Source organism: Canis lupus, chromosome X (genome assembly GCF_048164855.1).
Source record: "Canis lupus baileyi chromosome X, mCanLup2.hap1, whole genome shotgun sequence".
In the NCBI taxonomy this organism is placed as follows: Eukaryota; Metazoa; Chordata; class Mammalia; order Carnivora; family Canidae; genus Canis; species Canis lupus.
The window spans coordinates 85102861-85679576 of record NC_132876.1 but is presented as its reverse complement, the minus strand read 5'-3'; the positions used below and the strand labels follow the sequence as shown (position 1 = coordinate 85679576).

General features: G+C 39.7%; 3 long non-coding RNA genes and 2 pseudogenes across 6 annotated transcripts; 3 read left to right on the top strand and 2 right to left on the bottom strand.

Annotated features, from left to right (window-relative positions):
- The first annotated feature begins 12212 nt into the window (after positions 1-12212).
- LOC140628532 (nucleoplasmin-3 pseudogene) lies at positions 12213-15270 on the top strand (annotated as a pseudogene).
- Positions 15271-122035: 106765 nt separating this feature from the next.
- On the bottom strand, positions 122036-234068 carry LOC140628789 (uncharacterized). 4 transcript variants are annotated; one of them, XR_012026751.1, is made up of 7 exons: positions 233878-234068; positions 233019-233117; positions 231710-231811; positions 207277-207357; positions 181110-181249; positions 146467-146633; positions 122036-122842 (listed from the first exon to the last, which is right to left on the bottom strand). It is a non-coding gene; the product is annotated as an uncharacterized lncRNA (long non-coding RNA). The 4 variants fall into 4 exon arrangements; XR_012026750.1 differs by having other exon boundaries at positions 146467-146595; XR_012026753.1 differs by lacking the exon at positions 146467-146633.
- On the top strand, positions 233894-537688 carry LOC140628790 (uncharacterized). The gene is made up of 3 exons (XR_012026754.1): positions 233894-234023; positions 396295-396387; positions 537479-537688. It is a non-coding gene; the product is annotated as an uncharacterized lncRNA (long non-coding RNA).
- Positions 363809-371353, top strand: LOC140627483 (uncharacterized). The gene is made up of 2 exons (XR_012026197.1): positions 363809-363874; positions 368970-371353. It is a non-coding gene; the product is annotated as an uncharacterized lncRNA (long non-coding RNA).
- Positions 510472-511334, bottom strand: LOC140627830 (dr1-associated corepressor-like; annotated as a pseudogene).
- Positions 537689-576716: the final 39028 nt, after the last annotated feature.

Here is a 576716-nt window from a genome sequence, read left to right as displayed (position 1 = left end):
TTATACCTAAATATTTCATTTTGAGGGGTGCTAATATATAAGTGCTATTGTGTTTTTAATTTCAAATTTCACTTGTTCATTGTTGGCCTACAAGAAAGTGACTAGCAGGGATCCCTGGGTGGTGCAGCGGTTTAATGCCTGCCTTTGGCCCAGGACGTGATCCTGGAGACCCAGGATCAAATCCCACGTCGGGCTCCCAGTGCATGGAGCCTGCTTCTCCCTCTGCCTATGTCTCTGCCTCTCTCTCTCTCTCTGTGTGACTATCATAAATAAATAAAAATGTAAAAAAAAGGAAAGTGACTAGCTTTTGTATATTAACTTTTTATCTTGCAACCTTGCTATTATCATTTATTAGTTCTAAGAGTTTTTTGTTGATTAAGATTTTCTACATAGTGAATGGGTGACGGGCACTGGGTGTTATTCTGTATGTTAGTAAATTGAACACCAATAAAAAATAAATTAAAAAAAAAAAGCTGAGACTGAAAAAGTAAAAAAAAAAAAAAAAAGATTTTCTACATAATTATGACATCTGTGAACAGATAGTTTTATTTCTCTTCCCAATCTGTATATCATTTATTTCCCTTTCGTCTTATTACATTAAGTGGAAATTCCAGTATAATATTGGAAAGGACTAGTAAGAGGGTACATCCTTGCTTTGTAATTGATCCTAGTGGGAATGCCACTAGTTTCTCACCATTAAGTATGATGCTAACTGTAGGCTTTTTGTAGATATTCTTTATCAAGTTGAGGAATTTACCCTCTAGTCATAGTTTACTATGAGTTTTTTTTTTTATCATGAATGGATGTTGAATTTTGTCAAATATTTTTCTGCAACAATTTATATGATCACTTAATTTTTCTTTTTTAGCCTATTCATGTGATGGATTATATTAATTAATTTAAAATTTTTTAACCAACTTTGCAAACCTGGCAAAAATCCCACTTGGTCTTGGTGTATAATTGTTTTTATACATTGTTGGATTTGATTGGCTAATATTTTATTGAGGATTTTTGCATCTATGTTCATGAGAGGTATTGGTCTGTAGTTTTCTTTTCTTGTAATATCTTTTTCTGGTTTTGGTATAGGACAATGTTGGCCTCATAGAATGAGTTAGGAAATATCCTTTTGCTTATATATTCTGAAAGAGATTATGGAGAATTGATATAATTTCTTCCTTAAATGTTTGGTAAAATTCACCAGTGAATCCATCTAAGCTTAGTGCTTTCTGATTTGGACGGTTATTAATTACTGATTCAATTTCTTTAATAGGCCTATTCAGACCATTTATTTCTTCTTGTCTGAGTTTTAGCAAATTGTATCTTTCAAAGAATTGGTCCATGTCTTCTAGGTTATCACATTTGAGGGCATAGAGTAGTTCTGACATTTCTTTATCATCTTTATTATGTCCATAGACTCTAGTGATGTCTGCATTTTAATTTCTGATGTTAGTAATTGTGTCCTTTTTTTTAGTTATCCTTGTTAGAGGCTTACTTTTTTTATTTACCTTTTCAAGAAGAAATTTTGGATTTCACTGATTTTTTTCTGTTGATTTCTTGTTTTCATTTTCATTAATTTCTGCTCTGATTTCTATTATTTCTTTTTTTTCTGCTTACTTTGGATTTAATTTGCTCTCCTTTTTTCTAGTTTCCTAAAGTGGAAAACATAGATTACTGATTGGGATTTTTTTTAATATATATGTATATATTAAAGGCATTTATTAAAAATAAGTACTGCTTTTGCCACACCCCATAAATTTTGATAAGTTGTGTTTTCATTTTTATTTAGTTCAAAATATTTAAAATTTCTCTTGAGATTTATTTGACCCATGTGTGATTTAGACATATGTTGTTTAATCTCAACATATTTGCAGATAATGCCTCTTTAAAAAGTAAGTGAAGGAAGACAGTTAAATGAAAACATTTTGTTGTAATCTGGTGTAGCCCAGTCCAGCACAATCAAGGCCCTCAAAATAAATGGAAATTTGAGAATATAATTTTTATATCAATGCTGGATTCTGTATTTAATAGCACACTTCTTTACATATCCAAGAGCAGTCATGAAATGCAGGGCAAGATCAACTAACTTGAGGGTGGAATTTTATTACTATAAATTTTTAAAGAACCACCACAGCTGCTGTGTGCAATGTGGAGGACTAGAATATGTGAAATCCAGTTTGGTCTCCATTATAATTAACACTATAGAAGGGATTACATTTCCTATTATTATTATTATTCAAATGCTAATACACAAATTCTTAAATCCACTCTAATCTGGTAACAGAGTTGATAATGGAAAGATGAATTACCTACTTTCTTGCTTTGCCTATTTACATTATGACTGAAAAATTATCTTATTTCATTTAATTAGGGATTAAAATAGGAATAAACTAGCATGAGTCAGTTATAAAAATAGAAGAGAAAAAGTAAAAAATAAATTTAGTATTCATTTAACTATTTTTTATCTCATTTTAATGGAGGAGAAAGTTAGCTTTTTTTCCTTCCCTCGTTGTGACTTCACTGTAGGTTGAAAACTAATAAATAAGCCATTTCTGGGCTTTCTTTTTTGATGAGAAAACATTTTTAAAAACTAGTGCTTAAGGCATCTTTCTCTTGTATGAGGAACAAATAAAACAGAATCCGGTGATTAGACTATGTTTGCAACAATTGTTTGTTAAGCCTGGGACTTTTTAGAAACAAGTATACAATTATTCATCTAATCTAAACTTTGCATTTTTCTGTTTTCAGGTCAAACTCTAAGAGTTTGAGGTCGAATTTTGATGGAGCACCCAGATGTCCTCAGCTGTCATGAGGAATACTTATCATATTTGCTTGCATATTTTCCTCGTTATATTAGATACTTAGTTATTGACATAGGGAAAAAAAGAGGTGGATTAAGGAGTTAACCTATCAATCACTCTAGCCAAGGGTCAATATTACCCTTGACATGCACGATCCAAGGCTTTCAGCTTTACTGCATCCTTTTAGAAAGAAGACATTGTTTCCATGTGACTAATAAAATAATAATAATGAAGATGTAGTAATAAGAAGAAAAAGAACAGATTCCTATTGAGTACCTACTATCCAAGTATACAAGCATGTACACACACACACACACACACACACACACACACTGCCTCTTCTTTCCAGCATGGTTATTATCACCTCCTTCCTCCCTATTGGTGAAATACTAGAAAAGAGGTTTATTGATGCTTACAGAGGCCTTTAAGATGCATTGGTTTGGTATGAAATATCCTCACAGGTACGGAAATGTGACATTAACCAAGGGTTTCTCAGCTTGGACCAATGTTTGCAGTATTATGTAAGGCATTGTTTGCACTTCAGAAAGAAGGATCAGCAAGGGAAGAAATGATGCAAAGGGTTTGCTTAGTTTGGGGGAAAATTTTTCTTTGTTAGAGACTTAACTTCTCTCCTAAATACCAAGAACAAAAAAAATAACAGCCCTATAAATAGAACGAATGTGGAAATACTGCCAGGACTGAAAATCCCAGCCCATAACAACTGCCATTCTTAGGGAACTTCCAGAGGGGAAGTTCCAGAAGGAACTACTCCTTTTGCTCCCAGCAAAAATAAGGGTTAAGAGGGGGAAGTTTCCCTTACCTGTTGTTAATTGCCTAAATGTGTATCAAACCTTCATTGATGCAAGAGCTTCTTGGGAAGTTTACACACATATATAGAGAAAAAGGAGGCAATGACAGGGTTTAGCTTTTCTATTACCTTTGTAATGTTCTCAAGTATAATAAATGCTGAACATCTCAGAGGAATATACTCTAAGGCTTGAAAAAGCTTGAAAGATGCAAGATGCATCTTTTTCATCTTTGTCAGGTTAAGATGACCCAAATAGCTCCTTCTGCTTCAAATGTCTATGGATGCCTCTGAATAGACAGATTCACTGGCAATGTGTAACTAGACCTGATTGTGTCACTGGGCTTGGGTAAAGCATTTGCGTTAAGCCCTGTGCTGTATTCCATGGCACTGTTGATGAACTGAGGTGGTATTCTGGTCAATTTAACGATCAATGAATTTAAACAATGTTTTTTTATTTTTTAGCTGAATTGGTTGGTTATTTTACTGAATTGATTAAATCAGAGGGAAGAGGTTGCATGCTCACCTGAAGAAAATGTGAGAAAAATTATCGTGTTCTAACAATTGATGACAATCATCACTTTTTTTGATATGCCAATTCTTTTTTTAAGATCTATTTATTTATTTGAGAGAGGGAGAAAGCTTGTATGCATTCAACTGGGGGAGAGGCATAGGCAGAGAATTCCAAGCAGACTCTCCACCGAGGGCAGAACTCATTAGATCATGACCTAAGCTGAAACCAAGAGTTGGTCACTTAACCAACTGAACCACTCAGACACTCCAAGATCATCACTTTTTTATGATAAATCCATACCATTTGGGTTTCTTTAAAATGATTATTGAACTTTTTTTTAACTACTCACTTCTATGCACAGTACCAGGCAAGGTATAGGTATGCAAAACTGAACAAACCATTGTGATTTTTGCCCTCATGGAATTTATAGCTTAGATGACAAGAGAGGGGCTTTGAATAAATAATTAGACAAATAAATAAATACATAAAAACAATGAGTGCAATTTACTTTATACTTCAAAAAATGAAGAAAAGGCATTTTTAAAAAAGGAAAGCAAGGCAGCCCAGGTGGCTCAGCAGTTTAGTAATCCTGGAGACCCAGGATTGAATCCCACGTTGGGTTCCCTGCATGGAGCCTGTTTCTCCCTCTGCCTGTGTCTCTGCCTCTCTCTCTCTCTCTGTGTGTGTGTCTCTCATGAATAAATAAAATCTTTTTTAAAAAAAGGAAAGCAAAGTGGTTTTAACCTTTTTCTTTTTTTCTTTCCTTCCTTCCTTCCTTCCTTTTTTCCTCCCTCCTCCTCCCCTTGTTGCTTTATTAGGGAATGTATAGATTGAAGGAGGTTGGAATATATAAACATGAGGTAAACCTAAGAGACAACATGAACAGTTTCCTCAAGTAGAAAACATGGGAAAAAGAATAACAGAGTGTAAAAAAGGAAGTGGAGTAGGGAAGAAAAAACACTCAAGACCCCATGCATTCCATTTAAAATATATGAGGATAGAAATTAATGGCACAGATTGGTAAGCCTAGAGAAATAAATCCAGAGGAAGGAAATCACTTAAAGAAGAATTTTCTTAATTTTTTTGTTAAGTTTGGTTTTGTTTTGTTTAAGTTTTGGTTTGGTTTGGTTTGGCTTTTGGGGTTTTTGTTCTAAGATTTATTTATTTATTTATTTATTTGAGAGAGAGTGTGTATGCAAGTTGGGAGGAGGGGCAGAGGGAGAGGAAGAGAGAGAACCTCACGCAGACTCCTTGCCCAGTGGGGAGCGGGAGGCAGGGCTCAATCGCAGGATCATGGCTTAAGCTGAAATTAAGAGTCAGACACTCAACTGACTGAGCCACCCAGGCAAACTTGCTTTATATTGTTTTTGAACTATTGTCACGAAGTAGATTTTATTGGCAGATTTTTGGTAGAATAATTAATTACTGGCTCAGAAGAATGAAATGTAATGCCCATGGTCACATAGGATAGCTGGGTTGAGCCACCAGGTCTCCTAATACCTAAGCCAAGGTTCTTTTCACTGTATTTCTTCAATTCTAAGTAAAGAAAGATTTCCAGGGGCACCTGGGTGGCTCAGTGGTTGAGCATCTGCTTTCAGCCCAGATCGTGATCCTGGGGTCCTGGGATAGAGTTCTGCATCAGGCTCCCCACAGGGAACCTGCTTCTCCCTCTGCCTATATCTCTGCTTATGTCTCTGCCTCTCTCTGCGTCTCATGAAAAAATAAATAAAATCTTTTCTTTTTTAAAGAAAGATTTCCAAATGCCATGCCTCACTCTTTTTAAAGGACATCTTAGTTTGCATAGGAACAAATTGTCTACAGTTTGGCCGATTGCAGGATATTTATTTCCCATCTCTCTTGATTGCCTGTGGTCACACTCCTAGCCTCTGTCTAGCTTATACTCGGATTTACCTGGTGGGTGAGATTGGGAGAAAAAATTGGAAAGATGCAACTCTGTTCCTTCCTTCCCCTAGTATCTACCTGCAGAGAGCTTTGAGTTTCCTTTTTTTTTTTTTTTAAGACTTCATTTATTTGACAGAGAGCGAGCGAGCAGCACAAGCAGGGGTAGCAGCAGGCAGAGGGAGAAGCAGCCTCCCCGCAAAGAAAGGAGCCCAATGCTGGGCTCTATACCAAGGTCGGGATCATGACCTGAGCTGAAGGCAAATGCTTAACCTACTGATCCAACCAGGTACTCCAAGAGAGCTTTGAGTTTCCATGAGAAAGGCCTGTGACAGGCCGATAACCCACCTAAGCTTCATTCTCTAAACAGCTTTAGCAATAACAAACCTGATATTTTTATCTCATCGTTTGAGTCCTGCAAGCTCAGATGGGAGAGAAGGAGGTAAATTATTGAGACTCCTCTAAGCCCAACATATTTTATCAAGAGACATATTTCGTAGTGCTTCAAATGGACACTGTTTATATTCCATCTCTGACACTAGCTGTGTGATCTTGGGCAAATTGCTTAACTCCCCTGGATCTCCACAAAATGGGACAATAACAGAATCTACCTCGAAGTGTTCATGTAAAATTTAAACAAATTTCCGGTGTCTGACACATAGCTCTATATTAATGTTAGCTTTGTTTTTCTTTAAGATAAAATTAACTAGTTTTTTAACAGTAGTTTATGAATGTACAAGGGACAATCTTTCAAGAAGTCTTTCAAGAAGACTGTGTCATATATGGGGATTTTTATATTATACAAATATTTCAAATATTTATTTTTATATGGATACAATGAAGTTTATGGTTAAAAGTATGGACTCTGAAGTTAGACACCTTGGTTCAAATTCTAGCCTCATGACTTACCAGTTGTGTGACTTTAGACAGGTTACTTAACCTTGAATCTCAATTTTCTCCTATGTGATATAAGGATAATGATAATATCCAACTTAAAAGATTGTTGTGGAAAATGGCAATATATATAAAGTACTTATTGATCTGATATTCATTATATATTTATTAAAGAAAGTAAATACATAAAAATGGAGTGGAATTGCCAGGGCCTGTGGTAACTCTATGTTTAACCTTTTGAGAAACTGAAAGACATTTTCCAAAGCCGTTGAAATATTTTACATTCCCACCAGCAGTGCAGGAGAGGTCCAATTTCTCCACATCTTCACCAACACTTCTTGTCCATCTGTTTAATTATAGCCAACCCGGTGGATGTGAATTGGTTTCTCATTATGCTTTTGACTGGCCCTGAAGTCAAATGATGGTAAGCATTTTTCATGTTGATTGGCCATTCTTGGAGAATTGTGTACTCAGATCCTTATGCATGAAATATCTTCCTGGAGAAATGTGTATCAGAAATATGTATGAGAAATGTGTATCAGAAATATCTTCTTGAAGAAATATGTACTCCAATCCTTGTGCACATTTTAAGTGGGTTGTCTTTTTATTATTGAATTGTAAGAGTTCTTTATATATTCTAGGTGCAAGTCCCTTATCAGATATATGATTTGCAAATATTTTCTCCAATTCACTGAGGTGTCTTTTCACTTCCTTGATCATGTCCTTTGAAGCACAAAAATGTTTACTTTTGAAGAAGTCTAATTAATCCATTTCTGTTGTTGCTCTCATGCTTTAGGTTTCATATCTAAGAAGTCTTTGCCTAACCCAAGGTCCTGATGACTTACTCCTGTATTCTCTTCTAAGTGTCTTATAATTTTAGTTCTTATATTTAAATTAATGATACATTTTAAATTAATTTTTGTGTCTGGTATTAGGTAGTAGTCTAATTCTTTTTTTTTATTTTTCAGGTGGATATCCAGTTGTTTCAGCACCATTTGCTGAAGACTATTCTTTCCTTATGGAATTAACTTGGCACCTTTCTTGAAAATCAATTAACTATAAATGGGAGGCTTTGCTTGTGGACTCCAATTCTATCCCATTGATCTATATGTCTATCTTCATGCCAGTATCACACTGGTTTGATTACTGTATCTTTGTGGTAACTTTTGAAATCAGAAAGAATGAGTCCTTCAACTTTGTTCTTTTTTAATATTGTTTCAACTATTATGAGAACCTTGAATTTCCATATGAACTTTAGGATTAGCTTATAAATTTCTGCAAAGAAGACAGCTAAGATTTTCATATGTTATATATGAAAATCTCCATATCTCATATCTCCATATAATAATATTAAGCCTTTTGATTCATGAGCAAAGGATGAGTTTCCATTTATTTACATTTTCTTTCCATTCTTTCAACATTGTTTTGCACCTTTCAGAGTATAAATTTTGCACGTTTTTAAAAATTTATTCCTAAGTATTTTACTCTTTTTGATATTATTTTTTAAAGATTTTATTTATTTATTTATTTGAGAGGGAGAGAGAGAGAGAGAGAGAGAGCACAAACGGGGAGGATGTCTTTTGCCCATTTCATGATTGGATTGTTTGTTTCTTTGGTGTTGAGTTTAATAAGTTCTTTATAGATCTTGGAAACTAGCCCTTTATCTGATATGTCATTTGCAAATATCTTCTCCCATTCTGTAGGTTGTCTTTGAGTTTTGTTGACTGTATCCTTTGCTGTGCAAAAGCTTCTTATCTTGATGAAGTCCCAATAGTTCATTTTTGCTTTTGTTTCTTTTGCCTTCGTGGATGTATCTTGCAAGAAGTTACTATGGCCGAGTTCAAAAAGGGTGTTGCCTGTGTTCTTCTCTAGGATTTTGATGGAATCTTGTCTCACATTTAGATCTTTCATCCATTTTGAGTTTATCTTTGTGTATGGTGAAAGAGAGTGGTCTAGTTTCATTCTTCTGCATGTGGATGTCCAATTTTCCCAGCACCATTTATTGAAGAGACTGTCTTTCTTCCAATGGATAGTCTTTCCTCCTTTATCGAATATTAGTTGCCCATAAAGTTCAGGGTCCACTTCTGGATTCTCTATTCTGTTCCACTGATCTATGTGTCTGTTTTTGTGCCAGTACCACACTGTCTTGATGACCACAGCTTTGTAGTACAACCTGAAATCTGGCATTGTGATGCCCCCAGATATGGTTTTCTTTTTTAAAATTCCCCTGGCTATTCGGGGTCTTTTCTGATTCCACACAAATCTTAAAATAATTTGTTCTAACTCTCTGAAGAAAGTCCATGGTATTTTGATAGGGATTGCAAACCCTGGGATCATGACCTGAGCCAAAGGCAGACACTTAACTGACTGAGCCACCCAGGCACCGTCTTTTTGATATTCTTTTGGTTCATTGTTAACATATAAAAATACAATTATTTTATGTATATTGATCTTGTACCTGGCAACCTTACTAAACTTCTTTAATAGTTTTTTGTGTATGTATTATATATATATAAGGTCAGTCATGTAAAAATGGAAATGGTTTTACTTCTTCCTTTCTAATCTAGATGCTTTTTATTTCTTTTTTTTTTTTCTTATCTAATTGCCATGACTAGATCCTCCAGGACAATGTTGAAAGGAAGTAAGTGGAGTAGATATTCTTATTTTGTTTCTGATCTTAGGGAGTATTAATTATGATGTTAGCTATGAATTTTTTGTGGATGCCCTTTATGAGAAAGAAGTTCCTTTCTACTTCTAGTTTGTTGAGACTTGTTATCACAAAGAGGTGTATTTTATCAAATGGTTTTTCTGCATTTATTGAAGTGATCATGTGGTTTTTGTTTATTATTCTATCAGTATATTACATTACATTGATGTTAAAGCAACCTTGTGTTCTTGGGATAAGTCCGGCTTGATCATGGTATCTAATCCTTTCTATATGTTGATAGGTCCAGTTTGCTGGTATTTTATTGAGGAACTTTGTGTCTATATTCATAAGAGATAGTGGCTTGTTAGTTTTATTGTCATATCTTTGGTTTTGGTGTTGGGTTAATATTGACCTAATAAAATAAGTTGGAAATTGCTCTCATCCTCTTCTACTTCTTGGGATAGTTTGTGAAGAAATAGGATTAACTCTTCTTTCAATGTTTGGTGAAATAAATGTTTGGTAAATTATCTGGGAATGGGCTTTTCTTTGTGTGAAATTTTAAAACTACTAATTCAACATCTTGTGACACTTCTATTCAGATTTTCAATTTCTTCTTGAATCAGAGTTGGTAGTTTGTGTCTTCCATTTCATCTATGCTATCTAATTTGTTGGCATATAGTTGTTCATAATATTTGTTCATAATCTTTTTTATTTATGGAAGGTTGGAAGTAGCATTCTCTCCTTCATACCTGGTTTAGTAATTTGAGTCTTCTCTCTTTTTCCCTTAGTCAGTCTGGTTAAAAGCTGTCCATTTTGTTGATCTTTTTTTAACAACCAACTTTGGGTCTGGTTGATTTCCTCTATTGGTTTTGCATTCTCTACTTCATTAATGTTGTCTCTAATCTTTATTATTTCATTCCTTCTGCTTTATTTGGGTTTAGTTTGCCTTTTTTTCTAGTTCCCTAAATAGGTTACTCATCTGAGATCTTTATATATATATATATATATGTGTGTGTGTGTGTGTGTGTGTGTGTTCAGAGCTATGCATTTCTTTTTAGTCAGTGCTTTCCCTACCTCCTGTAAGTTTTGGTATATTGTATCCTACTTCTATTCATCTCAAAGTATTTTCCAATTTCTGTTGTGATTTCTTCTTTGATCCATTTGTTATTTAGAAGTGTGTTACTTGATTTCCACATATTTTTGAGTTTCACAACTAATTTTTGTTATTGGTTTCTAATTTCATCCCTTTGTGGTCAGAGAACATATTTGCTATGACTTCAGTCCTTTTAAATTTACTGAGTCTTGTTAGATGGCTCTGCATATAGTCTATACCGGAGAGTGTTCTGTATGCACATCAAAAGAATGTGCATTCTATTGTTCTGTGGAGTGATCTAAAGAAGTCTTTTCTAGTTGGTTTATAGTGTTGTTCATATATTCTACTTCCTTGTTGATCTTCTAATTTTTCAAGCCATTATTAAACATGGGTTAGTGGAGTCTTTAACTATTATCATTCATGGTATACATATTTTTATTTTAATTCTATAGATATTTCCTGCTTAGCCCTCTACCCATTTGCTATACTTGAAAACCATAGTTAAACCTTAATACCCCACCAGAGTTCATCCATCTCTGCTCCTTTTGTCCACATATACACCAGAGAGAGACACAGAACTTTGGGAATGGAGAGGAGTAAATGTGGGGAAGTCCCAGAGCTTCGTGGTATAAAGGATCAGGACAGGACACTAGTGGCAGACTTAAAAGATCAAACCAGGTTAAATATGATGGAAGTCTGAATTCAAACTAGGAAATTTCAAAGTTCAGGGTTCTAAATTGTATTGTAGAAATCACAGATGGGTATGATTTTATGGTTAATTAATTTTGACAAGAGTGCCAAGATAATTCAATGAGAGACAGAATGGTGTCTCAAGAAATGGTGCTGAGACAACTAGGCATCCACATGCAAAAAAAAAAATCGCAGTCAGACCCCTATGTCACACCAAATACAAAAATTAATTCAAAAGGGATCATAGGCCTAAATGTAAGAGCAAAAACTGTAAAACTGTTGGAAGAAAACAAAGGAGTAAAACCTCATGACATTGAGTAAGGCAAAGTCTTCTTATATATCACACCAAAAGCATAAGCAATTAAAGAAAAAATAATTAGGGGATCCCTGGGTGGCTCAGCAGTTTAGCGCCTGCCTTTGGCCCAGGGCGCGATCCTGGAGTCCCGGGATCGAGTCCTGCTTCGGGCTCCCGGCATGGAGCCTGCTTCTCCCTCCTCCTGTGTCTCTGCCTCTCTCTCTCTCTCTGTCTATCATAAATAAATAAGTATAAATCTTTAAAATAACATAAAATAAAGAAAAAATAATTAGACTTCATCAAAATTTAAAACTCTGTGTTTCAACCGTTGTTATTAAGGAAATGAGAAGACAACTCACATAAGGGGAAAAATATTTGCAAATCATATATCTGATAGGGACTTGTGCCCAGAGTAAATAAAGAACACTTACAATTTAAAAATAAAAAAGACAATTAAATGAATTAAAACAGAGGCAAAGGATTGAATAGACATTTCTCTAAAGAAGATATACATACACATGCTTAATATCATTAGTCATCAGGGAAATATAAATTAAAACCACAGTGAGCTTGCAGCATGGCCACTGAAGCTGCTGCTGCCTTAGCATTCCTGAATCAGGAGAGCTGAGCTCATGCCTGGGGAGGGTGGGGGCTAGTCTGTGAGTCCTGGATGCGGTCACTATGGACAGTTTTTCCTTTGGCTGTTAGCTCTCTAGCCATACCCGCTCTTTCACCTTGAAGGTAGAGGAAGAGGATGAGGTGGAGCACTTGCTGGCTTTGGCCATGCTCTGCCTCACCAAGAGGGCTGAAGAGGAATGTAATGTGGTAGAAGTCATGGCCAGGAAGCATTACCACCAAGAGATTGCTGTCCCTGTGGCCAACCTCAAGTTGTCCTGCCAATTCATGTTTAGTTTGGATGACCTCCAGCTCCAACCACCTGTAACCTTCTGTCTGAAATCAGGTTCTGGCCCCATGTAAATTGCTGGGCAGCACCAGATTGTTTCTATAAGCAATGATGTTTCTGAGGAAGAAGAGAGTGAAGAGATACCTGGGTAGCTCAGTGGTTGAACGTCTGCCTTTGGCTCAGGTCATGATCCCAGGGTCCTGGGATTGAGTCCCGCGTCGGGCTCCCTGCATGGAGCCTGCTTCTCCCTCTGCCTGTGTCTCTGCCTCTCTCTGTGTCTCTCATGAATAAATAAATAAAATCTTTTAAAAAAAAGAAGAGAGTGAAGAAGGGAGGTGGAAGAAGCTGAGTTGTGCCCCATCCTGCCTGCCAAGAGGCAGGGGGGCAGGTTCTAATCTCCTTGGAATGGGAGGGATTCTGAATTTCTACCCTGACCCTCTTTCCCCCACTTGCCTATGAGATCGGAGGTCAACATCTGAAGCTCAGGACTACATAGTTTTAATACTTTTTACATTTTCGGATAAAAGTTGAAATAAAGTGATGTGAAAGTTTTTGGAAAAAAAAACACAGTGAAATACTACCTCACATTCACTAGGATTGCTATAATGAAAAAGATGGACAAGAATAAGTGTTGATGAGGATGTGAAGAAATTAGATTTTTATACACTAGTAAAAGGAATGTAAAATGATGCAAGCCCTTTGGGAAATAGTTCAGTTGTTCTTTAAATAATTAAATGTGCAGTTACCATATGACCCAGAAATTCTACTCTGAGGTATATCCTCAAGAGAAGAGAAAGCATATATCCTCACAAAAACTTGTATATGAATGTTCATAGCAGCATTATTCACAAAGTCCAAAATGGAAAAAACCTGAATATCCATAAACTGAAGAATGGATCAACAAAATGTGGCACAATCATACAATGTAATATTATTTAGCCATAGAAGGTAATAAAGTGCTGATACATGCTACAACATGAGTGAATCCTGAAAACGTTATGCTAGGTGAAAGAAGCCAGACTCAAAATGCCACACATTTTGTTTGATTCCATACAATCATAAAAAACACTGAATTTTATACTTTAAAATTTAAAATACTTTATACTTTATAATATTGAACTTTGTGGTTTATTAATTATATTTCAATAAAGCTATTTTTTTAAACATGAATAAGATCATTTCCCAACTCTTAGGAGAGTCACACTTCAGCATGAGTAAAATTATCATTGCCGGTTGTTTTGAGTTGAGCTTCTGTCTTGACTTCTCACCCGAGATGTCAGTGCCCTCGGGATAAACTCCTGTTACCTACCTGGAAGATGATTCTCCTGAACATCAGGGGAATGCCACACCCCATTGTGCCAACTGTCTGTCCAACTGTGGCATACATACAGTAGACATTCAGAAATTCTTGGTGAATTAAATTGGTTTCTACGAAATTCCCTCAGTTTGTGTGTGGGGAACTCAGTCTCATGTTGGATCACTCTGATTCTCGATACCATTCCTGTCTACCTGGATGCTTTACCACCTCAGAGATCTTTCTGTTTTCATCAACTGTCCTAGTGGATATGAGCCTTGCTTGTTCTACTTAAACCAAGGTCCATTTCTGCCTGTCAAGTGACCTCATATGGCTGGAGAGGCAATATGGTCTAACACAAAAATATAGCAGTTAAGAGTACAAGCCCACAGTCCCCAATTTAGATAAATAGCAAAGCTTGGTCTCTCCTCTTTCTCTCCCAGCCTCCTTTTTTTAGCTTCACACTGGTGGAAAGAATGATCTTTAAAAAATATGAATCGGATCGTGTCTCTTCCTTGCTCAACTTCTAACACAGATTGAATGCTTAATGTCAAGTACATTTCTAAGCCCTTTATGTCTATTGATGCATTTCAACTTCACAACAATAAGTATTATTATTATTTTCATTTTATAGATGAGCAAGATGAGGCACAGAAAGATTGAAGTGCTTATCCAAAAGAACACATTCACTAAGTGGTTGGGGTGAGAAATGAACCTAGACAACATGGCTCCAGAGGCCTTGATCTCAGCATTACACCATCCCCTTCTCAACAGTTGTTCCTCCCACTGAGAGTAAAATTCTTACCATGGTTTTCAAGGCCTACATGATCTGGTCCCTGCTCTCCTTATCCTCTACCACTGCCCAGTACCTGAGCTCACCATGCTCCAGTCACATGAGCCTGCTGTTAATTCCCAGTATGTATCAAGCTCTACCTCGGCCCCAGCACCTTTGCACTTTCAGTTGCCTCTGTGATGCATCTTCTCTCCTCCCCCTCCTTCATATGTCTGGCTGATTAAATGTTACCATGTCAAAGATCTTCCCTGACCTTCTTCTCTTAGCAAATACTTCCTCCCCAGCTCTCTATCCCCAGACCATTCTTGTATGACAGCAGCCTCCTCATTTTGTTCCCATCACTTTTCTCAATGTGCTTACCCTATTATGACTGCCTCCCCTCCTGGCCCACAGGCCGGTTGAGGTACGCCGACCAGTGCTTCACCCTGACCCTGCTCTACGCGCTGGTCATCCTGCCCATGTCGGCCCCGCAGGAGATCGGGTTCCAGAAATACACGAGCATCCTAGGCACCCTGGCCGCCTGCTGCCTGGCTCTGGTCATCGTGGTGCAGTACTACCTCGGGCCCCAGGGCCTCATTCATGAGACCCGGCCTGCACTGAGGGATACCAGTTGTTGGATTAGCACGCACCCCACTCCAGTGTGATCTCACCTTAACCAATTAAATCTACAAAGACTATTTCCAAAAAAAAAAAAATCTTGATCTTGAAGATAGAGCTATGTTGATTGGTTCACCTGGCACCCAGCTCTCTATCTGACATAATGTCAGCACTTAACCAAAATTAGCTTAATGAATAATGAAGAGGGCTTAACCTATACCTTTGTTATAGCACATATCAACTTGTACTGCTATTATTCTGAACTTCTTAAAGTAGAGCTCTATTTTGTTAATTTTTGTGTAGTATATTCACATTAGAATGCTTTAATATATATTGAATAAAGAGAATAAATAAAGGCGTGAGCCATTAAGGACAGGATTTGCCAAGAAAGGCTTTGTAGAAGAGGTATACTTAAATGACTTACTTCAGTTGCCAACAACATTTTTTTCAAACATAAAGATATGCATTTTTAAGGCTCCTTATGAAGCAAACAGTTCTTGCTAAATAACATATCAATCATTCAAATGTAACTGCGAAAATACCATATGGATACTTTTATTGCAAAAAAAAATCCATGGGTTTAAGTTGTATATGAACCTACAGAACAAAAGAATTTTGCCAAACATTTAAATAGTGACAAGGTGTTAATGTTGGTTTCCAAATCCCCAAAGTGGCAGACCATATCTAGGCATACCTTCTGAACTGGATCAAGGGCCAGCTGATTTAATTCTCAACAATGGTAGTCAGTGGGGATCAATTCTTTTTTAATTCAAATGAGACAGATATGGATTAAATCAGTTGTTGTATAGGCTGTTTGTTTTATTCATACTTAACCTATAATTCATCAGTCTTATAATACAGTGCTTCAGACAAGTTCATGCAGTCGGAGCCCAGGATCAGAAGCACAGCTCTATAATTTACCTGCTGTGTGACTTCAGGCAAATTATTCTCTAACCTTTGGTTTCCTGGATTATAAAATTGAGATAATGGTAGTACCTGCCTCAGTGAATATGAAATGCTTTCCATAATGCCTGTCATACAGAAATTCTTCACTAAATGTTAGATACTAATAGTAGCATTTTGGGTGATGTGGAGGAAAAAGCACTTGTTTGATTATCAAGAGATCCAATGAGTCCTAGTCCCCATTCTTTCACTAACTAGTTGTAAGACTTTGGGCAAATCCCTTGGCCATTTCCTGTCTCAGCTTCCTCTTTGATAAATGAGGGCATTTACATGCCTACTTGTTTCAGATATCTAGTGCTGCACAATAAACTACCAAAACTTAGAGTCCTAAAACAGCAATTCATTATTCTCATAGTTCTGTGGGTCGACTGGTAGCAACTGGAAGATTCTTTTGCTTTATGTAGCATAGCTGAGGTCAATCAAGGAGCTGCATTCTGCTGGGAGTTTGGCTGAGGTGGTAACATGTAAAGTGGCCTCCCACCATCTACAGTCTCTCTCTCCGTGTCCTCTGTTCATTCCATTGTATAGCCCAAGTATCTTTACAACAATGTTTCCAAGAAGGAGTATTCCAAACGGACAAGTTCCAATGTAAACAGTTTATCAAGCCTCTATGTCATCTTGCTTGCTGATATTCCATTGGTCAAAGCTGGACAGAGAGCCAAACTTGAGTCAGTTTGGAAGAAGACTACACAAGGGCATGAATTCTGTGAGGTGTGTTTCATTGGAAGCCATCAATGGAACAGTCTACCCCACCACAATTCCAGATTTTCTTCAGAATCATCATACCCCAGCTTGGTACCTAGATTTCTTTCCATGAACTTTTCCATTTTGTCATTTTGCTTCTTAACACACTACTGTTTCGTTCACATGGCATGCTTATGGAAGCCACTATAGATGGAACTCCTTTGTCTTTAAAAAAAAAGAAGCTGTAAACAAAATTTTCCACTTTTACTTTTGTTGTAGTTTTTCCTGTTGACTTGGCCCAATCTTCCTGGAGCCGATATACTTTAATATGCTAAATTTTCAATCACTTGAAATTTTAAGTACTATTCCCCACCCCACAAAAATTTCACTACCTTTCCTTAGGCTTCCCTTAGTCCACACTCTTACCTTACCTCTTTTCTCCTATTGTATATCCTGAGAAACATTTATATAAGGTTTTCTGCTCTAGCTGCTCAGTGTTTACACAGGTCTAATCTTGATCTTTTATGGCACTTTCCTTCTACATCCTACCAGGAACAAAACAAAGGCAGCTCTCTTCACATAATGTTCAAGTACTGTTCCTGTGTCACGCGTTCCAGCAATGCTGATCATCTGCCTCTTGATGCTGAAAAGAGAAGTTCTTAATTTTCTATCCATCTGGAGCCATCTAGAGGATGTGTAGGTTCAGGAAACCCCCATCTCCCTAGCCAACAGACCCATGTGCATTGGCGCAATTGCACCCACTTTGTCCCTTGTCATCTACATGCATTTTAAAAGGCAAAGCAACAAACCACTGCTCATTAGAACAAGCTATTTCACACTATCTTCAGGGACATACCCTGTTGCTGATATAAAAACTTGACATAAGGGTTGGGTTTTTCATTTCAAAATGCCCCATTCTGGTCTCTGGCTGAGTCATTTCAGGTTGAAGTGGAAACCTAGTATCTATCTGGTTAATGGGATTGATTTAGGCAGCAAGAGGTCTGGCTGAGGTAGAGTTTAGCATTTAGCAATGATAAAGAGCTTGGAGTCTAGGCTTTCCACAAAGTTCAAAAAAATCTTGTTAAAAGGCATTTCAGGAAGCTAAACAATTTCTTCCCTGGGATTCCTCTCTTTAGAAATCAACAAAACAAAAATCACACAGATCGTATGATAATTGCGATTAACTATACTGTAATGTTTTCCTAATGTTATCTAATATGTCATTCATAAGACATAGAATGGAGCTAGGGTGGTTCCTTCAAAAAAGCATCAGGCCAGGAAGTTACTAATATGTCAAATACTCACAATTTCAAGAAGGCACACCAAGCACACTGATAGAATTTTCGAAACTATATGTTTTATAAAGTCATAGGGATCCATTAATGAAACATCAGCACTGAATACAACTGATATGTGTGATCCTTTCTGAATTGAGAGTAAAAACACAAGCTTGTAATGAATTTGTTCACTTTTAATTTAGTGTAATATATCTCAGGTTAACGTGCGTCGTGAAAAGAACTCAAGTCCCAATAAAAAGCAAATGTTCCAAAAATTCTCCATTTTATGTAAATGATACAAGAGTATTGTGCTTCTTATATGTATGTGTATTTTAAGAAAATGAATTTTAACAGGAGAAACTGCGAAGACTAATAAATTAAATATACTAAAATATTAAATATATTGTTCTTTGTGGCTGTTTCTAGCAATACTGCAAAATGGAAAAATTCTTATCTTAAAAAGATTAAGATTCTGTGTAGGCATAAAAAATATCTGAGCAGATCTACAAGAGAATATTACTGATGTTTGACTCTGGGTAGAGAAACCAGGGTGGCAGGGAGATTCGGTTCACATTTTACATATTCATTATATAGTAGACTTTAAAACATTATCATATATTACTTCATCATAGATTAGTTGAAAAAGGACAAACCTAAGTTTTTTATTTTATTTTATTTTATTAATATTATCCCCAGGTCACAGGTAGAGGTTAATAGGGGTAGAAGTCACAGAATTCACAGCACTTTTGAGTTGGAGACTTTTGACGTCATCTGTCCCATTATATCAACTATTACTAAACTATTGCTAAGTTTACCCAGTTTGCCTAACACTAAACGCAACTAAATTCCAATAGAGCTAAAGAAGGTGGGTAGCCATTGGAATTCACCTTAATGGAATCTAACCTAGAGTTGAAGATGCATGGTGTAGGTTTCTGCTTCATACCATAGTGTCATGAAGCATCAGGATCATTCCTTCAAGAAGTGGGTAAGTTGGGCAGAAGTGCTTGCCTACTAGGGTGAGCCTTAAGATATCAGAGGGTTCCCTCCCAACTACCCCCGAATTTCCAAATACATTCCATTACAGATTTAGACTTTTTGTTGAGAGAGAGACAGAGGCAGAGACAGAGTCTGAGCAGGGGAGAGGGGCAGAGGGAGAAGGAGAGAGAGGAACTTAAGCAGGCTCCATGCCCAGCACAGAGCCCAACACAGGGCCCAATCTCACAACCCTGAGATCATGACCTGAGCTGAAATCAAGAGTCAGACGCTCAATGAACTGAGCCACCCAGGCGTCCCCAGATTTAGACTTTTGAATGAAGATACTGACATTTACTGAAATGCAGATGTCCCTGTGAGGGGTAAGCAATAAAACATAACACAAAGAAGAACTGAACCTACTGATTCTTTCCGGAACATTGGGAAGAAAGCAGATAAAGGAGAAGGAAAACTGAGGATACCATAGAGAGGAAAGGATATGCTAAGGGAAGCTTGGCCTGCTTCATTCTTCTGTCTATAGAATCCTATGGCTGTGTAATAAGCCTTAGAAAGAGGCTTTTGGTGATAACTTGAACCTTTATAAAACTAAGCAACACCAGCAATTCCTCAAGTTTGAAAATCCCAGTGACTCCTCTCCTTGCAATCTCACTGCTGTCTCATCACCCTTTTCTGGGGAGAGCGTGATTTATCAGTTTGCTCTACAGTTGTATGGAGACCCCTGAGCCCAAGACCTTGCTTGGAAATGATGTAGTCACTATTGTGTATCACAACACAGTGAGAAAGAGGAACATTGAACAACTGGAAGGAGAGCTCTAAAGAAGTTCAGGATGCTATAAGAAAAGTATACGGAGGTGCATGTGTGGGCATATGCACACACACATACCATCTCCTCACTACTAGTCATCATTAGGACTCCAGGAATTGGATCTCCAGCTCCTGGTAACCCTCCCTAGCTACTCACGGCGCACTGACTGAATATAGATCTCTCATAGTCTTTTCAGGACTATATTGTCATTATTGGGTTTCTTACTTACCTTCTTCAAGATGCCATAAAAATCTTTGTGTGCAGTGACTGTGTCTTCTATCACAAGTTTTCCCAACACAATGCTGATGTACAGTAGGCAGATGATACATTTTTGGTGAAGGAAGGAAATGAAGCCACTTAACTGCATTTTAACACTAAAACTAGTGATTTCTCTATATACAGAACACAAGTTTCAAAAGAATTTTGAATGCATCCCTTGCCCAGCAATGATTCTTAAGAGCTCTCCATGGCTGTAGCTTGGGTGGGAGTCTTACAAACAGCAGTTGGCAGTAGTCTCCTTTCTTGTCTTCCAGGAAGAGAGAATTCTAAATGATGCTTATTCAAGAATACTCAGGTTCTTGCATGGGTATTAAGATTTGGAGTTTGCAGGGAGGAACATTGGACAACGAGCTGAAAAGAAGAGAAAAATGAGAAGAAAAGGAAAGGACCAGCCATGCTGGGTGGGGAAAACCAAGGCAAGAGCTAAGAGAATTGGCAGTATCTCCGGGGCAAGCTTGTGTTAGGTTAGCTATTCCCATTTCAAGTTTGCACACGCCTCTGGAACTCCCTGAAGACTTTTGTGAGGGAAAACCCCACCTACAGGTTCTGGATGAAACGTTACTCCTGGCTTCTAGAAATGAGTCCCCTGGTCCTACTATTACTCATTTCCTGGAAAAGTCGTAACTGGTCCATCCTGACCTTCAGAGCCTGAAGGAGTGCAGATTCATCTTTCAAATTCAAGAAGTTAGAGAAATCATGCAGAAAAACCTCAAAGAGCAATCACTATGTCTTCTGCTTTATCAAAAACTTTATGAACATTTTTACTGGTACTTTCTTTGGCATGTTCTGGGTGAATCAGCAGGAAAACAAAGTGACTTCACTGCCGAGTTGAAATTTAATTCTGCAAAGGATGTTATTTCTAGTTTTGAAAAACTGTGCTCAGAACTTGAATCTAAAGTAATAATACACCCTTTCCGGCCTTATGTAAAGTCATGCCTATAACCTGAAGCTTGGCATGATCTCTAGTTTTAGTGGTGCTGTTATTACCTATATTTCTTTATTTGTCACAACAATCCCAGTCTTGTTTTCTATCTTGGCATTGGTAACTGTAGCTTACCTTTCAGGAAAAACATATTTATATTATCCTTACCTGTGTATGATTACCTGGCAAGCAGAAAAGCCAGTCTTGAGAATAAGCCATCCGTAATTCCTTCTTCTCTTATGCCAAGCTCTTGGGATTTTAACATTTTAATTAGGAGAGGTTCTTTTCTCCAATTCACTAATGTCTTTTCAGGTCGAGTTTGAATATGGCCCATGGATTCAAGCCCTAGACTATAGGTCCCTCCCTGAAATAACTGCCATCAATCAAAAGAAGCAGATAATCAATCCCCTTTCATGCACATGACAGTGTATTTTGTAGGGCCATGTTGTAGGAATACCTATGTAGGTTTGTGAGAAAATCTGGCCTAAGTACTTCAGCATCTATAGACAAACAAGCTTGCAGTTTACCCCAGTCTAGCCCTTCCATCACAGAATGACACATGCACCGTGACATTAATAAAGTCCAAGGGTCATAATGAGTCTCAATCATCAACTGTCCCCAGAAAGTTTTACTTCTTGAAACCACTACATTTTATCTTTCACACAATGTATTTGTACTATAGATACCCATATATATTAGATCTATCAATTGCTTCAAAAGAAAGAGAATGAAGGGGTATATAACAAAAAGATATAACTTCACTCGTACAATAGAAATATATTTAATTTGGAATTGTGCTTTAGGCACTACAGAAGCAGTGAACCAAGCAACTAATGTACCACCACATGTAGAATGATCCATAGATTATGAGAGGCTACATTGAGTGGACACTAAGACTTTCATTCCATTCAAACCTTGCCAAAATTCTTGGGATGGTTAAATTCTTGTTAACAGAATATTCTCATTAAGAAAGAAAAAGGGAGGGGCACCTGGGTGGCTCAGTTAATTGAGCATTGGACTCTTGCGTTTGGCTCAGGTCATGATCTCAGGGTTGTGAGATAGAGCCCTGAGCAAGCTCTGCACTGATCATGGAGCCTGCTTAAGATTCTTCCTCTCCCTCTGCCCCTCCCACCTGTGCGTTCTCTCTCTCTCTCTCTCTCTCTCTCTCTCTCTCTCTCTCTCTCTCTCTCCCTCTCTCTCTCTCTCTGTCAATAAATAAATAAATCTTAAAAAAAAACAGAAGGAAAAAGGGAGTGATGTTATCAGAGCAGCAAAATAGGTCGATCCCAACTTTCATCCCCCTCACAAGGCAACCAACAGGCAACTATCCATAGACAGGACACCTTTGTGAAAATCCCAGAACCTGGGGGGCGAGGCTGAGGCATCCCTTTGGACCACAGAAACTGAGAAGGATAGCATTAAAAGAGTAAGGGAAGCAACTACACTCTGACCACATTGCCTCTCCTCCAGACCAGCACAATGCCACACCAAGAGGGCCTCCTGGGCCTACAGTTTCTGTAGTGGGTAAAAGAGCCCAAAGCAGACATCCAACTCCCCCAGCTTTATGGAGTGCTTCCCAGGAGGCTCAGGTAGGGAAATCTGCAGGGCTTGGCCACTGAGGATCATTAGACAGAAATGGAGAAGGGGATCAGGGCTTACAGGAATCAGTACTCAGATCTTGGCAGACGATATTTCTCCTCCCAGTTGTGCTTGAGCAGGGATTCCAGCCAGCAACTCTGCCCACCTACAGAGCTGAGCTGGTGGCCCTGGATGACCAGGGAGCACAGTGGGCAGTTCTGCCTGGCTCAGACCCACACAGGCAGCCCAACTGCTGAGTGTAGCCTCACCTGACCAGAGAATCTGGGCGGCTATAGAGCCCATTCTATAGCCATGCCTGGGCAGGAAATTAAGCTCAGCAATCCTGTCCAACAATGAAGTATAACCTCTGGCTCTGCATGACCAGGAAGCCTTAATAGTGACTCTGGACAGCCTCAGAACCCAGCTGACAGTACAACCCAGCCTACAGTACCACCCAACCACAGCTTAGCCAGTGATGCAGTCCAATCGTGAACCACTCTCTGCGGCCCCTCCTGACACAAAAGCCTGGAAGTTGACCCCACCTAACCATGGAGTGAAGTCTCTAGCCCCCATCCAACTGCAAGATACAACCGGAGGCCCCTCCTGACCAAAAAATCCAGCCACTGAACTCGATCAGCAACAGAGCACAACGGGTGGCCTACATGATCACAAAGCCCAGCCTACAGCCCAGCCTGACTTCATGGCACAGCCCGCATCCCTGCCTAATCACAGAGCAAAATCTAAGTCCCTGCCTGACTACAAAGCCCTGCATGCGGCCCTGGGGAAAGAGTCCAGCCAGCAGCACCATATAGTTGGGGATTACAGCCTGAGACTCCACCCCAAAGGGAGTCATTGAGGAGTGAGGTCTGTAGCCACGGCCAATCAAGGAGTCCAACCAGGGGACCCACCCCGCCTGAAACACAGCAGGTGATCTCACCTGACAAGAGGTGACTGCAGGGTCCCCCTAGTGACATTTCCTAACCATGGAGCACAGCCAGCAGCCCTACCTGATCAGGAAGCCCAGTGATCCTGCTAAAATGTGGAGCCCATCTAACTGCAGAACCCACTCAGCAGCACTCCCCTGCCCTCAGAATACAGGCAGTGGCCTTGCCCAAATAGAGACCTCAAAAGCAAGCTCCACCTTCCCCAGAATGTTACTGGCTGATCCATCCAGAACTCCAAGCTGAGCTAACTGGTGAAGAACCGTCCCTGCCCAAGTGAATCTGTAATGTTTAGAGGAGGAGACCGCTTATTCAGATGCATAGATGCATAGATACCAATGCAAAGAATCAAGGATCTTGAAAAATGAGGTAAACGTGACATCATCAAAGACACGAACAAGCTCTCATAACTGACCCTAGAGAAATAGAGATCATAAACTGCCACGGTATTCAGAATAACCCTTTTAAAGAAGTTCAGGAAGCTACAAGAATACACAGACACGGGACGCCTGAGTGGCTCAGCGGTTTAGCGCCTGCCTTTGGCCCAGGGCGTGACCCCGGGTCCCGGGATCGAGTCCCACGTCAGGCTCCCTGCATGGAGACTGCTTCTCCCTCTGCCTGTGTCTCTGCCTCTCTTTCTGAGTCTCTCATGGATAAATAAATAAAATCTTTAAAAAAAAAAAAGAATACACAGACACCAAAATTAGGAGAACAATCCATGAACCAAATAAGAAGTTCAACAAAGAGATAGAAACCACAAAAAAATCAAACAGAAATTCAAGAGCTGAGGAATATAATGACTTAACTGAAAAAAGCAATAGAAACTGTCACAACCAAGAAGATATTCAAATGGGCAGCAAGTACATGAAAATGTGCTTAACATCACTAATCATTAAGGAAATACAAATCAAAACCACAAAGAGTTGTCACCTCACACCTATTAGAATGGCTAGTATCAAAAAGGCATAACAAGCACTTGTGAGGGTGTAGAGAAAAGGGAATCCTTGTGCAGTGTTGGTGGGAATGGGCATTGATACAATCACTATGGAAAACAGTATGGAAGATGCTCAAAAAATTAAAAATCGAACTATCATATGATCCACTTCTGGGTGTATATTCAAAGGAAATGAAATCACTATACCAAAAAGCTATCTGCAACCTCATGTTCATAGAAGCATCATTTACAGTAGCTAAGACATGAAAACAACCTAAGTGTCCACCAGTGGATGGATAAAGAATATATTTATATATTTATATTCAGTCATAAAAGATAATGAAATCTCGCCATTTGCAACAACATGGATGAAACTGGAAGGCATAATGCTAAGTGAAATATATCAGGCAGAAAAAGACAAAACCTGCATGATCTCACATATGTGAAACCTAAAAACAGTCCAGCTCATGGAACCAGAGAACAGATTGGTGGTTGCCAGATGCACGGAATGGGGTGTGGGGGAAATGGGTGAAGGGAGTCAAATGTTACAAACTTCTAGTTGTAGGGGTGATTAACCTCTGGGGATATAATGGAGCATGATAACTGTAGTTAACAACACTGTACTGTCTATCTGAAAATTGCTAATGAAGCAGAATTAAAAAGTTCTCACCACACGCGAAAAAATTGTAACTATGTGAGGTGATGGCTGTGTTAACTAACCTTATCGTGGCAATCATTTTGCAGTGTGTACATATATAAAATCACTACATTGTACACCTTAAAGTTACACAATGTTATATGTCAATTATGTCTCCATAAAGTTGGAAAAAATGCTGGAGGGAGACCCTAAATGATTAAAAGCTAACATCTATTCAAATCTAAGGAGTTAGCCCATTCTCCCATTTCTGGAGTAGATTGTTACAATTTATATTTTCCTGTTTGGGGCAGTTCAGCAACAGCCAAATGTGTAGTCATGACTTAGCAATGTGGCTCCTGTGACTCATCCAAATTGGGGCACAATTAGCAAAATGTGTTCCCATAAATGGCAGTTTCACTACTAAATTCTGGGGCGAAACCAGGAGCCATGTAAGACAGAATGGCATGGGGGAAATGGTAAGTCTTACTAAAGTAAAAAGATTGGTTCTGTCTTCGGGTAAAGAGGGTCAAAGTCAGAATGACTTGAGAGTTGTTAAGAGTTACTATTAGAATTCCCAAGCTGAATAGCAGTCATAGCCTGTAGCAATTCTTGAGTGGGAAAAAATATGTAGACTCTAAATATGAGACTCAGGAGAATAGTGTATTTGTCAGACTAAGCAAACACTCCAACTTTAACAATTCTAAATTTAGAACCAATCTTGAACTGTTGGAGGTCTGTGTCCACATGGGCTGAGAAAGGAAACTTCTTGGTTTCTCCTCCTTAGTGCCTATAAGAATAACAGATCCTTGACCTCAACATCAATGGGGACAAGGAAAGGATGGATTTTTTTTTGTCCTTTATATCTCAAAGTTGAGTCAGCAGTCAACCAGAATTTGGCCATGTAACAGAACCATAGACCTGTGTTTCCCAGGTATGCAGTTGTAACCTGTGGGGATATGGGGGGATACAGTGAGTTTTGGAAAATAGAGCTACCAAGTTGCCAATATATAAAACAGATGGAGGGAAGAATGAGAAAACAAGGCTCTGCAAATGCTTTCCTTTTCTGCCCTGGAGCCCTCCTTTGGCCTGTACTCTGATGTGGGTAGAAAGGCATTTCTACCTGGCTTCCCTCAGGAAATGAAGTTTGACCTGAGCTTTGAAGTATGCAGAAGAAGAAAACAATGTTTCAGACAGTTTCGGACTGGGCTGTGGGAAGGCCCTGTGTCAAAGATATTATGACACACTCAAGGCACAGAAATAGGGTTAGTGTGGCTAAACTACAAGGAGTGGGTAGGAGAGCGCTTGAGAACACAGCTAAAATCCCCCCTTGAAAGCCATGTCATTTTTATGTCTATATCTTTAGGCTCAGAACAATGAGTAGCCAAGGCAGGTTATTTAGAGAGGCACTATCTACCCAGATTCTCATTTTGTGATTACTTTGTAAGGATTGTGGTGAATGTATTGGAGGCAGATGGACTGGGTTCAAAGAGGCCTTTCAGGAGACTATTCCAGTCATCTAAGCTGGAAATGATTGTAACTTGGACCAGGTTGCTGCCAGAAGAGATGGATGGGATTGGTGGGTATAGGTGGGAAAATCAACAGAAACTTGCTTGATGGATTGGCTATAAAGAGTAAGAGAGATGGAGATGCCAAAGATGAGTCTTAGATTTCTCTCATGTCCAGTTTGGTGAAGCTACTGACTAAAGAAAGGAACACCAAAAGAGGACCAGATATTGGAGAGAAAGCATAAAGTCAGACTTGGACCTGTTAAACTAAGGTGTCTCTGAAACTTGAAAGGGAAGATGTTAAGTAGGACATTGTATGAGCCGGTCTGAATCTCAGAGGAGAGATTTGAAATGGGGTTATACCATTTTTAATAATCATCTGTGGATGTGGATGAGTTTGCCTCATAGGGTGAGTTATAGAGAGAGAAGGAAGAGGCTTCAAACAAACTGAGTCTTGAGAAAAATTTATCAATGGGCCTATAGAGGACAATGCACCTCCTACATAGAAGTAAGAGAAAAACCATGGGGACATGATGTCAAGAAGAAAGAGTGTCCAGAATTAGGTAAAATTTAATAGTGTCAGAATTAAAAGAAGTACCTAAATAAGGAAATCTACAAGGTAGAAACTTTAAGCAAGCTTGGCCTGCTGCTGGAGATAAAAGTAGTATTATTGATCAAGAGAGTGGCCAGTGGCAAGAATTCCAAGGTGTACAATTGCAGGTTCAACAGAATGGGTTGTCCTCAAATGGGATTTAGAGTTGTAGGTTTTGGTATAGATTCACCTAAGATTTGTTGACAAGACATGCAGGGATTAGGCCTAGGTTTGGGTAGCCATTTCTGGGAATGTCCTGGGGATATCCTAGGGGATTGATTAAGGAATGAGAAGATTCCTTTTCACAGGGAGGATTGTCCTTTTCTTGGTCCTCAGCCCATCTGGAGATCCCAACTCACTTGACAAGTGCTGACTTCTTGCTTCATTGCCTCTGCTCCATTTCAAAAATGATTCTTAATCTAATACCAATTTATAACAACCAATTAATGGCCTGGAGACACTTGATTTGGTTAATTACAAACACACACATGTATTTTAGTTGTAATGCTTCCTCTTTCATTTATGATTTTATATATTGGAGTCCTCTCCCTTTATTTCTTAGTCTAGCTCGGGGACAAGGACAGTGTCTTATCTTTCTGCACTGTCCCTCTCTCCCCGGCCACCACCCAAAGGCTTGGCCCTGGCTCCTTGGAGGCACTCACTGAATGTTTTCCCACCAAAGTGTTCTGTTACATTGAAAGTCCAACCACTGTTTATGGAAGTATTTTTCTTAACTGCTGTTGAGTCTGGTAGGAGTTCGGTGGTAGTAGCTCCTCACTCTATTTGTATACAGGTAGACACCATTATTGTATTTTGTGTGGCATGAGTAATAAAATATGCACACCTTCTTTATTTATGGAGTGGAACATCACTCAACTTTCGAGATGTGGGAAAGGTCATCCTAGTTATAAATAAAAACCAGTTAGCACAAAAAAAAAAAGGGAGAAACAGCACTTCATTTTGTTACTTTTATTTTCCTTCTGGCCTCTATTTCATTTATTTCTGCCTTGATTTTTCTTTGTAACTTCCTCCCTTCTGCTAACTGTGGGCTTAGTTTGTTCTTTTTCTAGTTTCTTGAGGTATAAAGTTAGGTTATTGATTTGAGATCTTCCTTTTTTTCTTAATGTAGGTGTTTATCACTGTCACCCTTCTTAGAATTGCTTTTGCTACATCCCATAAATTTTGGTATGTTCTGTTTCCATGTTCATTTCTTTCAAGATGATTTTTTTATTCCCCTTTTGATTTCTTCTCTGATCCATTGGTTGTTTAGAAGTGTGTTGTTTAATTTCCACATCTTTGTGAATTGTCTAGTTTTCCCTCTTGCTGTTTATTTCTAGTTTTATATTATTGTGGTCAGAAAAAAACACTTGGTATGATTGTAATCTTCTTAAATTTGTTAAAACTTGTTTTGTGGCATAACATGATCTAGTCTGGAGAATATTTCATGTGTGCTTGAGAAGAATGTGTATTTGATGCTTTTGGATGAAACATTCTGTATGTCTGCTAGGCCATTTTGGTTTAAAATATAGTTCAAGTCCTACATTTTTGTATTGCTTTTCTCTCTGGATGATCTAACCACTGTTGAAAACAGTATATTGAAGTCCTATACTATTATTGTATTACTGTCTGTTTCTCCTTTCAGATACATTAATAAATATGTCCTTAAAGCTGAAGCGAATCTCTGGCAGGCAGTATATAGTTGGGTTTTGTCTTTTGTTTGGAGAAGTTAATCCATTTACATTCATTTAAAGCAATCATTGATAGGTAAGGATTTATTAATACCATTTTACTAATTGTTCTCTGGCTGCTCTTTAGTTCCCTTTTTCTTTTCTTCCTCTCTTCGTGTCTTCTTTTGAGAATTGATTGTTTGTAGTGATATGCTTTAGTTCCCTTCTCTTTATCTTATATCTACTGTAGGCTTTTTTCTTTTTGGTTCCCTTGCAGCTTACATAACACATTTTATAGAGGTAACGGTTTATTTGAAACTGATAACAACTTAACTTGGATCACCCTGCTCTTTTACTCTCCCCCCTTTTATGTTTTTGATGTCACAATTCACATCTTTTTATATTGCTTATCCATTAACAAATTATTGTAGAGGCCAATTTGTTCTTGAATACTAATCTTTTTCTGGCATCTTGCTAAACTTTTTACAAATTCTAATAAATTTGGTTTTCTATAGAGACAAGAATCTCATTTTTGAAAAATAACAGTATACTATTTCTTGGTTTTGAGTCCTTATATCTTTAATTTCTTTCCTTACTGTGCTGGTTATAGTAAATCTAAATATAGAACTTCTGACAATGGAGTCCATTGTCTTGTTCCTGCTCTTTAAGGATATGCTTTTATCATTCTTACATTAAGTATGAATTTTGCTCTAAAACTTTTAGATGCCCTTTACTCGACTAACAGAGTTTCTTAATATTCCCTTTTTTTTTTTTAAAGCATGGAGCCTAATAGAGGGCTTGAACTCCTGACTCTGAGATGAAGACCTGAGCTGAGATCAAGGGTCAGATGCCCAGCCAACTGAGCCACCCAGGCATCTTGAGCTCTTTAATATTCTTAGTTTGATAATCTTTTAATCAGAATTTTTTGTTCCATTAAATAATCTTTGACTATATTCAGATGATTATAACATTTTTTAATTTAATCTGTTAATGTAAAAAATTTATTAGATTTCCTATTTAATCCAAATTTCCATTGCTGGGATAAACCCAATATTGTCATGATGTATTACCTGTATTATATACATCACAGTGTTCTATTTAATAATATTTTTTCAAAGATTTATTTATTCATTCATGAGAGACACATACTGTGAGAGAGAGGCAGAGACACAGGCAGAGGGAGAAGCAGGCTCCATGCGCGGAGCCTGATGCGGAACTCAATCCCGGATCCCAGGATCACGACCCAGGTGCCCAACCTCTGAGCCACCCAGGCGTCCAAATTTAATAGTATTTTAGTTAGGATTTTGCATCTACTTTAATCAATGAGATAGCTCTATAATTCTCCTTTCTCATGCTGTCAAAGTTGGGTTCTGATATCTAGCTTGTACTGGTCTCATGAAGAGTTGAAATATTTCCCTCTGGAATTGGTTATACAAACGCATTTGTTCTTTGTATGTTTATAGAAATAACCTGTAAAACTGTGTTGTACTTGTGTCCCTTTTGTGAAAAGAGTTTTTAAACTTCTATTTTAGGCATTTTACTTCCTCTTAAGGCAATTTTATATTTTCCTAGCAATTTGAATATTTATCTAAAATTTTTAATGTATGGACAAAGTTCTTAATATCTGTATCCTTTGTCATTCTTGGTATTTTTGCACTTTTGCTTTTTTTCTTGATCAATCTTGCCACAAGTTTGTATACCTATTCATCTTTTCAAAGAATTTACTATTGGTTTCGTGAACCCTCTATTACGTTGGATGCTTATCTTTTTAATTTTTTTCTTTTCTTCTTTTTTAGCTTAAGCATTTAAGGCTGTATATTTCTCTCCAAATGTCAAAATTTTAGTTCATAGTTTTTAAAATGTACTCTTCAAAATTAAAATCCAAAAGAATTCTTGGCTGAGAATTGTAAGAAATCAGTATATGAAAAGGAAAGAATATGAAGAGACATAAAGAGAAAGAGAGTGAGGGCCAGGGGTGTGAAAGAAGACATTTTTCTCTATGATTTAACAACCCTTCATGACCTTTAAGGTCTACAGCAAAGGGGCACCTGAGTGGCTCAGTGGTTGAGCATCTGCCTTCGGCTTAGGTCGTGATCCCAGGGTCCTGGGATTGAGTCCCACATCTGGCTTCCCTGCAGGGAACCTGTTTCTCCCTCTGCCTATGTCTCTGCCTCTCTCTCTCTGTGTCTCTCATGAATAAATAAATAAAATCTTTATAAAAAAAAAGATCTACAGCAAAGTTGCTGAACTCTTGGTAATCAGTTGTGAGATGATTTTCTGTGAAAACAGGTGAAGAACCAAACCAATCTTTTCACTTTCAATCATGTGGAAAGCAGAGAGAAACATTTGGAAGTAAAGCTCAGGAGCAATTAAAAATCCAAGCTTATAAAAGGCTGTGGACTTGGGGCTCATGCCAAATTAACCAAACAGTGATTAGTGTTATGGAGAAACTATGCAGTTTTCAATGTAATAGTATGAGAGGAGACCTATGTTAGATTAGCCCTTAAGTGCTTGTTCACCCTTCCTTGAAATTTCTTCCACTTTAAAATATTCATGTCTCACTAGCCATACAGAGTAGACTGATAATAGAAGGCACAGAGAACAGTAAAATTAGTACTTTTATTCATGTTCTCCTGAATTAGAATCAAGGAAAAGAAGTGTGAGTAGCACCATCTTTAATTTTTTTTCTTGTTTCCACAAACTCTGGATTCTGCTTGGCCAGAAGTCTTAATACCCAGGAAAAGATACACCCGCTAGAAGATGTAATGATGGTTGGAGTGTTTGAAAATTTAAAATGAAATTAGGCACTTTAACTTTTTATTTCATAGGTGAGAACTGTTTCTGCAATTTCAGTTAGCTTAACAAGTGGAGGCTTTTTGCTCATGAGTAAATGTATCATTTGCCCATAAATAGGTAATTGAATAGTTAAAAAAAAGTACCAAATTTAATAGAATCATATACACAAAAAAGAAAATGGGCACCACCTGGTGATCATAATTTATCTAACACTTCACTAATGTATTTGTGGGTTTTTTCACTAATGTATTTGAATGAATATAGTTTCAATTAGCTATTACCCCATATAACCAAAAAGTTAGTGGCTTAAAAAAACAATTGTTTTATTATTGCTTATGGTTCCTGCCTGCTGGGAATTTAGAGAAGGATTGGGGAAGAGCTAGCTTGAAAGTTTAGGTTTGGATTTCTTATGTGGTTGCAGTCAGACAATGATTGAATTTGGAAAAGCAAGGCATTAAAGCTAGTGACTGTTCAGGTATCTTTCATTCTTCATGGAATCTCTGGGCCTTTCCATGTAGTCTTTCTACATGGGCTAGTTCCATCTTCTTTGTAACTATCAGACTGCTGAATGGTTGCTGAAAGCTTTAAGGGCAAATATTCTAACTCACAAGGTAGAAGCTGAATCACATTTTATGACCTAGCCTTGAAAGTCACATAACATTAACTCTATCATACTCTTGGTCAACTCAGTCACAAAATCCCATCCCTTGAAAATGGGTGGGTATATAGATATAGATTCCACCTCTCAATGTGGTAAGAGTCAAAAAATTTGCAGACATACTTAAAAATACCAGAAAGTGAAGTATAATTTATAATCCTTATTTAGAAGGATTATAAGTGTTGGTCAATCTTAAAACAGACCTTCTTTCACCCAGTTATTCACCCCACAAATATACACATTTTCAGTGTTTTAGATATCTGGAATCTTGACTTTTTTCCTGTCATCACCTTTATTTCTTTTAACAATGGTATCTACATAAGAATAGAATCAATCATGGGCCTGTGTGCCACATGACAGAAGTTCTTGAGAGGAAAAAAGGAAAGAAACTAATGTTAATGAGTACCCATTTTATGTCAAATATCTAGCTAAACTTCATACTTTTATTTACCTCACCAAACCTACCTAATGATCTATTGCAGCATACCAAATTATCCTACACTTTCGTTCGTTCGTGTCACAAAACAGCAACTGTATTCATCTCACAAACTTTGGGGCCAGGAAATCAGACCGGGTACAGTGGGACTGTCTCATCTATGCTCCACAATGACTAAGGTCTTAGCTAGAGTAGATTGAATGGCTGGAGAAAGTTGTCATGGTTGAGTCCTTTGATTCTTTTCCACATGGCATTTGCTAAGAGCTAGAATGTCTAAGATGACTTCATTACTTACATATCTGGTGGCTGTTGGCACAGCTAGATTTGTCTAGGTTTATTTCCACATGCAGCTTCTCCCCATGGCTAGCTTACACTTCCTCGCAGCATAGTAATCTAGGCTTGTCAGACTCAGGCAAGTTTAAAACTCCTTCCACTTTATCTCATAGACTTTATGCAATCTATCAATTAGTGTTTCCCCATATTTGTTCCTCAAAAGCTCTGGTTCAACAAACCATGGTTTGAAGTATTTTGGGAAACATTGTGTAATATATTTCTTTTTGGAGACTCAAAATGCACATTAATATATAAAAGGCACTGAAGCATCTGTTTAACTTTCCCAAACTTGTTTGACTAAGGAACTTCTTTTTTTAATAGAAGACCCACTAACATCAGTCCATGGAATACACTTTCACAGATGTTGTATTAAATACTGCAAAGAAAATGTACTATTGTTGATGTTACAAAATGTAATATTATAGGCAGAATCTGATTTTAATGAGTACCACTGAACAGTCATGATTACATAACCAGGCTATTTTCACGATCTGATTAATCATCCAGGTTGAAATTGTTCTGCTGATGTATATACGGTAAATTTTCATGAAAGAGAAATCTTGGGGATCCCTGGGTGGCTCAGCGGTTTAGCACCTGCCTTCGGCCCAGGGCCTGATTTTGGAGTCCCGGGATCGAACCCCACATCGGGCTCTTTGCATGGGGCCTGCTTCTCCCTCTGCTTCTTGCTCTCCCTCTGCTTCTCTATCTTTCTGTGTGTCTCTCATGAATAAATAAAATAAAATAAAATAAAATAAAATAACGAAAGAGAAATCTTGTGTGATCAGAAGTCCCTAAGTCCTTACCAATCAACAGTGAAAAAAATGTCAAATATAAATTCTGCCTATTTAAAGAATTGGGGTATTTGTATTTTTAATGCCCACAGAATAATCAATTTTTGGTGAAATATTACACATCAAGTTTATTGTTATTATGTTGAAGAGAATATTTGTTATATTGAAGAGAATATTCTCAGCTGTATATATTTATATATATGTTAAATAAATCTTGTCTACATTCAGATAATCTCAGTCAACTTTTTTGGTACTTTCTATATGCCAAGCCTTGTTGAGATACAAAAAACATATATATATATATATATATATATATATATATATATATATATATATATATAACAACACACCACTAGTCTTCATTCTTTGGAAGGATTATTTGGGAGAGCTGGACCTTGTATATCTCGAACAATAATACTGCCAAACAAGGCTATATAATAAAATGAAAAACAAAATAAAATCCCGAGTCAAATGCCTCCAACAGCCAAAAGATGCTGTGGAGAGGCAGGAAATAGAAGAGCTAAGGAACCAAAGCAATTTTCATAGAGAGCAGAGTGGAATATGACTCATCTTGGTGGATGGATGTCACAGAATTTGAACTGTCAGAGAGAAGAAGCAACTACCCGGTAGGCAAAGTATGATCAAAGGCAAGTGAAAAAAAAAAAAAAGGCAAGTGAATCTCACTTCCCTCTGGAATTGGCAGTCCTTGCATACATTGCTTCTGTTCTTTGTCCTTTTTTTCTCTCAACCTGCCCCTGCTTGTTTGTCCCTTCATGGCTAAACAAAGCTCTGTCTGGCAGCTGTGCTCTTCCACCACCCAGTTCCAGTCATCCAGAGCCAGCTCAAGTACCTGACCCTCTATTAAACAAAGCTTCCCAACAATTGTGATCCTTTTTTAGAACTAGCTAGTAGTTTGGCACTACCAAATCAAAACAATGCCTGAGTGTACAACAGGGCAGCTAAATCTGATGGATCCATTATTGAGACTGATGAATGAGTCCATTGAAGTAGTAAAAATTGATGTAAATGCTTTCTCTGGGCACAGTCGAACGTGAAAGAATAAAATTTAGAGCTAAGGAAAAGTATGACTGACTATGGTTGATTGATTAGACCATTGAAGACCATTGGAGGTGCTCTAAAAGGGAAGTTGCTGGGCAAAAGTAGGGATTTGTGAGGATTATTCTCACAGTAGAAAGGTATAGAATTAACTGCAGGAAGGGGAGACTGTAGACAGAGAAATTCAGTGAGGAAGTAATTGAAACTCACAAGTGAAGCGATGAAAGCTGGTCTGATATGTTAGGAGTAGACATAAAAAAGAGAAGATAAATCTGCTGTACTTCAAGAAAGATTTGCAGAATTTGGTAACTGAGTAACTGTAGGGAACAAATTTGGTTTTCTCATTTCTAAAGTGAGGGAATTAAAATAGATTCTCAATAAGTTTACTTCAAACTATATAATATCTATGAGTCTAGGATGCTCAAGGGGAAGGAAAAAAATTGAAAACGAATATGCTTTTGTCTTAAAACTCAAGTTGCCATCCCTGACCACAGAATGGGTGGCTTAAATAACAGAGCTGCCTGGGTGACTCAGTTGGTTGAGCATCTGACTCTTGATTTTGGATCACATCATGATCTCAGGGTGTGAGATTGAGGGCCTTCCCACACACAACCAGTCCTTGGTCGCTGGGCTCCACACTCAGCAGGGAGTCTGCTTCATTCCCTCTCCCTTTCCCTCTGCCACTCCTCCCTACTCATGTGCTCTCTATCTCTCTCTTCTCTAAAATAAAATAAATAAATCTAAAAACAAAAACAAAAAAACACCAAAAAAAAACCCAGACATTTATTTTCTCACAATTCTGGAGGATGGAAAGTCCAAGACCAAGGTGCTGGCAGATTGATTCCTATGAAAGCCCTTCCCTGGCTTGCTGTTAGCTCTTTGTTGCTGTGTCCTTCCTTGGGGGAGATAGAAAGAATTAGCTCTCTGGTCTCTTCTTATAAAGGCATGAATCCCATTATGAGGGCCCCACCCTCACTCAGGACCTCAATTAAACCTAATTACTTCCCAAAGTCCTCACCTAACCATCACATTGGGGATTAGGGCTTCAATATATGAATTTGGAGAGGACACAAACATTCAGTCCATAACAGTTTCCCTTTCTGAATATTCTGCTGTTGAATTATACCATAATACCAAATACTGATGTTATGAAACTTGATTATGTTTATGGATATATTTGTGCATATCCTACTTATTTTTACTACAGAACTATTCTTGCATTGTGCAAGCATACACATCACTGATATTAGTTAACCATCTTCCCTCTTGATAATTTTAAGCAAGACTCTCAACTGTTGTCTTCTGATTTTATGTTGGTTTATGTATCAGTTAGGATCAAGTTTGGTTGAATGCATCATAGAAGCCAAATAATGATGTCTTAAACACAATAAAAATTTCTTTACTATGTAAAAAAGTGTGATGATAAGCTCTTTAGTACTGATATAATAGGTCTACAAATGTCAGAGACTGAAGTCCCCTTACTCTCTCTGCTCCTCCATCCTAACACATGGCTCCTCTTTTTAAGATTCTCTCACCATCTAAGATGGTTCTAGAGTTCCAACAATCTAAGCATTAGAAAGTTAGGAAAGGGGATGCCTGGGTGGCTCAATCGGTTAAGTGTCTGCCTTCAGCTCAGGTCATGATCCCGGGGTCCTGGGATCGAGCCCCTCCCTGCACTGGGCTTCCTGCTCCGTGAGGAGTCTGCTTCTTCCTCTCCCTCTTCCTGCTGCTCCCCCTGCTTGTGCGCTCGCGCGCTCTCTCTCTCTCTCTCTCTGTCAAATCAATAAATAAAATATCTTTTTAAAAGTTAGGAAAGAAGAAGAGGGTAAAAAAGACACACTTCCCAATTAAATCAGCACCCTTTATGGGGCTTTCCATAGAATACCACACAACAGTTCTATTTACATCTTATTGGCTGCACCTATCTGGAAGAGATGGTAGATTTTAGCCTGAGCAATTGTGTTTCCATTAATACAGCGTTCTGATAGGTAAGAAGAAGGCAAGGATGGATATTATCTCTGCCATAATATGCTTAGTAATCAATAATACAGTCTTCTGAGTATTGAATTATAAATCTCACTAGACTATTTTATAAAAGCAAAGAAATATGAACATGTTGTCTAAATTTCATTATTAGCACCAAAATAAGATATTCTGTATGTATGCAAAATAGCATTCCCTTCACACAAATTTTGTTCAATTTTCCCTCAACAACAGAAAGCTGCCTGTTCACAAAAACAGACACATAGATCAATGGAACAGAATAGAGAATCCAGAAGTGGACCCTCAACTTTATGGTCAACTAATATTCGACAAAGGAGGAAAGACTATCCATTGGAAGAAAGACGGTCTCTTCAATAAATGGTGCTGGGAAAATTGGACAGCCACATGCAGAAGAATGAAACTAGACCACTCTCTTGCACCATACACAAAGATAAACTCAAAATGGATGAAAGATCTAAATGTGAGACAAGAGTCCATCAAAGTCCTAGAGGAGAACACAGGCAACACCCTTTTTGAACTTGGCCACAGCAACCTCTTGCAAGATACATCCACGAAGGCAAAAGAAACAAAAGCAAAAATGAACTATTGGGACTTCATCAAGATAAGAAGCTTCTGCACAGCAAAGGATACAGTCAACAAAACTAAAAGACAACCTACAGAATGGGAGAAGATATTTGCAAATGACGTATCAGATAAAGGGCTAGTTTCCAAGATCTATAAAGAACTTATTAAACTCAACAGCAAAGAAACAAACAATCCAATCATGAAATGGGCAAAAGACATGAAGAGAAATCTCACAGAGGAAGACATAGACATGGCCAACAAGCACATGAGAAAATGCTTCGCATCACTTGCCATCAGGGAAATACAAATCAAAACCACAACGAGATACCACCTCACACCAGTGAGAATGGGGAAAATTAACAAGGCAGGAAACCACAAATGTTGGAGAGGATGCGGAGAAAGGGGGACCCTCTTGTACTGTTGGTGGGAATGTGAACTGGTGCAGCCACTCTGGAAAACTGTGTGGAGGTTCCTCAAAGAGTTAAAAATAGACCTGCCGGGATCCCTGGGTGGCGCAGCGGTTTGGCGCCTGCCTTTGGCCCAGGGCGCGATCCTGGAGTCCCGGGATCGAGTCCTGCGTCGGGCTCCCGGTGCATGGAGCCTGCTTCTCTCTCTGCCTGTGTCTCTGCCTCTCTCTCTCTCTGTGTGTGTGACTATCATAAGTAAATAAAAATTTAAAAAAAATAGACCTGCCCTATGACCCAGCAATTGCATTGCTGGGGATTTACCCCAAAGATACAGATGCAGTGAAACGCCGGGACACCTGCACCCCGATGTTTCTAGCAGCAATGTCCACAATAGCCAAACTGTGGAAGGAGCCTCGGTGTCCATCGACAGATGAATGGATAAAGAAGCTGTGGTCTATGTATACAATGGAATATTCCTCAGCCATTAGACACAACGAATACCCACCATTTGCTTCAACGTGGATGGAACTGGAGGGTATTATGCTGAGTGAAGTAAGTCAATCGGAGAAGGACAAACATTATATGTTCTCATTCATTTGGGGAATATAAATAATAGTGAAAGGAAATAAAGAGGAAAGGAGGAAAAATAAGCGGGAAATATCAGAAAGGGAGACAGAACATGGAAGACTCCTAACTCTGGGAAACGAACTAGGGGTGGGGGAAGGGGAGGTGGGTGGGGGTGGGGGTGACTGGGTGGTGGGCACTGAGGTGGGCAGTCGACGGGATCAGCACTCGGTATTATTCTGTATGTTGGCAAATTGAACACCAATAAAAAATAAATTTATTACTTAAAAAAAGAAAGAAAGCTGCCTGTTTATAAAGTTTACTTTTAGGGGTAAAGAAATGATGCCATTGAGCTACTCTCTACTAAACTTGTATTTTGACTTTTTTTTTCTTTTAGAGGAAGGAATGGGCTTTCTTTAATCCACCCCACACTCTACCTTGGCCTCTCTAGTTGTCAGTGGCCTTCTATAGTACGGGCAATGGCTAGGGTTAGAGGTACAGGAGACTGATGCTGAAATTCCCTGTGAAATAAGAACAATGAAGTTGGCAAAATTCCTGAAACCCATCCTGCCTTGAAATCTGTTAGTCATGGGGATCCCTGGGTAGCTCAGTGGTTTAGCACCTGCCTTCAGTCCTGGGATCGAGTCCTGCATCAGGCTCCATTTCTCTCTCTCTCTCTCTCTCTCTCTCTCTCTCTCATAAATAAATAAAATCTTAAAAAAAAAAGAAATCTGGTAGTCATGCTGATTCTGAATGCGTTTCCTCTGTTTCTACTTAACACCACCTCCCATCAACTTAGGTGACACAAGTGGGTTTGATCCTGTCTTACTTGGGGCTTCTCCAGCCACAGGCTGTGAAACAAGGATTTGGGTGTAGGTGGTTAATTTGGGAGAGGATCCCAGAAGCACACATGAGATAGGAAGAGAGGAAAGTCAGTAAAGGGTATGCTTAATGGGCACTTTACTCAATCCCACTGTGACTTTGGAGGCATGATGTCAAACATGCCTCACAGTTGTTCCAAGAAGGGTGAGGGAAGCCGAAGTATTTATCTGTTGATTTCCCTCCATCACCAGTTGGAGATCACCCCAGGTGGTATGACATATCTAGCATTTCTAGTTTGCCCTACTGGAGGGCTCAACAAGCCCTCAGGCCAACAAGCAGAGAGGCTTAGGAATTTGAGGTTGAAAAACAGCATGCTGGAAGTTCTTCTGCAGCTACCAGTGAACTAGAGGTGAGATGAGGGAAAAGGCATTAACAGGGTCTGCTACTTGCCCCCTGAGACTCCATGTCCAGGGTAGTTACATGATACAGGCCGGATCGATCAGAGTGTCACCTTCTGTGGACACAGTGATTGGATCGGGTATGGCCACCCATCCCCCAGAAGTGACTTCTTTTTTCTCACAGGTAGTAGGGGCTTCCCCTTACCATACATTCCCTTCTGTATTATTCAGTGATTGCTGAGTAACAAATTGCCACAAATTTAGCAGCTTAAAGTAACACAGTTTATGTAGGTCAGTCAAGAGTCTGAGCATGACTTAGCTGAGTCCTCTGTCAAGTTGGGATCGGGGTAGTGGTCAGGGCTCAGTTATTATCCAGGGGCTCAACTGCGAGTTGATCCGCTTTCAAGCTCACTCAAGTTGTCAGAATTCATTCCCTTTTGGCTGTAGAACTGAAGGCCTCGGTTCTTGCTGGCTGTCAGATGAAGGCTACCCTTGGCACCCACAGTTTCTGGCCACGTGGCTTCCTCCCTAGGCATACTAACACCATGGTAACTTGCTTCTCCAAAGTCAGAAATGGAGTAAGAGAGTGAGTCCACTAGCAAGATGGAATTTTACATAATCAAATATAATCACGGAAATTGCATTCCATCAGCTTGTCATGTTCTATTAGTTAGAGGCAAGCCATGGGTCCTGTCTACATTCAAGGAGAGGGGGTTATAGAAACATTTGAATTCTGAAAGGTCGGGATCATAGGGACCCCCTTAAAGTCTGACACCCCTTCTAAGGTATTCAGTTCTACCATGATAAGAAAGTTCACTCAGAGATTCCAAGGCCACCACTTCCGAGGCAGGTTTCTTGCCTCTGCCTACACTGTGATGATCTTATAAGTTCTCTCTCTAAAGATGAGAAAAACCTCACGTTTAATTTCTCATAGAGCACTCTCTCTAATAAAACTTCTGATAAATTGGGATTTATTTCAATTGTTTTGGACACAATATTTCTCTTGGTGAATCCCAATACTGAATTAGCCTTCTTGGCAATCATGTCACACTGCTGATTTAAATTATATTAAAGCAAACTAATCCATCTACATCATCTTTTGTTACGAACTACTGTTAAGTCAAATCTGTTGCTTCATGTGCTTTTGTATCTCAGTGAGTTACTTTACATTTTTTCTTACTAAATTTCATTGTGTTGATTTTTTGGACAGGGTTTAAAAAACATTTTATATGTTTTCTAGATTTGGCTATCCTCCAAACTCCAGGTCATCTGCAAATTTGATAAATGTGTCTTATATGTATTCAGCCAGATATTTGACTTAAAATGTTAAAAATGGCAAAGTGGAGTCTGGAGGGCTATCATCATGATGGACACTAATAAATTCATGTAACACAGTTCCCAATGATCCCACTAGGTCTGGTAGTCACCACTTCCTTTTCTAAAGGCTCTAAAACCATCTAATTGATAAGCATGCTAAAATTTGGTTGCGGTGCAGTGTCAAGGTTACTGGTATGTAGTTTCTGGAATCTAAATTTCTCTTCCTTTTGTTAATTACAATACTATGATAGTTCACAATTGGAACTATGAGACCCTTTAAGTCTTATAAGTCTATAAGTTCCCTTTAAGACCAAGGAACTCATTTCTCCAACTGCTGGAAGTTAGGCTATTGACACCTTATAGCTAAGTCCTTCTCTGGGAATTATCCTCTGCTAAAGACAGTCACCTCTCCTAAGGAAACCTCCCACTCCTGGGGGTTGAGGGGGATAAGCTCACATTCTTCAACTGGTGGAAGTGGATTCATAAAAACCATGTTCTCTTCCCTCAAGGTAAGACAAGTCTGCAAGTCCCTCCCAACATCAGAGCCTACCATGGGATCAACCCAGATCTTTGTTGTAACTGAATTTCTATTTAATTTCTCCCTCTGTCCTGTTCTGATACCCTTATTCCTTCATCAGCGTTGGTCCTGAAGGCATATCCTAATGTAAGGCTTTGTCTCAGAGTCTGTTTCCCAGGAAACTGGACTTGCTGTACCATTATTCTTCATGAGCCTCTCACCCCCTTCAAAAGTCCTCTTTCAGTGTCCAGGGTAGAATTTAAATTCATTTTATTGGGTAAGTGCTCTTAATATCTCTCTAATTCTCTTGAGCTTTTGTCTCTCCATATATTGTGGGCTATATATTTGGGAGGTTGAAGATCCCTCTTGTCAATTGTGAAGGCAAAAAAAGTTGAGGCATTTTGCTTTTATCCTGTAACCTGCCCACATTTCGTGAGCAGCCCCCTTCCTTGCACTTCTTTTGTGTATGACTAAATGAGTCCTTTTTGTGTTCTTTGTGCTTTCCGCATGCCTTAACTCACTCTGGGACTTGGCCCTTCTGGCACTGTTCATACTCCCCTCATGCCTTGCAGATCTCAATAGAGAATGGTAGTGGATGTACAGGCCACCTGCTCAGGGCACCTGCTTGATAATTCAGAGGTAAAGTCTGTGCTTTGATACAGAAAAGTACTGTCTTGGTTTTATCACTATCTCCCTTTTAACTTCTGGCCCATATACAAAAATGTTCTTTTTCCTCCATCCCCCAAACTCACCCTGCCCAAGCCCTGCTTTGGGCAGCAATTTTCCTACAACCAATGCCTTTGAATACACTTTTTGTGCCACATTGTTCCAGGCTATACGAAGCCAGCCTAAGCAGTGTTAATCTATTTTGATGTTTTCCAGCCAAAGATCTAATTGAGTTGATTTCTATGACATTTTAGAGCTACCCACTCAACTTCAAAATTTTAAAAACTTTCATTTGCATCTTTGTTTTTTGCTACCACCTAAACAAAACTCAGCACACATCATATTTTTCTTTTGGGAAAAAAACAACCTTCTGAGAACAAGGGAATGGAGGTGCTCCCTTCCATGAAGTCCCAAATAAAGCAGATGAATGATAGCTGTTAGAATAATAACCATATTTATGTCTCTGTAAGACATAAAATTATCCAGGCACATGCAAGAACCATATTCCATGGATATAAACTTTAAGTCATTTGCAATTAAAGGGGGAAATCATTGGTACTGTCTGAACTTCAGGAGATCTGCTCAAGTTTTCCCACTCACTACTAAATTCTCAGCACATATCAAACTCTGATTGAAAAGGCTTCCTAATGTGGTGCATACAAAACAAAATGTACTTGCAGTGGGTTGAGGTCTTTGATCACTGAGATCGAGCACTGAGACAAATTGAGCACAAGTGGTAATAAGCAAAAGAATGGGAACAGCATTTGAGATCTTCAGTCAAAAAGTACTCAAAGAAATTTCAAGATATGATTAGGACTCTAGTGGCTCTATTACTGACCATGCGCAAAGGAAAATAGGGGAGAAGCATCGTGCACTGGCTGTCAAAAGGAAACAGACAAAATTAGCCTGATTTCATGTCTTATGTAGTTACTGTGGATTTTTAATTAAGATTTTCAAAATTAATAGAGTGTAGATAGAGGGTTTCTTTGCCTATGGGTTTAATTTTTTAAGATTTTATTTATTTTTTTTTTTCATGAGAGACACAGAGAAAGGCAGAGACCTAGGCAGAGGGAGAAGCAGGCTCCCTGCGGGGAGCCTGATGTGGGACTCGATCCAAGGACCCCTGGGATCAGACCCTGAGCCAAAGGCAGAGGCTCAACCACTGAGACACCCAGATGCCCCTGCCCATGGGAAGGGTACCCATCCCTGATATCTGGTCCTGAATTCTGACTCCAAGACTTTTGAGCTGTGTGACCTTTGGCAAAGTACTTAAACTCTTTGGTCTCAGTCTGTTCATCTGTAGAAAGGGAATGAGAATGATAACTAATTCCAGATTGTTGTAAGGATTAAATGGGATAGGTATTAGAAGTGCTTAGCACAATGCCTGGTTATAAAGTTTCAATGAGTATTAGCTATGACTGCAGTTATTATTATTACAATGTAACATTAATTTTGGTGATTTTTCATATGTCGCCCCCCAATTGGAAATTCATTATGATTCATTAAGGATCAGCAGAGGGAGTCAGTTTCCTTACGAGTGGATACTGAGAGGACCAAGCTAGAGGAGGGGTAATGCCTATAAAAGTGGGTAAGGTCCTGTGAGTTTTATGAGCCTGTTGCCATTTTTTGTGGGCCTGGATACTTTTCAACCCTTTCGGCTAAATTGTAGCAGTGAATGTAGTTGGCTGCCAGCTCTCCTTGGCCTCAGCACCTTAATTATGATTGAGACAAAGGTCTGACTCTTAATGAGAACACAGCCTCATCAGACTGCAGAGCCCTGCCCACAAGTCTGGGGCACTTTTTATTTCATGGGGAACTTATTTTTGTCGGAAGTTTCCCAGACGTGGACTATGAGGGCTGATGGCCTTATTGTTCTCCTTTCTTGAAGGAAAATGGAAGAAAAAAGAAACAGAACTTCAGCCTTCAGGTCTCTTTATAGCCTCGACCTTCAGGGATGGTGCCTCTCTTGTGGGCAGAAAAGACCTTCACGTACTTCAGAGGCCTCGGACTCAGATGCCTACAACAGGCCAGAAATAAGTGAAATAGGCCAGAAGCCCTGCAGGGCTTGGGAGGAAGAGAAGAGCTTGGGTCTTTCCAGACAGTAGCTCCAGGAGATTGTTCTCACCTAAGAAATGGGTGCAGTGATGGTAGATCCTCCAATCTTTCAAAAGAAACTACAGATCTAGCTTTCAAAAAAAAGATTTTATTTATTTATTCATGAGACACAGAGGCAGCGACACAGGCAGAGGGAGACGCAGGCTCCCTGCAGGGAGCCGGATGTGGGACTCGATCCCAGGACCTCAGGATCACAGCCTGAGACGAAGGCAGATGCTTAACCACAGAGCCACCAAGGTGCCCTACAAATCTAGCTTTTTTTGTTGAATCTCCTACTTTTTAAAAACACCATGTGGGTTAAACAAAATATTTGCCAGCCATGGCTCAAGTATTACCAGACCAGGATTCTCATCTATATGGTGCAATTTCAGGTTCCTGGAGAGGTTCCTTCTGACCTAAACATGTCCCTTACCTTATGTCGCTCCACTGGAAGTCCAGCAGAGGCTTTCCGAGTTCTAAAACCTCCCTTCAAGATGCAAAGTCACCCTTGTGGGGAGCACACGGAGAACTCATCAGTCACTAGCTCACTCACTAGATGATGCCAGTTCACTGTCCATTTAGGGCACAAGGAAAGGGGAAGCTGTACAGGCAGGTAGGGATAGGGCAGTCCAGTGGAACGAACACCCGGAATTCTTTGCTTTGGTACTCACTAGTTGTCATAACCTCACTTTTACTTGTTTGTGAAAGGGGGCTAATAAATGCTACTTCATGGGACTGTGGTGAGAATGAAGTAGAGTAAGACATACAAAATGTCTGGCCGAGAGCAGACTGTCCTTAAATAAAAATTTAATCTGGAGGGAAGAAGGAAAGATGTTCTGGAGCTCAGGAGCAGTTCTGAAGTAGGGAGGTAGCCACACAGGACCTCTCAGAAGAGGGGTAAAAGGGTGGGAAGGCAGGAGGGAGCCATAAGCAATCAGAGCATATCATTTTCTGGCCAGCAATCCCACTAGTATAAGGGGATAATCTATTAAGGGAGAAACAGGCACTATGATAATAACCCACAACTGCAGCCTGTTATACTGACTTGTATTCTAAGCTTACACAAGTCTAATTCATCTTTCCAATATCTTTGGCCACTATGGACTTAGTTGTCTGGATACTGTTTCTTTGACTTCTTTGCTCAAATCAATGTTCCATGCCTGCATTTCTTACTTCTATAACACATAAGTGCATTGTCAGCCAATTTTTTTTTACTTGGTGGAAAAAATAAAAACAACAAAACCTCTTGTGTTTTATGCTCTGCAGAACTCAGAAGAAATTTTAGAGAAGAAATTTTAACTAGAACGAAACCAGCTTTAAATGTGTACGGTAGAGACAGGAGTGTAGGGTTGAGGAAGGAATGGGAGATAAACATAAACCTCCATCAATATGACAAAGGAAAATGACAAGTGAATGAGTGTTACAGAATCACATATCAGCGGCTTGGCTTTGTAAAAACTGTCCCAGTGTAATAACACAAATATCATTTAAAAAAAAGAAAGAAATCCTGTACCATGTACGAAAAACAGACTTTCAGACCCTCGTTCCTAGCCCATGCCATTGCTTAGTATTCCAACTACAAAGGCCTGCAGAGTTGCCTGTTTTGAGAGATCATAAAGGAAGAGATTGGGTTTTATCCAGAAAGATCACAGGAAGACACGTTTCCCAGTTGAATATTGAAATTTCCAACACCTCTATACACACCAATGTGAGTGCACATGCACACACTTATTCATGCACATGGCCAAAGTGCTTTGGATTCATGTTACTATAGTTAACAAATCAAAGAAGTGGACAAATCTCCATACTCTCTGTGTGTTTTTTGTGGTTGGCCTCTTGTCTGAGGCCAAAGATTAGTCAGGATGTTACCAGGGGTCCAGATGTGGCTTTTCAGAAAAACACATTCCTTAGCTTGGCTTCTGTATGTCTTGGTTGCCAAGATCCACTCTTCTGTGCTCAACTCAGCCCTCATCACACACCCCCACCCCTCCCCTGCCTAATCTCAAATGGCCACCACAGTGGTTGGCTTTAATATTGGAACAGAAAGAAGGAAAAGCCTTGAGACTACATATTCCGCTCCACAACAATCTGGAGAAAATGTGTCAAATGCATTCACTGCCATATGTCAACTCCCTTCCATATTGAAGTTATTTCTGCAGAAAATATTGTCTAAAGAATTATCATCACTGCATTTGCACAAGGGTGGCCATAATTCCTGAGGTTTGGATCTCTAGTAGAACAGGTATTGTGTTCAGTTTGATTGTCTAGGATCTTGGAAAAACTGGCCACACCAGTGAGGGACTACCTTAACCTATAACCTTATTACAAAACTCAAGTTTTGTTTTGTGTGAAAATGTCAATATATGAAAACAAATACAGGTGGCCCTTTAAAAAAAACAATTAAGTGTGGGACAAGCCCTAGGAATCTGCATTTTATTACAAGCTACCCAGATGGTTCTGATACAAAGAGTTCCCTGACCCTACTTTGAGAACAATTGCTCTGTGTCACCTCTGCTAACAGGTGACATTACATTTTTGGAGCCCAGAAACCCTTTACATTGTCAAAAAATATTGAGGACCCCAATGAGCTTTGGCTTATGTGAGTTAAATCTATTGACTCATACCATGTTAAAAATTAGATGGTTTTAAATATTTATTTATAAATCACTTTTGAAATAACAACAATAAACTTATTACAATCTAACATAAGTAAAATATTTTCATGAAAAATAACTTTTTTCCCCAAACCAAGAAAATTAATGAGAAGAGCGACATTATTTTGCATTTTCAAATCTCTTTTATTATCTGGCTTAATAGAAGACAGATGGCTCCTCATATTTGCTTCTGCATTCTAGCTATTGCAATATGTTGTTTTGATAGAAGTATATATATATATGAACATATATATATATGAACAAAATCCACCTTACACAGACATGTAGTTGGAAAAGGCTGTTTTAGATCATTATGGATATTCTTTGATACTACACCAAAATTCAAGAAATTGTAGTTCCTTAAAGGTTAGTTGCACCACAGACTCTGAGACCATCCAGTGAGCCTTTCATTCTCTATTACATTAAAATTCGTTGTTATGTCTTGCACTTAGAATACATTTTTTACTCATGCATAATTTTATAAAACTATGAATTGGTCATTTAGAAAATATTGGTTCACCAAGTTTTGCAAATATTCCAAATGTTGACATACTTCATTACACAAAATTTTAAAAATCATATTTGTTAATATCAACACTAATCTCCCAGAAAACGTCTGTAAGTATTGGGAAGCTGGCAAGTACATGGTGATGGATATACGCTTTCCAAAATTTTAATTTTCTCTTGAAAGTTGGAATTTTATCTTTGGCAACAAATACTGTCAGTTGTTTTCCTTGAAATAACAGACTCACTTTGTTCATTGTCAAAAAAATATCTGCCAAATAACCAAGTCCAAATAACCATGATTGGTCTGTCAGTTATTTGTTCAAATAAAAATGGTCTTCCATGAAAAAAGCTGCTAGTTCAGCTCACAACTCAACTGTACAAATACTTTTTCTGGAGACAACTATCACACGTTAGTGTGCAGCAGAAGTGTTTTATGCATATGTCTCACTTTGTCACACAGAATAGTAAAATAAAATTTTAAAAAGAAGGCACCGGCTTAGAGTTTTCCAATAAATATATTAATACAAGCTCATGTTTGAGAATCCTGAGCATTGGGCACTCCTGATGGCTCTGATTAGATGAAAGCCAGATGTCCACACCACACACAATAAAGGACATTTTGCCACAACAATGGTCAAATCTGGCAGAAACACAATTCAAATTTGGTGGGCCCAGTTTTGACCCATTATTTTCTACAAAATCTGTGCTAATGAATTGATGCAGGCCCTAAAAGATGTAGTAGATGTATAGAGTTTTTATGCATATTACAGTAGATGTTAAAATCTTCTTTTTCTCTCTAGAAAGGCAGTAACTTGCTCTAGAAAAACCCTGTAGTTGGGGATATAATGGGATACGACAAAGGAATGATATTATGATGGTGTTGGGCTAGAGATTCAAGAATATTGTCTCAACTCACCTGTCTGTCATCCTTTTAGGGACCTCAAAAGATAGAAACAAAATGTTTGCAAAGTGAGATGAAGTAAAAACTTGATTACTAACTAGGATTTTTTCTCCAAACTCAAATGTGAAGGAAGCTCTGAAAACAGGCTGGATTCCACAGATGGCTCATTTACCCAAGTGAAATAGGTTTCAATGTTCTAGAACCAAAGCTTCCTAAAAGCCCACTTTGCATAACTTTCCTAAGTTTAAAAGTTATCACTTCACTAGAACAAAAAGCCATCTTGTATTCCAATGTTCATAGCAGCATTACTGACAATACCAAAGAGTGGAAACAACTCGAATGTACATGAACGGATGAATAGATAAACAAAATGTGGTATATACATACAAAGAAATATCACACAGCCTTAGAAAAGAATAAAATTGTGATACATATTAAAATATGGATGAACCTTAACAATATCATCCTAAATGAATAAATTAAACACAAAAAATACAAATACTATATGATTCCACCTATAGGAAGTATCTAGAGTAGCCAAATCCAGAGACATGGAAATATGGATCTTTTCATTCGAAAGGAAATATTTTGGGACAATGCAAGCACATTATCTAATGAAGTCAAGATAGTGAATAAGTTGACAGTTACATTTGGGCAACACAGCTATAAGTAAAACCACAGTTGATTCTAAATGTTGTTGTTGTTGCCTGTTGGTTTACTTTTGGGCATCTCATTTAGTTTCCAAATCACTTTATCTCTTATCCACCTCTTCTATTTCCATTTTTTTCCATCTTTAATCCTTCTCTTTCTTTTAGTTCCCTTCTTCAATCATTTTTTACACCCTTTGCTGCTATTTTTTGGCCTTCTCACCTGCACTTTTTCCTGTCTACCTCTATTTCCCCTTCCCCTTTTCCTCCTGGACTTGGAGCTCCTATCCTAGGTGGATATTGTGGAAAGATGAAAGCCTCTACCTGGTCTCTTGTTTGCTTCCAGCCATATATACCCCTCAGTAATAACAATGATGCAGAGAGACTCAAGATAGATCTAAGCATCTCAAACCTGTTAGTAGAGAGGGTCTCCAAAGAGGAAAAACTGGCACAGCCTATTTTCGGAGACTGACAAGTTGTTAACAGCGGCAGTAAGACAGGTTGAATCAGATGAAGTTTTTTTCACGCCAGAAATTAGAATTACAATTCAGCATGAGACTCTACAAGCACATATAAGTATAGTATCTTTGAAGGCAGAGACATTTCACCCATCTTGTGCATAGTTTGCAACTAAATGAAAGTCAAGTTTAACTGGATATAGCTTATAATTGGCATGATTGCTTTTAATTTGCTCAACTAATTTAATCATCTGCAATCAAAATAAGATATTTTCTATATAGTCATTAAGCTTTCACTGTATAGCACGAGGTAGAGTTTCAGAGTTCTGGCTCAGGAGCCCCATTCCCTGGATTTGGATCCTAGAATTATTCTCCCTAGCTGTATGGACAATGGGTGAGTTGTTTGAGTTCTAAAATATTTCCATTTTTAAAATATCAGGGCCTTTGTAAATATTAGGATTTACTTCCAACCACCAACTCAATAAAATATGTTGAAGGTTTATTTGACATTGAACTGCTGTGGGGTCATAGCATTTGGGCAGTCTCAGAAGTAAAATGGGGTCTGTTTGCAAGTCCTTGGACTATAACGAAGGACAAGGTAAGACTTTCATAGCTGTGCAGTGTATGGACAACACATCTTAGGAGTTCAGAGAGTATAGGTTTACCTCCACACTGAGGGATCAGAGACAATCTTCATGTGACATTCCAAGGGCCTCTTGTAGAATCCAGGGTCCAGATATGTGATGCTGGGGGGAAAAAAAACATTCCATTTTGAGTGAAAGCATCAAAGTAAGGAAGTGGGTATCAGAGACAAAGAACAGGGCATGCATGAAGACAAGCCCTGGAGAACAATGTAGGAAAAGTAGATGGGTGCCAGATTAAAGACAGCTTGAATGACAGGCGACAGAACCATTCCTCTGTCTAATGCTGTCCTGGGCACCATTAGATCTGACGGTGACTCCTTTCTTCTATTTTCCCTGAAGTGCAAGAGTAATGTCTGCAGTCCTCACCTGTCCCAGAAAACCACATCCCTTCTGTTTCCCACCCTAGTAGGCATCCCTCCATCCATCTACCCACATCCTTCCAGGTTTGGGCAGTGAAGACTTGCCTTCCAGTCCATGAGCCATTGAGAAACAAGCCTGCCATTAGTAGCTGGAATCTGTTATTGCTACCAGTAAACTCCCCAGCAGGACCAGGGAGAGCCTATGGATGTCCATGTCACCCCCAACTCCATCCTCCACCTCCATTCCCAAAGTCAGCAGACTTCCCCCCGACTCCACAATGTAGTTGCTTGGCCTATGTGGTCTGGCTTCTGCTGGTGTGCTTTCTGAGTCTCTGCTAGTACTGAAACCAACTGCAAACCCCACCCACTTGCTCACAAGGCAAGGATCCTTTGCTCAAAAAACAACATCCAGACCGTCTATCTCTACCTTCACATCCATTGACTATCTCCAGTTCTGAGATCCAGGTATCTACTGCAACTTAAAAAACTACCTCAGACTAAGTGGCTTTAAACAACCATTTAGAGTAAGCATCGTTAAAGTCTCCCCTGCCACCGCTGTCATGTCTAAGTCAGAGTCTCCCGAAGAGCCCGAGCAGCTGCGGAAGCTCTTCATCAGAGGTTTGAGCTTCGAAACAACCAATGAGAGTCTGAGGAGCCATTTTGAGCAATGGGGGACGCTTCCGGACTGTGTGGTAATGAGAGACCCCAACACCAAGCGCTCCAGAGGCTTTGGGTTCGTCAGGTGCCACCGTGGAGGAGGTGGACGCAGCCATGAACGCTCGGCGGCACAAGGTGGACGGAGGAGTCATGGAACCAAAGAAGCTGTCTGCTGAGAAGATTCTCAAAGACCTGGTGCCACTTAACTGTAAAAAAGATTTTTGTTGGTGGCATTAAAGACTACACTGAAGAACATCATCTAAGAGATTATTTTTGAACACTATGGGATAATTGAAGTGATTGAGATCATGACTGACCAAGGCAGTGGCAAAAAGAGAGGTTTTGCTTTTGTCACCTTTGATGACCACGACTCTGTAGACAAGATTGTCATTCAAAAATACCATCCTGTGAATGGCCACAACTGTGAAGTAAGGAAAGCCCTATCGAAGCAAGAGATGGCTAGTGTTTCGTCCAGCCAGAGGCCGAAGTGGTTCTGGAAACTTTGGCGGTGGTCGTGGAGGTGGTTTTGGTGGGAATGACAACTTTGGTCGTGGAGGGAACTTCAGTGGTCGAGGTGGCTTCGGTGGCAGTCCAGGTGGTGGTGGATACGGTGGCAGTGGGGATGGCTCTAACGGATTTGGTAATGACAGAAGCAACTTTGGAGGTGGCGGACGCTATAACGATTTTGGCAATTACAACAATCAATCCTCAAATTTTGGATCCATGAAAGGAGGAAATTTTGGAGGCAGAAGCTCTGGCCCCTATGGTGGTGGAGGCCAATACTTTGCCAAACCACGAAACCAAGGTGGCTATGGCGGTTCCAGCAGCAGCAGCTATGGCAGTGGCAGAAGGTTTTAATTACTGCCAGGAAACAAAGCTTAGCAGGAGAGGAGAGCAGAGAAGTGACAGGGAAGCTACAGGTTACAACAGATTTGTGAACTCAGCCAAGCACAGTTGTGGCAGGGCCTAGCTGCTACAAAGGAGACATGTTTGAGACAATACTCATGTGTATGGGCAAAAAACTCAAGGACTGTATTTGTGACAATTGTATAACACGTTATTTTAGTTTCTGTTCTGTGGAAAGTGTAAATAAAGCATTCCAAGAAAGGGTTTTAATGTAGTTTTTTTTTGCACCCATGCTGTTGATTGCTAAATGTAATAGTCTGATCATGACGCTGAATAAATGTGTCTTTTTAAAAAAAATAAAATAAAATAAACAACTATTTATTATGATATCTTATACTGGGTCAAGTATCCAGACAGGGCACAGAGGGGAAGCTCATTATTGCTCTACAAAGTCTGGACCCTCAATTTGGATAAATTATACATCTGGTGGACAAAATGGCCAGAGACTATCTGGGTCTCTCTCTCTCTCTCTCTCTCTCTCTCTCTCTCCTTCTCTATCCCTCTCTCCCTCTCTCTCTCCTCCCTGTCTCTGTCTCCCTCTCACATGGAGTCTCCATGGGGCTAGCTTGGGCTTCCTCACAGCATGGCACCCTTGAAGGAATAAAAAAAATGCCTCTTAAAGACTAGATCTGGAAGTGACAGAGAATCACTTCTGCCATATTCTGTTAGTCGAAGCCATCACAATTCAGCCACGATTCAGCAGAGGGACCATAGACCTCACCTTTCTTTATTTTAATTTTATTTATTTATTCATGAGAGACACACACAGAGAGAGAGAGAGGCAGAGACACAGGCAGAGGGAGAAACAGGCTCCATGCAGGGAGCCTGACATGGGACTCGATCCCAGGTCTCCAGGACCACACCCTGGGCTGAAGATGGTGCTAAACCACTGAGCCACCTGGACTGCCCAACCCTCACCTTTCAATGAAAAAAACTGTCAACGAATTTGTGGCCATTTTTAATCCAGCACACTTGACTGACAGCAGGAATCATCTCGGTAGAAAGCTTCCAATTGCTGTGTGTGCCTCCTTTCATTCACCCTTTGTCTTATGTAGAACAGACCTCCAAATGTCTGCCGATATCCAGCCACCTAGATCAGATCTGACTTCACCATTTCCACTCTGTTATGGGTTGAATTGTGTCCTCCAATAAAGCTATGTTGAAGTTCTAGCCCCTTGTACCTTATTTGAAGATTGGGTCTTTGCAGATGTTAAGTCAAGGGTGGATCCTAATCCAATATGACTAGTTTCCTTATAAACAGGACAAACATGCACAGAAGAAAGACAATGTGAAGAGACAAAGGGATCAGATAGCCATTCTACAAGCCAAGGAATGCCTGAGATGACCAAAAGCTAGGAGAAAAACTTAGAACAGATCCTTCTCTAGAGCATTTAGAGGGATCATCGCCCTGCCAATAACTTGATTTTGGACTTCTGGATTCCAAAACTGTGAGACAATAAATTTGTTTTATTCTGAGCAACCTAGTTGGTGGTACTTTATAATGGCAGCACTAGAAAACTCATGCCCTCTTAACATGAAAAATGCAGACTACAACATTTTTAGGGACATCTATATAGTCAGGAAAGTTTCCTTTGCAATGGCCAAATCCATCCTAAGAATCTATCCCCTACCTTTTTCTTCTGTAGCCTTCAGCATCCTTTCCAACTGAACCTGGGAGACTTAAAAGAGACATGCAGTACCTTCAGCACATATTAGCCCATTTAATTTCCATAACTATTCTATTATTCAGTGACTATAATCTGCCAAGTTGCTATGACAAAACAGTACTGACTGAGTAGCTTATAAACAATGAATATTGAGGATTCCTGGGTGGCTCAGCGGTTTAGTGCCTTCAGCCCAGGGCATGATCCTGGAGTCCCGGGACTGAGTCCCACATCAGGATCCCTGCATGGAGCCTGCTTCTCCCTCTGCCCGTGTCTCTGCCTCTCTCTCTCTCTCTCTCTCTCTCTCTCTCTCTCTCTGTGTGTGTGTGTATCTCTCAGGAATAAATAAATAAAATCTTTTTAAAAAATAAACAATAGAGATTTATTCCTCACAGTTCTAGAGACTGGGAAGTCCAAATTCAAGCCTCTAGCACAGTCACATTCTGATGAGATCTTTCTTCCTATTTCATAGCAAACTCCTTTTTGCTGTGTCTTTACATGGAAGGGGCTAGGGATCTCTTTGGAGTCTCTTCCATAAGGCACTACTCTCAGGGCACCTGGCTGGCTCAATCAGTAGAGCATGTGACTGTTGATCTCAGGGTTTGTAAGTTTGAGCCCCATTTGAGTGTAGAGATTACTTAAAAATAAAATCTTTACAAGGCACTAGTCTCATTCATGAGAGCCCCACCTTCATGGCCTATACATCTTCCAAAGATCCCACCTCCTATACCATCAATTAGGGCATTAGGATCTTAGTATATGAGTTTTAGGGAGACCACATTCAGGCTATAGTAGTCAGATATTATTACTCCCATTTTACAAAAAAGGAAAATGAGTTACAGAGGTTGCGGAATCTATTTAAGATCATGCAGTTATGAGCTACTGGGCAGAGGACACCAGCTTTCACTGTGCAGCTGTCACTATCATAGCATGGCAGCTTCCCTCTGCAGCTGGACTATTTGTAAGTGGGAAGGTGTTTTGAGCATAGAACTTAATATTTATCTCACTCAGTGCATTTCTTTTTCCAAAGGCAGCTCATTTGTCTAAGATGTGATAAACAATCATTCTTTTTGCTAAATATATTGTCATTAACCAAACTAAAGCTTTATAATAAAATTAAATTACAATTATTGCCTCAAGAGTGACGAATGCCAGTTAAGGACATTTTAAACATTCCAAAAAATCAAAGAAAGAAACCTCTAGCAGACATTTCTTGAACAGTTATAAGGTAATAAGTGCTGTAGTGGCACAGGGTTGAGTAAGACATGGCTTGTCCTCAGATAGTCAAAGTAACTAATAATAAACACATACTAAGATATGTGATTTCACATCTCATGAGATATGTGATCTCACTTGTACAGAGTGACGCTGGATGGATCATTCACCTGAAATAACAGGTGGCTTCCAAAACACATGAGCAGTTTTGCTCTACTATAGGTACAGCCTTATTTCTAAAACATTCCCATGCTGTATCTCCCCATTTTCTTTGTCTTATGAGATCATATTTCTAACTTTAGACTTTGTGAGTTTTACAGGCTCCCAACCTTCTCTTCTTTCTACTTCCCAAGAGAAACTTCATTTTTCAGGCTCACCTACAACTTGTTCCCAGGTGAAAAGACCTATCCTGCTTCATGGTTAATTAACTCCTCTCTCTTTCAAAGCTTCTGACCACCCTCTCTCCTTTGGCAGAGTGTTTTGATGATTGAGTATAAGAGAGTAGGAACATAGAAAGGCAATAGATTTCTGTACATTTATTTTATAACCTGTGACTTTGCTGAATTCATGTATCAGGTCTAGTAAATTTTTTTTGTGAAGTCTTTCAGGTTTTCTACATAGAGTATCATGTCATCTGCAAACTGGTGCAGCCACTCTGGAAAACAGTATGGAGGTTCCTCAAAAAGTTAAAAACAGTAGAACCTACAACTCAACAATTGCACTACTAGGTATTTACCCAAAAGATACAAACATAGTGATCTGAAGGAGCACATGCACCCCAATGTTTATAGCAGCAATGTCCACAATAGCCAAACTATGGGAAGAGCCCAAATGTCCATCGCCTGATGAATGGATAAAGAAGATATGGGGTGTGCGTGTGTGTGCATACACGCACACAGGTGCGTGCACACATATGCACAATGGAATATTATTCAGCCCTCAAAAAGAATGAAATCTTGTCATTGGCAACAACGTAGATGGAGCTAGAGTGTATTATTCTAAATGAAATGAGTCAGTCATTGATCTATGCGTCTGTTTTTGTGCCAGTACCACGCTGTCTTGATGACCACAGCTTTGTAGTACAACCTGAAATCTGGCATTGTGATGCCCCCAGATATGGTTTTCTTTTTTAAAATTCCCCTGGCTATTCGGGGTCTTTTCTGATTCCACACAAATCTTAAAATAATTTGTTCTAACTCTCTGAAGAAAGTCCATGGTATTTTGATAGGGATTGCATTAAACGTGTATATTGCCCTGGGTAACATTGACATTTTCACAATATTAATTCTGCCAATCCATGAGCATGGAATATTTTTCCATCTCTTTGTGTCTTCCTCAATTTCTTTCAAAAGTGTTCTATAGTTTTTAGGGTATAGATCCTTTACCTCTTAGGTTAGGTTTATTCCTAGGTATCTTATGCTTTTGGGTGCAATTGTAAATGGGATTGACTCCTTAATTTCTCTTTCTTCAGTCTCATTTTTAGTGTATAGAAATGCCACTGATTTCTGGGTGCTGATTTTGTATCCTGCCACGCTACCAAATTGCTGTATGAGTTCTAGCAATCTTGGGGTGGAGGCTTTTGGGTTTTCTATGTAGAGTATCATGTCATCGGCAAAGAGGGAGAGTTTGACTTCTTCTTTGCCAATTTGAATGCCTTTAATGTCTTTTTGTTGTCTGATTGCTGAGGCTAGGGCTTCCAGTACTATGTTGAATAGCAGTGGTGAGAGTGGACATCCCTATCTTGTTCCTGATCTTAGGGGAAGGCTCCCAGTGCTTCCCCATTGAGAATGATATTTGCTGTGGGCTTTTTGTAGATGGCTTTTAAGATGTTGAGGAATGTTCCCTCTATCCCTACACTCTGAAGAGTTTTGATCAGGAATGGATGCTGTATTTTGTCAAATGCTTTCTCTGCATCTAATGAGAGGATCATATGGTTCTTGGTTTTTCTCTTGCTGATATGATGAATCACATTGATTGTTTTACGAGTGTTGAACCAGCCTTGTGTCCCGGGGATAAATCCTACTTGGTCATGGTGAATAGTTTTCTTAACGTACTGTTGGATCCTATTGGCTAGTATCTTGTTGAGAATTTTTGCATCCATGTTCATCAGGGATATCGGTCTGTAATTCTCCTTTTTGGTGGAGTCTTTGTCTGGTTTTGGAATTAAGGTGATGCTGACCTCATAGAACGAATTTGGAAATACTCCATTTCTTTTTATCTTTCCAAATAGCTTTAATAGAATAGGTACTTTATGGTCAACTAATATTCGATAAAGGAGGAAAGACTATCCATTGGAAGAAAGACAGTCTCTTCAATAAATGGTGCTGGGAAAATTGGACATCCACATGCAGAAGAATGAAACTAGACCACTCTCTTGCAGCATACACAAAGATAAACTCAAAATGGATGAAAGATCTAAATGTGAGACAAGATTCCATCAAAATCCTAGAGAAGAACACAAGCAACACCCTTTTTGAACTCAGCCACAGTAACTTCTTGCAAGATACATCCATGAAGGCAAAAGAAACAAAAGCAAAAATGAACTATTGGGACTTCATCAAGATAAGAGGCTTCTGCAGAGCAAAGGATACAGTCAACAAAACTAAAAGACAACCTACAGAATGGGAGAAGATATTTGCAAATGACGTATCAGATAAAGGGCTAGTTTCCAAGATCTATAAAGAACTTCTTAAACTCAACACCAAAGAAACAAACAATCCAATCATGAAACGGGCAAAAGACATGAAGAGAAATCTCACAGAGGAAGACATAGACATGGCCAACATGCACATGAGAAAATGCTCTGCATCACTTGCCATCAGGGAAATACAAATCAAAACCACAATGAGATATCACCTCACACCAGTGAGAATGGGGAAAATTAACAAGGCAGAAAACAACAAATGTTGGAGAGGATGCGGAGAAAAGGGAACCCTCTTACACTGTTGGTGGGAATGTGAACTGGTGCAGCCACTCTGGAAAACTGTGTGGAGGTTCCTCAAAGGGTTAAAAATAGACCTGCCCTACGACCCAGCAATTGCACTCTTGGGGATTTACCCCAAAGATACAGATGCAATGAAACGCCAGGACACTTGCACCCCGATGTTTATAGCAGCAATGTCCACAATAGCCAAACTGTGGAAGGAGCCTCGGTGTCCAACGAAAGATGAATGGATAAAGAAGATGTGGTTTATGTATACAATGGAATATTACTCAGCCATTAGAAACGACAAATACCCACCATTCGCTTCAACGTGGATGGAACTGGAGGGTATTATGCTGAGTGAAGTAAGTCAGTCGGAGAAGGACAAACATTATATGTTCTCATTCATTTGGGGAATATAAATAATAGTGAAAGGCAATATAAGGGAAGGGAGAAGAAATGTGTGGGAAATATCAGAAAGGGAGACAGAACATAAAGACTCCTAACTCTGGGAAACGAACTAAGGGTGGTGGAAGGGGAGGAGGGCGGGGGGTGGGGGTGAATGGGTGACGGGCACTGAGGGGGGCATCCTTGACGGGATGAGCACTGGGTGTCATTCTGTATGTTGGCAAATTGAACACCAATAAAAAATACATTTATTATAAAAAAATGAAATGAGTCAGTCAGAAAAAAACAAATACCATGTAATTTCACTCATATGTGGAATTTAAGAAACAAAACAGATGAACATAGGGGTGGGGGGGAAAGAGAGAAAAGGAAGCAAACCATAAGAGACTCTTAATTATAGAGAACAAACTTAATTATAAAAAACAAACCTCCCTCCTAATGGAGGGAGGTGGGCAGGAGATGAACTAAATGGGTTATGGGTACCAAAGAAGGCATTTGTTGTAATGAGCACTGGGTATTGTATGTAAGTGATGAGTCACTAAATTCTACTCCTGAAATCAATTTTTTAAAGATTTCATTGATTTTATTTATTTTTGAGAGAGAGAGAGAGAGAGAGAGAGAGAGCAGGGGAAGAAGTGCGGGAAGAAGCAGAGGGAGAAGGACAGGAAGACTCCACACTGAGCATAGAGCCCGATGCGGGTAGGGCTCGATCCCATGACCCTGAGATCATGACCTCAGTCAAAATCAAGAGTGGGACACTCAACTGACTGGAGCCATCTAGGCGACACCACCTGAAATCAATTTTACCAATAATGTTAACTAACTAGAATTTAAATAAAAACTAGGAATAAAAACAAAGAAACCACATGAACAACAAGAACAACAACAAAAACAAGTGACTGGGAACAAAGCTTTAAAGTTCACTCCCAGGTCAATTCACAGGCATAGAACTTCATCACCATAGTGAGATTGCAGAGTCACCAAGAGACATATATCTTGCTCTTTAAAATGCCATCTTCCATTCACTTTGTTAGAGAACAAAATTTGAGTTAATGCTTAATTCTTTTGGCTTAAGCTAAAAATGCAACCTTTTATGTACATGTATATATGTGTACATATGTGCCTCTCAATGTGTGTGTCCACGTACATGCTTATATTTCCTAGCTCTAATCCCTGAGAGTACCTAGAAACACTGACACATAAGTAACAATGAATATGTCTAGTGCCATATCTTATTTCCTTTTTTTAAAGATTTTATTTATTTATTCTTGAGAGACACAGAGAGGGAGGCAGAGACACAGGCCGAGGGAGAAGCAGGCTCCCCACAAGGATCCTGATGTGGGACTCGATCCCAGATCCCGGGATCACACCCTGGGCCAAACGCAAATACTCAACCCCTGAGCCATCCAGTTGTCCCACATATCTTGGTTTTTTTTTAATATTTATTTATTTACTTATGATAGACATAGAGAGAGAGAGGCAGAGACACAGGAGGAGGGAGAAGCAGGCTCCATGCATGGGAGCCCGACGTGGTACTTGATCCCGGAACTCCAGGATCGCGCCCTGGGCCAAAGGCAGGCGCCAAACCGCTGAGCCACCCAGGGATCCCCCATATCTTGTTTTCTAAACACTATTCTCCATTAAAATAAACCAGAGTTCCTTTGGGAAATGTGTGATTCCAGGGCTGGGGCATAGAAAGTATATGATTCCGAAACATCTTGTGCCAAAAAATAAGGAAGTGCTCAAAGAATTTAGGGACCTATCAAAAGAACACAGAACCTAGCATGGAGGCACTTCCACTGGTGAAATCTTGGATAATTTGAGATTTGGAATAAGTAATTACAATAATAGATTATACCCCAATGAGTATAATAAAAATCTATTAGTCTATACTGATATGAATAAATGAGAGAAAGGGGAAAGCTTTCCTTAGAGTAGAATGTCAACTAATAAATGTAGAAGAAAAAATAGAGTTAGAAAATCATCAACAGATGCTAAATCTCATGAGTAGAAGTTGGATGAAGAACATATTTACATAGTTTCAAAGAGTCTCTCCACATCACTTATTAATTATCATGGGAAAATAATAATTGTACAATGGAGAAACCCAGCAGACACCCTTTTAAACAAAGGGATCAAATTTAACAGCACCAATATTGTGACAAACTGATGTTACGTGCCTTCTGATATGATGCACTGGGAAAGCACAACCGCACTTCTGTGGTGGTCCTATCAGGGGATCTGATCATGTGGAAACATCAGACAGATCCAAATTGAAGGACATTCTACAAAATAACTAGTCTGTACTTTGCAAAAATATTAAAGCCAAAAAAGACAAGGAAATGCTGACAGACTGTTCCAGTTTAAGAGAGATTAAGGTTACATGCAACCAAATGCAATACATGATCCTGAATCAAATTCTGGATTAGGAAAAACAAAATAGCTATAAAGCACATTGGGACAATTTTGAGAGTTGAATGTGGAGTGTGGATTAGATAATAGCATGGTATCAGTGTGAAATTCCCTGATTCTGATTGCTATGTTGTAGATATGTGAGAAAATGTCTGTGTTCTTAGGAAATGCACACTCAAGTATTTGGAAAAGGAGCTTAATGTCACCAACTTACGTTCAAATGGGGGCGGGGAAAAGAAGAAGAAGACGACGATGACGACGACGAAGACGGCAAAATGTAAACAACTGGTGAATCCAAGTAAAGGATATATTGTTGCAACTTTTCTGTAAATTTGAAATTATCAAAATACAAAAACAAATTATTACTTTTTTAAAGACAAGCTTTTTGGCAAAGCTGCCATGGTAGGCTTATTAGCTATATATTCTTTAATGTGGATGCGGTTTTAAGTTCCACCACTGAGAAAGAGTTCTGGTAAACTGAGCAGGGGAGAGAAGGCTTGAGGACACTGATTGTCCAGGAGGAAAAAGAAAGGCCACTGAGGGAAAAAAATGGATAGAACACAAATAAGATGCTGGGGTGGCCAGGCTTCCTGTTGCCATCACTTAGTTATTCCAGTCTTACTCACCTCCTCCATCCTTGACACTCAAAGCAGATGGCATTATTCAGAGAAAGAACATAGATCAATTCTACACATGTTGTTTTGAGCTAGATGACTCCTATTTCTGCCCGGTGGTTATATGTCTTTCCTCGCCCCCATCTTTCTTGACTCCAATAATTATGCTTATGTGTAGATGTCCTCCTATTTTACCTTGTTAATTCCAAAAAGGCAAGGGCCTGACTGTTTAAAAGTATTTATCCTAACAGCTAATAATACTATATAGATGGGGCCACTATGAACTTTTCAGCAATCTAGCCATCTTCCTATTTTCATTAATGCCATTTTAATTTTGTTAATGTACAGAAGTATTTCCTGAGCAAGCAACAGGTTCATATTTAATTATCTTGTCTTATCTGACATGAGGACTACAGTGAGACAGTTCCAAAAGGCTTAGAAATAAAATTGCCTTCTCAGAACCAAATTCTCTCAATGGGAGAGGAAACCAAATTCACAGCCCCAGGACTCTGGAAGGAAGTCCTAGAATTGGTATGCTACAAACAAGAAATTTCTTGAAAGTTTTGTGTTTTATGGTAAACATTTATGCAAAATTTGCATTTCACTCCATATGCAATATATATTTCTATTAATATCAAAGTGTTTATTTTTGCCTTAAATCTTTAAGTGAAATTATCCTCTGGGACAGTTGGGTGATAACTGTTCTTTGCTTGCTGTGAGCCTTGGTTTTGTATATCTTGGGCTGAGAAAACTTCATGAGTAACACAGATATTCATAGTCATATACCATATACCTTAAAGAATGGCTCTGGGAATTACAGAAGATGTTATTAATTGGACTGTCTTTCTGCTGACTGAGCAATACAGATATCTTACACTATTGAACACTTCCTGTGTGCCAGACACTCTTTTAAGGGTTTTATTTTCAGTAACTTATTTAACCCCATGACAATCCTATGTAGTAGGTTCTGTCATTATCCCTATTTTATGGATGAGAAAACTGAGACATGGGGAAGTTACTACCATAATGGTGGAGCTGGGCTACTAGCCCTAGGGTTAGCATTCTTAGCCACGACACGAGTCCAAGGTTGCATGGTATTGGGCTAAGGTTGTCTGAAGTTCATGCATCCCTCAGACTAAAGAAATCTGCTCCACCAAAGCGATTGCTCAAGTGCCTTTAATCAGGTTGTCTCTCTTATGGTGATGGACACTAGAAATGCTGATACAAGCTTTTTCCTGGTGAAATCAGGACTGTTTTTTGAGAACACCAGAATCCACTTGATACAGGTCATCTAGAGTTGGCATCTACAAATACATCTCCACATTAATCCACACTTCATCTGCATCTTTGATCATTGTCTTGTGCTGAGATGCTAAGTAAATTGTTCATCCCTGAACAAGCCTTAATTTATGCTATTCCTTCTTTCAGATTGCTATTTCCACCATCTTCTTATCAAAATCTTCCCCATTCTTTTGTGCTCAGTTTTTTTAAGATTTTATTTATTTATTCATGAGAGACACAGAGAGAGAGAGAGAGAGAGAAAGGTAGAGACATAGGCAGAGGGAGAAGCAGGCTCCATGCGGGAAGCCCGATGCGGGACTCAATCTCAGGACTCCAGGATCACACCCTGGGCCAAAGGCAGGCGCCAAACCGCTGAGCCACCCAGGGATCCCCTTGTGCTCAGTTTTTATATCACTATTTTACAAACAATTATAAAAGAATATTATGAAAAACTATATGACAACAAATTGGACAATTTAGAAGAAATGCATAAATTCCTAGAAACGTAAACTACCAAAACTGAAACAGGAAGAAATAGAAAACTTGAATATACTGATAACCAACAAAGAAATTGAATTAGTTTTTATGTCAATCTTCTGATGTACATGATTTCCCACTCCCTCCATACACACACAGAAGAAAATTATAGTGATTATTTTATTCTGTCTTATGCTGTATTTTCTTATTTATAACCCTACCGTAGCTCTTACCACCACTTTCCACGATTCCCAAGCTGGTCTATCCTGACCTTAAATGTAGAATCTGGACAGAAACAAATATGCAGTGTATGTTTGACATTAAACTCGTGTTAATAGGGTCGTGTTACAAACTTAACATTTCTGGCCTAGGTCTCAAAAACCCATTGATAACAATAAGAAGAATCCAACAGATATTTGTTAAGTGCCTGCTTCTTACCAGAACATGGGGGTCTTTATTGGAGGGGCAGCAATAAATAAGTTAATCCAGATCCCTGACCTCACAGAATTTACAATCTAGCAGGAAACACACATAAAGAACCAAGAAAGCCACACAAACTGAAAGCCATCGTATATGTAAGGGGAGTTCACACTACAGGGTCCTAACCTACTTTGTATTTGCAGTGAGGCAGTGAAAATATCCACAAAAAGTAGGTATTAGATAGGTGAAGAAATGGAGAAAAAGGATTTCAGGGAAAGGGATCAGCAAGTGAGAAAACATGGAGGTGCAGGAGGGATTGACACATTGAAGGAAGTGAATGAAGTTGCTCAAGGAAAGAGTGATGAGGCAGGGATGGCTGAAAAATGCAGCTGAGAGATAGGCAGAAGTCTACCTTCAGTGATATGTTTGCAGCTATTTTATGGCTTTGGTTTAGACTTTGCCCTTAAAATTAATGGGAAGAAACAAATGTCGGTGAGGATGCAGAGAAAGGGGAACCCTCTTACACTGTGGTGGGAATACAAGCTCGTGTAGCCACTCTGGAAAACAGTACGGAAGTTCCAAGAAGTTAAAAATAGAGCTACCCTACGACCCAGCAATTGCACTACTAGGTATTTACCTAAAGGATGCAAATGTAGTGATCCAAAGGGGCACCTGCACCCCAATGTTTATAGCAGCAATGTCCACAATAGCCAAACTATGGAAAGAGCCCAGATGTTGATCAACAGATGAATGGATAAAGAAGATGCAGTATATACACACACACATACACACACACAATGGAATATTACTCAGCCATCAAAAAAGGATGAAATATTGTCATTCACATCAACATGGATAGAACTAGAAGGTATTATGCTGAGCAAAATAAGTCAATCAGAGAAAGACAATTATAGGGTTTCACTCATATGTGAAATTTAAGAAACAAAACAGAGGATCATAGGGGAAGAGAGGGGAAAAATAAAACAAAATGAAATCGGAGAGGGAGACACCATAAAAGACTTAACTGTAAGAAACAAACTGAGGGTTACTGGATGGGAGGTGGTGGGGGGATGGAGTAAATGGGTGATGGGCATTAAGGAGGGCACGTGATGCAACGAGCACTGGATGTTATATGCAAGTGAATTACTGACCTCTACATCTGAAACTAATGATACGCTATATGTTAACTAATTGAATTTAAATAAAATGAGTTAATAAAAAAAGTAGTGGGAAGGCATCAATAATCTGTGTTCTATTTTTAGAAAAATCACTCTGGCTGCCAAAGGGTAAAGAGCCTGAAGAGGCCAAGGGAGTATGTGTGATGTCGGACAGCTTAGGCATCCTCTCTGTGTCTGTGTCTTCACCTACAAAATGTGATAATTAATAGTCCCTTCCTCATAGGGTTGTGATGAGGGTTAAATGGGTTAATATACGTAAAATATCCTAGGAATTACCTGGCCACATATTGGCCCTCTAATAAGTATTAGCTATAATTATTAGGGCATTTATGCTTACACTTTCAGAAAAGAAGACTTAGGAGTGTGCATGATATTTTATGTTGGGGATTTAAGTTTTTCTTTAATTTATACTGTTAAATACTGAGTTTTTACCCTTTTGCTATAAACCAAGATGATTTTAGGACATGAATTATGCAGTATAATTCTGTAATCTTAGTTTTGATGATATTTCCAAAAAAGTCAACTTCTATGAAAAGTAGAAACGAGGCCAGTGTGAAGCACAATTATTTCTGACAGACTCTTAGCTTCTGTGATGTATCTGGACTGTACTAAGCACTGTGGGTATAGCAAGGTAGAAGGGTCTCTCCCTTTCCTTGAAAATCACAAATTTACCATCAGACCAAGTGACTGATCCCTTTGTCTTGAACTTGCTGGGCAGCACAAAAAGTCAGATAAACTTCCAGAACTTCAATGCCATGGAGGCAAATCAGTGGTCCCAAAGCAGGTGTTGAGTGGGGCTTAATAAAGACTATATATCCCTAGCTAACAATATGGCAAGTAGAACCAATATTCAACATCATCCTTCTCAAATTGGGAAAACAAGCCTGAGAGTTTGTTTTGCCTTTATAATTCTGTATATTGGGTCCTCTGAAGTCTTATTTATTTCTTATTTTCTTACAAGTATAAAAGACTAAGTTTGGATATTTCACTGTAATGTTGTCAGTAGATTCCACAGTCTACTAAACTGAAGGAAAGCCTCTGCTTGGCCTGATGGTTACGATTTACCCTCTCCACCACTTGCAAGGTTATTTTCTCCCACCTACCTCATAGGACAAGGCAGATCTAGGCCTGCAAAAATATATACTTAGGTATCTTCATCTCTATAAAGGAAGCATTTTCACATGAACATGTGAATAGTTCACTCTTATTTTGTCTACAATAATGGGTGATTGACTTTAAAAAAAAAAACCTTTTATTGTAAAATAAAACAGGGATACAAAAAAAAAATCCCACCACACAATGGAGTTAGACCTTTGTAATCATCACTCAGGTCAAGAAAGAAAACTTTGCCAGCCATCCTAGAAGCTTCTCAATTCCCTACCCTCAATCCCAACCCCTTCCTCCCCAAAAAACAATCACTATTTTGATTTGTCTTTCTTTAGAGTTTTGTCACCCAAGGGTACATTTATACTTACTTTAGTTTAATATTGCCCATTAAAAAAATTGAAGTATGAATTAACAATTTCCTTCTCCATCTTTTTCTTTTTCTTATTTACCTATTAAGGAACTGGGAGCACTTGACCTATAGCATTTCCCACAGTTTGGATTTTGTTGGCTGCATGTGCAGTTGTAGTATATCAGCATATTCCTCTGTCCTCAGGACTTCCTGCAAATTGGCATTTGAATCCAGAGGCTTAATCAGAATCATATTTAATCTCTTTGGCAAGATAATATATACAGGTGGTGTGCTGCTCTTTCCCTGGTAAGATTACATAACATCTGATGGTCTCTCTTATTATGATATTAGCATTTGTCAACGTTCAATGCCTGAATCCACTAATGCACTGGAGGCTGTAAAATGGTGATTTTCTAATTCCATTATTTCTTACTTTTGTTACTTTTACATAATAGTTTATAAGGAGACATTACCTGTCATTTATAATTGTTACTCTGTGAGAAGAGTCCATGTAGGAAAAGCAGGGTAAGTGATTGCTTATTTTCTCTTTATTATCCCCTGGTGGTGACCAATTAACTTTTTTAAATATTAAGAACAAATAGATTTAAATGTATTTAATCGATTGCGATTGCAATTATTATCCCTCTTTTTTTTTAAAGATTTTATTTATTTATTCATGAGAGACACACAGAGAGAGAGAGGCAGAGACACAGACAGAGGCAGAAGCAGGCTCCACGCAGGGAGCCTAATGTGGGACTCAATACTGGGACTCCAGGATTAGGCCCTGGGCCGAAGGCAGGCGCTAAACCACTGAGCCACCCAGGCGTCCCCAATTATTATCCCTCTTGAAGCTCAAATTGTCCAGTCTTTTGCCAGTGGGAGCCTCTTTAAAGTTGGCTCCTGAGCCTTGTTTAAGTCTCATATTTGTTCAACCTAGATTCTCTTTCACTTTCATGATCCTGGTTTGGGTCATCTATCGAACTGTTCTATAGCTCACATTGGTTTTTGTTAAGGTCTTTTTTTTTTTTTTTTTTGGATTTTTTTTTTAATTTATTTTTTATTGGTGTTCAATTTACTAACATACAGAATAACCCCCAGTGCCTGTCACCCATTCACTCCCACCCCCCGCCCTCCTCCCCTTCCACCACCCCTAGTTCGTTTCCCAGAGTTAGCAGTCTTTACGTTCTGTCTCCCTTTCTGATATTTCCCACACATTTCTTCCCCCTTCCCTTATATTCCCTTTCACTATTATTTATATTCCCCAAATGAATGAGAACATATAATGTTTGTCCTTCTCCGACTGGCTTACTTCACTCAGCATAATACCCTCCAGTTCCATCCACGTTGAAGCAAATGGTGGGTTAAGGTCTTTAAAGCAATGGTTCCCGAAGTGTGATGTCCAAATCAGCACCATCAGCATCACCTGGGAACTTGTTAGAAATGTAAATTTTCAGATCCCACACTAGGGTACCAAATTAGATACTTTAGGAGAGAGGTCCAGGAATATACATTTTTAAAAAGCCCTCCAGGTTATTCTGATGAGCCCTAAAATTTGAGAACCATGGCTTAATGAACAAACTTTGTAGAGTCTTCCTGAAATGTATTGTTGTAGTTTTAGCCATCACAAAAATCTGGTAATGTTGGACTAAATACTGATTTTTCCCTCGCTATAGTCTGTCAAATTCCTCTTGTGTTTGACAATTGCTCTAGGAATGACATCTCTGGTTCTTTTAATGGGGCCACAGCTTCTGTTTTATTTTACTGAAGAGCTGGGAAGCTTGCTCTTTTCTGCTAAGGTGAGCATGATAATGTCCTACTTAGTAGTCTCTAGGCAGAGTCAGTAGGGTTCAATGAGCATTTATTGTGTATTTACTGAGAGCCAGACCTGATGCTAAAGGATAGGGATCCTTCAGGATAATTTGAAGGTTTTCTAGGTAATTTGGTGGAGACAGGTGATTTGGAGACCCTACTCTTCCGCCATCTTGTGAGAATGGGGCAAATTAACAAGGCAGGAAACAACAAATGTTGGAGAGGATGCGGAGAAAAGGGAACCCTCTTACACTGTTGGTGGGAATGTGAACTGGTGCAGCCACTCTGGAAAACTATGTGGAGGTTCCTCAAACAGTTAAAAATAGATCTGCCCTACGACCCAGCAATTGCACTGTTGGGGATTTACCCCAAAGATACAAATGCAATGAAACGCCGGGACACCTGCACCCCGATGTTTATAGCAGCAATGGCCACAATAGCCAAACTGTGGAAGGAGCCTCGGTGTCCAATGAAAGATGAATGGATAAAGAAGATGTGGTTTATGTATACAATGGAATATTACTCAGCTATTAGAAATGACAAATACCCACCATTTGCTTCAACGTGGATGGAACTGGAGGGTATTATGCTGAGTGAAGTAAGTCAGTCGGAGAAGGACAAACATTATATGGTCCCATTCATTTGGGGAATATAAATAATAGTGAAAGGGAATATAAGGGAAGGAAGAAGAAATGTGTGGGAAATATCAGAAAGGGAGACAGAACGTAAAGACTGCGAACTCTGGGAAACGAACTAGGGGTGGTAGAAGGGGAGAAGGGCGGGGGGTGGGAGTTAATGGGTGACGGGCACTGGGGGTTATTCTGTATGTTAGTAAATTGAACACCAATAAAAAATAAATAAAAAAATAAATAAAATAAAGGATAGGGATCCCATATAGACTAAGACACGGCCTTTGCCCTTGAGAACTTAGAAGAAAGGTGTTTGGGAGCATCCTTATGCTCACAAAAGCAATTTCCACCAAGGTGGCTTGGCTATGGCTTACTTCAGTCAGTGTAGCTCAAAATTGCATTTGGCCTTCCTGAGATCTCTTGATAGGGCCATATCCCTCTTGGTCAAGAGCTCATGCACCCTTCATACTATCTTGACCCAGCCATGGACAGTGAACAACGCTATGACTTCACCTGTTGATTTATGATCAGAAAGAAGCAAAACCAGAGATTTAGATCAGATTATTATGAATGAACTGAAATTCCAATGAACCCAACTTTTAGCTTTAGATGGAAAAAAGTAGATCCATCTCTAACTTTTGTGGAATTGGGGACAAAAGGACCAGTGAGGTATTAGGCCTGGGGCCAGTCCCTCTCTTCTCATCTCTAAGGCAACCATACACTGTGAGGGACCATGCACACACCTATGTAGGCAGAAGACATCCCAAATTTCATGTCCTATCTTCATCCGTAGCACTACTGTCAGGAGAATCACTCTTGTCCTTGGGAAGAAAGACCAAGGGAAGAGGACTATAGTTCTAGAAGCCAGCTTGGGGGTCATCTGAGCAGGGAATCTCAGGGTCCCAGCTACCCAGAGCATTGTCTAAAAGAAGGATCTCAGCCTCAGGATGGGCACATCTCCTTGGATTCATGGAATCATCATCACATAGGGAGAGGCTGGGCTAGAGAAAGGCCAAAGCAAGTCTTTCTATGAAACAGGGTACAAGTTATCTATGCCTAAGAGTGCTACAAGAGGAAGGTAGTGAAGGCAAAGCATGCTTATAAGTCCTTAGCTCACTGAAGGAGCACACACTCTCAGAATCTTTAGGGTCAGCTGCTGGTCCTGATTCTGGCCATTTTGCCTGGTAAAGATTGTCATGGAAGATATCAGCAAAGTTACTAGCTCTGGTTCACAGACTTAAAAAAAAAGAAGATTCAAACACATAAAATCAGAAATGAAAAAGGTGGGGCATCTGGGTGGCTCAGTCAGCTAAGCATTTGACTCTTGGTATGAGCTCAGATCATGATCTCAGGATCATGAGATCAAGCCCCACATTGGGCTCCACATTCATCATGGAGTCTGCTTGAGATTCTTTCCCTCTCCTTCTCCCTCAGCTCTTCCACCCTCTCCTCATGAGCTCTCTCTCTCTCTCTCTCTCTCTTTCAAACAAACAAACTCTTTAGAAAAAAATGAAAATGGTGACATTTAACTGATACCACATAAATAAACAAAGGATCATGAAAGACTACGTCATGCTATGTATGTCAGCTAATTGGATAATCTAGAAGAAATAGATAAATTCCTAGAAACATACAATTTATTAAGACTGAATTATGAAAAACAGAACAATAATGAGTAAGGAGATTAAGTCAGGAATCAAAACCTCCTAACAAAGTAAAGCCCACACTAGGTAGCTTTACTGGTAAATTTTACCAAACATTTAAGGAAGAATTAATATGAATTCTTCTCAAAGTCTTCCCCCCAAAAATTGAAAAGTAAGGAGCATTCCCAAAGTCATTTTTTTAGGCCAGCATTACCCTGATAGGCAAACCAGAAAAGGACACTACAAGAAAAGAAAGCTACAGGCCAATATCCTTAATGAGTATAGGTGCAAAACTCCTCAGCAAAAATATTAGCAAAGTGAATTCAATCGCACATTAAAAGGATCATACAAAAAAATAAAAAAATAAAAGGATCATACACTATAATCAAGTGAAATTTATCCCTGGGATGCAAAAAAGTTTTAACATTTCAACATATGTAAATCATTCAATGTGATATGCCACATTAATAGAATGAAGGATAAAAATCATATGATTATCTCAATAGATGCAGAAAAAACATTTGACCAAATTCAACATCCTTCCATAATAAAGCTCTTGACAAATTAGTTATAGAAGGAATGATGTACCTCAATATAATAAAAGCCATATATGACAAGACTGTGCACAGTTAACATCATACTCAATAATGAAAAGCTTAAAGCTTTTCCTCTAAGATTGGGAACAAGACAAGGATGTCCACTCTCACCATTGCTATTCAACATGGTACTGGATATCCTAGCCAGAGCAAATAGGCAAGAAAAAGAAATAAATGGCATCCAAATCAAAAAGGGAAAAGTCAAATTGTATCCATTGGTGGATGAATGGATAAAGAACACACACACACACACACACACACACACAGGAATATTATTCAGTCATGATGAGAAAAAAGGAAATCCTGCCATTTGTGACAATATGGATGGACTTAGAGGATATTATGTTAAGTGAAATAAGCCAGACAGAGATAGACAAATACTGTGTGGTATCATTTATATGTGGGGAGAAAAACAGCAAACTCATAGAAACAGAAAGGAGAATTGTGGCTACTAGGGACCAGAATGTGGAGGAAATCAGGAGATGCTAGCCAAAATGTACTTGGGGGAGCAGCAAGCCATGTGGGTATCTGGGAGAAGAGTATGCCAAGAAATGGAAACAGCAAGAGCAAAGGATCGAGGTGGGAGTTGTCAAGGAGAAGCCTCCTGAAAATAGTTCAGGTGCAAAGGGAAAAAATTTCTGAACCATGGCAGTAGTGGGAGGGTGGGAGGGTAGGGGACAGACTTGAGAAATATTTATTTTATGGACCAGGAAGAAGAAAAGAAGAATGGTCTAGAAGGAGAAGGGTTCCCTCACTGTGCACAGCTACCACACCAATATGTGGCAATGCTCAAGGTCTATGGCTTTACCACTGCTCAGGACTTATCGGGTCCTTATTGCAACCCTGGTGTCCAGATCCTCACTTCTAGGAATCGGGACCTTGAAGCCCACACTTAGAGGTTCCCAGCTTGCAAGGACAAACTAGCAAGTTGAAACTAGGCCTTCTGACCATATATCCTGTGATTTTCGATTGTGCCCCTATCCCACCATTCTTTCTGTGACAGTACCAAATTATCCTGAAAGAGGCAAAAATCAGATGACCTGCTGAATTCTAGGAAGTTGATGGAGCAAAAGACCATCCCCCAAACTCTGAGGGCAGGTCCTCTAACCCAGTTTAAGCCTGACTCAGAGGGAAACTTTTATAAAGGTCTTTTAAGTCCTGATGTTAATAATATCTCTTTATAACCTACATATAGAATATAAAGAGGATGGGGTTTCTTTTACTATCAAGTTGAGTTCTTGCCATCCTTTGATATCCCAAATGGATCTCAGGGCCTCGTGCTTTATGTTGTGTATGTATGAGTGTGTGTGTGTTGTGTGTGTGTGTGTATCTTCTAAATTACTAGATTGTGCAACATATGTTCCTCTTTCTTCTTTTCCTATCTATACACATGTTCCTAGGGTTGCTAAAAGCCATAACTGCCCCCAAGCAAATTTTCCCAGGCCTAACAGCAGCTGGCTCCCCCTAAGTGGTTAGCTGAGAGTGAAACCAACCACAGGAAATGATCATACTAAAGTTACACCCTTCTCAGCTCTCAGGCCTCAAGGAGATAATGGTGGAGATTGGGAGCAGGGCACAACCCAAAATTATCTATCTGAATTCATTCCAAATCTATGTTGATTATCAAAGCATGTTATAGTTAATATTATTGGGCCTCTGAATCATCAGGACTCTGAAACCATAACATAACAATATTTCTCTGTGCTCTCACCTCTAATTTAAAACATTTCTGTTTATCTTACCCCCAAACCTCTTAGTAATGGCTCCAAATCAATCTTGGAGAGGCATCCCATTTTTCTTTCCCTGCATTTCTCCCCCTGCTTGCTCCCACCTTAACACAGGACCATTCTTCTCCCAGCCCCAAAGAGCAGCATCTCTTCTCATCCTAAACCCAACTCATGATCATCTTCTAAATGGTTATATAGGGTGTTCCTCAGCATTCTGGAACCTTTCTGAGTATTAAGCCTTTGTGAAATAGGTCAGAATCTTATAGCATGTGAAATTTGAATATGTGGAACGATTTTTTTTTCTCGAGTACATTTTGGCCTCAAAGAGGAAAAGGATGTTTGTTAAAATGCTTAGTTACTCATAATAATTTTTTCCAACAATATCATTTAAACTTGACCATTCTTCATTTAGTAATAGCTGTTAGAGCAGTGTCCTCTCTCCCTCTCTTACCTACTCTCTTTTCTCCTTTCTAAAAAGTATATATTTATTATAATTTTCAGACCTTGTTGCCACAGAAGTAGATTAGTGTTATTCTTCAGCTGTTAAATTACGTTTCTGAAGAGAAATAATCAGAACATCTATGTCTACAGCCATCTTGGAGAAAGACAAGATATTGAAGATGTTATATTAAATTACATTGTGGTTCCAAGTTAAACTGAGAACTGACTTCCTCGACAGCTCTGATTCAGGCCTCCCCAAATGTCGTACACTATGACTCATGCTTCCTTCTGGAAATGACAAAACTTCCTCACCACCCTGATCTAAGCTGCCTGCTTTTGGTTGTCTGTACTCTCAGGAAGGGATTTAGTTGTATGTTACATTTTTTCCATGATGGGCAAGGAAACCCATCTTTTGTTTTTCCAATGGGAGAAACACACATACACACACACACACACACACACACACACACACACAGAATGACACACTGAAAATTCTGAAAATTAATACCAGCCAGAGAATCCATACCATCCCACCCCCACCCTCCACACCCCTGGAAAATAAAGATATGATTTAAGAAGAAGGGACTGACTTTTTAAACATTTTTGTCCCAAAGCTTTTTTTAAATGTTCGGTTTTCTAAGGAAAGAAACATATTTCAACATTGCAAATCTAATGTTCTATTACTCAAGGGGGTCTTAAAGAGCTTAGATTTTGTAGTAGGTAGCTAAAAATTAGTGCTGAGCAGCATTGATATATTGCCCAGGGAGACTGCATTCCCTGTGTCTCTAGAGTGATGCTTGTAGCAAGAGAAAATTGGGGGCAGAAAAGAAGAGAGGAGAGGGAAGGAGGAAGAGGAAGAAAGGATATAATTGCCAATAATATTTGTCTTTCTGAAAGGTGCTCTAGGCTGTCCCATAGCAGCCCCAAGTATGAATTGTACCAATTTGCATACTACAATGTATAACCCAGCACTCATTAAAGAATATTGTTTACTAAAATGAAAAGGCACCCAGAATATTAACTTGGTATAAACTGAATGGTAAGTCATCGAAGAGGGAGACAAACCTTGAGAGACTCTTTTTTTTTTTAAAGATGTATTTTTATTTATTTATGATAGAGAGAGAGAGAGAGGCAGAGGGAGAACAGGCTCCATGCCAGAGCCCGACGCAGGACTCGATGCCGGGACTCCAGGACCGCGCCCTGGGCCAAAGGCAGGCGCTAAACCGCCGAGCCACCCAGGGATCCCCCGAGAGACTCTTAAAAATAGGAAACAAACTCAGGGTTGCTGGAGAGGAGGTCGGTGGGGGAATGGTATAACTGAGTGATGGGCATTCAGGAGGGCACATGATGTGATGAGCACTGGGTGTCATACACAACTGAATTATTGAACTCTACATCTGAAACTAGTGATGTACTATATGTTGGCTAATTGAATTTAAACTTTAAAAAACAACATTTACCATATGGTCAATAAGGATTTATTTTGAGGGTAAGAATTTTGAGATCTGAAATGTAAACATATTTTTCTATTTTCTAGCTGTGTTAAGCTGAAATTTTTATGAATGCTTTAGAGGTATATATATATGCATATATATAGTGTATGAAATAAAGAATGTATATATAATATATGAAATAAAGACATATATAGTGTATGAAATAAAGAATCGCATGTAGATCTATTTACACAGCCTTATATTAGTTATCTGAGGTTTTTCATGCATGATGGAGAAAGAGAAAATTGCCCTACACACTCCACCTCTTTTTTCATTCCTCACAATAAGACAATGGGTGTCAGTCCTGAGTTATATTCCTAGCTCCACTACTGGGTTTTTGTAAGCTAGGACTTTAATTGAAAACGGGAGAATGGATTAGATGACTTCTGAAGACCCTTCCAATTTTGAAATTTTATGGTCCCAAGTTTTTTTTACTCCAGCCATGGGATTTCTCTTCATCTTTTCAGAGGAGACACCAAGATGTACTGCCTGTCCTTACTGACAGTTCTTCACTGTGACCCAGAGACCCCAATAGCTCTGCCAAGCCCCAAAGCCTAGGAGATAGAGCTTAAGAATAGGGCACTCACCCACCCCACCCATTCTGGACCCCCTCTCCACTTGCAGATCAGCTGGTCGCTGGCCAGATTCTGAGAGGGATGAAGAGGTCTGCCAGGACCTAAGACAAGATTCTTTTTTTAAATTTTTTTTTATTGGAGTTCAATTTGCCAACATATAGCATAACACCCAGTGCTCATCCTGCCAAGTGCCCCCCTCAATGCCCGTCACCCCCACCCACCTCCCCTTCCACTACCCCTTGTTCATTTCCCAGAGTTAGGTGTCTCTCATGTTTCTAAGACAATATTATTATATTCTTTCCTGATCATTATTGATTTGCATTTCTTTCAAATGATTTTATGAATAGGGATAGGAGAAAATCTCATTCATGTCACACATACATTAGTGAGTGCTTTTTGTATGCTTAAATCACTGTGCCAAACACTGGGAATAAGAGAGACTTGGGCAAGCCCCTGACCTACATGAGCCTATGAGCAACTGTGCAATTGTGCTTTCATTCAAAAATAGTTCCTTATCAAACACCAATGGCCTCTGAAGTTTCACTTGTAATGTTTCAGTTTTTGTTTTACAAGTTTCTTGGACTTTGAGAGTGGTCTATTATAATTTTTTAAAGTACTTGGAAGAAGGGAGAAGCTTACTTTATGGCCCTGAAGGAATGAGATAAAGAAGCGGAAGAGCTGAGAAGGGACAAAGAAACATCAGAGAAAGACAGGTGTAATTAACAAGGGGCAGGGGCATGGATCCTAAGAGATCAATGCTTATGGAAAACAAAAATTTCAAATTAATTCATTAAACTAAGATCTGTATTCTGATTGTAGTCTGTTCTCAGTTGGTAGGCTAGCTGACTAACACTGAATCCCTGTCATGTCCCAAGCACTATTCTAGGTGCTGGAGATATATCAATGAACATGATTACACTGCAGAATGAAAGGAGCTTAAAATCTCTGGAGAAGGAAAAAGGTGGGAATGGAAAAGGAAGGTAATTTCAGAGCTTAATGATGACCAAGAAGGAAGGGAATAAAAGAAAATGGTAGTACAGGGTGTGACGGTGGGGGGGGAGGGCGGGTGGAAGTGGCTACTGTCATTGGGGTTGTCAGAGAAGAATTTTCTAGGATGCAGTATTTGAGCTAAGTTCTGAATGATGAGATACATGTAGCTTTGTAATTATTTAGGGAAAGAGTTCCAAGTTAAAAGAACAACAAATGCAAAGACTCTCATAGTCAGCTAAAAGGTCAGAAGAAAAGCTGGTGTGATCAGAACACAGTGGACAAGGGGAGACAATGGTAGATGAGGCTGGGGAGGTGGCAGGGGCCAGCTCATGTAGGACCAACTGCCATCCTAAAATAATAACAGTTATTATAAATAGTTATAACTATATATATTAACTATAATAATGGCTAGTATATAGTTAATATAGATAGTTATAACTAGATACAACTATTATATAATAATAATATATTATTATTATTATTCAGTAAGTATTTATTGCACCCTTGCACCATACTAACCATTTTCTGTGGATTAGCTTCTTATCACGTCTAGTTCATGAGGTTGGTGCTATTTCCAGTGGTCACATAGCCAATGCTTTGTGCTAGAGCTGGGCCATGAGCTTCCCAGAGTCTGACCTCCCAAACTGGTTCCAGTTTTCAAATGTTTTAGTCTATTTCTATACCAAGGAAATAGGTGGCCTCCAATACTTTGTTATACACAGATAAAGTGAAGCAGCCAAGTATCACCATCCAACTTAAAGTCGAGAAGGCACTATGAAAGGGACACTCTTTAAAAGTCTAAGTAAGAGGGGTTCCTGGGTGGCTTTTGGTCAAGGGGCTGCTTTCAGCTCAGTTCACGATCTCAGGGTCCAGGGTTCGAGCCCCATGTCGAGCCCCGAGGTGGGCTCCCTGCTTAGCAGGGAGTCTGCTTCTCCCTCTCCCTCTGCCCCTCACCCACTGCTTATGCTCTCTCTCTCTCTCTTTCTCTCTAATAAATAAATTAAATATTTTTAAAATAAATAAATAATAACTGTCTAAGTAAGAGTGGAGAACAGAGTCTGGGAATACAGTTGCTGTGTGGCTGCTTTGTCCACTTCCTATGGAAAAGAATGTCATTTCCCTTCCTTTATATACCCTCAACTCCCACCCTGCCCAATGCCACACAGTATGGTGCCGAACTCACTCCAACATCTTTTTTAGGACATATTTCCTGAGAGAGGCACTGGAGAAAGGTGAGAAATATGCTAGCAGAGCATCAAGAGCCCATGTTTCAAACTTATCCCTGCCTTGCTCACACCGGAGGGTTGTTGGAAATAATCATTTCACTCTTTGGGCTTCTGTTTCCTTGTATGTAAAACAAGATTGGCCCTACATGGGGAAACATAAGAGTAGGCAGAGATAACTCAGGAGTCCTCAGAAGGTGCCATAAACTTAATACTTTATTTTTTTAAGATTTTATTTTTTAAGCAACCTCTATACCCAATGTGGGGCTCGAACTCACAACCCAGAGATCAAGAGTTGCATGCTCCACCAACTGAGCCAGGCAGGCACCCCTAAACTTGATACCTTAAAAGAAATCATATTTACTTGCTAAACTGTCATCCCCTAGAGCCCATTGAAATTTGTAGTGTGGCTGGTTTGGTAGGCAGTGTAATGGCCCCCAAGATGTCCATATCCTGATCCTGGGAACCCATGAGTATGGTATCTTACATGGCAAAAGAGGCTCTGCAGATGCTATTAAATTAAATATCTTGATATGGGGAGATTATTTTGGATTTTCCAGGTGGGTCCAATGTAGTCACAAGCATCCTTATAAGACAGAGGCAGGAGTGTTAGTGCCCAAGTGATTTGATATCAATAGGACTCAACCCACCATTGCTGGCTCTGAAGATGGAGGAAGGGGCCATGAGCCTAGGAATTCAGGCACCCTCTAGAATCACCAGAAATGGCAAGGGAATGAATTTTGCCTTCAGAGTCTCCAAAAAGAACCATCCCTACTGACACCTCCACTTTAGTCCACTTAGACTGATTTTGGACTTTTGACTTCCAGAACTGTAAGATAATAAATTAGTATTTTTTAAAGAGTTATTTATTTATTTATTTATTTATTTATTTATTTATTTATTTATTTATTTATTTCACTTGAAAGAGAGAGACAGAGAGAGCACAGCAAGGAGGGGGCAGAGAGAATCTTAAGCAGACTCCACACTGAGCACGGAGCCCTAGGGGGGCTTGATCTCAAACCCCGAGATCATGAACTGAGCTGAAACCAAGAGTAGGTCACTCAACAGACTGCACCACCCAGATGCCCCAATAAATTAGTATTGTTTGGGGCCACTAAGTTTGTGGTAATTTGTGGCAATAGGAAATTCATATAGTTTGCTTGACCTTTGACAACACATCCTAGTGCTAACTCTTCATCATTAGGTCTCATAACAAAAATTCTAAGGAGAATTTCCAGTTTGTGCCTCATGACCTGGTTCCTTAAATTTGTGAGCAGTGTTCTGCATCAATTCATTCAGACATTGTAAGAGAATCTTTTTCTCCTACTCACTCCTCTTATTTTGATTTCTTCTACAATATCAGGTTGGTATTTGTCCCTTATTTCATAGGACACTGTTCTGCAAAGGAAAAAACATAACAAAATCGGGACACCTGGGTGGCTCAGCCGTTGAGTTTCTGCCTTCGGCTCAGGGCATGATCCTGGGGTTCTGGGATCAAGTCCCGCATCAGGCTCCCCGAAGGGAGCCTGCTTCTCCATCTGCCTATGTCTCTGCCTCTCTCTCTCTGTGGTCTCTCATGAACAAATAAATAAAATCTTTTTAAAAAAATAACAAAATCAAAAACCAAAGCCAACTGTATGCAAAGGTATTTGAGTTTTCTTTTAAAGAAATTGTACTGGCACCATATCTCTTTTGGGAGGGGTGTGGCACAAGATGGCCACTTTTTTCTTTACCCGATGAATGGAATTCTGTGAAAGCACAAAATATTATTTGGATTCCCGAGCTATGTGCCATGTGTACTGACAGATCGCACAGCACTCTTTCATTGACTAAATACCATGAGAGCTGTGAGAGCTCCAAAGATAACGTAGCCTCTGAGCCTTGAAAGCGATCTTAAAGATCACTTCATTCCACCAGTCATTAGAGCAGACATCTCAGAAATGGGCTATGGTGGGGATCATCCCTTGGCTAAATTAAATTGGATCCTGTCTGAGTCCCTGTAAATCTCACATGTCCCTAAAATAAACATAGGAAGGTCTTTTCTTGGTACTACTCCGAAGAAGTGAGCAATAGGCCTCTTGGTCTATTTCTGTAAGAGAGGCTGGGTTGCCCAACTTCTGAAGCTGGGCATGTGTTCCATTTCCCATTAGCTTGAGCTATGCCAACATTTATTGAAGCTCCGAAGCTACTGTTACCACAGAAGCCAACCAAGTAGATGAGATGTTCATATTCTTAGAAGAGATAATTAAATAATTTGAGAGTTATTATCTGTATCAAATGAAGATTCTGGGAGAAATACACGTGGCAGATTTCCTTCTAACCAAACACTGTGTAACAGACACTGTGGTTTAAGATTTTGTAAGTGCTTCTTCAGGTTTTTTTGAGTTCAGTAGAGCAACAAACATGGGGAATTTTTAAGATAGGAAACTTTGTTTTCAAGTAAGATAATGGACTAAATTGCCTTCCTAAGTTAAAAAAAAACAAAATCCTTTAAAAGGACGACCCTGGAAGATTGACATAATTTTCCCTTCTCTCATAACATAACCTCAAATTACAAAATCCCATTGAAACTTCTCTTTTCTTTGAAACAAATGAGAAGCAGGAAAGTGAAACTAAAACACTACTATAAATATGGAGCTTTTCTAGGAGTGCAAGAAAGCCTGTCTGTGTACAATTTCTAAGTATTACAAGTATTTCAGTAGATCTGGAAAGTTTGACCCTAAGAAAATCTACATTGACCCTTAATCAAAGTGCTCTCTGTATTTGCTTTGCTCTTCTGGGTTCTCTACAATCAGAATGCAGCAAACATGAGTTTTTTTTAAGGAATTCCTGCCTTGTAAACCAATGACAATAATGATATTTCAAAGTAATACTTTTTGTATCAAGTTGCTTAATAAAGCTACTCTATCTTTTCAAATTTTTATGTATTTTTTGAGATACCCTAATTTCAAGAGTTTGTGGTGTATTGAGAAAACAATGGATACCCACGTGCTAAATAACAACGTCTGCCCAATCCAGAGTATCCTGTGAGATCCAGGAAACTTTTTTTTTAAGTTTTTTTTTTAATTGGTCAAGATAGATTAAACGTGAAATTGAAAGGTCACTAAAAGTTTCCAAGACACTGAGATTTTTGTGTAAGTGTAATTCCCTTCTGGAAGACATGTGGGTGGGAGAAAGAGAAGAGTTTGATTCTTTGCATGAATATTCTTAGGGAATGGTGGAAGGTAAATGACAAGGCCCTTCAAGATCTGAAATAACAGCATAAGGGCCAGAGGCATGCTTATATATAGCCTACATGGTGTGTTATGCGTTTAAAATTACTTGCCACTACTCATAAAACAGTTATAATCTGGATTATAACTCCTCTTGTACTCCTCTACAAGCTCCTCTTGTAGATCTGGTCCCGAAGGACCACATTTCCTCATGGTAGTTAGTGGGAACTGCTTCTGGCTTCCCACTTCGGGTGGCCTCAAGCAGGGCATGCGCTCACCATCTTACCAGTCTCCCTGGGCTAGCTTCACTGATTTGTACTACCTGCCTGACCCATGGGCTTGTGGGGTTGTGAAACCAGCTTGGTGTGTGGAGAAGTCTGACTACTGCTTCTCTGGAAATTGGAGAACACTCATGTCCACTGATGGTTCTGCTTACTAGGATCCCTCTGCCTTCCACGTCCTGGGTGAGATGTGTCTTGTCCTGAAAACCTCTTAGGAAAATTGAAGGAGGCTCTTAGTGAGACTGGAGGAGTTGAGAGACCTCCTCAGTACATAGGGGATGCTCAATAAAACTATGAGTAGATCCTAGTCTCCAGAAGTCTTTTATTGCTCCTCATTTTCAAGCCAAGACTGGCCATTAGACAAATTATGAAGCAGGTGAAGTAAATCTCTAATATCCTCAATCTCTTTTTCTCCCCTGAGAGGAACTCAGCCCTAACCAATCAGATGCCCTGTGCACTAACATGACCTGTGCTCAGCCCCTCCCATGGCTTCTCAGGTCTTTAGAGTAAAACCCAAAGTCCATAGCATGACCAGCAAGGCCCTACATGATCTGGCCCCTGTCTACCTTTTTATCTGTATCTGCTACCACTCTCCCTCTCCATCACTGTGCTCTAGCCACACTGACACTATTTCTCAATCAGTCCAAACAGGCTCCCGTCTGAGGGCCTTCAGCCCTGTCATTCCCCAAGCCTGGAAAGCTCCTCACATAGGCAGGGGATATGGTGGGTTTCCTCCCTCTATTTAGGCCTCTACTCATATTTCACTTTCCCAGAGTGGTATTTCCTGATGACCAGCATAAACAGCTCACTCTCCCATCACAGTGCATCTCTCTCTAGCCCCTCATCCTGCTTCATTTTCATATTTCTTATCACTAATTTAACACTCTAAAGGAAATCCTCACTTTGCATAATAGTGGGGGACCACAAAAGTAGCTGCATAAGCTGAAACCATGCAAAGCATTCTTGGTAATAAATGGTGAAAATTATGATTGCTCCGTAAGTGACCATTAAAATTTTTTTGTCCGAACATGGAAAACTTGAGACACCTGGGTAGCTCAGTGATTGAGCGTCTGCCTTCGGCTCAGGGCATGATCCTGGCATCCCGGGATCAAGTCCCATGTTGGGCTCCCTGCAGGGAGCCTGCTTCTCTCTCTGCCTGTGTCTCTGCCTCACTCTGTGTGTCTCTCAGGAATAAATAAATAAAATATTTTTTTAAAAAAGAACATTGAAAACTCTCCTATTGTTGGTTATAAACATACAGGAACTTTTTTTAAAAAAACTTGTAAGATAAACATTTATTCATTACACTGTAATTTAAGACATTAAGAATATTGAGAATTAAAATGTTTTATTCTTGGAGTGCCTGGCTAGCTCAGTCAGTTGAGCATCTGACTCTTGGTTTCAACTCAGGCTGTGATCTCCGGGTTGTGATATCAAGCCCCACATTGGGCTCTGCGTTCAGTGCAGAGTCTGCTTGAGATTCTCTCCCTCTACCTCTACCCCTCCCCCTGATCTCACTCTCTGTGACTCTTTTAAAATACATTTTAAAAATGATATATGGTTGGGACACCTGGGTAGCTCAAGCTATTGAGCGTCTGCCTTTGGCTCAGGTCGTGATCCTGGAGTTCCAGGATAGAGTCCGGCATCAGGCTCCTGCATGGAGCCTGCTTCTCCTCCCTCTGCCTATGTCTCTGCTTCTCTCTGTGTCTCTCATGAATAAATAAATAATATCTGTTTTTAAAATGATATATTGCTTTGTAGAAAACCTATCAGTCGAATGGATATTTCTCATAAGAAGATATACAGATTGTCAAAAGTCACGTGAAAAGATGCCTAACATCACTAACTATTGTGGAAATACAAATCAAACTATAATGAGATACCACCTCAATCCATTGGGATGGCTGTTGTCAAAGGAAAAAAAAGAAAACAAATAGAAAATAACAAGTGTTGGAGAGGATGTGGAGAAATTGGAACTTTCATGCATTGCCGGTGAGATGTAAAATGGTACAGTCTCTGTGGAGGACAGTATAGTAGTTCCTCCAAAAATTAAACATAGAATTATCCTATAATCCAACAATTCCACCTCCACTTCTATGCATATACCAAAGAGAATTAAAAGCAGAGACTTGAACAGGTATTTGCATACCAATATTCATAACACCATTATTCCTACTAGCCAAAAGGCGGAAACAACCCAAATGGGATAAACAAAATGCAGTGTATACACACAATGGAATATTATTCAGCCTTAAAACAGAAGTTCTGATGCATACTTACCACACATGAATCTTAAAGACATTATGCTATGTGAAATAAGTCAGATGCAAGAGGACAAATACTGTATAATCCCATTTACATGAATTACCTAGAATAGTCAAATTCATAGAGAGAAAAGGAAGAATAGAGGCTACCAGGGGCAGGATGGGGAGGAAGAAATGGGGAGTTAGTGTTTAATGGGTACATAGTTTCAGTTTGGGATGATGAAAAAGTTCCTGTGATAGAGAGTGGTGATGGTACACAACAATGTGAATATACTTAATGCCATGTAACTGTACACTTAAAATGATTAAAATGATAAACCTCATGGTATTTAGGTTTTACCACAATTTAAAAACTTATAAAAAGTAGTTTGAGCTGTGCTTGCCTTCTTCCCATGGTAAAACTTAGGACATAGAGGCAACCTTATTAATATTCCTTGGTGAACAGTCATACTCCTTTCTAAGTTTGGACCAGCTTCTGACATTTTACCCTTTGCATTTTCAATATCATGAAAAAATCACTAAAAGTTCCTTTAATGTGAACTTTTTTGCTGGTGTGCCTTCCTCTGGCTCTGAGCCGGGCATGGAGCCTGCTTGAGATTCACTCTCTCTCCCTCTCCCCTCTGCTCCTCCCTGTCCCCTACTCTCTGTCTCTCTCTGTCTCTCTGTCTCTCTCTGTCTCTCTCTCTCAAATAAATAAATAAATAAATAAATAAATAAATATTTTTTTAAAAAGAAGAAGAAGAAAAGAGAGAATGGAAGAAAGGGAGATGGGTAGGGCAGAGGGAGGTAAAATCATTGAGCTGGATCAACTGCCAGGTGCATATATTTGGTGCTTGGTGAAGCAAAACAACTTTCCCAAAGACACCCAGCCCTCCAAGATTTTGCTTCAGGATCTTCCACATATCCACTAACCCACACTGGTCTCCTGTTTTTCATCACAAGTTACAATCACTTGATTCATTTATGCTCATAAATTGGCCTTTGCAAATGGCTATCTGGCTCTCTCCCCCCAGCTGTAGCATCAATAACCTGTCTAAAAGACCATCTAATATGGTTTAAAAGTTGAAATAACTCCACAATCCACTGAATGGATTAATGAAGTTTTGTTTGGTGATAAAAAGCAAATTCTGGGCAGCCCGGGTGGCTCGGTGGTTCAGCCTTTGGCCCAGGGCCTGATCCTGGAGACCCGGGATTGAGTTCTACATCAGGCTTCCTGCTGGAGCCTGCTTCTCCCTCTGCCTGTGTCTCTGCCTCTCTCTCTCTCTCTCTCTCTCTCTCTGTCTCTCATGAATAAATAATAATAAATAAAATATTTTTTTAAACAAAAGCAAATTCTCACATTTTCATTCAAGAGAATCAGGGTGACCTAGAGCATTATCCAACTGTATTAGTGCTTTAAAAAATCTTTTATTTGTTTTAGAGTGAGTGAGAGTGAGCAGGGGGAGGGGCAGAGAGTGAAAGAATCTTCAAGCAGACTCCCTACTGAGCATAGAGCCTATCATGGGGCTCACTCCCAGGACTTCCAGATCATGACCTCAGCCAAAATCCAAAGTCGAATGCTTAACTGACTGAGCCACCCAGGGACCTCAGCAGTAGTGCTTTAAAAGTTAAATTTAAAAAAAGTTAAATTACTTTGCCTGTAGTATCTTTCTACCACTGTTAAATAAGAAGCCAGCACAACTACTTGTTTTACTGTCCTTGTGGGACCTGAACAACAGTCACCTTTGACTCTGAAAACAAAAGATGTGATTGGTCACTGACCATAACATGCACTTGTCATTTGTGGATCATACCAATTGGTGGATGAGAGAGCTAGAGTGAAATTTTTACTTTATGAAATTACTCATAATTAATATATGGTGGTGACTGAAATCTGAACTGTGTTGTTGGGGGACTGTTGTTAACCAAACGGTGGTGACTAAAATTCATGTATCTTAGAACAATGCAAAGTCAGGACTGTCTGTATATGTATGCATTTATTTACTTGCTAGGTTTCCCCCACTAGAATGTAACTTACACAGAATGGAGACTTCGCCTATTTTGTTCACGGTTATAGTCCCAATGCCTAGAACAAAGCCATAGTAGGGGCTCAACAAATGCTTGCAGAAAAGAAGGAAAGGAGGGGTGCCTGGGTGGCTCAGTCAGTTAAGCATTTGACTCTTGATTTTGGCTCAGGTCAGGATCTCAGGGTCATGAGACAAAACCCCATGTCAGCTCTGAGCCAGGCATGGAGCCTGCTTGGGATTCTCTCTCTCCTCCCTCTGCTCCTCCCTGTCCCCTACTCTCTGTCTCTCTATCTCTCCATCTCTCTCTCTCTCTCTCCCTCTCTCTCTCAAATAAATAAATAGATCTTTTTTTTATAAATATTTTTTTAATTTTTTTATTTATTTATGATAGTTACAGAGAGAGAGAGAGGGAGGCAGAGACACAGGCAGAGGGAGAGGGAGAAGCAGGCTCCATGCACCGGAAGCCCGATGTGGGATTCGATCCCGGGTCTCCGGGATCACGCCCTGGGCCAAAGGCAGGCGCCAAACCGCTGCGCCACCCAGGGATCCCAAATAAATAGATCTTTTTAAAAAAGAAGAAGAAGAAAAGAGAATGGAAGAAAGGGAGATGGGAAGGGCAGAGGGAGGTAAAATCACTGAGTAGGATCAACAGCCACGTGCATATATTTGGTGCTTGGAGAATCAAAACAACTTTCCCAAAGGCACCCAGCTCTCCAAGATTCTGCTTTAGGATCTTCCATGTATCCACTGGTCTTCCTGTTCTCGCCCTCCCTGTCTCTCCAAGCCTTCTTTTAGGCCATACATTCACACGAAGATGTGACTAACAACATCATAGGGGCCTTAATCACTTGACCTTTGAGGAAGGATTAGAGCCTTACCTCAGAAGGCCACAGCCCTGTGGGAGAAGGTGACATTAGGGTCTTCCCAGACTCCCTCATATCAGACCACAGAGGCTACTAGTTCTTAGTTTATGTCAAACTATTTGCATTTTCTTTCTTAAATGTCCTGGTGTGATGCTACATTCAGAGTGTACAGGATGCTGGGGTTTTTCTCTGAGTATCCCACTCCCCTGAAGTTAGGTTTCTAATTTACTCATGGGGTTCCAGTGTCACAGAGCAGATGGGGCAGCCTGGCCGACTCAGAGAGTGAGAGGCCGACTTCAGATGAAAAACTTCTGTTTCTGTGACTAAGGACTTAGTCAGCTACCTGGTTTAGGATGTACTATTTGTCAGAAAGTAGATCTGGAGGAAATATCACTCATTCTGGCCAGGGCAATGGTTTTTGGTGCATTTTTTACTCATGAAATGAAAAAAGAGCAGGGTGCCAGTTTAACCTTGTGGTTGAGGTTATGAATGGGAAAGGAAGTTTAAATTACCCAGGGAGGCCAGCCCCTTAGTCAGAGTTTCAGAGCATTCCAGACTCTTCTGTCAATTAAAGCATATTGTACTTCAATAAAATACCAGAAGGCAAACAGTGCTCTGTTTGGAGATTCTTCCTTTCTCCTTACTGCTTCGTGCTCTCTCCCGCTCTCTCACTCTTGCTCTCCCTCTTCTCTCTCTCTCTCTCTCTCTCTCTCTCTCTCCCCTTCTCCTTCTCCTTTCCTTCCCCCTCTCTCCCTTCCTTTCTTCTGTTGATAAAGCAGCTGTTCTTTAAAAGAATCAAATTAATCAATTGGAAATAAACTTAGCTGATCTTATATAAATTTCCAAATCCAAACTCTACATCAACAATTAAGTATGCTTTCTTTAATTTTCAGATCCTTTGTTTTTTTTTTCCTTTCCATCTCCTGTACCTTGGGTCACCATACCTTGGACCTCCCACTAATTGTCTGAACCTGAGAAAAACCAAGCTTGACTCCTCAAGGGAGAATTGCAAGGAGTCAGTGGTACCTGAGCCTCTTCTGGTTAGATGTTCTTGCAGAAAGTTTGGTGAAAAGAATTAGTTGGCTAGAATTAGTCTTGGGTTTGGTATGTTTCCAAAATCTGTGCTTTTCCTGGTTGTCATTAGCATAAATATTTGAGAGTCAACAACTGAAAGAATTTGAAAAACGTATTGACTGAAGATTTTTGTCACAGACACTTCATTTCAGCTGGCATCTTTCACTCTTTAAAAGGTCTCTCATTTTAAATAGCACTTTCTTCTTTTCTCCTATTGAATTTCAATTATGTGCAAGTCCTGTAGGGAGACACAAAGATGGATATGACACATTTCCTACCCTTACAGCTGAAAAACAAGCAAAGAGATAAGATGCAGGCTCGCCAAAAGCTAAATAAGAACACAGGGCTAAAATAATAGTATAAGAAAATATTGAACGAGAAAGGGACCAGGGAGGTCCTCTTTAATTTTCAGGTTCCACTGCCGAAAGAATATGCAAAGGAGGCCCAAGGACTGAGGAACGCCTTGGGGGTTGCGCCTTGGGGGTTGTGGTCAAGAGAGGATGTAAGGATGGAGAGAATTCAGATCAGAGCTGCATCTGGAAGGAGTTGGAAGGCAAAGTTGCAAGGTATTTTAGATGAAGAATATGTGGGCAAACAGGGCTGCCACGTGAGATTGTGCAATACACAACTCGGGGAGCTGCCATTCACATCATATTCTCTGTGCAGAACACAATCTGTATGGCCAGGGTGGCAACCCTAGGGCAAAAATCTAAGACATATCCAGTACAAAACCTCTCGTGGAGATAAGGAGTAGACTTGCTATCACGATGCAAGTCTTCAGAGGGCAGGGACTGGGTCTTATTTTTTTGGATCCTCAGAGCTTTGTACAATGTCTGGCGCATATTAGGTATTTGATACATGTTTCCCAAATGAATGAACTATACTTCAACCTTGTCCAAATCCCACCAGCTGGATGGTACAAATCAGGTTGAGATCACAGAATGGTGATCACCTATATTTTTTTTATAACTCTGAAAAATGTTAGGCCTCAGCCCCAGAACTGTCTCCCTTCCAAGTCATTGTAGCCACTTCTAGGACCTTATGGGATGTTTTACATGTGCTACTGTACTGTCCTCTCTTCTTCCATTCTGTTCTTTATCTAGTGTTTTGAAAGAGAAAGCACCCCAGGCATTCTCACTCTGCAGAGCCACTACCCCCTCTGTGAGTATGGTGTATCTGCTCAGGTTTTCATTTCCAGCGCACCCAAAGCCACTATGGTGGAGACTATGATGATGCCATCATGGCCCTTCTGACTCCTGGGATTGAAGATTTATTAATTCTATGGAGAAATGGGGAGAATGGCCTTTGCCCTCCAGGGTCATACATAGACATGAAGTTATATCACATGCCTCATGTTTGACACAGCATCCTTAAAACAACGCCTTCAGCTTCTATGTGTCCTAACACTGGGCAGAAGATGGACACCATGCAGCTCTTTCTACCCACCATCCCCATCTTTCCACTCTTAGGAAAGAATGCACACTGGAACGTGGAGGGGCAGTATGTGAGAACATGAAATATTATAGTTTGGCTGGAGCAAAAGGCATGTCCAGGTGAACAAGGGCAAAAGTTGGCCCCAACAGAAACTGACTTCAACAGTGATAATGAATGAGTGTGAATCCCTAAACACTAGTGGAAAACCACTTAAAAGTTATTTGAGGAGGAGTCATAGTTTTATCCTTAAGTATGGAGAAAAACATTATTATGACTAAAGATACAATGAAGTGTAGGCAGAAGAGGACAGTGGAGTTACACAGACCTAGGTTTGAGTGTCAGTGACCTTGGTTAAGTTCCTTAACCTCAGGGACTCTTAGTTTCTTTATCTGTTAAGTAGGCACAACCACTTCTTAGGATGATTAAATGCTTAGCACAAAACCTGGCACATAGTAAATACCTAAGAAAATGGCCACAAAAGGTAGTGTATTAAAAGGTATTCTCAGGGCACCTGGGTGGCTCAGTGGTTGAGCCTTTGGCTCAGGTCCTGAGATCGAGGTCCCAGGGTCCTGGGATTGAGTCCCAGGGACCTGGGATTGATTCTGCAGGGAGCCTGATTCTCTCTCTGCCTGTGTCTCTCCCTCTGTGTCTCTCATGAATAAATAAAATCTTTAAAAAATAAAAATAATTCTCACTTCTAGGGCAATCACTCCTCAGGGATCCCCAAAATAACAAAATAATAAGTAAGCCAAACCATAGAGGAGACCAGTGGCCCTGATACTAAGTAGGAAACAAGTTTAGTTAATTAATTCACATCCTGGTGGTAGCACCTGTTTTTCCTCCATAAACCCCAACAGAAGGGGAGACGAGAAGTAACTGGTGGTAGAAGATTCAGGATCAGTAGCAGTTTGGGACAAGGGTGATGATCTCTTGGGTCTAAACTCCTTGTCCCTAACCTTTCGCATCATATCCTTAAGGTGACTTGTTATTACCCAGAGTTTATTTTGGGTAAAGGATTTTTTATTCTTCAGATAAATGACTCAGGGCTTTTACTCCATTGGACATTTTGCGCATTTCAACCAAAGAGTTCACTGTGGAAGGTGTGCACTGGACATCTATAGGTGTAGCTTACAGCTGCCCATCCATCATGTTTTTAAGCACTCTTTTCCCTGAATCCAGAAAGCCATGGATTCCAGAACAAGTTTCACTTACCAAAGATTTTTAAGCTCTTTGAAGATCAACTTCTACTGTATCAAATCTCTTCCAATTATTCTGGAATGGGTGACAACACTATCTCTTTTCAGGATTGTGTTTGCAAGCCTAGAGTTTCCTGAAGGGACTTTACTATTGCATATTTTATATCTGCTGACATTACTTCCAGTAATATAAAGAAGAAAACTCATTTTACAATGTGTTTTTGCAAATCTTGACCATTTTGTAATTCATGGTGTATTTAAGAATCTGCCTACCAGGTAGCACTAGAACAAGAAGTTTCTTGATGTTGTCTACTTCCCTGAAAGACACAAAAACCACCAAATCTTGTCTCAGCTTGAAAACTGAGTGATCATGCTATGGGATATCTGCCTCTGGAATAGAGTAATAAGACCACACCACGTCTAGGGGACTGGATTGAAATTTAGGAATTCTGGTTCCTAAGAACTGGAGAACCTGAATGAGAATGAAGAATGTGGTTCTTCATTCCCTCCACCTATATCTTGTAGCTTTGGAGAAGGGAGTTTCCAGAAGCCTTCTCACAATACATGACACTGACTGCTCATCTTGGACCATGGGAGCTAAGGAAACAAAGAATCGGTAAAAGCTTCAGACTAACTGGCACTAACAAAGTTGCCCACCAATAATGCTCAAACATGTAGTCCTCATGAATACATATACTAGAGCCAATATTTCTGACATTTCAGGAGCCTGGGAAATGCCAGTGGCTTTCGACTGTCTGAGGCAGAGCTTCCTCTGAGGAAGTGCTCCTGAAGCGACAAGTGTTTTCTTTTCCACTGCTTGAAGGTCAAACCAAATCACTTCTTCCTCAAATAGATCTCACTTTCACAGCCTCATAAAATGGCCGAGTTAGAATGTGTCTTGGTTGATGAAGTCAGTTGAGGGTGTGAAGCTGACTCAGGCTTACCCAAGTTCCCCTGTTTATTCAGTACCAGAAATATTTAAATCAGAGCTGACCTTAAAATAGCAACTCTTTGAAAAAGAGTTCAGTACTGACTCCTGAGAACCTCCTGTAGCCTCCCTTCTTACTTTTCTATTCCAGTGATCACTACTTAGAAAGCCTATGATGATAAGTCCCTTGTGTCTGATATTTTCATTTTCACTGATGAGCCTCATTATGCCACATAAAATTCTAAAATTCAAGAGGGCTAATGAGAATACTTTAAGTCCTTTTGCTCACTGAGACAATATTATGGCAGACTTTTTAGCTCAGTTGGAAGATTTTATTTTTTAAAAATTATTTTATTGAGGCTCACCTGGTTGGCTCAGTCAATAGAGCATGGGACTCTTTTTTTCATTTGTTTTTATTGAAGTTTGATTTGCCAACATATAACACCCAGTGCTCATCCCATCAAGTGCCCTCCTCGTTGCCCATCACCCAGTTACCCCAACCCCCCACCCACCTCCTCTTCTGCAACCCTTTATTCCTTTCCCAGAGTTAGGAGTCTCTCATGGTTTGTCTCCCTCTCTCATAAATTTTTCCCACTCAGTTCCCCTCCTTTCCTTTATAATCCCTTTTACTATTTCTTATGTTCCCCATATGAGTGAAACCATATGATGATTGTCCTTCTCCGATTGACTTACTTCACTCAGCATGATACCCTCCAGTTCCATCCACGTCGAAGCAAATGGTGAGATTTCGTCCTTTCTGATGGCTAATATTCCATTATATATAGAGATCACATCTTTTTTATCCATTCATCAGTCGAAGGACATCATGGCTCCTTCTTCAGTTTGGCTATTGTGGACATTGCTGCTATGAACATTGGGGTGCAAGTGTCCCAGAGTTTTCCTACATCTGTATCTTTGGGGTAAATACCCAGTAGTTAAATTGCTGGGTCATAGGGTAGCTCTATTTTTAACTTTTTGAGGAATCTCCACACTGTTTTCCAGAGTGGCTGCACCAGTTTGCATTCCCACCAACAGTGCAAGAGGGTTCCCCTTTCTCCACATCTTCTCCAACATTTGTTGTTTCCTGTCTTGTTAATTTTCGCCACTCTCACTGGTGTGTCATGGTATCTCATTGTGGTTTTTATTTGTATTTCAGAGCATGGGACTCTTGATCTCACCATCATGAGTTCAAGCCCCATGTTGGGTGTAGAGCTTACTTTAAAAAAAGGAAAGAAAAAATATTTTCTTGAGGTATAATTGATATACAATGTCCTATTAGTTCTAGCTATACATCATGGTGATTTCATATTTTTATGCATTACAAAATTTCTTCCATGATAAGTCTAGTTACCATCTGTCATCATACAAAGTTATTACAATATTGTTGATATATTCCTTATGCTGTGTATCCCCATGTCTTATTTACTTTGTAAGTGGAAGTTTGTACCTCAATGCCTTTTACCTATTTTGCCCATCCCCTAACCCCTTCCTCCTCTGGTAACTAACAGTTTATTTCCTGTATCTATGAGTCTGTTTCTGTTTTGTTTGTTCATTGGTTGTATTTTTTAGATTCCACATGTAAGTTAAATCATATGGTGTTTGTCTCTCTCTGATTTATTCCACTTAGCATAATATTCTCTAGGTCCATCCATGTTGTAGCAAATAGCAAGATTTCATTATATATATACACACATATATATCACATTTTCTTTATCCATTCATCTATTGATGGACACTTAGGTTGTTTCCATGTCTTGGCTATTGTAAATAATGATGCAATGAACATAGTGGGGAATATATCTCTTTGAATTGGCGTTTTTATTTTCTTGAGTTAAATACCCAGAGGTGGAACTGCTAGATCATATGGTAGTTCTACTTTTAATTTTTTGAGGAACCTGTATGCTGTTTTCCATTGTGGTTGCACAAATTTATATTCTTACCATCAGCGTACAAGGATTCCCTTTCCTCCACACCCTCACCAACACCTGGGGTGAGGGGTTTGTGGGGGCTTTTTTGTCTTTTTTTATATTAGCCAATCTGACAGATTTTTAAGTGGTATTTGACTGCGGTTTGATTTGCATTTCCCCGATGATTAGTGATGTTGAGCATCTTTTCATGTACCTGTTGGCCATCTGTGTCTTCTTTGGAAAAATGTATATTCAAGTCCTCTGCCCATTTTTTAATCAGATTGTTTATTTTTTTATATTAAGTTTGTGTAAGCCCTTTATAAATTTTGGATATTAACCCCTTATCAGATGTGTGATTTACAAGTATCTTCTCCCATTCAGTAGGTTGCCTTTTTGTTTTGTTGATGGTTTCCTTCACTGTGCAAAAGATTTTGAGCTTGGCGTTAATCCCATTTATTTATTTATTTTAGCTTCTGTTGTCCTTGCCTGAGGAGACTGGACCAAAAAAACATTGCTTATATCAAAGGGCTTATTGCCCATGTTTTTTTTTCTAGGAGTATTATGGTTTCATGTCTTAGATTCAAGTCTTTAGCCCATTTTGAATTAAGTGTTGTATATGGTTTAAGATAGAGGTCCAGTTTCATTCTTTTGCATGTAGCTTTCCAGTTTTCTTGACCATTCGTTGAAGAGGTTCTTTTCCCCATTGCCTTCTTTTAGGTTAATTGGCCATAAATATGTAGGTTTATTTCTAGGCTCTCTATTCTATTCCATTGATCTGTGCATCTGTTTTTATGCCAGTTCCATACTGCTTTGATTACTATGACTTTGTAGTACAGTTTTAAGCCAGCTCTGTTCTTCTTTCTCAGGATTGGTTTGGCTATTTAGGGTCTTTGTGGATCCACACAGATTTTAGATGCTTTGTTCGAGTTCTGTGAAGAATTCTGTTGGTATTTTGATGGGGATTGCAATGAATCTGTAGATTGTTTTAGTATGAACATTTTAACAATATTAATTCTTCCAACCCATTATTTGCACAGTATATGTTTTCATTTATTTGTGTTGTCTTCAATTTCTTTCATCAATGTCTTACCATTTTCAGAGTACAAATCTTTCATCCATTTGATTAAATTTATTCCTAGGTATTTTATTTTTTTCAATGTAATTGTAAATGGGATTGTTTTCTTAATTTCTCTTTCTGATAGCTTGTTTTTAGTGTATAGGAATGCAATTGTTTTCTGTATGTTGACTTTGTATCATGTGACTATACTGAATACTCCTGCACTGAAATACTTAGAAATTGGCCTGCATGAATATTTTTGATTGATAGATATTTGAAGTACAAAACTCTTCATTAAAGTTTTTCAGACAACAATAATGTCATATTATTTTCTTGTCACTTTATGTACTATGAGCAAACCAATTTTGATCATTCTAGCTATAACATTATGCCATTGAGTCTTGAGCCTCTCTTAAGGTCCAAAATTGGCTGCTATAATTTTCTACTTGAATGATTCATAGAAACCCCACACTCAATGAGACTAAAAGATAATTCAAACCTATTCTGCCTTCTGTCTCCATCTTAGTTAATGACACAATAACTGTCAATTCTCTTAAATTGGAAAGGCATTTGTCCTCACGTCTCCCTCTTATTCATGCTTAGTGTGCAATTGGTCACTGTACACTGCAGATTCTCTTACAGGAATGTCTCTCAGATTAGTCTACATCCTCCCTGTCTGTGTTCAGAGACTCATATCCTTTCTTGGACAGCTTCCTGCAGAGCCCTTTTGCTACCTTACTCTCCTAGAGTCCAGGACCCACATCTCATTGTGTCACTTCCTTGCTCTGAAACTTCAGGCTGTTGGAAGATTAAAATTCAGGCTCTTTGGCTTAGTACTCACAGTTCTTCTTAGCCTGGCCCCAACCACTGCAGCATAATTTCCTGCCAAGTCACACACACACCCCGCCATCCCCTAGACTTTAGCCACGATCAGCTTTTTACCACCCTAAAAATAGGACTAACCCATTTTCCACCCTTACCTTGGCTTGGCTGCTGATTCCCTCTCTCTCAAATGCTACCTCCCTCCCATCTTGGCCTAGCCAAATGCTACTCATTCTTCAGTACCCATTTCAAATGTATCCTCCCAGGAGAGGCCTTCCTTGATCTGTTCCCCAGCCCCACCCAAAGTTAATGACCCCACTCTCCACATTGCCCCAGCATTTTATTCACTTAACAATAATTGAACTCTCACCCACTATATGTGAGTGCCTTTCAAGAGGTTCCCTGTCTTGTAATCCATTTTATCCTTGGTACTCAGTAGCATCTGATAAATGGATTAGTGGATATATGGATGAGTTGACTTAAGAAAGTTTGAATGTCGGCGTGTGGGCAGACATTGGAGAGAAGGTACAGTAAGAAAATGGAGAAAAGGGAAAGGAAATTAAAAATCATGCCTCCTCATTCATACACTTCTAATCTTTTATTCAACTCATCCTTTTTCCTCCAAACACAGTTATAAGGAATATCAATCTTCTTAATAGTCCCATGTCCTCAAATATAATTTAAGAAGTTGGGAGATTAAATTTACTTTCCAACCCTGCTTACTAAATCCATGAAAAACATTTTTCTACAGTTTATTAGTAGAAATTTTATTGACCTGGAAAAATTTTGCAGCAAACAAAGGTACTATGAGCAACTTCTTCTTCTAGTCAAGATGGAATAACAGGTAGAAGATTTATCCTCCTATCTTAAACAACTAAGGAATTGGACACAATTTTTAAAACAATGGCTATAGAGGCATTGGATAGCAGACAAATAAAGATAATAATCCCTAAAGGACAAGAAACAAGAAGGTGAGTCCTATGACTGCCCCTGCTTACCGCCTGGAGAAGGTGTCCAGGTCACAGTGCAAGAAGGAGGAGTTCAGGGAGGGGGAAAGAAGACTCTTTGCATTGAAGTAAAGGAGTTGAGAATCTGGGGACATCAAGGCAACTGGAGTTTACAATGTATAGAAAAGAAAGCTGTATAGAGAAAAAATTCATCAGGGCTCCAGAGTGTCCCCTATGAGTATTCAGCACATGCATTTGAGGAAACTACATGAAACTCAGCTGAGGAAAAAATTGCCCAAAAGAGTTAGAAAAAAAAACAGTGTCCAGTGGTCACACAGAGCCAGGAATAGTGAATAGTGCCTGTTCCTAACAGTCTGGAAATGGATGTGGGGAGGCAGGGCTCTAAGAAATGGAAGGGACAGATTATAAAAGGTCATGAGGAAACTTTTGGAGGTGATGGATATGTGCGTTATCTTGATTGTGAAGATGGTTTCACATGTATATACACTGGGGAAACATATCAGATTGTATACTTTAAATATGTGCAGCATATTTAATGTGAATTATACCTCAATAAAGATATTAAAAATATAGCAATTATATGATAGATGTATGGAGTTTCTAAAGATAATTCTTTTCTGTTCTTCTTTGAATCAATGATATATGATAAAAAGTTCACATAAATGGCCATGCAGTCCTTGATTTTAAAGGTTTTTAACTTAATTAAATCACTACATTAAAAAAAAAAAACCTAAACAACCAACTGCTAAAAAAAAAGAAAAAAGAAAACTACATGCAAGGTAGAACATAAGCAGTGAGACAAAAATAAGCTGGGAGGAGGATAGAAAGTGAGCTGCTTCTGTTCCAGAGGGAACCTTGGGATAGAGGGAGTGACCCCTCCATGAGTATCTCTCAGCTCACAGGAGTGGGCAAGGCCCCAAATCTGACTCAAGCTGGGTAATCTCTGAATGGATTAGCCCATTTCATAGGGGCTTCATATAAATGGATAGCCCCACTTTATTGACAAGCAGATTGAGAAGCCTAATTCCCCAACTCACAAGTAGGGTTGAAAAAAAGGAGAATTTCAAACCAAATGAATATTCATTTTTTTCTTACTTTTTTATTTAAATTCAAATTAGTTAACATACAATTTAATATTAGTTTCAGGTATAAAATTTAGTAATTTATCACTTACATATGGCACCCAGGGGTCATCACTACAAGTGCCCTCCTTAACTCATCACCTTTTTTTTTATAAATTTATTTTTTATTGGTGTTCAATTTGCCAACATATAGAATAACACCCAGTGCTCATCCCATCAAGTGCCTCCCTCAGTGCCCATCACCCAGTCACCCCCACCCCCTGCCTACCTCCCCTTCCACCACCCCTATTTCCCAGAGTTAGTAGTCTCTCATGTTCTGTCTCCCTTTCTGAATATTCATTTTTTAAGAAAGATTTTATGTATTTATTCATGAGAGACACAGACACATAGGCAGAGGGAGAAGTAGGCTCCCCGTGGGGAGCCCCATGTGGGACTCGATCCCAGGACTCCGGGATCATGACCTGAGCCAAAGGCAAATGCTCAACCACTGAGCACCAAGGCATCCATGAATATTCAACTTAATTTGCTAGGTGAAGTACTTTAACCCATTTGAAACCGCTGTGTCTTGGAATAGCAGGTGCTTGCCAGAGTGGAGAGAGTATTTACGAACACATTGAAAGGACAAGACCGCAGCAGAATTAGCAGTGAGTATATTCACACACATCTTTAGGCTGACAGTGTCATGAAGCAGCCCTGGAATCAAGAAGGGCATAATAGGAATTATACCATTTTCCTAATGGCTTCACCATAATCTACAGTCACTTCAGGCTGGGTAGGGGGACAGGGGTATGTGTGTAGTTAGGCAATGCTATGCAAGTTATTTTTTCTTTCATTGTTTTTGTATGTTTTCCCACACAGGGCTCATAGCCTTTATGATATTGAGGTTCCATTCCTTTGTGTTCTTTGAGAAACCAGTTGTGGAACATTTGGATTCTCTTTTTTCCTGTTGTACCATCCAATATCCACTAAGTATTTAGCTTTCCTTGGGATGCTCCTGGAAGGCTGCTCACAGGCATAAATACCAGATGAAGTATTTCTCCCAAGTATTTGCTTGGGAGAAACAGTGTGGCTAGAAACAACATTTTTTTAGAAATTCTCTAGGAGACCTCAGTATTGTTTAACTTGCTTTCTTTGCTTGAAAGCTGATTAGAATGATAATCAGAAATAATTCCCTATCAAGGCAAATCATTCAAAAAAGGTTGATCAAAATTGGGATGGTCACTTTGAATCAACACTTATTGAAGCCTGGTATGTGCAAAGTTGTGTTTGGCACTGTTGGAGATAGACAGAAGGGGAAGTCCTAGATCTTGCTTTCAAGAAGTCAGTAGCCTACTGAAGATGAAATGACCGGTAGACAAATGGCTGGAACACAAAACAAAGTTTAAGCAGAGACCTAGACTGGGGTGGCAGATATAAGCTGGAGAAGAATTTTGGGTTCTCCCCATGTCTTGCAGGCACCAGGCAAATTTATTAAAGTGCACCCTAGGGCTGCCAGCCAGAGAGCCAGAGTCACAAAACAGCTTCCAGAACAGAGAGTGGGCTGAGTTGCTAGGATCCTGCTGGTAGGGTGTTATTAAAAAATCATGCCTACCTGTGACCATCCTCTTTACATTGAGACTTTGCCATTTTTCCCTTCAAGAGATGATATTTCTTTCCCTTCCTCTTGAATATGGACTGATCTTGGACTTGTTTTGATTACTAGAATGGGTAAAACTCAACATCACATGAACAAAGCTTATTCAACATAATCCAGTTAAACAAGCAAAGCTTGTCTGGCTAAATCCAGGTCTTCCTGCACCCCCTTCCCCCAAATTTGCTCAGCCTTCAATTGTCTTAAGGTGTCACTTCCTTTGCTACCCTCCACTGCCAAGTATTTGCTATCTCGAATATTAGTTGACCATAGAGTTGAGGGCCCATTTCTGGGTTCTCTATTCTGTTCCATGGATCTATGTGTCTGTTTTTGTGCCAGTACCACACTGTCTTGATGATCACAGCTTTGTAGTACAACTTGAAATCCGGCATTATGATGCCCCCGGCTCTGGTTTTCTTTTTCAATATTCCCCTGGCTATTTGGGGTCTTTTCTGATTCCACACAAATCTTAAGATTATTTGTTCCCACTGTCTGAAAAAAAGTCCATGGTATTTTGATAGGGATTGCATTGAATGTGTAAATTGCCCTGGGTAACGTTGACATTTTCGCAATATTCATTCTTCCAATCCAGAAGCATGGAATATTTTTCCATCTCTTTGTGTCTTCCTCAATTTCTTTCAGAAGTGTTCTGTAGTTTTTCGGGTATAGATCCTTTACCTCTTTGGTTAGGTTTATTCTTAGTTATCTGATGCTTCGTGGTGCAATTGTAAATGGGATTAACTCCTTAATTTCTCTTTCTTCAGTTTCATTGTTAGTGTATAGAAATGCCACTGATGTCTGGGCATTGATTTTGTATCCTGCCACGCTGCCAAATTGCTGTATGAGTTCTAGCAATCCTGGGATGGAGTCTTTTGGGTTTTCTATGTACAGTATCATGTCATCGGCGAAGAGGGAGAGTTTGACTTCTTCTTTGCCATTTGAATGCCTTTTATTTCTTTTTTGTTGTCTGATTGCTGAGGCTAGGACTTCTAGTACTATGTTGAATAGCAGTCATGAGAGTGGACATCCCTGTCATGTTCCTGATCTTAGGGGAAAGGCTCCCAGTGTTTCCTCATTGAGAATGATATTTGCTGTGGGGTTTTCATAGATGGCTTTTAAGATGCTGAGGAATATTTCCTCTATCCCTACACTCTGAAGAGTTTTGATCAGGAATGGATGCTGTATTTTGTCAAATGCTTTCTCTGCATCTATTGAGAGGATCATATAGTTCTTGTTTTTTCTCTTGTTGATGTGATCTATCACATTGGTTGTTTTACACGTGTTGAACCAACCTTGCATCCTGGGGATAAATACCACTTGGTCACGGTGAATAATCTTCTTAATGTACTGTTGGATCCTATTAGCTAGGATCTTGTTGAGAATTTTTGATTCTGTGTTCATCAGGGATATTGGTCTACTGTGACAAAAACATACACATAGATCAGTGGAACAGAATAGAGAACCTAGAAATGGCCCCTCAACTCTATGGTCAACTAATATTCAACAAAGCAGGAAAGACTATCCACTGGAAAAAGGACAAATCTCTTCAATAAATAGTGCTGGGAAAATTGGACAGCCACGTGCAAAAGAATGAAACTAGACCATTCTCTTACACCATACACAAAGACAAACTCAAAATGATGAAAGATCTAAATGTGAGACAAGAATCCATCAAAATCCTAAAGGAGAACACAGCAACACCTTTTTTGAACTTGGCCACAGCAACTTCTTACAAGATACATCTATGAAGGCAAGGGAAACAAAAGCAAAAATGAACTATTGGGGCTTAATCAAGATAAAAAGCTTCTACACACACACACACACACACACACACACACAAAGCTTCTACACAGCAAAAGAAACAGTCAACAAAACTAAGAGACAACCTACAGAATGGGAGAAGATATTTGCAAATAACATATCAGATAAAGGGCCAGTATCCAAGATCTGTAAAGAACTTATTAAACTCAACACCCAAGAAACAAACAATCCAATCATGAAATGGGCAAAAGACATGAACAGAAATCTCACAGACAAAGACATAGACATGGCCAACAAGCACATGAGAAAATCCTCCGCATCACTCGCCATCAGGGAAATACAAATCAAAACCACAATGAGATACCACCTCACACCAGTGAGAATGGTGAACATTAACAAGACAGGAAACAACAAATGTTGGAGAGGATGTGGAGAAAGGGGAACCCTCTTGCACTGTTGGTGGGAATGTGAACTGGTGCAGCCACTCTGGAAAACTGTGTGGAGGTTCCTCAAAGAGTTAAAGCTACTCGGGATCCCTGGGTGGCGCAGCAGTTTAGCGCCTGCCTTTGGCTCAGGGCGCGATCCTGGAGACCCGGGATCGAATCCCATGTCGGGCTCCCGTTGCATGGAGCCTGCTTCTCCCTCTGCCTGTGTCTCTGCCTCTCTCTCTCTCTCTCTCTCTCTGTGTGTGTGTGTGTGACAATCGTAAATAAATAAAAAAAAATTTTTTTAATAAAATAAAATAAAATAAAATAAAATAAAAATAGAGCTACCCTATGACCCAGCAATTGCACTGCTGGGGACTTACCCCAAAGATATGGATGCAGTGAAAAACCAAGACACCTGCACCCCAATGTTTCTAGCAGCAATGTCCACAATAGCCAAACTGTGGAAGGAGCCTCGGTGTCCATCAAAAGATGAATGGATAAAGGAGCTGTGGTCTATGTATACAATGGAATATTACTCAGCCATTAGAAACGACGAATACCCACCATTTGCTTCGACGTGGATGGAACTGGAGGGTATTATGCTGAGTGAAGTAAGTCGATCAGAGGAGGACAAACGTTATATGGTCTCACTTATATGGGGAATATAAAAAATAGTGAAAGGGGTTAAAGGGAAAAGGAGAGAAAATGAGTGGGAAATATCAGTGAGGGTGACAAAACATGAGAGACTCCTAACTCTGGGAAACGAACAAGGGGTAGAGGAAGGGGAGGTGGGTGGGGGGGTGGGGGGATGGGGTGACTGGGTGACGGGCACTGAGGGGGGCACTTGATGGGATGAGCACTGGGTGTTATACTATATGGTGGCAAATCGAACTCCAATAAAAAATATACAAAAAAAAGAAAGTAGCCCAAAGACTTTAAACATATCTTAAACATACACAATGCAAAACAGAGGGCAAGCTGATAGTCAAATTTCTGTAGAGGGAATTTTTTTAATCTTCCAGCAAATGGCATCAGGATTTGGATTTAAAAATACTCCATATTTGCCCTTTCATTCAAATGTTTTCCTTAATGTGATGTACAACTTTGGAAATGCATACCATCAACTGAGATATATATATATTACAGGTTAAAAATTTTCTTCAATTCTATGTTTAGTCTTGGAACTCATTAAAATGTGAATACTGATGAACCATGGGCTGTGTGTAGATCCAGTCCCTGAAAAGGGAGAGAAGGACAGTTCTACAAAAGAGATCAAATGTAAACCGGAATGGTAACTTTACCAGAGTCCATTTAAGCCACAAAACAGACATAAGAAGTTGCCCCTAAAAGTCCTCTTACACTGCAAAGTAGCAGAAAATGTAGTTTGTGCAGTTTTTTTCAAAAATGTCAAATCTTGCAATTTGAGTCTGTGTTCTCTTTAAAAAACCTGAAAACTGTGGACTTAAGGGTATTTTCTTACATTTCTGATTCAGAGTTCTAAAACATATAATACTAGTTGCTAGCGAATTGTATTAACTTAAAAACAGCCATCCTGTAGGAAAGGACAAAATGGGAATAAACTTTGCTTATTCCTCAGTATGAAAGCTCGGTCTTAGACAGAACACTGCTTGCATCTGAGCTGAATTCAAATGAGAAAAACCCAATTTGCCAGAAGGATTAAATACCTCAAGAACTCATTACACTGCTGATTATTAACTTTGACTAAACCACCAGACACGCAGGACACTTAAACTTGCTAAAGGAAATATCAGGGCAAGGAACAAAATTTGGGGCATGTGAGCTCAGCCTTCCTTGGCCTATGGGTGAAATCCTCCTCAGTGGCTGCTTTCACAATGGCTACACCTCACCAAGTTCTGCTGGGGTTAAAGTTTCTAGTCTTATCATCTCTGTACCAAAAAGAAGTCTTTGTTTAAACAACAATTCGAGTGGCAATTTTTTCAAAATGGAGAATATTCAACTTACTCCTTTTGGTCACATATTATGTTCTTTTCTTTTATGAATGACAGTGAATTATTTAGCTATTTATACCTTGGTGACACACTCTCACTCTGTTTCCAATTATTGGTCTTTTTGAACTCACTTATGTTTGCTATTATCTAGAGAAGTACTCTCTGTGAATAGACTTGCACCACCAAACACTATATTCCTTGTAGCACCCACCATAAGGCCATATGAAGGTCTTGAGCACCTTATACCACTCTTTGAAGCTTCTATAACTAAACCAATCCATACTAAACAGAGTCCTACTGTGCTCCATTACAAAAAAAAAAAAACAAAAACAAAAAGTATTACTGGGTGAGAGACCACATGCAAAGTGAGATGAAATAAAAATTTATTTTTAAATTTGCAAGCCTTCTGTATCACTTGCATATGTCAGTAATTACTTAGAACTAAAAAAGTATGATGTCAAAAATAATATTAGTGGTTGCAAGAGTAATAAGTGGCTTCTATCATAAGACTTTGGACATCGGGCAGCCCAGGGTGTGATCCTGGAGACCCGGGATCGAGTCCCGCATCAGGCTCCCTGCATGGAGCCTGCTTCTCCCTCTGCCTGTGTCTCTGCTTCTCTCTCTCATCTCTGTGTATTCTCATGAATAAATAAATAAAATCTTAAAAAAAAAACTTTAAAGACTGGACATCAACATTGCCATATTCCATCAACACTAAAGTCAAACATTTGGGAGACTGTTTTAGAATTTAACACCATATGATCTTTTGACCAAACATAGGATCAGAACCATTCCAGCAAAAGGGATATTCTATTGAAGACTATGGACAGACCACAGGGAAACTGGCTTTCCAGGGCACTGAGAAGATGGATGCCGAGAATGTCCAGGGATCTGTGCACACTTACTCTATGTTTTCCTTAAATGAGCATGGAGTCTTACTGATGCTAAGTTTAGCCAAGAATCACTTGCCTGTCTATTCTCCAGCTTGCCTCTAATGTTCTAGGCTATCTCCAAATATTTCTCTCTGAGGACATACATTATTTGTGTAAATTCTTCTTCAGTGATACTGTGGTGTAGTTAAAAAATATTTCCCAGATCAAAAAAGAGAACAAACAAAACACCCCAACTTTGCATGTTCAGTATCACTTGCAGCTTCCAAGGGATGCTGGGCTGGAGGCTGGAAAGATAACTTCACAAGATTTGCTGAACCTGCCCTTGCTCTGTTTGGCCACCTTGCTTCCAAGATGATTCTGTATTCTTCCCTAAATAAACTAGGCATTTAATCTAATCATAGTGTGTTTAGTGTGTGTCTGTACACATTCATGCACACTCACACCATATGGTTTCTTACAACAGTTGCACTCAAATCTGCAACTGTCATTCAGATCCTTATGTGTGTATCATAAATGAGATTTAACATTTGAACATATGGCTAAATTGAAGGAAGAGAGGGATGGTGGGAGCAATTGGTAGAAATGAATGTATGAGAAAAGCACAAGAATATTATCATGAATTCAAGTTAAAAGGAGGGCACTACTCTGGATAATAATGATCAATGGAACACACACATTACATCTGCCATAGAGCCACAAGAACAAAGACAAGAGAGAGAAGACAACAGCAGTAAAATTTTGGAAGCTGGAAAACAGATGGTTAAGTGGTAACTGAGTTAAGAGGCTCGAGTCAGCTGAATTCTAAGCCAGCAGTGGAAAAGCCAAGAAACAACCCATTTTGCACCTCAGAATCTGCTAAGAGCTCAGGGACTGGTGGCAGCAGCTGTAGAAATGGCAGTTAAGGTAAGGCTAAAAACAGGAGGTTTCATTGAAAATATGTATAAGAAGTTAGGTCCTAAAGTGTCTCCTTTATTCCAGACAGCCAAGAGACAGACTCTACCTCATTTTAGCAGAAGACTGAAGTTTTATTCATTGTAGTGAATAAGAAGGACAGCAAGTCTCCTGACTAGGAGACACTAGGTACAGCAGATGGTAGAAATACTAAAATAAACTTAAGGAGGGAGTCCTGGGTGGCTCAGTTGGTTCAGCATCTGTCTTCAGTTCAAGTCATGATCCCGGGGTCCTGGGATCAAGCCCCACACCGGGGTCCCTACTCTGTAGGGAATCTGCTTCTCCCTCCCCCTCTGCTGCTCCTCCTGCTTGTACTCTCTCTCTCTCTCTCTGTGTCAAAAAAATAAAATAAAAAAATAAAATCTTTTTTTAAAAAAATAAAATAAACTTAAGGAGAATAAGGGAAGTTTTATGTACTAAATGTTGACTCGGCCAGCTTTCTTTTCCCAGTCAGCTTTTCCAATGCTGACCAAAGACAGTAAGGGTCCTCTCTTGGGAATCTGACTGGTTCAGAGGAAAAACATATTAACACTGGGCATTTCCTAATGAAATAGGTGAGGCGGACCACCTTATAGTGCTTCCCACAATTGAAAAATCTACTCATGTGTCCAAAGCTTTATAATCACTCAGATGTTCAAGGGTCACCAGATATTAGAAAAAAAATGAAACAAACTGAAAAAACCCAACCAAACAGAAAATAGGAAGAAACAAACTTTTCAGAGAGAAAAAAAACTGTTTTTAAAATTATTTATATCCTCAGAGAGACAGAACATTACATCCACGAAACAAGAACAAGTTGATATGAAAAAAGAACATTCAGGATACACAAAGAGTAGAAGAACTATTGGAAATAAAATAAAAATTCAATAAAAGATTAGGAAGATAAAGTTGAGAAAAACTCTCAAAAAACAGAGTAAAAGTATACAATTAAAAATAGAATAAAAAGGATAAGTAAAGGAACAGTTCAGAAGATCCAGATTTGAATAAGTGAGTTCATTTTATAGAAGGGAATTGGAAATACTTTAAATCATTTGCTGAGATAATCTTATGAATTCTTAAGTTTTATAAATTGTTTACTTTTTTCTTCCATTATCTTAATTTAAATTCAATTTCTTATTAGGTTTTAGCTATTTTTCTTATTTATAGCTTATTTATAGTTTTCTAAAAGTAGCGGGGGAATGTGTACAGTTTAAGAGGCAAATAGGTATGTAAGACTTACGAAGAAGAGTAATACTTGTCCCTTTCTCCCATTCCTGTGTTCCACAGCACAAGGCAGGGGAAAACAGAAGGGAAGACATCACCAGTAAAATAATTCCAGAACACTTCCCAAAATTGAAAGATTTGAATTTCCAGTTTGAAAGAGCTCATCATAATGGAGAAAAATAGATCCACATTAAGGCATGGTTTTAAATCACTTGGGACAAGGAAAAAAAGTCTTTCCAGAGAGAGAGAGGGATGAAAAAAACCCCAGCTTTTATATAAAGGATCATGAATCATTATGGCATTTTATTTTTCCACAGCAATGCTGGAAGCTAGAAAACAATGGAAAAATGCCATCAAAACTTGAAGGAAAAAATCATTTCCAACCTAGAATTCTACATTCAGTGAAACTATGAATTAAGTATGAGAGCAAAATAAAACACCTATATTCTCAAAAATTTCACCTCCTATGCCCTCTATCCTGGGAAAACTACTGGGGGAGGTGCTCACTAAAAAAGACAGTAAACCACAAAAAAAGGAAAATAGAAGAAAAGGCAAGAGGAGAACCAAGTGAAGAAGAAGGCACAAAAGAGTACCTAATATGGTAGTGAAGGCAGTCTAGGATGACTGTTCAGCAGGCCTAGGGAGCAAGATGTCCATATTTAAGCAGATCAGAAGTCTTGGAAGAGACTTCTCTGAAAAAAGAAGAAACTGATAGAGTACCTAATGTATTCAAGCTTACCAAGAGGAAAAATAAAGAGTATGGGGATGAAGTATTTTCAGGTACATAGAAAACTAAACAAAAAGGAAAAAAAATATTTATTCCAGGGAAAACAAAAAGTTATGCAGTAAAAAAAAAAAGCAGTCATAGTATATACTTCATGACTTAGCTGTGACTAGCATTCATTACACAGTCATAATAATTAAACACAGAATATTGTTTCAGTTGTTCTATACAGCCACACTAGAAGAATAGGGGATGGAAAGTGTACTTGTATGAGATGGTAGAGGGACAACTTTTAGCACTGAAAAATCAGGAGTAGTAGTGTAAGGATTTTATTTAGGAAAAGGGAGACAAGGGTGCTTGGATGGTTCAGTGGTTGAGCAACCGCTTTTGGCTCAGGTCATGATCCTGGAGTCCTGGGATGGAGTCTTGCATCAGGCTCCCTGTTCATCAGGGAGCCTGCTTCTCCCTCTGCCTCTATCTCTGCTCCTCCCTTTGTGTCTCTTATGAATAAATAAATGAATAACCTTTAAAAAAGAAAGAGAGGGATCCCTGGGTGGCGCAGCGGTTTGGCGCCTGCCTTTGGCCCAGGGCCGGATCCTGGAGACCCGGGATCGAATCCCACATCGGGCTCCCGGTGCATGGAGCCTGCTTCTCCCTCTGCCTGTGTCTCTGCCTCTCTCTCTCTCTCTCTCTCTCTCTCTGTGACTATCATGAATAAATAAATAAAATCTTAAAAAATAAATAAATAAATAAATAAATAAATAAATAAATAAATAAATAAAATAAAAAAGAAAGAGAGAAAAAGGGAGACAAAATGGCTGGCTCAGTTGGTGTAGCATGAGACTCTTGATCTTGGGGTTGTGAGTTTGAGCCCCATGTTGGGCATAGCATTTACTTTTTAAAAGAGAAAAATCAAAGGGGGAAATATATAACAAAAGAAAGAAGGAAAGAAGTTGAAGGGGGCTGTCTCTGAGGACTGGGAAATGCTGGAGGAGGAACAAGTAGAAGGGAAGAGGCCAGGGACAGCTGTCCTCCACAAATCTTATAGACTTATTTGTCTCTTAAATTATGTATATTACCACACAACTTTTAGAAAATTAAACCATAAATAAGAAAAAAGAAACAACTAAAACTTCTTTTTAAGAAATCACTTGTAAAGCTTAAGAATACACAAGAATGGGATGCCTGGGTGGCTCAGTGGTTGAGCATCTGCCTTCACGTCACGTCAGGGCATGATCCTGGGGTCCTGGGATAGAGTCCTGCATCAGACTCCCTGTTTAGCAGGGAGCCTGCTTCTCCCTCTGCTTGTGTCTCTGCCTCTCCCTCTGTGTGTGTCATGAATAAATTTTAAAAAATAAAATATTTTAAAAATTTAGTAAAAACAACTTATTCTTAATTTCAAAATTTGTGTAATGTTAACAAAAATGATATATAGTAAACTGGCTTTCTAGAATATAAACTATGAAAAAATAACTATGAAAATATCTTTGTCTCTCTCTCAACAAATGACAACAAGCTGATTTCAAGGACAAAAGAGCATTACTAAAACATTGAATCTGGGATCCCTGGGTGGCGCAGCGGTTTGGCACCTGCCTTTGGCCCAGGGCGCGATCCTGCAGACCCGGGATCAAATCCCACGTCGGGCTCCCGGTGCATGGAGCCTGCTTCTCACTCTGCCTGTGTCTCTGCCTCTCTCTCTGCGTGTGACTATCATAAATAAATTAAAAATTAAAAAAAAAACATTGAATCTAATCCTCCTAGAACACTCTACAATTAAGGTTAATGATCATATACATTACCAAGGAACTTCATAATCCTGATGTCTTCTAAATAAAAATGAAAATAATTTAAATTTAGTGATAAGCACGATTTGCTGAATTTTAAAACTTTGAAAATTCATGCTACTATGGGGGTGAATATACTATTCAATTAACCAAATTAATTACTTCCTAACCATCATTAATTAATTACAATCTACAGTCTCTATTAACAGATGATGGTGATTAGTTAATCTCTTTTTAACAGCACAAGTCTGGTAATTTGGCAATAACTAGTCACAAACTCAAGGAATTATTTTGAGAATCAAGCATATTTTATGTGGGACCTCTAATTTCAATTATATATATGTTCTGGGAAAACTATGTTCATCTGTGTTAAAGTCTGAAATTAATTGTATGTAAACTATTATTTACCAGATTTGTTTGTGGAAGTCAGTAAAGTAAAACGGATGATTCCCAGGAGACAAAAATACAATGCATCTGCCAAAAAAAATCTTGTGTCCTTGATAGCTAATTCAATCTCAATTTCTACAAATTGTGTATAACAAAGAGGTTACACTGTTAAAATGTGTGCCCTTGGGAATGTTCTGGAAGATAGAATCAAGTAAACTTGTATTACCATTGTCATTATCACATGTGAAGCTTTTATAAAACTGTGTACATGGCCTTTAAAACTCTTACTAAAAGAGCTGAGGTTTTCAATTCTCTAGAGTTCTGAGATAGGAAAATTTACAGCAACAGCATACATTTTAAATCTAGAGGTCCAAAAAAAAATTTTTAAGGAAATTTCAATAGTACAGTCAGTTCATCAACAAGCAATTTTGAGTTATCCAGAGGGACTCTATCATATTACCACGTGCTTAGGAATACAACCAAAGACAAGGTCATAGCTCATGTCCATCAGAATAACTGCAAGTACATTCAGCCTCAATAGTAATCAAACAAATCCAAATTAGATTCAAATACAATTTCTACCATCCAAATTAATAAAAGATATAAAAGGGCAGCCCTGGTGGCTCAGTGGTTTAGCGCCGCCTTGAGCCCAGGGCGTGATCCTGGAGACCTGGAATCAAGTCGCACGTCGGGTTCCCTGTATGGAGCCTGCTTCTCTCTCTGCCTGTGTCTCTTCCTTTCTCTCTCTCTCTCTCTCTCTCTCTCTCTCTCTCCCTGTGTCTGTCATGAATAAATAAATAAAATCTTTAAAAATAAATAAATAAATAAATAAATAAATAAATTATATAAAAAATATGTTACAGTGACAATGTGGCAAGGAAATTGGAACTTATAAGACTGTTAATTGGTACAAAATTCCCAGAAAAAAAATTTATTAAAAGATTAGAAATATTTATATCCTTTGAACTCAATTATACTTCTAAGAATCCTTAAAAAAAGATAAATCTTTGGTATGTATAAGTCCATTTGTATAGAGTAATTCATAGTACTAAAAATTTTTATTATATAATGTCTAATAATAGGAGATTGGTTAAATAAACTATAGGTTAATCATATTAAATAGCTGAAAATCATGTTTTAGAAAAATATTGAATGTTATGGGTTTTTAAAATTTTTTTTATTGGAGTTCAATTTGCCAACATATAGCATAACACCCAGTGCTCATCCCGTCAAGTTTTTTTTAATAATAAATTTCTTTTTTATTGGTGTTCAATTTGCCAACATACAGAATAACACCCAGTGCTCATCCCGTCAAGTGCCCCCCTCAGTGCCCGTCACCCATTCACCCCCACCCCCCACCCTCCTCCCCTTCCACCACCCCTAGTTCGTTTCCCAGAGTTAGGAGTCTTTATGTTCTGTCTCCCTTTCTGATATTTCCTACCCATTTCTTCTCCCTTCCCTTCTATTCCCTTTCACTATTATTTATATTCCCCAAATAAATGAGAACATATAATGTTTGTCCTTCTCCGATTGACTTATTTCACTCAGCATAATACCCTCCAGTTCCATCCATGTTGAAGCAAATGGTGGGTATTTGTCATTTCTAATGGCTGAGTGATATTCCATTGTATACATAAACCACATTTTCTTTATCCATTCATCTTTCGATGGACACCGAGGCTCCTTCCACAGTTTGCCGTCAAGTTTTTACATATGATAAATTGTAGGCAAATCTGGACAAAAATCAATATGTAAAAAAATGAAAATATATACTCACAGCTAAAGAAAACTAAAGAGAGGGGGGAAATACATATCAGGTTGTACTTATGTGGTAAACAAAGGCAGAAGAGAAATTATTAAATTTCCTTACTCTCTACAACCCACTGACAAGTCCTCAAAACAAGCAGAGTGACCTTTTCCTAGGGACTCAACTGCCTCAACATTAATACTTTGTTGAGGGCAAAAGTCAATCTTAGCCCAACCCCCAGAATCTGGTAAGTGTACTTTAACATATAAAAACTCCTTTGGATGGGGTACCTGGTGGCTCAGTGGTTGAGCGCCTGTCTTTGGCTCAGGGCTTGATACTGGAGTCCCAGGATCGAGTCCTGTATTGGGCTCCTTGCATGGAATCTGTTTCTTCTGTCTCTGCCTCTCTCTGTGTCTCTCATGAATAAATAAATAAGATCTTAAAAAAATCCTTTGGAAACTTCCTTTACCTCTACCCTCCCCCAAGATACAAGTTGGCAATCATCCCCCAAGCATATGACCCATTGATAGACATCTGAATGGTCTCACGACTCAGGTTTTATTAGACGGTAATAATGATCTTTTCCCAACAATAGCTAGCCTCCTCAAGGTCCTGGAACCTTGCTTCCAAAATTCCTTAGGGACTTATGCTCTCCCTAACCCCCTCTCAACTTGAAAATATATAATGGGCCACTCCTTAGGGCTCTGGTGCAGCTCTTTCTGCCCAGGGGTCCTGTCCCTGTCCTTTATTAAAACCACCTTTTTTGCACCAAAGATATCTCAAGAGTTCTTTCTTGGCCATTGGCTTCAAACCCTAAGATATTTTCTACATCACTTAGTGGTTGGATTTTTATTTTCTTCTTTTGTGCTTTTCCTATGTTGAATGTAGGAAAAAGGTTTACTGCGGATTACAATCTGCTAAATTTTTTACATTACTTCAATGAAACCAAATTCAAACTAAATGAAAGTAGCATAACAAAATAAATGCCAAGCAAAGGGGTAATGAAGTATTTGTATATGCTGTCTTCTTTATGTAAATTTGATAAGTAATCCAGCATCATTCAGGCACTTTCAAATCAGAATTTCTTTATAGGGGCAATGGGTCTGAACAAAGCAGCCCAGCTACTGCTGACCACCCACATCACCACGGAGAGGGTGCTCAGTGTTAAAGCTGCAACTTGCAACCCTAGGATAGATATTGTCACTGTGGGATTCTGACTGATTTTCAGTGCTTCTTGACATTATCGTAGATTTCACTCATGTAAATCTGCCCTAATGAATGCAGCACTCAACTCTAGATACTTCTCTAATGCAGCATCATTCCTCTCTTTCCTATCATACAAAAACCTCTCAAATATTAAGAGAGAGATCAGTTGGGATATCTGACCTATACATGTGGATGGAATTTGTAAATTTTATCTGGGGAGTTTATTTTTCATTTGATGTATATAAATGTAATATAACCACAGGATTAAAAAAATCAAACATGACAGGAGAGTATAATATGAAAAGCAAGTCATCCTCCCTCCTCAGCCCACTTCCTAGAGATAACCACTTTAACATTTTGCAGCTAGTTTTCATGCATTATATACAAATAGTGAATGAGATCATATTACATACATCATCTTACACCATGTCCCTCTCACTTAGTAATAGCTCTTGGGTGCTCTGTCTTATTAGTGCATTTAGATCTACATTTATTCCTTTGAACAGCTACATGGATCTATTATTATTATTCACTCATAGAATTCCCCTGAGTAACTTTAAATAAGCACATTGAAACAGTAGTAGTTCAACACTGGACCCTTAAACTGAAACCTGGTTAAGGAAGTCAAATGAATAAGAAATGAGCTGGGCTATGAGGTTGCCTCACTAGAAGGTCATCTGTTTCCAGGGTTGGTGAGAAATCATATATTTTGTGGAATCTCAAAGAGTTAAGAGGTCACTTTCTCCTGTTTTCTTCACTCAGTTCCCTGGATTTTTAAAAAATTATGTAAGCTTCATATTGAAGAATAATATATAAACAAGAAAAATTTAGCTCCCTCCCAGTTTTGAATATACATGCAAAATTCCAAAAGGAAATCTTATCCAAATTAATATAAAAATAGAACAACACAACAAAAATAGATCATGTTTACACTAGGAATTAAAGGATGGCTTACAACAGACTAGAGGAGAGAAGTCATACTATCTTGATTTATGTAGAGAAATAATTTGATATAGTTCAATATTTGTGATAAAAAAAACTCAGCAACCCAGAAGTGATTTTTCTTACTTTTAAAACTTACCACCAACATTATATTTATTATAGAAAATTTAAAAGCATTTCTCTTATGATCTGAAATAAGATAAAGATGACCACTGAAATTGCCATTAATTAATATGGTACTGGAAGTGTTAGCCAGAGGCATAAGAAAAGAAAAAGAGATGACAGGGAAAAAAAAAAGAGATGAGAGGTTAAGTATTAGAAGGAAATATATGAGATTGTCATTATTTTCAGATAAGTTCATCTCCCTAGAAAGGCCAATAGAATACAAGCTATTACATTTAATAAAGAAGTTGAGCAAACTTGCCAGATACAAAAAAAAGCTTACAAAATACAATGTATTCCTCTACATCAGAAGTAAATAATAACATTGATAAAATAAAAAAGAATTTATTTAGGAATCATTTAATCCAAGAATATATATGACTTGTTTGGCAAAAATCTAAAAATTTTACTAATGACTGTAAAAGATGGTCTGTGTAAAAGGGGAGAAATTCCATTTTCTTTGATAGTAAGACATTACTCTGAAGATCTCAGTTCAATCTAAATTAATTAATAAATTCAACACAATTCCAATCAAAATCCAAGGTGGATTTTTTTTAAAGAAACACAACATATTTACTCTAACATTTACATAGAAAATAAAAATCATAAGGAACTAAGCCAGCCTCAAAAAAGAGAAGTTTAGGGATACATCCTACTCAAAGGTAAGATCTTAATATCTATAGGATCTACAGTACTTTCCTCTTATATTTCTCATATAATTTGTGGCCTCTCTTTTTTGCTTGATCAACCTAGCTAGAGGTTTTTCAATTTTGCTGGTCTTTTCAAAAACCAGGTAATTGGGGGTTAATTTTTTCTATTGTTTGTACATCCTCAATTGCATTGATTTCTATTCTTTTTTTATTCCTTTCCTTCTACTTACTATGGGTTTATTATGCTCATTTTCTAGCTTCTTAGGCAGAATTTTCAATAATTAACTTTGGATTATTCATCTTATCTAATATAAATATAAATATTTAAAGCTATTCCACAAATTTTGATATGCTATATTTTCACTTTCACTCAGCTAAAGATTTCCTAATTTCTTTTTTCACCTCTAGATTACTTAGGTGGGTGTCAGTTTAAAGTATATAGAAACATGTTTTATAGCCCAGAATATGATCTATCTTGGTGAATGTTCCATATGACCTTGGAAAGAATGTGTATTACATTGTTGAGTGGAACGTTCTATAAATGTCAATTAGATTAAGCTGCTTGATTGTGTTATTCAGGTTTTCTATATCCTCATTGATTTTCTGTATTCTTATTCAACTGATACTGAAAAAAGTGTTGAAATCATGGATCAAGAAAAAAAGGGAAAACACAAATTCCATTAAAGAAATTGAATTCCTAATTAAAAATCTTCCACCAAAAAAAAAAGAAAAAATAAATAAATAAAAATAAAAATCTTCCAGCAGTGCCTGGCTGGCTCAGTCGGTTAAGTGACTTTCAGTTCGGGTCATGATCCTGGGGGTCCTGGGATCCAGTCCCACATCAGGCTCCCTACTCAGTGGGGAGTCTGCTTCTCCCTCTCCCTCTGCCCCTACCCCTGCTCATGTGCATGCCATCTCTCTCTCAAATAAATAAAAAAAAATCTTACCAAAAAAAAAAAAAAACCTCCCCATAAGGAAAACTCCAGACTCAGAGTACACTTCACTAGTGAATTGTATCAAACACTTAAAAGAAGAAATACTACCAATCTGAAACAAAAACTCTTTCAGAATAATGGAGGAAGGAATACTTCCCAATTCATTTTGTGTGGCCAGCAGAACCCTGATGCCAAATCAGAAAAAAAAAAATTACAAGAAAAGAAAACCAGTTTTCCTTCATGAACATAGCTATCTACATATGTTGTCAACAAAATATTAGCAGATCAGGGGTGCCTGGGTGACTCAGTTAGTTAAGCATCTGACTGGGTTTTGGTTCAGGTCCTGATCTGAAGGTCCTTGGATCCAGCCCCGCATTAAGCCCCTGTTGGGCTCTGCACTCAGTGGGAAGTCAGCTTCTTCTTTCTCCCTCACTCTCTGCCCCTCCCCTACCACATGTGCTCTCTCTCTCAAATAATTAAATCTTTTAAAAAGAACAAAGTAATTTGTCTTACTGACTAAAAAACCCAAGCCATATGAACATCTTATTACATGAAGAAAAAAGAAAAAGTAGTTCTGTTCTCACAAGTTCTATTCAACATTATATTTGAAGTCTTATTCAGGGTAATAAGCAAGAAATTATATATAGATATATAGATATATATACATAAAATATAATAGAGACTAAAATAATACAAATAAATAAAACTGTGTGTTGATGACATGACATTTATTCATAATAATTGAAAACTGATAAGAACTCGGGACGCCTGGGTGGCTCAGCAGTTGAGTGTCTGCCTTTGGCTCAGGGCGTGATCCTGGTCTAGGATCAAGTCCCGCATCAGGCTCCCTGTGAGGGGCCTGCTTCTCCCTGTCTGTGTCTCTGCCTCTCTGTGTGTGTGTCTCTCATGAATAAATAAATAAAATCTTAAAAAAAAAAGAAAACTGATAAGAACTCAATTATCCATCCACAAGTAAACAGATAAGCAAATTGTATTATATCCATATACTCAGCAGTCAGTAGGAAAAAATTACTGGTACATGCAACATGGATGAATTTCAAAAACATTATGCAACGTGAACGAAGCTTATGAACTCACAAGGCTACATATCACATAATTTCATTTACATGAAACTTCAAGAAAGGAAACTCAATCTCCAGTGATAGAAAGCAAATGTGTGCCTTGTGTGTGTGGCAAGGGTGAGGACTGATTTAAAAGGGAGGTTTGAGGAGTAATAGAATGCTTTATATCTAGACTGTAATGTTTGTTGATGGGTATATACATTTATCAAAACTCTTCAAACTATATACTTAAAGTGGTTTCATTTTAATATATGTAAATTACACCTCATTAATGGTGTTTTTTAAAACATCATTGTAATTCACATTAAACAAAGGAGAAAAAAATCAGATGATCATCTCAATAGATGTAGAAAAATCACTTGATAAAAATTCACTACCTACTCATGATAAAAACTCAATAACCCTGAATGAGAGGTAAACTGCCTTAAAAGGTATCCACTCGGGACACCTGGGTGGCTCAGTGATTCAGCATCAGCCTTCAGCTCAGGGCACAATCCCTGGGTCCCAGGATCGAGTGCCACATCAGGTTCCCCTTGAAGAGCCTGCTTCTCCCTCTGCCTATGTCTCTGCCTCTCTGTGTCTCTCATGAATAAGTAAATAAAGTCTTTTTAAAAAAGGTATCCACTCTACAGGGAAACTAGAGTAAACATTATACTTATTGGTGAAATGTTAAAAGATTTCTCTTTGAGAATGAGAGTAAGACAAGGATCCCCTTCTAACTATTCTTCTATTCAACACCATACTGCATGACCTAGCCCATACAATTAGTTAAATATAGATAGATGATAGATAAGATAGATTAGAAATAAAATTTATTCACAAATATATAATATATACACAAATACATAGAAAAGTCCAAAGAATCAAGCTAATCTTAGAATTAACAAGTAAGTTTAGCAAAGTTCCTGCATACAAAGAAAAAAAGTCACTGATTTTTGTATACCAGCAACAATCCATTACAAAGTGAAATTTTAAAAGATATCATTTATAATAGCATCACAAAAGATCAGATACCTAGGAATGAATCTGATGTATGGTATATTCAGAGTTCTACACAGACAACTATGAAACTATAATAAGGAAGACCTAAACCAATGGAGAGATACCAATCTTCACATACCAGAAGACCCAATAAAGTATAAATGTCAATTCTCTCCAAACCGATTAACTACGATTCTAATTAAAATCCTAAGTTTTTGGTCAAAACTGACAGTGGGTTCTGAAAATTTATAATACAAATGCAAAGTGCCTAAAATACCCCAAGCAATATCAAAGAACAATAACTCCAGTGGATACGAAAACTTATATAGCTATAGTAATAAAGATAATGTGGCATTGGCACAGAAATACTCAAATAGACCAATAAAATGGAATAGGTATCTAGATACATACATATAAGTATTTGATTCACAACAAAAGTGGTGCTGCAGAGCAGTGGGGAAAATCTCTTCAACAATGTCGGGTAAATTGTATAGCTCTATATTAAAAACTGAAATGTGATACCTAATGCACGCAATTTACAAAATTCAATTCCAGTAGAATTGGAGATTTAAACGTGAAGGGCAAAACAATAAAACTTTTGGATTAGGGAAAGATTTTAACAGGATACACAAAAAAATAGCACCGTTTTACAAGAATAGACTGGTAGATTGGATTAACTATTTCTGACCATTGAAACCACTGAGAAAACAAAAGGGACATTAGAGTAAATGATATCTGTAGTAAAATAACAAAAGGCTTACATCCAGGATATATAAAGAATTTCTGGGACGCCTGGGTGGCTCAGTGGTTGAGTGTCTACCTTTTGCTCAGGGCGTGATCCTGGAGTTCTGGGATTGAGTCCTATATTGGGCTCCCTGTAGGGAGCCTGTTTCTCCCTCTGCCTGTGTCTCTGCCTCTCTCTCTCTGTGTGTGTCTCTTATGAATAAACAAACAAACAAACAAACAAACAAATTAGTCTTTAAAAAAAGAATTCCTTGCAAGTCAACAAGTAACTCAACCCAATATAAAAATGAGCAAGAGATTTGAACAGGTACATCACCAAAGTGGATATCTAAGCGGCCAGTAAACATATAAAAAGGTGCTGAACTTCATTAGTCATCAAATTAAATACACCTTAAGATACCATTACATACCTAGCAGAGTGGTTACAATTAAGAATACCTTATGATACTGTGTTGGTGAGGATGTAGAGTAACAGGAATTCATCCCCATTCATGGTTGATGGAAGTACAAAGTCTAAGAATCACCAGGTAACACTGGCATTACCCACTATAGCTGACTTACCCATACCATATGATCTAACATTTCTACTCCTAGGTGTACTCCAACAGAATGAGTTTGTCTGCGCCATCAGGCTGTAAATGAAAGAACATTCATAGCAGGAATATTTGCAAAAAGAACACAACTGGATACACCCAATTGTTTACAAATGTGGACTAAGATGCAGCAATGAAAACAAACCACCTCTACATACAACATGCTCAAGTTTTTGAACCAAGTAAGTAAAAAAACGAAAGATTATGTGCTCTATAGCTCCATTTATAAAAACTTCATAAACAAGCAAGGCTAAGCTAAAATTTTAGAACTCAGAAAAAAAAATTTTAGAACTCAGGAGAGGAGTTAACCTTTGGGAGGAGGAGAGATAGTGACTGGGACAGACACATAGGATAGGGTTTCTGAAGTCCCAGCAATATTCCATTTCTTGGCCTGACTGATGATTACATAAATCTATTCAGTGAGTTGTTTTTTTGTTTTGTGTTTTTTTCCCATGTGCATGCTGTATTTCAGAATTTTAAGTTAAAAAAAATAGAAAAAGAGAGGTGCTTGGGTGGCTCACTCGGTTAATCATCTGCCATTGATTCAGGTCATGGTCCCAGGGTCCTGGGATTGAGCTCCACATCAGACTCCATGCTCAGAGAGAAGTCTGCTTCTCCCTCTTCAGCTGCCTCTCCCCGCTACTCGTGCTCTCTCTCTCTCAAATAAATTTAAAAAGTAGAAAAAGATATGAATCTTACAGAAAACTCCTAAAGCTCAAATGCATATGAAAAAATGTTCATAACCATTAGAAACCAGAGAAATAAGTTAAAAACAGTATCACTTTACATCTTTTAGACTGGCAAAACCAAATTCATTATATTAATTATTGGAAAGAATGTGCATACGAAGTCCCATTCAGAGGCGCCTGGATGGCTCAGTGGTTGAGCATCCACCGTTGGGCTCAGGGGCAATCCTGGGGTCCTGGGATCAAGTTCTGCATCAGGCTCCCCACAGGGAGCCGGCTTCTCCCTCTGCCTGTGTCTCTGCCTCTCTCTGTGTGTGTCTCTCCTAAATGAATAAATAAAATCTAAAAAAAAGAGAAGTCCCATTCAATGATGTTGGAAGCCTAGACTTATCAGGTCATTTTGAGGGGTATGGTGTGTGTGTGAGCGTGCGCTCATGTGTTTACCTCCTATGACCCAACAACTCCACCCTACACTATATATTCCACGGAATGTCCTACACAAATCCAGGAGACAGGTTGTTGAATGTTTACTACAATATTATTTGTGGTGGCAAGGTACTGATTCCCACTTGGGGTCCATCTTTGAAAATGGCAGAGCTGAAATGTGGCCATTGCACTCCATAGAGTACTATGCAGAATTAGAAGCAACAAATTAGGGGCGCCTGTGTGACTCAGTCAGTTAAGCTTGGGACTCTTGATTCCGACTCAGGTCATGATCTCAGGTCGTGAGATCCAGCCAATGGCTCTGTGCTCAGCAGGGAATCTGCTTCTCTCCCTCTGCTCCTCCCCCTGCTCATGCACTTGCTCTCGCTCTCTCTTAAAATAATAAAATCTTAAAAATATCTCTATATATGCATATATATATGTAAAATAAAATAAGTAGCCAGGATCAGACACCAAATTAACTAAATGGTCAAAGTTAACAACGCTGGTAGCGGGACTAATCAACATATTGTGTCTCCTAATGATCACTAGGAAAAGCAAATTGTAACTTGTGTGGTAGGTAATCTTGCCAAATATGTACCCCGAGTTTAAGCATAGTGAACCATCAGTGAAGTATAAATGGAAGGGAATTCGGTGTGCCTGGGTGGTTCAGTCAGTTAAGTGTCATACTCTTGATTTCAGCTCAGGTCATGATCTCAGGGTCCTGGGATCAAAACCCACATCAGGCTCTCAGGGCAGAGTCAGCTTGTCCCTCTCAGGGCAGAGTCAGCTTGTCCCTCTCTTTCTGCTTTCCCCTACCCCCATGCTTGCTCTCTCAAATAGATAGATAGATAGATAGATAGATAGATAGATAGATAGATAGATAGATAGATAGATAAAAACTTGGGGACCCTGAGTGGCTCAGATGGCTAAATGTCTGCCTTCAGCTGAGATTATGATCTCTAGGTCCTGGGATGGAGCCCCATGTTGGGCTCCCAGTTCAGTTAGGAGTCTGCTTCTCTTTCTGCCTCTCCTGCTTGTACTCTCTCTTTCTCTCTCAAATGAATAAAAAATCTTAGTAAAATAAAAAATCTTTTTAAAAAAGAAAATTTTTAAAATTGAAGGGCATTCCACAAAATAGCTGGCGTGTACTGGTCGTGTGTCAAAGTCATGAAAGACAGAGGCAGGCTGAGAACTCTTCCATGGTAAAGGAAACTAGAAACATGGCAACTAAAATGGGATCTTAAATCGATATTGGACCTGAAATAGGGCAATAGTGAGAAGAGTGGTTAAGTGTGTATCAGGTGTCTAGACTATAGTATCATATTGATGTTAATTTACTGATTTTTGTAACTGTAGGTACATAAGGTATTAATACTTGGGGAAACAATAGATTATGTGAGGGGTGCCTGAGTGGCTCAGGGTTAAGTGTCTGACTTTGGCTCAGGTCATGATCTCAGGATCCTCAAATAGAGCACTGTGATGGGCTCCACACTCAGCAGGGAGTCTGCTTGTCCCTCTCCCTCTGTCCCTCCCCCGGCTCATACTCTCTTTCTCTCAAATAAAATCTAAAGAAACAGAGTATGTGAGACTTTTATAGTTTTAGGATACAACCCACACACCATAAAATTCACCCTAGGTGTACAATTCAGTGGTCTTTACTATATTCACAAAGTTGTGCAACCATCACTAGACCACTATTTCTATAACATTTATACCACCCCAAAGAAAAACCCTATACCCATTAGTAATGGTTCCCCACTCCCTCTTTTTTTTTTAAGATTTATTTATTCATGAGAGAGAGAGAGAGGAAGAGAGGCAGAGACACAGGCAGAGGGAGAAGCAGGGTCCATGCAGGGAGCCTGATGTGGGATTCGATCCGATCCCGGGACTCCAGGATCACGCCCCAGACTGAAGGCAGGCGCTAAACTGCTGGGCCACCCAGGGATCCTTCCCCACTCCCTCCGCAAGCCTGGCCGGGCAACCATTCATCTGCCAGTCTCTCTAGATTTGCCTATTCTGGACATTTTCAACAACTGGAATCCTACAGCATTGGCCTGTTGTGTCTGGCTTCTTGAACTTCATATAATGTTTTCAAGGTTTATCCAGTGTTAGAGCCTATGGATATTTATTCCTTTTTAGGGCTAATATTCCATTGTATGGATCTTCCCCCCCTTTTAACCCATTCATCATTTGATGGACACTTGGGTTCCACCTTTTGGCTATTTTTAAAAAGTTTATTTAAATTCAATTTGCCAACATATACCAACCACCCAGTGCTCATCCCATCAAGTGCCATCCTCAGTGCCTGTCACCCAGTCACCCCATTTCCCCACCCACCTCCCCTTCCACAACCCTTTCTTCATTTCCCAGAGTAAGGAGTCTTCTCACCCTAATTTTTCCCACTCATTTTCCCTTACAAGCCCTTTCACGATTTCTTATATTCCCCATAGGAGTGAAACCATAGAATTGTCTTTCTTTGACTGACTTCTCCCACTCAGCATATCCCCCAGTTCTAACCATGTTGAAGCAAATAGTAGGTATTCATCCTTTCTGATGGCTGGGTAATATTCCATTGTATATATACACTACATTTCTTTATCCATTTATCTGTCAGAAGACATTGTGGCTCTTTCCACAGTTTGGCTATTGTGAACATTGCTGCTAAACAATGGGGTGCAGGTGTCCCATCATTTCACTACATCTGTATCTTTGGGGTAAATACCCAGTAGTGCAATTGCTGGCTCATAGGGTAGCTTCTTGAGGAACCTCAGCTTTTGGCTATTATAAATATGAACAGTAGGGGTGCCTGGGTGGCCCAGTTGGTTAAGCAACGACTCCTGGGTTTCTGCTCAGGTCCTGATCCCACAGGTTCTGACATGGGAGTGTGGTGTAGGGCTCCACACCCAACAGGGAGTCTGCTTGAAAGATTCCCTCCCTCTACCCCTCCCCTCACGTGCGCATGCTCTCTCTCTCTCTCTCTCTCTCAAACCTTTAAAAAAATAGGAATAGTGCCACTATGAACATGTATTTCCTTCAATATGTTTTCAATTCTTCAGGATGTATACATAGGAGCAGAACCACCAACATGTGGCAACTCTATTTCACTTTTTGAGGCACTGCCAAACCTTTTCAAAAGGGCTGCACCATCTTCAACTGCATGTAAAGAACTGTCTTTGTGTCATTTTTTGTAACCTTTTTAAAGTCTGAAATTGTTTCAAAATGGAAAGTTTAAAAAAGACTATGGCCAGTTTGCTGTGATTTTTAGGAAGAGCCAACACAGCAATGTCCATCCCTTTTTTGGGGTCAAGAAGGTGGAGAAAAAGTAAGAAAACAAGCCCCCCCGCCAGTCATTTGTACCCTTAATCTTGCTTTGGGGAGCAATTCAATACTGGCCCATTGGTCTGTGAGAGGGAAATGAAAACCTGACCATGTAAGGAGTTCTTTACAACAGGGCCCATTGTTGATGCTCTTATTTAATGACAAAGAGACCCAAAGAGCATCACAACTATGGGAGTGGAATTGGGAGAAAGAAAACTGTCATTTTGATTATCATGATGTATTAAATATAACAATGCTACCCAGAGACCTTTATCACTCTTCTAAGATGTCAAATACCTCAAGTACAAAGGATTTTCTCTCCCAGCACACAGGGGCCAGTGGTTTTGGTGCAGAATAGATGGTGGATAAAAAGCCAAAGAAACACGCGCACACAAAAAAGACACAGTCTTTTCAAAGCTCCAAGTCGTTAGCTTTATTTATACTGAATTCAGAATGGGGTGACAAAAATGCATTATTATCACTATAATCAACTATCACATACAGGCCTTGCCCCATAATTCACTTTCTACTTTAAGTATGTTAATTCATATTAATTAAAACTACATGATCTCTTGCTAAAAATCCTCAATTCATATAAGCAAGGGTTTATAACTTCTCCTTAAAAAGTTATATTCCTTTCTTATCAAAAATTTAGTCATTTAAATTGTTAGGTCTTTTTTGTTGTTGTTGTTGTTGTTTAGAGGATTATATTTATTTACCAGGAGCAGACAAACAAAACATACTGTAAAAATAGTTTTCCAGAAACTGGTTCTTTCTATTCTTTTTTCTCTCTCTCTCTCTCCCTTTCTTTCTTCTTTCTTTCTTTCTTTCTTTTCTTTCTTTCTCTTTTTCTTTCTCTCTTTCTTTTCTTTCTCTCTCTTTCTTTCTTTCTTTCTTTCTTTCTTTCTTTCTTTCTTTCTTTCTTTCTTTCTTTCTTTCTTTCTTTCAGAAGCTGTTTCCATTCGATTCTCCTTCTCTTGCAAACTGGTGACTTATCTTTTTACAACTTCTGTGTCATTCCATAAGAAAGCTGCTCTGCTGGGGCGCCTGGGTGGCTCAGTCAGTTGAGCATTCGGACTCTTGGATTTCAGCTCAGGTCATGATCTCACTTCATGACATCGAGCCCCAGCATGGGCTCCACATTCTGTGGGGAGTCTGCTTGAGATTCACTCTCTTCCTCTCCCTCCCCTCCTTCTCTGGGATGAATAAATTAATCTTTGAGGAAAAAAAAAAGAAAGCTTCTTTTTTCTGGTTTCATAAGAGATGCTGAGCAGTGGTTTAAAAAAAAAATCAAGTTTACTTAAATTCCAGAGTTCAGTTCAAGGAGCAAACGATGGAGTGCAATGTTGGGGCAGAGTGAGAAACATTCTAGGGAGACAGAGTCACTCACAGAAGGTACGGGGCTATGGTAGAGGGAGAGTTAACCTAAACCGGGTTCCTGCCTGTGGTGAGAAGCCAAAATGAGGGATGGTGAGGTAGCAGGGCACTGTGATGGGGTCCATCCAGGTACTCTGCCTTGTGACAGTAATTACAATAAAAACCAAATACTAATCAATAACATGTCAAGTGATTCATCTTTGAGAGTTGAGACAGAGAGCAGGCAGGAAGGGTGGCATTATACCTTTTCTCTGGTTAATTCAGTTTCCTAGGGCTGGTATGTGAGAGCATCCTGGGTGAAATCATAACAAAATCATTCTTTGCTAAGGTGAGCAACTGTTGGGAAGTCCTTTCTCTGCCCTCTATCCAATGTTAAAGCCCACTGGTTTATGCCTCCTGAAAAAGTTATTCTAAACCCATACAGGTAGAAGCCCTGAGGACACGACCATGAAGAATGTGTTTCCAGGTAGCCTGAAACCCAGCAGACAATGTAGCTGTTGCCCAACAAACACAGAAATCTACATTGTATGCCAGGTTCATGCCCCAGACCTGGATGTTAGGCTTGCATGTCCTCCACACACAGGACTTCAACACAACTGCCTGCTGCATTCAAAGTTTCTGGTCCTTATCGTTATCTAGTGCATTGGAAAGACAAGTCAGAGTATATTTCTGGGACTGGCCCACTACGAATCTACAAGTGAAAGTTCCTTAAATTGTCATACCATCAAATGGTCATTATTTAAGCACATTATTTTGAGAATGCCATTTAAAAGTCCAGAGATAAAGATGGATAGATGGAGATATATAGGTAGGTAAGTAGGTACATAGATAGATGGTTCTGTGACTAGATGATACCTTCCATACAGGGAAAAGTGGGGGGAAAAAGAAAGAAAAACAATCTATGATTCCTCCTTCCTGTGGTCTATGGATTCTTTCTTCTTGTGATGCCAAATCCTCCCTCTTATGGTGCTGAAACATACCTCATCATTCATAAGCCTTGATGGTTCTCACACTCGAACTATGTGTGTATGTGTATGTAAATCAAGGTAAAGCTTTAATTATTAAGGACGTCCCAGTAACCTCGCTCAGGAAACTGTAACAGAAGCTAGAAGATGCCATCAGAGACCCAGTAGCCAGATGTAGCTACTGATTACAAAAGACAGGATCTACACTGGCTACTGAGCCATTGAGGGTACCTATACACATTCCAGCAGCTAGATGATCCGCAGCCTTCTGGGGAAGGGCTCTATGGAAGGAAAGAGGAAAAACATCAATCCTGGAGACGTACATGGAAATGCCATCAATAGATTTCAATGTTTTTAATTGACAATAGAATATTTTTAAATTGACTTTCTGACCATAACCCCACATACAAAGTTTTAAACAACCTCTAGATTTATTTTCTCAGTGTATATTGATTGAGCGATATGGAGTAAATTGTCAGATACTCTCTCAGGTGCTAGAGATCCAGCACCAAACAAAAAGATGAAAATCTCTGCCTTCCTGGAATGTAAATAATTGTGAGAAAATCCACAACTGATTATTTGGCTTTTTTTTTGCAGTAAAATATTACATATGAAAAACAAATTGAGCAAACAAACGAGAAGAACACCTAACCCACCATGCTATCATGGCCTTGAACCATTTTTTGGTTTGTTTTCTGCCACTTTAACTTGCCAATCTAGCAATGATGCATGTATGTAAAACAAATTGCAGTAAAAAAAACTTATTTCCCTGCTATAAATCGAAGACGATACAGTTATTTCTACGAAATGCCTGAAACACCAAAGGAAACTGCAAAAAAGATATTTTTTCAAAAATTCATAGCATTCAAGTACAAATACTCCGAATATAAAATATAAAATACTCTTTGTTCAAAGTATTCAAAGCAGCAGCTCACCAGTAGATCAGTTCCCAGCCTTCCTCCCATCATCCAGTGAAGGCATTTTAAAAAGTTAGAGGATAGGTATCCTCTTAATTGATTGATTGATTGACTAATTCCTTCCTTCCTTCATTCACCCCCAAAATGCTTACTGAGTGCCTTTTCCATACTTTATGCCAGGCACTGGGGATGTGACTTTGAGTGAGGCCCTGAGTGAGTCCCTGCACTCATGGAACAGAGAGTCTGAGATTGAAGGTGTGTGTAGGCAAAGGCAAAAAAAGAAACTCAGTTGATATATATGATCATCTCAACGAATAAAGCCACAGTGAAGAGGAATGCTATTTTCATAGGTAGTCAGGGAACGCCTCGCTGTGGGTGTGACATTTGAGCAGATCCCTGAAGGAGGAGGAGAGAGAACTTGTCACATACCTGGGGTAAGGAAGAACACCACATAGAAAGCAAGAGTCAGAACACAAAGGCCCCGAAACAGGGGAAAAAAAAAAAAAAGCCTGGTGTCTTCGAGAAAGCATTCTTATATTAGCACATGGCCACGGTCACCAATTATTACTTCTGACTTTTAAGATTATTCTAGGATGTAAATGACCATGCAGCTTTGCTCTGAGTGAACATTCTAGAACCCTAACTTCTTAGGAGTTTAAAATGCTTTGGGTATCACTTCAAGAAGATTTAGAAAAGTTATCATAAATTGGGAAAAGGCTACAATTAGAACTTTAAGTCAGGACAACTTGACTGGGCATATATCTGGTCGAATATCTGTTGCCAAGAAAAGTGCCTTTAAAAAAAAAAAAAAAGGTGTTAGCTGTAAGAAAAGATGACCAGTTTTAGGGAGCTCTGAATATATAAATTTCAAGGGAATGATTTAACTATTTAATCACAGATGTCTAATTTTAAGAGAGAACCTACTTGCCAAGTTATAATAATAGTATTTCACCAGGTGGTTAGATCTTAGGGGAAGAGGGTGAAATTTACAAGGCGAAGTTGGTTTTTGTTTGATTGCTTGGGGTTTTTTCTCTTTTTAAATAAATTGAAACCAATTCGGTCATTAAGTACATTTTGGCATTGCCTGAAAGCATGGGCATACATACCAAAGGGGAAAAAAAAAAGACTGCTTGTGCACGTTTGGCTGAATCTTACCCTCAGTGTAAAATAAAGCATTTATGGAACATGTCAATTTACATTTCATAAACCACTAAAACTAAATGTTCATAACTCTACTTTTATGAATAAGACTGGCAATTACAGTGAAACAAGGGTTTAGTTTGGTTAGTTTTAATGCCAAAATCCAAAAGGATTATCTTTAATAAGTTTTGGTCTATATTTAAATTAGAAGAATGACACTTTCAATTGCTAAAGCTTGCCCTACCTATCCTCCAAATGTCCTTAAAGAACCATAAAGTTAAAATGGTCTTTTCTCCCTGCTTTTAAACTTACCTAGGTAATCCAAAAAGGGAAAACTGTAAAGAAGATTTTATTAAAGGTTACACTCTAGATTAGTGTCAACCACACCCAATAAATACATTTTTAAAGTTTATTAAAATATACAATAGAGTATCTAAGGAATATACTATAGCATAGACTATTAATCAATAACACATTTTCAAAGTTAGTAAGTTGAAGTCAGAGAAAAGGAATCGGGTCCAACTAAATATGTCACATTACATACTTCCATTATCTAATAATTAAGAAGTTAGCTAAGCCCCGGGGCTAGGTGACGAAACTGTAACCGAAGTACCTGCTGCTCAAGTCTCATTCACAGTGCAAACCAACAAAACAAAGATAATTTTTCAAAATTCTGTCCATTCTGACTAAAGACCATTTATTAGAGGTACAGAAAATGGGGAAGAGAGTTTTAAGGGGAGAAGACTGATTAATAGTGAAGCCTGCCACCTGCTGTTGAGAAGCCTGCTTGGAACTGGGTTAAAAGACCATTTCTTGAAATGTTATCCTAGAATTTGAAGAGCTTACCCTCCAGAAATTAGAACAGGGGTGACCTATAAACCAAATTAAGAAGTAAAGAAACCTGCTGATGTTTAAAGCTGACAGATATAAAATGGCATTCTCAAAGTTCTACCAGAAATGAAAGAAATGCCGTTTCGTGGGTCATTCAACTCTAGAAGCGTGGATTTTACGCTGTCTTTCTAAGGGATTATTGGGACGATTCTATTTGGTCCCCCCAAAAGTATCGCTGACTTTAGAAATTGTAGTTGAGGGGGAAGAAATTATGACCCCAAGTACCGTATGTAGAAGTCAATGAAGAAGGATGAACAATCTCATAGCACTTCCAGAATGTTAACTTTCCCAAGTCCCAAGTCCCAACTGTCAAGTTGGGCTCTAGATGTCCCCTACACCCCCATCCATGAGATCCCATATATTTTAGAGCATGTACCAGCAGCTTTCTGTTACTAAATAGGAGTACAGTCAACTTCTAAAATATATTTATGGATTTTACAGAACACACCCCAGAATGCTATTATAACAGAGTTTACTGTCTCCTATGGGGCAGATCTCATGTTAAGTGTTCTGACCACACACACACACACACACACACACACACACACAGGGACACAAGGAAACTTTAGGCGGTGTTGGATGTGTCTGTTACACCTTGATTGTGGTGAGAGTATCATGGGTGTTTGCATTATGTCCAAATTCCTCAAACCGTACATATTAAATATGTACAGTCCTTTGTATACCAATTATACCTCAATAAAGTTGTTTACCCCCAAAAAACCAAGACAACAAACTGCCTCCAGCATGGTTAAGAACAAAAAGTCTCATTAACTCAACTACAGTCCAGGAAAGAAATGCACATATATACACACAGTGTGCCACGGGGTGAAATTATGTCAGAGGAAAAACCAACCTTTTAAATACAGGTGACTCATTCAAGTGTGTTCTTGTGAACCTAGGATTCCTTTTGTGTTATGTTAAGAGCATCTGAGCCAGGGTCTCACCACAACCAACACGTGATGATGACCCATCCAACTCTTGCATACCTGAGATCCCGTGACCAGGCTGACCAAAAACATTTACACCAGCTGGTGGTCACTTGATTCTCACATCACTCTATTTAGTAAATTGCTCTGCAAGCCAACCTGAAGAATGAGGTGAACCTTTTCTGAGACGCTCCTGCTCAAAACATAAAAAGACCTGCCCTGCCAGATAATTCTAGTCTGAACAGGCCTGGGAAGGGATGGGGTTGGCACAAGATCCTAAAACAAGCTTCTAAAGGCGAAACCACTTAGAACCCATAAAGACAGACTCAGACTAGTTTCTTAAGAATAATATTTAGCAATTAGACACATGCCTTTAATCCTTCTCAACGAAAACCGAAGTTTTTTTACACAATCGCTGGATGAAAACATGAATCACTCTACTCATTAATAACCCTCAGAGCAAAAGGATAATTTTCACCTAAGTAATAGCCTTCTTTCTTATAGACCAGTTCCAGAAATTAATTGAGCTCAAATCCAAGTGCAAATACATCTCGTTGTCATTCTGCCCCTACCTCTGAAAGAAACCCTTCGATTTGCTTCATACAAGGTCAGCAGTGCAACTTAGTGAGGAACCCTAATCACTGGAGAAAAAAAAAGTAATTTGCATCCTATCGATGATTAAGTAAAAAATAAATAAGAATATCAAAGCAAAGGGATTGCTTTCTGAACCCAGAAATAACCAAGCAGGCATTTCTCCCAAGATTCCTTGATTCAGACTTTTATTTAATCACAGTTAATCCATTACTACTGGGCTCTTTCTAAAGTTGGTCATGTTTCTAAGCTTTGGGCTACTTTCTAAAGGCACCAGTATCCCACACACCTAATATTGCAGGCTTCATTTATAAGCAAATTTCCACCACTCCTCTGCTTTCAGTGTTCAAAACTCCTTTTGCCACTGAATATCATGATGCAACATTCTTCAACTGATCTCTCTTCACTCTTCCCATCAAGTTTCCCTCACCCCAGATGGATTGAAGAGGACCGAATACTTGGCCTCTGCACACTGCTTGGCCTGCTGCTCTTCTTCCCTCTTCTGGGCCCAGCACAAAAAGACTCTTCTAGGATTCTAAAGGGCCTTCTCAGAGTCTTCTGGAAAGTTAGCTACATGCTACCCAGGGCCAGCTTCCAGATCCCTCAGTCTGTGTCTCAGCCAGAAACACAAGCCAAATTGCTTTTCAATTATCTGTGTAGAAATGGGTCTCCCTCTGAGAATGTGAGCTCTTTGAGGGTAAGAATGGAGAGTCCTATTCTTTAGAGATTTCCCAGGTACTAGGAGAGCACACTGCATCATAGTGATCTTTTAGTAAACATTTGTCAAGGAAATCTGAGTGAAGTGCCTGGCACCTGTACTAACACACTTCAAAAAATAAACCAAGGGGTGTCTAGCTGGCTCAGTCAGCAGAGTATGAGACTCTTGATCTGGGGGTTGTAGGTTCGAGCCCCACATTGGGTGTAGAGATTACTTAATAATAAAATCTTTTAAAAATAAAATAAAATAAGCCAAAAAAATAGTGAGAGAGTATCTCCATTTCAGGAAATTTCTTAATATTTCTTTATGCTTTAAACAATACTTGCGTCCCATCTTAATCTTATGGTACCTTTCTATAAGATTTGTGAGTGCTTATAGGATCAAGCTATTTTCTTAACAGAAAGTATAGGCTAGTGATAGCACCAGCTCAGAGTGCATGTTCCTATATAATCCCTTGCAGTACAGAAGAGTCCTGGGAGATCAGGAAGGCTCTCCTAAATGCCCTGATTCCATATGGTGGTAAGCAACATCTACTCTGGTGAAATGAAAAAAAAATTTGAGACCACTTGAGCAGATGATGGTGGGGGAGGGAAGAGAACACAAGAAAAGAACAAAAGAAACATCCATATGTTACAATTTCTTTTGCTTGTGAAGGTTACAAAATGAACTCTATTGTGATCCAATGAAGCCTCTTCCAAAAATCATTAGGTGTCTACCAGGAGTCGGTTTGGGCTTCAGTTATTGTGAGGTCTATGGTAATACATTGATTTTTTAAACTATTGGTTTGGGTAAAGAGCTCATACCACAAAGGAAAAAGGAAGACAGCTAACGGATACATGTGAAGATTTGGAGGGGCTAAAGAAACAGTGGTTTGAAATGATGGAGGGCTACATGTATATATCATGCCTGGTGATACTACCTGATGACCTAGTGGCTACAATACCCACAAGACCATCAGCAAGAGGACCTGGATAAAAACCTGGATTCCACTGAGAAAGCAGGAAAATTAACTGACATTTATAAAGACTGTTCTGGTATGTGTTAAATAAAGAGAAAGGGCAGAATTGGATTCTTTTGTTAACTTCTAGAGAACGGAAGAAAGACAGCAGTATCAAGTGTTTGCCCCCAGAGTGATCGCCACCCAGGGGACATGTGACCAGTTCAACTGGTCATATAGAAAACAAAAGTGTTTCTTTCAGTGGTACTAACTCAGGACTGACGAAGAGCCATGAAAAGTCATGACGACAGCATTTCCCTCCCCTTCTTCTCTCATTAGCTGATGCTGGACTAGGTCTACGATCACAGTGCTAAGTTTTTGCCAGTGTGTGTGTGTGTGTGTATGGTTCTGTAGAGCACAGGTCAGTGTTTAGAGAAATACTAGCAATCTAATTAAAATGAGCAAAATTCAAAGCATAATGAAGACAAAATATCATAAGATCAAGCTCTCCAACTGGAGATGGATTTTTGAGATCATCACAAAAGTGGTCTAGACCGTAAAAAGGAAAATGGATACTGAAGAGATAAGATGACTGAAAATGACAACGAGGAGGAGAGATGTAGGTAGGTCAATAAAGCCAAGGAGAAAAGGGTTGTGTAACGGAAGCCCGACACCCAGCCACAACACCAAGGTACTCCTCAACGAAGGAATTGCTTCATGGGTGGGCCCATTAACCATGCAGAAGCGGAAGGCTTCAGCTGGAGAAAACCAGAAGTAGGGAGGGGAAGGATATAGAAGGAATAACTCTTGGGAGTTAAAAAAAAAAAAAGTTACAAAAGATGAGCATCCGGAGTCCAAGAGAAAGGGAAGATTATTCACAGGCCTGAGCAAAGGCAAGAGATGAAGGAAGGAAGTCTTTCTTCCTGTGCAATTGGGGGGGGGGGGCGGAGAGATATAGTGGCCAGCTTTCTCGCTAAGTTGAAAGAATATAACATAACAGAACATACATAACAGAAACACAACTGCTGTTTATACTCCTCATAAGTAACACAGGAGAAATCTGGTTCCTCTTTCTAGGAGTAGAGAAAGGGGTCATGAGAGATACTTGGCACTAAAGAATAATATAACCTTGAAAGGGCTGGCTAAAGAGGGTTACAGAAATGGGGGGGGGGTGCTGGCCATTGGTGGGTGGGGGTGCAGTAATCTGAGGACCAGGAATGGCAATGGACTGTAGTGGTGATTTTCAGTCAAAAAGGAAGAGCAAGGAATAGCATTTGGAGAAAATGGCGGGGCACATAAGCAGCTCAAAAATGCAGGGGAACCCTCAACTTCTAATGAGAACACACTAGATGGAAGCGGGCAATGTTAGAAGACCAGTGAATCTCAGAGCCTGACGAGCAATCCAAACCACAAGACTGAGCTTTACTGGCATAGCCAGCCTGCAGGTTGCTCACACACCCTATGGAGAGGTGACAAGCCAGGAATGATCCCAACTCACCTAAGTCCTGAATCACCTGGTCCACACTGCAACTCAGTGTCCCTAATCCCACATTCCTTCCTTCTCCTGCTTCCTATTCCCAGCTGGCAGGCAGCAGCATTGAAACTGTTCAAATTTCTTGCTGACAATTACTATTCATTCTGACATTATCTCTTTTAAGTCCTATGCTGATTATTCGACTTTCTGTGCTCTGGGGAAGAAATTGTTAAAAAAAAATTCCATTCAATAATTCTTTTCATGCTGAGAAGTCAAACTCATCCTGCTGTTGTCATCACTCGCAGTTAACACAAGCCCCATGCCCACCGGAGCTGGTGTGTACATCATTCTTCTTTCTTATCTGCCCCTACAGAAGCCAGGATAAACCATGGATTGAGGGATGGAATAAATGGAGGTATTCCAAAGGGCAGGATCTATAAAGTTTGGTGAAAAACAAAACAAGAGAAATTCCTTCCATTGACTTTCATCCTTAGGCAAAACCTTACAATCTCTGTGCCCTCATATGATTACATCTCCTGATCGTCTAAGGTTAAAATAAACCTGAATGAGCTTTAAAACCATGAATAAAAAGTTAAAAAATTCGAACTCTTGAAACCCAGTCAAGAAAACAAATCATGTTTTGTATTCGATGTGCCAGGAGGGACAGACAGAAAACTCGTCGGAAAGTTGTCATTTTACCAACATATCAAATAACAAGTTACAAAACAGCATTTTCCAAAGTGTATTCAACTTTAGAGTATTAAACCAAGAGATGTTCACACTCACTCACACACACACACACACACACCAATTTTTTGAATCTATTAAATTTGGGAAATGCTGTACATGTACCATATGCTCCTCTTGATGTTTCAATACAAACATAAAAATTTCTGAGAAGCCCTGCAGGAAAGAAACCTATTTAATGTTGTTTAACCCAGCTTCTCCTGGAGCTAGCCAACCACAGAAGTTTTTCCCGGTCTCCTGAATACATTCATGTTTTGTGAAATGCCATCCTAGAGAGGACAAAAGGCTATACTGGCCCCCACATCGTTTATCATATAAGCGGGGGAGAAGTTTGGTTGGCAACAGACCCATCAAAAAAGAAGAGGGAGACTGAAGAGTGAGGACCGCTGAATGTGGCAAAGAGCAAAAAGGAATAAATGTTAGTCAACATAGTCAAGGACCAAAAGGGTGCCAAGCACGGATGGGCCAGTCTTGGCTAAGTAAACCCTGATGGCACCTGCTCTCAGCTGATTTGTGTCCTTTCAAAGCCACCAATTTCAGTCACTGGGACCCATCTAAGGACTGTTCAGTATCTTTTAAGTAAGAGTTTAAAATAATTTCATTTATTATGAACTTGGCAATCTTGATGGAAGCCATGATGCAGTGCATGGAAATTAAGCTTGCTCATCTACCTGTTGGTGTTACAAAGCTGCACATTCAGTGTTGTGCCATGAACAGCTCATATACAAACAGAGGGGACTCTTGTGACCACCTGTCTAGTTGATGAGTAAAGAATCCTGGCCAAATATTCAATGACAAGAATTTGGGGAAGCAGCAAGGTGCAGTAGGAGGAATGGTGATGTTTACCCAAAAAGCTGGGGGCTCTGTGATCCAGCAAACAAATAGCTTGGCTTCTCTGGGTCTCTGTGTGTTCCCCAAGCAAATGAGGATAATACTGATCCTACCTATAATGGGATTATTGAGATGCAACAAAAAACGAGGTTTATAAAAGTACTTGATCTATTTCCATGTGCTCTGCAAATAGATTTCTTTCTCTAACAATGGTTGAATCTGAAGGTGGTGTTTTCATGTCTTATCTCTGCAATCTAACCCTGCTTCAGAGGCCTTAGCCCTCCCTCATCATCTGGTGAGTGCTACAGTAACTGTGTCTGAGGGCAAATGCTTATAAACAGGGGAGGCAGTGGGCCCCACAGTGCTGGATAAAATACATCTTGAACCACTTGTTTCAATTCCTCAGAAATAGGAGAAACTAAAGTTATCACATTTATTATATGTTCAGTTTAACTTCAGTCTCCTCATCTGTACTAGAAAGTTGTATTTCTATCCCCAAACCATTAAAATTTCAGCATGTTTTTCCCCCCAGAAGAGATGCTAAGTCTTCATCTTTTCAAAATAAGGGCATTAATAATGTTCCACTTACCATAATAGTGATTGCTCTTTTATTCCCCCAGTTTTTCTTACAAGGAATAACACACAATAACTGCACGTTTAAAGTGCACAACTTGACTGTTTTGACACATGAGTACACCTGTGAAACCATCCCCACAACCAAGATAGTGAGGATTATCCACCAGCCCTAAAGGTACACTGTGCCCATTTGTAATCCCTCCCACTTGCCTTTCTAGGTCTCCCACCCCAAGCAACCAGGGATCAGCTTTCTATCATTATAAATTTCTTTGCATGTCCTAGAATTTTCTATAAATTGAATCATGCAGTATGTACTTCTTTTCTGCCTGGCTTCTTTCTCTTCAAGGGGGGGGGGGGGTCCTCCATGTCACTGACTCTATTAATAGCTCACTTCTTTTCGTCCTTAAGTAATATCCATTAGACAGATACATTACAATCTGTTGATCTAATCACCTGTAGATGACCATTAGGGCTGCTTCCAGTTTTTAACTATTACTTATAAAATGGCTGTAAACACAGCATGTAGACATCAGCTTTCTTTTCCCTAGGAGTGGAATACCTGGATTATATGGTCAGTGTATGTTTAAAGTTCTAAGACATGGCCAGGCATCTTCCAAAATGTCCATGCCATTTTACATTTCTACCTAAATGGCTTAAGAGAGGTCTAGATCATCCACAAACTCACCAACACTTGGTATGATCATCAGCCTTTTTCATTGTAGCCATTTAAACCAGTATGTAGTGGAGTATTACTGGTGTCTCCATTTGCATTTGCTTAATGACTACTGATGGTGAATATCATTTCATGTGCTTATCTGTCATTTGTCTTCTTTGGTGAACTGTCTGTTCAAACCGTTTGCCCATTTTTTCTGGATTATTTCCTCATTATTGAAAAATCCAAAAGTTTACATGGATGATGCAAGACAGGTAATGAAGAATTCAATCAAAATTTTACATAATTCACGGTACCCACAAGGATAACAGAATCCACCAGTGCTGAACTAAAATATTCTCCAAATGTTATGACCAACTTGAAACTCTTTTTGAAGCCTGAAAAGGACTGAATTCTATTGGTCTTGCTAACTCTAAATAGGTTCAGAACTCAAATTAGTAAACTAAATAATTGTATTTTCACTTATTCTAATGGTACCTAAACCATCCTAGTTCTTCTTCAGCACGTGATTTGAGTGATAGCTCAAATCACCAACATTTCTGTCCCAAAGTCACATTTCACACTCTGTGCTAATTGTATTCAAATCCCTCAAGATTCCATTTTACAAAAATTATCTCTTATGTCAAACTCATGCCCACGTTCAAAAAGTGACAATGGCCAAATCTCTAGCTCACTGTGCCATCAGGAACAGCTAAAATATGATTTTTAAGCATGAAGATCGAAGTCTTCTTTAAGATCTACAGGATAGGGTAGATTGAGGGCAAGCTATAGGCTTTCCTTTGAGGAAAAAAGCAGGCCCGGTTGTGCTGTGCAGGGCCATGGGTTCTCAGCTCAATTGTTACAGTTGATGTGGGTTTCCTTTTAGATGCCTGGAAAATGACTATGCTGACCACATCCACATTCTGAAATACTTTTTGAGAACTTGTAACCAAACTGCAGGAACTGACTCATTTTGCAGTGCCCAGCCACCACACAATCGTTCCAGAATAGACTCCAGTCAGAGGCAGAAATATCAAAGTCTTAGAACACAAGGCAACAAATTGTCTATTTATATGGGGGAAGCAGAGGGGGAAATCCCAGGGTACAAGGGGCAAAATGGCTCAAGCCCCAGGAGATCATTAGACGTGACCAGCCAAAGAGAAGAAAAAGGACCAAAGAGAAGGCACCACTTCATGGGTGATATATGCATTTCCCTCAAAGCTAGAAGTCAGGGACTGGTGGCAAAGGGACCTTAATTTAATACAGAGCTCTCTTTCCCCTAGAAAGCAGATTCGCTTGAGAGATGTACATAGGAGAAATTTGGGGGAGATGGGGTCTTGGACTCCCATTCCTGAATTCCTTGCTGTATCACGAACACACCCCTCATTTATCAAGAGCTAAGCAGGAATGGATCCCAGGTCAAGGGATGCCAGAAATAAGTCAAGGGCCCAAGGCCATCTGGCTTAGGACCAGAAATCTACAGGTCTCCTAGGGCTCTCCTATATCCTTCCTTATCCACATCTATACCTTTCTCCCTCAGCTCCCAATCCACCTCATCCGAGGGGGCCTGGCTTCCATATGAAATGCCAACTCTTCACTCCCTTCTTCCAATACAGAGTGCCTACTTTAGGGGAGGGTAGAAAGGAGCACAATAGGCCCTCCTCCACCAAAAACTCTATGTTCCCCCAATTACTAATTTCTCCAACCCACAAGTGAAACTCTCATTCTCTCAGTCAGTTTCAGCCAGAGGCAGTGAGGAAATCCGGTCCAGTTGAACTAAACTATAAATGACAAAACCAATTAACTCTTTTCTGCAGGTGGGTCCCCGGCTCAAAGGATACGGGTGCTAACCCAAATGCAAAACTAACTAGCGGAAAGTCGGGCAAGGTGCTAAGGGTCAGATATAAAGTCTCGGGTGGTGTGAAGGAAGATAAACCTGGACAATCCCTAAAAATAGCCATCAAGCACCTGCTAACCACTGTAGGTTGTCAGACCTGGTTGCGTGGTCCAATGTCAATGCTGTGACGTGTACATACATTTTGTGTGTGTTCTCAATGATGCCATGTCAGTTAACATGAAAAGCCCCAGATGACAGAAACTGTACAGACCTTACAGAGAAGGGAGGACTTTTACTATCAGGTGACGTTGGATCAGATGATGACAAGGGGCTGCAATCCACTTACAGCAATCAACTGTATCTTTGAGAGATTGTGAAAACGCCTTTAACTTTATTATTTAAAAGAAAAAACGTAGATCCAAGTCCACACATCCTGACTGGGCAACTGCTTTGACATTCCCACGCTCCCTTTCTGCCTCCAACTGTAACACGAGTGCTGTGTAACACAGCTTTTGAACTTGTATCGAACAAGTTTTCATACAGAATTATGAGGAAATCTATCCTTTAACTGAACATAAACCTAAGGACTACGAGAAAAAGAAAACATGGAATTTTTAACACTGAAATTACTTGGAAACCATGGCAGTTCCCAATTCTGAACTCTTTCACTGAGTGTAAAATCAGCAAAGACCACTCCCCATGGGGGCGTGAATTTTTGGCAAGCATAAATGGAATAGAAACATCCCACTGCCTCACTGCTAGTCACTTGAGGACCCTACACCTCCCCGAAGAATAAATGTGACAGGAAGAATTATCCACTTTGGGCTCCTTAACCGATAAGGCGTGGACAGCTCAATTTTCTCTTGCTCTACACCAAGGTTTTCATATAGTAACTATTTTACCAAAAGAGAGCCCTAGGTAACTTGTACACACTCCAGTTATGAGGCACCATGGGCTGGGCTCTCCAGGATCTCTATATAAATCACCCGTACTCTTGGAACATCATTTTCCTTCTAATTTCTCATCTCCTACCCTCTAGCAGCTTCTGTGGCCAACAGGACCCCCCCTAGGAGATCTGACATTCACTACCTCCCAGACCTCATCTGCTAACCTTCAGCCTTTCTTGCTGTTCCATGCCGGCCTCTTCTCTAACCTTGGGACATACAAAGCTTGTTCCCATCTCTAGTGCAGTGGTTTTGTTTTCTTTGCGTAGAACCCTCTTCCTCCACACACCGTCCACATGCCCACAGGTAAGTGTCTGAGCAAGTATCACAGCATCAGAGAGGCCTTTTTCCCAAAATCCCTGTATAAAGCTGTTCTTCCCTAGACTCCTGGATACTCATTCTGTCTGGCCTGGTTTCATTTTCCTTCATAAGTACTTCCTGACACCTGGCATATACTTACTGGCTCTATCACTGTCAAGTCTCCCCCTGCCACACGGGCAAGGGCGTTGCTCAGTGTTCTATTCCCATACCAAAAACAACATCTGGCATGGGGTAGGTGTACACCGCATTTTTGTAAAATGAACTTTCCCACATGACGCCATTTTGCCAATTGTTCTGCTACAAGCTTATGAAGTCTAGTTGGCACCTGGGCCTATTTTTGTTGACATTTAACCAAATACCCCAGACTTCAAGAGCCAGGTGGACAGGAGTTGTAGGAAAGTGATCATTTCCCCGGGACATTAGGAAAAGTCATGCAGGGCTAGGGGGTGGGGAGAGAAAGAATAGTTCTATTCTCTTCCTGCTATCGATGGGAGGAAGATAAGGGAAGGGTTTTCAAAGAAGGGGTTTATAGAGTATGGATATCAAACAGGACGGATAAAATGATAGAATTTACTGTGTTACCAACCAAACTTGTCCCAAACAGTCCTTATTTGATCTTGCTTAGAGAGAAGAGCCCTGAAATAATGAGCCATCGATATTTCCCTTCACTGCACCGTATAGATCTCCTGTTGATGCAAACTTCACAGTTCATGTGGAAAGACAGAAAGTGCTTTCATTGCCTTTGCTGCTGTGGTCAACCCTGTACCAGAAAACATACAAAGCCTGTGCCATCATAAAGAATGTAGATGGTTAGGTGTTTTCTGAAACCTATGGCAAAGGACTCCCCCACGTTAAAAATCAGCGGTAGTAGTATAAATCCCCCTTTCCTATGTATCCTCATCTTCCCTCTACAAACACAAAAAAGAGAAGGTCTCCCTCATTTTTCACATCTCTACTTAAAGATATTCTCAGAAACTCACAATAAATTTAACTGAGCGCAGAGCAGGATTTATTTTTTGCTCCAAATTAGCTTAAATTCTACTTAAAAATTCATTTCCAAGACATTGTTGTGGATGCCTTTGCCATCTCTAATGTTCTCCAAACAGGGAAAGGAGTTGAAAGTTCAGGAGTTCTTAGAATGTATTTCCTGCCACATTCCCTACTAGGCACCCTTCTTCTACCACCATCAAGAAAGAAAAGAAAAAAAAAAGAAAAGAGAAAAAAGAAAGAAAAGAAAAGAAAGAAAAGAAAAGAAAAAGAGAAGAGAAGGAAGAAAAAGAAAGAAAAAGAAAAAGGAAAAAGGAAAAAGAAAAAGAAAAAAAAGAAAGAGAAAAGAAGCCATTTATCTGCATTATTTTCCTGTCACAAGCCTTTTCTTTCCCTGCCTTGAAAAAAGAAGTCCAGCTGCCAGAGGAAGATGCTTAAAGACTTCTATGAATGTCAGCCTGTTTGCCTTGTCGCAAAAAATGGCAAAGGATCAAATAAAAGACGAAGTCACTGAGGGGAAAGGAACAAAGAGTGGTAGCCTTCCCCTTAAAAGACCCTCACTCTGTACTTTCTTTCATCTGTCTGCAGGTAGGCGATGAATGAGTTATGTGACAATATGGAAAAAGGAAGCAAGGATGGAGGGAGGAAGGGAGGGAAGGAAGGAAAGAAAGAAGGAAGGAAGGAAGGAAGGAAGGAAGGAAGGAAGGAAGGAAGGCAGGCAGGCTCGATTAGTATGTCCTCCTAAGGACAGGCTCAGTCCAAGGCCAGGAGAGGTTTTAAAGAGATGTATAAGCACCCTGAATCCCTGGGCTAGGGTAGCCCGCTCTCACCTTCCAAGTCAAATTCTCAGCCCACATTTGAAAGAGGAGGAAATTCTCAAGGTGAAACCCCTTTCCCATTCCCCAAAAATCAACTCCTTATCTAAATATATAGGCTTTTATGTGCATAAATGGCTTCCTGTAATTCTTTACCTTGCAGTTTTGCCCTTCTAAATAGGGCCCAGAACTAGATGGAGATAGTGGAGCAAAAGCATTAGTCATTATAGATGCTTACTCATTTTACTTTTCTATGGATTAGTTCTATGCCAGACAAGGAATTGCCAAAAAGGTTAATGAAAGTGCATCCTTGGGACCCAAATGCTCACATACTTCTCTCTTCCACCCCCACTTTCAAGTGAAAATATTTGAGAAAAAAATAGGGGAAGTTATATGAGTAAATTTGTTAGTGCATGAGATCAAATGAAAACAAGGAATTCCCCTCCTGGATTTGAGTGGCCTAATTTAAACTCATAAAAACACAAATGACTAAAATTGCTCCTGTTGATTCGTGAAATAAGAAGCAGAAAAAGTCAACTGTGTATTTCAATATTGAGAGGGCCAGGCCTGGAAGACATGACACTTTGCAGAAGAGAAATGAGAAGACCATTTCTGAGACTTTCAGGATTAGTCAACTTCTATTCTGCTTTTCTGCCAGAAGTACTTACCAACTATACTGGTGAGAGCCTATGTGGATTTAGATTCCGGTTCCACAGCTTATGGGGTGAATGTCCCTCAACATGGTCCCCTAGTCCCATGCCTTAGTGTCCTAATCTATGAAATAGGCATAATTATTGCACTACTGGGTTGCCCAGAGGATTGAACGGTGTGTGGGCAGAGCACTTGCAACAGTGCCTACCTAGCACATGGGTGTAAAAAAGTGGGCAGTAAATGGCAGCCACCACCGTCAATGGCTGTTTTCCTTAATCCAATATGAAACAGAAAGACCTAGACCTTAGAATGGATCTACAGGCTTTGAGACTAAAACTGAAGTTTGTTCCCAAAAGGATAAGGGAAGGGAACTCAAGTGTGTTAAGCACCACTATTCCAGCAACCACAGCATGCTCTTTACACATGTTCTCTCATTTCACAAAACAGCCCCATGAGCCAGTTAATACTGACACTTCACTCTCTAGGGCTTAGGGAAATAAATGGAGTAGCTTACCCAACTAGCAAGGGGCAGAATGAGCTGGAAGCACAGGTCTACTTGTTTCCAAAGCCTGGGCCTCTCGGGGAGAGCAAAACACTTCAATGGGTGCTGTGAACAGGGACCTTCTTGAGGTCATGGTAACCATGGTCACATACTTGATACTCACTGGAGTAAATGCCTGGAAATTAGAAGATTTTCCCCCCCAGGTAATCAGAACTTTGAAAGCAACCCAGGAAGTTTCACTGGGTGCCTACAAACTCAACTGAGTTTCTCTCATTTTAAAGAACCTTAGTCTCACTTTCCATAGATGTCACACAAATCCTGGGAGAAACTGATGGGCTTTCATTAAGTAAGAAGTCTTCATCCACCTGCCTTTAGGAGAGGTGGGAAAACTAAAAGCATTCCTCCAGTGCCACCACCAGCAATAGGCTTTTAGTAGAACAGATGCTTAAGGAGAATTAAAATCTTACAAAGCAGGATCCCTGGGTGGCTCAGCGGTTGGGCATCTGCCTTCAGCCCAGGGTGTGATCCTGGAGACCCAGGATCAAGTCCCATGTCAGGCTCCCTGCATGGAGCCTGCTTCTCCCTCTGCCTCTTTCTTTCTCTGTGTCTCTCATGAATAAATAAATAAATAAAATCTTTTAAAAAATCTTAACAAGGCAGGAAAGGAAGATCCTTTAAAATAAAACCTTACCTTGCTTTTCATAATCATTGAGTCCACCCTCTACCTTCAAGTAAGCAGTTATGCTTCTTTCAGCAAGATATTACATTAGGCTGACCATATAAACGAAAGCAACAAGAAACCATTTTGCTATTAAAATAGAACTAAGAACAAAATGTCCCAAATATTACATTGGCTTACAAAACCATATTGTACTCAATTTTATATGCATCTAATCCTTTAAGAATTAAAGAAAAGAACTCTAATGATCTATTTGCATAACTGTATTATTTACAGTTAATAAGATACATGTATTTTTCATTTAATGTTTTAGATTATCCCAAATACTTTGGAATGTATAAACCAGAATCGGTATAGGATTGAAAGGCAATAGGTGACAGTTGAGAACTTAGGAACTCCAGCCAGGAAACGTCCAAGATTAGATCACTTACATTCTTTAATGTAATATTATAGAATGGTTTTATCTATTTTTTTCCTTAATCCCCCCCCCCGAAGGAAAAAAAAAAAAAACAGTAGCAGGTAGGTGGTTTCATGTTAACCCATGGAAACATGGGTTTCCATGTTTTCACTGGAATAAATATTTGGTATAGTTCCCCAGCACCCTATCTAAGGAAATATATGGAAGTATTTTACTTTGTAAAGCCTCCTTAGTAATTTAAAATATCCTCGATATTTAAGTAATTGACTGAAATAAGTAATACATCAGGCGGAGATAAGTGCTAAGAAGAAAAACTAAGTGGAGCAGAGAGATAGAGGGATAGTGAATTTGGGAAGTAGAATGGGGACGCTGCTATTAGCTTGGAAGGAATGAATATTTTTAGCCCTAGAAATATATAGGTATTAAGAGAGATGCCTTATATACTTTTTTGAAAAGTACTGTTAAGAGTATCCTTTTGTGCATTCAGAGTCATGGAGGTCAAGTTCCACAGGCTATCTGAATTCCCCCAAGGGGCCCCTGCTTTGTCCCAGTGTGGCTCCCGGGCCAGGGAATTCAGAGCCAGTGAACTCCCTCCCTCCGAGGTGATCTATGCCCTCAGCAGAGCCCAGACCTCCTGCTGGGTTAGGGGCCCAGAAAATGTCTTAAGAAAAGACTTTCTCTCCCCATCCCCCACTCAAGATCCTTTCCTTGGGGCTAAGGAAAGAGTTGTTTAGTGTGTCTTGATTTTTCAAGATAAAGAAGTCAGGCTGGCTGCTGATGGAGATCAATGCTGGGAAGGCTGAAAAGAGATTAATAGCCTCTCAGACCCCTGGAACTCCCGCACTCCCACCCAGGACACCTTGGTATAAGCATTCCCCAGCAGGCCCCTGACCAGGACCATGGTGGTGAGGTCATCAGCTTCTGATGACAGGGACACAGGGGGACAAGGAAATCAGGTACGTAGCTGACATGTCCCTCTGACTCAGTCAAGAGTCCCAGAGCCACATCTCCAGGCCTCTCTCATACGTGAAGTGGACTCATTAGGAGCACACTGCAGTGAGATTGCTTGTTTTCAAGCCTTGGCTCTACTACACTTCCTAGCTGTGTCACTTTAGGCAAGTTGCTTCACCATTCTGCGCATCACTTTCCCCATGGAAAACGGGGATAACTATCACATTGTTGATACTCAGTTTTTGAGAGGATTAAAGAAGTGAATATATGTGAAGCATTTTATACCTCTATGTGCCAGGCGCTGCTCTAGATGTCAGGGATTCATGTATAGTGGGGCCTGGCACAGAATATGAACTCAATGTATATCAGTCACTAGGGGTCCCACAAACCCTTATCGGACACTTTGATGATTATATGATGATTTGATAAAGATGAAAGGGTGACTATTCTACCTACAAAAAACTCTGGCGAGGGGAGGAGGGGCTGGTACAGCCCTCTGGTGATCAAACACATTACTATTTCTATAGTAAAATATACAAATGTTTGTACTAAGTGGAATAAATAGACTATAAATAGCCTGCCATCAGTTCAGGTCAGGATTTACCACCAAGCCTATTACAAAACAATACTTTGGTTTTCAGAGCTTTCTGGGTTTCAGAAGAGATGGTGGACAGACACGGACATGGACACGGACACACACACACACACACACACACACATATATATTAAGCAAGGGGTAAAACCCATTGAAGTCTTCTCTTCCTTTCTGACTTCCGGCGTGGTTAATGACCAAATAAATAGTCAAAACCACTTAGAAGTGGAAAATAGGAAGCCCTTTGGGCATGGAAAATCCATGACTGCATAATTAATCTATGCCAAATATAATCTAAAGAAACCCTTCCCCCAAAATCCAGTGCATCATAAACTACTCAGCCAACCAGTTCATTCCTACACCAGGTCTCAAGTGATCTTGAAGGGTTTCTTAAAGTAATTTTTGAATCGAGGAGAACAGACTTAAGTTTCACCACTACTTTCCCTGTACAACCTTCTCTTTCCCACAGGAAACCAACAAGCTACGAAATAACAAATTAAGTTAAAAACGGGTACCTGAAAGGCAAACGTATTCTCTGCAGTCCGCCTGGAGATGTGCCCACATTATGCCAAAGTGGTAAAGTATCCTGCTGCCAAAGGAATGTTCTTTCCCGTTGCATTTTACGGAAAGATCTGTAGCTCTTGAAGAGCTGCACAGTAACTGGTTCAAGATGTTCTCACTGCTGGTCAGCACTGGCTAAAGGATTTGCACAAACCCATGGAAGCCGATTTCTCCCGCCTCTTTATTACCCCCATATGTTGTTATTTTATCTTCTCCAACTTCTCTGACCCCTTTCCATTTATTGCATACTGCAGGATTGCTTTGTTCAAAACCTGTGTTTACCACTCCCATGGTGATCCGGACACAAAGGCAAGTCAGGAAGACACGAAATCAACGGAGATACTTATGTTGCTTCATGGTTTTTTTTCCCCTTCTCATTATCCTCCTACTCAATGAGACTGTAGTGGGAGGTCTGAATGACATTTCTAAACCCGAGAAGTTAAAGCTACATTTCAACACCCCACCCCTCAGTTGTCATAGGAACAACACTAGGAGGCTTATCTCGGTTCTAACAAACAGCCACTTGTTTGGCTAGCAATTAAAGCTCCCCTCTTCCAGTCAAACACATATACACACAGCCACATACCTACCTCCAGAAAATGTAACTGGACAGAACTCTATATCACACCAAACACTCAATTAAGAAACAAGCCCAAAGGCAATGGGTTTATATCCCTGAATATGCAAATATCAAATACAATTTATGAGATGTGCTTCTGAGGTTTGTCACTTGACCTGGATCCCCTCACAGGTTTTAGTTCTATATGACCACAAAGACATGTGCACACCATTAATATTTTTTCAGAGTATACAAAAAATGTTAATACTCTCAGCAACCCCAGTGGGTAATTTCAGGGCAACGTTATGGTGTTTATTTTACACGTATTTCTAAAAAATTAAGAAACTGCTAATAAAAGAGCAAACAATTAAAAACATGAAGATCTAAAGGAATTCTTCCAGGATATACTTTCTGGCATTTATTGTTTCAACCTGCTCCTGTTATATTTTTGTCTTTAAAAACAATGGTTTCTAAATAGATGAATAAAGCCTAAAAATTACAGAGGCTGTTTTTCCATTAAGCATGGCAGTATTTAGCCAAATTATTAAAATCATGTTTTGCCCAAGTATTTACAGGAAATACAGAATTAAAAGTTATCGTGAACCACTCAACACAAGTTAGCAGTCAGAGAGGTTACCTGTAAATGTTTTAAAGCTTTGACACCATTTCTGTCTTCAAGATCCTAAACCCCATAAATTCAGGGGCCTCAGGGAAACAAGTAGCATTTTTCCCATACTCGGCCACACCTTAATTAACTCAAATAACTTGTAATATTCACACATATGGCTCACCGATCTGATTTATTGGAGATCTGCCTGTTTTCAACGGCCACGTTCACCTTGATTTTTATTTATTTCCTTGAAAATAAATCCTTATGCAAAAGTCTTGAGAACTACTGGTCTGAGAAAAACTGATCAAGAGTTTTCCAAGTGTTTAAGAAAAAAAAAAAATAGATCCTACTAGATTCATCTCCCTCCCCGCCAACCTCATCCCACCCCAGTGCCAACAGAAAGAAACTGCAGCACTGCTACCCTGTTTTTCACTATACATTTCTCCCCTTTAAGTTAAAGAGTTTAAGATTTTGAAAGTTAACAGAATGGGGAAGCAAAAATCAAACACAGATCAACTTTCAACTCAGCTTAAGGTAGTTAAAAAATAGATAACCTTGTGTCCTATAGAACCCCAAACTTACCACTGTCAATAACCATTCCAATTCTATAGAGTCCCATTCATTAAAGGAATGTCATCAAAACTACCTATATAATCGCTAGCAGTTAAGTAACATTTTTTCCCCCATAGGATTCTATAAGTACCCATCACATGATTGCTTCTATTGACCAATAAGAAAACCGGTAAGATCAGATAACAACCCACCCTTCTAATTCTATTTTTTTTTATGCTATTCCACTTTCCCGGCATGATCATTTCCTAAAAACCAAATCTAGAAATCAAGATAATATAAAATGCCTAAAACAAAGCTGTGGTTTTCTACAGTTTACAAGTAAGAAGCTATTGTACATAATACAGGTATTCAAAGATTTATTGTATTTTTTTGGCAATTTGAAACATTAGGGCAGCCCAGAATCAAGATTACAAAACTGAATTTGTTTCAGAGAAGAGACAGACAAACACATGTACACCAGTAAGAACTGATCATCACAGTCTCTTGGAACATGACGGTCTATTTAGAAATATCCACCCTTTTGCTGTACCAATTGTAACCAAATAGAACAATCTTAAAATTCATGACACAAATGTAAAAAAGTCTATTACCAGCTTAATCTGCCCTTCATGATCGGTAGGAAATGTTTCCAATGCATTACTTAAACTTTCATTTTGTAGAGTTCTAACTAAATGCTGGACATCTTGGGGTAGAGGGAGAGATAGTGTGAGCTGAGTAATTCTGAAAGCATCCCTTCAAGTATTACACATCCTATTCAGACTAAATGGAAATCCATACCCATGGAATGTCAATGCCCCAGGTCTACCAAACAACCCATTTTATTTGTCCCTCCCCACTAAAAAGAAAAAGGAGGGGGAAAGTCAACACGTTCTATTACATGTATTAGTCTAAACTGGTAGAGCCCAACTCATCTTTGTTAATAACCAGGCTTCTTCTCAGACTTTATGCTATATTCTTGGGCTACTTTTTTCTAGAATTCCTCACTCTGTTTATATGTTCTCTGGTTCAACACAGTTGTTAGGGGTCTGTGAACAATTTCACAATTCCCACAGACACCATATGATATCTATTAGGGAACGATGCCACTTTTCACTTACCAATTCTGGATAAAGCAGTACTTCCTGGTGACAGAATGCTGCTGCTTCCGTTCGCTAAAACTCCCTCTTCACAGCTTGATAAATCTGATTATAAAATGTCTTTGTTCCAGATCACACGAGGCGCTTTTCCTGCGAAAGTTTTCTAAAGAGTTAACTGCATTTCATTCCTGTTACAAAATGAATAAGAACAAGGAGGGGAGGGTGCGGGGTGGGGGGACACAGGGAGTAAAGTCCACACAAGTTCCTGGCAAAAATATTTTAGCTGCATTTTTCTGAGTTTAATCAGTAAGCTATATTAAAGTGACAGTTACCAGTTCAGGGAGCCAGAGTTTGATCAAGTCAGCCACAGCCACTGTGGGTGTCTTCCACTGATGTGCGGACCCCAAGGAAGCAGTCACTTGGTCATCTATCACATGTGGCTGAATCACTGGACACCCGCCACCACCACCCCCACCTCTGTCCCTGCTGAGCAGCATGCCAGGAAGGAGAGTGGCTGGACACTCGAAGCAGGACCTCTTATAGGGACCCGCCAATTAGCTGCTGACCAATCACAGGCAGCACCTAGTACCTAAGTCACATGACAGGGCAGTCCCTATGACTGCAGGATTTCTGAATTACTGGGGTTACACAAAGGACACTCATTCAGGAAAAGAGAAAAAAAAAAAAAAAAGCCATAAGCCGAAACAGAAAACGCCCAGGCTGTGACAACTCCAGCTTTAAAACAGAGAACACCCGAGCTTCACACAAGACAGAGAAAGAGCGACAACCAAGCCAGGATGGAAATCAGAGGAGTGCCTGGCACATATTAAAAATTAAGCCCAAAGCAGAGGCTGAGTTTACAAACCCACTTCAGCTATAAATATACTCCTCCTTCCTCTACAGTCTCCCTGACAATTTTTGCATTTGAAACGTCTTTATTTTAAAAGGCTCCAGTGAACTTCTGCAGAACTCCTTTAGGAAAATGTTTAAGAGACAGAAGTCCCCTCTCTTCCCATCCCCTCGAAATACTCCTGAAGGAGATTCCAAGTTCACCATGAAAAAGTTTCTTAACCAAAATGCACTTCTTTCAAAATGGTCAGATAACTCAGACAAAATCAAACACTGTTTTGACAAATTTGTATGGGAACTACCAAATCATATATAGATGTCCCCTCTCCCAACACCCCTAACCTTCTCTCATGGAATCATTTTAGACTGCTTACAACAAGAACATTCTTACTAAGTAAATGAGCCCCCCCACACACACCAATGAACTAGCTACCTATCAATTTTTGCTTTAACCCCTCCAATTTAATTCTTACATATTGATGTCCTAGAAAAAATTCAACTGTAAAAACCCCCTACCATTTCTTTGACCCCCCCCCAAATGGTACTTACAAATGTCCTTTGTTTCCATCTGTTGGTTTCTCCCCCTCCCCGTCATCTAAAGCCAAAACATGGACTTAACCTCATCCTTCAAACCTAAAAGGCCCTATTTTGATCATGCAAGGCTGTTAGCTCTTTCCCCGACAAGTCCAGAACACTCTGCTGCTTGCCATTCCCAATTTATGGAAGGAAGCGTATGTCAAACAAACCAGGTGATGACTCACACTGCCTCCCCCAGCCATATTTTCCCTAGAATGGGAGGGTAGCGTAAGTGCAGCCCATTTTGGATGTGACTCAGTTTTATTAGACTGGTGATTGTAGTTAATCTGACAAGCTCACATTTTTCCTTTATAACTTGTACATTACAGGATCAGAACGCACGTTCTAAACAGTCTCAAAGAACGAGATCACAGAGATGAGAAAGTTGCAAGATGATTTTTAAGGTATGGCAAAGCTCTGGCTCTCTTCCCAAATACTTAAAACTTCATAATAATCTGTCGAAAATGTTTATGACTGACACAACCCAACCTCTGAGTTCACATGATAGCAGTAAACAGGTTTTATATGTTTAGGGCTACTAGAGGCTTTTACCATGGGGGCCTCAGACTCTTTTCTGTCCTGAGGACCCAAGTTCAAGTCCAAGTCTGGGGCCCACGTGGCAGGTTCTTCAGGAAGTGGTTGGGAGAATAAGAGCCACGTTGAGGCTTTCACTTTTGCATTTATTCTGAGTTACATTCTAACCTGAACTATTCACGAACACGCGTGAGTATAATATAACCACATTACCACACACTCACACAAAATCTGTACAGTCCTGTAATCCCGACCTGCTAAAAGCTGCACCATAAAGCCCTGAAAATCATCAACTACTGTTATCTGTAAAAATTCCAATGAAACAAATGGGCATGCCTAAAAATCTTCCCCTTCAGGAAAAACTTTACTACCAAGATGGGAGTGGCATTACAAGGAATAAAGTGTTCCCAGGTATTACGCAGACAGGAAGAACACAGTAATAAGAAGTGCAATGCCTCACACAAAAAATCTGGAAGGCTCGGTCTGAGCAGTTTCACTATAGTTATCTCTTTTCAGCATACTTCCTTTAACCTTGAGCAAAGTCAGCAACTGCTCAGGCTAAGGCTTGGCATTTATTGTTGATTATGCCTTGATGGGAACTAATTTTGTTACGATAGAGAAAATACACTCTACTTCTGGAATGTATTCCAGAACTGTTCAAATATCTAATTTTCAAATTGGTAGATGGGGCCAGATAAAGAGAAAAAGAGTTAAATCAGGAGTTGTCTATTCACTTTACAAAAGGATTCCCTGTAGGGTTTTACTGGAATGAAAACCCTACATTAAATTTACATACAGAATCAACTTTCAGAAATTAAACTCACACAATACAATTAAGAAGTGCATAGCCCAATGACACTTTTGAAGCCTTGGTATTTTAACCGTGTGTACATAGTTCTCATTGACTTATTAAAATGTATTCATACTTCAAAAGGGAGGTATTAATCTAGCCCATTGACTTTTTTGAGTAAAATTTTATTGGCTGATAGAAAGTTACCTTCATAAGATACACAGAACATAAAATCTGTAATTACATGGCTTTCGATGGAAATAAAAACAGACTATGAACGCAGAACATTAATAAAACCAAATACCTAAAATTCTGGCATTTAAAAGAATCTATAACATTTTATTTTTCTTTTTTTTTTAATTTTTATTTATTTATGATAGTCACAGAGAGAGAGAGAGAGAGGCAGAGACACAGGCAGAGGGAGAAGCAGGCTCCATGCACCAGGAGCCTGACGTGGGATTCGATCCCGGGTCTCCAGGATCGCGCCCTGGGCCAAAGGCAGGCGCTAAACCACTGCGCCACCCAGGGATCCCAGAATCTATAACATTTTAAAAGCTTGGAGCCAGACCTGCTGGGATTCCAATCCTGGCTCTGCCATTCCTAGGTGTGGCACCTGGGTTAAAAATATAATATATGTAAGTGCTCAGGACAGGGTCTGCCCGACAGATAGTTAACACTATATAAAAGTTGGCTTTTCTTATTTTCTTCTTCTTCTTTTTTTCTGAGGGCATGGAGCCCAACACAAGGCCCAGACTCATTATCCTGAGAAGAGATCAAAAGTTGGGACACCTAACCAACTGAGCAACTCAGGTGCACCTAAAGGTTGGCTTTGCTGTTATCACTATCATGTAACCTCCACCCTTAGGCTGTTCTTTGTGCCATCATTAGAGTCCTACATAACCTTAGTCACTCCCCAAACAACATTTCTGCATGAGAAAAATACAGTTTCTGTAACTATTTTAAAGAAGAATCCCTTGGAACTATTTTACCAATGATGGCAAACACCTAGCCAAGCCATATTTTGCTCCCAAAGTCTCAATGATTTAAAATACTCCTCTGAATCTACATTTGACACCTGTTTGGGTCTTTCTATCCAAATTTCTCAGAATTTCCAAAATCCAGTACTATAGGATCGGGTCAGGGCCAGCCAGGGAAAGCATTCAAAAAGAACTTCCATTCTAGCCAGCCCAGATGGGCCAAGACGTGGAAATTCATCAGCGAGAAAAGAAGGTGAATGAGTCAAAGACATGGGGTATCGGGGGCAGGGGCCCACAAACAGAGGTGCCAGGAAGTGGCTCTAGGCTCAGAAAAAAGTACCTCAGATTTACTGTTTATGGTCTCTCCAGGGTCGAGACTTAAAACCTTACAATAGCTATCCTAAGGGAGAACCATGGAATGGAGGGCGTGAAGGGGGTGCCGAAAGAAACCTTAGCATGCATTCTTTCCTATGTGGTCTTTCATTAATCAATTTCATTTCTGGGATCCCTGGGTGGCGCAGCCGTTTGGCGCCTGTCTTTGGCTCAGGGCGCGATCCTGGAGACCCGGGATCGAATCCCACATCGGGCTCCGGGTGCATGGAGCCTGCTTCTCCCTCTGCCTGTGTCTCTGCCTGCCTCTCTCTCTCTCTCTCTCTCTCTCTCTCTGACTATCATTTAAAAAAAAAAGAAATTTCATTTCTTGGGACTCCTGGGTGGCTCAGTGGTTGAGCATTTGCCTTCAGCTCAGGGCATGATCCCGGAGTTCCCGGGATCAATTCGATCAATTCCCACATCAGGCTCCCTACATGGCGCCTGCTTCTCCTCCCTCTGCCTATGTTTCCTGCCTCTCTCTCTCTCTCTTTCTCGTGAATAAATAAATAAAATCTTTTAAAAAAAAAAAGAAATTTCATTTCTTAAAGGAGAAAACTACATGGGTTTCCATATGAAAACTATACGAAGAAATTCAAGCATCCCACAAACCCTTCAGTAACGAAAGCTAATCGTTTCCAGCCAGCATCTAGCATACTTGAAGAATGATAAAAGGGACAGCAAACAGGACATTTCTGAGGCTCAGGCAAACTTTATAAATATGGAACTCCACAAATATGGTGTTTGACATGGCTCTGGGGGATACAAGAAGTGATTCTCTATTTTGTTCGAGGACAAGCAACTGCTCTGACTTGTCTTTATCCAGGCAATGCTTTGTGAGACAGATGGTAACATAATGGGGGGGGGGGGGGGGGGCAGCAAAATGAAGAGAAGGTGGTTAGGATTACAAATGAGTGTTTGGAGGGAAGGTTTGATCCCCCCCTTGCTGTCAGTTCCAAGATGCACAGAGACCCGATTCAACACAGTTCAGCTAAAGACAGGTTTGGAGCTCCAGCATAGAACTTCCTCTCAGCTACCACTCCTGTCCCCAGGCAATCGCTGAAATACCAAATGATCCAACTGTGTCGGGTTCCCACAAACCAGAACTACAGGTCAGGATGCCAACAGCCTGGGTTCCAGGGCTGGCTCTGGGACTCTCACCTGTGGGGATGTGGGAAAGTCACCTCATTTCACTCTGAGGCTTTTGTTTCATCTGGAGAATGGGACTATTTGAGAAAACACCAGGAGTGAACAGAAATGACTGCCTCAATGATGTTTGCCACCACTAAGGATGTGCTGCCATCCCCGGTTACCAATCTTACAATTCTGGGGTGGCGGGGCAGCAGGGTGGGGGAGACCCAACAATCCTAGGCTCCCAAATCATGCCGCTTTTGGAGGGAGAGGTTGCAAAGCAACTTTATCACCTATGTTTGAATGATCAAAAATCTTTAGACAGCTGCTAGATTCACTTGGTGATTGTAAACAAAGTCAGTGTACCTGTGTACACAGTATGTGTGAGAGTCCCAGGATTACAGAATTTTCAAAAAAAAAAAAAAAACCCTACCTACGTAGCTATGTATGTGTACACCTCTCCAGGCATGCACACAAACTGTATCTAGACTTATATAAGACAATCTGAACATTTCTTGATGAGAGCTTGCCTCTGTTCCACGCTTTTCATGTTATGTAAGCAGCCACTTTGCCTGTCTTCCTGCAGTGATTTCAGATCTAAGCAGTGTATACTTTGCTCAGAAAAGTTTTTTATTAGTTGTCTTCTTTCCCCACCCATTTTTAAAGAACGAACTGACTCAGTTTTTTGATGGCAACGCCACTGGGTGGGAGTGAGTATGGGGGTGGCAGGGTGGGAGAAAGGGAGGATGAGGAGGAGGAGGAGGTGGCAGGAGCCAAGAGCTGAATCACAGCCATGTGAGTAATCTTAGGCTTTTTTTTTCTTCCTAAGGGTATGAATCAAATTAAGCTTGTTTTGCTGTGGATGAAGGAAGAGGAATATAATAGCGTGAATCAGAGCAATTATCAAATATGTGGTGCTCACTAAAAATTAATTACAACCACTGCCTTCTCTCACACGTCTGCCAGAAGATGCCGGAGAGCTTTTGTTAATCAATATAATGCTTTACAAAAATTCTTAAGAGTTTGAACTTGATTCTCACCCTCTTCCTTTAAAAATTTCCTTTTACACATGAATTTCAGAAACAGGAATTATTTCGGAGCTTCTGTGAGATAATCTTTGGCCCTTGGAGAGAAGTGTGAAAACAACGCGGCTAATACTGGGTAGAGACCAGGTTACACACTATCTAGCCTTGAGTGCTAGAAGCAAAATAATGAGTTTATGAAAACAATTGCTCAGAAATGAGTTTAACCTCTCAGGAGCTTACTGAGGGGAATGCTGCATGCAACAACAAACCCAAGGGGAAAAGTGGACATTCTTTTATAATAGTTTTCGGTGAGAATAAAGTTGCTTACAGACTGCTTGAACTTCCTTATGCTGAGTTAAGTGGATCCTCATCATTTTAAGAATTTACTAGGAGTCATAATGAGAAAACGATGGATCGAACATATAAAATCAATTTTCTGGAATGTAGAGAGAGTGTAAGAACACAGCTCAATTATTTGTAGTCAGGGTACAGCTCTACAGATTTCTATAGAAAGGCACTTCCTTTTTTGCCATATTTGAAAATCCAATCTATTTAGTAATTCATGGAATCTAAGTATTACCATGGGGGGAGGGGGGGGAGATTGGCTATCTGAAGAGAAAAGCACAATATATCTATTTATCTATAGATAGGCAAGTGTACCCTATGGTTTTAGTACCCTTACAGAATATTCCACACACAGGAGCTCGAGGAGAATAGTGTCTTTATCACACTGTCACATTTTTCAAAGTTCATTTCTATTTATGGGACAGTGTATTCTGTGCCAGCACAACCTTGGGGATGGGGGGTTGTCTCCAAATAAAATATTTCAAGAGCACTCTGAATAAGCGAAGTCTTTTAACTTTTCTATGCCTCTATGTTCCTCAATTTGGAAACTAATCTGTAATGACAGCTCTTTAGGGATGACAATTTGTATGCCCAGGTTTATACATTTATAAATCTGCCACCTAACATGAACATTTTGGAGATATTAGCCAAGATTTATTTACATAATCTAGAAATATATATCAATAGTAGGTTCACATAAAATGAGCCAGATGTTGAGAAGCACCTGGGTGGCTCAGTGAGTTAAGCATCTGCCTTCAGCTTAGGTCATGATCTCAGGGTCCTGGGACTGAGCTCCAGAGCTCCAGGTCAGGCTCCCTGCTCAAAGGAGAGTCTGCTTCTCCCCCTTTCTCGGCCACTTCCCCCTGCTCCTGCATGTGCTCTCTAATAAATAAATAAAAATCTAAAAAAAAAAAAAAAAAAGAAGAGAGAGAGAGAGAGAGAGAGCGCCAGATGTATTTTCAGACGAAGTAACTTGGATATCTCAACCCCCAGCCCTCTAGTTCCCTGCCGCCCAAACACAGCAAACTTAATGATATGGCTATATTTGACTTTCTACATTTCAAGCTAGTAACTTTCCTTACTTTGACTAAGTTTCTCATGCAGTAGAAATAATATTCCGAAACCTGATTTTGTCCCATCTTGACTTATCTTTATGCCCTTGCGATAAAGACATGACCAGAAATTTTCTATTTGTATTTTAGTTTTCTTTTTTTTAAGTGTTCTAAACAGTATTTGCAGAGGAAGACACTAAAAAATTGTTCTAATTAAATTCTCAGCATCTGAGTCCCCTGAAGAGAGTTCTTGGGAGTACTCCAAGTGGGTTTCTGCTGCCCTCCAACATCGCAAATGTTCAGAGGTGGTGGTAGGGAGTGGAGTGGTAACCATTCTGATGTTTTTACAAATGGGAAGACCCAGAATATTTTCTTTTTTTTAAGGTTTTATTTATTTATTCATGAGAGACACACAGAGAGGCAGAGACACAGGCAGAGGGAAAAGCAGGCTCCCTGCAGGGAGCCTGATGTGGGACTCGATCCCAGGACCCCAGGATCACGACCTGAGCCAAAGGCAAATGCTCAACTACTGAGCCACCAAGGCATACCAGAACCAGAATTTTCAAAGGCATAACTGATGCTTACTGCAGATGCACTGAATACCTAAGAATCAGTCCCTAACTACACTGAGGTGATGAGATTTACAGCTAGTGATAGGGTAGAGGAATCACAAATAGTAACAAAGACCATTTGGAGGCCAGGCATCCAGGCCAGGCCAGTAGTGGAGGAAGATATGGTGGTGTTGGGGTAGGGGTATGGAAGAGGTACTGGGGAGAGGACTTGGTTGGGAGACAAGAATGACGGGGCTATCAAATATGGACCATGCCACGGAAGGCTGGCTTATCAAAGGGAATAAATAATAGAAGTGAGAAAGAGAAACAAGAAAAAGAGGGCATGAATTCATTTTAAAAAATACAATTTTAGGGGTGCCTGTGGTGGCTCAGTCAGTTAAGCATGTGCCTTCATCTCACCTCCTAATCTTGGTGTCCTGGGATTGAGCCCTGCATTGGGCTCCCTGCTCAGCAGGGAGCATACTTATCCCTCTCCTCATCACATGTGCTCTCTCTTGCTATCTCTCTCTCTCTCTCAAATAAATAAAATCTTAAAAAAAAAGATTATTGTAAAGGTTGAGCTTTTTATTTCCAAATTTGCACTCAGCCCTCTTTAGGGTATTGGTTATTTTTCCTATACCCTATCTCTCTAGTTAATATACCTAGATCCATCATTATCATCACTCCAGCATATGTCCAAGCTATTAAAAAACTCAGACTGTGGAGAAGCAGCCAGCAGGGTAGTGAGGGGGGGCTAAAAAGCACCCCAGGATTAAAGGACCTAGATTTACTGAAGCAGAGGGAAGGCTGGAAAGCAAAGAGATACCTGCCTGTTGTCGGACGTGTGGCTAAGAAAAGTCCTATCACACAGAGATGGGACTGGCATCCTAAGCAAAGGAGGGTCTTAAGAGTGGGAATAGGAACCCAGCAGGGATGTTAAAGGGGCGGGGTCATCCTGCCCATTGGGTGGCTGGCTTTCAGCCCCTTCTGACTCTGCAATTCTAGAATTCCAAGGTGCTCTATTTCAACACTTTTGTAGAGCATTTTCCATCACTCTAAAACAATTGCATTGAAAGAAAGCCTGTGCCAAAGCAAAAACAGATCGATGCAGAGCTCCTCTGCTGGAGGAATAAGTCGCAAATTAATTTAATCTGATTATTTCCTCTGTGGCGTGACAATCCACGTATGAATCCCCCTGGGACGTGTCTGCCTCTGATCTCACCTCCTGTGACCAGGAACCATGTACAGTGAACTGGCTGGTTGTACAGTAGGACAGAACAACTTTTCCTCTCAATTCCCACCCCAATGGATCACACTGGAAGAAAACAAGATGACCCATTAAAAACTGCAGCTGTGCTATCGTTATGTAAGATGTCACCATGGGAGGAAGTCGGGTGATGGCTCCGTGAGCCCTCTCCATACTATTTGTGTGAATTCTGAGGAGCCTGTAATTATTTTCAAAGAAAGAGTTCAAAAACAAAACCTGCAGCTGTCTGAAAAACTTATCTTCAACTAATTGTAGCAAACCAAAGTCCAAACTCATTTTTGGATAATTACTCCCAATGGTGCTAGTAGCAGCTTGATGCCAGAGAAACATTCTGTAAGAAACCCAACAAACTCTAACTCAAATACCCGACCAAGCCTCCCCTTTTTGTGAATGCATATGGTAGAGTATGCATTAAGTACACCCTGACTGAAGATACACTGGGATCTTAGAAATAGTTGAAAATAAAAACTAACTAACTGAAAGGGACAAAATTCAGATCTACAAATTTAGTTTTAGAATTCTAAGATGCAGAAAAGAGACCCACTCTACCTCACCCAATCTGAAATGTCATAGATTATAAGACACTCCCTTCTTTTATGTACCATTAGGAAAGAAACAAACTTTGCCAATTAACTGTTACATGGTGCCTCAAAGGCAGTCCTCATTGATGGTCAAGCTAGCCTCTCATTTGCAGTGTCGGAGATGGGCGATTTCTCCTGCCTTCAGTTGTGTTGCTTGGCATGTGGCTGGCAGCCCTTTAGCATGTATCTCAGCAGCAAACAAAACAGTTTCAAATACTTGAATTTTCCTAGTTGTTGCTTTAAAAGAAAACGTGGGGGAATCCCTGGGTAGCTCAGCGGTTTAGCGCCTGCCTTTGGCCCAGGAGTCCCGGGATCGAGTCCCACATCAGGCTCCTGGCATGGAGCCTGCTTCTCTCTCTGCCTCTCTCTCTAGATTTCTCTGTGTCTATCACGAATAAATAAATAAAATCTTTTAAAAAAGAAAAGAAAAGAAAACGTGGGATTTCAGTCATTTCTCCAACCATGAACATTTATTTGCCTCACTAATATCAAATTTACTCCCTACTGTGCTAATGCCTTCCTTTGTGTACACAATAGGATTTTGTTTCGACCCTAATAAAATTTTATTTTGGTAAGTGTAATCTTACTGAGAGTATATCAAATGGCAGATACCCTCGGCCATATATAGGACCAACAATACAGATCAACTGAACTGCTGCCCGTGTAAACAGCTACAGCCAGCTTTGTGTGTGCATAGGCAACAGCAACAGCATGACCACTGCCCAGCAGATGGCTACTGAGAGAGGCCATCCATTCTAATATGCATCCAGATTTTAAAAATAGTCAAATATGGGGAGTAGGTAGAGGGAGGGGTCTTAGAATATATTATATGCCATAGATACTATAGATCCTCTTCCAGCCTGGGCAAATACTCATTGCCCATACCCTATTTCTGACTACCTACTACAGGTAATTCCTCATTCCTTCAAATATTTTTCATGGAGTACTTCTAACTTCCAGGTACCAGGCTAAGTTTAGGGAATACAGCAATTAACAAGAGACAAAGCACCTGACACCTCAGGGAGTTTCCAGTCCAGAGGGGAAAGACACACAATCAAATAAATGCAAAATAAGCTAGGCAATGATGATGAGGTCTTTGGCAAAATACAGAGCAAGCAAACAATCCTGGAGTGCAGGTAGGAGTAGGGGAGCGATCAGTGAAGGAAGGCCCCTCTGATCAAGTAGGCATTTAAACAAAGTTCTGAAGGAAGGCAGCAAGGTTCCATAGAGATCTGGGCAACAAATGAGGGAGTAAGGCAGAGGAAAAACTTGCCCAGGGGTGCTGAGGTAGGGGTATATCTGGTCAGTTACAGGGACAGTAAAGAGGCCAGTGTCACTATAACAGAATGGGCAAAGGGGAAAAAAAGACCTAACAGTGATTAGATTGAGCAGGGATGGAGGGAGCAGATCACACACGGCTCTCTAGGCCATTATCTTTCAAGGATTATGGTATGCACTCTGAGAGAAATAACAAACTGTGAGAGGCTCCTGATCAGAAGCATAGAACCATCTAAAAGTTTAACTCCTGAGGCAAAGGAAGGAAAAGCACCTGCTGATGAATCCAAATGAGGGGACAGCGATCTAGCCCAGGTGGTATCAGTAGAGGTAAGGGTGACTGGCCAGATTTGGGATATCTTGTAAAGGCAGAGAAGATAGGATTTGCTGATGTTGGGTAAGCTAAAGAGAAGACTCGTGGGGGACTCCAGAGTTTGTGGCCTGGGTAACCGGAAGAATGGAGCCTCTATTTCCCCAAGTTTGGGACAGGCTGAGCATGGCAGGGGTGGGGAGGTATGAAGAACTGGGTTTTAGACATGCTAGGTTGGAGATGCTGGTGAGATATCCAAGAAGAGATGAAGATGAAATTGAGCAGAGCACTGCAAGATGAAATCATCAGCATTTAGGTGGCATTTAAAGCCGCAGGATCAGGCAGCCCGGGTGGCTCAGTGGTTTAGCGCCACCTTCGGCCCAGGGTGTGATCCTGGAGACCAGGGAACCTGCTTCTCCCTCTGCCTATGTCTCTGCCTCTCTCTCTCTCTGTGTGTGTGTGTGTGTGTGTGTGTGTGTGTGTGTGTGTGTCTCTCATGAATAAATAAATAAAATAGTTTTTAAAAAGTACATAAAGCTGCAGGATTAATTTGCCTTTGGGCGCAAGGATAGATAGAGAAGTGGTAGGAGGACTGAGGCACTCAAATATGAAGAGGTTGGGGCAATCAATACCAGGAGGAATCAGGAAAGGGGACTGGCAAGGAACCCTTGCATCAGCAGAGCACCAAGTGTGACATCAAGGAAGCCAAGTAGAAAAAAAATGATTTCAAGGAAAGGGGTACGAGTAGCTGGGTCAAATCCCACCTGCAGGCTGAGAAAGGTTAAGGACTGAGAAGTCAGCATTGGATTTGGAACGTGGAGTTCCTGGGTGCTCTTGACCGGAGTCATTTTGGAGGTGGAGGGAGGTAAGGGACCAGACATAAAACCTAACTGGAGTGCTAGCAATGGCACATGGGGGGAAATGCATTTAAGGCAATACATAAAGATAACACTTATGAAATCACATAGGAGCTGGAAGAGAATGTGGGTGGGAGAAATGGATGATGCTGAGGAATACATGGATAACTATAAGAGCTTCAATTAGGAACCTGGTGACAGAACCCAGCTTGCCATGGAGAGGCTGGCCTTTGTTGAGGCCACATGGGAAAACGACCCCATGAGCACCCAAGGAGTCATGCCCGTAGGTTCAGGGGTAGGAATGCGTGGAAGGACTAATTTCTATGTTATACGCCTCATTAAGACTTTCTTTTAAGAGATGGTTTCATTTGTTCTCTCACTTTTTGTTGTTGCTGTTGCCATATCAGATGCAATAAGCCTACAGTCTGAATCCAGAAATTTTGTTAAGTAGCTAAAGACACATGGGGCGCCTACAGCTGGCTCAGTCAGTGGAGTGCGCAACTCTTGCTCTTGGAGTTGTGGGCTTGAGTTCCATGTTGGGTACAGAGATTACTTTAAAAAAAATGTCGGGGCGGGGGGTACCTGGGGGGCTCAGTTGGTTGAGCATCAGTTGAGCCTCCGACTCCTGATTTCAGCTCGGGTCATGAGATTGAGCCCCACGTGGGGCTCTGTACTCAGCAAGGAGTCTGCTAGGTATTTTCACTTTCCCTCTCCCTCTGTCCCTTCCCCCTACTCCCTGCTCACTCCTGCACTCTCTCTCTCTCTCAAAATAAATATATCTTTAAAAAAATTTTTAACCGGGGGATCCCTGGGTGGCTCAGTGGTTTGGCGCCGGCCTTTGGCCCAAGGCGCGATCCTGGAGTCCTGGGATCGAGTCCCGCGTCGGGCTCCCGGCATGGAGCCTGCTTCTTCCTCCTCCTGTGTCTCTGCCTCTCTCTCATAAATAAATAAATAAATAAATAAATAAATAAATAAATAAATCTTTAAAAAAACTTTTAATCAGAAGTAACTAAAAATTTTAAAAAATAAAATAAAAGTAACTAGGGGCACCTGGGTGGCTAAGCGGTTGAGCATCTGCCTTTGGCTCAGGTCGAGATCCTGGGATCAAGTCCCACAACAGGCTCCCTGCAGGGAGCCTGTTTCTCCCTCTGCCTATGTCTGCCCCTCTCTCTGGGTCTCTCATGAATAAATAAATAAAATATTTAATAAATAAATAGATAGATAGATAAATAAATAAATAAATAAATGTAACTAAAGAAACATTTTTAAAGAGAAAGAAAGAAACATTAAGATTGTTGTTGTTGTCACCCAGAGTGATGCATGGCTATATACTTAAGTATCTGGCAAACATTAAACCACAAATATTAAACAGAGCTGTGGGTAAGGAATGGCACTGGCTTTTTGTTTACAGACCTAAGAAACACAATGAATGAAAAGTAAAGAGCATCAGTACCAAGTAATACTGCAAAGCCACTACAACAACTTCAGCATCACTAGCTTTTGTATCTTAGTCACATTGTTTGAAAACACCCCAACTACATAGTTTATGGAGATCCATCACCTGGAATGATGATACAAAAGCTTCAGACTGAATATCTCTCTAGTCTGACACTGGTCACTCCTTGTGTGGCCATCACGTGGAGTCTATCTGTGGCCACAGAACTAAGGCTGACCAAGTTCTTGCTAACTGAAGACAAAAAGCCCAATTACTGAGCTTCATGAGTTCTAGATAAATAACCTGGAGATGACATCAAAATTTATCACAAAAACGCTGTGTGTAGGGTACCTGGGTGGCTCAGTCAGTTAGGCAACTGCCTTCGGCTCGGATCATAATCACAGGGTCCTGGGATCCAGTCCCACCTTGGAGTCCCCAGAGGGAGCCTGCTTCTCCCTCTACCTATGTCTCTACCTCGCTCTCATGAATAAATAAATAAATACAATCTTTAAAAAAAAAAAAAAAAAAGCACAGGTTTACAAGCCAGACCACCAGGGTCAAATGCCAACCTCACCATTTACAAACCATGTAACTTTGAGCAACTTCCTGAACAACTCTGTTTTCTCATCGTTAAAATGGAGGTAACCAATAGTACCTATTTCATAGGATTATCAGGAGTATAAATAGAATTGGTATCTGTAGTAATTATTGTAAAGTCACATTCACCATCTTGGAAATTAAAACTGATCATGAAAAGAAAGAAAAGAAAGAAAAAAAGAAAAAGAGAAAAAAAGAAAAGAAAAGACAAGACAAGACAAGACAAGACAAGAAAAGAACAGAACAAAGACACACAAGTAGCAGTGGGACCCTCTCAGGAATTCGTAAAACCAGGGACTCAGCAAGTCACATATCCTTGCAACAATCAATTGTACTCCAAAATTTGAGGACAATAAATAATGGGCTTTTCAAAAAGCATTTTAAATGGTCTTAACACAAAACATATAGGTGTCTAGTGCAAATTACAATACAAAATTCACATTTTAGGGCAAGGTGGAGACTTGAGATCAATTGTAGGTATGCTTGCTTTACGGCCTTTTATCCTCACAACCTCCTCTGAAATTTTAGGGGCAGCACTGGCATAAAGCACTGTCTGCTGAGTCAGAGAGGAGATCTATAACCTACGGGGAAATCGTGCGGGGAGGACACTCCCATATTTAATCCCTGAAACCAGAAACAGCCCTAAAAAAAAGGTCAGTGACTGCTGATGGTTAAGCAAATAGGATGTGGTAGGGTTAGCAAGTAAACCAGAGCTCCCTATTGTCCATTCAAGTCATCCCCTCCACCTTGCCCTGGGATGTGGGGGGTCTCCCCAGATGGTCCTCAATTGCACAGTTCAAGAGACCATGTTTTAAGTAGAGGGATTCTCCATGGGAGAGTCCGGGAATCCCCAGGGTATTTCTGAGAGGGCTGTGGTCTCCATCCTGAATGCTGTCGAAGTGCCTAGCCCTCCCTGCTTCCCTCACATCAGGTGGCTTGAGGCTCCCAGGGTTGTTCCAACCAGTCCTGTCACCACTTGTCCCTTCCTTTTAGGCCCAGACTTAAGGAGACTGAATCTATCAGAGAAGGGAAATATGAAAAGACGATGGTGTGGATGGCTTCCGTATTTAAAACCACACAGATTTTAAGAGGAGCATGGAATGCATGTGCCCTCAGAAGAGGGTCTCGGGGTATTAAAATTTAAATTTGTGGGCAGCCCCGGTGGTGCAGCGCTTTAGCACCGCTTGCAGCTTTAGCACCGCTTGCAGCCCGGGGTGTGATCCTGGAGATCCTGGAGTCCCACATCGGGCTTGTTGCATGGAGCCTGCTTCTCCCTCTGCCTGTGTCTCTGCCCCCTCCCCCCCCCCTCTCTCTCTGTGTCTCTATAAATAAATAAAATCTTTAAAAAAAATTTTAAATTTGTATCAACAATGCCCTCTGTGCTCTAACAATCAGCAAATGAGATATTGATTTGATTGTGCAACAAGTATTTATTCTTTTACCCTTCTTTGCACAGTCCCAGGGTGAGCTCTGGGCGGGTAGAAACCCACAGGACAGAGACCACGCACTCCAGATTCAAGATGCAAGTAACAGAGACCAGAGAACGACAATCAGGAAAGACCATGATGAATCTAAGGCCATCTGTGGGCTCTCAAGTGATGAAACTGGCAATACCTTAAGCTTTGGAGTGCTTTCTCCAAAGGAAATTGCCCAGAAAGCCCAATACATAAAAGAGATCCACGCAAGTGATGTGGGAGAAGCTGGAGGAGCCCCTGTAGGCAGCTCTGCTCTCTGCTGCCTGCCCCCAGCCTGGAAGCCCGGCAGTGCCCAGCCTTCAGAACCCTCAAGGAGAGGCGGGGTGTGCTTTTGAACGTGAGCAGCACCAGTAGACAGGTAAAAAGGGGGCCTCTAGGCAGGAAGAGCCAAAAAGACAGGTGTGGAGGACTAGAAAAGGCTTGTACCACAATTTCTCCTTTCTGACGTAAATTCTAATCTTGAACAGCCTGCAGCAGCTGTGCAGCTACTGAGAGTGGTGCAGCAGTGGCCCGGGAAGGGCTGCATGAAGGGCAGAGCTCAAGAGCACTGCCCACGAGCAGAGAGAACAGCTGGGAGCCACACTTCCTGACCCAACCTGCCTTCTTGGCCCAGCTCTCAGCCGAGGCTCCCAGTGTCACGTGGGGATCACTGTGAAGGGAGGCACAGAAAGATGGGGATCCCAACCCAAGATGTCCCCCGAGACTTAACGTATCAAATACAGTGAGGAGGGAGGCCAGGGTAGGCTGTAGAACGTGTGCCTATGCTCACCAGGGTGGGTATTTCTCAACACCACCCCCTCATTTTCCCAACTTTTACGACACATGCTAATATATAGTTCCAGGAGGTCAAATCTCCCCATGTTTCAAGAGGGAAAAACACCGCAGCACTTATAGCACTGTGTGGGCCAAAGAGAACATAGCAATGGGTCAGTGGACACTTCTATATTAGAAAAGGGGTCTGGGCAGCCCTGGTGGCTCAGCGGTTTAGCGCCGCCTTCAGCCCAGGGTGTGATACTGGAGTCCCGGGATCGAGTCCAACGTCGGGCTCCCGGCAATGGAGCCTGCTTCTCCCTCTGCCTGTGTCTCTGCTGCTGTCTCTGTCTCTCTGTGTCTCTCATGAATAAATAAAATCTAAAAAAAAAAAAAAAAAAAAGAGGGTAGCTCCGGTGGCTCAGCAGTTTAGCACCACCTTCAGTCCAGGGCGTGATCCTGGAGACCAGGGATCGAGTCCCACATCAGGCTCCCTGCACGGAGCCTGCTTCTCCCTCTGCCTATGTCTGCCTCTCTCTCTCTCTCCCATGAATAAATAAATTAAATCTTTAAAAAAAAAAAAAAAAAAGAAAAGGGGCCTCCATCTGTCTTGCCTACTACACAGGCCCCAGTATCTTGCCCAGGGTCTTATGTACACAATGTGTCCAATATACATCTGTTAAGTGATGTCTGTGAGAACCAAGTATCTGAATTGGCAGCAGATTGTAAGCCAACTTCTTTGTCTCCCCTCCTTTAGAGAAACACTGCAGTTTGGGGGAAGTGGATGGGGTAGCAGGTTCTAAGTAAAGGGAAATCTATGTAGAAGTTACTCACAAAGTCACTATTAACAGTGCCAAGGTTACTGTATTTGCTCTCCACATCTCAATTCTTCAAATTCATTTACTAGGCAGTTATGCATAATCTCAATCTAATCCTTTCCTTCTTCTTTTTCCTTCTCACCCTCTCCAAAAGATTTGGAATTTTACTAAGAAAAACAAATTATCACTAAGTAAATGGGGAATGCATTGCAATTCCATATCAGGGTGGCAGGTGGCGCTACCTCTATCTCCAGCCTCAAAAGGTAGCCAAGGACCTGGGCTCAGAGTTTCTAACTACTGGAGACCTAGTCTTTGGTAGAGGGAGAGGGAGTACTAGGGGGGAAATGTGCATACTCATGGGGTTGCTAGGAACATCTCCAGAGCTCTTACATCAAAATGTATTTTTTGGGATTTTTAAGATGGATCCCAAGTCTCTGTTCTCCGTAGCTCTGGATAGACTTTACAGAAAGTCAAGTGTGAGGTTTGAGGAAGCAGGGAGTTCCAAGATGCACAGGGGAAAAGTTCTACCTAAGGTGTATCCTGAACATCAGAATGAAACAACTCTTACAAAATAATGGGGAGATGGTTCCAGAAATTTAACCACTCAAGTGAGATAGATGCTGAATCAGAGCTTCAGGGAAAAGACCGAACATCCCAGAAATGAGCAGATCCTATAATTGCCAAGAGTAAATAAATTCCTGGTCATCTTGCTGAGAGCATGTGAGACTTGGGTAATGGTACCCTACCCACCATAGGAACATATACCACTGCTCAGAGCAACAGAAAGTTTGGGCCAATTTTCAAGGAAAAGGGAAAAAAAAAAAACGGGCTGAAGAGGATGAGAAGAGGATAGGCTTCATTGGAAAAGTGCCTATACTGGTGGGATTATGAAAGCCAGTTCTACTGATGGGAATGCAAACTGGTGCAGCCACTGTGGAAAACAGTATGGAGGTTCCTCAAAAAGTTAAAAATAAAACTACCAGGGACACCTGGGTGGCTGAGCGGTTAAGCATCTGCCTTTGGCTCAGGGCGTAATCCTGGAGTCACTGGATCGAGTCCCACATTGGGCTCCCTACATGAAACCTGTTTCTCCCTCTGCCTGTGTTGTGTCTCTGCCTTTCTCTCTGTGTCTCTCTTATGAATAAATAAAATCTTTTTTATAAATCAATCAAACTACCCTACAACCCAGTAATTGCACTACTAGGTATTTACCCATAGAATACAAAAACACTAGTTCAAAGGAATACACACACCCTGATGTTTATAGCAGCATTATTTACAGTAGTCAAATTGTGGAAGCGACCCAAGTATCCACCAATAGATAGATGAACGGATAAAGATGATGTGTGGTATGTATGCACACACACACACACACACACACACTGGAATGTTACTCAGCCATTTAAAAAAATGAAATCTTGCCGGGGTGCCTGGGTGGCTTGGTGGTTGAGCATCTGCCTTCGGCTCAGGTCATGATCCCAGAATCCTGGGATCGAGTCCTGCATCGGGCTTCCCACAAGGAGCCTGATTCTCCCTCTGCCTATGTCTCTGATCTCTCTGTGTGTGGCTCTCATGAAAAAAAAAAAAGAATGAAATCTTGCCATTTGCAACAACATGCATGGGGCTAATGAGTATTATGTTAAGCAAAATAACAGCAAAAGACAAATACTATATGATTTCACTCATATGTGGAATTTAAGAAAGAAAAAAGAATGAGCAAAGAAAAAAAAGACAAACCAAGAAACAGACTCTTAACTACAGAGAACACACTGATGGTTATCAGAGGGGAGGCTGGGGGCGGGGGTGGGGGGGGCGGGGGAAATGGGTGAAATAGGGATGATTAAGCAGTGCATTTGTTGTGATGAGCACCAGGTGATGTGAAGAATTCTTGAAGCACTATATTGTATACCTGAAACTAATATAACAGTGTATATTAACTAGAATGGAATTTAAAATAAAATTAAAATATTTTTGAAAAAGTCTGTTTCAGTTAGGGGCACCTGATTGGCTCAGCTGATAGAGCACGTGACTCTTGATCTCGGGGCTGGGAGTTCAAGTTCGGTGTTGGGGGTAGAGATTAACTAAATAAATGAACTTTTTTAAAAAGGTCACTTTTGAAAATATCTCCCCCTCTTCAGTGAAAGAAAGCAAGCCAGGTCTAGGTGAGTCAGGACTTACTAGTCACAACTAAAGAACTTCTATGTGTGCACCCTCCTCAAACACACCTACTCCCTTCATCTTCCACTCACCAAAGACAGGTCCTGAACTAATGCCATACCACGCCTGCCTTTGCACTAGGCCTCAAGGTATATTCAGATCTTCCCCCTGACCTTTTAACAACACCAAAGGTAGTCCTGGAACAAGAAACACTTTTATCTATTTCTGCTGCCCTTTTGAAAAATAGTTTTTTATGGAAATTTTTAAAGGCACGTACAAAAGTTGAGAGAACGGTATAATAAACTTTACCTACCTTACCGGCTTCAAGGATTATCTTTGCCAATCTTATTTTCCACCATTAACTTCCTGTCCTCATTCTAATAGTTAACAAAACTGGAATTAGAAGGGAAGGGCCTCACTCAGAGAGCCACCCTGTTAGAAGCAGATATAAGGTTTTAACTAAGGCCAAGTCTCTAAAAAACTGAAAAAGGTTCTTTGAGAGATTAAAACTGAGGAGAAACAAAATGAAAAGAATAGATCCTGAGTAAAAATCACTTACCATCCTTTTAAGTAGATTCCATCTCCCTCAGAAGTTAAAAAAAAAAAATCAGCAGGAAAACAGATAAAAGCAATATAATATATGTCTTTTCAGGCCAAGGGGTGTATTTCTTAAACATTGTGGGGTTTTTCTAGATTCATTATTTGACAGAAAGAAAGAATCTCAGACTCCCTGCTGAGCGAGGAACCGGAACCAGGGCTTAACATGGGGGCTCAATCCCAGGATCCAGAGATCACGACCTGAGCAGAAATCAAGAGTCAGATGCTCAACCAACTGAGCCACCCAGGTGCTCCTCAATGTTGTTTTAAATGATGAGATGGGGGGATCCTTGGGTGGCTCAGCGGTTTAGCGCCTGCCTTCGGCCCAGGGTGCAATCCTGGAGTCCCGGGATCGAGTCTCACATCGGGCTCCCTGCATGGAGCCTGCTTCTCTCTCTGCCTGTGTCTCTGCCTCTGCCTCTGCCTGCCTCTCTCTCTCTCTCTCTCATGAATAAATAAAATCTTTAAAAATAAATAAATAAAAATAAAAATAATTAAAAAATAAAAAATAAATGGTGAGATGGTTATGTATTTTTCTTGCAATTTACATTATTAGCAGGCATAAGGTTAATATTCACCAAGCCACAACAAAAGCCGTAGGTCCGTGTTCGGTGACTTTGTAAAAAGGTTATAGATAAAAATCTCTATTTTTTAAAATGGACAGTAAATGTCTATAATTGAGAAGACTGTTATATTCGTGTGTTATTTTATACCCATATACACCTCTATGTTTTGGTGGAGAGTGGTGGAAATCTTTTTTACAATATAATTTTAAGAGGATAGAGATCCTTTCTTTTTCAGGTAATGAAGCATGCTTCCTAAATAAAACTAAGGAGTAGACATTTGCTCTTCTCCTAGGACTATGATAAAAGGTTTTATTTTATAAAAGCAGCAGACTAGATTGTTCTCTTTCCTGCTCCCTCCATCTGCTCTTTTAGTTCCAGCTAAGTTCTATCCCTTCTCTCCCTCAACTGCAACTTGCTAGGTGGTCAAAAATATTTCCGATGTGCAGAATGCACCACTGGGAGGTTTATGTGACACCTCCCATCCTTCACAAACCTTCCCTTCTTAGCCTTCCAGCTTTCTTCTCCTACCTCAGTTCCATTCCGTCTAGTCATTGATTTCAGTGTTCTGACATTTAAACCAGCGGTGAGTGTTCCAAAATGTTGAAGAATGGTGGATTGCACCAGATATGATGAGTACAATACCTTTTACAGATCTCTGACCACTTGGAATGCTGAAGAAGGGAACCTGTTTGGATGGCAGATGGCAGCACGGGACCTCTAAACTGCTGAGGTCATGCAACTCAATCCCTGAGTCTCCAAGCACATGCTATATATAACATTTAAAAATAGAACTTTGGGGCACCTGGCTGGCTCAGTCAGAAGAGCACCCGACTCTTGATCTCTTGATCGGGAGAGTTTGAGCCCCAAATCAGGTATATAGAGAGAATGGAAAATAAGTAAATAAACTTTAAAAAAAAATTAATGGAACTTAAGTGTCTTCTTAACAAGAACCACATCTTAATGTCACTTGACGCTAACAAAACCAGATTCTTACAGTGCATTATATTCTGACTTTGGAGCCTACTACTTCTTTTTTTTAATAAATTAATTTTTTATTGGTGTTCAATTTACCAACATACAGAATAACACCCAGTGCTCATCCCATCAAGTGCCCCCCTCAGTGCCCGTCACCCACTCACCCCCACCCCCTGCCCACCTCCCCTTCCACCACCCCTAGTTCGTTTCCCAGACTTAGGAGTCTTTATGTTCTGTCACCCTTTCTGATATTTCCCACACATTTCTTCTCCCTTCCCTTCTATTCCCTTTCACTATTATTTATATTCCCCAAATGAATGAGAACATACACTGTTTGTCCTTCTCCGATTGACTTACTTCACTCAGCATAATATTTCTTATGCGGAGTCCTGATCTAATAAGCAATGCTAACACCCTCTAGCACTCATGACTGGTTTATGGTATGGAAGTCTCAGGGGGATATAATAGCAGCCTCTAAATACCCAGGACAAAAGAATATTTCACACTGAATGGCCACCCGCTAATTACTACCTGTATGCTGGAGAGATCAAGTGGAAGTAGAAGCCATAATTATACTATGAGAAATTTGGCCTTGAGAAAATTAAGTGTATCCTGAAAAGTAATGGACCCCAGAAATCACAAGTAAATCCTTTTGTTAGTATAGTTTCTATTCCTTGAGATGTCTAGAAATCATCTTTACATATAGCTATTTGCTAAGATGGACGAATCCAGCTAAAATGTGTTCTATACCTCGCCATGAGGAAGGGAGGACATTGGTTTTCATCTCTATTCTCTCTGTTAATTTTAAGTCATGGTTATTCAACATCAGAACTGTTGACATTTGGGGCCAGATCATTTGTTGTTTGGGGGAGGAGAAGAGGGAGGCGCGTCCTGTACATAGTAGGATGTTTAGCAGCATTCCTGGCCTCCACCACCCATTAGATTCCAATACCTTTAGATGCCAATAGCATCTCTACTCCCCCAATCACAGCTCCAAATACTACCAAATGTCTGCTGGGGGCAAAGTCATCCTCAGTTGAGAATCATGGCTTTAAGTCCCCAAACACACCCATCTGTGCAGCCTCTTCTTATCATTCCCCCACCCAAAAAAAAAGCCTAACTGGTCAACCTGTGCACAAATTTCCTTTCAAATCTATACATTTACTTCAAATACTATAAGCAGAATTGGTGACTTGCTTCCGGGAGGGTAGAGAACATGCACTCAAAAAATGTGGGTGGGTTCCCACTTTTCCTTTCTGTTAAAGAATTCATAGCTTCTCAAGCAGATACCGGTCTCTTTCAGCAATCTTATTTTGAAGGTAAATGCACACATTTTGAATATGGCAATTACATTCAAAATAATTTAACTATAAAGACTGTGATTTCTTCTATCTTTTCTCTCTGTAGGAGGAGTGCAAGTCTTTAATTTTTAGGAAGAACACCGGAACTAAATAAATATTTAGCATTTTAAAGGAAATGCTTTTTACACTTCAATGAGTTCTTGCCAGGAGGCATGGTCTTAAAAACACAGCACTTTCAACAGAGATGTCTAGTCTAACAATAACAGCCTACAGTACTTACAGCCTCCCACCCATGTTTCTATGGTAATACTTGAACTCAAATGGTTTGAATTCAAACTACCTAGTAATCTGAAGAAAAGCCCTTTCCCATTCCATAAAGCATATTTTATCATTTTGGGGGGGGAAGATTAAGAATTCATACTTTTTAGTAATACATTTTTTGTTCTGAATTAAGAAATTAAAAATGTGCATGTGAGACCTTCTCAAATCTTCACCAATGGAGGATAAAAATTCGAAACGATTTTCTGAGACTTGTTCACCATTCTTAAAATCAAGAAATGCTGGGCATTGTTCAAGTAGAGGCAGAGTGTAAGCATGCTACAGAGTTGAAAACTCATCAGCAAAATATTAATCACGGCTGAAACCTAACATACACTCTCCTGTGTTCCTTGGGTACAATACATCCCAGTGATTAAAAATACATTCCATTTCCTCTAAGTGCACATTCAATCTGTCAAACTGGATGACAACAGCATAAAGCTGCTGAAATTCTGAAACCCAACCTGCTAAACATCCTGTACAGCCTTCTCCCAAGAAAAGTTACAAGAAAAGTATGTAGACTTTTCAGATATGGAAGCATTTTAAAATTCCCTCAGAAGGACGTCAAAATAACCCCCTCATAAATTGCTTAATAGGAAGAGCATTTTGAACTCTCAATCCAATTTGAAATTCCCCTACTTGCTGCAAATGGTACTCAAATGAAAATTTTCCTTATGCTCCTTGAGGATCCTCCGGGGTTTAAGATCCCTCTGGCAGATACAGGCATAAACCCTTGGAAACCGTGGGTTGGATCTTTAAAAGGTGTCAAAGGAAAAGCAGATGAAATGCTGTAATCTCCACCCACTGTCACTTAAGACATAACAGCCCACGCACTCCACACGCCCAGCCAGCATCCTGCATCCACCCTTTCTTTCAAGCCCACTGCATTAGACCATGGAAACTCAGGATGTGTGGCCACAGAGGCCCCTGCTCTGGCTCCAGCTGGCCCACCACGTGGCGTGGCCGTGACCTTAGTCACACTTCCCCCTGACATCCTGTGAGTGGGCTCAAGCTGGAGCCAGACCTTCCCACCGTGCTGTCCGCCCTGCTCCTGGAAATGACCAACCCCGGCTCCCTAAAACATTCCATTCTCCTCTCACACCAGCAGAGCTTCCTGCTCCCCACCCCTCCCAAACAACAGGTCTTTGAATATCATTCACCACCCTGGTGACACCTTTAACCATTTAGCTAAAAGGGAGGTTATTTGGATTTCTTGTGGAAGCTTTGCTCTCTCCTTCTCACTAAACTCCCTTCACTATTATCACAACAATCACTTCTCTAGGAATTAGAAGCACATGCAACCTTGGGAATCTAACACGGGACCCTGGTACAACAAAGCTGTCTCCATCTTCACTTAGTAGAGGAGGTGCCTGTTGGGACTCAGATTTATGAAAGACTTATCTTCATGGTCCTTTTCTAGTGGGACCCCAAGGATTTCAGAAACCTTTTCAGTTGGATGTATTAACCCATGCCTTTGAAAAAGAGCTTCCAGGCAAACCATGAGAGACTCCTAACTCTGGGAAACAAAATGTTGCAGAAGGGGAGGGGGGTTGGAGGGAGGGAAACTGGGTGACAGGCATTGGGGAGGACACATGATGAAATGAGCACTGGGTGTGATACTATATGTTGGCAAGGAGAATTTAAATAAAATTACAAACGGAATGAAAGGAAGGGAAGGGAAGGGAAGGGAAGGGAAGGGAAGGGAAGGGAAGGGAAGGGAAGGGAAGGGAAGGGAAGGGAAGGGAAGGGAAGGGAAGGGAAGGGAAGGGAAGGGAAGGGAAGGGAAGGGAAGGGAAGGGAAGGGAAGGGAAGGGAAGGGAAGGGAAGGGAAGGGAAGGGAAGGGAAGGGAAGGGAAGGGAAGGGAAGGGAAGGGAAGGGAAGGGAAGGGAAGGGAAGGGAAGGGAAGGGAAGGGAAGGGAAGGGAAGGGAAGGGAAGGGAAGGGAAGGGAAGGGAAGGGAAGGGAAGGGAAGGGAAGGGAAGGGAAGGGAAGGGAAGGGAAGGGAAGGGAAGGGAAGGGAAGGGAAGGGAAGGGAAGGGAAGGGAAGGGAAGGGAAGGGAAGGGAAGGGAAGGGAAGGGAAGGGAAGGGAAGGGAAGGGAAGGGAAGGGAAGGGAAGGGAAGGGAAGGGAAGGGAAGGGAAGGGAAGGGAAGGGAAGGGAAGGGAAGGGAAGGGAAGGGAAGGGAAGGGAAGGGAAGGGAAGGGAAGGGAAGGGAAGGGAAGGGAAGGGAAGGGAAGGGAAGGGAAGGGAAGGACCTCCAGGGGCATCTGGGTGGCTCAGTCAGTTAGGTGTCTGACTTAGGCGTGTCTGACTTAGGCTCAGGTCGTGATCCTGGGGTCCTGGGATTGAGCTCCAACTCAGGTTCCCTGCTGAGCAGGGTGTTTGCCTCTCCCTCTCCCTCTCTCTCTGCCTGCCACTCCCCTGCTTGTGCTCTCTCTCTGTCAAATAAATAAATCTTGAAAAAAAAAAAGAAAAAAGAAAAAGACCTTCCACTTAAATAAATAGGTTAAGGAGAAAAACACTACCCATTTACTTTCAGTTGCAGAGTCCAGAAAGAAGCACTTTTTTGATTGTCCAGATGACCAGCAGTAGTAATCCCACCTTCCTCCTAAAAGACTCATGTGGGGTCCTAAGGATGGTTTTTCAAGCAAAGATGCAGAGCTGGGTAGATAGAGTGGAGGGACACTAAGCAGGCAGGCAATACATCTACTGCTCAGACTCCTACTATCCCTACACCTACAAAAATGGACAGAGGTTCCAGGCATACATAAAAACTGAGGGAGCACACTCCACCCTTTTTCGCTCAGCAATACAGACTGTAAAACCTGGAGAGCCTGTACAGAGCAGCTATTGGAGGATCCTCAAAAGTAAACAGCAACAGGCAGTTGAGGAAAGATGAGAATTCAAACTACCCCTGAAGTGCCAGTAAGTTTGCCCTGACTTTCTCCTTCAACGTGCCCCAAGCCTGAACCCCACACACTGTCAGCGGGCATGGACTGCTGATGGAGAACAAGCCTGGAGATGCCCTGGAGCTCTGGCTCAGGTAGCAGGAAAGCAGCCCCGATGCTCAGAGAGTGGGGGGAAGCCCCCATGGTTTTTCTTCTTCTCTGCTCTGCTCTCTCGGGCCACAATCCCCAAGTGGCAATGGCAGCCCTGCAGCAACAGAAACCTGGGAGATCAAACTCTGACGGACCAGGACCTTCCTCTGGGTTCAGCAGAGCCAGGGTTCCAAGAAGATGGGCGAAAACCATGCCATTTTTATTCTCAACCTTCCTGTCACTTGGTGCCAGGGACACGGGCCCCATTGTGCCACATGTGGCAGAGCAGAGCAATGAAATCCAAAGCTTTCCAGCTAAATGACCCAAACAGGGAAGCCCCATGGAATTGGAAAGTGCTGAAGAAATTATGGAGAGGGAGAAGCTTGGGAGAGGCATTGCATAAGTTGTTTATCAATTCACGGGCTCGGCCACAAGTGTGTGATGCGTGGATCACATCTTAAATGGCCTACCTGAGACCAAGAGAACTAGGATGGCCTATGTCCCTGATGGGTCACTGCGGGGCATGCACACCTGACACTTCCAAAGAGCACTGCCGAGGCCAGGCAAACTGAACAGACACTGGGACTGCAGCTCACAGAAGACTGGGTTAGAACTTGCTCTCTGAACATAACCAAGTCGACTGCCTGCTAAAACAAAAATATCAACATTCTCCATGGGATTTAAACAAGATCCAGAGCCGCATAACATAACATTCAAAATGTCCTGGATAATATCCAAAATTACTCAGCATGGGAAAAGACAATCAGCAGAGGCCAAGGCTGAGATGACACAGATGTTTGAACTATCTGACAAAGACTTTAAAGCAGCTATTATAGAACTGCTCCAGCAACCAATCATAGTGATCTTGAAACCGACAGAAGAGTAGAAGTCTAAGCAGAGATATAGAAGCTATAAAGAACTGCTGGAAAAGTCTAGAACTGAAAAATAACATCACTGTGGGGCGCCTGGGTGGCTCAGTTGGTGAAGCGGTTACCTTCAGCTCAAGTCATGATCTCGGGGTCCTGGGATCAAGCCCCACATCGCGCTCCCTGCTGAGAGGGGAGTCTGCTTCTCCCTCTCCCTCTTCCTTGGCTTATGTGCTCACTCACACACGCTCTCTCTCAAATAAATAAATAAATAAAATATTTTTAAAATAAAATAAAATAACTGAAACAAAAACTTCCTGTATGGATTCAACACAGCATGGAGATAAGAGTCCAAGAACTTGAAGAGAGAGCCATAGAAATTAGCCAATCCGAACAACAAAGAGAAAAAAAGATTTAAAACAAAACAACAGAGCCTCAGGGGTTCACAGGACAGTTACAGAAGGTCTGCCATTTGTATCACAGAAGTCCCAAAAACAGAGGAGAAAGTGCATTGCAGAAATAAAATTTAACAAACTAGTGGCTGGAGACTTGCTAAAATATCCCAAGGGACATAAATCTACAAATTCAAAAAGCAGAACGAACCTCACCTAGGATAAACCCAAAGAAAAATGTGCTGAAAACCAGACACAAAACTATCTTGAAAGGAGTGAGAGAAAACATATTACCTCTAAGCACAAAAACTCAAATGGCTATGGATTCCTTACTGGAAACCATGGAAGAGAGAAAGATGTGGCCCAATATATCTTATGCACTTCAGCGAAGAACTGCCAACATAGAATTCTATATCCAGCAAATAGATCTTTCAGGAATGAGGGCAAAAGACAGATATTCTCCGATGAAGGAAAACTAAGATCACTTACATGCAACTGACTTCCTCTAAGATAAAAGCTAAAGAAAGCTCTTTAGACAAAAGGGAAATGATACCACAAGGAAACACGGAACATCAGGAATTAAGAAAGAGCAGCAGAAATGGTAAACATCTGGGTTTAAAAAAAAAAAACCACTCTACTTCTCCTCTTGAGCTCTTTGTTGTAAGCATAAATTGTAACATTGTCTATGGGGTTTTCAGTGCATGCCATTGTAACCATAAGATAAATTTAACAAGAGAAGAGTGGTAAGGTCTCCACAGTCCCCTTAAACCAGTAAAGTAGGTATACATTGTAATCCTCAGAGCAGGCACACATACACAAAAAAAGATATAAGGAGACATACAAGAGATGAATTAAAATAAAACACTAGGAAATATTCAAATAACTCAAAAGGCAGAACACATAAAACAGGAATGAAAATCAATAGTCAAATGGCAGGATGAATCCAAGCGTGTCAACAATTACAGTCAATTAAAATGGTCTAAACAGTAAATTAAAGGACATGGAAAAAAAAAGGACATGGGTTGTGAAAATGAATTTAAAAAATCAGAACCAACTACATTTTATGAAAAACTCACTTGAAATATATTATTAGTATTAAGTTAAAAGTAAAAGGAGGGGAAAGGTATAACAAGCAAACAACCTTTCAAAAGAATACTGGAGTTGTGGGGTACCTGGCTGGTTCAGTGGGTGGGACAAGCAACTCTTGATCTTGGGGTTATGGGTTTGAGCCTCAGGCTGGGTGTAGAGATTACATAAAAAAATAAAAATTATAAACAAAGACAACTGCATTACCAGGGACAAAGAAAGATGTTACAGAATGACAAAAGGGTCAGTTTGACAAGACAGGACAATCCTAAGTACATTTGTACCCACATACAAACCCTCAAAATAAAGGAAGCAAAAACTGACGGAATTCAAAGGAGAAATAAATCTGATGTCACAGTTGAAAGCTTTGGCATTCCACTCTCAATAATATATAGAAATAATAAACAGAAAATACCACCAACCAATTGAAGGGAGTATTTACAAAACAGTAACATAAACAGAATACGTATTCTTTCAAAGTACTTGTAAAACACTCATCAAGACTGACTGTACCCTGAAGTATAAAACTTAAATTCAAAAGAACTGGAAGACATACAAAGTATGTCTTCTGATCATAATGAAGTTAAACTAGAAATCAAAACAAAAGAGAATGAAGACCGAAACAAAACACAGAGAAAAGGGAAATTTCTAAATACAATATACTTCTAAACAGCATATGGCTAAAAAAACCAGTCTCAAGTGAAAAAAATTTTTTTGTATTGAACAAGATAAAAATACAACATCAAATGTGTGGGATGCAGTTAAAATGGTGCTTCTAGGGAAATTTATATTCAATATTTATACCAGAAAAAAAAAGAAGTGTCTCTAATCGATAATCTAAGTTTCCATCTGTACAAACTAGAAAATAAGGAGTAAAATACATCCAAAGCAAAGAGGTAGGGGAATATTAAGGATAAGGGCAGAAATAAATGAAATTGAAAGCTAAAAAACAATAGAAAAAAAATTAACAAAAACCAAAGCCGGTTCTCTGACACTATCAAAATTGTTAAGCATATAGCAAGACTGACAAAGGAAAACCTTATTTCTTACCCAATTAAAGAGGGGGTTTCACTACAGATGCCACCGATATTTAAAAGAATAAGGGAATATAACAAACAACTCTACACGCATAAATTTGACAATTAATACTGCTTATATCCTTTGAAGAATTTGTTTATGTTTATGAGGATATTGGTCTGTGGGTTTCTCACTGCTGTTTTGCTTTTTACCATCCTTAGTATCAGTGATTTTGACCTTGTGAAATAAACTGGCAAGTTTACCCTCTTTTGTAAAATAGATGGTCTAAAACTGGTGTTACTTTCTTCCTTAAATGCTTGTTAGAATTTATTTTCAAAACCATCTGGGACTGCAAATTTCTTCTTCAGAGGGTTTTTAACCATGAATTCAGTTTTATTAATGATTATAAGACTACCAAGGTTATAGATATCAACTCAGGTGAGTTTGGATAGGTTGTAATTTTTTCAGGATTGGTCTAAGAAGTTCTTGTTGGATTCCTATCTGACTTCTCCTAGATTAGAAAAGAGACAATTTGATCCAAGATCTTTTGGACTGTCACAGAGAGTTTTCCAATCTTGTTAGTAATTGGATAGTGGTGGGGGAGAGGGGGAAGGTGGAAGTTACAGGGAGGCTCAGGGGGTAAAGTGCAGATTCCTTGTTTCTGAGACTGGCCTGGCCAGTATAGTTAATGCAGCCACCCAAATGTCTGTTACCTGGTCAGACCAGAATGTTTTTCTATGACGTGAGCTGGGAACCACGGGGGTGGAGGTGGCACTGGGGCTTGCAGGTTGGTATGGGGGGTAGGGTCAGGTCTAAGTGTAAAGCTGGCCAAGGAAGGCCAGAGTCTCCACACCCTCACCATCAGAGCCAACTACCCTCCAAACCACCTTCTGAGATACTTCTATCTTACACACAGCATGTACCCAAGGCACAGGTCAAGTGCCAACATGGCTTCTACCCCACCTATAATGAACAGCCTTTTTAATTCTTTTATTATCGGGAAGAGAATTCAACTGCTACAGAAAAAGTCTGGAAAACACACTGCCCTCAGATGTCCCAAAGGAGGTGACTCGGGTTCTGGCACAGGCTTCTCAAGAAGGCAGTGGGCCAGCCATTCCCAGCCCAAGGCAGAGCACTTCAATAGAATCAGCCAGGGTATGGAAATAAAGTCGTGGCATTCAAAAGACTGGCTGTAATTCTTCCTCCATTTAGTCAGACACAAACTGAAACTCGTAAAGCTGAACGCCACCTCATGAATCTCCCTGCCCATGGCCTGCCTTCTTTCACAAGATGAGGAGACTGTTCTAGACACGGGAAGTGACTGGCTCAAGGTCATATACTTGCAGAGGTCAGAATGGGACTGCAGCCCAAGTGGCGGGGTCCCAGGTCAGTGCTATTTACACCTATATGTAAAAATAAGTGTTGACTGGACAGCTACTATGTATGTGAGGCAACATGATGAAAGTTCCTGTCATCATAGAACATCACCTTCAGTAGGGAATACAGACATTAAATGATTACACAGATGAATAGAAACGAGTGTGAAGGTTGAGAGAAATGTAGGCAGAGGAAGTACATTGCCTTCAAAAGGCTTAAGACACAACCCACCACCACCAGCACTAGAATTAGTCACATGGTCCCAGAGGAAAAATTTCACCTTGGTAAACTGAGGAATGATTCCATGTGATTGTTTGGTGATTAAATAAAACTTCCTGTTGGCAAAGTCTACAACCTAAAAGTGCTTTAGTCCTGTATCTAAAGCACAATCTCAGATGGATACATGGAGGAGAGCTCCAAGTTAGTAGTTGAACAAGGAGCTAAGACAAAAAGATGGACAATGAAAGAAGTAATGATTCTAGCTCTGGGCAATTTTGTAGGACCAAGACAAAGGAGCCACTTTGTGGTGACTCAAGCCAAGCATTAGCCAGATACCTGCAGGGGAAATAGCCCTGTGGCCACAAAGGCCCTGAAACTGGCTCCAGCAACCAGCATGACATACTCCAGGGAGCAAGAGCTCCTTGCTGGGTAAACCAGGTAGTTCCTCAGAGCAGGGAATGAATCTAGGATTCTGTGTTTCCACACCTTGACAGTGAAGAAAGGACATACAAAAATATACACAGAGCTTCTAGCTTATCTCAGAACTTGATAAATATTAACAAATTTAATGGGAAAGTTCTATAAATATTCGATCTAGTTATTCTTTTGGGAGAGATTTCCCCTACAATGGGCACTCTCATAATGGAAGCACTTAAAAGTTTTCTAATTTCCTCCCTATACTTTAAAGGCATAAATACAATCATAGAACCAGAGACCTGTAGCTTTACAGTAAGATGGTAAAACCCCATTTGGGAGAGCTTGATGAAACAGATTCAAGTCTATACCCCATGATCTGGTAATTCTATCATAATAGGAGGTCAGGCTCTTTTCACCACAGCAATCAATTAAGAACAAAAAAAAAATAGGCATGTATTTCTATAGGAAGCATAGAGTGTTCTGGAATAAAAAAACCAAGTCAAGTCCCCTATGAGGCACCTGTGATAATTACGAGAAGAGATGTTCCTAGAAGTTTCTAAACCACGTTGCAACATAGGGCAAACTGACCAAAACAGTTTGGAACAGAAAAATAGGAGTAATGTCAGAGACTGTCACCACAGTGGGTAGGGTTCCAACCACACCAGTACTAAACAGGAGTCTGAGCACCTGCCTGGGCTCTCTGCTTGTCAATTCCAAACCTCTGAGGGTGGTTATTTTGGTCAAAGGTATAGAATGGAAGGTTTTAAAATGTATTTGGTTTAAAATGCACATATATACCAGCCAACTGTGAAGGTGCAGAAAAAATTTATCATCATCACACCAGGCTAGACCAGTCTCAAGCAGTAGCTATCTTAAAGGCTTAATGGAATCTCCCTCCTTAAAAATTATTAGTCACAGAATGATTTAGTTTGCATTTACCCCAGACCTTCAGGAGCTAGCTAAGTAACCTCAAGAAATACCCAATTGGCTCAGCAATTCTGTGAGTCGCACAGATAAAGTTTCTAGTTTTTTCTCAGGACTAGGTAAGAATAATACTTTTTTAAAAAAGATTTTATTTATTTATTCATGAGAGACACACACACACACACAGAGAGAGAGAGAGAGAGAGAGAAGCAGAGCCACAGGCAGAAGGAGAAACAGGCTCCATGCAAGGAGCCCAACGTGGGACTCGATCCCGGGTCTCCAGGATCAGGCCCTGGGCTGAAGGCAGCACTAAACCGCTGAGCCACCCGGGCTGCCCAATAATACTTACTTTTATATACATTCCCTGTGGTATCCGGAGCACCTAGTATAGAGTCTGACATATAGTGCAACTTCAAAAAAACTGCTTTTTTGAACAAATACACAATTTAATTATCAGACAAAAATTCTGCAAAACCAAAAGTATATACCTTGAAAGATCATGATCTTGTTATTCATACTGATATCCAAGTAAGAAAGGGAGTATCAGGGCAGCCCCGGTGGCCCAGTGGTTTACCACTGCCTTCAGCCCGGGATGTGATCCTGGGGACCCAGGATCGAGTCCCACGTCAGGCTCCCTGCATGGAGCCTGCTTCTCCCTCTGCCTGTCTCTCTCTCTCTCTCTCTCTCTCTCTCTCTATCTATCTCTCATGAATAAATAAATAAAAATCTTAAAAAAAAAGATATAAAAAAACTTCTTAAAAAAAAAAAAGAAAGAAAGGGAGTAACAAACCAAACATCTATTTTGTATTTTTGTCATAGGATGGTTCGGTAAAAACAGACAAGCAAAACTAACCAATCCCCTCTATGGTTTACTAACTCTGATCATATGACTTGAATGCCTCTCTTAAATATCTATGACCTCATATCTAACATACGGCCAATAATCTCTTCCTTACACTGTTGCAGTAAGGATGTAAGTGTGGCCATACTGTTTTTAGAGCCTGGCACACTTAGGTGTTCAACAAACGAAGACCCATGAGAAAATAGGAGAAAAAAGCTCTCCTTTGACCTCAAACAAGGATTCCAACCAGAAATTTTTATTATTCATGTCACTTTCTGAGCTTCATTCCATAGAAAGGGGTCCTTCACTCATTACAGCAAGTATTTCTCCCCCCTGGTGGTAGATCAGAACCCCAGGGGAGCTTTCCAGGCAGGTGACAACTCACTGTGACTCTCCAGTGGTGGATGGGAAAGGGGGATTGAGCTGCCTGGTGAGGTCCTCTACCTGGACCTGAGCCCCTGGGCCCTCCGGGAGCCAAAGTACATGGGGACAGAGGGACACCAAAAAGGAAGCAGTCAGGACACAGGAACATGATGCTTCAAAGGCAGATGGAAGGGAGGTATAGCACAGCAAACACCAAGGAAGGATGGCCGGCCTCGATTCGGAGCACACGATCTTTTCCTCAGAAGCATCTTTTTTAAGTAATCTCTACACCCAGCGTGAGGCTTGAACTCACAACCCTGAGATCAAGAGTCACATGCTCCTCTCACTGAGCCAGCCAGGCACCCCAAGAAGTATCCTTAATTTAACCAGTAAATGAAAGGCCGTTTGGAAATAGCTTCTACAAGCTGTGATTTAACAGAGACTTCGAATGAATATACATCTAAGCTTTCCCAAAAAAACCGATCTGAAACTGGCTGGTTAATCTGGCCTAAACCATAACATATGGATAGATCTAAATATTACCCAAAAGTCTCCATTTCAAAAGCAACATATGTATTTCTTCAATGTAAGTTTAACCTATCTTTAAAAAAATCGTAAGTGATGTAATCAGAATGGCAATACTCACCAAGCTGAGCAAAAGTATTTCTCTTGAAGAGGGTGCCAATCAACTAGAGGCTGCTCTCATATTACTTCAAGATGAGCTGTATGCTACTTCTTTGTATAACTTCAAGAATGTCACAACCTTTCAGGACTCAGTTTCTCCCTCTGTTAAAAAAAAAAAAAAGAAGGGAGGAATGGATCTAGAACACTATGCTTCCCTTCTGAAAACAGCAATCTTTGTTACTTCTCCCTATGCCAGGTATTTAATTACCAAATATGCCTATCTTTTACTATGTGGTTCCTGAGAAGGGGAAGATGGACCAGGATTTAAAAAATTGACACCAATGAGTAAATGCAGGCTTCAAAGAAAACTTCCTAGACACCTTGCTCAACTCAAAACAGGACAGACCACATCCCTCGCTCCCTTTCCTTATAATCAAATTTCTAGAACTCCATTCCCCAGATGCTACAAACCTCTCTCACATTAACCAAGACTGATCTTAAAGTACAACATCCTCTTACAGGCTGGGAACTCTTTTACAAAGGATGGAGTTGTTATAAATGTGTAAGATGAGCACAGTATCAAGTCAATAAATAGCTCACCCAAAACCCAGGGCCCCATGCTAATCTCAACACCCTTGTTTAGCCCACAGCTAAGAGTGCAAGGAGTGGACAAAAGAAAATCCAAGGTTTAAAAGAGTACTCTGATTTAGTATTGATGATGAAAGAACAAGCGTGTACTTTTGTGACACATACAAATTACAATCAAGTTAACCTACCAGCAAAGGCCTCATTCTCTAAGACTGTCAATAATAATGAAGGGAAGGTCATGAAAACAGCAGAGCCAAACCCAGCCTATTTTAAAAGCATGCAGGATTTAAAGTACATAAAGAAAAATGTATTTTTTTCATAATTCCAATAGAGGAAAACCTTAGCACTCATTAAACACTGTACAAGACTCTTCCATAGGCCTTCAATTTAAGAATATTACATGCTCTGGGAACCCAATATAGCTATAGAATACCCAAAATTTATGAAGTACTAAGAACTGTACAAAGTACGAAACAGAAACTACTCACTCACAGAACATAAGGACTCAAACACATAACATTGAACAACCCAGGGGACAATTTAACATCCTGGTCATTCATTTTAAACAGCCTTGTTCTTATACCCACTTGAAGTGTTCTCAATTTGCAGTGATAAAAGTCCGTTTTTAAAAATCGAGTAACTGGGGCACCTGGGTGGCTCAGTGGTTGAGTGTCTGCCTTTGGCTAAGGCCTTGGTCCCGGAGTCCTAGGATCAAGTCTCGCATCAGGCTCCCCATAGGGAGCCTGCTTCTCCCTCTCTCTATGTCTCTGCCTCTGTGTCTCTCATAAATAAATAAATGAATAAATGAATGAATGAATGAATGAATGAATAATAAATAAATCTTAAAAAGCAGTAACTACTACTGTAGTCAAAAGTTAACATAAAGGAACCTACGTTGAGAGTCAGTAGAAGAAAATTCATTCAGAATAAGTGGGTTTACACTAACTACTGTACAAAGGGACACTCGATCTCTCGATATTTCTAAGGGGAGCATGAACTCCTCTTTTGTCACTCCAACTACCTTCCTTGGACCTTCACGCTATGCATATAATGTCTGACTTCCACCATTTTAAAGAAGTTCTCGGGATCCCTGGGTGGCGCAGCGGTTTAGCGCCTGCCTTTGGCCCAGGGCGCGATCCTGGAGACCCGGGATCGAATCCCACGTCAGGCTCCCGGTGCATGGAGCCTGCTTCTCCCTCTGCCTGTGTCTTTGCCTCTCTCTCTCTCTCTATCATAAATAAATGAAAAAAATTAAAAAAATAAAAAAATAAAGAAGTTCTCCTTAAAAAGCACAAAGAGGGGCACCTGGGTGGCTCAGTTGGTTAAGTGTCTGACTCTTGATTTCACCCCAGACGCTGATCTCAGGGTCATGAGTTCAAGCCCCATATTGGACTCCACACTGGGTGTGGAGCATACTTTAAAAAAAAAAAAAAAGAACAAAGAAATGTTTGCTTATTAACAACTGCAAGAAGAAGCAATATAATTTTTCCCACTTACTGTGAGATAAAATACAGAAATGGAACAAAAATGTTATTTAAGAATGTCTTATGACAGAGTGCCTGGTTGGCTCAGTTGGTAGTACATGTGACCCTTGATCTTGGGATCATTAGTTCAAGCCCCACATTGGGCATAGAGCTTACTTAAAATAATAAAAAATGTGTCCGTATTAAGAAAAATACTTAATGGTTAATTGTCAAAATAAAACATGGAGGCACATGAAAAATAATCACTACCTTGCTAAACATTAGCACAGAATTTTTTTTTAAAGATTTGTTTACTCATGAAACACAGAGAAAGAAACAGGCTACCTGCGGGGAACCTGATGCAGGACTCCATCCCAGGCCTCTGAGATCACGCCCTGAGCCAAAGTACGATGCTCAACCACTGAGCCACCCAGGTGCCCCCCAAATTATTTGAATGTAAAAATTATTTAAGGTTCCACCTAGAATAAACATATAGACATACAAATTTCTAGAATCATACAGCCAAATAGGGAAGTTCTTGATCTCTCCCACATCCTTCGGAATGTGTATATGCAGCTCTCAAGTTCAGTTCACAAGACATATACAATCTATTTAGTACATGGGTGTAAACGGCTTCATTTGGAAAAGCCTCCTTTCATTCCCAGGCCTCACAAATGCTTGCTTCCTGTGTTCCAGAGGAAATCATATTTATAATTAGCAGTTTTTATAAAATTCACTTTGCGTGTTTCTTATGTGATTAGAAACTGGCAGGGCTGGCCCCAGTGTGAGTAGCAAGTGAGTGGCAGCAAAATTCTCACTTTGCTCAAATGTTCACAAACCTAAAATGGTTAAGTCCTTGGCCTTCAGTTATTAATTCCTTGAGGCTCTGGTTAAGTTTCAACTACTTTACCCAAACCGGAGTAATAGCTAACAGCTACACATATGAATAAATACTATATACTAATTTATTTCTGTCAGACAGGAGAGCACCAGGTGAGAAGTGCCCCCACCTCCATCCCCGTTGTGTTGCCTGGGGTCAAAGGAAATGAGAGAAAGGTTCCTAATAGTAGGGTTAAGAAATCTGAATCACTGATTTCTCTACTTCTCTAGGTTGCCTTAACAGCAGGCAATTCCTTTCTGTGTTTAAGTCTCAAATAACTTGACGTATGCACATACAAAAAGACAGGAATTAAAATGTACTGAGCAAAAAATATGGTTTTTATACAATTAATAGAAAAGCAACACCTTTGTATTTCCCAGTCAAGTGAAGCATTCTGGGAAAGCAGACACTCTGGCTTTCCAAAGTCCCACAGCCTCTGCAAGCTTGGCTACTTTAAGGGCAGACCACAGCTCAAAAAACTGTTGGTATCTTGGAAACATAGCACATCCATCCTTCCCTCATGCCAACATCAACCTGATGATGAGTTTTCTGAATAAGCCAGTCTTCTGTTGGCCAAGGAGGCCTTCCTGAGTCATTCCTCTTGGTTTAGAAGGAAGTTTCATTTCATATGGTATCACCATACTGGAGTTGATCTGAGAAAGGTGGGTAAGGGGCAACACTAAAGGATAATGTTATATCCTGTGTGGAAATTCCAGGCCTTCCCACTACTTTCAGGTACCCCAGAATTCACTGAAGTCAACAGATTCAGGGGATACTCATGCAGTGCAAAAGGCAATAGTCTGAGTAATGAAGCCATAAACCAAATAAAGTAAGCTTCACATTGCACCCCCAACTTGTCATTTCTTCTTTCCTACACAGCATCTTCCAACTTAATCATGATTCCTCAAACCATTATGTTAATTTGAGAGCGAAATAACTGATGTTTAAGGACCAAAAAACAAAAAAACAAAACAAAACAAAAGCAAAATCACTTGTATTTTTGAAGTAACTTGTAATACAAATCTTTATTTCTACATACAAAGCAGCAAAAAGTTACTTTAAAAGTCTTGAAATTGATAATTCCAATAATTGGTTTAAAAAAACTAGATAGGGATCCCTGGGTGGCGCAGCGGTTTGGCGCCTGCCTTTGGCCCAGGGCACGATCCTGGAGACCCAGGATCGAATCCCATGTCGGGCTCCCGGTGCATGGAGCCTGCTTCTCCCTCTGCCTGTGTCTCTGCCTCTTTCTCTCTGTGTGACTATCATAAATAAATAAAAATTTAAAAAAAAAAAATAAATAAAAAAAAAAATAAAAAAACTAGATAAAACTCGATAAGCATATATGTGTTGAGAGCATTTCAAAGCATTAAAGATACCAACTTTTGAGGAATAATACATTTGATTTATTCGACAGTATAAAATTTGAGAAGTCTCGTCTTTCATTTTAAATCTCAGTTACTGTCATAATAAAAAATGTCAGTGAAATGAGGTTTACTTTTCAATTGCTGTGTAATTTGTCGTCCTTTTTTCTACCTGCCGGTGTGCATGAAACTGCTGTTCAAGTGAAGGAAAATATAAAACTCCCCTATGGCTCAATTTTCTTTCAAGTAAAATGAGAAAACTGTCAAAGATTCATTCCTGCCTCTCACTACTTTTCAGTAGCTTTTTTTGTAAAACTTTCTACAGCACTCTCCGAATATAAAAAGTGATTTTAAAAGACTTGAGGGAGGGATCCTTGGGTGGCTCAGCGGTTTGGCACCTGCCTTTGGCCCAGGGCATGATCCTGGAGTCCCAGGATCAAGTCCCTCGAGTCCCACCATCAAGCTCCCTGTGTGGAGCCTGCTTCTCCCTCTGCCTGTGTCTCTGCCTCTCTCTGTGTCTCTCATGAGTAAATAAATAAAATCTTAAAAAAAAAAAAAAAAGACTTGAGGTGGTCTTTAAAGGAGGGGCACCTGGCTGGCTCAGTTGATAGAGCATGTGACTGACTCTTTGATCTCAGGGTCGTGAGTTCAAGCCCCACATTAGGTGTAGAGATTCCTTAAAAATAAAATCTTAAAAAAAAAAAGATTGGGTGAAATGAAATGTATAAACAGGATAAATATTGCTAGATCAAATATTTTAATTTAAGTATAGCTGACACACAATGTTACACTAGTTTCCGGTGTACAACATAGTGATTTGACAACTCTACAATGCTCACCACGAGAATCCAGATCAAAATTCTTATTTTATGACTACCTTTTATATTCTAAATCCTCTTTATTATCAAAAACTCCTAAGAGATTATTTATAATAGACACTCTTTGAACTGAGGGCCTGTCTCAGATTGGAGATGAGGGATCTCTCATCTCTTTTAGATGACTAAAAACACTGTAGGGGGGCAGCCCGGGTGGCTAGTGGTTTAGTGTCGCCTTCAGGCCAGGGCCTGATCCTGGAGACATGGGATTGAGTCCCAAGTCAGGCTTCCTGCATGGAGCCTGCTTCTCCCTCTGCCTGTGTCTCTGCCTCTCTCTCTTCTCTCTCCCTCTCTGTGTATCTCTCATAAATAAATAAATAAAATCTTTATTAAAAAAAAAACACTGTAGGTCCTAGATGAGATCCTGGAACAGAAAAGTACATCAGTGGGAAAATAGCGAGATCCAAACAAAATCTGGAATTGGGTCGGTAGTTTCGCATCAACGTTCATTTCCATGTCTTGATAAGTGTATCATTGTTAATGTAAGATTGAGGAAGCTGGGTGAGGATTATATAGGAACTGTATTATTTTTACAACTCTTCAGCAAATACAAAATTAACTCAAAGAAAAAAGTTTTAAAAAAGCACTCTTTGAGAAAGAAAATCAATCGCTACAGGTTTTACGAAGAACCTAAATTTTCAAAGTGTTTAATGCAAAATACGCCATTAGTGAAATGGTTCCACTAGGTGGCACCCTATTTTCTAGAGTTACCAGAGACACCTCTTACCCTCCCCATCAATCATCACCTTACACCAATTTTTCTTGAGCTTATTTTATAGCGTCAATAGGCACCATCTCTTTGTACAATGGATTCTATGACTTGACTAACGCTACATAAAACAATGTTCGCTTTATTTTCTTAAGTTGTCAGATTCAAGCTTCATTAGCATTCCAGAATTTTAAGATAAGGTTTAATGAATTCGGTCATTCATCACATTTATTGAGCCCTTACTTTGTGCCACATCCTCTACAGTCTGAATCAACCCATGCACTTTAGTGGTGACCAACATTAGAAACTTCCCATCCTTGGGGTGCCTAGGTGGCTTAGCCAGTTAAGGGTCCATCCAACTCTTGATTTTGGCTCAAGTCATGATCTCAGGGTTGTGAGATCAAGCCCTGCATAGGGCTCATACACTGGGTGTGGACCTGCTTGGGATTTGCTCTCTCCCTCTGCACTTTTGCCCCTTTTTCTCTTAAAACACACACACACACACACACACTTCTCATCTTCCTGCAAATAGCTAAGAGTCTACCAGTTCCCATATGGTTTGGCTTCTGCACTTCAATATAATGTATCCTATAGCATTTCCTGGTCTATTCAATATCTTCCTTGTAAAACATTTCTATCATCCGTGTTCCTTGCCACTGCTCTCTGCTGAGAGGCTCTAATAAACCCAGGATGTTAAATTCCATTCCATTCTGAAGTTTGATTTTAGGAAATAGATATCAAACATTGCTAATGTGAAAAAAAAATTTAAAGGATTAAATCCCTTTGGGGGTGCTTAGATGTCAAAATGAAAATAGAGTCATGCCATTTACTAACCTATTTGCAAAGTCCTGAACTCAGATAAGATGGGAAAGCATTCGATCTCTGAATGTTACAGGATAAACATTTATAGTAACTTCAGAACCAACTGGAAATAGTGATCCTACATAAGAGAGACAATACTTTTAACACCTGGCCCCAGCCCAAGCCAGAAGACATAAAAACGGAGATGCTCTCAACTTAAGAGCATTAAGGTGGCATGCAAAAGCCTGAGGCAACTCTTCCATCAAATGTCCATAAAAATCCCTCTCTGTATTCGCTTCTCATTTTCATATAACCAACAAAACTTATAAATGATAGAATGCGATAACCAAACTGGATCTTACAAACTATTTCCTTTTAAAAACAATTTGTTCTAATTGTGAAAGCAAAAATTTTACATGAAATTTTCCTTTAATACAACACCAAGCTGTATAAAATGTTTTTGCTGGTACTCTAAAACTTCATCTAAATTAACCATCAGTTTGGAGGGAACGGTATTTCGTGAGTCTGCATCTCAGCACCCCTAGCTCTGAAAAATAAGCCTGCTAAATTTAAGACAAAATCACTTAAACTATGTATAGCTTTACATGCAAGGGTATGCTTTTTCATGTTGAAGAAATTAAACGGAGAGAATCTCATATGCTTTAATAAGAATTTCAATTCAAAAAAAAAGAATTTCAATTCATTATTTCTAAACCATTAAAATTGTTCATGAACTTGCCTATAGACCTGAATTTAAATATTTCGTTCAATAAATTCTTCAAAGACCTTCAGATAATATCTTCACCAAGAAAACCTGAGGTTTTGTCTTCCCTATTCATGCTCTTCGAATTCACACATTGAGGTAATTTTCTTATATATTTATCATACTAAAAAAGAAATACTTATTCAGTAGAATTTATAATATATTTAAATATGTTTGTTATATATTATAAATTAAAATATATTATAAATTACATATTATCTATATATACATCTAAAATTTAAGAGTGACCCAAGTGCCTGGAAATCCCAAATACTGAGAGAAAATAAAATGCAACAGGAAAAACAATGGGAGGGGCACCTGGCTGGCTCAGTCAGTAGAGTATGTGACTCTTGATCTCTGGATCATGAGTTGGAGCCCCACATTGAGTATAGAGATTACTAAAGATAAATAAACCTTTTTTTGGGGATCCCTGGGTGGCGCAGCGGTTTGGCGCCTGCCTTTGGCCCAGGGCGCGATCCTGGAGACCCGGGATCGAATCCCACATCGGGCTCCCGGTGCATGGAGCCTGCTTCTCCCTCTGCCTGTGTCTCAGGCTCTCTCTCTCTCTCTCTCTCTCTCTCTCTCTCTGTGACTATCATAATTAAATAAAAAATTTTTAAAAAAATAAAAAAACCTTTTTTTTAAAAAAAGAAAAAAACGGGCAGCCCAGGTGGCTCAGTGGTTTAGTGCCACCTTCAGCCCAGGCCCTGATCCTGGAGACCGAGGATCAAGTCCCACGTCGGGCTCCCTGCATGGAACCTGCTTCTCCCTCTGCCTGTGTCTCTGCCTCTCTATCTCTCCGGGTCTCTCATGAATAAATAAAATCTTTAAAAAAAATTAAAAATAAAGATTTTAACTAAAAATTGAATATGTAATTATGTTCTAGGTTTAGTGAGTTTGAGATCTTTTTCAAGAAAAAAAATCTGATACAGGGGATCCCTGGGTGGCTCAGTGGTTTAGCACCTGCCTTCCACCCAGGACATGATCCTGGAGCCCGGGGATTGAGTCCCACGTCAGGCTCCCTGCATGGAGCCTGTTTCTCCCTCTGCCTGTGTCTCTACCTCTCTCTCTGTGCCTCTCATGAATAAATAAAGTCTTTAAAAGAAAAAAAAAAGAAAAAAAAATCCGATACAGCATCATAATCCCCAAGACACTACCTAGATAAATCCATTTTTAATGTATGATTTATGGTATTAGTTCTTTGATCAACTAATTAAGTACCTAGGACTTGCTAGACACTGGGTTCCATGGGTGCTGGTATTGTAATAATAACCCACATGGTGGCCTTGGCCTCAGTCTAATGAGGATGACAAGAGACCAGTCAATAATCAGTATCAATAAAAATAAGACAGGGGTGCCTGGGGGCTCACTCAATCAGCTCAGGTACTGACCCTAGGGTCCTGGAATGGAGCCCTGCATAAGGCTCCATACTCAGCAGGGAGTCTGCTTTTCCCTCTCCCTCTGTCTCTTGGCTCATGCTCCCTCTCTCAAATAAATAACATCTTTTCAAACACTTAAAAAATAAAAAATAATAAAAATAGGACCTATCACATACCTACATGACAAGAAATAACAGCGAATCCCCTTATCTGTGTCGGGGTTGAGTGGAGTTAGGAAAAAGAAGTTTCAAGGGAAATGAACATTTAAAAATATTTTCAGGGCACCAAGGTGGCTCAGTGGTTAAGCATCCGCCTTCAGCTCAGGTTGTGATCCCGGGGTCCTGGGATCACGTCCTGCATCAGGCTCCCCTCAGGGAGCCTGTTTCTCCCTCTGCCTATGTCTCTGCCTCTCTCTGTCTCATGAATAAATAAAATCTTTTAAAAATATATTTTCAACAAGGATGGGGAAAAAAACATTTTCTGGTTAACACTCAGATAACTGGAAATTCTACCATGGACTTTCCCATCTTTGCACTTTTTTGGTCAGCTGTACAGTTGCTCTATTTAAATGCTGTAATTCTCAATTTTAAAACTTTCTGCTTAAAAAAATTGAATGAAATGTTTACAAAAAGGACGGTTGATCTATTCTTTTATTTGTACACCATGATTAGAAACAAAAACTGAGGGAGGCCTGGGTGGCTCAGTGGTTGAGCGTCTGCCTTCAGCTTGTGTTGTGATCCTGGAGTCCTGGATCCTGAAGTCCCACATGGGGCTTCCTGCATGGAGCCTGTTTCTCCCTCTGCCTGTGTCTCTGCCTCTCTCTTTCTTTCTCTCTCTCTCTCTCTCTCTCTCTCTCTCTCTCTCTGTGTGTGTGTGTTTCTCATGAATAAATAAATAAAATCTTTAAAAAAGAAAAAGAAACAAAAACTGAGAATAAATTCCAGCAAACCTCTCGTGTCTAGTTCACAGGCACCATCACCAACCTTTTTTTTTTTTAAATCAATTGCTTGTTCTTGCTTCTCAGTGGACACCCAGTGTTTCTTCAATGCAAAACCACAAGCACACTCATTAGCCAAGAAATCTCCCCAAGAAGCAAGTGGGAAAGGAGCCATACTTGCAAGAACTGGTCTCTAACTTCGTCAAGATGACTCCTTGAGATAAAGGAGAGACAGACTTCTGTAGGGGTGAAAGAAATGAACTACTTCCAAGTTTCCCAAAGGGATTCCTGATTCATGTGACCAATTCCACGGTCTTTTGTATTAAAGTGATCTTTAAATAGCTCTCCTGCTACTTATATCCCTTCTAAATTCACTACTGTTAAATCATTATGAGTCCACTGGTATTAGTCACCACAATGAGTTACTCATTGTATTTTTTAAATCACCAGCTTCCCCCCTCACTTTTCTGGTTTTCCTATCCCTTCGGTTTTTTTTTTTTTTGGGGGGGGGGGGGCAACATTTAAGGAGATGAGTAACTATACATAAGAAATGCTACTGGGCCTTTTTTGTTGGTTTGTGGTTGAAACAGTGACCACGTCCCCATTAATAAAAGGAGCACAACTCTTCAGTCGTTTTTTTTTTTTTTAACTCTTCAGTCTTCTCATGAAGACGGAGGGACACTTGCCTTTACACCTTCAGATTAAAAATGTATGCCACACAGGTTGTTTGAGCATCATTTCTCTCTCATAAGCTTATTTAGAAACCACTCACACAAATTCTTTATTTAAATAATAAATCAGGAAATGGATACCATTCTTTCTCTTGACCAAAAAAACAAAACAAAACAAAAAAAAAGCAAAGCTCTAGTGTAGTATGATTTCTATTAACCACAGGTGAAAAATGGAAACTAATCCCAGAAACTATAGAATGTAATGGCCTTTTTAAATGATCTGCCAATTAAGGCCCGACATAATCTTGACAATTTGCCTTTTCGACAATATCTATCAAGACCTCCTCAAATCTGCTGGATTGAAGGAAAAAAGCATCTCTGCTGTGAGCAATCTACAGGGACCCAGCAAGCCCTCTGCCTTTCTCTCTGTCCACAGAGAACCACCACCTCAAACCACCTCCTCCAGAAACCTTCCTCACCACCAGCTGCCAGCCACTGCTTGTTCTCTGAACTCCTGACTGCACAGATTATCCGGATCCTTCATGACCTATCACATACCTACATCTTCTCTCCATCCCAAGTAAACAGTACACTCCTTCTAGACTGTGTATCTTTAAGTTTCTTGGTTTCACCCTCAGCACCTGGCATTTGGATGCACACACTGAATATTTGTAGAACCAAACCTTTTCCAATCGCCTCCCCACCATTTTAAGACAGGACATCACAAAGACCCAGAGCAAATTCTTGTCCTACCCAGGTTTGGGGTTTTTCTTCCATCATTCAAGCTGCGTGGCAGAGCAGTGGTGTAGAGACAATTAAATAATGCCAAGTAAGGATTCCCCCAGTGAACCAAGAATAAATAAAAATCAACATCTGCATTCCCCATTTTCCTAATGAGCATGACAAATGGGCCCTCATAATACTGAAGTAATCTGCCATTTCCTAGGGACCCTTAATTCTACATGGACACAAACCATCACAAATTGCCATGGAGTATTCTATTGGGACTTTCATAGAACAGCTACAAAGAATCAAGGGAGAGTTTTGGGTTGTTATGAACTGGGAGGACTAAACAGTTTCTCCTTGAATTTAAGAAAAGGAAAGGTGGGGGCACCTGGGTGGCTCAGTGGTTGAGTCTGCCTTTAGCTCAGGGCGTGATCCCAGGGTCCCCGATTCCTGCAGGGAGCCTGCTTCTCCCTCTGCCTAGGTCTCTGCTCCCCACCACCACCACCCCCCCGTCTCTCATGAATAAATAAAATCTTTTTTAAAAAAGGAAAGGAAAAGTGGAAGAAAGTGGTTGCCAACAGGCAAATGGCAAAAGTCAGAAGTCCCTTTGTAGCTAGCCCTTCACCTTAGGATCCTTAAAAAAAAAATCTTCACCAATCAACTACTTAACTTTCTACTCTGTCCAATGGTGGGGGTGGGGGTGGGGGGAGAATTAAGGTAAGGGTCAGGGGTGGTAAAGGAATAAACTTCATGTTACACTGAATATAATCTTTACAATATGCTCCTCATATGCTCTCGTTCTCAACTACTTTCAAAACTGTACTTCTTGGGGTACCTGGGGAGCACATTAGCGACCGACTCTTGGTTTCGGTTCAGGTCGTGATCTCAGGGTTGTGGGATCAAGTCCTGTGTCGGGCGCCAGGCTCAGTGCAGGTTCAGTGCAGAGTCTGCTTGAGATTCTCCCTCTCTCTCCCTCCCACTCGTGTTTCTATGTGTGGGTATGTTTGTGTGTGTGTGTGTGTGTATGCACATGTGCTGTCTCTAGAATGAATAAATCTTTTTAAAAAACTGCACTTCTTAAATATGTAGAAATTCTGTGACTAGAACCAGAAGCTTAGTTTTGTGAAATATGACAAAAGGATAGAAAATATTGTATTCTACACTAAAAATTTGTGCATTTCACTGTATGCAAATTTTAACTGAAAAACAGTTTAAAAAATACACTGGGCACCTCGGTGGCTCAGTTGGTTAAGCAGCTGCCTTCAGCTCAGGTCATTATCCCAGGGTCCTGGGATCGAGTGCCACAGAGGGCTCCTTGCTCAGTGGAGGAGCATGCTTCGCCCTGCTTATGTGCTCTCTCACTCTCAAATAATAAATAAGTAAGTAAGTAAGTAAGTAAGTAAGTAAAATCTTTTTAAAAAATAAATACTGAACCTATAATGCAGAAGCATTCAGGGGCAAATATTTTTCTTAACACACCAGAAAATAAGATGGGCTAATGGATGGTTAGATGAACAACTAGATGATTAGATTATCTGATAAAACAAGTATCTTAAAATGCTACTAATCTGGAAGGTAGGCGTATGTGTGTTCATTATAAAATTCTTCCAACTTTGTGGTAAACTTGGGAGATTTTCCTAGAAAAACGTTAGGAGACTAGGGGTGCCTGGGTGGCATGGTCGGTTAAGCATCTGCCTTCTGCTGCGGTCTTGATCCCGGGGTCCTGGGATGGAACCCTGCATCCTGCTCCCTGTTCAGTGGGGAGTCTGCTTCTCCCTCTCCCTTTGCTCTTCCCTCTGCTCTCTCTCAAATGAGAAAATAAAATCTTCTTTAAAAAATGTCAAGAGACTCCAAAAAAAGAAAAAAATGTCAGGAGACGAAATCAATGGTGCAGACATCTTTTTACAAGCCATACACACGCACTTGCTAACAATCTCTTAAAATTTTTCACATCTCCAAATTGTCATCCACAACACAAAGTGTCAGCAACCCCCCCCCCCCCACTCATGCCTGAAAAGTCAGTCAGCTTACTGCCCTGCCACTTGGCAGTTCCTGAGTGTATACCTTGTCCCCAGCATTTGGTCTCAGAAGGCAGGCCAGAGCCAGCTGCCATTGCTGCAGAGCCCTGCACCTGGCCCATAGTCCTCTCCATATGCCCCACACCTCCCCCTCCCCTGCACCTGGCCTCCATTGCTGAAGTGCCCTTGGGGTGGGGGTCTCCAGGGAGGCACGCTGCAAGCACAGAAGCATTTTCCCCCAGGCACCTAAGGTCTCTCTCTCAAAGCTGTCAGGCACTTATGAAAGCTTTTCTCCTGTCCTCATCCACCCAACAGCACCCTGCTGGGCTTTCCTTGGAGGAAAGCAAAGAATTCGCAGCAGAGACAGGCAAGGTACTCCCACAGTCCCCTGAGGGTGGGCGAAGGGGGTGCATTTTCAGTGACAGAATGGAGAGTGCTTGCTCTTTGTGTGGGTCTGGCAACCTGCAGGGAAAAGGAAAAGAGGTGCTCCCACCCTCCATTGTTCCTCACCCTTATCCAAGAATAATAAAGGGACAGGGAGTGGGCGGGAAAGGCTCCTCCTCACAGGTTGTACCTGCTGAAGACAGGAAATTGCTGCCACTAGGGCATCTGTGAGGACAGGGAGCCCAGCCACTACCCCAATCAGGCCTCCCCATCTGCCTCCTCCTTTTGCTCTGAGGAAGAACCAAAGTCAAGAAAAAGTGAAAGTAACACTACAGTCTCACAAACCATGTGTTCTTTCAAGTCAAACCTTTTGTCTTCTGGGGCTCTGGCAACATTTAGACTAAACTCAGACCACAGAGCAGATTGCTGGTGCGGTTTTGCTTTAGTCAGAGCTGCTTTAGCTCTGAGTCGGGGCTGGAATCCACAGAGAAGCTCATGTGTGAGAAAGATCCAGAGTCCAGTGAGAGAACCCATTACTAACCCTAATGAGCTCATAGGTCATCCATCCTTTCACTGCTATAACAGCTGCCTTCCCACCCCGCCCCTCTCCCCTTCTCTCTTCCCTCTAGAGGGTCAGAGAAGCAGAAATTGAGGACTAAATGCCATCGATTATCACCGGGTCCTTGGGCCAGCACTTGAGCGCATGTCAGTCTGTATAGGCACATGTCAGTCTGTATAGGCGGGACTCTGGCTCTAGTGCTGCCTCCTAGACATATCATGCCCTAAGGCCCCTCTGACAGACTTTCATTCTAAGAGGGGTGTGTGGGGTGACAGGAGGGAGGAGTGTTGGGGGGGGAGGAGTATGAACCTAAACCATGTATACTAGAATTTCTGTTTATGAAATTCTAAGTTTTGCCAGTATCAATGTCTAATGTTAGGTATCACAAAAGTTCTATGGCTTAGCATGACTGACTCACATTGGATTTTTCTATGTTCTCTGTGGTTCAGTTGCTTTAACTCCCAAGGAAAGCTTTCCTGAGAACACCATACAAAAGGGTGCTCTACCTTCGCAGATGAACTAACGGATAAATCAAATGCGGTTATGCGCAGGCAATGGAATATTATTCAGTCTTTAAAATAAAGGAAATCCTGGGGTATCTGGGTGGCTCAGTGGTTGAGCATCTGCCTTTGGCTCAGGGTGTGGGGTGTGATTCCGGGATCGAGTCTGGCATCAGGCTCCCTGTGAGACAGCCTGCTTCTCCCTCTGCCTGTGTCTCTCTGCCTCTCTCTCCGTCTCTCATGGATAAATTTTTAAAATTTTTTAGAATATAAATTAAAAGGAGAAAAAATCCTGTCATATGCTACAAAATGGGTGAATCATGGAGGGCATCATGCTAAATGAAATAAGCCAGTCACAAAAAGGCAAATACTGCAGGACTCCAGTTATACAAGGTATCCAAAGCAATTGAACTCCTAGAAACAGAAAGGAGAATGGTGGTGGCCAGGGGCTGGGGGTGGGAAGTGTGAAGGGGAGATGTTACTTAACGAATACAGTTTTACAAGATGAAAGTTTTATAAGATTAAAGAGTTCTATAGATCTGTGGCACAACCATATGAATATAGTTCACACTACTGTACCAGAGACCTTTAAAAATGGCTGAAATGGTAAATTTTGTGTTATGTGGGTTTTATTTTATTTTATCATAGTTTAAGAAACACACTCACTCCCTTCCCTCTATGTTTTGGATATTCTGCATTTCCAATTCAATAATTTTGACATTAAAAAGCAAAACAAATAATTCAGTGTTTTCTTATCGAAAATGAAAACCCTTCCAATTAACTGCTTTGAAGATCCAAGAAGAATTACAAAGTACTTGAAACCATTGCTTGTGACAAACTTTGTCACTTTAAGCATGCATGACATTTCCATAGCAGGAAGGATCCCCACATTCTTCTCGAATGGTATGTGTGGTATGCTGGATTGCCTTTTAAATCAAATGAGGCTGCTGAAATGTAGCCCTTTAGCAAAAGAAGAATATATCACAAGACAGTCTTAGAGACTGAACACTGTGGCTATTATCACAAAGGCAGCGAAATGAATAATTCATGCAGAGAGGGAGTGTACAAGTGTTTCGAACAACTGTGACTTCATGAATGGCTCCTGAACTGGCTCCCTCTCTACCAAAATTCTCTTTACTTTCTCATGACTCCAAACACCGATCCAGCATGCATTCCTCCAAAATGTAAAAGTTACTCTAAGGAAACAACACTTGAGAGAAGGACAGAAATAACTCTTAAATTAACAGAGCAAAAAAGGCAGGGTTAACTTTCACTGGTCCAGCCTTCCTTTCAGAAGGGGCTAACCTCAAAGAAAACTAGGCATCTTTGAAAGCTCATGATTTCACCTTTCTACTGTTAAGAATGATGACTTGAGGGACGGTCTCAAACTTCCAAGGCTATTCTTCTGTAAAGAAATGTAATGAGGGGAAGCTGGTTGGCCCAGCAGTTGAGGGTCTGCTGACTCCTGGGTCTCATGACTCAGGTCATGATCCCAGTCAGGGAATCAAGTCCCGCATCGGGCTCCCTGTGCCTGTGAGGAGCCTGTTTCTCCCTCAGTCTAGGTCTCTGCCTCTCTCCTGTCTCTCGTGAATAAATAAATAAAATCTTTTAAAAAAAATGTAATGAACATTTCCGTCTCTTGGGCCTTTGACATTAAGAAACAGGTACTTGGGCAGCCCAGGTGGCTCAGCGGTTTAGCGCCGCCTTCAGCCCAGGGTGTGATCCTGGACACCTGGGATCGAGTCCCTTGTCAGGCTCCCTGCATGGAGCCTGCTTCTCCCTCTCCCTGTGTCTCTGCTACACCCCCCCCCCCCCCCGCCATGTGTCTCTCATGAATGAATAAAAAAATCGTAAAGAAAAAAAAAAAAGAAACACTATATAACCACATTTCCCAGTAACTCAAGACTCCTTGGCTTTTGGGATCTAGGATTTTGAAGGACAGTTTCCTTTGAATTTCACCGCAGGTATTATTCAGGCACATGAAATTGCAAATGAGATAAATATATTTGCATAGTTTCCAGGTGATTTGCAGGCTCTTCCACAAAACTGCAGTGGATTTTTTTTTTAAAAAGGGAAAGCTCGGGATCCCTGGGTGGCGCAGTGGTTTGGCGCCTGCCTTTGGCCCAGGGCGCGATCCTGGAGACCCAGGATCGAATCCCACGTCGGGCTCCCGGTGCATGGAGCCTGCTTCTCCCTCTGCCTGTGTCTCTGCCTCTCTCTCTCTCTCACTGTGTGCCTATCATAATTAAAAATTAAAAAAAAAAAAAAGGGAAAGCTCGTTTCAGAAACCCATTTGGGCATGCCAGTTTTTCTTACTTCAGCCCCATCTGAATGAACTCACATATGGTGTCACTGCTACCAACCCAGAGCACTGGCCTGGAGGTACAGATCAAAAAGCAGAGAGAATCAATCTGTGAGACTTTATCCTGGGAAAAGCTCTCCATGAACATACCAGCCTAGGAGAGGCCAAAGTAGGCATGTACATGCTGGTGATGGTCTGAGTAATGAATAAAGCAAAGATGCCAGTGCAAAGAGTCATCAGTTTAAGCAATAATCTGTGGCCCCAAGCTGAAATTGGCAAACCCTATAAATTCCTCAAATTCACATGCTGTTGAGCAGACAGGTGCTTAAACTATGATGTTGGCAAGGCCTGATTCTGCCCTTTCCATCCCTCATTGTCCATCATTCCCAAATCTAGCCACAGGAAATGCTAATAAATGCTTTATTTTTTTTTAAATAAATGCTTTATATTAGCTTTATATTAGCTACATGGTATTCGTTCAAGGGAGTTTTTAAGATCTTAAAACTGTCCATGTTTTAATAGAAAGCACTAAAGATCTCTGAGACACCAAAAAGAAAGCCTTAACTAGAGCACTGGAGGTTCCTAGAAGCCAGAGATGACTTCTCCCAATGGCTAAAGCCTGCCCCTTCCTTCCTTGTGGACAGCACCAGGCTCAACATCAACCCTGATGCACCATGTATGAACTACTTCTCTCTGATATAGCACAAAGGCCCCACGTGAGCATCATCCCCCTCTCAAATTGGGCAGGGTGGGCTGCACGCATGGCCATGAGAATGGGCATTTGGAATCCTCAGCCCAGGGTTCAAACTTAGCACAAAAAAGCAGACAGCAGGACCTCCTCAAACCAGTCCTGTCTTCTTTAGATAAGGATCTAAAGAAAGAAACACAAGAGACTCATTTAACAACTGTTAGAACTAGCTGGCCCCTCTGGCTTTCTAGTGACCCAATACCAACACAGGGCATCCCTCTAAACAGTTCCAGAATTAGAACCAGCATCTCTACCTAGAAGCTGCAAAGAGAGAACAGAGCTTTGATTGAGTATCCTTTGGGATATTATTTAGATCTACGTGGTCTGAAAGAGGCACACTGTGTACATTAAAACCAAATGGTAGAATTAGGGACAATTCCTGCCATTAACAGCCAACATTCCCTATGTGTGTAGGGGGGAGGTGGGGGGAGTCATGAGTCAAAAGGGGTATGTGTGTAAAGGTAGTAACAGTTGTCCCTTATTGCATAAATAATACAAGTAACCCCAGGCTTTAGTATTCTCACATATAATTTGGAGAATTCACAGGTTCTCTAGAGGGATGACTTGGGGCTTATAGATCAAACCCCTAAGCCTAATTCTGAATTGTGGTAACCCACCATGCCTAATCTCTTCCCTCCCCACCTGCCTAGCAGAAAGCCAAATCCCACAATGAAACAAAGGGAAAAGCAGCAAATACAAAAGGAGGACAAGGAGTATCATGGTCAGTCTTAAACCACGCAGGGGAAGTACAGACATTTCAAAAATAAATACATAGAGGAAAAGAGAAAGGAGAGGATAACAGAACAGGAAGAGGGCACACTATGGCAGAGACTTCATACAGCACAGAGGATATGCACATGGGGATCCAAGGGACCTTCTCAACCCAACAGAAGCCAAGAGTTACGCAGTTTTATGGTCAATCCAATGGTACCATCTACCCTTTCTCATATGCTGCCATGTGCGAAAGTGCTTTGTAAATTGTAAACCAAGGTCAGCATGAGAGGAGTTTGACTTTTAGGATTTCTCTCTGTCCTCAGTGCCAACTCCCCTAAGAATAGGTCTGAGGCTGATTAAAAGTCCTGAAAGAATATGCTACATAATCACTCTCTTGTATCTATCTCCCAACCCCCTTTCCACTCTGTCACATTTGCCTGGCAAAATCCAATTCCTCCTTAAATCCAGTTATTTGCCTACACCCTGCCTGTGCCCACTCAGTCAACAGCAATGAAAGAAAAATACACCCACACCAACTATTCATTTTAATAATGGCCACCAACCTCAAGTGGGCCCTGAGTGCTGCCTGATTGATAATCATGATACATTTTGCTGGTCCAATTACTCTAATATTCTCCCTAATGACTATTTCATCCCCTTTGCTCTCTCCTCAAATCTCCAACGCCTCTCATCCTCACTCTCAGCTTGACGGCTCACTAGCCTACTTCCCTGCAACACCACAGACTGTCATAACCAACTTTCCACAAGCCCCCACCATTACCTAAGTCCTCTTTATCTACATCTACTTAGCCTATCTACTCAGGATAGGCTAAGCTCATGCTCTAAGAACAACAACTTAAAGCAACAGGATGCTAGATGTCCATAATGGTCAGCTAGGGGCTCCACTCTTTGTTGTCCCTTCTCAGGGATGTAGGCTGATGAGCAACCAGCCTTTGGAACAGTGCTGGGGGCCATGCACTGGGGAAAATAACTTTTCAGGATGTTCACACTGACAATTAAATGCCTACGCACAGAAATGACGTGTGTCGCTTAAAACAACTCACCAGTCATAAGCAGTTACATGACCCCACCATGACTTACACAGCCAGCAAACAAAATCCTGCCATGTGTCAGTCAAGAAGGTAGAGAGTGAAACACATTTGACATGTAGAGAGTGAAACACATTTGACATTGGTGCTAATGACCTCCTATGAATTTGCTAAACTCCTAAGTAAGATCAGCCCCCTTGGGTATTAGATCCTTCTTGCCTCATCAAAGACAACAGTTCTGTAACTGTCCCCAGTTTCTCATTTCATAAATGTTTCTCCCTCTACTGGATCATTCTTACCAGTATATGAAACATTACAATTACTTGGTTTCTCCTATCTCAAAAACAAAAATGAAAACCTTGACCTCATACCTGCCCCCTTCCAGTGACAGCACCACTTCTGTTCCCATACTCGCTAATTCCCCTCCCCCCACCACTCTATTAAAAAATGTCCCCTCTGTGCTATCCCTTCACCAAAAGGGTGCTCGCATATCAAGATCTACCATGACCTCACATCGCTACAGCCAACGGTAAATTTTCCATCCTTATCTTACCTAAACTAGCAGCTGCATTGAACACAACACTCCTCTTGGGATACTTTTCATATTTGACTCCCAGGACACTCAGTTTTCTTGGTTCTTCTACTTTCCTGGCCACAGCTATTCAGTCTTTCTTGGTTCCTTCTGTGTGCCTTTAACCATCAACAATAGGGTGTCCCAGGGCTCAGTGTTCAGCTGGCTCCTATTCTCTTCTACAGCTCCCTCCCTTGGTGGTCTCATGTGAGCTCACAATTCTGTATGCCATCTATACACTGATGGCTCCCAACTGTCTAGCTTCTGCCTAGATGCTTTTAAACTAAGAGATCCTCAGCTATCCAAGTGAGTATGCAATAATGCCACATGGATACTGTCTAAGTCCGTTCAGGCTGCTGTAACACAAACACCATAAACTGGATGGCTTATAAACACAAACATTTATTTCTCACAGATCTGGAAGCTAAGAAGTCCAAGATCGTGGTGCTGGCAGATTCAGTGTCTGGTGCAGGCCCACTTCCTGACAGCCATCTTTTTGCTGTAGCCTCATAGGGCAGAACACAGGCAAGGGATCTCTCTGCAGTCTCTCTTTTTTTTTTTTAACTTTTTTTTTAAATTTTTTTATTTATTTATGATAGTCACAGAGAGAGAGAGAGAGAGAGAGAGAGAGAGAGAGAGAGGCAGAGACACAGGCAGAGGGAGAAGCAGGCTCCATGCACCGGGAGCCTGATGTGGGATTCGATCCCGGGTCTCCAGGATCGCGCCCTGGGCCAAAGACAGGCACTAAACCGCTGCGCCACCCAGGGATCCCTCTGCAGTCTCTTTTATAAGAGCACTGATCCCATTCATGAGGGCAAAGCCTTCATAACCTGAACACCTCCCAAAGGTTCTACCTCCTAATAGCATCATCACTTTGGGGTTAGGATTTTGACACATGGGGGCACCTGGCTAGCTCGGTCAGTAGAGCATGCCACTCTTGATCTCAAGGTTGTTGAGTCTAAGCCCAAAACTGGGTATGGAGATTACTCAAATTTTTTTTAAAAAAGGACTTTAACATGAATGGGGGTGTGTGTGTGACACAAGCAGTCTATAGCAGATGTCTAATTTTAAGAATTTTGTTAAGAAATGGATAGCTAGAGGGGCACCTGGGTGGCTCAGTTTGTTAAGCATCTGCCTTCGGCTCAGGTCATGATCCCAGGGTCCTGGAATAGAGCCCCATATAGGGCTCCCTGCCTAGCAGGGGGGGTCTGCTTCTACCTCTCCTTCAGCCTGCCCCTCCTGCTGTTTGTGCTCTCTCTCTCAAATAAATAAATAAAATCTTTAAAAAAAGAAACGGATAGCTTGAATATGAGTATCATCTAATCTGTCTTTTGGATGTGAAGACTGCCAGGCTCCCAGAAATAAACTAAGTCCCCAATGGTCAGAAAGAGGAAGAATTCTGGTCACCTGATGCTCTTTTTTTTTTAAGATTTTATTTATTTACTCATGAGAGAGACAGGGGGTGGGGGGGGGGTGGGCAGAGACACAGGCAGAGGGAGAAGCAGGCTCCATGCAGGGAGCCCGATGTGGGACTCAATCCCGGGTCCCCAGGATCACACCCTGGGCTGAAGGCAGACACTTTAACTGCTAAGCCACCCAGGGATCCCACCTGACGTTCTTCTAGCCACCTCTCCACCTCCACTAAAAGAATACTTCTGCCTGGGCATCATAATGGTAAAGATAAAGAGGAGGGACAGATAACAAACAGTAAATCAAAACAGCAACCAAAAAATAAAACAGTAACAAGCTTAAGGATGTTTCTAGTAAAAAATGGAAAACACCTAGAGTAACAAAGGAGCAATCCATAAAACCTTAACAGACTCTTAAACTTGACCCACCGACTTTGTGGAGATCTCAGGTAACTCTAATATGGAGTCAACTTCATTCTCAAAGACATTCCATCCACAGACTGCATACCAGAAAGGGATTTTAACTGAACAGGTACTTTGGTCTCTGGAGCTGGTCAATTGGTGAGAAGGCTTGAGAGAGAACATTTGCAGCATTGCTAGGAGTAAGGCTTGCCAAATGATCACCTCCCTCCTGACATGTACAATTTCACTTTGGCTTCACCTTTTTTACTTCCCAGCAACATGACAAGGTTAGTTTCACAAGAAGCCCATTTCTTTCAAATCCAAATGGACAACTTATTAAGGATTTGAAAGGCACTAGCGACAAAAAGTAAAAGCTTGGTTACCATGCCTGAGCAAAGGTCACCTGGAGTGCTATCACATAACCCAGATCATTTTCTTAAGGTGCCAAGTCCTCATGTCCATACAAGTTACAATGCTGTAGCACAGACACCTACATAGGCATTTTATCGTGCCAAATGTAACTCTATCTGAAAAAATTAAGTCACAACGTTAAACTCAATGTACTTAACTGTTCTTATTGTGTTTCCCTGTATGAAAGATACAATAGGGACGCCTGGGTGGCTCAGCAGCTGAGCATCTGCCTTCGGCTCAGGACGTGATCCCAGAGTCCCGGGATCGAGTCCCGCATCAGGCTCTCTGCATGGAGCCTGCTTCTGCCTCTGCCTGTGTCTGTGCCTCTCTCTGTGTGTCTCTCATGAATAAATAAATAAAATCTTAAAGAAAAAGAAAAGAAAGGGATCCCTGGGTGGCGCAGCGGTTTGGCGCCTGCCTTTGGCCCAGGGCGCGATCCTGGAGACCCGGGATCGAATCCCACATCGGGCTCCCGGTGCATGGAGCCTGCTTCTCCCTCTGCCTGTGTCTCTGCCGCGCTCTCTCTCTCTCTGTGACTATCATAAATAAATAAAAAATTTAAAAAAAAAAAAAAAGAAAAGAAAGATGCAATAATTGGACTAGATCACTTTTAATAATGCCCCCCTCAGATAATTCTTACGCAGGAGGAGCACAAGCCACACATACGGAAAAACAATGGCTAAGACAGTGCCTTGGATGTTCTTCTAATGGTCTGGGACTGTAAAGCAGTTTAAAAAGGAGGCAAAACACAGGAAGCCAACTCTGACCATAACGAGTATTAAACTAGGGGTATGACAAGTTATTAATACCATTAATGTGTATTACCTCTATGTATAAAGAATGCACATAAAACCTACAGAATGAAGACTAAAAAGCAAATGAATACTAAAAATTATTAGCAACATTTACTTTCAGTAACAATGGACCAGGTAGTTGGGGCCAATACACCCACTGAAAACAGCTGAGCAAAGGGGAAGAAAATATCTTAAAAAGGTACAAAAGAGCTATTCAAATTGTGGGTAACCACTGAGTACCAAGTCTAAAGGTGGGTGGGAGGACATACATGGGGCTGTTTTGCTCATTGCTCAGATACAATTGCATTTGGCATGATGAAATGTATAAACCCCTAAGTAGAAGTCTGTCTTTGCTACGGGATTGTAACTTGCGTGGAAATACGGACTTGGCACCTTATGAAAATGATACGGGTTATGTGTGCTAGCACTCCAGGTGATCTTTGCTTAGGCATGGTAACCAACCTTTTACTTTTTTGTCACCATCGCCTTTCAAATTCTTAATAAGTTGTCCATTTGGATATGAAAGAAATGGGCTTCTTGCCGTGAAACTAACCTTGTCATGTTGCTGGGAAGTAAAAGATGAAACAAAAGTGAAAACACGACTGTATTTGCTGATACTCTTGGAAAATGAGAGGATGAAGGTTATTTCTGATGGCCTCTCGAGGAGAAAAAACAGAAGTCAGGGCCCAATAAGAATAGACTATCTCATCTGGGGATTAAAAAAAAAGCAGACTGAACAGAAAGTAACTAGCCCTCATAGGGACTTACAGCCAGGCTTTAAGTCATCTGGGTGGCTCAGATGACTTAGATTAATAAGAGGATTCCAGAAAGCTAGTACCTTCAGGCATCTGACAGCAGAAAACAAAAACATTCTCTAGGGGCATAAGGTATCTTAGATTTTCAAACACAATATCCAGATATAATCAAATGTAACCGTTCATGCAAGAAGAAAAGAAATCACAAGCAAGAAAAAACAGAAACAAGACACAACAGAAAAAAAGACTCCAAATATTAGAACTGTCAGAATTGGACTGTAAAATAACTACTCCTGACATATTCAAGGGGCTAAGAGCCAAACTTAAAAATTTCATTAGGGTTGGGACGCCTAGCTGACTCAGACCAAAGAGCATGCAACTCTTGTTCAGAGTTTTGAGTTCAAGCCCCATGTTGGGTATAGAGATATATATAAAATTTTTATAAAAAATAAAATATTGAAAAACAATATATCAGTAGGGAACTAGAAATTATTCTTTTTAATGACATAGGTGTGAGAAAAAGAAGAAAATATCAGTTCTACATGTGAAAATCAATCTTTAAATTAGGAGCTCAACGGATTAAGAAAGACTTAGTGAGCTCTGAAAGGTAAGTTGGGTGGATAAAAGCATTCAAAACAAATTACAGAGAGGCATAACGATGGACTAAAGTGCCAGAGTAAAGGGTATGGTAGTTTCTAAAGATAGGACACAACAAGCCATGCTTCCCGGTATTCATGAATTTGTGCTGTCCCCTCCCAAATTAAAGCTTAGTCAATTTTCAAGTTCTGGTTAACTTTAACTAAAGGAACGGAGTCAAAGCGATACCAGAGTCAAAGTGATACCGTACCAGTTCTGGGCTTATTTCTCAAGAAAGCCTGACCACTTCGATTTTTCCAGAAGCTCCAGAAGCTCTTTTAGGAGCCTAGAGTCACCATGTAAGAAGCCTAACTGTCTTGCTGGAGAGACTGCCTGGAGAGGCCATGACTAGAGGCCTAGTCCTAAGATTTCCTGTCACCTCTATCGAGATCGACCTTCCAGTTGTCCCTATCCAAGGCACCAGATATGTCAGTGAGGGCATTTTCAATGTTTGAGCTGCATATGCCTTCTGTCTGCAGTCTCATGACAGATCCCAAGCAAAAGCAGAATTATCCAACTGAGCCCTAATCTACCAACAGAATTTTGAATAGTGAAATGGTTGCTGTTCCAAGCCACTAATTATTAGGGACTTGTGTGCAAGAACAGGTAACTGAAACAAATATTTTACTGGAGATAGAAGAATGAGAAAATGGACTAGGAACAATCTAGAAAGAGAACAGTCGAGAACTTTCCAAAATTCACTCAAGATTCCACTCTCAGATTCCAGAAGCTCTAATAAACCCAAAAAGGGTAAATGAAAAGCTTTGACACAACATAGTAAAAACGCAGAAAATTAAAGATGCAGATAAAATTTTAAAAGTAACCAACTAGAAAAAAATAAAAATAAAAAATAAAAGTAACCAGAGGAAAAAGACAAATTATATCCAAAGCAACAATAATAAGGGGTGCCTGGCTGGCTCAGTCAACGGAGCCTGCAACCTTTGATCTTGGGATTGTGAGTTCATACCCCACATTTGGTGTAGAACTTATTTATAAGTAAAATCCTTAGGGATGCCTGAGGGATGCCTGGGTGACTTCAGTTCAGGTCATGACCTCAGGGCTTCCTGCTGGGGTAGAGGGGGTCTACTTGTCCTCCCCTTCTCTGTCCCTCACCCCTGCTCATGAGCGTACTCTCTCTCTCTCAAATAAATAAAATATTTTTTAAAAAACTAAAATCTTTAAAAAGGAGGGGACAATAATTAGACTGATGACTGTCCACAAAAAAATTTACTGGGGGCACCTGGGTAGCTCAGTGGTTGAGCCTTTGGCTCAGGTCATGATCCTGGGGTCCTGGGATCAAGTCCCACTCAGGGCTCCCTGCAGGGAGACTGCTTCTCCCTCTGCCTGTATCTCTGCCTCAATCTCTGTTTCACATGAATAAATAAATAAAATCTTTTTAAAAAATTACTGAAGTTGGAAGGCAATAGAATGATATCTTCAAAGAGCTAAAAGGAACTATTTGCCAACTGGGAATCCTATAAGCAATGAACACACCGCTCAAGAATGAAGGGGAGAAAAATACTTTCAGAATAACAAAAACTGAAAAAAAAATCATCACTAGCAGAACTACATTAAAGGAAATAGAAATGATGTTTTGTCAAGCAGAACAATTAAAACAACTCCAATTTATTTGAAAATTAAATAATATCGAAGTAACTCAAAGGTCAAAGAAAAAAAGTAAAAATTCAACAATATTTCAAACTGTATAACAAATTTACATTTTCAAATTTATAGATTAAAGCCTAAACTACTTAAAATAAGAAATATGTATTTTAGAGGGGTACCTGGATGGCTTAGTCGGTAGAGCATGTAACACTCTTGATCTCGAGGTCATGAGTTCAAGCCCATCCTGGGTGTAAAGCTTACTTAAGAAAAGGAAAGAAAGGGAATAAATATAATATATATGTTATTTTCTAAGAACAGCGAAAAGTTACAAAGCTAAGTATGCATCTCAAAGCATTAAGACCTAACTAGGGAAGCCCGGGTGGCTCAGCGGTTTGGCGATGCCTGCAGCCCAGGGTGTGATCCTGGAGACCTGGGATCGAGTACCATGTCGGGCTCCCTGCATGGAGCCTGCTTCTCCCCTCTGCCTGTGTCTGTGCCTCTGTCTCTGTGTCTCTCATGAATAAATAAATAAAATCTTAAAAAAAAAAAGACCAAAACTAAACCAAAGAAAGCACAAAGAAGGAAATCCTAATGAGAGCAGAAATTCAATGGAAAACCAAGCATAAAATAGTGACAATAGGCAAAAGTGTGAATTGGCCCTTTGAGAATATTAATAAACATGCTAAACCTCTGAATGAAAACCGATGATTAAAACAGAGAAAAAAGACGTAACTGCAGATAGTGAAGATGATTAGATAGCATATTTCAATCAACTTTATCCCAAAAAGTTTAAAATTTTGGACAACTTGGGAAAAATTCTCAAAAAATACAACTTACTGAAAGAATCACAAGAAATGTAAAACCTAAACAGTCCTTTAAGAAGCCGAATCAGTAATTAAAAACTTTCCTACAGTAAAAAAAATAATAATAGGGGATCCCTGGGTGGCGCAGCGGTTTGGCGCCTGCCTTTGGCCCAGGGCGTGATCCTGGAGACCCGGGATCGAGTCCCACGTCGGGCTCCCGGTGCATGGAGCCTGCTTCTTCCTCTCCCTCTGCCTGTGTCTCTGCCTCTCTCTCTATATGTGACTTTCATAAATAAATAAATAAATAAAATTAAAAATAATAATAATAATAAACTGCATATCTAGATGGCTTCACCATCAAGTTCTACCAAAAATTTAAGAAAGCACTAACACTTAACACAAGATTTAAGGCTAAATTATACAAACCTTTCCAGAGAACAGCAGCAAAGGGCACGTTCCACAGCTTGGAGTTTAGATTGAGCCAAGTACAAAAACACAACTAGAGCTATGCAAGAGCTGAAAATTATAGGCCAGTCTCATTCCTGATCACAGATTTAAAAATCTTAAAGAAAATATCAGGCACATCAAATCCACAGTATTTCAAAAGGACCATATACCTATTCAAATTGAATTTAAATCTGGACTCCACCCTTCATTTCTCTTCAAAGTCAGTCAATATAATTGGCCATATTAACAGAGTAAAAGAAAAAAAATCAGATTCTCATCTTGATACAGAAAAAGTGACATCTATTGATTAAAAAAGTAACTTGAGCAACAGAAGGAAAATTCATCCTCTAAAAGAAGATACATGCCAAAACCTATAAGAAACATAGTACTTACAGGTAAAATCTCAAAAGCATTCCCTTTTAAAAAGGGGAATGAGAGAAGACATCTACCATCATTTCTTCTACTCAACAGTGTGCTAGAAGTCTTGGCCATGACAGTAAAGCAATAAAAAGATATAAGGGTTAAAAAGGAAGAAAAACGTAGTAGTATTATTGACAGATGAGAAGACTATGTTCATAGGAAAAAAAAAAAATCAAAGGCCTCACTATATTACTACACTTTTAAAGGGCTTTTGTTAGCAAGATTATGGACTATAACATCAAAGCTCAAAAAAATTTTGTTTCGTTTTTTATATACTAGCAATTGTTAGAAATAAAGTTCTGATAAATATGCCATTTTCATCACATAAAAATCTATTAAGTACATGGAAATAAATCTAACAAATTATGTACACGATCACTATGCAGAAAATGGTATCACTAAATCTGTTGAGCAAATAAAGGCAGATGCAACATACATGCTATATTAATCTATTCACATAAAGCTTAGAAATCAGCAAAACTACATAATTTAGAGATAAATATTTAGATAGTAAAATTAAAAAGCAAAACAAGGGGGGGATTTTCATAAAATTAGGATATCTCTGGGAGAAAGGGCAAACGACTAGAGGGAAAAGAAGGCTTCCAGGTTCCATTTCTTGGCCTCAGTGGTGGTTTAGATGGGTGCTTGTTTATAGTATCTCTTTCAGCTGCACAGTTTCTACCACATATCTGCAAGTATACTGTATTTCATACACAGGCCTATATACATTAAAGGTTTTAAAAAAAATCCCCAAAGAACCAACTACCAAACAGAGGGGAAGTGGAGATCCATATGGTAAATGGCTCTTTGAGACATAAGGATAAACTAATTTGGAACAATTCACTTTGAAGAAACACAATGAAACGTCTTTATTAAAAAAAACAAAAACAAAAAACAGAGGACTAACAGGAAGGAAGCCAGTCTCCCTACCAGGGCAGCCAAAAGCACGGTTTTAGAGTCAGAAAAGTTAAGTCTCAATCTTAGTTCTACCACACTCTAGCACTGCAGTCTTGGGAAGGTTTGGTGTTTTTTTTTGTTTTTTGTTTAGCAAAGTCTAGTTTTCTGTACTGCAAAATAAGGATTCCACTTAACTCAGAAGGATTAGAGAGAATATATCTGCAGTGTCTTGTCACGTAACAGATCAGTAATGAAAACCGCTTTAACTAGAAGATGAGTGCCTCCCCATTACTAGTTAAGTTTACAGTCTTGAACTGACCCGTAAAGTTCTGACCAAAGGCATTATCAGTCATTCGGTTAATAAAAATCGATCATCAGGAACTACCTCACTTGAAATCATTACTAGATGACAAGTTTTACAGAATTCTCAATAAATTACATTTAATACATTCAATAAATATAGTTTTAGTAGGCTGCTCCAACAGTTCCTTTCTGAAAAGAATTATAAGAACCCTTTTTACATGTGTTTGTTATATGACCACAGTATAACCTGTACATAAAAAAAAGAAGAGTCTTCACAGTATGAAAGCTTTAAGGACATAGATGTCACACAGCACTAATGAGTATTTATCCACATTAGTCCAAAAGTATTCAGATCCACAGGTATTCACCATAGCAGCGCGAGCTGATCATAAGCGCTCAGCCCATCTCATTCGTATGCACGCCATAGCACAAAGAACCAAGGCCATGGAAGATCCATTCAACCAGTGAGAAACAAAGTAGTAACAGGAAAAAAGAATGCATCTAAGAGACAAACAGATCTGCTCACAAATCCAGGCTCTGCCACTTCCTAATTAAATTCTCTTTAAGCCTCGGTGTCCAGAGTTGTCCCAATGAAATAAAACCAATCTCAAAGGACTGTTGAACAGAAATTCCTCACTGCAGAACTGGGGGGGGGGGGGGCATCATTCTGCGGAGTAAAGCTACCTCTTAACTCAGATATTCCACCCCATCAGATTGTGCCTGCTTTTTCACACAGGTGTTTCTTTGTTAAGTATCTCAAAGAAGTGGACTAATACAGCCATTAATTAGACATCAGTACAAAATTAAAATCCCAGCACAAGGAATTAAAATCCCAGAAATTCAGAGCTGCAGAGAGCGAGCCCGGAGACCACGGGATGCTCTAGACATAAGCTGGTGCCATCTACCTGGGCTTACGTTTTTTACATAGAGGATCAGTACAATGTGGTTAATTGTTAAGGATTTGTTAAAGGTCTAGAAGAGTAATTCTCAACCTCGGCTAAACATTACAGCCACGTGAGTAGTTTAAACACACATGCACACGTTCCACCTTCAATCAGAAATGAACCAGAAATTTGAGGTATAACATGGGTGTTAATCATTTTGTAAACCTTCTCCTGGCGATTCTAATGAACAGCAAGGGTTGAGACCACCAAAGCAGAAGAAAAGACAGCAAAGAAACCTGTCAGTACTTCACAGTCAAAAAAATTGCCTTAATAATTATATGGCCCTTTTTCTATCCCACTAAAAATGAGTCAGATAAAGAGCAACCCAAGAGATCCAGGCTGTATTTAAACAATTACACAATCAGGGGACCTGGGTGGTACAGCCAGTTAAGCATCTGACTCTTGGTTTTGGCTCAAGTTGTGATGGAGCCCTGCATTAGGCTCCACACTCAGCATTGAGTCAGCTTGGGATTCTCTCTCCCTCTGCCCCTCCTATTTGTGTTCTTTCTCTCAAATCAATCATTTTCACACTCAAGAGTCCTTTGATATAATGTAATTAAAGGAGACATACAATGAGCTTCTCTGGAACACTACTCATACAAAGAGCACATTTTGGTATTGTCATGTTAAGAAAAAATGGAACGCTACTGCTTTTGCCCAGGGCTTTGCACTTTCTCTTGTGATTTTATCCATGCTAAACAGTGCATTAGAAAGTCACTCCAAGCATAACATTTTTAGTTATCCCATATCAAAATGAAAAGTGTTAACAGTGGCTATCAGAAACATGACTTTTGTTTTTCTGTACTGTCCACTCTGTACAACGTGTATTTCTACCCATGTTCCAGAGATTCTTGGTTTATTTTCTAAATTTCTCCTATAGAAATAAGTCGTTACTATAGTAATATTTACCCACCCTGATATCCTTTCCCATTTGCTTATTCTAGGGCTTTTGCACATAGCAACCACACAAATCTCTGCTGCAAGCTGCTCATAGCACTCAGATCCCTGGCAACATTCAGAAATGAATATATCTTTAAACTATGGGAACACTTAGCTGAATACCATAGTTTCAAATGTCTCTAAAGTGCTTTTTGTGCAGAACCCATCCCAGATTTGTCAATTCTTACTATAAGTAACACATTTCTCTTTATCTTCATGCAGGTGGATGAGTCAAAAACTATAGCAGAATAAGCTGGCACAGGAGTCTGCTCGTTATTAATGTATTTTGGAGTTGAAGACATTTACTCCTGGCATGTACAGCTAACGAGTGATTATTTAGTATACATGTATTTTTCTCCCCTGACAAAAGTTGCAAATAAACGGTATCTTTATGCTGATTGAGAATGGTCCTACTCTTTAGATAAGAACTTAGCAGTTACTATGGTAGCTGTTTGAATCGACAGAATATTAGTGGACTGCTACCTACGCTTTGTCAACATATTTTCCCTAGAAATAACTTATGTGGAAAGACAGTGGATGTGATTCTTTCCATAAAAGTTCCCATTCATGAACTCATAAAGGAGTAATAGATTAACACCTACCTGAGTAAAATTATCACAGGAGGGAGTTCAGTTACAGAAAGGGCCATGAAGAGCACAATCACAGCCTCTTAACTTTCGGTAACAAGGCTTTGCAGAAAGAATAATTAGTTATAGACGTATGTGTGCACACACTCAAAATACGTGGAGATATAAGTAGATATAAATGTGTGTATTTGTATACATAGAACTTTAAAATACATAGAATTGGGATCCCTGGGTGGCGCAGCGGCTTAGCGCCTGCCTTTGGCCTGGGGCACGATCCTGGAGACCCGGGATCGAATCCCACGTCGGGCTCCCTGTGCATGGAGCCTGCTTCTCCCTCTGCCTGTGTCTCTGCCTCTCTCTCTCTCTCTGTGTGACTATCATAAATAAAAATTTTAAAAATAAATAAATAAATAAAAATAAAATACATAAAATTTTACAATACATACAACCATACGGAACAAAGTAAAGTGTGGATAATACTGAATTAGCTAAAATCAAGATGGAGGACAGCCCTGGTGGCTTAGCGCTTTAGCGCCGCCTGCAGCCCAGGGCATGATCCTGGAGACCCAGGATCGAATCCCACCGTCAGGCTCCCTGCATGGAGCCTGCCTCTCCTTCTGCCTGTGTCTCTGCCTCTCTCTCTCTCTCTCTCTCTCTCTCTCTCTGTGTGTCTCTATGAATAAATAAATAAAATCTTAAAAAAAAAATAAAATCAAGATCGAAGCCACCAAAGACCCTAAGGAGTAACGTCTTCATTCTTTTTTGAATTTTATTAAAATTAATTAATAAAAAAATTAATTAATAATTAATGCGGAAGAGAGGCAGAGGGAAAAGCAGGCTCCATGCAGGGAGCCCGACGTGGGACTGGATCCCGGGTCTCCAGGGTCACGCTCTGGGCTGTAGGCAGCGCTAAACCGCTGAGCCACCAGGGCTGCCCTTCATTCTCTTCTTAATGTTTACTCTAAGCCCATTTATAGTAGGAGGGAAAAGGGTTGAAAAAAAATCACAATAGGGGAGTTTTTCCAAATAGTATCCACCAGCAGGTTGTCTCAGCCTAATGATTCGTGGTCTCTTGGGTGTATGATGGGGGCCTATTACTCTGAGCTGGGTTTGCGATGAGTCACACAATGGCTGACTCACTTTCCTCCATGACTAACCAGTGCAGGCGTTTGTCGGTGAAGGACCCACAGCCCACCACAAGGCGGCACCCCAGGGAAGGAAGAGCCTAAAGTTAGTGGGTTCCAAGAGAAAAAGATTCTTTGGGCTGCAGGAAGGAAATAGCATATAGCCACAAAATATAGCATCAAAATGTCAGCATCTGATGACAAAATTATCTTCAGTATGTTGCAAAGGACTGGTTGAAAGACTTAAAAAAAAAAAAAAAAAGAGGTCCAAAAAGTTACAAAGTGAATTTAACCTGTGGTCAGGCCCCTAATACTAACATACAATTTGGAAGAAGAAAAAGAAAAATATATTAAATGTTAGACTGATTTCCCATTTTCTATTTAAAGGGGGGGGGAATCAAGATTCTTCAGACAAGAATTTCACACTTGGACAAAAAGCTATCCTAGAATACCTGGGTGACTCGGTGGTTGAGTGACTGCCTTGGGCTCAGGTCATGATCCCAGGGTCCAGGGATGGAGCCCCACATTGGGCTCCCTTCTCAGTAGGGAGCCTGCTTCACTCTTTCTTGCTCCCTCTACTTGTGCTTTGTTCTCTCTCTCAAATAAGTAAAATCATTTTTAAAAAGAGAACATTTTTCTTTTAAAACAGCATTTCTAGGGCATGAAACTTACTTAAGATTCTCCCTCTCCCTCTGCCCCTACCATCTTCCCTCTCTAAAAAGAAATAAATATAAATAACACAGCATTTCTTTTTTTTTTTTAAGATTTTATTTATTTATTCATGAGAGACACAGAGAGAGGCAGAGACATAGGGAGAGGGAGAAGCAGGCTCCTCGCTGGGAGCCTGATGTGGGACACGATCCCGGAACTCCAGGATCACGCCAAGTCGAAGGCAGATACTCAACCGCTGAGCCACCCAGGCGTCCCTAAAACAGCTTTTCTAAGGATGATCTAGATCAGTCCTGTTCAGAGTTTAATGTATATACCAATCCCTTAGGGATTGTGTTGAACTACAGAATCCAATTCAATAGGCCAGAGGTAGGGCCCAAGATGCCCCAATTCTAACAAGCTCTCACCTTGGAAATGTCAATTTCAATTGGCTTAGGAAATAGGGTCAGTAATTTTACATTAGCTCCTCAGTGACTGTGCACTTTTTAAAGGGACCTGGGGAGATATAATCCAAAAACTAGGCCCATTTTTCCCTGTATGACTAGAAAATCCACAGCATTTTGTGTACCTGAGTTAAAACCCAAGAACGTCAAGTTACAAACAGACACGAAAATAGCACATCCAGTACCACGGCAAAATTGTACCATCAAAGGGAGCTAATATTTGCTGGCGGCCTTTTACATGTCAAGCAAGCACAATGTGCTTTGGAGACATTTCTTTTCATTCTTCCATGTCAGAGGAGGCACCTGAGACAGAGCCTCTGCTCCAGGTCAGAATCTGAATTCACATTCCACCCCCATCTGTCTCTATGTGCTACTTTTATTTATTTCTATTTTTATGTTCCAGCTCTATGCATCCTATTCCCCACCAGGTGGTAGATGGGATCATTATTCCCAACTATTTCTCCCTCTGCATAATAGGGTTACACTCATCCTATTGACTGTCATGGGAGAGAAGTACATGTCCCCACTTCCTTGACTTTGGGTTTGGCCCCTATGACACACATTGACTAATGGAAATGTGAGCAGATATGGATGGCACTAACCACCTCCAAACCGAGGTTTTAACTGTGTTGCGTGGTTTGGATTGTGCTCCTGCTCTTCACCAAGAGAACAGCATGTCCCAGATAGAAACTGTTCTTTCAGCATCACTTGTAATAAGAAAATTGGAAACCACCTATTGTCTATTAAAGATGGTAATTACAAAGACACAGGCTATGGAAGAATACATAATGTCAAATAAGAAACCCCAAACTAGGACTGCAGCTGTGGAGAGCTGCAACATACACATGAACAGGGACAAAAGGACAAAAAGGAAATCTACCAAAATATAATCAAGATTTTGTTGGACTCCTGGATAACTTTTGTCCTCTTCTCTATTTACTACATGTCTGTTACCGTGGCACGCTGCTTCAATAAAATGCAAATTCATCTTCAACTTTCAAATTTCAAGGCAAGACTTTATAAGACATACCATCAGACAATACATGCCTTGCCAAACTGAGAATGTCACAACTCAGAATTTTCTCTTTTTTATGTGCAATAAAAACTCGCAGTTGCAAGTTACTAGCAGTGTGACCTTGTATAAATTAACCACTCTGCCTGTTTCCTCATCCATAAGTGGTTTTAATAATGACTTCTTTGGTTATTTAGCACATTAAATATGGTAATATATAAGGCACCTGACTTATACAAGCATTCAATGAAAGCACCTTTCTTTCACTACAGCTAATAACACAGAAAACATATGCAATTATATCTGTTGTAGAAAGGGATTTATCAACGAAGCATTACCGAAGATAATATTCAAGGCAATTTAAAATCCTCAGCAGTCCATGAACCCAGCTATAAGCAGATTCTACAGCACACACCACTTTTAGGGACCCTTGATTACCCTGAGCCTACCCAGGTAATCTAGTACCATCTTTTTTTTTTTTTTTTTTAAAGTAGGCTCCACACCCAATGTGGAGCTCCAACTCATGGCCCTGAGATCACAAGTCACATGCTCTATACCTACTGAGCCAGCTAGGAACCCCCAGGATAATCTATTTTAAAGACACCTGAGTAGCAACCTAATTCCATGTGCAACTTTAACTCCTCTTTCCTATTTAACATGTTCCACAGGATCCAGGAATTAGGACACAGAATTCATCTGCGGGCCATTATTCTACCTAGCACACGGTGATACCACATGCATAACAACTCAGTATTTCAGAAGCTGGCTGAAATCAGATTCCCACAACAAAGCACCAAGGTGAATTGCTCTTTTCTGTTTGTGTACTCTGATGTTCCCAGTGGTTGATCAACATTCAGTCTCTTATATCAGAAAAGCACATTTGCTTTTTTTTTCAAGATTTTTAAAATTGATTTATTCATGAGAGACAGAGAGTGAGGCAGAGACATAGGCAGAAGGACAAGTAGGCTCCTCACAGGGAGCCCGATGCAGGACTCGATCCCAGGACCCGGGGATCATGACCTGAGCCAAAGGCTTAAACACTGAGCCACCCAGGTGCCCCAGAAAAGCACATTTCTGTAAGAACCATACTTAAATGAATGAATGCTCTCCATCTATTCAGCCCTGCTTCAGGGCCAAGTGCCAGGGCCACATCTAATAGAGAAGACTTAAGGGCAGTCTCAGCTCATGAAGCCCTCACCAACCCAGGGGAAGGGGATGACCAAGTGAAACCCCAGTAACACTGAAATCAGAACTTCCAAAGTTCTGTGGAGCTGCAACAGGTTGTCAGTGAAGGCTTTCCTGAAAAAGGCATTTGGGTGAAATGTGTAGGGAGGAAATAGAAGCAAGGGGCTGAAGGCACTGAGGCTCAGGCACATTCTGTCAAGGGTATAAGGAAACAGCCCCCTGGGGAGCTGGGCTGGGGAGCACGGAGAGCAGCGGAGTGGGCCCATGTCCTTGGGCTGCTGAATGGGAAGGCAGGAGAGCGCCATTTATGAACTCGATCCTAAGGATCACAGGGGCCAAAAGGCCAAAGAAGGAAGAAAAAAGGCCTCAAAACTGGGCAGCAAATTGTTCCCCAGAGAAGCCAGAAAACTGCAACAAATGAGGGAAGAGGCGGAGCAGAGGAAGACAGAGGCAGGGGAAGGAGGGAGAGGACTTTTCTGGGCGGCCACCAAGCGCCAGCCACTGCATTTGTGCAGGACTATATAAGGAATGTGTGGAAAAATCATAAAGACAAAGAATTACGGAGGTTGCCAGAGGTTGGGAGGAGGGAGGGACCTATGAGAAGTTAGTATTTAATGGGGACAGAGTTTCAGGGCTTTTTTTAAGATTTTATTTATTTATTTGACAGAGAATGAGAGAGCGAGCACAAGCAGGCAGAGTCAGGCCGAGGGAGAAGCAGGCTCTGCGCTGAGCAGGGAGCCCAACGCAGGGAGCCCAACGCGAGGCTGGATCCCAGGACTCGGAGTTCATGACCTGAGTGAAGGCAGATACTTAACCATCTCAGCCACCCAGGCACCCCAGAGTTTCAGTTTTGCAAGACAAAGAAATGGGTTCTGGGGTAGACAGTGATGATGGGTACTGAACACTACTGAGTGATATACATAAAAATGGTTAAGATGGTTAATCTTACATTATGTGTATTTGGCCATGATTTTTTAAAATTGAAGGAAAAAGGAAAAGAATGAATGGAACTTGACAAAGGAGGGATTTCTCTGCTTATCCATTTCTCTTTCTAGCAGCCAAATATTGAAAAGAAGTACTATGTGAGATTAAGTAAAAAAAAAAAAATCCTACAATAAGCTTGGATACCTTCATGGGCTAAGGAGAAGCAACAGTAAGGGAAAGAAAGATAATATGGGATGACAGTATAAGATCTGGAATAAATCCCAGAGAGGCAAACAGACTCAGAATCCAGAGAACATGTGGGGAGGGCAGTGGGGGGCGTAGGGGGAAGGAGGAGCTTTGGTGAGAGGTGGAGGACTCTCTTCCACCAGAAAGGAGAAAGAGAGGGCTGGCTATGAGGCAGGAGAGAAGTAAAGGATGTCAGAAGTTAGGGAGAAGAGAAACGGAGAACTGCAGTGTCCAAAAGAAAAGGGAATTGCTTCATCTGGATCACTGACCAAAATTCTAGAAGTCAGTTGCGTATGTCAAGGTTTCAATGGAGAACAGTTAAGTCTCAGTTGTGGTTTTATCTCGAAGCAGCTCTGTTACTTTTGCTAAGTCCGCTAAACTTCTTAAACCACATCTCTCAAAGAGGGGGATTTGCTAAAATAATCCAACTGTCCCTTCCAGCTCTACATTTCAATGGTTTTAAAAGCAGAGAGCTTATCCTTTGCACCGTGTCAGTTTACCTACCTACTCACCCACACCACCAACCCCCACCCCCGCCCCCCCCCAAAAAAAAAAGACTGAAATGAGAACAAAAGTCAAGGTGAAAAAAAAAAAGTCAAGGTGATATAAAATAAATACCCTTGGGCTGATTTCACATTTCACTTTAAATAGTGAGAGCCACAACAAACAGATGGTTACCGCTGACAAGAGATGTGTCATTACAGTCCTAATGATAACTGATGTTTTTACAGCTCTTTATAAAGTGCCTTCACAGACCAATCATTTGTGATCTTCCTCACAACAGCTATGTGAGACCGGTATGGTCCTAGTATTCTTCTATCCATTTTGCAGTAGAGGCAAGTGAGCCTGACAAGTTGGTGAAGTGCCCAGGCTCCCAGAGCACGTTAAGTGACAAACCTAGGACTGACATGGGGGCTCAGGACTCAAAACACAGGATTTTTTTTAAAAAAACTTGTGGGGTACCTGGGTGGCTCAGTTGGTGAAGCAGCTGCCTTTGGCTCTCAGATCATGATCCCAGGGTCCTGGGATTGAGCCCCCGATTTCACTGATCCCTGCTCAGGGCATGCTGATCCCTGCTCAGGGCATGCTGATCCCTGCTCAGGGCATGCTGATCCCTGCTCAGCGGGGAGCCTACTTCTACTCCCTCTGCCCCTCAGCCCTCCAGTCATGCTCTCTCTCCCTCTCAAATAAAAAAATCCTTTTAAAAAAAAAAGAAAAATTGTTTCTTAGACACTGACACACAGTATCTAAGATTTCCCACTTGGTGTCACAAACATAGAAAACATAGGGGTCAAAAGAAATTTGCAGAAGTTTGTGCTTTCACTTGATCCTGGCAAATAGTTTACTGAAATTCAAGTACAAACTTAATTTCCATGTGATAAATGATTGGAATATGAAGGGCAGAGATGGTAAAGGATTAGAACCCAACAGTTCCAATGTCCTAACAGTCTCAGGATGAGAAAAATGGAGGTCTCCTCTGGGAGGAACAGCCTGTGGGAGGCCAAAGCAACACTAGAACTCAGAGCTCCCACCAAGCCTAGAGCTCTTGGCCCTGGCCAGGTCTTACATAGCCTCTAAGAAAAGTTAACGACAAAACTGCTCCTTCACACTGAAATGGTTCCAATTTAAATAATGTGAGGGGCTCATTCTCTCCTTTTTACATGTGCAAACCATATGGATGCTGCCTAGAAACGGGCCTAGGATTCTCTGGAGCAAATTCTCCTCACAAATGAGAGGGTTTGTAATGAGTCATGCCTCATTTTAGTACAAAAGTTAAGTAAATGTGTCCAATAAGGAACCCATCTGAGAGAACCTGAAGTGAAGTGAGAGTGCCTCCATTACCTTCGTCTACCTAAAAAGTGCTTTTTAGACAATTTAAAATTGAAAAACTAAAAAAATGAAAATATTTTGAAGAGGACCATATTGTCCAAGTAGTCCTATTTTCCTCCTCTGGCAGTAATATTGTAATGAGTCAGCAGGTGCTTCACTGCCAAAATTACTTTTATCACAAAGCTAGGAAATGTGGAATGCTTCAACTGAAGACTTCACAAGGAGAATAGATGAGGACATGAAAATGATGTATATTACGAAATTGCAGATTCCATCCTATATGCACATAGAGAAAAAAACAGTATGAGGCTTTCTTGAGACTAGAAAGGATTCAAGGACAAGAATGTCAAAGAGGAGCCCTTCTGAGGTGAGCAGAAATCTGACTTTCTTCCCTCAGGGCACTTGGGAGCTGCCAAGAGAAAAGATTTCTACCAAGGAAAAGTGATCAAAACTTCTTGGTGAACATGCTAATATAGGCTAATGTGACAAATGCAAAATACCACATTTGTTCAGTTCTGGAGCTGTTAAGAGGAAGACTGAGATATTAGGCCAAAAGCTATTCAAAGGCAGAGTAAAGTCTCTAGTTTCACAGTGTTTTGAGGACATTTGTACCAAAGGAGGAGTGCTCCCTCAAATACATAACCAGGTTTCTCTTCAAAACAGTTGCAAGAACTTAAAATCAAGGGGACAAGACGCTAAGCTCAAGACCCCCAAAGGGAAAAATTTAATCTCCCACAGTTTTCCAAGGCCAAGGAGACAAAAAAAGTCTTTTACAATTTCAATGAAAAGCCTGGAAGAACCACACCTGAGGAGCACAGCAACCACAACTGGACTGAGTCTTCCTAAAACTGCAACCTGGCCTTGACTTAGCTCAACTCCCAATGGTGCGACTCCTCACTATATTTACCTAACCGAGGAAAAGGAGGAAATTCTCTCTGGAGGAAGATGTGCTGCAGAACTAGTAAGATTCTTTCACACAAAACTGCTTGTTATAGGATTAAAACATTATAAGCTATTATGAGGTGAGAAAAAAAATTGTAAGAAAATGTAACCGGGATCCCTGGGTGGCGCAGCGGTTTGGCGCCTGCCTTTGGCCCAGGGTGCGATCCTGGAGACCCGGGATCGAATCCCACATCGGGCTCCTGGTGCGTGGAGCCTGCTTCTCTCTCTGCCTGTGTCTCTGTCTCTCTCTCTGTGTGACTATCATAAATAAATAAAAAAATAAAAAATAAAAAAAAGAAAATGTAACCAAGGGGACCTGGTGGCTCAGTGGTTGAACATCTGCCTTTGGCTCAGGTCATGATCCTGGGGTCCTGGGACTGAGTTCCACATCAGGCTCCCCGCAGGGAGCCTGCATCTCCCTCTGCCTATCTCTGTGTCTCTCATGAATAAATAAATAAAATCTTTAAAAAAAAAGAAAATGTAACCAATATTCAAGAGAGAACAAAGAGATGCAGACTCATAGATGCTCCAGATAACAGGATTCAGCAGACAAAACCTTTGAAATAATTGATTAGTCAAAGAAATTAGTCAAAGAAAATGAGACCAAAAAAAGGGAATTGGATGGAAAGATGGAGAATTTCCAAAAGGAACTAGAATCTAGGTCTATGGCCCTACCACCTTGAACACACTCAATCTCGTCTATAAAAATAATCAAATGGAAGTCATAGAAAAATAAAATACTCTAAGAAAAATATAATGTCTGAAATAACTCAGACGAGTCAATTAGCAGGGTTGGGTTTAATAGCAGACTGGATGTAATAAACTTGGAATATAAAAGTTAATGGAAAACATCCCTATTAAAGCCCAAATAGAAGAGGGGAGGGGCACCTGGTTGGCTCAGTCCAGAGCTTGTAACTCTTGACCTTGGGGTTGTGAGTTCAAGTGCCATGTTGGGTGTAGAGATTACTTAAAAATAAATAAAAATTAGGGCAGCCCTGGTGGCGCAGCTGTTTGCTGCCACCTGCAGCCTGGGGTGTGATCCTGGAGACCAGGGATTGAGTCCCACATCGGGCTCCCTGCATGGAGCCTGCTTCTCCCTGTCTGTGTCTCTGCCCCTCTCTCTCTGTGTCTATGAATAAATAAATAAAATCTTATAAATAAATAAATAAATAAATAAATAAATAAATAAATAAATAAATAAATAAATAAATAAATAAAATTAAAAAATAGATCATAAAGAACATGGAAAAGGTCTGACCATGTAAGTGGTAGAGTCAGAAGAAAGTAACAGAACAGGGCAGTTCTGCAATATTTGAAGAGACAATGGCTGGGAATTTTAAGATTTCTTTCTTTTTAGAGAGAGAGAGAGAGAGAGAGAGCAAGCATGCAAGTGGAGGAAGAGGCAGAAGGAAAGGGAGATTCTCAGCAGACTGCCCACTGAGCTCGGAGCCTGACTTGGGGCTCAATCTTATGACCCTGAGATCATGACCTGACTGAATCAAGAGTCCAACACTTAACTGAGGCACATAGGTGCCCTGAGAATTTTCCAATACTGAGGAAAGACATCAACCTTTAAATTCCAGAAGGTCAACAGACCAAAGCAAGATGAACGTAAGGAAAACCACACCTGGACTTGTGAATGTCAAATGTTTAGTACAAAAACATGGCAAGCACTAAGGAAATCATGTAGCAACCCCCAAACAGTCTGATACAACTTGGTCTTCCTATTATTGGAGAGGTAATGATAAAAAGGATACTGGGAGGGGCACCAGAACTCAACAGTAAAGTTTAAATTCTTTAGTAGGGTTATAGTCACTCTGCTCTTGACCAAGTACAGGAAAACTCTACAATAACATAAATGTGAATATACTATGATGGATGGTTGCCTCTTGGTTTCTACCTGGCCACAGATTGCATATCATGAACCTTATAATGTGACTTCATTTTACGCAATCAAAAATTTTTAATCCCAGGGGTGCCTGGGTGGCTCAGTTGGGTAAGCATCTGACTTCAGCTCAGGTCATGATCTCAGTCCCCAGGGATACAGCCCCACCTGGGCTCCCTCCTCTGCGGGGAGTCTGCTTGAAGATTCTCTCTCCCTCTGCCCCTCCCCCACTGCTAGTGTTCTCTGAAATAAATAAAACCTGTAGAAAAAAATTTTAATCCTAGTAATAGTTTTATGGTAGAGTTTACTAAAATCAGGGGGAAAAAACACTGATGGAGTAGCAGAATAAGATGGGACTCTAGAGGTAAACAGTCCAACCCCTATGTTAGGTGATAACAAAACTGAAGCCTGGAGCAATAAGAATGATGTGCACAGCACCTACAGCTATTTAGAAGCTGACTGGAAATCTGAACAGCATCCTTCTAACTTCTAATCCAGCCTTGTGATTCTGGCACCAGGCCGATCCAAGGTCAAATCCAATCCAAAGTGAAAATTCTTGGTGTAAATGCTTTTATTTAATGAATATATATATATATATTTGGACCAATAGTGATGGAAAAATCACTGCTACTGATGCAAAATACAACACACTAGGTGCTCATTTACTGAGCATGTAGACGTGGAGACCCGACATCATCACTGGGCAGAGCTCCTACACACACACACACACACAAGGACTTTGGTCATTCTGTGAAGCCAATGTTCACAGGCAGAGCAGAAGAACAGGTCAGAGAGGTAGAGAAGGGTGTGGCCAAAGACTATCACTTAAACCCCAGCAGTCAGGGACGCCTGGGTAGCTCAGCGGTTTGGCGCCTGCCTTTGGCCCAGAGAGTAATCCTGAAGTCCCAGGATCGAGTCTCACGTCAGGCTCCCTGCATGGAGCCTGCTTCTCCCTCTGCCTGTGTCTCTGCCTCTGTGTGTGTGTCTCTCATGAATAAATAAATAAAATCTTGAAAAAAAAAAAAAACAGCAGGTTATTTCTGTGAGTCTCCACAACGCGATTAAGAACATGCACAATATCACCACACATGGTGGTGAATAACAGAAAATATCCCACGTCGCCATACATAGGGGTGAGAGAAAACGAGAAGACAAGAGCTGACCCTCCGTACAGATTCTTTATTACCAGAGCACAAGGTGTACCCTCAGCGCCCGTAGCCTTTTACTTCACACAGTTCACATATTTTCTTAAGTGGGGATTAGTGAGCCTTCAAAGGAGAAGAGGATGACTGATGAACCATCTAGCCCCTCTTAAATGTCTATGCTTTATGGGTTTTATTTTCTTTAATGATTTTATTTAATTATTTGAGAGAGAATGAGGGGGAGGGGTCCACGGAGAGGGAGAAGCAGACTCCCCACCCAGCAGGAAGCCCGACATGGGGCTCAATTCCAGGACCCTAAGATCATGACCCGAGCCAAAGGCAGATGCTCAACCAACTGAGCCACCCAGGCATCCCAAATGTATGTTTTTAAATTCTCACTTAAAAGCCAAGTTGTGCCCAAAACACATTCAGTGTGGCATCTGAGGTTCCTTCTGAAGTTATCACCTTGAATGTTAGTCATTTCCCTATCATAACCTTCTTCAATATAAATACTTAACTAATAATCCCTGATAAAACTCAAGTCACTGTTCTGTATAGCTGTTTCAGTAAATCAGCTCTATGCTTACTCATGATTTTTGTACAGCTTTTGCTAGTATTTTAACCTTATACAGGAGGATGTGTATTCTCTCCCTGTCTCTCTCCCTCTCCCTCACTCTCCCCACCATATAGTACATATAGACTATGTATTTATATAATATACATCAATAGATATAACTTAGGAAGGAGCATTCACATTATGCAACATGTCAGGAATATAGTACATAAAATATTTTACACTATTGTCTATTTCAAACTAGCTCTTAGGAAAACAAAAAACATGAATCCCTGCACATGCTATCTCAATTAATATCCTACTTCAATCTGTTAAAATACCTTGATTTGCTCAATTGTTAATAGTTAAAAATACTGATTTTTCTAACTCAAAGTAGGCATGGTCTTCTAAAATTATAGAACTACAGTCACTTGATTTTATGTCATTTTACCTAAACAGCGAGGACAATACAAAGATTTGGTAAGAAACGGATTTTTTTAAGAAACTGATTTATAAAGAGTACAGTGAGATATGAACTACGTCTTTTGTTCTCTACAAAATAAAAGGAAAACATGCCATGAAAAAATTTTAAGAAGATATCTTTTAACATAAGTGAAAGTTCTATTTTCACCCATAAATAGTAACACATCTGTTATTTTGACAGAGGATTACTCGGGTTGTGGATGTTTCATGCCTTTAACTGTGTCAGCGGCCAATCTAGGAATGGCACGTGGCAGGAGAAAAACATGTGAAAGGTCGTTAAGAGGTCATAAGGGGTCTTACAGCCCTTCAAGTGCCTCCTGTTTTACACTTTCTGGCCACTTCACAGTTCACCTGTATCTCTAGATCAGTAGAAATGGGCTTGAAGGAGGAAAAATCTAGATCTGTGTTCTTTACTTCTAACAGCTCTACTAAAACATACCAATATGTACTATGACAAAGTTCTGGAAAAACTCAAACTGATCCAAGATTATTCTACTACCTCTGAAGTTGAGGTTATTTCATGTATAGTTTTCTAAGAATATTTATCAATATACATTTCATGTATATTTCAATTAAGCTCCTGCACCTGTATTGTAACCATACTTCCTCTTAATGTACACTAGTCCTTAAAAAGAATCCTTTAATTGGTAGTAAATCAGAAACACTGAACTTCATGTTTCATGTTCAGCAGTTGAGCATCTGCCTTCGGCTCAGGGCTTGATCCTGGGGTCCCAGGATGGAGTCCCACATTGGCCGCCCTGCAGAGAGCCCGCTTCTCCCTCTGCCTGGGTCTCTGCCTCACTCTCTGTGTCTCTCATGAATAAATAAATAAAATCTTTAAAACAAAACAAAACAAACAAAAAGCAAAAGGTGGAGAGGAGCTGAGCCCTTGCTAGAAGAGCCAGCCCCCAACCCACCTCTTGGAAAACCTGCCCAGATCCAAAGAGCTGCCCAGCTGAGTCCTATCCAAATTGTCAACTCACAGAATCAAGAGCTAAGCTAAATGCTGGTTCTTTTAAAGCACTGATCAGGGGCACTTGGGTGGGGTCTGCCTTTGGCTCAGGTCATTATCCCAGAGTCCTGGGATCTAGCCCAGCAACAGGCTCCCTGCTCAGCAAGGAGTCTGCTTCTCCCTCTCTCTCTCTCCCCCTGCTCATGCTCACTCATGCACATCCTCTCTCAAATAAATAAATAAATAAATAAATAAATAAATAAATAAATAAAAATTTTAAAACCACTGACTAAAACAATATTGTGTTTGTTAAGCAGCAAAAGCTAACTGCTACAGTAAGGAATGGAGTCATTCAGTGAACATGTAGCAAATGTCTTCGTATGTGAACGAGTGCTCTCAGTAATTACTGGGGGCACAAAGATTAATATGCAATAGTGCTTACATTTAGGCATCCCCTCCAAGGACACTAATAAAGTGTGAATTACAAAATCTATTTAGAGGATAGGAAGGCTCACTCAAGGAAGAGGTCACATTGGAGCTGGTTTGTAGGGGAAAAAATAGGAAGTCATTGGTAGATAGGAATGGACGTCAGAAGCAGACAAGAAACAGCATGTGCAATAGCACAGATGCAGGAAAGAACTCAAGGAATGTTCTAGGAATGGCAAATAGTTTAGGACAGATGGAGTGTGGGGAGGAAACGGCAGATGATGGAACAGGAAAAGCAGGTCGAAGGCAAATAATTAAGGGTATCCTACTGTAAATCATGCTAAGGAATGTGAATGCCTCTTGTAGGGTGTAGAGAGCTACAAATCACTTTTTAAGTAGGAAATGACAGGAGTAAGTCTGTGTTTTAGGCAAAAGCAAGCTGATGACAAGTGGGGGATTAGAGGCAAGAAGAATCAGGGAGATCGGTTGGGAGGCTATTACTACAATCCCAAAGGCGACCTGAACCAAAGTAAATACAGCCTCTAAGAGGGATAGGGACTGTGTGGGAGGAGGGAGACAGTGCCAAGATGTCTACTTTGGGATCCTGGATTCATGGTAAATATATCAATTAAGGCAGGAAAGCAGAAGAGCAGACTGAAGAGGAACAACGCATGTCTTTTATTAAGACACATGTCATCAGAGATCCAGTGGGAGACGTCCAGGAGGCAGGTAAAGATATAGAGCTAGACCTTCTGCTGAAGGGCAGGTGGTGAGAACAGATAGACCAGGGGAGTCTTTTGAACACAGGGCAGGGGGAGAGGGACAATTGAAGACCTAAGAATGGACATGAACACAGAGCACTGAGAGGAAAAAAATACAGGTGAAGAGAAAAAGCATTGAGGGGCATTGATAATTTGAGAGGCAAAGAAAAGAAGGAGCATCCACCACTGGCAACTCTCCCTGGGAAGGGAAAAAGGGAAGGGTCATTCAGCAAGTCTGGATTATGAATTAAGGAAAAGTGGATACTCATCCATTATGCCACATTCTTTCCTCCAGCCAAGTCATCACCAGGTTCTTCCCTAGGGTTCTTCCCACTCTGGAGGGGCTCTGAGGACATAATCAGTGTTAGGGGGAGACCACAACAGGGGCCACTTGAGTAATAGTGTCCATGAATCTTCTTGAAAAACCCCCTTTTTCAAACCCCTTCTCTGGCACCTGCTACAACAAAGAACATTTCCAACTTTCATTCTTGGGGTACTTATTTTAAATATGCTTATAATTAATATACTGCACTTTCCAAACGTATTGCCTTTATCTATTTCTAATAACTAAAAGAGAGGTTTTAAAAAATAACCCCAAGATAGGCAAAAGTTTTATAAATAGAACCCAAAAAGCAATAGCCATAAAAGAAAAAAAAGTCCATCATTGGACTTCATTAAAAATCATCAAAGACTGCATGAAGATAGTGAAAAGGCAAGCCACACACTGGGAGAAAATACTTGTAATACATATTATCTGACAAAGGACTCCTATACAGAATACAAAAGAACTCAAAGATAAAGATCCACTTCAAAACCTGGCCAAGATTTTAACAAAAATTTCACAAAATGATATCAAAATGCCAGTAAGTTCATGAAATGGTATTTAACACTAGTCACTAGGAAATAGAAATTAAAGCCGTAAGGACCACCTCACACCCGTTAGGATGGCTATTATCTAAAGAAAAAGGAGAAAGGAAAAGAGGGAAAAAAGAAAAAACGGAATAGGGGCGCCTGGGTGGTTCAGTCCTTTGAGCATCCGACTCGATTTCAGCTCAGGTCTTTCTTTTAAAGATTTTATTTATTTATTCAATACAGACACAGAGAGGCAGAGACACAGGCAGAGGGAGAAGCAGGCTCCCCTCAAGGAGCCTCATGTGGGTCTCCATCCCAGGATCCCAGGATCATGACCTGAGCCAAAGGCAGACGCTCAACCACTGAGCCACCCAGGAGCCCTCAGCTCAGGCCTTCATCTCTGGGTCATGGGATAGAGCCTGGATTTGGGGTTCCATGCTGGGTATGGAGCCTACTTGGGGTTCTCTCCTCCTCTCCCTTTACCCCCTCCCTCCCCCACTCACTAGCATGCTCTCTCATTCTCTCTTCCTCTCACTAAAAATATAAAATAAAGGAAAAAACAGAATTGGGATCCCTGGGTGGCGCAGCGGTTTAGCGCCTGCCTTTGGCCCAGGGCGCGATCCTGGAGACCCGGGATAGAATCCCACGTCGGGCTCCTGGTGCATGGAGCCTGCTTCTCCCTCTGCCTGTGTCTCTGCCTCTCTCTCTCTCTCTCTCTGTGCGACTATCATAAAAATAAAAAAAATAAAAAAATAAAAAAAAAAACAGAATTAAGTGTTGGCATGGATGCGGAGAGACTGCGGCCCCCTTCCACTCTTCTGAGAATGTCACACGGTGCAGTAGCTATAAAAAACAGGATGGTGGGTTTCTCAAAAAATGTAAATAGAATTACCATAGCAGATCCAGCAGTTCCACTTCTGGGTACGTGCCCCCAGGAAACTGAAAGCAGGGTTGTGAAATACTTGTACACCCATGTTCTGAGCAGCACTATTCACAACAGGCAAAAGGTGGCAGCAATTTCAGTGTCCACCCGACAGATATATAAGTGGATAAACAAAATGTGGTAGATGCTGACAGTGTGATAGCACTCAGCCTTAAAAAAAAAAAATCCTGACACGTAATACAACATGAATGAAACTTCAGGACATTTGGCTCAGTAAGATAAGCCGGTTACAAAAGAGCAAATATTCTGTGATTCTACCCCTGAGATACTTGAATTAGTCAAATTCATTGAGACACAAAATACAATGGTGCTTGCCAGGGGCCATGGAGAAGGGAAACCAGGGATTTACTGTTTGATGGGCACAGTTTCAGGTCTACAAGATGAGAACAGTTCTGCAGACACATGGTAGTGATGGTTGTTACCCAACAATGTGAATGTGCTTACGGCCACTAACTGTATACGCATCAAGGGTTACGGTGGTGTATTTTATGTTACCTGTGATTTGCCACCACTGAATTTGTTTCAATTTTAAAACCCCCAGGGAGATAACAGTATGCCCTCCCACCAAGAACAGCTGAACTTAAAAGACTGCCCCTGCCCCCAACCAAGTGTTAGCGAAAATACAGAACAACTGGGACTGGAACTCCTTACACCACTGGTAGAGCCTACATTGGTACAATCACTTTGGAAGACTATTTGGCAATTATTTACTAAAGATAAATATAAGCGTCCTCTATGACCATGCAACTCCATTCCTAGGTGTGTGCTCATGAGAAATGAGTGGGCATGTGCACCAAAAAAACGTTAAGGAAGACTGTTCATAGCAAGAATGTTCAGGGTCACCTGGGTGGCTCAGTCCAATAAGTCCCGGACTCTTGGTTTCGGCTCAGGCTCTGATCTCAGGGTCATGAGATGGAGCCCTGTGCAGCTTCTTCGGCCTCCGAGCTCAGCCTCTGAGTCTGCTTGCAATTCCTTCCTCCTCCCTCTCCCCCGCCTCCTACCCCTCTCCCCCCTGGCTCCCCCCAACACTCCGTGCTCTCTCTAAATAAAATTTTTAAAAATAAAAATGAATGTTCGTAGTTGCTTTATTCATATTAACCACATACTAAAAACAACCCTAAAATCCAACAGAATGGATAAACAAATGTAGTATGTCCATCCAATTCAACTATAAATCAACAATGAACTAGAATGAATTACTACTACACACAGTAACATGGATCAGTCTCCCATACATTATTATGTTAATGTGAAAGACATACACAAGAATCCCTTAACTGCATGAAGACTGCCTGAAGACATACACAAGAATCCCAAAACTAGTAGCTGGAGTTTTTAAAAACCATAATGTGAAAAAAGAAATCTGAATATGGTGACCTTCAGGTTTGTAGTGAGTGAGATAAAAAATGACCAGAAGGGGAAAGAGGAGAAAATCGGGGGTTGCGGAAGAGATCCATATCTTGACCTGGGCGGTGTTCACACACGTCAAAATTCACTGAGCAGGACACTTTGGAATAATGTGTTTTACACTTTATTGTATGTATGTCATACCTCATAAAATAAAATATCTCTAAAGCACCTAATGTCTCTACAATGAGGGTAGTAGGATTCAAAAAGGGAATAAAAATCTCAACTTGTTGGGCTATTCCTTTCAGACCTAGAAAATGAGACCCTATTCCTATTAGAAGCATAGAGGGTTGATTAATTGCCGGAGTCAGATAATGAATCTAGTAAGTCCCACACACTGCAAACTTACCTGTTCCTAAATGTCGACGAGCTTTCCTGAAGCCACTCCATATCCGTGGGGTCTTTACATTAAGAACCCCCTCAGTCCTCAGTCTAGCCTATACTTTCTGAGTCAGAGGTCCCAATTTGCTTTCTACTGGTACGTCCAATTTGGCCTTTTAAAGCTTTGAGAACAGCATCTGACTTTGTTTTACACCCTCATCGGCAGGGGCTAATTAAATCCCTCTTCAGCTATAAAGGCAGAATGTCAAAATTCACAAGATATCACCACATTCCCGAATTGTGATGAATGCGTACACCCCGAGGAAAGAGAAAGCTTCATTCTCGTTAACAGCCATTTTGATGCCTGCCCCTTACACAGCCAAGGTAGCAAGAACTTTAACTTCCCTGGGAGAGCACCATGAGCCACGGCCCACCATTCTAAGAGAAAAATCCACAAAGCTAAACCCCTCCCTTCTTCCACCATTCATAATACTGTGCTACCCAGTCGTTGAAAAGGCCCTTAATATGCAAATCTTTATGTTTTAATGACCCTCGAAGGCAAATTCTTTTCAATTGCATCACAATGAAAAACCCTTAATTTGATAGTCTTTGATCCCCCTTTGAAAACCTGCCGTTAATTTAGTGAAATGGGTGAATTATGAAGGTACCTCGTCTGTGTTCAGCTTGGGGAAAGAAAAAGGACGAGATGGTTAAAAAAAAAAAAAAAAAAAAAGCCTGGTTTCAAAGAAGCAGCTTGATGCTTTGGTGTTCTGGTAAGCGGTATGCCCAGTCAACAGCAAGATGTAGTTTTTGTGAAAAGCAGATACTATTGTGTAGGCTCAACAGGGTGACTGGTTAAGTGTCCCAAATGAAATCATTCAAAAAAAATTAGCAGTTTTACACAGTCTAGGCAAGTGTTTTTAAAAGCAACAACTTGTTAAATGCAAAGCCACATAGTCACAACGGAAAACAAAGCTTCTTTGGGGGTGGGGAGGTAAAAAGTAACAACTACATGCAGGATTTTATTTAAATACACTGTAATAGGATAAGCTGGTTTTCTCCTCTGGAAATGCCTCAAAATAGGTTTCACTTCATAAAAGTCTATATAAATGTCAAGATATTGGAATGCGAGAATTATAAAACCGGCTAGGTGTATTAATTTTTCTACATACCTGTGGTTTTTTTGATTCCAGTACTAGCTTACTCGCGTATATTCACTCCTATTTTTCAGCAATCACTTCTGGAAGCCCCCGTTTTGGCTTCCACACTGCCACCTGTAGACATAAAAGAGAAATAAACCTTATGCATTATTCATCAACCACGCATCTTTTCTAAGCAACTAACAGGGACAATTGGGGCAAAAGTAGCAAAGTCTTTGCTCCAAGAGATTTTTTTAAAAAGTGTTCTTTCTCCTCTGTGTGGAAATTCTTAAGGAGTCCCTCCCGGGAAGGTTTGATAAATTACTTAGAAATCGAAACAGATTAAATCTCACATCAACACCACTCTGATCAGTCCATTAAGAGATGGAGTCACAGAACCCATCCACATGCCAACCCACAACCATTCCGAGATCTGCCACCTCAAATCAGAAGACACTTTAACCACTTTGTTAACTAGGGAATTGAGAATTCTGTAAATTACCACAAAGAAGAAAAAAACATGAGGGAGCGATCCAGGCAAAGCGCACTTGCTCACATGGCTGTAAAAGATCTATTAAAAACAGTAATATCAATTCTCAAATGAACCAGTGCCTTCTCCATCCTAAACAGCAGTTAGGTGGGGTTTTCCTCAGAATGCCATGTTCCCGTCGTGAGTGTGAATGTAGAGCGCTGAAAGAAAGGGCTTTCCCAAAACCCCACAGATTTTAACACAGGTAGGTCTTTTTTACTTTAAAAGGAAAAAAAAGTCACATGTATCCAAATCTAAGAGTAGAAGAAGCAGACCAAGCAATAAATGAAAATCCACGAACTCTCAAGTCAAAGCAGCCATGAGGTGAGGGACGTGTGTGCGCGCGCGCGTGCGAGAAGAGTCAGAGATAGAGACACACACACATTTTAGAGTTATTGCGGGTAACAGAGCAAAGCAGGGTGTGTTTTGTGTATGTAAGGGAGAGCGAGGGAACAGAGACAAAGATTCTAGAGTGAATTGAGAAAAACAGACGGAACCATGGGGTGCTGCGTGTGTGCCCGCGCGTGAGACAGACAGAGACAGACACAGATTTTAGAGTGAACAGAGTAACCCCGCGCCGCGCAGCTCTTTACCTCCCGGGTCCCACCGTCCACAGAGAGCAAGTGCCCCAGCTCCAGCACCTTAAGCCAAAGACACAAGCCCCACCCCCACCCCAGCCCCACCCCCACCCCACCCCCACCCCACCCGCTAGGCGAGAGAGCGCCGGGAGCCACCCAGCCGGCAAGGCCCGCCGAACCCGCAAAGCCCGCGGGCTTTTCTCTGGCCCCACCGGAGGGACCCATCCCCACTTACCCGCGATTCACTTTAACGCCCGGGAAGCCTGCTCGGGTTTTCAGAGTTGCCGCAAATCCAAGAAAATCCAGTCTCCTCGAGCCACTGTCCTCCTTCCCCCTAGGGCGGACATTCGCACACGCTCACACTCCCTCCCTTCCCAACCCCGAACACGCGCTGGGCCATCCCGAGAGGCTCTTTGGGGGCCGGCCAGCGACCCGTCCTGCTCCCACGTGCCTCCATTAACCCTTCGTCCAAACGTGCACAAGGCGCCAAGTGCATGTGCACCGTCTGCCTTCAGAGAGAAGTTCGGCAAACCCCACCCCGCCCCACCCCCCGCACACAATCACACACCCCACTCCGGCCCTGAAAGCGCCAGCGAGCGCGCGGGCTCGGGCACCCGGCGGGCAGACAATACTCCAGCAACTCCTGCCTTCCCCGCACGCGCCCCGGCGGGTCCCCCGCCACGCCACTCTCGCGTCTCCCCGGCTTCCTGCAGTCCCGAGGGCCCAGAGCGGCGGCCTCCGGATGGTTGCTAGGTGTAGACGGCGAAGAAGAGAGACCCGCACGCACCACCGAGATGGGGGGCGGGGGGCGGTCGCCGTCCTTCAAAGCCGCCCCGGGGCTCCGCTCCCGAGAAAGCGGCGGGGGTGGGGGCTGAGACCCGAGGGGGAGAATCCCCAGGGAGGCAGCTTCTCCGCACCTCTTCCCCACCTCGCACAGCGCGCGCGCACCAGCGTGCACACCGAGGGGCCGCGCACCTTCCCGCTGCCCCCGGACCCACCCGGCCCTCGCCCCCGAGCTCGGTGGCCTGGACGCCAGGGCATCCGACCCGCGGCGGCTCCGGAGGGGGCAGAGCGCCGCGCTCGGGGGTGCCCACCTGCGCGCAGGGTAGCCGACGCGGCCGGTGCGCCGCCCGCCGCGCCGCGTCCGCCGCAGGAGGAGGTGGAGGCGGCCCGAGCCCCGGACTCCACACGTCTCCTCGCTCCCCAGCCGTGCGGTCCTCGCTTCCTCTCCTCCGCGAGGGTGAGCCTCCCACCTAGCCCGCAGGTTCTGCCACCGGCCCGCGGCCCGCCCGAGCCAGAGCTGTCCTCCCCGCCCCTTTCCCGCCGCCCCGCGCAGCGCGCGCTCCGCCCCCCGCCCGCCCACCCCCCACCCCCGCCCGGGCGCAGCCGGGGGCTGCGGGCCCCGGGCCTCGAGTCGCCGCTCCCCGGATCCGGGCGGGGGGGGGCGGGGTTCCGCCCAGACCCCGCGCCCCTAACCCGCTCCCCTCTCCCGCGCCGGCCGCGGCCGCCCGCACTCACCCCGCGGTCAAGGGTGTGGGCACCGCACGCTCTGCCCTCGGTCTTCCGGCGTCGCCGCTCCCCGCCAGGCACCTTCCACGGCCCAGAGGGTGCCTCGTTTCTTGGGGGAAACGGGGGTTGGTGAAGCGGGGTGGAGTGAGCCAGAGAGAGAGAGAAGGCAAAGAAATTAGCATGTCAACTGCCAGGGGATACAAGTTGCTGCCTGTGCCTTGTTTCTGTTACATTAAATACCTGGATGTGCTGCTTTCCTCGTTAAAACCGCAGCAATATTCAGAGGCATGAATGTAAGATTTCCAAGCTCATTGGTTGTAGGGGCTTTTAAAAAACCTAATGATGCAGTAGACAACAGATTCACTCTCTTTAAAAAGTTACTTAATATATGTGGCCACATTTCTTATTTTAAATAATAGCAAAATATAAATAACAGAACAGCTGTGTTTTACAGAAACACATCCAGTTTGTGTTATTTAAGCCCTCTGTAATTATATTAATTGGATTTGTTTTAAAGCGTATTTTAGGTATTTCTTAAGAAAATGGGCTCAGAATTTAGGGATTAGAAATACATAATTTTTAATTTGGCTTTTTGCCATTATTCTAAAATATCAATTTCATGGAAATTATTAAATGTGGTTGTGTAGAAAAATGGATCTTTATTCTCCCGAGCTGGCAACATTCTTAGATTTGGCAAAGGGCAGACTTTTTTTTAACGAAGAAATAATAAAATTCTCATTCATTTTCTAGGGATGGAATATCTATCTGGTTTAGCAGCTTTTTCTTTAGTGTTTTTCTCTTTGAGGCAAACTTCCTGTTTCCTCTTAAATTTGTTTTCTTCAAAATTTCCCCCTAAATATAAATAAAGCTATGGATGCCAGGATTTTTGAGCCTTTGTTTTCCTGAAGGGATAGGAAAATGAATTATGATCGATTATCAAAATCAACTCCAGGCTCATGATACTAAATTTCACACTGATTAACTCTGTTTTTCAACTCGGCTTTTAGTAATTTAACCTGCCACTTGAGAACCAAGAGTTTTTTTAAGTTTTGTCCCTATAAGAATGAAATGTACACTTTTTAATTAACATTTTGAACCAAAATTAAATTGACTAATGAAAAGCATATTCGTAGTGCATTTGTTGCTGGGTAAATGAGGACAACGTGGATGATAAACAGCATTCTGAAGAAGAGGCTCTGAAGCAAAGAAAACAGTCTTTAGAAAAACTGATGATCCCCTTTTCAAGGCAAGGATAACAAATACCAGTAATTATGCAAAGAATGACTGCTGCCTCTCTTCTCTCTGCTTTGGTTTTGTGGCTGGGCCTGCATTTATCTCTTTTGATCATCATAATAAAAGTAAAGTAATTCAGCATTCCGGTGACATTGCTTAGTAAATTAGCAATTTGAAAATGCTTTTATTACCTAATTAATCCAAGTAAATGCCTCCGATAAATCCGATTTTACTCTTACTTTTTTTTTTTTTTTTGGTGCTTCCAGAGAAACACTTTGTGTGAAATAAAAACAGCTAAGGCTAGCTCAAGAACAATTACCATCTAGACTCTTTTGGTGCATCTGTGTCACAATAGGGTTGATATTATGTGACCTTTGGGTCTTAAATTATATATAAGATATTGGTTATGAATTGCTCATCGGCTACTTCTTTAATGAGTTCCAGCTTGTTTGCTCTGCCCAGAAGCGTATTTTATTTCTTTATGTCTGCCTTACAGAGCTTACCTTTGCCTAAACTGTTTTCATGGATCTTCCACCAAAGACTCAGATCCTAATCCATAGCTCACTTGACAACCATCTTTGTCCTTCAAGTTGTCTCCCTTGAGGTCTTTGGTAAAAATCCAGCATGATTAACCATCCAGAATTGGACAGAGTACTCTGTCAAGCACGATTCTAAGAGATAACAATCAGATTTCTCAAAACCAAGAGGGTGTGTCTCATTTGAATAAAAAGAAGAAACAAAACTGGCAAATCCGTTTTGTTCAGGTCAAAACCAAGCCAACAAAATCACAATCGAGATCCTTTCTAAGCCTGAATTATGCTAAGAGATATATAAAAAGCACAATCCAAATAACTTCATCTGTATTTTCTTTCACCACTACAAATCCCTTGCCTCACTGACCAAATACCATTAGATTTCACGTTTCCCTTTTAAGGTCCCGTGCTATCGAGAATTTTTCACTGATCTTTCAATAAGAAAGTGCAACCAGACACTCCTCTGTCTCCAAGGGAATCTGTGTCCCTCTCCATTTGTCTTTTAAAGTTGTTTTTTGAAATGTCTATCTATGACATTGATAAGGATAGATTTGAACATCCCATGTAGACCCATGGAGGGGGAGTTCCGTTGACCAGTCCAAATTCGGAACAGTGAGGTTGAAACAAAACACGAGTTTGTTGTAAGAGCTTAATCCTATCGCATGTCCCATTCTGATCCTCACCCCAGCACAGAGTTCAGTGACACACCAGCTTTCCCCCCTTGAGCAATTTTCTCCTGATAATTATTTTCAACAGTATTTTGTTCATTTGCTCTTTGGGCTGTGTTATAACTCACAGAGAGCCCGAACCTAAGCATAGTCCTCTCTCCTTTCTTTTCTGTGATAATTGAGGATGGGAGATCCTTTATGGGGGAAGAGGAGATGATAGGGACAGCTCTTTTGCCAGAGTTTCCGCTTCTGACTCTAAGAAAAGCATGATCTGAGTTTCTTCACTTTGGTTGATTGGGATTAGTGAGCAACATCATTGATTCAAATTTGAAGAATGCCAGACTTTAATTGGTCTCCTGGTGCTAGGGAACTCTGTCACCAGGTTATCACACAAGACAATGATAGAGACAATAGTACCCATGTAATGCTCAGATTGAAATGTTGATGCTCTAAGCTAAGTTACTTAAAATGTGTGTGTGTGGGGGGGGTGTAAATGTATAATTCAAAGCTAAATATACACCTGAATACTTAAAATAGATCCTTCAGTTATGAAACTCTTTGTAAGCTCTCTTATGGTTTTTGGGTATGTGATAAAATAAAGAGTACTTCAATATTTACCTTACAGGAGAGTACCTTTTTAAAAAAATTTTATTGATTTATTTTATGTAATCTCTATGCCCAACATGGAGCTTGAACGCATGACCCCGAGATCAAGAGTCCCATGTTCTTCTGACTGAGCCAGCCAGGTGCCCCCAAAAGTACCTTTTTCTTTCTTTCTGTTTTAAAGATTTTATTTATTTCCTCATGAGAGAGGCAGAGACACAGGCTGAGGGAGAAGCAGGCTCCATGCAAGGAGCCTGATGTGGGACTTGATCCTGAGACTCCAGGATCAGGCCCTGGGCGGAAGGCAGGCATTAAACCGCGGAGCCACCCAGGGATCCCAAGAGTACCTTTTCCTGATCCAGATTTTCCCATAAATTTCCCAAAACCAAATATTTAACCATATCATTTCATGATAAAAGGAAGGAAGGAAGGAAGGAAGGAAGGAAGGAAGGAAGGAAGGAAGGAAGGAAGGAAGGAAGGAAGGAAGGGAGGAAGATAGGGAAGAAGAAAGGAAGGGAGGGTTAAGCCAGTGTGATAGATGGGGTGAGTACATGTATGACTCATCAGCACAACTGTTGAGTACATCAGGTTAGTCAGATCATGGTTTCCTCCCACATGGACCATTTTGTTTTGATCTGCTTCATGGCTGCCAATCAAAACCTTATTCCACAGCGCAAACATTGTTGGTCACTAGATGTTGTGGTCACTAGATGTTGTCACTAGATGTTGTGTTGGTCACTAGATATTCACCTGTGAATATGACCTTATTTGAAAATAGGGTCTTTGCAGATGTATTTAAGATTTAAGATGTATGTTGAGATGAATTCATACGGAAGTAGAGTGAGCCCTTCATCCAATACGACCCGTGTGTTTGCTGGAAGAAAAGAGACAGACACAGAGGAAGTCGGTCCCCTGAGGATGAAGGCAGAGATCAGACCCAGTTAGGCTGTCGCAAGCCAAGGAACACCTGGGATTACCTAAAATGGGAAGAGATGAGAAAGGATCCTTCCTTAGGGGCCCTGCCAGTGCTTTGATTTTGCACTTCTAGCCCCCAGGACCCTGAAACAATAAATTTTTGTTGTTTCAGCCAACCCACTGTGTGGTACTTTGTTACCGCAGCCGGAGGAAACCAATATACCAGGGAATCATCAACTCTTGGTAATGCCAGCCCATAATCTTCCATATCCGGCACAGAGAAAATGCTTAATTGTAGAATGTTTAGGATCAATAGGCTGTCAGAGTCAGCTCTGCACTTGAAGCACAGCAGCAGGGGAAAAATCATCCAGGAATTGGAAGGAATCTTGAGAATTTACCTAATCTCATGGTTCCTACAAGATGGGAGTTGGCTACAACAGAGATTCATAGAGTCACAGAATCTTAACGTGTTCAAAGGATGTTGGATATTTTTCTCTTTTTTTGAGATTATGCGATACCTCGGTGGCGTGGCTTTAAACTGTGCAGGATGGGGTCCTCAGCACACATTGCACCCCCAACGCCCAACATGCCCCACTGATTCAATCCTACCTCCAGTTGTTGGGTTATAATAGCTTCCTCCCTTTGTGTTAAAGCATTTGGTCTTCAGTAATCCCAAATTAAAATGTAAATGAGTCTGGAAGACTTCCCAGCCTGAACTCATGTCAGTTCCCAACTTGTATGTTTATCAGTTCATCATTATATCCCCCCATTGCCTAGTAGAATGCTGAGCTCATTAGGAGCTCATAGAGTATCCTCCATAAATATTTGCTCATAGAGTATCCTCCATAAATATTTGCCAAGCTGAAGTGAGAAGCCGAGATTACTAGAAGCTCAGTGAAGGTTGAATCGGAGAAGAGGAAGCAAAGGAGAGCCCAAAACATACTTAATCTCAAAGTTTGATATAGAAGCCCTAGGCTTGGGGCGCCTGGGTGGCTCAGTTGGTTAAGTGTCTGCCTTCAGCTCAGGTCATGATCCTGGGGTCCTGGGATCAAGCCCCATGTCAGGCTCCCTGCTCAGAGGGAAGCCTGCTTCTCCCTCTGTCTTTCTCTCAAATAAATAAACAATCTTAGAAAGAAAGAAAGAAAGAAAGAAAGAAAGAAAGAAAGAAAGAAAGAAAGAAAGAAAGAAAGAAAGAAAGAAAAGAAGAAGAAGAAGTCGTCCTAGACTTGACTCCGATTGTGACATGGGACTGGAACAGAGGAATGACAGGTCAGCTAGGAGCTTTATTCTCTTTACTTCTCCCAGTCTGGGAAGCATTTGTGGCCCTAAAGGGTAGTGTGGAGGCAGGGCGGCAGGGAGGCTTTCAGCCTAACGACTTCCACCAGCTCTCACCCCCTCTCCAGCCATTTCCCCTAAAATATCTAAACTGAAGAAAAATAATGTATTTGCAATGCAAATGCAGCCTCCAGCAAGCCCCAGCAGGACCCCCTATGCCTACCTCCAGCTCCAAATTCCAATTAGATGCAGCCCCTGTGTCCTTCCTTAATGGAAATACTGGAGCTGCCACTGCCAGTGAGGAACTCATTTTGAAATGTGTGCTGACTGTTGGGGATTTACCCCAAAGATACAAATGCAATGAAACGCCGGGACACCTGCACCCCGATGTTTCTAGCAGCAATGGCCACGATAGCCAAACTGTGGAAGGAGCCTCGGTGTCCAACGAAAGATGAATGGATAAAGAAGATGTGGTTTATGTATACAATGGAATATTACTCAGCTATTAGAAATGACAAATACCCACCATTTGCTTCAACGTGGATGGAACTGGAGGGTATTATGCTGAGTGAAGTAAGTCAGTCAGAGAAGGACAAACATTATATGTTCTCATTCATTTGGGGAATATAAATAATAGTGAAAGGGAAAATAAGGGAAGGGAGAAGAAATGTGTGGGAAATATCAGAAAGGGAGACAGAACATAAAGACTGCTAACTCTGGGAAACGAACTAGGGGTGGTAGAAGGGGAGGAGGGCGGGGGGTGGGAGTGAATGGGTGACGGGCACTGGGGGTTATTCTGTATGTTAGTAAATTGAACACCAATAAAAAAATAAATTAAAAAAAAAAAAAAGAAATGTGTGCTGAGGACAGACCTCAATATAAACCCACAGTCAATATCAGAAATCCTCCCACTTCATATACGATCGGTAAAAGAACCACATACTTTTGAGACAAGTCTGCACCACTTGAACATGAATAGAGTGGTTCTTTGGTCAGAAGTGCCAGGAGAAATAAAAAGGGAAGTGTCGATTCTTTGAAGAAAGGAAGACTGGGATAATTCTGTGTGTCTGTTGTTGGACCTCGATACCTAGACTCTAAAAACTTCTGAAAATGTATGAGGCAGTTCAGGAGCTGCTTGAGATCTCACTGGATTTATTCCCTTACAAAAATGTGCGGGAGCAGCTCAACTGTAGCTCACAAATTGAATCAAAGCATTACAGTAGAAGGCAAACAGATTTTATATTAGATTTTTTTTTATTTTAAATTGGGCCCCTGAAGAAAAGTTGGCAATCCAAAATGTTAGTGGTGATAGTATTTTTGTTACGATATTCGCAGTAAAGGGTCACTCTTTACAGGGTGCGTGAACTCCATCAACCACTAAACCTACTTGATGGTATAATTAGGGTGGCTGATTCCATGTCTGGAGATGCCACCCAGCAGGTGGGGCCCAGGGCACTAAACCTTGAGGTGTGTGTCTGGGAGGGGAGCAGGGTAAGGGTAGCCAATCCCAGCCAGAAATGAGGACAGAACTGCCCAAGGCCCAAGGGATCATTTAAATATTCCCTGAGTCCCCAACCCCAGGGACCTGCAACCTCCAGCGGCTCCATTTCCTGCCTTATATTTCTCTGTAACATCTGTTCCCATCAGCATCCTTTATAGTTTACTCATTTATTTTTACTGTCCACTTCTCCCCACTAGAATTATACATTCCCTGAGGGCGGGGTTTTTTGTCTATTGTGTTTACTGCTGTGGCCCAGGCACCTGCAACAGTGTCCGTTGCATTGTAGGGGCTTGATGAATATGTACTACAATGTCATATATTTCTGGAATAGAACCAAAGAATGGGGCAGCCCGGGTGGCTCAGCGGTTTAGTGCAGCCTTCAGCCCAGGGTATGATCCTGGAGACCTGGGATCAAGTCCCACGTCGGGCTCCCTGCATGGAGCCTGCTCCTCCCTCTGCCAGTGTCTCTGCCTCTCTCTCTCTCTCTCTCTCTCTCTCTCTCTCTTTCTCTCTGTCTTTCATGAATAAATAAATAAAATCTTAAGAAAAAGAACCAAAGAATGCCCAACGTGCCCGCCTAGTCAATAGGATAAGCCAGTTCATTTTTTTGTCTGATATTATTTTGCTGTAGCAAAGATCTGATAATAATGAGATAGTGTACAAAGTCAACAAGAACATTCATGACGAGCACTTTGGTTTCTTCCTCTTCAGCAGTTCAATTTTTATTTCTGAACGTATTTACATAGATCTCCCTGACAATCTTTGAATCATAGGACTTGTCTGTTTGAGACTGTTCTTTGGCACAATTTGGTCTTTCCTTGCTTTCTGTGTAGAAGTCCAAGTGTTCCAACCGCAGAGGTGAGGAAGGGAGTCTCTGACTCAAAGAACACAAGATTCAGGTGAGGCCCCCCCTCCGGACAGCAAGGACAATAAGGCAAGGCACTTAGGACTTAGGGCTTTCTACCATCTTTTCTCTCTAGTCTCTATTCGGCTAAGGGGTCAGGTCCCTCCTTCTGGTGCCGAGGGTCAGAGATCCCCAGCCCTGGAAGACTCACAAAGCCTCCCGCACGGTTTCAAGACCTCTCCTGGTCCCTGGCTCAAAGGAAAACCTACGGGTTGGGATCCCTGGGTGGCGCAGCGGTTTGGCGCCTGCCTTTGGCCCAGGGCGCGATCCTGGAGACCCGGGATCGAATCCCACGTCGGGCTCCCTGCATGGAGCCTGCTTCTCCCTCTGCCTGTGTCTCTGCCTCTCTCTCTCTGTGTGACTATCATAAATAAATAAAAATTAAAAAAAAAAAAACCTACGGGTTGCTCTCCGCACCTCAGCTTTGCAGAGGGCACAAAGGAAACCAGCCCTCTCAGCCTGTTTATTTAAAAAGCAGTAGACCAGGAAAGAAAAAAAAAGCAGCGCCCATCCTTGTTTGTCCAACTCTGGGTTCTAGGGCTGGACGCAGGTGATGTGGTGGCCGCTTCCCACGAGGCTTGGCCCCTTGCAAGTCTGCATCGAGACGGGGCAGGTGGGCGGGGCCAGGAGCCTCGGGAAAGGCCCCGCACAGAAGCCCGGGGGCGGGGCAACCGCCAGTCTCTTTGAGAGGCTTTGGCTCCGGGTTCTTTCATCAGCAGAGTCCAGTGTTTACTGGCAAGCTGATCCAAGGCTTCTTTATTAGTGCACTTTATTCAGTGCTTCCTACACTGAAACCGCCTGGGAAGCTTTTAAAAAGATGCTAATGCCCGGACCCAGAGCCTGCTACATAATTTGCAGGGCCCCTCGTTCAAAAATTACTTAGAATTTCAAGACGGCAGAGCATTAAACCCAAGGCAGGGCCCTTGTAAGCGCAGGGCCCCGTGGAAGTGCCACACGTCGTGGTATCCTTGAATAGGGTATAGGCACTGGGGCATTTTAAAGCTCCCTAAAATATTTTTTCAGATGCAGCCTCATTCTAGCTCCAGGAACCATTAAATCCAAAAGCTTCTTACAATTACAATTGACACCTGCATACAAACGTACCTCTAATTCAATAACCCAAAACCCTCACTCAAACATTTTCAGCTTATCCAGGATGAAATCATCATGACAACATTCTTTAGAAAATTTTTCAACTCATGCATAAGTTAAAAGCTGTAGTCGTGAATCACCTTTTGATTCCCTGTTTTAAAAAACAAAAATGGCATGAAAATGGCATATTTTCTCATATAGAAAATTGATATAATTTAGAGTGTTATTACACATCATCATTCACATCAGATTTGAAACGAAGCTAAACAAGAATATTGCTAAATGGAAATTTGTTATCACATCGGTAGAACTCAGTGAACAAAAAATTCAAATGCGAGTCAAACACCTCCCCTCCCCACCCCTCCCTGGAGAATAGGGAGCATGAAAGCACTACTGTGGGAATTTTATCTGGGAGAAACCTCCTAGGAAAGGTCCATGGAGAGTTTCCTTTTTTTTTCTTAAAGATTTTATTTATTTATTTATTTATTTATTTATTTATTTATTTGAGACACAGAGAGAGCGGCAGAGACATTAGGCAGAGGGAGAAGCAGGCTCCCCATGCGGGGAGCCCGATGTGGGACTCAATCCCAGGACCTGAGCCGAAGGCAGACGCTAAACCACTGAGCCACCCAGGTGTCCCCATGGAGAGTTTCTGATCCTGAGCTAGCCCCACGACTGTGATCCTCTCCAGAGAATTGAACCCTCTTCTCCCCTTTAGGAACTAGGATGTTCCTCAGACATGCTTCTTGAGAAGGGACTCCCCACTGCCATTGCTGTACCCGAAAGTCCAGAGCTGAAGCCCTCCCCCTTTGTCTACTGCTGTCCCCAGACCCCTTATTGAGACTCAATTTCTTTCCAAATTTCCAGACTCCTATTCTAAATGCAGCTCTGGAAACCACCCAGTGCTACATCAGGGGAGGTTTGCAAAACTTCCTACACTCGCAACAGGCTCTTCTTGGGTGAGATCTTCCAGTAACACTACCGGAGAGTTCTTCACTGAGTGGCATTTCAGATACAGGTAGGGTGGCCAACCATCCTAGGTTACATTGGACCATCTGGGTTGTAGCACTGAAAATCCAGCATCCTGTGACTGCTGTTCACCTTAAGTACAAGATGTCACTCATTCTCTCTCCCAAAGTCTCCAGAACCTAAACATGCACATATGAGGAAAGTTGAGTTTGTTTGTGTTGAGTTTGTTTGTTTCTGCTTAACTGTGTGTTGATCACTTGCAGATATGCCTCTGGAAAGGCTGTGTAACAGATAATACTGGTACTCTGGTCAGATCCCTCAGACCCTCCTTTATGGGTTCCACGTATCCATCCTCTGGCTTTTGTGCTGTGCTTTGCTCCAAAGCTCACACCTGCAGCTGTCTTCAGCGACCTACTCTTGGGCTACTGGATCCACTTTGCTGGACCCTCTGGGACCCTGGCAGCTTAATGACCCTCCCACCTCATCCTCCTACCCTGGACAGCTCAGACTGCAACTAATTGGTGCAGAAGTATGAAAGATCCCCCTTCTTCCTTCACAAGGGGACCAAACTCTGAGGTGTACTTTACATTTCTGAGTTCCCTGGGGGACATCACCTGAACTCACACTCTTGGTTTTTCCTCCCCCTCTCACCTTCCCCTGTCTTGCTTGCTGCACTCCCTTACTGGTTTCTCCTGGGAGCACTTCCTTCATTTATTTTAAAGATTTTATTTATCTGAGAAAGAGAGAGCACGGGGGTGGGGTGGGCAGGAAGGCAGAGGCAGAGGGAGAAGCAGGCTCTCTGCTGAGCAGGGAGCTGGATGCATGCCTTGATCCCTGGACCCTAGGATCATGACTTGAGCCCAAGGCAGACACTTCACCAATTGAGCAACCCAGGCGCCCTGACTGCTTCCTTCGTAAGTAGCTTCTACCAGAATCTTCCTCTTGGTCTCTGCTGTGGGGAGCCAGATCCAAGATACTTGATTCAAGAGATCTTTTTTTTTTTTTAAGAAAAAATATTTATTCATTCATGAGAGACACACACACACACAGAGAGAGAGAGAGAGAGAGAGAGAGGCAGAGACACAGGCAAAGGGAGAAGCAGGCTCCATGCAGGGAGCCCCATGTGGGACTCCATCAGGGAACTCCAGGGTCACGCCCTGGGCCAAGGGAAGGTGCTCAACTGCTGAGCCACCCTGGTGTCCCGATTCAAGAGGTCTTATATGAAAAAGATATAACAAACACCAATAAGCAAGGTGAGTATTTGCTTAGATATCTGCCAAGGAGAAAAGAAGGTTTCTGTCTTTACAAAGTCAAGAGAAGATTATAAATCATCAAACCAGCAGTGATCCCTTCTTCGTGTTGCTCACAGAGAATTTTACTGAAAAGGCCAAGTGAATGTGGGTAAATCTTCCATTTGCCCACTATATGTAGCAGCACTATAGCAATTCCTTCATGGTATTATAATATTGTGTGTTAGGCTTGTCATCTTGGTAGACCAGAAGCCACTGAAAGGCAGGATCGAAGCATTTTCTCCTGGAATCACGAGTTACACAGAAAGGTGAATTGTAGGGGTACCTGGGTGGCTAATTTTTGGTTCAGCATCTGCCTTCTGCTCAGGTTATGATCCCAGGGTCCTGGAATCAAGCCCTGCATCGAGCTCCCTGCTCAGCAGGAGAGTCTGCTTCTCCCTCTCCCTCTGCCACTTCCCCCTTTCTTGCTCACTTGCTCATTCTCTCTTGCTCATTCTCTCTCTCTCAAATAAATAAAATCTTTTTAAAAAAAAAGGTGAGTTGTAGCACAGAAAACATGCCTACATGGCAGATAGCAACACCATCCAGAAATGTTTAGAATTTTTGCAAACCATAGTAAATAGCCTTTTCACTGACTCTTACTTCAATACCCTTGAAGCTGGTAAGGGTGAGAAGGTATTATTAGCCTTAGTAGCTCCCATTCTAAGTCTTTGCTCCAGAATATTCTCCATTTACTATTTTCCACCCATTTCTCTCTTTTTAAAATTTTTTAAAGATGTATTTATTTATCTGAGAGAGAGAGAGAGAGAGAGAGAGAGTATGAGCAGGAAGAAGGGCTGAGGTAGAGGGAGAGGGAGAGAGAATCTCAAGCAGACTCCCTCCTGAGGGGGGAGCATGATGAAGGGCTGGATCCCACAACCCTGAGATCAAGACCTGAGCCAAAATCAAGAGCCAGCCACTCGACCAAATGAGCCACCAAGGCCCCACTTTCCCAACCATTTCTATTTCTTTCTATCTCTCTGTTTCTTAGGTTCTTAGGTTCTGTACTTAGACCTGCTTCTAGCTCTGACATCCAGAACACCTTTTGGATTTTTTTCTAGTTTCTTAGACATTAGCTTTCTCACAGTTTCTTGGCTCTCTGTTAAAGGCTCCCTTTTTTGCATCTCCTGACGTTTCCAATGAGTAACATCAGCCCAGTGGAACCCCACTGGGCATAGCCATTGCCTGACTCGTTGAAAATTTGGTGTTCAAGGAAAAGTAGCTTTTATAGCCACTCATAGACCGACATAAGATGATGACTTTGATATGGGGTGTGTGCACATGTTATAAGGATTTCTAGGGATGCCTGGGTAGCTCAGTCGGTTGAGCATCTGCCTTCAGCCCAAGTCATGATGTCAGGGTCCTGGGTTCGAGCCCCGCATCAGACTCCCTACTCAGTGAGGAGTCTGCTTCTCCCTCTGCCTCTCCCCCCACTTGTGCTCTCTCTCTCTCTCTCTCTTTCTCTCTCTCTTGCTCTATCTCTCAAATAATTAATAAAATCTTTAAAAAACAAGGACTTCTAGCTTTGAGAGGATCAATTACCAAAAATAACTCAGCCTGAAAATTGTTTCTGCTAAACATGAGGCTGATGTGTGAAACCCTCTGTGCAGGCAGGGAATGGGTGCACCTTTTCCAAGAGGAAAAGTAATGGGAGCCATTCTCCCTTTTTTATCCCCATTTTTGCCTGTATCTCTCCATTAGCAAGCGGAAATAGTTAATAGAATCATTGGTGACGTACTCATTGTGACATCAATTCTTAACTCTGAGTGCTGGCAGATAGAAAACAAAACCAAGAAACAGACTCTTAACTATAGAGAACAAAATGATGGCTACCAGAGGGGAGAGGGATGGGGGAGGTGGGTGAAGTAGCTGATGGGGATTCAGGAGTAGACCTGTCGTGATGAGCACTGAGTAATGTATAGAATAGTTGAATTGCTTTATTGTACACCTGAAACTAGTAAAATATCGTATGTTAACTATACTGGAATTAGAATGAAAAACTTCAGGGGCACCTGGGTGACTCAGTCGGTTGATCATCTGCCTTTGGCTCGGACAGTCCTGGGATCTGGGATCCAGCCCTGCAGAGAGCTCCTTGCTCAGCAGGGAGCCTGCTTCTCCCTCTCCCTCTGCCTGCTGCTCCACCTTCATGTGTTCTCTCTTTCTCTTTGTCAAATAAGTAAAATCTAAAAAGAAATAAAGAAGTAGAATAAATAAAAAAACTTTATTAAAAAATTAAAGTTACAAAAAGATTCCCTGCAATCCAAGAACCAATCCTAATATAAAACAGTGAGTACTGCAACGTGGGTCAGTAGGGGTTGAGACAGCAGTTGGCCACCCTGGCCAATTAGTGGAAAGAAGATGAAGGTACAGACAAAATCAAAATAGGGGCATTTAATCTAGCAAGACCTGGAAAGTAAACATGAGAACTCTGCTGTAACCAATTAGCTGAGATATTTACATCTCTTTTCCTTGAATAAACACGTTATTGGGGAAAAGTCCCTTTGTATGTGCTGAATTATATCATTTCTGATACAGAAGCATAGAACGTCTTACTTCAAAAGGTCAACGTCAGCTTGCTCCAGTTGTCTAGAAATCTCTTTTATTTTAACACTTGCCAGCATAACAAACATCATCAACAACTTCACTAAGTAAATGATTGTGCTCAGAAAGAAAACCCTCTCTCAGGAAAACATTCTGTGGGTTATTACTTACAATTTGAAGGCACTACCTGATAAAGAGAGAATTCATAACCCATGTGTTTTTTCATCAGCCATGCAGAGATTCAATTAATTTGGCACGAAGTATTTGAAAATTTACTCGGTGACTGGCAGTGGGCTAAAGTCTGAAAAGAATTGTCATAGAATGTGGCAGTGAAGAATTAGAAAATCAGAGAGGGACTCTTTCACAGAAGCCTGAAAATCTGAAGTTGTACCAAGCTTCTGTAAAGGCAAATTAATCTGATAGTCATGGGATGGATAAGAACATCCAACTTTTAATAACAATTTCAGAAATTAAAAGAAACAGATACGGCATCTGGTTTCTTTAAGAGTTTAACTTTTCACCCCCACTCCCCAAAAAGAGTTTTACTTAGGCCAACAAATTATAAAATCCACCTTTTACAAAGCAGTACTTAGTAACCACCGGTTCTAAAGGCAAGCCTCCACCCCTTGCTTCCTGCAACCTGGCTATGGCTGGCAAAATAATGACCCCCTAAAGGTGTCCATATTCTAATCCCCAGACCCTTTGAATGTAGTACTTTACAAGGCAAAAGGTACTTTGTAGATGCAAATACATTAAGGATCCTGAGGTGGGGAGATTATCCCGGATTATGCAGGTGGGCTCACTAATCACAAAGTTTCTTATAGGAAAGAGGGAGGAGGGTCCTGAGTTAGGAGCAGTGTGGACAGTAGGACAGAAGCCAAGGTCAGAGGGGGGTGGGGTGGGGTGAGAGGTTTGAAGAGGAAACGCTGTTGATTTTGAAGATGGAGAAAGGGGATCACGAATAGAGGAATACAGGCGACCACTAGAAACTAGAAAACACAAGGAAATATAGTCTTCCCTGGAAGACTCCAGAAGGAAAGCAGCTCTGGCAATGGATGCCTCAAGTTTAGCTCTGTAACACCCATTTTGCACTTCTGACCCCCAGAATTGTAAAAGAAGAAGTCTGTATAGTTTTAAGCCTCTACAGCAGACTCGAATACTGTGGCTGATCGGAGGAACGTCCCTGGGAAATGACAGTGAGCTTGCCTTTATAGAAATCTGAATGGGCTAGAAGGAAGCACTAAGGCACAAGCGTCAGGCAGGCAGTGGGGCAATTGTAAAAAATGGTCACTAATTCTTCCACAGACCTCCCTCCGAGAGGTTGAGTCCCCTACCCTTGAATCTGGGTTCCCTTTGGGACTGCTTTGACCACTACAAGGGTAGTGACCACTACAATTTAGAAATGCTGTCGTAGGACATTTGAGGCCAGGTCACAGAAAGCCATGCAGTTCCCAGTGAGAAACATGACTATTCTTAGGTTCTTTTTCACTCTGTGAAACTATAATCCGATAAATGATCACATCTCTCAAAGAAAAAAACAGATAGAATAAACACTTTTCATTAAAGAAAAAAATTAAGCCACGCTATGTAAGATTCCAATTCAAACAAATTATGGGCAATTTTCCTCTGCGTTTTTTTTTTTTTCTTTAAAATACATTGTACCAGTCTTCGGGCTCCTTTTCTCACCAGGTTTGGGACATATTCCCTTTTTCACCCAGTGTTTTAACATTTTTCTGTAACAAGAATTATTCTGAATGCCACTTCCTTTATTTGCTGTACCAAAGGGAGAAAAACAGTTTCTCCTCTCAGGTCTGGAACTCGGGGCTGGCACCAGCAATGACGATTTTCCTAATTACGACTATTTCCCTATTTCCCCCCCTTCCAGTCTTTTTTAAATTTTTTATTTATTCATTCATGAGACAGAGAGAGAGAGAGAGAGAGAGAGAGGCAGAGACACAGGCAGAGGGAGAAGCAGGCTCCCCACGGGGAGCCTGATGTGGGACTCAATCCCGGGACTCTGGGATCAGGCCCTGAGCTGAAGGCAGACCCTCAACCGCTTGAGCCACCCAGGCACCCCATCTCCCCTTTAAGTCTTTACCATGACCCCCTCTTAGACCTCCCTCTTCTGCTTTATCACCTTTTAAGTATTTATCAGATTAACTCTTCATCCTCTAACAGCAATTATTTAAACAAGAATGCTCTTCTCCATCCACTCTTCCAATTCCTTTCTAGCTCAGGGAAGCAATCATCTTTCCTGGGGACCACATCAACAGGCAACTTCAGAATTATTTCTTTTTTTTTTAAGATTTATTTATTTATTTATTCATGATAGACAGAGAGAGAGAGGCAGAGACACAGGCAGAGGGAGAAGCAGGCTCCATGCACCGGGAGCCCGACGTGGGATTCGATCCTGGGTCTCCAGGATCGCGCCCTGGGCCAAAGGCAGGCGCTAAACCGCTGCACCACCCAGGGATCCCCCTTCAGAATTATTTCTGATAAAATGTTCTTTTGACTTTGCTTCGTTAAAGAGATGCACTTTGCTGGGAGGTTCAGTGAGTGTTAATGGGTTCTTTGTGAAGACATGATAGATGGTGGCTCTATATTCGGAAAACCACTCGAAACTCACTCTCTCGAGTTCCACTTCACGTTGGGCACCACTAAAATGTGATTTTTACAGGTAGCTTACATCAGTGACTATGAGAGGTATACGACTTATTTTTTGGAATTTTTTTTTTATTTCGATCTAGTTTCAAACTTGAGAATGTCTCACATGCCTTTCACTCAGATTCATGAATGTGCCATTTGCTTTATTGTCATTGTGCATGTCTGTGTGTGTATTTTTTTCTGAGCCATTTTAGAACAAGTTGATATCATGTCCCTGCGCTCCTAAAATTTTCAGAGCATATTTCCAAAAAGAAGGACGTTCTCTTACATAACCACAACACCACTGTCAATGATTTAGACAGATTTTTAATATTTCCATTTCCACTGAAAATTCAGAATGTCTTTCAAAGGACACCTCAGGGGCAGCCTGGGTGGCTTAGCAGTTTAGCACCGCCTTCGGCCCAGGGCATGATCCTAGAGTTCAGGGATTGAGTCCCACATCGGGCTCCCTGCATGGAGCCTGCTTCTGCCTCTGCCTCTGTCTCTGCCTCTTTCTCTCTCTCTCTCTCTCTCTGTCTCTCTGTCTCTCTGTGCCTCTCGTGAATAAATAAATAAAATCTTAAAAAAAAATCAAAGGACATCTCAGTAGAAGACTTCTTTTTTTAAATTTTATTTTTAAGTAATCTCTACACCCAACATGGGGCTTGAACTCACAACCTGGAGATCAAGAGTCCCATGATCTAGCAACTGAGCCAGCCAGGTGCCCCAGAATACATTTCTATAATCAGGTCAAACCTACAGGTGTTGTGTGCTTTTTATACTGGTAGCTTCTGAGAGTAAAAAAGTCCTCCCTTTACTATTTCACATATATATATTTCATCCTAAATTCCTTTTGTTCCTGTAAATCCTGGGTCAGGGAGAGGAGAAGACTTCTGAATTCAAGACTTAAAAGGAAAGTCTGATTAAGTCTTTCTAGATTTTTCTGAAAGTATGATCCCAAATGGTCCTAAACTGGACTTAGCTCTTTGTTCTATCTACACAAAATTCAGGAGACTGTCACTTTTATTTAGTGATGTAATTTTCTTTTTTTTTTTAATGTAATTTTCACTTTAGGCAGATCTTTATAAATTTATTTTTTCTGGACTTTGGAAAAATACACTTCATGGAGCAGATCTTACTATCACCTTCCAGGAAAACGTGTCTCACTTCTAATTTACTATAGCATCCCTACTTCCTTTTTAAAAGGATTTTATTTTTAAGAATTTCTATGCCCAATGTGGGGCTTAAACTTGCAATTCCAAGATTATGAGTTGCACATTCTACCGCCTGAGCCAGCCAGATACCCTAGCATCCCTACTTTCAGCTCAAACCCTTAATATATTGTCTCCCTTATTCCATACTTATCTGGACATATAAAATTCATTTTAATACCATTTTTCTATTCTTTAGCTTTACTTGAGTAACTTAGCCATCAAAATGAGTAGAAGCCATGAAAATTCAACAGTGCCCATGTTTTGGCTGTGTGAGAATTCGATACATTCTATTTCCCCAGTGGCCACAATTTAAAAATTATTATTTTAACAGACAATATGTAGTTTTAAGATTTCAACAAAATAAAATGTTATTACTGAATAAATTTCATTCCACTATGCACAAAAAGATGCAAATTTTGGAGTTAACTGAAGGCATTCAGTAGATAGCACAGTGCAACTGGATGCACGGAGTAGATGGGAAATCGTTGGGTTGGAGCAGCTATTCTATTAGTGAAATTGTCGAAATTCATAGCACAGTAAATTGGGAGGTACTATAGGCATCCATAGACTTAGATTTATTCCTACACATATAATGGTACCCAAGACTATTGTAGTAATATTGTTTTCAATTTTTATTTTCTGTCTACTGTAAATATAGAGAGGTGTGATTTTTTATTGTATACTGACCTTGTACCATACAATCTTACTATGCTTATTCTACTAGATTTGTTTTATGGATACCTTATTGTTTCCTATGTCAATAATCATGTCATCTGTAAATAATGGGTCTTATTTTTCCTTTCCAATTTTTATGCCTTTTATTTCTTTTTCTTGCCTTATTTCACTGGCCAGGAATCTTTAAACAGTGTTGAATCAAACTGATGAGAACATATATCTTTCCCTTCTTGATGATGTTAGAGGAATCATTAAGCATGATCTTAGCTGTAGATATTTCACAGGTTTTCCTTTAAAAAAAAAAAGATTTTTATTTATTTATTCATGAGAAACACACAGAGAGAAAGAGGCACAGACAGAGGCAGAGGGAGAAGCAGGCTCCATGTAGGGAGCCTGACGTGGGACTCGATCCCGGGTCCCCAGGATCACTCCCTGGGCCGAAGGCGGTGCTAAACCGCTGAGCCACCCGGGCTGCCCCTTTCACAGGTTTTCTTTTCTTCTTGGTTTTTTTTTTAGATTTTATTTTTAGGTGATTTCTACACCCAACATGGGGCTCAAACTCACAACCCCAAGAGTTGCATACTCTACCAACTGAGCCAGCCAGGTGCCCCTAGATTTTCTTAATCACATTAAAAAAGATTTTTTTTCTATTCTTAGCTTGCTTAGAAAACCCTCCATCTAATACATGGCTAAACAATTAGCCAAAAATAAAAATCAAGACTGCCTTGGAAAAGTTTGGAGTATGTGAAGTTGCTGTATCTCTACCTTTTACCTTTGTGTCTCATGTAAATGCTTCCTATTCTCTGAACCTTGTCCTGGTACCCTCAGTCCTTTATTTTTTTAATTTTTTTTAAGATTTTATGTATTTATTCATGAGAGAGAGGCAGAGACACAGGCAGAGGGAAAAGCAGGCTCCATGCAGGAAGCCCGACGTGGGACTCGATCCCAGGACTCCAGGATCACGCCCTGGGCTAAAGGCAGGTGCTAAACCACTGAGCCACCTAGGGATCCCTCCCTCAGTCCTTTAGGACTAAAGACATCTCCCAAGCAGAAGGAAATCTCCAGTCCTAAATGTGCCTCTGTGCAAAAAGTTCCCATATGCTCTGTTACAACCCCGGAAAAATAGTACCCAAGACCAAAAGCCCTTCCAGTTCTTATAATCCATTTAATCTTCCTACCAAACTTCTACCCTCAGTCTAGTGAAGGAAATGAGAATGGGAAAAGCAAAAAGAGGTCTCTTGGCTCCTCTGCTCCCAGGAGCCTCTGTGGGTAGAGTTCTTTTAAGGAAGTCTAAAGAGCACTGCATGGGTCTAAGCATGGGTAGTGAGGATGCAGGTGGAAAAAGTCTGGACTGGCAGTAAGAAGACCTGGGTTGTGGTTCATACGCCATTCCTTTCTAGCCATTTGACCTTGGAGAAGGCTCCCTGGCAACTTCCCTGGCTTCAGTGTCCTCATCTATAAGATGCATGCATTGAACCAACATATGAACTCCAAGTGCCCTCTGATATTCTGGACCACTTGATTCTAGATTAGAACAACTGAACATACAGGAAGATTGATGGTTACAAAATGACGAATCTGCTAGATAACAAACGCAAATACTCCGTGCAACTGTTTACTAGATAACTGGAGCCACATTCACCGCAAGGTTATCAACCTAGGTTGTGACCTTAGATATCGATTATTCTGCTCCACAGTTATCTCCTTAGCTGGATCCCAGCTTCCTAAGCCAGCAAGAATTTTATAAGATAGGGCTTACTAATTTCTCACACAGGAAACAGGAAATGTTCCCCTTCAGCTTTGACAGGAAAGTAGGAAGAAAACCTCAAGTTATAGCACTGCCTAGGAAGGGGTGAGGAAACAGGATAGGCGAATCTGTCAGCTGAAAGTTCCCCTCACTCTAATGGTGGAAAAAAGTAAAGGCAGTTCACCTCCATTAATGGGAGTGCTTAATTTAAAGAATTTCCTGGAGACTCAAGATGTCCCATGAGTACAAAATAACGTTAGGTGGGTGCTAGAGTATTACAGTTCATAGTTCCAGCTCAATAGTTTCAGGTTCTATCATTTTTCTATTGAAGGAAACATAGTCTGGGCTTCCTTGAGACAGTGAAGATTTTATGCAATTCAATAAAAAGTCATTAGTGCATGCATAACTGTGGTGATATTGAAACGTAGCTGAAAATTCTTTGATACTTCCATGGACAAGTGGGGATCTATGTCCCCTATCTCCCTCTTTGAATCTTGCCAACCAAGCTTGTGACTTTATTTTTTTTTTAAGATTTTATTTATTAATTCATGAGAGACACAGAAAGAGAGGCAGAGACACAGGCAGAGGGAGAAGCAGGCTCCATTCAGGGAGCCCGATGTGGGACTCAATCCTGGGTCTCCAGGATCATGCCCTGGGCTGAAGGTGGCACGAAACCTCTGAGCCACCGGGGCTGCCCTACTTTGTGACTTCTGAGGCTAGATCAAAAAAGGTGATGCAAGCTCCTACCTCTTTTGCTAGAACATTCCTTCTTGGTGCTCTGAGCCACCATGTGAGATGTCAGACTATTTTGAGGTGCCTGGCTGTGAGGAAACCCAAGCCGTATGGAGGGACCATGTATGGATGCTCCAGTTATCAGTTTCAGCCTTCAAGTCATTCCAGAACAAATGCCAAACATAGGAGTAAATAAGCCTCTATCTGATTCCAGTCCTTGGCCATTCAAGCCACTCACAGACATCTGAATCTTCACAGCTGAGGCCTCAGATATTGTGGAAGAGAAATAAGCCACACTTGCTGTCCTTTGCCTGAACTCTTTTTTTAAAGATTTGATTTATTTATTTGAGAGAGAGAGAGTGAGCATGAGCAAAGGGAGGGACAGAGGGAGAGGGAGAAGCAGACTCCCTGCTGAGCAGGGAGCCTGATGTGGGGCTTGACCCAGGATGCTGGGATCATGACCTGAACCAAAGACAGACGTTTAGCCAACGTTGAGCCACCCAGGCACCCCCCTCACTTAAATTCTTGACCTGCAGAATTTGAGAGCATAATAGAATAGTTGTTACTTTCTGCTACTAAGTTTGGGTGATTTGTTATACAGCAATAGATAACCGGAATAGTGAACACATGTAATTTAATCGTTATACCATATACTTTTTATATTCAAAAATTTAAAAACCAGATCTTTGCTCAGATAATATCTCCTAATTTTTCAGTAGGGAAGTGGGATCACTGTTATCGAGTATCCATCATGTACTCCACACCCCCAGTGAAAACCTACTGAGGGATTCAATAAATATATTATAGCTGATAATTACTCAGCTCGCTCTAAACACAGAATTCAAAGTAAATTTTAAAATGATAATATGGGATGGGGCACCTGGGTGACTCAGTAAGTTAAGCACCTGGCTCTTGATTTTGGCTCAGGTCACGATCTCAGGATCATGAGATTGAGCCCTGTGCTGGGCTCAACACTGGGCATGGAGTCTGCTTAAGATTCTCTGTTTCAGGGGATCCCTGGGTGGCGCAGCGGTTTGGCACCTGCCTTTGGCCCGGGGCGCGATCCTGGAGACCCGGGATCGAGTCCCACGTCGGGCTCCCTGCATGGAGCCTGCTTCTCCCTCTGCCTGTGTCTCTGCCTCTCTCTCTCTCTGTGTGACTATCATAAATAAATAAATAAAATCTTTAAAAAAAAAGAAAGATTGTCTGTTTCAAAAAAAAAAAAAATTTTCTGTTTCCCTCTCCTTCTGCCCCTCCCCGTCCCTCTCTAAAATAATAACAATATGAAAGATAAGACACATTCTGTCCTTTAGAAATTTGTATGTGAATTAGATTGTTGGGTCAAAATACAGGGCAAGACCAAATTTGCTTATAGAAGGACATACTAGCCTAGCTCTAGGCAGCATGGCATAGTATTTACAAGAACAGATCATGAATCCCAACCACCTAGGATTTGAATCCCAGATTCAAATCAGATTCAAATCCCTCCCTTCCAGCTGTGTGACTCCAAGCAAGCTACTTGATCCCTTTGTGCTTCAGTTTCCTCATCTGTAAAATGAGGGTATCAATACTAACTCCTCATAGGGTGTTTATGAGGATTAAATAAGATAATAGGGATCCCTGGGTGGCGCAGCGGTTTGGCGCCTGCCTTTGGCCCAGGGCGCGATCCTGGAGACCCGGGATCGAATCCCACGTCGGGCTCCCGGTGCATGGAGCCTGCTTCTCCCTCTGCCTGTGTCTCTGCCTCTCTCTCTCTCTCTCTCTCTCTCTCACTGTGACTATCATAAATAAATAAATAAATAAATAAATACATAAATAAATACATAAATAAATAAATAAATAAAAGAAAATACACTTTCCTACATTCAAACAGTAAAAAAAAAAAAAAAAAGGGATCCCTGGGTGGCGCAGCGGTTTGGCGCCTGCCTTTGGCCCGGGGCGTGATCCTGGAGACCCGGGATGGAATCCCACGTCGGGCTCCCGGTGCATGGAGCCTGCTTCTCCCTCTGCCTGTGTCTCTGCCTCTCTCTCTCTCTCTGTGTGACTATCATAAATAAATAAAAAAAATAAAAAAAATAAAGATTAAAAAATAAATGAGATAATACATATAAAGCATTAGAATGGTGCCTGGCGCATAGTTGGTTCTCAATAAAGATTAGGTGTCAACACTGCAAGAATATTGAGAGGATGCTTAAGACACCCCACACAGATGAATGCAGACTAAAGACAAATTCGCTAAAAAGTCACTTAAATAATCCAGGGGTTAATGGCTCAGGTGTGCTCCACGAACATAGGGCTTTATGCTTGAGTCAGAGCACAAATCCTGCTCGTTTCCTTGCCCCAGTCACTGACTTCCTCTGGTCTACCCTCCTCACTGGGCTGTGGGTATGATGGACGACAGGGCTTGAGTTTCCAAGTCAGCCAGATGATGAGACCTAACCCTACCACTTACTATTATAACCTTGGGCAAATCAGCCAGCATTCCTCAGTTTCCCCATCTGTAAACTGAAGAAGATAATACTTATATTCAAAGACTGTTGTGAGGCCAAAAAATGATAAAGCACCCAGCACATAGTAGGAGCTTAATAATAATTCATTACATAATGGGGCAGAGGGAGAAGGTAAATCCTTACCAGAGGGAGGATTTCTTTTCTTTTTTTGATTTTACTTATTTAAAGAAATAAAGAAAGAGAGAATGAGCAGTGAGGAGGGGCAGAGGGAGAGAAAGAGAAAAGCAGACTCCCTCCTAAGCAGGAAGCGTGATATGGGGCTCAATCCCAGGACCCTGAGATCAAGACCTGAACCAAAGGCAGATGCTTAACTGACTGGGCCACCCAGGTGCCCCCACAGGTACGATTTCTTATGTCTTAAACACACAGTGCTGCCAGCCTTCAGTGTGCTAGGACCCATAAATATGTGTTACCTGCTCAAGGCAAACAATCTAGATATTCAAGCTTTGAGGCATAACACCTTCTTACAGATCAGAAAAAGTCAAAAGTTTTATGGTTTTGTTTTCATAAAACTTGAGGGCATTTAAAAGGTACTGTTGGAGGGGTGCCTGGATGGCTTGGTCAGTTAAGCATCCAGCTCTTGATTTCAGCTCAGGTCATGATCTCAGGGTCATGAGATGAAGCCCCACTTTGTGCTCCTTTCTCAGCGGGGAGTCTGCTTGAGATTTTCTCTGCCTCTGCCCCCTCCCCCTCTCATGCTCCCCCTTTCTTAAAGAAATAAACAAATCTTTTTTTTAAAGATTTTATTTATTTATTCATGAGAGACACACAGAGAGAGAAAGGCACAGACACAGGCAGAGGGAAAAGCAGGCTGCATTCCATGCAGCGAGCCTGACGTGGGACTCGATCCCGGGTCTCCAGGACCACGCCTGGGCTGAAGGCAGCGCCAAACTGCTGAGCCACCCGGGCTGCCCGAAATAAATAAATCTTAAAAAAGAAAGTTATGCTGGAGGAGCAGTGAAAAAGAATGACACATGACTACCTGTGTGAATTCACAGACATAGTGTTGAGTGAGGGGGAAAAAAAAGACACAAAGATACACACACTGTATGATTCCATTTATATGACATTTAAGAAAAGGCACGATGACTCTATGAGACTGAGGGCAGAATTGGGATTACCTTTGTTGGGGTGCTGTCTGGGTGAAAGAATGGGAAGGCATTAGGGGTTCTGGAAATATTCTACACGTTGATCTGGGTCATAATGCGAGTGAGTACATATTTAAAAATTATATCAAGCTGTACGCTTAAGATTCATGCACTTTACTGCTTGTATGTGAGACCTCATTAAAAAATGTCCCGGGAGGGTGCTGGCATTACTACTTCCCTTGAATTTACCAGTGGTGGGGACAAGGAAGAGGAGGGTAGTGTGGGGGCTCTTACACATGTCTTTGGCTAGAGACCAAAGCCTTCATTTTGATAATTACTTTTAATTTAGCAGGAAAGTCCTGATGCCGCAGCAACAGTGTGATTCAGCTCCCTGCTTTCCCACAGCACTCTTGGAAATGAAGGCACAGCAGGGGGGATATATGTATTTCTTTTCTTCATATATAAAGGGCTTATAAATAGTAATACCAACTTCAGTGCCAGGCATTTCCTGGGGAATTAATAGCCAGCTGGGGTTAACGGTCCTTGGTTTGACTTTGGGCCATCAACCCTTCTTGCTTCTCATTAATTCCCAGAATGTACCGTGTGCCTTGATGGTTATTGCTTAAATACATTAAAATCAAGTTAAGGGTCTGACTTAATGTTGAGCTGTGATAATGTAAAACACAAGGAAGTACTCCCAGCAGACACATTCACTGTTGTGTGTTTTTATTTAACTCATTTTCTTTTATATTTTTGAGTAGCACAATGGAATGATGCACATGGCCATTTTTGCAGATGTTGTTGCTGGTGTGTGCGCGTGTGTGTATGTGTATGGTGTGCCTTTGTGTGCATGTGTATGTGTGTGTGTGTTTAATGTTCATAAGTCATCAAACAAGACCTGCATGAAAACCTCACTAAAAAGCTTTATAAAGGGTTCAACATTTCAGTGACATTTTTCTATTTGGATCCAAATGTTATATGAGAAATTACTTTAGAAAAACCTGGGTAAGTAAATTATCTGTTCTATATGAGTTTGTGGTTGGGGTGGGCCCAAAGGAGGCCTGAAACATGGGGAACAACCTTTTATTTTTTAATGATTTTATTTATTAATTTGACAGAGAGAGAGAGGGAGAACAAGCATGGGGAGCAGCAGGCAGAGGGAGAGGGAGAAGCAGGTTCCCCGTAGAGCAGAGATCCCAATGTGGGCTCGATCCCAGGACCCCGGGATCATGACCTGAGCCAAAGGCAGATGCTTTACCTACTGAGCCACCCAGGCACCCTGGGAAACAGCCCTTTAAATGAATATTTTCCATGTGCCTCTTTAGAGGGTGGAAAGAACCCTTTCTAGGGCTTTCTGCTTACTGCTACCCGGGAGGGGAGAATTATCTTAAGGCAATTCTGAGCAAGTCTTGGAATAGGAAAGCATACACATTTCTAATTTTTAAAATCCTGTCCATTTAACTTAATCAAATGAACATTTGTTGCAAACCTCTTATGTGCAAGGCAGGGCAGGGAAAAGACTGTTAAGAGTGAAGCTCACTCTCAAGTGGGAGAAATGGACAGATCCACACCAGAACACACAGTACAATATGTTCATCTCTGTAATCAAGGTGCTTCAAGAAAACAGAATGTTCATTGTAAACAGAGAGTGAATCACAAAGATCATCCATCTTATGAGAATTCTAAGCATTTGGACTAGCTCTCAATTTGTTCTATGAATCAGCTTCCAAAGAAAGGGTACACCTAGATGTGCAATATGTACTTTGTTGGAAGACATTTTGAGGGCTATTTGAGTCTCTCGATCTCATATATTTGAATTCTTGGGGTTGAGGGGGTTGTCAAAAATTCAAATTCACTGGCCCAACTTGAGAAATTAAATTGGAAAATCTGGGTGTGGGACCCAGGTATCTCATTTTAAAAAAAAAAGATTTTATGTTTAAGTAATCTCTCTACACCCAACGTGGGGCTCAAACCCACAACCCTGAGATCAAGAATCGAGTGTTCCACAGACAGAGCCAGCCAGGCATCCCCACCAGGCCTCTCACTTTAAACAAGTTCCCTTGGTGAATTATTAGTGTATTGAGGTTCGAAATGACACTTAGGGTCTTTCAATACTATAAAAATTGTTTTGCCCTATACCAGTTGAGAAGGATTGAAAATCCCTAACAAACCACCACCAACAACAAAACACCTTATAACCGGGAGAGCTAACTTCTCAGCATGCACACTTACTCTGAGTGCTTTCCAATTGATTTAAGGGTTTGAGATCCATGTTTAGCTTCTTACAGGTCAGGACCACTTCTAAGTCACTCCTAATGTCTATGATCCAGGTAGTTCCTGGCACACCAGCGATCAGCTCAATAATGTTCAAGTGGAGAAATAGATGAATTGGAACAGATAAACAGATAAATTTGTATTTGAATGGCTAGCAACCAAAGTGTCCCCATGATCAAAACACTCATCCAGAACAGATATTAAACTGGAAATGGTCTGAATTCTGTAAGATTGGCAGTTACTGGGAGATGTGTGCATGTACAAAGTTCCTGGTTTAAATGCCACACCTGGCAGAGGTAAAGCCTGGAAGCTTCATACACAGGATGCGAGAGAATCAAGTGTGACACTGATATCAGCAAAATTAAGAGAATTTGTCTGTGGCAGTTAAGAAGGATACAACTGGGGTTTATGTTAAACTAAAATTTAAGTCTACATGGTCAACTAAGAAAATAAAATCCTGTTATTGATTCATTCTCTCCCCTCTTTCTCTCTCTGTCTCCGACCATCCATCCATCCATCCATCCATCCATCTGAAAGCAAGGGGTAATAATTATGTATGATTTCCCTCCCTCCCAAAGTTGGGAAACATACGTGCAAAATTCATAAATTGTATAGTGTTATATAAATACCAATTAATTATTATCACTTCTGCTGTCTCTGGGTAAATATTTCTGTGGTAAATATTTCATTTGGTATGGGTCTTCCCCATCACAGAACACTTGAAGGAGCCTGTGCCCCTTGTCACCAGACTGAGATGTGCCCCTTGGGCAACATAAAATGATTATAATAATTGTTTAAGAAGAACACAGCAGGAAGATTACATGTGAAGTGAAACAGAAGTCTTAAAATGTTATCCTCTTTTGGATCATTTATGCATCTCATTTTCTTAAATAATCAAGAATTAACCGCCAATACACACCGTGTTCAATTAATCATGATAATTTGGAGAGATCTTTACCAGAAAACAAAGTGCCATTTAACTGGTACAATTGACTCTTCCCCATTGCCCAAGTGGGTTTTTTTTTTCCAGCTAGCCAAGTTATTTTCATCATATTCCTTTTTATCTTAAGTTCACATAACCCCTAGAACCTGAATCTAGGGCAAAAGAAAAAAGCAGACCTAACACTATCGATTCATTGATGTGGCACCGTTGGTTTTGATTTTAGAAGGTCAGTGCCCTATGGGCCAAATTTGTTCAAAGGACAAACACACGATAATGATATAGTGCTTCCTCTCTTTAAAAATCCAACCACTGCTGTTTAAAACACAGCTAAGTATCAGTGGGAAAATGTAATGTATACTTTTAAAAGTTAGTCTCCGTGTGGTTTAGAGTCATTCTATAATTATGTTTCAAATAAATGATGACCTTTTAAAATATATAATAATAATATTGTTGATATTTCAGATAAATGGTTCCTATTTCATTTTTAATATGTCATTAACTTACCATTACTAAAAATTTAACCACGCTTTAAAGAATTCCCAGATGGAAATGAGATTATATTGGTAATTTACAATAGAGCGATACATTTCTATTATGCTTATTTAAAAGTGCATTTGTATCATGCAAATTCCTTTGAATATAAAATTGTCATTTGGTTCTCCTGGGCAGTAGGTAGAAAATGAGAAAGAAGATCCAAATAGGAGATTTGGGGAAAGATAAGATATATGCAGAGCAGGTTTTTTTTTTTCTTCCCATAGACAGGATAGTACCTTGAGGAAGAAATTTTAAAAGTATATTTTGGAAAGAATGGGGACTAAATGAAGTGTGTATGTGTGTGTGTTTAAAATAAAAATAACTCCCCATAGGCTAAAATTATGCTTCAATGTTCAGCATACTCATTTATAAAAAGAATTGCTCGAGGCTATTACATTACTGACCAGTTAAATTCACTTTAGTGCCATTCCTTACAAGTATACATTGCCAGAGGGTTTTATACTGTAGGGAAGATACCATCTACAACTACCACCAAACAATGCGGCAAGCAGATGAGATCAAGTAGATGATGCTGAGTCCTTATTTTCAGCATCGGCTGACAACCAACCGTATGAGTGTGTGGACATCTGAAATTGTTCTGGGTCTCGTGTGCCCTCCAAAGCTCTCTGCCTGCCACATGATGTCATGTAATCTTTTGACATCCATGCTGATTACCTACTTGCCAACTTACTTTATTGAAGTTGTTTCCGTCTCCTTACGGTGATTCCTTAAAAGCGTTTTATCACTTGAGTTATGACCAGAAGTGGACCATGAGTGCACTTATTCCAGAAGCTCTTAACCTGGAAGGCTTCAGGCGTCATCAACTCCGGGAAGTTGTGTGCTCAATTTGCACATCTGCTCTCTCCCAGAGAGAGGATTCCTAGCTTTTGTCAGAGTCTAAGAGATTAGAAAAATGAGAGGTTTGCAGCTCCATCGCAAGCCAGATCCAATGACAGGGCCAATGACAGAGCCAATGACAGAGGGAGGAAAGAGGACAAAGTGTGACAAGCAAAAAAGTCAGAGGAACAACAGAAGAGAAAGGAACCATAGAAGGAAGGAGAAGCAAGGGAAAAAGAAAAGAGGACAAGAGGTTGGGAGCAGAAGAAAATAAATTCAAGTCAGATAAGGAGAAGGGGAGAGGGAAAGAAAGAAAAGACGGACGAGAAGGTTCATCCCACAACCCTCCCTGAGAGTCAGGGCACCAGGAAGTTTCCCCCTTCTGTCAGCCGGGTGCCCCCAGCAGGTCCAGCTTCTGTCCAACTGTGGCACAACCCTTATTCTTTCCTATTTCACTCCATGACCGTTGACTCAAGCACAGGTTTATACTCAGGCAAAGGTGCCATAACAATGAACTGAACGATGATTCCAGAAGTGCATCAGGAGGGCGAGGATTGTGCTGCCTCATGTTTGGGTACAGTCAAATAGGTTAAGCTACATCAACAGTCTTGAGTAGCAACTTGGGCTCTAAAAGACACTGGACAAGCCTACTGACACAGACCTACTAAGGAAAGAAACCAGCTGTCAAGAGTGAAAAACATGTAGGTAAATGCAAGTTCTCCGTAGGGATCAAAGCCTTCATGGATCCCTCTGTAGGGATTCAAAGCCGTATGTAAAATAAAGCATATGGCATCTGGGTACTTTCTTGGCAATCTCAATTTTCAGATTTTCAAGGAAATATAAATTTTTGTTTTCAAAATGAAGCTTGTTTATTTTAAAAATTAAGTTTGGAGGCACCCTGGTGGTTCAGTCTGTTAAGCATCTGCCTTCGGCTCAGGTCATGATCCCAGGGTCCTGGGATCAAGTCCCACATCCAGGTTCCCTGTTCTGCGGGGAGTCTGCTTCTCCTTCTCCCTCTGTCTGCCACTCACCCTTGTGCTTGTGCTTGTGCTTGTGCTCACTCTCACTCTCTCTCCCCCTAAAATAAATAAATAAAATCTTAAAAAAAATAAAAAATAAAAATAAAATAAAAAATAAAAAAAAATAAAAAATAAAAATAAAATCTTTAAAAAAATTAAGTTTGAAGGATAGATGTTTTCAGTTTATATTAAAACAATGTTTAAAAACTTTGGGTTCCAGGAATAGACCTTTGGAGCAGAATTTGAAAGTCCATGAGATTGAAATATTTAAGTTCAAATATATAGAAATTTCCAGTAGTCCTTGAAGTGGCATGGTGGAGACTACTCCAAAAAGGACCTCCTTTTCATTTTTTAAAAAGATTTATTTATTTATTCAGAGAGAGAGAGAGAGAGAGAGAGAGAGGAGAGGCAGAGACACAGGCAGAGGGAGAAGCAGGCTCCATACAGGAAGCCTGACATGGGACTCGATCCCAGGTCTCCAGGATCACACCCCGGACCACAGGCGGCACTAAACCACTGCACCACCGGGGATGCCCAGGACCTCCTTTTCAGATGTTTACCTTGGCACTCAGAAACATCTATGCTGGAGAGTTCGAATCTGGTCTTAGGAAAGCACAGAGGAACATGGTGGAAGCATTCACCATCTACCCATGAGACTAAATTAACATTAATCTGTTCCATATGGCCCCTATTTATAGGGTGAACCCATGATTTATCTTCTATACTGGGATGCTTTTGAGAATGAAAAAAAGGGGCCATTAACAAATTAAGTCAAGGCAATCATCATAAACTGAGACTGTCCCAGGCAAACTGGAACATATGAACACCCTATCTCTACAGAACTTCTCATGGCTTGGCTATGAGATAAAACAAAACAGACCAACAAGCAAATGAAACCAAAGTGACAACCAAGAATGATTATTAAAGCTGTAATGAAATCTGTTTCCAAATGGAACCCAAAGGAATTCAGGAATTTTAATGACCAAACTCATCATGCTTGTGGCTATCAATTAGTCCTGTGTTTGTGTAAAAGAGGTGTAAAATAAAGCATACAGCATCTGGGTACTGTCTTGGCATAAATGGAAGATTCCAACCAACATGTCATTTATGCATTGACAGGAAGGTACTTCCTGGTGAATGACGGTGGTCACTTTCCAGCAACAGCGGGGGGTTGAAGGAGGACAGGTAGACACTAGGGGGAAAGAGGGCCAACTGGAGGTATATCAGGAAATCGGTCTCAATTTGGCAGAAATATTTTAATAAAAACTTGTAATATTTCATACACAAGAGTTAGCTGTACTGTATTGGATGACTCTCATCTTTTTCTAAGTCTGATCTTTTTTTGCTCCTCTGAGGAGTCTAAAAAGTCGTGGGTTCTGTCCTAAATTCACAAGGCTTTCCAGGGATCAGAAGACAAAGTGCAGGGGCAGCCCGGGTGGCTCAGCTGTTTAGCACCACCTTCAGCCCAGGGCATGATCCTGGAGTCCCGGGATCGAGTCCCACATCGGGCTCCCTGTGGGGAGCCTGCTTCTCTCTCTGTCTATCTCTCTGCCTCTCTCTCTGTGTGTGTCTCATGAATAAATAAATAAAATCTTAAAAAAAAAGACAAGTTGCAGAAATAAAGGTTGTTCATTAGTCTTTTCAAGCATTGCAACATTACTGTTAATGCATACAGACATACATACGTACATGCGTACATACATACATACAAAATAATATCTCATTATTCTCATTTATTCCTGAACTGCAGAAGGGTGGGATCGACATTTTGGTTGGTGGGTGGGGATGGAGAGCCCTCCCAGAAAGAATATCTCCTAGAAAGTGGGTACCACTCACTCTAGGGATAATCTTATTGATAATGATTAACTTAATGGCAACTTGACTGGGCCGTGAAGTGCCCAGACATTGGATCAAATATTATCCTTGGTGTGTCTCTGGATGAAGTTAATATTTGAATCTGTAGACTGAGTACAGCAGATTGCCCTCCTTAATGTAAGTAGACCATATCAAATCAGTTGAAGACCTGAATAAAACAAAAATGCCAAGTGAGAGGAAATTCTCCCTGCCTGACCCCTGACCTGGGACCTCAGTCTTCTCCTGCTTTCAGAGTGGAACTTACACCATTAGCTCTCCTGGTTTGCAGGCTTTCGGACTTGTTATCAGAACTATACCACCAGCTTTCCTGGGTCTCTAGCTTACCAACTGCAGATCTTAGGACTTCTCAGTTTTTGTAATCATGTGAGCCAATTCCTTATGAGAAATCTATCTCAAGATATTTGTATATTTCTATCATTATCGGGGAGGAGGGCGGGAGGTGGGGGTGAATGGATGACGGGCACTGGGGGGGGCACTTGACGGGATGAGCACTGGGTGTTATTCTGTATGTTGGTAAATTGAACACCAATAAAATAAATTTATTATAAAAAAATAAAAAATAAAAATAAATAAAATAAAAAATTCTATCATTATCTATAGAAAGATATATATCAGGTATAGATATACAGAGATATATAGCTTTCTATAGATATAGAGATATAGATATCTATATAGAAAGATATAGATCTATAGGTATATATAGAAATAGAAACATACAGCATATAGACATAGATACAGATCTACTGATTCTGTTTCTCTGGAGAACCCTGACTAGTAACACTTACTTTAGAGTGATCTGGGTTCAACAGCACCTTAAGACACAGCAAAGAATAGGCATGTACCCCACTGGAAGTTAGGAAAATGTCTCACAGTGCACATCCCATAAAGGATAGTCCTAAGAGACTTTGACCTGGTCTGGCACCACTCACAGCCGTAACCACAAAGCAGGCCAGGCCCAAACCAATGTCTACCATGACTTTCAAGTCACTGCTCTGCCTTGGAAGTCAAAAGGCCCTTGATCCCCATGTACCCCCCAAAATCCTGTTGGCTATTTGGTACTTTATATGTTTGGAGTCCATCCCTCAGGAACTAATTCAGAATTGAGGATGTATTCTTTTTTTTTTTTTTTTGAGGATGGATTCTAAACTCTGAGGCTCTCTGCTTGGTAGAAGCCACAGAAATGATCAAGGGGCCAAGTGGAAAAGCTCACCAGATACGCAGTCTAGGGATCCCTGGGTGGCTCAATGGTTTGGCTCCTGCCTTCGACCCAGGACCTGATCCTGGAGTCCTGGGATCAAGTCCCACGTCAGGCTCCCTGCATGGAGCCTGCTCCTCCCTCTACCTGTGGCTCTGTCTCTCTCTCTCTCTCTGTGTCTCTCATGAATAAATAAATAAAATCTTAAAAAAATACACAGTCTAACTAAGCACTTCAGAGAAAAAGCCACAAGCCATGAAACACAGAAGGAATGTATGTGGTTGGGAGTTGACCTAGTCAATAGATCAGAGGCTCAACTGGAAAGCAAGAGATGGAGGGAAGACAAAATCCTCCAATATTGCTACTCCTGCCCATATGATCCTTGGGCACAGTTATTTTTGCTTCTGTTGTGACCGGGCAGGTGGGTCCTCAAAGTGCCAAGCCTTGCTGGATACCTCAGAGGCAGGGGGGTCCATTAGACTCACAATTGTACTTCATAGAAATTCTATGATTTCAGCTCGTTTTCGCCTTTAGATGCATTGATGAGATTTTATATCAGTTGGACAAATCTTCTGTGTTTCCAATCAAGGCCTGTAATTCTTAGCCACTTATTTTTAAGGATGAAAGCCTCTTTCCCCATCTACATCTTCGTTCATTTCTGAGGTTAAAAAGGCATCTGTAAATTTTGTCTGATAAATTTTCCATTCATTCTCCTCCTCTCCTTCAATATGCCAATCAAGCTGTCAGCTTGCTTTCTCTGCAGATTCATAACACTTCACCTCAGCCTCATTAACTGATTTGCCTTTTGTTGCGCATGAAGAAAACTCATCTCAACACTTAAAACCCTGGGAGTAAAAATTCAGAACTTTTTCAGCTGTCTTTTGGATTTTTAGCTCCCACGGCTTGTTCTTTATTTTCTGCCTTTCAGAGAGAAAAATTTCCTCTTTCTTGCCACTACCTTTCGTTGACCTCATCTTTAAATATGGAAGAAGATTTACGCTTGTATTTTAAGCTTTTGTATGTGTCAACTTTGATAAATTTCCAAATGCAGTCAAACGACTCATTTGGGCTCCATTTGGATTTCTATGAAGATTAGGATGAAACCTAGCCCTTCCCCATCAAGGTAATAAATATCCCCTAATAATGTTCTCTACACAAGCAATTGACGATGTCATCCGTATCTTGGAGTTCTGCCTGGGTCCAGATTGCCCTAAAGTAGGACCAGCCTTACAGGTAAGCAGAATGGGTGCAAATCATTCTGAGAGCATTCATGCACGCATATGACCTTCACTGGTGGTACTTGGGGAGCTTAGTTGATGGACACCCCCAATGGCTGTTTCTAAAATGTGAACTTTAGTTTTAGTCTATTTTGAAATCCTGGCTTCACCATGAGCTTGCTCTAGGATCTAAGCCCAATTGCTTACTTCTCAGGTCCTCAATTTCTTATTTCTAAGACATGGAAAAATACAATAAACATCTCTTTTTTTAAGATTTTATTTATTTATTCATGAGAGATATATAGAGAGAGGCAGGGACATAGGCAGAGGGAGAAGCAGGCTCCCTGTGGGGAGCCTGATGCAGGACTTGATCCCAGGACCCCAGGATAACACCCTGAGCTGAAGGCAGACGCAATAAGCACCTCTTAGAGTTGGCTAAAGATTAAGTGAGATATGACATGTCAAAGATTGCATGTTGCCAGGAAGGTTGCGTTCTCTTATAGGCAGCTGACTGAATTTGTGTTCTCCTTGAAGTAGATCCTGGGACAAGGATTTGAGTGCTAGTAGTTTATCTGGGAGATGATCCCAGGAGACACTGGCAGAAGAGTGTTGGAAGTGAGACCAGGAAGGGAAGGTAGCCAATAAAGAGTGTAGTATCAAGGAGGTTATCACTGTGGGCAGCGGGAGCTCAGCCCCCCTGGAGAACTCTGAAAGACGGTTGTCTTTGTCCATAGCCCCTGTCAAGGGGGTAGGGAGCTGGGGTCTTTCTAGATGAATTACTGATGACTGTGCTGGGAATACTGCTTTGCTCAAGGGAAACATTGGCTCTACCTTTGTAGACCTAACATTTTTAGTGGGACTAGGGTAATGTATCTTGGAGTTCTTACTGTATGCATTTAGCAAAATTGTCTGGGTCTTGTGAGTGAGGCTGTGGTCAATCAAGAGGCAGCCATGCCAGGGGATGCAAGGTCAGGGTGGGAGGGCTGGACACTTGCATAGAGAATAAGAGCTGCTCAGAACAGCCCAGTTTGTTGCCAGATTGTCAACAGTGTATGTCGAATCTATGGGGCAGGGCTAGGTCAGAATTGGGAAAATGGGGAGGACAGGTGGTGCATCAGAGAGTGGGTGGATCAGGGCAGGTCTTTGCACAGAATGAAGGCCTGGGTGACACCCTAAATGAAGTCCAGAGCGGAGCAAGGCGGCTTAAAAACTTGTGCTTTGTAAAAATAATAAAAATCCATATAATTTAGAGATATTTTCTCTTAGACTGGAAAAGGAAGAGGGGAAATAATCATTTTCTATGTAAATGTCATAAATCTTCCAGATATGGGGGCCATGCAAGGGCTTTGGGCAACCCAACTGGCATTTCATTCAAAGTTCAGCTCAGGGGGGTGGGGAAAAAAAAAAAAAAGTTCAGCTCAAATGTCACTCCCTCAAGATAGCCTTTTCCAAATACCCCTTCCCCTTTACACATTGTCGTGCCACTATTGTGGCACTTGTTTCAATATCTTGATTATAACTAAATGATTAGCTGCATTATTTGCCAGAGGTGACACTCAGTAATTATTCATTGAATGAAAGTAAGTTTTTGTGTGTGACGTTTGTAAGATACAGAAGTTTGCAAATAGCCAGAGAAACCCAAAACAGGCTGTCCTGTATGATTTTTCCACCCTTTCTCTCAGCAGCATCTCTTTGCAGCTCTGTACTTGGAATAGTTCCAGATCCTTCTGTTGCCGGGCAGTGCATAGTTCCTTTCTCAGCAACATCCTTACTGGGCAGCTGCTCAGGAAGCCCCTTTGGCTGGTGAATGTAATGATCTGAGGCACTTTCAAGAAAATATGTAAATATTTTTAAAAGATTCTGTTTACTTATTTGAGAGAGAGTGTGAGTGAGCAGGAATGGAGGGGAGGGGCAGGAGAGGGAGAGCCTGGAGCTGGATGTGGGGCTCTATTCCAGGAGCCTCGGATCATGACCTGAGCCATCCAGGTGCTCCAAAAAAAGATGTAAATTTGAGACTGTGGCTGAGCCCCACTTGTCTTCTCATGTGTCGGCAGGTCACAGGTGCCACCAGATTCTTACCTAATGTGAGCCCTCAGACTTCCACTGCCATCTTTCCCAGAGCAGGCTTTGAGCCTGGCATTTTCCTCATCCTTACAAGCATTCAGTCCCAGGTATCTAAGAGCCTTGGTCATAACCCCAAGCCATCTTCCCTCCTCCAAGGGGTAGAGGGTCACTTGTGTAAGAGTTCTAGGGACTTCTTGGGTCATCCCATAATTGCCAAGTTGTGTGTGCCAATTAAACTCTGATACTAACCCTGGGGAAACACTCATTTATTCAAAGTTATGAGAGAGAGGCTACAGGATCCCAGGGTTTTGTTATATAGGCAGTCCTTGCTTTACATGGTTTTGATATGCAAATATTTCAGATATCACAGTTTAGTTAATAACACCAGTCCCTCAACAATGTGATTGCATAAAGTACAAATTTGGCTGCTAGGTCTTTTACCCACAAATCCCTGTATAACTAACAGGTGCCTAGCTCAATCAGTGGCCAATCACATCACGTCTTTTAAAGCCTGTCTCTGATTGGTCACTGCCAATCTGTTACTTGGTTCCAACAAGGACAATAGAGTGTGTGTTTTTGTTGCCTACTTGGTCTCCAGTGATGAATCCATATGACATTTTACGAAAATGAGTAATCAAAAGAGAAAGTTGGGCAAGGAAGATGAAAATGCCACAAAGAAATGAAAAAGGAGTAATACTGGAAGTTAAAATTGAATCAAACGTAAATGGAGTTGTGGAAAGAAATATGAGAATGTTGACCATGCCTCTGTCCTCAAGAGACTCTAGATAACGCAGTCAGAAGAACTGTGTGAAGGAGAACCAATCAAATTTATAAATGAGGACAGTGGTTGTGATGAAAAGCATGATGTACCAGAGGAAGTGACACTGGCAGAAATTTCACAGTAAAGGAACTCTGAGAAATGTTTTACATTAAAAGTATAAACACTTGGGTGGTTCAGCTTGATTTTGGTTCAGATCATGATCTTAGGGTGGTGAGATTGAGCCCCACATTGGGCTCCACACTCAACATGGAGCCTGATAGCACTGCTCAAACAATTCTTTTTTTTTTTTTTTTTTTAGTATTTTTTTAAGATTATTTATTTATTTATTCATAGAGACACACACAGAGAGACAGAAGCAGGCTCCATGCAGAGAGCCCAACACGGGACTTGATTCAGGGTCTCCAGGATCAGGCCCTGGGCTGCAGGCAGCACTAAACTGCTGAGCTACCGGGGCTGCCCTGCTCAAACAATTCTTGATAATGGTTTTGTTTGTTTAGTTGGCTGTTTTTTTTTTTTTTTTACACGGAAAAACACTTTAGGGGCACCTGGCTGGCTCAGTTGGCAGAGCATGCAACTCTTGATCTTGGGGTTGTGAATTTGAGTCCTGCCTTGGGTGTAGAGATTACTCAAAAATAAAATCTTTAAAAAAAGAAAAGAAAAAAAAGACACTTTAAGTCTCAATGTGTCTAATGTTTTCAATTGCAGTGTACTAATTTTACTATTTTTAATTTTCTTATACATTTAGAGCCAACGGTAAGAGAAATTTTAATGTTTTTGACAATTTTTAAAGGTCACAGAACACTTGTATTTTTTCCCATTGGTGAAGATTGCTTTGCCTAGTTTGCACAACAAGGACTACCTATAATCTGTTGCAGTGGAATGCGTCCAGCTGTTTTGACAAGCCCATCAGTATTATGACAGTATATTGGCCAACTAAAAATTATGTGAAGGCAAGTACTCATATTCTGATAGTAAGACAGAATATTAAGATTTGAGGCTCTTTTGGAAAAATAAAATTGTTGTAAAATGATAGAATACCAGGTATCTGGAGCAAGGGATTATAGTACTGCTACATTATCTCAATTCTTAATGCCACCAAATCCAACTACCCCCTGAGCCCCTATTCTTCTATTTGGTGCATTCTAAATGTTAGTAAAGAAGCTTAAATTCCATCCCTTGACCTACTATTGAATAAAAGGGAAACTTGAACACATTTCCTTATCTTCAAATACTTCAAACTCTCCAACTGTGTGATTGAACATACTTAGATATGTTGTAAGGATTCACATTACAATATTTTTATTTGTTTATGTTTTAAAAGTTGTTTTTTAAAATATTTATTTATTCGTGAGAAACACAGAGAGAGAGAGAGAGAGACAGAGAGAGACAGAGAGAGAGAGAGAGACAGGCAGAGGGAGAGGCAGGCTCCATGCAGGGAGCCTGATGTGGGACTTGGTCCCGGGTCTCCAGGATCAGGCCCTGGGCTGAAGGCAGCGCTAAACCGCTGAGCCACCCGGGCTGCCCTAAAAGTTGTTTTTAAGTAATTTCTACACCCAATGTGGTGCTCAAACTCATACCCCAAGATCAAGAGTTGCATGCTCTTCTGACTGAGCCAGCCAGGCACCCCAACAATAAAATATTTTTAAATAGCTCTACATGGCATGTGATACTAATAAACTGGATATTAAACTATATTTTATGAGAGACACTTGCAGATCTTATGGTCAGGAGGATTCTTCCCATTGGAATAGTTTCCTCCACCTTGCAACAATCCTCTTTAATAAAGTCTCTTTTTACCAAGTGTGAACAAAATATGTATTTTATGTACTCTTATTACATAACAATCCTTATGTGTGCATGCACATTGGAAGCTGAAATCCCTAGCTCTAACTTGAATTGTCCAAGGCTTGCCAAACAAAGGAAATTTTGGCCAATGTGAGCCAAATCTGGTCTACAAAGTTACTGGAATTTCTTTTTCTCTCCAATCCAACATTTCTAATGTAGCCCACAGGGCAATCTGTGATCTCACAGCCACGGCTTGGACTCTTCCCCCTTGGCTTGATTGGGAACCCAAGGAAGCAGGGATAACACCCCCACAAAAGATGTGAGCCTGCCTAAGGAAACACACTAGTTTTCTGTTTTGAGTGTAGTCATTGCTTAGTAAATATTTGTGAATTAACAAGAATGTGATTTGATCCCTTGCGGGGGCAGAGTTGTAGGACTCTGGAAAGAAGGGACAGAGAAGCCCAAACAGTGGGCCTTAGCTCCTGGCCATGATGAAACTACAGAAGGTGGGCTGTTAATTGGGTTTATATATTGCTTGAAATAATCATAACGTGGGGCACCTGGGTGGCTCAGTGGTTGGGCGTCTGCCTTTGGCTCAGGACATGATCCCGTGGTCCCAAGATCGAGTCCCACATCGGGCTCCTTGTGGGAAGCCTGCTTCTCCCTCTGCCTCTGTCTCTGCCTCTCTCTCTCTGTATGTCTCTCATGAAAAAATAAATAAAATCTTTTAAAAAGAAGAAATAATCATAACATTATTTCTTCTGGGATATTGTAGTCTAGTGGTTATTAAGAAGCCAGTGAACCCATCCAGGTGGCTGGTTGTGAACAGAGTGGTATGGAGGGCACAGCAGAAGCTGGAGAACAGGAAAGATGGTTCCAGAGATGGATACATTAGTGTGCCCTTTCATATGGCTATTTCATATGGCATTCATCTTTTAATCCCACTCAACTATTTTTTTCTGTTGATTGTTGGAAGTTTGTAGATAGAGAAAAATGCACTCTAAAATATAACCACTGTTCTAATGGTACTCCTCAAGCATAACCACTGCTTCTACTTTGATTTGCCTTCTTCCAGTCTTCTTTATTTTTCATATTTATTTGTTTGTTTAAAAATTGTGCTGAAAGACATAGAACATAAAATGTACCTTCTTATCAATTTTTAAGTGTATGGTTCAGTAGTGCTAAGTACATTCACATTGTTGTGCAGCCAATCTCCAGAACTCTTTTCTTCTTTCAAAAATGAAAGTCTCTATTACACAGCTCCCCAGTCTCTCCTCCTCCCACCCCTGGCAACCATCCTCCCAACTATTTTTTTTCCTCCACTGTGAAATAGGGACAATACTCTGAAAGATTATGAGAATTAAATGAGATAATGTATGCAAATTGCTTGCTATTGAGTTAAGTGCTCAACAAATGTTAGATATTATTATCATTTATGATTCTGTCTTATGATTTTTTTTTTAAAACGCCATGAATTGACTTGGGTGAAATTGGGTTTACATAAACACAAATGCAGCCTGTAATTAGAGAAAGATGAGCAAAAAGGATGTAGGCAACAAGAGGACATATGTGGAAGATGAAAGAAGAGGGTAGATACCCTGATCCTGAAGATAGGGATCGGGGATGGGGGTCTTGATCCACCTTGATTTAATTGGCAGCTGTATGCGAGTCCCAGTTTCCTTTTGGCATTTGTGGGCAAGAAGGAAGCTCACAAGAATTTGGCTATTTTCCATTTGTTCCCTTTTTTAAAGAATTTTTAGGGATCCCTGGGTGGCACAGCAGTTTAGCGCCTGCCTTTGGCCCAGGGCATGATCCTGGAGACCCGGGATCAAATCCCACGTCGGGCTCCTGGTGCATGGAGCCTGCGTCTCCCTCTGCCTATGTCTCTGCCTCTCTCTCTCTCTCTGTGTGACTATCATAAATAAATAAAAAATTTTTTTAAAAAAGATTTTTTTAAAAGTAATTTTTATACCCAACGTGGGGCTCAAACTTATAACCCTGAGATCAAGAGTCACATGCTCTACTGAGTCAGCCAGGTGCCCCTCCATTTGTTTTAATGCAGAGGTGGCACATACCAGTAGGCTTTTGTTTAGCTTAATGTAAAACATGTTATTAAAAAAGTAAATTGGGGGCACCTGAGTGGCTCAGTTGGTTCAGTGTTTGCCTTCGGCTTGGGTCGTGGTCTCAGGGTCATGGGATTGAGCCCTGCATGAGGTTCCCTGCTCAGCAGGGAGCCTGCTTCTCCTTCTCTCGCTGCCACTCCCCCTATTCATGCTCTAAATCGATAAAACCTTTAAAATTTTTTTAAAAAGATAAATTGGTTCTTAACATTTATTAATGAGAGTATTTCTGATAAAAATCCCCATCTGAGGCTTCATTCACTTGGTGGCAGTGAACACTAAAAAGTGATCCTCCTGTTGGGGCAACCGTTGGCAGGAGCTGTGTAGATAGATGGCTTCAATTCAGCCCACATCACTCAATTATGTTACCTGCTTAGCCTCTGAGGAAGGTGGTCTGTGAAGTTAATTGAGCAACAAGTTTTTCTCATATCATCAGACAAAAGCATACCCCTAGTAGAAGAGCACCACCACTCCCATGATACAGAATGTTGATCTTACCTTTGCTGGGAAATGTGATATCCCTGCCCATAAAATGTCTGCCGATTGTGTTCTCCCAAGTTAGCACTAGGAGCTGGGAGAAGTTTGAGATTTTCCTCTGCTTGTAAGGTAATAAGTTAGCTTAGCAGAGTTTCATGGATGCTGATCAAGGACATAAGATTCCCAGGTCAGAGACAAAAGACAGTTCCTTCCTCATAGCAACAGTTGTACCAGAATACACCAGCAGTTGCACTGGTTTCCTAAGTCTCGGTTCTCACAGGGAAGCATCAAGAGGACCAAGGGACACTACACATGTGTGGGTTACATTATAGCAAAGGGACCCTGAGCTTAGGGAACTCGAATCTTTTATAATGGCCAGTAAGCACGATTGACCTTTGCTCTAGAGGGAGACTCTCTTGATGTTATTACTGGACAGTAAACAAACCTGCCCTTTGCTCTGCACTATCTCTATCTAACTCTAAGGCTGTTTGCTATACAAACATTTGAAAACAATTAGTCTGGAACAAAGGCAGTCAGGTCTTGGCTTATATGATGTGCAGAAACCCAAAGGCTTGTGGAGAATGGTCTTCCGACACTCACCCAGCATCATTTACCCTATTAACCTTGCCTTCACTTTCGAGCAAGTTCTTACTCACCCAAATGGGGAGAATTACAGATGAGGGGTACTGGATTTCATTCATTCATTAGGCAAATATTTATTGCACACTTAAAATGAAAAGAGGTATTTGACCCTGGAAATACAAACTTGAAAAAGACCCATTCTTTCCCCTTAAGGCACTGAGTCAGGTGAGTCAGGTGAGTAAATCACCAATTATAGTACAGTGTAATAAGTGCCATCTGTGGACAAAGGGGGCTAGCCAGCCAATGGTGTCGGGGGAGAAAGAGGTGGCTTCCAGGAGAGCTTACTTCAGCAGGACCTGGAAAGAGGAATTTGGGGCAAAGGGGAATAAGAAGTGGGGAGGACCAGCCCAGGATGTCAGACAGAGAGACAGGAAGGGAGAAAAATGATTGAAGATGAGACGGGGATGAGATCGTGAATTAGTGGACCATGATGAGACATTGAGACGTACTCAAGGGCCATGTGGGAACAGTCTCAGAGGCACAGAGGCCAGTTAAGAAAGAGGCTTTTGCAAGAGTCTAGGCATGAGATGGTGCTGGCTTGAAATGAGAAAGTGGTAGTGAACGTGGATGAAAGAGGAGACAGCTGAGTGATGTTAAGGAGGTAGACTTGGTCAGCCTTGGTGATGAATGGATGAAGCAATGAAGGAACAGAAAAGAATCTAAGCTTGTGCCCAGTTTTTGGCTTAGGCAACTGAGTGATGGGCAGTGGCATTAACTGAAATAAAGAACAGAGGAGAAACAAGTTCTGGGTGAATATAAAGAGTTCAGGGAGCACCTGGGTGGCTCAGTCATCAGCTGAGTGTCCAATTCTTGGTTTCAGCTTAGGTCATGATCTCAGGGTTTTGAGATCAAGCCCCCAGTCAGCCTCCACACTCAGTGAGGAGTCTTCTTGAGAACCTCTCCCTCTCCCTTTGTCCCTCCCTCTACCCCACCTCCCAAAATTAGAAAAAAAATTGCTAAAAAAGCAAAGAGTTCAGATTTAGACACTCTGAGTTCAAGGTCCTATAATCCAAGTGGAGATATCCCCTAGGCAAATAGATATACATGCCATATGAATCTAAAACATTGGGTTTTAATTTGCTGGTATTACATTAGTGCTCTTTATAATTTATTTATTATTTTTTTTAATATTTTATTTATTTATTCATGAGAGACACACACACACAGGGAGAGAGAGAGAGAGAGAGAGGCAGAGACACAGGCAGAGGGAGAAGCAGGCTCCATGCAGGGAGCCCGATGTGGGACTCGATCCTGGGTCTCCAGGATCATGCCCTGGACTGAAGGTGGCACTTAAACCGCTGAGCCACCAGGGCTGCCCAGTGCTCTTTATAATTTAAAAATGAATGATTTCAAGGGTGCCTGGGTGGCTCAGTCAGTTAAGCGTCTGTCTTCGGCTCAAGTCATGATCCCAGGGTCCTGAGATTGGGACCTGCATTGGGCTCCTTGCTTCTTCCTCTCCTCCCCGTTCATGCTATCTCTCGCTATCTCTGTCTCGCTCTCTCAAATAAATAATAAAATCTTTTAAAAAATTAAAATGAATGATTTCATGGGATCAAATTATTTGCAGATCAATAATTATCAAATATTATAATGATTCATAAGTAATGGAGAAAAGCACAGCAAAAAATATTGTGTAGGCATACATTAAGTAGGCAACTCGTAGGCCTGAATAGAAATCCAGGGTAGGTAACAGTTTGTTCTTTTCATACTCAAATAAATCTCTGAAGGAAAGGAAATAGCACTTCACTTTAAGTCAAGGTGTCTTTTTCAGTATAATTGCAATTGATGTATTGCTAATGCACTATTTGACAATCTGCAATAAAAAAAAAAACAGCCACCCAGTATTTCACTAAATCACAGTTCATGATTACTAGAGCTTTCTTTGTGTGCTTAGTATACTTTCTAAAAGCTTGCATTCATCGTCCAAAGGGAATGATGAAATAGCTGATTTTTCCTGTGATGTTGTCGTTAGATTGCCAAAACAAAATAAAATTCCAAATTGTTAATGAACTGAGTGAATTTTAATTTCTATGGGGACCTTATAAAAATAAAACATTCCCCACTAAATATTGAATATTTAATAATCTAAACAAATGAAGCACTCTCTACCAAATCCTGCCGTATATATTTGTCACTATCACTGAAAACAGAAATGAATAGGACCAGGCATAATGGGGTACCAGTTGTCCCTTCATCCATCACTAATGCTTCCAATCTGTTAAAGTCATATTTGCCTTTTTCTGGGCCCTGCTATGGTTAATATTTTCCATAGACTCATCCTGGAAGCATCAGCCAATAGTGAGCTACTCACTAATCTTCTGTCCTACCTTAGTGACAGCACCTCAGTAACGGCAGGGGGCGGGGGGGGGGCGGGGAGACCCACTGTATTATCTTGCTGAAATAGCAAGACAAATAATTCAAATTTGTCAAATGCAAGTTGTAATTCAATCAACCACTGCTCAGATTTTTGCTTTTTATTTATACGGCTTTTCTGTCTTCTAAATTTCAGCTGCAGTAGGACATCTCTGTCTGCATTATTTCCACTAAAAGCTCTTTTAAAGCCACCACTATAGGAATATTTTGGAATGCTAAACATTTGTTTCCAGGCTGACATTAGATTTGGCAGATTTTCTCTTCCTGACAGTTGTTTACCTGTCAGCTATATTTCTTTAAATTCTTTCCTGTCCATTTTCCCTGGAAACATAAAAAAAGGTTGAACATCTCCTAGTAAATCTGCCTGGTCCTTTGAATGCAGCATGATTGACAATAAAGGGAAGGAAATGGTCAATTTTCTCATGCGCTTTGCTGAATAATCAAGGATCATTGGTTGAAACTTCTTTTCATTTCAGAACCAAGGGACCATTGCGTTCTTTGGCTTTTCTACATCTCAGTGAGGTTGAACGATTCCATGAAGATGAGCATTGGGCTACCTGCTCTGTTGTTTCCATCGAAGCTGGCAATAATCCTGGGGATCATTCCATATAGAACCTGTTAGGGTTAGGGGAAAGCTTCTGCAACAAAACCACTGTTGTCCCTTTGATGCCTGGAGAAATTGGCTCCTGACAGGCCCCCAGATTCCAGAGGCTTAACTGTGATTATTGTTCTGGTTTCATTTGAGAGCAGCCTAAGTCTGGGGTGACCCAGGATCTTCATGGCTTGAGTTTAATAGGTATAGGTTATTGGAACAGATTCCAAGAACACAGTGTAAAACAGAAAAGAAATGGGGACTAGCAGAGTAGAATTTGAAGGAAACCTCATCCTGTGGTCTTGAGATTCAGTGCAGAATGCTAAAGTGTACTTCCAAGAGAGAATAAGTCAGGTATATTTTAAGGTATTTTCTCCTTTCTGGCAGGATGATATAGGACTGCATGGATGGGGAAAGGGGTCATCCATTGCTGAGGATTCTGTGGTACCTTTATCTCCCTGAGAGTGCTGCTTGCTCCCTCACCTGGTTTCTGTCTCCAGGCACCAATCGGGTATAGTAGAGAGTCTGTTCCCTGCTGGGTGACCTGTACAGAACGTAAGTGCTGTAGGAGTTCGAGAGTGATGATTTTTTTAAGTACTCTCTCTACTCCCAACATGGGGCCTGAACTCACAACCCTGAGACCAAGAGTAGCACACTCCACCGACTGAGACTGCCCAGCTCCCCGAGAGGGTGATGACTTTTTTTTTTTTTAGTTTTTATTTATTTATTCATGAGAAACAGAGAGAGAGAGAGAGAGAGAGAGAGGCAGAGACACAGGCAGAGGGAGAAGCAGGCTCCATGTAGGGAGCCCGATGTGGGACTCGATCCCGGGTCTCCAGGATCATGCCCTGGGCTGAAGGCTGCACCCCTAGGAATGGAGGTGTTATTGATGGGCCAAGGAGAAAGTCATTTGAAGCTTGTGAGTACAAGTGTAACACTGCCTCTGAGGCTTCTGGAGGCTTCAGGGAAATAGGACAGCAGGAAGTGGGAGGAAGAAGACAAGAGGAAAAGGAAAGTGTTGTGTATCAAATATGTTGTTTGCCCACTTGGCAATTTTTCTGTGCTTCAGTTCATAGCTGCTGGAATATTTGGTGGTGTGTCATGGTTTTAAATATTGAGTGACCAGTGCTATCGGTTGTGAGCAGAGCTTTACCAGCCAATGGGGCTTGTTTATCTTTCTCTCATGCTGTCCGTCCTACATCTCTCCACACTTCTTTTGTTCTAGTTACTCAGGCCTCTGGGCCTGAGCTTTCTGCCACTTAAGAGACAACCTGACCCAGCCACACAGTTATGTATTACTCAGAAGTGGACTGAGTTCTCAGACACGCACACATAGATGCGAAGTACTCAGATGGGCCCAAGTGAAATTATCAGGCATGTTCTCTGCAATTTCCTCAGACATTACCAGATCCACTCTAGTCTAGAACCTGAAGCAATCCATTTCAGCTGTGCATTCCTCCCAAGACAAAGCATGTGTCTATAAAAGACCTATGCTGCTGAATGAGGGGAGGGCAAGCTCATCGTGTGCAGGAACCAGTAAAGCCCTCTGAACATGGCAAAACCCTACCCATCATGGTTCCACAGATGTTAGTTTTAGTAAAAACAGATTACGATGCATTTTCCTAGGGAACAGCAATGGAGGGTCACAGTTGTCTGTGTTTATTTGTAGGTATGTTAGTTGCTGAGCCCTCATGTCTCTCCAGCCAGTCCTTCCCTGAGCTATGCCCCCCTCTATTCCTGTGTGTTCAACCTCTGCCTGTGCCTCCCTGCCAGCCAGACTCCGTTCATCGTCCTACCCCTCCATTGTCCTCTTTTTGCTTTTTTCTATTTGAAGGGCCATTAGTCTAATAAAAGCTTTCAGAGAAGAAGGCAGTGAATATTGCTTTTGCAGAGACAAAAACCAATCTTCCCTGTGAGCAGCACAGCCGTATTGGAGGGGACACAGGAGACCCAGCTCTGTCCCTTAACTGGCAGAGAGACTGGGGGTGAGCTGCTTCCCTTAGGGGCTCAGGGCAAAACAAGGAAGTTTTCTATTTGTATCAACTCTGGAATACTATTAATAATGGAGAAATGAGGCTGGGGGTTGGAGGTATAGTTGCCCTGAAAATCATCTTTTAGAAAGCCTGAAAATAGGATAGCACAATTTCTTTATTTTTTTTAAGATTTTATTTATTAATTCATGAGAGACACAGAGAGAGAGAGAGAGAGAGGCAGAGACACAGGCAGAGGGAGAAGCAGGCTCCATGCAGGGAGCCTGACGAGGAACTCGATCCCAGGACTCCAGGATCATGCCCTGGGCTGAAGGCAGGCGCTAAACTGCTGAGCCACCCAGGGATCCCCCGTTAGCTAAATTTCTTAAATTATAAAACTATGTGCTCATTGAAAGACAATGAAAGCAACATACACACATCCCAAAATGAGAAAAGTCAGAATTGCCTAAAATCTCCTCGATTGGAATGAGATTATTCTCAGGAGATCTTTCGGATAAATATTCTTTCTGAAGGCACCATGCCCAGAGAGGGTTTTAGCATCCCAAAGTCACAGGTAAAAGCTGGAATTACCTCAATATCAAACACCTTCTAGGCAATAAAAATAGAAACAAAGGTAAGATTTCTATGTCATATTTGTCTCGGGTCTAATCAACCCTAGAAAAAACTCGGGAGCTGACATTAGAAAATCAGTGTGCTAGTCCTGACTCAACATTTTACTGGCTATATTGCTCAGAGTCCAACTCATTGCTCCCCATTTGCTTCCTCTTTTCCCAACATGCATGCGCACACGCTCACGCACGTGCACACATGCACACTCGCATCCACAACCTTCCCTCTCAACCTTGCCCTGGCAGTGACCCTGGGAACTGACCTCTATGGATCTCATCCCCCTTGCTCCCTGGCTTCTTGTCGGGTTTGGTTAGTGGGAGACACCGGCAGGGGACAGGAGGGTGGGACGAGAGAAAGGTGTATTTATTTCCCTCCCTCCCTCCTGCCAGGACGTGATCTGGGCAGCTACCGTGTTCCTAACCGACAGCCACAGCTCACGTCAGGAGGCCCGTCTTCCAAGGCTGCAGCTCTTCCCTGGTTCGGGTAAAGCACCCTCCTCCCCTTGCCCTTGCGAGCCCAGAGAAGGTGAGTCCCTAGCAGCCCCCCGCCCCCCACTGCCCTGTCAGCTCCCTCTCTCCTGCCCACATCGGTGTAAACAGCCTCTTCGCTCGACTCTTCTCGCTTCCCCTGTTGAGTGCACCATCTGTTTCCTGCCAGGACCTGCCTGATACAGAGTCTAGCCGGTAAACAGAACCCTCTGGAGTGTTCGACACGGAGCACTCTAATGCAGGGAGCTGGTTACTCAGGTAAAGGAATTGCTGAGGGGCCAAACAAGCCACTTGGCAACTCAGAGATCAGCAACAGCAGGGACGCACAAAACAGAGGGGGAAAGGGAACGGGGTGGGGTGGGCGTGACGCCAGCACCGAGGAACCCAAGTCAACCAGCCAACACTGGCACCAGAAGGGGTCTGTCAGCGTGAGGAGGGACGCAGCCCTCCCCTTCGCCCCCCAGGAGAAGCCACCCGAGGCAGGCCTGGCTTCTGCCCTCCACCCAGTTCCCCACCCATTCCTCCTCTTCCACTGGCTGCCCCCAGCTGCCGGGAGAGCCTCCTCAGAGGTTTGGCCTGCTGGGGTTCCCCCGCACTCCCCTCCCTGCACCATACAAAGCAGAACAGAGGACAGACAAAGAGAATAAACCAAGAACAAATAGGACCAGAACCAGCGCGAGGCTGGGACGCCTTGGACCGACTGCCAAGCCACTCCGAGCTTTGTGTGCTTCGGTGCGGAGGGAGATGATGAATGCCTTCCCTGCGTCACGGGGATGCTCTGAACCAAACCTCAAGGATAGACGTTCCCTCTCGGAGTGTTTGGTAAACTCTCAGGTGCTTTATAAAATAAGGTATCCATCCGAATGCCCTGCCGTTTAGGGGCCTGCCAGCTTCTAATATTATCACTTTTGTTCTCAGGCGACTTTTTTTAGTGTAATACCTCAACCAAAGAAATGCCTTCACCGGATCGATCCTCTTAAACTGCCTGGGAGCCTGTTTGCAAGGAAAGGCAATTAAAGCACAGGCTGGGAAACACAATCATTTGTTTGTGATGCCCGGTCTACTGGCTACCGAATCAGGGGGGTTGCAGGGGTGTGGGGGGGCTGGCTCCTGTCTTCAGCAGCTGGGCTGCATCCTTGCGCACATGTGCCAAGCTCAGTGTGGCACACGGAAAAAAAGTGTGCCCCCTTAGCAGTCCCCACACCAGGCAGTGTTTAGGGAGGGAGAGCAGAGAGCCAGATGGAAAACAGACACATCTCTGCACAGGATTAGCTTTCATGTCCCCTGGGCTCTGGCGAAGCCAGAAGCCAAGCTGGGGAGTCAGCTGCCTGCACAGAATCGTTGCCCCCCTAGCAGGACGTGTTTGTTCGGCACCTGCTTTATGAGGACAGTGGAGATTGCCCTCAGTACCTGCCTAATCCTTCCTCCTTCAGCCATTCGCTTCCCCTTTGGTCTTCTCCCCAGGCGATTTCTTTCTTCCTCTCTCCTTTGTTTTAATATCCATCTTGGGGAGGAATCTGAGGCCAGCCTTTTGAATCACTGCAGCCACATCCCCTCAGCACTGGTTCTGGAATCTGGCTGCATTTGGATCCAGCTGGGGGGCTTTTGAAAACCCCAATGCCCTGGCCATACCCTAGACCACTATCAGAATCCCTGGGGGCTGGGACCTAGATATTGTGATGCAAACGTGAAGCAAAGGTCGAGAGCCACTATTTTAAGAGAATTTAAATTCATCACATTGTGAAATTAAAGCCTCGCTCTTCCCGCAGAAGGAAAGTCAGCAGGAAAGCCTGTTGCAGGGCCAAGAATCTTCCTGAATCACAAGTGGGTTGCCGGAGAAGGAGCTTGTAAGGTGGTGAATGGTCAGATCCTTCCCGGGCAGGAGGCAACCCCGGACCGCTATGCTTCTGGAACAGTTGCTCACCTCCAGTAATACCACTCTTTCCAGTGCCAAAACTGTGTTCTCACAGCTGACCAAGTCTTGTAATGGGACAAGGAGAAGGGATCCAACTCTTTCTAGACCATAGAAGCGTTGAGACACAGGGGTTCATTGGCCAGTTGACATTATCTAAAACAAACAAACAAATGAGAAGAGGGCAGGGCACCTGGCTGGCTCCATTGGAGGAGTTTGTGACTCTTGATCTCCAGTTTGTAAGTTCGAGCCCCACTTTGGGTTTAGAGATTGCTTAAAAATAAAATCTTTAAAAAAATAAAATAAAATGAGAAGAGGGCGAACAAGAGCCTGAGAGGTTAAGTGACTTTTACGAGGTGCTACAGTGGACTTCTGGCAGAGCCGGATGAATGCCAGGTCTCCTTTCTTGCAATCCTACCATACATAGTTCCATTCCCCTCTCCCAGCCCCCCATGCTCACACTTCTGCTGAAATCTGAGCCCCTTTCGAGAAATTTCTGAAGGCTTTTAAAATGATGGGATTTGTACTAGGAGCCACATAAATAACGCGAGACAGTGATAATGATTAGGAAATATTTATGTCTTTTGTGCATGAGGCCTTCACATGCCAATTTGTTTACTTGGCAAATAAAGCGGAGCTTGTGATGTCACTACATACAGATGAAAAGTTTAAACATTCATCTATGCAAACAAGGGAAAGAAAACATCTCTATTTGTGAGAAACAAGTAGGATTACATTAATTTGAATAAGGCTCCCTATTAAATGGCAGCGCGCTGCACTGGATCATTTTTCAGCACTTGGGGAAGAAAGAGAACTTTCACTAGGTTGAAAATGATTATGGAAATGTTCTCACCAAAATTACATTCAAATATATACACACACATATATATTTTTTACTTTTTAAATTTTTTTTACAAGTAATATGATAGACCATGAAGATGTCTTACAGCTTCCAAGCTAGAGGGAGGCTCCAGTGTGAGAAAAAGGCTAATTACTTTTCTTTGTGAGATCAGAAATGAGCAGATAAAGGCATAAAGGTCTTGGAAATTTAGGGGCTGTCCCTGAGTTTTGAAACTTGGCTTCTCCTCTGCACTGCACCCCTTTGCCCCGACAAGCCCCGTGGTTCCCATGGGCCGTGGGGCGGGGGACTTGGGCTCAGCAAGGGAGGGCCTAGGACACAAAGTGTAAGGACGTGATCTCAGGGCCAAGCCTGCACATGGGCAATTCTGAGCAGGGTGGTGGGGGGGGGGGGAATGACGAATTTTGCTTTCAGAGAGTGAAACTGGTAGCTGAGGAGGGTAGCTTTAAAGGCCAGGAAATGACGCCTGTGGTACACAGACAGTTTCACGAAGGAAGCCGTTGGCTCCCCAGAAAGGTGCAGAAATAAAATAATAACCAAGAGTGCATAGAAGGTTGCCATGGCCGGCTAGAGGGTGGGGTTTCTCAAACTGGAGCAGGTGTCTGAGTCCCCTGGAGGGCTTATTGCTGGGCCCCGCTTCCCGCTTCCTGGGGTTCTGATGCATCAAGTCTGGATGGAATCCAAGAATTTGCATTGCTAACAAGCTGTCAGGTGATACTGCTGGTCCACAGAGCACACTTTGAAACGGCTGTTCTAGAGCAATGTCTCTTGAACTAGGGTTCCTGTCTGAGAATCTAAGAGTGTCTTGAAATGTACCTAGGATTTGTTTTAATTGACTGTGGTAAGGTGACAGGCACGAAAGTAACTGTCTTTAAAAGAAGGATTGACATGAGGGGACATGTGACACCATGCAGAGCCACACAGGAAGTGCCGGAGTTAATCAGGAGGCAGAAGGGTGTAGGGGAGACGGTGGGTGAAAGCCTTTATTGTGATTTTCATGGGAAGGAATGGACAAGGCAAGGTTAACATTAGGATTGGCTAGTTTGAATCATTTTAGCGGGCTCTGGGCTATGGGGCGGTCCCCAATAGTATGGTATGTAGCTCTGGGGTGATTTAGGGCAGGGAAGGGACATTGGTTTGCTGTGTACGTTTGATAACGGAGGTGTTTGGTGGTAGGGCCAAGGGATTGGTTGATTTGCACATGAAAGGTGTGCTTGCAGGCAAGTTGTTTACTATCTCCAGGAATTAGTCCTGGGAGTGACTGTCTTTCCAGGGTTAACAAAACCTCAAGATGTCAAAACACGATAAAATGCTGAAAAATTAAAAAAAAAAAACCCACGATTACTACAAAGAAGACTTTTCTGTTCTGTCTTTATTGTAATAGTAACCTTCATTTTGTTGATATTGGTTGTAAAAGCAAATCCTTCCCTGGTGATAATCCCCAATTTAAGGATAGTTTCCTAAAACCAGAGTTTAGTTTATAAAGTCATTGGACAACTAAGGACAAAGGACACATGAAAATCCAAAACATTTTCTTCTGAGTCCAAGAGAACTTTCTCTGTAACCATTAGAAGAGCTCCGAACTTAATTCAACTTTGAGAGACACACTGTATTGGTGCTCACATTAATCTGCCCCAACACCCTTCTTCAGTTGATGATCCTTTTCACGGTAATAAGCATTGCCAAAAAATAGCATTGCCTTTTTTTCCTGTTGCTTTTAAAAAGTTAACCTCTCACAAACAATATATACTTGACTCGTGAACAATGTTGTTCATATGAGGGTTAGGGGTGCCAACCCCCCTGTGCAGTCAAGTATCCATGTTAAGTTTTTTAGTAACTAGATGGAAATGAGACCGCCAAGGCAAGCGAGGGTCCAAGAACAGATTTTATTGCAGGCACCCTCGGGCGAGGTTCCACGACTCACGGGGGAAAGAGAATGAGTCGAGGAAGTCGCCCCAAGACAAGGTGGTAGGGGGTTTACATAACGTTGTAAGGCAGAACGGTTTCCTATTGGTTGGCTCATATGCAAAGGAAGGATTGCAATCCAACCAGTCAGAGTGACCCTCACTATGCAAAGGAAGGATTGCAATTCGACCAGTCAAAGGTGACTTCCTCCTCTGGGGTTTGAAGGGCATTGGGTTCGGTTGGGGAAGTCCAAAGGAGAGGTGTAAGGGTCTGCTCAAGCTGTCGTTCCAAGTGGAGGTGGTGACAGGAACCTCAGCCATTTTGGCGTATCCGCCATCTTGAGGAGTTTCCCTTCCCGCCTGGCCCCAACAATCCATGCATAACTTTTGACTCCCCCGAACCTTAACTACTAAGAGCCTACTGTTGACAGGAAGCCTTGCCAGTAACAAAAACAGTCGCTTAACACGTATTTTGTATGTTATACGTATCGTATACTGTATTCGCACAATAAATTAAGATAGAGTAAGGAAACTTATTCAGAAAATCATAAGGGGGGCATCTGGCTGGCTCAGTTGGTAGAGCCTGTGATTCTTGATCTTGGGGTTGAGTTCAAGCCCCAAGATGAGGGTAGAGATTACTTAAAAAATAAAATCCTAAAAAGAAAGAAAATCATAAAGAAAATACATTTACAGTATTGTACTGTATATATATACATATATGTAAAAACCCATACATCAGTGAACCCACATAGTTCAAACCCCTTTGGCTCAAACTCCTTTTGCTCAACTCTATATGGAATCGGCAATATAAAAAAAATCATTCTTTTCCCTTTTTATCCACTCACAAAACTTTCTATAAACCCATAAGACTCTGTGTGAGTGCACGTGCATGCTTACACATAGGGTTTCACTAAAATACTTTGAAATATTATTTTCAGGAATGCTTATGTAGGTCGCTCAACTGATTCAAGACTTAAGTAATTTTATCTGTGGAGGGGGGCAGTGGGGTTGTCTTCCGCTGTGTCTCTATAGCAAGACACATAGCGGGAGAAAAGTCTACTTTTCTCAGAGGAGTATCCCGTCCAGTCCGAGGTTAAAAGCAGCACCATTTTCATCAGTCTGATGCACATTGTCACTGTTCAATGAGCAGGTGGCTATTTATAAAGTGGCATCTGCAACAGCTGCTCAGCATTTGAAGAGTTTTCTGAAAAATCACAATTCCTTCCAAACTTTATTGGGGTCAGAGCCGAAGTTTCAGTGATACTTGAAATCTTTTCTGGGGTGAAAAGTATATAGAATTCCCCAACAGAACATAATAAAGTGTGGAAATTACTTCTGGCTGGCGTAGAGTTTCCATGAGGGGCTGAAAAAGCCATAAGTGTGTGTTTAGCTGCCTATAAGGGAAGCCATGCGCACCCCAGCAAAATAGAGCGGCACCCAATGAGACATTTCATGGCCCACAAACCGTCCATTACTAATTTGGATAACTGGGGCACAGAGTTTATTTTTCCTTCTTTTATTTATTTTTGTTTTGCCGAGAGTCTATGGCCTACTGAGGTACATCCACCAGTCTCCCTTGCCCCGAGCAGTTTTTTTTCCAGATTTTCGCATGTTTCTGCCCTCCTGACCCTTTATTTCCCTCACCCCTTGCCCATGTTTCTGGCATTTCTCTGTTCTCCTATTATCAATCAGTAAATAGATAAATATTGGATTATCTTGGCTACATATTTACTCATAGTAATAACTTACACAAATAGGAAAAGAAGAAACAGGACATCCAGTCTCTGACCTAAAGGAATATGTCAATTATTCTATTACTAGGTATAGACTCACTTTTTAAAATACTCATGAAGTATGCCTTTCAGAAGATTGGGAGTACTGGTAAAAGCATCACCCCGCGGCTTGCCTGGGGCAATCCTGCAAGGTAGAAAAGCTGCAAGGGTTGCCTCTGGTGACAGAAAGTGAAGGATTTGGTGGTGGGGGGGCGGTCACAGGAGCCATAGCGTTGCATTTCCAGAAGGAGGTTCCGGGGTTGTGAGCAGAAGAAGTACTTAAGTTATTCAGAAATGAAGGAAATATTTTCCTTTGCTCACAGCTGAAAGTGGAATAGAAAACCAGAAAGAATTTGCAGAGATGGAATCAGATAATCTATTAGTCGTACAAGGGGTAAAAAAGAGAAGAAAGGAGCAAGTATATTGCAACAATACTAGGTATTTACTAGGTGCTTTACACGCATACCTCATTTAATCCTTTTAACAATCCTCTGGACTCACTATTGCTATTGCCATTTCCTATTTGAAGAAATAGTCCAAGGTCAGATAGTCAGAAAATGAGGGTGGTCAGGATTTGCATCAAGGTATTTCTGAGTGTGGAGACTGTGCACTTTCCATCACGTCTTCCCGATGACCCAGTTTGAGATTGATGGGAATGTGCTGTAGGTATTTCTGTCTGCCTTTCCAGCCCCAGACTGTGCATTTACATCAACTTGAATATGATCTTTCAGAAAAGTTTTGCGTGCACATGAATGTTTTATTGTCATTATTATTATTATGCTTCTGAAGGAAAATATCTATCGAATTTCAAATCACGCATGACTCTTCTTGACATACATTGTCACCATGATTTCTTTTATGAAAATATTGAATGCGAGCTCTGGAAATAAGATTTTTCTACACATGCACTGTAGAATAATGCCTATGCCAAAAAAAGAAAAATGGTGACCTTATTAATCCAGTTTCTTCCACATGAAATTCCCACAAACTGTCAGCATTCCACAGGATTCCACCCACACAGCGAATCCTAGGGTGATACTTTGAACAAAGACATTTGTCTCATCGCATGTGGCTGTTGAAACCACCTTCAGGATAGAGAGCTTTCTTTTCCAGCTCTGTAATTAGATGTAAAGCTATAGGTCTTCTAGTGCATATGAGGAGAAACTGAAATTTAGGGTGGCAGGCCACACACCTGTAATGTATGCGTTTCACTTAATGGCAAAGCCATCTTTGTAAATCTGATATCATAATTTACCAAAAATGGCACACCTGCTGCCACCTACCTAAGCTATACCTCTGGCAGATACCTTAGAAGGATATCAACACTTTTCTCCCAGCCCAGAAGCAATCTTAGCCCTTCCTGCTGGACACCTATCCATTGGAGTGGTCCCTTAAGATGAAATCTATTTGCCATCCCTGATCTAAGAAATTCTTTCTGGAAGAGAAAAAAAATCCACAGACACACATGAATCTGATTCAAATGTATGCTGCTACTGTCTTTTAGAACCGTGCCAAGTCCCATCTCATTAATGAAACTTTCCTTTAGGACCTCAACCACTCCTAACCTCCTGTGGTGTATATATACTGCTTGAAACTTCGATTGGCACTTACCATAGACTACTTGGGTTTTTGTTTCTTAGATCTATTGGCTTAATTTGTAAAACCTTCACCAGTGGGGACCACATCTCATCATACCTCTCTGTTACACTGTCACAAAATGTTGTACTTCGCTTCTGGAAAGTGCTCAGAGGTGTGAGCAATGATGTGAGGATAACACATAGTGGTGAGCATTTGGAAGTAGGATGAATGGAAAGGCTAAAATGGTACCAATGGCCCAGCATTGACCCAATCCGCCATTACCGGAGAGCAGCTCAGCATCTGCTCCTACTGCTCATGGGCCAGCAGCATTGCTTTGCACAGGAAAGGAAAGATATTTTTATAGTTGTGCAGTTTAAAGATTTTTTAAATTATTTATTTATTCATCAGAGAGAGAGAGAGAGGCAGAGACACAGGCAGAGGGAGAAGCAGGCTCCATGCAGGGAGCCTGACGTGGGACTCCATCCCAGGTTTCCAGGATCATGCCTTGGGCTGAAGGCAGCGCTAAACCGCTGAGCCACCGGGGCTGCCCAGGTGTGCAGTTTTAATTCTCAGCAAACCACAGTCTTATCTAGAGGAAGAGAGAGGGAGACAAGGCCCAGGACCTCTCTGCTGGTTGCTTTGGGTTCGAGACTACGGAATTCACCCATGCATGACAACACCTCTCCAAGATAGCCAGGCTTATTGGGGATCCTTCCCGGAGCTCTGAGGTGGAAAGAGATTTGTGAGGCTGCTCCTTTTCAGTGACTTGCTCCAAGTTTGCCTCTGCTCTATCAGGTGCAGCCAGAAACTTGAATTAAAGACACTCTGGCCAGGGTGAGGTAGCCTATCCTCTCCATCTCTCCATGAAGCCTCCTAATGATCCTCTACCATCTTGGCTCTCTGCCCTGACATAGGCACCTCTCACAGTAATACAGAAAGTTTTCCTTTGGGTACTTCCTCAGGTCTTAGCCTGTGCTAAACAGTTTTAGGTAAGGGCTCGTTCTGCTAGGATCTTGGGCAATAAAAAGAGGCATATTTATCATATATACACCATATATATATCACATATTATATAAATGTATCTGTGCACATCTATTCACATAACATTTTTGTCGCATAATATTTACACATAGCAATCCTTACTCATCCTCACAGCAGATATAGGGTCATTTCAAAGTTCTGTGAGGGAGGGACACCTGGGTGGCTCAGCAGTTAGGCATCTGCCTTAGGCTCAGGGCATGACCCTGGGATCGGGGATCGAGTCCCACATCCAACTCCTTGCGGGAAGCCTGCTTCTCCCTCTGTCTGTGTCTCTGCCTCTCTCTCTTTCTCTCTCTCTCTCTCTGTGTCTCTTATGAATAAATAAATAAAATATTTTTTTAAAAAATTTCTGTGAGGGAGAAAAAGGAACTCCGATGAGTAAGTACCAACAAGTGGTTCTAGAAATCCTTGTCCACCTTATGTAGCATGTTTATTTTTTATTGGAACAAAATTTTATTTTATTTTATTTTATTTTTTAAAAATTTTATTTATTTATTCATGAGAGACACACACACACACAGAGGCAGAAACACAGGCAAAGGGAGAAGCAGGCTCCATGCAGGGAGCCCGACATGGGACTCAATCCCGGGACTCCAGGATCACACCCTGGGCCGAATGCAGGCACCAAACCCCTGAGCCACTCAGGGGTCCCCCGAACAAAATTTTAAGGATGGGCAAAGCACAGAGAATAATATAACAAGTAATCAAGTACACAGAACACATAATTTCATTCTTGTCATTTGCTTCAGATTTTTGTAAATATAAGAACAAAATTACAGAGAGAGCTGAAGATTTGTGTTGTTTTTCCAGTATCATTTACCTTTCTCCTTTCCCTATTCTGACTTTTGTATCTTAGTATCTTTCTAGGCGGTGTTCTTATACCTTCAACACATATGTATATATATTCATTATATGTTTCATGCATATTCGTACCTGTGTTTACATCATGGGATCATACCATTCATGTAACTGTATAATATGCTCCTTTATTTCAACATATCTCAGTATATTTTGGGAATAGAGTTTGTTCCTTTATAACAATCACATACTTCATCATATGAATATATTCCACTTTGATAAACATTAAATTGTCACTAGTTTTTGCCATTATAGTAATCCTATAAAACACAGCACATGTCTCCTTAAACACAAGTGGAGGTTTCTCTGAGATACATGACCTTAAAGTGAAATTGCCAGATATATATTTTTTCAGCTTCACTAGTAGTGCCAAATTGCACTTACTCCAATCTATACTTTCATTAGCAGTGTTTGAGTGTTCCTGGTTTGCCAGAGATCCATCAAAACTTGATATTTACTGACTTTATTTTCATTCATCTGATGGTGTGAAATAGAATCTAATTTTTGTTTTTATTTGCATTTTCCTGATTACTTGAGAGGTTGAACCTTTGGCCAAATGTGTGTCCTCTTCTATGAACTGCCTGTTTGTATCATTTACCCACTTTTTTCTGATTTTTTCTGTTTATAATTGACGTATTGACAATCTTTATGTATTCTGGATACCGATCATTTGATAGTTACACATATTGCAAATATGTTCTCCAAAGAAGTTTTTCAACTTTTAATGGTATTTGTGATGTGATTTTATACAGAAGTTTTCAAATGTAGTGTGATTTATCAATATTTCCCTTTGTGATTTTTTTTATAACCTATACTGAGGGCATGAAGATATTCTCCTATGTTTTTTCCTAGTAGTTTTAAAGTTTTGATCTCCATATTTGGGTACATTCATTTGAAATTTACTTTTTGCCAATGGTATGAGTAAAAAATCTATTTTCCACATATCAAATCTTTTGATACTACCCATGGAATAGTTTAAGAATTCCCCAAAGATTTGTAAGACAATACTAATTCTCATATATCTGGTCTGTTTGAGGGCTCTCTAGTCTATTCCAATGATCTATTTATTCTCACACTAACACTGTTTTGTTTTAATCACCATAGCTCTAGAAGATTCATTATATCTGCCATAACACATGTCCTCTCCTTGTATTTTTTTCAGAAATGTCTTGAATTTTCATTTGAGCTTTACTGTTTTTTAAAAGATTTTATTTGTTTATTTATTTTAGAGATAGAGAAAGAGAGGGAGCATGCATGGGGTGCATGAATGAGGATGTGGGGCAGAGGGTGAGAGAGAGGGACAAGCAGACTCTGCACTGAGCACAGAGCCCAACCTGAGGCTTAATCCCAGGACCCCAACTGAACCACCCAGGCACTTCATAGAGCTTTACTCTTTTATATGAAATTTAGAATCTGCTTGTTAAGTTACATAAAGTCCAAAGTTTAGCCATGAAGTATAATGGTTGGTATAAATTTTTGATAGATTTCCATATCCCTTTGTCAGATTAAGGCTGTTTCCTTCTTTATCTAGTTGTCTTGGAGATTACCTTCTTAAAATTAAGGCATAAGTTTTAAACTTAATTGAATCATCTGCACCTATCTTGTTGATTATATATTTTATTGCTCTGTACTGCATTCTGGAAGATGTATCTTTCTATTTACTATGATTTCTTCTCCTAAATTTGGTTTCCTATTAGCCCACTACTTGAGGATTTTATTTTAATTGCTATATGTCTAATTTCTATCATTTCTTTTTGGTTTCTGTTTTTCATAATGTCTTTTATTAATTCTATTATTACCTCCATTCTTTAAGTTTATTTATTTACTTAAGTGATCTCTACACCCAACATGAGACTCAAACTCATGACCCAGAGATCAAGAATCACATGCTTTTCTGACTGAGCCAGCCAGGCACTCCATACCTCCAGTGTTTAAACTATTTTAAGTGTACATACATTTTTTCTTTCAGATACTTGATTGTATCTAGTTCCTTAGAGATGAACTCTTTATTTCCTATATTTACTGATTATTTCAGAGTAATGAGTTTCCAGATCTGCTTTGTTTTAAAAAAGATTTTATTTATTAATTTATTTGAGAGACAGAGAGAGAGCACAGGAGCAGGAGGGAGGGGCAGAGGGAGAGGGAGAAGCAGACTCTCCACTGAGCACGGAGCATGATGCAGGGCTCAATCTCAGGACCCTGGGTTCATGACCTGAGCCAAAGGCAGGTGCTTAATCATATGAGCTACCCAGGCACCCCTCCAGATCTGCTTTGTAATTTTTTTTGAAAATGAGATAATCTTCAATGAGACTTCTACAGGAACCCTATGTATTTCACTACTTCCATGTCAGTTCTTACAATAATTCTTCATTTGGACTGTCTACAGGTTACGATTAGAACCAATTGGAGCTCTACATTTTTGCAAGGTGACAGTTCATGATTTCAATTCTTCATGGGAGACTGTTACAGTTTTAAGTTCTCTTTTTTGTTTCTGACACCTTGAGTTATCCTTTTCTTATTTCTGAGTTTGACTACATATTTATATATATACATATATATTTTTTTAATTTATGATAGTCACAGAGAGAGAGAGAGAGAGAGAGGCAGAGACACAGGCAGAGGGAGAAGCAGGCTCCATGCACTGGAAGCCAGATGTGGGACTCGATCCCGGGTCTCCAGGATCGCGCCCTAGGCCAAAGGCAGGCGCCAAACCGCTGCGCCACCCAGGGATCCCCCTATTTATATATTTTTTGATATTTTATCCGGTGTTTCTATGGGTTCATTGTGGCTAAAAATATGCTTCCCATACCTTTTTGGTCCATCTCCTTAACTGGAAGTCTTTTCCTTTCCTCATAACTCTGTGACTTTAGATATGCTTCTTATGGTCCCTAAAAATCCACATTAATAATGAAGGAAAGAAATAACAACACCTAAAAGAGATGGAGTCATTCCAAGTAAGAAGCTGGAGGTTTTCAGCTCTGAGTATATACTGTGTTGTATATGATAGAGTGTCTTGGCCCATTCTTCTCAATTAAGGACTAATTCCTTGCCCATTTCACACTGTCCTCAAGCCATACTTTTGGTTTCCCCTATTCCATACTCTTTTTGTTGTGCAGATTTGACATAGATTGTTGTTTTACTGTTTTCCATGTTGTTCTGAAATTTCTTTAACAGCTTTATTGAGGTATAATCTCCATACATACAATCCACCTAACATGTTTTACACTAAATTTATTCAGTGGCGCAAACATCATTATATTCCAATCTTAGAACAATTCCATCATCCCCAAAAGTTCTCTAGTGCACATTTTCAGTCCATCATCACATAGGAAACACTCCTCTGCCTTCTGTTGCTCTAGTTGTAACTCTTCCAGAAATTGCATATCAATACAATCATAATATATGTACTCTTTTGTGTCTGGCTTCTATTATTTAGCAAATGTTTTTGAGGTTCATCCACATCCTTGCATTGATCAATAGTTCTTTTTTTTAAAAGATTTTATTTATTTATTCATGAAAGACACAGAGGGAGAGGCAGAGACAGAGGCAGAGGGAGAAGCAGGCTCCCTGCAAGAAGCCCAATGTGGGACTCAATCCTGGATCCTGGGATCACACCCTGAGCCAAAGGCAGATGCTCAACCGCTAAACCACCAAAGTGTCCCAACAGTTCTTTTGGTTTATTCCCTTTTATTGCTGAGTACCACTGTGTGGATAGACCACATTTTGTTTATCCATTCACCAGTTGATGGATATTTGAGTTGCTTCCAGTTTTGAGCTATTGTGAATAATGCACTATGAACATTCACACATACATGTCTTCATGTGGACATGCATTTTCATTTCTCGTGAGTAGATATCTGGTAATGGAATTACAGAGTTGTATGTAAATTGTATGTATAACTTTTTAAGAAGGTGTCAAACTGTTTTTCCAAAGTGGTTGTATCATTTTGTTCTCATCAATAATGTATGAGGGTATGAGTTTCTCCACACCCTCTCAATACTTTGTGTTGTCAATCTTTTTAAAAAAGATTTATTTATTTTAGTGGGAGAGGAACAGAGGGAGAGAGAGTTTTAAGCTGACTGCGCTGAGTGTGGAGCCCAACGCAGGGCTCAGTCTCACAACCTTGAGATCAGGACCTGAGCCAAAACCAAGAGTTAGATACTTAACCAACTGCATTATCCATGCACCCCTTAGTCTTTTTTATCCTAGCCATTCTAATGGGTATGAAGTGATATCTTACTGTGATTTTAATTTACTGTGTGTGTATTGCCCAAATGACTAATAATGTTGACCAAGTTTTCATGTGCTTATTAGATATCTGTATATAATCTTTAGTGAAGTGTCTTTTCAAATCTTTCCCCAATTTTTACTGGGTTGTTTGTCTCTTATTATTGAAATTTAAAATTTCTCAATCTCAAAATTGATTAAAGACCAAAGTGTGAGACTTGAAACAATAAAACTTCTAAAAGAAAACATAGGCAGTAATCTTTGGCAATCACCCCTGGTAACATATTTATGGGTATGTCTCCTCAGGCAAGGAAGACAAAAGCAAAAATAAATAATTGGGACTGAATCAACAAAACAAAACAAAACAAAAAATAACTTTGCACCGCAAAAGGAACTAGCAACAAAACAAAAAGTCAACCCACTGAATGGGAGAAGATACTTGCAAATGATATATCCAAAAAAGGGGCTAATATCTAAAATACAAAAAGAACTTCTACAACTCAGCACCAAACAATCTGATTGAAAAGTGGGCAGAGGACCCGAACAGACATTTTTTTCCAAAGAAAACATACAAATGGCCAACAGACACATGAAAAGATGCTCAACATCACTAATCATCAGGATAGTGCATTTTGCATTATGAGAGCCATTATGAGGTATCACCTCAAACCAGTCAGAAAGGCTAGTATCAAAAAGACAAGACATAACAAGTGTTGGTGAGAATGTGGAGGAAAAAAGAACGCTGTGTGCTGTTGGTAGAAATGTAAATTGGCTCAACCACTGTGGAAAACAGTATAGAGATTCCTTTATTTTTTTAAAAAAATATTTTTTAAAATTTATTCATGAGAGACACAGAGAGAGAAAGAGGCAGAGGCAGGTATAGGGAGAAGCAGGCTCCATGCAGGGAGCCCGATGTGGGACTGGATCCCCAATTCCAGGATCAGGCCCTGAGCCAAATGCAGACGCTCAACTGCTGAGCCACCCAGGCATCCCTAGAGACTCCTTTAAAAATTAAAAATAGAAGTACATGTGACCCAGTAATTCCACTACTGGGTGATTACATAAAGAAAATGAAAACACTAATTTGGAAAGATGTATGTAATCCTATGTTTATTGTAGCATTATTTATAATAGTCAAAATATGGAAGCAACCCAGTGTCCACTGACTGATGGATAATGAAGGTGTGATATGTGTATATACATATATATATATAATGAAATATTACTCAGCCATTAGAAAACAATGAAATCTTGCCATTTATTTTTTTTTAATTTTTGTGATTTTTTTGTGTACTTTTTTTATTGGAGTTCGATTTGCCAACATATAGCATAATCCTGTCAATTGCCCTCCTCAGTGCTTGTCACCCAGTCACACTATCAAATCTTGCCATTTGTAACAACATGAATGCTAAGGGTATTATGCTAAGTGAAATGTCAGACAGGAAAAGACAAATACCATATAATTTCACTAATATGTGAAATCTAAAAACAAAAAAAAAAAAACAGATTTTTTAAAAGATTTTATTCATTTATTTATGAAAGACACAGAGAGAGAGAGGCAGAGACACAGGCAGAGGGAGAAGCCGGCTCCCGACGGGGAGCCTGATGAAGGACTCGATCCCAGGACCCTGGGATCACGCCCTGAGCTGAAGGCAGACGCTGAACCACTGAGCCACCCAGGCATCCCAACAAACAGACTTTTTTTTCTTTTGCAGACTTTTAGACATAGGGAACTAACTGGTGATTGCCAGAAGGGAGATGAGTGGAGGATGCACAAAATAGGTGAAGAAGATTAAGAAGTACAAACTTATAGTTATGAAATAAATGTCACAGAGATGAAAAGTATAGCATAGGGAATGTAGTCAATAATGTAATAATGTATAGTGACAGATGGTAACTACGTTTATCTTTTTTTTTTTTTTTTTTTTTTTTTTTTTTGTAACTACGTTTATCTTAGTGAGCATGGAGTAATAATGTATGAACTGTCAAATCACTGTTGTAGACCTGAAACTAATATAACATTGTATATCAACCATACTTCAGTAAAAAAAGAATTATTAATATATTCTAGATACAAGTTATTTGTTGGACATATGATCTAACAATTTTCTCTTCAAATTTGTGGCTTTATTTTGATTTGAAGAGAAAAATTTCTTAATTTTGATGACATCCATTTTTATTTTATTTTATTTTTTTTAAATTTATTTTTTATTGGTGTTCAATTTACTAACATACAGAATAACCCTCAGTGCCCGTCACCCATTCACCCCCACCCCCCACCCTCCTCCCCTTCCACCACCCCTAGTTCGTTTCCCAGAGTTAGGAGTCTTTATGTTCTGTCTCCCTTTCTGATATTTCCCACACATTTCTTCTCCCTTCCCTTATATTCCCTTTCACTATTATTTATATTCCCCAAATGAATGAGAACATATAATGTTTGTCCTTCTCCGACTGACTTACTTCACTCAGCATAATACCCTCCAGAAATTTATCATTTTTAAACATTTCATGGAGCATGATTTTGATGTCATAGGTAAGAAATCTTTGCCTGAGTCAGGGTCACTAAGATTTTCTCCTAGAACTTTTATAGTTTTAGCTTTGACATTTAAATCTATGATCTATTTTGTGTTAATTCTTGTATATTGTGTTAGACAAGGGATTACTTTTTTTTTTATTGGCATACGGATTTCCAATTGCTCTAGTAATATCTGTTGAAAGGCTATTTTTCCCCATTGTTTTACTTTGGTATCTTAGTTGAAAATCAATTGATTATAGATGTTTGAGTCTATTTTTGAACTTTCTATTCTTTTTTATTCATTTATATGTCTATCCTTATGCTAATACTATATAGTAAGTTTTGAAAGTAGATGGTTAAAGTCTTTTATTTTTAAAAAAGATTCTATTTATTTATTCATGAGAGACACAAAGAAAGACAGCCAGAGACACAGGCAGAGGGAGAAGTAGGCTCCCTGCAGGGAGCCCTATGTGAGACTAGATCCCAGGTCCCCAGCATCACGCCCCAGGCCAAAGGCAGACGCTCAACTGCTGAGCCACTCAGGTGTCCCAGATGGTTAAAATCCTTTAACTTGATTCTTCCATTTCAAAATTGTTTTGGCTATTCTAGATCATTTGCATCTCCAAATACATTTCATGATGAGTTTGTCAGTTTTTACCAAAATAAAAAACCTGCTGGAATTTTGATATTAATTTTATTGAATCAGTAGATCAATTTGTTGACACTTGTTGTCTTAACAACACTGAGTTTTGGGGTGCCTGGCTGGCTCAATCAGTTAAGCATTTGCCTTCGCCCAGGTCATGATCCCAGGGTCTTGAGATTGAGTCCCAGGTTGGGCTCCTTGCTCAGTGGGGAATCTGCTTCTCCCTCTCCTCCCTGCTCCTGCTCTCTCTTGCTATCCCTGTCCTCGTGCTATCTCTGTCTCTCTCTTTCTCAAATAAATAAATAAAATCTTTTAAAAAAACATAGTCTTCCAGTCAATACAGATGATACATCTTTCCATTTATTTAGGCCTTTAATTTTTTTCCTTTATTAAGACAGTATTGATATATGAGTTATTTACATTTATGGTATACATACAATGTGAGAATATGATACATGTATATACTGCAATATGATACCACAATAAGGTTAGTTAATTTGTCCATCTGTTCACATCATTACTTTTTTGGTAATATGTGTCTGGTGATAACAAGATCTACTCTTTTAACAACCTTCAAGTATATAATACAGTATTGTTAATTATAGTCATTATAAGTTCATAGAATTTATTTATCTTATAGCCTAGAGTTTGGATCCTTTGACCTACTTTCTCCCTAGCCCCTAGCAAACACCTTTCTACTCTCTATTTCTATGAGTTCAGCTTTTTTAGATTCTCCATATTAGTGAAAACATACAGTATTTGTCTTTCTCCATTTCATTTTATTTAGCTTAATGCCCTCAAAGTCCTTCCATATTGTTGCAAAAGGCAAGTTTCCTTCTTTTTATAGCTGAATAATATTCCATTGTGTATATGTTACATCTTCTGTATCTATTCGTTCATCAGTGGATGCCTAGGTTGTTTCCATGTCTTGGCTATTATTAGTAATGCTGCAATGAACGTGGAAGTTTAGACATCTCTTTGAAATAGTGACTTCATTTTCTTCAGATCTATACCCAGAGGTAGAATTGCTGGATCTATGGTACTTCTATTTTTAAATTTTTGAGAAATCTCCATACTGATTTTTATAATGGCTGTAAAATTTTACATTCTCACCAATACACAAGGGTTCCCTTTTCGCTGCAGTCTCACCGACACTTGTCTCTTGTCTTTTTGATAATGTCCATTCTGGCAGGTTTGAAGTGACATCGAATTGTGGTTTTGATTTACATTTCCTTGATGATTAGTGATGTCAAGCACCTTTTCATGTACCTGTTTAGGGCTTTTTAAATTAATATCAGCAATGTTGTATAGTTTTCAGCATATGCGTTTTGTACTTTGCTCTAGATTAAATGTTTGTGTCTGCCTCAAGATTCATATGTTGAAGTCATAACCCCAAGGTGCCTTTGGGTGTTAATTAGGTCTTGAGAGTGGAGCCCTGGTGAATGGGATTAGTGCTCTTATAAAAGAGGCAGAGAGATCTCTTGCCACTTCTGCCATGTGGGGACACAGCCAAAATATGGCTAACTATAAACCAGGAAGTAGGCTCTGTCCAGACACCAAATCTGCCAGTGTCTTTCTTTTTTTTAAGATTTTATTTATTCATGAGAGGCACACAAACACACAGAGAGAGAGAGAGAGAAAGAGAGAGAGGTAGAGGCACAGGCAGAGGGAGAAACAGGCTCCATGCAGGGAGCCCGATGTGGGGACTCGATTCCGGGACTTGATCGCCGGACTCCAGGATCACGCCCTGGGCTGAAGGCAGATGCTAAACCACTGAGTCACCCAGGGATCCCCATCTGCCAGTGTCTTGATCTTGAACTTCCCAGCCTCCAGAACTATGAAAAATTAATTTCTGTTGTTTATAAGACACCCACTCTCTGGTAATTTGTTACATCAGCCCAAATGATCTAAGACATATTTCTTCTGTTAAAATTATTCCTAAATATTTATTTTAATGTTATTGTGAATGAAACTCTCTTTTTAATTTTATTTTTAAATTGTCCTTGGATAGAATATGGAAATGCAATTGATTTCATGCTGTATCCTATGACCTTTAGAATGTTGTATATTAATTCTAGTTATTTTATGTAGATTCATTGGGATTTTCTACATACATGATTATTTCATCTGTGAATAAAATTAGTTTTCCTTCCTCTTTTCTTATCTACATGCTTTTAATATCTTTTCCTCATGCATTGGTTAGAACCTCCCGTATTATTTAGAATAGAAGTAGGGACATATTCATAGTTGACTTTTCTCTAATCCTTATGAGAAAGCATTAAATCTTTCACCATTTGGTAGGATCTTAGTGGTAGGTTTCACATAGGTGCCTTTTATGAAAATGAGGACATTTCCTTTTATTCTTTGTTTATTGAGCAATTTTATCATGAGCATTAGATTCTGTCAAATATTTTTTCTACATTTATTGAGATGATCTTTTTTTGTTCCTTTATTCTATTAAGATGGTATTTTAAACAGCAACATACAAAAGAAAGAAACTGGACCTCTTTTTACATCATACTTAAAAATAAATTCAAAATGGATTAAAGACCTAAATGTGAGACCTGAAACCATAAAAATCCTAGAAGAGAACACAGGCAGTAACTTCTCTGACATCAGCCATAGCAACTTCTTTCTGGATGTGTCTCCTGAGGCAAGGGAAACAAAAGCAAAAATGAAGTATTGGGACTTTGTCAAAATAATCTTCTTCACAGTGAAAGAAACAATCAACAAAACTAAAAGGGAACCTACAGAATGGGAGAAGATATTTGCAAATGACACATCTGATAAAGGGTCAGTATTCAAAATCTATAAAGAACTTATCAAACTCAACACCCAAAAACAAATACTTCAGTAAAGAAATGGGAAGAAGACATGAATAGAAAACTCCAAAGAAGACACAGATAGCCAATAGACACATGAAAAGATGCTCAATATCACTGATCATCAGGGGAATGCAAATCAAAACTGCAGTGAAATCACCTCATACCTGTCATAATTGCTAAAATCAACAACACAAGAAACAGTAAGTGTTGGCAAGGATATGGAGAAAGGGGAACACTCTTGCATTGTTAGTGGAAATGCAAACTGGTGTAACCACCCTGGAAAACAATGTGGAAGTTTCTCAAAAAATTCAAAATAAAACTACCCTATGATCCAGCAATGGCAATACTATGTATTTACCCAAAGAATACAAAAATACTAATTCAAAGGGACACATGCCAATATCACGGATGAACAAGAATGCCAAAATTCTCACCAAAATACTAGCCAATAGGATCCACAGGACATTAAAAGGATTATTCACCACCACCAATTGGGATTTATTCCTGGGCTGCAAGGGTGGTTTAACATTTGCAAATCAGAGTGATACATCACATTAATAAAAGAAAGTACAAGAACCATATCTTCTCAATTGATGCAGAGAAAGCATTTCACAAAATACAGCATCCTTTCTTGATTAAAACTCTACAGTGGGGGTGCCTGGGTGGCTCAGTGGTTGAGCATCTGTCTTTGGCTCAGAGCATAATCCTGGGGTCCTGGGATTGAGTCCCACATCAGGCTCCCCGCAGGGAGCCTGCTTCCTTCTCTGCCTGTGTCTCTGCTCTCTCTCTGTGTCTCTCATGAATAAATAAAATCTTTAAAAAAAAAAACTCTCTACAGTGTAAGGATAGAGGGAATATACCTCAATATCATAAAAGCCATTTATGAAAAGCCCACAGTGAATATCATTCTCATTGGGGAAAAACTGAGAATTTTTCCCCTAAGGTCAGGAACATGACAGGGATGCCCACTCTCACTACTGTTGTTCAACATAATATTAGAAATCCTAGCCTCAGCAATCAGACAAAAATAGAAGGCATTCAAATTGGCAAAGAACTCAAACTCTCACTCTTAGCAGATGACATGATACTTTATGTGGAGAACCCTAAAGACTCCACCTCAAAATTGCTAGATATCATACAGTAATTCAATAACATGGAAGGATATAAAATCAATGCAAAGAAATCATTTGCATTTCTATTCACTAACAATGAGATGGAAGAAAGGGAAATTACATATTATATATAATAGAATATTACTCAGCCATCTGAAAGGACAAATACCATTTACATCGACGTGGATGGAACTGGAGAGTATTATGCTGAGTGAAATAAGTCAATCAGAGAAAGACAATTATCATATGGTTTCACTCATATATGGAATACAAAAAACAGTGCAGAGGATCTTAGAATAAGGGAAGGAAAACTGAATGGGAAGTCATCAGAGAGGGAGAAAACCAAGAGAGACTCTTAACTGTAGGAAACAAACTGAGAGTTGCTGGAGGGGAAGTGGGTGATGGGATGGGGTAATTTGGTGATAGGCATTAAGGAAGGTATGTGATGTGATGAGCACTGGGTGTCATATGCAACTGATAAATTATTGAACACCACATCTGAAACTAAGTGTGTATTATATATTGGCTAATTGAGTTTAAATTTTAAAAACACCAAAGGGATACATGTACCCTATGTTTATAGCAACGTTATCTACAATAGCCAAATTATGGAAGAAGCCCAAGTGTCCATCAACTAATGGATGGATAAAGAAGTGGTACATATATACAATGGAATATTACTCACCCATTAAAAAGAATGAAACCTTGGCATTTGCAAAGACATGGATAGAGCTAGAGAATATTATGCTGAGTGAAATAAGTCAGAGGAAGACAAATACCATATGATTTCACTCATATGTGGAATTTAAGAAACAAAACAAATGAGCAAAGGGAAAAAAAGAGAGGGAGAAGCAAAACACAAAACAGACTCAACTATAAAGAACAAACTGATGGTTACTAGAATGGAGGTGGATCAGGGAATGGGTTACATAGGTGATGGGTATTGAAAGTGTACACTTGTGATGAGCACCAGTTGTATGGAAGTGTTGAATCTTTATGTTGTACACCTGAAACTAATATTACACTGTATGTTAACTAACTGGAATTTAAATAAAAACTTTTTTTAAAAGATGGCATTTGGGATCCCTGGGTGGCGCAGCGGTTTAGCGCCTGCCTTTGGCCCAGGGCGCGATCCTGGAGACCCGGGATCGAATCCCACATCGGGCTCCTGGTGCATGGAGCCTGCTTCTCCCTCTGCCTATGTCTCTGCCTCTCTCTCTCTCTCTGTGTGACTATCATAAATAAATTTAAAAAAAAATTAAAAAAAATAAATAAAAGATGGCATTTTACATTAATTGATTTTCAGATGTTGTATCAAACTTGCATTCCATAAATGCCACTTAGTCATGGTATATAATGCTTTTAATATATTGCTGGATTCAGTTTCCTAACATTTTGTTAAGGATATTTGTATCCATATTTATGAGGGATATTGGCCTATAGTTTTGTTTTTTGTTGTTGTATGTTACTGAACTCATAAAATGAGCTGAAAAGTATTTCCCCTTCCGCATTTCCTAAAAGAGTTTGTGTAAGGCTGGTATTATTTTTTTCATTAAATATCTGATAAAATTGACCAGTGAAGCCCTCTGTTTCTGGGATTTTGTTTGTGGGGAAATTTTAAATTATTATCTCAATATATTCATTTTTCTTTCTAGAAATTTGCCCGTTCTAAAAAGTTGTCTAATTTGTTGGCATAAAGTTGGTCATATTATTACCTTTTAATCCTTTTAATTTTTGTAAGTGTAGTGAATTCTCTTTCAATTCTGATTTTGATATAATTTTTGTCTTTTCTGTTGTTTTTATTTTTTGCTTGTATAGCTAAAGGTTTATCTTTTTTTTCTTTTGTCTTTCAGAGAAGGAGTTTTTTTTTTAAGATTTTATTTATTTATTCATGAGAGATACAGAGAGAGAGAGACAGAGACAGAGACACAGGCAGAGGGAGAAGCAGGCTCCATGGAGGAAGCCCAATGTGGGACTCGATCCCGAGACTCCAGGGTCACACCCTGAGCCAAAAGGCAGATGCTCAACTGCTGAGCCACCCAGGGGTCCCCTTATTAGTACTTTCTATCTATTTACTTTGGGTTTGACTATCTGTTCTGTTTCTAAAATCTTGAGATTAAATCTTAGATTTAAATTTTTTTCTTCTTTTCTGATATAAGGTTTAAAAATCTATAAATTTCCTGCTAAGAATTGCCTTAGCTGCATCCCATATATTTTGCTATGCTGTGTTTTAATTTTTATTCAGTTCAATATATTTTCTAATTTTCCTTGTGATTATTTCTTTGATACATGGGTCACTTAGAAATGTGTTGTTTAATTTCAAGTATTTGGTATCTTCTAGGTTTGTTTTCTGTGGTTGATTTAGAATTTAATTCTGTTGTGATCATAAAATATACAGAGTATGTTTTAAATTTATTGAGATTTGTGTTTTGGCATAGCACATGGTTTATGGAGAATTTTCAATGTGTGCTTAAAAAGAATGTGCATTCTGCTAATTTTAGATGACATGTTCTATATACATTGTGGTTAAATTGGTTAATATATAAGTTAAATTGGTTGATAATGTTGAAATCTATTTCCTTATTGATTTTCTGTCCAGTTATTTTGAGGAAGAAGCATTGAGACTTCCACCAATAACTGTTGAATTTTCTATTTCTCCTTTCAGTTTTGTCAGTTTTGTTTTGTGTACTTTGGGGTTCTTTTTAAAGCTGAATTCACATATTTCTTTGTTATATCTTCCTAATGTGTTGACCCTTTTATCATTATGAAATATCTGTCTTTACTTTGAGTAATAATTCTCTTCTTAAAATATATCTTCTCTGATACCAATTTAGCCACTCCAGCTCTTTTGTTGTTACTATTTGCATGGTATATATTTTTCTATTCTTTTACTTTCAATCTTTCTGTGTCTTTAAACCCACAGTGGTCTCTTACAAACAGCATATAGATAGAGCTTGCTTTTTTAATCTAATCTGACAATCTCTGTCTTTTGATCAAAGTGTCTATTCCATTCATATTTAATGGAATTGTTGATATGATCGATGTCTTCCATTTTGCTTTTTTGTTTGTGTCTCATGTCTCTTTTATTCCTTTGTTCTTCTTTTGCTATTTTTGTGTAAAAATATTTTTTAATATACATGTTAACATCTCTGTTAATTTTTAGCTTATTTTTTTTTAGTTATTTTCTTAGTGGTTACTCTAGGGATTAAAGTATGCATCCTTAGCTGAACAATCTAGTTCAGGCTAATACCAACTTTTTTTTTTTTTTTAAATTTTTATTTATTTATGATAGTCACACACACAGAGAGAGAGAGAGAGAGAGGCAGAGACATAGGCAGAGGGAGAAGCAGGCTCCATGCACCGGGAGCGCGACGTGGGATTCGATCCCGGGTCTCCAGGATCGCGCCCTGGGCCAAAGGCAGGCGCCAAACCGCGGCGCCACCCAGGGATCCTACCAACTTATATCTAGTAAAATAGAGCAACTTTTCTCTAGTGTATCTCCCTTCTCCCACTTTTGTTCTATTATCATCATATATATGTTTTTTATCATTAAACATATTATATATAATATGTATATGCTATATGCCAAATAATACAAATCATAATTATTTCTGTAAATAATCATGTTTTTAAATAATAAAGAAAAGAGAAATATGTAAGATACACACAAATACAGTCTTTCATATGTACTCATATTTATTTCCAGTGTTCTTCATTCTTTTTTGTGAATTTGAGTTACCATCTTATGTCATTTCCTCTTGGCACGAACAACAACTTCATTTAATATTTCTGAAGCTTTGTTGATTTGTCTAAAGCATTTTTCTCTCTGTTTTCTGCTTTGGATAATTTTTTTTAAATTAGGCTCCATGCCTAGTGTGGAGCCCCAATGTAGGGCTTGAACTCACGACCTGAGATCAAGAGTCAGACACTTAACAGACTGAGCTACTCAGGTGCGCCTTCTTTGGGTAATTTCTTTAATGTATTTTCAAGTTTGCTGGTTCTTTTGATAGCTCAATCCCTATATTATTAAGCCCATTAAATACATTTTTCATGTTGGTTATCATACTTTTCAACTCTAGATTTGCCAGTCAGTTAATTTTTATGGTTTCTATTTATTTTGAGATCCTCTATTTGTTGTGTCAATGCCATCATATATTCCTTTAATTCTTCGATATTTGAATACTTTGAACACATTTATAACATATTATAATAGCTATTATATCTTTGTCTGCTAGATCCAACACCTGAGTTCACACAGAGTCAGTTTCTTTGACTGCTTTTTTATTTACTGAAGTGTGGATCACATTTTACTTTTTCTATGTAGGTCTCATAATTTTTAGTTGAAAATTGAACATTGTAGATAATAGATTGTAGTGACTCTGGATTCTGTTTTGTTTTCCTGAGAGTAGTTGTTGGGTTTTTTAGTAACTTGCTTGAACTTAAACTGGCCATATATGTCTCTTCTCAGATTTTTATTCTTGTTTTTATTTTTTAACCTAATTCTCTAGAGGTCATGCCTGTTTCTACATAACTTAGAGACAAATATTATGCTGAAACATCTCAAGCCTGTAAAATTTCTGCATTCTGTTCATTTGTGTGTCAGTTGGGGGATACATTCAATTTTTCAGCTAATTATCAATTCTCCCTTAGCTTTTACCATTTGCCAGACTCCTGGGTTTCTTCCATTCATGTGTGTAGTTTCTTAAATTTCTAGATATGTAGCGATCTTATCTCAGCCTTTTTTGTGGCTCTGTCATTTCTGAAATCTCCCTGTTAAAATTTTAGTTTGTTTTTTATTCAGCCCAGTGAGGTCTGCAACCTCAGGCTAAGAATGCTGTGAATTTTCATCTGTTTCCTTTTAAATTCATTAGTTGTAGCTGATTGAGCCATAATTAAGCCACACTTACCCCAAATTGAATCTTCACCCTCTAGTAGCGGAGCTATTCATTTTCATGGCCAGTCCATGCTGATAAAATAAGGTTTTTTTAAAAAGATTTATTTATTTATTTTTGATAGACATAGAGAGAGAGAGGCAGAGACACAGGAGGAGGGAGAAGCAGGCTCCATGCCGGGAGCCTGACGTGGGACTCGATCCCGGGACTCTAGGATCGCACCCTGGACCAAAGGCAGGTGCTAAACCGCTGAGCCACCCAGGGATCCCCATAAAATAAGTTTTTACCAATAAAACTGGAAGCAGAGTATGTGAGTAGACCCAGGAACAAAAGCCACAGATTCCTGCTGTTCTTACCTGAAGCTCAAGCAATTTCCCAAGAATAAATTCTTCTCAAATTGTTTTTTATCTTTGGCCAATCTGAAGCTCTAAAATGATTGTTTAGGGCACTTCAGTTTTATGCATGTTCTTTGCTGAAAGCACTCATCAATGTCTTTATGCCTTCACACCATAACCTGAAATGTTTCCCTGTTTTCTTTTTTTTATTTATTTTTAAAGATTTTATTTATTTATTCATGAGACACACACACACACACACACACACACACACACACACAGAGGCAGAGACACAGGCAGAGGAAGAAGCAGGCTCCACGCAGGGAGCCTGACATGGGCCTAGATCCTGGGTCTCCAGGATCAGGCCTTGGGCTGAAGGCAGAGCTAAACCTCTGAGCCACTGGGGCTGCCCTTATTTATTTAAAAATTTTTTTTAATTTAAATTCAATTTGCCAACATATAGTATAACACCTACTGCTCATCCTATCAAGTGCCCTCCTTAGTGCCCATCACCCAGTCACGCCATCCCCCCACCCTCCTCCTCTTCTGCAACCGTGTTTGTTTCCCAGTTAGGAGTCTCTCATGGTTTGGCATCTTCTCTAATTTTTCCCCACTCAGTTTCCCTCCTTTCCTTTATAATCCCTTTCAACCCTGTTTTCTTTTTAGTAACATTCTTAAGTTTTCTCATAGTCTTTCTTTTGCCTTCTGTTACCAAACATCAGAAAGCTCTGAATTTCGTCTCTTCCTGGACTGGACTCCAGGACGCTCTTAGGCAGGCGATTCATTCCTATGAGTAGAGCTTCCATCTGACTCTCCTCATCCTCATGAAGCCCAGAAGCTAACTCACAGTGGAGTTAAATTTTCCCTACATAGAGTTTTTCACATGCCAAATCTTCTGCAAAATAATGAGATTATTTATATATCCAATTAGTAGAAAAATTTTTGTTTTACTGGAAGCAATCTAAAGTTTGAAACAATTGCATCCACAACTGGAAATCTGGCAAACCTAGGTATGAATAAGAGACAGTTTACTTGGATTACATGAAGGACATAAAATTTGAGGTTGAGTAATTCACAAGGACCTTTAAATAATGAGTGCTAATTAATGTAGAGCTGCAAATCCCATAATTACAAACCTCAATTCACAAGGCAAGAAGGTGTCCACAGTGCCTCGCAAGGGTATGGCATTCGTCCCAAGCAGTCCAAGAAATACTATTTACTGTTGCCCTTAAGCAAATTAGAAAAGAACTGTGATCAAAAAGTTATCCCAAAGGTAGTTGCTGTAGAATATGAGGAGGCTTTGAAATCAATTGTATATTGTTGTGTTATGGTGAGTTTTATCAGAAAATGATTCTCCTAATTTTATTTTTTTAAAGATTTTATTTATTTATTTGACAGAGAGAGATAGAGTGAGAGAGGGAGAGATAGACAGAGAGCACAAGCAGGGGAGGGGCAGAGGGAGAGGGAGAAGTAGACTCCCTGCTGAGGGAGCCCCACATTGTGGGGGGGGGATGTGGGATCATGACCTGAGCTGAAGGCAGATGCTTGACTGAGCCACCCCGGTGCCCCAATTCTCCTAATTTTAGAGAGACAAAATTGTATGATACTTTACAGTATATTCCTTGGCATCCAATGCATTTAAATACGGTAGAGAATCACAAAGATTCCGTGCCTAACTTTCCTGCTCGCACCATTCTTAGAGACCCAATATTTTTGTGGAAGGCATCTGGTAACCCCATTCACAGAGATCTATTTTTACCTTCAATTCACAGCTGAGAGGAACTTTAGGAGTGCCAAATTAAAAAATTTCCGAGGACCACCAAAAGACAAGGATTTCCCTTTTTTGAGGGAGTGGAGATAGTTTCCTGAAAGTAAAAACCAGAATGTGGGGAATCCCTACTCAATTCCCACAGTCTTGGGATCCCATTGGACTCTGTACTGAAGTAAAAAACAGGGTTCATCTGGGCTAGCTATGGGTTTTAGGCCAGGGCAGAGGTAATTAGGGTCCATCATAGGCTGAATGATAAGGGAGTGGAGAGGATGGGAAAGCTTCTAAGACTGAGGAGAAGAGCTATTTTTAAAATGTTTCTGGAAGGCATGCTTCAAAAATAAAACCCCTCTATGTTGGAACTATAACACCTCATTAAAAATCATCTTGACAAATTTGCAGATCAGTATGAACCCTTTGAGGTAGGTTATGTGGCTGGTGCTACTTATTCGCAAGAGCACAGGAAGTCTATAATTCAAAAGAGTATGCACTGATTAATACTACATTAATACTACACTATAGAAGTTCTCTTTGTGTTTTTTGACATCAACGTTCAAAGGAAACTCTAAAACATATTGCAAATATAATGTACCTCATTTTCTTGCTTCTTAAGACACCTATTCTCCCATTCTGAAATTGAGATACATTTTTCACTCAACCTATTCATTTACCGTGGTAGTATTCCCTATTTATTTGAAAAACTTTTATTAAATCAAGGATGTATCTTATAATCTATGGGGTCTTAGAGGAGAAGAGACAGTGATAGAGTTTAGAGTATGAACTCTGGCTTAGACATAACGTTTAAATTCTTGCTTCATCAAGTATTGGCTCTGTAACTTTGGGCTAGATACTTAGTTTTTCTAAGCTTGAGCTTTCTTAATTTGCAAAATGGGGATAATAATACCTACTTTGTAGGGTTTTGAGAATTAAATGTGATAATATATACCAAATAGGACTGAATGGTCAATTTAATATAAGCTATGATATACTCATGATATACTCATGATATACTCATTTTTCTTTCCTATTTCACCCATGGATAACAAGTATTATCCAGCTCATACTCTTGAGGGCTGAGGGAAAATCAATCAAACCACTAGTGTACATGCAGGATCTTTTATGTATTCAGCACCATAGCAGGCACTTTGAGGAAAGTTACCAATCATCCCTGCCCTTTGGGAGCTTATAACCTAGTTGAGGACAAAAGTTAAACTCATAAATGACCAGAGAATATATTCTTTTACAATTGATATTATATAATTTAGCATCTAATTATGTAAATCAGAATAAAAGTGACTCAGCACTCTTGAGAAAAAAGGACTTTGGTTCACGGGACTGACATGGATTCTAGAGTCAGATTAGGATTGAAATCCTGATTCTATCACTTATTAGCTATGTGTCCTTGGAAAAGTTAACTTCCCTGTGCCTTCATTGTCTTACTGATAAAGTAGGGGCAGTAATAGCTATGTTACAGGGTTGCTATAGGAAGTAAATAAAAAGTCCATGGCCTCTACCTGGTACTTAATAGGTAGTAGTGATTATTTGATACATCTTTATTTCCTCCATAGCGTAGCACCTAACCCAGTGATTTCTACTGAAATATGTAATCAGCAAATGTTTATTGAACTGAAAAATTAGCATTTGTTCTATGTTTTCTTCTTCAGGCTGTTTTATTCACTGCTGTAATATGTAGCCTCATGGTGATCACCCAGGTGAAGTAAATCAGTGGACAATTTGTGGGCTGTTATAGTTTCAGAACCCATCTATGATCTGAAAAAGATTCATGAATTCAAATTAACTGAAAGGTCATTGTCTTCACCATCTCACTGATGAATATTGTAACAGTCAATACCAGCAGGAAATGGTGTAAATTTCTTCCTTGATCTTTGCTGTACTGTATATGTGTTATCTTATGGCAAATACTCTATACAGGCAAGGGTATTGCTTTTCATATTAGATGTTCTTGAGAAAAACAGCAAATTACAAAGTTAATCAGTGAGCTCTACCATTAAGGAGATCACTTTCTGGTTATTTTGTTAGGAGAATATTTGATCTAAAAAAAGTCTTTCTGTCAACTAAAAAATATCCTAGGCTTAATCTTGTACTAATTAGAGCTGGGCTTTCTTAATTCATTTCATAAACATGTGTAAGCTCCCACACTGTACAAGGAATTGTGCTAGGGGCTATGGGATAAAAAAAGATATATAAGACGTATTCTCTATTTTCAAAGGGTTTTGTGCCAGAGAGAGGTACAAAAATAACTATAACATAAGGAAGAATATTATTAAGTGGCTTAAGAGAAGCACAACGTGCTTTAGGACCATGAAAGATGAAGAGATTGATTTGTGTTGGGGAAACTGAAAATTCTGGAAGGCAATGGGACCTAACTTCAATTTCTTTTTTTTTTTTTAAAGATTTTATTGATTTATTTGACAGGGAGAGAGAGCACAAGCAGGGGAGCAACAGGCAGGGGGAGAGGGAGCCAACTCCCTACTGAGCAAGGAGCCCAACATGGGGCTCAATCCCAGGACTCTGGGATCATGACCAGAGCTGAAGGCAGACACTCAACCAGTTGAGCCACCCAGGCACCCCTAACTTCAAGTTTTGATATAAACTGAGATCTCTATCAACTCTGCAGTCTACTGAAAGTGTTAAGTTTTATCTAAATCTTATGTCTACCTTTGGTGGAATTATCCCCACTTTTGTGACTTCGCAAACTAGGCTGATCCCCAGCTTTGACATAACTTCAACAAACACGTTCTTTCTTAAGCTTCCCAATCACCTCCCTTCCACAAGCTGGCACTATTCAGGAGACCAACCCAAAATGTACCAGCTTTCTTGGATCCTGATTGAAATGAAATCTATTAATGCTTGTATTTTCTAAGGGTAAAAGTTGTGGACTGGCTCTTGCTTTCTTTCCTTCTTTTTAAGATTTTATGTACTTATTTATTTGAGAGAGAGAAAGAGCACAAGCAGGGAAAGAGCCATAGAGAGAGGGACAAACAGACTCCCCATTGAGCAGGGAGCCAGATGTGAGGCTCCACCCCAGGACCCTGGGATCATGACCTAAGCTGAAGGCAGATACTTAACAGACTGAGCCACCCAGGTGCCTCTGGCTATTTCTGACAACCTATTTTGTCTAATAAAATTATCAAATTTATCAATAAGACAAGTTTCAAAAAACAAAACAAAAATATGTTACTTTAAAATATAAATATTTATGAAGTATGTAAAACCAAGCACTTATGAAAGTTATATTTTAAACGCTCCTTTACAGGATTTTTCTAGGAGATAGGTAAGTTAAATCTTCTCAAAAATAAATGTTTAATGAAGTTTAGATTAAAGACCCCTTCTTTTTTATTTCTTGGTAAATCTTCTAGTAAGGATAGGCATTCATAATTAAGATCATCTGGGGATCCCTGGGTGGCACAGCGGTTTAGCGCCTGCCTTTGGCCCAGGGCGCGATCCTGGAGACCTGGGATCGAATCCCACGTCGGGCTCCCGGTGCATGGAGCCTGCTTCTCCCTCTGCCTGTGTCTCTGCCTCTCTCTCTCTCTCTCTCTCTCTCTGACTATCATAAATAAATAAAAATTAAAAAAAATTAGGATCATCTGTCTCAAATTTTTTTCTCTGTTGATTTGTTGTGGATAAATGCTTTTAAAAATCTCTGAAAGGCAAATGCTAGTGGGAGGCAGTTTCCATGGTGACTTCAGAGTTTGTATTGTTGTTTTTAGACATCATAAATATGAGGGCTGCTTTTGCTTGTTACTGTGCAGATCTTACTCATGGTATGAAAGGTCTTAGGGTAGAAGGTAAGGAGGGTATGGCCAGCCCAATGGTTTCAGCCTCCTGTGGTATACATTTAGAATCTTTGTGTCTTTCATGTCTATGTGTCTAACTGTATCATTTGATGCTGAATCTGATCTGAGGTGGACACATAACTCAGATACCAAATGAGCACACCAGAGAAATGTGTAGGCAGGATACACAATGGAATTGGGGGAAGGGTTTCCATACAAGTGAATGAAAGTTGATGAATGTATCTTAATAAAGTAGAAATACGCTATTTGTTTTCCTGAAAACTCATTCCCCAAGCAAAGCTCATTTAATGTTTAGTGTAAGAAGAGGAAGAGGAAGCCATTGCTTCTTTAAAAGTTAAATTCAAATTAATTTCCCTTTTTCATCATAATGGACATATTTATAAGACATTAATTAATATTAAGAGAATGGGAGCCTGCACACTATACAATATCAGTAATAACTTCTTTTACATTAGGACAGGTATTTCCAGGTATATTTCTATCAATAATATCTGTCTATCTATCTGTCCTTATGGAATTTAAAGCTCTATTTCCCCCTTATATGTTGCCTTACAACTTGTATAGAAAAGAATTTAACCCTTCCCAGAAAGCCTGGCCTTTGTCCTGTGCTCCTGGGAAGTAATCTCTAAGCCCCTGGAATGTCTTGCCCTATATAAGTGTCTTTGTTTATCTGGGGGCTTTGGGGTCACACAGATAGTCTAACAATGTGAATTAGGGTGGGGGCTTTGGGTCAAGCAGTGTTAGTTGACCTATACAGGAGCTGGAGACTGAAGTCAGCTACAGGGGTGGAAAACCAGATCTATATGACTGAGCTCCAATAACAACTCTGAACACAAAGCCTCAGGTAGACTTCCCTGGTTGGCAATATTCTGTGCATATTGCCACACATTGTTATCAGGAAAGTGAGCATTGTCTACAACTCCACTGGGAGAGGACAGCCAGAAGCTCCACATGTAGAACTTTCCTGGACTCTGCTCCTTGTGTCTCTCCTTTTTTTTTTTAAATTTATTTTTTATTGGTGTTCAATTTGCCAACATATAGAATAACACCCAGTGCTCATGCCATCAAGTGCCCCCCTCAGTGCCCGTCACCCAGTCACCCCCACCCCCTGCCCACCTCCCTTTCTACCACCCCTTGTTCGTTTCCCAGAGTTAGGAGTCTCTCATGTTCTGTCTCCCTTTCTGATATTTCCCACTCATTTTTGCCCCTTTCCCCTTTAACCCCTTTCACTATTTTTTATATTCCCCAAATGAATGAGACCATATAATGTTTGTCCTTCTCTGATTGACTTATTTCACTCAGCATAATACCCTCCAGTTCCATTCACGTCGAAGCAAATGGTGGGTATTTGTCATTTCTAATAGCTGAGGAATATTCCATTGTATACATAGACCACATCTTCTTTATCCATTCATCTTTCGTTGGACACCGAGGCTCCTTCCACAGTTTGGCTATTGTGGCCATTGCTGCTATAAACATCGGGGTGCAGGTGTCCCAGCGTTTCACTGCATCTGTATCTTTGGGGTAAATCCCCAACAGTGCAATTGCTGGGTCATAGGGCAGGTCTATTTTTAACTCTTTGAGGAACCTCCACACAGTTTTCCAGAGTGGCTGCACCAGTTCACATTCCCACTAACAGTGCAAGAGTGTTCCCCTTTCTCCACATCCTCTCCAACATTTGTTGTTTCCTGCCCTGTTAATTTTCCCCATTCTCACTGGTGTGAGGTGGTATCTCATTGTGGTTTTGATTTGTATTTCCCTGATGGCCAGTGATGCGGAGCATTTTCTCATGTGCTTGTTGGCCATGTCTTCCTCTTCCTAGTGTCTCTTCTTTGGCTTATTTTCATCTTTAACTTTCCACTGTAATTAACTGTAAATATAACAGCTTTCAGTGAGTTCTAAGTCCTATTATCTAATTATGAAAACTGAGGGTGGTCTTGGAGACCCTTGAACTTGTAGTTGGTGTCAGAAGTGAGGATGGTCTTAGGGATTGTTCACTAACTTTGTACAACTTTTGTTAAATTAGCACACTGAAGCATGGAGGAGTTGGTGAAGTCCCCTCCTGTCACAGATTGGGTTCCTGCGGAAACATCTTGAGACTCAGATATGTGTGCAGTAGGTTTATTGGGGGAATGCTCTAGAAACAAACCCTGTGAGGGAGCAAGGGCAGCAGGATTAGACAGATAGAGACATTGAACAGCAATGTAGACACCACAGCAGTTCTCAGTTGATCCCATGAGAAGCTCTGGAGCTAAGATAGCCTTTCTGAGTTGTCATGAATGAAGGCCTTTATAAGAACCCTCTTCACCCCCTCCACTCCTGACCAATCTTTACATGTAGGTTACCCCTAGGGAGAGTGTGAATCTTTGGGGAGGCAGCAACCATCCACTGAGGGAAGTGCCTAGGGAGAGACTCAGCTGTGAGTCATCAGCAGCCAACACTCCTAACAGCTGGGGAATTTAGTGCCTCAGGCATAAAGAGAAGGTCTGGATGTTGCACCAGATTACCCACTACACCTCCCTTTTTAATTTTCTCTGGGTTCTACTGAGTGGTTATCCGAGCCAGAGACAACTTAATTGGCTCTCACTTTGTGAGATGAAGATCACAAAACATGGTATATGTGTTTTATTTGGAAAACCTTGTGTAAAAATTACATATCTCTACGAAATAAGATACTTGGGGAGAGACTTTCAATTTACCTCTCTACCTTTGCCAAGTAGAGAGGAGATAATGGAATTCCATGGGAACAAGGACAGAGAAACAAAGTGTTAAACAAGAATTCCAAATGTATATAAGACAGCACTGAAATTTTCATGTGTCTTTTTAGAGAAAGATTGTTTGGAATTTTAGAAAAGTTCAAGTGCAGCAGGTGCTATTGGTTCCCTAATCATATCCCCTATGCCTATCCAGGAGGTTACTTAATCCCCAGAGAGTTCCCTAACATACAGTTTCCGATATCTTTTCCTGAGGGCATTCTCTGACTATTTTGCCCAGCACTTGAGGCAATCTCGAAGTACCACAGTGCTAATGCTTCAGAGTAGTGGTGCCCGGCTGGCTCAGTAGAGCATGCAAATAACTCTTGATCTTGGGGTTGTGTGTTTGAGCCCCATGTTGGGTGTAGAGATCACTTAAAAATAAAATATATATTAAAAAATAAGAAACAAAACAAATAAAGGAAAAAAGAGAGAGAAAAAACAAGAAACAGACCCTTGATTATAGAGAACAAACTAATGGTTACCAGAGGGGAGTGGGGGGCGGATGGGTGACATAGATGATGGGGATTAAGGAGGGCACTTGTGATGGGCACTGGGTATTGTATGGGAGTGTTGAATCATTATTGTACACCCAAAACTACTATCACTATATGTTAACTAGACTAAATTAAAATAAGAAAATGGTAGATATATGAAGCAAAAACCAAATAATAAAAAAAATTAAATCCTCTTTATATTACAAAAAAAGATACCAAAGACTTCATATGATAAAAGAATGCAAAATACATCATTGATATTTTTATGTTGATTACATGTTGAAATGGTAATATTTTGGATATAGTGTGATAAAGAAATTATATTTTTTTAAATATTATTTATTTATTTATTCATGAGAGACAGAGAGAGGGCGGGGGCAGAGGCATAGGCAGGGGGAGAAGGAGGCTCCATACAGGGAGCCTGATGTGGGACTCCATCTCAGGACTCCAAGATCATGCCCTGAGCTGAAGGCAGGTGCTTAACCACTGAGCCATCCAGGCATACCAAGAAATTATATTATTTTATTTTTTTTAAAGATTTTATTTATTTATTAGACATAGAGAGGGGCAGAGACCCAGACAGAGGGAGAAGCAGACTCCATGCAGGGAGCCCGACACGGGACTCGATCCTGGGTCTCCAGGATCAGGCCCTGGGCTGAAGGCGGCGCCAAACCACTGAGCCACCCGGGCTGCCCAAGAAATTATATTATTATCATTAATTTTACTTGTTCCTTTTTAGTTTTTTTAAGTGTGGTTCTTAGAAAATTTTAAAATACATATATGACTTGCATTTTATTTCTATTGGACAGCACTTTCTTTTTGTAAGTAAACTCTACCCCCAACCTGGGGCTTGAACTCCCGACCCCAAGATCAAGAGTCACATGCTGTATAGACTAGGTCAGCCAGGTGCCCTATTGGACTGTACTTTTCTGAACAGTCTCTCAGAAAAATCCCTGGATTGAAACCCAGTTGCCCATTGGTATAACCAGCTTGTTAGCAAATCCTTTATTGGTTTCTCCCTTCTCTAACTTCCTTATTCTCTCCTCTTGATTCCTGGGATCAACTACCTGTTCCCATACTCTTGTTTCAGGGTCTGCTTTGGGTGGGACGTGGGTAGGGGGTGAATGTGAGGGTCAAACTAAATACATTAAGTGAGCTACTGTTTTACCACCTCAACCAAGAAGACTCTGCCACAGATAAGATCTCTTCCCTTCTCCCATCAAAAATTTCTGTCGACTCCCTAATGAACATAGGATAAAGCCCATACAATTTAGCATAGGATCCCTCACCATCTGCCCTGAGATATCCTTCACCTTGAAACCCACAAACTCCTACATGCTGATATCCCGCATTTCCTTGCTGTTATGTATCTCTTCCTCCAAGCCTGAAATTTATTCTCCCTTTCTTTTCTCTCTCTCTGGCAAACCCTTACCCATATGTCAAACCCCAACTCAAATGTAAATTACTATGTTAGATATTCCTTAGAGTATCTGATCTCTTAAAAGAAATATTTTACTTCTTGGTAATCCCATTCCTTATCCAGTATTAAAACATATCAAGCCATAATTACCAGTTTTTGTCTATCTCCTGTATTCTACTTATCACACACTCTTAAGAGCAGTCTGTTTCTCCTGTTTCTCTAGTAGCAAGCAGGATCTTTGACACATAAAAGCTGCTTAATGAAATGTGAACTGAAGAGTCTGTAGGGTCTTAGAACAGGATTTCTTTTCTTTTTTTTTAAGATCTTATTATTTATTTATTTATTTATTTTTTATTTATGCGAGAGAGAGAGAGAGAGAGAGAGAGAGAGAGACATAGGGAGAGGGAGAAGCAAGCTCCCCGCAGGGAGCCCAATACAGGACTTGATCCCAGAACCCTGGGACCACACCCTGAGCTGAAGGCAGATGCTCCACCACTAGCCACCCACGCGGCCCTAGAACAGGATTTCTCAAAGGTTTCCAATTAAGAAGCCCCATGTAGAAGGGATAATGGTTTGTGGGAGAAGGAGTGAATAACAGGAGATTATTCACTACAAGATAAATTTATGGCAGTAAATAAGATTTCATAGCTAATCTAAAAAATCTAAAAGGATTTTGTATTTTACTCTATATAATCTGTCTCTGTATTTTAATATTTTAAAGTGACACCAGGGAAACAAAACACACAAACTCTTTTCTTGTCTCATTACCTAATGGCAAGATGCTTTGAGTTGAGTTTATTGATTCAAAAAGTACTGCACTGAACTGAAACAAGCAGAAATTATCTGGAAGATCCAGTATTAGGTGAACCCCTGCAGTATTTAGAAAGCCACAGTATATTGAAAGCCCAAATATACATAAATACATGGATATATATGGCATTAGCTTTTTAACAGCTTTTTTCTTTTCTTTTTTTCTTTTCTCTTCATGGCTTTCCACATTATGTGTTCTTGGTGTATTTGTCAAAAGTTAGTTCATCATATATGCATGGGCTTATTTTGAGACCCTCGATTCTGTTCTATTGGTCTATGTGTCCATCTCAATGCCAGCAACATACTGTTTTGTTTTGTTTTTAGAGAGGGAGGGTGGGGAAGGGCAGACAGAGAGGGAGAGAGAATCTTAAGCAGGCTCCTTGCCCAGCGTGGGGCCTGATGCAGTGCTCCATATCACAACCCTGAGATCCTGACCTAAGCCGAAATCAAGAGTTGGATGTGTAATCGACTGAGCTGCCCAGGTGCCCTGACACCATACTGTTTTGATTACCATCACTTTGAAATATAATTTGAAATCAGGACCTGCTATGCCTCCAAATTTGCTATTTCTTAAGATTGCTTTGACTATTGGGAGTCCTTTGCAGATCCCTACAAATATTTGGATGGTGGCATGCAGTTGCACAGATACAGGGGCTAGCTGCAGGCACACACAGGTCTAACTCACTGACAATTGTCAGGGCTGGATCCAAGCCCACAAACAGCCATGAAGATCTTGGCTGTCAGTGTGCACTCGTGTGGCTGCAAAGGTTCACCATGGGTATGTGCATGGTGGCTGGGGCTGGTGACAGGAGTTGGGGATGGTGGCACACAGGTGAGCAACTGCAGCGTCTAAGCTGTATGCACACAGTGATGCAAGCCAGTGGCAGGAGTCAGGGCCAGATCCGGGCTCATGAGCATCTGTGGGGGCCTTGGCCGTCAGTGAGCACACACAGCTGCAGAGACCAGGGCTAGCTGCCAGTATAGATTTCGGGCGTTAGTGGCCAGGCAGGCAGAAGGACTCAGGCAGCTGGCGTCTGCAATCTGGAAAACCCGTGGGGTGAAAACCTCAGCAGTGAGATCCACAAAGGGTCTGGGATGGTTTTACTTTGTTTTTCATCTCTGCCTTAATTCTCAGCACTCTCCACTCTCATCTTATATCACTGCTTTTTACACTGTGTTGGCCAGTGCCTTTCACACAGTGTGAACACTACAAACGTTTGCTGAATATGGATTGCTCTGTGAGAGGGTCCCTTTTAAGATTAGTATGTTGATCTGATAATGAAGAGACGCGTTTGTTACTTTATTACAACAGAGTTATAGTATTATTTTTTAAAATTTATTTGAGAGGGAGAGAGAGAGTGCATGAACAGGGGGTGGGAGGAGAAAGGAGAAACAGACCCTGCGCTGAGCAGGAAGCCCAAGGAGGGGCTCCATCCAACGGTCCTGGGATCATGACCTGAGCTGAGGGCAGACGCTTAACCGACCAAGCCACCCAGGCACCCTTCTAGTGTCATTTTATATATGGAAAATAAAAGATGCAAAATGTCAAGACCCTTTTATAGAGTGGGGGGCTGGCTTTCCTTCCATCTTTTTTTCTCTACAGCTGCCCAACAAAATTTGCTTCCAGATTAAGCCAGCAATAAATTCTTCAACATTATCAACTAGTGGTGATTTTCTGAGATTTTGGTTTTCCAAAATCAAGCTACAAATCATGTTATAAATCGTATGTTTCTGTTGAATCCAAGATACCATTTACTTTGGTAGCCTTGAAAGGCATCACAGCAGTTGCTCCTCACTTAGTTCAGTACATTTAAGTGTGTAACATCACAAGGAAGAAATAATCTCTTATGCCTGATACTCCGGGCAAATCTGAAAATGTTTTTGGGGAAATGGATGAACATAGCATAGGCACTAAGGAAGGAGTCTTCTTTTTTCAATTTTTATTCAAATTCTAGTTAATAAAGAGTGCAATTTGGGTTTCAGGAGCAGAATTCAATGATTCATCACTTCTGTACAATACCCAGTGCTCATCATAACAAGTGCCTTCTTTAACACCCATCACCCCTTTAGCCGATCTTCCACCCACCAGGAAGGAGTCTTCTTAATTTTATTTTCTTAAAACTGGTTTACCCAGGACACCTGGGTGGCTCAGTGGTTGAGCATCTGCCTTCGGCCTAGGGTGTGATCCCAGGGTCCTGGATAAATTCCACGTCGGGCTCCCTGCATGGAGCCTGCTTCTCCCTCTGCCTGTCTCTGCCTCTCTCTGTGTGTGTGTCTCTCTCATGAACAAATAAAACCTTTTAAAAAACTGGTTTACTCTAATATTCAATACAGGTAAATCCTTAGCTCCTTCACCACTACCCAGATCTGAGCTATAATCATCTCTCACTTGAATTCCTGCTGATTCCACCCAACCTGCCCTACAGTTGATTCTCCTTGCAGAAACCAGATGACTTGATAATGTCATTCTGCTCAAAACCCTCCAATAGTTTCCCATCTTACTCAGAGTAAAAATCCAAGTTTTCATTACGGTCCTTCAGGCCCTACATAATTTAATCCCCTGATAACTCTTTGACCTTATCTCCTACTACTGAATCTTCATTCCAGATTCACTGGCATTTGTTTTTTTTTTTTTTTTATTTCTTGAACTCATACACACTCTGAGGGACTTTACATTTATGGTTCCCTCTGCCAGGAAAACTCTTCCCTCAAATACTCACTTGTTTCATTCTTCATTGTGTTTTGATGTCTGCTCAAAGGTTACTTTCTCAAAGAGGTCCCTCCTTTTTGACAACAAAAGAATATTCTCTATATCCTTACCAATTTTACTCAATTTTACAATTGTAGTACCACTTGGTACAATTGTAGTACCACTTGGTACAATTGTAGTCACCACTTGGCTATATACTTAATCCTTTTTATTTGCATATTGTCTTTCTCCCCTGACTAGAGTGTCAGTTCTATGAAGGCAAGGACTTTGTCTGATTTGTTCTCTGCTGTTTCATTTAGGACCATACCTGGTGCATAGTAAGGCCTTGGCAAACATTTATTTGTTCAATGATTTACTCCAGATGTAACTACTCCTACCTAACAGAATTCACCTCAGGCTCACATAAGCATATTCTGGGCTCTATTTTCTTTGTATTAATACCTAGCAATGTCTACCATGATCCTTCCATTCCTTTCCAGGAGTTTGTAAGCTTTCCAAGAGCAGGAACTAGGTCCTGAGTCACTGGGTGATGTGTGAAGGGCTACGACCAGAAGGGAAGAAGATATTCTTTTTTTTTTTTAAAGATTTTATTTATTTATTCATGATAGACACACAGAGAGAGGCAGAGACATAGGCAGAGGGAGAAGCAGACTCTCCATGGGACACCCGAAGTGGGACTCGATCCCAGGACCTCAGGATCACAACCTGAACTAAAGGCAGACACTCAACCACTGAGCCACCCAGGTGCCCGGGAAGATGATATTATATATGTTACTGATTGATGAAAAAAAAATAGAGTAGGTCTTTGCAATCCTTTTCCATGTTCCATAATCCAGGCTTCTGCCCAACATGATGGCAACTAAGAGGAATGTCAGTAATGTGTCTTGTTAAAAAACACTGCTTAGGAGCTCCTGAGTGGCTCAGTCGGTTAAGTGCTCAACTCTTATTTTCAGCTCTGGTCATGATCTCATGGGTTGAGAAATCGAGCCTGGCTTAACACTTGGGAGTGTGCTTGAAGATTCTCTCCCTCTGCCCCTCCCCACACTTACACATGTGCATATTGTCTCTCTAAAATAAATAAATCTTAAAAAGAAAAACCACTGCTGGATTCCTAAGGCCAGAAATTTCCAATGGCAAATTCTTGGTCATATACTGTATTGCTTATTGTATGGTTTACTAGCAAGTCAATTTTGACAGCTATTTTTCCACAAAGAAGAGTAGGTAAAGGAGAGTGGGAAAAAATTCAGGTACATTCTTTTTTTGAAGTCTTGGTCAGAACACTTGGAGGAATTTGAAAGGTAGCCACACATTCTTTAATCTGTTGGCAAGAGTCAGGATCTTTGGGATTTTAAGGCCGATCTGACCAAATCTTCAGGAGAGCTGGTACTAAGGGGAGTATCACACCGAGGAAACTTGAGAAGATTTTTAAAAATCATATGTTGCTTCCCCAAGATGTTTTAGGGGCTGTAGATCTATATATCAGCATACATGATATGCATAAATGCATAAGAATGCATACATTCTTCCATTTCTTACCAGACTAGGTCAATGGCAAGAATGACACAAAGGTGTGGATATCCAGGAGGCTCATCCAGTTTAAGGTTTTACTTATCATTATTGACTGACACAGTTGTAATGCTAAAAGAGCAATCAATAAGTGTAGCATTTCAATGTTTCTATTTAAAGAAAACACTGAAAAAAAAAGAAAACACTGAAAACCACAGTGACATGTACAATAAAAAATAACTTTGTGAGCTTACTCCCAGAATGCCCTGTTTGTACCAACATTGTTAATGGGAACAGAGAAGCGTTAAATAAGGACTGCAGGTGTTATCTCATAGGGTTGGTAATTAGCTCATGCAATAAAGTACTAACTTACCTTCTCATGGGTAATTACAGTACTGAATCACCAATGAAGGCTAGTAATATTTTAAATCTTCTAAGTTACTACCAGATGTACAAGCTTTGGAATAATTCTTCTCAGTTTCTTACCAATAAATACATGCTTTGCATTTTCTTCATTTCAGTTGAATATTTTTTAGTTTAAAATGAAAAGAAATTGGCTGGCAAATAAAATGGCATCCATAAAGTAAAATCACTGATCATTTCACATTTCACATTTCTAGGGTTTGGTCATCATAAAGCCCGAATTACCAGCTTCTCAAACTTACAACTTCTCTATTACACTGAACATCTCAAATTTAGCACTGAAAAGATCTTAGGAAGCACATAGAGAGTTTTCCCTTGGGAAAATTGCCAAATAGAAAAAAATGGCTTCTTAGTGTATTTCCCTGCATTGATTTCCCTTTGAGTTAAAGGATCCATATTCCTAAGTCTGACCTCTCTTTCAATGAACATTTATGTAGCCCTTGGCCACCCAGGAAAGATCACTAGCATCTCTCCTTCTCCCATTCCTTGAATTTTATTGGTCTCAAGCCTGTTAGGATAAGATCATTTGACATCACGGAGATAGACTTGAATATTTTGGATAAATCTTGTACAGTTGTTTCTAAAGTATTCACTTTATTTATTGCATCACAAAACCAACATTAGTCATTAAATCATCAATTAAAAAGTGAAATAGGGAACTTCTGGATTCTAGTTAGGAGTCATAAGGAGGTTGGAAGTTATTACTCTCTCCTAACAATACATAAAAGGGTGAACAGACTGAAAAAATGAACAGTTCTTCTTGGATACTAAGAGAGGAAAGTGTATAAGTTGAACTGATGCCCTCAAGATTGGAGAGACAAAGAAGTGAATGAAGGGAGTCACAGCTTACCCAAGCAGAGACTCACAAGTAGAAACTGCCACAGGCACTAGTGCCAGGGTAGAAAAATCTGAATTGTAATTGACAAATTGCTGTAGGCTCAGTCCAGACAACTCTGAAATTTATAACTACAGGAGGACTCAATTATGGGAGTGGGAGCATAATACTGTGAGATTTACCTCCAGAATCTCTACCAGATTCCCACAGCAAATATTGAAGAAAAATCACCTTGGCCTTCTTCCAAGGAGAGGGGAAATTTCGGGAACCATTCTGAAACAGTCGAGAGCATTCTCTTCTTAACAAGGTCTGCCCTGAGGAGAAATTAGTTAACCAGGGCCTAACCTGCTGGGGCATCATCAGAACCTAACTAACCTGGGAAAAGGAAATGTCAAGCTCCAGTCCATTCTCACCATCCTGTCCCACATCAGGGGAGAGAAAAAACTGAAAAACATCTGTGAAGTTTAGATTCCAAAGGTACACGTTCACTAAAAGACTGAAACCTAAGCATAGGACTATAGGATGCTTCCCCTTCATTCACACCTCACCACCACATTACTAAGAGCCTATTTATACCAGTTCCTTTTACCTAGTATATCATGTCTAGCTTTCAAGAAAGAGCATACCAAAAGGCTGAAAGTGTATTTTGAAGAGACAGAGCAAGAATCTGAACCAGACTCAGCTATGGCTGGGATGTTAGAATTATCACATCGGGGATGCCTGGGTGGCTCGGCGGTTGGGCACCTGCCTTTGGCTCAGGGTGTGATCTCACCATCCCAGGATCGAGTCCCACGTCTGGCTCCCTGCATGGAGCCTGCTTCTCCCTCTGCCTACGTCTGCGCCTCTCTCTCTGTGACCCTCATAAATAAATAAACAAAATCTTAAAAAAAAAGAATTATCACATCAATAATTTAAAACAACTATGATTAATATGTTAAGGGTTCTTTTTTTAAAAGATTTTATTTATTTATTTATTTATTTATTTATTTATTTATTTATTCATTCATGAGAGACACAGAGAGAGAAAGAGAGGTAGAGACACAGGCAGAGGGAGAAGCAGGCTCCATGCAGGGAGCCCAACATGGGACTCGATCATGGGTCTCCAGGATTACACCCTGGGCTGCAGGCGGCGCCAAACCGCTGCACCACCAGGGCTGCCCTATGTTAAGGGTTCTAATGGATAAAGTAGACAACATAAAGAACAGATAAACAATGTAAGCAGAGAGATGGAAATCCTGAGATAGAGCCAAAAAAAATGCAAAAGATAAAAAAACACTGTAATAGAAATGAAGAATGCCTTTAAAGGACTTACTAAGGGGCTGGACATGGCCAAGGAAAGAATCTCTGAGCTAGCAGAGATATCAATAGAAAACCCAAAAGCTGAAAACCAAAGAAAACAAAGACTGAAAAAAAAGGGAAAAAAAGTCCAAAGACTGTGGGATAACCACAAAAGTGCAACACACATGTAATGGGAATACCAAAAGAAGAAAAGGAGAAAAGAATAGAGGAAATATTTAAAACAATAATGACTGAGAATTTCCCCCAAATTAATGTCAGACATCAAACTACAAATCCAAGAAGCTCAGGGAAAACCAAGCAGAATAAATGCAAAAAAAAAAAAAAAAAAAAAAAAAAAAAAAACCAAACCAAACCAAACCAAACTGAAACAAAACACCTAGGCATATTATCTTTAAACTACAGAAAATCAAAGATAAAGAAAAAAGTGTGATGAAAAACAGGAAAAAAAATCTTACCTATAGCGCAAGAAAGATTAAAAATTATATCTGAAATCTTCTCATGACCAATACTAGCAAGATGAGAATAGAGTGAAATATTTGAAATGTTGAGAGAGAAAAAAATCACCGACTTAGAATTCTGTACCCTTCAAAATTTTGCTTCAAAAGTGAAGGAGAAATGAAGACTTTCTCAGGCAAACAAAAATTGAGGAGAAAGAAAAATATTGTATATCACTTACATTTGGGATCTAGAAAAGCCAAACTCATAGAAACATAGTAGAACAGTGGGGTGGTTACCAGAGGTCAGGGTGTGGTGTAATTGGAGAGATCTTGTTTGAGGGTGAAAATTGCAACTAGAAGATGAATAAGTTCTGGGGATCTAATGCACACCGTAGTGATTATAGTCAATAATACTATATTATAAACTTCAAAGTTTCTGTGAGAATAGATCTTAATTGTTCTCACCACAAAAATGAGATGCTAATAATATGATGTAATAGGGGTGTTAGCTAACATCATGGTGAAAATCATATTACAATATATAAATGCATCAAATTCACCTTAAATTTACACAATATCATATATCAATTATATATTAATTTTTAAAAATTAAGAGAATTTTTCCAGCAGATCTGCCTTGTGAAACATGTTAAAAGAAATACTTTAGAGAGAGAAAACATTATAAGTATGAAACTCAGATCTCTATAAAGAAAGGAAGAGATTCAAAGAAGGAATACATGAAGCTAAAATAAGAATTATTCTTACTTTTTAAAAAAGATTTTGTTTATTTATTCATGAGAAACACAGAGAGAGGCAGAGACATAGGCAGAAGGAGAAGCAGGCTCCCTGTGGGGAACCCAATGCGGGACTTGATCCCAAGACCCCAGGATCACAATCTGAACTAAAGGCAGATGCTCAACCACTGAGCCACCCAGGTGCCCCAAATTTTTTTTATTCTTAACTGATTCAACAGGTAATAGTTTGTTCACAAACATAATAGCAACAATGTATTCAATTACGTATGCTTAGGTATTATTATATATAAGTGAAATGAATAACAACAATTGTATAAACAATGAGAGGAAGGAATTAAGATAATTTTGTTATTATAAAGTACTGACACTAACTGTGAAGCGTATAGTGTTGTTTGAAAGTGGATTTGGGTTACTTGTAAATGCATATTGCAAATTCTAGGGTGACAACTAGAAAGGGTAAAAAAAAAAAGTATAACCAGTATGCTAAGAAATAGGAGAAAATGAAATCATATAAAGTGCTCAATTAAAACAAAAAATGCAGAAAAAGAGTGGAAGACAAAAACAGGAACAGAAATCAAGGGCAACAAATAGAAAACAGTACTAAATATGGTAGCTATAATCCAACTATATCAGTAATCACTTTGAAGGTCAGTAGTCTAAATGTACCAGTTAAACACAGAGACTGTCAGAATGGATCAAAAAGCATGACCCAACTATATGCAGTCTACGAGAAACCTATCTTAAATCTAAAGACACAGATAAATTAAAAGTAAATGGTGGAGAAAAATATGCCATGCTAACACTATTCAAAAGAAAGTAGAAGTAGCTATGTTAGTGTCAGACAGAGTATACTTCAAAGTAAGAAGTGTTATCAGGGATAAAGAGGGGCATTATTACACAATGGTAAGGAGTCAATTCTCCAATATGACATAACAGTTCTTAATGTTTAAGTGCCTAACAACAGAGCATCAAACTACATGAGGCAAAAACTGATAGAACTGCAAAGAGAAATAGTTAAATCCATTCTGATGATTAAAGCAACATTCTTCTATTGGAAATGGACAGATCTGGCAAGCAGAAAATCAGTAAGGATGTAGGTGAATTCAACAACACCATTAATCAACTGGGTATAGCTGATATCTATAGACTCTTTCATCCAGTAATGGTGGAATACACAATTTTTTTCAAGCTTACATGGAACACCTACCAAAGGAGACCAAATGCTTAGCCATAAAATCACCCTAAAAAAATTTAAAGGATAGAAATTGTATGATGTCTCTATTCAGACCACAGGGGAATTAAACTAGAAATCAATAACAGAAAGATCAATGGAAAAATCCCAAAATATGTAGGGATTAAATAACATACCTATAAAAAGCACATGGGTCAAAGAAGAAATCTTAAGAAAAATTAAAAGTATTTTGAGGGGCACCTGGCTGGCTTAGTCAGCAGAGCATGCAGCTCTTGATGTTGGGGTTGTAGGTTTGAGCCCCACATTGACTGTAGCGATTACTTAAAAAATAAAATCTTGGGCAGCCAGGGTGGCTCAGCGGTTTAGCGCTGCCTTCAGCCCAGGGCGTGATCCTGGAGACCTGGGATCGAGGCCCACATCAGGCTCCCTGTATGGAGCCTGCTTCTCCCTCTGCCTGTGTCTCTGCCTCTCTCTCTCTCTCTGTGTGTCTCTCATGAATAAATAAATGAAAATCTTTAAAAAAATAATAAATAAATAAATAAATAAATAAATAAATTTAAAAAATTAAAAATTTTTAAAAAAGTATTTTGAAATACATGAAATTGAAAATACAACTTATCAAATTTTTGGGATGCAGTAAAAGCAATGCTTAAAGGGAAATTTGTAGCATTGAATGTATATATTAGAAAGGAAGAAAGATTTGGGGTGTCTGGGTGGCTCAGTCAATGAAGCATCTTAGTCTTGATTTAAGCTTAGGTCATGATCTCAGGATGGTGAGATCAAGCCCCTCATTGGGCTCTATGCTGGGCCTGGACCCTGTTTGTGATTCTCTCTCTCTCTCTCTGCCCCTCCCCCTGCTCACGCTCTCTCTCTCTAAATATAAATTTTAAAAAAGAAAGATCTAAAATCAATAAGGTAAACTTTCACCTTAGGAAACTAGAAAAAGAAGAGTAAATTAAATCCAAAGTAAGCAGATTAAAGGAAATTATAAGAATTAGAACTAAGTCAATAATATCAAACATAGGATATCAGTAGAGAAAATTAACAAAACCAAAAGTAGGGTTTTTTTTTAAAGATCAATAAAACTGATAAGCCTCTGTTTGGGCTAAGAAAAAAAAAGACAGAGAACACAAACTACTAATATCAGAAGTGAAAGAGGAAAGATCACTACAAATGTGATGGAAATTTAAGGGATAATAAAACAATACTATGAAAAACTATGCCCCAAAATTTGGTAACCTGGATGAAATGGATTCTTTGAAAGACACAGTCTTTTTTTTTAAGATTTTATTTATTTATTTGAGAGAGAGAGAGAAATAAAGAGAACACAAGCAGGGAGAGGGGCAGAGGGAGAAGCAGGCTCCCCACTGAGCAGGGACCCTGATGTGGGGCTTGATCCCAGGACCCTGAGATCATGACCTAAGCTGAAGGCAGCTGCTTAACCGACTGAGCCACCCATGCATCCCGGAAAGACACAATCTGCCAAAACTCACAGAAGAAGAAATAGATGATCTGAATAGGTTTATATGTATTAAAGAAATTGAATCAATAGTTAATTACCATCCAAAACAGAAAGCACCAGGCCCAGATAGGTTCCCTGGTGAATTCTATCAAACATTTAAGAAGACATTATATCAATCTTCTACAATATCCTTTAGAGAATAGAAGCAGCATGAATATTTTCCAAATTATTCCATGAGGCCAGTATTATCTTAATACCAAAGCCAGACAAAAACATTACAAAAAAAGAAAACTATAGATCAAGATCTTTCATAAATAGAGGCACCTATTATGTGGCTTAGTCAAAGTGTCAGTTACCTAGGAACAGAAGGGAACAACTGTCTTAACTTGATAAAGACTATTTACAAAAACCTACAGGTAACATCATACTTAATGATGAAAAATTTAAGATTTCTCAATAGCATCAGATATAAGGCAAAGATGTCGACTCTCACCACTCCTTTTCAATATTATACTGGAAGTCTTTGCTAATGTAATAAGATAAGAAGAGGAAATTAAGAATTATATAGATTGGGAAGGAAGTTATAAAAATATCTTTGCTCACAGATGGCATAACTATCTATGTAAAAATTCTGAAAGAATTGACAAAAAGCTCCTGGAACTGACAAGCTATTATAGTAAGGTTGCAAGATACAAAGTTAATATATAAAAGATTATCATGTTTCCTATATGCCTTAACAAAATATGTACAAGATCTAAATGACAAAACTTCAATAGTCTGATGAATAAAATTTAAAAAGAAATATAAATAAATGGAAGGGTATTACACATTCATGAATAGGAAGACTCAATATTGTCAAGATCAGTCCTTCAACTTGACCTGTAGCTTCAGTGCGATCTCAGTCAAGATTTCAGTGATTGACAAACTAATTCAAGCTTATTTGGAGAGGCAAAAGACTCAGAATAGCCAACACAATATTTAAAAAGAACAAAGTTTGAATACCAACACTACTTCGTGACTTACTATAAAGCAAAAGTAATAAAGATGGTGTGATATTGGTGAAAGACTAGATAAATAGATCAATGAAATAGAACACAGCCTAGAATTAGATACACATATCAACTGATCTTTGACAAAGGATCAAAGGCAACATAATAGAGCAAAGATAGTCTATTCAGCAAATGCCGCTAGGCCAATTGGGCACCCACATACCAAACAAAACAAAACAAAAAAATGAATCTAGGCATAGACCTTACACCCTTCACAAAAATTAACTAAAAATGGATCATAGACCTAAATGCAAAATGCAAAACCCATAAAACTCCTGAGAAGATAACATAGATGATATTGCATATGGTGATGCCTCTTCAAAGAGCAAAGGCATTCATGAAAGAATATTGATAAGCTAGACTTCATTACAATTCAAATCTTCTGCTCTACAATTTACATACTCAATGCAAATCCTATCAAAATGCCATTGTCTTTCTTCACAGAGTTGGAACAAGTAATCCTAAGATTTGTATGGAACAAGAAAAGACCCCGAATAGCCAGAGGAATGTTGAAAAAGAAAACCAAAGCTAGGGGCATCACAATGCCTGACTCAAGTTGTATTACAAAGCTGTGGTCATCAAGACTGTATGGTACTGGCACAAAAACAGACACATAGATCAATGGAACAGAATAGAGAATCCAGAAATGAACCCTCAACTCTATGGGCAACTCATCTTCGACAAAGCAGGAAAGAGTATCCAATGGAAAAAAAGACAGTCTCTTCAATAAATGGTTTTGGGAAAATTGGACAACCACATGCAGAAGAGGGAAACTTGACCATTCTCTTACACCATACACAAAGATGAACTCAAAATGATGAAAGATCTAAATGTGAGACAAGAACCCATCAAAATCCTAGAGGAGAACACAGGCAACACCCTTTTTGAACTTGGCCACAACAACTTCTTGAAAGACACATCTATGAAGGCAAGGGAAACAAAAGCAAAAACAAACTATTGGGGCTTAATCAAGATAAAAAGCTTCTGCACAGCAAAAGAAACAGTCAACAAAACTAAAAGACAACCTACAGAATGCGAGAAGATATTTGCAAATGACATATCAGATAAAGGGCTAGTATCCAAGATCTATAATGAACTTACAAACTCAACACCCAGAAAACAAACAATCCAGTCAAGAAATGGATAGAAGACATGGACAGACATTTCTCTAAAGAAGACCTGCACATGGCCACAAACACATGAAAAAATGCTCCACATCACTTGCCATCAGGGAAATACAAATCAAAACAACAATGAGATATCACCTCACACCATCCAGAATGGTGAAAATTAACAAGACAGTAGACAACAAATGTTGGAGAAGATGTGGAGAAAGGGGAACCCTCTTGCACTGTTAGTGGGAATGTGAACTGGTACAGCCACTCTGAGAAACAGTGTGGAGTTTCCGTAAGGAATTAAAAATAGAGCTATGCTACAACCAGGCAATTGCACAACTGGGTATTTACCCCAAAGATACAGATGTAGTGAAATGACAGGACACCTGCACCCCAATTTTCATAGCAGCAATGTCCACAATAGCCAAACCATGGAAGGAGCCATGATGTCCTTCTACAGATGAATGGATAAAGAGAATGTAGTATATATGGACAATAGAATATTAGCCATAAGAAAGGACAAATACCTACCATTTACATTGACGTGGATGGAACTGGAGGGTATTATGTTGAGTGAAATAAGTCAACCTGAGAAAGACAATTATCATATGGTTTCACTCATATGTGGAATATAAGAAAGAGTGAAAGGGACCATAAGGGAAGGGGGAAAACTGAGTGGGAAAAGATTAGAGACAGAGACAAATCATGAGAGACTCCTAACTCTAGGAAATAAAGGGTTGCAGAAGGAGAGGTGGCTGGGGGATGGGGTAACTGGGTGATGAGCACTGAGAGGGCACTTGATGGGATGAGCACTGGATGTTATACTATATCTTGGCAAATTGAATTTACGTAAATTTTTTTTTAAAGAAAAACTGCAAAAGAGAACATCAAGAGAATTAGAATACAAGTCACAGACTAGGAGAAAATATTTGCAAAAGACACATCTGATAAAGGACTATTATCTAAAATACACAAAGAACTCTGAAAACTCAACAGCAAGAAAGCATATATTCTGATTTAAAAATGGGCAAAGACCTTTACAAACTCGTCACCAAAAAAAGAAATATAGGTGACAAATAAACATATGAAAAATGCTCTACATTGTATGTCACCAGAGAAATGCAAATTAAGACAACAATGAGCTATCGCTATACACCTATTAGAATAGCCAAAATCTGGAACACTACAACACCAAATGCTGGTGAGAATGTGAAGTAACAGGAACTCTCATTCATTGCTGGTGGGAATGCAAAATGATACAGCCACTTTGGAAGACGTTTTGGCAGTTCATTACAAAACTAAACATACTCTTGCCTAACAATCCAGCAATCAAGCTCCTTGGTATTTACACAAAGCATTTGAAAACTTGTCCACACAAAAACCTGCACACAGATGTTTATAGCAGCTTTATTCATAATTGCCAAAACTTGGAAGCAGCCAAATGTCCTTCACTAGGTAAGTGGATAAATAAACTATAATGTATCCAGACGATGTAATATTATTTAGCCCTAAAAATAAATTCACTATCAAGCCATGAGAATATATAGAGCAAACTTTAATGCATTTTACTGACTGAGAGAAGCCAATCTGATAAATCTCTGTAATGTATGATTTCAACCACATGACATTCTGGAAGAGGCAAAACTGGAGACACTAAAAAAATCAGTGGTTCCTAGGGTTGGCAGTGGCAGGGAGTGATGAATAAGCAGAACACAGGGATTTTTTTTTTAAGATTTTATTTATTTATTCATGAGAGACACAGAAAGAGAGAGAGAGGCAGAGACACAGGCAGAGGGAGAAGTAGGCTCCATGCAGGAAGCCTGACATGGGACTCGATCCCAGAACCCTGGGATCACACCCTGGGCTGAAGGCAGGTGCCCAACCGCTGAGCCACCTGAGCTGCCCAGAACACAAGGATTTTTAAGGCAGTGAAAATATTCTGTATAATATTATAAATGATGGATGTCATTATATATTTGTCCAAACCCATAAAATGCACAGTAACGAGAATGAATCCTCAGGTAAAGTAAGGATTCTGAGTGACTATGATGTGCCAGTGTAGATCCCTCCTTGGTAAAAAATAGACCATCCTGGTTAAGTGATGCTGATAATGAGGGAGGCTATGCACGTGTGGATCAGGAGATACAGGGGAAATCTGTGTACCTCTCTCAAAGTTTTGTTGTAAATCTAAACCTGCTCTAAAAAAATAAAGTCTACTAACAACAACAAAAACCCAATGTAGCAATAAACGAACAGTCCCACAGTTCTTCCTCCATACACGTTCATATACCAGAATTAGAGTTGATATCACACTGGTTATCAGCTTAGTGGGAAAACTTCCAGATTTTTACAATGTAGAGCATTTCTAAACATACAAATTATCTCAGTAATGCAGAAAAAGGTGAAATATAATAGCAAATGCTAGAGTACATAGCATGTGGTAAGGATAAATATCATTACAAGGTTATATATATGTTTCAAGATGTTTACATATATGTATACAAACAAAACTTTCTATGTACCCACACACAGACACATACATACACACATACCTAATGCAAGAATGTATCTGCTCTGTTACCATACATTTAACGCATTTATCCCTATGAATCATGGTCAAAAAGCCTGAATATCTTTGATCTAGAATAATTTTCATCAAAGTATGGTCTGGAATGCTTGGGTAAAACATACCTGGTCTCTAACTCAAACCTTTAAAAAAAGAGTTCAATTGAACAATGATTCAAAGTGTCCTCACCTAATTTGAAAAACTAACCCTTCTTACGGTGCTAATGAGGAAGGGCTATACTCCAGGACAATTAAATTAGAGTCCCAGAGGATTCTTACGGGATTCCAATGGGCAGCCAAGATTGAGAACCCCTGGATTCTACAGTGGTCTTTGGAAACAGGTACTGAGAGTTATAAGTCAAGTAGAAAAGAGAGAGTAGCATTTATATGGGCCAATCATCTCACCCATTTTACTCCTTCTATGCCAGTGGCTATCTTTATTCTCTATCAGAATAAAGCCCTGGAAGGCTCGTTAAAACAGATTTATGAACCCTTGTCCCCAGAGTTTCTGATTCAGTAGGGTTAAGTGGGGCCCAAGAATTTGCACGTCTAACAAATTCCCACATAATGCTGTTTCTGCTGGTCTGAGGATTACATTTTGAGAACCAATGATCTATGAAAAGGATCAGCCATATCCAGTCCAAATGGGTATTTTAAGACATGCTGCTTAAACATATTAAACATAAGCAAATGGGATTTATTCTAGGTATACTAAACTGATTCAACATTTAAAAATTAATGTAATCTATCACACCAATTGGCTAAAGAAGAAAAATTATTTTTCTTGCAGATGCAGAAATATATTTGACAAAAATCAACATCCAGGGGCAGCCCAGGTGGCTCAGTGGTTTAGCGCTGCCTTCGGCCCAGGGTGTGATCCTGGAGACCCGGGACCGAGTCCCACACCGGGCTCCCTGCATGGAGCCTGCTTCTCTCTCTGTGTCTCTCATGAATAAATAAATAAAATTAAAAAAAAAATCAACATCCATATATGATTAAAAAAAACTTTCAGCGAACTTCTTAGTTATCCAGTTCTGTTTGCTGGATGAGAGGAGCCTAAGATCCTCCCTCCTACTATGCTGCTATCTTAGCCCTTCAATGAACTTCTTAAGGCAGAAGTTTAGGTTATTGATTCGAAATATTGTTTTCAATGCAGGTATTTATAGCTATAAATTTTCCTGCAAACATTTTTGCTGCCCAAGAGTTTTTTGTGGATGTTTTTGTGTTTTCATTTTTACCTATCTCAATGTATTTTCTAATTTTCTTTGTGATTTCTTTGACTCGTTGGTTATTACGGAGTGTTTTCATTTCTACATATTTGTGAATTTCCCCAATTTTCTATTATTGATTTCTAATTTCATTCCCTTACTGTCAGAGAATATATTTTGTATGATTTTAATCCTTTTAAACTTATTAATACTTGTTTGATGGCCTATGTTCCATGTGCACTTGAGAATATGTATTCTGGTGTTGTTGGGTAGCATATTCTTTGATTTCTGTTGGATTCAGTTGGTTTCTAGTGTTGTTAAGTCTTTCATCTTCTTGCTGGTCTTCTATGTAGTCATTCTATCCATCACCAAAGTGGGTTACTGGAGTTTCCAACTCTCATTGTTGATTTGCTTATTTCTTCCATCAATTCCATCAGTTTTTACTTCATGTATTTTGGGAGTTCTGTTGTTAGATACATATATTTATGGTTATTATTATCATATCTTCCCGATAGATTGACCCTTTTATCATTACATTATGTCCTTCTTTTTCTCTAGTAACAATTTTATCTTAAAGTCTACTTTTAAAGACTTTTCTTTTGAATATATTTTACTTTTTAACTATTTTGCCTTAACGTCTATTTTACATGATATTAATATAGCCATTCCAGCTCTCTCTTGCTTACTATTGTATGGAATATCCAGTTCCATCCTTTTACTTTCAACCTATCTGTGTCTTTGAATCTAAAATATGTCTCTTGTATGCAGAATCTATTTTGATTATATTTTTTAAAAGTCAATTCTGCCAATTTCTGCCTTTTAATTGGAATTTAATCCACCATTTACACCTAACATAATTATTGATAAAGTATTATTTGTCATTTTGCTGCTTTTTATGTCTTATGCTTTTCTGTTATTCCTTAGTTTCTCCATTACTGCTTATTTTGTGTTAAATATATTTTATATATATATATTATATTATATTGTAGCATTTTAATTCACTTGTCATTTTTGTTCCAATATTCTTTTGAGTAAGGTTTTAGTTGTTATCCTGGGGATTATTAATAACATCCAAATGCATTATAATCTAGTTTAGATTAAAATCAACTTAACTTTAATAGTACATAAAAACTTTTCTCCTACATAGCAACATTTTCCCCCTGCTTTATTTTGTTATTGTCATAAACTCTATTTTTCTAGACTTTGTGTCCACCAAATTAAATTTATATATATAGTGCTATAATTGTCTTTTTTTTTTAATTTATGATAGTCACACAGAGAGAGAGAGAGAGAGAGGCAAAGACACAGGCAGAGGGAGAAGCAGGCTCCATGCACTGGGAGCCCGATGTGGGATTCGATCCCGGGTCTCCAGGATCCTGCCCTGGGCCAAAGGCAGGCGCCAAAACGCTGTGCCACCCAGGGATCCCTGATTTGTCTTCTGTCATATGGGGAAACAAAAAGGAATTACAACAAATAGAGCATGTATATCATCTTTTAGATTTACCTATCTAGTTGCCTTTACAAGTGTTCTTTATTTCTTCATATGACTTCTAAGGACAGGCATACTTTGGAGATATTGTGGGTTTGGTTCCAGACTATTACAATATCACAATAGAGCCAAAGGAATTTCTTGTTTTCCCAGTATATATAAAGTTATGTTTATACTATAATGTAGTCTATGAAGTGTGCAATAGCATTATGTCTAAAAAAAACAAAGAATGTATCTTAATTTAAAAATACTTTATGGCTAAAAAATGCTAGCCATCATCTGAGCTTTCAGTGAGTCATAACTGCTGATAACAGATCACTATAACAAATATAATGATGAAAAAGTTAAAAATATTGTGAGAATTACCAAAACATGATTTGGAGGCATGAAGTGAGCAAATGCTTTTGGAAAAAATGGTGCCAATAGACTTGCTCAACACAGGGTTGTTACAAACCTTCAATTTCTAAAAAATGCAATATCTGCAAAGTACAATAAAACAGAAGGCAATAAAAGAAGGTATTCATGTACTGTCTACTGTCTTTTCTCTTCATTCCAAAGCACTCCCTGTAACATTTCTCATACTGTAAATCTGCTAGTGACAAAACCTCTCCATTTTTGTTTATCTGGGAATGTCTTAATTTTTCCTACTTTTTTGAATGATATTTTTTCTACAAATAGCAATCTTGGTTTATAATTTCTTTCAGCACTTTGAATATGTCATTACACTGCTTTTCTGGCATCCGTGCTTTTTGATGACTAATCAGCTGTTAATCTTATTGAGGATTACTTTTATATGGTAAGTTGGTTTTCCCTTTTGCTCCTTTCAAGATTTTCTTTTTTTCCCCCAGTTTTCAATAGTGTGATTATTATGTTTTGCAGTACAGGTCTTTTCGGGTTTATCTTACTTGGAATTCAATGTCTTTTTGGGTGTGCAGATTAATACTTCCAATCAATTTTTTGAAGTTTTTGGCCATTTTTTATTCAGATATGTTTCTACTTTTCCCTCTTTTTCCTCCCTTCCAAGAGCTCCCATTATGTATGTTTAGTATGCTTCACAATGTCCCATAGTTCTTTGACACTTGGCTAATTTTTCTTTATTCTCTTTTATTTCTGTTCCTCAGACTTGATAATGTCAATTGACCTATCTTTGGGCTCTCTAATTCTTTCTTCTGCCTACTCAAAACTACCATTGAGCCTCTAATCAATTTTTCATTTCATTTCATTTTTTTAAAGATTTTATTTATTTATTTGAGAGAGAGAGAGAGAGCACAAGCTGGGTGGGGGAGGCAGAGGGAAAGGGAGAAGTAGACTTCTACTGAGCAAGGAGCTTGATGTGAGGCTCAAGCCCAGGGCCCTGAGATCACAACCTGAGCCAAAGGCAGATCAACCAACTGAGCCACCCAAGTAACCCCCAATTTTTCATTTTAGATGTAATTTTAAATTCCAGAATCTGTATTTGGTTTCTTTTTATTATTTCTATTTCCTTATTGATATTCTTTAGCTGGTGAGACTTGTCCTTATATTTTCTTTTAGTTCTTTAGGCTTGTTTTCCTTTAGCTCTTTATTTTTTTAAGGATTTTATTTATTTATTCATGAGAGACACAGAGAAGGCAGAGCCATAGGCAGAGGGAGAAGCAGGCTCCCCGCAAGGAACCCGATGTGGGACTCAATCCCTGATCCTGGGGTCATGCTCTGAGCCAAAGGCAGGCAGATGCTCAACCGCTGAGCCACTGAGCCACCCAGGCATCCCTCCTTTAGCTCTTTAAACATATTTAAAATAGCTGCTCTAAACTCTGCCTAGTAAGTCCAATATCTGGATTTCCTCAGTGATAGTTTTTATTAATTGCTTATTTTCTTGTGTATGGGTCATCCTTTTTTGTTTGTTTGCATATCTTCTAATTATATTTTTGAAAGATATACATTTCCAGTAGTATAATGGGGGCAACTCTGCAAATCTCCTGACCAGGATTTGTTGCTGCTGCTTTTTAGTAGTTGTTTGTTTAGTGACTTTTCTGAAGTAATTTTGTAGTCTGTATCTTAATCATGTATGGTCACTGAAAGTCTCTACTTGGTTAGCTTAGTAGTCAGCTAATGATTGGATAGCATTTTCCTTTGATGTCTAGAACCAATAAGTCTCTTAATCTTTGCCTGGGGGCTGGGTGTGTGTGTGTGTATGTGTGCATATGTGTGTGACATGGAGAGTTGGGGGATGCCTTCAACATTCTACCCAGTAGTTTATAATTCCATCTTAGCCTTCAATTCCTGCTTGTGCAGACTCTCAAGTTCAGTCAGAGATGAGAGACTATAGCTTTCTTTGTCTTTCATGAGCATGTTAATAGCTCTATGTATGTTTTTGACCTTCTAAATACTCAAAAATATATTGATGCTTTTCAAAGTCTCTGTGGATATCTCATTCCTCAGCTTTTTATTTTCAGTTCCCTGGCTAGTTTATTGTTTGCCTCAATTGCTATCTGTCACTTCAGGCAGATGTGATGTTCAAACATTTGAGAAATTCCCCTCCATCACCCAGGGAGAAATTTTTATCACTAGGAGAGTTTAAGTGAGCTCGAAAAAGGACAAGCCTTTCAAGTAGTGCCTTCCAGAGCATGACTTGGTAATGATTAGTATTTGGGGGTAAAGTTCTAAAAGATCTTCAGCCCTCCTCTACTTTCTCCAGGACTGAGAATGGAGGTTGTTATTTTTCAACACTGTTGTGGAGCTGGGGAGAAGTGGATGCAACTAGGATTAGTTAAAATGCCACAAATCTTGCTTTTCTTATCATGATGCAGGTGGGTTTCCTGACTAAACACCTCCCTATGTTGCTACAAGCCTTTGGTTAGTCTCCAGAGTACTAAAAAGTTGATTTTGATAATTCTTATTGCTTTTATGAAGGACCAAAATCTCAGAGCTCCTCACTCTGACATTTTCACTGATTCCTCTCTTATTTTTTTTTTTTTTGACAACTCATCTAGTAATGGAAAATCATCCATTTTTAAAGAAACAGTGACAAGGTTACCTTTCTGAACTTTTTATGTTTGTTTTGTTAATCCAACTGTGGCTAAAATGACATTATTAATGAATCTACTTTTGAAGCCAAATATGATACATTCTATTATTATTTCTCTAGACATTCTCACTGAAAAAGAAACAAAATTTAAAAATCAAATTTATGTCTGAATCAACATTTTCAGAATCATAGTTACAAAAAATTATAAATGCACACAATGTTTTAAAGATGATAAATTATATAGAAGCAAGAAAAGAGAAAAAAAGCAATTTCTGCCTAGAAGAGTTTAGATTCTATACAATGCTGAGATTGCAACACATAAACTATTCCAAGTTAAAATTAAGACTGACACAGCAATGAACCAAATTCTATTTCATCTTTCTTTGAAGATGCTATAAGTTTAAAATAAAGTGTCAACTTGCCTTAACTTGGACTTCTTTGTTACTTTAAAGAGTTAATCTGAAAAAAAAAGAGTTAATCTGAAACATACTAGTTCTGTCATTTGGAACTGAGTTTTGAGCTACTTCCAAATTTTATACATTCTTCCTAAAGGAAATGACAAAAAATTAAATGAAAATTTAAAAAAAAGAAAATTTTACCTGCAATAGATCAATAATGAAACTAATTAACATGTGGGTAAATTTAAAGGCAAACAATCTGAATTTCTCACACAAGTTTGTATAATGACATAATCATTAACAGATCTGAAGTGGGATATGGATTTGACTTCAAAACCTTTATAAATTTTCTGTCAGAATTTGAAAGTGTGTGTGTGTGTGTGTGTGTGTATGTTAAAAAACCAGCTGCCTTATTTGATTTTTGAGTATGTCTTGTATTAATAGTAAAGGAAGAATTTGCCTAAAATTGATCAGATTAGTGGCATGTGGGTGGGATTCTGGCAGCATATCAAATATTCACATGAAAAATAAATGCAAACCCTGGAGCAAAACATGCCTCCTTGCATGGAGGACTTGGCCACATGTTATAGCTGGTACCTGTGTAGGGGCAAATGTGCAGGATGCACTACATTTCCATTCTCTGTCCTTTCAGCACCCTCCAAAACATGATTCTTTCTGTGCAAAATGGTGATACAAATTTTGTTGCCAATATCTAGATTTCAGATGAAAATAGAAGCTCTGAGGACAATTCCTGAGTCCTTTATCCTTAGATTTCAGAGGCAGATAGTGCCTTCAGATATTAGTTCGAGGTCTAGAATTTTTATTCTAGTTTGTTCTGTAAATGGGTGTTTTACTTTACTTTATGATGATTAAAAAAACAAAATGTACAGAGTCCCCTTGCATGCAAAGCAAGTCATCAAGTCATCATTCAGTGAGTTAACATTCACAGCCGTAGTCCTCCAGACACTTCAAGTATGAAGTAGACAGCATTGCCATGGTTACGCATAAAGGAAAGCTGCACAAAGCAAGCCCATTGCACAGCGTTATTCACATACTGTGGGTAGTGCAAGAGGCAATTGGGAGGCTGTATGTTTAGAGGATGTGGGAATATGAAAACCTGCCCTGTCATGGAACAGTCAGTCATGGCTCTCTAACTCATTATATAAGGGCTGATGCGCTCTCATTCCTTAATGGTTCAAGACATAATTAAGCTGAATTCTGACAATACAGAGACTCAGAATTAGTCATTTATTCAAGAATCAAATATTAATTGAGTACTCACCATGTGCCAGGAATGGTTTAGGGAGAAACCAGGGGCATCAAGGAAACAAAGCTACAAAGCACTTCCTTCCCAGTGAAGACTACATTTAGAAGTTCTCTTCATGGGGGCATCTGGGTGGCTCAGTCAGTTGAACATCCACCTTTTGGTTTCAGCTCAGGCCATGATCTCAGGGTCCTGAGATGGAGCCCCTTCAGGCTCCCCACTCTCTCTCTCCTTCTCTGCCCCTCCCCCTGCTAGTACACACACACACTCTCTCTCTCTCTCTCTCTCTCAAATAAATGTCTTTTTTAAAAAAGAAGTTCTCTGGGGGATCCCTGGGTGGCTCCGTGGTTTAGCGCCTGCCTTTGGCCCAGGGCGTGATCCTGGAGTCCCCCCGATCGAGTCCCACATCGGGCTCCCTGCATGGAGCCTGCTTCTCCCTTTGCCTGGGTCTCTGCCTCTCTTTCTCTCTCTGTCTCTCATGAATAAATAAATAAAATCTTAAAAAAAAAGAAGTTCTCTTCACAGCACCAAGAAGCAATGTTTCTTAGGTAAAATTTGTAACTGAAGAATAGTGAAAAACACTTATTAATATATACTAATATGTTGCTTCTCTGTTATGCTTATGATGCTGGGCCTTAAAGAATTCATAGCATCTAGATAGATGACAGGGAAAGTCATGATGAAAGGAATAGCATGAGTAAAGGCACAGAGGCAGAACTAAATAGGAAACAGTGAGAAATTCAGATTTTTAAAAAGGATTTTATTTATTTATTCATGAGAGACACAGAGAGATAGAGAGGCAGAGACACAGGCAGAGGGAGAAGCAGGCTCCATGCAGAAAGCCCGATGTGGGACTCGATCCCGGGACTCCAGGATCATGCCCTGAGCTGAAGGCAGACGCCCAACCACTGAGCCACCCAGGCATCCCTAGACTTTTTTTTTAAACAAAATAACTTGAAGGTCTCAGTTATATGATACAGAAATGGGGTGCTTTCTGTATAAATTTAATTTTTTAATGAAAAATAAAATGCAAATATAAATTGTTCCATTTTACCAGTAGACTTCTTTTCTAGAAATGTAGTATAACATTTTGATCAAATAAGACATTGTATATAGAAACATTTTGAAAATTTTTAAGTTCTCTGACAAATGCATTATTTATTCTTATTTTCCTTACCTACTCCATCAGAGGAAGCAAAAATGAGAGTGAGAAGAAAACTGATATGTCAGTAATTATTTGGCTATATCTTCTTGAGACTGCAATAATTTCCTAATTTTTTCTCTTTCCCTTTCTTTTCTTTTCATTTATTCATTAATTCAATAGGTATTTGATGAACACTTCCTTTTTATCAGGTACTGTTATCTCTGCTAAACATATATCAGTAAAGAGCAGACAAAAATTATTGTACTCGCGCAGTTTACATTGTAGTGGGGGGGAGAGAAATAGTTTATTAGTTGATGATACATGCCAAGGAGACAAATTAAGTAGGGAAGAGAGTAGGAAGTATAAATGTAGGGTAGAGGAGAGAAGTTATAGAGATGACCTCATTGAAAAGGTGATAGTGGGCATCCCGGGTGGCTCAGCGGTTTAGCGCCACCTTCAGCCCAGGGCGTGATCCTGGGGTCCTGGGATCGAGTCCCACGTTGGGCATCCCTGCATGGAGCCTGCTTCTCCCTCTGCCTGTGTCTGTGCCTCTCTCTCTGCATCTCTCTGTGCCTGTCATGGATAAATAAATAAAATCTTAAAAAAAAGAAAAGAAAAGGTGATAGTTTAACAAAAACTTGAAGGAGTGATTCATTTAGATATCTGAAACAAGAGTGTTCTAAGCAGAGGGAAAAGCCAGTGCAAAGGCCCCAGGACAAGTTTATGCCAAGATATTTAAGGAGTGGCAAATCAGCCAATGTAGTAAGAGTAGAAGCAAGGAGGGTAAGAGAAGTCAGAAAGGTGTGTGCGTATGTGTGTGTACTATGTGTTGGGGAAAGGGGGTGCAGATGGTATAAGGCCTGGTAAGCCTTTATGCTGAGTGAGATGGGAAGCCATTGTTCATTTTGGCTTTGACATGGGTCTATTTAATAATGTAATCCACAAAAAGATTTGCAGGTTTTATTTTATTTATTTATTTATTTATTTATTTATTTATTTATTTAGATTTTATTTATTTATTCATGAGAGACGCAGACAGAGAGGAAGAGCCACCCAGAGTTAGGAGTCTCTCATGGCTTGTCTTCCTCTCTAATTTTTCGCCACTCGTTTCCCTCCTTTTCCTTATAGTCCCTTTCACTATTTCTTATATTCCACATATGAGTGAAACCATATGATGATTGTCCTTCTCTACTGAGCATAAGATTTGCAGGTTTTAAATGATAATAATATAAACAGAAATATACCAAAAATGACATTAAGGGAAATATGCAGAGATGATTCCAGTTCAGTGCATTAATATCTATTTGCAGCATTATCTTAATCAGAGGAAGATTCCCAATCTATAACTTTGTGAAACTCTATCCATCTTCCAACTCTACCAAAGATAAGATATTGTGTGATACATATTCACATCCCATTGTCTTTAGCCGTTCCAAATGTGAGAGGATGTAGGAAGAGACCATAAACATGGTTCTTCCCCAGAGGTTTCCACAAATTTATTCATTCCCCTTTAGCTTCCTGCTCCACTTCTAGTCTGGTGATCTAAGAGGCTTGCCTCTCTCCCATAGCAGCTCCACAAAAGCTAGAGGTTTGTCTGTCTTGTTCGACAAAGGTATTCCAGAGCCTAGAAGAGTCCTTGACCAGAGGATTTTGTATGAATTTATAAAACAAAGGGCTAGATGCTCAAACATAATAGCTCAGAATCCCTTCTCTGGGGAATTCATTTTAATATACGTTCAGGATACCTTCTTCAGTCCAAATAAAATGATTCCATCAAACAGTGGTTGTATTAGGATTCTCCGGAGAAATTAGTATGTACAATAAATCATATATATATATATATATATATATATATATATACAATAGTGTGTACACACACACAAATATATAATAATGTTTATAATATGTAAAACAAATATTGTTTATAATATTTAAAACAAATAGTATGTGTGTGGATATAGATATAGATATATAGATATAGATGTTGACTGGCAAGTCCTAAGATCTGCATTTAGCAAGCTAGAGACCCAGGAGAGCTGACGGTATAAATTCCAGTCTCTCCGTGTCTGAAAAGCAGAAGACTAGTGTCCCAGAGCAGAGGCAATCAGACAGAAAGAGTGAATTGTCTTTTATTCATCTTTTTTGTTTTACTCAGGCCTTTAATTGATTGGATGAGACCCATTGACATTAAGGAGGGCAATCTGCTTTACTTAGCCTACCAATTCAAATGTTAATCTCCCTTAGAAACATCTTCACAAACACACCCAGAATAAGGTGTAACCAAAAATCTGGGCACTCTATGTGTATAAAATTAACCATCACAATGCATACAAAGGATGGGGAAGTGGGAAGTGATGTGCCCTGGGTGCAAGCCTAAGGGGATGTTATCTGCAGAGAATATAAAAGCAATAAAACCAACTGAAAGCAATCTTCTTTTCATTAGTACCATCTACCAGCAATTCTAAACAATATCAGTGATAACATAATTCTCCCTCTTCCAATCTTCTGTTTGTCTAAATTTGGAATGATTATTGTAATTATTGGTGAGATTTTTTTATTGTGGTAAAATATACAGAAAATAAAACATATTATTTTAACCATTTTTAAATGTACAGTTAGAGGAGTTAAGTACATTTTGACTTAGCTCCTTTTGCATATATTCTGTAGATATTTTCTTTGCTGTTACCATGGGGATTACACATAATTTTGTCATATAGAGAAGTGGGATGTTAAAAAATTATCCACTCTGGGTGTCAAATATGCTAGCTATGCCACTGATATTAATACTGGAGCAAAAACATTCAACAGTGAGGTAACCATTTAGAAAATGACATTCTCACTCAATACTCATATTCATTCCTAGAGGAATCCTCATCCTCTTGAATGTTAAAATGCAGGGGCACCTGAGTGGCTCAGTGGTTGAGCATCTACCTTGGCTCAGGTCCCGCCGATCCTCCTTCCTGGGATGGAATCTCGCATCAGGCTCCCCACGGGGAGCCTGCTTCTCCCTCTGCCTAGGCCTCTGCCTCTCTGTGTGTGTCTCTCACGAATAAATAAATAAAATCTGAGTATAAAAAAAGAATGTTAAAATACAGACCTTCTTGCCTTGAGATTGTGGCAGAAGTTCTCCAACTGTGTCAAATTCTAAAACAAGTGCCAGATAATCTATGAAGGACTTGCAGAAGAGGTGGCAAAAACCTGGCTTCCTGGCCTTAAGTCATCACATGCACAGAGCATACGAGATTAGTAGTGAGAAATTGTGTTGATGGAGAATTTTTTTTGGAGAAGGATTCATTGAAGTACTGTTATGTTTCTCCCCCCACTCCCTTCCTTATTTGGGTGGTTTAAGAAAACCACCTGGATAGCTGTGCCTTCTGGACTTTAGAGGCTGCAGGGATTGGAATAGAATTGGAATAGAATTGGGCTTCCCTGAGGGCAAAGCAAGAAGAGAGGCTACTATAGAGTGAGCTGGTGGCAGGGGCTGGAGGTGCAATGATATCAGATTTCTTGAGAATCTGGTCTCGTCCTCAATTATATTAGACTCAATGCCCTCTTTTCACAATAAATATTTTATAATGCTCCTCTTTAATATTCTGAAATGAAATTTATAAGTAATACAAGTGAACCACACATGATTTAAAAAATAAAGAAGTAGAATGCTGTAACTGTAATAAAAAGAAGAAACAAAAAAAGAAAAGCACTTTATTTTTTTTTAAGATTTCATCTATTTATTTGACAGAGAGAGGGAGAGAGAGCATAAGCAGGGGGAGTGGCAGGCAGAGGGAGAGGGAGAAGCAGACTCCCCACTGAGCAGAGAGCCTGGACCCTGGGATCATGACCTGAGCCAAAGGCGGACGATTAATCTACTGAGCCACCCAGACGCCCCAAGAGAAGCACTTTGCAATAAAATAATACACATTTCAATATATAAATGCTTTGGTATGACTATACCATATATAATGACACCATAAATCAAATGCTTACAACTATTTATAATGCATCTGGATTGAAGTGAAGTAACAGTATTCAATTGAGTATAATTAATGTTTCTTCTTTATATTTAACCATTCAAAACGAGGACTAAGTAAGTGTATTCATATATGTGAATATGTGAAAGTCTGATATGAGTGTGTTGTATTGGTTATTTATATAACACACATGGTATGTCTGTTAGTAAAATGATTTTCTGAAATGGTGAACAATTCTTTGTAAATTTCAGAACAGAACAAAGTCCAGTAGTCCTTTGATTTCTTCAGTGTTTACAATTTTGGGAAATGTAGTGGATAGTAAACTCATGCAAAAAATACTTTGTACTTATGTTTCCCATGTAAATGAATATCCCAAAGGATATTCAAAACCCATCCATGCAGTACTGAGAACAAGTGTTCACTTACTGGCAGAAACCCTAGTCTCTCTGGCCCTTATCTAGCCAAATGCCATTCAAATCTCACCCCCCACCAATAAACATCCAGAAATACCCCATGAATTTCCAGTGCCCCCCACTGAGGAGTGCCTCATCTGTTGAGAACCAGAGCTTTAAATTTTACTGGATCTTTTCATATCTGAAAAACATTAAATAAGCTATGGGATCTGTCCAGGATTTCATTCAGGGCTGAGGAAGAAACAATTTGACAAAAAAAGCAATAGTAAGAAAGAAAAAACTTGATTTCTATGCATACACTATATAGTTTAGTTGGTTCAATGAAAATTTGTTGTATTAACAACAATGCTTGAGGATCCCTGAGTGGCTCAGCAGTTTAGCACCTGCCTTTGGCCCAGGACGTGATCCTGGAGTCCCGGCATCGAGTCCCATGTCAGGCTCCCTGCATGGAGCCTGCTTCTCTCTCTGCCTGTGTCTCTGCCTGTGTGTGTGTGTGTGTGTGTGTCTCATGAATAAATAAATAAAATTTTCAAAAAAATAATGCTGGCAGTACAAGAATATGGTCAGTAAACAGCAGGTACAAGGACTCAGAGGTAGAAATAAGCTCACCACGTTTAAGGACTAGTAAGATGCTTAGAATGACTAGGGCTATAATGGTAGGAATGTGGAAAGCAAGGGGAAGAGTAAAAGAATTAAAATAAAAGAGCAACTACATCACATGAAGCCTTGTAAGCCTTGGAAAGGAGTTTCAATTTTATTTTAAATGCAGTGGAAGGCAGAAATGTCACACGAACTGATTTGTGTCTGTAAAAGAGTATCTAAGTATACTGATCTGAGGAGAATAGGTTGTAAGAGACGAAGAATGGCTACAGAGTGAACATTTAAAAGGCCGTTTCACTCTTTCAGGCAAGGGTTGGGGCTAGAATAGAAGCAGTCAGATGAAAATACTAAAGTAGGTCTCAGAGGTCTCAGTGATTGTACTTGCTGATGGATGACTGTAAATGGTATGGAGAGCGAAGCCATAATGGCCTTGACCCACTGTGGAGATAATGATACCCTTGACTGAGATGAGGGAGACACTTGAGAACAGAATTTGATAGGTCATTAAAAAGACAACCATTTTTTCCCCTTCCATCAAAATATGTCTTGTTAGGAGAAAGACAAATGTGTTAAGTAGATAGTTAAGGACACGTAATTAGAAAATAGTCTTCTCAGGTGCACCTGAGTGACTCAGTCAGTTAAGCATCCAACTCTTGACTTCGCTTCAGGTCATGATCTCAGGGTCGTGAGATCAATCAAGCCCCATGTCGGGCTCTGCACTGGGCATGGAGCCTGCTTAAGATTTTCTCTCTCCCTCTCCCTCTGCCTCTCCTCCCCACCCAAAATAGAAAATAGCCATCTCAGAATCTTGACCATCACTGTCACTGATTAACATCCTTAAGCATAAAAAAAAAAAATCCTTAAGCATAAACTGGCCTGAATCTAGCTTTCAGTAATTTCCATCTGAAGCTCAAATCTAAACTTTGCCTCTCCCTTATTCTTAAGCAAGGATTTCAATGTAATTTCTTTATCCATAAAACTTTCATAAGGATAACTAATTCCACAAAATATTACAAGAATTAATTATTGAATGATTACATAATCATTAGCAAATATTAAAACTGATATTTCAAGAGCTGCTATTAAAATGGAAAAAATATTTCTTGGTATCTCTGGATTCAGAATGAGAGAATCAATGATTATGTCACGCTCATTCTCAGTAAGTCTGGGGAACAATTGTAGAACTCTGTGTGCCAGACACAGGTGTTGGGGGGGGTCAGATATATGGGTAGGCATGAAGATGAGTCAGATGGGCATGTTTCCTCTCCCAAACAAGCCCCTGACTCATTGTCCATACTTGGAAACGAACTGAAAGTAACCTGAATTAGCACTAAATTTAGACCATAGTTGAGGTGAGCAAAAGAATCAAAATATTGTGTCTGTTGAAATTGTTGCAGCTTTTTCAAGATGCCATTCTTTCTGGCGGAGTCCAGATACCATTGCTTGAAAGTGACTCTGATGAGCCTCCTTAACATGCCCGAGTGGAGGGTCTCCTTTTCCGTGTTGCTAGAGCAAACACACACATTAGCTCAAGTTCTGCAGGGCAAAGTTGAATAAGGTAAAGACAGGTCCAAATCACAGGATAGGGTTACATCTTGGCAGGTGGCAAAGGAAAAGGCACAGCTTGAAGGCAATTGAGGTTCAACATTGGGAAAGTGGGTAATGATGGGTAGGAGGAACAAGCAGAAATGGAAAAGAGAGGGCCAGAGATCATGTCACTCATTACACTGTTTTTCTTACGGCTGACTGTTAGTGAAGTTGGCAGTGCAGAGGTTAACTTGGGAGAAATAGAGTTTTGTCATGAGACTCCATAAGGTACTAGAGCAGTGAGAAGGTTTTCCTCCTCCCTACCTCCTTACCACTACATAATCAGCCACCTCTTACTTCCCTCTGCCTACTTCTCCCAGCAGCGGAGCTGGAGTAACCCAAAATAATCAAGGTAAACCACCCACTGGTGATGCCCACTGATTGAAAGCTTCCCTGGTGAACCATTTGGCCTTCGTGCCATACCTAGTCACCCCAAGGATTTTGAGCCTCATAAATTCCTTTGGTAAACCTTTTGTTTAACTGAGAGCAGTAAGGGGAGAAAGCAGAGACCTTATCAGGGACTGCAATCTATTCTTAACCTCTCTTGCAAGACAGCTTGCTTGGGCTGAGAAGACAGGCAGCGTCTGTTCTGAGCTGTTACTCATAAGTATTGGGTTTGGTTGAAGAGATGGCCATGTGGAAAGGGGGAGTAGATTACCTAAAGAAGTAAGTTTTCTTTTAATATTTCTGAATTACTTCTTCAGCTGTATGAGAAATTAACAGCATACTGGGTTTGTACAGATTGTCGGAATCCTGGTATGGCTGACATAGATCATTCGAGTGTTTGCCTCTGATCAAAGTTGATACTGGGCTTGGACATTTTTGCAGGATATTGGGCTACAGTGGGCCCTTCGGTCCTGAAAACCAAATGGATATTTTTGTATCCTTGGGAGCATGCACGAATCTGTTTAATCGAGCCCAGTGATTGTCAGTGTTATATGGGCATAGGGTTCAGTCAGCTTCACACAACTGAACACAGAACCTGTGTCCTAGACAAGTATGGGAGTGGACTGCTAATGTTCTCTGTCTTATGTCATTGCCTCTATCCTCCTCGCGCACACAGGCTCCCTCATACAAACTCAGTCCTTGGCCTCAAGCCCTGCTACATCTTCCTCCTCTTCATTCTCAGAGCTGTGGACAGGATCCTACCTGGACCTCCCCTGGCTCCCTTTGACAATCTCAGTGCAATCCTGGTTGATCTTGCTGCCTCTGGTCTCCCCTCAAAAAGCCCTAGTACTGTTCACTATCTGCTTACTGCGTGCTCACTGCAGTCGGGCATCAACTCAAGCACGTTGCCGGGCATTATTTCATTACCTTCAAAACAACACTATAATGATCATCAATTTACAGATGGCAAAACTGAGGCCCAGAGAACTTAGGAGACATGCCCTAGGAGACAGGGCTTTTAGAAGTGGATTTTTCTTTACCATGTGGAATGCTAAACTTTTTTCACTTTCATCTATATATTTAATTTAGGATTACCTAATCCCCAATTGTGAGTTCGTAACCATCACAAGTTCTTCAGTCCATCTGTCACACTGACTACAGAATTATCTTTGTAAAACACAGCTAGTACTAAGTAATTCAGCTCCTCAAAGCCTTCAGCCATCCACCCAGTAAGGATTTGCCTTTAAGACAAATCCAACCACTTGCCTCAGGTAGTCAGACTGTTTACATGAAAAGGACGGGATTTCACAACTGCGTTTGGCTCTAGTTTCTTATTCCATTTCAGCTCTGCCTAAGTCCCAACCTGTGGGATATTTTTCTTCTGCTTTTGGTCTCCCTCTTCTCTGCTTGGACTTGACCATAAAGGTCAATTTTCTCAGATTTGACCCTTGACCTCCTTTACGTACTCATACTTTACCCTTTCTTGTTCTTGTCTTTTTTTTTTAAGCAAATGGCCCCTTGGCCTTGTGCAGGTTTCCAGGATTCCCCGCTGATACTTGTTCCTTCCGTGTTCCACTGTGCCCAGCTGCTACCGTTCAACCCCTGAGACTGAGACAAGTGCTTAATAGTCTGCCTTTCCAGTTTCACTGCCTGTTTCTTCCTTAGGGTTTATGAGCCTTTTAAAATGATTTTTTAAAGATTTTATTTATTCATCAGAGACACAGAAGGAGAGACACAGGCAGAGGGAGGAGCAGGCTCCCTGCGGGGAGCCCCATGTGAGACTCCATCCCAGGCCTGGGATCAGGATCATGCCCTGAGCCTAAGACAGATGCTCAACCACTGAGCACCCAGGCATCCCTAAAATGATTTTTAAAAATCAATTTTGGAGAATTCTCAGCCATTATATCTTCAATATTGCTTCCATGCTGTTATTTCTTTTTATTCCTGGGGCTCAAAGTAAACGTAAACAAGGTTTTCTCACTGAGTCTTCTATATCATTTATTCTCCCTTCTGTTTTTCCCATCGTTTTTTTTTTTTTTTCTCCGTACCTCAGTCTGGATATTTTCATTCGATCTATTTTCTAGTTTACTAAATCTCCGTTCATCTGTATCCAATCTGCTGTTAAATCTGCCTACCAACTTCTTTTTTTATTTTTATTTTTTTTAATTTTTTAATTTATTTATGATAGTCACACAGAGAGAGAGAGAGAGAGAGGCAAAGACACAGGCCGAGGGAGAAGCAGGCCCCATGCACCGGGAGCCCAATGTGGAATTCGATCCTGGGTCTCCAGGATTGCGCCCTGGGCCAAAGGCAGGCACCAAACCGCTGCGCCACCCAGGGATCCCTGCCTACCAAGTTCTTGATTTTTTTCTTATTTCTAACTTCTAGAATTTCTATTCTTTTTTTTTTTTTTTAGATTTTTATTTATTTATCCATGAGAGACAGAGAGAGCGAGAGCGAGGCAGAGGGAGAAGCAGGCCCCATGCAGGGAGCCCGACATGGGACTTGATCCCGGGACTCCAGGATCACACCCTGGGCTGAAGGCGGCGCTAAACCACTGAGCCACCCGGACTGCCCTATAATTTCTATTCTTAATCATGCCTCTTGTTTGTAGCAAACACAATTATTCTAAGTTGTTGACTGACAACCCCAATAATGGAGTCTCTGCATGGATATACTTACTGTCTATTGTTTCTCTTGCTTTTTAAAGATGTATCTTGTCTACTTTGGTCCCTGATTTGTGCATATGCGCGTGCGTGCACGTGTGTGCCCGCGCACCTGTGCACTGGATGTTGCCTTTGTAAAATTGCTGGAACAAGGTTTTTGATGCCTAAATTAATCTTCTCGTCTTCCAGAGGGGATTTATATTTGATTCCATTACATGTTTGTGGTACTAGCAATAGGGATCATTTCAATCCAAGTGCAGAAACTGCAATAATGGTTCAAAGCTGAGCTGGAGTCTTAATGATGAGCATTTCCTTCAGGTTCATAGAGTACCTGCATTCAGAATGCCACCCCTAAGTGTGAATCTCTCATCCCACCCTTGGCAGTTTCAGGATTCCAATCCCTATCTACCCAGCCCTACAAAGCTGTTAAATATGCTACTTAATATCTCAATTACTTAGTATCCTTCTCTGAAATGGGAAAACAGCCCTAGAGAATACAAAGTCCAAGTGGTCTTAAATTCTGGGATCTCTATCTTTGCTTTATTCTGGCTTTGTAATTTTTTGCTCTCTGTTTAGTTTTCTGACATCTTTATGGAAATGAGATGGTTTTTGTATTTTGTCCAGCTATTACAGTTGTGATCAATGGAAGGGTTGCTCTGACTCCTCCAGTCTCTGTTTACCTGAATTGGCAATGGCATTGTATCATTCTATGACCTACTGGATTTTATTCATAGAGAATTTGATAGATATCTCTCACACTCTAAAAACTTACAGTGCAAACTATAAACCACTGACACCTCTATCATTTGAAGGATACAATTAAGCCCATATTGAAACAGTATATACAAGTAAATGAATATATATACAAACGACTTACAGTGCAACATGCTTTCCACTAACCTCCATTTTGCTCTTAGTATGGGCCTCCTTTTTCCTGGTTATGTTAAACCTTATCTTACACCTTTGGATAGTGAAATACTATTTTGCAACCCAAGTGTTGGTCACTGGTAACCAACTGTCTACATTATTTATAGTTTTTTAAAGATTTATTTATTCATGAAAGACAGAGAGAGGCAGAGACATCGGCAGAGGGAGAAGCAGGCTCCTCACAGGGAGCCCGATGTGGGACTCGATTCCAGATCCTGGGATTAGGCCCTGAGCTGAAGGCAGACGCTCAACCGCTGAGCCACCCAGGTGTCCCTCTCTACAATATTTAAACCCAAGGGCCCAGTTGGCAAAATATAAATACACTTTGGAGATGGGTATATGGCAAATAGAGATTTTTGTCAGTGGTCACCAGTTCCAAATGGACTACAGGTCATCCTGCTTCAAGAGACTCTTAAGCTATGATGATACTGGTAAAGAGTGTGGAAGATGTACAACAATTAATCTCCACGAAAAGTACATTTAGAGCTGAGTAAGAGTAACAGGTGGAAGCCTGGAATGGGAAATAAAGCCATCAGTGGAGATAGCAGAAATGTTGCTAAATTTGGAGACCAATATCAGAGGTCACTTTGCCTCTAGATAGATATTAGTTACTGAGTATAAATAATTTGTAAATACTTAAAAGTGCATTTGGTTTAAAATCTAAAAATATTTCTGAAAGTGCATTTGGATTATTTCATGTGACTATCATGCAATTTCCTTGCAAATATTTATAATTCATACTATATGACATTACATAAGAGGATTTTTTTTTTTTTTTTTTTTTTTTTTATTTTTTTATTTATGATAGGCACACAGTGAGAGAGAGAGGCAGAGACATAGGCAGAGGGAGAAGCAGGCTCCATGCACCGGGAGCCCGACGTGGGATTCGATCCCGGGTCTCCAGGACCGCGCCCTGGGCCAAAGGCAGGCGCCAAACCGCTGCGCCACCCAGGGATCCCCTACATAAGAGGATTTTTTTAGGGAAAAATTATCTTACCTCTCAAATTTGTCTTTCTCTCTTCTCAGAATCTAACTCAGAATTCCAACACTTCTATACTGAAGTATTTTCCTACTCTTTTTTTTTTTTAGAGGAGGTGGCAAGGTAGGGGCAGAGGGAAAGGGAGAGAGAAAATTTTAAGCAGGCTCCACGTCCAGCATAGCACCAGATGTGGGGCTCAGACTCACAACTCTGAGATCATGACCTGAGCCAGAATCAAGAGTCAGACTTTTAGCTGACTGAGCCACCCAGGTGCCCCTTCCTACTCTTTTTTAACCACAGTAGCTTTTTCATGAGGGGGTAACAATTTGCACCATCATATTAAAAGCTTTTTTATTGATACTTCTCTTAGTCTTTAGCTGCAGCAACCCATCAAAAATCAATTATGGTCTCCCCAGTGGCTCCTACACTTAGGCTCCTGAGAGCTACAGAACATCTTACAACACACAAATATTTGCCACTAGAAATGAAAAACCTCCAGCCTCAACCGGATCGTCAACAACTTGATCCCTAGTTTACTCACTCTCCCATTCTTAGAACATCTATTTGAAACCTTTACCATCCTTATTAAACTCTCATCCCCACAATCTTAATATTTAGCATCACCCTTTTTCCAACTTGTCACAGAGAAATTTAGGCCATCTTCCAAGAAATACAGGAATATTCTGCCCATAATTTCTTTGTTGATATTTTTTTCAGCCATTTTATCATGGAAAATTTAAAAGTACGCAGAATGTAAAATGAACCCTCATGTACATATGATCCAGTTTCAAGAATTATTGATTCATAGCCAATATTATTTCATTGTCTTTACCTCTTAAAAGCTCTATTTCTAATCTTTCTTTCTTACTTCCCTCACATTACTCTGAAAGAAGTTTCCCTTCTATGTGGGGTTATTCTCTGCATCAAGAACTGGATCCCTTCAGCATTTTCAAATCCTTGCTTTTTAAAATTTAGTGTAGAGGCACCTGGGTGGCTCTGTCAGTTAAGCACTCAATTCTTTTTTTTTTTTAGATTTTATTTATTTATTCATGAGACACACACACAGAGAGAGAGAGAGAGAGAGAGAGGCAGAGACACAGGTAGAGGGAGAATCAGGCTCCATGCAGGGAGCCTGATGTGGGACTCGATCCCGCGTCTCCAGGATCACACCCGGGCTGAAGGCGACACTAAACCGCTGAGCCACCTGGGCTGCCCAGCATCCAATTCTTAATTTAGACTCAGATCATGATCAAGAACCATATTGGGTTCCATGCTCAGTAGGGAGTTGGCTTGGGATTCTCTCTCTTCCTTTCCCTCTGCCCCTCCTCCCTGTTTGCTCTCTCTCTCTCTCTCATATGAATAAATCTTTTTTAAAAATTGTAGTATAATTAACATAGAGTTGTATTAGTTTCAGACAAATGGTGTAATGATTCAACCATTGTATACATGTCTTTGTGTTCATCAAGATAAAGTATACTTTTGGGGGCCTGGGTGGCATCTGACTCTGTTTCTGCTCAGGTCATGATCTCAGAGTTGTGAGATTGAGCCCTAGGTGGGGCTCCATGCTCAGTGGGGAGTCTGCTTGAGATTCTCTCCCTCTCTTTTTTTTCCCTCTCTCTCTCTGCCCCTCCCCGTTCACTCCTATGCTCGTGTGTGCACATGTGCCCTCTCTCTCTGTCAAATAAATAAATAAAATCTTAAGAAAAAAAGATAAGTGTACTCTTAATCCTCTTTATCTATTTCACCCATCCCTTCACACCCCCTACCCTGGCAACCACCACTTTGTTCTCTGTATTTAAGAATCTGTTTTTATGCCACTTTCAAACATTCCCTATATACTAACTGATTCCAGCATTTAAACAATTACTTTCATATTAAGAATCACACACACACATTCACCTTCCTGATACTCTATATCCCTTGAGCTAACACCCTATCTTTCACCTTTTGTTTTCTGCTGGGAATCTGGGGAGAATATTCTGTACTCACTGTTTCTTTTTTTTTTTAATTTTTTTTAAATTTTTATTTATTTATGATAGTCAGAGAGAGAGAGAGAGAGAGAGAGAGAGAGGCAGAGACACAAGCAGAGGGAGAAGCAGGCTCCATGCACCGGGAGCCCAACGTGGGATTCGATCCCGGGTCTCCAGGATCGCGCCCTGGGCCAAAGGCAGGCGCCAAGCCGCTGTGCCACCCAGGGATCCCTGTACTCACTGTTTCTATTGCCTTATTCCCTCCCACACCTCAATCCAAGCAAAAGAATTCCTAGCCACACCACTTTGTTGAAAATGCTCTCATTGAGTTCACTGATTCTATCTCTTTCTGATAAGTCTTCATAATTCTTCTCCTATGTGACTTCAGAAGAATTTGATGTTGTTGATCCCTTTCTGTAATTAGCAAAACTTCTTCAAACTCCAGCTTCCCTTTGATCCTTGAAAACACTTTCTCTTGTATTCCTCCTACATTTTTTGCCTCTCTTTCTTCAGTCTCCTTCTTTGACTCTCCTTTGTCTCTTTCATGTGGGTGTTCCCTGGGATCTGTCTTTGGCTCTCTTCTCATTTACACTCTCTTGGAGCAATCTAGCCCACTGCCTATGTCATCACCATCTGTATAGTTTTTCTCAAACATTTGGAGTCTAATGAAATAATGACACATACAAGGATGAGCAATTTTTTAACTAAAAGATTCATTTCTGTTTGCAAAATGAAAAAAATAAATGGATCTCACTAATGAAATAAAGATACTAGGTAGATACAACAGAGAAAGTAAAGACATTATTTGTAAAATTTCTTCACTGTATGTCTGGCTTCATGTGGAATAGCTTGACTTTTAGGTCAAGTTCCATATTTATCTGTTTCTTGTTCCTCTTCTCTATTCATACTAACTTAGAGGGTCCTAACTCACAATTTTGAGTTGTAAGAAATGGTATCAAGAATTTGCTTCATTTACCAGAAAAGTTTTAAATATTGAATTAAGCATAAAAACTGGAAAGTATGAAGAGAATTCTAACTAAAAATTAATATTTTTTCAGATGTTAAGAGGAATAGCATATTACAGAAAAAAAAATAGTAGAAGAATGAATGTTTTAAATTAGGAAATGGCAGCAGGGCAGCCTGGGTGGCTCAGCAGTTTAGCACCACCTTCAGCCCAGGGTGTGATCCTGGAGACCTGGGGTGAGTCCCACATTGGGCTCCCTGCATGGAGCCTGCTTCTCCCTCTGCCTGTGTCTCTGCCTCTTTCTCTATGTGTCTCTCATGAATGAATGAATAAAATCTTTTAAAAAAAAAGGAAATGGCAGCAAATCTATTCTTTGATTATATTCTAATATGAAAATATTTCTTCATATTCTAATGCTTGAAGGTTTTTTAAAATATGCTCCATGATACACCAATGGCTTAGTTTTTCTTAAGACTTATTTATTTATTTGAAAGAGAGCACAAGCAGGAGAGGCACGGGGGGTAGAGAGAGAATCTCAAGCAGACTCCATTCTGAGTGTGGAGTCCAATGTGGGGCTCAATCTTAGGACCCTGAGATCATGACCTAAGCCAAAATCAAGAGTCTGACACTTAACCAACTGCACCACCCAGGCACCCTACCAATGGCTTATTTATTTAATGACCTAAGAAAACCATCCAGTGTTTAAAAAGTATCAACTCTTGGTGATTGAGAATTCTGTATCACAGCTTAGTCTTTTTAAGACATCCTAGTATCTTAAAAAATTAAAAAAAAAACACATCCTAGTATCTTATTCTCAATGAAAAACTATGACCTTGGTCCTGAAGTGATAAGATAAAATTATTGAATATGTTTCTAAGTAATTCAACTACAGCAAGCCACTTAGAATTAGCAAAATAGTCTTTATTGGCATTATTTGTGATGGAGAGATATTGCTATCTTAACCCTTGTTTCCAATTCTCATGTGACCAACTTTCCCAGATAGCTGAAAAGATTGGAAAGGCAGGCCTGGAAAGGTACATGCCCAATGACTACAGTCAGGTTGTCTTCACAATCTTCACTGGAAGAGAAATGTTGTTATCCCTAATTTATAGATGATAAAACTGAGGCTTAATAGGTTAAATGATTTTGACTAAGAAGAGATTTGGACAGAGTGAATGAAAATTAGCAGCAATTTGTAAGAAATATCCAGATTGAACTGCCCTCAATTAAATTTTCTTAGAAAATGTGGCCTGAGCAAAATGGGCAAATTTTCTTTTTTTTTCTTTATTTATTTATGATAGTCACACACACACAGAGAGAGAGGCAGAGACACAGGCAGAGGGAGAAGCAGGCTCCATGCAGGGAGCCCGACGTGGGACTCGATCCCGGGTCTCCAGGATCGTGCCCTGGGCCAAAGGCAGGCCCCAAACCACTGCGCCACCCAGAAGTCCCCCAGCAAATTTTCTTTTATGTTCTCAGTCTTCCCGTTCTCTGTCTCTGTTGCAACTTTAAAACATTATCCCAATGTTCTCTGACACTCCCACAAATGAAGGGCAAAGCCTATGTCCCTTGCTCTCAAATCTGGGCTTTATGTCTGTGTGACCAGTTGAATATTACAGAGATAATATTGTGCTAGTTTCTGAACCCAAGCTTTAAGAGGTTGTCAGCTTCCACTTCTTGTCCACTGTGATGATCACTCTTGTAACCCAGCCACCATGCTGTGAGGAAGCCCAAGTCACCCTATGGAAGAGGCCAATGTGGAGAGAGAGCAATAGCCAGTAGTACCCACTTGCCAGACATGTGAGTGGGCCTTCTTGGAAACAGATGCTCAGCCCAGTTGAGCTTAGCCCAGGTCAAGCCACCTCAGTTGGCACTACATGGAGCAAGAACAAATTGCATCCACTGACCCTTACTCAAATTTCAAATTCATAAACAAACTAAATGATCGTTGTTCTTTTAAGCCATTAAGTCTCTGAGTGGTTTGGTATGAAGTGATAGATATACAACCAGGACATACCCCTTCTTTGAACCCTCCTTACCCTCTTCTTTCCCTCCCTGTTAATTTCACTTGCTTTCCCTAAATCCATCACACATTTAACATATACTTTTTACTCCTTGGGGAAGGAGATGATGAATAACAGGGATTCTTATCTTGTTCATTTCTGAGTAAAAGCACAGTAAATTTTTGTCTTAGTCCATCTGAGCAGCTATAATAGAATACCATAGACTGGATTGCTTATAAACAACAGAAATTTATTTCTCACAGTTCTGGAGGCTGGAAAGTCCAAGATCAAGGTAGATTTGATGTCTGGTGAGAGGTCACTTCCTGGTTCATAGTTGGCCACCTTTTCTTTCTTTCTTTTTTTTAAGATTTTATTTATTTATTCATAGAGACCCAGAGAGAGAGAGAGGCAGAGACACAGGCAGAGGGAGAAGCAGGCTCCATGCAGGGAGCCTGACGAGGGACTCGATCCCCGGTCTCCAGGATCACACCCCGGGCTGCAGGCAGCATCAAACTGCTGCGCCACCGGGGCTGCCCCATTGTGTCCTTAGGTGGAAGAAGGGGCAAGGGAGCTCTAGGATCTTTTTTATAAGGGTACTGATCCCATTCATGAGGGTTCCAACCTCATGACCTAATCACTTCCCAAAGTCCCACATCCAAATACTATCACATTGGGAATTAGGATTTCAACATATGAATTTGGGGAGGGCACAATCAGTCTATAGCAATTTGCTTAATTGGATTGATTGATAGCAATCATTTTAACCAGTTTTCTGTTATTTTAAGTAAAAAGTATTAGGACTACTCCTCAGACCTATTGAATCAAATGTTCCAGAGTGGGGCTTGGGAAGTTACATTTTCAATAAGCTTTCCAGATAATTTCTACACATACCAAAGTTTGAAAACTTTGCAACAATGGCTATTTAAAATTCTTTTGGAGTGAGAATTATTATTAGATTTAAATTAAAAGAGATTATAAGTGCTATAAAGCATTTAGCATGGAGCCCAGCAAATTATAAGAGGTCGATAAATATCACTTACTACTGTAATTGTCAACATCATCATTGCTATTTTTAAAAGTTTTCTTTAATTTTGAGAGATATGTTGCTTCTGTGTCTTTGGGGTCAAACAAGGGTTGTTAGTGTGCTAGTTTGCCTGTTACAACAAATAGGCAGTTGTTACCTCTGCTTCAGAATGCTCTTTGCCCCAGGCATCAGTTGAAGGCTTGCAGCTATTTCCAGAAGACCAGGGTAAGTTTAGGCAAAACATACTCCAGAGAGTCTATCTACCTGTCTCAGGTACTCACACACATACATACAAGAGACAGAACATAACATATCAGAAGGTTCATCTGATATGTGCTCCGGCAATGGAGTAAATCATTGAAACTGGGCTAATGAAAAGCCCTAGGCTCAGAATCTTCATATACGTAGAAGAAGGTGCCCACAAGGAAATTCTAGTAAGTGCTTGGCCAAATTCCCCTGGTTTCCTCTGGGAATATGTGGGACCTGATATCCCACCTTAATATAGAAACAGATGTCCTAGCTTACAGGCTAAAAGCCTGAGAAGAGAATTAGACAGACTGATTATAAATCAGCAGCAGTTTTTAAGAAAATTCAACACATGCTGCAGTGTATTTTCTTTTGGATGTGAGCATCTCATTAGGTGGAAAATATTCAGGCTAGATTATTAAATCTCAATTAGGCTGAATGCTTAGAGAACGATATACTTCGACATCCAAATTCATTAATTAATTCAAGGTCAACACCATCACATTTTCTTTTAACCCTTGTTGTTAAAAAATAACAATTCTCGGGATCCCTGGGTGGCGCAGCGGTTTGGTGCCTGCCTTTGGCCCAGGGCGCGATCCTGGAGACCCGGGATCGAATCCCGCATCGGGCTCCCGGTGCATGGAGCCTGCTTCTCCCTCTGCCTGTGTCTCTGCCTCTCTCTCTCTCTCTGTGACTATCATAAATAAATAAAATAAAATAAAAAAAAAAAAAAAAAAAAAAAAAAAAAATAACAATTCTCTAGAATGTTCTGCCTTAGTAATAACAGTGTAGTGAATAGTTTAAATCTGCATAATTACTTAATTCCCCTCTACCTCAGTTTTCTCATCTGTATAATAAAAGGAATAAAAATCGTACCTCAGGGCAGCCTGGGTGGCTCAGCGGTTTAGCGCCGCCTGCAGCCCAGGGCCTGATCCTGGAGTCCCTGGATCGAGTCTTACGTCGGACTCCCTGCATGGAGCCTGCTTCTCCCTCTGCCTGTGTCTCTGTCTCTGTCTCTCTCTCTCTCTCTCTGTGTGTGTGTCTCATGAATAAATAAATAAAATCTTTAAAAAAGATCATACCTCAAAAAAATATTCAAGGTTAAATCACTTAATGTATGAAATTGCATAGAATACTTTTTGGCAAATAGTGAACAGTTTGTGTGCTATTTATTGTTGCTGCTGCTAATATTGTTATTATTACTATTTGTAAAGAAACCACATCACTAGGCAATTTTTCTCTTAATACAGACCTATAGCTGAGGTGAAAGATGAAACTAGAAGAAATACAGTTGACCCTTGAACTACATAGGTTTTAACTGCCTACTGTAAATGTATTTTCTCTTCCTTATGATGTTTTAATAACATCTCCTTTTCTCTAGCTTACTTTATCATAAGAATCCATTATACAATACATATAAGATATGAAATAGTCCTTTCACGAAGATGGCGCCGAAGGCGAAGAAGGAAGCCCCTGCCCCTCCAAGCCGAAGCCAAAGCAAAGGCTTTGAAAGCTAAGAAAGCGGTGCTGAAAGGCGTGCACAGTCACAAAAAAAAGAAGATCCGCACTGTCACCTACATTCCGACGACCCAAGACCCTGCGTCTCCAAAGGCAGCCCAAATATCCTCGAAAGAGCACCCCCAGGAGAAACAAGCTTGATCACTATGCCATCATCAAGTTCCCCTTAACTACTGAGTCAGCCATGAAGAAAATAGAAGACAACAACACACTCGTGTTCATTGTGGATGTCAAGGCCAACAAGCACCAGATCAAACAGACTGTGAAGAAGCTCTATGACATTGATGTGGCCAAGGTCAACACCTTGATCAGGCCTGATGGAGAGAAGAAAGCATATGTTCAACTGGCTCCTGACTATGATGCTTTGGATGTTGCCAACAAAATTGGGATCATCTAAACTGAGTCCAGCTGGCTATAAATCTAAATATAAATTTTTTCACCAAACCAAACAAAACAAAACAAAAACAACAACAACAAAAAGATATGAAATATATGTTAATCAACTATTTATGTTATTGATAACGCTTCCTGTTGACCATTGGCTATTAGTAATTAGATTTGAGGGAAGTCAAAAGTTATACATGGATTTTCAGCTGCACAAGGAGTGAATTCTCCTAACCCCCATGTTCAAGGGTCAACTGTATAGGCCTCAGGCTGAGGCCAGGACAACCTGGCTATTCCCTAAGGGTGAGATCAAGATCTTTCCTGTTTATCTCTGGATCTTCAGAATCTTGCATCATGTCTGGCACAGGATTGGCACTCAATAACCTTCTGCTGGATAAATAATGATTCCTGAAAGATGAACCTTTGTTGATTATTAAGTTTTCTTCTTATTTTTTATCCCTCTTAGAGTTTGAGTTTGGAAGAGAGCTTTTTAGTTGATGGTTATTGTTAATTACAATCTGTGTCATTGAGTATGACTATTTTTGTTTCTTATCTCTTGTTAGAGGACCTTGGTGGAGAAAAAGGAGAACAAGTAAGGTAAGTGGGCTTAGAACACAATAAAGAAGGTGAAACATCTTACTACAAACTTTATAATCTAAAAACCTTTGACTTGTGGGACGCCTGGGTGGCTCAGCGGTTGAGCATCTGCCTTTGGCTCAGGGTGTGATCCTGGGTCTGGAGATCGAGTCCCACATCAGGCTCCCTGCAAGGAACCTGCTTCTCTCCCTCTGCCTATGTCTCTGCCTCTCTCTCTGGGTCTCTCATTAATAAATAAATAAATTAATTAAAAAAATAAAAAATAAAAACCTTTGACTTGGGATCCCTGGGTGGCTCAGTGGTTTAGCGCCTGCCTTCAGCCCAGGGCCTGATCCTGGAGACCCAGGATCGAGTCCTACGTCGGGCTCCCTGCATGGAGCCTGCTTCTCCCTCTGCCTGTGTCTCTGCCTCTCTCTCTCTCTCTGTGTCTCTCATGAATACATAAATAAAATCATTTTTTAAAAATAAAAAAAATAAAAACTTTTGACTTATCTTTGAAATGTATTTAAATGACAAAAAGAAAAGATCTTGATTGACCAGGTTATAATCATAGGGACTAAGTCTATAAAAGACAATAATCCCCTTAACCCTCTCCTTTCTGAGAGATAGTATAGGCATGTAATATCAACACTCAAAGATTGTCCAGCTCAGTGTTTTGCTGTACTGAAGACCCCAGACTCAGTGTTTGATACAATCTTATTGAACTAAATATTAAACGTGGTTACAAGATTGGATCATTAGATGGTGAAAGTCCATGTGATTTCAGTACCTAATCAATCAAATATAGACATTTCCTCTAAGCTTATGTTTATTAAGAGTTAGGGTGTATCGAATTAAAGATTCCATGGAAATGAATAGCTATGAGTAATAAATCCCTAGAGCCTTTGATGGGAGTAGGAGTTTTCAGCCTGTTCATCTGCCATGCTCCAGATCAGGAATATATTCATTCTGTTTCATTTTCCTCAGTGCGTCACTTGGAGAGATGATTCTGCAGTGCTTATTTAGAAAGCCCCAGGCTGGAGTCAAACTAAGAAAACAAGTCACTGCTGTGTCCTAACTTACAGTGGAACGGCTTCCTCTCCCTCCCCCTACTCCTACCACTTTAGTACCACCTTGATCCATATGTACAGATCTTTGTTGAATGCCTTGAGATGTGGGCAGGAGAGGTGGAGATTGTTGGTAAAAATAAAGGGCTTTACCAACGGTTCTTTTCAAAGCAGATGGCCTGCAAAAAGCTGTACATAGACTCACATGTCCAAAAATTTGTTCTATAAATTGACTTTTAAAGCTTAGATATCTAAAAGAAAATAATAAAATGAAAATTAAGACAGGAAAAAATATATATACTTCCTAGCTTCTTGATTTAAGAAGCCAAAAGACTGGATGCCTGGGTGGCTCAGTGGTTGAGCATCTGCCTTAGGCTCAAGGCATGATCCCCAGGTCTTGGGATCGAGTCCCATATTGGGCTCCTCTCAGGGAGCCTCCTTCTCCCTCTGCCTATGTCTCTGCCTCTCTCATAAATAAATAAATAAATAAATAAATAAATAAATAAATAAAACATTTTTTTAAAAGGGAACCCAAAGGCATGAAGCATGATCTACTCTAATGGAGTGGGTTATCAGCACAATGAAAAAATGGATGCACCCATTAACTTTTCAGTGTTAAAAAAAATCCCCACACTTAGTGCCTTAAAGCAACCAATCCTTTCACTTTTGATTCTATGGGTTGGGTAGGCAGTTCTTCGGGTCTGGGCAGGCTCTGCTGGCAGGATGGCTAAAGGTTGGATGATGTAAGACAGCCTCATTCATGTGTCTGGTGTTTGCAGGGCAATGATGATGACAGAGCCCTTTGTCTCTTGTCATTCAGCAGGCTAGCCCCAGTTTCTACACGTGATAGTCTCAGAGTTCTAAAACTGTGAAAACAGAAGCTGTGAGATTTCTTAAGGCTTATGCTGATAATTATACAACATTGCGTCCATTGCATTCAATGGTCAAAGCAAGTCACAAGATTCAGAGGATGGATAAATGAACTCTATTTCATGAGGGTAGGAGCTGCAGACTATTGCAACTATTTTTGCAATCTCCCAGATAGGGTGTACATGCAATCACGGTTATGCTAAGCAAAACTACCGCTAGAGACATGGTATGATGGTAGCAAGAGTGCTGGAAACTAGACCCCAAAGACAAGAGTTCTAGAGAAGGTCCTGCCATATATTACCTCCTGACTTTAAATAAATCCATTCTACTTCTCTGGGCTTCAATTTAGCCCATTCTAAAATGAAGCGTTGGATAAGATGAACTCCGGATCTCTAAGGACTCATATTTCTCAGTCTTTTTATCCCCTCAGCTTTTAAAGCAAAATTTCCCTAAAGATTTCTTTTTTTCTTTTAAAGATTTTATTTATTTATTCATGAAGGACAGAGAGAGAAAGAGAGGCAGAGACATAGGCAGAGGAAGAACCAGGCTCCAATCTGGAAGCCCGATTCGGGACTCGATTCCGGGACTCCAAGATCATGTCCTGGGCAGAAGGCAGGTGCTAAACCACTGAGCCACCCAAGTGTCTCTCCCTAAGGATTTCTTTTTTTTTTTTCCTCCCTAAGGATTTCAAGGGGATGGTGCAAAATTCTAAACTTTTTAAAAACTTTGTGACTCTAATTTGGAAAAAAATCATATGCTATGATAACAACCATGTACAAAGTATACCTATAAAAGAAAACATTTTAAAATTAATGGTAGGGCTGTGGTTTTAAAAAATTATTTTAACATATTTTTAAATTTTGTTACTATTTTGACTCTTCAGGAATAAAAAATAAATACTTCCCACACACTATTTCTTTTTTTTTCCCACACACTATTTCTTTTTTTTAAATATTTTATTTATTTATTCATGAGAGACACAGAGAGAGAGGCAGAGACACAGGCAGAGGGAGAAGCCGGCTCCTTTCAGGGAGCCCAATGTGGGACTCGAACCCGGGACCGTGGGATCATGCCCTGAGCCAAAGGCAGACGCTCCACCGCTGAGCCACCCAGGAGTCCCTCACACACTATTTCTAATAAGAAAAATTTTGCCAGGTCCACAGGACCATAATTTTCACAACTTCCAGAAACAACAAGGAATTACTTGCTGGTTTAGCCTTTTCCATTCTCTAGTAGGCAGTAGAGAGAATGGTGAGAGAGATCCTTGTCTCCTATGCTTTTCTCTCTCTCTGTCACATGCTCTGCCCAGATTCCCCATCAAGAGCATCATTTTTCTTGCTTGTACACTTAAACTTTAGGTTGGAAGTCATTTTACCTCATATTGATCAAATTTGAGGGACGAATGTTCTGAGAAAGAAAGAAAGGATGGAAGGAAAAGGAAGGATTTGGCTAAGGGGTCATCCATTTTAACTTTTAGCCAGGAAACAGCCATCATTGACCTTCTATTGCTCAGTTTCTTTGGGGTCATTCCAGGTTTATCCTACTTGACCTCTTGAGGGAGTTAGATCTTTTTGGTCACTCCCTTTTTCTTTTTTCTTTTTTTTTTTCACTCCCTTTTTCTTGGTACTTTTTCTCCCTTGGCTTCTAAGACACCACTCTGACTTCTTCAAAACCTTCTCTTCCATTGCCAGTCACTTAAATGCTGATGATGTCTAAGCTGTCTCTGGTCTTCTCCTCTGATCATCCTACACAGACCCTGAGTGAACTCACTCACTCATGATTTCAAAGGTTCTATTGACTCCCAGTTATACATCTCTATCACAGACTTCTCTCCTGAACCTCAGACTACGTCTTTGGCAGCTTTACTATGACATCCTTTAGGCACCCTATACTCAACACATCCCCCTAAACTCCTATATCCTAAGCTCAGTGAATTGTTATCCACCCAGTCACTGAAGCTAGAAAACTTGGAAATCGCTTTCTGTGTTCAGTAAGCTGGGCCTATTTCCTTTCAGAATCACTCCCAGACCTTTTCTTTTCTACTCAGGAAGATTGATACCCTGCAGGCTACATCTGTCAGGCTCTAATGTCAACCAGCTTCTTTTTTTTTTAAGATTTTATTTATTAATTCATGAGAGACACAGAGAGAGAGAGAGGCAGAGACACAGGCAGAGGGAGAAGCAGGCTCCATGCAGGGAGCCCTATGTGGGACTCGATCCCGGGTCTCCAGGATCACGCCCTGGGCTGCAGGCGGCGTTAAACTGCTGCGCCACCGGGGCTGCCCTGTCAACCAGCTTCTGACTGGGTTTTTATCCAATGGGAAACTAGCAAGATTCAAAAATGTGAATTTTTCCTTACCAAAGCTGATCTGTCACTGCTGCTGCTGAATGCCTAGTCCACCAAATCTGGGAGCAATTTGGCACCAATGAGCTTCCAACCTGGCATCATTCTCTGGGAGAACCAATCAGTCACTTGGTACAAGTTGATTACATTTGATTCTTTTTTTAAGATTTTATTTATTTATTCATGAGAAGACACAGTGAGAGAGAGAAAGAGAGAGAAGCAGAGACACAGGCAGAGGGAGAAACAGGCTCCATGTAGGGAGCCTGACATGGAACTTGATCCAGGGTCTCCAGGATCAGGCCCTGAGCTAAAGGCCCGCTAAACCGCTAAGCCACCCAGGCTGTCTCTTATACTTGATTCTTAACTGTCATGGAGGGACCACACTTTGTTCTTACTATTATGAGTATGGATTTGCCTTCTCAATGCCACCATCTATGGGCCCATAGAATGCTTAGTTCACCATCAGGTTATCACACACAACAATACTTGTTGTGGACATATTCATTGCATGGAAAGTACAGTAATAAATAATAATACTATTATTTGCTGATTTGGGCATGTACTCTATCACTGAGGGCTGCTGGCCTGATAAAATTGTGGAATGGCTTAATTAAGATTCAGTTGTGGCATCAACTAGAAGGTCACACTCTGTATGGTTGATATGTTTGCCTTCAGGTTGTGGCATATTCTTTGAATCAGTGATCAATATATGGTATATTCCTTTCTTCCTTACACAAAATACATGGGACCAGGAATTAAGGGGAAGATGTGGGAATGGCCTTTCTCACTATTATATCTAATAATCCACTGATAGCATTTTTGCTTCCTGTCCACAGCCTTCAACTCTACTGGTCTAGAATTTCTCAAGGAAGAAACTGCATCTGCCCAGTCTCATTATTAACTGAAAGTTGAGACTGTCACCTGGCATTTGGAGCTCCTCATTCCACTGAGCCAACAAGCAGAGAAGGAATGATTATATTGGCTGAGATGATTGATTGATCATGATTAACAATGGGAAATTGGTTGTTGCTATACAACGGGGATGGTTGGTTGGGGAGACTATGTCTGAAACTTAGGAGATTCATAAAGACGTCTTTTAGTACTGTGTCTGATAGTAAAAGTCAACCAAAGTCTACAGCAACCTAATAAGCACAGGACCTCCAAAGATTCAGAACTTTCAGGAATGAACAATTGGATCACTCCACTAGGTAAAGAACTGCAACCAAGTCAAGATGCTAGCTGAAGGGCAAGAGTAACATAAAATATGTGGTGGAAGAAGAAAGTGATAAAGGTCAACTATGGCCACATGACCGGTTATAGAAACAAGGATTATAACAGCTAGGCATCCTTCATTATGCATGTAGTAATCAATAATTTCTCATTTTATTCTATTTCTCTCTCCCTACTATTTTATGTGAGGAGCATTGGTAGTAAGCACTTTGTAATTTAACTTGTAGGTTACCAGACTACAAAGACCTACATCTAGTATTTATAGGAGAGATTCCATATGCTTGGAAATCTTGGACTTGAGATAGGAAAATGACTAATGAAACTTTCTTCCTCCTGTTGTTGGAGAGAGCTGGTGAGTTATAGTAGAGCAGTAGAGTGGTAGTTGCCTCATGTCTGGCAGAAGCATGAATTTGTTAAATAAATGAGGCGAGTGGATGTGGAGTAACTAAGAAGATTGACTATGCTAGTCCTAGGCCTGTTTTCTCTGAGATTTGTTTCCTGCCCTTCCCCAAATATGCTCTGTATCCTAGAGAGTTGACTCCTATGGCCTACATTCCCCAGGCCCTCAAGTCATCTGGCTTACAACTGGACTTGGTATTGGTAGGAGATTGGAGGGTGGGAATGAGAAAGAAGCTAGAGTGTTTTTTCACCCTTTATGATGTGGGAAGATTGTCCAGCTGTGGCTATGTCTGTGGCTTCAGTTCTTGCCAGACAAGCTACTGTCCAGCTTCCTCGGGCAATCCTTGCTTCTGAGTGTCAGTAACATAGCTTCATTTTTTGTCGTTCTGGCAGAGGGTAGTGGGAGCTTCTTAGTATTGACAATCTCTGGGGTCCCTCACTGGGTTGTTTGGCTCCCACCTTCTCTCTCATTTGCATTAAAATTTCTGCATTAAACTCCCCAACTGATACAATCAAATTCCTATTCCTTAACATGTCTTGTGGCTGTTCACTTCTGTCCACTTCTTACAACCACCGCCTTACATATATCATACATACTTTTCACCAGGGCTATTAGTCTCACTTTTCAAACTTCACTCTGCCACTTATCCTCCCATTTCTTAATTTACACGTGTAAGCTCTATCTCTTTAGTTTCTTCTCCTATACTTCAAACAAGAATAACTCAGAAATGTTAGTCCACCGATCATCTTTTTAAAAAACTAGACCTTTGAACATTATGACCTGGTAAATTGTGTCTTCTACTCAGTAGAGAAGGTGTCATTAGAAACTGAAAGCCAAGAAAAAAAACCACAGACCGCGATGCCTGGATGGCTGAGTCACTTAAGCATCTGCCTTCAGCTCAGGTCATGATCCCAGAGTTCCAGGATTGTGTGCAGCATCCTCAGGGAGTCTGCTTCTCCCTCTCCCTCTGCTCCTCCCCTTGTTTGTGTTCTCTCTCTCTCTCAAATAAATAATAAAATCTTTAAAAAGAAATGAAAAAAATACGGACCTACAGGGTGGCAGAAATAATATTGGAATTTCAAAATTCTCTCCTTTCCATCTTTGGTGGAATGTAAATATTACTAGAACTAATTTGTCTCCCTAACTGCAACCTTTCTCTTTGTAGATTTCTTTTTTTAAAAAAGATTTTATTTATTTATTTATTCATGAGAGACACAGAGGGAGGGGCAGAGACACAGACAGAGGGAGAAGCAGGCTCCATGCAGGGAGCCCTATGTGGGACTCGATCCCAGGACCCTGGGATCACACCCTGAGCCAAAGGCAGATGCTGAACCGCTGAGCCACCCAGGTGTCTCTCTTTGTAGATTTCTTTAAAACATTGTTATATTGATGTTTAGATCAAATGCTTCATTTTTCTGACAGCACCATCTTTGGATGTTCATCATGAATATTATTGAAAGTTCAGATCATATAAAGAAGAAATAAACATCATCCATAATTCCACAACCTTGAAACATTGTTAGCAGATCGTTGTATCATCCTCTAGTTTTTCTCTGTGTATGTTTTAAATAAAGCTGGGATCCTACTGTCTATATTATCATTTATTTGAAACTTTTCCTGAGATATTTGTAGATTCACATGCAGTTGTAAGAAAAAATAATGAGCTCCCTTGTGCACTTTACCCAGTTTCATTCAATGATAATATTTTGCAAAATCATAATATATCACAACCAGGACATTGACATTGATACAATGTAATCATCTTATTCAGATTTTCCCAGTTTTACTCATACTCATTTGTGTTTGTATATATGTGTTGCATGTTTGTGTCTATATATTACATCTCCCACAATTACATCATGCATGTAGTTTCAAATCTCTACCACCATAGTCAAGACGCTGAACATTTCCAACACTACAAAGATCTCTCATGTTGCACTTTTATAATCACACTCACTCTTCCCCTATCCTTTGTGTCTCTCTAACTTCTGGCAATCACTAATCTGTCCTTTATTATTAAAATGTCATCATTTCAAAAAGTTATATAAATGGAATAACAGAGTATGTAACCTTTTGGGATTAGATTTTTTTCACTCAGCATGATTTCTTGAAGATTCATCAAAGTTGTTGTATGTATCAATAGATCTTTCCTTTGTATTGCTAAGTAGTATTCCACGGTATGGATATGCCACAATTTATTTAACTATTCACCTACATATGGGCAGATAAATACCATGAAGATTCATGTAGAGGTTTTGTGTGAATATACATTGTTATTTCTCTGGGATAAATGCCTAATAGTGCAATTGCTAGGAAATATGGTAACTATATGTTTAGGTTTTTTAAAAAAAGATTTTATTTATTTATTCATGAGAGACACACAGAGAGAGAGAGAGAGAGAGAGGCAGAGACACAGGCAGAGGGAGAAGCAGGCTCCAGGCAGGGAGCCCGACATGGGACTAGATCCCGGGTCTCCAGGATCAGGCCCTGGACTGAAGGCGGCACTAAACCGCTGAGCCACCTGGGCTGCCCATATGTTTAGGTTTTTTAAAGAAACTTCCAACTATTTTCAGAAGGACTGTACCATTTTACATCCCCTCCAGCAATGTATGAGTGATCCAGTTTCTCCACATCCTTATCAGTGTTCAGTGTTGTCACAGTTGTTTAATTTAGCCATTTGGATAGTTGTGTAGGGATAGCTCACTGTCATTTTAATTTTCATGTCCCTGATGACTACTAATGTTGAACATCTTTTCATGTGCTTATTAGCTGCCTATATATCCTCTTTGGTGAAATGTCTGGTCAGTTTTTGCCCATTTTTTAGTTGGATTGTTGTTTTTTACTGTTGAGTTTTGACAGTTCTTTATATATCTAAGATACAAGTCCTCTATCAGATATATAACTTGCATATATTTTCTCCTAGTTGTCTTTTCATCCTCTTATCAGAGTCTTTTGCAAGGCAAGTTTTTAATTTTGTTGAAGTCTAATTTGTTGATTTTTCCTTCTGTGGATCATTCTTTTGATACCAAGTCTAAAAGAACTCTTTGCCTAACTTGGGAATAGCTTTGCAGATTCCAACAATTGTTTCTTGTTTTTTCTCCAAAAGTCTTGTATTTTTACACTTTAAGTCTGTATCCATTTTTGACTTAATTTTTGTAGAAAGGGTGTAAAATGTAGATAAAATTTTATTTTTTGCCTATGGATGTCCAATTGCTACCACACCATTTGATGTAAAAGCTATCATGTCTCCACTGAATTACTTTTGCACCTCTGTCAAAAGTCAGTTTGACATATTTGTGTGGGTCTATTACTAGAATCTCTATTCTATTCTGATCTGTGTGCCCACCCCTCTACCAATACCACAGTCTTATTTTTAAAAATTGGAGTATAGTTGACATATAATATTAGTTTCAGGTGTATAGCACAGTGATTCCACAATCATAAACATTGCAAAATGCTCACCAGGATAAATATAGCTACCATCTGTCACCATACAATATTATTACAATATTATTGACTATATTCCCGATGCTGTACTTTTCATCTTCATGACTTATTTATTTTATAACTGGAAGTTTGTAACTCTTAGTCTCCTTTACCTATTTTACCCATCCCCCCACTCCTTCCCCTCTGGCAACCACAAGTTAGTTCTCTGTGAGTATGTTTCTGTTATCTTGTTGTTTGTTTGTTCATTTGTCTTGTTTTTTAGATTCCACATATAAGTGAAATCATATAGTATTTGTATTTCTGACTTATTCCACTTAATGAAATATCCTTTAGGTCTGTCCATCTTGTGAATGGTAAGATTTCATTCCTTTTGAATGATTGAATACCACACAGTCTTGATTGAATACCACATAGTCTTGATTAATTTAGCCATGTAATAGGTCTTGAAATAAGGTAGACAGTTTCTTCTCATTTTATTCTTCTTTTTCTTTTTTTTTCTTAAATATTTTATTTATTTATTCATGACAGACACAGAGAGAGAGGCAGAGACATAGGCAGAGGGAGAAGCAGGGATCACGCCCTGAGCCAAAGGCAGATTCTCAACCACTGAGCCACCCAGGTGCCTCTATGCTTTTTCTTTTCTTTTTTTTTAAGATTTATTTGTTTATTTATTCTTGAGAGAGAGAGAGAGAGAGAGAGAGAGGCAGAGACACAGGCAGAGGGAGAAACAGGCCCCATGCATGGAGCCCGCAGTGGGACTCGATCCCGGGTCTCCAGGATCACGCCCTGGGCTGAAGGCGGTGCCAAACCACTGAGCCACACCACGGGCTGCTCTATTCTTTTTCAAAATTGTTTTAACCATTCTGATTCCTTTGCACTTCCATATAAATTTTAGAATAGTCTTTACCTAGTTAAAAAAAATCTAATGGATTTAAAAAAAATATGTTGTTTATTTATTCATGAGAGATACACACAGAGAGAGAGAGAGGCAGAGACACAGGCAGAGGGAGGGAGAAGCAGGCTCCATGCAGGGAGCCTGATGTGGGACTCTATCCTGGGACTCCAGGATCGTGCCCTGAGCCAAAGGCAGATGCTCAACCGCGGAGCCACCCAGGGGTCCCTAACTGGGATTTTTATAGAAATTTTATTACATGTGGGTATAAGTCTGGGGAGAACTGTCATCTTTACTATGGTAAGTTTTCCAATCTATGAACAAGACATGACTTTCCATTTATTTAGATCTTCTTTCATTGGCATTTTGTATGTTTCAGCATATAATTCCTGTGCATGTTTTCTTAGAGTCATACCTAAGTATTTAATTTTCTTAAAGGAAAGTGCTCCATTTAAAATTTTGGTATATGACATTTTCTAACTTAGGAAGCCACAATGTCCTTGACCCATCATGACATTGGGTAGCATTAACTAAGTTTTGTGCTTCCAGATCAATTTTGTTTTTAAGAATTTCTTGATAGGTCAACTAATATTCGATAAAGGAGGAAAGACTATCCATTGGAAGAAAGACAGTCTCTTCAATAAATGGTGCTGGGAAAATTGGACATCCACATGCAGAAGAATGAAACTAGACCACTCTCTTTCACCATACACAAAGATAAACTCAAAATGGATGAAAGATCTAAATGTGAGACAAGATTCCATCAAAATCCTAGAGAAGAACACAGGCAACACCCTTTTTGAACTCGGCCACAGTAACTTCTTGCAAGATACATCCACGAAGGCAAAAGAAACAAAAGCAAAAATGAACTATTGGGACTTCATCAAGATAAGAAGCTTTTGCACAGCAAAGGATACAGTCAACAAAACTAAAAGACAACCTACAGAATGGGAGAAGATATTTGCAAATGACATATCAGATAAAGGGCTAGTTTCCAAGATCTATAAAGAACTTATTAAACTCAACAGCAAAGAAACAAACAATCCAATCCTGAAATGGGCAAAAGACATGAAGAGAAATCTCACAGAGGAAGACATAGACATGGCCAACATGCATATGAGAAAATGCTCTGCATCACTTGCCATCAGGGAAATACAAATCAAAACCACAATGAGATACCACCTCACACCGGTGAGAATGGGGCAAATTAACAAGGCAGGAAACAACAAATGTTGGAGGGGATGCGGAGAAAAGGGAACCCTCTTACACTGTTGGTGGGAATGTGAACTGGTGCAGCCACTCTGGAAAACTGTGTGGAGGTTCCTCAAAGAGTTAAAAATAGACCTGCCCTACGACCCAGCAATTGCACTATTGGGGATTTACCCCAAAGATACAGATGCAGTGAAACGTCGGGACACCTGCACCCCGATGTTTATAGCAGCAATGGCCACGATAGCCAAACTGTGGAAGGAGCCTCGGTGTCCAACAAAAGATGAATGGATAAAGAAGATGTGGTTTATGTATACAATGGAATATTACTCAGCTATTAGAAATGACAAATACCCACCATTTGCTTCAACGTGGATGGAACTGGAGGGTATTATGCTGAGTGAAGTAAGTCAGTCGGAGAAGGACAAACATTATATGTTCTCATTCATTTGGGGAATATAAATAATAGTGAAAGGGAATATAAGGGAAGGGAGAAGAAATGTGTGGGAAATATCAGAAAGGGAGACAGAACGTAAAGACTCCTAACTCTGGGAAACGAACTAGGGGTGGTGGAAGGGGAGGAGGGCGGGGGGTGGGAGTGAATGGGTGACGGGCACTGGGTGTTATTCTGTATGTTAGTAAATTGAACACCAATAAAAAATTAAAAAAAAAAAGAATTTCTTGATAGCCTGCCTTCAACTTGCCTTCAACTTTGATCCTTTATTTTTTCTGTTTGTCAGATGCACAGGATTACCTTTTTTAGCCTTCTTTTTTTTAAGATTTTATTTATTTATTAATGAGAGACAGAGAGAGAGAGAAAGAGGCAGAGACATAGGCAGAGGGAGAAGCAGGCTCCATACCGGGAGCATGACATGGGACTCAATCCCAGGACTCCAGGATCACGCCCTGGGCCAAAGGCAGGCGTTAAACGGCTGAGCCACCCAGGTGTCCCTAGCCTTCTGTCTTATCACCAACCATTCCTACTTGGCCACCGTCTACTTGGAGAAAAGGCCACATGATCTTTCTGGATCCACTCAATGTCTAAGAAAACCTTGCTTCCTTTGCTTGCATCCTCCAAACTATTTCCCTCATCTTATTTACTGCAGCAAATCTCTCCTTAATTGATGAGATTGGGTTTATCTCCTTGTGAACCCTACCTATCCTGAATGGTCTGTCATTGTCTGCCTTTAAAATCTGTCTTAGGGATCCCTGGGTGGCGCAGTGGTTTGGTGCCTGCCTTTGGCCCAGGGCGCGATCCTGGAGACCCGGGATCGAATCCCACATCGGGCTCCCGGTGCATGGAGCCTGTTTCTCCCTCTGCCTCTCTCTCTCTCTCTCTCTCTCTCTCTCTCTCTCTGTGACTATCATAAATAAATAAAAATTTTAAAAAATTAAAAAAAATAAAATCTGTCTTATTCCTCTCTTTAAACAATGATGGGCCTAAGTTATACCCAAAGCCCATACTACACACTATTTCCTCAGTATGTTGCAGAAAGTACTAAACGAAAATACCATTTTTAAAGAGGTGTATTTTTTTCTTTCAAAATGTAAGCTCCTCAAGAGAGGGACAATGTTTTCTATAAGTTCTATTGTGCCTAGTGCACTGTAAATGCTCAATAAATATTGATGATGGGAGACAGTGAGTCTTGATGATGATGATGAGAAACTGAAATTCCAAATATTGCTTTGTTGCTTGTTTTTTTATGACCTCAGCTTAAATTGGGAAATATCAGCCCTTTGGCACAGTTGTCCCAAATACTACATTCAAATAAAAGTGCAATGGAGGCCTTGGGGTCTTTCTTTCAAGCAAAAAGATCTCTTGTGCATTGAGGGCAAAATAATCACCTTTGTGGGTCTTTTTTACTGGTTTCTCCTGACCTCCAGGCCAAGGACATGAAGTAATCATTTATAGCTAAGGAGCATTAAGCTAGACTTGAGGAAATGGGTCTCATTCAAGTATAAATTATAAATAAAATCTAAAGCTTGTCAAAATAGATAAATATTTAATCTTCTTTGGAGCAATGGTACATGGTATTATATTTTTAATTCTGATCTTCATATCTTTACTGGTAGCATATAAAGGTATATTATTATATTATTTTATGTTCTGCAATCTTACTGACTTATTAGTTCTAAGACTTTTGCTTTTTTTTTAGATTTTTTGAGATTTTCTACATGGATCATGGAATTTGCAAGTAGGAACTGTTTTCTTTCTACCTTTATGATTTGTATGACTTTTACTCCTTTTCTTGCCTTATTGAATTAGCTAAAACCTCCAGCAGTATATTAAATAACAGTGGTGTGAGCAGATATCCTCATCTTGTTTCAGATCTTAAGAGAAATGCATTCAATCTTTCCCCATTAAGTAAAATGTTTTTGAACTTGCTTTTTACTAAATTGAGGAAGGTCCCTGTATTAATATTTTTCTAAGAATTTTTTATTGTTAATGTGTGGTGAATTTTTTCAAACATTTTTTTTGCATAATGGATATGATCATATTTTTCTTCTGCATCTTGTGGATATGGCAGATTGCAATGATTACCTTGATATTTGAACTGGCCTGACATACCTGAAACAAACCCTACTTTGTACTGATGTAGTTCTTTTTATATATTGCTGAATTCTATTTGCTAATATTATGTTGAGGATTTTTATATGTATATTTATGAGAGGTATTTGTCTGTAGTTTTATTTTTTAAGTCATTTTCTGGTTTTGATATCATGGTAATACTAGCTACATAAAATGAATTGGTTGTTTCCTTCTCTTTTAGTTTTTAGAAGAAACTATGTAGAATTGATGTTAATTTTTTAAATATTTGGTAGAATTCTCCATTGAAAGCATCTGGGCTTGAACATTTATTTATGGGAATTTTAATATTACAGATCCAATTTCCCAGATAGTTATAGGGGTATTCAAATTTTTTTCCATACAGGTTAGTTGTGATAGTTTGTGATTTTTGTGAGATTGATCTATTTCATTTAATTATCAAATTTATGCTTGTAAAGTTCATAATATTTTCATATTATCCCTTTGATGTCTATAGGGTCTATAACTATATCCTTTGTTTTATTCCTGAAATTAATAATAGGTGTCTTCATTCTTTTTTACTTTGTGAGTCTTGCTAGATGTTTGTCAATTTTACTGATTTTTTTCAAAATAGGAGTTCTTTGTTGCTTTCTCTACTATTCTCAATCTTATTGATTTCTCTTCTTATATTTATTATTTCCTTCCCTCTGCTTGCTTTGGGATTATTTTCCTGTTCTTTTTCTAGGTTCTTGAGATGGGAGCTTAGATTATTGGTTTAAGATTTTCCTTATTTTCTAATGCAAGCATTTAGTGCTATAAATTTCCCTTTCCACTGCTTTAAGTATACCCCACAAATTTTGTCTTGTTGTATTTTTATTTTCATTCAGTTCAATATATATTCCAATTTCCCTTGTGACTTTGGTCCACAGATTATTTAGAAGTGTGTTATTTAATTTCTAAGTGTTTGGAGACATTTATCTTTCTGTTAATTCTAGTTTAATTCCATCATGGTCAGAAAAAACAGTCCAAGTGATTTCAATTCCTTTAAATTTGTTGATGTTTGTTTTATAACCCAGAATGTGGCCTATTTTTGGTATATACTCCACAGGCACTTAAAAAGACTGTATTTTCTACTGTTGTTGGATGGTGCATTCTATAAATGTCCACTAGATTCTGTTGATTGATAGGGTTGCTGAGTTCTTTTATATCTGATGATTTTCTGTGTAGCTGTTCTATCAGTTATTGAGATGGGGTGCTGAAATCTCCAATTATAATTGTGGATTTGTCTATTTCTTTAATCTCTATCATTTATTGCTTTATATATTTTGAAACTCTTTTTGTTGGGTGCATGCACATTTAGATTTGTTATCTTTGGGACGCCTGGGTGGCTCAGTGGTTAAGCATCTGCCTTCGGCTCAGGGCATGATCAAGTTCCATGTTGGGCCCCTCACAGGGAGTCTGCTTCTCCCTCTGCCTGTGTCTCTGCCTCTCTCAATGTCTCTCATGAATAAATAAATAAAATCTTAAAGAAAAAAAATTTGTTATCTTCCTGGTCGATTGATCCTTTCATTATTAGGTAATTTCACTTTTTGTCTCTAGTAATTTTTTTTAAAGACTTTATTTATTCTTGAGACAGAGAGAGAGAGGCGCACAGACACAGGCAGAGGGAGAAGCAGGCGCCATGCAGGGAGCCTGACGTGGGACTCGATCCTGGATCTCCAGGATCACACCCTGGGCTGAAGGCGGCGCTAAACCACTCAGCCACCCGGGCTGCGGTCTCTAGTAATTTTTTAAAGATTTTTTATTTATTTGTTCCCGAAGGACACAATTGTCTTTTGAGCCAGCCAAGTACCCCTATGTCTAATAATTTTTATTTGATCTGAAGTCAGTTTATCAGATATTCATATAGCTCCTCCTGTTTTCTCATACTAATGATTGCATGATTTACCTTTTTTGTATTCTTTTACATTCAACCTACCTGTGTCACTGAATTTGAAGTGAATTTCTTGAAAACAGCATTTAGTTAGGCTGTGTTTCTTTTTTTTTTCTTTTTTTAAATTTTTTTAATTTATTTATGATAGTCACACATAGAGAGAGAGAGAGAGAGAGAGAGAGAGAGGGGCAGAGACACAGGCAGAGGGAGAAGCAGGCTCCATGCAGGGAGCCCGATGTGGGATTCGATCCCGGGTCTCCAGGATCGCGCCCTGGGCCAAAGGCAGGCGCCAAACCGCTGCGCCACCCAGGGATCCCATGGCTGTGTTTCTTTTTAATTGCCTCTATGTCAATTCCTTTTTTTTATTCAAGAATAATTAACAGACAATGTTATATTAGTTTCAGTTGTACAATATAATGATTCAATACTTCTATACATTTCTCAGTGCTCATCAAGATAAGTGTACTCTTCATCCCCTTTATCTATTTTATCCATTCCCCTACCCACTTCCCCTCTGGCAACCACCAGTTTGTTGTCTGTATTTAAGAGGCTGGTTTTTTGTTTGTCTCTTTTTCTCTTTGTTCATTTGTTTAGTTTCTTAAATTTGACATATGAGTGGAATCATGATATTTGTCTTTCTCTGACTGATTTATTTCACTCAGCATTATTCCCTCTAGGTCCATTCATGTTGTTGTAAACTGCAAGATTTCATTCTTTTTTATGGTTGAGTAATATATGTGTATCTTTATCCATTTATCTATTGATGGACACTTGGGTTACTTCCTTACCTTCTTTATTGTAAATAATGTTGCAGTAAACATACAGATACATGTATCTTTTCAATTTAGTGTTTTCCTTTTATTTGGGTAAATACCCAGTAGCAGAATTAATGGATTATATGGTAGTTCTATTCTTAATTTTTTGAGAAACCTCCATACTGTTTTCCACAGAAGCTGCACCAATCTGCATTCCCACCAACCATATACAAAGGTCCCTTTTTTTCCACATCCATGCCAACACTTGTATTTCTTGTGTTTTTAACTTTTGCCATTCTGACAGATGTAAAGTGATAACTCATTGTGATTTCAATTTGCATTTCCCTGATGATTAGCGATGTTGAGCATCTTTTCAAGTGTCTGTTGGCCATCTGCATGTCCTCTTCCCATTTTTAGTTGGATTATTTGCTTCTTTTTGTGTTGCATTGTAGAAGTTCTTTATATATTTTGGATATTAACTCCTTATCAGATATATTATTCACAAATATCTTCCCTCATTCAGTAGGTTGTCTTTTTGCTTCATGGATGGTTTCATTCACCATGCAGAAGCTTTTTATTTTGGTGTAGTCCTAACAGTTTAATTTTGCTTTTGTTTCCTTTGCCAGCGAAGACATACCTAGAAAAATATTTCCATGCCCACTGTGAAAGAAATTACTGCCTACATTCTATTCTTTTTAATCCCCTCAATCTCTGTTCTTTGATTGGTGTATTTCTACAATTTATATGTAAGGTAATCATTTACATGTTAGTGCTTAATTAAGTTTGCCATTTTGTTATTTGTTTTCTATTTGTTTCCACTGGGGTTTTTTCTCTACTTATTTGTTTTGCTTTTTTTTAAAAGATTTTATTTATTTATTCATGAGACACACACACACACACAGAGAGAGAGAGAGAGAGAGAGAGAGAGGCAGAGACACAGGCAGAGCAAGAAGCAGGCTCCATGCAGGGAGCCTGATGTGGGACTCGATCCCGGGTCTCCAAGATCACACCCTGGGCTGAAGACAGCGCTAAACCGCTGAGTCACCCGGGGCTGCACTGTTTTGTTTTTTTATATGTGGGTTACTGAATAATTTTTAAGAATCCATCTTGATTTATTTATGATGTTTTGGGTGTAGCTCTCTTTATAGTGTTCGTAGTGATTGCTCTGAGTATTACAATATACACATATGACTTGTAATAGTGCACTCATATTACCATTTTACCACTTTGAGTGAAGTATCAAAACCTCACTTAGATTTAGATCCCCTTACCTTCACTACTTTTAAATATATCCTTGTCTTGAGTATCATCTGGTGCTATCAGTTTTATTTTAATCATCAAACATGATTTATAAAACTCATGAAGGAAATCATACTCTACTGTATCACCCATATTCTTACTCTTCTGTTTTTCCTAATGCTCTAAGGTTTTTATTATTTCCTCTTTTTTAATGTTCTTTCATTCAATCTTTAAGGATAGGGCTTCTAGCAACAAATTCTTTTAGTTTTTTTAAAATCTGAGATTTTGTTTTCCCTTCATTCCCGAAGGATCATTTTGCCAGATGTAGAATTCATGGTTGACAGTTTTTTTCTTTTAGCAGTACTTTCTGGCTTCCATGTCATTTGAATTGATGTTTCTATACAGGTAATGTGTCATTTTTCTCTGGCTTCTTTCAGGACTTTTTTTCTTTGTCTTTAGGTTTTGAACATGTAATTATAATGTGTCAAGGCACAGATTTCTTTGGGATTAGCCCACTTCTTTGTGTCTTTTGCCAAACTTGGGATGTTTTCAGCCATTATTTCATATTATGTCATATCTAAGAAGGCTTTGCCTACTGGTTTGTCTTTGAATCTCAGAACATACTACAATGCCTGATACATTGTTTATGCTTTGTATATATTTATCAAATGAATGAATGATTCTAAAAATAAGTAAGTGAATTCAGTCAACTATAAGTTGGGATTTCAGGTCTCTTGATCAAAATGGCTCTTTTCCTAAGGAGTTGACCCAGTTTTATTTGTCTACTTATAGACTGTAATCCTACATGAAATGTAGTTTCCTGGGGATCAAACAATCTATTTCATGCTTCATCATTTGCATCTTCACATTCTTGAAGCAAATAATCTCATGTAATGATTGAGGAGAAGAATGCCAGTGATGGGGGAATGGCACGAGAACTCTGGAAACTCCCAAGGAGGAAAGGGAGCAGTCCAGGAGATTGAAATTACCAAGGTTCTATTTTGCCACCTACCTGTTCTGTCCCTATCAATTGTATCTTTTAAAATACATTTATTAGGGGCACCTGGATGGCTCAGTGGTTGAGCATCTGCCTTTGGCTCAGGGCATAATCCTGGGGTTCTGGGATTAAGTCCCATATTGAGCTCCCTGTAGGGAGCCTGCTTCTTCCTCTGTCTGTATCTTGGCCTCTCTGTGTCTTTCATGAATAAATACATAAAATATTTTTAAAATAAGATAAAATACATCTGGGACACCTGGGTGGCTCAGCAGTTGAGCATCTGCCTTTCACTCAGGGCGTGATCCCAGGTTACTGGGATCAAGTCCCACATCAGGCTCCCTTGAGGAGCCTGCTTCTCCCTCTGCCTATGTCTCTACCTTTGTGTGTCTCTCATGAATAAATAAATAAATCTTTAAAAACATATATATATATATATATATATATATATATATATATATATTAAAAACCATCAGTTGGGGGGGTGCCTAGGTGACTCAGTTGGTTTGGTGTCTGACTCTTGATTTCAGCTTAGGTCGTGATCTCAAGGTCCTGTAGTCAAGCCCCACATGGTTCTACACACTTGGCATGGAGTCTGCTTGGGATTCTCTCTCTTCCTCTCCTTCTGCCCCTTTCCTCCCTGCTGTCTCTCTAAAAAAACGTCTTTTTTTTAAATCATCAGGGGCACCTAGGTGGCTCAGTTGGTTAAATCTCCAACTTTTGATTTCAGCTCAAGTTGTGATCTCAGGGTTATGAAAGCAAGCCCTGCGTTGGGCTCCATGATGTGCATGAAGCCTGCTTAAGATTCTTTCTCTGCCCCTCTCTATTTCTAAAAAAAAAAATCATCATTAGGGTAAACATGAATGAATTCTTAGATACGTCTTTAGGTAGAAAACTTAATGTCCCCAGATGCCCAGAAGGACAACCTTCTTCGGCACTATGTCCCAGCAGTCACTCCTACCTATAGCTCACAAGACTGAGCAGTAGTACTTGGAGTATCCATTTCAGCTTAGTCTGGAAGCAACAACACAATTGTATTTGATTTTAACCAATAGTGACAAACCAAAGTTTTGATCAATAAATTTAGCCTGAGGCAGAAGCAAGTTTACTGTGATAATTTATTGGGAAAATCTTCTCTTTGTGCTGAATACATCACTTGGTTGCATGTTTCCTCTGTTTTCATTTTTTCCTTTTCTTTTTCTCTTCCTTTCTCTCTTTCTCTCTCACTCTCTCCTTTCTTCCTTCCTTCCTTCCTTCCTTCCTTCCTTCCTTCCTTCCTTCCTTCCTTCTTGTCAACTAAAGGCTACTTTCATAGACAGAGTATATCTCCAAAAATAAAACCTCTAATGCTTGTTGAATTAGTGTCAATTTAACTATAAATTTAATCAAAATATATTTAGACAAGAGCTTTACATTCTCTGGCAAATGAATTTAAATGTACTGAAAAGCAAAGCAAATCATAAGTCAAATAATATGTACATATTCTGGTAGACACAAGTTAATGAAATTTCCCTCAATTGGCAGCTGAATTGACTTATAATCCTAGCTGTGGTAAGGTTTTTCAGATAATAGCCTGAAACCTGTGGTCCTTTACCACTTGGGACCAGTTAAGCATTCCTGCTTCATGACCCTTTTCCAAGTGATTTGGGAAAACTTAACCAGGCTGCAGCAGTGTGAAGGCCAGGGGTCCCCTGGGGAGGCTGTGGCTGTTACTGCCCATAGACCAGTCTAAACCTAGCTCCAAGCCCACACAGGTCACTCTGGAATGTCCAAGGCTGTTTGAGGTACAGAAAAGGGCTTTATGGCAGTGAAATGGGGAGGTACAGTCAGCTTCAGGCTCTGTCCACAAGAATAAATTGCAGCCTAGAATTTTAGCCAAGTTCTGAGTATGTCCGAAGAGCTTTCATGTTCACCATAATTCTAGGTGAGAGAGCCAGAATAAAGGAAAGCCACAACCACAGTAAAAACAGAGTTATTTAGAATTGAAATATTTAATGTTTATAGAAAGAGTGAGGCTATTTTGTGTCCCTGTTAAAGTGGTCTTCAAAGTTGTTGGTTTGGTTAATATGAGTTCTTTATTTGGATGAAATACTGGGTTTGTCTGCCAAATGATTGCTTAACCATATGTTATTTTGCCTTCTAAAATAGCCAAAAAAAAATTTGTTTTGCCGCTTCTATATTTGCCTTATATACCTGATCCTTGGTGGAGTAGGGATTGTTTTAGGGATTAACATGAAGAATTAAAATGAAGAGTTAACACTTTGTGTCATAAATTGAATCTTTTTCTTAGTTTTTTCATATGTCTTTTGACTTGATGATTTTTTAAACCAGAAATTTACTTTTAGGTAGTCAAGTTAATAAATTTCTTTAAAGATTTTATTATTTATTTGAGAGAGCGAGCAAGCAAGCATGAGCGGCAGAGGGATAGGGACAGGGAGAAGCAGGTTCCCTACTGAGTGGGGAGCCCAGTGCAGGGTTCAATCCCAGGACCTTGAGATCATGACCTGAGCCGAAGGCCAGACACTTAACCGACTGAGCTACATGCATGCCCCAAGTTTATACATTTTTAATGTTATAGTTTTAGGATTTTGAAATTTAAAAGAACCCTTCCAAATCTGAGGCTATCAAATAATTTCTCCATTTTTGATTTAACACTTATAGGGTTTTATTTATATCTTTGATCTATTTGGAATTTATGCTAGTGGATGGTGTGAGCTATAGCTCCAAATCTATTGTTTTCCAGAGAGTTACCTAGCTTTCCCAAACCAATTTATCAAATATCTATATTTTAGCTTTGATCCGAGAGTCTATCTATATCATATATTAAATTATTATGTGTATTTTAGTCTACTTCTGTATTTTCTCTTCTGTTCCATTTGTCTGCCTTAGCATTTATACACTAATATCATATTATTGAGGTCCTATGAAATGTTTTTATGATGGGTAGAGATGGTCTTCCCTACTTTGCCTCCTTTTCTAAATTTTCCTGGTTGTTCTTTTTTATGTTTCCATATGAGCTTCATAGTGACCTTGTTTTATTCCTATCCACATCACCACAGTTTAAAAAGTAAATAAAATCTGCAATTCATATTGCTATCACATTGAATTTATGAATAAACTTAGAAAGAATTTACATCTTTTGCAAATTGAGTCTTCGCACCCAAGAATAAGGGTTGTTTTTCCAATTGTGTCTTTTGTGTACTTTAAAAGTGATTTAAATTATTCTTCACCATAAGTTTTTGGTATTTCTTGATAAATATAGTACTATGCATATTTAGTATTATTGTCACTAACATAAAGTGGGTCCTTTCCTTCATTATAAACTCTAGTTGTTATTTAAGCAAAAAAAAATTGTATGATAAGGCCTTATGACTTTCTGCAGATGGAATTCAGAGATCTTGCAGGAGCTTGACTATAATCCAGTGATACTTCAATGAACAAATTCCCAATAATGACGTTTCATTTGAATATAACATACTATGATAAAACCATTTTTCTGGCAATATAGCAGTCCACAGATCAAGCCTTAAAAATGCCTATGCCCTTTGATTTTTGTATACCTATAGGCTAAAGAATAGATATGACAATGCGAACAGTGGCTGGCTCAAGGTAGAAGGATTTATGGAAGGGTTTATATTTCCTTGTTTTCTGTTTCTTTGAATGTTCTTGATTTTTAAATATCAAACATGCATTACTTTTATAACACGAATGTTATTTTTCTTTTTCTTTTATTTAATTTATTTATTCATGATAAACACAGAGAGAGGCAGAGACATAGGCAGAGGGAGAAGCAGGCTCCACACAGGAAGCCTGATGCGGGACTCGATCCTGGGACTTGGGGATCACACCCTGAGCCAAAGGCAGAGGCTCAACTGCTGAGCCACCTAGGTGTCCCACAAATGTTATTTTGCAATAAAAATTCATGTTTGTAAATCAGAGAATATATGCACAAATTCACAGCCACATGTCACCAAAATCCCCTCCTCCACAGCTTGGGTGTGCTGCCATACAGTGCACACAGGTAGTTCTGAATAGGAAAGAGAGGAGGTTGAAAGAAAGAAAGAAAGAAAGAAAGAAAGAAAGAAAGAAAGAAAGAAAGAAAGAAAGAAGAGAGGTTTGGGGATTGAGCTGGATTTAAGATCTAATCTCAGTTCTGCCACCTGCTACCTTAGTGTCCCTGGACAGGTTACTTAACCTCTTTGGACCCTGACATTCCCATCTGCAATATAGAGGTTGCTAAGTTTTTGAAAATATGACAAAATACATAGCACACAGCAAGAATTTCGGTAAAGGGTAGTTGCTTCAGTGATTTAGCAGGCTCAGGAAACCCCTGGGTAACACTGCAAAACATGAGCACATTTTCTCCTCCCTTTTTTCTCTCTTGGTGATGCACTTACCTCCTTCTCAATAACTCCCAATATTCAATATATACATTTCTGCTCATTTCTTCTCCTTCCCTTGTTAAAAACCCTTCCTGCTGTCAAAACAGGAAATTACTTACAACTTTTTTCTTTTCCTTAAAGAAGGATCATATTATAATTAAATGAGGGTTAGTGGCAGAATGATAATAGCAAATGCATGTAGCATTTACTATGTGCCAGGCTCTCCTCTGAGTGTTCCTCACAGATTACCTCATTGTGATCATGTTTATAACTCTAAGAGATACATGTAGTTTTATGATCCCTGTTGTAGAGATGAGGAAGCTGAGGCACAAAGGCTGTCATGGAGATTTTTACAGGTTGACTCCTCCCCTGTGCCACACAAGCCCTCATAAGCCTTGGATGTGTCCTTATGGAAGGTAATTTGGTTTGTTTATGTGTGTTTGCTTCACCCTCTGATACTTCTTTTCCTACCGCTGGCATTTCTGACCTGTAAAGCCTTGGTATGCCTGCAATCCGTTCCCTTCCCATGTAAAGATGAGTCCCTTCTGGCATCATCCATGCTGGCATTTTCTACCATCTGGTACATGCCGACCACCTTCTTGCTTGCACAGATGTGCCAGTGCCTTAGCCTTTCCCTTCAGCACTTCCTGACAGGCCCGCCCCACCTTCACCCTCTGTTTCTGGATGATCCACATCACCATGCTCAACACAGGTAATCTTTGGAAATGACTATTTAGCACAGTAGGTCCTTTTCTCCCTATCTGATCTTCCCACTTAGAGTGGGGGCAGTCTTTTTTATATCCTTAATCTTGCTTCTTTCTGGCCTCTGAAACCTTGATATTTGGCCTCTGCAATCAGCTCCCAGCTGTGCTGAAACATCACTTAAATTGTTCTGACATATTGATTGCTTTTCTTCTTATTTAGGGGTCCGACACTGTATTTTTGTTTAGGCTCAATAGCACATTTGGAGAACATAGACCGAAATGAGCCTAAATTATGGGCATTTAAAAATAAGAATGTGCCTCTTAAAGCATTCCTATTATTCCACTGTAAATTTTAAACGTAAGTATAGTCTAATATCGTATTTATTTATTTTTAAATGTTCTGACAGCCCACACTGGGTTCAGAAACTTTACCATTGGGATGCCTGGGTGGCTCAGCGGTTGAGCGTCTGCCTGCAGCTCAGGGCATGATCCCACAGTCCCGGGATCGAGTCCCACGTCGGGCTCCCTGAGTGGAGCCTGCTTCTCCCTCTGCCTATGTCTCTGCCTGCCTCTCTGTGTCTCTCATGAATGAATAAATAAAGTCTTTAAAAAAAGAAACTTTACCATTCTTGGGACAAGTAATGCAGAAGGCATGAAGATGTATTAAACAGTATCTGTGAAAACTATAATTCATATCAAAGTAAAATAAGTAATTTTATTTTTAAATTTTAAATAATATGTAAGTAACTCAATACCAAGTAATACTGTGTTAAGTGTTCTGGAAAATATAAAATATTGGTCTTGGGTGGTAAAAGGTGCAAAATCACCCTCTGCTGAAATTCCTGTAGCTGAGAATACTTTTTTTTATTCTTCATAAACAATAAAAATATTTATTTGAGAATGCTGTTTGCAAGCAGCCAATTAATCAAAAGTTGTAAATAGGGACACCTGGGTGGTGTCCTCTGTGTCCTCAACCACCTCCGTGGTTGAGAGTCTGCCTTTGGCTCAGGTTGCGATCCTGGGGTCCTGGGATTGAGTTCCTCATCGGGCTCCCCATGCGGAGCCTGCTTCTCCCTCTGCCTATGTTTCTGTCTCTCTCTGTTTGTCTCTCATGAATAAATAAATAAAATCTTTTTTAAAAAAAAATCCCATTTGACAGACATTTTACAGAATATCTGACCAGTCCTCCTCAAAACTATTAAGGTCATCAAAAACAAGGAAAGTCTGAGAAATTGTCATAGCCAAGAGAAGTTTAAGGAGACATAATAATTAAATGTAATGTAGTGTCCTGGATGAACCTTGGAACAGAAAAAGGAAACTGGTGAAAAGGTAAAATAATCTGAATTGAGTATAGACTTTTGTTAATGATACTGTTATCAGTGTTGATTCATTAATGGTGACAAACACATCATATTAATGTTAGATATTATTAGTAATAGGGAAACTGGGTTAGAGGGGTATGGGAACTGTCTGGACTCTTTGCAATATTTCTGTAAGTCTAAAACCATTCCAAAATAAAAAGTTTATTTTTCTAAAAAAAATGTATGCTAATCCCATCTATTCCCAGAGCATTTATTTCTTAGAAGAAAGGAAGGAAAGAAGGATAGATGAGCTGGAAAGATTTCATGATCTTGAGTAAGTACTAATTGCTATAATGCTAAGCATCTTAGACATACTTATCTATGGATTATGGATTAAAATTACACTGCTTTATTTTCCTAGCAAGTACAGTGTTACTAATAAGGTTCACAGAGTTTGTGTTGTTCTCTTAGGAAGTAAAAGGAACACAGAGCTCATTAACTAGTTGGATCTTTTAAACATAGAGCTCAGAGGAGGTAAATGTGGGAGAGCAGTAGGGATTTGGGGAGGCGTTTACAATTTACAGCTCAATGAGATGCAAAAATATTCATTGTTAATAGCTTCTGCTGGGAGTTCAGCAACCCCAAAAAGAAAAGAAGTATTGACTTGTTGGTCCATGGAGGCCACCTGCCTGCTTCTTAATTGTTTTGAAGGGCCAGTAAGTGCCCTATGAATCCATCTTGGCACCTGAATGATGATATCTTGGGTGAGCTACATTAAATAGAACAGGAAAGTGGTCAGCTTCATGTGTGGTTTTTTAAAAAATTACATATGATGGGTAAATGAAATAAAAGGGAGTCTGGGTGAAAGAAGAAAATTGAAGACTATTTTTTAAGAGATTTTATTTATTTATTTAGGAGAGACACACAGAGAGAGGGTAGAGACATAGGCAGAGGGAGAAGCAGGCTCCCTGCGGGGAGCCTGATGCAGAACTTGATCCCAGGACCTTGGGATCATGACCTGGGCCAAAGGCATCAGATGCTCAACCACTGAGCCATCCAGGCGCCCCTAAAGACTGTATTATAACAGACTTTAGTCAACATAAAGTTCCTATAAGACTAGGTCTTCAAAACTCAATTTAGTTCTTGCCTCCCACCACTTTCCTTCTCTTACCTTTTCCCATCCTGACCTCCACCACCAGCAACACAAATGTTCTAATCTAGAAGCTTCCTTAATGTGGTGCAAAGTCATGAAGTAATTATGCAGTCCTGGAACCTTGCTTTTTCACTGCCCTGTTGCTAAACAATGCTCTTGTCCCCCACAAAGGCCACTAGGATTTTTCTGAAGCTTTTCTCATTAAATAACTGGGTTCATGAGTTTGGGCAGGAAATCCACAGTGCATTTCTCATCACATCATATTAAGAGTCCATACTATCAACGTTGATCACTGTTGATGTTAATCTTGATCATGTGGCTGAGGTAGTGTTTGTCACGTTTCTTCACTGTAAAGCTACTCTTTCTATTTTTTAAGATTTTATTTTTTTATTCATGAGACACACACATACACACACACACACACAGAGAGAGAGAGAGAGAGAGACGCAGAGACACAGGCAGAGGGAGAAGCAGGCTCCATGCAGGGAGCCCAATGTGGGACTCAATTCCAGGACTCCAGGATCACAACCTGAGCCGAAGGCAAGTGCTAAACCACTGAGCCACCCAGGGATCTCCAAGATACTCTTTTATTCTCTCTCCACACTGTACTCTTAAGAATCTGCCAATTGGGGCAGCCTGGGTGGCTCAGCGATTTAGCGCCGCCTTTGGCCCGGGATGTGATCCTGGAGTCCCGGGATTGAGTCCCACATCAGGCTCCCTGCATGGAGCCTGCTCCTCTCTCTCTGTCTCTGTCTCTCATGAATAAATAAATAAAATCTTAAAAAAAAAAAAAGAATCTGCCATTTTTCCAAGGGGGCTTGATTTCTTTTGTTGGAGAACAGTATTAGAAATTGAGATCTGGGTACTAGGTATACTCATTACTCTTGGGCTGCCCTTGCTTCCAGGCCATCTCAGTTCACAGAGCAAGATGTTATATGTGTGTATATAAACCCATGTATGTACACATATCTACGAACATTTCTCTATGTAATTATCTATATCTATATTGAGGTGATCATGAGTTTATACTGGTATCTCCAACATTAATTCATTACCACATGGACCATTCTAGCCTCTTCCCTTTAATTATCTGTAACCACTTACTCCTACAGTGAGAAGCTTGGCTCTCACCATCCACCATCCATTTACTTAGTGGCTTAATTCCGGTATATACGTATGTATAGTGGTTTCAGAATTATTACCCCATAAACCCCTGGGAGGGGAAAACTTTATCAACTAGAGTAATGCTTATGCACAGTTTCTTTTGCCTTTAGCCTTAGGGACTCCACTTATTTCCAAAATTACTTAGGACAGCATCTTATTCCCCCACTCCCTTTAGTGAGATTGTGTCATACATTTGTAATACAGTTCCATTGTTTTGTCATATTATGCATTCCACTCTGGAATCCCCTAACTTTCTAAGCGATTTTTGAAAATTTGTCTACACTCTTTATATTGTAAAGTTCTGTGGGGTTGATGACTTATATTCACCATTATTGTATCACACAGAATAGACTTACTGACCTAAATAATATGCTGTGCTTCACCTATACAATCCTCTCCCCTACACCCTATAACTTTAGCAACCATTGATCTGTTTACTGTCTTTATAGCTTTTCCTTTTCCAAAATATCATATAATTGGAATCCTACAATACGTGGGCTTTTCAGACTGGCTTCTTTTACTTAACAATTAGCATTTAAGATTTATCCATGAATTTTTGCGACTTGATAATTCATTTTATCACTGAATAATATTTCATTATATAAATCTGCTACAGTTTTGTTTATGCATTCGCCTATTGAAACACAGTTGCTCCAGTTTTGGTGATTATGAAATAGAGATGCTATAAGCATTCACTTGCAAGTTTTTTTGTAACGCAAATTTGCAAATTTGTTGGGTAAATACTTAGTACTAATCATATGGTAATACTAGATTTAGTTTTGTAAAAAACTGCCAAACTGCCTTCCAAAGAGACTGTATCATTTTGCCTTCCCACCAGCAATGAGTGAAAGTTCCTGCTGCTTTTGCAACCTGACCATCAACTGGTATTGTCAGGGTTTTTTTGATTTGAGCTTTTCTAATAGATATGCAGTTGTATCCCATTATTGTTTAATTTGCAATTTCTTGATGGCAAATGATGTTGGGCATCCTTTCATATGCTTATTTACTACATGTATATGCTTCTGGATGAAGTGTCTGTTCAGATCTTCTGCCCATTTGTTAATGGGTTGTTTCTTCCCATATTGTTAAATTTTAAGAGTTCTTTGTATATTTTGGATATACCTTCTTTATCAGATATGTGCTTTGCAAATATTTTCCCCAGTCTGTAGCTTACCTTTTCATTCTTTTAGCATTGTTATTTGCAGAACATAAAATTTTAATTTTAACAAAGTCCAACTAAGCAATTTTTCTTTATTGTTATATTTAAAAATTCATCAACAAATCTGAGATTATAATAAACTTTCTTCTTAAAGTTTTACTAATTTAAGTAATAACCACACCCAACGTGGGGCTCAAACTCACTACCACAAGATCAATTGTCACAGGCTCTTCTGACTGAGCCAGCCATGCACCCCTCTCCTATGCTTTCTTTAAGAAATTTTATAACTTGGGACGCCTGGGTGGCTCAGTGGTTGAGCGTCTGCCTTCAGCTCAGGCTGTGATCCCAGAGTCCTGGGGTAGAGTCCCACATTGGACTCCTTGCATGGAGCCTGCTTCTCCTGTCTCTGCCTCTCTCTATGCCTCTCTGTGTCTCTCATGAATAAATAAATAAAATCTTTTTAAAAAATAAATTTTATGACTTTGTATATTAGATTGGAATCTCTGATCCATTTTGAATTATTGTTTGTGTAAAGTCTATACCTATGCTCTTTTTTTCACATGTGGATGTCCACTTATTTAGCACCATTTATTAAAAAAGACTATTCTTTCTTCTTCGAATTGTCTTTGTTCCTTTGTCAAAGAGGAGTTGTCTATTTTTGCATGGATCTATTTCTAGGCTTTCTATTCTATTACATTTATCTATGTGTCTACTCTTTTGCCAATATCATTCTGTCTTAATTACTATCGACTTAATAATAAGTCTTAAGTAGGGTACTGTGAGTTCTCCAACTTTGTTCTTCTTCAGTATTATGTTGGCTATTCTTGGTCCTTTGTCTTCCCATATAAGCTTTAGAATTAGTTTGTTGATATCCACAAAACAGCTTGCTGGGGTTTTGATTAGGACTGTGTTGAATCTATAGATCTAGTTGGGAAAAAGTCACATCTTAATAATTGAGTCTTCCAATCCATGAACACAAGTGATTTCTCCATTTATTTAGATCTTCATTGATTTTTTCATCAATGTTTTGTAGTTATTTGCACACAGGTCCTGTAATACTGTATTATATTTATCGTTAAGTATTTAATTTTTTTTAAGTATTTAATTTTTAAGTGCTATTATAAATGGTATTTTTTTACATTTCAAATTCTATCAGTTCATTGCTGACATATAAGGAAAGAAATTAACTTTTGTATATTGCATCTCTGTTATACTTATTTATTAATTCCAGGAGATTTTTGTTGATTCTTTGAGATTTTCTGCATATCCGATCATGTCATCTGTGAATAGAGAAGTTTATTTCTTCCTTTTTAGTCTGTATATCTTTTATTTCCTTTCTCACCTGATTGAATTAATTAGAACTATATTGCAGAGGAAAGGTGAGAGAAGACACCCTTGCCTTGTTCCCAGTATTAGGAGAAAATGCCCAGTTTCTCATTAACAAGTATGGTGTTAGCAGTCAGTTTTTTTTTTTTTTTTTTTTTTTTTAGCAGTCAGCTTTTTGTAGATGTTCTTTATCTAATTAAGGATATTTCCTCTATTCCTAGTTTGCTGTACATTTTTTTTCATGAATTAGTATTGGATTTTGTCAACTGCTTTTTCTACATCAAGCATATGATCATATGCTTTTTCTTCTTTACACTGTTGATGTAGATTAGATTAATTGTGTTTTGAATGTTAAACCAGTCTTGCATACCTGTTATAAATCTCACTTGATTGTGGCATACAATTCTTTATATATATAGTTGGATTTCATTTAATATTTTGTTGAGGACATTTATTTCTATGTTCATGAGAAATACTGGTCTGTAATTTTTCTTGTAATGTCTTTATCTGGCTTTGATATTAGGATAATACTGGTCTCATAGAATATGTTAAAAATGTTTCCTCTTCTATTTTTAGGAAGGGGTTGTAGAGAACTGGTATCATTTCTTCCTTAAATGTTTGGTAGAATTCACTGGTAAAACCATCTGGGCCCAGAGATTTCTTTTTTGGAAGGTTATTAATTAAATATTTTGTGTAGTCACATTTATTTTATTTATTTATTTATTTATTTATTTATTTATTTATTTATTTATTTATGATAGTCACAGAGAGAGAGAGAGAGAGAGGCAGAGACACAGGCAGAGGGAGAAGCAGGCTCCATGCACCGGGAGCCGGACGTGGGATTTGATCTTGGGTCTCCAGGATCGCGCCCCGGGGCCAAAGGCAGGCGCCAAACCGCTGCGCCACCCAGGGATCCCTGTAGTCACATTTTAGAAAGTAAAAAGAAACAGGGGAATTTAACTTGAGTAATGTATTTATTCAACCTACTTATTATTGTCATTTCAGCATATAGTTAATATGAAAATATTACTGAGTAATTTTATATTCTTTTTCTTGTGCTAGGTTTTTGAAATGTGGTGCATTTGAACCTACCACATATCAAGTAGTCAATAGCCTACCATATTGGACAATGTACATCTGAGGTTGAAACCAAAATTGTGGTTACTATTTAATTTTAATAATATATATTTTACCTTTTCTCAGGATATTAATGATGGAATATAGATTTATTATTTTTAAGGAAACAATCTGGTACTTTCCCTTAAAAGAGAATCATATATATCACTATCAGAAAAGAAGTCTTGGCAATGAAAAATTAATATGTGTAATATTATTTCTCATGTAGTAAATTCAAATTAATTTCATGGAATGTCACAAAATTTTTAAGAGGCAAATAAACCAAGCTGCTAGTGTTAACTGAAAAATTACCCTTTTCTGTGACAGTGTCTGTAACAGTTTTAAATTGAGTCAGTATGCTCTGAGAACTATAAAACCAAAGCTGTCCACTAGCAAAGTAACTTGACCTTGTTTGCACTAAGCCATTTGCTGTTAGCATGAATTTACAATGTGGACTAATCATCAAATACGGCAGGGTGATTGGCCCTGTTGAATAGACATATATCCCTGTCTGATATTAGCTGAATGAGACTTCTGCTCCTTCATTATATCAGCAGCTTTCTCTTTCCGGACCTGTCTCTATCGTTCCTCAGAAAGTCCAAGCATAATGAGGCTGATAGAAAGTAGACCAGCAGTTCCAAAGTACTGCTTTGGATTCAGTCAAGAATGCAAAAGATGCAGGCAGGAAGAGCAGGAATCTGTTATTTCTGGCTCAGAGGTCCAACAGCTAACAGGTGTCTTAGCCTCCACGAAGTTCCCTAAATCTTGGCAACATCCAGCCAAATCAGGAATGGGTTCTTTGACCAAGACTTAGATGAGGAGAGCACATTACAAGTAGTTAATAAATAACAGTTGGATGGATGAATGAGTCAATGAACAAATGCATGCATGAATGAATGAATAAAAATAAACTTCTATCTTCTTGGGCTATTTGCAGTCCTCCTGCCTGCCTGAAGGAGAGGCTCTGGGCCAAATTCTGAATCAAAAGTCTTTGTCTTTAATTTTGTCTCATCTCCTTTTCTTGGTATCATTATGTCCTCATAAATTCTAGCCTATATCCCATTCCCATATTATTTCCTAATCCTTTGTGATAGGATTATTATCCCCATTAGGCAAATGGAAAAACAGAGGCTCAGAGAGAGATAAGTAGGAGCTCTGAAAGCTAATCTTGGCTCTGTCTTTATGCAGCAGGATGATCTTTATTTTTTATTTTTTATTTTTATTTTCCAGCAGGATGATCTTGAACATCTCTCTTCAATCTTGGGACTCAGATTAATGCCTCCTATTCCTACACACCTTGGATGACTGCCACTCACCAGCTGTGTGAGTTTGGACAAATTACTTACCTTCTATTAGCCTCAGTTGCCTTATCAGTAGAGTCTGAGTAAATATCAATGGCTTGATTTACCTGATGGGTTCATTTACCTGACTGGCTGTTATAAAAAAATGTAAATAGATAAAATAAGGCTCATAAACCACTTAGCACAATGCCTAGCATGCAACAGATATTCAATAAACATTAACCATTACCATTTTTACCTCCCATCTGTCAAATCGTTGAGCTATCTATGCTTAAAAATAATAATACTGAAATAGTAAATAACATTTATTGAACCAGCAAATGTGCAAATCTATGTATATATGTTATCTCACCTAATTCTTGCATAATAACACCCTCATTTTACAGGTGAAGAGACTAAAGCACAAACTGTGTAAGTGACCCACTTGAGGTCACAATTGCTAAATGGTAAAGTTAGGATTTGAGCTGTATCTAATTTCAAAGCAGGTACTCTTTTTGTTATATTATAAGAACTCTTCTAGCTCCAAAAGTCTATAACTTGCAACTATTCTTTGAATTATAAAACTTTGGTGATGCACAAAAAATTCATCAAAGGCCGACCTGTGTGTGGTGGTATCTTGGTGCCATGAAGGGTACGAGATGAATAGGACATAGTCCTTAGCCTCTTGTATCATTTCGTCTTGGCCAATTTTCCTTCGTCTCTTTTCTAATGCGATTCTAGAATTCAATAGTCATTTCTCCGTCTCTGTCATCTTTATAAACTGTTATTTAGAAAATGTGTTTCTAAAGAACTGCATTTGCTAAATTAACAGTGCTAACCGAGGCTGATTATCTCAGCACAGTAAATTGTCAGCATCTATGCTACGGCTTTTTAATTAGCTTGAAATGATCATTACTAAGTGACCCTTTTTGTAACACAATAACAAATCATTTCAAAAGCATTTGCTGACAACCTACAGTAAGTTAAATGGTGTCCAAAAAAACCCACAAAACACCCCCAAAAGCCCACCCATGTTTGAGGATTTTTTTTTGAAGAAAGATTAAAACTTATAGGGGTTTCTCCCACTCTCCCATCTGTAAAAAGGTCTGTTCTATGGAACGCCTGCTGTGATACAGTGCGCTTGATAGATAAGCCAACATGAAGTATAGGGTGTGAGGTATGAGGCTTCTTTTTATTCTAAACCGATTGACAGATCACCACCATCGGCTTACCGCTTGGTGAAAACAATCTGAATAACTAAGCTAACTGATCCACAGGAATCCAGTACTTTTTGTTTAGATGGAACAAAATCTTAAAATGTCACTTCTTACACCAGTATAAACTTATGGCAATTATTTTCTCCACACCCCTAAAATAAAGAGACATTAGCATAATAAAAAATAACTGGGCAATTTCTATTGAAAATGGAATTTCTCATTTTCTCAAAAATTATTCTCATTTTTCATGCTCCTGTTTTTTGTGTGGCTTTTGGAATCAGAAAATGAAAGGCTAAATCCCATTGCTTTCACACTGATCAGGAAAGGGAGATGTGGACAGCAGGCTTTAACTAGAAACCACACCTGTCCACTTTCCTGCTCAGAGTAACTCCAAAATTTATATTTGAAGTCAGAGCAGAAGTTTTATTAACAGAAAAGTGTTTTTCCATTTCAGAGTCTTCAAAAATGAAGTCTTTCTAACTTTACCAAGACCCTTGCTCTTTATCTTTTTTTTCAAAATTTTTTTAGATTTTACTTATTTATTCATGACAGACAGACAGAGAGAGAGAGAGGCAGAAACACAGGCAGAGGGAGAAACAGGCTCCATGCAGGGAGTTCAACATGGGACTCGATCCCAGGTCTCCAGAGTCAGGCCCTTGGGCTAAAGGCGGCACTAAACCGCTGAGCCACCCGGGCTGCCTGACCCTTGCTCTTTATCTAACCTCTCCATTATTACTTAAGATTTCTCCCTCTACCTGCTGTCAGGTTATTTGGAGCAAGGCATTGTCCTTAACAGAAGAGCACTAAATTATTCAGAGACCAGCTAGGAGATGGACGACTGAAAGTTTGGGTCATGGATGAAATTCTGCTCAAACCACTTGTTGATAATAAATAAACAACCTTTACTAATAAATGAGGACTCACAAACAGTAATAAATGTTTATTCTGAGATTATAAAGGAACTTCAGAAGCAGGCTCCATGCAGGGAGCCTGTTGTGGGACTCGATCCCAAGACCCCAGGATCATGCCCTGAGCCAAAGGCAGTTGCTCAACGACTGAGCCACTCCAGCGTCCCAGAATCACATGTGATCTTGAAAAGTTGGGGTGATTGAGCTGAGTTGGAGGGAATGAAATGCAACAAGAATAAATGTGAAGTTCTCCACTCTGGTCTGAATAACTCCATTGGGCAGGCTTTGGGTAGAGAAGTCATGGATTTGTAGAAACATGTGTAGCCAAAGATGTAGGGGTTAAACCTAAGTAGAAAACCTAGAGTCTTTTGGTTAGCTTCTGAGTGTTGTCCTGCATGGAATTTAGATCAGAAAAAGGGTGAAGGGAGAACCTGATATGTATCCAGAAGGAGATTAAGAAGAGGCAAGGGAAAGAAATAGGGAAAATGAAAGGAAAGGAAGAAGAAAATGGGCAAAGGGGAAAACTGGGAAAAGGAACAACAGTACCATAGTAGAAGATCTGTCATAGGAAACAAAGGATCAGAATTATAGCCACAGAAACCACCTCAGAATTCAAGCCTCCTCTTAATTCTTCTTTTCTAACAAATTATATTATTTCCCCTTCTAACAAATTCTATTTTTTTTAAAGATATTATTTATTTATTCATAGAGATGCAGAGAGAGAGAGAGAGAGAGAGAGAGGCAGAGACACAGGCAGAGGGTTCCATGCAGAGAGCCTGATGTGGGACTCGATCCAGGGTCTCCAGGATCACTCCCTGGGCTGCGGGCAGCGCTAAACCGCTATGCCACCGGGGCTGCCCACAAATTCTATTTTTTATAAATTTATTTTTTATTGGTGTTCAATTTGCCAACATATAGAATAACACCCAGTGCTCATCCCATCAAGTGCCCCCCTCAGTGCCCATCACCCAGTCACCCCCACCCCCTGCCCACCTCCCCTTCCACCACCCCTAGTTCGTTTCCCAGAGTTAGGAGTCTTTATGTTCTGTCTCCCTTTCTGATATTTCCCACTCATTTTTTCTCCTTTCCCCTTTATTACCTTTCACTATTTTTTATATTCCCCAAATGAATGAGACCATATAATGTTTGTCCTTCTCCGATTGACTTATTTCACTCAGCATAATACCCTCCAGTTCCATCCATGTCATAACAAATTCTATTTCTAAAAAATTCTATTATTCTAACAAATTCTATGATTCCTCTTCTCTAACAAATTCTACCTCTCTCTATCCTACCCATGTCAAGACCCTGGAACACTATTCATTTTGGGCAGTTTAGGTAGCTGTAATAAGAAGTGAATAAAGGATAAATACCTTTGGTTGAGGAAGACGGACTCTAGTGACATATGGATTCTGGCTTATAATATTTTCCTAAAGGAAAAAAAGACATAAAATTTTAATTTTCAAGTACAACCACTGTATCAGCACAGTAGATATGACTAGATCTGACTTTTCTTTTATGGACCTCGAAACAAAGTATTTATACCAATAGGCAAAGAGATCTCAATATAGGCCATAACCTATGTCTCAGTGGTTCCTAAACAAGTGTTTACCCAATGCACCGATAAAAATAATGTCAAAATACAAGCGTTTACAACACTGAACCAAAAGATGAACTTTAACTTCTTGACTTTCTTTTTGACCTGTAATTTTTAAAACTGCTAGAAACATACTTATCTCTTTTTTTTTTCAATTCATGAGAGACATAGAGAGGGACACAGAGACATAGGCAGAGGGAGAGGGAGAAGCAGACTCCTTGCGGGGAGACTGATGCAGGACACTATCCCAGGACCCTGGGATCACGACCTGAGTCAAAGGCAGATGCTCAACCACTGAGCCACCAGGTGCACCTAAACACACTTATCTGATACTTCAATAATATTGGGGTTTGAATTTTAATTGCATAACTTTGATATCATTTTGAATTCTTAAGACTTTTAAGAATGGGTGTTAGTGGTATGGGGTAACAGATATTGAAACAACGCCTCACCTTTGGGTTGCATTTTTAACTTTTCAAAACACTTCCTTATCTCCATCATTAGATTCTTTAAAAATCCTTGGAAACCCATAGGAAGGAGACCAGACTCTGAAAGGATGAAATAGGGGCACTGAAAAAGTCAAGTGGCTCAGCTTTGCAATATCAGGTGACTGTTGGCAGACTTGGAGCTCAAGTCCCTTGTGATCATTCCACTATATTTCTTAAAGTGTGGTCCTTAGGATGTTATTGTATAAGATTTTCTACAGGAAAGGGAACCAGAGTCAAAGAAATGTAGAACGTGCTGCATTATGGAAATGTTTTAGAGGTTCATAAGACACATTTTCATATTAAAGATTCTAAGGGTGCTCTAGTAAGAACCATGTTTAATATACTGGAAAAAAATCACCGTAGATTTATGCTGCTTCCACAGTGGGCTACGTCTGAATTCTTACCTTCTATTCAAAGTGATACCAGGATAAGGCAGGACAAGTTGAAAATCAAAGAGTTTACTCCAATCTGGACATCAGGAAGCATCTGTATTTCATTTCTTCTGCCTGAAGTGAGATTTCGTTTTGTGGATCTCATTAAATTATGTGGTTCAAATCACTCATGGCAAATGCTTAGAGACTGTTTTAGCACGTTTTAATATGTCAGATTGTACTCGGCTTTAGGCCAAGGACAGGGCAATTTTTCTGTGTTTTCAGAGAGCTTGCTCGATTGCAGAGATTTGAGGCTTATTGCTTTTATGCAATGTTAAATTGGGATTCAGCGATTGGAAGTGTTGGTGGGAAAATACTGCCTGTTCCATAAGGCAGGCTTGGTGCTTTTTGAAGGACAGGCCGTACCTTTTTAGTTCTCTGTTTTGTTTTGGACTTCATTTTTCCCACAAATATTGTTGGATACAAGAAAGAGAATTTCTGCTTTTCTTGGGCATATGATATCCTTATGTATTAAGAGGGCTTACAAAAGAGCAAGATTGCTATCCATTACTTTTTGGATGGGACCAGGACTCTCGGAGAGCTATCTTTAGTTAATAATATCACCAGAAGTTTTTTATTTCAAACCATTTTTCCGTAAAAATAGGAGACTCTTCTAACCAGGGAAAGGCACTGAGGCTTTTCAAAATCATCCTATTGATCCAGCAGCTTTTGCTCTTTAAGAGTAATGATGGCTTGTTTCTGGACGTCTCCCATGAAGAGCAAGGGGGATGGATATCCAGGGCAAGCTAAAGATGTAGGGTTCAGAACCCTGTGGCCTCCACTTTTAGATTGCAAATTTCTGGCCAAGCATTCTCTCCATTCCAGGGAGCGTTAGCGACATTCCCAGGGCAGAGCAGCAGTTCACCATCTCCTACACTAGCAGCTGGGGGCTCTGAGTTGGGGAGAAGCAATATGCATTAGCAGAGAAGAAAAGCGTATTACCAGCATGGCTAGGCTTCTACAATATGCAGAAACCTCACACGTCTGCTTCCCCAGGGACTCAGCAAGACTTTTTCTTCCCCGTGCTCAATAAACCAACCTGCTGAATGTGGGGAAGTTACTTCCATCAGAAAACCTCAGCCCTTAATTTGGCTCTTTTATTTTCCTTCCAGAGTTAGAGAAATATTTCCAAAACCTGAAGTGGTTCTGATTAGCGGTGAAGTCAAAAAGCCTTCAGCTCCAATTAAAATGTGCTTTAAGTCATTTGGTGTGGTAATGGCTGCAGTATAAAAACAAGTTAAATTTATTTTTGATCATGGGCTTGGCTCTTGAATTATTCTATTCACTAGCAAATCCTGGCACAGCTTTCTGGGCTGCCTGTGGAGGAGGTGTTCACAGGCTTTCCAATTAACACCCTATTAAGCTGCACACCTGTGGTTGAATTGCCCTCAGATCACAATATTGAAGCTTTGAATCCCATGACACCTATATTATTGTCCTGAAAAGAAAGCTTAAAATGATATAAAATGATTCTTGTTGTCTCTGCAATGGCAATTTGTTTCTTTGGTGCTCTTGTGGAGCAGTTTAAGGGTGGAGGTATATGTGGGAGAGTCATTGTGAATACTTTTATTAACACCTTTATTGAGGTATACTTTACATACCATAAAATTCACCCATTTTAAATGTACAATTCAATGATTGTTAGTATGGTTCCAGAGGTGTGTAACCATCACCACAGTCCAATTTTGGAACATTTCCATCACCCTTAAAAGAAAGCAGGACCCATTAGCCATCACTCCCGTTTCCCATTACTGGCCTTAGGCAACCCCCAATCCCCTTTCTGTATCTTTAGAGTTGCCTTTTCTGGACATTTCATATAAACGGAATAATGAAGTATGTGGCATGTTGCATCTAGTTTCTTTCACTTGGCATGTTTTTAAGGTTCATCCGTGTTGTGGCATGCACCTCATTCCTTCTTATTGCCCGATAGCACCCCATTGTATGGATACACCGCAATTTTGTTTACCCATCTATCAGTTTACGGACATCGGGGCTGTTTCCACATTTTGGCTATTATGGCTAATGCTGATATGAACATTAACATGCAAGACAGTGTGTGAACATAGCAGTTTTTTAAAAACATTTATTTATTTATTTTAGAGAGAGGGAGAGAGTAGGGTGACAGAGGAGAGAGAGGGAGAGAGAATCTCAAGCAGACTCTGCACTAAGTGCAGAGCCCGATGTGAGGCTTGATCTCAGGATGACCCTGAGATCATGACCTGAGCTGAAACCAAGAGCTGGACACTCAACCAACTGAGCCACCCAATTTATATTATTTATATTATATTATTTATATTTATATTAATTTATATTAAACACAGTGAAGGCAGATTAAAGCTCAGCTTAGTAGACTCTCGTCTTCAGCCAGAAAGTTATTAGTGGAGATGTGGTAGGGGTGGGGGAGGTGCAGGGGGTGCTGTGACATTTACAGAGTGAATGGCAGTTACACAAAACTGCTGATAGTCAGAATGCCAGTTAATCTAAAAATTTGTATAATTTCTCAAAGATTTAATGAAAATTTTGAGGTTGTCTCTTTTCCATGCCCAGTGGCAACAATCTCAGCTTCTTCCAGTTGTTGTAAAGAACATCAAGTGTTATAGTACTTGCTGGCCTGGGTTTAGAAGACGGATCTGGGACTTAAGAATTCTGTCTGCCTTTCTACAACCCTTTCTGCTGCCCTGGAAGAATCTTGTCACCACACTCCTCAGTTTCCTCATCTTCAAAATGGGGATAAATGATGCCCATATAGATCCCAAGGTGGTGATGAGGTTAAATATTTTTCAGGCATTTAAAAGCACCTCAAATGAAAGGTAATACACTATGTAAGCATAAAGAATTTTTGTTGGCAAAGATGAAAAGAAGGTTTAGTCAGCCTTTTGTTCTTTCTGGAAAACTTAAAAAATAGATAAAACCACAAGGTTTAATTTTGTACATTTGAGCGGGCAAGAATGTGATATTCATTTCCTCCAAGGCCAAAAATGTTCATGGTTCCAGTAATGTTAAGCCCTTCATTGGAGGAACAGTTTTTCTGAGTTCCCCAAAGCTCTGCTAACTATATTCTAAAATAAAACTCTTTTACCTTCTCATCACAACACAGCAACCATTTGGTTTAGAGCAGGAAAAGAAAAAAGTTCTCTGGAAGGAAATTAATCCAATAAGCAATTAACCAGCAAATCCTCATTGTAGGAGACACAAGGTGTTTCTGGCCTTAAGGAATTTACTCTTCTGATGGGGTTCAAAGAGAATTAACAATACCAAAACTATGCCTTATTTCATTTTAGTATCCCATGTCTATTTCCATTCTAGAATGGTAGCTGGCCTATTGAAGATAATTTTTTAATGTTAAAGTTTTGACTCTTCTAGAGTTATAAAAATGAACATATGTTATAGATTCTATTTAATTTATAATGAGACAACTAGGCAGATGTTAGAACCAATTCAAAGAGAATACAAAGAACAAACACATATATAGATCAAGAATATTCAAATGAATGTGCAAATAGAGGGTAAATGTGGCTTCTTCCACAGTGGGAAAGTGAAGTAATTAATCCTCTCCCACACAGGTCTCTAGAGTACTTAGAAAATATTTTTGAAGTTAATGAACAAAATAACTAATCAGACAATAAAGGCCGTAGAACTCAGAAAAGGAAATTGATAAAGATCTGTAAGATTTTCTGAAAAAGGAAGGCAGAAATCAGGTATTAAATATATATATGAATAAGGTCAGGGTACAGGGCAGGAGAGACATGGACAGTTCCAGGCAGGGCAGGGATGGGATGACCTAGTCATCCAGGATAGTTGGAAGTGAAAACTTCGATTGACTTCATAATAGAGATTAAGAAGTAGGTTGTTTACAGACAAGTTCCCAAAGAAAGAGCTAGCTGTGTCCCCCGCTTGCTTTGTAAATGTACAATCAGCCCCTGGGAGCCTAGAGATACATAATGTGGTTTGAGGGGTTCTAACCTCTCCCCACAAAATATTTCATGGATTTACCAGACTGGCCCAATGTCTTCTAGTGAACTTCTCATCACTAGTCCCTCCTCCAGTTCTACAGTGTTAAAGGCAGCTGTTCAAATGTGAATGGCATCTGTCTTGGAAGAGTAAGCAAGATAGCCTTATTGGAACACCTCAGTTCCTATAGCTGATCAGTTTCCTCAAAACAGGAAGTGCCCTACCTAGAGGGAGCCCCTGGTCAAGAAGCTACTTTAGATTTTGGCCAGTTTTGTTCTGGGCCACAAGATGCTTTGGGATGTGGAAAAGAGATCTCTTCGAAGCATCTCCTATGCATAGAATTGTAGATGGTGGGCAGCTTTACTCCTAATAATTCCAATGATGAGCTTTTGAAAAGGATTATACCTGACTTGGTTAGAAGCTTAAGGCCTTTCTCTCGAAATTATACCTCATTAAGTCCCTTTGAATTTTCCTGTCCCTGAACATATTTTTATTTTGATCCAAGGAGAAAGCTGGGAGCATGAAACCTTGTTTAACAGAAGCTGGCAAAGATTGTGCTACCCCGGGGGCGGGGTTCCAAAATGTCTATTCAAAAGGGAGAAAGGAATTGGCAGAGGAGAGTACAACTTCCTGCAGTGCTGCTTCTCCCATTTCACTCCTCTTTCTACTTGCTCCCTCAGTTTTTCCCTTAGTACTCAGTTCTCTGAACTTATTCATACATTTGGTATACAGTTTTTGGGGACACCCTAGATAAATACTAAATTAGTTCACCACTAAGCACTGTGCTGAGCACTGTAGGACATTTAAATACATATGAGAGTGGCCTCTCCCTTCAAAGTGTATACATGAGGAAGTAAGACACGAACACATGAACATATCACTAATAAACATTACAAGGGTTCAAGCTCAAAAAAAAAAAAAAAGACTGAAACCATAGAACTATATGCAATATGTTGCCCCTCCTCCCACACCTCCCTAATACATCATCGAAGGTCTATTTACAGTAATTCCTTTTACCCAGTAAGTACATCGTGTTTGGCTATCAAGAAAAAATTACAAGACATACTAAAAGGCAAATAACACAGTTTGAAGAGACAGAGCAAGTGTCAGAACCAGAGTGAGATATAAGAAGGATGTTGGAATTATCAGACCAGCTATTTAAACAATTGTGAGGGTTTCAGCGTTGTGAGTTTGAGTCCCACATTAGATCTAGAGATTACTTGAAAATTTAAAAAAAAAATCTTTAAAAGAAAATGCAACTACCATTTGCTAAAATACAAATTTTAAGAGCATACAAAATGGAAATGTACAGTCTAATGAATTATTCAATGAACACCAGTGTAACTAACATCCAAACCAAGAAATAAAACATTTCCCAAACTCACTGAATCTCCTTTTCCATGACCTCATGGACCCTCTCAATCATAATCTCCTTTCGTTTTTACAAATACCCACAATATACAGCAATGTATAACAAATTATTATTTTTTTAATAATTTGTTATACATTGTTCATTTTCATTGCTGTGTAGTATCCCATAGTATGAATATTCCACAATTCATTTTTTCATTCTATTGCTGGTAAATGTTTGCATTATTTCCAGTTTGGGGCTTTTATGACATCCTTCTACGTGTCTTTTGATACACTTACACATACATTTCTGATGGATTTACACTTAGGACTACTATTGTTGAGTCATCAGTTTTTATGTTCAATTTTAGCCAAATAGTTTTCCGAAGAGTTTGTACCAATTTACGGTCCATTAGCACCATTCAAGAGTTACTTTTTTTCCTCATTCTCACTGACATTTGATATTATCAACCTTTCGTGGTTTTAGGAATTCAAATTCGTGGTTTACCATTTCAAACACAATGGTATCCTATTGTGGTTTAAATTTGTGTTTCTCTGATTACTAATGATGTTGAATATTTTTTCATATATGTATGGGCCATTTGAGTTTTCTCTTCTTAAGTGGTGGTTTGAATCTTTTTCATTCTTCTATCGGGTTGTCTTTTTTCCTATTGATTTGTAGGAGTTCTTCATGTTTTGTGGGTATAAGCCCTCTGTCAGTTATATATCTTGCAAATGTCTCTTTCCACTTTGTGGCTTGTCTTTTTACTCTTTTTTTTTTTGCCTTTATACTCTCTTAATAGTGTCTTCTGATAAACAAAGTTACTAATTTTATAGTAATCAGAATTATCAGGGGTTTTAAATGTCATTATGACTACACTATAGTAAAAAGAAGGTCATAAATATAAAGAGGTATTTTGCCAAAGACTGAATGAATCAGATTTGTAGTTACAGAAATAGCCCATAGATGTGGGCATGTTTTTTCATCAAACAGGTTATAACACAAAGTTGGGACGAGAAACCTTGATCAGAATTCATTACACAGATGCACAGGGCTCAGTTAACAAAGCATCAAGACCTAGAAATAAACTCACTCACCAGGCTAATAATCTTATGTTGCCAATTATTTCAAACTTGCTACTGTCGGTTTCTCAATTAGATTTAAAAATCGAGTCCGGGGCACCTGAGTGGCTCAGTGGTTGAGCATCTGCCTTTGGCTCAGGTCGTGATCCCAGGGTCCTGGGGTTGCGTCCTGTATCAGGCTCCCCCTGCAGGGAGCCTGCTTCTTCCTCTGCCTATGTCTCTGCCTCTCTCTGTGTGTCTCTCATGAATAATTTTAAAAATCTTTTAAAAAAATCCAGTCCAGCAAGTGGAAACCATTATCCTTGGACATAACACACAATGTGTGGAATTGCAGGCAGAGGACAGTACAGAGAAAATGAAGGCTGGGCATACTTGGTGAGTTATATGTGCTTCACTCTTACTGGAGTGGGAAGCATTGGAAAGGAGCAGGAACATTGGGGCTGATAAGTAAGTGCTCTTACAAGGCTAAGGAACTTTGTGCTTTCCATTGAAATGCTGGTCCACTGAGGTGCTTTAAGCAGGAGACTAACACAGTCATTTTTGTAACTTGAGTCACTGGCAGCCGGATGGAGAAAGAGTCGGGATTAAGGGAGTGAGATTGTTCAAAGACCCATGGCCATTTAAGAGAAGTCTTGTGATATTTAGGAAATACACTCAAAGAAATTCCTGATTATTGAGAGGTAGGAGAGGTAAAGAAAGAAAAATATTTCCTAAAGTTCCTAGAAAATTGATCCTGCCACAAGATATTTTATTTACAAAGGGCATTCTAGGATCGCACAAGTTTGGGCTTAAATGCATAGCAGAGTATTCAGAGCAGGCCCTGATAACTGATTCAACAAGGAAAATCTGTTAATTTTTTTTTAACCTGACAGTTCAAAACTTTATTTTATCAAATAGCTTTTAATTTTGCATAGCACCTATTAATATTCTGTTCTGTTGGATTTGCCTTGGGAAATATTGGTCTAGAATGGCTTCCAGGGAGTTCTGGCTTGTTTAATAAAGGGTGGGTCTACTAATTGAGTTTGGAAATACATAAATAAGAGCAGATTTATGGGACAATGTATTAAGCTCAGTTTGCATATGTTAGTGCTAGGAGAACATTTCCAATAAACAATTGAATAAATGGGCCCAGAACTTAAGGATGAGATCTGGATGGAGGAATATATTTGGAAGTCACCAGTTGAATTCCAAAGGGTAGATGATGTTTTTTTAAAAAGTACATATAGGGCAGCCCCGGTGGCCCAGCGGTTTAGGGCTGCCTTCAGTCCAGTGTGTGATCCTGGAGACCGGAGATGGAGTCCCGCATCGGGCTCCCTGCATGGAGCCTGCTTCTCCCTCTGCCTCTCTCTCTCTCTCTCTCTGTCTGTCATGAATAAAGAAATAAAATCTTTAAAAAAATAAATAAAAATTAAAAAGTACATATAGATAGGAGGAGACAAAAGAGCCTCAACAGCACCATTTGATGAATTCTTTTCCCACTGAGTTGCATTTTACAAATTTTATATTTTACATGTGTAGGTCAGTTAACTGAAGTCTCTATTTGGTTGCATTGCTCTATTTGTCTATCTCTCTATCAAATGTTATGCCATATTAATGGTAGTTAGCTTTATAATGAGAGGATGTCTTGTAAGGCAAATTCATGTACACTGTTTTTCAAAATTTTCTTGGCTATTAGTGACCCATTGATCTTTCACTTAAACTTTAGTATAAGTACATCATGTTACAATTATGACACATAATAATCACTCAAAGTCCATTGTTTACACTATGGTGCATTCTGTGGGTTTGGACAAATGTATAATGACATTTCTCTGTCATTATAGTCATTCCATGGCTCTAAAAAATCATAAGTGCTCTATTCATCATCATCCCTCCTACCAGCCTCCAACCCCTAACAACCATTTATCTTTTCACCATCTCAGTAGTTTTGCCTTTTGCAGAATGTCATGTATTTGGAATCATACAGTATATAGCTTTTCCAGATTGGCTTCTTTCACTTAGTTATATGCACATCGGGTCCTTCCATGTCTTTTCATGGCTTGATAGCTCATTTATTTTTAGAGCTGAATAATATTTCATTATCTGGATGTATCATGGTTTAATTATCCATTCATCTACTGAAGGACATTTCAGTTGTTTTTCTAGTTCTGGCAAATATGAATAAAACCACTATAAACAATTTTAGACCTTTTTTTCTAATATATTTGTTCAAAGCTATAAATTTCCCTCTAACCACTATTTTGTTTTTGTTATGTAGAAGTAGTTTGTTATGCTTAATCTCCAAGTATTTTGGGATTTCTAATTATCTTTTTGTTACTGATTTCTAGTTTAATTCCACTGTGGCCTGAGTGGAGATATCATATGATTTCTAGTCTTTTAAATGAATGCTGAATGTTTCATCTGAGTTTGAGAAAAATGTGTACTCTGATGTTGTTGGATGAAGTAATCTATAAATGTCAATTATACCCGGTTGATTAATGATGTTGTTGAGGTCAACTATATGCTTACTGATTTTCTGCCTGCTAGATCTGTCCATATCTGACAGAGGAGTGTTGAGGTCTCCAACTATAATAGTTAATTCATCTATTTCTCCTTGCAGTTCTATCAGTTTTTACCTCGTGTATTTTAACACTTTGTTGTTAGGCATACACACAAAATAATTGTTATACCTTTTTGGAGAATTGACCCTTTTATCATTGTGTAATGCCCTTCTTTGTCCCTGAAAACGTATTACTCTGAAGTCTGTTCTGTTTGAAATTAGTATAGCTACTCCTCCTTTTTTGAATACTGGTAGCATGGTATGTCTTTCTCCATTCATGTAGTTTTAATTTATATGTCTTCATATCTAAAGTAGGTTTCTTCTGGGCAGCCCGGGTGGCTCAGCGGTTTAGCGCTGCCTTCTACCCAGGGCGTGATCCTGGAGACTGGGGATCGAGTCCCACGTCGGTCTCCCTACATGGAGTCTGCTTCTCCCTCTGCCTGTGTCTCTGCCTCTCTCTCTGTGTCTCTCATGAATAAATAAATAAAATCTTAAAAATATATATGTTAAAAAATAAAGTAGGTTTCTTCTGTAAAACTCCTAGAAAAAAAACAGGTAAGAAGCTCCTTGACATTGGTTTTGGCAATAATTTTTGGGACATTACACTGGAAGAACAAAAAACAAAGGAAAAATCAACAAATGAGACCACATCAAACTCAAAAGCTTTATCACAGCAAAATGAATCCACAAAATGAAAAGGCAACCTAGAATGGGAGAAAAATTGTGCAAACAATGTATTGGATAAGGAGTTGATATAAAATTTATAAAGAACTGATACAACTCAATAGCAAAAAAACAAATAATCTGATTAAAATGGGCAGAGAAACTACGTAGATATTTTTCCAAAGAAGACATCCAAATAGCTAACAGGTACATGAAAAGTTGCTCAACATCACTCATCATCAGGGAAATGCAAATCAAAACCATGATGAGATATCACTTCACATTTATCAGAATGGCAATTATCAAGAAGACAAGAGATAATGAGTGTTGGTAAAAGTATGGAGAGAAGAGAACTCTTGTGCACAGTTGGGATCATAAACTGGTTCAGCCACTGTAGAGAATGGCATAGTGGTTTCTCCAAAAATTGAAATTAGAACTACCATATGTTTCAGCAATACCATTTCTGGGTATATAACCAAAGGAAATGAAAACAGATTACTGAAGAGACATATGCACTCCCATGTTTATTGCAACAATATTCACAATAGCCAAAGTATAGAAACAACAACCTGTCTATGAAGAATGAATGCATAAAGAAAATATCACACACACGTACACACACACACACACACACACACACACAGTTTTGGCACTTGAACAACACAGATTTGAGCTGAGGGGTCTGCTTATACATGGATTTTTTCCCCCAATAAATAGAGTACAGTACTGTAAATATATTTCTCTTCTTTATTGTTTTCTTTTTTCTTTTTTTTAAGGATTTTATTTATTTATTCATGAGAGACATAGAGAGAGAGGCAGAGACACAGGCAGAGGGAGAAGCGGGCTCCCTGCAGGGAGCCTAATGTGGGACTTGATCCCAGGAGCCTGGGATCACGACCTGAGCTAAAGGCAGATGCTCAACCACTGAGCCACCCAGGTGCCCCTAGACATATGCTTTTCTTAATATTTTTCTCTGTAGCTCACTTTTTTGTAAGAATACAGTATATATACATATAATACACAAGATATGTGTTAATTGTATGTATTATTAATAAGGCTTCCAGTGAACAGTAGGCTTTTAGTAGTTAAGTTTGGGGAAAGTAAAATGTTATATGTGGATTTTTGACTATGTGGGGGGGTCGGTGACCCTAACCCTTGTGTTGTTCAAGGGTTAACTGTATGATGAAATGCTATTCAGACATGAGAAAAAAGGAAATTCTGCCATTTGCAACTACATGGATGGACCTTGAGGACACTATGCTAAATGAGATAAGTCAAACAGAGAAAGACAAATACTATATATCTTTTATATATGGAATCTAGAGATACCAAAATTATAAAAGCAGAGAATAAAATGGTAATTACCAGGGGCTAGGGGGTGTGGAAATGGGAGAGATGTTGTTTTAGGGAACATACTTGCTATTAGTAGGTAAATAAGTCTTGGAGATAACAGTACAGTGCTTATAAACATAGCACAGTGATTATAGATAAAACTGTATTATAAACATTAAGCTTGCTAAGAGACTAGATTTTGAATGTTAACAACACTAGAAGAAATGGCAATTATGCGATGTGATTACATGACATGATAAAGGTGTTAGCTAATGCTATTATGGCAATCATATATATTGCAATCAATGTATCAATAAATGTATGATGATATAAAATCAATGTCATACACCTTAAACTTGCACAATGTTGTATGTCAAATATAACTCAATAGAAAATACAGTGGGTTTCTTGTAGACAACAGGGAGTTGAGTCATGTTTTCTGTCTCACTCTGACAATGTCTTTTAATTGATACATTTAGACCATTGACATTTAAAGTCATTACTTATAGAGTTGGAGTCACATCTACTATATTTGTTACTGTTTTGTATTTGTTGCCCTCGTTCTTTGTCCCAATTTTTGTCTTCCACTCTTTCTCTGTTCTTTTTGTGGCTTTAACTGAGCATTTCACATGACTCCATTTTCTCTCCTTAGCGTATCAATTATGCCTTTTTTAAGTGTTTGCCCTAGAGTTTGCAATATACATTTAGAATGAATTCAAGTCCACTGTGACACACTATACCACTTCACAGATAGTGTAAGAACTTTACAGTAATACAATAATCCTAATTCCTCCCTCTTGCCTCTTGGATCATTGCTGTCATTTCTTTTGCTTGTACATAATCATACATAAGGAATGCATTTATCCTTCTTAGTGTTCTCTGAGCCTCCTGGATTTGTGCTTTGGTGTCTAACACTAATTTGGGGGAAATTCTCAGTCATTACTGTTTTAACTACTTTTTCTTTTCTCCTTTTCTTCCCCTTCTGGTATTTCCATTACATGTACATTACACTTTTTGTAGCTGTCCTGCAATCCTTAGATATCCTGTTCTGGTTTGTTCCACCCTTTTTCTCTTTGCTTCAGTTTTGGAAGTTTCTATTGTGATATCCTCAAGCTCAGAGATTCTTTCCTCTGCCTTATCCAGCCTACTAATAAGCCCATCACAGGCATTCTTCACTTTTTTTCAGCTATAGCATTTCTTTTGATTCATTCTTTGAATATCTAGCTCTCTGCTTATATTGTCCATCTGTTCTTGTATGCTGTCTACTTTATCGATTAGAACCCTTAGCATATTAATCACAATTGTTTAAATAGCTGGTCTGATAATTCCAACATCCTTCTTATATCTCACTCTGGTTCTGACACTTGCTCTGTCTCTTCAAACTGTGTTATTTGCCTTTTAGTATGTCTTGTAATTTTTTCTTGATAGCCAAACACGATGTACTTACTGGGTAAAAGGAATTTACTGTAAATAGACCTTCGATGATGTGTTAGGGAGGTGTGGGAGGAGGGGCAACATATTGCATATAGTTCTATGGTTTCAGTCTTTTTTTTTTTTGAGCTTATGCCTCTGGACTATGAACTTCACATGTGCTTCTTAGATCCGTTCCCTCCCCCCTACTTTTTGGTGGGATAGAAGAGCTATAGTGGGCTGGAGTAGGCTTTCCTTTGCTTTGCTTCGGGTTAATTAGGCTCTGATAAAACCCCAGCAGGTTAATCTCTGGTTAAATACTTTCTCCTGAGGGCAGACCTTGTTAAGAACAGAATGCTATGAAGTATTTGAGAATGGTTTCTTTGCCACTCCCCCTGCTGCAAGCATGAGGGAATTTCCCCCCAATATTCACTGTGAGAGCCTGGTAGAGCTCCAGGAGGTAAAACTCACAAATGAGTGTGACTCTCTTGATAACTGGGTCTCTGTGGAGCTTTCATCTCTCAGACTTGTGCACACTAGCCTCCAGGAATTCATCAATTACAGTTCAGTTTTCCCTACTCCAGAACTGGGTCCTTCAGAGGTTTCTACTCCTATAAATTATGATTTCCTGTATTCCTCTGTGTGTCTCTCCAATTATGTGGACAGTGCTTTGCTCTATGACATTAATTCTCTCACGGATCTAATGAGAGTTGTTGATTTTTCGGTTTGTTCAACTTTTTACTTGTTAGGGTGGCAACTTTGAAGCTTCCTTACACGCTGGACTATAAACATTTTCAATTCATTTTGATAGATGCTTTTATTTTTTTAAAGATTTTATTTATTTATTTATTTATTCATGAGAGACATAGAGAGAGGCAGAGACATAGGCAGAGGGAGAAGCAGGCTCCCTATGGGGAGCCTGATGTGGGACTCCATCCCAGGACCCCGGGAACCCGACCTGAGCTGAAGGCAGGCACTCAGCCACTGAGCCACCCAGATGCTCCATAGATGCTTTAATAGGTTAGAGAAGTTACCTTCTTTTCTGAATTTGCTGGAGGATTTTATTCCTGAATGAGTGTTCAATTTTACTGAATGTTTTTAATATTTCTCTATATAACAGTATATTTTTCACCTATTAATACAGCATATCTATTACATTGATAAAGTTTTATCTATGTTCAATCATCTTTGCCTTCCTGGGATAAACTTTATGTAGTTATAGTAGGGCAAATTCTAAGATGTAGTCTGTGACTCCCCCCGTCTCGTATCAATGCCTTTATATAATCCCCTCCCAGGGCCTGTGTAAAACCAGAACTTGCTTCCAATCAATAGAACATGGCAAAGTGAAGGGATTTTTTTTTCAAGTGTAATTAAAGTCCCTAGACAGTTGACTTTAAGTTAATCAAAAGGGAGGTAGGTTATCCTGGATGAACCTGACCTAATTAGGCTATCTTTTTAAAAGAGGGTCTAGTGGTTAGAGATTCCCCAGCTGGCCTTGAAGAAATAAGCCATTATAAGTTCCACAGCTGCAAGGAAATGAATTCTGCCAACAATCATGTGAGCTTGGAAGAGGACCCCAGGACTTAAATGAGACCCCAGCCCAGGCTGACAACTTGATTGCAGCCTTGTGAGGCCCTAAGCAGAAGATTCATTTAAGCTGTGTCTGAACTTCTGACCTACAGAAACTGTGAGATAATGAATGGGTGTTGTTTCAAACCAGTAAGTTTTGTGGTCGTTATACAACAATAGAAAACTAATACTTCAGTATAATGTATTTTTTAATATGCACTGGCACTAAGCTAATAACTTAGTTAATAAGTTCTTAGAACCTTAATATCTATGTTTGTAAGTGAAAACGGTGTATAAGTTTAATTTTTTTGCACTATCCTTTTTTTTTTAAAGATTTTATTTATTTATTCATGATAGTCACACAGAGAGAGAGGGGCAGAGACACAGGCAGAGGGAGAAGCAGGCTCCATGCACTGGGAGCCCGACGTGGGATTCGATCGCGGGTCTCCAGGATCACGCCCTGGGCCAAAGGCAGGCGCCAAACCGCGGCGCCACCCAGGGATCCCTGCACTATCCTTATCCAATTTTGGTATCAAGGTTTTATTAGCCTCAAAATGAGTTTAATAGCACTCCTTCTTATGTTCTTTGAAATAGTTTGTATAGGGCCGCCTGGATGGCTCAGCAGTTGGGCTCTGCTTTCGGCTCAGGGCCTGATCCTGGAGTTCAGGGATCGAGTCCCACATCGGGCTCCCTGCATGGAGCCTGCTTCTCCCTCTGCCTGTGTCTCTGCCTCTCTCTCTCTGTGTCTCTCATGAATAAATAAATAAAATCGTAAAAAAATAAAATAGTTTGTATAGGATAGGAAGAATATGTTTCTTGAGAGTAAATAAAACTTACCTATAAAATTAACTAGGCATGGGATGCCTGAGTGGCTCAGTGGTTGAGTGTCTGCCTCTGGCTCAAGGCCTGATCCCGAGGTCCCCATAAGGGAGCGTGTCTCTGCCTTTCTCTATGTGTCCCTCATGAATAAATAAATTAAAAAATTAACCAGGCATGATGTCTTTTGAATAAGACCTCTGATTACTTGTTCAGTTTTTTAAAAATTTGTATTGCTTAATTCATATCTTCTACTTCTTGAGTCTATTTTTATAATTTATATTTTCCTAGGAATCCTTATCTCATCTGAGCTTCGAAATAAATTTCTCTATGTTTTTCCTTGTGTTATCTTTTAACGTTAGCAAATTCTGTTTGGAATGGTATCCCTCCTTATTTCTCCTGAGACTATTTGGGCCTTTTCCCTTTTTTGTTTACCAGAGATTTGTTTTCCACTTCACTTTTATTGCTCTTGTCCCTTTTATTCCAGCTTAGTTTACAGCGTTCTTCCATTCATGTTTTTAAATTTTATTTTTATAATAGTTGTATATACACATATTTGGAAAAGTCATATACTTATGCAAATAGATTATTTCATAACAGCACATTCCCTGTTATGTCTCTCCCATTTCTGTTCCCCAGAAGCAACCATTTTCAACTCTTTTAGCTAATTCTTAGGATTGGCATGAGTTAAAAACATGCTTATATTGCTATTCCTTGCATATCAAGTTTTAAATGTTTTTCATTAATTTCTCAATGCAGAGTATTGATATGTGTGTTTAGTTATCTTTCACCATTACTCTACCTCCACCATACATATCTATCTATACTCCCTGTGCCCTATCCTTGCAGAGCAGCTATATGGTTACTTTGGTTAAGTCATAATTTAACCATAATCATAAACCATTAATGGAACTATACAAATGCTATGTATCTTGGAATATTCTTTCCTGTGTACTTTTTTTGTTTTCCTAATATTAACATCTTTTTTCCTCATGTTAACATCTAACATCTTTTTTTTTCCCTAATATTAACATCATTTTCTCTTTCTTTTTTTTTATGGTGAAAAAATTTCTGTTTAGATTTATAGCCGGCTGGACTCAGTTTAGAAGATCCCAATTTTGTTGGCAACGACCAAAGCATCATAGTCAAGAGCCAGTTAAACATATGCTTTCTTCTCCCCATTAGGCCTTCTCAAGGTGTTGACCTTGGCCACATCAATGTCATAGAGCTTCTTCACAGCCTGTTTGATCTGGTGCTTATTGGCCTTGACATCCACAATGAACACAAGTGTGTTGCCTTCTATTTTCTTCATGGCTGACTCAGTAGTCAGGGGGAACTTGATGATGGCATAATGATCAAGCTTGTTTTTCCTGGCGGCGCTCTTTCGAGGATATTTGGGCTGCCTTTGGAGACGCAGGGTCTTGGGTCGTCAGAATGTGGGTGACGTGTGGATCTTCTTTTTTTGTGACTGTGCACGCCTTTCAGCACTGTTTTCTTAGCTTTCAAAGCCTTTGCTTTGGTTTAGGCTTTGGAAGGGGCAGGGACTTCCTTCTTCGCCTTCGGTGCCATCTTCGTGAAAGGCTCGTTTTCTCTTTCTTACAAGTGCTTCACTCTCAAATTCTGCTCCATTAGGTAAATAGCTTCATAATATATTAATATATATTAATAACTATCAATTTCATTTCCTTGAAGAAATCTCTTCTGAAAACTGCTGGTTGTTCTCTCCACGTACTACAGTTGTCCTTGGAGATTTCACTCCACCAATCATATCAGGAATTTCCTTCCCTCTTCCTGGTGTCTGCCCCCATGGCCTGAATCCCATGTCTTCCTCTTTTTGGGTTTACTTCCTCAAATTGTTGAGATCCTGCACATCTGAAAAAAAAGGTTTTATTCTACTCTCATCCTTACTTGATTGTTTAGGTGCTTGTTAAATCCTAGATTGGGATTATTTGTCTTTCTTATGAATTCTTATTATTCAAATATTAGATCTTCTCAACAGATTCTCCAGTTCGCTTGTCTTTTATCTCCTATTTTCTTAAATCTGTCTTTTTACTCTGTTTTATAAGGGATTTTTCTCAATTTGTACTGCAACCATTTTATTGAAGTTTTTCCATGTTTTTATTTCTTTGTTCTTATTGTTATTTCCTAAGTATGGCTTTTTAAAAGATACTTCCTGTTCTTATATCCAGGGAGCTTTTTGTTTGTGTGTTTTTAAGATCGTCTAGTCTCATAAAATCTGTTTCTTCCATACTAACTTGAAGTCTGTCATTCCTTTTCTAATTTCTGGAAGAAAAACACTTCACTCCTTTGTTTTCAATTACCTTCTTTATTTTCAATCTTTTCATTTTTAAACAAATGCATTTTAGACTGTAAATTTCCTTCTAAATGCTGTTTTAGCTGCATATTACAAGTTTTAAAATGCAGTACTTGCCTTATCATTCGGTTTTAGATTTCTATTGCAGTTTTTTTGTTAATCATGAGTTAGTTCTGAGAGCATTTTTAAGTTTACAGACACTGTTGTACTGTTAACCAGCTTTCTCTGGTGCTTGATTTCTAATTCAATTTATTGTAATCAGAAAAGCACATGGTCAATATAATAACAGATCTTTCTCTATTTTTTTTTTTTTTTAGAGAGAGAGTGCACACATGTGTGTGCATTGAGGCGGCTGGGTAGAGGGAGAAAGAGAGAATCTTAAGCAGGTTCCACGCCCAGCACGGAGCCCAACCCAGGGCTCCATCTCACAACCCTGAGATCATGATCCGAGTGGAAATCAAGAGTCAGATGCTCAACTGACTGAGCTACCCAGGGGCCCCATAACAATAGATCTTTTATACCTTTTTAGACTTCTTTTAAGTTCTAGTAAGTGATTAATTTTTGCAAACATTCCATGGATACTTGGAAATAATGTACATTTTGTATTTATTGGCTGCTAATTTTGTTCAAAGATTCTGTATCCTTGATAATTTTCTGTCTGCTTGCTCTATCAGTTTATAACAGAGATGTTCTTAAATCTCTCATTGTGATTATGGATTGTTGTATAAATGTCTGGAGGCAATATCGTCAGTTACATACAGGTTGAGGGTACTGTATCTTTCTGGTAGAATTTGCATTTTATTATTGCAAATTCTCTCTCTATTCCAATTAGTGCTTTTTGCTTCAAATTCTAATTTGACATATTAATATAGGTTTATCTTTTTAGGGTGAGTATTTGAATGGTATATATTTTTCAATTCCTTAATTTTCAACATTTTTGTGAGATATTCTTTTATTTATGCCTTATATAGTTGAATTTTTAAATATTCCACTATTTTAATAAAAGTATAATCTGTTTTAATTACTAATGTATCTTGATTTATTTTATATTTTCTATTGTCCAATTATTTTTTGTTATTTTTTTCATGTCTTCTGTTTGATAGATAAAATTTTCCATTTGTTGATCTGGAAGCTATATATCATGTTTTTAATTAATTAATTTGTTACCTTCAAATTTTAAAATACATATTCTTCTTTAAGTTTACTACAAAAATTAGTTATTCAATATTTGTTTCCTTATCTCAACCATGACAAGGTCCTTAGCCTGCTTTTACCATGAACAAATACATTTAGGGAAATCTTGATTTCATTTGGTGTTTTAATCTTATTTTTATTTTATTTTAATTATTTTATTATTTTTATTATTTTTAAGATTTTATTTATTTATTCATGAAAGACACAGAGAGAGAGAGGCAAAGACATAGGCAGGGGGAGAAGCAGGCCCTATGCAGGGAGCCTGATGTGGGACTTGATCCCAGGACCCCAGGATGACACCCTGAGCCCAATGGCAGATGCTCAACCGCTGAGCCACCCAGGCATCCCTATTATTTTTATTTTAAATCCAAAAGGTAGTTATAATTATTTTAAATTGATGGTTAATTAGATGTACTCATATATCTTATCATAGGTGATGCAGTATACATCCATTAGGAAGCACACAATATCTAGTTGTCTCTTTTTATGCCATTAGTAGCCACTGATGATCATTACATATATCCATTAAATAAATAGGGGTTATAAAATGGTGATGTTTTATTTTTGTTATTCCTTCTTAACTTATTAATTGGAACACTTATAAAGATAGGAACTTGTACTTATTAAGTAATTGCTTCCCGTGAGGTACAGTTCATATAGGAAAGGCATAATTAATGTTTGATCCCCCCCTCTTTATTTCTCAATTCAAAATGGCTCTTTAGTATCCTCTGAGGATGACCAAAAAGAATTTTTATTTATTTTTAATTATTTATTTATTTATTTATGATAGCCACACAGAGAGAGAGAGAGAGAGAGAGGCAGAGACACAGGCAGAGGGAGAAGCAGGCTCCATGTACCACGAGCCCGACGTGGGATTCGATCCCAGGTCTCCAGGATCGTGCCCTGGGCCAAAGGCAGGCGCTAAACCTCTGCGCCACCCAGGGATCCCTCAAAAAGAATTTTTAAAACTGTCCTTATAAACTTATGGATTTAGGAGCACCTGGATGGCTCAGTCAGTAAAACCTCTACCTTCAGCTCAAGTCATGATCCCAGGGTCCTGGGATCGAGTCCCTCACTGGGCTCCCTGCTCGGCAGGGAGTCTGCTTCTCCCTCTCCTTCTGCAGTTCCCCGTGCTTGTGCTCTCTTACTCTCTCTGTCTCAAATAAAGAAATAAAATCTTGGGCAGCCCTGGTGGCTCAGTGGTTTAGCATTGCCTTTGGCTGGGCATGATCCTGGAGACCTGGGATCAAGTCCCACATCAGGTTCCTTGCATGGAGCCTGGTTCTCCCTCTGCCTGTGTCTCTGCCCCTCTCTCTGTGTATCTCTCATGAATAAATAAATAAAATATTTTTTAAAAAAAGAAATAAAATTTAAAAAAAACTTATGGATTTAAACCCATTGCATGTTTTTTTATCCTTCATGATATTTAGACAGGCCCATCTTTGATCAATGGGAGCCTAATCATATTGGTTCCCGTGTCCTAAGACACAACCCTAATATTCTTTGACAGCTTCTTGCTTTTATGATATCACATGATGTTCAAGGTCATTTCATACATTTCCTGTCCAGGAGTTCTTTTCTATTAATGGGAAACTAGAGACCACAATCTGAGTTCTAGTGGCTGCTTATTACTTCTGGTTTGGTGATTTTTGTCTCTAGGACTCCTTAGTAGGCAAAACTAAGAAATATTTTCTTTTGTAAAAGAAAACACATCTTGAGTTCATAATGATACTTCCAATTCAAAATCAGGGTTATGGGTTTTATCGTACTCTTTCCATAAGTAGCCATTTTTAAATATTATGAATTAATCATAATATTTATGATTTCAAGGGTACACATGAACATAATTATACATACATTTATAATTACTTCTTCTTTCTTTGATAAAAAAAGCCATCTGCACTGTATTCCCCTTCTTGCTTTTTTTTTCTCCAAACCACATATCCTATGATTACTTCATCATATTATACAAATATATTTCATATTCGTTTTTGCTCCTGCGTAGCACTTCTCTTTTCAAATCCACATGTATTTAACGAGTTCCCTATTGATTGAAATTTGGGACCATTTCCTGCTTTTCCTATCATTATATATAATATTTCCATGGGCAACCTTGTACATATATCTTTTTGCATTTTTGGCAATGTATCTTCGAAATGAATACTTAGAAGTGAGATTACTGGGTCACACACAGGGTAAACGCATATGAAATTTTGCAGGATAGTGCCAAATTTTCCTCCAGAGGAATCTTCCATTTTCTACTACCACCAGCAATGTTGTGTCAGTCACCCTGGTTAAATATGAAATGTTTTTTTCTGCACACTTTGTATTTCTCTCATCTTAAGTTAACCATCTTAGTGTTAAGATCCACTTGCATTTCTTTTCTGTGAATTATCTATTCATATCTCTATCCCAGTTTTCTCTGGGAAGAATAGTCTTTTTTCTTCCTTACTTTTAGAAGTTCCATATTTTTCCAGTTTTTATTTCTTTATTTTTTATATTACTCATGGTCTTTTGTTGTTTTCATTTTTTTCAATGTAATCCAATATATCAATCTTTTCCCTTATTACTTCTGGATTTTAAAACATAGGAAAGTTTTCTCCACTCCGAGGTTATAGAGAAGTTTCCTCATGTTTTCCTCTGGTATTTATATACTTATTTTCTTTACAAAATCTCTGATAGATTTAGAATTTATCCTAGTGTATGGTGTGAATGGTGCATCCCATTTTATCTTTTTCAATAAGGCCATCTAGTTAGCCCATACCAGCTAAGTAAATGTTCATCTTTTCCCCCACTGATTTGAGACACCACTTTTATTGTCTACTTAAGTTCTATATACAATAGTGTTTTCTAGATAAACTATTCTTTTCCATTGGTATAGCTATTTATGTACCAATATTAAAATATTTTAATTTAATTAATTTATTTATTTTAATATTTTAATTTTAAAGTGTGTATAGTATGTTTTAATGTTTGGTAGTACTAGACTCTTCACCACTACTTTTCTTTTTTTAGGTTTTCCTAGCTATTTTTTTTACCTCTTTGTGATTCTAAATAAACTTTAAAATTGACTTGTCAAGCTCCAAAACAATAAATATTGATATTTATTTTCCTATTGGCTGGTGCAATGGACAGAATGTCTCTGCTACCTCTAAATTCATATGTTGAAACCTTAACCCCAAAGTGATAATATTAGGAAATCAGGTCTTGGGAGGTGATTTGGTCAAGGGTAGAACCCTCATGAAATAGGGTGAGTGCCCTGATAAAAGAGATATCAGGGGGATCCCTGGGTGGCTCCACGGTTTAGCGCCTGCCTTCAGCCCAGGGGTGATCCTGGAGTCCCGGAATCGAGTCCCACATCAGGCTTCCTGCATGGAGCCTGCTTCTCCCTCTGTCTGTTTCTCTGCCTCTCTCTTTCTCTCTCATGAATAAATAAATAAAATCTTTAATAAAAAAAAGAGATATCATGCCTGTGTCTCTGCCTCTCTCTCTCTCTGTGACTATCATAAAATAAATTAAAAAAAAAATTAAAAAAAAAAAGAGATATCAGAAAGACCCTTTGCTTTTTCCACCATGTGAAAACATAGGTAGAAGATGGCCACCTAGAAATGGGCTCTCTCTGGACACCTAATTTGCCAATGCCTTGATCTTGAACTTCCCACCCTCTAGAATTGTAAGAAATAAACCTCTCCTTCATAAGCCACCCAGTCTCTGGTATCTTGTTACAGCAACCTGAACAAACTAAGACAGTTGGGATTATGCTAATTTAAAAGTAAATTTAAGGACATTTGAAACATTTTTATGTTGATTCTTTTAATAGAAGAATATGGTACATGTTTCCATTTATTCATATCTATTTTTGTACTTTAAGAGTGTTGTAGAATTTCACTCATGTTTTTAATATCTCTTAAGTTTATGTCCAAGTATTTTATTTTTTACTATTACAAAGATATTCTTATCTCCCATTAGATCTTTTAACTGGTATTTCTTTACATATATGAAGTCTCTCAGTATTTTTATGCCTTATATTTCTTCATTATTCTCCCCTGCCCCAAGCTTAAATTATAAGTTTAGCTGAATTAAAAATGATAAATTGAGAGTTATTTTTTTCCCTTTGAAGATATTACTTCTTTTTCTTTGTCATTAAGTGCTGTTGGTGAGAAGTCTGCTCTTAATGGAATTATTAACTTGTCATCTGCTTTAGTAACTTTTACTATGATCTTTTTATCTTTGAAATTCGGCATCTGTACTATGAAATGTCTAAATGTCTATTTGTTTAAATTAATGATATGAGGTTCTGAGTGCTTTTTATTCTCCACCATCAAACTTTCTTAATTAAAATATTACCAATAATCAGATCTTTAAATTATCATATCTCACCATTCCTTCCATTCTTTTCCACTGAAAATCCTATTTTATAAATGTGGGAATATCTCAATCTATTTTTTACATCTTTTATCATCTCTTTCTTATTTCTCTGGATTTTTAAAAAATTTTATTTATTTATTCATGAGAGACCGAGAGAGAGAGAGACAGCAGCAGAGACACAGGCAGAGGGAGAAGCAGGCTCCATGCAGGAAGCCCAAAGTGGGAGTCGATCCCAGGACTCTGGGATCATGCCCTGGGCTGAAGGCAGGCACTAAACCACTGAACCACCCAAGCGTCCCTCCTCTAGATTTTTAAATAATTCACTAATTTGTTTTTTGGTCTAGTCCTTAGATAATTCTGTTTTTAATTCTCTGATTAGAGATCTAATTTCCAAGATTCTAATGGATTTGTTTTCAAATATACCAGTTCTTTTAAAATAGCTATGTTTTTTATTTATTAGTTCTTTTACTCAGTTATACTTTCATTTATGTCTTTGAACATTTTCAACACTTTTTTTTCCAAATCTTTGTCAGACTATCATATAAAAATCATTTCTTGTGGAGTTAATTTTTTTCAACTGTTTGCTTTGTTAATTGTTTTTCATATCATTAGTGGGTTTTGGGGTTTTTTTGTGTTTCGTTTTGTTTGCATTTTGGAATTTTGATTTGTAGCCTTATTTTTTTCCCCTTTCTCTTATTCATCTCTGCATTCTTCTCTTTAACATTTTTGTAGCTACTTAATGTCCTTCTGGGCTCCCTGTCCAAAACAAGGTCTAATAATGACATTTTGTCTTCTGTCTCACAGTGATCTTGGGGAACCTAAGAGATCTGGTCAAGCAGGTGACTTGGTTCAAACCCAGGTTCCAAGGCTATGTATCTGCCCTTTTACTTTTGTAGGCATTCAGCTTTATTCTAGCTCTAGCTTCAGGTAACATTTAGGGTAATTTCTTTAGACCTCTTTTAAGGGGATGACTTGGGATCCATGCCCTATTTTCTGGCTTCACATTGCAAACCCATGTCTATTTCCCTGAATTATCTGAATCACTCCATCTTCTTGGCCATGCAGGAACTAAATTTCTGACTATCTTGCCTGTTCTTGGCCTATGAGTTCAGTAAGCCGGTAGCTTAGCTCATTTCTGGTTTGTGGATATATGTCTCTTTTATTTGCTCTCAACTACATTTTAAAAAATTTTTACTTTTTATATATAATGCATTATTGCTATGTGTTTAGATTAATTAGGATTTTCAAAGCAAGGTCCATTGGGGAATTTTAATTGAAAGCCTACCTGAAAAAAAAAGCCTACCTGATTCTGATTCTTTGTATCATTTATCCTGGATTTAACATCCACTGTGGCTGCATATGATTGTCTGACCCTAGATCACATGCCTGTATTAAAGCTTTAAGAAAACCTAAAGCATCTGGCACTTTCAGCTCCTATAAAGAGAGACAGCTCTGCCTTTAAACAAAACTCATAATTTGTTGATTTTCCAAACTTGGAAAGGGGATTCAGATTTAGGGTTGCCAAACAAAATAACTATCCACCATAGCATATGCCCTGGAAACCTATGAAAAGATATCTTCTATCTGAGCATTATATTCACTTCTTCATTTCTATATAAAACCACATAACTACTGAAACATCAACAAACTAAAGTTAAATTTCCATGTAATAAAGAACTACAGGCCCTATGGTTCATCATGATCACATAAAGCAGAGCTTTTTGTTAAAAGTATGACTAAAATGCACAATGGCCTGATTTTATACTTTATAATAGCTTTTAATCTACATTGGTTGGAACTCTAGAGGCCCATCTGTTCTAACAGAAGACTTTGTCAATTTCATATTTTTATGGCACTACTGTAATTGCAGGTTTTTGTGATATTTGTAGTGTTTGAGCTGAAAATAATGAGAAAAATAATCTATAAAAAGGTTTGGGATGCCATCGACTCTCTAGCAGTTACCATGCAATCACAGATGCTGGGGACATTTAATGATTTAATTATATGGAACTTGAGGCTCTCTTTCCAGTTTCAAAACTTATAGACTTTTAGTATCAGAAATAATAAGAGAAAGAAAAAAGAATCATTTCCCTTTTTCCCCCTTCATATCTGTGAAAAGATTCTCTTTGCCTTATGCCCACTGGAAAAGATGACCACTACTTTGGTCCTGTAAGAATCTTGTTTTGTAACTCCTGTATTGAAAATGAAGGTGTCCTAGGAGCCTTTTCCTAAACCTTTGCTAGTGACTCGGTGCCTTTTCTTCATGTACCATGTGTGAATGAATATATAAACCACTCTTCTTCACTCAGACCTATACCTATCTCTGTAGTGGTCAAAGCCTGCAGATTTTCTAGCAAGACTTTGGAGTCAAATTTCAACAAGTTATTGGATTTGTTTCCCATGACTGATTAAGGCAACATCTGACTCCAAATAGAGACACTCTGACCATTTTAAAGTATCTTCACCTTAAAAGATAACATATGCAAAGATTGTTTATAATTTCTGCATTATGCCTGATTACTACTACAATATATTCTTAGGGAATTCTTTTTATCTTTTGAACCTTGTTTTAGGGTTACCCTAGAAGAACATAATTGAAAATTCTCTATACATTCACCAGATGAGAGATGTATTGATTAACTAGAATATAGTGATCTATCATCTTCTTCTCTGAATATTTACCACCTACTTTTAATCATCTGATGTCTCTGCTTAGATATATTTTTACCACCTCAAGCTGGATATTGGTTAAGACTAAGTTCTCCTTACCCTGAACAACACTTTCACTGGAAGAAGTAAAGGTGGAATAAGAAGCAAACAGACCTGGAAATCAAGCTTGGGTGTGAAGTATGAAATGTGTTTTCCATCCAGGATAAACAATTAAACATGGATTCATTTGCTAATCCTATCTCCTCAAAGAAAGTATCCTTGAATTATTTACTAGTACAATTGTGATCTTCTCCATGGTACCTAGCATGCTGTGAGCGTTCAGAAAAATTTACACTCAGCTCCTTTTTTATAATCTGTGGTGTTAAATTCAAGGTTAAAATGAAAATATAAATCTAAGAGAGAAAATAATCATATACAATATTCAATTAATACTGGAGGAGTCAGGAAAAGAGGGGAAGGAAAAAACAAAGAGCAAGAGCAATGAATAGGAACCACAAATATGGTAGATATCAATCCAATTATATAAATAATCATTTTAAATGTGAATGATCAAAATATACCAATTAAAAGAGAGATGCTGTGTGAGTGTATAAAAAAGAAAGACCCAAATATACATTATCTACAGGAAACCTACTAAAATGTGAAGACAGAAATAGCTAAAAAGGGCAGGGTTGTGAGACAATAAATTTTTGTTGTTTAATCCAAAAAAGGGAAGCAGGGGAGAAGGATGAACTAAGATGTTAATCAAAAGAAAGTTAGAGTCACTATATTAATTCCAGAAAAAGCAGAATTCAGAGAAAGAAAATTTATCAGAGATAAAGAGAAGCATTACATAATGATAAAAGAATTAATTTTCCAAGAAGACATAACAATCCTTAATGTGTATGTACCTAACAACAGAGCATCAAAATATCTGAGGCACAACTGATAAAACAGCAAGAGGAAATATATGAATGCAATATTATACTTGAAGATGTCAACATCCCTCAATCAGTAATTGACAGATCCAGTAAGCAGAAAATCAGTAATGAGAGAGTTGAACAGAATAGCATCATCAACCAACTGCATCTAATTGACGTTTATAGAATACTTCATCCAAGAACAAGAGAATTCACATTCTCAAGCTCACATGGAATATTCAGCAAGATAGACCACATTCTGGGCCATAAAATATATTTTAACAAATTTAAAATGATATACATATCCAATATGCTCTCAGACCTCAATAGAATTAGAACATATATCAATAACAAAAGTGTAGCTAGAAAATTCAGAAATATTAGGAAATTAAACAACAAATTTCTAAGTAATAAGCCAAAGAAGTCCCAAGAGAAATTATGATATTTTTAAATAAATGAAGGAAAAATAGACCACCTAAGTAGGCTCTTATTGATTTTTAAAAACTGAATCAAGAATTAGTAATTGTTCAAAGAGAAAGCACCAGACACAAAATGTTTCACTAGTGAATTGTAACAAACGTGTAAGAAGGAAATGATATGAATTCTCTACAATTACTTCCAGATAATAGAAGCAGAAGGAACACTTTTCAATTCATTCTATGAGACCAGCCTTACCCTGATACCAAAGCCAGACAAAAGCATTATAATAAAGGAGAACTACAGACAAGTATCTCTTATGAACATAGATGTAAGAATTCCAACACATACCAGCAAGTTGAATCTAGAAATGAATAAAAAGAAATACACAGTGCAACTAAGTGGTATTTCTTCCAGGTATACAAAGCTGGTTCAACGCTTAAAAATTTCTTAATAATCCATAATATCAATAGTCTAAAGAAAATAATTATATTATCATATCAATAAATGCAGAAATATTATTTGACAACATCCAATATCCATTCATGATAAAAACCCTCAGAAAAGTCTAGAAAGAGAGGAAAGCTTCCCCTAATATTTAATAATAAGAAACTGGAGCTTGTCTCCCAAGATCAAGACCAAGACAAGGATGTCCCCTTTCACCAGTCTTATTCAACATTATGCTGGAAATCCTAGTTAATGTAATAAGACAAGAAAATGAAATAAACGGTATACAGATTGAGACTGAAGAAATACAACTGCCTTTGTTCACAGATGTCATGATTGTCAATGTAGAAAATCCCAAATAATCAACAAAAACTCCAACCTGGAATGATAAGCAAATATTGCATGGTTTTAGGATAAAATGTTAATATACAATTTCAACTGCTTTCCTGTATGTCACTAATAAGCAATTAGAATTTGAAATTAAAAACACAATACCATTTACATTAGCACCAAAGAAAAAGAATAGGCATAGATCTTTAAAAAATGTATAAGATCTATACAAGGAAAACTACAAAACTCTTATGAAAGAAATCAAAGACTATCTAAACAACAGGAGATATATTACATTGGCATGAATAGGAAGACTTAATATTGTTAAGATGTCAATTCTTCCCTATTTAATCTTCAATGCAATCCCAGCAAGTTACTTGGTGAATATTGACAAACTGGCTCCAAAGTTCATATGAAAAAGCAAATGACTCAGAATAGCCAACACAATATTGAAGAAAGAGAATTAAGTCAGAGAATTGATGTTATTTGACAATATTTATTATAGGGGATCAAAATAGTGATGTGGATGACCCCAGCCTCCCCATCCTTCCAACAAAGATCAATAATTAATAGCTATCCATGAACAAAAACAGCTCTGAGAGAGTTCTAGAGTTCACCTGAGAAATCTTAGCAACATAAGTAGGAAAAAAGCCCAGAATAGTCTCACAAGAAGAGAAGGAAAACAGCCTTACTTTATCTGCATCATTCCATCCCCCAAGGTAGCATTGTTCAATGCCAAGTGGCAACTCTCCAGCTAGAAAGAGTTTCCCTCACCAGGAAAGGAAGGACAGGGTGGGTGACCAGGTTGCCCACCCTTCTAGAGCACTGCACAAAGGTCCCACTTCAGTTTCACCCCACCCAGATCAGCAAAGCTGAAAGGCATAGAGACAACTAAGTACAAGAAAGAAAAACATGGCTATTAATAGCAGACAGGCGGCAGGAGTGATGTTGTTCACAAAGACTTGCTCTACAGAGACAGCAGATATCATCACTGAAGAAGAAACCAACAGCCAGCACAGCTGCTGCAGGCCCCCTGTAGATTTCACCAGCGTTCACCCCACAGGTATTTGTGTTTGTGGGCACCAGCTGTCTGACTCCCTCCCCTGGCCCCTGCTGGAGCACAGGAGCCTCATCAGCAACCATCTCAGGCCCCTGCTGGAGCACAGGAGCCTCATCAGCAACCATCTCAACCATCTGTGGCTTCATGAATGTAAGACACCAGCTGCTTGAGTCCTTTCTTGTCCCCACTGGGACCTGAGATACACACTGGCAGCCAGCTCAGGTCTCTGTGACTGCATGAGTTCAAGATGCCAGCCTAGATTCCCCAGCTGACCCCCAAAGCTTTATGCACAATTGGAGCTAGTAACTGCAGCTGTGCACATGCACACTGCCATTCTAATGCCATCATTGGCCTCCACCACAGTATGTATGCCCACAGGAAGAGGAGCAGCCACAGGAGAGCATACTAACATTCAGGGCCCCCACCAGCCTGGATCAGGCCCTTTATTCTATCACTGGCCTGTACCACCACAGTTCCCTATAGCTAGCACCTTCAGCTACACACTTTCATGTTCCCAGCCTCCATCACCAGCCTCCACTGTGGTGCACATCCCCCGGGAGAGTGTGTAGCCAGTCACAGGAAAGCATACCAACAGACAGAGCCCCCTCAGCTGCCAATTAGCCCATAGTTGGCCTTGGTTTTGCTGCCTGTCCTGACTTCCACCATTATGTGTATGTCTGCAACCAGCCACTGCTGGAATATTATTCAGCCATTAAAAAGAATGAAATCTTACCATTTGCAACAACATGAATGGAGCTAGAGAGGATCATGCTAAGTGAAATAAGTCAGAGAAAGACAAATACCATGTTATTTCACTCATGTGGAATTTAAGAAATAAAACAAGCAAAGGGGAAAAGAGGGAGAGAGAGAGACAAAACAAGAAATGGACTCTTAACTATAGAGAACAAACTGATGGCTACCAGAGGGGAGGGGGGGGATGAGTTAAATAAGTGATGGGGATTAAGGGGGGCACTTGTTGTGATGAGTGTACAGAAGTGTTAAATCACTATGCTGTATACCTGAAACTAATATTACACAGTATGTTAACTAACTGGAATTTAAATACAAATGTTAAAAAAAAGAATACATGAAAACTCCAGTAACTGGTTCCAAAGAAATGGAGATCCAGAAACTGTCTGACCAAGAATTCAAAATTATTGTTCTAAAGATGCTCAGGAGAACTGCAAGAGAATATAGATAAATAATTTCACGATATTAGGAAAACAATAACAATATAAGGAACAAAATGAAAAGTTCAACAGGAAGATAGAAAACAAAAAAAGAGCACACAGGAAGACAGCAGAGGAGGAAGATCTGAGATCCCCTCATCCCATTGACACACACAGGTAACAACTACATCTGTATAACTAACTCAAAAAACAACCTGAAGACTGGAAGGACAGATCTTCCACAGCGAGTCATAAAGGTCATATCGAAACAGTTAGGAGTGGTAGAGACGCTGTTGGAAGAAAAAACCGTGGTGCAACTAATGACAAACAGGAGGGACATTGCAAGCACAAAAGAGCTGGAGGATTGGACCCCACTCTTGGCACCTATAGCACTGGTGACCCACACTGGGAAGATGAGTCCCCATAATGTCTGTCTTTAGAAGCCAGTGGGGCTTAATTCCAGAAGCTTTAAAAATCAGTGGGTCTTGGGGCTCCTGGGTGGCTGTCGGTTGAGCATCTGCCTTCAGCTCAGGTCACTATCCTAGGACCCTGGGATCAAATTCCACATTGGGATCCCTGCACAGCGGGAAGTCTGCATCTCTCTCTCCCTCTGCTGCTCCTCCCTGCTTGTGTTCTCTCTCTCTGTCTCTCTGTCTCTGTCTCTCTCTCAAATAAATAAATAAAATATTTTTAAAAGATTAATGGGTCTTAACTGCAGGAGTTTTAAAAATCATCAAGCTTAACTTTGGAAGAGATGGAGGGTGATGGGAAACCAAGTCCCTGCCCTTAGAGAGCCAGAATATGAAATAACTAGACCCAAAACACAGCATAGAAGCAGCAGTTTGAAAAATGCCTTGGATGTACATGAAGACTTATTGATTAATCTTAGAACATGTACTGGAGGGGCAGGGATCTGCTGGCAATATCTCTGAAAATAAAAGTGCTGGTGGGCACCATTTCTCTTTTTCTCCCCTAGCCTAAATAGCCAGAGCTTGAGGGAGCCAGTGCTAACACTATCTACCTTGTTAGTACTGTATGCATAGTCCCAGCATTCCCCTGTGGACTTACTCCACTCGGCCTGCCTGCCTTGGCAGGAATTCCTCCAACACAGCTCCTGCCCCACTACACCCAACAGGCAGCCCAGAGTAGAACCAGCACCACTCCCAAGTGACTCTTGCTTGGGGATAGGAGGAGATAACCACACACACCATGCACCCACAGGTTTTGCAGCTGGACCTCTGAGCTGGGAACAATCCCTGCCCCTTAATGCAACTACAGCTCTGGCATACAGGCTAATTGCAGAAGCTAGGCTGACTTCCCACCCTGCCCACCCATGAGCTTGTGGTGGCCTCAGCCAGGCCTCTCAACAGCACTGGGAGCAAACCCTGTCCAGTGTGCCTACAGCAAGCTAAGTGGATTGTTGCAGCTGGCTGGACTGATGGTAATTGTGGCTCAGCCACAATAGGAGGGTGCATGTGGCCCACACTTGGGACACCCCTGGAGTGCCTGGTTCTGGTGATCAGGGGGGATATTGTATTATAGGGCACCATAGAACCTCTTCTACAAAAGGCCACTATTTTCAAGACCAGAAGACATTGCTGACCAACCTAATACACAGAAATAAACACAGAGAGTTAGACAAAATGAGAAGACAGAGGAATACATTCCAAATGAAAGAACAAGATAAAATTCACAGTAAAAGAAATAAGTAAAACAGAGATAAGCAATATGCCTGATAAAGAGTTCAAAGTAATGTTCATAAAAATACTCACCAGACTTGAGAACAGGGTAGATAAACTCAATGAAAATTAAAAAAAAAAAAATAGAAAATATGAAAATATAAAAAGAACCAGTAGAGGTGAAGAATATAATAACTGAAATGAAAAATACACCAGAGGGAATGCAAGCAGATTGGAGGATAGAGAAGAACAAATTAGTGGTCTAGAAGATAGAGTAATGGAAAGTAGCAGGCCAAATAGCAAAGAAAGAAAAGAATAATAAAAAATGACCGTAGGTTATGGGAACTCAGCAACATCATCAAGTATAATAACATTCACTTTTTAGAGGTCCCAAAAGGAGAAGAGAGAGTAAAGGGAGAAGAAAATTTACTAGAAGAAATAATAGTTGACAACTTCCCTAATCTAAGGAAGGAAACAGACATCTAAGTACAGGAAGCATAGATAGCTCCTAATAAAATCAACCCAAGGAGGTCCACGCTGAAACACATAATTTAAATGGCAAAGATCAATGATAAAGATTTATAAAATCAGAAAGAAAAAAAAAGCTACATAAAAAGGAAAACTCCATAAGAATATCAGCTGATTTATCAGCAGAAAGTGCAGGCCAGAAGAGAGTGGCATAATATATACTCAAAGTGCTGAAAGTAAAAAAAGAAAAATTAAATTAAATTTTAATTTTTTAAAAAAAATTTAAAAAAAAGAATGCTCTACCTGGCACAGCTATCATTTAAGTTGACAGTAACACAATAATAGTAGGGAACTTTAAAACTTTATTTATTTATTTATTTATTTATTTATTTATTTATTTATTTATTTTGGAGTTCAATTTGCCAACATGTAGCATAACATCCAGTGCTCATCCCACCAAGTGCCCCCCTCAGTGCCCATCACCCAGTCACCCCAACCCCCCATCAACCTCCCTTTTCACTACCCCTTGTTCATTTCCCAGAGTTAGGTGTCTCTCATGTTTTGTCACCCTCACTGATATTTTCACTCATTTTCTCTCCTTTCTCCTTTATTCCCTATCACTAATTTTTATATTCCCCAAGTGAATGAGACCATATAATGTTTGTCCTTTTCCGATTGACTTATTTTACTCAGCATAATACCCTCCAGTTCCATCCATGTCAAACTGTGTTAGATATGACATCATATACATCAAGAGTAGAAGGAGGAGTAAAAATTTAATGCTTTTAGAATGTGTTTGAACTTAAGCAACCATCAACTTAATATAGACTGCATTACACATAGGATGTTATATATGAACCCAATAATAACCACAATCAAAAACCTGTAATAGACACATTAAAAAATAAAGAGAAAATAATCCAAGCAGGACACTAAATAACACCACCAAACTTCAAAGATAGAGAGCCAGAAAAGGAAAAGAGAAGAACTACAAAAACAACCAGAAAACAACTGACAAAATGGCAATAAATACATACCTATCAATAATCTCTTTGAAAATGGACTAAATGCTCCAATTAAAAGACATAAGGTGACTGAATGGATAAAAAAAAAACAGGATTCAGCTATATGCTGCCAACAAGAGACTCATTTTAGACTTTAAGGCGTACAGACTGAAGGTGAAGGGATGGAAAAAGATATTTCATGCAAATGTAAGCAAAAAATAAAGCCAGAGTACCAATATTTATAACATAAAAAATAGAGTTTATTATTTTTAAGATTTTATTTATTTATTCATGAGAGACACAGAGAGAGGCAGAGACATAGGCAGAGGGAGAAGCAGGCTCCCTGCAGGAAGCCCGATGCAGAGCTCGATCCCAGAACCCCAGGATCACTCCCTGAGCCAAAGGCAGACACTCAATCACTGAGCATCCAGGGTTTCCCAAAACAGAGTTTAAAATAAAGACTTGTGGGGCACCTGGGTGTTCAGTTGCTTAAGGGTCTGACTCTTGGTTTCAGCTCAGGTCATGATCTCAAGGTTGTGAGATCAAGCCCTGTTTTGCGCTCCACACTCAGCATGGAGTTCTCTCTCTCCCTCCCCATCTGTCCCACCCCCAGCTCGCATGCACTCTCTCTCGCTCTAAAATAAATAAATAAATAAATAAATAAATAAATAAATAAATAAATAATTTTTTTTAATTCTAAAAATAAATAAAACAAAGACTAGTAAGAGGCATAAAAAAGGCCATTTCATAATGATAAACTGATCAACCCAACAAAAGGATATAACGCGCTTGCTGCATGGAGCCTGCTTCTTCCTCTGCCTATGTCTCTGCCTCTCTCTCTCTCTCTCTCTCTCTCTCTGTGTGTGTGTCTCATGAATAAATAAATAAAAACTTAAAAAAATTCTCTCTCTCTCCCTTTAAGCTTCTCCCCCTGCTTGCATATTCTCTCAATTTCTCTGTCAAAAAAAATAAATAAATAAAATCTTTTAGAAATTAATTTCCATTCTCAAACTATTCCAAAAACTAGAAAAGGAAGGAAAATTCCCAAGTTAATTTTACACCGATACCAAAACCAACCCACTACAAAAAAAGATGACTAAAGGCCAATATCTCTGATAATCATAGATTAACCAAACCAAATCAGCAAACCAGATTCAATAATGCATTAAAAGAATCATTCACCATGATCACTGGAATATTATTCAGCCATGAGAAAGAAGGAAATCTTGCCATTGCCAACAACGTGAATGAACCTGGGGAGCATTCAGCTAAGAGAAGAGAAATACTATATAATATCACTGATATGTTGAATTTAAAAGAGCTGAACTCATAAAAACAGTAGAATTGTCATTATCAGGGGCTGAAAAGTTGGAGAAATGAAAGGATGTGGGTCAAAGAGTACAAACTTCCAGCTAAAAAATGAATAAGTTCTGGGGATCTAATGTACAGGATGGTGATTATAGCTAATAATACTGTATTATATACTTGAAAGTTGTTATCAGAATAGATATTAAACATTTTCACCATAAAAATGATAATTATGTGACATGACAAATTTATTAGCTAATGCTGTTCAGAATTTATTTATTTATTTATTTATTTATTTATTTATTTATTTATTTATTTTTAAATTTATTTATTTATGATAGTCACAGAGAAAGGAAGAGAGAGAAAGACAGGCAGAGGGAGAAGCAGGCTCCATGCACCGGGAGCACGATGTGGGATTCGATCCCGGGTCTCCAGGATCGCGCCCTGGGCCAAAGGCAGGCGCCAAACCGCTGCGCCACCCAGGGATCCCAGAATTTATAAATATATCAAATCAACACATTAAACACTTTATTTATTTAAAAAAACTTTATTTATTTATTTATTTATTTATTTATTTATTTATTTATTTATTATTTGCAGTAGGCTCCGTGCCCAGCATGCAGCACAGTGCAGGGCTTGACCTCACGACCCTGAGATCAAGATGTGAGCTGAGATCAAGAGTCAAAGGCTTAACTGACTGAGCTACACAGGCATCCCAACACATTATACACTTGAAAATTATGTTAGTTATATCTCAATAAAGCTAGGGAGAAAAAACTTACCATGAAGTCATGGTAATTCAGACAGCATGATATCAGTAAAAGAATAGGTAAATAGATCAGGAAAAACAAAAGAGAACCCATGAATAGATCTATATAGATCCAGTCTGCTTATCTCTGACAAAGGAACAAAGGAAATTCAGGGGAGGAAAGGTAGTTTTCTACCTTTTCAACAAATGGTGCTGAAAAAAACTGGACACCCACATGCAAAAAAAAATAAATCTAGACATTTTCCCTTACACCTGTCACAAAAGCTAATTCAAAATGGATAACTGACCTATATGTAAATTCAAAACTTTAAAATTTCTGGAAGAGGGGGCGGGGCAAGATGGCAGACAAATAGGGTCCCCAAGTTACCTGTCCCCACCAACTTACCTAGATAACTTTCAAATCATCCTGAAAACCTACAAATTCGACCTAAGATTTAAAGAGAGAACAGCCTGAATGCTACAGAGAGAAGAGTTTGCACTTCTAACAAGTACAACTCATTTTTAGCTACTCTGCACTGAGCAAAATGACTAGAAAGAACAACTCACCACAAAAGAATCAGAAACAGTACTCTCTGCCACAGAGTTACAGAATTTGGATTACAATTTGATGTCAGAAAGCCAATTCAGAAACACAATTATAAAGCTACTGGTGGCTCTAGGAAAAAGCATAAAGGATTCAAGAGACTTCATGACTACAGAATTTAGACCTAATCAGGCCAAAATTAAAAATCAATTAAATGTTATGCAATCCAAACTGGAGGTCCTAATGACGAGGGTTCATGAGGTAGAAGAAAGCGTGAGTGACATAGAAGACAAGTTGATGGCAAGGAAGGAAGCTGAGGAAAAAAGAGAAAAACAAAAGACCATGAGGAAAGGTTAAGGGAAATAAATGACAGGCTCAGAAGGAAAAATCTACGTTTAGTTGGGGTTCCAGAGGACGCTGAGAGGGACAGAGGACCAGAAAGCATATTTGAACAAATCATGGCTGAGAACTTCCATAATTTGGGGACGGAAACAGGGATTCTGATCCAGGAGATAGAGAGGTGCCCTAAAATCAAGAAAAACTATTCAACACCTTGACATTTAATAGTGAAACTTGCAAATTCCAAAGATAAAGAGAAAATCCTTAAAGCAGCAAGAGACAAGAGATCCCTAACTTATATGTGGAGAACTATTAGATTAACAGCAGACCTCTCCGCAGAGACCTGGCAGGCCATAAAGGGCTGGCAAGAAATATTCAGGGTCCTAAATGAGAAGAACATGCAGTCAAGAATACTCTATCAAGCAAGGCTCTCATTCAGAATAGAAGGAGAGATAAAGAGCCTCCAGGATAGGCAGAAACGGAAAGAATATGTGACCACCAAACCAGCTCTGCAAGAAATATTAAGGGGGACTCTGTAAAAGAAAGGAAGCCCAAAGAAATAATCCACAAAAACAGGGACTAAATAGATATTATGATGACACTAACTTCATATCTTTCAACAGTAACTCTGAACGTGAATGGGTTTAATGATCCCATCAAAAGACGCAGGATTTCAGACTGGATAAAAAAGCAAGACCCATCTATTTGCTGTCTACAAGAGACTCATTTTAGACCTAAGGACACCTCCAGCCTGAAAATGAAAGGTTGGAGAACCATTTACTATTCAAATGGTTCTCAAAAGAAAGCTGGAGTAGCAATCCTCATATCAGATAAATTAAAGTTTATCCCAAAAACTGTAGTAAGAGATGGAGAGGGACACTCTATCATACTTAAAGGATCTATCCAACAAGAGGACCTAACAATCATGAATATTTATGCCCCTAATGTGGGAGCTGCCAAGGATATCAATCAATTAATAACCGAAGTAAAGACATACATAGATAATAATACACTTATACTGGGAGACTTCAACACGGCACTTTCTGCAAATGACAGATATTCTAAGCACAACATCTCCAAAGAAACAAGAGCTTTAAATGATACACCGGACCAGATGGATTTTACAGATATTTACAGAACTTTACATCCAAAAGCAACTGAATACACATTCTTCTCAAGTGCACATGAAACTTTCTCCAGAATAGATCACATACTGGGTCACAAATCAGGTCTCAACTGATACCAAAAGATTGGGATTGTCTCCTGCATATTTTCAGACCATAATGCTTTGAAATTTGAATTCAATCACAAGAAGAAACTTGGAAGAAGCTCAAACACGTGGAGGTTAAAGAGCATCCTGCTAAAAGATGAAAGGGTCAACCAGGAAATTAGAGAAGAATTAAAAAGATTCATGGAAACTAATGAGAATGAAGATACAACCATTCAAAATCTTTGGGATACAGCAAAAGCAATCCTAAGAGGGAAATACATTGCGATACAAGCATACTGCAAAAACTGGAAAAAACTCATATACACAAGCTAACCTTGCACCTAAAGGAACTGGAGAAAGAACAGCAAATAAAACCTACACCCAGCAGAAGAGGGTTAATAAAGATTCGAGTATAACTCAATGAAATAGAGACCAGAAGAACTGTAGAACAGCTCAAAAAAACCAGGAGTTGGTTCTTTGAGATAAATAAAAGAGATAAACCATTAGCCAGCCTTATTAAAAACAAGAGAGAAAAGACTCAAATTAATAAAATCACAAATGAAAAAGGAGAGCTCACAACCAATACCAAGGAAATACAAATGATTTTAAAAACATATTATGAGCAGCTATACACCAATAAATTAGGCAATCTAGAAGAAATGGACGCATTTCTGGAAAACCACAAAGTTCCAAAGCTGGAACAAGAAGAAATAGAAAACCTGAACAGGCCAATAACCAGGGAGGAAATTGAAGCAGTCATCAGAAACCTCCCAAGACACAAAAGTCCAGGGCCAGATGGCTTCCCAGGGGAATTTTATCGTTTAAAGAAAAAACAATACCTATTCTACTAAAGCTGTTCCGAAAGATAGAAAGGGATGGAATACTTCCTAACTTGTTTTATGAGGCCAGCATCAACTTAATTCCAAAACCAAAGACCCCACCAATAAGGAGAATTATAGACCAATATCCCTAATGAACACAGATGCAAAAATTCTCAACAAAATACTAGTCAATAGGATCCAACAGTACATTAAGAAGATTATTCACCATGACTAAGTGGGATTTATCCCCTGGATGCAAGGCTGGTTCAACAATCGTAAAGCAGTCAACATGATAGATCATATCAACAAGAGAAAAAACAAGAACCATATGATCCTCTCAATAGATGCAGAGAAAGCATTTGACAAAATACAGCATCCATTCCTGATCAAAACTCTTCAGAGTGTAGGGATAGAGGGAACATTCCTCAGCATCTTAAAAGCCAACTATGAAAAGCCCACAGAAAATATCATTCTCAATGGGGAAACGGAGCCTTTCCCCTAAGATCAGGAACATGACAGGGATGTCCACTCTCACCACTGCTATTCAACATAGTACTAGAAGTCCTGGCCTCAGCAATCAGGCAACAAAAAGAAATAAAAGGCATTCAAATGGGCAAAGAAGTCAAACTCTCCCTCTTTGCAGATGACATGATACTGTACATAGAAAACCCAAAAGACTCCACCCCAGGATTGCTAGAACTCATACAGCAATTTGGCAGTGTGGCAGGATACAAAATCAATGCCCAGAAATCCGTGGCATTTTCTATACACTAACAATAAAACTGAAGAAAGAGAAATTAAGGAGTCAATCCCATTTAAAATTGCACCCAAAAGCATAAGATACCTAGGAATAAACCTAATCAAAGAGGTAAAGGATCTATACCCTAAAAACTACAGAACACTTATGAAAGAAATGGAGGAAGGCACAAAGAGATGGAAAAATATTCCATGCTCCTGGATTGGAAGAATTAATATTGTGAAAATGTCAATGCTACCCAGGGCAATTTACACATTTAATGCAATCCCTATCAAAATACCATGGACTTCCTTCAGAGAGTTGGAACAAATAATATTAAGATTTGTGTGGAATCAGAAAAGACCCCAAATAGCCAGAGGAATATTGAAAAAGAAAACCAGAGCTAGGGGCATCACAATGCCGGATTTCAAGTTGTACTACAAAGCTGTGGTCATCAAGACAGTGTGGTACTGGCACAAAACAGACACATAAATCAATGGAACAGAATAGAGAACCCAGAAATGGGCCCTCAACTCTATGGTCAACTAATATTCGACAAAGCAGGAAAGACTATCCCCTGGAAAAAGGACAGTCTCTTCAATAAATGGTGCTGGGAGAATTGGACATCCACATGCAGAAGAATGAAACTAGACTATTCTCTTACACCATACACAAAGATAAACTCAAAATGGATGAAAGATCTAAATGTGAGACAAGAATCCATCAAAATCCTAGAGGAGAACACAGGCAACACCCTTTTTGAACTTGGCAACAGCAAATTCTTGCAAGATACATCTATTAAGGCAAGGGAAACAAAAGCAAAAACGAACTATTGGGACTTCATCAAGATAAAAAGCTTCTGCACAGCAAAAGAAACCGTGAACAAAACTCAAAGGCAACCTACAGAATGGGAGAAGATATTTGCAAATGACCTATCAGATAAAGGGCTAGTTTCCAAGATCTATAAAGAACATATTAAACTCAACAGCAAAGAAACAAACAATCCAATCATGAAAAGGGCAAAAGACATGAACAGAAATCTCACAGAGGAAGACACAGACGTGGCCCACAAGCACAGGAGAAAATGCTCCGCATCACTTGCCATCAGGGAAATACAAATCAAAACCACAATGAGATACCACCTCACACAGGTAGAGGGGGAAAGTTAACAAGACGGGAAACAACAAATGTTGGAGAGGATGTGGAGAAAGCGGAACCCTCTTGCCCTGTTGGTGGGAATGTGAACTGGTGCAGCCACTCTGGACAACTGTGTGGAGGTTCCTCAAAGAGTTAAAAATAGAGCTACCCTACGACCCAGCAATTGCACTACTGGGGATTTACCCCAAAGACAGATGCAGTGAAATGCCGGAACACTTGCACCCCAATGTTTATACCAACAATGTCCACAATAGCCAAACTGTGGAAGGAGCCTCGGTGTCCATCGGAAGACGAATGGATAAAGAAGATGTGATCTATGTATACAATGGAATATTCCTCAGCCATTAGAAACGACAAATACCCACCATTTGCTTCGACGTAGTTGGAACTGGAGGGTATCATGCTGAGTGAAGTAAGTTAATCAGAGAAGGACAAACATTATATGATCTCATTCATTCAGAGAATATAAAAAATGGATTAAAGGGGAAAGGAGATAAAATGGTTGGGAAATATCAGAGAGGGTGAGAGAACATGAGAGACTCCTAACTCTGGGAAATGAACAAGGGGTAGTGGAAAGGTTGGGGGGATGGGGTGACTGGGTGACGGGCGCTGAGGGGGGCACTTGATGGGATGAACACTGGGTGTTATGTTATATGTTGGCAAATCTAACTCCAATAAAGAAATATACAAAAAAATAAAAATAAAATTTCTGGAAGATAACATAGGAGCGAATCGAAAAGACTTTGGATTTAACAATGAGTTGTTAGATTCAATAGCAAAAGCATGATTCATCAGGGAAAAATTGCTAAATTGGATTTCATTAAAACTAAAAGCTTCTGCTCTGCAAGAGACATAATTGAGGGAATGAAAAGAGAAGCCACAGACTGGGAGAAAAATCTTTGCAAAACACTTATCTATTAAATTAGGGAACTGCATCCAAAATGTACAAAGGATTCTGAAAATTCTGTAATAAGAAAACAACCTGATTAAAAAATGGACAAAGGTTTGAATGTACACTTCACCAAAGAAGATATACATAGAAGAAGATTCCCCCCCAAAAGTGGGGGGGCAACCCAGGTGGCTCAGCGGTTTAGCGCCACCTTCAGCCCAGGGTGTGATCCTGGCAACTGGGGATCAGGTCCTGAGTCGGGCTCCCTGCATGGAGCCTGCTTCTCCCTCTGCCTGTGTCTCTGCCTCTCTCTCTCTCTGTGTCTCTCGTGAATAAGTAAATAAAATCTTTTTTTTTAAAGAAGAAGATGCCCAATATCATTAGGTAATTGCAAATTCAAACAATGAGACACCTTCTACACACCTATTATTAGAATGGCCAAAATCCAGAACACTGTCAATACTAAATACTAGCAAGTATGAAGAGCAACAGGAATTCTTATTCATTGCTGGTGGAAATACAAAATTGTACAGCCATTTTTAGAAGATAGTTTGGTGGTTTCTTATAAAACTAAGCAGACTCTTACCATATGACCCAGTGATCATGCTCCTAGGATTTGCCAAAATGAGTTGAAAACTTAGGTCCACATAAAAACAAATGCACACACATATTTATAACAGTTTTATTCATAATTGTCAAAACTTGGAAGCAACCAAGATGCCCTTCAATAGATGAAGGGATAAATAAAGTGTGGTACATCCAGACAATGGAATCTTACTCAGCACTAAAAGGAAATGAACTATCAAGCCACTAAAGATATCGAGGAATTTTGAATGCACATTACTAAAGTGAAGGAAGCCATATAGCCATATGGCTATATACCATATGATTCCAACTCTATGACATTCTGGAAAAGACCAAACTATAGAGATAGTAAACAGGTCAGTGGTCACCAGGGGTTGCAGGAGAGATGAGTACATGGAACACAGGTAATATTTAGGGCAGTGTAAGTATCATGTATGCAAAATGGTATGGCCATTTTGGAAGACAGTTTGACAGTCTCTTAAGAAGGTGAACATAGTCTTATCATATGATCCAACAATTGTGCTCCTAGTTATTTTATCCAAATAAGTTGAAAACCTATGCTTACACAAAAACCCACATATAAATGTTTATAGCTTTATTTATAATTGCCAAACTTGGAGGTAACGAAGATGTCCTTCAATAAGTGGATGTATAAACAAAATGTAATATATCACTATAATGAAATATTACTCAGTGATAAAAAGAAAAGATCTATCTAGCAACTAAACACATGGAGTAACCTTACGTGCATATTAGTAAGTAAAAGAAACCAGTCTGAAAAGGCTACATACTGTATAATCCCAACTTTATGACATCCTGGAAAAGTGAAGCTATAGAGACAGTAAAAAATAAGTTTTGATAGGGGTCAAGGTCAGGGGAGGAATGAGTAGTGGAACACAGGGGATATTTAGAGCAGTATAACTATTATATATGATACTATAATGGTGGATACATAACATGATGCATGTTTTTTAAACCCATAGAATTGTGTAAAACAAAGAGTGGACCCAAATGTTAGCGATGGACCTTATTAATGATATTGTCTTAATATGGGTTCTCTAACTGTAATAAATGTACTATATAATTAAAAGATATTAATATTAGGGGAAACTGATAAAGTGAGAGGAATGGGGATAAATAGGAACTCTCTGTACATTCTGCTCAATTTTTCTGTAAACCTGAAGGGCTCTAAAAATCTATTCTTAAAAATATTTATATTAAAAAAATATTTATATTTACCATCAATACATTTACCATATGACCCTGTAATTCCACTCCTAAGTATTTACTATTTATTCTAGAGAAATGAAAACTTATGTTCCCGCACAAAACCCATACATGGGTATTTATAGCAGCTTTATTCACAATAGCACCAAACTAGTAACAACCCAAATGTCCTTCAATAGGCAAATAGATACAAAAACAATGGTACATCCATAAAATGAGATCCTGCTTGGCAATGAAAATGAGCAAACTAGAGATACATGCAACAACATGGGTGTATCTCAAGTACATTTTCCTAAGTGAAGGAAGCCAGATTCAAAAGGTTGCACATGGTGTAATTTTATCTCTGACATTCTGGAAAAGGCAAAACTGTAGAGAGGGAGAACAGGTAAGTGGTTACCAGGGATTAGATGAATGGAATGCTCGGCTATTAAAGATAGGACAAACTAATATTTAGTGGTGAGGAAGCTGTCTTCTATTCTGATTGCAATGGTATTTATACAACTCCATGCATTTTGGCAAAACTCATATAATTAATTGTACACTAAAAAAGGAGATTATCTTACTAAATGTAAATTAGAATATATGACGGGTAAGCAATGCATTTCCTATAAATGCTTTGTGCACCACAGAAATAAGGTTTATCATTATTAGATACCCAAGCTATAGAGTGGCTTTGGAAACCTAGGCTTTTGCTTTAAAGAAAGAAAGCTAAATAGTCCTGCATTTCTTTTCTTACTGGTCACCTTGATCCAGAAACAGATGAATCATTTCAGAAGCATTCTTCTTCTCAGGTAGTCCTAAATATAAGGATTAAAGCATGAATCATAATTGTTAGAGAAATCTCCATAGATTCCTCCATAGCATCTCCTGTATTTTATCAGGACAATCTGTAAAACTTTGGGAACTACACTATTTAAAAGATAATGGCTCAAGTAAACCCCTTTGTTCAATTTGTATATAAAGGGGCCACTTGGAGACAATTTTATGGTATGTGCTAACACACACGTGGCTGAAAAGATAATTACATTTAAAATCTGTTGAATTTTCACACAGTACAGAATTTTTTAAAGTATTATTATTATTTTTTAAGATTTTTATTGGGACATCTGGGTGGCTCCGCTGTTGAGCGTCTGCCTTCGGCTCAGGGTGTGATCCCAGGACCAGGGATGGAGTCCCACACAGGCTCCCTGTGAGGAGCCTGCTTCTCCCTCTGTCTCTGTCTCTGCCTCTTTCTCTGTGTCCCTCATGAATTAATAAATAAATAAATTTTTAAAGGATTTTTACTTATTTATTCATGAAAGAAAGAGAGAGAGGCAGAGACTTAGGCAGAGGGAGAAACAGGCTTCCCGTGGGGAGCCTGATGCAGCCTGGGATCATGACCTGAGCCAAAGGCAGATATTCAACCACTAAGCCACCCAGGTGTCCCTGTTATTATTATTATTTTTTTTTTGAGAGAGAGAGAGTGGGAGCACACATGCAGCAAGGGTTGGGGTGGGGAGGAATGAGGAGTGGGGAGGAGCAGTGAGGGGCAAAGGATGAGGAAGAGAGTGAATCCCGAATCATCTCCCTGCCTAGCTTGGAGCTGAGGGAGGGCTCCATCTCATGATCCTAAGATCATGATCTGAGACCAGGCAGACGCTTAACTGACTGAACTACCCAGAGGCCCCAAGAGTATTATGTTATTTAGTCAGTCTTAACAGTAATTCTCCAAGTTACTGTAGAACTCCCAATTAAGGCTGATGTCTTCATGGAAGCTATACACCACACAGACACATAGACACATGTACAGACACAATCTCAGTGGCACACACAGGTACATATCCACCTACATGCACTTTCACACACATTCATCTACATACATGAACACAGATGTTCAATGCATACACACAGAGACATATATAGGTACACACATATAAAACACACAGCAATGGATACGTGTATATTCAAACACAAACATACGGATGCACAAGCACAACTCTACCACATACATACCTTTTTTTCCTCAAAAATTTAGATCATCTATTATAATCCAGAATGTAAAAGCCCCAGTGAGATAAAACTTCATACCTACTAGGTTGGCTCTCTCTCTATATATATATTTTTTTAATCAAATAAATTTTGGTATAGATATGAAGAAATGCAAACAACTGTACCTTGCTGATAAAAATGTGAAGTGGGGCCAAGAGAATTAAAAACAAGTGTTCAAACAAAAACATGTATATAAATGTTCATAGCAGCACTATTCACAATATCTACAAGAGTGGAGACAACTCAAGTGTCCATCAATTGATGAATGGATAAACAAATGTGGTATATCCATAAATGGAATACTATTCAATCTTAAAAAGGAGTGAATTTTACCACAATATAAAAAATGAGTAAAGTATCAATACATGCTGCCACAGGGATGAATCTTAAAATCACTATGCTAAGTAAAAGAAGCCAGACACAAAAGGCTACACATTGTATGATTACATTTATATAAAATGTCCAGAATTCCCAAATCTATAGAGGCATAAAGGATGTTTGTGGTTGCCAGGGGCTGGGGAGAAGAAAGAATGAGGTATGACTGCTTAATGGGTACAGAGTTTCACTTGGGTTGATGAAAATATTCTGGAATTAGAATACTGGTGATTGCACACAACATCGTGATTGTAGTAAAAGCCACTATATTGTATACTTTCAAGTGGTTAAAATAGTGAGTTTTACCTTAATAAAAATGTATATCTGGGTTGACTATTCTTTTATTTCAGCATATGAAAGATATTGTGTCACTTTCATCTGGCCTCCATCTACCTACTATCATTGTTGGTGGTACATTATTTTTCTCTAGCTGCTTTCAAAATTCTTAGTTTTCATAAGTTTATTATCACATATCTGGACATGGATTTCTTTGGATTTATCTTGTTTGGGGTTCACTTACCTTATTGAATCTCTGTGTTTGTGTCTTTCACCAATTTGGAAATTTTCCCTCAATAATTTTTTAAAAACTTCTTTCTCTTACCCTCATGAGACTCCAATGGCATAGTTGTTATATCTTTTATTATTATTACACAGGTTTCTGAGTGTCTTATTTATCTTTATTCCAACTTACTTTCTCTGTGATTCATGTTGGGTTTTTGTCCAAGATCACTGATTATTTCCTGTGTTATCTCCATCTTCTTACTGAGCCCTTCTTGTGAGTTTTCTTTATTTTGACCAATGCATCTTTCAGTTGTAAAATGTCCATTTTGAAAGATATCTGTTGGGACATCTGGGGGCCTCAGCGGTTGAGCATCTGCCTTTGGCTTAGGGCGTGTTCCCAGTCCTGGGATCAAGTTATGCAACGGACTCCCTGTAGGGAGCCTCCTTCTCCCTCTGCCTATGTCTCTGCCTCTCTCTGTGTCTCTCGTGAATAAATAAATAAAATCTTAAAAAAAGAAATATATCTGCTATTTCTTTGCTGAGGTTTTCTACTTTCCTCATTTATTTCAAAAGTGTTCCTAATTGTTAACTGAAGCATCTTTATGATAGTTACTTTTTCAATCTTTGTTAGATATTTCCAAAATTTGTGTCATTTTGGTGTTTGCATCTGCTCATCATCTTTTTCCATTCCAGTTGGAGTTTCCTCGTTCTTGGTATGATGAACAATTTTTGCTTGTATCCTGCGTGTTCTTGTATTGGGGATATTATGAGACTTTGGTTAATATTTGTGTTTCATTACTTATTACCAGCCTGAGATATTAATGAGAATTCTCTTTATACAAGCACCCTGAGTAGATATCTGTTAATGAGAAGACAGAGCCTCTTCATCACTGCTGTAGCTGGATGGTAGACTGGCCCTGCTCTCACAAATCGTATCTGTCAAAATTCAAGTGTAGGAAGGCAAAGCTGCCTCGTTGCTGAGGTGATATATTAGTCAGGCTCTGCTCTTGTACAAAGAGTCTCTAGACTTCTGTCAGAGTCAGATATAATAATGCTACCTTATTTTTAAGACCCAGTATGGTAGACAGGTTCAGTTCTCAGGTGTAGCCTCTACAAATGCCCACCATCCAGGAAAGAGGTACCTAGTTGCTTTGTGGGGTGGTCAGTAGTCTCCATTTCATAGTAAGTCTCCCTAGATGCCCATAGGCCAGGATAGGGAGCCACCCCATTTCTAGAACTGATAGATAACTAACTAGTGTTAGTTCTCATGCACAGCGTCCATAGGCCTCCTCCAGTGGAAAGGCAGAGTTATCTCATCACTGGAACAGAATGGCAGACAGGCTCAGCTCTCAGGCACAGCCTGCAAAGATTCTCACCAGCTGAGAGTCAGAGCCATCTCATTTCCATGGTGGGATGATAAATAGGTTCAGCATTCAGGCACAGCGACTGCAGACATTCACCGGCCAAAATGTGGAGCCACCTTGCTGAGGTAGGGTAGTCAGACTCTGTTTTTTCACACAGTGCTTACAGGTACCTACCAGCCAGGAAGCAGAGCTAGCTCATTATTTTCAGAACTAGATGATAGATCTCCATTCACACAATCCTGGTGTAGGCAGAGGGTGGGCTATTTTTCCTCATGGTGTTTGGCTATAGCAGAGCTAGTGCTATCAAAAAGGTGCTATCATTTAGGACTTGCCCCTTTACCAGTCCCTGGCCAGATAGAGGTCAGGTCTAGCCTTTTTCTTTTTTTGTTTTGGCTCTGCTTTTTGGTGTTTCTGGGTTTAAATGTTCCCCTGGGCTTAGTCACAGATATACAGAAGGGAAAAAAAATCTAGGGAACTCACCAGTGTTGAGTTGAATCCTAAAGTTCTTAGAAGGTCTGTCTCCTTTTCTCCACCATTCAGAATCTTCCACTGTCCATTTAATTTACTTAATTCAGTAGCAAAAAGAGGGGAAAACTAGGGTGAAATGTGCTTACATCATAGTTTCTGGATTCTCCATAATTTTGGTAAGTTTTTATTTTCATTTCATTGAAAATATTTTCTAATTTCCCTTATGATTTCTTCTTTAGCCTATGCATCCCTTAGAAGACTGCTTTCTAATTTTTGAATATTTCAGATTTATCAAATTCTCTGTTGTTGATTTCTTTCTTTCTTTTTTTTTTCTTTTAGAGAGACAAGGAAGGAAAGGAAGAGGGAGAGGGAAGGGTTTTTTTCATTTTATTTTTTAAAAATTTTGCTATTTAAATTCAATTTAGTTAACATATAGTGTATTATTAGTTTCAGGGGTCAAATTTAGTGATTCATCAGTTGCATATAATACCCAGTGCTCATCATATCAAGAGCCCTCCTTAATGTCCATCACCCAGTTACCCCATCCCCCCCACGCCCCCCCAGTTTATTTCATGTAGTTAAGAGTCATGAGAGGGAGAATCTTAAGAAGGCTCCATGCTCAGTGCAGAGCCTGAAGTGGGGCTCAATCTCACAACCTGAAATCATGACATGAGCCAAAATCGAGAGTCCGGCACTTAACTGACTGAGCTACCCCAGGTGCCCCTCTGTTCTTGATTTCTAATTCAATTCTTTTGTGGTCAAAGAACACTCTTAGTATGATTTCAATCCCTCTAACTTGACTGAGATTGTTTTATGGCCTAACATATCTTTCTTAGAGTATGTTCTATGTGCATTTTAAAAGAATGTATATTCTGCTCTCATTGGTTCAAGTGCCATATAGATGCCAGTTAGGTCAAATTGGATTGTAAAGTCTTCTATTTCCTTCCTGAATTGCTAGCTACTTGTCCTATCTATCATTGAAAGTGGAATATTGAAATCTCCAGCTATTATTTTATAAATATTTTTTCCTTTTTTTTTTTTTTTTAAAGATTCCATTTATAAGTAATCTCTTCACCCGACATGAGGCTCAAACTCCCAGTCCTGAGATTAAGAGTCACATGTTGGGGCAGCCCGAGTGGCTCAGCGGTTTAGCGCCGCCTTCAGCCCAGGATCCTGGAGACCCAGGATCGAGTCCCACGTGGGGCTTCCAACATGGAGCCTGCTTCTCCCTCTGCCTGTGTCTCTGCCTCTCTCTCTGTTTCTCAAATAAATAAATAAAATCTTAAAAAAAAAAGAGTCACATGTTCCACTGACTGAGCCAATCAAGTGTCCTTCCAACTATTATTTTGAATTGTGTATTTTGCCTTTCAATTCTGTTGGGTTTTGCTTGACATATTTTGGCATAGTGTTGTTAGGTGTGTATGTTTATAACTGTTTTATCATCCCGATGTATTGACTCTTTTATATCATAAAAATATCCCTCCCTTTCTCTAGTAACAACTTGTGTTTTATTTTGTCTGATATTAATATGGCTACTCCAGCTCTCTTCTCCTTATTATTTGCATGGTATATCTTTTTGCGTTTTTTACTTTCAACCTATTTGTGTCATTGAATCTAAAATGTGTCTTTTGTGGGACACCTGGGTGGCTCAGCCGGTTAAGTGTCTGCCTTTGGCTCAGATCATGATCCCGAGGTCCTGAGATTGAGCCCCACATCAGGCTCTCTGTTCAGCAGTGAGCCTGCTTCTACCACTCCCCCTGCTTGTACTTTCTCTCTCTCTCCCTCCCAAATAAATAAATAAATAAATAAATAAATAAATAAATAAAATATTTATAAAAGTTAAAATGTGTCTCTTACAGTCAGTATATAGTTAAGGTCTCTTTAATCTGGACATTTTGCCCTTTGAGGGGAATGCTAAATCCATTCCCCCATAATATTATTTTTTAAATGATTTTATTTATTTATTTATTTATTTATTTATTTATTTGAGAGAGAGAAAGTGAGAGACAGAGCACGAGTGGAGGGGAATCAGCAGAGGGAGAGGGAAAACCAGACTTCCTGTGGAGCAGGGAGCCCGATGTGGGGCTCAATCCCAGAACCTTGGGATCATGACCTGAGCCAAAGGCAGGTGCTTAACTGACTTAGCTACCCAGGCATTCCTCACCTATAATATTATTATTGATATGTTTGATTTAAATCTGCCATTTTGCTATTTGTTTGGTACATATTTCATGTCTTTTGGAGTTGCTTTTTACCTACTTTAATGTCTTCTTCTTTATTAAATATTTCCTAGTGTACCATCTTAATTTCTTTGCTCTTCTTTTACTGTATTTTTGAGGTATTTTCTTAATGATATCTCCAGGGATTAAAATATATATCTTAACCTTTTACACTCTCTTTGAAATAGTACCAATTCTAATAAAATACCAAAACTTTGCTCCAATAGAGTTCTACTCACTCCTCCTACTCTACTATTTTTGGCATATGTATTTTTATATGCGTTACACCTGAAAATATTGTTTTATGATATTCTTTTTTTGTTTTGTTTTGTTTTATGATATTCTTTTTGAATTGTGCTTTAAATTGGTTAAGAGGAGAAAGGTCACATGTTCCTGTTTCTTTTCATGGCTAATATTTTTTGTTAAAAAAATGAATTATTATAATAGTATGTTGTAGTAAATCTGAATTCTGATTCCTCCTCTTCCCACCTCAACTAGGGGTGGATGTTGCTCTTTTGTTCTATATTTGTTTAGTCTCTTGCAAGGACTAATTCTGTGGAGTCTGTTCTCCCCACAATGTGCAGCTATTGATTTCTCCGTTACATTTGTTTTGTTTTGTTTTGCTTTGTTTTGTTTAAGTCTGGCCTACTAGGAGTCACCCCTGGGTCAGCTTAGCAGCACAGCTTAGTGGTCAGCCAATTATTGGTCAGAGGTTGTGTTTAAACCCATGGTGGCACTAAGATTTCTGCACTTGGCTGATGGATCTGTGTTGCTTAGAGAAAGCACTTAAAATTCAGAGAGTTTACAGATTTGTCACAGTGCTGCCTTTCTATACTTGCCAAATGTCACCTTCACCTGGAGATGAGTAACTCTCTAAGGTTTCTCCAGTATTCCTGAGCATGAGTACAATGCCTTACATGCTCACAGTCTCCCAGACCCTCAGGGACATATGGCAGCTTATCAAGGCCCACTGTGGCTCTTGTTCCTTGGATCTCACTATTAAACATTTCTTGCCACTGTGCTGTCCCGTTGCTTGTCTGAACCAGTATTGAGACCTCAGGCTAGTTGTAATGTTGCCCTTCCCTGATTATTTGCCACTAAAATTGCCATTGTTTTTCAAAGTGCCCCCAGGGTATGGGGTTTTCTGTGCTCTGATATAAATCAAGTACCATTGCCTGAGCAGCCTCAGGCTAAAATGACACAGATTCATCCTGTTCTTACTAATGTTCAATAGTTTTTCTTGAACAAATGCTTCTCAACTTGATGTCTGACTTTAACAAATTTCCAGAGTCCTACTATGGTTGTTTTTTAATTGAATCCAGTTTTATGATTGCTTTTGATGGTGAGGATTTACTGAGCTCCTCACTTCACCATTCTGGAAGTTTTATTCATTCCCTGGTCAATGGAATTTTATCTCTAATTAGGAAATTAATTTATTAAGCATAGAATGTAGCCCAATTTCTAATTCTGTCATTCTTTCTCTTTTATCTATATGGTAATATAACAATGAATGCATTAATATGGGTTAAATGGGATCATGGAACCAGAAACTCCACAGAGGTAGCACCACAAGACCCAACAGTATATAAACAGACAGGAAAAGCACACCTTTGCTTACATCCAGGTAAGGTACCTTAAAAAGTTTACCAGGTGTTAAATAACAAAAATTCAACTGAGTATACTTAAAGACCAAATTGGCTTTACTCACTGATTCAAGAATTGGGCAGCATCCCATTTAGCAAATGAAGCTGCAGAAAAGGAAAGGTTTTTAAAGACAGAGATGAAATGGATAAAAGGAAATTAATAGCAAAGAACGCTTTGTTTTAGGCATGATCACTGTCTTAAGGGAGATAGAAGGGGTCTATCAACAGATTACCCCCTAGTACTGACCAGGAAATTCCAGGTTGGCTAGTTAGAGTTCACATTTCTGGGAGAAGCTGAAGCTGCGCATTAGGTTAGGTATTAAGTCTTGGTAGGTTTAGCATAAGTGACTCCATTTTGAGACCTGCTGTCTCCATTTTAATTTTCAGTACTGTGGGTCCAATTTCTTCAGTTGCAAAGTCTGTCCTGGTGAGTTTCTAGATAACTACATGTACTCTCAATCACTTTGAATAGAATCATTTATGAATACTTAGATGTGTGTGGACAGCATGATCCATTAAACAACAATAACAACAAAACTCAAAGCAGTTTCTAGTACTTCCTCTAGTGGTTTCTGAAAACTAGCTCTTAATTCTGAATTGTTATTTTAGGTTTAGGGTGGATTTAGCAGGATTGTATAATGTTGTCAGTGTAAAATTCATTGTCTTGTAAATTATTAACTTTACACTCTTTCTGGTAATTGACACTGAATTATCTTATTGTGACATTAGTTTAAGGAAAGGAGAGATTCCAGAGACCAGCCCATTTTCCTCTAAATCTTAGTTGATATGAATTATAATTACAATTTGACAATGAACTGTTTTGGGTATGGGCCAGGCACATGAGGAATTAATGAGCCTTTGTTTCTGATGTCTTTCTGCTTGCAAAGTTCTCTTCCCACCAGCCTTTAAACTCACCTAATGTAAAATTCCATTTCTAAGATGTCCTGGATCTTCATTGCTCATCCCCTTATATTATCAAGAGTTTGGTGATTAGAAGGAATTGCTTTTTCCCCTTTCTCTCTGGACTCTCCTCCCCAGATTTACTCTTATCCATGGAAGAGAAGTTTGCTTAATATGATTGGTAAGTTTGGGGAAAATATATATTATTCTCAGCTCAGTGTTTTGTTTTGTTTTGTTTTTTCCTCCTTGAGAGCAATCCTACTCTCAGGGAGCAGAAGTTACCCTCTGAATCTCAGCAGCAGAGACTACTCCACCCCATTTTATCTGGTTTAGTGGTAGACAGAGTGGTTTAGTCTGCTATAGCTTCCAATTTAGACTTTATTAGTAATAAGTTACTAATTTGCCCTCTAAACCATTCTTTTATTTTTTTTTCCTCAAATCGTTCAAAACCTCCCAAAGTGTGGAAAGGAAGAAAAGCTACCTCCTTGATTCTCTTGCAGATCCTAGCAAAGATTTTAATAACTCTTATCTCAGGAGGTCTTTTACTATGACTATGGTAGTTGCTATTGGAGGTATACTTTCTTCTGGAACTTTGCTACTCAAGAGTGGTACTGGGGCCAGGTACATTGGTATCACCTATCATCTTCTTAGAAATGCAGAATATTGGTCTTACTCAAGACCTGAAAGAATTAAGAATCTGCATTTTAACAAGATACACACTGCAAATTCAGGGGCACCTTAATATTTGAGAAGCATTAACCTAGATTTCTCATCCCTAGAGAATGGTTGTTTATACTGGTCATTTTTAAAATCTCACTTCTTGTACCAAACACTTCTTGTGCCACACACAAGTAATTTGGTTAACTGACTTTCTAGAAACAAATCCTAAAAGCTGAAAATACATTTATACTTTTATTTCAGTGTTATTGATAAATAATCGACAATTATTATCATATATATTTAAAGTATACAATGTGATGATTTGATATACCTATTTGGTGGAATGATTACCAAGATTGAGGTAATTAACACATCCATCACCTCACATACTTAAATCTTGTGTGTGTGTGTGTGTGTGTATGTTGAGAATGCTTACAATTTAAAAGTATACAATACCGTATTATTAACTGGTCACTAAGCTGTACCTTAGATCCTCAGAACTTATTCATTTTTTTAAGAAAGATTTTATTTATTTGAAAGAAAGAGCATGAGCAGGAGTGGGAAGGGCAGAGGGAGGTAGAGGAGCAGACTCCCCGCTGAGCAGGAAGCCTGACATGGGACTGAATCCCAGGACCCCAAGATCATGACTTGAGCTGAAGGCAGACGCTTAACCGACTGAGCCACCCAGGGGCCCCAAGATCTTATTCTAATAACAGAAAATGTGTACTCTTCAACTAACATCTCCCTATTTCCTCCTTTCTCAAGCCTCTGGCAACTACTTTTTTTATTTTTAGATTCCACAAATAAGTGATGCTATATAATAGTTCCTCCATGTTATCACAAATTACAGGATTTTTTCTTTTTCATGTCTAAATAATATTCCATTGTATGTATGTGTTTCTTTATCTATGCATCCATTGAAGGACATTTATGTTGCTTCTGTATCTTGGCAATTATGAATAATGCTGCAAAAAACACCTCTTTAAGATACTTCTTTAAGATACTGATTTCATTTCTTTCAGGTATATACTGAGAAGTTGAATAACTGGATCATATGGTAGTTTTCTTTTTCATTTTTTGAAGAACTGTCATTTCCTTAGTGGCTACACCAATTTACATTCCCAGCAGTAGTATATAAGGATTCCCTTTCCTCCACATCCTCACCAATGTTTTTTATCTCTTGTCATCCTGATAATATTCATCCTAACAGATGTGAGGTGATATCTCACTTTGGTTTTGATTTTTTTTTTTACAACAAATTCTTTTATTTGCCAGTGAAGAGCAACGCAGGTATCCAGAGATAGGACGCTACTCTCTAATCTGACCTCCTGGCTGGGGTAATGCCACAAAGTCTTCGTTGTTCACTGGCTGTAGGCACAGTAGCTTCTCAAGGAAAAATAGGGTTTTTCTACAAAAAAAACTTACATGAGGTTGACTGGGGAGAAGACAACTAGAATGGAAACAGTACCAGGGCACTCAGCTTCCCTAACCAGGTTCAACATTGACACACATTTCCCACGGTGAAAATAACCAAATATTAGAGTTAAGACTATCTGCCTTTAACTCCTTTTCAATATCAGCAAGATTTGGGGATTCTTTTCAGAAAAGTGTCTGTAACTTTTGTTTGAGGCACAGGAGGACGATGGCAGACACTTAAGGCCGTGTTTCCATTAGCTCTGTCTTCCCCTTGACTATCTTAAGTCCTCCTACCTACCCAACTTGGGGTACTTCTGATGGTTAGTGATATTGAGCACCTTTTCATATACCTGTAGGCCATTTCTATTCTTCTTTGGAACAATGTCCATTCAAGTCCTTTGCCCCTTTTTAATTGGATTAGTTGGTTTTTTTTTGTTTTGTTTTTTTTTTTTTTACTATTGAGTTGTACGAGTCCTCTATATATTCTGATGTGACTCTCTTATCAGATGTATGGCTTACAAATATATTCTTCCTTTCTGTCAGCTGCTTTTTCAATTTATGGATTATTTACTCTGCTGTGCAAAAGTTCTTTAGCTTGATGTAGTCCCACTTATTAAAAAACCTTTTGTTGGCTGTGCTTTTGGTGTCTCATCCAAGAAATCATTGCCAAGACCAATGTCAAGGACACTTTCCCCTATTTTTCTTTTAGGAGTTTTATGGTTTCAGGTCTTACATTTAATTTTTTGACCCATTTCATGTTAGTTTTTGTGAGTGGCATAAGATAGGGGTCTGATTTCATTCTTTTTTATGTGAGTACCCAGTTTTCCCAACACCATTCATTGGGGAGACAATACTTTCCTCATTGTATGTTCTTGGCTCCTTTGTCAAAAATTAGTTGGCCATATATGTATGTATGGGTTTATGTCTGGGCTTGCTATTCTGTTCCACTGGTATATGTACCTGTTTTATACCAGTACCATACTGTTTTGATTACTATAGATTTGCAATATAGCTTGAAATCAAGAAGTATGATGGATCCCTTTATTCTTCTTTTCAGGATTGATTTGTCTATTTGGGTCTTTGTGTGGTTCCATATAAATTTTAGGATATTTTTTTTCCTATTTCTGTGAAAAAATGCTATTGGAATTTTGATAAGAACTGCATCGAATCTATAGATTCCTTTGTATGGTATGGACATTTTCACAATATTAAGTCTTCTAATCTAAAGATACAGGATATATTTCCATTTATTTGTGTCTTCTTCAACTTCATTGATCAATGTCTTGTAGTTTTCAGTGTACAGGTCTTTCACCTCCTTGATTGAATTTATTACTAAGTATTTTTGTTTGTTTCTGATGCTATTGTAAATGGGATTGCTTTCTTAAATTCTCTTTCAGATAGTTTATTTTATTATATAGAATTGCTACTCATTTTTACATATTGATTTGGGATCCTGCAACTTTACTGAATTCATTGATTAGTTCTAACAGCTTTTGGTGGAGTCTTTAGGGTTTTCCATATAAAAGATCATGTCATCTGAAACATGTCATCTGAAAGATAATTTTACTCCTTCATATATGATTTGGATGTCTTTTATGTCTTTCTTTTGTCTGATTTCCTCTGACTAGGACTTCTTTTACCATGTTGAATAGAAATGATGAGAGTGAGTATCCTTGCCTTATTCCTGATCTTAGAGAAAAGGCTTTAAAATTTTTCACTGTTGAGTGTGATATTAGTTATGTGTTTGTCATAGTCTTTCTTATGTTGAGGTACATTCTTTCTGTACCTAATTTGTTGAGAATTTTTTTGTCATGAAAGGAGGTTGAATTTTGTCAATTTTTTCTCCATTAATTGAGTTGATCATAAGATTTTTATTATTTATTTAATGTGGTGTAGCACATTTACTGATTTTCAGATATTGAAACACATGCATCCTAGAGATGAATCCCACTTGATCATGATGCATGATCCTTTTAATGTGCTCTTAAATTTGGTTTGCTAGTATTTTGTTGAGGATTTTTGAATCTATGTTCATTGGGGATATTGCCCTATAATTTTCTTTTCTTGTAGTGTTCTTCTCTGGCTCCAATATCAGGATAGTGTTGGCTCATAAAATGAGTTTGGAAATATTCATTCCTCTTATGGAAATTATGGAAGATTTTTTAGAAGAATTGCTATTAATTCTTCTTTAAATGTTTTGTAGAATTTACCTGTGAAGCCATCTAGTCCTGAGCTCTTCTGTGTTGAGAGGTGAATGATTCTGATTCAATCTCCTTACTCATTATTGGTCTGTTCAGATTCTCTATTTCTTTATGATTCAACCTTGATAAGTTGTATTTTCTAGGAAATTATCCATTTCTTCTAGATTATTCAGTTTGTTGATGTATAATTGTTCATAGTAGGTTCTTATGATCCTTTCTATGGTATCAGTTATAATGTCTCCTCTTTTGTTATAATTTTATTAATTTGAATCCTCTCTTTTTCTCCTTAGCCTAGCTAAAGGGTTGTCAATTTTGTTTATCTTTTCAAAAAATCAACTCTTAGTTTTGTTGATTTTTTCTATTGTCTTTCTTGTCTTTATTTCATTTATTTCTGCTCTAGTCTCTTTTTTTAAATGATTTTTATTTACTGATTCATGAGAGACACATATCGAGAGGCAGAGACATAGGCAGAGACATAGGCAGAGGGAGAAACAGGGTCCCTGCAGGGAGCCTGATGTGAAACTCAATCCCAGGACCCTGGGATCATGACCTGAGCCAAAGGCAGATGCTCAACCACTGAGCCACCCAGGTGTCCCTCTGCTCTAGTCTTAACTTATTTTCTTCTTCTGCTAACTTTGGGCTTAGTTTGTTCATACTTTTCTAGTTCCTGGAGTAGTGAGGTTAGGTTGTTTATTAAAGATCTTTAATTTTTCCTAATGCAAGCATTTATCACTCTAATCTTCCCTCTTGGAACTACTTTTGTTTCATCTTATAAGTTTTAGTATACTGTGTTTCCATTTTCATTTGTTTAAAAATATTTTTGGATTTCCTTTTTGATCTCCTCTTTGACCCATTGCTTTTTCAGGAGTGTGTTAATTTCCACATATTTGTGAACTTCCTAGTTTTCCTGTTATTGATTTCTAGTTTCATAGCATTGTGGTCAGAAATAATACTTGATATGATTTTAATATTCTTAAGTTTGTTAAGACTTGTTTTGTAACCTAGCATATGATCGGTACTGGAGAATGTTGTGTGTGCTTTAGAAGAATGTGCATTCTGCTGTGATGGGATGGAATGTTCTGTATATGTCTGTTAGGTACATTTGGTCCTAAGTATAGTTCAAGTCCATTATTTCCTTATTGATTTTCTGTCTGGATGATCTATCTGTTTCTGGGAGTGTGTATTGAAGTCTCCTACTATGATTGCATCGTTATCTATTTTTGCCTTCATATTTGTTGATCGTTATTTAATATATATAGGTGCCCCAATATTGGGTGTATATATATTTACAATTGTTATATTCTGGTGAATTGACCCCTTTATCATTATATAGTGGCCTTATTTGTCTTTTGTCGCTTTTTTTTTTTTTTTGCTTTAAAGTCTATTTTTTCTGATATAAGCATAGCTATCCCTGATCTCTTTTGGTTTCCATTTGCATGTAATATTTTTTCCATCCTTTGATTTTCAGCCTGTGAATATCCTTAAAGCTTAAATGAGTCTTTTGCTGGTGTATAGTTGGATCTAATTTTTTCAATTATCCAGCCACTCTATGTTTTTTAATTGGAGAATTTAAACATTTGCATTTAGAGTAATTATTGGTAGGTAAGGACTTACTATCATCATTTTGTGAATTGTTTTCTGATTGTTTTGTAACAATTCAGAACTCCCTGAACGATTCCCTAAACCCTTGTAATTCCCTAAATGGTAAGAGCACTAAGAAGATCTTTTATTCTAATGTTTGGTCTTTAATCCTGCTTCCTGACAGAGATCTTTTGAAACCCTTGTAACTTTCTGGGTGATAGGAGTGTCTTTTTTTTTTATTCTAATGAGGTAACTCTGCTAGGCTCCTTGATGAGAGCTGGTCACAAAAAAGATGAAGCCCTGATTAGAAGTTTGGAATTTTCAGCTCTGCCCTGCAGGGCTCCTGAGAGAAGGGCTGAAAATGGAGTTAATGATCAATCATGCCTATGTGATGAAGCCTCTATAAAAATCCCAGTAGTACAGGATTCAGAGAACTTCCAGGTGGGAAAACACATCCATACCAGGATGGTGACACACCCCACCTCCACAGGACAGAAGCTCCTGTGCCCAGGATCCTCCCAGACGTCATCTTATATATCTCTTCATCTGGCTGTTCATCTGTGTCCTTTGTCATATCCTTTAATAAACTGGTAAATATAAGTGTTTCACTGAGTTCTGTGAGCTGCTCTAACAAATTAATTGAAATCAAAGAAGGAGTCATTTGGAACATCTGGTCTATAGCCAGTTGGTTAGAAGCACAAGTGATAATCTGGACTTGAGAGTGGCATCTGAAGTGGAGGGAGGGTACAGTTTTGTGGGACTGAGTCCTTAAAGTGAGATCTGCTACTATCTTGGTACTTGGTTACATATTTCTATACATTTTACTAATAGAGTCTAAAGTATTCTATTATTTCTATTCTGCTCTGGTTCAGAATGTATACACTGTTCATTGTATATGATGGGATCAGGATTTGCTACCCCAAAATATGACACCTTGCATACTAAATATTTTAAGCTGGAAGAGTTTGAGAAAATGGCAGAACCAGGAAGGTCACTCCAATCTTCCCTCCCTTTTCTCCTGAAACAGGTCATAAGGCTGGTATGGAAGAGATGCCTTCCCTATACCCAGAGGAAAGGAGCATTTTCATCTCTGAAGACACAAGGATGCTAAGAATCTGAAAGAGCAAGCCTTGTTAAGTTCCCCCCACTTAACCTGATACTCCTTGACCTAATATATCTCCCCACAACTGTCCACTCTTCATCAAACCTAGCACAAAAATACTCCAGTTTAACCATTTCTTTGGGTCATTTCCTTATGAAGGCTCTTGTGTCACTTAAAACTGACATTAAATAAGTGTGTATGCTTTTCTCTTGTTAATCTGTCTTTGCCAGTTTAATTTTCAGATCTAGCCGAGGACCTTAAAGAGGCCAAGGAAGACTCTTTTTTCTCCCCTGTAAACACCATCTTAATCTGGTTATTGTTTATAATTTTGGCTTTACCCTAAGAAAGAAACAAACAAACAAAATTAGGATGCAATAAAAACAACTTAATTTATTTCACTACTCCCTTTTGAACTTATTTCTTGTATAATATTTTCCTTACCCCAAATAAAGTCCTACATGGGTTCCTAGCTTTTCTTTTTTTTATGATTTTATTTATTCATGAGAGACACATAGAGAGAGGCAGAGACATAGAAGGAGAAGCAAGCTCCTCACAGGGAGCCAGATGTGGGACTTGATCCCTAGACCCAGGATCACACCCTGAGCCGAAGGCAGATACTCAACCACTGAGCCACCCAGGCGTCCTGGGTCCATAGCTTTTCTAATTAGTTATTATATAATAAAAAGTACTCCAGTCACATTCAGTTACAAGAATACATTCATTTTAATACTTCAAAATACCCAATCAATGTAAGGATCAAAACGCTGGTCTGGTCTAGATATAAAAACCATCCCAGGGCAGCCCCAGTGGCTCATTGGTTTAGTGCTGTCTTCATCCCAGGGTGTGATCCTGGAGACCCGGGATTGAGTCCCACGTCAGGCTCCCTGCATGGAGCCTGCTTCTCCCTCTGCCTGTGTCTCTGCCTCTGTGTGTGTGTGTGTGTCTCTCATGAATAAATAAATAAAATCTTTAAAAAAAAAATTTTTTTAAACCATCCCAGTGCATGCCCACTTGAGTTTTGGATGTTTCTGGTTTGAGAGGGGGTGTGATTAGCTGCTTCCTGCTTCCTTACTCGTCTCTTCCCATCCCTTAGTTGTCTGGTCCCTGGAAACGAGAGACACTGGGGGAGGGGACCCACTCTTAAGTGTTTGGTCGAGGTACCCTCTGATATTGGTCCCTCTAGATATGGCATATGTACAGTTGTAAGCCTTTTGCCCCTGGAAGTTGTGCTGCTTTTTCAGAACTATACCACTGGGGACTGCTGACTGTAGTCCCCCTGGCAGAAGTTTCAGCCATAAATGGTTAGCAACCATAAAAAATTTTTGTAAGTAGTTATTGCAGTTGAACAAATATTGCTTGCGATTAGTACTCTTCATTGAATGAATAAAATAAATTGGTGATATAGCTCTTGACAACTCATAGTAACTTAACATTTATCTGATATGTAGTTTCTTAATTGTACATACTCTTCAGCAGCTCATATTCTTGGAAATTAATCAATACACCATAGCTGGAAATAACCAAACCTTCTATTTTTCAATATTTCATATGAAGAAACCTAGATAGGTTAAAAAATGTTTCTGCTGTGTAGCAATAGAGTGAAAAGGGATACTATTGGGATCCCAGGTCTATTCAGGTGTTCTTGATATTATTAGGTATGTATTCAGTGCCCTGGATCATATTTCTAACTATCTCTAAGAAAACCCCTTAAGTGATAAACACACAATTATAAAAAAGAAGAACAAGAACCCTAGTCTTTAAACCAGGTAAGGTCATGCAGTGAGGGCTTGGCAAACTACAGCCCACAGGCCAAATCCACTCTACCACCTTTTTCTGTTATGGCCTGTAAGCTAAGGATATTTTTTTTATATGTTTTGATAGTTGAAAAAAGTCAGAAGGAAAAGAATATTTAATGACAGATGGAAATTATATGGAATTCAAATTTGATTTTTTTTAAAGATTTTATTTATTTATGTGAGAGAGAGAGATCACAGGCAGGGAGGAGGGATAGAGGGAGAAGCAGACTCCCCACAGAGCATGGAGCCTGACATGGGGCTAGATCCCAGGACCCTGGGATTATGACCTGAGCCAGAATCAGAACACTTAACCCATTGAGCCACCTAGGCACCCCTAGGATTCAAATTCAAATTTTGGTGTCCATAAATAAAATGTTATGGGACCACAGCCACACTCATTTGTTTACTATTGTATGTGGTGGCTGTTGTGCCACAGTGGCAGAGCTGAGTGGTTGTGACAGAAACAGTATGGCCCTCAAAACCTAAAATATTTACTGTGTGGTCCTTTACAGAAAAGTTTATTGACCTTTTTCAGTTTAATTTAATTGAGATGAAATATTGTTCAATCAATGTATCAATTCAAAACTAAGTAAATCCATACATACCAGGTTATTTTCACTTAGATGGGTCATCCTGACTATGATATCAACCCCTAATGTCTCCATGTTCAACCAACCCTATTAGTTACCCACCCAGATCCCTCAGACTCTTCAGTATCTTCTGGTTGATTTAAGTGGTTGGTCTGCCTCACTGTGTCCAGGACTTTTTGCCGGAATTTTGAAAAGCTGCTGTCTCTGCCTAGTCATATATGGCAGGGCAAAAATGCCAGGCACTTAACACCCTCCCTACTCCAGCAGCCTTCAACCAACGACTCATAAAATTTAGTGTATAAATGCCTCAATTCTGTTTTCCATTGAGGGGGCTAAATGAGTTACATTTTTACATACCTTTTCCCAGAGTTTTCTCTCTGAGATAAGCTCCTCATGTAGCAGCTAGCTTAATAATTCACCCTTTCAGGGCACCTGAGTGGTTCAATAGTTGAGTGTCTGCCTTCAGCTCAGGGCGTGATCCTGATGTCCTGGGATTGAGTCCCACCCACATTGGGACTACATTACCACTGCCTATGTCTCTGCCTCTCTCTCTGGGTCTCTCATGAATAAATAAATAAAATCTTTTTAAAGAAAATAATTCACCCTTTCTTTTTGGCCACCTTCCCTTCCTAGTATCATTTCTCCACTTCCCTCCCTATGTTCCCTGTACCTCCAACCACCCCTGAATACATTCTTTGCCCTGCAATCCTTGTCTCAGTATCGGCTTTGAGAATTCAAACCAGGCACCACACAATTGGACAATTTTTTGGCTTCTAATTTTGGCTACATAGACAACCTCAAAATATCTTCATTCCCAGGTAGCAAATCTTCTCAGTTTGAATATCATTGTTATGATTCTGAATTGCCAGCACCATTTAACAATGGAGATTGAGTGGTTGTGAATGGTAGACCATGATGTAAATCATATTGTATGAAACACAACATTAGGGGATCCCTGGGTGGCGCAGTGGTTTGGCGCCTGCCTTTGGCCCAGGGCGCAATCCTGGAGACCCAGGATCGAATCCCACGTCGGGCTCCCAGTGCATGGAGCCTGCTTCTCCCTCTGCCTGTGTCTCTGCCTCTGTGTGTGTGTGTGTGTGTGACTATCATAAGTAAATAAAGAAAAAAAATATTAAAAAAAAAGAAACACAACATTAGTGATGTTGATAATATCTTCCATATATCTCCACTCTTTAGCCAGATTTACTAAACTCCCCAGATTCTACCAAATTTTCCCAATATATTTCTATCGATCACCATTTTTCACATTAGTATATTGAGATTGAGGAAGGTTATACCAAATTACAGCATGCTATAACCAGAGGGAAGAGGCTTTCTTTACTCTTTTTCATATTTTCTTTGTTTTCCTCTGACTGGATAATTTCAAATGACCTATCTTTGAGCTCTTGAATTCTTTCGTCTGCTTGATCAAGTCTACTGATGCTGTCTATTGTATTTTTTCATTTCATTCATTGTATTATTCAGCTCCAGAATTTTTTTTAAAGATTTTATTATTTTATTTATTCATTCATGAGACACACACACACACAGAGAGAGAGAGAGAGAGAGAGAGAGAGAGAGAGGCAGAGACACAGGCAGAGAGGGAAGCAGGCTCCATGCAGGGAGGCCGATGTGGGACTCCATCCTGGGACCCCAGGATCACTCTCTGGGCCAAAAGCAGACGCTAAACCTCTGAGCCACCCAGGGATCCCCAAGCTCCAGAATTTTTAAAGATGATTTCTATCTCTCTGTTAAACTTCTTGTTTTGTTCATGTACTGTTTTACTGATTTTCCTGAATTGTCTTTCTGTGTTTTCTTTCAGCTCACTGAGCTTCCTCAAGACAACTATTTTGAATTCTTTATCAAGCAAGTTGTGGATCCTCATTTCTTTGTGGTTGGTTACTGGGAAATTATTGTGTTCTTTTGTTGGTGTTATGTTTCCTTGATGTTTTTGTGTTTCTTGAAGTCTTCATTACTACCTTTGCATTTGAAAAACCAGCACCTTCTCCAGTCTTTACTGACTGGCTATGGGAGAGAAGTATCTTCTGTCAGTGCTGCTAGGGATTCTGAGACCTTAACCTTTCCTATGGGTACGCTTGCTCTAAACTCCTCTTAGGGTATATTCTTAAGATTGTATGTATTCTCCCAATCCTGAAAAGTCAGGCCAGGTACTAAGAGCCTCTCATTTCCCTTTCCTAGGGTGGTGCTTAATGCTGAAATTTGGGTCCTTTCTCCAAATCCCACAAAAGTTAGGCCAACTTTATGCATGTGCTAACTAACTAGCTATTTGGATAAGCTTGTACTTGTTGCCCCTGGGGGCATGCACGGAGAGCCAGCCATGGGGTGGGGAGATTTGTGGATGAGGCGTGCAGAATGTTAGGGGTTGCCTGTGGGCCATTTGGGGGATCCTCAGGTGAGGCATCCACAATAGCTTGTGGGTGGACTTCCTGGTGGAGTCTGTGAAGTAGTTTGTAGGATGTGTGTCTCCTTGCTGCTCTCGAAGCCCTAGCTGCCGTGCGTGCTCGTAGCCCCTCTCTGTCCCTTAGTCATGTAGAACACCTCACTACTTTGGATGAGACATGAAAGAAGTGGGGCCTCTTTGGCAGTGTCCCATGCAGCTAGGAAAACTAGGCACTCATTCACACACTCTCACTTTCCCCTGTGAGAGAAACGGTAGGCTGAGGGGGTCTCTTTTGACACTGAGCTATGCTGCCCTGGAGAAGTGATGCAGAGAAAGTGAAACTTCACTTTTACTCTCTTTAATGTGCTCAATGTTGGAGTTCTTTGCCCCAATGGCATGCTGAAACTTCTCTAGACTCCTGGATTCCCACTAAAGTATTCTTTTGTGTGTGTAATTGTCAAAATCAGTGGCATTTGGAGAATGATAGTACAAAACTAGTCTGCCACATTGCTGATGTCACACTTAGGGACTTATTTTTAAATTAGATATTGTAATGAATGGGTATTTTGGCATTTCCCACAATTTACCTCACTCCCATGTAAAGGAGGGGCTGGCCTTCAACTGGCAAAAATACTGGTTCATATTCAAGGTAAACCATCAAACCCCTTTATCCTGTCTCCTATCCTACTTAAACAGCAGAATATCATGATTTATTGGTCTCTCATTAGAGAATATAACTTAAACTTTCTACTACTCATCCTCTGGTTGAAAGAGTGGCAAAAATAAATGACATAAAGGAAAGGCAATGATCTTTCTACTTTTGGAATTAGGAAAAACTTAGATCCCTTCAGTTGACATTGATAATTCTTTCTGATAAGAATAACTGTATTTTTCTCCCAATCCTCTTTATTTTGACTTCTAGGGATTTAGATCCATGTATGCACACCACACGCACACACATGCATTCTCTCTCTACATATATATAAGGTTTTTTTCCTTTTTCTCAAATCAAGTTTCTTTTTAAAAAACAGATTTTATTTATTTATTCATGAGAATACACAGAGAGGTGAGAGAGAGAGGCAGAGGCACAGGCAGAGGGAGAAGCAGGCTTCATGCAGGGAGCCTGACATGGGACTCGATCCAGGGTCTCCAGGATCACACCCTGGGCTGCAGGCAGCACTAAACCGCTGAGCCACCAGAGCTGCCCTCAAATCAAGTTTCTACACTTTATTTCTGTATTGTTCATGTTGTTTCTATAATTTTTTAAAAGCTACCTCATTTTTGTTTATTTGTTCATTTTGATTTTTTCTTTTGTGAAAATATTACTAAGAAATAAATTTAGTAACAAAAATGAATGAAAATTAGTCCTGTATGCTTATTTCTAGGGTAGACTAAGTGGAGCAAAGCTTGCCATTGGAGGCAAAGCCTTCTTGAGCTCATTTGAACCACAAGTCTATTGAACTAGAGGCTTCCTTCTCCTAATTATAGGGGCCTCTGGTATGTCACTTATTTTCCTAAATACATCATTTGACATTTTTGATCATGGATAAAACTAAGAAAAAAAAGGATGCCATACTTATATCTTTGTCCATCCCTGAACAAATATTTATTGAGAATCTAGCAAGGGCTATAGCAGTGATCAAAGCATAGAAATTCCTTGCCCTCGAGGAGCATATATTCTAGTGGGAAAAAAAGAAAATAAATAAATTTATTTAAGCCTCTTCTCTCTGGCCTGTCATCCATAAAACATCACTGTTTGCTAGTAATTTGGTTTAATCTTACTTGACTTCAATTTCTTAATATGACTGGTGGTGATCAAATAAAGGCTTAGAAATATATTGACAAGCTTTGAGTTTTAAGTGGTATATAGGAAACAAAGGCAAGGTAAAGGTATAGTAGGTAATGGAGGGGGATGTTACTTATGACAAAGTGATCAAAGAAGATGTCTTTGAAAAGGTAACATATAGGGACACCTGGGTGGCTCAGTGGTTGAGCATCTTCCTTTGGCTGAGTGTGTGATCCTGGAGTCCCGGGACTGAGCTCCACATTGGGCTCCCCGTGGGGAGCCTGCTTCTCCCTCTGCCTATGTCTCTGCCTCTCTCTCTGTGTCTCTTATGAATAAATAAATTAAGTCTTAAAAAAAAGAAAAGCTAACATCTAAGCAGAGACTTGAACTGAAGTGAAAGAATATGTCATTCAGTTGTCCAGGAGAAGAATGTCCAGCACAGGGTAATGTAAGAATAAAGACCCTGAGATAGAAATATGCTTGACATATTCAAGAAACAGCAAAGAGATTGTGTAGATGAAAGGCAATGGGCAAGGCAAAAGTTTTCAGAAATGAGCTCATGCATAATCTTGTAAACCACTGAAAAAGCCTTTGGTTTTATTCTAGGTACAATCAGAAACCATTGTGAGGTAGGGTCATAAATTTAGGAATGACATTATTTGACTTATATTTTTATTTTTTAAAGATTTTATTTATTCATGAGAGACACACAGAGACAGGTAGAGATACAGGCAGAGGGAGAAGCAGGCTCTCTGCTGGGAGCCTGATGTGGGACTTGATTCCAGGACCCCAGGATCACACCCTGACCTGAAGGCAGATGCTCAACCATTGAGCCATTCAGGCATCCTTGAATTATATTTTTAAGTAAGCTTTTTGGCAACCATAGAGGTATAGTGTAGACACAGACAGCAGTCAGGGAGCTGTTGCCATAATCCAGGCAAGAGATTATTGAGACTTGGATCAGAGGATATGGTGGTCAGAGTCTGGATATATTTTGAAAGTAAAGTCAGCAAGAATTGCTGATGGGTCAAATGTGGGATGTGGGAAAAAGAGAAAACAAAGACTTTCCCACAGACTAGCTTCTGGTAACGAAGCTGGGCAACATTTCATGTGCTGGGCACCATAAGATAGGTTCATATCCTGATGTGAACTCTGGCCCTGCATCTTCATGTCAAGATATCTGGTGATTCAGCATAGGAGGCAGTAGGTGTTTACCTAGAAACCATTCCTACAGGTAACAATAATTATATAAGGAAGGAACTGTGAAAGTTACCCAACATTCTTAACTCAACTTCCCTTTAGCTGGATATCAAAATTACCCATGGCCATTTCAACATCACTCAACTCAAGGAAAAGTTGGAGTGGACATATCCAACAGTTTCAATTGCTTGCAGGAACATGCTTAATTTTTGCAAATTTTACAAAACTGGATGACTATGTGACTCATTTGCCAGGGCTTTTCCCAGTGTTTTGGAATGAGCTTGTGTAAGTGCAGGCCTCTGAAGCTCAAAGCCAATTAGCTTCACAGTAACTTTTCCTTTATATGTAGAGTTTGGAGGCAAGAGCAGGAAGTGCCTATGCAGAAGGAGGAAAACTAAGAGAGAAGAGTAACTTGGAAGTCAAGTAAAGATGATGATGAGATTGGTGAGATAATGACTAAAAATAGACCAATGTATTGGCAACATGGAGGTCTTAGTGAAGGTAAGAGGTGGTGCCTATTGAAAGGCAGGGGTGGCAATGTCTCTTGAACATTGAATTAAGTTCAAGAGAAACTAGAGGAAAGGAAGTAGAAACAATGGGTAAAGACAATCCCCTTGACCTTGTCTTTTTACTTAGTATCCAGATGCAAATCTCTTGTGAATTGTATGAGGAATTATATCAAGATATCTTCCTGTAAAGAAATAATTCCACCTTCCATTAAATCCACTTATTATATAACACTTCATGTCATACATATTTCAGCATTTTTCCAACTCATATTCACCTCATTGGCATGTTGAAGGATTGTTGTATTGCTTTATCCTATGAAATATAGTGAACTCAATATTGAGAAAATTAAAGAAGCATTCTCCTAAACTCTGACTTCAGCTCTAATATCTATAACTGCAAATCTAGTCATGTTGTTCCCTGCCTAAAACATTTCAGATGCTACAAATTATGAGAAAAATGGGTCTCATGATCCTCATCGCCCACAAGGTCTGACTAGATCCCCAAGGTCATGTCTCTCTATTCTCCACCCAATTCCTAACAGCCTAAGCACTACCAAACTGCTTGAGATTCCCTCAAGAACTGTGTTGTTCCAGGAGAGAAGCTATTCCCTTCTTTCTTTGCTGAACTAATTTACTCTTATCCTTCAGGACTTAGCTCAGCTGTCATCTCCTACAAAAAAGTTTGCTGGACTCTCCAGTTGGACTGAAGCCTTCTCCTTAGTATTTCCCTAGCACTTCATATTAGGTTGAAAAACATCTGTGACCCCTGCCTTTGACAACATGCCTTGTGTCTTGGTTGTCTTTGTATCTCTAGGCCCATCACAAGGACTATAGTCACTCCATTAAAAAAAATTATCAGACCAAACAATACTGAGGGAAACAATACTTGCTTTGAGACCCCACAGATTGCAAGAATATACACATATAATGTAATTCATATAAAGATGTGTAAGAATGTGCATTCTTTAATGTTTAATACATTCATTTATTCATTCATTTCACAAATACTTATTGAATATCAACCATGTGCCTGGGGTACTAGAGATATAACAGAAAATAAAGTAGACCAGATCTCTCTCTTCATAGACTATATTACTCGTGGGAAGCAGATAATACAGAGATGAATAAACATATATCACAGTATGTGAAGAAGTAGTTTGAAAGGAAACAGAGCAATGTGAGCAAATAGAGATAGATTGGGGTTACTATTTTAACTAGGGTGACTAGCAAGGGTCTGTTTGATGAGGCAAGGTTTGAGCCTGAAGCAAGTAAGGAGGCAGGCTATTCACAATCTTGGTTGCAGTAGTCTAGACGAAGGAGACAGGACCGTATTTGGTGTATTCAAGGAACAGCAAGGAACCAGTATGGATGGAGGACACTAAGTGAGGAGGAGTCTGATGGGAAATGAAGTAGAAGTGGTGGTGAGGAGACCAGATGATGTAGGGCCTTGAAAACCCATGGATGGAACCTGGCTTTTATTTTAGATAAGATGCTAGTCATTGGCAGAAAAGAGCAGGGAATAAACATGACCTGATTTATGGTAGAGAAGGCTTCCTCAAGCAAGCTGGACTATATGGGGAAAAAGCATGGAAGCCAGCAACCAGATGATCATAGCATGGACTAAAGAGGTAGAGGTCAGATTTTTGGATTTAATTCAAAGACAGGGCCAGTAGGATTTGCCAATTGTGTGAGAAAGATGAGTTAAAGATGACTGGAATTTTGAAGCCAGAAGACTGGAGATGCAATTTATGAGGTGTAGGAGGCTACAGAGAGAACAGATTGGGGTAGGGGGTGGGTAGTTAATCACAAATCCAGTTCATTGATGTCATAGCATGGTTATGCACAGATGGGAGTGATGCAGCCCAGAGTAAAAAAAAAAAAAAAAAATTCACATAGGAGAGAGGAGCGAATTTCCAAAGTGATGTCCATGAGATACAACAGGGGTTGGAATATACTGTTGGCCCTAGATAAGAGTATGAACAATATAAGCTATTGCACTGGGTGCTTATGCCCTATAACAAACTGCACAAACATAAGGCTCCATTAAACACAATTTTGTTAACTAGACTGATGAATATTCTAGCTGTTGCATTTTTTGGAGGCTAACTATATTTTCCAGTTGAACTAGTCCAATGAACTAAAAGGTCTGAAAGGCCACAGCAATGACAGAGTGCATATTGGATTTGTGCTCCATGGAATCATCCTCAGACACGGAACCACAAATTTAGATATCATCTGCCAAAAAAAAAAAACCAAATAAATAAATATCATCTGCCCTTTTCAAGATTATATTCATGTCTATGGTATCCCTTGATCCTTAACCTTTAGGTAAGGTAAGTATTATAATCACTTTTTTGTAGATGAAAAAAACAGAGGCCCAAGATTCTAAGGCATTTCCCTAAAGTTGCATAGTTTGCTAGGGATAGAATTAGGACTTGATCGTGGGTTTTCTGTCTGACCCCCCCCTTCCACCCCGGGGTTCTCTCTAATAACTGGGATCTCAGTCATGTTCTCTACCTGCCTTCTAGATCTTGTCCCTGACCCAGAGAAGACTCACACACTGTTCCAAAGGGGCATTTCCCCAGCCACTTGGCCTCTCAACTCACTGATTTTCCCTAATTGTTTTCTTCCTCATTCTCATCCTTGGCGTAATAGAAAAGGCTTGTAACCTTTTCTTAGGAAAGAGATTAATTATGAGGAGAAAGAACTGGCTTCCTGTCAGTATACGTAAAGAAGACCATTTCTCTCTCCTTTCCAGGAAAAAAAGAAAAAACCTGTTGCCATGGTTCTTTCTGATTTCCTGGCTTAATGCTCCTGGTTTGCACCCAGGGGAACTGAAGGAGATAGACTCTTCAAGCAGTTTAGATAAGAAGAGAAGCCTCCACATGTTTATTTATGGGTTATAGTACAGATTTCACCTTTCTCCCCCCACCCCGCCTCATCATACAAAAGGGGGTTGCAGAATTCATACTCTCAAAATTGGCAAAAATAGATGAGACAAAAAAGATGGAGAAACATCAAGAATGAGGATTTGGATGATTCTGAATTAAGATTAGACACAAAGGCCATAAAACCCTATCCATCTAGAGATAACCTGCGTACTTGGCTCTGAGCTTTTCAGCAGCCAAAGTAAAAGGGAAAACATGATCAGTACAATGTCCACAAATGTCCATGAGATAATAACAAACCATGGCTGCAAATCGGTCCAGGGAAAATGTTTTTTGTTAGTCTGGCTGGATTCATTTCTCAAACTTTTTGGTCTCAGGACAGCTTTATACTCTCAAAAATTATTGAGGACTCCAAAGAACCTTTGTTTATGTGGGTTATAGCTATTGAAATTCACTCTATTAGAAATTAAAATGACAACTTTGAGAAATGTAAATTTACTAGTTCATTGAGAAATAATAAATCCATTACATGTTGACATAATAACATATTTCTTGAAACAAAAAATTTAGTATGAAGAATAGAATTGTTTTATGATATTTAAGTTTACATTTTACACATAATGTTTGGTTTAATAGAAGACAGCTTGGTTCTTATATTTGCTTCTGCATTCTAGCTGTTAAATATTTTGGTTGGTGATGAGCACTGGGTGTTGTATGTAAGTGTTGAGTCACTAAATTGTACACCTGAAACTAATATTACACTGTTAACTAACTGGGAGAAAAAGACACATTTTGGTTGACGCATATAAGAAAATCTGGCATTACACACATGTGTCACTGAAAATGGAAGAGTAGTGTAAGAGCCTTTCCTGATAACTGTGGATATTTTCTTTGATACTACAACACACTTAGACAAGTGGCAATTTCTTAAAATTTAGTTACAATGTGGAATCTGAAAGTATATCAATGAACTTCTCATATGTTACTGGGTTACAATCTATTGCTATAGCTTAAATTCTGAATAGCTCTTTTATCCATGCATGATTTTGTAGCATCATGCATTGGTCATTTAGAAAATACTGGTTCACTGAATTTTTTAACAGATTTTGTTTGTTTATTTGAGAGAGAAAGTGAGCATGAGTGGGGGAAGGCAGAGAGATAGGGAGAAACAGACTCCCAGCTGAGCAAGGTGTTGGACACCGAGCTCAATCCCAGGACCCTGGGGTCATGACCTGAGCCAAAGGCAGACACTTAACCAACTGAGCACCCAGGCACCCCTGGTTCAGTGAACCTCTGGTTCACTGAATTTTGTAGATCCTCTAAATGTTGACACATTTCGATATGTGATGTCAAAAAAACAGATTCCTTAATATCACCACTGATCTCATTAGAAAGTCTTTAAGTATGGGGAAGCTGTCAAGCTCACAGTAGCAGATACAAGTTTTCCAAATTTCTGATTTTCATTTGAAGCTCAAATTTTACCATCAGCAATAAATACTATCAGTTGCTTTCTTTTTTTTTTTTTAAAAAAGATTTATTTATTTTATTCAGAGAGAGAGAGACTGAGAGGCAGAGACACAGGCAGAGGGAGAAGCAGGCTCCACTCCTGCGTCAGGGAGCCCGACGTGGGACTCAATCCCGGGTCTCCAGGATCACACCCCAGGCTGCAGGTGGCGCAAAACCACTGTGCCAACAGGGCTGCCCTATCAGTTGCTTTCCTTGTTTTCTTTTTAATTTATTTAAGTAATCTCTATAAGCAATCTCTATACCCAACATGGGGTTCAAACTCACAACCTCAAGATCAAGAGCCACCTGCCCTACCAACTGAGCCAACCAGGCACCCCTATCAGTTCTTTTCCTTGAAGCGGTAGGCTCCTTTTGTTCACTTTGAAGAAAATGTCTGCCAGATACCTAAATCTAAATAACCATAGCTTGACTATTAGTTGGTTGTTCTTTCAAGTGAAAATGGTGTTTGAGGGGTACCTGGGTGGCTCAGTGGTTGAGCACCCGCCTTTGGCTCAGGTCATGATCCCAGGGTCCTGAGATCAAGTTCAACATCGGGTTCCTGGCAGGGAGCCTGTTTCTCCCTCTGCCTGTGTCTCTGCCTCTCCCTCTGTGTCCCTCATGAATAAACAAATAAAATCTAAAAAAAAAAAAAAAAAAAGAAAGAAAATGGTGTTTGAAGAAAAGAGAGAAGACTTATACTCCCAACTCAGTTGCACTGGTGCTTTTCCTATAGAAAACTATCATGCTCCTGTGTGCCTTGGCATTGCCTTTCCATTTCATCACACAGAGTATTATTCTGTGTATTCAAAGGTTGAGGTTGAATAAAATTAGTAACTCTTACCTCAGCATCAAGTACCTTCTTAAATAAGATTTTCTTTCTTGTTTCTGTTTTGTTTTTGTCTTTCTTTTGTTTTGTTTCTTTTTGCTTTGTTTTGTTTTTGACTGTGAGAGTATGGCAGTGAAGAAGAGGAAGATGACCACCACCAGAATAGTTACCACCACTGCCTCAATTCATGCTAAGGCACCAGCTGCTTACCATTGTATTTGCGCCAATCATGTAAATGTCAAACTGTGGAAAGGGCATTGGTAATCTTAGTGTTAATTAGTATAATTATATATTAGTATACATCTAGAATAATTAGCCTTAGTATCAATATGCAAATAGAACCGTCCTTGTGAACCATGTGAAAAGGTCTCTGTAGAGCACTTAGTGAGAACCACTGATCTAGAGGAAAGGATGGGCTGCATGTCCAACAGGTAATTAAATATATATATACATAATATATAAATTTATGTATTTATAAGTTTTTTGCTTACATATATTCAGGTAGTTCATTGTAACAGATTTTTTTAAAGATTTTATTTATTTATTCATGAGAAGCAGAAACATAGGCAGAGGGAGAAGTAGGCTCCCTGTAGGGCTCCCTGTAGGTCCCTACAGGACCCTGGGATCACAACCTGAGCCCAAGGCAGATGCTCAACCACTGAGCAACCCAGGTGCCCCATTGTAACAGATTTTTTAATTAAACTTTTTCTTTTGATATTGTAGATTCACATGCAGTTGTAAGAAATAATAGGAAGGGCATACCTAGATGGCTCAGTTAGCTGGGCATCTAACTCTTGATCAGATCTTTTTTTTTTTAAGATTTTATTTATTTATTCATGAGAATACACAGAGAGGAGAGAGAGAGAGGCAGAGACACAGGCAGAGGGAGAAGCAGGCTCCATGCAGGGAGCCCGATATGGGACTCGATCCCGGATCTCCAGGATCACACCCTGGGATGAAGGCGGCCTAAACCACTGAGCCACCCGGGCTGCCCAATATTATTAGCTCAGGTCTTGATCTCAGCTCAGGGCTGTGAGTTCAAGCCCCTCATTGGGCTCCACACTAGACATGGAGAAGAAAGAAAGAAAGAAAGAAAGAAAGAAAGAAAGAAAGAAAGAAAGAAAGAAAGAAAGAAAGAAAGAAAGAAAGAAAGAAAGAAAGAAGAAAGAAAGAAAGAAAGAAAGAAAGAAAGAAAGAAAGAAAGAAAGAAAGAAGAAAGAAAGGAAGGAAGGAAGGAAGGAAGGAAGGAAGGAAGGAAGAAAGAAAGAAAGAAAGAAAGAAAGAAAGAAAGAAAGAAAGAAGAAAGAAAGAAAGAAGAAAGAAGGAAAGAAAAGAAAGAAAGAAAGAAAGAAAGAGAAAGAAAGAAAGAAGAAAGAAGGAAAGAAAAGAAAGAAAGAGAAAGAAAGAAAGAGAAAAAAGAAAGAAAGAAAGAAAGAAAGAAAGAAAGAAAGAAAGAAAGAAAGAAAGAAAGAAAGAAAGAAAGAAAGAAAGGCGCCTGGGTGGCTCATGGTTGAGCATCTGCCTTCAGCTCAGGTCATGATCCTGGTGTCCTGGGGTCAAGTCCCACATCGGGCTCCCTGCATGGAGCCTGCTTCTCCCTCTGCCTATGTTTCTGCTTCTCTCTGTGTGTCTCTCATGAATAAATAAATAAAATCTTTAAAAAAAAAAAAGAAAGAGAATAGGAAGAGATCTTGTGTACCCTTCCTCCAATTTCCCTCAATAGTAACATCTTTTAAAACTATAGTACAGGGGGATCCCTGGGTAGCACAGTGGTTTAGCACCTGCCTTTAGCCCAGGGCAGGATCCTGGAGACCCAGGATCAAGTCCCACGTCGGGCTTCCTGTGTGGAGCCTGCTTCTCTCTCTGCCTGTGTCTCTGCCTCTCTCTCTGTGTGTCTCTCATGAATAAATAAATAAAATATTTTAAAAAACAAAACCAAAACCAAAAACTATAGTACAATACCACAACCTGACTAATGATATTGATATAGTCAAGATACAGAACATTCCATTACCACAAGGGTATCTTTGTGTTGTCCTTTCATAGTCATGTCCACTTTCTGCCTCCTCTTTGCCTCCTGTCTCCCACCCCTGACTCCTGGCAACCATTAATCTACTTTCATTCTATGTTTTTTCATTTCAGTAAGGTTATGAATAAATGGGGACATAATTATGTAACCATTTACATTTTTACTCAGCATAATTCCTTGAAGATCATGCATGTTGTTGCATGCATCAATATTTTATTCCTTTTTCAAAAAGATTTATTTATTTTAGAGAGAGAGAATGCACACGAGAAAGCATGAGTGGGGCAAGGGACAAAGGAAGAAAATCTTTAAGCGGACTCCTACTGAAAGCCAACCCCCCTCACTTTATCTCCCCCCCTGCCCCCCACCATTGCAGGGCTCAATCTCACAATCCATAAGATCATGACCTAAGCCGAAACCAAGAGTCAGATGCTCAACCAATTGAACTACCCAGGCACCCCTTGTTATTCCTTTTTATTGCTGAACAGTATTCCATTGCATGGATATACAGTTTACCTCATCACCCTCTGAAATGCATTTGAGTTGTTTCCAATTTTTGGTTATTATAAAAAAGAAGTTGCTATGAAGAGTCATGTACAGGTTTTTGTGTGAACCTAGGTTGTCATTTCTCTGAGGTAAGTGCTCAAGAGTACAATTGCTGGGTTGTATGGTAATTGCATGTTTATAAACTGTCAAGCTGTTTTCCAGAGTGGCTGTACCATCTTTCATTCCTACCAGCAAAGTAAGAATGATTTGCATTCTCTACCTCCTTGTCAGCATTTGGTGTTGTCACAATTTTTAATTTAAGCCATTATGATAGGTACATAGTGATATCTGTTTTAATTTATATTTTTCTAATGGATAATGATGTTGAATGTCTTTTCATGTGCTTATAAGGATCTGTATATTCCTGTCATCAAAATGTCTGTTCATGTCTTTCCCGTTTCCTAATTTGATTGTATCTTTTTTTATATAGTTCTTTATAAATTCTAGAACTTGTCTTTGTTTTTCTTCTAAAACTTTTATAGTTTTACATTTAACATTTAGGTCTGTGATCTACCTTGAGTTGTTTTTTTGCATAAGGCATGAGACAGATTGAGGTTAACTTTTTGCCTATGAATGTCCAATTGCTCCACCACCATATGTTGACTTGCTTTTGTACTTTTGTCAAAAATGAGTTTGACATATTTGTGTGGGTCTCTCACTGGGTTCTCTATTCTCCATTGAGCTATGTATCTATCCCTCCCCTGTTACCACACTGGCTTGATTATTGTAACCTATATAGTAAGCCTTAAAATAAGGTAGAGTGATCACTCCCACTTTATTCTTTAAGATTAGATTAGCTAGGGACAGCTGGGTGGTTTAGTAGTTGAGCATCTGCCTTTAGCTCAGGTCATGATCCCAGAGTCTAGGGATGGAGTCCCACATTGGTCTCTCCACAGGGAGCCTGCTTCTCCCTCTGCCTATGTCTCTGCCTCTCTCTCTGTGTGTCTCTCATGAATAAATAAATAAAATATTAAAAAAATATATTTGTTTAGCTATACTAGGCTTCCTTAGCCTGTGGCTTCCATTTAAATTTTAGAATAAGCTGGTCTATGTCTACAAAATCTTTGCTAGTACTTTTTTTAAATTTTTTAATTTATTTATGATAGGCACACAGTGAGAGAGACAGGCAGAGACACAGGCAGAGGGAGAAGCAGGCTCCATGCACCAGGAGCCCGACGTGGGATTCGATCCCGGGTCTCCAGGATCGCGCCCTGGGCCAAAGGCAGGCGCCAAACCGCTGTGCCACCCAGGGATCCCTCTTTGCTAGTACTTTGATAGAAATTGCATTAAACCTACAGACCAATGTTGGAGGAATAGACATCTTTACTATGGGTCCTTTGTGGTTCCATATGAATTTTAGGGTTGTTTTTTCTATTTCTGTGAAAAAAGCCATTGGAAATTTGATATGGATTGCATCAAATTTGTAGTATGGACATTTTAACAATATTAATTCTTCCAATGCATACATTTGTTTATTTGTGTCTTCAATCTCTTTCATTAATGTTTTATAGATTCAATGTACAAGCATCTCGAATTTTGTCAATTTTTATCATGAAAGTGAGTTGAATGCTTTTTCTACATCTAGTGAGATGATCATATGATTTTTATCCTTCATTCTGTTAATCTTCATTCTGTTAATGGTATATCCCATTTATTGATTTGCATATGTTAAACCATCCTTAGGCATAAGTCCAACTTGATCATGGTATATGATCTTTTAATGTGCTTTTGAATTCAGTTTGCTAATTATTGTTGAGGATTTTTGTATGTATATTCATCTGGGATATTGACCTATAATTTTCTTTTCTTATAGTGTTCATGACTGGCTTTAGTATCAGGCTAGTGGTGGCCTATAAAATGAATTTGGAAGTTTTCCTTCCTTTACAACTTTTTGGAATATTTCAAGAAAGATTGCTATTAATTCTTCTATAAATGATGCTTAGAATTCACCACTGAAACTATCTCAAAGGATGCCTGCATGGCTCAGTGGTTGAGTGTCTGCCTTCAGTTCAGGGCGTGATTCCAGGGTCCCAGGATCAAGTCCCACATCAGGCTCCCTGCATGGAGCCTGGTTCTCCCTCTGTCTATGTCTCTGTCTCTGCCTCTCTCTCTCTCTCTCTGTCTCTCATGAATAAATAAAATCTTAAAAAAAAAAGAAACTATCTCAAGTTGGGCTTCTCTGTGGTGGTGGGTTTTTGATTACTGTTTAAGTCTCCTTACTCGTTATTGGTCTGTTCAGATTTTCTATTTCTTCATGATTCAATCTTGGTAGTTTGTATGTTTCCAGGAATTTATCCATTTCTTCTAGGTTTTCCAATTTGTTGGCATATAAATGTTTGTAGTAATCTCTTATGACCCTTTGTATTTCTTGTAATGTCCTTCTTTCATTCATAATTTTATTTATTTGAGTTTTCACCCTATTTTTCTTAGTCTGGCTAAATTTTGTCCATTTTGTTTATCTTTATAAAAAAATCAACTCTTAGTTTCACTGATTTTTCTCTATTGTTTTTGTAGCCTCTGATTGATTGATTGATTGATTTATGTTTTAATCTTTATTATTTTCTTTCTTCTGCTAACTTTTAGCTATTGGATTAGGGCCCCACCCTATTCCAGTATGACATCATCTTAACTCACTTCTGCAAAGACCCTATGCAATATAATAATTTATAAGAGACATATATTTGATCATTCAGATGACCAAAATATATTTCTCAGATATATCTGTTCTTCATCCACAATTCCTGAAAATGCTTCAGAGCCATATAGGGGAAACAAGCGTCTTATTATTAATGAAGGTGATTTTTGGACCCTACCCAAGCAGGGGCCAGTTGCCAGGAGGACCAACTCTATGATTACAGGGTTAGAATTTTCAGTCCCATGCCCTGACCTCTGGGACAGGGAGGGAGGCTGGGGGTTGAATCAGCCAATAGCCAATAACTTAGTCAATCAACGACTATGCAGTGAAGCTTCCATAAAAAAACAAGAGGACAGCTTTTTGGTCTTTTTTAAAGACTTTTATGCTTCAATGTGCCATCAAGCCAGACCCCAAGCTCCATGAGGACAGAAGCTCCTTTGAGAACCTGCTCTGGGTATCTCTTCATCTGGCTATCTATTTGTGTTCTTTATTATATCCTTTAATAAAATGATAAATGTAAGTAAGTGTTTTCCTGAGTTCTGTAAACTATTCTAGCAAATTAATTGAACCTAAGGAGAAGGTCACTGGAATCTCCAATTGTTAGCCTGTTGTTCAGAAGCCCAAGTAACAGCCTGGGGGCTTGCAACTGATGTCTGAAATTGGGGATAGGGAGCAATCTTGTAGGATTGAACTCTTAACCTGTGGAATCTGATGCTTTCTGCAGGTATATAGTGTCAAAATCTAGTTGAATTCTTGGATAACCTGCTGGTATCTGAGAACCCTTGATATTTGGGTCCAGGAACCCTATTTCCAAATAAAGTCACATTCTGAGGTAGTAGGGGTTAGGACTTCAACATATCTTTTCTGGAGGGACACTGTTCAACCCATAACACCTACTTTTGTTGCTGTCTTTGAAGTGAGTTTTTTATGGATAGCATTTGCTGGATCATTTTTTTATTTACCAATCTCTTTTATTTTTTTAAATATTCATTTATTTATTTGAGAGAGAGAGCACACAAACAGGGTGAGAGGCAGAGGAAGAGGGAGAAGCAGACTCCCATGCTGAACAGGCAGCCCAATGTGGGACTCAATCGCAGGACCCTGGGATCATGATCTGAGCCAAAGGCAGACGCTTAACTGACTGAGCCACCAAGGCACCCCCAATCCCGGTCTTTTAATTATTTTGTTTAGATCAGTTACATCTAAAGTAAGTATTGATACATTAAGATTTAAGTCTTCATTTTATTATTTGTTTTCTGTCTGTTTTTCCTGTATCTTATTTTGTTGTTTCTCTTTTGGGCCTTCCTGGAGGCTATCTGGACATTTTTCAGTATTCCATCTTAATTTGTTTATATTCTTTAGTATATTATTTTGCATAATTTTCTTAGTGGGTTTTCTAGGAATTACAAAATACATTTTTAACTTATCATAGTTTGGTGTCTACCTTTAGCACTCTGAGTTACATGTAGAAAACTTATTTCCATTTAGGTTCCTTTACTCTCTGCACTTCTTAAATATAACTGTCTGAATATTTCTCATACATATATTGAATCCTATGTCCTATTATGTTATAATTTTTGCTTCAACCTTCAAATATGATTAGAGAATCTCATGAAGATAGTCTATTATATTTTCTTGTTATTTTTTTTTACCTACTCCAATGTTCTTCTTTTCTTAATGAAGTTCTGATTCTTATGTTATCATTTCCTTTCTGTTTGGAAAAATGTCTTTTAGCCGTTCTTTAAGGGTGTACTTGCTAATGACAAATTTTCTTAGTGTTGTTTTACCAGAGAATATATTTCCCCTTCATTCCTGATATAGAATTCATAGTTGAAAGTTCTTTCCTTCCAGCACTTGAAAAATGTTGTTCCACATCATTTTGGTCTCCATGGTTTCAGATGACAGATCCTTTGCCATTCGAAGTAATATTTGCCTATAAGCACTGCATTATTTCTCTCTGGTTACTTTCAAGATTTTTCCTTTGCCTAATTTTCAAATTTTAATTATGACATGTGTCGGCATGGCTTTTAGGGGGATTCATCCTATATGGAGTTGACTCTGCTTCTTGAATCTATAGGTTTGTCTTCCACCAAATTTGGAGAATTTTCAGCCATTATTTTCTCAAGTTCTTTTTTTTAATCTTACCCTATTTCTCCTCCCTTTCTGGAATTCTAATAATACAAATGTTAGCTTTTTGGCTATTGAACCTAAGATCCTGTTCATTTTGTTTCATTCTATTTTCTCTCTATTATTCAGATTAGGTAAATTCTATTGATTTGTCCTTAAGTTCACTGATTCCATCCTTTGTCATCTCCACTCTACTATTAATCCCATCCAGCAAGTTTTTACTACAGTTATTGTGTTTTTCAATTCTATACCCTCCATTTGGCACTCTTTAATAGTTTCTTTTTTAAAAGACTTTATTTATGTATTCATGAGAGACACAAAGAGAGAGAGACATAGACAGAGGGAGAAGCAGACTCCCTGTGGGGAGCCTGATGCAAGACTCGATCCCAGGACCCTGGGATCATGCCCTGAGCCAAAGGTGGATGCTCAACCACTGAGCCACCCAGGCATCCCTCTTTTATAGTTTCTATTTCTTTACTGAGATATTGTACTTTCCATTTGCTTCAAGAGAATTCATAATTGATTCTTGAAGCATTTTTACAATAGCTATTTTTAAATCCTTGTCAGATAATTCCAACATCCAATTCATCTTGGTACTAAGGTTTATTAATTGTCCTTTGTCATTCATTTTGTGATTTTACTGGTTGTTGATATTATGAAGGATATTTTATTGTATAAAATATACTTTAGGGGATGCCTGGGTGGCTCAGCGGTTGAGGGTCTGCCTTTGGTTCAGGGCATGATCGCGGAGACCCGAGATCGAGTCCCACATCGGGCTCCCTGCATGGAGCCCGCTTCTCCCTCTGCCTGTGTCTCTGCCTCTCTGTGTGTGTCTCTCATGAATAAATAAATAAAATCTTTAAAAAAAATATATATACTTTAGGAAATTATAAAACTCTGGATCCTATTTAACCTTTTTTTTTTTTTTTAAAGCGGGCAGTCCTCCGTTGACATGCAGCAGGAAAACGTGGTGGGTGTGTATGTTTAGCCTGCCACCAATTCCCGCTAGGTCCCACAGACACCACCCCAGCAAAGATGAAATGCTGACTTACAGATGGATGAAGTGAAAGTTCAACTCCATGCTTGTTCCTGCAGACATCTTCCCTGTGAAAGTAGAACGTTGAATCACACTTCCTCATTGTCTCCAAGCAGAGGTGTAAGCTCAGCTGTTTGCTGGGCCTTGTTGACACCAGGAAAGGGAAGGTGGGAAGTGAAGTACAACAAAAAACTTCCCACTACCTGTTCTGCCTCATCAAAGCTGGGAAGGAACTCACCACTGGGCTCTACTGATATGGCCCCAGCTGGGAAATCTAACACCTCCTGGTTCTAGGAATGGAAGATCAGCTGTGTGGTTAGTCCTGCTGACACGCTCCTCGCAGAGTAAATAGATCACTGCTCCCCACTTCTGCTGGGCAAGGGGCGGAAGATCAGCATCTTGCTCAGCTAGCTAATCGATACCATCCAACAAGGGAATCAGCATGTGCTCTCTACTCCCACCGGGTTGGAAAGTAAAGACATTTCCTGAAAGGTTTTCCGTTGTTATACCACTCTTTTCCAAGTACCTTGGCTAGAGAGAATAGGCTTTCCTTGGTCTTATTTGTCTGAGCCTGCTGGCAGTTCTGGCTTGAAGGCTTTTGCCACACCCTAACTAGGATTCAGGGCAGGCAAGAAGGAAACCCAGGGAACTCACCTCTGTGTTGTTTCTTAAATCTGAGGTACCTAGGCAGCCTGCCATATCCTTTCCACCTTTCAGAGTTTTCCTATACTTGCTTGCGGTGTTATGTCCAAGGATTTTTAAAAATATTTTATTTATTTATTCTTGAGAGACACAGAGAGAGAGAGACAGAGACACAGGCAGAGGGAGAAGCAGGCTCCATGCAGGGAGCCCGACACAGGACTCAATCCCAGGTCTCCAGGATCACACCCTGGGCCGAAGGCAGCACTAAACCGCTGAGCCACCCGGGCTGCCCATGTCCAGGGATTTTTAGCTGTCAATATATTGGAATTGAACCTCAAATGTTTCTAGGTCTCTACCAATTTATATGGCCTGGAAAGGTCATGTTAATAGGCTCTCAGTCTGATTTCCTTGTTAATCGATTTTAGAGGGTATTCCTCAACAAAGAGCTTTAAATGTTTTCTTTTAATCAAAATATAATATGCATGCATAAAAGTATGCATCGTTAAATTTTCAAAGACTGAACATATTTATGTAATTAGCACCTAGATTAAGAAACACAACGTGGCCAGCATTCTCAAAGGCCTCCTTTCTTACACACTTCCAGTGACTACCTTCCCTAGGGTAACTATTAAACTGTCTCCTAATAGTGTAGACTAGTTTTCCCTATCCTCTATGCTGTCTGGATATTTTTGTTCAACACTATGTTCATGAGCTCCATCTGTTCCATTGTGAGTAGTTGTAATTTGTTCATTCTCATTGCTGTACAGTATTATATTTTGTAAAAACGCCACAGTTAATTAATCCATTCTACTCTTGATGGGCATTTGGGTATTGTATGAGTCAGGATTGTCCAGAGAAACAAACCCAATAGTGTGTGTGTGTGTGTGTGTAAAGAGATTTATTACAAGGAATTGGCTGACATGCTAATGGAGGCTGGCAAATTCCAAAATCTGCAGAGTAAATCAGCAAGCTGGAGACCAGGAAAGCCAACAGTGTAGTTCTAGTCCAAAGACTGGCAGCCTTAAGACCCAGGAAAAGCCAATGTTTCAGTTTGAATCTGAAAGCAGGAAAAAAACAATGTCCCAGTTTTAAGACTGTCATTCAGGAAGAATTCTTTCTTACTTGGAGGCAGGCCAGATTTTTTATTCTACTTAAGCCTTCAACTGATTGGATGAGGCCCACCCACATTAGGGAGAATAATTTGCTCTACTTAGTCTACTGATTTAAATGCCAATCTCACCTAAAAACATTCTCACAGAAACACCCAGAGCAATATTTGACCAGACATATCTAGGTACCATGTGACCCAGTCAAGGTGACATGTGAAATTAACATTACAGGTATTTTCTAATTTGGCCTTTTATGAGTATGCTGCTACGAACATTCTTGAATATGTCTTTAGGTGAATATACGTGTACATTTTTGTTTAGTATATATCTAGGAGTGAAATCACTGTGCCATAGTATGAGCATGTCTTCAACTTTAGTAAATAACCTAAGAGTTCTCCAAAATGGATATGTAAATCTACACATCCATCAGCAGCATATAAGAGTTCTGGTTGCTCCAAATACCATACCACTTGGCATTTTTTAATATTTTTCATTTTACTCATTCTGATGAGTATGTATACACATTGCATTATGCATCAATTTACATTTCCCTAATAAGGAAGTTGAGCAACTTTCAATGTCTATTGGCCCTTTTGTTATACTTTTTGAAGGATAAGGAACCCTTTTTGAAAAAGTGTTCAAGTACTTTGCCCATTTTTCTATTGTGTTGTCTGTCTCTTTCTTAGAAATGTATAGGAATTCCTTATATAATCTGAATGGGAGTCTTTTGTTAGATATATGTATAGTAAATATCCTCTTCCAGGCTGTGGTTTGCCTTTTACTCTCTTTTGATATACAAAACTTCTTAATTTTTATGTAGTTCATTTTATCATTTTTCTCCCCTTATGGTCAGTCCTTTTTTTGCCTTGCTTAACAGGTTTTAGGGCTCTTCTTTTAACATTTCCCTCTTTCCCAGAACAATGAGTGAGGAGGAGAGAGGTGGCAGAAAAGGAAGCAGTGGGAGGCTGGGTCAGGTGGTATTCAAGCTCATCCTTTCGTTATTCCCAAAGCTACAACCACCTCTAGCACTGGGAGCTTCATGCTAAATCAACCATAGCTTGTTCAGCTTTGCTCCCACCCATGGTGCTTTTTCCCTCCAATGGCAGTGCTGCTGTACCTTATGAATTCTATTAATCTCTATTATCCCCATTTCATGAGATATGTCTGTATACACCTAAAGCTCCAATTTTGTACAGAGCTCCAGAGTTCTTTTCCATTGAACTCCTGGGACATAGGCCAATCATGAAATGGCATATGTGCTTAGGTGTTATCGAGCATACCCTTGAAGTTAAAAAAAAAAAAAACTTTATTCAGTCTAGGTCATTGAGGACTTTGGGTGTGCTGCCTAATTGCAAAAGCTACCATATATAAGTGTCAGCTCCAGGCCAACTGAGACACCCCACACACATACTGTTGTCATGCTGTTTTCAAATTATCTTTTTATTTTTTTAAAGATTTTATATATTTATTCATGAGCAACACAGAGAGAGAGAAGCAGAGACACAGGCAGAGGGAAAAGTAGGCTCCATGCAGGGAGCCCGATGTGGGACTCGATCCCGGGACCCCAGGATCACGTCTTGAGCCAAAGGTAGACGCTCAACCACTAAGCCATCCAGGCATCTTTCTTTTTATTATTTAAGTGAAAGCATAAGCAGCTCTCTTAAGCTAACACTTTGGATATGGTAGTTCTAGAAATGACAATTGAAGTATTGGTCTAATTAGAGAGTAAGATGGAAAAGCATTATGATGGCAATATTTCAGTAATTATGATTAAATATTAAGAGTTCCCAACTTGCCAGTGATCCTTAGCAAAGAACTAAAAGTTTGGAACAAGGTGGGAATGAAAGAACAAATTCATATAAAAGGGAAAGAGAAAGAGAGAAGAGCAAAAGAGAGTGTAGAAGAATAATACCAAACCTAAATTGTTTGGTATCTAAAAGATCATTTAAAAATATTTGGAAAAAAATAAAATAAAAAATAAATAAAAATAAAAATATTTGGAAATTGGAGTGTAAATTTCTCTAGAAGAAAAAAAGTTAGACAAAGTAATATAGTGTCTATAATAGCCTACAAAAGTTTACTTAATCCAGAATGTAGCAGCAATAGTAGCACGTCTTGCCCTTAGTTCTAAATTCCCCCAAGATGTCTGCATCCCAGTCCTTGAGCCTAAACTCATCTAAGCTCAACTGAGCTTGAGCTTCATGGAGACTTGAACCCAGAAAACTGTCATCTATGAAAGAGGAGGAGCTGCTTAATGCAGTTCCATGGCAGTAAGGGGCTATAAAGTCTTCTGTGACTAGGAGATGGGAAGAAAAGTGACTTGGAACCGAGGTGTCCCCAGATCTGCTATGAGTAGTGGGAGGGGTGCCATGGGTCCCTCAGCAATATGGGTGAGGGATGCATTAAACCAGCTGTCACTGCTTGGCCAGGCAGCTATGGTGGCAATGTGGGTGTCAGCAGCTACCTGCAGGCTGTTTGAAAAGTGTCACCTATTTGGCACTTCTCTGAAGTCTTGATCTAGTTTGAAAGGCCTGAGCATCTAAATTAAATCAGAGCTGACAGACACTGTAATGCCTCTAGTTTATTAATTCTATGGTGATTTAAAGCAAATTTACCAAAAGTCTTAATTAGATTCTTGAAATTCCAAAAGCACTAGGCAAAAACTCAGTCTTGGCAAAAACACATTAGTCCCACCCACACCCCCTTCTGCACACCCAGCTGCCAAATTGCTTAAATCTCTAAATAATTGGTTTCTAGATTAAATAAATTAGGCTCATTCATTTTGCACTTAAGTTTTAAGACTTAACTGCACATCCTTGCTCCCAAAGTTTGTCAGCAAAACCATAGTACAGTGTGTTTGGTGTTATGCACATGCACACACACACACAGTAAAATGAATTTTTTTAAATGGTATGTGAATGTCAGAAAGAGCCAAATCAATAAATACTAAAAAGTCTATCACAAAATCAAAGTTACGTTTACCACTCAGGAAAGAATAAAAGAGAAAGAGAATTATTTAGCCCACTGCATACAGACATGCTTGTGATCAATAGGACTACAGACAGTACATGCCGCAGTAATAAGATGTATCACTTATAAAGAATGCTGATATAAGATGAAAGAGAAGGTGAAAGAAAAATGTATGCCATTTAGCTTAGGAAGAATAGGTGGATGTCACAGTTATTCTTAAAGGAAAAAAAACAAATCCAGTGGCACATTTAGGAACTAGATTTCCTGGGTTCCTGCTATATCCAGAGTGAGGCTGCCTCTCCCTATCCTCTAGTCCAGTAGTTCTCTGAGTGCAGTCCCCAGATCAGCAGCAGCAGCAGCAGCAGCATCTGGGAACTTGCTAGAAATGCAAATTCTTTGGTCCTTCCCTAGCCGGTCTCTCAGGAAACTGTTGGAACAAACCCTTCAGATGATCCTGAGGCATGCTGGAATCTGAGAACCACTCATCTTGGAACTTTTATTTTTTTTTTTAAAGATTTTATTTATTTATTTATTCATGAAAGACTGAGAGACAGAGAGAGCCAGAAACAAAGGCAGAGGGAGAAGCAGGCTCCATGCACCGGGAGCCCGATGTGGGATTCGATCCCGGGTCTCCAGGATCGCGCCCTGGGCCAAAGGCAGGCGCCAAACCGCTGCGCCACCCAGGGATCCCCATCTTGGAACTTTTAAATTGCACTTATGGTGCTTGAATTATATGACTTTTAAAATTGATAGTTTATAGATTGACCAGAAAAATGTACAGGGCATCTGAGGAGTAGTGGGATCACATAGGCCTAGGTTCTAATGTGACTCAACCAATCGGGCAAGTGACTGTTTCACAGTGCATTGGTTTCTTCATCTGTGAACTCAACTGTGCATGGTGGGATAGAGCCCGGTGAAAACATAGGCCTAGGTCTGATACTTCATTGAAATAGCCAGAAATCACTTATGAAGCAATCTTGGTTTGGGACGTTCTCTTTCTCATTCTTCCTCATGATCTTGAAAGGCAAAAATAATGTGGATCTGGAAAAGACCACATTAAATTGAAATCTGTCTATAGAGAAGCTAAGGAAAACACGTGTCACATTGAAACAGCTGTATGTTGCATCTAGAGTTGAATTCTCAGCTGTTTTATGAGAACTCACCTACTTTTTCAGTGATAAAGTCTTATTAAAGGAAAATACTATGGGAAATTTCATAGTTTTGTGTCATTATCAGAGACAAGCTTCTTTTGAGCAATTTCTTTAAAGATGAGTGTGTCATGGCTACTCAACAGGTAAAATTAGTCTCAACTTGCTATAGTAATCTTTCTGGATTATGCTTATTCTCAATCTTGTGAGTGAATGGCATGGAGACTCAGAAACCTTTGATGAACAAGGGGAAGAGAAGATCCTGGATGTGAAATAAACTCTGCATGCACTGAGTATGGGGAGTTTTCTACCATCTGGTTTGTGCCTGGGTATGGAATCTCCAAAATTTTCCCTTCAGAATGGTTTGTTGCCATAAGAAATCCCAAGTTCTATAAAGAAGAGGATTACCTGGCTGAAGGCAATTAGGAAGAGGGTTGTCACGGCCAAAATATCCCCCTGGGTATTTCTTCACCTTCTCAGTGGAATCATAAGCATCAAAATGTTAACAGATACTGGATATCACTACTCTCAAGCAGACTCAAAGAATAGCTTATACTAAGATTAAGTTTATGGCAACCAGAAGGCAGTCATTATACCTTCCTGTTAAAAATAAAAAATGTTGCCTAAAGGTGCACTTGGGTGGCTCAGTCAGTTAAGCATCTGCATTTGGCTCAGGTCAGGGATTCAGCCCTGCATCAGGCTCCCTGATCAACAGGGAGCCTGCTTCTCTCTCTCTCCTGCTCCCCCTGTTTATGCTCTCTCTGTCAAATAAATAAATAAAATCGTTTTTTAAAAGAAATGTTGTCGGGATCCCTGGGTGGCGCAGCGGTTTAGCGCCTACCTTTGGCCCAGGGTGGGATCCTGGAGACCCGGGATCGAATCCCACATCGGGCTCCCGGTGCATGGAGCCTGCTTCTCCCTCTGCCTGTGTCTCTGCCTCTCTCTCTTTCTCTCTCTGTGTGACTATCATAAATAAACAAAAAAAATTAAAAAAAAAGAAATGTTGCCTAAAGAGATATAAATCATTGCATGCTAAAGAAATTCCATTTTTTTCTTCAAAAGATAAAACTCTTTATGCTGGATGTTTCATAATAATAAATAAAATAGATCAGCTGTGGGTCCCTGAAAAAACTGTCTCTTATTTTAGAGTAAGTGTTTTTAACTCAGGTCCCACAAATGGGCATTAGGGGGGGTCCCTAAACCTGATGCTGTATGTAGGATTTTGTGCATTTTTTATGAGATGAAGTCCATAGATCTCAAGATTTGTAAAAGATTCATAATATAAAATGGTTAAGAATCACCAAAAAAGTTATTTTCCATTGTTTCTTCATTATTCTTCATAATCCCTCTTGCTGTAAAAATATTCCATCTTAGGAAGGGCTTGGTGACTTGCCCAATCATTTGATGGACAAATTATGAACATGGAGCCTGGTCTTTCTAAGAAAAATGAAATAAGACTCACCAAGCTTTACTAGTTCTTTTTAAAATTTTTAAAAGATATTTATTTATTTATTCATGAGAGACACACAGAGAGAGGCAAGAGACACAGGCAGAGGGAGAAGCAGGCTCCCCGCGGGGAGCCCAGTGTGGGACCCGATCCCAGATCTTCAGGATCTCACCCTGGGCTGAAGGCGGTGCTAAACTGCTGAGCCACCCAGGCTGCCCACTAGTTCTTTTGTAAAAAAAATTATTTTCACTTATATAAACAATATAGGTAAATAATATAAGTTGCAAAAAGGATTAGAGTGAAAAACAAGCCTTCCTCTCTAAAGCTTCCCCCAGACACCTAAGTCAGAGTTTCTTGTGTACTCTTCTGCTATTCTATGCATATGCAGGCAAATAAATATGTGTACACATTTTCACAGAAATGGCAGCTTAATTTACTTAATGAATTTACTTTCTTTTTAAAAGTATATCTTCGAAAAGGTGCTTGACATCACTAATCATCAGGGAAATGCAAATCAAAACCACAATGACATCATCTCACACTTGTTAGAATGGCTTTCATCAAAAGGACAAGAGGTAACAAGTTGGTAAGGGTATGGAGAAAAAAGAATCCTTGTGCACTATTTGTAGGAATGCAAATTGGTGTAGCTGCTATGGAAAACAGTATGAGGGCTCCTCAAAAAATTAAAAATAGAACTATCATATGATTCAGCAATTCTACTTCTGGGTATATATCTGAAGGAATTGAAATCAGGATCTTAAAGAAATATCTGCACTCTCATGTTCACTGTGGCATTATTCACAATAGCCAAGATATGTAAACAACCTAAGTGTCCATCAACAGACCAACAGATAAAGAATATGTGAGATATATATATATATGTATATATATATATAATGGAGCCATGAGAAAGAAGGAAACCCTGTCATTTGCAACAACGTGGATGAAATTTGAGGGTGTTGTGCTAAGTGAAATAAAAACAGAGAAGGGCAATAAATGCTGTATGATATCACTTATATGTGAAATTTACAAAAGCTGGACTCAGAGAAACAAAGACTAGAGTGGTAGTTACCAGGGGCAGGTGTGGGAGAAATGGGGAAATATTGGTCAAGAGGTACAAATTTCCAGAGGCACCTGGGTGGCTCAGTCAGTTGAGTGTCTGACTCTTGATTTCATGATCAAGGGTCATGAGATAGAGCCCCATGTCAGGCTCCATGCTAGGCATGGAGCCTGCTTAAGATTCATTCTTTCTCTCTCTCTCTCTCTCTTCCTCTCTCTAAACAAAAAACAAAAACAAAAACAAAAGGTACAAATTTCCAGTTATAGGATTGACAAGTTCTGGGGATCTGATGTATAGCATAGTGACTATAGCTAATAATAATGTATTATATACTTGAAAGTTGCTAAGAGAGTAGATCTTAAATGTTTTTACCACAAAAAGGGAATGGTAATTATGTGACAGAATGGAGGTGTTAGCTAATTCTATGGTGGTGATCATATTTTAATATATAAATGTATCAAATTAAACATGTTGTAGGCCTTAAATGTATACAATGTTATATGTCAATCCTATCTCAGGAAAGATGAAAGGGAGGGAGTATATCTTAGAAATCCTTCCATATCCATATGTATATGAATCTTCTTTCTTTTTTATTTTTATTTTTTTAATTTTTATTTATTTATGATAGTCACACAGAGAGAGAAAGAGAGAGAGGCAGAGACATAGGCAGAAGGAGAAGCAGGCTCCATGCACCGGGAGCCTGACGTGGGATTCGATCCCGGGTCTCCAGGATCGCGCCCTGGGCCAAAGGCAGGCGCTAAACCGCTGCACCACCCAGGGATCCCTTCTTTCTTTTTTAATGGTGGCATAACATTCTATTATATGATTATATCCTACTTTCTTTGACCAATTCTCTATTGATGGATATTTTCATTATTTCCAATATTTTGCTAATACAAATAAAGCACCAATGAATATCTTTGAATATGTATCATTTTGCCTGTTTGGTGTGCAGGTCAGATAAAGTTTGGAAGATAATTGTTGGTTATGTGTTGGGTGCTTTTGTTACATATTCTCAAATTTCCATTCATAGAGATTTTCCTAGTTACCTCCTGCTAGCAATGTATAAGAGAGAATATGAGTTTCCCTGCTGTCATCATCAATAATGTTGTTGAGCTCTGACAAATTGATGGGTTGGAAATGATATTTTAGTTTTAATTTATAGCTCTCTTATTATTATCTAATTTTTAATTCACAGTCTGAGCATACATCAGAGTTCCACATAGAACTTAGTACTGAAGCCATAGCAAAGCCCACTTTGGCATTCTGTTATGAGCAGAAGCATTCGGAGACAAGGCAACATAGGCAAGAGAATACGTATTATTTTCAACTATACTCCACCAATGCCTCATCAATAGTATCATCAACACAGGTGAAGGGCTACATCACTACTGTTAAGAAGGTATTTAAAGAGATAGCTAATTTAATCGATGCCTCACTCAAGAGTGGTGTTTATGAGAGAAAATGGATAAAGATGCACAGATTCTGTTCTATTTGGTATATCATCATCTAGTTCCTTTTGTGCTCTCCTACATGCTAGTGGTACCACCACTACCAACAACAAAACAAAAAACCTGTGTTAAAGTATGAGCCATTTTAAGTAGATGTTAGAAGTTTAAGTGTAGGGACGCCTGGGTGGCTCAGCGGTGGAGCGTTTGCATTTGGCTCGGGGTGTGATCCTAGAGTCCCAGGATTGAGTCCCCCATCAGGCTCCCTACAGAGCCTGCTTCTCCCTCTGTCTGTGTCTCTGCCTCTCTCTCTGTGTCTGTCATGAATAAATAAATAAATCTTTAAAAAGAAAAAAAAGAACTTTAAGTGTAGCTTCACAATTAAAAAGAAAATCCTTGTTTCTTTCTCTATTTTCTTCTTTTCTGGAATAGTATTAAAAATATTATTAAGTCCAGGGGCACCTGGGTGGCTCAGTCAGTTAAGTGTCTGAATCTTGATTTCGACTCAGGGTTGTGAGATCAAGCTCCACATCTGGCTCCATGCTCAGTGGGGTATCTGTTTGAGATTTTCTCTCTGCCCCTCCTCCCCATGTGGTCTTTCTCTCTCTCTCAATCTCTCTCTAATATAAATAAATAAATCTTTTAATAAAGATATTATTAAGTCCATTAATACAACACATGGATATTTTTGTACTAATTTAACAGGCTTTATAAAGGAGATTCTTTTGCAAGTAGCCTATAGGTGGGCAATATTTTTACTTATATGATAAATATGGTACAGCCATAAATGAATTCAAATCTGAAAAAACACATTTGAAATGATACTTGTATGTTCACTATATTTGTTAAATTTATTTATTTATTTATTTATTTTTAAAGATTTTATCCCTGGGACCCCGGGATCATTCCCTGAGCCAAAGGCAAACGCTCAACCACTGAGCCACCCAGGCATCCTAATATTTGTTAAATTTAGACCAATATCTGGAGAGGTTAAAAATGAATACTAATAATTATTATACCTAATTTATTTTTATAAGACACCAATTAAGAAGAAATGAGGTAATTAGAAGAATCTTCACTTGAAATAAATATAATAATCCCAAACAATCCTTTAAGCCACAGAGGACCTGGGGTTCCCTTTATTATTAGCTAATGTTGATCTCTCTGTATAGCCATTAATTATTGGGAAAATTTGTTAATATTTAAAGTCTATCAGAAAAAGAAAACTGTAGGGCAGCCCGGGAGGCTCAGCGGTTTAGCGCCTGCCTTCAGCTCAGGGCATGATCCTGGAGTTCTGGCATCGAGTCCCGCATTGGCTCCCTGCGTGGAGCCTGCTTCTCCCTCTGCCTATGTCTCTGCCTCTCTCTCTCTCTCTGTCTCAAATAAATAAATAAATAAATAAATAAATAAATAAATAAATAAATATTTAAAAAATAAAAGAAAAAGAAAACTGTAGGATGGGAAAAAATCTCAGTATGTTTACTCTACGACTAAGATATGTATGTATGTGCATCTCTCTCTCCCTTTCTCCCCCCACCCCCTGCACACAAATATAGCTGGTTATAATCATGTCCTTTTAATAGGACTGACATTTTTATTTCCTGAAAATAGTCTTTCAATAGTTTAGATGTAAGAAATGTAGTACATTGCCATTATAGGTGACATTTACTCTAGCATACAGATTAGACTCTGGGTATTCAAAATTTGCTCTGATTAATCTAGAACTCTGTTACATTCAACTAAATAATTTCTTGAATGTTTTGAGGCCCTATCACTATACATTCATGTTTTTCTCTAATAGTACTTTATAGAGAGAGTGTACAGTTACATTCTTCATGAAAGCTACTTATTTGTCATTTCAGTGATATGTTTCCAGGGATAAAATTCAGCTAAGAATATCAACGTATGAAGTTAGTCAGAAGATGAAAAAGCTAACCATGCCTTCTGAGGAATCCACTTAAAATGATTCAGTGGTGCTTTTTAATATTCTAAGGCTAAGAGAAGTTTTAAGTTGTAACCATGTTTTGGAACTTCCAATGTATTAAGTAGCAGATTGGAGAATCATTGAAAATGAGAATAATATATATTTTTAATGATACTAGATCCATTTATGACACCCATTTCCTATCACCCTTAGAAAATAACTCTAAATGTTATTGTAAAAATGAAAACATGATGCATCTGAGCAGTTTATTAGATTAATTTGGAATCTATAGACCCTGACTTTCATGTTTGGCATATAAAATGTGTTCAAATTAATTAATACACATTATGATCTCACAATATGCAACCCCCCCAAAGAAAGGCCAAACGAACAAACAAAAATACAAAAACCGGTTTGTTTCCCTTAAAAAGCTTATAATTTAGTTTGGAAAGGCCCCAAGGAAACAAGAATCAGTTCATTGAAATAGTAATTAGGAAGCATTGAAAGAGGGATCCCTGGGTGGCTCAGTAGTTTAGTGCCTGCCTTCAGCCCAGGGCACGCTCCTGGAGACCCGGGATCGAGATCCTGGAGACCCGGGATGGAGTCCCACGTCAGGCTCCCTGCATGGAGCCTGCTTCTCCCTCTGCCTGTGTCTCTGCCTCTCTCTCTCTCTGTCTCTCATGAATAAATAAATAAAAATTTTAAAAAAGGTTAAAAGGAAACACTGAAAGAAAGTAAGTGACCATCATGGTAGAAGCATCAAAAATCTTAGGCCAAAAATTACTAAAAATTGCATTTACTTGTAAGACCTTCCACACCTAGTGAAAATCTTGCAGGATGAGAAGCTTTCACAGGTGCACTGGAACTAGCTAATACCAGCGACAAAAGGCAATTTTTACATTTTCAGGAATTTTTTGAGAGGGTTGTGAAAGACATTTGCAAATTTAAGTTATATAAACTTACAGTTATGTACAAAGGAAATAAATACTTGAAACTCATCACTTCCTTTTCTTCTAAACTAAATGTTTTATTATCTACTTTCTGAAGTTAACAACCATTGTGTCTGCAGGATAGAAACATAACATAACATAATGGTGGCTACCAGTTTAAAATCAGCCATGGAGGGACGCTTGGGTGGCTCAGTGGTTGGGCATCTGCCTTCTGCTTGGGTTGTGAACCCCGGATCCTGGGATTGAGTTCTGCATCGGGCTCCCTGCATGGAGCCTGCTTCTCCCTCTGCCTATGTCTCTGCCTGTCTCTGTGTGTCTCTCATGAATAAATAACTAAAATCTTTAAAAAATATATATCATGGAAATAGGCAAATGCTGCAAATCACTGCTTTTTGCTTTGGAGAACCAATGGTTAAACATTTATCAATACACCATTGCTCCTCTAGCACATGGGGTTGGAATTCTAGATCTGAGGAACATTGGAAAATTAGATACAAAATATCTCATCAAGCAGGTGAGAAGGGTGTGTCTGAAAGTGCTTTGCAAAAAAAAATAAATAGAATTTCTAAAAAATTGGGGGAAGAAAGGTAGTACTCCAGATGAGTTAGTTAAGCCTCGTGATGACTTCGTATCCCAGTGATCAGGAACTCCATCTCTATCAGGAGATGTCAGGAGGTTTTTGAAAGGTGAACATGACTGGCTTTTCTCCAGAAGCCCTGGGGTCTGTACTGAGATTCTCTGATGGAAGGTTAACAATAAACTCCTCACAATCTTTCCAACTAGTACTTCTATGATACCTCTAGTACCATAAGGTTTCTAGGTCGTATGGTTTGAACAACAGGACTGTTTGCATCATAGCCTGGACCTGCTGTAGAGCTTTTTTTTCCTGCTCTATGCCCTACATAATGCTGGTGGACTTTAGAGTTACCCAATATATGGGTCATAGCGTGTGAGCACTTTTCTAGGTACCTCCAGAGTCCAAAGAGACTCATGAGGTGATGTGCTCCTTTGTGGTAAGAACAGAAAAATGCAAAAAATATTTATTGTTGAGGGAATGTACTGGCACACCCTAGACCACTGAAGTCCTAAAAATGTTGTTAATTTTGTGGAGGTCCTGAATTTTTATAGGGCTTATCTCTCACTTTCTGGAGTGTGTGTGTCTTAACATTGGAAATGTTGCAGGCGTGTCTTTTCCTTAGCCAGTTAGATTAGCATGATATTATCAATAGAGTGGACCATTATGATGCTCTGCAGGATGTGTAGCTGATCTAGTTCTCTTTGGACTATTTTGTGAAAGAGCACAGGAGAATTAACATATCCCTGGGGCAAGACTGTAAATGTATTCTGTGGTATGGTCCCAGGAAATAAAAGCTATTTCTGATCAGAATAAAAAAGAATGCAATCTCCAGATCAGCAGCCACATAGCATGCACCTGAGATCCCGTTCAGTCGATCTAGCACAGACATTATCCCTGGCACAAGCAGCTGAAATTGGGGTTACTGCTTGGTTTGCAACAGCCCACTTTTGTCTTCCTGGGTTTGTCCAGGTTTTACAAGGACCACACTGGTTACCCAAATTAAGATAGGATGAAGAGTATCACCCCTGTATTCTTTGGGATGGCATTAATTTCTGCCATTTCCCCTAAGATTGAATATTGGTTTTTGTTTGTTTACTATCTCTGTTGGGCAGGAGGGCAATTTTAGAGACTTCCACATGGCCTTTGCCACCATCATAGCTCTCATCTTGGTGCTTGTGCCAACTACTAAGGGTGTCCACTTCAATTATACATTTTGAGGCCAAGGAAATGGCTACTGGGTGGGTCTGCAGACCCAGCGAGACCATTCTGATCCAGACCCGAACCATGACTCCGTGTATTATCTGGCTCTCATTTCTTCCCACTCTCATAGAGGGTTCATAATAATGCTTCAGCATTCAGATATCAATGTCAACTTGGATTCTGTGCCCAACAGTTCTATTTTATTTTATTTTATTTTATTTATTTTATTTTTTCGAGAGAGAGACAGACACAGGCAGAGAGAGGAGCAGGCTCCATACCGGGAGCCTGACGTGGGACTCGATCCCGGGTCTCCAGGATCACGCCCTGGGCCAAAGGCGGCGCTAAACCGCTGAGCCACCCAGGCTGCCCCCCAACAGTTCTCAAAATGTTTGGATGCTACCCCTTCTTCAGTGTAAGTAGCTGTGGGTCCCTCTTGGAACAGACTGGGATAGTCATTACTGGTGTACTTACCATAGTGTTGCAGGGTCCTTCCTTCTAGTGATTTGCCTTTCTTTCAGTCAGTAGGTTCAAGTTCCAAAAACTGACTTAAATCCAGGAACAGGGCAAGAAACAGGGACTTTATTGGCATAACTGTGCTCAGCCACCCTATCATCTGTCCTTGATCTCACTTGAGTTTCTGAATTGAGTAGCTGCCTTCTATTTTTTCCCATAGTAAATGCCATGTTCTGTTAAATGTCTCCATTACTGTTTGAAGGTCAGGGTCACCCTGCTTTTGAACTTGTTGCTCATTACTATAATTATATCAACCTGGCTACTGATGGTTAGAGCCCTGCCACCTGGATTCTAATGTATCAGGGTATTGTATTTCTGGTCATTGTGATGATAAATGGTGTGTCCTCTTAGTCCTCTCGATAAATACAGGCCTCCAGTGGGTTTTCTGGGCTTATATAGTATATCCACTCTAGCATTCCCACTTCTATCACATATCTTCCACTACCTGCCATTGCAATTCTGGCACCTGTACCTAGCTTAGGAGAATCGCTGCATTGTCCAAGTGTGGAAAAAGAACCATCCTTGAAGTCCTTGCCAACGAGTCAAATCCTGTTTCCTGGAAGAATGCTTCCAAATCACTAAACTCTCCCTTATGCAACTTATCCTATTTAGTCAAGAGCCCTCAGAATCCAGTCTCACACATATCCCGCCAACTCAGGCTAGCACATATTGGCTGGGATCTGCTTCTCCTTTGAGGTAGAGCTCCTTTCCTACTGTAGTGGGAAGAAAATTTTTCTTTCTTCCCTTCTTGGTTTTTCGGCTGGTCTAATAATTAAATTGATGTACAATAGAATTATCAAGAGAAAAACTCTTAGAATACCGGATGCCTGAGTGGCTCAGTCAGTCGAGCACTTGCCTTCAGCTCAGGTCATGATCCCAGAGTCCTGGGATCAAGCCCCACATTGGGCTCCCTGCTCCACAGGGAGTTCGCTTCTCCCTCACCTTCTGCCCCTCCCCCACTCGTGCCCTTGCACTCTTTCTCTCAAATAAATAAAATCTTAAAAAGAAAAGAAAGAAACATTGTCTTCTTCCTGTACACAAGGAAAACTGAGTATTCCCCAAATAGCTGAAGCTAACCACCTTAAATACCATCTTCAGCTAAAGGCAGAAGATATTGGGGGTAGGGAGTCAGTTATGGGAGATTGTAGGGCAAAGCACAGTAAACACAAGTATGGTTGTTATGAAGATTTAGGTTATCAGTCTTCTCCATAGATAAAAGTTTCTAGAGATTTAGAGTCATCCCTCCAGGACACCACCACCACCACCATGACCTTCATGGTAAGGCCAAAAAGACACCTTTACAAATGGAGATCTTCCTTATACATGTAAATGTCTCTTACAAAAGGATAACTTCTACAGGTTTTGAAGCTCTTTGGGCTTCTCTTTTGTCTACAGTTTCTAAAAACAAAACAAAACACCTTAGAAAATCAGTATACCAGAGGCATATCTTGGATGGCAAAATATGCTCCCTTTCACTACTTTATTATCAGGCTAACATTTCCTTGGCCAAGTCATGATGTGTTTCAATCGTAGCTATTGGCCTAGTGACCAGAAGGGGGTTGAGCACAGATCCTGAAGGGGGAAGGAGATGGGTGGTCATATGTAGCCTTAATGTTGCAGAAGCCTCTGCATCATCTTCAAGCAAGTAGGGAGGATTAGTTTTTTAGAGGGAGGAGAGGCTGGAACATTGAGGGGAATCTATCTGGGGATTTAAGACATTGAGCATATTAATCTGGTTGTCTTCATCCTTTGTCAGAGTCCTATTCTCTTCCAACAAACGTAGATTTAGCATAACATCTTATATTTAAAATTTATTGGGATCCCTGGGTGGCGCAGTGGTTTGGCGCCTGCCTTTGGCCCAGGGCGCGATCCTGGAGACCTGGGATCGAATCCCACGTTGGGCTCCCGGTGCATGGAGCCTGCTTCTCTCTCTGCCTGTGTCTCTGCTTCTCCCTCTCTCTCTGTGTGACTATCATAAATAAATAAAAATTTAAAAAAATAAAAATAAATAAAATTTATCTTCTGGGGATCCCTGGGTGGCTAAGTGGTTTAGCACCACCTTCAGCCCAGGGTATGATCCTGGAGTCCTGATATCGAGTCCCACATCGGGCTCCCTGCATGGAGCTTGCTTCTTCCTCTGCCTGTGTCTTTGCTTCTCTCTCTGTCCCTGTGTCTATCATGAATAAATAAATAAAATCTTTTAAAAAAATAAAAATATTTTAAATAAATAAATAAATAAATAAATAAATAAATAAATAGAATTTATCTTCTGGGGTGTCTGGGTGGCTCAGTTGGTTAAGCATCTACCTTCACCTCAGGTCATGATTCAGGGTCCTGAGATTGAGCCCCGCATTGGGCTCTCTGCTCAGAAAGGAGTCTGCTTCTCCCTCTCCTTCAGCCTGCCCTTCCTGCTGCTTGTGCTCATTCTCTCTCTCCTTCAAATAAATAAATAAAATATTTTAAAAAAAAAAAAACTATCTTCTTTGGAATTCTGATATGCTTAAAATTAAGTCCCAGGCCTGTTCGTCAGTTTCTACCCAATTCTGTCCTTATGAAAGAAGACTTCACACCTACCTCCATTTTGGCCTCAGTCTGTACTTTCTAAATGACTTAGTTCTTTCTAGTTTATCTCTTAAACTAGAGATAGGCCAAAGACCCTGTGGCAAAGCATCCCATGATGGAACCTGAATCTACCCCCTCAAGCAACAGGATCTGCCCCAAACCAACAAGACCTCGTGTGATTGACCTCAAGACTATGATCAACCCGACCTTTACCACCCACCTGCAATGCCCACCTATGGTGTCTAAATGGGCTGTCTCTCAATTCAATAGGGGTCCCCAAATGTGAGGTGACAATCAGGTGGAAGCCAGTGGCACTGAGTAAAAAGATTCACCTGAGACAGAACAAAGGAGAAGGGAGGCCATTGACTACACCACAAGGGAGCTGTGGGCAGGACAGCAGAGAGACTATCTACAATGAGTCAGTGGGTAGGGGCTGTTCTTAAAGGGAGAAGATGAGGAGGTATGGCGACACATGGAATCTTCCCCTTTTTGGTAACTGTGACTGGTTATAAGTAGTCCATTGGTCAGTTAGGGCCTATGGATATCTTGATGGGGGTCGCCTGATGGGCCTGTGTGTATTCAGCCAGGGGGCCAACGTGGGCCCTTTCTATATTCCATCACTCAAGCCTGGTTGCCTAAAAGTGGCCTCTACACCATCAACATTTGCCCCACATTTTCCCTATATAAACCTAGAAGTATCTTCAGCACTTTGAAGACAGATGCTAGTCCACTGTTTTCCTGATGTTGGCCTCACAGAAATAAATTCTTTTGTTTCACCATCCACTCTGCCTTTGGATTTTGTCAGGGGTGAGTGCTGAATCTGGTCTGTTTGGAACTCCTGGAGCCAGGTGTTCTTGCATCCCCGTGCCCTGGGAACACTTAGAGTTATTTTTTCCCCCTCATATTTTTTAAATGTGTGAATCATAGCCTCAGCTAGTACATTCATTTCCACCAGTATACCTTCCCATTTTCACCATTTCCCATGGTGAAAGTTTTAACAACAGTACTGCTACCTTGTGTCAAAGGCTCCCTATGTTCCACCTTTCACCAGTGATGAAATACTCACTGCTTGTTGAGTGGCAGGTGATCTAGTTCCTAAATGTCTCAGATCTGGCACCAACTATTGTAGATCAGGTACCCCAGGAAGCAGAGTCCCAGACAGAGTTTGCAGTGCAATAAGATTGGTAGAAAGGGGTCAATACCCATAGAAGAGGTAGAGGAAAAAAGATTGGGAGGAAGGAGAATTTAAGCTGTGTGTGGGTTTTATTTTTTAATATTTTATTTATCTATTTGACAGAGAGAGAGAGAGAGAGAGACCACAAGCAGGAGGAGGGGCAGGCAGAGGGAGAAGCATTGAGGCCAATGCTGGCCTCAATTTCAGGACCCTGGGATCATGACCTGAGACCAAGTCAGATGCTTAACTAACTAGGCCACCCAGGCGCCCCTTAGCTGTGTTTTAAAGTTAGTAGAAGTCTCAGCTGACTTGACAGCTCTAAAGATAATTCTTTCAAGTTATCTATGGGTTGAAGTTAGATGATAAAAAACCTTTATACTCCTTCTGGAATAAGTCATTAGGTGTAGGGGGAGGGGGCGTGATCTTGGTTAGGGTAGCTCCTGCATCTGAGGCAATCATTGAAGACAGCCAAGAGCTGAGGGCTGTCAGCAATACTCCCAGAGACTAGCCATAAGTGGTGGGGAAATTTTTTTTTTTCCTGAAGGAGGATCTAAGAGGCACATCACAGCATCCATCAAGTAGAATAGCAAAATATCTTTGATAGTTTCTAGATTTCCAGCTTCCAAAGAGTGCAGAACTGCCTCGAGATGGATGTGGTAAACAAAAGCAAATGTTGTTTAATGATCTATTAGGTTGAAGCATATGACATTGACATTTCTGCCGGCTAAATGAATATTAGCAATTTCATACTGTCCAACTTAATAGAATAAAAGGGAAAGGAACTTGCACTGGGCATGTGCTCATATTTGAATGTTTGTCCATTCTAAAATTACCTTTCAAATAACTTCACCTCCCACACAGCCCTACATCCCACCCCCATCTTCCCTGTTTTGGATACTCATTAAAAACCCTGTTACTAAAGCATCTGATGTTACCTACAGCCATTAGTAAAATAAAGCCTCATGAATGCAATGAGAACTTATCTAGTTCTATTCACTATATCCATTCCACCTCTGAGTCTTGAATCTTGTTCCTCTCCTCACTTGGAATGCTTCTCTCTCCATTGCCCCATGCCTTAACTAAACAGCACCCTTCCCCAAACCTACCTCCTCCTTATAGCCTCTTGATAACACCACATTCATCATAGCTTCCCTGAGTTGCTTTAGCGCTTAAGGCAAGTTCACCACAATCTAGGATTTTATCATGGTGCAATATGTCTTTTGGAAGGACTCTGAGTCATATGTGATGTGGAAATGTTGGGGTTCAGAGCAAGTGGTCAAGAAAGAATTATTGAGACCTCTTCAGTTCAAAAAGGTGGTTTTATTAAAGCGTGAGGATAGGACCAGTGGGCAAAAAGATTAGGACAGTGGGATTGTGAGGAGTAACTGATTACATATTTTCACGTTGAGAGGGAATTAGGGGTAGCAAAAGTCTCTAAGGAATTTAGAAGCAAGATTTCCAAGACACCGAAGGGCTAGCTGTTGTTGGGAAAAGGTCATTTGCTACTGTCTAGTAAAACCTTAGTGGTGAGACCCTTCATATGTATATCAGTGGGCCTTATGCTTGGAGGATGATTGCTAACATATATCTTGGGGGCAGAGATAAAGGAAGTTTCCAAAGGAATGTTTATATGTTAAAGGAGACTTATAGGATCCTAGAGGTTGGGATGATGTTAAGGTAAGATTGCCTTTTGCTCTTAGCAAAGTATTAACATCGAGGCAGTTGATTTCCTAAAGGAAAGTCACTCTGCCGGTCTCAAGGACTTGTCAGTGGGCTGTAAGGTGTAAGGAAATTTAATATTTTCTTTTGCCTTTGTTTCCCACAATGATGTGGACCACCTTTATTTTGCCAGATAGATGTGAGTTCCTCGGAGGCAGAAGTTTTAACGTTTAAGTCCTGTTTTGCTCACATCCTTAGCATCAAAATGGAACTTCATTATTGACAATCAAGTGGACTTTAAAGACCTTTGAATATGTATATTTCCTACTTAACCTATTTTGACTATCCTTTCAAAGCTACATATACATAAATAAACTAAATCATTCGTAAGGACTCAAAAAGCTGAGGAATAGTTAGGAGCCTGTCAAAGTATTCTTGGAAGGTGTGAAAAAGGTGAGGTGAGAAGAAAAACTGTAAATACTCAGAAAGCAGAGGCTATGAATTTGGCTTTCTGATTCTCTCTCCCAAAGAACTGTGTGCTTCCCTTAACACTTCTCAACATTTCTAATTACAATTGGCCTTTAAACAACATGGATTTCAACTGTGCAGGTCCACTTATATGCGGATCTTTTGTATAAAACAATACATTACAGTAAGTGACTTTTCTTTTCCTTATGATTTTCTTAATAACATTTTCTTTTTCCAGCTTACTTTATGGTAAGATACAGTATATTATACTAACATTGTCAAGGAGGAAGTCCTTCCTCTGCCCTGTGGTCCTTCTAGCTGGACTCTCAATCAAAATGACATATGACAGATAAACAGAAAAAAAATCCAATTTAATAAATGTACATATGGGGAATCCACACAGACATAAAATTCCAAAGACAATGAGGCAACATGAAGCTTATATGAACTAAAGAGAAGAGTAGGGATCAGGGAGGAAGGCCATTAGCAAGAAGGTGAAAGGAGATGTTCGGAAAAACAAGGTTGCCCTATGATGCCGATGAGTTCCTTAGGTAAAGGGAAGTCTCTGTTAATAGCTCTCTTCCTTTCCCATGCAAATTTAGGCAGTTGAGGGGCCGGGAGAGAGCTTTTTCTGTGTCTGTGGGATTTTGATTACTTTTAACTCAAAATAATCTTTTTTTTTTTTAAAGATTTTGTTTATATATTCATGAGACACACAGAGAGAGAGGCAGAGACACAGGCAGAGGGAGAAGCAGGCTCCATCCAGGGAGCCCAATGCGGGACCAATCCCTGATCCCGGGATCAGGCCCTGAGCCAAAGGCAGGCGCTCAACTGCTGAGCCACCCAGGCGTCCCTCAAAATAATCTTTATGCTAAGTGGCCCATCTTGGGGCAGCCTGCTCTGGGCCCCTACAATAAACAAAACATGCATTAATCAACTGTAAGGCTTCTAGTCAAAAGTAGACTATTAGTTGAGTTTTTAGAGAGTCAAGAATTATACGTGGATTTTTAACTCCATGTTAGGAGTTAGGATTGCTCCTAACCTCTGCATTGTTCAAGGATCAACTGAATCTGTTTATATCATTATTTAATTTGTTTCTGTCCCACTCCAACTAATTTATAAATTCCATGAGGGTAGAGACCATATTTGTTCTACTCACCATCACATTTCCAGTGCCTAAGACAGAATAGACGCTCAACAAATATTTATTGAGATAAGTATTAAAAGCAGTAGTTTACTTTCTTTTAAAGATTTTATTTATTTATGAGAGACGCACACAGAGAGAGGCAGAGACATAGGCAGAGGGAGAAGCAGACTCCATGCAGGGAGCCCAACACGGGACTCGATCCTGGGACTTCAGGATCAGGCCCCGAGCCAAAGGCAGTACTAAACCTTTGAGCCACCTGGGCTGCCCTAAAAGCAGTAGTTTAATGACTACCATTTGGAAATGCCTTCAGCTCCAGGGGCTTCTAACCACCAACTCCTGCCCCCGGTCAATGCTCTAAGATGGTTTCTTTCACCGTATCATATTTTCTTATTTGGGAATACCCCTGATATACAAACATTGTCAACCTTTAATCCCTACTACAAGAACTCAGCCCTCCCTCTTCTGGGGGAAATGTTTAGCATAGATTTGTTTTCATTCAAGAGGTTCTCTATCCTGTGACTGAATCTACTACCTGGACCCACAACATCCACCCATAATATCATTAACTGCAGTAAAACAAGCCCATCTTCTGGCAACGACAACTCCAAATCGACACCACAAAGTCTTGAACCTCCCCCGCCACCCCGCAGAAAACATTTCTCCAAATTCTGCCCTGAAGATCTCCATGTAGACACATCTTCCCTAAACCACCACTTATGCTTGACTACAATATTGAAAATGATTTCTTACATTTACTACTCAATACAGGGTTATCAAACCTATGAATTTATTCTCTTCGCTCTTCTCTCTGTAGGTTTCCCAACAGTTATCTCTTTTCTATGCTATTCCGGGTGTATGTGTGTGTGTGTGCGTGTGTGTGCGTGTGTGCGCGCGCGCACTGAATTGTGAAATGTGAAAGAGTTTATGGCATGGTGGAATAGAGAAAGAGTGTCAAAGAGAGAAAAGATGAAAGATCATTTCAATATCTTTTTATTCTGCACTTACAAGTTTTCTATTGCTGCATTACAAATCACCCCAACAGTTAATGGTTTAAAATAATACCGATCATTTATTTTGCTCACAAATCTGAAATTTAGGCAGGCCTTGGCAGGGGCCTTTGTATCTGCCCTGCATGGCATCAGCTGGGGCAGCTTGAGGAAGGGCTGGAGGATCCACTTCCAAGATGGCTCATTCACACATGACAAGTCAGTGCTGGCTGCCAGCTGGGAGCTCAGCTAGGGCTGAGGGTTGTAGGGAGGTAGGGCTGTTGGATTCCTCATAGCGCAGTGGCTAAGTTCCAAGAGTGAGCGTCCCAAACCTAAATGGATTATGTTTGGTTATTATTAAAGAATTCAGCTGAAAATCCCAAGTATTGCCTGATCCTTTCTCTGATTTTCATTTACAACCACCTTATTTCAATAAAATATTTGAGGCAGAAGCTCCCTTTATTTAAGATAGATACCGTAACCTGGGGATCCCTGGGTGGCGCAGCAGTTTGGCGCCTGCCTTTGGCCCAGGGCGCGATCCTGGAGACCCGGGATCGAATCCCACATCGGGCTCCCGGTGCATGGAGCCTGCTTCTCCCTCTGCCTGTGTCTCTGCCTCTCTCTCTCTCTCTGTAACTATCATAAATAAATAAAAATTAAAAAAAAAAAAAAAAAGATAGATACCGTAACCTTAAAACACAATTCTCTACACTCCGGGTTCTGAGAGATGGTCTACATTTTTGAGGGGGAAAAAAGTATGTGCACAGTTGGTGTGCTTGTGCATTAGCATGCTGTGTGTGAAGACATACGTACACGCCTGTGTGTTTTTACATGTGTATATGTTATGTTTATGCATATGTGTCTATGTGTGTCTGCATATGGGAGTGTGTGTATATATATGTGTGTCTACCTATGTTGGTGAGACTATGTGTGGCATGTAGCTTCTGTGAGGATATCAATCATTATTGGGAGATCTCCAGTGACTTGAAGAATTGCTGCAAGACCAAATGATGACATGATACTTTTGAAAAGAAAATTTCGCGTTATGTGCACATTCAACAGACCTCAAATATAATTCTTTTTAAGCTACACATATGTTAGCACAAGTCATAGCATTTTCTCCAAGTGGCCTCTTGGTTTACAAAACTGAATAGAAGGGCTTACCTGAACCATTATCTTTTAAATGCTGTAGCTTCAGAAGTCCTGATAAAATACAAGAGATACTGTAGAGGAATCCATTGAATTTCCCTCACCAGTTATGATTCATGTCATAATACTTGTACCTAGGACAATCTGAGGAATACTTCTGAAATGATTCATTTGTTCCTAGTTCAAATGAACAAAGAATGCAAAGAATTTTTACCTTTTTTTTTTAAAGGAAAGATTTAGGGGATTCCTGGGTGGCTCAGCGGTTTTGTGCCTGCCTTTGGCCTGGGGCGTAATCCTGGGGTCCCGGGTCCTGCTTCAGGCTCCCTGCGTGGAGCCTGCTTCTCCCTCTGCCTGTGTCTCTGCCTCTCTCTCTCTCTCTCTCTCTCTCTCATGAATAAATAAATAAAGTCTTTAAAAATGAATGAATGAATGACTTAATGTTTTGAAAGAATGGATGAAAACACCGCTCCAACCCTGGTATCTAATCATGCTAAACCTTATTTCTATGGTGGTGGGGCATTTACAAGCATTATCTTTGCTTATTTTTGTTATGTATATACAGTCACATTCACCTTTCTTGGTGTATAATTCTATAATTTTTGACAAAATGCATAGAGCTGTGTAATTGCCCTCAAAATCAGCATAAGAAAAGCTCCCGTACCCCCAATACTACTTTGACTTGCCTCTTTATAGTCAAACATTCCTGTTCCCCTAACTCCTAGTAACCACTTACCTGTTTTCCTTTCCTATAGTTTTGCCTTTTCCAGAATGTCATAGAGATGAGATTTTACCATGTGAGACCTTTTGGGTCTGGCCTCCTTCACTTCGAAAAATGCATTTGAGATATGTATGTATCTCTAGTTTGCTCATCTTCATTCTGGAGTAAGATTTCATTTTATGAATGTACCACTGTTGGTTTATCCATTTGCCTGTTGAACAATGTTTGGGATTATTTCTAGTTTGGTGTTATTGTGAATAAATCTGCTATAAACGTCCATGTGCAGGTTTTGTGTGGGAACCTAAGTTTATATTTCTCTAGAGTAAATAGTAAATATTTAGGAGTGGGATTACTGGGTCATATAGTTAACTGGTTAACTGTATGTTTGACTTTATAAGAAAATGCTAAGCTGTTTTCTGGAGTGACTGTACCACTTTGCATTTCCATCAAGAATGTATATTCTAGTTGTTCTATATCTACACTAATACTTTGTATTGTCAGTATTTTTTACTTTAGCCATTTTAATAGGTGTATAGTAGTATCTCATTGTAACTAAGGATGATCATTGTGTGCTTTATCCAGTTTCTTTGGTGAAGAACTATTTAACTTTTTGCCTACTTGTGAGGAGTTGTATGCTTTCTTATTATTGAATTTTGTGAGTTCATTGCTTATTATTCGTCAGATATCTGATTTGCAAATATTTTCTTCAGTCTATAACTTGTCTTATTCTCAATGGTGTCTTACAAAGCAAAAGTTATAATTTTCACAAAATCTGATTTATAAATTTCTATTTTATGTATCAATGCCTTTGGTTCATATCTAAGAACTCATTTCCTAATATAAGGTCACAAAGATTTTCTATGTTTCATCTAAAAGTTTTATAGTTTAATATTCATATTTATGACTAATGTTTAGTTAATTTTTGTATTAGGTATGAGGTGTAAGATAAAGTTCATTTTTTTAAAGATTTTATTTATTTATTCATGAGAGAGAGAGAGGCACAGAGAAGCAGGCTCCACGCAGGGAGCTCGACTCAATCCCGGGTCTCGATCCCGGGACTCGATCCCGGGTCTCCAGGATCAGGCGCTGGGCTGACGGCGCACTAAACTGCTGAGCCAACCGGGCTGCCCGATAAAGTTCATTTATATGTCTAGGATGTCCAATTATTCTAGTAACATTTGCTAGTAAATTATCTTTGTATCAATTAACCGTTTTGAGTGGGTCTATTTCTGGAATGTTTACTCTGTCCCATTAATCCATGCATCTATCTTTTTTATAATACCACAATGACTTGATAACTGTAGCTTTATAGTAAGTCTTGAAATCAAGAGTGTGAGTCCCTCAACTTTCTCTTTCTTTTTCTTTTTAAAATATTTTATTTATTTATTTGAGAGAGAGAGCACAAGTGGAAGGAGGGGCGAAGGGAGAGAGAGAAGCAGATCCCAGTATCATGACCTGAGCTGAAAGCAGATGCTCAACTAACTGAGCCACCCAGATGCCCCATCAACTTTATCTATCTTTTTCAAAATTGTTTCACTTATTCATGTTTCCTTATCATTCGATTAAACCTTAGAATTAGTTTCAGATATACTCATGACTGTGGTGTATTTTTCCATGAATTTAGGTCTTATTCGATTTTTTCATCATTGTTTTGTAGTTTTCAATGTCATATACTATTCATATCTTCTAGGTTTATCAGTAAATATTTTATTTTTATTGTAGCTATTTTAAATGGTATGCCTTTTAAAAATTGGAGTTTTGTTTTGTTTTTTAAGATTCAGACAGTTTTTATTGGGGGCTTTTACTCAAACACCAGGGAGGCACCAGGAGCAGACATCCCAGCTGGCTCCCTGAACAAAGTCCTGCAGTTTGTAAAGGGGTTGAGGAAAAAAAAAAAAAAAGGAGTTTTAGTAATTCATTATTAATATATGGGAATACATTATATTTTTATATATTATACTTGTCTCCTGAAATCTTGTAAATTCATTAACTACTTCCAGGAGCTTTGATTTATATGATGTATTTTATTTTTTTAAAGATTTTATTTATTTATTCATGAGAGACACACAGAGAGAGGCAGAGACATAGTCAGAGGGAGAAGCAGGTTCCTTGTGGGGAGCCTGATGCGGGACTCGATCCCAGGAGCCTGGGATCATGGCCTGAGCCAAAGGCAGATGCTCAACCACTGAGCCACCCAGGCATCCCTATATGATGCATTTTAATTGTTTTTTTTATAACCTTGAAAACATTTTTATACATTCAAATTTCCTTTAGATTTACCCATATTTTTGCCATTTTTTTGCTCTTCTCTCCTTTTAGCATCTCATATTTTTCCATCTGAGATCACTTTCCTTCAGCCTGAAGTATATACTTCATACTTTATCCTTTATACTTTTTCCTAATGGAAAGCTTTCTCAGTTTCTTTTTTTTTAAGATTTTATTTATTTATTTATTCATGAGAGACACACAGAGAGAGGCAGAGGGAGAAGCAGGCTCCATGCAAGGAGCCCAACGTGGGACTCGATTCCTGGTCTCCAGGGTCACGTCCTGGGCTGAAGGCGGCGCTAAACCGCTGAGCCACTCAGGCTTCCCACTTTCTTAGTTTCTTAATATAAAAGTGTATCCACGGGAAGGGAAAAATAAAAGTGCATTTTTTACAGAGGACATTATGGTCCATGTAGAAAAACCAAAAGAATGACAAAACAACTCCTGGAATTAATAAGTGAATGTAGCAAAGTTGTAGGATTTAAGGGTAATACACAGAAGTCAATCCCTCTCCTATATGCCAGCAATGAAGTAGAATTTGAAATTAATATGATTTCATTTACATTAGCAACCCCAAAATTAAATACTTAGGTATAAATCTAACAAAATATGTACAAGATCTATATGAGAAAAATTACAAAGATCTAATGAATGAAATTAAAGAAGAACTAAATAAATGGAGAGACAGTCTGTATTCATAGATAAGAAGACTCACTATTGTCAAGATGTCATTTCCTTTCAACTTGGTCTATAGATTTAGTTCAATCCCAATCAAAATCCCAGCAAGTTATTTTGTAGACATTGAGAAACTAATTCTGAAGTTTGTATAGACAGACAATAAATCCAGAATAACCAATACAATATTGAGGGAGCAGAACAAAGTTGGAAGACTGACACTATGTGACTTTAAGACTTACTATGAAATTACAATAATCAAGACAATGTGATACTGGCAAAAGACAAACAAATAAACCCATGGAACAGAATAGAGAGTCCAGAAATAAACCCACATAAGTCTAGTCAACAAATCTTTGACAGAGGAGAAAAGGCAATACAACACCTGGATATTCACATGCAGAAAAATGAATCTAGACAGACTTTACATCCTTCACAAAAATTAACTCAAAATGAATCACAGACTTAAATGTAAAATGCAAAACTATAAAATTCCTAAAGGAGAGCTGTGATACTGTGACTTATAAGAAATACATATTTGGTGATTCAGATGACCAAACTATATTTCTCATACATATTTGGTCTTTGTTCACAGTTCCTGGTTCATAGGTCCCAAAACCCTTGGAGTTTCTCATGAGAAGAGCAATAAAGGTGCCTTTTGTTATGTTAATGAGGCGACTCTCAGGAAGCCCTTAGGTCACCTAAGAATGGGAGAACCAATCACAGGATTAGAGGGTTGGTACTTTCAGTCTCACCCCACCTAACTCCCACCTCCACAGAGAGGAGAGGAATGGCAAATTGGGTTTAATTGCTGAGATATTAATTTATTTTTTATTTATTTTTATTTATTAGAGAAAGAACATGAGCAGAGGGAGAGGCAGAGGGAAAAGCAGGCTTCCCGCTCAGCAGGGAGCCTGATACCAGACTCAATCCCAGGATCCTGAGATCATGACCCTAGCCAAAGGCAGATGCTTAATTGAGCCACGCAGGCACCCCAAGATATTAATTTTTTAATAAATTTAAGAACAGCTTTATTTTCTCTCCTCTCCCTAGAGCAACTAAAGCCATCTAAAAGGGGTGTGGTCTGGGAAACAGTGGGCACCAGGAGTCCTAGTTCCCTTCATTGTCTGCATCAGGTGCTAAGAGGCCTGGGAGTGCTGGGGGCAGAGGCAGAGTCAAGGTAAAGGGTGTGAAAGGTGTGAGGGGACTCTAAGAGTGGGCACGGGGTGGCCAGCCTGAGATGGAGCCTGTGGTGTCTTCTCTGCCCCATCAGTGTCTATGTCCATAGACTCATCCTGCTGCTCCAAGTCCATCCCTGACAGCTTCTTGTCCTTGACTTTGCTTCCCATCCTACCATTCTTCCAGCCACTGCTGCCTGACTTCTGGCCCCTGTGGGGACCCTTGTTCCTTTGCATGTCGCTATCTTCCCTGTGTGCCTGCATGTCAGGCACAGAGGCCACCAGGTCCTTCAAGAAGTCAAACTGCTGGGGTGCTTGGATGGCTCGGCTCAGTCAGGTAAGCATCTTTCAGCTCAGATCATGATCTCAGGGTTGTGGGATTGAGCCCCGTGTTGGGCTCCACACTCAGCTCCAGGTCTGCTTGTCCTTTTCTATCCCTCTCTGCACCTTCCGCCATGTTGGTGCTTCCTCTCTCTCTCTCTCTCTCAAATAAATATATAAATAAAATATTTTTTTTTAAAAAAGAAGTCAAACTGCTGCTCCAGCTCACTGTGATGCTTCAGGTGGGATGTAGTCATAGTTTGGTGCTTCAGGACTGGGTCACCTGGCAGGCCTTCTTCAATAGCAACTCCAGGAAGAGCTCAAGCAGGAACTTGAGCACCAGGAGATGATGATAGGTACAGCTGCTGTCACTTTCCCAATTTCTTCATCAGTTTGCATGATCTTTTTGATCCACCCCAGCAGGAACCACATGCTATACTTCTTGCTCAGCATCAATTTAATCAGTCATGACTATATAATGAAGCCTCCACAAAACCCCAAAAGGACAGGGTTCAGAGAGTTTTCAGGTTGGTAAACATGTAGAAGTTCTGGGAGAGTAGCACACCTGGAGAAGGCATGGAAGCTCTGTGCCCCTTCCTCACACTTTGCCTATGTATCTCTTCCATCTGGCTATTTCTGACTTCTATCCTTTTAGGAGAAATCAGTGATCTAGTAAGTGAAATGTTGCTTTGAGTTCTGTGAACTGGTTGAACAAATTAATTGAACCCAAGGAGGAGGTCATGGAAACCTCCAATCTGTAGTCTGTCTGTCAGAAGCACAGGTAACAACCTGGGCTTGCAACTGGCATCTGAAAGGTGTGTGGGGGGGAGACAGTCTTATAAGACTAAAATGTTAACCTGTGGAATCTGGTGCGATCTCCAGGAAAATGGTGTCAAAATTGAGTTGAATTGTTAAGATACCTAATTGGCGTCCGGAGCATTGCTTGGTGGTGTGGGAAACCACCCCCACCTCCCCACATTAAAATTGGGTGCTCAAACCACAAAATAGCATAGGAAAAAGATACAACACCAAAGGCACAATATGTATGAAAGAAAAAATTGATAAGCTGGAATTCACTAAAATTAAAAACTTCTGCTGAAAGATAGTGTCAAGAGATTGAGAAGACAAGCCACAGACTGGGAGAAAATATTTGCAGAAGACACATCTGGTAAAGGACAGCTATCCAAAATACATAAATCACTCTGAAAATGCAACAAGTAGAAAACAAACAACTCAATTAAAATGGACCAAAAATCCTTAACAGAACCTTCACCAAAGATGATACACGGATGGCAAATAAGCATATGAAAGGATGCCACACTTCACATGTCATCAAATAAATGCAGATTAAAACAAAAGTGAATTACTACTGCACATCATTTTAGAATGACCAATACCCAGAATATGACAACACCAAATGTTGGTGAGGTCGTGGAGCAACAGGAACTCACATTCATTGCTGGTGGGGGCACAAAGTGGTATAGCCACTTTGAAAAACAGTTTAGTAGTTTCTTACAAAACTAAACATACTCTCACCATATATCCATCAACCTTGGTATTTATGCAAAGGAGCTGAAAATTTATGTCCACATAAAACCCTGCACATGGATGTTTATAGCAGCTCTATTTATAATGCAGGAGCTTGGATGGAAGCAACCAAGATGTCCTTCAGTAGGTGAATGAATAAATAAATTGCGGTACATCCAGGCAATGGACTATCATTCAGCACTAAAAAGAAGTAAGCTACTAAGCCATGAAAAGATATGGAAGAAATGTATATTAAATGCATATTACTAAGCGAAAGAAGCCAATCTGAAAAGGCTACATACTATATGATTCCAACTCTGTGTATTCTGGAAAAGGCAAAAATATGGATAGTAAAAGATCATTAGTTGTCAGAGGTTTGAGGTTGGGTGGGTTGTGGGCCAGAGAGGGTAAGGATGAATAGGTGGGGCACAGAAAAATGTTAGGGCAGCGAGAATATTCTATATGATATTATAATGATGGATACATGTCATTACATATTTGTTTAAGCCCATAGAATGTACAACACCAAGAATGAACTCTAATATAAACTATGAACTCATGATGATGATGATGTGTCATTGTAGATTCATCAATTTTAAAAAATATGCCACTTTGGTGTGGGGTGTTAATAATAAGGGATGCTATGTATGTAGGGGGCAAAGAATATATGAGAAATCTCTGTAGCTTCTCTCCAATTTTCCTATGAATCTTACACTGCTCTAAAGAAACAAAGTCTTAACTTTAAAAGTGTATCCATTTTTCCCTCAGTCTTCAAAGATACTTTCTCTGTGTACAGTTCTTATGAGTAGTTATGGAAGTAACTAGTTTCTTTCAATATGGTGAAGATATTATTCACTCCTCTACCTTCCATTGCTGCTGTTGAAGCGTCAACTCTTGGTCTAAATGCCATTCCTTTGAACAGCATCTGTCTTTTATCCTGGTCATTTTTTTTGGTTTTCCTTTTGTCTTTGCTGTTCTACATTTTCATTCTGATGAATATAGGTGGGATTTTCTTTTACTTCTCTCATTTGAAGTTGGGGGACTTCTAGAATTGTGGATTATGTATTTCATCACTTCCAAAAATTAATAGCAGTTATATATTTATTCCCTTTCTACTATCTTTTTGGAATTCTAATTAAATTATTGTTAGACTCTTTCATTCTATCCCCCATGTCTCTTAATCTGTCTTTTGTATTTTCCATCCTTTATTTTCTCTGTGACACCTTCGGGATAACTTTCTGACTTATCTTCAAATACACCCAATTATCTTCTTATTCATGAGTAAGCTATTGGTTTTATGGATTAATCCATAATATATCTGTCTATATCTATACATGCATGCATATATATCCATCCAAATTCATATTCATATCTATATCTATTTGTTTATGTACATGTATTCATTTCTATAAGTTTTAACTGGTTCTTTTCCAAATCTGATGTCACTTTATAAGGTTTTCTGTTTGCAAAAATATTTTAAGTTCACTATTTATTTATTTATTTATTTTTAAGGTTTTATTTATTTATTCATGAGAGACACAGAGAGAGAGAGAGATAGAGAGAGAAGCAGAGACACAGGCAGAGGGAGAAGCAGGCTCCATGCCGGGAGCCCGATGCAGAACTTGATCCCGGGACTCCAGGATCGCACCCTGGGCCAAATGCAGGTGCTAAACCGCTGAGCCACCCAGGGATCCCCTTACCCAATAATTCTATATGTGGAGTCTTAGTGGATCTCTCTGTTGTCTATTCTCTCTGCTTGTTCTCATGCACAGTATTTTTTTCTTGTGTGAATGATACTGTTTGCTGTTAAATATCTTTGAAAATGTAGTTATACAGGGGCACCTGGCTGGCTCAGTTGGTTGAGCATCCAACTTTTGATTTTGGCTCAGGTCATGATCTCAGAGTTGTGAGACTGAGCCCCACATTGGGCTCCATGCCCAGCAGAAACCTGTTAAGATTCTCTTTCTCTTTCTGCCCCTCCCCCTTTCCCCCTCTAAAATAAATAAGCAAACAATAAAATTAAATTTAAAAATGTATTTATAGGAATAATTTGAGTATTATGAACGATGCAAAAATATACAAAAGAAAATACATATCTGCTTAAACCAAATATATAAGGACACTATCTGTTCAAGATACTTCAAACTAAATTCAATGCTTGAGGGTTTTGACCTTGTATTTTTTTCCCCTTTGGCATTCCATAAGATGTCAATTTCAGCTAAAAATACACCCAAAGGCCAATTCACTTGTACTTCACCCTGACCCTAATAGTATAGCCCTTCGGGATTTCTGCTTATAATAGTGATGGTCTCCTTTTAGACTCTCCACCTTAGACAGGCCATGTCACCCTAGCTGTTAAAACTAAAGTTCTAATTTTTTCAGGTTGACAAAGGTCTTCAGTGGCCTCTGGGCTCCCTTTACCAATCTGGGTTCCTACTTTCCTTTCAAGTTTGCCCTAGAAATTCCTCACTATCTTGTCAGCTTTTCAGTGCTTTTAAAAAAAAACACTTTATTTTTGCATTTTATCCATAACTTGTAGTTGCTTTTCTGCAAATGGTTGGTCCAAATAACTTACCCTGCCATTACTAGAAATGGAAATCAATTAATAATGTTTACAAGAAAAGTCCCATTCCAGATTGGAACTGTATAATTCCTGATGTGACATGGCTGTAATAGATATTTTTATTTATTTTCACTTTATTATTGTGGGGAGGGGTTACCCATTCCAGTTTCTGCACACAACTATTTTATTTTAGGGGAAGAAAATGAAATATTCAGTAGGAGTCTGTCTTTTGGCGTCAGCAATGAACAGATTCTCTTCCCCATCTGTTAGTGGGGGAGGGTCAAAACATTTTCTTTTTCTCTATCATTTTCTCTTTTCAGATGTATTTATACAATTTTACAATTTCCTTTATGTTGCAGAATATTTGTTAGCAATTCTCAAAGTGACCTTTATTATTTTGTGCTTTATTATTTTTCCTGCTTTTCTCTTATTTGTATGAGGATAAGAATCCGGGTTTGTAAGTCACTTATTTTGGGTTTTTCTGGGTGGGAGGAGAGAGTGAGTGAGGGGAAACTATCTTTCATCCTTTCTTACTTGAACTCTTGTCCTATTATTCTATTTTCCTATATTTAACATTTAAAAATTCACTTTATTTTTTCTGGGCAATGTATAAAGTGCTGATACAGAAATTTCTCTGTTTTATGGTAATGGGATTGGATTCAGAAAAATTTTCTAAATAAATAAGAGAGGATTATAAGAAGTTTCGAAGAAACTACAAGTCAGACTTTTTGCAACAACTGGATTATCTCATCTATTAATAAATCCAACTTCATCAAGCAATAACTTGCTGTTCTCTCATTATAATCAATGTTTAAAGTGTTCCTAGTCTTGTCATTCATGAGTCACCACTATTGGAAGCTGCACCCTACCTAAGGGTTTTGTGAAGAAGGGAGACTCCACCCTTATATACTTACACTGAGTGAGCCAGAAGTTGATGTTTGAGAAGAAAAAATAAAAGATAAGTAACAAGCCAAAATACAATAACAGAAGCTGATAAAAACTGAGAGATACCAAACAGAACAGAAAAGATAAATTTAAAGAAATTAAAATTAATAACTATTTGAGATTATTAAAAACCATCACTTCATTACAAGATATATATGTCTATAAATAACCTAGGACCTCCAGTTTTCCAAATGAGATATTGTAGCTTCAATGTAGATGCTGTTGACTTCCCCTAAATTCAGTGATCCTTTGTTCTGAAACACATTCTCATCATCTCATTCCATCACAGGGTCATTGAGAAATCTGCTATAAGAGGTGTCATGAGAAAAAAAACAATCTGGTCAAATAAGACTGGAAAACACCAAATTAAACAAAATCAATCAGTTTTCTCTACTGTATAATTCCTGAGGCTTCAGCATGGTAATACGCATGATGAATCTCTAAGAAGGAAGCTGGTATGTAGTGGTTCCTATTTACTGAGCATGTCTTGGAACAGGTATTATGTGGAATACACTTTGAGAAATGTGGATTTTACGTATAGACTGAGAAATTTTAAAAAGAGGAAGAGGGAGAGCAAATCTATTTATTCTTCCTGTTGGAAGTTGCATTACAAGTGAAGCCCTTAGAATCTTTATCTTATTTCCTAATATTGGTGAAATATTTATCATCCTTAGACAACAGACACTGAGAAGTCAAGTAACTTGTTGAAGATCATACATCTGTAAATGGCAGAACTAGGATTTGAGTCAAGAGGTTCTTGACTCATACCCTTGACAGTATTTTTTTTTTTATGTAAGAAGAAAAAAAAATCTTGGTGTTTCCATTCCTTTTCAAATAATAACAATTCTTTTAAGAAAATGTGCACAAACACATAAATCCACACAGGTCACTGACACTCTGATGGATGAAACATCTGTGCAGCCAGGGTTGGGTTGAATTTTACAAAATGTGTTTGGGTGTTTGTCCTGTAAAGACACTTTGATTAATTGGCCTAGCACACAGGTACAATTTAAAAGGCTCTAACCTTCCACCTTGCCCGACAGGAATGAGAAAAATGCCTGTGGCATTCATTAAGTACACTAGTCTGCATGGTTTCCCCTATCATCCAGAGGGAGGGGGGCCCAGTATCACTAGCAGCATCTCCCTCCTTCCTGCCTGTTGCTCATGCATTCACTATCCTTCACGTCCCTTCCTTGGATTCTAATCCAAGTTTCTGTTTTTTGAAGTGATTATCAAGGCAAAAATTTATTGGTGGAATTCTTATGTGGTTCATGTAGGACGTGAGATTTACAGAGAATTTGACATGTACCGAGTCTCATTCCTTTTGAATGATACACTAGACATGCCCAGAGATGTTTCAGATTGTTCCAGGTGCATACATACCAGGATTCGTTAGGGCATGATGTGTATCTGTGCATCCAGGTTAAAATGGTGTGTGTCTTCTCAAGTCTGATGTCTTTCCCAGGAAGATGGTGCTCCTTGGATGCTCTGCATGGTGACATGCACAGGACTCCTTCCAGGGCTTTAACAATTCACTACTAAGTAGACCAGAAAGCAGATTTTAAATAAAGTACCAAAAAACACCCCACACGTAAGAGGATCAAGTAAACAAAAACATAGAGCCTCAATATGACAAACAAAAGTCTTTTTAAATGTTCATGAATTTGTAATGACATGGAGAAACATTCATGACATAACTTACTCATTTAGCAAAACTTATTTAGCTTATATATATCAGGTTCTGCTTTAAGGATCATGGTGGAGCTTACATTCTGGTGGAGGGACAGATGTCAACAGGTGTCAGGTGATGACAGATGTGTCTCATCTATTGAGGTTCCACAGAGGCTGGAATCTCTCTCCACTTCAACGTTACTGACACCAAACACAATTGGCCTCTTCCATTTTCCCTAGCCTGCTGTTCAAACACTATCATTTTCTCAGTGTGTCATAATGAAGAAAATGTTAGGAAGTCCTGCCAAAGGAAACTAAACAGGTAATATGACAAATTACTGATATGATGAAAACTAAATCAGGGTCATGAGAAGAATAATAGCAATGTGATTTTATGTGTCTGGTAAAGAATATTCTTTCCATAGAGGTAATTTTTAAGCAAAGATCAGAATGAATGTGAGGAAGTAAGCCACTTAGGATATTTATTTTTTAAATATTTTATTTATTTATTTGAGAGAGAGAGTGATGGATAAAGAGAGAGAGAGAGAGAGAGAGCACAAGTGGGGACGGGCAGAGGGAGAAGCAGACTCCCTGCTGAGCAGAGAGCCCAATGCGGGTCTTGATCCCAGGACTCTGGGATCATGGCCTGAACCCAAGGCAGACACTTAACCGACTGAACCACCCAGGCACCCCACCATTTGGATATTTACAGGTAGAGCCTTCCAGGAGAGGGAAGAACAAGTGCAAGTGCCCCGAGGAACAAGCGTGTTTGGCATGCTAGAGGAACACTAAGGAAGCCAGAATGTTTAAAGCGGAGTAAATGAGGGAGAGTGAAAGAAAAATGATATAGATGGAGACAGGATATGGCTCTAATATCCTTTGGACAGAGGGACCATAAACTAGAAGGAGGTTATGCACACTTAGCAAGCTAGGGTTGAAAGATGCTAAGCCTTCAGATAAAGCATGAGCTCCCCAGATCACTATAATATTCACCTAGATCAGTATCTTTGTGTTATATACTTGCTTCAATAACAGGTATTCAAGTTTGTAATCCATGCTGTGTGATATGTATATGCACCAACAGTGGTTACTACCGGGTAATTTTTAATTTCTTTTAAAAATTTTTATTTATTTATTTATGAGACACACAGAGAGAGGCAGAGGGAGAAACACACTCCTTGCAGGGAGCCCGATGTGGGACTCGATCCCAGGACCCCAGGATCATGACCTGAGCCAAAGGCAGATGCTCAACCAGTGAGTCACCCAGGTGCCCCGGTAATATTTCATTTCTTTTTGAAAGGTTTATTTCTCAAATTCTCTCTCTACAAAGAGCATGTGACTTTTTTACAATAAAAAAATTAACTTGGTTTTGAAAGAATTGAGTAGAAGTCTACTCCAAGAGGAAAAGGCAATTCAGGATTCCATGCCAAAACTCTGTATCCAGTAGAAGTCCTTGTAATAAAGGTGGTCACAGATGTAGTTCTATTCAGGCCAAGGCAGCTTGAGAGGGAGAAGAAGTGAGGCCAACAGGAGTGAGGTATTTCTAGGCTCAAGTCCAGCCAGAACTGGTGGCCTCTCCCTGTGGTCTCAACATAGGCCCCTCTGAGTCAAACAACTGCCTTGTCTCAAGGGAAGCACCACATTTCACAGGGCAGTTGACAGACTCAGAGGCCAGGAAGACGAACAGCAGCCAGGCTCATCTTGTGAAAATGCAAACCAATCCTCACTGCCTGCTCAAAATTATCCTATGGCTTCCCATCTATTGTGTCTATGATAAAATCCAAACTTTTCCGCAGTTTACAAAATCACGCATGATCTGGCCCTTGCTTAACCTCTGTGGTATAATCTTCCATTCTCCCTCTTGCATCTTTACACCCTAAGGACATTTGCTTCTTCTTTTCACCTTTTGCAGGTTAGGTTCTCCCGGGAATAAACCCTGAGGCAGAATTTAGCAGGCAGGATGCTAAGGAGGGATCAACATCTGTGGGAGGTTGGGAGGTTGAGGGCTCAAGCAGACATGGGCAGAGGGAGAAAAGTCCAGGCCACCACGCCAGCCCACCAGAAGCCTCAGGCAACCCCAGGGGGTGATCTGAAGGTAGAATGGCCCTTCAGATTTGTTCCGACTTGAGACAAAAAAGCTAGACCTTTATACCACTGCCTTTGTTAGATACTGTGTATGGGCCACCCTATCAGGAGCATGGCCTTGAGTGACATGGTTCTCTACAGTGAAGGCTGCCCTGTAGGTGTTGGCTGACACCTGAAGGCTGTTTGCAGACAGCACTCCCAGCAGCTAAGGCAACAAGATCTTCCTTAAAGGGGGATCTTATGGGTTGAATTGTGTCCACCAAAAAAGATTTGTTGTAGTCCCAGCCCCTAGTACCTCACAATGTGACTTGACGTGGAGGTAATCAAGTTAAAGTGAGGTCATGATACTGGGCTCTAATCCAAATAACTTTTGTCTTTATAAAAAGGGGAGATAATGGACACAGAGACAAACACACACAGAGAGAAGACAATGTAAAGAAACACATGAAAAACACTATGTGAAAATGAAGGATTGGGGTGATGCACGTACAAGCCAGGGAACCCCAGATTATCAGCAAAGCACCAGAAGCTAGCAAAGATGCTTGGGACAGATTCTCCTTCACAGCCTCAGAAGGAAGCAACCCTGCCAACACCTTGATCTTGGACTGCCAGCCTCTAGAACTGTGAGACAATACATTTCTAATATCTCAAGCCACCCAATTTGTGGTACTTTGTTACCACACCCTGAGAAACTAATACAGGGAGCTTTGGGCAGCAAGTAACTATGCATACCCCATCCTGCACACTCCCACACGCTATGCTGAAGTGATATGCTGGTGATTTTTCTTTAACCACTTTATTTCCTTTCATCTCTCTTGGGTCATACTAGTCATCTCTTTCTGCTGGAGTGGTACAAAAGGATTGGCTCTGCCTAGATGTTTGTCAGTCTTGATAACAGAACTCCATGCTCCCTGGGCCAGATGTTCCACCTATTTTAGTGCGTTATTATATCTCTAGAGTTTGTCATACAATAGGTGCTCAATGAAACTGTGAACCCCAAAAAATTAATGAATGAATATTGAATATTCATGTGCAGAGCGGCATTCAATTACATCTGAAAGTCAGCCAAGGGGATGCATTGAAGAACTGGGCTGGAATCAGACCTGGAAAAAAGAAACACATCAAATTTAGCAGCTTAGGATAGAAAGCTGTCTGTCTTATAGTAGTAATGCCAGAGAATGAGCTGAAGAATCTGGAAACAAGACCACATAAAAGGCAAAAAAAAAAAAAAAAAAGAAAGAAAGAGTCGGATTAAAGCAATGACTAAGAACCAGGTGTGACAAAGAACATGGGAATCTGGAAATATACAAATACTGGAGAGCAAGCACCAGAGTCACACCCAATCAAGTAACAAGAGAATTGTATTTTCTAATATAAGGAAGTTAACCAGAAACCAAGAGGTCAGGAAATTCCGTCTGTCAGAAATACAGTCAGCAAATGGAGGACATGAGTAGTAAGGGAGACTTCTGTACTCTTGAAACTGAGACAGTCACGCTGGAGCCAGAAAATAAGATCATGGGTTTTAGAGTCAGACTTTGATCCCTACACCAACTCTGCCATTTGCTAGTTGGGAAACCTAGGAAAGATAAGTCTATTTTCCGTTGGACAATATGCATATAAAAATGGCTGAGCGACAGCAGAGTGCTTACTAAATGTCATCCGCTTTCCTTTATATGTTTCCTGCAAGGTTCAGAGCTGTTTGTCGGGGGTAATCTACATAGTGAACCAAAACAAGCATCTTAGGAACATAGTGAGAGAAAGAAATGACAGGTCTTAAGGTTTATCAAGGCAGGGTCATGACAGCTCCTTCCAAATGGAGAAGCTACCAGCTTGGGGACATTCTTGGCTGAGGGAAACAAATTAAACCAGCCAACCCAAGTGGTTCTAGCCTAGGCCCCATTGTAAGAGCTGTTCTGGAAGAAACATAGCTGTCTAATGCAGAGTGATATAAATTTCTTCCTCCTTTCCTTCCTGATGCCTCCAAAAGAAAACCCATATGGATTCACGTGATCCTTCTCTCAAGACCAGGGAGCATATTTGTGTTCTTGACAATGTTTATCTCACTGCCTTGTACTTAAAAGTTGCTCAGTCAATATTGAATTGTGAAGTGTTGGTCCTCTTGTAGAGACCCCTGTTTCATAAACTTCTGCAACCACCATAGTCATAATATCAAGTGTATTTTAAAAATAGTACCTCTACTTTCACTTCTGGGTTAGGGTCAGGACTAACAGGAACCAGATTTACTTGCCTTCCCGGAACAACTAAAAAACTGGAAAACTATATGAAACAATGGGTCTCAAGATATTAGACATGAGAAGAATGATTCGACTCCTAAGACATGGGAAACAAAATGAATCTGTGATTACCACAGGTTACTGCTTAGGGAGATTGCAGGCTGCAGGGCAGTCACCCTGAGTTTAAGAAGAAAGAATGAGGGTTCCAGGGAGGGAGGCCCAAGGCTGCTAGAGTTCACGGGACAAAATAAGAGATGAGTGAAAACCGAACACAGAGAGAGCTCCAGAGATTTGCAGAGGGTTCCCCTCAAGTATTTAGGTGAGCACAGATCAAAACATGCCTATAAGGAGACTAGCCAAGGCGGGAGAAAGAACCACTTAAAGGATCGGAGAAAGCAATCTTCAAAACTCACATAGGACAAAGAATAGTTTTTATTCCCAACAAAGTAGAAAACTTCAGACATGGCATGGTAGGCTAAATGATGACCCTCCAAAGATGTCCATGCCCTAATCCCCAGCAGCTGTGAATATGTTGTATCCCAGTGACAAAAGGGACTTTGCAGAAGTGATTATGTGAAGGGTCTTGAGATGGGTCGATTACCTGGATTATCTAGGTGGGTTCAATGTAAGCACAAGAGTCCTTATAAGAGGAGGCAGGGGAGTCAGAATCACATCTTTCACAACATATGCTACAAAGACTATTATCCTTTTTATTTTTATTTATTTATTTATTTATTTATTTAAATTCAATTAATTAACATAGAGTGTATTATAAATTTCAGAGGTAGAGATAGGTTTTTCATCAGTTGCATACAACGCCCAGGGCTCATTCCATCATGTGCCCTTCTTAGTGCCTATCATCCTGTTATCCCATCCCCCTGCCCCCCATCCTGTTATCCCATCCTGTTATCCCATCCCATCCCCACCTCCCCTCCAGTGACCCTCAGTTTGTTTCCAGTGCTTGAGAGTCTCTTAATGGTTTGTCTCCCTCTCTGATTATGTCTTGTTTTATTTTTCCCTACTATCCTTTTTCAATTGAGATATAATTGCCATATAAAGTGTACGATGTGTTTATTTGATACATTTATATATTGCAATATGATCTCACCACCGTAATATTAGCTGATACCTCTATTCTATCACACAATTATCATTCCTTTTTTCGTAGTAAAAAGACTTAAGATCTAGTTTCTTAGCAATTTGAAGTATATAATACAGTATTGTTGACTATAATCACCATGCTATGTGTTAGATCTCCAGAACTTATTTATATTCTAAATGCGACTTTGTACCCATTGACCAACTTCTCCCCAATTCCCTCACCCCTGAGCTATGAGTTCAGCTTTTTAGATTCTACATATTTTTGTTTTTAATTTTTAAAAATATTTGATTCATTTATTTGAGAGAGAGAGCAAGCAAGAGAGCACAAGCAGGGAGAGTGGCAGAAGGAGAGGGAGAAGCATATTCCCCACTGAGCAAAGAGGCCAGCAAAGCTGGGCTCCATCCCATGACTCTGGGATCATGACCTACTGAGCCACCCAGGTGCCCCTTTACATATTTTTTAGATTCTACAAATAGTGATATCATACAGTATCTGTCTTTGTCTGACTTATCTCACTTAGCATTATGTCCTCAAGGTTTTTAATATAAAACATTTTTAAATTGAGGGACAAAAAATTAAATAACTGATAGTAAAATGCAAAAAAAAGACACGATTATATATATATATATATATCCCTCAAATATAACGAATCTTCAAACACACTCATAATTAGAGAAATGCAAATTAAAACAGCACTGAGATACCATCTCTCATCTATCAGACAGGCAAAATTTAAAAAGTATGGCAACACATTTTGTTCGTGAGGCTATGGGAAAGCAGGCACTCTCATACATTGCTGGTGGAAATGCTAATTAGTATAATCCGTTCTGGAAGGAAATTTGACAATATTTAACAAAACTACTTATGCGCTTACCTTTCTTTTTTTTTTTTTTTTTTTTTTTTTTTTTAAAGATTTTTAATTTATTTATTCATGAGAGAGAGAGAGAGGCAGAGACACAGGCAGAGGGAGAAGCAGGCTCCATGCACCGGGAGCCTGACGTGGGATTCGATCCCGGGTCTCCAGGATCGCGCCCTGGGCCAAAGGCAGGCGCTAAACCGCTGCGCCACCCAGGGATCCCTGCGCTTACCTTTCGAATCAGCAATTCCAATACTAGGAATCTACCTCAAACAATAGAAAAATACATACGCACAAGGTTATTCATTTCAGAATTGTGTATAATTGCATAGTATTGGAAACAATCTAAATGCCCATGCAGAGGAGAGTGGTTGAATTAACTATGGTATATCGGCACAAAGGAGTGCTATGCAGCTGTTTCAAAACAGAAAAGAAATCAGGAAGATCTCTATGAATTGATTTAGAGTGAGAATATCCATGTGAAAGAGAGTATCTATAATATGCTACACTTCTTGTGAGAAAAAGGATATAAGAAAATACATGCCTATCTGCTCCTTTGTGCAAGAAAATATAAAAAGAATAAACCAGAAACTAAAGATGCTTGTCTCCTAGGGGGAATGGTCAGCAAAAGAGGGGAAAGAAAAGAAGAATGGGAATGGGTTAATAGGGATGAGGACAGAGGTACACTTCTCTGATGATACTTTTCTGTGTAGCTTTGACTCTTAGAAATATAATGTTTAAAGTCAGTGAATATAAGGAGATCTATGGCATTAAAGTGTCATAAACAGTGCATCAAGTAGCCAGAATCCATCCAGAATGACTGTACCCAATTTTGACATTATGTTATGGGTAAATGTGCACTAGAAAATAAACCAAAGAGCCACAGTATGTTGTATACCTTATACTTTTGTAAGCTGTGTTTTGTGGATAACTTCAGTTTTCTCAAAAGGCTGATATATTTCACTAATTTGACTACTTCGGTGTTAATTCTGAGTTGGCCTAACCAGCTACCATTACGTTTTGTGGTACTAAGGGATATACCTTTCAATAAAGTTATTGTAATGCAATAAATAAATAAATAAAAAAGTAATATAATGTTTAACATATCCTTCCCAATAAATAACTGAACTAAACCAAGATGTGAGCACTACCCAAAATGAAATACAAACAATAATAAATAAACCTAAGTATGTGACCTAGTGAATAACATAAGCACACTGAAGGAGATTGGGAAGAAAAGGCTTAATCTAAGTATCCTTGGAAAAGAATATTTTGATTGGCTATTGTAAGGCCAAAACAAAAAGAACTGCCCACTAATACCGTACTCTAGTAAGCACATCTGGTTCTAGCATAGGAATGTAGGTTAGCAATTCAGGAATTATTTTACAAAATCTAGAATTGCATAAATAAGTAAACATATTTTAGATTTATGAGAGTCAGGTTTCTCAGTCTCAGAGTTCCAAATAAGGAAAGTGTTATAATGAACCTTGTGGAGTTGTATTGGGATTGGAGGTATAGGAAGGAATTTAGGATTTTTAATATAGATAGATGATTAGATAAATAGGTATACATGGTTTAGTATACACATTTATATTTCCTAATTCTGTCTGCTGAGAGATCCTGGAAGCAGGGATACCCCAGGAGAAATGAGCACAGTGTCCAGATCTTGGTTTCTTAAACACCATTTGCCAATGAAAGGAACCAGAGCTCCTTGGAGAGTGGTTGATTCCAGGGCAGAGGCAAGAAAACTATAGGATGAGCCTGGAACATTTTGCTGTGCCAGAAAATAAGGGAGGATTCAGAAAAGGATGAGGGTACATTAGAAGGACACAAGAGCCAAGCTGAAGAAAGTCCTAATGGCCAAAAATGGAACAATTTGAGAAATAAAATGAATAATGATGGTATTGGATTATAACCCACAGAAGAACATAAATGTCCATGAGCATATGTTTATAAAAATCAATAAATACATAAGTAACTGAGGTTAGATAGTTCTCCCTTATTGAAGAATTCAAATTTAAAAATGTAGAAAGAATGGGAGAAAAACCAAAATCACAATAGGGCAAACACTACACTAATACTTGTAGGCAAGATCCACCAATAGATTCTAAAATTAGTGAAAGTTTGAGAAGAAACAGGATATTAGCATAGTCTATAATTATCTCTCAAGGTATTTGTCAATTCCAAAAGGAAAAATAGAAAAGTAGCAGACACCATCACCATCCTAACCAAGTAATCAAGGTTAACATCATCAGTAGTAAAATATATTGGCATCATGTACTCCCTGATACAATGCACTGAGAAGGACACAACATAACTTCTTTACTATCCTTGTCAAAAATACATAACCTCAAACTAATCATAAGAAAACATCAGGAAAAAAAAGCCCCAAACTAAGAGTTTTACAAAAATAATGGATCAGTACTCTTCAAAAGTTTCATGGTCACAAAAGGCAAGAAAAGACTGAGGAACTGTCACAGATTTGAGGAGACAGAGACACAACAAAATGCAACATGGTGCCTGGAACAGAAAAGGTATTTTTAAGGGAAAATTGGTAAAAAGAACTCAACTGAGCTCTGCAGCTTACTTAATCATATTGTACTAGTGTTAAGTTCATAATCTGGATAATTGTACTGTGCTTATATAAGATATTAACAGTAGAGGAAGTTGGATGAAACATACACCTGAACTTTTTGTACTATTTTTGAAACTATTCCTGTAAGTGTACAATTATTTCAAAATGAAAAGCTAAAAATAATGCCCTGTGTGTGTAGGCAGTGAAGAGAAAGAGAGAGAAATGTCACAAGAGTCACCAGAGATGTATGGCAGTAATTAAATATGACATGAGCCCCACTAAAACCAACACGCTAAAAAGCATAACAGTGAATGCCCACCTTCTGGAAATAAGAGAAAGGCAAAGGTACGGGCATGAAACCTCCTTAAGTTACAGAAATACCACTGTATTTCTGATATCTGAGCCACTGGAAGACAAATCTAAATGAGATTAGTCTCGTCCAACATGACAAGCCTGCCCAGGTTAAGTGAAAGCAGACATGGGCAGACACTAGTGGAAGACCAAAACCAGATGACAACTCAAAAAGACAGGTGAGGGGCACCTGGGTGGCTCAGTGGTTGAGTGTCTGCCTTTGGCTCAGGTCGTGATCCCGGGGTCCTGAGAGGGGTTCTGCATCAGGCTCCCCACAGGGAGCCTGCTTCTCCCTCTGCCTATGTCTCTGCCTCTCTCATGAATAAATATAAATAATATTTTTTTAAAAGACAGGTGAAAGCTCCCCTTTACCAAGAAGGAAATGACCATTCTCTCAGAACCTAAAGGTCCCCAGAATTCTGAAAACTTCTGTCTCTGATGTGTGAGGTTGCCCACCCAGGTGGTACTGACCAGCAAAAAGGGGTCTAATGGTTGAGTTCTTGTGCTATTATCGATTCACTGTGTTAGTTACATTTCTCAACCACTTCCTTTTGTTGATCTTGGAGTACTGCCCTCATGCTCAGAAGCTACTTCAAAAGACAGATTATTCAAATACCTTTGTTCTGCCTTTTACTTTTTTTTATTCTGGAGGATTTTCCTCTTATTATCTTATTGCTTCACTGGCTATCAGCCTCAATCCAGATGGAAAATATATGCTTTGCCCCTGATGCAATACCCTGCCAGTATTTTTAGCCTCTGAATATTTTTACCAAGAGCAGCCATTTTAATAGTGGAGTTTGATAATGTCCCTTTTGCTGATAAATTGCCTCCATGTTAGATAGGTGCATATTAAAAGCCTTAAATTAGGCAAAGTGACAAGACAGACAATAATTCAAGAGGATTAGAGAAATGAGCATTATTTTCATTTCAGGTAGGATAGTTCGTGTGTAATAGGAGATGAGGTGAGGTGGGCTTTCACTCAGACAACAGGAGCAATGATGTGAACTGCCACTGAGTTGCTCTAGCCAGGAAGTAAGGCAAGCAGCCAAAGCATTTGAACAGTTGCAAGGGTTTGTTCCCTGGGAATCAGATTTTGAGATGAAGTTCAGCCTGCGGGAGTTCTCTTGAGGGAGTGCTCTTGGGATTAACTCCCATGGGAGGGAAAGATAAAGGACTGGGAAGAGAGAAATCATGCTGTGATTTGATCCCAAACTCAGCCAATCCTGTAGGAAGTACTGAAGATAGGATGTTCCTCCAGCTGTTCTGAATTGAGGTAAAGAGGGCTAGACCTCAAGGCAGCAATCTGTTTTTGGGTGTCGTCACCCTGGGAAGGGTTGTGACCTTGAGCAAAGCAGCTATCTTCAGTTGAGGCAATCCCTAAAGGGGCAAACATTTGAGCCATGTCTACTGACATTACTCTTAAGACCAGGGGAATAGCCCTTGGGGGATCAGGGCAGCACTTCACAGCATTATTATGGTGGGATGAGGCAGAAAAGTATTCATTGCTTTTAAGCTTCAAGGCAGATGTGTTGGGAGCTTGATAAAGACCCTTATGGTTTGGGCTTTAAAGTGTTAGTGTGAGGTTTAGGTAGGTAGCACCAGAGCAGCTGCCCAAAACCCATCCTACAGATTCAGAGCCAAGGAGGAACTGTGGACAGGCCATGGGCTCAGGTGTCATGCCAACCCCATGGTTTCCATTACATTCTGGATTATATCATCACAAACTTTGGACCAGGAATCTAGGTTTCCAACATCCACATGCCTGGGTCTTTAGGAGGTTCTGGTCTTCATGAAGGCCATTGGGGCAAAGGTTCCAGAAATATCAACCACAGCTGCAGCTCAGAATCTGCTGAGGGCAAGTCTGCAGCTGACACAAATGGGGTTATGAAGACACCTTCCCCTGGAGGCAGGTTTCCTAGGCTTCCGTAATCCCACAGTGAGAGTCAGTGACCACAGTCATCGTGCCATGTGATTAAAAATGCCCACTCATGAGAAAGTGAAGCTTATCACCAGGAAGACAGCACTTGCCTACAGCACAGGGTGCTAGAACATACAAGGCCAGTGGGGAAAGGGAAATTATGAGATTCCAAATATATTGTTTGGGGAAAAAAGAGCAATTCACATAAGATCTAGGGTCTGTGACTGGCATCTTTTCAAACTCCCACACTTCTGAAGAAGGCATCAATGTCCAGAATGGCAATCTCAGAGTGTGACCCAGGGCTTTCCCACTAAAGTTGCAATAAATACCTAGTGTCAGTGTTCACCTCTGAGTGTGGGATTCCCCCAGAGGAGTTTAGGTCCACAGGTTACAGGCACTGGACAACTGATATAAAATTGCCTGGTGTTTTAGCAAAGCTGAAACCCAGAAGAATGTGTTTGCCCCCTTCTTCCTCCAGATACCACCGAGTCTCTATTACATCTAGATGGCACCAGCATTAGATTATGGGATTTCATTTTGTTTGGGAAAATTGCTCGAGCACTGTAAAGTGCTAAATGTCATTGATGTTAGTCAATGTTGCCAAAATCTTGTGATTCCTGTTGACAACTTTGACTCTTATTTTTTATTCATTTTTTTTAAAGGAGACTCCACATCCAGAGCAGAGCCAACTTGGGGTGTGAACTCAAGACCTGAGCTGAGATCATAAGTCATACACTTAACCGACCGAGCCACCCGGGCGTCCTGACAACTTAGACTCTTTTAATAGAGAGACATAATAGAAGACTAATTTAACATCTAGGCCCCTAAAACAATGACACTCATTCTTAGGAAAGGCATCCTAGGCCACGGTGCTGAACGTATTGATAACTCTACCCAAACGTAAACCGTTCTGGTTGACAGCGGGCAGAACAAGAAATTGGCAAAGCCCTTAATCTCTGGATTTAAACTTGAAGTTATACTTTTGGACTCTTTAAAAGTGGGACACATAGGAAACATGAATTTCTCCCTGGGTAATTCATAGTAGGAGGAAATTTATATTCAAATATGGAATATCTCTATATATTTTTTTTGCATTTTGTTTTTGGTATCTTTATGATGTCATTTAGCCTCATTGCAGATACTCTAATAGGCTGGGTAGGACAATGGCTGGACTTAATCTGAGATGGGAGGTAAAACAGGGAGTGGATTTTCAGCCATGAAGCAACCTTGGAGTAAATATGATGTATAATTCTTTTTTTTTTAAAGATGTTATTTATTTATTTGACACAAAGAGTGAGAGAGAGAGAGAGAGCACAAGCAGGGGGAGCGGCAGGCAGAGGGAAAGGGAGAAGCAGACTCCCTGTTGAGCAGGGAGCCTGACAGGAGACTGGGATCATGACCTGAGCTGAAGGCAGATGCTTAACTGACTGAGCCACCCAGGCGCCCCAATCTAAAGTATAATTGTAATTCATTTCAGAACCTTCCTCTGGCAAAATTTGCCCTGCCCATCAGTGGTCTCTCCACAAAAGCAGAAGTTGGTATAGTGAGAGTAGTTTGGCAAACATGGGGTAGGACGACTGACCTTTTCCAATGGGGAACCGGCCACATCACAACACCTTAACAAAAAATTCAGATTTCTTCTGGGCTCACAGGTTCTCCTTTCTATGAATGCCAAGATGGAGAGACTAAAGGTCTCTGCTCTTAAAACTTCGGTTCTCCTTTGAGAACAGATGTTTAATAAGGAATAATAGAGATATCTGCACATCTTAGACAACCAACCCAGCCCAGTATGCATACTACAGCATGCAGTCTTTGTAGCTTGGAAACCACTTGATTCTCAGAATTGAGGGGTCCTTCTGTTATTCTGTCTCGGCAGACACGTCCTACTCAAGGCAGATCCCTAGTGCCTCACACAGAGCCAAGAACAGAAGAGGTACTTGGTGAATGCTTGTGAATGAATAAATGTATACCTGGAGATAACAATGGACCAGCCAATGCGGGCCCTCAGGGCAGTTCTTGCAAACCCAAGAACTGAAATGATCAAGCCAAGATGAGGCAATGGGAAGAGAGGAGAGAAGAATTAAGGGAATGGGAGGGCAATAGGAAGGTCCATAAAAGAGAGACAGAAGACTGAATAAAATCCCCCCAGTCTTCCAGTAAGGAAGTGAAAGTCATTTAAAAAAAAAAAAAAGATTTTGGGGTAGCCCGGGTGGCTCAGCAGTTTAGTGCCACCTTCAGTCCAGGGCCTGATCCTGGACCCGGGATCGAGTCCCACGTCAGGCTCCCTGTGGGGAGCCTGCTTCTCCCTCTGCCTATGACTCTGCCTCTCTCTCTCTCTGAGTCTCTCATGAATAAATTTATTCAGAGACACAGAGAGAGAGGCAGAGACATAGGCAGAGGCAGGCTCCCTGCAGGGGGATGGGCAGGGGGAGCCTGATGCAGGACTTGATCCCAAGACCCCAGGATCATCTGAGCCAAAGGCAGATGCTCAACCACTGAGCCACCCAGGTGCCCCAGGAAGAGAGAGTTCTGCAAGCTCAATCACTTCTTGACCTTCTCTCATCTTAGTGGCTTTTTACCAGATGCTCACCTCCATTAAAATCTACTAAAATATAGGAGCATATTACAGGCCCGGCTTTATTGCTGAGTTATTTGAGGCATTGTGAGAATTTATCTGTAGCATCAGATTGGTGCTGGCTAACTCTAAATTCTTTTTTTTTTTTTTTCTAAATTCTTTTTATAGTAAGTTTCTTCTGCAGGACTTGGAATTGAAATTGGAAATATGCAGGCCTGGAGTGCTAAGCTGGAGATGATGAGCAGGAAGTGGTAAAGGAGTGACTACCTTATTAGATCATATTCTCATTTTACCATTCTTTAGAACAAAGACATTTGCAGCCACAAAACTTGTTACTTTGTTGATATGATTGTGCTGAACTCAGTGATGATTGTGCCATGCTAAAAGCCTACTCGAATCCATCACTGGGAAATATAAAGAAACCTCAGACACTTTAGGATTGACTTTTTTTTATGGATAAACTGTGACTTAGGGAAGTTATTAAAGTGATTCAGAGCATCAAGTAACAAAAAATATTTTTTTAAGTGGCACAAGTGGATTAGAGTTCTCTTGATTATAAATAAAATCTATCCTTTAAAAAAAAATTCAGGCCTAAGACTTTAGGGGTCCTTTCAAACTCCCAACTGTTTGACAAGAGTTTTAAATAACTGGACCAGTAAAGGACTGTTCTCATCACCACCACCACCACCAGTACAGCACACTTATCCACACTAATTATTACACTAGGCAGAATGAACTAATTCTGAATGCTCAATGATATTATTAGTAGAAGTAGCTCTTTTTAAAAGCTTCAACTTCAGGAAATCTGGGTGGCTCAGTGGTAGAGCATCTGCCTTCAGCTCAGGTCATGATCCCAGAGTCCTGGGATCAAGTCCCACATCAGGCTCCCTGTGGGGAGCCTGCTTCTCCCTCTGCCTATGTCTCTGCCTCTGTGTCTCTCATGAATAAATAAGTAAAATCTTTAAAAAATAAAATAAAAGCTTCAACTTCACCATGAGTAATTACACTCAATTACAGGTGTAAAAAGTTTCCCATAGTGTGTCTTATAAAATCCACTGTGAATGTTAACCACATTTCGCCTCATGTGGAGTATTAGTCGTGTGCATAGGTAGGACAGAATTCAGCATAAAGCACTAATCCGGTGATTATATAGTCTGAGGCAGAACCCAGAGGTGGGCACTTTTTTTACTGACAGCACTTAAAATGCCCTATGAGATTACCCCAAGGAGTTCAAGTTCTAGTAAAATTATTTACGGTTAAGGGCTATAAAGCAATCCAAAGAATGTATAAACAATAAACCAACTCCAATTTTTCATGGATGCCATAATTTTTTTAGAGTTCTTGTTTTTAGTTAACTTCAAAAAACACAGGTCTATTTCAGAAATGGACTTTGAAGAACGCATAAAAATTGCAATCTCTTAGAGAAAAAACACCTATTAGTCAAATGATCTACCAATGAACGGATGGTAGTTCAAATATAGTAAACTATAGTTGAAGAAACTCTATTGTTCGCAATTACTCCCAGAATAGTTTAATTCAACAATGTTCCAGGTTAACCCTGTGACCATACCTTGGCAGAGCCCTCAACTACCTGCATTCCTGCACCTGCGGTGTGGAAAGAAATTATGTAAAAAGTCAATAATGAAAGAGGTAAAGGCATTTTCAGAGCTTGACTCTCCCCATTCTTTACCTTAGTGTCAGAGCAATGGGAGGGGAGATAGAGAAAGAAAATACATACATTTCAAAGGAAACTATAAAAGTGTATCCACATTTAGATAACCCCAGAAGGTATAAATTTTACCAAGGTCATGGAACCACCCACTTCCATTCAGGAGGTAGTCACACCTACTTTGTGTCCAAAATAAACCTATACAATTGGAGGCATTGTAAAGGAGATGGAGTCAAAAGTTAATACATACTTGCAATCAGGCCAGAGGGAGAAAAAGAATACTGTTTGGAGAATGGGGCAATGAAAAAGAGTGTTCAAAGGAAAAATTCACAAATATGCTCTTGGGGAAAATACTAATACAAATGAACATGAATCAGAAAATGTATTCTTCAACAAATTGCTGGGAGAGAAATAAATCTCACAAAGTTCATCTTTATGCAGAATATATTTCTCTTTTTTTTTCTCCCAGGCAAACCAGAAGCATATGCCTCTTAGTAACATTATTGCCCTGTGAGATCTCACCAGAAGAACAGAGAAAAATGGGTCCATATGTACCTTTGGCAATAAAGATCGTTTAATGACAGCTGAAATTTGCTTGCATGCTTGTAATACAAAACTTAGCCAGGTTTATCATTTCACCTGATGTATATAAAACTGTTTGTATGGGTAGCCCAGGTGACTCAGCAGCTTAGCCTTCAGCCCAGGGCCTAAACCTGGAGACCCAGGATCAAGTCCCACATCAGGCTCCCTGCATGGAGCCTGCTTCTCTCTCTGCCTGTGTCTCTGCCCCTCTCTCTCTGTATGTCTCTCATTAATAAATAAATAAAATCTTTTTAAAAATTAAAAAAAATAAAACTGTCTGTACTATTTAAAAATCTCTGTCAGATCTATAAAATTAACTATAGCCCAGGAACTCCATGCTAACGTGATGAGTGAATGACTGAACATGTGAATTTTGGCCTACATTATTGCCAAACATTTCCCCTCATGTATTCTTTTTTTTTCCCCTCATGTATTCTTGAAGCTTGATCTCCAATTTTATCTTCCCAGGAAAAGTGCTGATATTAGAAAAGAATCTATGAAGTTCTTCCCCAAGAAAATACCCCCTTTTAAGTGGAGAGTAAAAAAGAAAAAAAAAACCCTTCAGCTTTTTTCCTATTTTTGTAATGTAACAGCTTTTTTGAAGTATAATTATGTACTATAAAATTCTCCAGTTTTCAGAGTACACATTAATGACAGTACATTTAAAGAGTTGTGCAACTATCACTACAATCCAATTTTAGACTGTTTCCATCACCCCCAAAAAGATCCCTTGGACCCGTTCAAAGTCACTCTCCATCCTATCCCTAGACTCAGGCCATCAATAGTAATATTATTTCACTCTATAGATAAGGAAACTGAGATTCTATGTCAAGTCCTTTGCCTAAGAGGTCACAATTATTAGGTCCTGGATCTGGGATTTGAATCCAGAAATATTTGATTCCAACGCCATTTCTTTCCATACACTAGGCTACAGAACTAGGTACTACCAGATATATTTCTCCCCAAGACATAGCTACAGTTATTAGATAAGTCTTGGACAATAAATAGATTTAAATAACTAATAGAATTGTCATTTATCTACTTGTGTGACATTAGACGGTGAAAAAAGTCACCTAAACTAAATCAACTTCTTGTGCCTGTAGTTTTTCTGTTTATTTATTAGTCAGGGTTTTTTCATCAATGAATTATGGCCTGCCTGGTTCAGAAGACTCGAAGTGACTTAGAAAGGTCTTTCAGGGGATCCCTGGGTGGCTCAGCGGTTTGGTGCCTGCCTTTGGCCCAGGGCGCGATCCTGGAGTCCCAGGATAGAGTCCCACGTAGGGCTCCCAGCATGGAGCCTGCTTCTCCCTCCTCCTGTGTCTCTGCCTCTCTCTCTCTCTCTCTCTCTCTCTCTCTCTCTCTGTCTATCATAAATAAATAAATCTTTTTAAAAAAGGTCTTTCAATACAATGATTTTAAACATTTTGGGGTTCATACATCAATGAAGATCAGATAAAGGCTGTCCCAGAAAAATGAAAAAATACACACACCATGGTGAATAACATTTCTAGGAGTCCATGGGCTCCAAAAGCCATAAACTCCAGTTTGAGGGGGCACCTGAGTGGCTCAGTGGTTGAGTGTCTGCCTTTGGCTCAAGGCATGATCCTGGGGTCTTGGGATTGAGTCCCGCATCAGGTTCCCTGGAGGGAGCCCGCTTCTCCCTCTGCCTATATCTCTGCCTCTCTCTGTGTCTCTCATGAATAGATAAATATATAAATCTTGAAAAAAGAAACACCTCCAGTTTGAGAACTCTCACTAATGATGGGGATGAAGCCAAGAGCAGTTGCTTGCCTGTACAACACCTTTGTCAAGTATTACAAGATGTAGTCACCATAAACAAATGCCCTCTGTACGGTAAATACACTGCATAGAGGTACATGGTGGCCCTGACCAAAACAGTGGGCCTGTTAATCAAAGTGTTATGCCTGTTTTGTTTTGTATCCCAAGATCCCAGAGCAAGACTTGCTACAGAATAGGTGTTCAATTACGCTTGACTCATGAATATATGATAACTGAAATGTTTTATTCCACAATAAGATATCACTTAAAATGCAAATTACCTGAAAAAGGTTAACACTGAGGCTAAACTTTAGAGGAAGGTTTGAACCCGTAGGTCAGTTCCTTTGAGATGAGAGAGGAAGGTCACAATGTGTGATTTGAAAGCTTGAAAAGAAATCTTTCACCAAGACCCGAATCAGGCAGGACCTCAGTCATGTAGTGCCTTTCTGAAGGGACTGGTGATTAAGATGAAAGAATAGCTCACCTGTGAATTGCCACCAAATAAGTAGGCTTCCACAGCTAAAAACAACACACGCTCAGCAGTACTAGAACATCTTAGTGTTTTCCACATCTCTTCAGGTCCATTTTGCTTCCATGGAAACTACTGATTTACATCGACTCACAAAGAACTTCTATAGGAAAACACTTGGAGACAGTCAAATGCAGACATGTGAGTTTAATGTACTCAGAGGTCTCAGGTTTTCCTGTTCACAGAAGGTTGTCAGGGGCATCCAGCATACCTTCCAGCCCTCAGTTTATACTCAACACTCTTATAAGCATTGCTAAATATATCATACTGAATCCTCAAACTCCTGGTTTCTACAATTCAATTCAGCAAACATTTATTAAAGGGCTATTATGAGCCCTGTCTTGTCCTAGGCTCTAAAAATATAGAGATAACTTCTGTGATCAATGCAGCACTGACCCCAGGGAAAGGGCTAATGAAGCAACATCTGTTTGCTATAAAAATCCGGATGTTTATTGGGGCTTCTCAACCCCTAGGTGATAGGTTGTCTTGCTTATGTGCCACCACGGCATCTTGGGGATCTCCTTTGGTAGTACTGGCCACACTGGTTTAATGGCTAATTTTCTATTACACTAGGAGACTCAGACTCTGACTCACTACTTTGTCTCTTATACCTAGCATAAAGCCTGCAATTGAGTAGATACTTGGTAAATGCTTTTGAATACAATAAGGGTTAAAGCAGTTCAAGTAAATTTAAATAGTTTTCAATGGCAAGATTATTTTCTAAAGGTAAAGCACCACGATTCTGGAGAGAAGAGAACATGATTGTAGGTAAGGGTTGAAGCAGAACGGTTTCCTCTAAGGTAGGGGATCAGGGCAATTAGACCGTAAGCCTTCATTCCCAACAACATTTCCAAATGCTGTATCTCTAACCCTTTTGGTTTTTTAAAGCATTTTTAAAAGATATTTTTTAGGTCATCTCTATACCCAAAGTGGGGCTCAAACTCACAACCCCAAGATCAAGAGTTGCATGCTCTACCAGCTGAGCCGGCCAGGCACCCCTCTAGCCCTTTTGTTTTTAATTCAGTCGTTTGTTTTCTGCTGCTGGGACATGCTGAGCTTAAGAACCTATGTACATAAAACCTATATATGTTTTTTGTTTGTTTGTTTAAAGATTTTATTTATTTACTCATGAGAGACAGAGAGGGAGAGAGGCAGAGACATAGGCAGAGAGAGAAGCAGGCTGTACGCAGGGAGTCCGATGTGGGACTTGATCCTGGGACTCCAGGATCACTCCCTGGGCTGAAGGCAGGTGCTCAACCACTGAGCCACCCAGGTGTCCCAAAACCTATACATGCTTTTAAAGAAACTGACACTTTGTCCCTTTCTAGAAAAGGAATATGAGGAGCAGACTCTAAGATACCCTCAATAATCTTAGCCTTTTATTATTTATGCTCTTATTAAATCCTTGAGTACAGATGAAATCTACTTCTAACAAACAGCACAAGAGTGATGTGATATCACTTCTGTGATTATGTTACATAAGACCATAATTTCCATCTTGCTGACTCTCTGGCTCAATTTGGTAAAACTGCCATATTTTGAGCTACCCAGTAGAGAGGACTAAATGGCAGAAAGCTTTATTTTATTTTTATTTTTTTTAAATTTTTTTTGGCAGAAAGCTTTAAAACAGCCTCTGACAAAGAACCAGCAAAGAATGGAAGCCCTCAGTCCATCAGTCTTTGAGGGAATAAATACTGTCAACAACCACATGAGCTTGGAAGCATGTTTCTCCAGTCAAGCCTCCAGATGAGACCTACCTGACACCATGATGGCAGCCTTGTGAAAGAGTCTACGACAGAGAACCTAGCTAAGTTATGCCCAGATTCTTGACCCATAGAATTTGTGAGATAATAAATATGCATTGTTATAAAGTGCTAAGTTTGTGGTAAATTGTTATGCAGCAATAGATAATTAATACAGAAGGGAAGTTCATTCTTTTGTTTTCCTTTTGGCAAACAACATTTGAAACATTATCTTCCATCTGTCACTTTAGTTCTAGGATTTAATAGCAAGAAGAAAGAATAGTAACCAGATTGATAAATAAATTTTAAGGCTAATGGTAGCCAGTAACAGAACTGTTAGAATTTTAGTAAGAGAATGGAAATGTAAAGTCACTAAAAAGAAAAAAAAGAGAAGACTATAGATCATGAAAGGAACTGTCTGAAAACTTCAGTTTCAGGACAAGATGGTATAATGGGGCCAGCATTTTACCTGTGCACTGAAACAATTAAAAAACAGACAAGCTGTATGAAATAACAGTGTAAGACACTGTACATCAGAAAACAAAGGACAGATATGTGAGAGATGAGAAACAAAGGAGATGAGCTCTATAATTTTCCCAGCTTACTGCATTGAGGGATTTTGTAGGCCATGTTTCAGAGAGGGGAAATGCAGGCAGAGTCCATTGATTCCTGAGTTAAAGAGACAAGCCTGAGAGTCTGGGAGAGACTAAAGCAGTCAGAGCTCTCATAAAATAGTCCTGGAGAGAAAAGAACTATACACAAGGAATTCTGGAGATCTGCAGATGATCTCCCTGAAGTACTCAGCTGAGGAATGATCAGTGTTATGTGTGAGGAAATTATCTGAAGTCAGGGAAAGAACACCCAAAAGGATTAGAGGTAAGAGTGCCAGGCCCTCACACAGAGCTGGTATTAGTGTCTGTTCTCACCAAGGCTTGAGATTCAGAGTGTTGGCTTAAGTCTGGAAATGGGACTTGCCTTACTCATAGTGGATGACTAGCCCTAGAATAACCACATCTTTGGTTATGACTGTCAAATCTTTTTTTAAAAAAAGATTTTATTTATTTATTCATGAGAGAGACAGAGACATAGGCAAAGGGAAAAGCAGGTTCCTTGCAGGGAGCCTGATGCAGAACTCTATCCCTGGACCCCAGGATCACAACCTGAGCTAAAGGCAGATGCTCAACCGCTGAGCCACCCAGGTGTCCCCTAACTGTCAAATCTTAAAAGCAAGACCCGAAATAATCAAATAGTTTCCAAGTAACTTAACTGCATACATGAACAAAGAAAGCTCAAGAATAATCTTAGGATACAAAAATAAGTGGCACACAATGTCTGGCATCAAATATTAAATTGCCACAAACGACCAGGGAAATATGACCCCAAATGAGGAGAAATTCACTCTATCAAAACTGACACAGAATAGATACAGATGTCAAAATGGTGGAAAAATATATTAGAGCAGTTTGTACTATATTCCATATATTCAAAATTAAAAGTGGTTATGTGAAGGATATTTTAAAAGCCTAAATAGGGACACCTGGGTGGCTCAAGGGTTGGGCACCTGCTTTCTGCCCAGGGTGTGATCCTGGATTCCGGGGATCAAGTCTGCATCGGGCTCCCTGCATGGGGCCTGCTTCTCTCTGCCTATGTCTCTGCCTCTCTCCCTCTTTGTCTCTCATGAATAAATAAATACAATCTTTTTTAAAAAAAAGCCTAAATAGGGATCCCTGGGTGGCTCAGCAGTTTAGTGCCTGCCTTCAGCTCAGGGCATGATCCTGGAGTCCTGGGATCAAGTCCCACATCAGGCTCCCTGCGTGGAGCCTGCTTCTCCCTCTGCCTGTGTCCCTACCCCTCTCTCTCTATGTCTCATGAATAAATAAATAAATCTTTTAAAAAAATAAATAAAAATTAAAACAATTAAAAAGCCTAAATAAAACTTCTAGCAATGAAAATTGCAATGTGTGAGATGAAAATATATACTGGGTGGGATTAATGTCAGATAGATGTTGCAGAAGAAAAAATTAGTGAACTTGAAAACATAGCAATAAAATTATACAAACTGCAACACAGAGAGAAAAATATTTAAAAGAAAAGAAAAAAGAAGAAAAGAAAAGAAAAAAAGAACTAAAGAAAGAATACAGCATGACTTAATTGTGACTCCAAGCAGCCTGATGTATGTGTAAGTGGAGTCCCTGAAATGGGAAGTTAGTTGGGAAGAGAAATGCATTTGAAGAAATGATGGCTAAAATTTTTCCAAACAAGCCCAATCACAATAAACATAAATAAAACATCACCAAGGCACATCATAAACAAATTTCTGAAAAACAGTAATAAAGATAAAAGCTTAAAAGAAGCAAAAGAAAAAAGACACATTCTGTATAGAAGAAAAATGATAAGGATGATAGCAAATTTCTCATCAAAAACAATGCAAGTGAGAAGACGGTGAAGCAATATTTTTAAGTATTAAAAGAAAAGAAGCCTGTTAACCTAGAAATCTAGACCTGAGAAAATGTCTCTCAAAACCAAAGGAAAAATAGACTTCTCAGGCATACAAAAGATAAAACAATTCATCAGCAGCAAACTTATACTGTAAGAAATGTTAAAGAATGTCCTTCAGACAGAAGGAAAATTTTACCAGATGCAAATATGAATCTACAGAAAGGAATGGTAAATACATGGGTAAACATATACAGTGTTTTCTTATTTAAATCTCTTTAAAATATAGCTATTTACACACGAATAATAAAAATGGAGATGTGATTTGCAACATATATAAAAGAAAACTGTATGACAATAATAGCACAAAAGTTGGGAGGGGAAAAATAAAAGCATAATGTTGTAAGGTTCTTACACTCTAGGAGAACTGGTACAATATCACTAGAAAGCAGGGTGTGACAAATTAGAAATATATAATATAACCCTAAAGCAACCACTAAAATATAACAAAAAAGGTTATACCTACTAAGCTATCAAAAGAAATAAAATAGAACAATAAAAAAACCTCAACCCCCCCCCCCCAAAGAAGGTAGAAAATAAGGAATAGGGAACAAAGAGAAGATGACACAAATAGAGGGGAAATGCAAGTTGGTTGCATTAAACCAGACTGTATCAATAATTGCATTGACTGGTATAAGTTTGAAACACCCCAATTAAAAAACGGAATAAAAATAATCTAAAAAGACAGAGAATAAAAAACAGATTGAATAAAAAGGGAAGACCCAATTATATGTTACCTATAAGAAATGAACATTAAATAAGAAGGCTTAAATAGCAAAAGAATTGAAAAATATATGCTATTGTAACAAACAAGCAAAAGAAAGCTAGAATGGCTATATTATTACCAAGGTAGATTTCAGAACAAAGAATATTATCAGAGATTAGAAGTGTCATTTTGAAATGATAAAATGGTCAGTTCGTCAAGAGGACATAGCAGTTCTAAATATATACCTAATAACCAAGCTTTAACATACATGAAGAAAAAACTGACAGAACCACAAAGAGACAAATCAACAACTATAGTCTAATATTTTAATATTCCTCTTTCAATAATTGATAGAAGTAATAAACAGAAAATCAGGGAGAATATAGTATACTTCATCAACACTATCAGCCAACATGACATGATTGACATTTATAGAACATTCCATCCAACAATATAAAAATGCACATTCTTTCCAACGGCACTTAAAATATTTACCAAAATAAGCTGTATTCAGAGAAAAATATGTCATAATAAACAAAGGAATAAAGTTATACAAAGTATATTCCCTGATCATAATAGAATTAAATTAGACCTCACTTACAGAATATCTGGAAATTGGCCAAATATTTGGAAATCAAATAATACACTTTTAAATAATCCATGAGTCAAAGATAAAATTAACAGTGAAATTAGAAAATATTTTGAACTAAATTAAAATGAAGACACAACATATCAGAATTTGTGAGATGTTGCTTATGCAACACTTTAGGAAAATTCTGGCGTTAAGTCTTATATTTGAGAAAGAAGAATGGTCTCAAATCAATGACCTCAGCTTCCACCTTGAGAAACTAGGAAAAGAAGAAATTAAGCTCAAAGTAAGTAGAAGAAAGGAAATAAATCAATAAAAACAATAATGGAGAAGATCCATAAAATTGATAAACCTCAATTAGCCAGACTAATCAGGTAAGAGTTTCAGCTTTATTGAGGTATTAATTGACAATAAAATTGTAAGACATTTAAAGTATACAAAGTGATGATTTGATATACATTATGAAGATTCCTCCCATCAGAGTACTTCAAGAGCTCTGAAACCCAATTATAGGGGAAAAAATCCTAATACATTTCAGCAAAGGATTTAAACAGACCAAAGAAGGGGCACCTGGGTGGCTCAGTTGGTTAAGTGTCTGCTTTCGGATCAGGTCATGATCCTGGGGTTCAAGGATCAAGCCCTACATGAGGTTCCCTGCTCAGCAGGGAGTCTGCTTCTCTCCCTTCCTCAGCCTCTCCCTCTGCTTGTGTGCTCGCTCTCAAATAAATAAATAAATAAATAAATAAAATCTTTAAAAAAAGACTAAAGAAGATATATGCAAAGCAACAAAAGAAAAAGTCATTAGAAAAATATAAGTTAAAACCATAATGATGGGCAGCCCTGGTGGCTCAGTGGTTTAGCGTCGCCTTCAGTCCAGGGTGTGATCCCAGAGATCCTAGATTGAGTCCCACGTTAGGCTCCCTGCATGGAGCCTGCTTCTCCCTCTGCCTGTGTCTCTGCCTCTCTCTCTCTCTGTCTCTATGAATAAATAAATAAAATGTTAAAAAAAACCATAATGAGATATCAGTATATACTTATTAAAATAGCTAAAATAAAAATGACTGACCATATTAAGTATTGATGAAGATGTGAAGTAACTGGAGCTCTCATACAGTGGTGGTCAGAATGTGAAATTGTACAAACACTTTGGAAAGCCATTTGACAGTTTCTTCAAAAGTTAAGCATATACCCACCATATGATTCAGCCATTCCATTCCTAGGTATTTACCCAAGAGAAATGAAGGAATAAATCCATATGAAAATTTGCAGAAGAGTGTTCAAAGCAGCTTTATTTATAATAACCAGAAGACAACCCATGTCTCCATCAACCAGTGGATGGATAAACTGTACATTTAACAGAATACTATTCAGCCATATAAAAGAATGAACTACTAATACAAGCAATAACATGAAGGAATCTCAAAATAACTATTCTGAGTGAAAGAAGCCAGAGAAAAAGGAGTACATGCTTTATGAGTCCATACTCATAAAACTAGAAAATGCAAACTAATCAAACTATTATACTTTGGGGAATTATAGATATGTTCCTTATCTTGATTGTGGTGATGGTTTCATGGGCATACATATATCAAACCTTATGAAATTGGACTCTTAAGTTATGTGCAGTTCATTGTACATCAAATACTCATCAACAAAGATAAATATCCATAATTCATTGCAAGGAAGGTAAATCTTGCAACATTTATAGCCATCAAAAGAGGAAAAATGTAAATTCTATGTATAACATCGATTTGTACTAATGTAACTTATGTCAAATACCACAAATATTTTTCTTATTAAAGAAAGAAGCTGGGCAGCCCGGGTGGCTCAGGGGTCTAGCGCCGCCTTCAGCCCAGGGCCTGATCCTGGAGACCTGGAATCGAGTCCCATGTCGGGCTCCCTGCATGGAGCCTGCTTCTCCTTCTGCCTGAGTCTCTGCCTCTCTCTCTCTGTGCATCTCTCATGAATAAGTAAATAAAAATCTTTAAAAATAAAGAAAGAAAAAGAAAGAAACAAAGAAAGAAGCCTCAGAGGCTGTGCCTCCCTATAGGGCTCCCTATAGGCTGTGCCTCAGAGGCTGTGCTGTCCCTATAAATCTTGTATGATGAACTCTACGTGGGAAAGCATGCCCTGTCTGCTTCATATACAACTTAAGTTTACAAATGTGTCTTGTTTTGTTTCTTAATCATCTGGAGCTCTGTCTTCACTGCATGATTAGTTAAGAAGGGACGATTTGAAGGTACCTTCCTGAAGGACCAGCCACATCTTTGAAACTGGGCCAGATCAAACTCAGACAGGACTCTGTTTCCCACTGGTGAGAAGTGCTTTCCTCACAGTATCCTTCTAAAATAATTATTATTGTCTTCATTTTACAGATGAGAAAACCAAGGCTGAGGAATACTAATTTCCTCTGGCTCACTCAGTTGTACCAGAGGGCATTATCAAGCTCTGTATTATTGATTATAAAGTCTAGGATATTCACACAATGAGCAAAGGAGTTAATGCTGCTTAAGGACCAGGCCCCCTTGTCAGCTCTCTACTCATGTTGTCTTATTTAGATTTTTAATTTTCAATTTTTTTTAGGTAGGCTCCATGCCCAGCATGGAGCCCAACATGGGCCTTGAGCTCAGGATCCTGAGATCAAGACCTGAGCAGAAATCAAGGGTTGGATGCTTAACCAACTGAGTCACCCAGGCGCCACTCTTGTTATCATGTTTAATGATTAAAACTCTGAGGATTGATTTTGTCATTCCTGATTTACAGATGGGGAAACCGAGCCAGAAATAGGTCAGTGCTGATGAGTCACTGAAGAGCTGGGGGTGGACTACAAATATGGTAACAACATAAACAAAGCCCAGACAGAGGAGTTTCAGAGGCAGAAGAGACGTGAAGCAGGGAGATGGCAGGAGTGCACAGCCTACCTTCTGGAGCCTGGATACAATTTGCCAAAAAAGATGGTTTGGCTCTATTTGCCTTGTATTTCCATTTAAAACTCTTGAAGGCATCACCCTCTATTTCTTAAGGGGACAGTGGCAATTTCTAACAATGTTCTAATGTGCTCATGGAGATATATCTATGATTAAGCACCAACCAGTCTTCATGTCCTTCTCTGAGTCCTTTACCACAGAACTATTCTAAACCCCACAATAGATATACCTCTGTTTGGTATGCACATCAACCATGCTATCCCACCATAGATTATCTGCATGCAGGAATTCCAGCATCTTGGCTTCATTTAATTTTTTGCTCAAAGACAAGAAAAGATACAAAATTTTTGAAAGGACTATCCCAAGAGAATTTTACCTTAGTACTTCTTTTTTAAAAATATTTTATTTATTTATTCTTGAGAGACACACACACAGAGAGAGAGAGGCAGAGACATAGGCAGAGGGAGAAGCAGGTTCCTTGCAGGGAGCCCCCATGTGCTACTGGATACCAGGACCCCAGGATCACAACCTGAGCCAAAGGCAGATGCCCAACTGCTGAGCCACCCAGGCATCCCATCTTAGTACTTCTTAAGTTGGAGGATCAAAAGTTTTATCTCCAAAGTGATAGTGTGGTTAACAATGGGATTTGATAACATATTAAATTCTCTTCACCCAAGAGGGATTTAATGCAAAAAATAAAGTTCTTTAGGTCCACTTAAAAAATGCACACATTGGGCAGCTTGGGTGGCTCAGCGGTTTAGTGCCACCTTCAGCCCAGGACCTGGTCCTGGACACCCAGGATCAAGTCCCACATCAGGCTCCCTTCATGGAGCCTGCTTCTCCTCTGCCTGTCTCTCTCTCTCATGAATAAATAAATAAAATCTTTAAAAAAATGCACACAAATGTTGTATAAATTCCAAAAGATAAGAAAACCACCTTAAAAAGCTGGAAATTATAATGATGGTAATTTTTTGAATGTCACTAAATGCCAGAAAGTCACAAACATGCTCTGGATTTTTTTTGAAGATTTTATTTATTTATTCATGAAAGACACAGAGAGACAGAGAGGCAGAGACATAGGCAGAGGGAGAAGCAGACTCCTCACAGAGAGCCGGATGCGGGACTCAATCCCAGGACCCCAGGATCATGCCCTGAGCCGAAGGCAGACTCTCAACCACTGAACCACCCTGGTGTCCCGCTCTGGATTAATTCTTATAATAATTGGGTAGAATATTTGACAGTATCTTCATTTGTAGAGAAGGACATGAGATTTGAAGGTCATGTGACTGGGGCACCTTGGTGGCTCAGTTGGTTAAGTGTCTGACTCTCCATCTCAGCTCAGGTCTTGATCTCAGGGTCATGAGTTCAAGCCCTATACTGGGCTCCACACCCAGTGTGGAGCCCACTTTAAAACTAACTAAATGAATGAATAATAAAAAGGTTCAAAAGAAGGTCATGTGACATCTTCATGTTCATACAACAAATACATATCAGAATAAGGATTCCAACCCAGCTTTGTTTGGCTCCAATTCCCATATCACACTACCACTCTGGTACTGGAAGAAAGCCACTTCTGCTCCATTTCCCTTATGTGTTTCAGGGGACATGAACTGACTAGTGCATGGTGGAAACCATAAGAAATTATCTTTAGGAAAGGATCAAAGACTGCCTCAAATCTAAATTAGCAGCATGGTTCTGGGGGAAAAAAAACCACTTGACTTTGGGGCTCATTCTTACCTTGTTTCCAAATTAGGCCTAATAGTGAATATTGTGGACATGTGGACATTGAAGCTATTTCATGTGATTTCAGGAAGCTTATATGTTATACTGATCCACTCATGCCAAAATTGGAATCATACTTTGTTCTAGCCCTGAGGGAAAAGCTGACCAACTGAACTGAATGGGATTCAGGAAGGGCTGCATCCAGGAACTGAGGGGTAATGCTTGGTTGCAGCCTTCAAGACCTTTCCTTCTTCACACAAGTGTCAAAGGCCCACCCCAGAACCCTGGTGAAGTGCTTGGGGTTTTGCCATCTGTTCACAGACTTAGCATCGATATTTATTAAATTCTTTATATAGATTATCTCATGTCAACCTCATGTAATTTGGCAAGATGGGCAATGTCTTAGATGACCAGCGGGGCAGAGAGAGTTTGAGTGATTTGCCTAAGGGCACATAGCCACAAATGACAAAACTAAGATTCAAACTAGGCCAATCTGACTTCATCATCTATCCTCCACCCCAGACATCATGTCAATATTCCTGAAAGTGTGGTTGTTTTAGGAATTCCATGGCAGGGCCATCTGGGGAGGGGGCGCATAATCACACACATTCTTGGGCCCCACTCAGACTCACAGCAATGGGATTGCAACAGCTGCACTTGAAAGTGTAGAGACTGATGCTCTCCAGTGGAGGCCTTTTCCCTGCTTGAGCGTGTCCGAAGTGCCTGCTCCTACCTATCTTCCTCTGCTGCTGCTCATGCACACACCTGCTGGTCACTCTGCTGGCTCCATCTGTTGCTGTCAGCCCACAGAGCACACTCCTGTCTTTTTTTTTTTAAGATTTTACTTATTTATTCATGAGAGACACAGAGAGGGGCAGAGACCTAGGCAGAGGGAGAAGGAGGCTTCCTGTGGGGACCCTGATGCACAGACTCGATCTCAGGACCCCGGGACCATGGCCTGAGCCAAAGGCAGATGCTCAACCACTGAGCCCCCCAGGTGCCCCCATGCTCCTGTTTTATATGAGTTCTCTCCCATCTGTCTCTAAGGCCTAGCTCCTTATTGTCAGTTCTGTGTCCCCAAGGCATAGCAAGCACAAGTCTATGAAACTAAGGACTACGCATCTCAGAGAGTAAGACTGACTGGGTGTCAGGCTGTTCTGAGCTGCTGGGACCACCAGGTTTGGGCACCAAAGTCTAGGAAAGAAGAAACACAAGGGAGCTCTGGTGCAAGGTGCTGTTCAATGGTATATAAAACACAATTCCATTTAATCCTCTCCAATCACCCCTCAAGGTACGTTTCTTTATATCCATTTAAAAGAGGAGGGTCATAAAGTAAAAGAAGTAAAATGATTTCCCAACATCACATGCAGTATCAGAGATTTTCCATTCTAGTCTCAGGATCCACTCCCCACTTGCTCTCTGTCCCGAAAGCTGACCTCTATGACCACATCAAAGGTTGCCTTGCCCAAATGGGTTCAGCCAATGGGTGCCCTGGCAGGATGTGGGAGGGCAGGAGGAGAATGAGACCAGGGTAGTTATTCCTTGGCTGTCTTCCTTTGGGGTCATTTCAGGCTGGCTGCATCCCTCAACTGAAGGTCGTGGTTCCCATCAGGTGCCCCTCTCTGGGTTATCATGACCACTTCCTTCTCTTATTCCTTAGGACCTGGGACTAGTAACAGCCACACCATTAGTGCACTACCCCATGTGGTTCCCCTTTACCGTTCCCACACATTCGTAAATGGTTCCTTTTTCAAGCCTTCCTGAAATTATCTTAATTTGAGCATACCATCTGTTTCCTGCTGGGTCCCTGACAGATATACATGGTTATTGAGTAATGGAAGTGGGATTGAAACCCAGACCTAGTCTGACTCTGAAGCCCATGTTCTTACCACTACCCTATTCTTATACTCTGACGTCCTAACCAGAGCAGATCCAAAGACAACACCCCACCTCTTGCTCATTCATTTCAATTCAACAGACATTAGCAGAGTATCTACTATGTGTTAGGAATCACCTGGAATCACAGACTAGTTCCTGGACCTTTCTGAGCCCCCTTTATCCATTTCTATGAAGATTGAATAGAATTATCTACATGAATTGTAAACTTGTTCTTAGGATAATATTCTCTATAAAATGTGACAGGAAAAGTATGTTACTTATTTTTTTTCTCAGAACCTTCTACAATGCCTGAGTTAAATTTTTTTTTTTAAATTTTTATTTATTTATGATAGTCACAGAGAGAGAGAGGCAGAGACACAGGCAGAGGGAGAAGCAGGCTCCATGCACCGGGAGCCCGACGTGGGATTTGATCCCGGGTCTCCAGGATCGCGCCCTGGGCCAAAGGCAGGCGCCAAACCGCTGTGCCACCCAGGGATCCCAATGCCTGAGTTATAGTAAGACTCCAGTGAATGTTATTTGAGTAACTGAATACATGGATGGATGGATAGACAGATGATAGATAGATAGATAGATAGATAGATAGATAGATAGATAGATAAATGGATGAATGGACAAAAACATGGTTGGGTTTGGGGCACTTAGACATGCTAGAGATGTGTAATGTATTCACTTCTTTCTCAACTGAACTTTGAACATCCAAAGTGCAAATGGCTTTCCCACTCCTGTGTGGGGCATTCCTCCCTCCACTCTAAGATTGAGAAGGCTGGGAAACAGGATGAAGTCCAAATCTGCTGCATTCACCCAAGGGTCACCTTCCTGAAAATGAATGGACTGAGTCTGTTCTTATGCAAAAGACTTTACATTGATTTTTAAGACCATCAGTAGAAGTTTTTGCAGATACTTGGAACAAGACGGAAAACGTGCTCAAGCACTCGATAACTTCCAAAGCAGCATTTTAATGAATTACAGTAAATGCAAATTGATCAGGAGCATATGGATTTAATTTATCCTTAAGGACATGCATTTAAACATTTAAGGGGAAAATGTGTCTTTGGAAACATTCTGGATTATGTCCAGTGCAGAACATTTAAAACAAATTTTCAAATTTTAGATGAATCCAGATCTCTGGTATACTTGCTCAGTCTTCATCGAGGGATGCAGATGGAAAGTTATTTTTATTTTAAAAATAGAATTCTCAAAAGGAGCTAGGAAGTGGAAGGCCAGCACTCAAGTCCCAGCCTGATCGTTCATTGTGTGACCTTGGCAAAGCCCTTAACTTCTGTGAGACTATTTCTCACTCGTGAAAACCAGACAATGCTTTGCAGCCTTCGCCTGGTTTCTGTGACAGTCAGATGCAATTATTTATGTCAAAACTTGGTGGCTGGTAAAGTGCTACCCACATTAATTATTTGGTGTCATGCACACAGCAGACACTTTATAAATATTTGTTCTTCACATAAATATCGATTTTAATTATGAAATAAATGACTTACTTCCTTTTTCTTTGTATTTCCCTTCACCATCACACATTCAGTGTGAGTTCACTGAACTCTCCTCTATTTGGCTGACCTGCACATGGATGCTTGTTGCTGGTTTTTGACATTAGTCAAAAATAGTTTTCCACAGACTCCCAGATTCCTTGGAAGGAGTACTAATCAAATGTATGCAATTAACACAAGTCAAATTTATCCAATTAACACAACACAAAGAACTTCCACTTTTATCCTTCTAGAAGAGCTTATTAAAATATATTCCACCAATAGTCTTGCTGATCAGCTCTGGCTGGGGGCAGGATTAACTGCCTGCCCCAAACTGTACCAACCTGTTCAAGGACATTTACATGGTGCAATGTTGATTTATCCATGCTGTTCCAATAGCAAAGTCCTTCAACCTAAAGTAACCTCAGGTGTGGAAGGCAGCCATTCAGGAATTCCAGAAGCCCTTCTCTCTAGCACACTTTGTTCCTCAACCCCAAAAACAACATTTGTGTTTTGTGGTTATTTTTTTTTCTTTCTTGTATCTCTGCCGCCTCTGGACTCTTTCAGAGAAACATTTTTTAACTTTTTAATTTTAAATTTAGATATAGAGAAATAATTTTAGGTTAAAGAGAAATGTTGCAAAAATAGCAAAAAGAATCCCCATATGCTCTTCACCCAGCTTCCACTAATGTTAACATCTTATATAACAATAGCACAATCACTGAAACCAAGATACTGATGTTGGCACAGTATTATCAACCCTTCTCCCTCTGCTCCCCACCTACTTTTCAAATAAATAAATAAATAAATAAATAAATAAATAAATAAAATCTTTAAAAAGGGGGAGGAAGCGCCTGGGTAGCTCAGTTCATTAAACGACTCTTGATTTCGGCTTAAGTCATGATCTCAGGGGAAGCCCCGGTGACTCAGCGGTTTAGCGCTGCCTTCAGCCCAGGGCCTGATCCTGGAGACCAGGGATCGAGTCCCACATCGGGCTTTCTGCATGGAGCCTGCTTCTCCCTCTGTCTGTGTCTCTGCCTCTCTCTCTCTCTCTGTGTGTCTCTCATGAATAAATAAATAAAACCTTAAAAAAAAAGTCATGATCTCAGAGACATGGGATTGAGCCCTGTGTCGGGCTTTACATTCAGTGTGGAGTCTGCTTGTCCCTCTCCCTCTGCCCTCCCCCACACCTCACCATATGCTGTCTCTCCAATAAATAAATAAACTCTTTAAAACAAATAATATTAACTAAATTTCAATTCCACACTTAACTTTTATTTCACCAGTTCTTCCACTAATGAACATTCAGTTCCAGTATACCAATGTCCCAAATTCCATTTAGTCTCCTCTAGTCTGTGACATTTTTCCGTTCTCTCCTTGTCTTCCCTTGACACTTTTGAAAAGTACCAGTCAGTTATTTTGTAGGATGTCTCACAATTTGAGTTTCTTTGACGTTTTCTCACAATTACACTCAGAATATGCATTTTTGGCAAGAATACCACTGGAGTGATGCTGTGCCCTTCTCAGTAACATCATACCAGAGGATACATGATAGCTGTGTGTCTTATGACCGGTGACGTTAACCTCGATCGCTTGAATCACTTGATCACTCAGTGTTTGCTGAATTTCTCTACTGTACAATTATTGTTTTTCTCTTTGTAGTTAATAAATCTCTTCAAAGAGATACTCTTAAGATGCGGAAAATATCCTGTTACTCCTCAAACTGTTGTTGGCTAATTTTGGCATTTGTTAGTGGATATCTTGCCTGCAACGATTATTACTGTGGTGTTCTGAGGCCGAGTCAGTCACCACTGAGTCACTCAGTGTCCCAGGTTCGGCTGTTTCTGTTGGCTTTCCATTTTGTGTTTCCCCCACCCTAGTTGACTTTTTAAATTACTTACAACAAAATTCACTCTGTATGGAATATGAAAAGGGCATAGAATCATCTAACTGACAGTATATATATGATACAAAGCAGTTTCATCACAACAAAAACTCCCTCATGTCATCCCTTTGTAGTCTATCCTTCCTCACTCCCCAAAACCTAGAAAACACTAATCTGTTTCCCTTCCCTATAGCTTTTCCTATATGATATCATTATATAAATACAATCATACAATTTATAACCTTTGGTATGCTTCTTTCACTTAGCAAATGCATTTTTAAAAGATTTTATTTGCTTGTTTATTTTTTAAAAAGATTTTATTTATTTATTCATGAGAATACACACACACACACACACACACACATAGAGGCAGAGACACCAGGCAGAGGGAGAAGCAGGCTCCATGCAGGGAGCTCGATGTGGGACTTGATCCCGCGTCTCCAGGATCATGCCCTGGGCCGAAGGCGGTGCCAAACTACTGAGCCACCCAGGCTGCCCTGTTTGTTTGTTTGTTTATTTATTTATTTATTTTTTATAGAGAGAGTATGAGAGAAAGAGATTACAAGCAATGGGGAGGGGTAGATGGAGAAGTGGACTTCCCGATAAGCAGAGAGCCTGATGTGGAGCTTGATCCCAGGACCCTGGGATCATGACCTGAGCCAAAGGCAGATGCTTAACAGACTGAGCCACCCAGATGCCCCAGCAAATGCATTTAAAGTGTATCTGCATTGCTGTGTGAGTCAATAGTTTGTTCCTTTTTATTACTGGGGAATATTACACAGTATTGAAATATGAAAGTTTGTTTATATATCTGTCAGCTGAAGGACTTCTGGGTTGTTTTCAGTTGGAGGCAATTATGAATACAGTTTCCATAGTCATTGGTGCAAGGGGTTTTGTTTTGTTTTTTGGTGCAAAGGTTTTGATGCAAACATAAATTTTCATTTCTCTAGGATAAATACCTAGGAATGGGATTGCAAGATCATATGATTATCTTAGTCCATTTAGGCTATAATAACAAAATACATAAACTGGGTAGTTCATAAACAACAAAGATTTATTTCTCAATTCTGAAGGCTGGGAAGTCCAAGATCAAGGTGCTAGCAGATTTGGAGTCTGGTGAGAGCCCATTTCCTCACAGATAGCCATTTTCTCACTGTAATCTCACATAGTGAAAGGGACAAAAGATCTCTCTAGGATCTCTTTTATAAGGGTACTAATCTCATTCATGAGGGCTCCAAGCTCATGACCTAATCACCTCCCCAAAACCCTGGCTGCTAATACTATCAACTTGGGGGTAAGAATTTTAACATATGAATTTGGAGAGGACACAAGTATTTAGTTTATAGCGCTGGTGAACTCTAACAAACATTTAAATAATGAATATGAATTCTTCACAAGCTTGTTTAAAATATAGAAGAGAAGGGGCACCTGGGTGGCTCAGTCTGTTAAATGTCTACCTTTGGCTCAGGTCATGATCCTGGGGTCCTAGGATCAAGCCCTATAATGGACTCCCCGCTTATGGGGGAGTCTGCTTCTCCTTCTCCCTCTGCCCCTCCCCCCTGCCCATGCTCTCTCACACTCCCTCTCAAACAAATGAATACTTTTAGATGAGGAGGGGACTTCCATGAAATCCTTATTACCCTACTAAAGACAGATAAAGGTATAATAAGAAAAAAAGACCAATATCTCTTATGCATATGGACATAAAAATCCTCAACAAATGCTAGCAAACCAAATCCAGGAACGTAGTAAAAAGACTATACACCATGGCTAAGTGAGATTTAATCCAAAAATGCAAAGTTAGTTTAACATGGAAGTCAATTAATGTAATACAACATATTAGAAGAAATGATGAAAACAACGTGATCATTTTAATAAATGTAGAAAATTCTTTTGACAAAATCCAACAACCTTTGATAATAAAAACATCACTCAATAAACTGGAAATAAAAGGAAAACATCCTAAAGGTGATAGAAGGCATTATTAAAATCCCACAGCTAATATCACACTTAATGGCAAAAGCCTGAATGCTTTCACTCTAAAATCAGAAACAAGGGATCCCTGGGTGGCGTAGCGGTTTGGCGCCTGCCTTTGGCCCAGGGCGTGATCCTGGAGACCCAGGATCGAATCCCACGTCGGGCTCCTTGTGCATGGAGCCTGTGTCTCCCTCTGCCTGTGTCTCTGCCTCTCTCTCTCTCACTGTGTGCCTATCATAAGTAAATAAAAATTAAAAAAAATAAAATCTTTAAAAAAAAATAAATAAAATCAGAAACAAGACAATGTATGTGCTCCTTACCTCTATTCAACACTATAATGGAGGCAAGAAAATGAAATAAAAGGTATCCAATTTGGAAAGAAAAAAGCAAAGCCATCTCTTTTCTCAGATAATATGAACTTATATATAGGAAATCTTAAGGAATCAACTAAAAAAATTAACCTTATTAAAACTAATTAGTTCAAAGGTGCCTGGCTCAGTCAGTTGAACGTCTAACTCTTGATTTCAGCTCAGGTCGTGATTTCAGGGTCGTGATATTGAGCCCTGCATCCAACTCCATGCTGAGCATGGAGCCTGCTTGGGATTCTCTCATTCCCTCTCCCTCTGCCTCCCCTCTCCACAACTTGCATTCATGCACTTTCTCTGTCTAAAGAACAGCAACAAACAGCATTCATGCACTTTCTCTGTCTAAAGAACAACAACAACAAAAAGTAATTAGTTCAGTAAGGTTGCAAGATAAAAAAAATCAATAAACAAAAATAAATTGTATTTCTATACACTTGAAATAAATAATCCAAAAATGAAAGGGAAAAATTTCTATTTAAGATAGCATCAAAAGAATAAAATCCTTAGTGATAAAATTGACAAAAGAAGTGCAAAATGTGAGGAGGAGGGGCAAGATGTCTGAAGAGTAGGGTCCCCAAATCACCTGTCCCCACCAAATTCCCTAGATAACCTACAAATCATCCTGAAAATCTACGAATTCGGCCTGAGATTTAAAGAAAGACCAGCTGGAACTCTACAGTGAGAAGAGTTCGCGCTTCTATCAAGGTAGGAAGACGGGGGAAAAAGAAGTAAAGAAACAAAAGGCCTCCAAGGGGGAGGGGCCCCGCGAGGAGCCGGGCTGAGGCCGGGGCGAGTGTCCCCAGGACAGGAGAGCCCCGTCCGGGAGACGCAGGAGCTGCACCAACCTTCCCGGGCGGAAAGGGGCTCGCAGGGAGTTAGAGCAGGACCCCAGGAGGGCGGGGGTGCCCTCGGGCTCCCGGGGACACTAACAGCAACTGCGTGCCCAGGAGAGTGCGCCGAGCTCCCTAAGGGCTGCAGCGCGCACGGCGGGACCCGGAGCAGCTTGGGGGGGCTCGGGCGGCGGCTCCGCGGAGGGGGCTGCGGGGAGGGAGCAGCTCGGAGGGGCTCGGGCGGCAGCTCCGCGGAGGGGGCTGCGGGGCGGGAGCAGCTCGGGGGGCTCGGGGGCGGCTCCGCGGAGGGGGCTGCGCGGCCGGGAGCATGAATCCAACTGCGCAGGCGCCGGAGCACTGGGCGCCGGGACACAGCCCAGGATCCGGCCTCCCCCGGGACAGGCAGAGGCCGGGAGGGCCCAGGACAGCAAGGACGCTCCTGCCCCAGCTGAGCAGATCAGCGGCCCCGCCCCGGAGCCCCCAGGCCCTGCGGATGGAGAGCTCTGGAGTTCCTGCGGGGGCTGAATCCAGGGCTCCAGAGCTGGCCCCGCCACTAGGGCTGTTGCTCTTGGGGCCTCACGGGGTAAACAACCCCCACTGAGCCCTGCACCAGGCAGGGGGCAGAGCAGCTCCCCCAAGTGCTAACACCTGAAAATCAGCACAACAGGCCCCTCCCCCAGAAGACCAGCAGGACAAAGTTCCAGGGGAAGTCAAGGGACTTAAGGTACACAGAATCAGAAGATACTCCCCCGTGGTTTTTTTTTTTTTCTTTTTAATTTCTGTTTGCTTCCCCCACGTTTTTTTTTTCTTTCTTTCTTTTTCTTTCTCTTTTTCTTCTCTTTTTTCTTTTTCTTCCTTTTTTCTTTTTCTCTTTACTTTCCTTTTTTTCTCTCTCTCTTTTTCTCCTTTTCCCAATACAACTTATTTTTGGCCACTCTGCACTGAGAAAAATGACTAGAAAGAAAACCTCACCTCAAAAGAAAGAATCAGAAACAGTCCTCTCTCCCACAGAGTTACAAAATCTGGATTACAATTCAATGTCAGAAAGCCAATTCAGAAGCACTATTATACAGCTACCGGTGGCTCTAGAAAAAAGCATAAAGGACTCAAGAGACTTCATGACTGCAGAATTTACATCTAATCAGGCAGAAATTAAAAATCAATTGAATGAGATGCAATCCAAACTAGAAGTCCTAACGATGAGGGTTAACGAGGTGGAAGAACAAGTGAGTGACATAGAAGACAAGTTGATGGCAAAGAGGGAAACTGAGGAAAAAAGAGACAAACAATTAAAAGTCCATGAAGATTAAAGGAAATAAACGACAGCCTGAGGAAGAAAAACCTATGTTTAATTGGGGTTCCCCAGGGCACCGAAAGGGACAGAGGGCCAGAATATGTATTTGAACAAATCCTAGCTGAAAACTTTCCTAATCTGGGAAGGGAAACAGGCATTCAGATCAACGAAATAGAGAGATTCCCCCTCCCCCCCAAAATCAATAAAAACCGTTCAACACCTCGACATTTAATAGTGAAGCTTGCAAATTCCAAAGATAAAGAGAAGATCCTTAAAGCAGCAAGAGACAAGAAATCCCTGACTTTTATGGGGAGGAGTATTAGGGTAACAGCAGACCTCTCCACAGAGACCTGGCAGGCCAGAAAGGGCTGGCAGGATATATTCAGGGTCCTAAATGAGAAGAACATGCAACCAAGAATACTTTATCCAGCAAAGCTCTCATTCAGAATAGAAGGAGAGATAAAGAGCTTCCAAGACAGGCAGGAACTGAAAGAATATGTGACCTCCAAACCAGCTCTGCAAGAAATTTTAAGGGGGACTCTTAAAATTCCCCTTTAAGAAGAAGTTCAGTGGAACAATCCACATAAACAAGGACTGAATAGATATCATGATGACACTAAACTCATACCTTTCAATAGTAACTCTTAACGTGAATGGGCTTAATGACCCCATCAAAAGGCGCAGGGTTTCAGACTGGATAAAAAAGCAGGACCCATCTATTTGCTGTCTACAAGAGACTCATTTTAGACAGAAGGACACCTACAGCCTGAAAATAAAAGGTTGGAGAACCATTTACCATTCAAATGGTCCTCAAAAGAAAGCAGGGGTAGCCATCCTTATATCAGATAAACTAAAATTTACCCCGAAGACTGTAGTGAGAGATGAAAAGGGACACTATCTCATACTTAAAGGATCTATCCAACAAGAGGACTTAACAATCCTCAATACATATGCCCCGAATGTGGGAACTGCCAAATATTTAAATCAATTAATAACCAAAGTGAAGAAATACTTAGATAATAATACACTTATACTTGGTGACTTCAATCTAGCTCTTTCTATACTCAATAGGTCTTCTAAGCACAACATCTCTAAAGAAACGAGAGCTTTAAATTATACACTGGACCAGATGGATTTCACAGATATCTACAGAACTTTACATCCAAACTCAACTGAATACACATTCTTCTCAAGTGCACATGGAACTTTCTCCAGAATAGACCACATACTGGGTCACAAATCGGGTCAACTGATACCAAAAGATTGGGATCATCCCCTGCATATTCTCAGAGCATAATGCCTTTAAATTAGAACTAAATCACAACAAGAAGTTTGGAAGGACCTCAAACAAGTGGAGGTTAAGGACCATCCTGCTAAAAGATGAAAGGGTCAACCAGGAAATTAAGGAAGAATTAAAAAGATTCATGGAAACTAATGAGAATGAAGATACAACCGTTCAAAATCTTTGGGATGCAGCAAAAGCAGTCCTAAGGGGGAAATACATCGCAATACAAGCATCCATTCAAAAACTGGAAAGAACTCAAATACAGAAGCTAACCTTACACATAAAGCAGCAAATATATCCTACACCCAGCAGAAGAAGAGAGTTAATTAAGATTCGAGCAGAACTCAACGAAATCGAGACCAGAAGAACTGTGGAACAGATCAACAGAACTAGGAGTTGGTTCTTTGAAAGAATTAATAAAATAGATAAACCATTAGCCAGCCTTATTAAAAAGAAGAGAGAGAGGACTCAAATTAATAAAATCATGAATAAGAAAGGAGAGATCACTGCCAACACCAAGGAAATACAAACGATTTTAAAAACATATTATGAACAGCTATACGCCAATAAATTAGGCAATCTGGAAGAAATGGACGCATTCCTGGAAAGCCACAAACTACCAAAACTGGAACAGGAAGAAATAGAAAACCTGAACAGGCCAATAACCAAGGAGGAAATTGAAGCAGTCATCCAAAACCTCCCAAGACACAAAAGTCCAGGGCCAGATGGCTTCCCAGGGGAATTCTATCAAACGTTTAAAGAAGAAACCATACCTATTCTCCTAAAGCTGTTTGGAAAGATAGAAAGAGATGGAGTACTTCCAAATTCGTTCTATGAGGCCAGTATCACCTTAATTCCAAAACCAGACAAAGACCCCACCAAAAAGGAGAATTACAGACCAATATCCCTGATGAACATGGATGCAAAAATTCTCAACAAGATACTGGCCAAAAGGATCCAACAATACATTAAGAAAATTATTCACCATGACCAAGTAGGATTTATCCCCAGGACACTAGGCTGGTTCAACACTCGTAAAACAATCAATGTGATTCATCATATCAGCAAGAGAAAAACCAAGAACCATATGATCCTCTCATTAGATGCAGAGAAAGCATTTGACAAAATACAGCATCCATTCCTGATCAAAACTCTTCAGAGTGTAGGGATAGAGGGAACATTCCTCAACATCTTAAAAGCCATCTACGAAAAGCCCACAGCAAATATCATTCTCAATGGGGAAGCACTGAGAGCCTTTCCCCTAAGATCAGGAATAAGACAGGGATGTCCACTCTCACCACTGCTATTCAATATAGTACTGGAAGTCCTAGCCTCAGCAATCAGACAACAAAAAGACTTCAAAGGCATTCAAATTGGCAAAGAAGAAGTCAAACTTTCCCTCTTCGCTGATGACATGATACTCTACTTAGAAAACCCAAAAGCCTCCACCCCAAGATTGCTAAAACTCATGCAGCAATTTGGTAGCGTGGCAGGATACAAAATCAATGCCCAGAAATCAGTGGCATTTCTATACACTAACAATGAGACTGAAGAAAGAGAAATTAAGGAGTCAATCCCATTTACAATTGCACCCAAAAGCATAAGATACCTAGGAATAAACCTAACCAAAGAGGTAAAGGATCTATACCCTAAAAACTATAGAACGCTTCTGAAAGAAATTGAGGAAGACACAAAGAGATGGAAAAAATATTCCATGCTCATGGATTGGCAGAATTAATATTGTGAAAATGTCAATGTTACCCAGGGCAATTTACACGTTTAATGCAATCCCTATCAAAATACCATGGACTTTCTTCAGAGAGTTAGAACAAATTATTTTAATATTTGTGTGGAATCAGAAAAGACCCCGAATAGCCAGGGGAATTTTAAAAAAGAAAACCATATCTGGGGGCATCACAATGCCAGATTTCAGGTTGTACTACAAAGCTGTGGTCATCAAGACAGTGTGGTACTGGCACAAAAACAGACACATAGATCAATGGAACAGAATAGAGAACCCAGAAGTGGACCCTGAACTTTATGGGCAACTAATATTCGATAAAGGAGGAAAGACTATCCATTGGAAGAAAGACAGTCTCTTCAATAAATGGTGCTGGGAAAATTGGACATCCACATGCAGAAGAATGAAACTAGACCACTCTCTTTCACCATACACAAAGATAAACTCAAAATGGATGAAAGATCTAAATGTGAGACAAGATTCCATCAAAATCCTAGAGGAGAACACAGGCAACACCCTTTTTGAACTCAGCCACAGTAACTTCTTGTAAGATCCATCCACGAAGGCAAAAGAAACAAAAGCAAAAATGAACTATTGGGACTTCATCGAGATAAGAAGCTTTTGCACAGCAAAGGATACAGTCAACAAAACTCAAAGACAACCTACAGAATGGGAGAAGATATTTGCAAATGACGTATCAGATAAAGGGCTAGTTTCCAAGATCTATAAAGAACTTATTAAACTCAACACCAAAGAAACAAACAATCCAATCATGAAATGGGCAAAAGACATGAAGAGAAATCTCACAGAGGAAGACATAGACATGGCCAACATGCACATGAGAAAATGCTCTGCATCACTTGCCATCAGGGAAATACAAATCAAAACCACAATGAGATACCACCACACACCAGTGAGAATGGGGAAAATTAACAAGGCCTCAATGTGGCCTCAGGAAGCCACAAATGTTGGAGAGGATGCGGAGAAAAGGGAACCCTCTTACACTGTTGGTGGGAATGTGAACTGGTGCAGCCACTCTGGAAAGCTGAGTGGAGGTTCCTCAAAGAGTTAAAAATAGACCTGCCCTATGACCCAGCAATTGCACTGTTAGGGATTTACCCCAAAGATTCAGATGCAATGAAACGCCGGGACACCTGCACCCCGATGTTTATAGCAGCAGTGTCCACAATAGCCAAACTGTGGAAGGAGCCTCGGTGTCCATCGACAGATGAATGGATAAAGAAGCTGTGGTTTATGTATACAATGGAATATTACTCAGCCATTAGAAATGACAAATACGGGATCCCTGGGTGGTGCAGCGGTTTAGCGCCTGCCTTTGGCCCAGGGCGCGATCCTGGAGACCCGGGATCGAATCCCACATCGGGCTCCCGGTGCATGGAGCCTGCTTCTCCCTCTGCCTGTGTCTCTGCCTCTCTCTCTCACTCTCTGTGACTATCATAAATAAATAAAAATTAAAAAAAAAAAAAGAAATGACAAATACCCACCATTTGCTTCAACGTGGATGGAACTGGAGGGTATTATGCTGAGTCAAGTAAGTCAATTGGAGAAGGACAAACAGTGTATGTTCTCATTCATTTGGGGAATATAAACAATAGTGAAAGGGAATATAAGGGAAGGGAGAAGAAATGTGTGGGAAATATCAGAAAGGGAGACAGAACATAAAGACTCCTAAGTCTGGGAAACGAACTAGGGGTGGTGGAAGGGGAGGAGGGTGGGGGGTGGGGGTGAATGGGTGACGGGCACTGAGGGGGGCACTTGATGGGATGAGCACTGGGCGTTATTCTGTATGTTGGTAAATTGAACACCAATAAAAAATAAATTTATTTAAAAAAAGAAGTGCAAAATGTACTCTTTGAAAACCAAAAATATGCTGAAAGAAATTAAACAAGACATAAATAAACGGAAACCCATTCCATGTTTATGGATCAGAAGACTAAATATTATTAAGATGTCAATACTCACCAAATTTATCTACAGATTCAATACAATTTCTTTTTTTAATTTTATTTTTATTTTTTATTTTTATTGTTTTAATTGGAGTTCAATTTGCCAACTTATATCATATCACCCAGTGCTCATCCCATCAAGTGCCCCCCTCAGTGCCTGTACCCAGTCACCCCAACCCTCCATCTACCTCCCTTTCCACTACCCCTTGTTCATTTCCCAGAGTTAGGAATCTCTCATGTTCTGTCATCCTCACTGATATTTTCACTCTCAATACAATTTCAAACAAAATTCCAGCTGATTTTTTTCCTGTAAATTGACAAGCTGATCCTAAAATTCATATGGAAATTTAAGAAATTCAGGGTTGCTAAAACTATCTTGAAGAACATAGTTTGAAGACTCACACTTCCAGACTTCAAAACTCTGAAAACTACAGCAATTAAGACAATGTGGTTCTGGCATAGGATATATACATAGATGAATAAAATAGAATTAAGAGCCTGGAAATAAATCCTCACGTTTATAGTTAATTGATTTTCAACAAGGTACCAGAACAAGTCAATGAAAGAGAGAATAGTCTTTCCAAAAACTGGTACTAGGACACCAGATATCTACATACAAAAGAATAAAGTTGGACCCCTACCTCATACCATACAAAATCCACTCAAAATGGATTAAAGACCTACATGTGAGAGCTAAACCTATAAAACTCTTAGAGGAAAAGATAGGTATAAGTCTTCATTATCTTGAAGTAAGCAAAAAATTCTTAGATATGATACTAAACACAAAAGCAACCAAAAGAAAAACAGGTAAATTGGACTTCATCAAAATTAAACCTTTTATGTTACAAAGGAAGTCATCAAGAAAGTGAAAATATAACTGATGAAATGGGAGAAAATATTTGGAAGTCATATATATATTAAAGGATTTGTGTCTAGAATATATAAATAACTCTTAACGACTCAATAATAAAAAGACAGCACAATTTAAAAATTGGCAAAGGATCTGAATAGACATTTCCCCAGAAAAGATATACAAATGGGCAACAAGCACATGAAAAGATGTTTAACATCATTAGTCATCAGGAAATGCAAATCAAAACCACGATGAGATACCACTTGACACCCACTAGAATGACCATAATCAAAAAGACAGATAATAACAAGTGTTGATGAGAATGTGGAAAAATTGAAATCCTCGTTCACTGCTGATAGGAGTGTAAAATGGTGCAGCTGAGAGTCTGGAAATAATCCCCACATTTATAGTCCATTGATTCTCAATAAGGGTGCCAGGACAAGTCAATGGAGGAAAATGGTTTTTGGAAAACAGTCTTATACCTTCTCAAAAGGCTAAGCATACAATTACCATATGACCCAGTGATTCCACTTCTGGTTATATGCTCAAGAGAAATGAAAATTTATGTCCACACAAAAACTTATACTCAAATGTTCATAGCAGCAATATTGTTTAATTTTGATATCTTCGAGGATTTGAGAACTCTTTCAGTGATTGATTCTAGTTTAATTCTATTACCATCAGAGAACACACATGGTTTCTTTGTATCAAGTATAGTTTTTGATTTTTGACACAGGATATGGTGCACCTTTGGGAATGTTTACTTGAAAACAATGTACATTCTGTTCTTATTGGTTTGCATTCTCTATAAATGGTATTTAGGTCAAGTTGTTTGATAGTATCATTCAGTTCTTATTGACTTTCTATGTATTTGTTCTACCAATTACTGATCAGTATTAAAGTATCCCACCATAATCGTCATTTTTGTCTATTTCTCCTTTCAGTTCTATCAGTTTTTACTTTATGTATTTTGAAACTCTTTGTTTTCAGGTACGTGTACATATAAAATTGCTTCTTAAAGAATTTACTCCTTTATTATTACATGGTATCCCCCTTTATCTCTGATAATATTTCTTGCTCTGAAGTTTACTTTGTCTGATAGTGATATAGTTGCACAGCTTCTTTATTTATAGTGTTTGCATTATACCTCTTTTTCCGTCCTTTTAAGTTATCTGTATCTTTCTATTTTAATTGGATTTATTATAGCAGCATATAGTTAGGTCTTGCTTTTTTTCTTAATCCAATATGACAATCTCTCTTTCATTTGATACATTTAGACCATTCACACTTAACGTGATTATTTTTTTTTTAATTTTTTTTTATTTATTTTTTTATTTTATTTTATTTTTTTTATTTTATTTTTATTATTTTTTTATTTTTTTATTTTATTTATTTATTTATTTATTTATTTATTTATTTTTTTAACGTGATTATTGATGTGGATGGATTAAAATCTGCTATCTTGCTAGCTGTTTTCTATTTGTCACATTTGTTCTTTGCTTCCTTTTTCTTATTTTTCTGCCTTCTCTTGTATTAATTATATATTTTTAATTGAGCTGTTTGTTCTTCCATTTTATCTCTGTTATTAATTTATTATTTATACTTACTCTAGGGTTTATAATATGCACCACCAGTTAATCAGAATCACCTTCAAATGACATACCACTTCATGTGTAGCATCCAGACCTTTAATAGTATACTCCCAATTCTTCTCTCCCATTCTTTGTTCTATACTGTCATACATTTTACTTTAAAGTATGCCATAGGGGATTCCTGGGTGGCTCAGCGGTTTAGTGCCTGCCTTCGGCCCAGGGCGTGATCCTGGAGTCCTGGGATCAACTCTCACATTGGACTCCCTCATGGAGCCTGCTTCTCCTGCCTGTGTCTCTGCCTCTCTCTCTCTCTCTCTGTCTCTCGTGAATAAATAATAAAATATTTAAAAATAAATAAATAAAGTATGCCATAAACACTATTTTGCTTTAATCAGTTTTATTACAGCGATTTTAAATAAGAAAAAAACATTTTATTTTACCTTAATTTACACCATTTCAAGTGCTCTTCATCTGTTTGTGTCTAAGTTTTTTTTAAGATTTTATTTATTTACTCATGAGACACACACACACACACACACACAGAGGCAGAGACACAGGCAGAGGGAGAAGCAGGCTCCATGCAGGGAGCCTGACGTGGGACTCGATTCCGGGTCTCCAGGATCAGGCCCTGGACTGAAGGCAGCGCTAAACCACTGACCCACCCGGGCTGCCCTCTACCTAAGTTTTTACCTGGTAATCATATTCCTTCTGTCTGAAGAATTTCTTTGAACTTTTCTGGTAGAGCACTTCTTATTTTTTAATTGTCTGAGAAAATACTTACTTCTCTTTCATTTTTGAAAAGTATTTTTGGGGCTCTAGAAATTCTGGGTTGAAAGATTTGTGTTTCTTGCAAGCACTTTAAAGTTGTCACTCATTGTCTTCTGGTTTGCGTGGTCTCTAACAAGAAGTCTACAGCAATCCTTATCCTTCTTCCATGTGCAATGTGTCATGTTTTCCTCTGGATGCCTCAAGATTAACTCTAAATTTTTCTGTTTTCAGCAGTTTGAGGATTTTATGCTTAGATGGGTGTTCTGGGAGGGTTTGGATTTTGGTTTTTGGTGTTTATCTTTCTTGTTGTTCTTGGCTGCTTCTCTCTGTTGTGTCTTGCTTGTCATTACCTCTTGAAAATTCCCAGAAATTATTTCTTCAAATATTTCATCTGTCCTAGTCTCTTTCTCTTTTCCTTCTGGGATTCCAATTGTGTGTATGTGAGACTATCTGGTGCTGTTCCATGGTTCTTGGATTCTCTGTTCTGTTTCCTTTATTTTCACTTATGTTTCTCTTTACGTTTTAGTTTTGATCATCTATATTGACCTAGCTTCAAATTCACTGTTTCCTTCCTCGGCTATGTCAGGTCTGCTAATGGGCCAGTCAAAGATATTCTTCATCTCTGTTCCTGTATTTTTCATTTGATTCATTCTTAGAGTTTTGCTATCTCTGTAGAAATTTCCCACCTGATTATGCAGGTTGACCATCTTTTCCACTGGGGCCTTGAGCATATTATTCATGATTATTTAAATATTATGTAGTTCCAACATCTGTGTTGTCTGTGAATCTCATTCTGTTGATTTCTTTGTCTCTTGTGTTTTTTTTTCCTTTCTTTTTGCATGCCTTATAATGTTTAATTGAAATTCAGATATCTAGTGTAGTAAAGACCAAAGTAAATCATTTTTATTCCTGGAAATGGGCATGCTTTTTATTTTGCCAAGTCTTTAGCATGGCAGTTTGAATTCATTCTAGTCAGGAAATGAGGTGGGTTTGAGTTTTGTTGTTGCTTAAGTTCGCTGTTGCTTCAGTGTACCTTCAATATACCATAGACTTCAAATTCCTATAGCAATGCCTTGTGTTTAGGCAGGATACTGATTTGCTAGAGGGATTTTTTTTTCACATCCACTTTAGAGTTTCCTTCTAAACTGGGATGGTCTCCATAGTCTTGCGACTTTTCTGCCAGCTATCCACTATTACTTGTTGCATGACACTTTTTAGATGGTTGTGAGAAAGCATGGGAATGGTATATTTGTTGTTCTGACTAAACCTCAGTTTTAGGCAGGGCCTCTGTCCCTTCTGAGTGTTCCAGCCTCCCTCTATTATAATTCAAGGCCCTGTACCCATTGCTGCCCTTCTCTCAGGGGTACAGATTTATTTTTTTCTGATCCCTTCCTTCAGCTGCAACAGATTTGCAACAACACTCTATGGATAGCAGTGTTTGTTGCCCTTCCCTACATAGATTAACACTTTTGTTCCATAGAGGATACTAGGAGAAAGGTCTTGGGCAGTTTCTTCCCCCTTTCCACAATAGCTGCTATTTACTCCAAGGGATGCTTTCTCAGGACTCTCAGAAAGTTAGGTTCATGGAGAAAGACTTGCCTTATATCTGTAACCCCCAGGGTCTCCATATTCTATCACCAGTCCACACTCAGCCTTCAGTGATTCTAGGTGAATTTTTCATACCAGTGTCCAGGAACTTCTGCCCTAGGTAAACAAGTGTTTACATCCTATCTGCAGGATGCCTGTCTCTGACTTCAGACTAGTTGGCTATCCTGCTACTCAGCTCTCAAGAAGATTTATGTACATGCAATTTGTCAGACCTTTTTATTGTAAAGGTGGGAATGACTCTCTCTAGCTTTCTAGATCCCTGTACTGAAATCAGAAATCCTTTAGGGAGATGTTCAAAAGCAATTTTTAATTATCTTCATAGTAAAGATGTTATTCTACCAAAGGCCATAGAGTTGCAGCTCCAATGGTACCAGCATACAAATGATTATTCAGATCAGTTTTCTATGAAACAAAAGACAAAGAAGAGAAGATGATATTGAACATTTATATTCTGAGAAAAGCTTAATAACATTTTCTTGTCTACCCCATAAGCCTGCAGAAACTACCCTGTGTCTCTAGATCTTGCCATGACCAACTGTTCAATATGAAGAAGGTCAGAATTTGATCTAACTGTAAATTCACACTGCGTTTGTGTGTGTTTTATTTAGTCATTGCATTCAGAGTTCTGTCTGTTTTTCCTTTTAATACCATGGAAAGTAAAGATGCATCCCTTAAATAATTTATAGTAATAAGTAAACAAAAGCTACTTGGGTGTCTTTCACCACTGTGCCTTCAAACAGCTGCAATCATAGACTCAGCCTACACTCACTTAAAACATTCAACACTCAAAGCCAGAGCCTCACTTTAGTTACAGGCTGAATGTTCTTCCCTCAAAACTTGTGTTATCTTATGATGGTTCCAAATCTGGATACACATCAAAATTATTTCATGAGCCCACACCAGAGATTCTGGCATAGTATTTCTTGGGCAAATATTCGGTGTTTTTCACAAGTTCTCCAGGTGGTTCTCACACAGTTGACTTGTCTTTGAAACCAGGGAAGTTAGGGAGGCAATCTGGATCCTCAGTTCTTCATTCTTTAGATGGTGCATCAGCCCAGCCAGAGTTACATTAGTGTCCAGAGGGCCATTCTTGTTTCTCCAACCACACAGTTTAAGTTCCACAGAGCCTTTTGCATCTGACTATTCACTGCTGACAGGAGCTCCTGGGGTACGACCCCACTCCAGCCAATGCTCCATCATGAGGAGCTTCATTGGGTAACATTTTGCCAAGATCTGGGTATAGTAGGCAGCCTCCAATATGGCTCCCAATGATTATTTGTGTAGTCTCCTCCCACATTCTATGGCAGAAGTGACGGTATGTCACTTTCAAGATTAGGTTTTAAAAAACTGCAGCTTCTGTTGGATGTACTTCATCAGATCCCCTGGTGAGGAAAGCCATGTTGCGAGTGGTCCTACAGAGAAGCCCAAATAGCCTGTTTCATTCTTTCTGCTGACTGACGGTCATGTGAGTGAACTTCCGAGTGAATTCCCCAGTTGCTTCAAGGTGACTATAGTCCTAGCTGACAATTTGACTGCAACCTCCTGAGGTTACCTTGAGCCAGAACCACCCAGCTAAGCCTCTCCCAAATTTCAAACCTTCAGAAACTCTATGAGATAGTCCCAGAGTGTTTATTGTTTTAACCTTCTAAGTTTCGGGGTGATTTGTTCCCTCACAATAGAAAACTGATACACTGGGTCAGACCCACGTCTGATGTGGGGAGGCAATGACTCTCTTGACTCCAGGAAAGACTGGCTTTTTAGTAGGCTGCAGGTAGATTTTATCTGCTCTCATAAACAGGTTTATTTCCTCACATAGCTTTCCCAGCCCATGCTGCCCTGTACATCAAGGATAGGGCAGCCTAACTATAGAGTTTCTTGGTACAATGGAATTTGAAGAAAGCCAGGCTCATCATAGCTCAGCTATCACATGATTAAAAGTATCCCTTCTTCATCATTTCACCTTTGCAAAAGCACCTACATGCCATGGAGACTGACTCTATAACAGACAGCCAGTGGGCAAGAGAACAATGAAAGTATGTGATGTACAGAAAACAGAGGAGTTGTCCATACATAAATCCTCTAGAAAGGAAGCTTTCAGGATGGCACAGAGGTCTGCTGCAAAGGGCAGGAATGTTGGCACTTACAGAAATCAAGAGAGAAAAGCAGCTTCTGGTTAGTGTAAAGCAGTCAGGTGAAAGATTGCTATTCAATCAACAGGATCTTATGTGCAAAAAGGAGGCCATCATGCTGCCCTGATTGAGGGCAATATGGCAGAATGAAATATGCCAGATCCTTGTAGTCTTTGGAGTTTAAAGCAGTGAGGGTGATTCAAGTCAAGAAGCACTAAACGTGTACATCCAATACAGGTTCCCACTTCAGTGGATATGTGAGATTGTTAAAAGGTATGATTCTTATGCTTAAAAAGTTGGCATAAACACTGCAGAGGTATGAGGCATCTGCACTTAAACCTGCCAGGCCATAATGCAAACAGTTGTCCCGGTCATTCTCTGTCTACCCCTCTCATCCACATCCCTCTCCAACTTTCCTTGCCCTGATCCATGCTGTATGAGAGACTGGGCTCCTTTAGCTTCTGGCTTCCAGTTGAGATTGGCCAATGTGAGGCACTGGCAGTAAATTGGAAGGTAGGAGGATACAGAGGTATAAAATATTTTTCCTGCCCTCTCCCCTGCTTTGGGCCACTTTCCTGGCAGTGGCTGCATCTTTCTGCGTCTACAGCTCCTACTGTGTGGGCCTTCTTCCAGGCCTCCAGCTCACACTGGCTCCAATAACACTGTTCCCTCTTCTTGTCCCATAAGGCCTTGAGGTGGTTATGGTCTCCTGCTGTTGCTGGTCCCTGAGGGCCTCAACATCCCTCCTTGGTTGCCTTGACTCAGCCTGTTCTTCCTTGAGTAGTCCTTTCATGAAAGTCTTTTAAACCATCTGAGTTGGGTTGTTTCCTGCCAGGATCCTGGCTAATATAGCAGCTTCTTCATTCATTCATTTACGTTACAAGTATTTATTGAGGATCTCCTATAGATTAGGAACTATGCTGGGCAGTGGTAATTCAGAGGTAAATACAATTTATTCTATGCCCTCCTAGAACATACATTCTAGTATGGCAGAGAGACAATAAACTAATAAATATATAATATCATTTCAACTAGTGTAAGACAGTAGGAAGAAAATTAAAGCAGGGCAATGAGATTTTAAAAGTTATAGAAATATGAGAGGGGCTATTTTAGATACAAAAATCCAGGAGGACCTCAGAGAACGTGATATTCCAGCAGAGAGCTAAATAAATTCGGGGAATAAGCCATGTAGATTATTTAGAGGAAAGATTATTCCAGACAGGAGGAATAGCAAGGCTCTAAGGTGTATAGCAATAAAGCCAGTTGTGGCTAGAGCAAACTGAGCAAGGTGAGTTTGCAGTAAATGAGGCTGGAGAGATACACAGGGGGCAAATCATGTGTGGTCCTATAGGACTTCAAGTTTTATTCATATTATGATGGAATCCATTGAAAGATTTGAACAGGACAGTGATGTCTTCTGGCTTATATTTTAGACAAATTACTCTGACTGCTCTATAGAGAATTGGTTGCTGGGGGCAAGGGTGGATGTTTGGAAGACATTCAATGGTTCAGGCAAGAAACAACAAAAGTGATGTGAAACACTCCTATTCAAAGCATATTTTGAAGGAAGGGCCAACAGAGTTTGCAATGCATTGGATGCAAGAGTGTGGGCAAAATAGAGCAGAGTTGGCAAACTCCAGCCCACAGGCCAAACCCACCCCACCATCTGCTTTTGTAAATAGTTTTTATGGAACACAGCCATGCCCACTTCTTTACTGTTGTCTATTACTGCTTTCCTGTTACAATAGTAGAGTCGAATATTTGTGACAAAGACCTTATGGCCTGCAAAGCCTAAAATAAAGGGACTCTCTGGTCCTTTACAGATAATTTTTCTGGTCCCTAAACAGAAGCAATCAAGAACAGCTCCTATGTTTTTGGCCTGAACATCTGTGTGAATGACAGCACCATACACTAAGACGGTGAAACCTGCAAGAATGGCACTTTGGCCTGAAGGAATCAAAGCTTGATTTTTACAGAAGGTACATTTCAGATGACTATTCATACCCAATCAAAGATGTAGTGTAGGCAATTATAAGTAGAGTCTGGAGTTAAGGGGAGAAATCAGAGATAGAGATAAAAATGTGGGAGTAATCAACACATTGGAGGAAATTAAAGTCATAGAGTCATATATAATTACTTAGAGAAGAGGTTCCCAAACTTTCTTGGTTCACAGAAACTTTCTTGATTTCACTGAAGTCCCAGTATATATTTTTTTATTCGGAGAGAGAGAGAGAGAGAGACAGGCAGAGGGAGAAGCAGGCTCCATGCAGGGAGCCCAATGTGGGACTTGATCCTTGGTCTCCAGGATCATGCCTTGGGCTGCAGGCAGCGCTAAACCCCTGCACCACCGGGGCTGCCCCCCAGTAATATTTTTCACAGAACTTCTACACCAAAAGAAAACACCCAATAATTCTGTTTACCAAGTAGTTTAGTCATCTAAGTACTTATGTCCTAACAACTTAGTAGCCATTTGAAAAAGTAATACACATTAACTAAAAGACAAAATGACATTTTCCTTTCATTCCTAAATAACCATAAATACTTGGTAACTGGAAGAATGCCCATGTTGGGCATAGTACAACTTCTTAAATCCTGGCATCAGATTAAATACTGCTAGCCTCATTTCCTTCTTCACACTGATTTTTTAAAAATTTTTATTTATTTATGATAGTCACACACACACACACAGAGAGAGAGAGAGGCAGAGACATAGGCAGAGGGAGAAGCAGGCTCCATGCACTGGGAGCCCGATGTGGGATTCGATCCCGGGTCTCCAGGATCACGCCCTGGGCCAAAGGCAGGCACCAAACCGCTGCGCCACCCAGGGATCCCTTCACACTGATTTTCATATAGTATTTGCTTTTTATTACAGCAACCCCCCAAAACCCAGCTTCACAAAGATAGGAGCTACGAACTACCTCAAGCTAGTTGTTTGTATAGGATCTGCCACATGTCAAGAATCATCATGTTTCCTTCCAAAATTTTAAATATACCATAGTGTCCCTGTAAGTTCGAGCAGCATATCCAAAATACCCTAGGTTGGAAACCACAGACCTACAGTGTAAGTGTGGACAGAGAACAAAAGAGATCTGAGAACCTCCAGATTGTCCCATCTTTACAAGAAAAAGAAGAAGATCCAGAAAAGAAAGCAAAAGTGAAGCAGCCATTGAGGTAGGAGGAAAGCCAAGGAATATCCTGAAAGCAGAGTAAAAAAAAAAAAAAAGTGTCTTGGCATGCCTGGATGGTTCAGTCTGTTAAGCATCCAACTCTTGATATCAGCTCAGGTCATGATCTCAGGGTTCTAGGGCTGAGCCCCGTGTCAGGCTCTGTGCTCATCAGGGAGTCTGTTTGAGGATTCTCTCTCCCTCTCACTTTGCCCTTCCCCCGCTCATGATCTCTCTCTCTCTCTAATAAGTAAATCAATATTTTTTTAAAAATCCCTCTTAAAAAAAAGTATCCCAGAAAAAGATTAACTTTGGGAAAAAGAGTGAGCTAAATTGTGAGGAAATTCTGAAGAGTGACATCAGAAGATAGTGGTATAGGAATTGCTAGTGCTAGTTTCCTCCCAGAAGCATCAATTTGAACAATTATCCTCACTTGGAAATATCTTCACAAGGGCAAAGGAGTCTCCGTCAGTGATTACAACAACTGGATCAAGCATAGAAATAAGAAAACACATTGAAGATAGTAGGAAAGACAGGTTTGCATTACTCTCATTATCTTTCTTTCAAGCACAGGCAGCCCAGCATGAAGACAGACACCTTTCCTGTGGGGAAAAAAGTGAAGTGAGTGCCCAACTTCTTTATGGACCCAAGCAACAGGCCCACACCAACACCAGGCAGACTCTGTGGCCCCACATGGTTCTGTGGCCTTGTGTGGCTCCTGGGGCCCCAGGCTCCTGCCCAGCTCCTGCAAACCCAGGTTCCAGGGGGAATCCTGTGAACCTGGGCCCTTGGCCCACCTCAGTGCCAGGCAGCTGCTGAGGCTTCAGGCCTCCCTGCCTTTCCCAGCACCGAGCCAGTTCACATAGACAGACCTAGACTCCAGGCTGTCTCCCACAAACCCAGCTTCCTGGCCAACCTCAGCATTAGGCCTGTTCTCACTGCTCTAACATCAATAACCATCAAGGAAATGCAAATCCAAACCATGAGATACCACCTCAGGCCTGTTGGTAGAGCTAGTCTCAAGAAATCACAAATGCTGGCAAAGATATGGAGAAAAGGAAACCCTCATGCACTGTTGGTGGGAATGTAAATTGGTATAGCTAGTATGGAAAACCTCCACTATAGGGGTTCCTCACAAAAATTAAAAATAGAACTACCATATGGTAGCAATTCTGGTTGTATATATCCAAAGGAAATGAAATGACTATCTCAAAGAAATATCTGCACTCCCGTGTTTATTGCAGAATTATTCACATTAACCATGACATGGAAACAATCTAAGTGTCCATTGAAGGATGAATGGATAAAGAAAATGTGATTTTATATACATACATTCCATATATACAATGGAATACTATTTGGCCATTAAGAGGAGGGAAACCCTGCCATTTGCACCAACATGGATGAAACTTGAGAGCTTTATGCTAAGTGAAATAAGTCAGAGAAAGACAAACGCTGTATGATCTCACTTATGTATGGAATCTAAAAAAAACCTGAATTTACAGAAACAAATAGAATACTGTTTACCAGGGACCAGGAGTAGGGGGAAAGGAGAGATGTTGTTCAATAAGTACAAGCTTCCGGTTATAAGATGAATAAATTCTCAGTATATATCTGAAGGAAATGAAATCTCGATCTCAAATAGATATCGGAATCCCCATGTTCATTGCAGTATTTTCACACTTGCCAATACATGGAAACAACCTAAGTGTCTATCGATGGATGAATGGATAAAGATGTGGTATATACACAATGAAATATTATAAGCCATAAAAAGAAGAAAATCTTGCCTTTTACAAAAATATGGATGAACCTTAAGGTCATTATGCTAAGTGAAATAAAGCTGACAGAGAAAGACAAATATTGTATGTTCTGACTCATACCCAGAATCTAAAAAAGCCGAACTCATAGAAATAGAGAGTAGAATGATGGTTGCACTGGACTAGGGAGTGGGGAAAATAGAGAGATGGCTGAAAAGTACAAACTCCTAGCTACGAGGTGAATAATTTCTGGTGATCTAATGCACAACATGGTGACTATAATTAACAATAATTGTATCATAGACTTGAAAGATGTGAAGAGAATAGATCTTAAACTTTCTCATCACAAAACGAGGTAATTATGTGATGAAGATTTTAAATAACCTTATTATGGTGATCATTTTTCAATACATATGTGTATCAAATCATCATGACGTCTATCTTAAACTTACACAGCGTTAAAGGGCAATTATATCTCAATAAAGCTGGAAAAGAGAAAAGACAAAAGAGGGTGGGGCCACTGGTTTGGGCCACATGTGACTGGTAACCCTGATGTGAGGCGTTTCAATGGAGTAATAAGTTTTTAAGTTCCCACGGGAGATGTTCAGAAAGTAAACACTAGAGAAATTCTGTGAGGATATTTCTATGAGTGGGCAAGGACAGTATAGTCCATAAGAAGCACATGGGACTCAGTACCGGCCTTAGAGGATTGGGAGGGCCAGAGAAGGGAAGGGAGTGGCTTTCAAGGTGGCTCATAAACGGGACACAGGGTAAACCACATGTTAGGTTGGAGAGTACCAGTGGTTCCCTGCATCTTGTGGGTGACTCCAGGAACGAGGAGTGTTGAGCATGTCCCTTCTGCAGAAAAGAAGGCCAGGGGTCTCAGCCACTGGACAGAGAATTGCTACCTCTTACCAGGACCCAGAGGGCAGGGGTGAGGTCGCCAAGGAGACAGAGTGGTTTGCTCCACCCTTTTCACTAATGAAGGTCATCTTTCCCTGTCTCCTGTGTAAATGATCCCTGGGACTCCTTGATACTGTCTGTTGCCTTTATTTTCCCTTCTCTGGCCCTACTTTCATAGGTTGATAATAGCACTCAGCAAGTTTAAGAACTTCCTTCCAAATTTGATTATTTAATAAGGATTTCATTTACTCACTCAGCAGCATTTATCAAAGGATGTCAGAGTTAGAGCTCATAGGACTTCAGTGAGCACTTTGTCCAACCCTCTTATTTCACAGATAAAGAATCTAAAATTCAGAGCTGGTCAGTGACTTGCTTGGAGTCACACTGCTGTTTTGGTGCATAACTAGGGATAGAACGTGGGTCTCTGCACCCCCCTTTTGTGTTCTCTGTTACACTGAGTTGCTCAATCAGACCCCATCTCATCCCATCTGTTACTTGGGTGTCCTTGACCCATAAGGCTGTGATTACTATATAAGGTGGCATCTTGTTTAGGAAACACATAATATTACTGATACCATGCTAGACTATTTTCTGAAGGTTACTTATTTTATTATTAAATATTTTAAATTCTTTAAAAGGTTAAATTCTTAAAAGTTTGAATTCTTTAAATTTTAATTATTAAATATCTTCCTGCATCTTTCCCCCCATTATTTCTGAGATCCCTGAAAAGGCAGCTCCCAAGAACCCATGACACAGTCTGCTGCAGTCTCCATAGGGCAACCATTCCATTCTTCTTCTCCACTGCAGCTCCCTCTTATTCATGTCCACTGTCCACTAGCTTTGTGGGGAAGCATCTCTGCTGCTACGACCCACCAAGAGAATGCCTATATTCATGCCAAGGATGCCAGCTCTGTTGATTGCAAAGCTTCCCACCCTCAGTACTCCCAAGCACAGTTGGTTTCCACGCAATGGCAGAATGAATGGGAGTGAGTGGTCCCCTTTCCAACTCTTCATTTACTTATCCTTTTATTTATTTCTTTTTTCAAATATTTATGGAATACCTACTATGCGTTAAGCACTATGCTAAGCACTAGGAAGGCAGAACAGTGGAGTGTTTAAGAACATGGACTCTGGAGTCAGATAGCCTGGATTCAAATCCTGGTTCCCTTATTTTACTAGCCATCTGGCCTCAGGAGAATGACTTAGGTGACGTGTCTATTTTTCCAACTGTAAAAAGTGGAGACAAAAAAAACAATGGTCACCTTACAGAACTTTGGTGAGGATTAAATGAATGAATGTGTGTGTGTCATTTTCTAAGAACAGCACGTATGTGGCATATAGTAAGCGCTCAATAATGGTAGTTGTTATAATAGATGATTGAGCAGTGAACAAGACTGACATCATCTTTGTCCAAATAGAATTGACCATCTAGTAAATAATGGGAAACAATTTGCCACCTGAGTCTCAAAGAAACTCTGCTTGTTTCCAGAATATTATTTAATCTAAATATATATGGTTGTGCCAATATCTCCCTCTCCTAATCACAGAGGCTCAAATCCAGGTCAAGGGGCCTGAATCAGTTAGAATTCTAACAGGAAACAAATGGGTAGTAAAAATAGTTAATTGAGAACAATTCATAAAGGGCTATTTCACAAAGGTATAGGCAGAGTTTTCCGAAATGGTCAGGGCATGGTGCAATTCTCTGAGGTTAGCAACAGAAGGGAGCTGTTATCCCTTATGCCTGAAGAGACAAGAAAAAAAAAGTTATAGGAATAAGGGAAAGTACAACTAACAGAAGCCTTGGGTGGAACTTTGGATCAAGGATTCAGTCAACCCATGGTGATCAGGCAGGAAAGGACCCAGAGAATATGTACCTTGACTTCACTATGTCCACCTTTTAAAAAAAATTTATTTATTCATAGATACACACAGAGAGAGAGAGAGAGGCAGAGACACAGGCAGAGGGAGAAGCAGGCTCCATGCAGGGAACCCAACGTGGGACTTGATCCCGGGTCTCCAGGATCACGTCCCAGGCTGCAGGCGGCGCTAAACCGCTGCGCCACCGAGGCTGCCCTATGTCCACCTTTTGATATCCTTCTGGTACCTCCCATTGGCTGAACCCAACACAAAGCCAAGGGTGGGGAGCCTGTTAATGCACCCCATAGATGTCAGTCTCCTAAAGAACAGAGCAGTATAGAGAGGATGGAGAGTGAATCTGGAGGGGCACATGGAAGATAATCAGCTCTAGATCAAATCAGGAACAGATGTTATACCACCCCTACACTCTTCACCTCCATGATATTCTCTCTCTCTCTCTCTTCTCCAAGTTCAAACAAAAATTTTTAAACACCTAAGTATTTCAAAACATGTAAATAGGGAAGGGGTTAGATGAAGTGACTGGGCCTAGCACAGACAACTCAAATGTCTTTATACACTTTAATGATGGTATGTGTTTGGGAAAAGATTTTAAAGTCAAGGAAAAAAATAGCTAAGGTGACCCAATAGAGGTTACAGATTTTATTCAGACTATACACATTAAAGAGCACCTCAAATTTAGATAACTCCCTGAGCTAAAGCAAGATTGGAGAAGAGAGGAGTAGAGGACTTTGGTTTTGTCCCTGGTTCCAATTTTCTTTATCTGTAATTGATGCAAAGCTTATGGTTGGAATGGTTGGTATAGGTTGTTTTTCATGCCTCTATCTTGAAATTGCTGGTGCATCTTATTTTGGCAGCTGATGGAACAGTTCTTTCCAGAGTTGTCTTTGTAACCCTTAACAGTTGTCTATAAGCTGACTAATGTCAGTCAGATTTCAGGGGGAGTGGGAGAAATAATGGAAAAGAGAGGAATAAGGAAAAGAGGCAAAGGTCTAAGCAAGGAAAACTGGGGTCTGCTCTAATTCTTTTATAGTTCCTCCTCTTGGCCAAGATAAATAACTTTCATTTCCAGGCAAGTCTCTTGGGAGAGAAAATGAAATTACAGACATGCATAAGGTTCAAGAATGGAGTCAAGAAGCTTTTCATAGTGGGTGGGAGGACAGTTTGTTCTTTGGTCTTCTGTCTTTGATCATAGTTTGGATCATCTGTTTGAACAGGACAGTGCTGCTGGTCTTGATTAGATGTAATTAGATGCACTTAAGGGGGGATACTCTTTTCAGAAAAAAAAGAAAATGATC